This window comes from Nomascus leucogenys, chromosome X (genome assembly GCF_006542625.1).
Source record: "Nomascus leucogenys isolate Asia chromosome X, Asia_NLE_v1, whole genome shotgun sequence".
NCBI lineage: Eukaryota > Metazoa > Chordata > Mammalia > Primates > Hylobatidae > Nomascus > Nomascus leucogenys.
In genome coordinates this window covers 46,154,592-46,731,307 of record NC_044406.1, presented here as the reverse complement: position 1 = coordinate 46,731,307, position 576,716 = coordinate 46,154,592, and the positions used below count along the sequence as shown (strand labels likewise).

General features: G+C 40.1%; 3 protein-coding genes across 15 annotated transcripts; 2 read left to right on the top strand and 1 right to left on the bottom strand.

The window, feature by feature from the left end:
* The first annotated feature begins 94,303 nt into the window (after positions 1 to 94,303).
* Positions 94,304 to 95,177, top strand: DUSP21 (dual specificity phosphatase 21). Its single transcript, XM_003271024.3, has one exon. The coding sequence runs from the start codon at positions 94,428 to 94,430 to the stop codon at positions 94,998 to 95,000; it is 573 nt and encodes a 190-aa protein (XP_003271072.1). The 5' UTR covers positions 94,304 to 94,427; the 3' UTR covers positions 95,001 to 95,177.
* A 27,051-nt stretch (positions 95,178 to 122,228) lies between these two features.
* On the top strand, positions 122,229 to 360,457 carry KDM6A (lysine demethylase 6A). Of its 12 annotated transcripts, XM_004092431.3 has the most exons (30): positions 122,229 to 122,760; positions 122,972 to 123,035; positions 212,390 to 212,498; positions 225,472 to 225,521; positions 261,675 to 261,733; positions 271,306 to 271,426; positions 285,728 to 285,782; positions 288,433 to 288,467; positions 299,565 to 299,658; positions 301,704 to 301,830; positions 306,795 to 306,893; positions 307,035 to 307,254; positions 307,818 to 307,952; positions 308,406 to 308,561; positions 309,116 to 309,211; positions 310,438 to 310,539; positions 311,206 to 311,601; positions 317,403 to 318,181; positions 325,244 to 325,373; positions 326,947 to 327,052; positions 327,685 to 327,890; positions 331,086 to 331,150; positions 331,225 to 331,299; positions 331,977 to 332,125; positions 334,402 to 334,516; positions 338,246 to 338,433; positions 339,218 to 339,359; positions 356,253 to 356,379; positions 358,250 to 358,420; positions 359,551 to 360,457. In XM_004092431.3, the coding sequence occupies exons 1-30, from the start codon at positions 122,600 to 122,602 to the stop codon at positions 359,578 to 359,580; spliced, it is 4,362 nt and encodes a 1,453-aa protein (XP_004092479.1). In that variant the 5' UTR covers positions 122,229 to 122,599; the 3' UTR covers positions 359,581 to 360,457. The 12 variants fall into 12 exon arrangements, 11 of the variants coding, with proteins under 11 accessions (XP_004092479.1, XP_004092480.1, XP_003271073.1 ...); XM_004092432.3 differs by lacking the exon at positions 307,818 to 307,952; XM_003271025.3 differs by lacking the exon at positions 308,406 to 308,561.
* Positions 360,458 to 396,860: 36,403 nt separating this feature from the next.
* Positions 396,861 to 453,484, bottom strand: DIPK2B (divergent protein kinase domain 2B). Of its 2 annotated transcripts, XM_003271026.3 has the most exons (5): positions 453,183 to 453,459; positions 444,343 to 444,607; positions 406,147 to 406,320; positions 402,388 to 402,676; positions 396,861 to 400,470 (listed from the first exon to the last, which is right to left on the bottom strand). In XM_003271026.3, the coding sequence occupies exons 1-5, from the start codon at positions 453,413 to 453,415 to the stop codon at positions 400,130 to 400,132; spliced, it is 1,302 nt and encodes a 433-aa protein (XP_003271074.1). In that variant the 5' UTR covers positions 453,416 to 453,459; the 3' UTR covers positions 396,861 to 400,129. The 2 variants fall into 2 exon arrangements, with proteins under 2 accessions (XP_003271074.1, XP_012354164.1); XM_012498710.2 differs by lacking the exons at positions 396,861 to 400,470; positions 402,388 to 402,676; positions 406,147 to 406,320 and adding an exon at positions 410,695 to 412,639 and having other exon boundaries at positions 453,183 to 453,484.
* Positions 453,485 to 576,716: the final 123,232 nt, after the last annotated feature.

Below are 576,716 nucleotides of genomic sequence, written 5' to 3'. Positions count from 1 at the left end.
ATTTTTTTCTTTTAGAAAATGTTAATTTTATCTATCATCAGAAAAAAAATAGCTTTTAAAAGTACTATTAGTTGAATAATATATCCCTTGGTTATAAAATGTATTTATTTATTAAACCTGATAAGCTCTGCTATCAAAGCCCTATAGCTAGGTCAAGGTCATCCATTGTATCTGTCAAGTACCGTATGGGACGAACAGAATATTTTCCTATACATAAATAATAAACAATACCTGAGCCAAGGTATTATATTTTCCTTTTTCCTCTACTTTGTTGTGTTTACCTTTTCCCTATGATCCTGTCATTTTTCTCCACCACTCTCTCCCCAGGCTGCTACTAGCTCTAAATAGTAGTAATAAATATGATTGGGTTCCTGCTACACTTTTGGCAAGCAGGAAAGTCTTCTTGGATACAGTGGATGTAGGCCTTATCTGTCTAGGTTGTTGATTAGAAAAGCATGCTGGAGGACATGTAACCCTTAATGAAGTCTAAATAGATTACACCTATTGCTTCTCCAGGATCAGCATGACATGGCACTCATAATAGAAAACAGAATAAGACTGGCACACTGGCTCACCATGGGATCATAATGCTAGCCACACACTAATTTTTGCTTTATTAAGTGCTGGAAAGTTTATTGGTTCATAATTTGTTCTGATGTTTTCCCAAGTATCTAGATGTCTATAATTACTTGAATTATTCTTTTTTTCTTTTTTAATATGCACACACAGACACACATGGGCACGTACAAGCAATTTGCCATTTCCCAGGCTGTAGGGTTCCTCCTGGGCTCTCAAAAATAAGCTCCGAAGTCTCTAATGAAATTCACCAAAGCCGCCGGGCACAGTGGCTCACACCTGTAATCTCAACACTTTGGGAGGCCGAGGCAGGCGGATCATGAGGTCAGGAGTTCAAGACCAGCCTGGCCAATATGGTGAAACCCTGTCTCTACTAAAAATACAAAAAAAATTAGCCAGGCAAGGTGGTGCGCACCTGTAGTCCCAGCTACTTGGGAGGCTGAGGCAGAAGAATCGCTTGAACCCAGGAGGCAGAGGTTGCAGTGAGCCGAGATTGCACCACTGCACTCCAGCCTGGGCAAAAGAGCTCAAAAAAAAAAAAAAAAGAAAAAGAAAAAGAAAAAAAGAAATTCACCAAAACCTGAAGTTCCCTGAGATGTATATAATGAAATCTTGCTAATTTTGTTTTGAGTTGAATCCTCACCATAAGTCAGATTATTTCTGTAAAGAATTTGTAAAAGTGAATTTATCTAAGAATCTGTCCAAGTACCTTTAGTCCAGAAGATACTCATTCTTTCATTCGTGTATACATGTCTGCATTCATTGATTTCACACGTATTTGTTGAGTGCCTAGTGTGTGTAAGGCCCTGTTTTAGTTGCTGGGGACATAGTGGTAATCTTTTTAGATGTGGTCTCTGCACTCATGGAGTAAATGATCTAATGTAGCAGTTAAATAAGGAAATAAATGAACCATTTCAGATGGTTATAAATTTCATGAAGTATTTAAAAGAGGTGATAAATACAAAGTGATTGGGTTAGGGATGGGGTGCTACCTTAGATAGAGTTTTTCAGGAAAGTTGGCTAAGAAAGATTTCAGAATCTGGGCCATCACTCTTTTTTGATTCTCTTTATATGCCACTGACTGCTTCTTCTCAATCTTCTATGATGATTTTTCTTTATCTTTTCAACATCCAAATATTGGAGTGCCCCAGGGCTCATCTCTGGACTTCTTTTTGATCTTCACTCACTCCCTAGATGATCTCATTAAGTCCCTTGATTTGAAATAGCTTCTGTACTTTATCCTTAAATGGACAAAGTATGTATAGAACAGTAACATTTGTCTAAGAAATGGATATGGTAGAATACAAATATATATAGTCAGGAACAGTGAAGGGTCTGAGATTTTACCCTACTTGCAATCTAACAAGTTAGCCTGCCATGGTTTTATGGGATTCTGGCAGAAGACACAAGATTCTTGGGTCAGAGACAAAGGCATTTATTATTCACAGCAACAGCAGTAGTCAGAGTATCAATATTTCAGCCTGCTCTCCAAGCCTCAATTCCTAAAGGCTGACATGAAAAGGATGAGGTGGAGGCTGGGTGCGGTGGCTCACGCTTGTAATCCCAGCACTTTGGGAGGCCGAGGCGGGCAGATCACGAGGTCAGGAGATCGAGACCATGGTGAAACCCCGTCTCTACTAAAAATACAAAAAATTAGCTGGGCGTGGTGGCGGGCGCCTGTAGTCCCAGCTACTCGGAGAGGCTGAGGCAGGAGAATGGGGTGAACCCGGGAGGCGGAGCTTGCAGTGAGCCGAGATCGCGCCACTGCACTCCAGCCTGGGTGACAGGGCGAGACTCCGTCTCAAAAAAAAAAAAAAAAAAAAAGAAAAGGATCAGGTGAGGCCTGCATATGCAGTGGGATGCATTGCAGGAAAGAAACCCTGAGCTTAGAAAGTCTGAATATATCTGTACCCCAATAACCTATGAAAAAAAAAGAAAAAGAAAATCTGAATCTTGTATAATTAACAGTAAGTATGTCTGCCTTACATTGCAAAGGAAGCCACTATCTCTATGTACCGGGGCTGTTAGCTTACACAGACATCCCTAAAATGATAGTCCAAGACAAAAGCAGTCAGTGACTCTGTTCAAAAGATATGAAGAAATGTGAGAGGACCACAGAAAATTGTCTCTCAACCTGTATTTGCTTATATTTTCTAAATGGAAGGATAAGCAAAAACATTTTTAAGTTATTTATTTTTTTATTTTTTTATTTTTTTGAGATGGAGTCTTACTCTGTCGCCCAGGCTGGAGTGCAGTGGCATGATTTCAGTTTACTGCAAGCTCCGCCTCTCCGGTTCACGCCATTCTCCTGCCTCAGCCTCCCGAGTAGCTGGGACTACAGGCGCCCGCCACTGCGCCCGGCTGATTTTTTGTATTTTTAGTAGAGACGGGGTTTCACCATGGTCTCGATTTCCTGACCTCTTGATCTGCCCGCCTCGGCCTCCCAAAGTGCTGGGATTACAGGCATGAGCCACCGCGCCCGGCCTAAATTACCCATTTATAGAGAGAGGGAACAGGGTGGGAGGGACAAGGCTGGAAGCTAGACTTCTCCGAATATACTTTGAATATTTGATTTTGAAACCATCTATTTTACCTAATTAGAAAACAAAATTAAATTTTTCAAGCAATCCCTAAAAACTGAAAACTGCATGAAACAAATGAAACCAATTATCCATCAAATTAGTAGAATAACTGCACAGAGAATAATTATTTCCATTTATTTTTAAATACGGTGATTTGGCCAGGCGCAGTGGCTCATGCCTGTAATCTCAGCACTTTGGGTGGCTGAGGCAGGAGGATTGCTTGAGCCTAGGAGTTTGAGACCACCCTAGGCAAGACGGTGAAACCTCGTTTCTACCAAAACAAAACAAAACAAAACAAAAATTAGCCAGGTGTCAGTCCCAGCTACTCAGGAAGCTGAGGTGGGAGGATCGCTTGAGCCTGGGAGGTCGAGGCTGCAGTGAGCCCCGATAGTGCCACTGCACTCCAGCCTGGGTGACAGAGTGAGACCTGTATCAAAAAAAAAAAAAAAAATACAATGATCTGTCTATACATTCTTAGTAGGATATACTCTAAATGCAAAAGGAAATCCAAAAAGTCTTAAACTCTTTTCAGCAATCATGTTAGTGGTAGTGTTGGTGTTGATATTCTCAGACTGTTTCATGTAACATGTTGATGAAATTGGAAACCGAAATTTTTGGTATGAGAGAATAAATAAAGATACAGATTTAATATCAAAGAGGTTAAGCAAAACTCGCTAGTCTCAAATTTTAGGAAGTATTATATATGAACTCATTATGTTTTTTATCTTTATAGAAAAAAAAAAATCTATTTCCAAGCTCTGACACCGAAAAAGCATAAAAGCAATGACTGATCCAGTAGCAAAGAATGCCCAGATTGTGGTATCCAAATACTATTTCGCACTAGAAAAGACCAGAGCTCCTTGAAGAAATAGCTGATTCTGGGTCTAGGGTAGGAAATATACAAGACAGGCTTGAAATAACTCGTCATACTAGAAAGTAAGGAAGCTATCAAAGACTGCTGGGAAAATGTCAAAAGAATTAATATGCCAATTTACAGGAACTCCCACTGGCCAAAGATTTGAGCATCAATAGGAATTACAGTTGCATAGAATGGAATCATGTTGGTATATTTAAATTCATGAGTTCATGGTAAGATATATTTTTAAGAAACTACTCATTGGTCACCTGAAGATAATGCTAGGGAACTCATTATTTTGCAAATTGGTCAATAAACAGAGAGAATCAAGATTGACCACCTTCCCAATGCCATCTATATGCTGAAGATTGCTAAATTTTTCATCTCTAAACTTAACCTCTTTCATGAATTCCACACTTACATATCCACCTACCTATTCAAGATCTCCAACTGAATATCTAATGGCAATGTCTAACTCAATATGTCCCAAACTAAAATCTTGATTCTCTTCCTGTCCCAAATCGGCTCCTCTCAGTATTTTCCTTCTCAATAGAATGAGCAACTTACTTGTTCACACCAAAAACGTTGAAGTCTTCCTTGACTCCTCCCTTCCTCTCATACCCCACATCTAATTTATAGCAAAAATTATTGACTCTTCCTTTTAAGTATATCCAGATTCAGTCTTCTTCTCATTATTTCCTCTGTTCCCACACTGGTCCATGTTCCTGTGATTGGCTTAATGCATGTAAGGTCATGTCCCTGTAAGATTACAGCACTTATTTGCTCAAAACTCTCCAGTTAGGCTAGGCATAGTGGCTCATGCCTGTAATCCCAGCACTTTGGGAGGCCAAAACGGGAGGATCACTTGAGGCTCAGAGGTTATGCCACTGCACCCCAGCCTGCGTGAGAAGAGCCCAGGCCACAAGAGCAAAACCCTGGCTCAAAACAAAAACAAAAACAGACCAAAAAAACTCTCCAGTTACATCTCATGTCACTTAATATAATTGAGTAATATGCAAAGTCCTCCACATATGTAAATAAAGAGGTAACCAGAAAACTTAAAGGAAAAACAAAGGCCCAAGTTGATTTGGCCACATCCCATGACTGATTATTGGAGGCATACAGAGACCTGATCATCCCTTCCCAATTCAGGACAACTCCAAAGGGCCACTCTAGCAATAGAGAACCCCAGAGGGTGGCATGAGGTATTTATTGTGCCTGCATGGCAGCTCAGCTTCTCTCCCTCTGGCCATGCCTAGCTGTTCCCCAACCTCCCACAGCTATTGATACCAAGGGCCCTCCCTAACTAACACCCCGCATGTTAACCTCTATCTGAGAAACTGCCTGGCATGGTAGCCACACTCCCTTCCCCAACCACTCCAGGGCAATTTTTTTTTTTTTTTTTTTTTGAGACAGAGTTTCACTCTGTCACCCAGGCTAGAGTGCAGTGGCGTGATCTCGGCTCACTGCAACCTCCACCTCCCGGGTTCAAGCGATTCTTCTGCCTCAGCCTCCCAAGTAGCTGGGATTACAGGCATGCGCCACCAAGCCCAGCTAATTTTTGTATTTTTAGTAGAGACGGGGATTCGCCACATTGGCCAGGCTGGTATCAAACTCCTGAGCTCATGTGATCCACCCACCTCAGCCTCCCAAGGTGCTGGGATTACAGGCCTGAGCCACTGCACCCGGCCCCATTATGACAATTCAACTGCAAAAACCAGACCATCGCTATCCACTTGTTCCAGGAAAACTTCCACTCCAGAAAACCCCCTGCCCTTAAGATTGAACAGTCCTTCCTCTTTTGAAACGTCCCCAAACTGTTCCAACCAAGGACTGCCAAATATACCTGAAGATTAATTAGGAAGTCTCCCCACTTCCAAAATTCCCAACCACAAGAGAACACTTGTCAATCAGAGACTATCTCGGTATTTCCTCTTCTTACTCTATAAAACATAGTCTTTAAGACCCTTGAATCCCAGCTGAAGCACAAGTGATGGCAGATGGGTTCCCTTGAGGCAAGTTTATGAATAAAGAGCTTTTGTTAATTTTGTCTCAGACTTAGTTTTGTCTTTGACACATCTCAGAGTTGGCTTCCCAGCAAACCCAACAGGCAATAATTTATCTACTTATATGCTTATGGTCTGTGTCCCTCTCACTGTTTCCTGTGAGTAGAGGGTTTGTAGAGTCCCCTTCCGACTCTCCAGGTGCTAGACCAGTGCCTCACACCGGAAGCTGCTCAATAACTATTGGCTGGATGAATGAATGGAATGACACTTAAGCCGAGACCTGAATGACAAGGAGCTAGCCAGCCAGACAAAGATCTTATGGAAGAACGTTTTCAGTGTTGGGAACAGCAAATGGAATTCCGCAAAGAGCTCTTTCCTTTCTGTTTCTGTTCCACTTCTTCGCCACTGTAATTTAGCCTTTGGGACAGTTAAAAGTTTTGAAGTGTTGTGTTTGTTTTCGTTTGTTGTTTGTTTGTTTGTTTCCTATTTCTTCCCACTCCCATTCTAGGATCACTTAATTTTTACAAATTTAGCCAGGATCACACCCCTCCCTCCAAACCAATGTATAACTCATCAATTTTGTGTTTTTACTGATGCGGACTTATCAGACCTAAGATGATGCCCTTCCAGTATTTACTACTCGTCTTCCTCAACATAATTATTTGCAGGAGGACGTGGTAGTTGATATAAACTTGACTTTAAGGAGGTTAGTATCGATCAGGAATTTGTTTCATAATTATCTCAGAGAAAGTCCAACGTCTCTCTTGGTCTATAGTGTTGTGGGTGGAGGGAGACTCATCAGAATCACCTGGGGAGCCTCACCGCCCCTGCCGCCACCTCCTCTCCCCTCCACCCTGCCACTCAGTCTCTCTCCTCTCCTCTCTACTCCTCATACACATTCTAAGTAGAGCCTGGCTATGTGGATTCTGTTTTCTGGTTTTATTTTTAAAAATAATCTGTGTGTCAGCCAGGCGTGTTGGCTCATGTCTATAATCCCAGCACTTTGGGAGGCTGAAGTGGGCAGATCACCTGAGGTCAGGAGTTCGAGACCAGCCTGACCAATATGCTGAAACCTCGTCTCCACTAAAAATACAAAAAAATTAGCCGGAGTGGTGGCGGGGGCCTGTAGTCCCAGTTACTCGGGAGGCTGAGGCAGGAGAATGGCATGAACCCAGGAGGTGGAGCCTGCAGTGAGCCGAGATCGCGCCACTGCACTCCAGCCTGGGCAACAGAGCCAGACTCTGTCTCAAAAAACAAAACAAAACAAAACAAACAAACAAACAAAAATTAGCTGGGTGTGGTGGCGGGTGCCTGTAATCCCAGCCACCCGGGAGGCTGAGACAGGAGAATCGCTTGAACTCAGGAGACGGAGGTTGCGGTGAGCTGAGATCACACCATTGCACTCCAGCCTGGGCAACAAGAGCGAAACTCCATCTCAAAACATAATAATAATAATAATATATAAAATAAAATAATCTGTGTGTCTTTTATTAAAGTAGAATTTGCACATGGTTAAAATATCAAATACTATAGAATAGCTTCTATCCCCTTTCCCCTGGTGCTCTACCATTATCTGTTCCTCCTTGAATTTTTTGATTTTTCTGAGCTTTATCTCTGTATCTCTAAATAATCTGTTTATCCCGCTATTTATTTGTTTGTTTATTTATTTATTTATTTTGAGACGGAGTTTCACTCTTGTTGCCCAGGCTGGAGTGCAATGGCGCGATCTTGGCTCACCGCAACCTCTGCCTCCGGGGTTCAAGTGATTCTCCTGCCTCAGCCTCCCGAGTAGCTAGGATTACAGGCATGCACCACCATGCCTAGCTAATTTTGTATTTTTAGCTGAGACAAGGTTTTTCCATGTTGGTCAGGCTGGTCTCAAACTCCTGACCTCAGGTGATTAGCCCGTCTCAGCCTCCCAAAGTGCTGGGATTACAGGTGGAAGCCACTGCGTCCGGCCTATCCCACTATTTATTTATCTTTTGTTGTTGTTGTTGTTGTTGTGACGGAATTTCACTCTTGTCACCCAGGCTGGAGTGCAATGGCAAGATCTCAGCTCCCTGCAACCTCCGCCTGCCGGGATCAAGCGATTCTCCTGTCTCAGCCTCCCAAGTAGCTGGGATTACAGGTGTCTGCCATCATGCCCAGCTAATTTTTGTATTTTTATTAGAGACGGGGTTTCACCATGTTGGCCAGGCTGGTCTCGAACTCCTGACCTCAGGCAATCCACCGGTGCCAGCCTCCCAGAGTGCTGGGATTACAGGTGTGAGCAACAGCGCCTGGCCCATTTTTATATATTATCTGTCCACTTACTGGCATGACAGATGATAATTTAGCTCTGTTACACAACCCCTCCCCCATCACTTCTTCCTCTCCAAATATGGTTAGAGCATATTTTTAGTTCTTCCATTGATTTTCTTTGTATTTCTGTATTTTGAAAGTTGTAAGCTTTCTGGCCAGGCATGGTGGCTCACGCCTGTAATCCCAGCACTTCGGGAGGCTGAGGCGGGCAGATCACCTGAGGTCAGGAGTTCAAAACCAACCTGTCCAACTTAGTGAAACCCCGTCTCTAGTAAAAATACAAAAATGAGCCAGGCATGGTGGCGGGTGCCTGTAATCCCAGCTACTTGGGAGACTGAGGCAGGAGAATCGCTTGAACCCAGGAGGTTGAGGTTGCAGTGAGCTGAGACAGTGCCACTGCACTCCAGCCTGGGCAACAAGAGGCAAACTCCGTCTCAAAAAAAAAAAAAAAAAGAAAGAAAGGAAGTTGTAATCTTTCCCCAAACGGCTGGTGATCCTTTATTATCATATTTAAGAATGAGGCACTAGAAAAACAAATAACGGACTATGTGTACTTGGGTAGGTCTTGTTGACTAACCAAATCTCATCTACTTTAGGGTGAATAGGCTATAGTCCTGGGGACCCCTAAATGCTAGAAGTCATCATCTTTGCATCCAGGAGCTAATGTTGTTCTTGCCGTCTACTGTCCTGCTTCTCCCTAGACCATTTGCTAAATTTATTTAGAGAGCAATCTGCCAATTTTTAATTTTTCATTGTATTATTATTGCTATTGTTGTTCATTTTTCTTTGATGCTAGATGCCTGGCTGCTAGATATCCTGCATGAAGTGGCCGGGTGCGGTGGCTCATGCCTGTAATCCCAGCACTTTGGGAGGCCACAGCAGGTGGATCACCTGAGCTCAGGAATTCGAAACCACCCTGGGAAAACATGGCGAAACCCTGTCTCTACTAAAATACAAAAAATTAGCCAGGCGTGGTGGTGCACGCCTGTAGTCCCAGCTACACGGGAGGCTGAAGCACGAAAATCTCTTGAGTCCCAGAGGCGGAGGTTGCAGTGAGCCTAGATCATGCCACTGTACTTCAGCTCGGGCTACAGAATGAGACTCTGTCTCAAAAATATATATATTTTTTGAATAAAAAAAAAAATTTAATCTTGCATCAAAGTATGAAAGAGGGATGAGGAAGCAACACTTCCTCCCCACAGCAACCTGGTAATGCCCCTATTTTCACCTCTTCTGACCCTGGTGTCTCCCAGCTGTGTCCCTGGCTATAGCCCACACTGCACATATTCTAGGCCACCAGGCCCTCTTCCCCACCATATTAGTCATCAGCCTTCTATTGGCTTTCCTCTCCCCAGAATTTTTGAAATCCTTCATGCATAGATATTCCCACCACCACCACCACAGGCTCCCGACTGCCTGTGACTGCCTATGCTCTCTTCTTAGTTATTGGCTTATACTTGTTTTCCCTGCTCCTTTCTTATTTTAAAGGGGCCTCAGGAAGGATAGGAAATAAACAGAGGTGCTCAGTCCACTCTTCTGAGTCAGAAGTTTGCAACATATTTTAACATCAGCATGCTCAGTTTGAAATGCACATTTTGAAAGCTCTCAGGAGGTGGTTCCGATAATCCCCATCCCTCGCACTCCCTTGCAGACTTCCTGTTGACTTGAACACAGTCTGGTCCACCCACTTTCCATCTCCGCTGGCTCACTAAAAGGTACCAACATCTCCCTAGCTGGCCATAAAGCTGAGCTGATTCCTTCTTTATCCTGAATCCCAACATCTAATCCACCAGCAAGCTCTGTCATTTCTATCAATCATTAAAAGCATCTCGTGGGCAAAAAAGGAAAAATTACAAGCCAAACTGACTAAAGCCAAAGATTTTTTTAAAATCCTAATTAAAATTTTAAAAGTGTTAAAAAACAGCACACTGTGACCAAAATGGGTTGATTCCAGAAATGCCAGAATGATTCAATATTAGGAAATGTACCAAAGCAATTCATTGTATTAATAGATCAAACAAGTAAAGCCATATAATTTTATTAATAAATGCTAAGAAGGCATTTAATAAAATTAAACATCCATTCTTGGCTTTAAAATCTCTTTATAAAACAGAAAGTAAATGTAAAACATAGCATAATAACAACATGTTATAGGCCAGCTCAGTGGCTCATGCCTCTAATCCCAGCATTTTGAGAGGCTGAGGCGGGAGGATTGTTTCAACGCAGGAGTTCAAGACCAGCCTGGGCAACATAGCAAGACCCCCATCTCTACAAAAAAAAGAAAAGAAAAGAAAAGAAAATTAGCCAAGCATGGTGGCTCACACCTGTAATTCCAGCTACTCAGGAGGCTGAGGTGGGAGGATCAATTGAGCACCGGAGTTGGAGGCTGCAGCAAGCTATAATCATGCCACTGCACTCCAGCCTGGATGATGGAGTAAGACTCTGTCTTAAAAAAAAAAAAAGACCTTGGACTAGAACTTAGCATTCACTACAATCTCCTTCACTGGAGCCATGAGCACTCTGTAGATTAAAAAAAAAAAATTCTAAAATTCATATGGAACCAAAAAAGAGCCCAAATAACCAAAGAAATCCTAAGCAAAAAGAACAAAGCCAGAGGCATCACACTACCAAACTTCAAATTATACTATAAAGCCCCAGTAACCAAAACAGCATGGTACTGGTACAAAAGCAGACACATAGACCAATGGAACAGAATAGAAAAGTGAGAAATAAAGCCACACACCTACAACCATCTAATCTTCAACAAAGCTGACAAAACAAGCAATAGAGAAAGGACTCCCTGTTCAATAAATGGTGCTGGGATAACTGGCTAGCCACATGCAGAAGACTGAAGCTGAACCCCTGCCTTTCACCATATACAAAAATCAACTCAAAATGGATTAAAGATTTAAATTTAAGACTTCAAACTATAAAAATCCTGGAAGATGGCCAGGCATGGTGGCTCACACCTGTAATCCCAGCACTTTGAGAGGCCGAGGTGGGCAGATCACCTGAGGTTGGGGGTTCAAGACCAGCCTGATCAACATGGAGAAACTCTGTCTCTACTAAAACTACAAAATTAGCTGGGTCTTGTGGCACATGCCTGTAATCTCATCTATTCGGGAGGCTGAGGCATGAGAATCGCTTGAACCCAGGAGACGAAGGTTGCAGTGAGCTGAGATCACGCCATTATACTCTAGCCTGGGCAACAAGACCAAAACTCCATCTCTGAAAAAAAAAAAAAAAATCCTGGAAGACAACCTAGGAAATACTCTTCTCGACACTGGCCTTGGCAAAGAATTTTTGGCTAAGTCCCCAAAAGCAATTGTAACGAAAACAAAAATAGACAAGTGGGAACTAATTAAACTAAAGAGCTTCTGCACTGCAAAAGAAACCATCAACAGAGCAAACAGACAACCTACAGAGTAGGAGAGGATATTTGCAAACTATGCATCTGACAAAATCCTAATATCCATAATTTATAGGGTCTTAAGCAAGCAAAAAGCAAACAACCCCATTAAAAAATGGACAAAGGACATGAACAGACACTTCTCAAAAGAAGACATACGTGCAGACAACAAGCATATGAAAAAATGCTCCACATCACTAATCATCAGAGAAATGCAAATCAAAACCACAATGATATATCATCTTACAACCAGAATAGTTATTATCAAAAAGTCAAAACACAGTAGACATTGGCAAGGCTGTGGAGAAAAGGAAACGTTTATACACTGTTGGTGGGAATGCAAACTAGTTCAGTCACTGTGGAAAGTAGTTTGGAGATTTCTCAAAGAACTTATAATAGAACTACCATTCTACCCAGAAATCCCACTACTGGGTATATACTCATAGGAAAATAATTTATTCTATCAAAAAGATAAATGCACACGTATGTTCACTGCAGCACTATTCACAATCGCAAAGACATGGAATCAACCTAAATGCCCATCAAAGGTAGACTGAATTTTTTAAAAAGTGGTACATATACACTATGGAATACTATGTAGCCATAAAAAAGAATAAGATCATGTCCTTTGCAGCAACATGGATGGAGCTGGAGGCCATTATCCTAGGCAACCTAACGCAAGAACAGAAAATCAAATAGTGCATATTCTCACCTACAAGTGGGAGTTAAACATTGAGCACACATAGACATAAATATGCAGACAATAGACACTGTGGACTACTAGAGGGTGGAGGGAAGGGGGTATGGGTTTAAAAAATGACCTATGGGCCGGATTCAATGGCTCATGCCTGTAATCTCAGCACTTGGAGGGCCTGAGGCGGATGGATCACCTGAGGTCAGGAGTTCAAGACCAGCCTGACCAGCGTGGCGAAACCCCAACTCTACTAAAAATACAAAAATTAGCCAGGCATGGTGGTGTGTGCCTGTAGTCCCAGCTATTCGGGGGGCTGAGGCAGGAGAATTGCTTGAGCCCGGGAGGTGGAGGTTGCAGTGAGCCGAGATCATGCCATCATGCCACTGCACTCCAGCCTGGCCAACAAGAGCAAAACTCTATCTAAAAAAAAAAAAAAAAAAAAAAAAAAAACCACCTTTCAAGTACTATGCCCACTACCTGGGTAACAGGATCCATGCTCCAAACCTCAACATCATGCAATTGTTTCATGTAACATACCTGCATGTATACCCCCTGTATTTAAAATAAAAGTTGAAATTTTTTAATGCCTTATTCCTCATTAGTATAGTGATGAGAAAAGAATAAAAGAAGGCTGAGGCGGGCAGATCATTTGAGGTCAGGAGTTCGAGACCAGCCTGGCCAACACGGTGAAACCCTGTCTCTAATAAAAATACAAAAATTAGCCGGGCGTGATGTCAGGAGCCTGTAATCCCAGCTACTCAGGAGGCTGAGACAGGAGAATCGCTTGAACCCGGGAGGCAGAGGTTGCAGGGAGCCAAGACCATGCCATTGCACTCCAGCCTGGGTGACAAGAGCGAGACTCCACCTCAAAAAAAAAAAAGTATAAAAGAATACATTATGCCCAAGGATGAAAAATTTCTGAAGATCTTTCTCTGCAGAATTCACAGAGAAAAAAAAAGTTCTGGGGATGGATGGTGGTGCTACCTGCACAACAATGTGAGTGTACTTTGTGCCACTGAACTATGCACTCAGAAATGATTAAAATGGTAAATTTTATGTCATGTATATTTGACTATTATGTGTGTGTGTGTGTGTGTGTGTGTGTGTGTGTGTGTGTGTGTGAGTGTATGATGCCCAAAGTCCCATAATGCTTATTGGGAAAACACTGGAAGCATTCTCACTGGAGACTGGAATTAAGACAAGGATTTTCACTATCATTGCTATTATTTAACCTTAACCTGGAGATACTGGCTAATGTAATTAGACAAAGTAAATAAGTTAAAGGTATAAAATTGGATATCAGAAGGTTAAAATTTCACTACTGACATTTGATACAATTGTATACCTAGAAAAATCAAAAGAATCAACTGTAAAGCTATTCTACAAAATAAGATAGTTAAAATGTGTAGATACAAAATTAATTAAAATGAATATATATATGCGTAATTTATATGTGGCCTTAAGATACACAAAAAGAAGACATATTGGAAGAAAAGACCTCATTTACACAAGCCATGAAAAACATAAAATACCTAGAAATACACTTAAAAAAACTTTTTTTGAGACCAAGTCTCACTCTGTTGCCCAGGCTAGAGTTCAATGGTGCAATTTCAGCTCACTGCAACCTCTGCTCCCAGGTTCAAGCGATTCTCATGCCTCAGCCTCCTGAATAGTTGGGACTACAGGCGTGAGCCACCAAGCCTGGCTAATTTTTGTTTGTATTTTTAGTAGAGACAGGGTTTCACCATGTTAGCCAGGCTGGTCTTGAACCCCTGACCTCAGGTTATCCACCCGCCTCGGCCTCCTAAAGTGCTGGGATTACTGGCATGAGCCACCACGCCTGGCCAAAATATGCTTGAAATATTTGCATGTTCCATATGAAGAAAACTTACACATATGCCAAGGACACAACAGACATTTAAAACAGAAAGGAATAGCATATTTTTGGATAAGAAAAAAAATCAACATCATAGAAATTGTTCGTTTTTCCTGCATTAATCTGTAACTTGAATGTGAGCCCAATTTAAAAATGCCAACAGGATTTCCTCTGAATCTAGACAAACTATTTTCTAGAGTTCATGTGAGCAAAAAAGAACAATCAAGAATAGACAATAGTCCAGGAGCAGTGACTCATGCCTGTAATCCCAGCACTCCATCTCAAAAAAAAAGAAGAGGAGACAATAATTTTTTTTCAAAAGAAGATAAAAGGCAAGTAGATTTGCAAAATATTAACAATTTGTATTTTAATATAAATATAAATTTAAATTGTTATTTAATAAAAAAGATATTGCAAAGTAACACCATGTGATAATGATGCCTGAATAGGCAGATCACTTCAACAGAATAGAAGGTCCAAAGACTGAGACAACTGCCCACAGAAATTTAGCATATGAGAAAAGTGACATGTTGAAGTAGTATGGAAATGTTGGATTATCCAATAAGTTATATTGGAACTACTGCTGAGGATGTGGTGTTTTCATACCCCTTGCCTATTACAAATAGATCCAAGGTTTTTTTTTTTTTTCGAGACAGAGTCTCGCTCTGTCACCCAGGCTGGAGTGCAGTGGTGTGATCTTGGCTCACTGCAACCTGAGCCTCCCAGGTTCAAGCAATTCTCCTGCCTCAGCCTCCCATGCAGCTGGTACTACATGGCACCCGCCACCACGCCTGGCTAATTTTTGTATTTTTAGTAGAGATGGAGTTTCACCATGTTGGCCAGGCTGGTCTCGAACTCCTGACCTCAAGTGATCCACCTGCCTCGGGATCCATGATTTAAATGTCAAAAATGGAACAAAAATGTAGTATTTTTTCCATAATACTACAAGGAAACATACCAGCACTCTTATACTTGCAGAATGGCCTAAGTTGATGCAAAACCCAGAGCCAGAAAAGAAATGATTGGTATTAATGACTAAAAATTAAATATTTCTATATGGCAAATTCCACTAAAAGCAAAGTCAAAAGACAAACAAATTGGAAAAAAATGATTGCAACTGAAATGACGTATATAAAGGGCTTCTGCAAATCAAGAATAAATACCATCAGCCTAAAAGAAAAATTGGTGGAGGCTATAAGCAGTCAGTTCACAAAAACGGAAATACAAATGACTTTTTTATTATTTTTTGTGTGTGTGTGACAGAGTCTCACTCTGTTGCTCAGGCTGTGGTGCAGTGATGCGTGTGATCTCAGCTCACCGCAACCTCCCTCCACCTCCTGGGTATAAGCGATTCTCCTACCTTACCTGGGATTACAGGTGCCCGCCACCATGCCCAGCTAATTTTTGTATTTTTAGTAGAGAGGGGGTTTCACCATATTGGCCAGGCTAGTCTCGAACTCCTGACCTCAGGTGATCCACCTGCCTCGGCCTTCCAAAGGGCTGGGATTACAAGCGTGAGCCACCGCGCCCGGCCCACAAATGCCTTTTAAATGCATGAAAAGATGTTCAACTGTCTCAAAATAAGAGAAATAAATAGTATGACACTGAGAAGCTCTTCACTTATCAAATTTATTAGCTCCAAAAATTTGATAATCCAATAATTGGCAAAGATGTGTGGAAACAGGCTCGCAAGCATTGCTGATTGGGACTATAAATTGGTATAACATCTGGGAGGGACAAGTGACAATGCCTGTCAAAATTATAAATGCACCCAGCAATTCCACTTCTGGAAATGTATTCTACAAATATTCTCACACATCTACAAAATGGCATATGCAGCATTGTTTGTAACAGCAAAAGCTAACAAGCTAAATGTCCCTCTGTAGGGAACAGGTTAAAAAAATTCGTGGGACACACTTATCATGGAACACTATGCAACAACCCAAATGAAGGAGGGAGCTGTTTAGATATCAATATGGAGTGATCTCCAAGATCTATTGTTAAGAAAAAAGCAGTGTACAGAATACTATATTTAATGTGCTACCATTTGTGGAAATGCATTTGTTTGCATATGAAAAAAAATCTCTACATAAGAAACTTATACAATTTGCTGCCTTTTTTTGTTTGTTTTTTGACAGTCTCACTCCATCACCTAGGCTGGAGTGCAGTGGCACAATCTCGACTCACTGCAAACTCTGCCTCCCGGGTTCAAGTGATTCATGTGCCTCAGCCTCCTGAATAGCTGGAATTACAGGTGCCTGCCAACTGCGCCTGGCAAATTTTTCTAAGTTTTGTATTTTTAGTAGAGACGGAGTTTCACCATGTTGGCCAATTTTTTGAATTTTTGTATTTTTAGTAGAGACGGGGTTTCTCCATGTTGGCCAGGCTGGTCTCGAACTCCTGACCTCAGGTGATCTGCCTGCCTTGGCCTCCCAAACTGCTGGGATTATAGGCATGAGCCACCTCGCTCGGCCAATTTGTTGCTTCTTGAAAAGAGAACTAGATGGCTGGGTAGAAGGGAGACTTTCAATCTATTTCTTTGGTACCTTTTGAATTTTGAATCCTGTCGTGCATTATCTATCCAAACAAGTAGACAGAATTTAATAAAATAAATCCCTAATTTGCCTTTTTCTCTCCATCACCACTACCACTTCTTCTTCCTCTTCCTCTTCTTCTTCTTTTTTTTAAGAGACAGTTTCTCTCTATGTTGACCAGGATGGAGGGCAGTGGCTATTCACGGGGACAATCTCACTACTGATTAGCATGGGAGTTTTTGACCTGCTCCATTTCAACGTGGGCCAGTTCACCCAACCTTCTTAGGCAACCTGGTGGTCCCTACTCCCAAGAGGTCACCATTATCAATGTCGAACTTAGTTCGGGCCAGCATAGTGCACTACAGCCCAGAACTCCTGGGCTCAAGCCATCCTCCTGCCTCAGCTTCTGCAGAGGTGGGACTTCAGGCTCACTCCACCATGCCTTGTGACTGCCACATCTGTTTTCCTAATGACTGAGTGACTTAAAGGGCTCTTTTTACAAGGAACTTCCCCTAACTCTACTTTCCCCTAACTGTTCTTTCCCGTTGCTATACTCGATGCTCTATCCAATAAGTGCTAGGAAAGTAATGAACTATTTGTAATTATAGACATCATTTTGTTTCCTTCATTCATTCCTGGTCACCTGTTTCCCTTTCCCAAGAGGGTAGGAAATTCTTTTTTGTTTTGCTTTGTTTTGTTTTTGAGACGGAGTCTTGCTCTCTCACCCAAGCTGCAGTGTAGTGGCGCAATCTCGGCTCACTGCAATGTCCGCCTCCTGGGTTCAAGCGATTCTCCTGTCTCAGCCTCTTGAGTAGCTGGGATTACAGGCACGCACGCCCAGCTAATTTTTGTACTTTTAGTAGAGACAGGGTTTCACCATGTTGGCCAGGCTGGTCTTGAACTCCTGACCTCAGGTGATCCACCCACCTCAGCCTCCCAAAGTGCTGGAATTACAGGCGTGAGCCACTGCACCTAGCCAGGAAATTCTTTCTTTCTTTCTTTTTTTTTTTTTGAGATGGAGTCTCGTTCTTGTTGCCCAGGCTGGAGTACAATGGCACGATCTCGGCTCACTGCAACCTCTGCCTCCCCGGTTCAAGCGATTCTCCTGGCTCAGCCTCCCGAGTAGCTGGGATTACAGGCACCCGCCACCACACTCGGCTAATTTTTTTTGTATTTTTAGTATAAATGGGGTTTCACCATGTTGGCCAGGCCGGTCTTGAACTCCTGACCTCAGGTGATCTGCCCACCTCAGACTCCCAAAGTGCTGGGATTACAGGCGTCAGCCACCGCGCCCGGCTGGAAATTCTTAATGATTGATTCATCACTATAAACCCAGCATTTAGGCCAAGATTTGAAAGTTTACAAAGAATAAGATTGTGTCACATTGATATTCTTCAGAGTAAGGTGGATCAGGGCAGACATTTTTGCCCTCTTTTTTTTTCCTTTCTCAGACAGAGTCTCACTCTGTCGCCCAGGCTGGAGTACAGTGGCTTGATCTCGGCTCACTGCAACCTCCGCCTCCCGGGTGTTAGGGACAAACTGCCCCAATAAGCTTCTTGGTACAGCCAACACTCCCCCCAAACCTCTCTGTGCTGCCCACCCTTTCCCCAAGTCTTTTTACATTTCTAAGCCCTTATCTAGGCGCCGCGGGGGAGCCAGCAGACTTTACGTATCAGGCCTTGCTACAATAAACAAGCCGGAATTACAAACCATCCGGACCACACAGGGGGAGGTAGTGGGAAGCATAAACAAACTTTACCTACACCCTCCTGTAAGTTTCTTCATCTAGCTGCTACCATAAACGTCACAAGGTAATATATGGCAAAGTTAACCAACAAACTACCCCAGGGTCTCTCTCCCCCATATAAACCCCTCACTTTGTAAGCTCAGGGCTGCCTCCTCTGTCTGTGGTGGAGCAGCCGGCAGGTTAATAAAGGCTTGCCTAAACTTGGGTCTCTCTCTCATCCTTTCTCTCGGCTAACCTTACACCAGGTTCAAGCAATTCTCCTGCCTCAGCCTCCTGAGTAGCTGGGATAACACGTGTGTGCCACCACGCCCGATTAACTTTTGTATTTTTAGTAAAGATGGGGTTTCACCATATTGGCCAAGCTGGTCTCGAACTCCTGACCTCAAGTGATCTGCCCTCCTCAGCCTCCCAAAGTGCTGGGAATACAGGCATGAGCCACTGCGCCCGGCGCCCTCACTTTCTAGATGAGGAAATTAGTGGGCTTTAGTACATCTATCAACTTACTTACATTGTATTGAGAATTTTACATGTAGGGTCATTTCTGTGGGGGAAGCCTCCCAAGTTTTCATCAGATTCTCAAAGGGATCTGTTATAGACCTCCACTGAATTAGTTTCTATCTCAAAAATTCAACCCTTATGGCTTCAGAAGGTATTTATCTTGGGAGACAGTAGAATGGTCAAGAAATCTAAAGCATTGGTTTTGGAATCACAAGTTTAAGCCATCATGGTGTCAAAAGACAAAATCACAACAAATTTAGTTTAAAGATCTCAATTGGCTTTATTGAGATTCTAGAATCAGGCAACATTTTATTCCATAAAATAGAATAAGTGTTCCAATGACTCGAGCAGAGGAAATTGGTTTTATAGATAGAAAAGGGACTGAAGAAAGCAGAAATGAACAAAAAGCAGGGGACAGGAGAGAGATAACAACCTATTTCCCAAACATGTCAGCTTCAACTTGGTGACATGGAACTTAGCATGGGTGACTCCATTTTGACTTTTAGTCTGGTCTGCTAGGGCCTAATGCAGAAGCTTAGTCCAAAATAATGGCCTCCTTAATGTTTATTTAACAACAGAAATAATTTGGTGATGGCAAAAAAAAAAAAAAAACACGTAATCTGAACATTTTGCCTTTCCCACCACATCAACGTACCTCTCTTATTCCCAGATGTCCCCAAGCTAGGCTAGACAATATGTATCTTTTTTTTTTTTTTTTGAGACGGAGTTTCGCTCTTGTTGCCCAGGCTGGAGTGCAACGGCGCAATCTCGGCTCACCGCAATCTCTGCCCCCCAGGTTCAAGCGATTCTCCTGACTCAGCTTCCCGAGTAGCTGAGATTACAGTCATGCACCACCACGCCCAGCTAATTTTGTATTTTTAGTAGAGACGGGGTTTCTCCATGTTGGTCAGGCTGGTCTCGAACCCTCAACCTCAAGTGATCCACCCGCCTCGGCCTCCCAAAGTGCTGGCATTACAGGGATGAGCTACCTCGCCCCAGCCTGGCAACATGTATCTTTATTACCCTCTGAAGTCACAAAATAAACATAGTCTGTAAAACATTTTGCATCTTTGTCCCACAAAATAATTCAGTCTACCAGGAAATTCACCTCGGGCTCTACAGACCTGCGTTCAAAATCCTGTTACAAAACTTGAGTCTTGGAATTTACTTCTCCAGGGCAATTTCCTTGTCTACTTCAGGTCTTTTGTGAGGAACAAATTAGCAGTTGCTCAATAGATTGTGGCTACAAGAGGGGTGGAGAAGTTTCCACCCTTGCAAAAATCTCTACAAGACAATAGTTTAACTTTAGCATTCTCTCTTTCCTTCCCTCTCCCCATTTCCCTTCCTCCTTCTCTCTCTTTCCCTCTCTCTCCTACCTCCCTGCATTGCCAGCACCTACTTCTTGACAAAAGCACCCTCAGGGTGAAACATCATGTGCTGTTCTGGAAAGAAGATAGTCTTAAGACAGAAATAGACCCAGCTAGACCACTAATTTCTACGTAGCTTTGAGCAAGTCATATGCTCTGTCTGAGGCCCAGTTTTCTCATCCATAAAATAGGAGTAGGCCAGGCGCGGTGGCTCACGCCTGTAAACCCAGCACTTTAGGAGGCCAAGGCGGGAAGATTACGAGGCCAGGAGATCGAGACCATCTTGGCTAACACAGTGAAACCCCGTCTCTACTAAAAATACAAAAAGAAATTAGCAGGGCGTGGTGGCAGGCGCCTGTAGTCCCAGTTACTTGGGAGGCTGAGGCAGGAGAATGGCGTGAACCCGGGAGGCGGAGCTTGCAGTGAGCCGAGATCACGCCACTGCACTCCAGCCTGAGCGACAGAGTGAGACTCCGCCTGAAAAATAAAAATAAAAAAAAAATAAAATAGAAGTAATACCCAACTTTCAGGATAGTGCCAGGGTCCTTAAGCATTCAGTAATGGTGTTATTACCATAACTAGGTGCCGTTTCCAGCCCAGGCCCTGGGCCAGCTTCTCTTCTATGGAGCAGCCTGGAACTACGTCTGCAAAAAGAGCAAGAAACAGACCTAGGACCATGTAAATAAAAGTATATTGTATGCACTCTTTTGTGTAAGGCTTCTTTCATCCAGCATAATATTTTGCCATCATACACTTTTTCCCTTTGGTGCTTTAGGCACGGTGATGTCCCGGTGGCCACTGAGAATCTCCATACTCCAGACCCATACAGTCTTACCAACCTCAGTGGCAGCAGCTCACACAAGTACCCTTCTCCAACTCCAGCATAATTCATCTGTGTCTTAGGTGTGTCTGCAGTGGGCATATTCCAGCTTATGAATGTACCACAGTTCATTCAGCCATTCTGCTAATGGACATCTAGGCTGTTTCCAGTTTTTGACTATTATGAATACAGCCACTAAGAATATTCCAGTACAGGGGCCGGGTGCAGTGGCTCACGCCTGTAATCTCTGCACTTTGGGAGGCTGAGGTGAGCGGATCACGAGGTCAGGAGATCGAGACCATCCTGGCTAACACGGTGAAACCCCGTCTCAACTAAAAATACAAAAAATTAGCCGGGCATGGTGGCACGCGCCTGTAGTCCCAGCTACTCGAGAGGCTGAGGCAGGAGAATCGCTTGAACCTGGGAGGCAGAGGTTGCAGTGAGCCGAGATGCGCCACTGCACTCCAGCCTGGGCAACAGAGCGAGACTCTGTCTCGAAAAAAAAAAAAAAGAATATTCCAGTACAAGTCTTTGTATGAATGCTTTCATTTCTCTCAGATAAATATATCTAGGAGTGGAATTGCTAGATCACAGGAAAGGTGCATATTTAACTTTTAACTCTTGTCACCCAGGCTGCAAGCTGCAGTGCAATGGCACGATCTCAGCTCACTGCAACCTCCTCCTCCCGGGTTCAAGCAATTCTCCTGCCTCAGCCTCCCGAGTAGCTGGGATTACAGGTGCCTGCCACCATGCCCGGCTAATTTTTGTATTTTTAGTAGAGACGGGGTTTCACCATGTTGGCCAGGCTGGTCTGGAACTCCTGACCTCAGGTAATTTCCCACCTCGGCCTCCCAAAGTGCTGAGATTACAGGCATGAGCCACCGCACCCAGCCTCATATTTAACTTTTTAAGGAACTGCCAAATATTTTTCTAAAGTGGGTGCACCATTTTATACTCCTACCAACAGTACATGAGAGTTCCAGTCACTCCACGGCCTCACCAATCAGGGGCAGGGGTTGTTCTAATTCAACCATCACCAGAAAACTCTTTTCCTTCTTTTTTTTTTGAGACAGAGTCTCACTCCATCACCCAGGCTAGAGTGGCATTATCTCAGCTCACTGCAACTTCCTCCTCCCAGGATCAAGTGATTCTTGTGCCTCAGTCTCTTGCTAGCTGGGACTGAGAGGTGAAGCCAGCTGGACTTCCTGGGTCCAGTGGGGACTTGGAGAACTTTTCTGTCTTACAAGAGGATTGTAAAATGCACCAATCAGCACTCTGTAAAAACACACCAATCAGCGCTCTGTAAAAACGCACCAATCAGCGCTCTGTAAAAACGCACCAATCGGCGCTCTGTAAAAATGCACCAATCGGCGCTCTGTAAAATGCAACAATCAGCAGGATCCTAAAAGTGGCCAATCACAGGGAGGATTGAAAAAAGGGCACTCTGATAGGACAAAAACAGAACATGGAAGGGGACAAATAAGGGAGTAAAAGCTGGCCACCGCAGCCAGCAGTGGCAACCCACTCGGGTCCCCTTCCATGGTGTGGAAGCTTTGTCCTTTTGCTCTTCACAATAAACCTTGCCACTGCTCACTCTTTGGGTCTGTCACATCTTTAAGAGCTGTAATACTCACCATGAAGGTCTGCTGCTCCGTTCTTGAAGTCAGTGAGACCACGAACCCACAGGCAGGAACCAACTCCAGACACAGGACTACAGGGATGTGCACAACCACACCTGGCTAATTTTTGTATTTTTAGTAGGTAGTAGAGACAGGGTCTTGCCATGTTGGCCAGGCTGGTCTCGAACTCCTGACCTCAAGTGAGCTGCCCACCTCGGCCTCCCAAAGTGCTGGGATTACAAGCGTGAGCCAGCGGGTGGTACCCAGTCCTCTTTTCCTTCTTCATGTCAACTTCCTTGAAAGATTTTTAAGACCTCAGCTGGGCACAGTGGCTCACGCCTGTAATCCCAACACTTTGACAGGCCGAGGTGAGTGGATCACCTGAGGTCAGGAGTTCGAGAGCAGCCTAACATGGTGAAACCCTGCCTCTACTAAAAATACAAAATTGGCCAGGTGTAGTGGCGCATGCCTGTAATCCCAGCTACTCGGGAGGCTGAGGCAGGAGGATCGCTCAAACCTGGGAGGTGGAAGTTGCAGTGAGCTGAGATCGTGCCATTGCACTCCAGCCTGGGCAGCAAAAGTGAAACTTTGTCAAAGAAAACAACAACAACAACAACAGCAAACCTCAGGCTGCTCTCTGTGAACTCTTTTTAAATTTCTGGTAGGTTTTAAAGACAACCTCCACCCAGAGAGGAATGAACCTGAATTAATTTGGATTTTTTACTAGGTTTAAAATAGACGGATTTTTTTTTTTTTTTTTTTGAGACAGGGTCTTGCTTTGTTGCCCAGACTGGTGTGTAGTGGCCTGATCACGTCTCACTGCAGCCTCGACCCCCCAGGCTCAAGCGATCCTCCCACCTCAGCCTCCTGAGTAGCTGGGACCACAGATGGGTGCCACCAAGCCCAGCTAATTTTTTTACGTTTTGGGGTTTTTCGTTGTTGTTTGTTTTGTTGGTTGGTTTTTTTTTTTTTTTTTTTTTTGACAGAATCTCACTCCATTGCCCAAGCTGGAGTGCACAGTGGCATGATCTCAGCTCACTGCAACCTCCGCCTCCCAGGTTCAAGCAATTCTCATGCCTTAGCCTCCCAAGTAGCTGAGATTACAGGTGCCCACCACCATTCTTGGGGAATTTTTGTATTTTTAGTAGTGACAGAGTTTCACCATATTGACCAGGCTGGTCTTGAACTCTGACCTTAAGTGATCCATGCGCCTCAGCCTCCCAAAGTGTTGGGATTACAGGCGTGAGCTACCCACCAGGCCTAATTTTTTGTAGAGACAGGGTACCACTATGTTACCCAGGCTAGTCTCAAACTCCTGGACTCAAGCAATCCTCTGGCCTTGGCCTTGGCCTTCCAAAGTGTTGGGATTACAGGCGTGAGCCACTGTGCCAAGCCCAACTGATCAATTTCATATCTAATGCCCTGAACAAATATTTAAGTGCTATCTGTTCACATAGTCCATGATTGGCTAGGTCTCTATATACTGCACCTCATCTGTTAACTAAGTCCCATTTCAAGAAGCCCTTTTCAGGTTTATTAAATCTTTTGCAAGGGAGGAGTAGAAATTTCTGCTACCAACATGCTTAACTTTGCAAAGACCCTCTATGCCTTGCAGAATTTTGTAGGACAAAGAGGCCCTCAAATTCACCTAGCTCAGTGGATCTCAAACTCTCATGTGGTGAGAAGCAGCTGCAATTGGCAGATCAGTCAGACTCGGAGACTCTGTAGGTCTGGGCCCAGGAATTTTCTTTCCTTTTTTTTTTTTTTTTTTTTTTGAGACGGAGTCTCCCTCTGTCGCCCAGGCTGGAGTGCAGTGGCGAGATCTCGGCTCACTGCAACCTCCACCTCCCTGGTTCAAGCAATTCCCCTGCCTCAACCTCGCAAGTAGGTGGGTTTACAGGTGCATGCCACCACGCTCGGCTAATTTTTTTGTATTTTTAGTAGAGACAGGGTTTCACCATGTTGGCCAGGCTGGTCTCAAACTCCTGGCCTCAGGCAGTCTGCCCACCTTGGCCTCCCAAAATGCTGGGATTGCAGGCGTGAGCCACCATGCTGGACGAATTTTCATCAATAAGCCTCCACCCGATTCTCATGTCAGTTGTCTGGAGATCTTAGACCACAATTTGGAAAAAAACTGATTTATTCTAATCACTGGTCTCCAGTGAAAAACCAGTTTATGACAGGACAGTTACAAATCACCACAACAAGCTGGGCATGGCAGCTCACGCCTGTAATCCCAGCACTCTGGGAGGCTGAGGCAAGGGAGGATTGCTTGATCCCAGGAGTTCCAGATCAACCTGGGCAACATGGCAAAACCCTGTGTCAACAAAAGTCATTAAAAATTTAGCCAAGCATTGTGCATACCTTTAGTTCTAGCTACTTGGGAGGCTGAGGCAGGAGGCTCACTTGACTTCAAGGCTGCATTGAGCTATAATTGTACCACTGAACTCCAGTCTGGGTGAGAGAGCAAGACCCCATATCTAAAAATAATAAATAAAAATGAAAAACTACAACAACAACAACAAATGAATTTCTTTATTTTACTATTCTTGGAATCTGCTGGGCCCAGCTGCCTTGGAGGAAGGAAAAAAAAAAAACTTGTGGCACATTTAAAAATTTATTTGCAAGGCTTCTCCCATTGTACAGGCTCTTATTCTCAAGTTGCTTAAATTCACTGTTTTCTAAATATTATACAAGGATTAATTTCCAAAAGGTAGCTGTGTAGGTGCCAGAAATACGGCCTGGTGCTGAGGGCACAGTGGAAGAGAAGAGACTGGGGTCGTATAGAAACCTTCTGGAATCTGGTCCTGCCTCGAGACTGATGCCCATGCATCTACCCCAAGACACTGCTCTGTCAAGCTTTCCATCTCAACAATGAATTTATATATATATATATAAATTTATTTAATAAATTATAAATATATATATAATTTTTCTTTTTGAGATGGAGTTTCGCTCTTGCTGCCCAGGCTGGAGTGCAATGATGTGATCTCAGCTCATTGCAACCTCTGCCTCCTGGGCTCACACGGTCCTCCTACTTCAGCCTCCCAAATAGCTGGGATTGCAGGGGCCTGCCACCACACCCGGCTAATTTTTGTTGTTTTAGTAGAGACAGGGTTTCACCATGTTGGCCAGGCTGGTCTCAAACTCCTGACTTCAGGTGATCCACCTGCCTCGGCCTCCCAAATTGCTGGGATTATAGGCGTAAGCCACTGGGCCCAGCATGAATTATATTTTTAACTCTCCTCTAGAATTTCTTCTCCAGGAAATACAATGATTTTAAATGTGATATAAGGCAAAGGTAAATCAGATATCTATGGTAAATTTTTCCTAACACATACTTCAATCCACTGAAAGCTCCCCGCTGTAATCAAATGGCAATATGCAGGAAAGCTCTGTATGTGCCATCCTCATTTGCCTAAGGCATGTTCATGCCTCAGAGTTTTAAAAATTATCATTGTCACCAGGCGTGGTGGCTCACACCTGTAATCTCAGCACTTTAGGGGGCCGAGGCGGGCAGATCACGAGATCAGGAGATCGAGACCATCCTGGCCAACATGGTGAAACCCTGTCTCTACTAAAAATACAAAAATTAGCTGGGCATGGTGGCGCGTGCTTTTAATCCCAGCTACTCAGGAGGCTGAGGCAGGAGAATCGCTTGAACCAGGGAGTCGGAGGTTGCAGTGAATGGAGATCACGCCATTCCACTCCAGCCTGGCGACAGAGCGAGACTCTGTCTCAAAAATAAAAAATTATAATTGTTTATAAATTCGTGAAATCATTTCTAAATATAAATAGATAAAAATTCCTTTGGTCTTTGAATGGAGTTTCTGTAGAAAGAGTCGAAGCATAATTGCTTTTTAACAGTGTTCAGTCATCATATTTGACTTAAAACATTTACCAGAAAGCAGAAAGAGGAGTGTAAATAACAGCATGTATATGTGATGTGCTATTGTTTCCTTGTGGAAATTTGGAAGATTCATTTTTTATTTTTTATTTTTTGAGATGGAGTCTCACTCTGTCGCCCAGGCTGGAGTGCAGTGGTGTGATCTCAGCTCACTGCAACCTCTGCCTGTTGGGTTCAAGCGATTCTCCTGCCTCAGCCTCCCGAGTAGCTGAGACCACAGGCGTGCGCCACTACACCCGGCTAATTCTTGTGTTTTTAGTAAAGACGGGGTTTCACCATGTTGACCAGGCTGGTCTCGAACTCCTGACCTCGTGATCCTCCCACCTCGGCCTCCCAAAGTGCTGAGATTACAGGCATGAGACACCACACCCAGCCGGAAGATTCATTTTTGATTGTACCAATGGCTAAGAGTCCCCAGATGTATCCAGTGATATCTGCAGTCACGATGCAGCTGCTCTATTGTTGTTAACAATGGAGTTGGCTCCATTTGCTTGTATTATTCTGCAGCACAGCATAAAATATATTACATAATTATGCAGGTATCCCTCAAATAAAAGAATGCATGCATTCTAATCAAGTGTGCTGTAAATTTAGATTAAATGAATCTGACTTTCCCACTGACTTCTATTATAAAATCAGAAATTCATACTGCAGGGGTGGAAAAAATTGGTCCTTGGATGTATTACATTTGTACTTAATAATGCAGCAGCGCCTGTAATGAGACATATTCAAAGGGAAAACAATAACTCTCTGATAAAATATTAACAATAATGCATTTGGACTGAATATAAGTCATATTATTTTAAAACCACTGCAACTAGAACTATAAAACAGTGCCAAATTCTTGAAGCCTGATTGATTGTCTGCTTCACATGTGGTTTCCAAGAGGCAATCAACTATTAAACTTCCACAGTTTACCAGTCTTAAACAGCAAAATACTTCTGACTTTATGTCCAAAGGAATTGTTTTTTAACTTTTTTGCTCCATTCTGGGATGGGGAAAGGATATTAGTGTTCTGCCTTTGAAAATTTTATCTCATGGCCAGGCACGGTGGCTCACGCCTGTAATCCCAGCACTTTGGGAGGCTGAGGCGGGCTGACCGCCTGAGGTCGGGAGTTTGAGACCAACCTGACCAACATGGAGAAACCCCATCTCTACTAAACATACAAAAAATTAGCCAGGCGTGGTGACACATGCCTATAGTCCCAGCTACTCGGGAGGCTGAGGCAGGAGAATCGCTTGAACCCGGGAGTTGGAGACTGCAGTGAGCTGAGATCACACCATTGCACTCCAGCCTGGGCAACAAGAGTGAAACTCCATCTCAAAAAAAAAAAAAAGAAAATTTTATCTTGTGGCTGGAAAACAGGGGTGACCGAGATGCATTCACTTACTCATTCATTCATTCGTGTGAACGTCTACCATGTCTCAGGCACTCTGCTAGTTGCTGAGGTTAAGAAAATGACATGCAAAGTTTCTGCTTTCAGGGAGAACAACAGGAAAGCAATTATGCTATGGTGCTCAGAGTTAAGCACAAAATACTACTGCAGCCCATACATAGGAAGTGCACTTAATACAGACCTCTGAAAAGTGATGTCAGATTTGAACATTCAATAGAAGACCTCAATCTGGTGGCCCTATAGCTGAATCCAGCCACTCATTTTCACTGAGTGTTTTTTTGTTTTCTTTTGTTTTTGTTTTTTGAAATGGAGTCTCTACTCTGTCACCCAGGCTGGAGTGCAGTGGCACAATCTCAGCTCACTGCAACCTCCAGCTCCCGGGTTCAAGCAATTCTCCTGTCTCAGCCTCCCAAGTAGCTGGGATTACAGGCGCCCACCAAGATGCCCAGCTAATTTTTGTATTTTTAGTAGGGACAGAGTTTAGCCACTTTGGCCAGGCTGCTCTCAAACTTCTGACCTCAGGTGATCCGCCTGCCTTGGCCTCCCAAGGTGCTGGGATTACAGGAATGAGCCACCATGCCTGGCCACTTTCAGTGAGTTTTATTTGACCTCCTTAGAGAAAAAAAAAAAACCTAACATTTGTAAATTGAAAGATTTCACACACACACACACACACACGTTTTCTGGCTTTTCTTGAAAAACCAAATGATCTGACAATATTAGGCATGCATTCCCACATGGCAACATTTGGTAGAATTGAGTAGTGGCTGTCCCTTTTTAGAAGGGCTTAATGTTCACTAGCTCACAACAATCCCCACCACTACCTTTGTTGCCCCAACATTGGGAAGGATAATCAGTTGCCATTTATTATCACACTTGAATTGTTGTTTTTCTTGTAGTAGAGAACTCTTTCTCTGAACCTATGTCTCTATATGAAGTAGGAAAATGAAAAATAGATCCAGATAGTCACCTATTTCAAGAAAATGGGAGTGAGCACATTCCTTCTATTTGGCCTTTGCTCATTACATTAGAGTCTGAAACCTGAAACTCTTGTTTTTTTTCTTTCTTTTTTTTTTTTGAGATGGAGTCTCGCTCTGTCGCCCAGGCTGGAGTGCAGTGGCACGATCTCAGCTCACTGCAACCTCCACCTCCCAGGTTCAAGCGATTCTCTGCCTCAGCCTCCCAAGTAGCTGGGATTACAGGCATGTACCACCACACCCAGTTAATTTTTGTATTTTTAGTAGAGGCGGGGTTTTGCCACATTGGCCAGGCTGGTCTTAAACTCCTGGCCTCAAGTGATCCTCCTGCCTCGGCCTCCCAAAGTGCTGGGATTACAGGCATCAGCCACTGTGCCTGGCCTGAAACTCTTGTTGTAAGAATCAGTAGGAATTAGTCAAATGGAGAATGAGGGAAGGAGGTAGTAGGAGCATAGGGAATAGCATGTGCCAAATGATGACTGTGTGGCCAATGCATAAGACTGCAGATGATTCAGCATGACTAGGGGGTGAGGGTGTCTCTGACAGAAAAGCAAGAGATGAGCCAGAAAAAATGTCTAAGCCAGTCCTCTTCCAGCACAAAACTCTGTGACTAACAGCTTGGAGGGAGTGATTCCACACCAGCCCATGCCTACTTCTTTCCAGACAGGGAACACCAAGGCAAGCCGATATTGTCTACTTGATCTGGGTTCTAAACAAGATTGCCAGATAAAATACAGAATGCTTAGTATTCTGAACCCGTCTCCCAGGTTCAAGCACTTCTCCTGCCTCAGCCTCCCAAGCAGCTGGGATTACAGGTACGCAATATCTTGCCCGGCTAATTTTTGTATTTTTGGTAGAGTCGGGGTTTCACCATGTTGGCCAGGCTTCAAAACCCTTTTAAATGAGGATGAGCTTGGTATTCTACAATAGAGTGATCCATTCTGCAGTGGAGTGAAAAAGCAAAGAGGGATGGGAAGAGAAGAATATTCATATGTAGCAATTGCTTCTATTTTTAAAAAGAAACAATGAGGCATCATCAAAAACTAATTTTAACATAACTCATAGGGGAGGAAAGGGTAACGATGGAAGTAGATCTTTCTGAATAGATCTTGTTTCATAGATTTGACTTTGGAAACATGCAAATGATTTGCATAATTTTTAAAAATTAAATCAAGAAGAAAGAAACGTACTCCCTAAATATAAAAAATGGAACAAATGAATCTGATGAACCTGATTACCTCTGCCAGAATCACAAATAATTATTTTAAGTGTCTTTTTTTTTTTTTTTTTTTTTTCCTAGACGGAGTCTTTCTCTGTCGCCCGGGCTGGAGTGCAGTGGCGCGATCTCGGCTCACTGCAAGCTCCGCCTCCCGGGTTCACGCCATTCTCCTGCCTCAGCCTCCCGAGTAGCTGGGACTACAGGCGCCTGCCAACGTGCCCGGCTAATTTTTTGTATTTTTAGTAGAGACGGGGTTTCACCGTGTTAGCCAGGATGGTCTCGATCTCCTGACCTCGTGATCCACCCGCCTTGGCCTCCCAAAGTGCTGGGATTACAGGCTTGAGCCACCGCGCCTGGCCTTAAGTGTCTTTAAAACAGTGTTTTGTAAGCGGTACTTCTGGAATGGCAGAGTGAGGACCTCCACAAATCTGCACTTCCATAAAGGCAATGAAAACAAAAGCAAAACTTGTCAAAATCAACTCTTTTCAGAACTTTGGAAATTCATCAAAGACTTACCACAATTTGAAGAGCATGCATTCAGAAAAACTACTAAACTCAGTAAGAATAATGAGCTTGTGAACATTTAAATTGTCATATTCCCATCTATCTCTCCTCAGCAGCTGCAGAACACCTCATCCAGCAACAGCAGAATACACGTTCTTCTCAAGTGCACGTGGAACTTTCTATAAGGTAGACTATATGTTATGTAAGGTATATCATAATACAAATCTCAATACATTCAGGTGAAGTGAAATCATACAAAGCATGTTCTCTAACCATAAGGAAATGAAAAATAGAAATCAATACCAGAAGAAACTTGAGAAATTCGCAAATATATGGAAATTAAACAACACATTCCTAAACAATCAATGAGCCAAAGAAGAAATCAGAAGGGAGGTTATAAAATACTTTTAGATTAATGAAGACTGGCCAGGCATGGTGGCTCACGCCTGTAATCCCAGCACTTTGGGAGGCTGAGGCAGGCAGATCACCTGAGGTCAGGAGTTCGAGACCAGCCTGACCAACATGGCGAAACCTCATCTCTACTAAAAATACAAAAGTTAGCCAGGCGTGCTGGCGCGTGCCTGTAGTTCCAGCTACTCGGGAGGCTGAGGCAGGAGAATCACTTGAACCTGGGAGGTGAAGACTGCAGTAAGTACTCCAGCCTGGGCAACAAGAGCAAAACTCCGTCTCAAAAAAAAAAAAAGAGAGAAAAGAAAAGGAGATAGATACCAGTATAAAATTAAGGACAATGTAATCTTTTTTTTTTTTTTTTGAGACAGAATTTCCCTCTATCACTCAGTCACTCAGGCTGGAGTGCAGTGACACCATCTAGGCTCACTGAAACCTCTGACTGCCAGGTTCACGCGATTCACATGCCTCAGCCTCTGAGTAGCTGGGACTACAGGCATACACCACCATGCCCAGCTAATTTTTTGTAATTTTAGTAGAGACAGGGTTTCATCCTGTTGGCCTCAGACTTCTGACCTCAAGTGATCCGCCCACCTCGGCCTCCCAAAGTGCTGGGATTACAGGTGTGAGCCAGTATGCCTGGCTGTAATCTTAAACTTTTATTGGAAATATCAATGTGAATTTTTTTTTTTGAGACAGTCTCACTGTCACCCAGGCTGAAGTGCAGTGGCACGATTTCCGCTCACTGTAACCTTCACTTCCTGGGCTCAAATGATCCTCTTGACTCAGCCTCCTGAGTAGCTGGGACTACAGGCCCAAGTGACCACATTTGGCTAATTTTGTTTATTTGTTGTACAGACAAGATCTCACTATGCTGCCCAGCCTGATCTCTCGAAGTCCTGGCCTCAAGAGATCTTCCCACCTTAACCTCCCAAAGTGTTGGGATTACAGGCTTGAGCCACCATGCCTGGCCTAAATGTTTAATTTCTTTTTCTCTTTCTGAAAAATACACATTTCGCAGTTCTGTCCACTAAGAAAGGAGTAGAAATCTTGAAAACCCAGTGCCCAGGCCGGGCGCAGTGGTTCAAGACCAGCCTGGCCAACATAGTGAAACCCCGTTCTACTAAAAATACAAAAATTAGCTGGGTGTGGTGGTAGGTGCGTGTAATCCCAGCTACTCAGGAGGCTGAGGCGGAGAATTGCTCGAACCCAGGGGGCGGAGGTTGCGGTGAGCCAAGATCGTGCCACTGCACTCCAGCCTGGGCAATGGAGCGAGACTCTGTCTCAAAAACAAAAACAAAAACCCAGTGCCCTGATTGTGAACTCTAAATCTACTTTTCATTGAAAGGAGCCAGGGGCCGGGCGCGGTGGCTCACGCCTGTAATCTCAGCACTTTGAGAGGCCGACGCAGGCGGATCACCAGGTGAAGAGATCGAGACCATCCTGGCCAACATGGTGAAACCCTGTCTCTACTAAAAATACAAAAAATTAGCCAGGTGTGGTGGCACACGCCTGTAGTCCCAGCTACTCGGGAGGGTGAGGCAGGAGAATCGCTTGAACCTGGGAGGCAGAGGTGGCAGTGAGCCGAGATCACGCCACTGCACCCCAGCCTGGCAACAGAGTGAGACTCCGTCTCAAAAGAAAAAAAAAAGAAAAAATGGAGCCAGGGCTCCTTGAAGAAAGAGCTGATTTCAGTACTGGGGTAGGAAATTTTCAAGGTTAACCTGAACACTTTGTGTTATAGCAAAGGAAGCTATCAAAGACTACTGAGATCTTGTCCAAAGGACACAGGAACCAACTTGAAGGCATTTCTCTTGACCAAACATGGAACAGTTTGAGCATCAAAAGAATAGTGAATATAAAGGGTTAAAACATCAAATACATAAAAATCCATGTGTCATATTTTATACCTCTAACTCTTTATTTCTGGCAAATTGTTATGGGATAATAACATCAATAAAATGTTAAACAGATCAGGCGCAGTGGCTCATGCCTGTAATCCCAGCACTTTGGGAAGCGTAGGCGGGTGGATCACCTGAGGTCAGGAGTTTGAGACCAGCCTGGCCAATATGGTGAAAACCCATCTCTACTAAAAATACAAAAATTAGCCGGGCGTGGTGGTGGGTGCCTGTAATCCCAGCTACTCCGGAGGCTGAGGCAGGAGAATTGCTTGAACCCGGGAAGTGGAGGTTACAGTGAGCCGAGATCGTGCCACTGCACTCCAACCTGGGTGACAGAGTGAGACTCTGTCTCAGAGAAAAATAAATAAATAAACAATAGAGGTATTAGTTGGCATAATTTCCTGTTCCTGACTTTTGTGAAAACGCCTGTAATGTTTCCTCACTAAGGATGTGGTTGGCTGCATGTTTTCACCTATAAATGAGAGCTAAACATTGAATATGCATGGACATAAAGATTGCAACAATAGACACTGGGGACTACTGGAACAAGGAGGCAGGGAGGGGAGCAAATGTTGAAAAACTAACTATTGGGTACTGTCCTCACTATCTGGGTGACGGGATCAATCATATCCCAAAACACAGCATCACGCAATACACCTGTGTAACAAACCTGCGCAAGTGCCCCCTGAATCTAAAATAAAAGGTGAAATTATATATAAAAAAAGAAGCATGTGGTTGGCTTTAGGGCCATGTTAAGATGGTATTCATATTTTTCTATTTTACCGTTATTGTTTCAAGAATGGTTGTTGAATTTTTCTCGTTTACATTTTCATAATAAATCTCACTTGATTGTGTTGTAAAAAATATTTAAAAAACAGGCTGGGCGCGGTGGCTTACGCCTGTAATCCCAGCACTTTGGGAGGCCAAGGCGGGCGGATTACAAGGTCAGGAGACTGAGACCATCCTGGCTAACACGGTGAAACCCCGTCTCTACCAAAAATACAAAAAAAAATTAGCCAGGTGTGGTGGTGGGCGCCTGTAGTTCCAGATACTTGGGAGGCTGAGGCAGGAGAATGGCGAGAACCCAAGAGGCGGAGCTTGCAGTGAGCCGAGATCTCACCACTGCACTGCAGCCTGGGTGACAGAGCCAGACTCCATCTCAAAAAAAAAAGAAAAAATTTTAAAATAAAACCCAGGCCAGGTGCGGTGGCTCACGCCTGTAATCCCAGCACTTTAGGAGGCCGAGGTGGGCGAATCACCTGAGATCGGGGGTTCAAGACCAGCCTGACCAACATGGAGAAACCCCATCTCTATTAAAAATACAAAAAATTAGCTGGGCATGGTGGCGCATGCCTGTAATCCCAGCTACTCAGGAGGTTGAGGCAGGAGAATCGATTGAACCTGGGAGGCAGAGGTTGTGGTGAGCCAAGAAATCATGCCATTCCACTCCAGCCTGGACAACAAGAGTGAAACTCCGTCTCAAAAAAAAAAAAAAAAAATCCATGTTTCATAAAGATGCTAATGGAAAACAAACTTCATGAGTCATCTTTGCTAGATTATCAAATTAATATTTTAAAAACTGAGATATAGTCCGGATACATTGACTCACACCTGTAATCCCAGCACTTTGGGAGGCTGAGGCAGGTGGATCACTTTAGGCCAGGAGCTCGAGACCAGCCTGGCCAACATGGTGAAACCCCATCTCTACTAAAAATGGAAAAAATTAGCTGGGCGTGGTGGCGGGCACCTGTAGTCCCAGCTACTCAGTAGGCTGAGGCAGGAGAATTGCTTGAACCCGGGAGGCAGAGGCTGCAGTGAGCTGAGATTGCACCACTGCACTCCAGCCTGGGTGACAGAGCAAGACTCTGTCTCAAAAACAAACAAACAAATAACAACAACAACAACAAAAACCCACTGACATATAGAGCTGTGATAGGCAGAATTCTGTGATGCCCCTCAGCCCCCTACTACCACCAAGTTTCTATCTCTGGATTATTCAAACACTAATCTTGGTACTGCTGTGAAAGGACTTTGCAGAAGAAATCAAAATTTCAAGTTAGGTAATCTTAAAATACAGAGATTTATTGGAGTGGGCTTGACCCAATTCAGGTGAGCCTTTTAAAAGCAGAGCATTTTTTTCAGCCGGTGGCAGAAGAGAAAGTGAGCGCTTCGAAGTCTGAGAAGGGGCTGGGCACAGTGGCTCACGCCTGTAATCCCAGCCCTTGGGGAGGCCAAGGTGGGCAGATCACTTGAGGTCAGGAGTTTGAGACCAGCCTGGCCAACAAGGTGAAACCCCATCTCTACTAAAAATACCAAAATTAGCTGGGTGTGGTGGCGTGCTCCTGTAATCCCAGCTACTTGGGAGGCTGAGGCAGGAGAATCTCTTGAACCCGGGAGGCAGAGGTTGCAGTGAACTGAGATCAAGCCACTGCACTCCAGCCTGGGCGACAGAGTGAGACTCCATCTAAAAAAAAGCGTGAGAAAGAGTTGATGCCATTGCTGGGTGAAGATCGAGGGCGCCACATACATGAGAAGGAATGTGCCCGTGGTCTCTAGGAGCCGCCCCAGCTGCCAACCAGCAAAGGGACCTCAGACCTATAACAGAAAGGAGCTGGATTCTGCCGAAACCCCAATGAGCTTGCAAGCTGATTCTTCTCCAGTACCTCCAGATAAGATTCAAGCCCAGCCAACACCTTGATCTTAGCTTTGGGAGACCCTAAGCAGAGCCTGATCACCAGAACAAGGAGATAATAAGTGAGTGTTATTTTAAATTGCTACATTTGTGGTGGTTTGTTATGTAGCAATAGAAAACTAATATAAGCAGGAACAAATCAAGAATGTATCCTGGTTTTCCTGTACAAGCTGTATTTCAAGGTAACCAAATAATTTGTGGGAAAAGATTCTTTTTTTTTTTTTTTATACACTCAGGGAAGTGAAAGCATACTCAAGGGAGTGAATTGCTGAGAACATTCTTCTTTATAAAATAATTCTAGGCTGAGTGTGAGATTTGTGCCAAAATTAAAAAATAAAATAAAATAAAAATAATAATTCTAGGTAATAAATGCTAAAAGAATGCTAGAATTAGGATGTTATCATTCTGCAACCCCCATTGAAGTCATGGATCTAGACAATGATCATCAATAACTGCTAAAGCCATTAGGTGAAAGGTTGTACCAAACTGACAGTACCTAAACTCTCTGGTCAATCTTAACATGACATAAAGTGAAGTCTCCTTATATGACACAATGGGAGGTACACAGGGCCACCTATGTAGTATTTGTGCCAAAATAATCAAGCCTGGATCTAACCAAGCTTCCATAGGAATACGTGAAAATATGGGGATAGGGCTAGAGAAACATGTTAAATGACACCACAGGATGGAATGAGCCAAATGTAGAACATAAGAAATATATTAATGACCCAGAAAGAGACTTAACAGGTTTATCAACCAAATAAAATTGTGTAGACTGAGGTTGAATTCTGATTCAAACTGACCATATTTTTTGAGGCATTTGGGGAAAGTTGAACACAGATGGGATATTAAGACATTATAATTGCTTTTTTTTTTTTTTTTTGAGACAGGGTCTTGCTCTGTCGCCCAGTCTGGAGTGCACTGGCTCGATCTCGGCTCACTGCAACCTCTGCCTCCTGGGTTCAACGGATTGTCCTGCCTCAGCCTCCTGAGTAGCTGGGATTACAGGCACCTGCCACCAAGCCTGGCTAACTTTTGTATTTTTTAGTAGAAACGGGGTTTCCTCTGGTCTTGAACTCCTGGCATCAAGTGATCCGCCCACCTCGGCCTCCCAAAGTGCTGGGATTACAGGCGTCAACCACCTCGCCTGGCCTATAATTACTTTTATTAGATGTGATAATGGTATGGCAGTGTTGATACTGGTAGGCTGGGGGAGGTCCCCAAACACTGGTGGGACCTCAACCCCAGCAGGTGTCCAGGCTCCTGACACTGTCACAAGAATGAATTCAAGGACAAGTCACAAAATAGTGAAAGTAAGGAAATTTATTGCAAAGGGAAAAGTACACACTGAAGAAAAGGGGCTGCATGTATACTTAAGAAAGCGTCACACCTAAGGGGGTTTTGGGCTGCTACCTTTATGGGTTTCTTTAACCAACGGGAGCTATATTCATGAAAATTCCTGGAAAAGGGTGGACATTTCTCAGAACTGTGGTGCCACTCGTTTTTTGTTTGCTTGTTTTTTGTTTGTTTGTTTGTTTTTTGAGAGGGAGTTTTGCTCTTGTTGCCCAGGATGGAGTGCAGTGGCACGATCTTGGCTAACTGCAACCTCCGCCTCCCAGGTTCAAGTGATTCTCCAGCCTCAGCTTCTTGAGTAGCTGGGACTACAGCCATGCAACACCTCATCTGGCTAATTTTTGTTTTTTGTTTTGTTGTTGTTGTTGTTGTTGTTTGTTTTTTGTTTTTGAGATGGAATCTTGCTCTGTCGCCCAGGCTGGAGTGCAGTGGTGCCATCTCGGGTCACTGCAAGATCCGCCTCCCAGGTTCACGCCATTCTCCTGCCTCAGCCTCCCGAGTAGCTAGGACTACAGGCTCCCGCCACCACGCCCAGCTAATTTTTTGTATTTTTAGTAGAGATGGGGTTTTGCCATGTTAGCCAGGATGGTCTCGATCTCCTGACATTGTGATCTGCCTGCCTCAGCCTCCCAAAGTGCTGGGATTACAGGTGTGAGCCACTGCACCCGGCCTAATTTTTGTATTTTTAGTAGACACAGGGTTTTACCATGTTGGCCAGGCTGGTCTTGAACTCCTGACCTCAGGTGATCCACCTGCCTCAGCCTCCCAAAGTGCTGGGATTACAGGCGTGAGCCACTGCACCCGGCTGGTGCCACTTGTTTTTACACCAAATATGGGTGTTCTCAGAACTGTGAAGGCCCTGCTGGGTGTGTGATTTAGTATATTAATGAGTGTATAATAAGGTCCTAGGAGGCCAGGCGCAGTGGCTCAAGCCTGTAATCCCAGCACTTTGGGAGGCCAAGGTGGGTGGTTCACCTGAGGTTGGGAGTTCGAGACCAGCCTGACCAACATAGAGAAACCCCATCTCCACTAAAAATACAAAATTAGCCAGGCATGCTGGCACATGCCTGTAATCCCAGCTACTTGGGAGGCTGAGGTAGGAGAATCACTTGAACCCAGGAGGCGGAGGTTGTGGTGAGCTGAGGTTGGGCCATTGCACTTGTGAGGAATGGAGAAGTTCTTCTTCAAAGTTTCTTAAAACCATAAAGAGCTTATAATTTCTTTGCTCTATGCATATCTATATATGTTCCAATGCAGCTGCTCTGACTTGACCTGGCATGCCTGGACAGGGTTAAGCGAGTCCCAGGCCATAGTGCATGCCATTCCTTATTTGGAAACCCTTCTGACCCTCTCATGACTAGCTTCCTCTTTTCTTTGCCCTCTTTCCCCTTTGCCTATTTAGAAAAGTTTCAAGCTATTAGCCAATCAGGTCAAACTTAGAATGTGCGATCCCATTCCGGCCAATGGAAATTTGACACAGCTATAGGACGATTATGTCAGGTTACAAAGATTGTAAATGTCCCTGTCTCCTTTGGGTGTGCTCTCGTGGCAAGACTGCTAGCGAGTGGCACCCTTTCTGCAGAAAGTAAACTAGCCTTGCTGAGAGATCCTTTGTCTCAGTGTTGATTTTGTGACACTGAGCACCCATTTCCAACAGCATTCCAGCCTGGGCAACAAGAGAGAAACTCTGTCTCAAAAAATAATAATAATTATGAGGTCCTAGGAGAAACCTAGGTCTAATCCAGTGCCATGTTGGTTCCAGTCAGTCTTAGCCAGCTTGGTCCACACCCTGGTTTTTCAGGGTCTTATCAGTCCCTAACTTCTGCAGCTATTTCAGCAGTTTCCTTTTGGTAGTCGTGTGAAACTGCTGCCTAGAATTTCCTATTCTCCTATAACCATCCTGTACTATTCCTATCTCAGTACAGGGGACAAGATTGGCCCCCTAAAGGTTCACTGAAAATCACTGACATGTGGCAGTTTGATTAATAGGAAAAAGACATACAAATTTATTTAATGTGTATACCCAGGAGCCTTCAGAATGAAGACCCAATTTGGTACAGAAGCTTATATACCATCTCAAGGTTACAGAACACTTGGATCCTAGTAAAACAGGTTATGGAGAAGGGAGAAGAGGAATTCTATTGAGGGATAAGAAATGATTACTGGGAAGAATGATTGTTTCAGGAACAAAAACTAACTTGTAAATAGTTCTTTTTGGAATTTAAATGATCCTTGGAGACAGTCATCTTGAAAAAGGCTCTGTTCAGATGTGGTTACATTGTTGGTCTTCTTTTCTGCAATAGATAATGAGATAACAGAGAGAGGAATGGGAGCAGTTGTCCTCCTTGGTGGGTCAGTTCTATGTTTATATAGATAGGAGTAAGTCTCTTCCAACACTTGTTGATCTCTAAGGGTTTTTATTTTAACTCATTATTATTATTATTATTATTATTATTATTGTGACAGAGTTTCACTTTTGTTGCCCAGGCTGGAATGCAATGGTGCAATCTCCGCTCACCACAACCTCTGCCTCATAGGTTCAAGTGATTCTCCTGCCTCAGCCTCCCGAGTAGCTGGGATTACAGGCATGCGCCAGGATACCCAGCTAATTTTGTATTTTTAGTAGAGACGGGATTTCTCCATGTTGGTCAGGCTGGTCTCGAACTCCTGACCGCAGGTGATCCGCCTGCCTCGGCCTCCCACAGTGCTGGGCATGGTGGCTCCCACCTGTAATCCCAGCACTTTGGGAGGCCGAGGCAGGTGGATCATTTGAGGTCAGGAGTTTGAGACCAGCCTGGCCAACATGGTGAAAGCCCACCTCTACAAAAATACAAAAAAAATTAGCCAGATGTGGTGGCACAAGCCTGTAATCCCAGCTACTCAGGCGGCAGAGACAGGAGAATCGCTTGAACCCAGGAGGCAGAGGTTGTAGTGAGCTGAGATTGTGCCATTGCACTCCAGCCTGGGTGACAGAGCGAGACTTCATCTCAAAAAAAAAAAAAAAAGAAAAGGAAAAAGTCCCTATCTGTTACAAATACTTACTGAAGCTTTTATGGGTAAAATGATACTGTATCTGGGATACATTTTAAAATGTCCAGAGGAAAAAAAGAAATGGGAGTGGGATAAACCAAAATGGTAAAATGTTGATGATTGTTGAAACTGAATGATGAGTAGTATTTTTGTGTATGGCTGAAAATTTTCATAATATAAAGTTTCTAAAACAAAAAACATAAAAAGCCTTTCACTCGTGTATATTAGTGTAAACCAAAAAGTGTCCAAGACAGATCTTAATCAGTTTAGAAGTTTTCCCAGGAAAAACAAACACAAGTTGCAGTAGGATCTGTGGCCTGTATTTTTTTCCAAAGAGGGTTTTTTGTTTTGGTTTGTTTTTGTTTGTTTGTTTGTTTGTTTGTTTGTTTTGAGATGGAGTCTTGCTCTGTCGCCCAGGCTGGAGTGTAGTGATGTGATCTCGGCTGATTTATATTTATTTATTTATTTATTTATTGAGACGGAGTTTTTGCTCTTGTTGCCCAGGCTGGAGTGCAATAGTACGATCTTGGCTCACTGCAACCTCCACCTCCCACGTTCAAGAGATTCTCTGCCTCAGCCTCCCAAGTAGCTGGGATTACAGGCATGTGCAGGCTAATTACAGGCATTAGCCTGGCTAATTTTTTGTATTTTTAGTAGACACAAGGTTTCACCATGTTGGCCAGGCTGGCCTGGAACTCCTGACCTCAGGTGATTCACCCACCTCGGCTTCCCAAAGTGCTAGGATTACAGGCGTGAGCCACCGCACCCAGCCTACATTACACCGTTTCTTGACAAAACCTAACTAAGCAGGATGGGATTGGCATGGCTGTATTTGTTTTTTGTTTGTTTGTTTTGTTTTTTGTTTTTGTTTTTGTTTTTGGCCTGACTCAGGATTTGAAAACTGGAACAGTTTTCCAGCTCCAACAGTTGGTTGGAGCAAGCATTCCCCAAAGTTCTACAATGTGGCCAAGGACTTTGATTGTATATTGTTCTTTTTTTTAATAGTCATGCCAAATATCATGAGATGCATTACTACAGGAAGTCCCTTGCCCTCCTAAAAGCCATCCTACTTCTCTCTTTTTTTTTTTTTTTTTTTTTGAGATGAAGTCTCACTTTTGTCCCCCAGGCTGGAGTGCAATGGCACAATCTCAGCTCACTGCAACCTCCGCCTCCCGGGTTCAAGCAATTCTCCTGCCTCAGCCTCCTGAGTAGCTGGGATTACAGGCGCCTGCCACCACGCCTGGCTAATTTTTGTATTTTTAGTAGAGACAAGGTTTCACCATGTTGGCCAGGCTAGTCTCGAACTCCTGAACTCAGGTTATCCACCTGCCTCGGCCTCCCAAAGTGCTCAGATTACAGGCGTGAGCCACCGTGCCTGGCCCCACCCCACTTCTCTCTAAGGAGAATGGCCCACTCCTCTCCCAAGTCCACCCAGGGGAGGTGATAGCATTGCTTTCGTGTAAATTATGTAATGTAAACTTTTTTAATCTTTGCCTTAATACTTTTAAATTTTATTTTATTTTATTTTGAATGATCTGCCTTCACGGCCCCCGCTTTATTGTCCCCCAACTTGAGATGTATGAAGGCTTTTGGTCTCCCTGGGAGTGGGTGGAGGCAGCCAGGGCTTACCTGTACACTGACTTGAGACCAGTTGAATAAAAGTGCACACCTTAAAAAAAAAAAATAGGCGACTCACGCCTGTAATCCCAACACTTTGGGAGGCCAAGGCGGGCAGATCACAAGGTCAAGAGATCAAGACCATCCTGGCCAACATGGTGAAACCCTGTCTCTACTAAAAGTACAAAAATTAGCTGGGCGTGGTGGTGTGTGCCTGTAGTCCCAGCTACTTGAGAGGCTGAGGCAGGAGAATGGCTTGAACCTGGGAGGCAGAGGTTGCAGTGAGCCGTGAACGCCCCACTGCACTGCAGCCTGGCAACAGAGCGAGACTCCATCTCAAAATAAATAAATAAATAATAAAATAAATAAAAAACAAACAAAAAAAGTAGAACAGTGGTTGCCGGCAGTAGGGGAGAATGGAGGGTTGTCGTTTAATGGGTATAGAGTTTCAGCATTACAAGATGAAAAATTCTGGAGATACATTGCACAACCATGTAAATATGCTTAACACTACTGTATGCTTAATAGTTAAGATGGTAAGTTTTGTGTTATGTGTTTTTCTTTACCACAATCATACATTTTAAAAGTAAATCTAAACATAATTTCAGGTAATAGAAATGTTTATAAAGGGAGAAAACGAATAAGAGAAAACTTTAAAATGAGCATTTCCCAAAAGAAGGTAATTCAAGCAACCAGTAAACATTTGAAAAGATGCTAAATCTTATTTGTAATTAAAAAAAAAATCAAGTTAAAATGAAAATACCTTGACATTATCAAGTAAAGTTGAGATGTATATGCCCTATAAGTCCGCATTTCCACTCCTACATACATGAAACTCAACACATGTACACCAGTAGACGCAAGCAAGGACATCAGAGGGCTGTGGTTTGTATTAGCAAAAACCTGAAAGTAATCTAAAAGCTCTTCAACTATGGAATATGATATACATAAAGTGGAAGGCTACTTATTAGTAAGAATGAATCAACTACAGCTAGACATGTCGCATGAATGAATCTAACAAATATAATGCTGGATGTAAAAAAGTACGTATGATACGAATTAATTTACATAAAGTTAAAAAAGCAAAGCCAAAAAAAAGGAGGAAACGAAGTATCCATTGACAAATGAATGGATAAACAAAATATGCTATATACATACAATGGAATGTTATTCAGCCTTAAAAAGGAAGGCAATCTGACACAGGCCCAAACATGGACAAACCTTGAAGACATTATGCTAAGTGAAATAAGCCAGTCACATAAATACTGTGTGACTCCCCTTATACGAGATATCTATAGTAGTCAAATTCTTAGAAACGGAAAATAGAATGATACTTACCAGGGGCTGGGAGAGGAGGAAATGGGGAATTGTTTAATGGGTACACAGTTTCAGTTTTGCAAGATGAAAATGTTCCGGAGCTCTGTTGTGCAACAATGTCAACATACTTAATACCACTCAACTATACACTTAAAGGATATGAAATTACAACTAGAGAGGAGGAATAAATTATTTGTTCTAGGGTAACTATAGCTAACAGTAATTTATTATGTAGTTTCAGATGGCTAGAAGGAGGATATTGAATGTTCCCAGCACACAAAGAAATGGTGTTTGAGATGATGGACATGCTAACTGCCCTGATCTGATTACTGTACTTCAGATGTATGGAAACATCACTGTATACCCCACAAATACATACAGTGATTATGTGTCAATTTAAAAAACAATAACTAAATGATTCTGATGCAGACAATCCATGAAACAAAAAAAGTACAAAATAAAAATTTAAAAATGAGATGAAATGAAATCAGAGTTATAAACGTTTGGAAAAGATAAAGCAAAATTATCATTATGTATCTACCTGGAAAATCCAAGCAAATCAACTAAAAGCAACTATTGACATTTAAAAAAAAAAAAAAAAACTATGGCAGAATGTTTTGTAGGTTTTGTTTTTATTTTATTTTATTTTATTTCATTTATTTATTTTGAGAAGGAATCTTGCTCTGTCACCCAGGCTGGAGTCAAGTGGTGTGATCTTGGCTCACTGCAGCCTCTGCCTCCCAGGCTCAAGCAGTTCTCCCACCTCGGCCTCCCGAGTAGCTAGTATTACAAGTGTGCACCACCATGCCCAGCTAATTTTTGTATTTTTAGTAGAGATGGGGTTTCACCCTGTTGGCCAGGCTGGTCTCGAACTCCTGACCTCAAGCGATTTGCCAGCCTCAGCCTCCCAAAGTGCTGGGATTACAGACATGAGCCACCTCACCTAGCTTCTTCTCTTTTCTTTTCCTTTCTTTTCTTTTCTTTTCTTTTTTCCTTTCTTTTCATTTCCTTTTCTTTTCTTTGAGGCAGAGTCCCTTTCTGTCACCCAGGTTGAAGTGCAGTGGCACCATAACGATTCACTGCAGCCTCAACCTCTCAGGCTCAAACGATCCTCCCACCTCAGCTCTACCCTACTCCCCACCACCTCATCCAGTAGCTGGGACTATAGGTGTGCACCACCACCGCGGCTCATTTTTGTATTTTTTTGTAGAGATGGAGTTTCGCCATGTTGCCTAGGCTGGTTTTGAACTCCTGGGCTCAAGAGATCTGCCGGCCTCAGCCTCCCAAAGTGCTGGGACTACAGGCATAAGCCACTGCACCTAGCCAGGTATATTTTAAAATATTCAAATATCAATGAATTTTCTATGTAGTATTAAAAATAATGAAAAAAAATCAAGGCCAGGCACAGTGGCTCAAGCCTATAACCCCAGCACTTTCGGAGGCTGAGGCAGGCGGGTCACCTGAGGTCGGGAGTTTGAAACCAGCCTGGACAACACAGTGAAACCCTGTCTCTAGTAAAAATACAAAAATTAGCCAGGAGGCTGGGCACGGTGCCTCACGTCTGTAATCCCAGCACTTTGGGAGGCCGTGGCTGGCAGATCCTCTGAGGTCAGGAGTTCAAGACCAGCCTGGCCAACATGGTGAAACCCCATCTCTGCTAAAAATATAAAAAATAGCTGGGAGTGGTGGCAGGCGCCTGTAATCCCAGCTACTCGGGAGGCTGAGCAGGAGAATAGTTTGAATCCAGGAAGCAGAGGTTGCAGTGAGCTGAGATTGTACCATTGCACTCCAGCCTGGGCGACAGGGCAAGACTCCGTCTCAAAAAAAAAAAAAAAAAAAAATTAGCCAGGTGTGGTGGTACGTGCCTGTAATCCTAGCTACTCAGGAGGTTGAGGCAGGAGATTCGATTGAACCTGGGAGTTGGAGGTTGCAGTGAGCCGAGATCACACCACTGCACTCCAGCCTGGGCAACAGAGTAAGACTTTGTCTCAAAAAAAAAAAAAAAAAAAAAAAAAAAAGATGCTTATTCAGAAATAAAACTAGTTTTAAAAAAGCGAGGAAGAAGAGGGAGATATGATTAGAGAGGCAAAAGAGGGGAATTTTTAAGATAGTTTCTTAACTTGGGTTTTAGTTACAGAGGTTCCCTTAGTAATTATTCTTTCTTTCTTTCTTTCTTTTTTCTGAGATGGAATTTCGCTCTTGTTGCCCAGGCTGGAGTGCAATGGCACGATCTCGGCTCACCACAACCTCCGCCTCCCAGGTTCAAGTGATTCTCCTGCCTCTGCCTCCCAAGTAGCTGGGATTACAGGCTCCTGACACCATGCCCAGCTAATTTTTGTATTTTTAGTAGAGACGGGGTTTCTCCATGTTGGTCAGGCTGGTCTCAAACTCCCAACCCCAGGTGATCCGCCCGCCTTGGCCTCCCAAAGTGTTTGGATTACAGGCGTGAGCCACAGTGCCCGGCCTTTTTATTCTTTTTCTTTTTCTTTTTTTGAGATGGAGTTTCGCTCTGTCACCCAGGCTGGAGTGCAGTGGCATGATATCGGCTCACTGCAACCTCTGCCTCCCAGGTTCAAGCAATTCTCCTGCCTCAGCCTCCCAAGTAGCTGGGATTACAGGTGCCCACCACCATGCCTGGCTAATTTTTTTTTGTATTTTTAGTAGAGACTGGGTTTCATCATGTTTGTCAGGCTGGTCTCAGACTCCCGATCTCAGGTGATCTGCCTGCCTTGGCCTCTCGAAGTGCTGGGATTCCAGGCGTGAGCCACCATGCTCAGCCGTAATTATTCCTTAAAGTAAATATTTGTTGTTGTTGTTTTGAGACACAGTCTCACTCTGTCATCTAGGGTGGAATGCAGTGGTACAAACACAGCTGACTGCAGCCTTGACTTCCTCGGCTCAAGCAATCCTCCCACCTCAGCCTCCCAAGTAGCTGGGACCACAGGCCTGTGCCACCATGCCCTGCTAATTTTTAAATTTTTCGTAGACACGGGGCTCTCACTGTGTTGCCCAGGCTGGTCTTGAACTCCTGGGCTAAAGGGATCCTCCCATCTCAGCTTCCCAAAGTGCTGGGATTAGAGGCACGAACCACTGTCCCTGGCCAAAAATATAAAAGAATTTATATAAAAATTTATGGCCAGGCGCAGTGGCTCATGCCTGTAATCCCAGCACTTTGGGAGGCCGAGGCAGGTGAATCACAAGGTCAGGAGATCGAGACCATACTAGCTAACATGCTGAAACCCCGTCTCTACTAAAAATACAAAAAAAAAAAAAAAAAAAAAAAATTAGCCAGCGTGGTGGCGGCCACCTGTAGTCCCAGCTACTCGGGAGGCTGAGACAGGAGAATAGAATGGCGTGAACCCGGGAGGCGGAGCTTGCAGTGAGCCAAGATTGCACCACTGCACTCCAGCCTAGGCGACAGAGCGAGACTCCGTCTCAAAAAATAAAAATAAAAATAAAAACTTACCTAAAGTGCTAGATATAAAAACAAGATGCAAAAATCAATTGCATTTCTATATGTTAGCAATAGACATTTAGAAAATGAAATGTTTAAGACATATCATTTACAGTATCATCACAATACATGAAGTACTAAGGAATAAATCTAATAAAATACATGCAAAAGAGGCCAGTGTCAACTCATAGAAGACCTTGAATGCCATGAATTGGATTTACAGAGATATTCCCTGTATAATTACACTTTAAATGGTATGTTTGTGTGGTCTATACATACACCAAGGTGATGAGGGCCTAAATTAGGTCAACAGCAGCAGAGATGGAATTTTCATCAACTGAGAGAGAGAAGAAATCAGAAAGGGTCATTAGAGATTTGAGTAGGCAGAAAGCTGGTATGAATCAAATCAGCGAGCAGAAAAGCAAACTGATTACATAGATGCAGTGGCACTGCGAGTCACTGCTGCTGAGGGACCCACCACCTGAACTTAGTGGTGACGTATTTAAAGTGAGACCACTTGTCACAATCGTGTATTTTTCCCCAACCATGCTCAGTTTTGAAGGCAGGTGTAGGGTAGGCAGGTTTACCAAGAGTTAGGTTTTTGTCCCTCAAGTACCATAGAGGACCATAAGTCAGGGCTTCATGTTTTTAGGCATGAGAAAGAGTGACTGTGGTGCAGTAGAGTTTAATCGCTCAGGTTGCAAAGATCTAGGGTTTTGAAGGCACAGGAGAAGTCAAATGCTCTGTAAGCAGCAAGAAAGGGTGAGGAAACCATATAACCCATCATCAAACCTAGTGGTGAGAGGGGTGGGGAAGAGAAAGCGCTTGCACCCCTTTCTCTAAAGGGCTGCAGGTGGCTCATGCCTGTAATCACAGCACTTTGGGAGCCTGAGGCAGGAGGATCTCTTGAGCCCAGGAGTTTGAGACCAGCCTGGGCAACATGGCAAAACCTCATCTCTACTAAATTTTTTTTTTTTTTTTTTTTTTTGAGACGGAGTCTCCCTCTGTCGCCCAGACTGGAGAGCTGGAGTGCACTGGCGCATTCTTGGCTCACTGCAACCTCCGCCTCCCGGGTTCAAGCAATTCTCCTGCCTCAGCCTCCTGAGTAGCTGGGATTACAGGCGCGTGCCGCCTAGCCCGGCTAATTTTTGTATTTTTAGTAGAGACAGGGTTTCACCATGTTGGTCAGGCTGGTCTCAAACTCCTGACCTCATGATCCGCTCACCTCGGCCTCCCAATGTGCTGGGATTACAGGCGTGAGCTACTGTACCCGGCCTCTACTGAAAATTTTAAAATCATCCAGGCGTGGTGGCTCATGCCTGTAGTCCCAGCTACTCAGAAGGCTGAGGTGGAAGTTTCACTTGAGCTCAGGAGTTTCAGGCTGCTGTGAGCTATAGCGTCTACAGCAGAATCTCTGCTAGTCGCTGAGGTTCACAGAAATGAGATTCATCCTGATGATCTCTTAAGGAGAAGGTAGGTCATCAAAAGGAGTTACAACCTCCTTCTTGGGACTGGTCTGGTCTAAGGTGATGAGGCCTCGAATGAGGTCCATGGCAGTGGAGCAGGGATGCAGACATGGATGACAGAGTCATTGAAATGGTACAACCAGCATGATGATAAAACAGAGAAAAGTGAAATGTGGGCCTGGTGCGGTGGCTCAGGCCTGTAATCCCAACACTTTGGGAGGCGGAGGCGGGCAGATCACGAGGTCAGGAGACAGAGACCATCGTGACCAACATGGTGAAACCCCGTCTCTACTAAAAATACAAAAATTAGCTGGGCGTGGTGGCGCGTGCCTGTAATCCCAGCTACTCCGGAGGCTGAGGCAGGAGAATCACTTGAACCAGGGAGTCGGAGGTTGCAGTGAGCGGAGATCACGCCAGTCAGTGCACTCCAGCCTGGCGACAAAGCGAGAATCCGTCTGAAAAAAATAAAATAAAATAAAAAATAAACATGCCCATAACACGGACTCCACTCCTAGGTATAATACGTCACCATAGCAGTACTTTCTTTTTTTGAGACATGGTCTTGCTCTGTCACCCAGGCTCAAGTGCAGTGGCACAGTCACGGCTCACTGCAGTCTCCAACTCCTGGGCTCACTGCAGCCTCCAACTCCTGGGCTAAGAGATCCTCTTGTGTTGGCCTCCCAAAGTGCTGGGATTACAGGCAGGAACCATCGCATCCGACCCATAACAGCACTTTTCCTAAAAGCCTTAAGCTAAAAATAACCCAAATGCTCATTGACAATGGAATGGATAAATATATAAATATATTTTGTTTTCTTTGTGAGATGGAGTCTCACTCTGTCGCCCAGGCTGGAGTGCAGTGGCGCGATCTCTGCCACTGCAAGCTCCGCCTCCCAGGTTTACGCCATTCTCCTGCCTCAGCCTCCCGAGTCACTGGGACTATAGGCGCCTGCCACCACGCCTGGCTAATTTTTTGTATTTTTAGTAGAGACGAGGTTTCACTGTGTTAGCCAGGATAGTCTCGGTCTCCTGACCTCATGATCCGCCCGTCTCAGCCTCCCAAAGTGCTGTGATTACAGGCGTGAGCCACCGCACCCGGCCAAATAAATCTATTTAATTAATTCATATTAAGTAATAAGAATGATGAACTACAACTATGCATAATAACATGACTGAATTTCACAAACATAATATTGAGCAAAAGAAGCCAGACTATAAAAAATAATACATATGGCCTGGCGCAGTGGCTCACACCTGTAATCCCAGCACTTTGGGAGGCCGAGGCAGGCAGATTACGAGATCAGGAGTTGGAGACCAGAAACCCTGTCTCTACTAAAAATACAAAAATTTGCTGGGCGTGGTGGCACGTGTCTGTAATCCTAGCTACTCAGGAGGCTGAGGCAGGAGAATTGCTTGAACCGGGAGGTGGAGGTTGCAATGAGCTGAGATCGCACCACTGCACTCCAGCCTGGGCAACAGAGCAAGACTCCATCTAAAAAAAAAAAAAATACACACTACATGATTCCATTTATATAAAGTAGAAGTTGTGAAAGTATAGCCCATGAGTTGGCCACCTGTTTTTATAATTAAAGTTTTATTGGAACACAGCCATGCTCCTTCATGTGTGTATTGTCTTTGACTGCTTTAGTGCTACAACTGCAGAGTTGAGTAGTTGTGACAGAGGCCATCTGGTCTGCAAGCCTGAAATGTTTGCTATCTGACTCTTAGAAAAAGTTGGCCGACTCTTAGAAAAAGTTGGCCAACTCTTTTTTTAAAAAATTTTTAAATCAACCTCATTGAGACATACTGAATTCAATATATTACACTCATATTAAGTGTAGAGTTTGATGAATTTTGAAAAATGTGTACATCCGTGTAACTACTACCTCAGTCAGCCAACTCTTGATATAAAGCTCAAAAACAGGCAAAATTCATCTATGGCGTTAGAAGTTAGGATAATGTCTAGGACCACAGAACATTTTTTTCTTTTTTCATGTTTCCATTGTACTTACAGCTATTTATTTCTCTTTTTTTCTTTTTTTTATTTTATTTTATTATTATACTTTAAGTTTTAGGGTACATGTGCACAATGTGCAGGTTTGTTACATATATATCCATGTGCTGTGTTGGTTTGCTGCACCCATTAACTCGTCATTTAGCATTAGGTATATCTCCTAATGCTGTCCCTCCCCCCTCCCCCCAACCCACAACAGTCCCCGGAGTGTGATGTTCCCCTTCCTGTGTCCATGAGTTCTCATTGTTCAATTCCCACCTATGAGTAAGAACATGCGGTGTTTGGTTTTTTGTCCTTGCGATAGTTTACTGAGAATGATGGTTTCCAGTTTCATCCATGTCCCTACAAAGGACATGAACTCATCATTTTTTATGGCTGCATAGTATTCCATGGTGTATATGTGCCACATTTTCTTAATCCAGTCTATTGTTGTTGGACATTTGGGTTGGTTCCAAGTCTTTGCTATTGTGAATAGTGCCGCAATAAACATACGTGTGGATGTGTCTTTATAGCAGCATGATTTATAGTCCTTTGGGTATATACCCAGTAATGGGATGGCTGGGTCAAACGGTATTTCTAGTTCTAGATCCCTGAGGAATCGCCACACTGACTTCCACAATGGTTGAACTAGTTTACAGTCCCACCAACAGTGTAAAAGTATTCCTATTTCTCCACATCCTCTCCAGCACCTGTTGTTTCCTGACTTTTTAATGATGGCCATTCTAACTGGTGTGAGATGGTATCTCATTGTGGTTTTGATTTGCATTTCTCTGATGGCCAGTGATGATGAGCATTTTTTCATGTGTTTTTTGGTTGCATAAATGTCTTCTTTTGAGAAGTGTCTGTTCATGTCCTTCACCCACTTTTTGATGGGGTTGTTTGTTTTTTTCTTGTAAATTTGTTTGAGTTCATTGTAGATTCTGGATATTAGCCCTTTGTCAGATGAGTATGTTGCAAAAATTTTCTCCCATTCTGTAGGTTGCCTGTTCACCCTGGTAGTTTCTTTTGCTGTGCAGAAGCACTTTAGTTTAATTAGATCCCATTTGTCAATTTTGGCTGTTGTTGCCATTGCTTTTGGTGTTTTAGACATGAAGTCCTTGCCCATGCCTATGTCCTGAATGGTATTGCCTAGGTTTTCTTCTAGGGTTTTTGTGGTTTTAGGTCTAACATGTAAGTCTTTAATCCATCTTGAATTAATTTTTGTATAAGGTGTAAGGAAGGGATCCAGTTTCAGCTTTCTACATATGGCTAGCCAGTTTTCCCAGCACCATTTATTAAATAGGGAATCCTTTCCCCATTGCTTGTTTTTGTCAGGTTTGTCAAAGATCAGATAGTTGTAGATATGCAGCATTATTTCTGAGGTCTCTGTTCTGTAAACATTATTATGAGTTTGTCCTTTCCTCAAAGTCACTAAAGAAATTTCACCTAGAGCAGAAAACTGACAACTATTACAAATAAGAATTTTTTTTTTTGAGAGGAGTCTCGCTCTGTCGCCCAGGCTGGAGTGCAGTGGCGCCATCTCGGCTCACTGCAAGCTCCGCCTCCCGGGTTCACACCATTCTCTTGCCTCAGCCTCCCGAGTAGCTGGGACTACAGGCGCCTGCCACCATGCCTGGCTAATTTTTTTTTTTTGTATTTTTAGTAGAAACTGTATTTTTTGTATTTTTAGTAGAGACTGGGTTTCATCATGTTAGCTAAGATGGTGTCAGTCTCCTGACCTCGTGATCCGCCTGCCTCGGCCTCCCAAAGTGCTGGGATAATAATAAGAATAAATTCTTATTATTACAAATAAGAATTTCTAATATTTGGTCAGGCACGGTGGCTCACGCCTGTAATCCCAGCACTTTGGGAGGCCGAGGCAGGCGGATTGCTTGAGCTCAGGAGTTCGAGACCAGCCTGGCAACATGGTGAAACCCCATCTCTACAGAAAATACAAAAAAATTAGCTGGGAGTGGTGGCACGCACCTGTAGTCCCAGCTACCTGCGGGGCTGAGGTGGGAGGATCACTTGAACCTGGGAGGTTGAAGCTGCAGTGAGCTGAGTTCATGCCACTGCACTCCAGACTAGGGGCCAAAGTGAGAGAAATCCTGTCTCAAAAAAAAGAATGTCTAATTTTTATTCACTAATGCTGTGTACATCACCGGGACCTCCTTGAGATAGATTTCTGTGGACATGCTTGTAAGAATTGAAGTAGAGGTAAAATATTAATTCAGAAAATAAAGTGTCCGCAGGGCACGGTGGCTCACACCTGTGATCACAGCACTTTGAGAGGCCGAGGCGGGTGGATCACAAGTTCAGGAGATCAAGACCATCCTGATTAACACAGTGAAACCCCGTCTCTACTAAAAAAATACAAAAAAATAGCCGGGCATGGCAGCGGGCTCCTGCAGTCCCAGCTACTCGGGAGGCTGAGGCAAGAGAATGGCGTGAAACCGGGAGGCGGAGCTTGCAGTGAGCCGATATTGCACCACTGCACTCCAGGCTGGGTGACAAAAGGAGACTCTGTCTCAAAAAAAAAAAAAAGAAAGAAAATAAAAAGTTTCTCTGTAAATTTTAGACTAAATTGAACTATAAATTTCATCTATGACAGTGAGTTATTTTGATTGGTGGTTCTCAACTAAGAAAGATTTTGCTCCCCACCCCCACCCCCAGGGACATTTAGCAATGTCTGGAGACATTGGCTGTCACAAGGTGGGGTGGAGGGATGCTCCTGGTATCTAGTGCGTAGAAGCCAGGGAAGCTGCTCAACATCCTACAGTATACAGGACAGTCTTTTGCAATAAATAATTATCCAACCCAAAATATCAACAGTACTAAGGTTGGGAAACTATTTTGATGAATGTAAGAAAAAAAAATTTAGGGCGTCTAGAAGAAAAAAGTCTGATATAAAGAAATGATTGTAGGCCAGGCTCGGTGGCTCACACCTGTACTAAAAATACAAAAAATTAGTACTAAAAATACAAAAAATTAGCTGGGCATGGTGGCACGCACCTGTAATCCCAGCTACTCAGGAGACTGAGGCGGAGAATTGCTTGAACCTGGGAAGTGGAGGCTGCAGTGAGCTGAGATCACACCACTGCACTCCAGCCTGGGTGACAGAGCAAGACTCTGTCTCAAAAAAAAAAAAAGAAAATAAATAAATAAATAATTGCAATAATAAAACCAAAGCAGTACTGTCCAATAGCCATTAGCTATATGTGGGTATCAAGTACTTGAAATCTGGCTACTGAAGTTTAGATACTGAACACTTCATATTATTTAATTTTAAGAAATTTAAATTTTTTTAAATTAATTAATTTGAGACAAGGTCTCACTCTGTCACTCAGGCTGCAGTGCAGTGGCATGATCACAGCTCACTACAGCCTCAACTTCCTGGGGTCAAGCGATCCTCCAACCTCAGCCTCCCAAGTAGCTGAGACTACAGGTGTGCACCACCACACCCAGCTAATTTTGTTTATTTATTCACTTAGGGACAGGGTCTCACTTCGTTGTCCAGGCTGGAGTGCAGTGGCACAATCATAGCTCACTGCAGCCTCAACCTCCTGGGCTCAAGCATTCCTCCCACCTCAGCCTCCCCAAGTAGCTGAGACTACAGGCTCATGCCACCACACCCAGCTAATATTTTTATTTTTTGTAGAGACAGCAGTCTCGCTATGTTGCCCAGACTGGTCTTGAACTCCTGGGCTCAAGTGATCCTCCTGCCTCAGCCTCCCAAAGTGTTGGGATTATAGGCGTGAGACACCACACCCAACAATAAATTTAAATAAGGCTAGTGACTACCGTATTGGATAGCGCAAGAGTAGAGCATGGACTTAGAGACAAACTCCTTGTCTGCATCACTGTTTGAAGGTTGTTACCAGTTGTATGATTTTGGAAATTTATTTAATCTCTCTATGCCTTCATTTTCTCACCTGTAAAATGAGGCTTAGTGTAGAAGTAGGTCAAAAGGTTGTTGTGAGGCTGGGCAGGGTGGCTCACGCCTGTAATCTCAGCACTTTGGGAGGCCAAGGCCGGTGGATCACCTGAAATTAGGAGTTCAAGACCAGCCTGGCCAACATAGTGAAACCCCATCTCTACTAAACATACAAAAATACATGGTGGTGCTCACCGATAATCCCAGCTTCTCAGGAGGCTGAGACAGAAGAATCACCTGAACCCGGGAGGCAGAGGTTGCAATAAGCCGAGATTGCGTCACTGCACTCCAGCCTGGGCAACAGAACAAGACTCTGTCTCAAAAAAAAAAAAAAAAAAAAAAAAGGTTGTTTTGAGTATTGAGTCAGTATGTGTAAAGCACCTAAAACAAATGCCTGCTACATACCGGTGCTACATAATTATGAAATATATATTGCTGTTATTGTTTATTATTATTTTTACAATATACTCTGTGTAGCTTCTTTTTCTCAATCCTTTGGTCACTCTCAATTTCCCACGGCCGGAAATCTAATTTTATTATCATGATACACAAAACCGTTAAAGATCTTCTCCCTTCCTACCTCTCCAGTACTGTTTACCCTTGTTTGTTGTTGTTGTTTGTTTGTTTTGTTTGTTTTTGAGACGGTGTTTTGCTCTTGTTGCCCAAGCTGGAGTGCAATGGTATAATCTCGACTCACCACCACAACCTCCACCTCCCAGGTTCAAGCGATTCTCCTGCCTCAGCCTCCCGAGTAGCTGGGATTACAGGCATGCACCACCACACCTGGCTAATTTTGTATTTTCAGTAGAGACGAGGTTTGTCCATGTTGGTCAGGCTGGTCTTGAACTCCCAACCTCAGGTGATCCACCCACCTCGGCCTCCCAACGTGCTGGGATTACAGGTGTGAGCCACCTCACCCAGCCTATTTACCCCTGTTATCTGACCCCAGACCAAATAATTTATAGACCCAAAGAAATCTTGTTTTGGGCTGGGCGCAATGGCTCGCACCTATAATCCTAGTATTTTGGGAGGCTGAGGTGGGCAGATCACTTGAGGTCAGGAATTGGAGACCAGACTGGCCAGCATGGTGAAACCCCATCTCTACCAAAAAATACAAAAATTAGCTGGGCATGGTAGAGCATGCCTGTAATCCCAGCTACTCAGGAGGCTGAGGCAGGAGAATCGTTTGAACCCAGGAGGCAGAGGTCGCAGTGAGCTGTGATCCTGCCACTGCACTCCAGCCTGGGCAGACAGAGTGAGTCCCTGTCTCAAAAAAAGAAAATAGAAATCTTGTTTTCGAAGATTCTGTGACTTTTCTTTTGTGTTAATTGTTTTTAAATTGTGAAATATTTCAAACATCAAAAGTATAAAGAATAATATCTCAAACATCCATATACCCACCTACCATTTTGCTTTAATTGCTTTAGATTATTTTTTAGCTTCTGAGTATCTTTCTAACTTTTTTATTATGGACAATTTTGAACATACACAAAAGTAGATAGAATACTGTAGTGAATCTCCACCACCCAACTTCAATAATTATCAACATTTTACCAGTGTTGCCGTTCCAGGTCGTTTAAGGAAATTAAACATGACAGATGCAGTTGAAACTAAATGAATTAATTTTGAAATTTTATTTTCTGCATCTACTGGACTGATACGTTTTTGAGAGTTTTTTGTTTTGCTTTGTTTTGCTTTCTGTTTGTTTGTTTTGGGGATTTTTTCTTTTTTTCAACAGGGTCTCACTCTGTCACCCAGGCTGGAGTGCAGTGGTACAGTCATAGCTCACTGCAGCTTCAAACTCCTGGTCTCAAGCCATCCTCCCACCTCATCCTCCTGAATAGCTGGGACTACAGGTGCACACCACCATGCCTGGCTAAATTTTTGTATGTTTTTTTGTTGTAGAGATGGGGTCTCACTATGTTGCCCAGGCTGATTTTTTTTTAATCTGTTATTTTGGCGCATTATATTAATAGATTTTCTGATGTGTTCTTTGCATTCTTTCGGTAAACTTACTTGGTCACTAATTATTATTATTATTTCTATACATTGTTAGATTTTAGTTTACTTAGGATTTTTATTTCACTGTTCATAAATAAAATTGGTTTATAATTTTCTTTTTCCATATCATCCTTGTCCTGCTTTAGTATGTTATACTAGTCTCACACAATGAACTGGATATTAAAAATAATATATATTCTCCATTTCTTAGGCACGAAGTTTTACATTAAATGTTTGCTCAAGTTTGTTGATTGTGTTTTACAAAACTTCTAAATTCTATATTCAACCTGTATATCCTATTTAATTATTTATTTATGTATGTATTGAGGCGGCGTTTTGCTCTCTTTGCCGAGACTGGAGTAAGTGGCACAATCTTGGCTCACCACAACCTCCGCCTCCCGGGTTCAAGCCATTCTCCTGCCTCAGCCTCCCGAGTAGCTGGGATTACAGGCATGCGCCACCACGCCCTGCTAATTTTGGATTTTTAGTAGAGATGGGGTTTGTCCATGTTGGTCAGGCTGGTCTCAAACTCCCGACCACAGGTGATCTGCCCGCCTTGGCCTTCCAAAGTATTGGGATTATAGACATGAGCCACCGCACCCGGCCTCTATATATTTATTTTTGTATTCTTACTATTTTCCAGTTTGTGTAATCTATCAATAAAAATCATGAGTTTTGTTAACTTCTCACAATATAATTATTGTGATTATAAGTTTCTTCTTGTAATTCTGTCAGTTCGAACCTGTGATGTTAGTTGAATAAGAGTTCTTGAAGCAATGTCATCTCCTTAATTTTAAATTTTCTATGTTGCTTTGTTTAGCTTTGACTTTCATAAGCTGTGTTTTATTTACTTGATCTGATAGTCTTCGTCATTTGTTGGGTTCATCTGTAAATATTTCTGATTATTACCAATTTTATCTTCTTAGTATTGTTTTCTGTTCACGATCCTTTTTCTCGTTTCCTCTTCCTCTGCTACTTTATATAGATTACATTTCTATAATTTTTGTGATTATCCTTAATGTTTACATCTTTTTTTTTTTTTTTGGAGACAGAGTCTTGCTCTGTCTCTCAGGCTGGAGTGCAGTGGCACTATCTTGGCTCACTGCAACCTCCGTCTTCCTCGTTCAAGCGATTCCCCTACCTCAGCCTCCTGAGTAGCTGGGACTACAGGCACACGCCACCATGCCCGGCTACTTGTATTTTTAGTAGAGACGGGGTTTCACCATATTGGCCAGGCTGGTCTCAAACTCCTGACCTTGTGATCCACCCACCTGGGCGTCCTAAAGTGCAGGGATTACAGGCATGAGCCACCATGGTCATCCTATCCATATTTAACTACATGTTTTTGTAACAACATTTAAACTTATTCAGTATTTTTATTCTCTCCTGAACATAACACAGATCTTAGCTCTCCTTAACAATCTATTGAATAACTTCTTTCTCCCCAATATTTATTTATTTATTTATTTATTTATTTATTTATTTTTTAGATAGTCTCCCTCTGTTGCCCAGGCTGGAGTGCAGTGGTGGAATTTCAGCTCACTGAAATGACCACCTCCTGGGTTCAAGCGATTCTCCTGCCACAGCCTCCCGAGTAGCTGGGGCTACAGGAGTGAGCCACCACGCCAGGCTAATTTTTTATGTTTTTACTTTTTAATTGTTTAAATTATTTATTGACATATTTATTTTTTTGAGACAGTCTTGCTCTGTCATGCAGTCTGGAGTGCAGTGGCACCATCTCGGCTCACTGCAACCTCCACCTCCCAGGTTCAAGCAATCATCCTGCCTCAGCCTCCCAAGTAGCTGGGATTACAGGCATGCACCACCATGCCCAGCTAATTTTTGTATTTTTAGTAGGGATGGGGTTTCACCGTGTTTGCCAGGCTGATCTCGAACTCCTTACCTCAGGTGATCTGCCTACCTCAGCCTCCCAAAGTGCTGGGATTACAGGTGTGAGCCACCACACCTGGTCTAATTTTTTGTATTTTTAGTAGAGACAGAATCTCACCATGTTGGCCAGGCTGGTCTTGAACTCCTGACCTCCAGTGAGCCACCTGCCTTCACCCCACAAAGTGCTGGTATTACAGGCGTGAGCCACTGCGCAGCCCCAATATTTACTTTTTTAAGTAAATATTTTAAGTAAATATTACTCATACTATTATTATTTATTTTGCTTTTTAAAAAATATATTCTTTTTATATATATACATATACTTTAAGTTCTAGGGTACATGTGCAAACCAACATAGCACATGTATACTCATACTATTATTTTTTAGTACAAGTTATTTTCTTTACAGGCATGAGCCACTGCGCCTGGCCCCAATATTTACTTTCTTAAGTAAATATTATTTACTTAAATAAATATTTACTTTCTTAAGTAAATATTTATTTATTTTTGAGATGGAGTCTCACTCTTGTTTCGCAGGCTGGAGTGCAGTGGTGAGATCTTGGCTCACTGCAACCTCCACCTCCCAGGTTCAAGCGATTCTCCTGCCTCAGCCTCCCAAGTAGCTGGGATTACAGGCATGTGCTACCATACCCGGCTACTTTTGTATTTTTAGTAGAGACAGTGTTTCTCCACGTTGGTCAGGCTGGTTTCAAACTCCCGACATCAGGTGATCAGCCCACCTCGGCCTCCCAAAGTGCTGGGATTACAGGTGTGAGCCACTGCACCTGGCCTTAGTAAATATTTTAAGTAAATATTACTCATAATATTTTTTAATACAAGTTCTTGGTTTTTTCTTTTCTTTTTCTTTTTCTTTTTTTTTTTTGAGATGAAGTCTCACTCTCTTACCCAAGCTGGAGTGCGGTGGCACCATCTCAGCTCACTGCAACCTCCACCTCCCAGGTTATAGTTCATTTTATGGATGTGCTACAGTTTGTTTTACATCCACCTATTGAAGAATATTAGGGTTCATATTAGCTTCCTAGGAAATGCTGTAAGAAATGCCAAAAACTGAGTGGTTTAAAACAATAGAAATGTATTTTCTCATGGTTATGGAGGCCAGAAGCCCTAAATAGAGATGTCAGCAGGGTCATGATCCCTCTGAAACTTGTAGAGGAGAATCCTCCTTGAGTCTTTTTTTTGTTTGTTTTTTATGATAGAGTCTTGCTCTGTCACCAGGCTGGAGTGCAGTGGCGTGATCTCGGCTCACTGCAACCTCCGCCTTCCAGGTTCAAGCGATTCTCCTGCCTCAGCCTCCCGAGTAGCTGGGACTACAGGCATGCGCCACCATGCCCAGCTAATTTTTGAATTTTTAGTAGAGACAGAGTTTCACTATGTTGGCCAGACTGGTCTTGAACTCCTGACCTCATGATCCGCCCACCTTGGCCTCCCAAAGTGCTGGGATTATAGGTGTGAGCCACTACGCCTGGCCCAATTTGTTTTCTTTTTAAGATATTAGTCAACAGATAATTAAATTTGCTGACATATTTTGTCAATTTCTGTTCTCACTGCTGTTAGATACCACACCTCATCTATAGGCTCACTTTCTTTTTTTATTGTTTTTTCTTTTTGAGCTCACTTTTGTTCTTGCTGAAGTACATCCTTTAATAATTGTTTGTTTGTTTATTTGTTTGTTTTGAGAAGGAGTCGTGCTGTGTTTCCCAGGCTGGAGTGCAGTGGCACAATTTCTGCTCACTGCAACCTCCGCCTCCCAGGTTCAAGCGATTCTCCTGCCTCAGCCTCCAGAGTAGCTGGGATTACAGGCGTCAGCCACCACACCTAGCTAATTTTTGTATTTTTAGTGGAGACGGGGTTTCACCATCTTGGCCGGGCTAGTCTTGAACTCCTGACCTCGTGATCCAGCCGCCTTGGCCTCCCAAAGTGCTGGGATTATAAGCATGAGCCACCATACACAGCCCCTTTAATAATTCTTTTAGGTCAGATACAGTGGCTCATGCCTATAATCTTAGCACTTTGGAAGGCCGAGGCAGGAGGATTACTTGAGCTCAGGAGTTCGAGACCAGCCTGGGCAACATAGTGAAACCCTATCTTTACAAATAATAAAAAAAAGTTAGCTGGGCATGGAGGGGCACACCCATGCCACTTGGGAGGCTGAGGTGGGAGGATCACTTGAGCTCAAGAGGTGGAGGTTGCAGTAAGTCAAGACTGTTCCACTGTGCTCCAGCCTGGACAACAGAGCAAGATTCTATCTCATAAAAAAAAAAAATCTCTCCATGAAAGTCTCTGGGTGACAAAGTCTCCAAGCATGTACATATGAAAAGGTCCTTATTTTGCCACCATTTAAAAAATGATATTTTAGCAGGGCATAAATGTCTAGGTTGCATTTCCCTCCGATATTACTCCATTGTCTGTTGAGGTCATGAGGAATCTGCTATTAGACCAATTGTTGTACCTTTGAAAGCAATTTTTTGGCCACTATGATAACCTTTTAGATTATTTCTTCTTGGCAATTTCACTTTACTGTATCTAGCTGTAGATTTTTTTTTTTTTTTTTTTGAGATGAAGTCTCACTCTGTGGCCCAGGCTGGAGTGCAATGGCACAATCTCGGCTCACTTCAACCTCCATCTCCCAAGTTCAAGCAATTCTCCTGCCTCAGCCGCCTGAGTAGCTGGGATTACAGGCATGTGCCACCACACCCAGCTAATTTTTCATATTTTTAGTTGAGACAGGGTTTCACCATGTTGGCCAGGCTGGTCTCAAACTCCTGACCTCAGGTGATCCTCCCACCTCAGCCTCCCAACATGCTGGGATTACAGGTGTGAGTCACCACACCTGGCCTGTAGATTATTTTATGCTGTTTGATATTCATCTAAGGACTCATGCCTTTAATTTTGAAAAATTATTAGTTATTACATCTTGAAATAGTGCTTCTCTTCTATTTATTTTATCTTTCTTTTTTTTTTTTTTTTTTTGAGACAGCATCTCGCTCTGTCACCCAGGCTGGAGTGCAGTGGTGCAATCTCGGTTCACCGCAACTTCCGCCTCCTGGGTTCAAGCAATTCTTCTGCCTCAGCCTCCCAAGTGCTGGGACTACAGGTGCACACCACCACACCCAGCTAATTTTTTGTATTTTTAGAAAAGACGGGGTTTCACCATGTTAGCCAGGCTTGTCTCGAACTCCTGACCTCGTGATCTGCCTGCCTTGGCCTCCCAAAGTGCTGGGATTACAGGCGTGAGCCACCATACCCGGCCTATTTATCTTATCTTTCATCTCTCTTAACTACCCCTTTCATATTTGTTTGTTTTTTTATACATTTTTTATTTATTTATTTTTTTGAGTCGGAGTCTCACTCTGTCCCCCAGGCTGGAGTGCAATCTCGGCTCACTGCAACCACTGCCTCCCAGGTTCAAGCGATTCTCCTGCCTCAGCCTCCCAAATAGCTGGGATTACAGGTGCCTACCACCACGTCCAACACATTTTTGTATTTTTAGTAGAGATGGGATTTCACCATGTTGGTCAGGCTGGTCTTGAACTCCGGACCTCAGGTGATCTGCTTGCCTCGGCCTCCCAAAGTGCTGGGATTACAGGCATGAGCCACCGTGCCTGGCCGGTTTTTAAAAATATATATATATTTTTTATAGAAACGGGGTTTCACCATGTTGCCCAGTCTGGTCTCGAACTCCTGAGCTCAGGCAATCCACCCTCCTTGGCCCCCCAAAGTGCTGAGATTACAGGCATGAGACACCGTGCCTATTTGTTTCTAATCTTTTTTTGCTTTGTGTTCCATTTTAGGGGGATTCACTGGGACTATCTTTTTTTTTTTTTTCCATCAGAGTGGTTGGCATTTATGGAGCTACCTTTTAATTCACAAAATTGTCCTTTTTTTTTAGACGGAATCTCACTCTGTCTCCCAGGCTGGAGTGCAGCGGCGCAATCCCGGCTCACCACAACCTCCACTCCTGATTTCAGGCAATTCTCCTGCCTCAGCCTCCTGAGTAGCTGGGTTTACAGGCGCCGGCCACCATGCCCGGCTAATTTTTGTATTTTTAGTAGAGATGTTTCACCATGTTGGTTAGGCTGGTCTCGAACTCCTGACCTCGTAATCCGGCCACCTAGGCTTCCCAAAGTGCTGGAATTACAGGCGTGAGCCACCACGCCCGGCCACAAAATTGTCCCTTTAACTCTGTCTGGTCTAGAGTTTATCTCATCTATTATTCTTTAAAATTTTCAATTATATTTTTTATTTATAAATGCATAATTTATTATTTTTTGTTTCCAATTTAATATTTACAAGTATAACTTTTACTGTTAATAGCAAAGCATATTTAGAATGCAGAGCTTTTTCCTACACTATCTTCTCTTGCTTCTTTACCTGTTTTGGTAGCCTTATAGTTTCCATACAATTTTCTTTGAAATAGAATTGGCATCTACTTTTTCTTTTCTTTCTTTTTTTTTTCCGAGACAGGGTCTCAGTTTGTCACCCAAACTGGAGTGCAGTGGTGCAATCTTGGCTCACTGCAGCCTTAACCTCCTGGGCTCAGGCGGTTCTCCCACCTCAACCCCCAAAGTAGCTGGGACTACAGCCGCGTGCCACCACGACCTGCTAATTTTTTTGTATTTGTAGTATAGATGGGTTTTCGCCATGTTGCCTGGGCTGGTCTTGAACCCCTGGACACAAGCAATCTGCCCACCTCAGCATCCCAAAGTGTTAGGATTACAGGCATGAGCCACCGCATCTGGCTGGCATCTACTTTTTTAAAAAAACATTTTATTTTATATTTTATCCATTCATTTTATTATCATAGCCATACATAATCAAATAATTAGAAATTATTGTCCGAAAGAAAATTTCCCACAGTCTCATTAGTCAGAGATAACGTCCTTTAAAATTTTGCTGTATATCCTTCCATACAAGTTTTTCAATGATTATTATTCTTATTTTCTACAAAATGGAGTCCAGCTATCCAAATAACTTAACCACTTTTTCCTGATAACACTGCTGCAGATATTTTCTTTTTAACTTTAAAATATATTTTTAAATTGACGCATAATAATTGTACATATTTACGAAATACATAGTGATGTTTTGATACATATAGTGAGCAGATCATGGTAATTAGCATATCCATCATCTCAAACATTTATCGCTTCTTTTATTGAGAACAATCAATATCCTCCTTCTAGCTATTTGAAACTATATGTTATTGCTAACTAGAGTCACAGTACAGTGCTACGGAACACTAGAACTAATTCCTCCTATCTAGCTGTAATTTTGTATCCTTTCACAAATCTCTCCCTATCTCCTCTCCTTCTGCTCTTCCCAACCTCTACTATCCTCTGTTCTACTTTTTACTTCTATGAGATTAACTTTTTTTTTTTTAGCTTCCACATGTGAGTGAGACCATGCAGTGTTTTAACTTTCTGTTCCTGGTTTATTTCAGCTAACATAATGTCCTCTAATTCCATTCATGTTGCTGCAAATGACAGGATTTCATTCTTGTTTATGGCTGAGTAGTACTCCATTGTGTTTATATATAATATTTTAAGAAATTGATGTTTTTTCATATCCACCTATGCTTATTTCTTTTCTGTTAATTTTTTATTTATAATTCCACTCTCTTTGAAATAAAAATTATTCTATAATTCTTCTCTTTGAACATCCTAATATATGTATTTTTAAATCTTTGACAGACTATTCCATAAGTTATTGCCTGCAGTGAATTTATTATTAGGTTATTGATTTGTAGTTTATCTTTCTTGGTCTTAGATTTTTTTTTAATGTGTTTTTGGCATTTTGACTTGTAGGCTCTTTTGAATGATGAGTGGATGGGTCTCCATCTTCCTCTATCTTTTTCACATCCTCTCTAGCATTTTGACATTGCCTTCACCCCACCCCCAGGGACTCCAGTTCAAAATCAGGCTTTATGACAGCATTTCTAGGGTCTTTCAGATGGTATCCAGCGGATGATTTGATCCGCTTCTAAGTGCCAAGGCTGTATCCATGTCCCCCCACCTTCCTACATGCATAGTTTACTAAAAGCCATAGATTGACAATAGCTTTTCTCCTCCTAGCCTCTTTACTGGGTGAGGTGGTGCCGTTCCAACCACTGACCTTAATCAGAGACCCAGATCATTGTCCTTGCATGGATTCTGTTTAACTCCCTTTATCCTGCATAATCACCAGCAGCTTCCAGATCCATTGCCTCCTGAACTTGAGGCTTTAGGTCCCCATCCTTTCCTATCTCTGTTCCATTTCTATCTAAGCAGTTGCTTATCCCACTTTTTTTTTAATTTTAACTTTAATTTTAATTTTTTTTTTGAGATAGAGTTTAACTCTTGTTGCCCAGGCTGGAGTGCAATGGTGTGATCTCGGCTCACTGCAACCTCTGCCTCCCGGGTTCAAGTGATTCTCCTGCCTCAGCCCCCCGAGTACCTGGGACTACAGGCATGTGCCACCATGCCTGGCTAATTTTTGTATTTTTAGTAGAGACGGGGTTTCATCATATTGGTCAGGCTGGTCTCAAACTCCTGACCTCATGATCGGCCCGCCTCAGCCTCCCAAAGTGCTGGAATTACAGGCATGAGTCACCACGCCCGGATAATTTTTGTATTTTTTAGTAGAAATAGGGTTTCGCCATGTTGACCAGGCTGGTCTCAAACTCCTGACCTCAGGTGATCTGCCTGCCTCGGCCTCCCAAAGTGCTGGGATTGGCCGGGCGCGGTGGCTCACGCTTGTAATCCCAGCACTTTGGGAGGCCGAGGCGGGTGGATCACGAGGTCAGGAGATCGAGACCACGGTGAAACCCCGTCTCTACTAAAAATACAAAAAATTAGCTGGGCGTGGTGGCGGGCGCCTGTAGTCCCAGCTACTCGGAGAGGCTGAGGCAGGAGAATGGCGTGAACCCGGGAGGCGGAGCTTGCAGTGAGCCGAGATTGCGCCACTGCACTCCAGCCTGGGCGACAGAGCGAGACTCCGTCTCAAAAAAAAAAAAAAAAAAAAGTGCTGGGATTACAGGCATGAGCCACCACGCCCAGCCTGCTTATCCTACTTTTAAGTTTGTCTATAAGTTTTTCCTGTTTTGCTTTTATATTATATTTATAGATATTCTGAATTTAGACGGGAGAGGGTCTATCATGCGCTATCTTACTGGGACATCAATTCCATAACTTTTTGCAAGTTGTTCTTTTGTCTGCAACAAACTTCCAGCACTGGTCTGCTTCCAAATCTTCAAAACTACTCTGAGGCTACCTCCTTGAAAACTCTTTCCAGATAAATTACATTTTCATCATGGACACTGTTCTACCCTGCCTTTCACTGTATTGTAATTATTCGTCTCAGTACCTGTCCCTTTAAGGGCCTGAACCTTGTTTCATAGTTATCTTGGTACCCTCCAGAACGTAGCAGATTATCTAGCACATAGTAGGTGCTCAGTAAGTTTTGTTTTATTAAACCCAATGAAATGGAGCAAAGACCACACACAAATTCAAGAGGGCTGTGTTTTAAGCACTTATATCCAACTTCTTACAGCCATCATATTGCTTTTCTGCTGCCTGAATATGAACTTAAATTAGAATGGAGATGGTGAGGACAGATTCAGGAGCCATCTCACAGAGTCAGTGGGACTAGGTGACATATTAGATATATGGTGGAGAATGAGGGTGCAAGGAAGAAGGACATACTAAAATGAATTACAAAGTTTCTTTTTCTTTCTTTCTTTCTTTTTTTTGAGATGGAGTCTCACTCCATTGCCCAGGCTGGAGTGCAATGGCACGATCTCAGCTCACTGCAAACTCCGCCTCCTGGGCTCAAGCAATTCTCCTGCTTCAGCCTCCCAACTAGCTGGGATTACAGGCACCCACCACCAGGCCCAGCTAATTTTTGTATTTTTAGTAGAGACAAGGTTTCACCATGTTGGTCAGGCAGTCTCGAACTCCTGACCTCGTGATCCACCCGCCTTGGCCTCCCAAAGTGCTGGGATTACAAGCGTGAGCCACTGCGCCCGGCGAATTACACAGTTTCTAATTCAGGTGAGTGGGCACCTGATGATAGTGTTGTTCAACATGATGATCACTGAGGGGGAAGCAGATTTGTAGGAAATATAATGAGTACAGTTTAAGAGACATTGAATTTGACAAACTTTTCGTATTTCACATCTATGCCGAAGATTGGCATAGGGGTTTCATATTTATAACACATTTGAGAAAAATTTCTGATCTCAAAATTTCATCTGGAATGTAAATGGTGTAATATTTTGATAAAGTTATTGGAAATTATCCACAACAATTTAGGAAATGTAATAAATAAAAACATCTTGTGTAAAATTGTCATTCTCCCAGAGTTTGCATAATTTCTCTTGATGAGGCATATAACTGTTGAAGCATTTGCTTAATTGATAATTTGTGCATAATTTTCTAAACTTTGGAACATAATTATCATCACTTGTGTCTGAGTTAACACTGAAATGAAACACTTTGGTGGAATGTTTTAGACACTAACAAAGTTTTAAAGACAGCAAATAAGGAATAAGAAAGAGAGAATTTTTGATTAACATAAGAACAGCAGGCTTCTGTCAAGCACCATACAACTTAGCATGTCTCAGGGTGAATAAATTTGGACATAATTAGGGCATTAATCTAAAGCAAAATTGAATGAGATTCTAACGAGTTAAGCCAAGATCAGAAGACTGTAGTTTGTTTTTGTTTTTTTGTAGAGATGAGGTCTCACTGGGTTGTCCAGGCTGGTCTTGAACTCCTGGGCTCAAGCAATCCTCCTGCCTCAACCTCCCAAAGTGCTGGGATTACAGGTGTGAGCCACCATGCCTATCCAAAAGACTTTAGTTTTCATTTCAATTTTTGATTACCTATTTGAATGTGGTCAAGACGTTTAAAATCTCCATTTCTCAGTTTCCTTATCTTTCAAAAGGAATTACCATTGAGGAGCCTTCCAATTCCCCTAGTCTGTAATTCAAGAATCTGGTCTACATGTAATCTTATTTTTCAATTTCTCATTCATTAATACCTACCCTGCTTACTTCATAGGTCTGTTGGGAGGATTAGATGAAATAATGAATATAAAGGAGTTTTGAAAAGTTAAAAATGCTTTGCAAATGTAAAGTATAATAATGATATAGGATTTTAAAATCATGCTGATAAAATTGTTTTGAAACTGAACAAGACTCAGTTGGATGCTAGCAGAATCTTATCACACAAGTGTTAAACTGGGGCATAAAGAGGATGTAATAAAAGAATGTTTGCTCTGCAAGGGACCTTAGACATCATTCAAATCAAGAAACTGAGTTCCAGGCTGGGCGCAGTGACTCACACATGTAATCGCAGCACTTTGAGAGGCCAAGGTGGGAGGATCATTTGAGCCCACGAGTTCAAGGCCAGCCTGGACAACATAGTGAGCCCCTGTCTCTACTAAAAATAAAAAAGTTAGCTGGGCATGGTGGTGCACGCATGTAGTCCCAGCTATTCAGGAGGCTCAGGCAAGAGGATTGCTTGAGCCTAGGAGTTCAAGGTTGCAGTGGGCTGTGATCATACCACTGCACTACAGCCTGGGCGACAGAGCAGAAACTGAGTTCCAGAAAAGGGGTACCAAATGTCACAGAGAAACAAATAACACCTTGTACTGTGGTTACTATTGTTGTATAACATATCACCCCAAACTTAGAGACTTAGAACAACAACAACCATTTTATTATCTCGCATAGTTTCTGTGGGTCAGTAATCTGGGAAGGGCTCATCTGGGAGTCCAGTTCGAGGCCTTTTATTGGGTTGCAGTCAGATGGTGGCAGGTGCTGGAATGGCAGGGAGCAGAGCACTGGAGCAGCTGTGCTGATCAGAGTCAGTCTCTTCCCATAGGCTCAGCATCTTGCCCTATAGCCTCTCCAAGTGGACTGCTTTGGCTTCCTCACAGCATGGCAGCCTCAGGGCAGTCAGACTGTTTACTAGCTGCGAACAGCTTCAAGAGAGACTATTGCAGCAAAACAGCTGGGAGCTGCATTGCCTTTCATGACTCGGCCTTGGAAGTCTCACAGTGTCACTATTGCTCTAACTGGTCAAAACTGTCATAAAAGCCCACTTTTATGGTGGAATTGTTAACCACTGGAGGATGTTCAGGTTTTTGGCGTCTTGAACAAAGAATTGGACAAAATGCACAAACAAAGCAAGGAAAGAATGAAGCAACAATAGCAGAAATTTTTTGAAAACGAAAGCGCACTTCACAGGGCAGGAGCGGGCCTGAGCAAGGGGCTCAAGGGCCCGGTTACAGAATTTTCTGAAGTTTGAATACCCTCTAGAGATTTCCATTGGTTACTTGGTGTACGCCCTCTGTAGATGAAGAGGCTAAGTGAAGTCACAAAGTTATTTACTTGGTGTGCACCCTATGCAAATGAAGAGGATGTTTCCTGTGGTAGCTGAAGTAGAGTTGCAAAGTTATTTACTTGGGATTAGAAGGTTGGGGTTTTTCCATTTAATTTAGTTCTTAGGATCCCTGTCTCCAGGCCCTATTCTCCTGCCTCAGAATGTTTTAGACACTAACAAAGTTTTAAAGACAGCAAATAAGGAACTCCAACTCCTACAATTTCTAGGGGTTGGGACATAGATCACACCTCTTGATGGGAAGAGTGTCAAGATCATGTTCTGAGAAGAGTAGGTGGGATGGTAGATATTGTGTGGCCTTCTTTGGAAAATGCAATCTGCCATGCTCTGTTCCAAGCTCTTTTACTTGTGCATACTTACATAGCATTTTGCATAAATTTGGTTATCAAATTAAGCTGAATATTAAAATATTTTCCGATGCTATTTTTGTTTGTTTGTTTGTTTCCTGAGATGGAGTTTCGCTCCTGTTGCCCAGGCTGGAGTGCAATGGCGCAATCTCAGCTCACTGCAACCTCCACCTGCCAGGTTCAAGCGATTCTCCTGCCTCAGCCTCCTGAGTAGCTGGAATTACAGGCATGTGCCAACATGCCCAACTAATTTTTGTATTTTTAGTAGAGACAGGGTTTCGCCATGTTGGCCAGGCTGGTCTCAAACTTCTGATCTCAGGTGATCTGCCTGCCTCGGCCTCCCAAAGTGCTTGGATTACAGGTGTGAGCCACCGCACCCGGCCCCTACTTTCTTATAGAAAGAAAAATATTATTATCAAGTTATTTAAACATAATAATCTGATTATAGCACCAAGAGGGGGATCTAATCCCATGCATTTGATTTCCTTCTCCCAACTTCCTCATCTTTTTTTTTTTTTTTTTTTGAGACAGAGTCTAGCTTTGTAGCCCAGGCTGGAGTGCAGTGGTTTGATCTCGGCTCACTGCAACCTCCGCCTCCCGGGTCCTGGTTCAAGCAATTCTCCTGCCTCAGCCTCCAAGTACCTGGGATTACAGGCACGTGCCACCATGCCCAGCTAATTTTCTTATTTTCAGTAGAGATGGGGTTTCACTATGTTGGCCAGGCTGGTCTTGAACTCCTAACCTCGTGATCCGCACACCTCAGCCTCCCAAAGTGTTGAGATTACAGGCGTGAGCCACCACGCCTGGTCCAGCTTCTTCATCTTACGTGGTAGAAAGATAATTGTTAGGCCGAGCACAGTGGTTCATGCATGTAATCTCAGCACTTTGGGAGGCTGAGGTGGGGGGATCACCTGAGGCCAGGAGTTCAAGACCAGCCTGGCCAACATGGTGAAACCTCGTCTCTACTAAAAATACAAAAATTAGCTGGGCGTGGTGGTGGGCACCTGTAATCCCAGCTACTCAGGAGGCTGAGGCAGAAGAATTGCTTGAACCTGAGAGGCGGAGGTCGCAGTGGGCTGAGATGGCACCAGTGCACTCCAGCCTGGGCAACAGAGCAAGACTCTTTCTCAAAAAAAAAAAAAAAAAAGAGATAATTGTCTATACGTCAATAAAAAACAAAGAAATAGCGATGCAAACATGTTATCTAGAGCTGCTCTGTCCAACACAGTAGCCACTAGCCATGTATGGTTATTGAGCACTCGAAATATGGGATGAAGAACTGAATTTTTTATTTAAATGTAATTTAACTGAATTTAACTTAGCCTAATTTAAATTTAAAAATTGATATTCAATCCAGTTATTGGAAAAATTTAAGAATATTTAGAACAACTTGGGTATGTGAATCTACTTTTTCAATTGTAAATTTCATGAAATCTAAATACAGATCAAGTATTGCCAATGAAAATTTAGCATCTAACTTGAAATGTGCTCTAAGTGTAAAATACACAGCAGATTTTAAAGACTTGGTACCAAAAAATGTAAAATATCTAAATGATTTCTTATATTGATTACATGCTAAAATGATAATGTTTTGGTAAATTGAGTTTTATAAAATGTATTGCTAAAATTGAGTTCATATTTTATTTACTTTTTAATGTGGCTGTTAGAAAGTTTTTAATTATGTATGTGGCTTGCATTCTATTTGTATTAGACAGCTCTGATCTAGAGACAGAGAGGTAAGTGCCAAAATAACCATGTAAAAGGTGAAGGTGGTTTTTCATAACAAAACTTCTAGTTTTGTTGTTTTATTATGAAGTAATTGACAGTTTAAACTACATGCACATATAACTTTGATAGAAAAATACGGAGAAATGGAAGGAAGGAAGGAAGGCCCTCTGGTCCTAGATCTCACCACTTTGCTTAGGAAGTTACTTTGGTGGCTAGCTTCCATCTGAACATGAAAATAGCATGTGCATATTTATTGATGTGTAAACTGTAAACAACTTTTCAACTCTGGAGACCTCATCTTCTCTGTCAACATTTGATATCCGATTTTGCCATAAAACATTCCTTTGGCTTTACTTACAGCTGGATGAGACCATAGAAATACTCCCATTTTACAGATGAGGAAGCCAAGGCTAAGATACTTTAAGAGTCTGCTCAGCCAGGTGTGGTGACACATGCCTGTAATCCCAGCACTTTGGGAGGCCAAGGCGGGTGGATCACAAGGTCAGGAGTTCGAGACCAGCCTGGCCAACATGGTGAAACCCTGTCTTTACTAAAAATACAAAAATTAGCTGGGCATGGTGGCACATGCCTGTAATCCCAGCTACTCGGGAGGCTGAGGCAGGAGAATGGCTTGAACCTGGGAGGCAGAGGTTGCAGCGAGCCAAGATCATGCCACTGCACTCCAGCCTGGGTGACAGAGCGAGACTCCATCTCAGGGAAGAAAAAAAAAAAGAGTCTGCTCAAGGTCACATAGCTACCTAGTGACAGAGCGGTGTCTTTCTCATGGTTTAGGAGAGCTGGGAAAATATGCCTATATATAAAAAATAGTGTGTGCATTATATTATTCTAAATCATTATAAATTTAATGATTATATGTTTTGGACAAAGAAGTAAAATGTTCTCCTTCAATGTTGTGGATCTCCAACTTCTATAATCAAGAAAATACACATTTCCAAAAATTGTTTTTATTTCTAAAATTCTTTTTTTCCTTTTTTTTTTTTTCTTTTTTTGAGACTTAGTCTCACTCTGTGACCCAGGCTGGGGAGCAGTGGTGCAGTCTTGGCTCATTGCAACTTCCACCTCCCGGATTCAAGCAATTCTCCTGCCTCAGCCTTCCGAGTAGCTGGGATTACAGGCACCTGCCACCACGCCTGGCTAATTTTTGTATTTTTAGTAGAGACGGGGTTTCACCATGTTGGCCAGGCTGGTCTTGAACTCCTGACCTCAGGTGATCCACCCACCTCAGCCTCCCAAAGTGCTGGGATTACTGGGATTGCAGGAGTGAGCTACCATGCCCGGCCCCTTTTTCTTTTTTTTAAACCTAAGTCACTTAAGTGGTAAGAAAGAGGATATTAATGACATGTTTATTTCACTCATATTCCTATGAAAACTAGTTGGGGAAATAAGATCTCAACCAAACTCTAGGTCAAAAAACCCTACAGAAAGCAGTCTACTTTAAAAAGCCATTTTCTTTGTGAAAATTGCCTTTCTTTCATAAGCTAAGCATATATTTAAGAATACCTACCAAGTGCAAGGCACTGCGTTGGATGTTACAGGAGATAAAGAGAGACTTGGTTCTCAGATCCCATTCGCTCAATGAGTTTGTAATGTAAGTGCCACTAGAAGCAGAGCTATATCTTGCTATGCAGCAATTTCTGATTACATTATAAATAGCTTCACATAAAAACTTTATCTTAGTCCGTTGGGGCTGCTGTAACAAAATACCATAGACTGGGTAGCTTATAAATAACAGAAATTTATTTCTTACAGTTCCAGATGCTGGGAAGTCCAAGATCAAGGTACCAGCAGATTTGGTGTCTAGTGGGACCATGCATTCCTATTTACAGATGACTGTCTTCCTGCTGTGTCTTCACATGGTGGAATGGGTGAGGGGTATCTCCCAGGCCTCTCTTATAAGTACACTACCTCCTAATAACATCACCTTGGGGGTTAGGATTTCAACATATGAATTTTGGGGGGACACAAACATTCAGCTCATAACAAACATTCCTATTAAATTGTGTAAATAAATCATTTTGAGGATATAAAATTTAGATAGAAAATATATCAACATACTGATATGGTTTGGCTGTGTCCCCACCTAAATCTCAGCTTGAATTGCCCTTCCCATAATCCCCACCTATCATGGGAGGGACCCCATGGGAGGTAATTAACTCATGGGGGCAGTTACCCCCATGCTGCTATTCTCATGATAGTGAGTGAGTTCTCACAAGATTTGATGGTTTTATAAAGGGCTTTTCCGCCTGTTGCTCATTCTTCTCTCTCCTGCTGCTATGCGAAGAAGGACATGTTAGCTTTCCCTTCCACCATGATTGTACGTTTCCTAAGGCCTCAGCAGCCATGCAGTACTGTGAGTCAATTTAACCTCTTTTCTTTATAAATTACCCAATCTCAGGTATGTCTTTATTAGCAGTGTGACAGCGGACTAATGCAGTAAATTGTTACTGGTAGACTGGGGTGCTGCTCTAAGGATACCCGAAAATGTGGAAGTGACTTTGGAACTGGGTAATGGGCAGAGGTTGGAACAGCTTGGAGGGCTCAGAAGAAGACAGGAAAATGTGGGAAATTTTGGAACTTCCTAGGGACTTGGAGGGCTCAGAAGACAGGAAGATGTGGGAAAGTTTGAAACTTCCTACAGACTTGATGAATGGCTTTGACCAAAACGCTGATAGTGATAGGGACAATGAAGTCCAGGTTGAGGTGGTCTCAAATGGAGATGAGGAACTTGTTGGGAACTGGAACAAAGGTGACTTTCGTTATGCTTTAGCAAAGAGGCTGGCAGTATTTTGCCCCTGCCCTAGAGATCTGTGGAACTTTGAACTTGAGAGAAATGGTTTGGAATTGGAACTTAGGTTTGAAAGGGAAGCAGAGCATAAAAGTTTGGAAAATTTGCAGCCTGATGATGTGATAGAAAAGAAAAACACATTTTCTGAGGAGAAATTCAAGCAGGCTGCAGAAATTTGCATAAGTAACGAGGAGCCAAATGTTAATTGCCAAGCCAAGGGGAAAATGTCTCCAAGGCCTGTTAGAACTCTTCAAGGCAGCCACTCCCATCACAGGCCCAAAGCCTAGGAGGGAAAAATGATTTCCTAGTCTGGGCCCAGGTTCCCCTGCTCTATGTAGCCTCAGGACATGGGGCCTTGTGTCCCAGCTGCTTCAGCTCCAGCCAGGGCTAAAAGGGGCCAAGGTACAGCTCTGGCCATTGCTTCAGAGAGTGCAAGACCCAAGCCTTGTTAGCTTCCACATGCTGTTGGTCCTGCAGGTGCGCAGAAGACAGGAACTGAGGTTTGGGAACCTCTGCCTAGATTTCAGAGGATATATGGAAATGTCTGAATGTCCAGGCAGAATTCTGCTGCAGGAGTGAAGTCCTCATGGAGAACCTATGTTAGGGCAGTACAGAAGGGAAAGGTGGGGTCAGAGCCCCTACACAGAGTCCCCACTGGGACACTGCCTGGTGGAGCTGTGAGATGAGGGCTACCATCCTCCAGACCCCAGAATGGTAGATCCACTGACAGCTTGCACCAAGCACCTGGAAAAGCTGCAGACACTCAATAGCAGCCCGTAAAAGCCAGGAGGAGAGCTGTACCCTGCAAAGCCACAGGGGCAGAGCTGCCCAAGGCTGTGGGAGCCTGCCTCTTGCATCAGCATGACCTGGATGTGAGACATGGAGTCAAAGGAAATCATTTCAGAGCTTTAAAATTTGACCACCCTGCTGGATTTTGGACTTGCATGGAGTCTGTCACCCCTTTGTTTTGGCCAATTCGTCCCATCTGGAATGGGTGTATTTACCCAATGCCTGTACCCCCATTGTATCAAGGAAGTAACTAACTTGCTTTTGATTTTACAGGCTCATAGGTGAAAGGGACTTGCCTTGTCTCAGATGAGACTTTGGACTTGGACTTTTGAGTTAATGCTGGAATGAGTTAAGACTTTGGGGGACTGTTGGAAGGGCTGATTGTGTTTTGGAATGTGAGGACCTGAGATTTGGGAGGGGCCAGGGAGGAATGATATGGTTTGGCTGTGTCCTGACCCAACTCTCATCTTGAATTATAGTTCCCATAATCCCACGTTGTGGGAGGGACCTGGTAGGAGGTAATTGAATCATGGGGGTGGTGGTTACCCGCATGCTGCTGTTCTCATGATAGTGAGTGAGGTCTCACAAGATCTGATGGTTTTATAAGGGGCTTTTCTCCTTTTTGCTCATTCCTTTCTCTCATGCTGCCATGTGAAAAAAGATGTATTTGCTTCCCCTTCTGCCATGACTGTAAATTTCCTGAGGCCTCCTGAGCCCTCCAGAACTGTAAGTCAATTAAATCTCTTTTCTTTTCTTTTTTCTTTCTTTTCTTTCCTTTTCTTTTTTTTTTTTTCTTAGACAGAGTCTTGCTCTGTCACCCAGGCTGGAGTGCAGTGGTGCAATCTCAGCTCACTGCAACCTCCATCTCCTGGGTTCCAGCAATTCTTCTGCCTCAGCCTCCCAAGTAACTGAGACTACAGGTGCACACCACCACGCCTGGCTAATTTTTGTATTTTTAGTAGAAACGGGGTTTCACCATATTGGCCAGGCTGTTCTCAAACTCCTGACCTCGTGATCCACCCACCTCGGCCTCCCAAAGTGCTAGGATTACAGGCATGAGCCACCATGCCTGGCTGGGAGTCATTGTTTAATGGGGACAGAGTTTCAGTTTGGTATGGTGAAAAAGTTCTGGTAATAGATGGTGATAGTTGCACAACAACGTGAAGTACTTAATACCACTGAATTGTACACATGAAAATGATAACTGTAAATTTTGTTATGTACATTTCATCATACTAATAAATAAATAAATGAATTAGTAAAATTTAAAAAAAAATAGGCTGGGCGCGGTGACTCATGCCTGTAATTTCAGCACTTTGGGAGGCCAAGGTGGGCGGATCACTTGAAGTCAGAAGTTCAAAACTAGCCTGGACAACATGGTGAAACCCCGTCTCTACTAAAAATACAAAAAATTCGCGGGGTGTGGTGGTGGGCGCCTGTAATTCCAGCTACTTGGGAAGCTGAGACAGGAAAATCACTTGAACCTGGGAGGCAGAGGCTGCAGTGAGCCGAGCTCACCTCTGCACTCCGGCCTGGGTGACAGAGTGAGACTCTGTCTCAAAAAATACAATAAATAAATAAATAGCCAAAGAATACATTGCTTATGTGTGTGTGTAAACTACCTACTTTAAGATGGTGGCTTATGGTCTCTGTTTTACCAAAAACCATCTTAAACATTCCCTCCAATTTTGGCAAAAATATGTGTGTGCGTAAATGTCCCGTATAAGATCTGAAAGGAAACTTACATTATCAGTACTAATTTACCTCTGAGAAAAGCAATGGATTGGTTAGGGGAGCCCTTGTAAACTCATATGGAGGGAGAGAAGGAGCAGAGATGGAGTACTGTAGCTCCAACATTTTCTTTCCTTTTTAATTTTTGAGAAAAGAAACAAAATAGCAAGGAAACAAAATATAAAGTTAAAAAGTAGAGTGATACAGATGTGTGGATTTTGTGTATGACAAAAAGTCATTTTAGGCATTTTTAGGTGCAATAATGGTATATGGTTATTTATTTAAAGCATCTTTATCTTTTAGAGAAACATACTAAAACATTTACAAATGAAATAAAATGCCTGGGATTTGCTTCAAATTAATACAGAAGTCGGGCAGGGAGGTACAGACGAAACGAGATTGGGAATGAGTTGATAGTTGTTGGTTAGGTAATGGATATATATGGCGATTAATTATACTGTTTTCTCTACTTTTGTATGTTTGAAATTTTCCACAAAAAAGTTTCTTTTTGAGGGAAAAAATTGTAAACATAAAAAACAAAACTATAAAATACTGGAAGTAGGCTGGACGCGGTGGCTCACACCTGTAATCTCAGCACTTTGAGAGCCCAAGGGAGGTGGATCACTTGAGGTCAGGAGTTCAAGACCAACCTGGGCAATATAGTGAAACCCCCTCTCTACTAAAAATACAAAAATTAGCCAGCCTTGGTGGCAGGCGCCTGTAATCCTAGCTACTCCAGAGGCTGAAGCAGGAGAATCGCTTAAACCTGGGAGGCAGAGGTTGCAGTGAGCCGAGATCGCGCCACTGCACTCCAGCCTAGGTGACAGAGTGAAACTGTGTCTCGAAAAAAATAGTAATAATACTGGAAGTAAATAAAAAGAATGCATTTATTTAAATCTTGGTGTTGGAAATCAAAAATCCAGAAGCTGCAAAGAAAAAAGATTTACAGATTAAGCAACATAATTTTACATTTATATACGGCAGAAGAGACTAAAAATAAAATTGAAAAACAAGAACAACAGATTAGGAAAAAATATGTTTAAAACATACAATAGACAAAAGATTAAAATCTCACTGTTATAACAGTTCCTGTAGGTTATTAATTTAAAAAAACTAGAAAAAAATGAACAAGAGATATTAACCAGCAACTCAGAAGAGAGGATATATAAATGAATGCATATACAGTACAGCTGGCCCTCCATATCCATATCCATATCCATATCCATATCCATATCCATATCCATGGATTTCACATCTGAGATTTCATCCATACGTGGATTCAACCAACCGAGGATTTAAAATATTCAGAAAAAAAACTAACATGGTGAAACCCCATCTCTACTAAAAATACAAAAAAAAAACTAGCCAGGCGTGGTGGCGGGCGCCTGTAGTCCCAGCTACTCGGGAGGCTGAGGCAGGAGAATGGCATGAACCCAGGAGGCAGAGCTTGCAGTGAGCTGAGATCGCGCCACTGCACTCCAGCCTGGGCGACAGAGCAAGACTCTATCTCGAAAAAATAAATAAATAAAAATAAAAAATAAAAAATCACAATACAATAAGAAATACGATTTTTTAAAACTACTGTATAAAATCCATTTACATAATATTTACATTGTATTATAAGTAATCTAAAGATGATTTGGAGTACACAGGAGGATGTATGTAGGTTATATGCAACAAATGCAGCATTTTATATGAGGACTTAAGCATCCATAGATTTTGGTATCTGTGTGGGTCCTGGAACCACTTCCTCTTGGATACTGAGGAATGAATTTATAAAAATGAACTCTAGGCCAGGCGCAGTGGCTCACGCCTCTAATCCCAGCACTTTGGGAGGCCAAGGCAGGCAGATCACTTGAAGTCAGGAGTTTGAGACCAGCCTGGCCAACATGATGAAACCCTGTCTCTACTAAAACTACAAAAAACTAGCCAGGTGTGGTGGCACACTTCTGTAATTCCAGCTACTCAGGAGGCTGAGACTGAGGTAGGAGAATGGCTTGAACCCAGGAGGCAGAGGTTGCAGTGAGTCAAAATCATGCTACTGCACTCCAGCCTGGGCGACAGAACAAGACTCCATCTCAAATAATAATAATAATAATAATAATAATAATAAAAATAAAAATAAAGATAAGCTCTAATTTAGTAATACATAATGAGCAAAATGAAAATTAAAAGAATGAGGTATCATTTTTCCCCACTAAATTGGTGAAAATGGGCTGGGCGCGGTGGCTCACGCCTGTAATCCCAGCCCTTGGGGGAGGCCAAGGCAGGTGGATTGCCTGAGCTCAGGAGTGCAAGACCAGCCTGGGCAACACGGTGAAACCCAGCCTAGGCAACATGGTGAAACCCCGTCTCTACTAAAATACAAAAAATGAGCCTGGCGTGGCGTCGTGCGGCTGTAATCCCGCTACTCGGGAGGCTGAGACAGGAGAATCTCTTGAACTTGGGAAGCGGAGGTTGCAGTGAGCCGAAATTGTGCCACTGCACCCCAGCCTGGGTGACAAAGCGAGACTCCATCTCAAAAAATAGGAAGAAGAATAAAGTAAATTGGTGAAAATGAAAAGGATTGATAGTGTACAAGGTCAAGGAAGGTATGAAGATCTATGCTTTTACATACTTTTGGTAGAAATACCAATTGATACAGGCTTTTTGGTGGGCAATTCTAAATGATAATTAAAATATAAAGCATACATACCCTTTGACCCAGCAATTTTACATCTAGCAATCTACCACACTGGAACAGTCACACATTTGTACAAAAGTACATGTGCAAGGATGTTTACTACATCATTGTTGGTAATAATAAATAACTGAAAATATCTCAAATATCAGTCGAAGTGGTAATGGTAATGTACCATACATTCATACTATGAAATACCACACAGCCTGTGAAAAAAAATGAGCTCCACATGAAAAGATCTCCAAGATGTATTGTTAAATTAAAATAATTTTAGACTAACCTATGTAGTATGATTTTATAAATATGATACTCCTTAATTTCCTCAGCATTACCCATCCTTACACAAATAAATTATTACTCATCCTTACACAAATGAATCCCTGCTACTGGTACACATCGTGGAGAATCTTGGCGCATGATCCAAAATGACTCATCCTAGAGCATTCTGCATTGAATTGCCCACATGAGAAGCTCTGTCATTAATCAATGCCTGAAAATTGAAGGGTCTATCTCTGAGACTTCCGACTTTAATATCTTTGTTTTCTCTGAACACACTCTGTTAATACATATGTATGTCTTTCTTGTCTAGGCCATTTCTCACAGGCCCACTGACGTATTATTTCGGCTCTTCTGAAAGATGACTGCTTTATGTTTTTGAGGTACCAGTGGTCTCTACCATGAATTTCAGGTATGCTCCATGGCCTATGTTTTACCTTAGACCATCTTTTTTTTTCTTTTTCCTTCCACAGGACTGCCAAGTCCAAAACTTTAGACCATCTTGAATATTCCTTCCAATTTTAGTAAAAATGTGTATGTACGTATGTGTGTGTGTGTGTGTGTGTGTGTGTGTAAAATGCTCAGTAAAATATCTGAAGGAAAACTTACCATATTATTATCAGAAGTTAATTGCTCCTGAGTAAAAAAAATGGGGGTTAGTGGGAGAATGAAAGTGAGAATTTCATTTTTTACCCCATAAACATATATATGGCGCGATCTCGGCTCGCTGCAACCTCCACCTCCTGGGTTCAAGTGATTCTCCTGACTCAGCCTCCCAAGTAGCTGGGATTATAGGCACGCACCACCATGCCCAGCTAATTTTTGTATTTTCAGTAGAGACGGGGTTTCACCATGTTGGCCAGGCTGGTCTCGAACTCCTGGCCTCATGTGATCTGCCTGCCTCAGCCTCCTAGACTGCTGGGATTACAGGCGTGAGCCACTTTGACTGGCCTAAACGTCAGTATTATTAGATTAAAAATAAGCATACACTCATAAAAATAAAATATATTTATAATAAAATAAGCAGCCAGGTGCGGTGGCTCACGCCTGTAATCTCAGCACTTTGGGAGGCCAAGGCGGGTAGATCACCTGAGGTCAGGAGTTTGAGACCAGCCTGGCCAACATGGCGAAACCCTGTCTCTTCCAAAAATACAAAAATAACTGGGCATGATGACATGCACCTGTAATCCCAGCTACTTGGGAGGCTGAGTCAGGAGAATCACTTGAACCCAGGAGGTGGAGGTTGCAATGAGCCGAGATTGTGCCATTGTACTGCAGCCTGGGCAACAAGATTGAAACTCTGTCTCAAAAAATAAAATAAAATAAAATAAAATAAGCACACACTTATGTAAATAAAATATAACACATAATATTATAGAATTGTACTAAATTTCCAATTTTAAGACAATTTAAAAACACCAAACAGGCAGGGGCAGTGGCTCATGCCTGTTATCCCAGCACTTTGGGAGGCTGAGGCTGGAAGATCACTTGAGCCCAGGAGTTCAAGACCAGTCTGGGCAATATGGCAAAACCCCATCTCTACAAATATATAAAAATTATCCAGATGTGGTGGCACATGCCTGTAGTCCCAGCTATGGGAGAGAGTGAGGTGGGAGGATCACTTGAGCCTGGGAGGTCGAGGCTGCAATGAGCTGTGATTGCACCACTACACTCCAGCCTGGGTGATCCTGTCTCAAAATAAAATAAAATAAAATCCACCAAACAACTTATCCGAGATTGTAAATAGGATGAAGACTCTGCTACTTTTGACTTCAGGCAAGTCTTCCTCTCAAAAGCCTTTGTTCTACCTCTGGACATCTCCACAGAATTGCCTATATTACTTCAGATAAATGTTGCAGGCAACAGAACATCCTGACTCAAAACGCATAAGCAATAAGGGTTTATTATCCCCCATAACAAGGAGCCTGGAGATAAGCAAGTTCTGGGGTTAGTTAATAAATAATTCTGTCAACACTGTCAAGGACGCATATTCTTCCCACCTCTCCCTTCTGCTGGCTTTGCCCTCAGGTTACCTCGCCACAGGGCTGTAGGATAGTTACCAAGATCTGGGTATCACACCCAGAAATGACATGTTCAGAGGAAGAAAGAGGGGCATCTAGTACTATTGTCTTTTTCTTAGGAGCCAGGAAACCTTTTCCAGGAACTTCCGGTAGACTTCCTCTAGCATATCATTTGCCAGCTGTTGGTTAGTTGCCCATTCCTAAACCAGTCATTGGCAAGGGGCTCCTGTTAAAAGGTAGACAGGAGGGAGTGAATACAGGATAGGAGCTCCACACTGTTTGCCACAATGGCCTGGGGCCTCTCAATCTCATCCTGTTCCAAATTGTACTCCTCGTTCATCTTTCATGCTGGATCTGATCTCCCTTGTACATTTCTTATTTCAGGGAATGGTATCATTAGCTGCCCAGGTACCCAAGTCAGAAACCAGCAAGTGATCATGATATTTCTCCTTTCTCCTCCCTTCTTAATCTGTTAGAAATTCTTGTCGATTATACCTTTTTCATCACTCTTGATTTTGTCTCTTTTTTATTCATCCTGCGGTTGCTGCTTTTTTGTCTAATTCCATATTATCTCCCACCAAAACCATCTTATTGGTATCTTTTTAAAACATATAGTTTTCTAATTATAAACTGTTACATATCTGTTATATATATGTGGGAGAAATCCAGAAAATACAAAGCTTCTACAATAACACTGCTCAGAGACAATGATTGTGGACATTTTTGTGTATTTCCTTCTTTGCTTTGTTCTATTCGTCAATCTACATATATAGATAGATATTACTTTATTTTATAAATTGAGATTAAACTCTTTTGTAGTATTTTTATTAACAAAATATTGTGAATTTTTCTTTGTACCCATAAATATTCTTCTAGTTTATCACTTTAAGATCTGCATTATATTTTACCATATGGAGGTGTTGTAATATAGTTAAACAAGCCCTTATTGCTAGATTAGGTTTTTTCCAATTTTTTATATCATAAATAATACTTACAATAAAGGTGTTGGTAGGTAAATCTCTTGTACACATTTGTAAGGGTTTCCCTAGAATAAATAAATTACCAGCAGAGAAACTGCTAGCTCAAAGCATATGTACATTTTTCCCCATTCATTTTTATTAAGAAATGTTTCAAGCAATCCTAACAGTCTACTGGATATGATAATAAATACCTATATACCCAGCATGCAGTTTGTCAGACCTTAACATTTTGCCATATTTGCTTTAGATCTATTTTATTAATGAAATAAAGTATTAAGACATATTGAAACATCCTATCTAGGCCTCCCAGAGCCCATCTTTCCCTAGAGGAATCATATCCGCAATTTGGTGTTTCTCAGACCCATGCAGGGTTTTTAACTTTTGCTATATATTATACATGTGTATGCATATGCATGCATAAACAATATATAGTACTGTTCTTCTTGTCTTTAAACTTCTTACTGCACATATTCTCCTGTGATTTGCTCTTTTTCTACAGCATTACACTTTTGAGGCTTACAGGTTTACACATGTAGCTCTAGTTCATTTATTTTCATAGCGGTTTGTGTGATGTTCATTATATGACTATGCCATCAAATTTTAATTTTCTTCTTCGTGAACGTTTATATTGTTTCCATTTTTTCTTTTTTGTTGTTGTTTTTTTTTTTAGATGGAGTCTTGCTCTGTTGCCCAGGCTGGAGTGCAGTGCATGATCTCGGCTCACTGCAACCTCCGCCTCCTGGGTTCAAGTGATTCTCCTGCCTCACCCTCCCGAGTAGCTGAAATTACAGGCGCGTGCCACCATGCCCGGCTATTTTTTTTTTTTTTGTATTTTTAGTAGAGACAAGGTTTACCGTGTTAGCCAGGATGGTCTCGATCTCCTGACCTTGTGATCCGCCCCCCCTTGACCTCTCAAAGTGTTGGGATTACAGGCGTGAGCCTCTGTGCCCGGCCCACTTTTTCATTATTATAGGCAACATTGCTATAAACATTCTTGTAAATGTCTTCTTGTGTATATGAGCAAGAGTTTCTAACTGGGGTGGAGCTGCTGGGGGATAGAGTATGTGCACTGTCAGTTTACTGGATATTGCCAAATTGGTAGTACCCTCCTTATTCTCCCACCAAGGCCATAAGAGTTTTTGTTGATTTATATGATCATCACATGGTTTGGCCGGTGTTGCTGTACCCCACCTTCAAATCTGACAGTGCATTAGAGTACCCATTTCTCTGAATTCTTGTCACCACCACGTATTATCAGTTTTTCAACTTTGCTAATTTTATTTTATTTTATGTGAGACAGAGTCTCACTCTGTTGCCCAGGCTGGAGTGCAGTGCCATGATCTCAGCTCACTGCAACTGCTACCTCCCGGGTTCAAGCATTTCTGCTGCCTCAGCCTCCCGAGTAGCCGGGATTATAGTGCGGTGGAAGGAGGGGTGCCCATGCCTGACTAATTTTTGCATTTTTAGTAGAGATGGGTTTTGCCATGTTGCCCAGGCTGGTCTCGAACTCCTGAACTTAGGTGATCAGCCTGCCTTGGCCTCCCAAAGTGCTGGGATTACAGTTGTGAGCCGCTGCGCCCAGCCCAACTTTGTTAATTTTATTGGCAAAAAAGAAAAGGGTATTTGTTGATAACATTTAAGAACACTTGGATTCTTTCTTTTTTCTCATTACAAAATAGCACGCATTATTTTAGAAAATTTGAAAATATAAGGGCTGGGTGCGGTGGCTCACGCCTGTAATCCCAGCACTTTGGGAGGCCAAGGCAGGTGGATCACTTGAGGTCAGGAGTTTGAGACTAGCCTGACCAACATGGAGAAACCCTGTCTCTACTAAAATACAAAACTAGCGGGGCGTGGTGGCGCATGCCTGTAATCCCAGCTACCCAGGAGGCAACCTCTGCCTCCCAGGTTCAAGCGATTCTTCTGCCTCAGCCTCCCAAATAGCTGGGATTATAGGCGCCCACCACCACGCCCAGCTAATTTTTGTATTTTTAGTAGAGACGGGGTTTCAGCATGTTGGCCAGGCTGGTCTGGAACTCCTGACCTCAAGTGATCCGCCCGTCTCTGCCTCCCAAATTGCTGGGTGTGGGGGTTTTTTTGAGACAATCTCCCTCTTTCATCCAGGCTGGAGTGTGGTGGCACGATCATGGCTCACGGGAGCCTTGACCTCCCGGGCTCAAGCAATCCTCTCACCTGAGCCTCCCAAAGTAGCTGGGACCACAGGTGCATGCCACCACACTCAGCTAATTTTTTTATTATTTATTTATTTATTTATTTATTCATTTATTCATTTATTAAGACGGAGTTTCACTCTCGTTGCCCAGGCTGGAGTTCGATGGTGAGATTTCAGCTCACCGCAACCTCTGTCTTTGGGGTTCAAGCGATTCTTCTGCCTGAGCCACCCAACTAGCTGGGATTACAGGCATGCACCACCATGCCTGGCTAATTTTTGTGTTTTTAGTAGAGACGGGGTTTCTCCACGTTGGTCAGGCTGGTCTCCAACTCCTGACCTCAGATGATCTGCCTGCCTCGGCCTCCCAAAGTGCTGGAATTACAGGCGTGAGCCACCGCACCCGGCATTTTTAAAATTTTTTAAAAAGTTTTTCGTAGAGACAGGGTCTCCCTGTGTTACCTACCATACCCAGCTCAATTTGTCATTTGTCAGTTTAAATAAAATTCTGTCTTAATTTGAATTAATCATACAGATTACAGTTAAAACCAACAATGAAAAAAACTGTAACACATTGAATTTTTACTCCATAACTAGAGCTGCTTCGGATACCTAATATTTCCATAAATAGGATTCATAACTAGGTGTTTAATATATATGATATGTACATGTAATGACAAATACCCACACATATATATTTTGCCTTTACAAAAATGTATCTAGTCTGTCATAAACTGTTTTTTTTTTCACCTAATAAATAAGCAACAATCATTTTCTCATGTTATTTGTATTCAGGACTAGAGGGTGTTATTTAAAGACTTCCATATTCATATCCACCTGTCTCCCCACTCACCGTCCATAAACCAAGGACCAGGCTGAGTCCAGCAACAAGTCCTAGAGGAGCTGGCTTCCTGCCGGCTCTATATGGTGTTGCAACTGACCCAGCCCCTCATCTGAAATTCACACATAACTCTCCCTTGCTCATTACTCAGGGAGGCCAACTGCCACCTCTGCCTTAGGGCCTTCTGCTGGGGAACTCCCATCTTACCTGTCTGTTGGACAGCATAACATGCAACTCCCTTTAGTTACATGGCTCTCCTGTGCCCTCACCCTATACGCCTTCAGGTTTTCTTCTTACCGCCACCCTCCAATTTAAATATATTACCGGCAACCTTAACCTCTTGCCTTAACTCTCCTCCTTTCAGGACGTCAAACTCTCCAGAGCCTGATCCATAGGAAGTTTGGTATTCCATCCTCTTATGTGGCCTAGCCCATGTATACATTTGATTAGGTGAAATATGTTTGGATTTGATCCAGCTTCCATGTCAGGAAAGACTCTGTAATAGATGTATCTCATTGCTCACCTAGACTACTGCAATAGTTCTCACTCCTTCTAGTATTGCCATTCTTCTCACTTTGCCCTTTCTCTCTACGAATTCATCCACATAGCTGTCAGTGAGCTTCCTAAAATTCTATTCTAATGATGCCATTTCCCTGCATAAAATACTTGCGTGGGGCCAGCTGCGTTGGCTCATGCGTGTAATCTCAGTGCTTTGGGAGGCCAAGGCGGGTGGATCACGAGGTCCGGAGTTCAAGACCAGCCTGGCCAAGATGGTGAAACCCCATCTCTACTAAAAATACAAAAATCAGGGCTGGGCACGGTGGCTCACGCCTGTAATCCCAGCACTTTGGGAGGCTGAGGCAGGCAGATCACAAGGTCAGGAGATTGAGACCATCCTGGTTAACACGGTGAAACCCCGTCTCTACTAAAAATACAAGAAATTAGCTGGGCGTGGTGATGCGTGCCTGTAATCCCAGCTACTCAGGAGGCTGAAGCAGAGAATTGTTTGAACCTGGGAGGCGGAGGTTGCAGTGAGCCAAGATCACGCCACTGCACTCCAGGCTGGGTGACAGAGCGAGATTCCGTCTCAAAACAAAACAAAACAAAAAAACAAAAACTCATGTGTCACCTGACCTACAGGATCAAGCCCAAGTCCCTGCTTAAAGGCCCTCTGGGATCTCTAGCCATCCTTCCTATGACTTCTACAGCTTCACTCTGTATACACTAGCAATTCTGAGTTGTTCTTTGTCCTTCTGACACTATTTCATACCTATGTACCTTTGCATATGCTTCCCTTTCTGTCTAGGATATTCTTTCCTCTTTGACTGGAAAACTCCTTTTCATTCTTCAAAGTTCTATTCCAAAGATAGTCCTACAAACTCAAAGCACCACCTCACATTCTCCTTATTAATTATTAATACAAAGAGGGCCAGGTGCGGTGGCTCACGCCTGTAATCCTAGCACTTTGGGAGGCCGAGGTGGGTGCATCACTTGAGGTCAGGAGTTCAAAACCAGCCTAGTCAACATGGCAAAATCCCGTCTCTACTAAAAATAAAAAAAATTAGCCGGGTGTGGTGGCAGGCACCTGTAATCCCAGCTACTCGGGAGGCTGAGGTGGGAGAACTGCTTGAACCTGGGAGACGGAGGCTGCAGTGAGCTGAGATCACGCCACTGCACTCCAGCCTGGGGGACAGAGTGAGACTCCGTCTCAGTAAAAAGTAATAATAATAATAATAAAATTATTAATACAAAGGGGAAAAATTGCATTCACACTGGAGAAGCTTAGCTAATGCCATCATAGCCAAGTGGTCAAAATTATCATCATTCACCCAGATAGTTCAACATATGCAAGTCAATAAATGTGATTCATCACGTAAACAGAATTAAAAACAAAATCCATATGATCGTCTCAATAGATGCAAAAAAGCATTTGATAAAATCCAGCATCCCTTTATAATAAAAACCCTCAACAAACTAGACATAGAAAGAACATACCTCAAAATAATAAAAGCCATATATGACAAACTGACAGCCAACATCATACTGAATGAGGAAAAGTTGAAAGCATTCCCTCTGAGAATAGGAACAAGACAAGGATGTCCATGTCCACCACTGTTATTTGGCATAGTACTGGAAGTCCCAGCCAGAGCAATCAGGCAAGAGAGAGAAATAAAGGGCATCCAAATTGGAAAAGAGAGCTGGGCATGGTAGCTCACGCCTGTAATCCCAACATTTTGGGAGGCCGAGGCGGGTGGATCACCTGAGGTCAGGAGTTTGAGACCAGCCTGGCCAATATGGTGAAACCCTGTTTCTACTAAAAATACAAAAGGTGTGGTGGCACATGCCTGTAATCCCAGCTACTCAGGAGGCAAGGCTAGAGAATTGCTTGAGCCCAGGGGGTGGAAGTTGCAGTGAGTTGAGATCATGCCACTGCACTCCAGCCTGGGCAACAGAGTGCGATTCTGTCTAAAAAAAAAAAAAGAAAAGAAAAGAAATTGGAAAAGAGGAAGTCAAACTCTCTGTTTGCCAATGATGTGATAGGTAGTATATCTAGAAAATCCTAAAGACTCTTCCAAAAGACTCGTAGATTTGATAAATGAATTCAGTAAAGTCTCAGGTTGCAAAATCAATGTATACAAATTGGTAACCACTGCTATACACCAACAATGACCAAGCTGAGAATCAAATCAATAACTCAATTGCAGCTGGGCGCAGTGGCTCACGCCTGTTATCCCAGCATTTAGAGAGGCCAAGGCAGGTAGAACACGAGGTTGGGAGTTTGAGAGCAGCCTGGCTAACATAGTGAAACTCCGTCTCTACTAAAAATACAAAAAATTAGCAGGGCGTGGTGGCAGGCACCTGTAATCTCAGCTACTCAGGAGGCTGAGGCAGGAGAATCACTTGAACCCGGGAGGCAGAGGTTGCATTGAGCTGAGATCACGCCATTGCACTCCAGCCCGGGTGACAGAGCGAGACTCCGTCTCAAAAAAAAAAAAAAAAAAAAAAACCTCAATTGCTGTTACACTAGCTGCAAAAAAACGAACAACTTAGGAATATACTTAACCAAGGAGGTGAAATATCTCTACAAAGAGAACTGCAAAATACTGCTGAAAGAAATTGTAGATAACACAAACAAATGCAAATATATCCCATGCTCATGAATTAGAATCAATATCATGAAAATGACCATACTGCCCAAAGCAATCTATAAATTCAATACAATTCCTACGAAAATACCAACATCATTTTTTCACAGAATTAGAAAAATGATCCTAAAATTCATATAGAACCAAAAAAGAGCAAATAGCCAAAGCAATCTGAAGCAAAAAGAAAAAATCTGGAGGCATCACATTACCACACTTTAAATTATACTGCAAGGCTATCGTGGTACTGGTATGAAAGCAGATACATAGACCAATGGAATAGAATGGCGAACCAAGAAATAAGGCAAAATACTTACAACCAACTAATCTTTGACAAAGCATATAAAAACATAAACTGAGGAAAGGACACCCTATTCAATAAATGGTGTTGGGAAAACTGGATCCCACATGTAGAAGAATGAAACTGGATTCATTTCTCTCACCATGTACAAAAATCAATTCAAGATCGATTAAAGACTTAAATGTAAGACCTGAAGCCATAAAAATTCTAGAAGAAAACCTAGGAAAGCTCTTCTGGACATTGGTCTAGGCAAAGAATTCATGACTAAGACCCCAAAAGTAAATGCAACAAAACAAAAATAAACAAATGGGACATAATTAAATTTAAAAGCTTCTGCACAGCAAAAGAAACAATCACCAGAGTAAACAGACAACTCACAGAATGGGAGAAGATATTTGCAAACTATGCATTCAACAAAGGACTAATATCCAGAATCTACAAGGAACTCAAACAAATCAGCAGGAAAAAAACTAATAATCTCATTAAAAAGTGGGCAAATGACCTGAATAGATATTTCTCAAAAGAAGATATACAAATGCTCAACAAACATGAAAAAATGCTCAACATCACTAATCATCAGGGAAATGCAAATCAAAACCACAATAAAGTGCCATCTTACCCCAGGCAGAATGGCCATTATTAAAAAGTAAAGGCTGGGCACGGTGGTTCATGCTTGTAAGCCCAGCACTTTGGGAGGCCGAGATGGGCAGATCACCTGAGGTTGGGAGTTGGAAACCAGCCTGGCCAACATGGTGAAACCCCATCTCTACAAGAAATACGAAAATTAGCAGGCTTACTTGGGAGGCTGAGACAGGAGAATGGCGTGAACCCGGGAGGCGGAGCTCGCAGTGAGCCAAGATTGCGCCACTGCACTCCAGCCTGGGCAACAGAGTGAGACTCAGTCTCAAAAAACAAAAAAAAAAATTAGCCAGGCTTGGTGGTGTGCACCTGTAATCCCAGCTACATGGGAGGCTGAGGCATGAGAATCGCTTGAACCAAGGAGGTGGAGGTTGCAGTGAGCTGAGATGGCACCACTGCACTCCAGCCTGGGCAGCAAGAGCAAAACTCCGTCTCAAAAATAAATAAACGAATAAAATAAAATAAATAAAATTTAAAAAACAATAGATGTTGGTATGGATGTGGTAAAAAGGTAACACTGCTAGGGGAATGTAAATTAGTACAATCTTTACGGAAAGCAGTATGGAGATTCCTTAAAGAACTAAAGGTAGATCTACCATTTGATCCAGCAATCCCACTACTGGGAATCTACCCAAAGGAAAAGAAGTCATTATATCAAAAAGACACCTACACACATATATTTATTACAGCACAATTCACAAATGCAAAGATATGCAACAAAACTAAGTGCTCATCAACTGATAAGTGGATAAAGAAAATGTGATATATATACACCATGGAATACTATTCAGCTATAAAAAAGAACAAAATAATGTCTTTTGCAGCAACTTGGATGGAACTGGAGAACATTATTCTAAGTGAAGTAACTCAGGAATGGAAAACCAAATATCACAGTTCTCACTTTTTTTTTTTTTTTTTCTGAGACAGAGTCTCACTCTAGCCCAGGCTGGAGGGCAGTGGCGTGATCTCGGCTCACTGCAACCTCCACCTCTTGGGTTCAAGCGATCCTCCCACATTCAGGCAATCCTCCACCTCAGTCTCCCAAGTAGCTGGGAGTACAGGCGTGCACCACCATGCCCAGATAAGTTTTGTATTTTTAGTAGAGACGGAGTTTCGCCATGTTGGCCAAGCTGGTCTCGAACTCCTGACCTCAGGTGATCCACCTGCCTCGGCCTCCCAAAATGCTGGGATTACAGGCGTGAGCCACCATGCCTGGTCGCATGTTCTCATAAGTTGGAGCTAAGCTATGGGTACACAAAGGCATATAGACTAGTATAATGGACATTGGAGACTCATAATGGGCAAGGATGAGAGTGGGGAGAGATTTAAAAACTACATGTAGGGAAGAATGTACACTACTCAGGTGATGGGTGCACTAAAATTTCAGACTTTGCCATTATACAATTCATCCATGTAACCCAAAACCACTAGTACCCCTAAAGCTATTGAAAAAGAAAAGAAAAAAATTCTCATCACCATTAATGGAACAAACAAATAACATATGCCCCTGGTACGATGTACTGAGAATCACACACTGGTGGTATTCTTGCAAAAAATATTTCACCTGAATCTAATCCCAAGGGAACAGTCAAAAAAATACATCTTGAAAGATGTTCTACAAAACTGGCCTGAACTCTTCTTTTTTTTTTGGAGACGGAGTCTTGCTCAGTCGCACAGGCTGGAGTGCAGTAGCGCAATCTCAGCTCACTGCAAGCTCCGCCTCCTGGGTTCACACCATTCTCCTGCCTCAGCCTCCCGAGTAGCTGGGACTATAGGCGCCCACCACCACGCCCGGCTAAATTTTTTGTATTTTTAATAGAGACGGGGTTTCACCATGTTAGCCAGGATGGTCTCGATCTCCTGACCTTGTGATCCGCCCACTTCGGTCTCCCAAAGTGCTGGGATTATAGGCATGAGCCACCACGCCGGGCCAAAACTAGCCTGAACTCTTAAAAATGCCAATGTCCAGCAAGACCAAAACAAAATAAAAGACTCAGCAACAGCTCCAAATTTAAAGATGCTAAAGAAGCATGACGGCTAAATGCAATGTGTGATCCTTGATTCAATCCTGGATCAAAAGAAAAAAACAGCTATAAATAATATTATTAAGAGACTTGGTGAAATTTGAATATGGATTACATGTTAGATAATAATATGGGGCCAATGTTAAATTTCCTGAGTATGGTCATTGTACTGTGGTTATGGAAGAGCATGTACTTGTTCTTTGGAGATATGTGCTGAAGGGCTAAATTGTTGCTATATCTACAAGAAACTCTCAACGTTTCAGCAAAAAGAAACAAGCAAATAAATAAATATGTGAGTCTGTGTATCAAAATAGAGAGATAAAGCAAATGCGGTGAAGTGTTAACAATAGAACTATAGGTGAAGGATAAACAGATGCTCATTGTTCTATTCTTGCAGCTTTTATGTAGGTTTGATATTTTTCAAAACACAAACTTGGACACTATAAATAATAAGTAATAAAAACAAAAAAACTTTTCCCAGTCACGTTTTCTATTAAGCCTTCCATGACATACACCTACTGCCCCTGGCCCCCAAACACTCACCTAAAACAATGAATCATACCCTCTCTTCTGGACTCTTCCAAGGTTATCTATCTCTCTGACCAAAGTATAAGCTCTTGGAAATCAGGCCCTGTATTATGATGGATCTACACTGCTAGCACCATACCTGACACAGATTGGATGCTCAGTTGATCCCCTTTTTAAATTAATCAAGCTGAGTATTGAAGCTTGGATAGAATTCAGGAAGCAGAGAGGAGTCAGGCTTCCCAAGAGAGAGGAATGGCATGAGCGAAGGTAAGGAAACAGAAAAGTACATTTTGTATTTACCAAAAGTTTGGTCAGAACTGAGGGTTTATATAGGTGAAAATGCCTAACACACTATAGATTCTTAATAAAAATCTGATGATGAATAAATGAATGAATGAGATTTGAAAGGCAGGCTTAGATCAGATTAGAAAGGCCTTTGACTACTGAATTGAGAAATTTGAACATTAACTAGTTCTTAACATCCAGGGTGTTTTCCCAGCGGTGGAAAGAGTGTGTTCTTGGGCAAGTCCATTGCACATTTTCTTCACTAAATAACAAGGAAAATTGCCTCCATCAGTGTGTTTAAAAAAAAAAAAAAAAAAAAAAGGAAAAGTAGAGATAAGTGGGATCTGAAAGTGACCTGCTTCCAAACTCAAGGGGAGAAAACGTTATCTATCCAGGAAAAGCTCCATAGTGGAATTTTAAAACATCCAACATCCCTCAGACTAATAGGTGTCACAGAATATGAAGAATAAATAAATAGGTGTCACAGAATATGAAGAATAAATAAATATTTAATACGGGTCATGCTTGTCTTTGAAAATAGTGTCTGAGGCCGGGCGCGGTGGCTCATGCCTATTATCCCTGCACTTTGGGAGGCCGAGGCGGGTGGATCACCTGAGGTCGAGAGTTTGAGACCAGCCTCCCCAACATGGTGAAACCCCGTCTCTACTAAAAATACAAAAAATTAGCTGGACGTAGAGGCACGAGCCTGTAATCCCAGCTACTCATGAGACTGAGGCAGGAGAATGGCTTGAACCTGGGAGGTGGAGGTTGCGGTGAACCGAGATCGCGCCACTGCACTCCAGCCTGGGCAACAAGAGCAAAACTCTGTCTCAAAAAAAAAAAAAAAGAAAAGAAAAGAAAAGAAAATAGTGTCTGAAATTATTTTGTTAATTGTACTATAGTTTTAAAGTTTAAGAAGTGTATACTTGGGGGGGGTGGTACGTGTCCAGACTGGGGCCGAGGGGGGGAGGGGGAGGACATTGGTAAGGTGACCGTCCTACAATAGGGGGGGGGGGGGGGGGGGGGGGGGGGGGGGGGGGGGGGGGGGGATGACTGACCAGTGGTGAAGAGGAGACTCGTTAAAAAAAAAAAAAAAAAAAAAAAGTGTATACTTATGAAATAAGTAGACTCCAATACTAGTTTAGGGCCTCCACATTACTACATATATTACAAAGCTGCTCCGTTAGCCCAGCTGAGCTGTCCCCAACAGACAGTTTTCATATTTATTTAGTATTTCTGTTCTATTTTCTTCCAGATAGATTTGTGGGGACTGACAATTTAAGTAATGCAAAATAATTTGATTATGACAACTGAGAAAAAGAAACGTGTGTTGTGTTTTGAGGTTATCATTTCCTTGACCATCTTAAGCAGCCTGATATCTATTTCATCTTTGTTCATAATCACAGCACACCTTTGAACACATACCAAAATGATGATGGAATGAGAGCAAAGTATGTGAGTCAACTGGCTACTCTGTGAAACAATTTGTTAGTTTTAGGCTATAGTTCTTTTCAATTTTCAGCCAAATTCTATAAAAATCTTAGCTGGAAGGAAATGCAAATGTCAGGTTACATTTTAGAAATTAATTTTTGGGCTGAGTGTGGTGGCTCATGCATGTAATCCCAGCACTTTGGGAGGCCGAGGAGGGAGGATTACCTGAGGTCAGGAGTTTGAGACCAGCCTGGCCAACATGGTGAAATCCTGTCTCTACTAAAAATACAAAAATTAGCCGGGTGTGGTGGTGCGCTCCTGTAATCCCAGCTACTTGGTAGGCTAAAGCACAAGAATCACTTGAACCTAGGAAGCAGAAGCCTGGGCCTCTCCAGCCTGGGTGACAGAGCAAGACTGTCTCAATTTTTGGCCCAATTACCATGTAGCATTAACTTGTTTCAGAATGTTTAATATTACTGGGAAGACAGTATCGGTAGTGGTCAAAGTGATTTGTAGTTCACAAAGCACGTGGGCATTTTTTTTGAAGAAAGTAAACAAAATAATTTGAACTGTTGTTTCAGGTAATAGACTCATGTGGTAAGTCATTTGAGCTGTATGTGCAAATGGACTATGACACAGCTAAATTAGTCACAACTGTCTACCACAGGCCAACTTCAAGATAAAGGGCTGTATATCAGTTAGCAATGCTCTCTTACAACCAGTCCTGATGTGTTTGTAAGCAGGAAAATAATTTTATGGTTACAATCAAAAAAGAAGTATCAGGCCAGTCCACCAAACCCAGACAAATCCCATATCTCGCTCCAGTTTTACAGAGATTAGCATATCACATGAGCCAAATGCTGTTCCCCAACTTAGAATGTGATATTGCTATTTTGCAGGGAAAGTGTAAGCCCTGTTCTGCAACACTGATGAAATAGAAGTATTCATAGATATTGTGTTTAATGTGGCCCAATAATTGAAACATAAAATAGATATCTTGTAACAGAACATTTTTAAAAGTCAAAAAAGATAAGAATTAGGCCTTGGAAAATAAACGACTATGAAGAAAGATAAAAAGAAAAGAGACTGGGGTGTCTCTGAAGACCCTGCTTAGAGGCCCTGTCCTCCTTGCGGCAAGCGGCCATTGCCATGGAAACCGGAGCCGCAGGGCTATCTGTCCGGGATTGTGACGCCTAGATGGGAGTGGTGGGAGGAGACAGGAAGAGGGTGGTGGCCGATAGCTGGTCCTCTTTCTCCAACACCTAGCCTGAGACTTCGCGGCGCGGCTGCTATCCTGAACTAGCTTGGTAAGGGTTGTGCCCCGAACCAGCGTAGAGAGACCTCGGATCAGCCGCCTTGATGACAGCATCCGCGTCCTCCTTTTCATCATCTCAGGGTGTCCAGCAGCCCTCCACCTACAGCTTCTCCCAAATAACCAGCAGCTTGTTTCTCAGCAATGGTGTGGCCGCCAACGACAAACTCCTTCTGTCCAGCAATCGCATCACCGCCATTGTCAATACCTCGGTGGAAGTGGTCAACGTATACTTCGAGGGCATTCAGTACATAAAGGTGCCTGTTACCGATGCTCGTGACTCGCGTCTCTACGACTTTTTTGACCCCATTGCTGATCTTATCCACACCGTTGATATGAGGCAGGGCCGCACGCTGCTGCACTGCGTGGCTGGAGTGAGCCGTTCCGCCTCACTGTGCCTTGCCTACCTCATGAAATACCACTCCATGTCGCTGCTGGACGCCCATACATGGACCAAGCGGCGCCGCCCCATCATCCGGCCCAACAACGGCTTTTGGGAACAGCTCATTAATTACGAATTCAAGCTGTTTAATAACAATACCGTGCGCATGATCAATTCGCCGGTAGGTAACATCCCTGACATCTATGAGAAGGACCTACGTACGATATTATCAATGTAAGCCATCCCGGCCAGCCCCTGACATCTGCCATCGATCTTGCACCAAGACTGAACTTGAACGCTGACATTTTGTTAGTAAAGAAAACCGGATGATGCCTTGTTAAAGGGCAAGAAAAAAGGGAGGGGGTTGGAGTTTTGAACGTAGTAAGCCTTACCTTAATAGAATTAAATTCATGAAGCATAAGATGGCGAAAATGTTTTTTATATTGTGAGGTCAAGCTATTGAGGCCTGGCTGGAACCAGGGTAGGGCAAGTAATGCTCAGCTCACATAGACCTGCCAGCAGCACCCAATACATGAGGCAGGCCTGAAATCCTGAGCCCTGCCAGAGGCTGACTAACCCAGGAGTGAATCCTCTAGAATCTCACCTGGTTCTTTCCAACCCGAAGTCAAAGCCTTAGACATCTTGGCATCCCTTGCACTTCTCCCAGTAAGTGCCAGCCTAGTGGATAAGTGGCTTTCATTCAAGGTGTGCTCCAGGAGCTCTGGAGGAGTCTCAGGCTACCCTTGCCCACCTTCAATCACAGTGGCCCATCTCTGGTTTTCTAGATTGGATTTATACATTAGTTTAAAAAACAAAACTAGTTTTTTAAAAGACCATTCCACTCCATAAAGTTTAAAAATATTGTATTTTTTTGAGTGCTGTACTTGATGGCAAGGTCTCAAGGTGTCTTTGGTGATCTCCCACTGGCCTTTGTGAAAAGGGACATAGTCCTTTTCCCAGGGCATATACTGAGAGAGAACAGGCCTGACACCAGGCCTCAGGGGTTCCTCTCATGAGCCTTGGCTTAAGAGGCTGGAGCTGCTGGCCATGACCCAGCCGTGTCACCTCTAACATCTCCTTTCATTGTGACCTGGGTCCTCTCAGACCTTCACTTTCCTCACCTGTCAAAGCAACTGTCTCCCATAGAGTTGTTGTGAGGACTGGGTTCCTTAGCACAGTACCTGGCACATGAATGGTTTCATGCTTGGAGTAAAAGGAATGATACTCTTTGACCCTGGTTTGAGGTCAGCACACTCATCCTCATAATGGCATTTCCCCCATCTGTGCACAGTCCTTTGTTGTTTACAAAATGTTCTTCCAAAAAATCATCAAGTGTCTAAAAACAAATGGCTTAAGGTCCTTTTGGACCTTACCTTAGAATGGGCTTAGATTCGGGCATGGTGGCTGGCACCTGTAGTCCCAGCTACTCGGGAGGCTGAAGCAAGAGAAGCACTTGAACCCAGGGGTGGAGGTTGCAGTGAGCCAAGAGCGTGCCATTGCGCTTCAGCCTTGGGTGACAGAGCGAGACTCAGTCTCAAAAAAGAAAAAACAAAGGGGAGGGGGCCTAGATTTAGAGCCTTTACAGAGGTCCCATTGTGTTTAATCCATGTGCATCCAAGGGGTCGTGTAGAAGCACAATTTCAGCTTCCCTGAAACACTTGTTTAGAGTCACTAACCATGAGAGCCAGCACCCTGGTTTTGCTCATTACCAGGATGCATGGGGGCATTCACCGAAGGGATGAACAACTGACCCCCACATGTAGGCCCTGGACTCCAGGATCATTCTAACTCCCTGGATACCTGGGCTCTGGCTTGTGTTCAGTTATTCTAATCCAGAGGTTTTTAGACCAAAAAAAAAAAAAAAAAAGAGAGAGAGACAAAAGTACAACTGCTCCATTTGAAGAAGACCTGTGTGTCCACAGCCCAGTAACGTCCAAATGTTTTTTCTCTCCAAACCCATCGAGGCACCACCACTGCCACAAAGGGAGTGCCTAGGGTGCGGTATGGGGGCAAGGGGGATAAAATCACTGCTCCAGGCAGATCCACTACTTTTACAGATGGAAAAACAGGCCCACAGAATGCAAGAGTTGGTGTGGCAGAGCCCCCACAAAGCAGCCTTTCTGGCAGAGACCCAGACGGAAAATTTCTTTTAAAGTATTTTTTAGAAGAAAATTATTTGGGGATGTGTGTGTGTGTGTGTGCACGCGTGTGTGTTCATTTTTAAAAATATCTAAATTAACATACCACGAAATTACTCTTTGTAGATAAACAGTTCCACGAGTTTTAACACATGCATAGATTTAGGTAACCATCACCACAATCCCAAAATTTCCCTCATGCTTCCCCTTTCTAATTAAACCATCAACCCACCCCAACCTCTGGCAAACACTGATGTGTTTTCCTTCCCTATAGGTTTGCCTTTTTTTTTTTTTTTTTGAGACAGAGTCTCGCACTGTCGCCTGGGCTGGAGTGCAGTGGTGCAGTCTCAGCTCACTGCAGTCACTGCCTCCCGGGTTCAAGCGATTCTCCTGCCTCAGCCTCCGGAGTAGTTGGGATTACAGGCACCCGCCACCAAGCCCAGCTAACTTTTTGTATTTTTGGTAGAGATGTGGTTTCACCATGTTGGCCAGGCTGGTCTCAAACTCCTGACCTGGTGATTTGCCTGCCTCGGCCTCCTAAAGTGCTGTGATTAAAGGGGTGAGCCACCATACCTGGCCAGATATTCCTTTAACTGAATGTCACATAAATGGAGTCATACAGGATGTAACCTCTGGAGACTGGCTTCTTTTACTTAGCATAATGTCTCTAAGATGCACCCATGTTATACAGTTCATTGTATGGATGTACCACCGTTTGTTTTCCATCCACCTATTGAAGAATACTAGGGTTCGTATTAGCTTCCTAGGAAATGCTGTAAAAAATACCAAAAACTGAGTAGTTTAAAACAATAGAAACGTATTTTCTCATAGTTATGGAGGCCAGAAGTCCTAAATCAAGATGTCAGCAGGGTCGTGATCCCTCTGAAACCTGTAGAGGAGAATCTTCCTTGAGTCTTTTTTTTTTTTTTTTTTTTGATACAGAGCTTTGCTCTGTTGCTCAGGCTGGAGTGCAGTGGCGTGATCTTGGCTCACTGCAACCTCCACCTCCCGGGTTCAAGTGATTCTCCTGCCTCAGCCTCCCCAGTAGCTGGGATTATAGGCATGTGCCACCATGCCCGGCTAATTTTTGTATTTTTAGTAGAGACGGGGTTTCACCATGTTGGCCAGGCTGGTCTCAAATTCCTGACCTCAGGTGATTCACCTGCCTCAGCCTTCCAAAGTGCTGGGATTACAGGCGTGAGCCACCGTGCCCGGCCCACCTTGACTCTTTCTAGCATCTAGTGTTTGCTGACACTCCTTGGCATTCCTTAGTTTGTAGATGCATCACTCTAATCTCTGCCTCTGGAGTCACAGGGCTATCTCCCTTAGTGTGTCTTCACATCTGTCTTCCCTCTGTGCGAGTCTACGTCCAAATCTTCCTCTTCTTATAAGGACACCAATCATATTAGATTAGGGACCCCCTCTACTCCAGTATGAGTAATTAATTATTAATACATCGAATGACCTCATGTTCAAATAAAGTTATATATTCTGAGGTTGTGGGGGTTAGGACTTCCACATATTTTGAGGGGATACAACTCAACCCATAACAAGGTTATTTCCAGTTTTGAGCAATTATGCATAAAGTACAATAACACACAGAAGAAGAAAAGGATCATGTCACCTGAAAAAACAACGGTAGCAGTTTAAAAGTGCAAAATGAGTTAGATTGAAAAATAATAATAACCACTATTTATTAAGAAGCTATTAAATGCCTAACACAGTACTAGGCACTTTACAGTGTCTCTACTCCTTCCAACAGCCCTTCAAGGTAGATATTGTTCCCATAGTACTAATGTGTTTAAGGAATTTGCCTGAGGCAACACATAGGCCAGTGACATACAGACTAGATTCCATTTTCCTGCATTTCTTTTGAAAGAAAGGTAAGTAGATTATAAGGAGATTTTTTTTTTTTCTTTGAGACGGAGTTTCGCTCTTGTTGCCCAGGCTGGAGTGCAATGGCGTGATCTCTGCTCACGGCAACCTCCGCCTCCCGAGTTCAAGGGATTCTCCTGCCTCAGCCTCCTGAGTAGCTGGGATTGCAGGCATGCGCCACCACAGCCGGCTAATTTTTGTATGTTTAGTAGAGACAGGGTTTCTGCATGTTGTTCAGGCTGCTCTCAAACTCCTGACCTCAGGTGATTCACCTGCTTCGGCCTCTCAAAATGCTGGGATTACAGGCGTCAGCCACCGTGCCCTGCCAGAAGGAGAGTTTTTAGTCATACCCTTGCTTTCCAAATAGTGTGATTACAAGTCATTAGCGGAGTTTTATTTTATTTTATTTTATTTTTGAGACAGAGTCTCGCTCTGTCACCCAGGCTGGAGTGCAGTGGCGCGATCTTGGCTCACTGCAAGCTCCGCCTCCCGGGTTCACGCCATTCTCCTGCCTCAGCCTCCCGAGTGGCTGGGACTACAGGCGCCCGCCACCACGCCCGGCTAATTTTTTGTATTTTTAGTAGAGACGGGGTTTCATCGTGTTAGCCAGGATGGTCTCCATGTCCTGATCTCGTGATCCGCCCGCCTCGGCCTCCCAAAGCGCTGGGATTATAGGCGTGAGCCACTGCGCCCGGCCAGGGGAGTTTTATTTCTTTATTTCTTTTTCTTTCTTTTCCTTTCCATTTTTTTCTTTTCTTTTCTTTCTTTCTTTTTCTTTTTTTTTTTGAGACGGAGTCTCGCTCTGTCGCCCAGGCTGGAGTGCAGTGGCGCGATCTCAGCTCACTGCAACCTCCACCTTCTGGATTCAAGCTATTCTTCTGCCTCAGCCTCCGAGTAGCTGGGATTACAGGCGCCCGCCACCACGCCCAGTTAATTTTTGTTTTGTTTTGTTTTGTTTTGTTTTAAGACGGAGTCTCGCTCTGTCACCCAGGCTGGAGTGCAGTGGCGCAATTTCGACCCACTACAACCTCTGCCTCCCGGGTTCAAGCGATTCTCCTGCCTCAGCCCCCCGAGTAGCTGGGACTACAGGCGTGTGTCACCACGCCCGGCTAATTTTTTGTAAGTTTTTGTATTTTTAGTAGAGACAGGGTTTCTCCATGTTGGTCAGGCTGGTCTCGAACTCCCGACCTCAGGTGTTCTGACTGCCTTGGCCTCCCAAAGTGCTGGGATTACAGGCATAAGCCACCGCACCTGGCTGAAGCTGCATTTTCCACAAGCATCTCAGACGATTCTGATGAAGGCTGAGAAACTTCAACCAAGCAGTTGTTAATACTAAAAGTATTTCATAACTTCTCACCTTTGCCCTTCTTTTTTGAATTATTTATTCATATCTTTAGACATTTTTTTTCACTGAGCTCATTCTTCTGCAGAACCTAGACATTTTTCTTTTGGAGTATAAATCTTTTATTTCTTTTCAATTGTAAAAACTGAAAAATAGAATAAGGATATTTAGTTTTTCTGATCAAATATATTTCATTTATTTTTCCCAGTTTATTGTGTGTCATTTGTCCATGGTGCTTGTTTGTAATTCAAAAGTTTAAATTTGTATGTAGTTAAATCTATGAGTCTTAAACAGTATTTATTTTAATCTAGAATAGTGCCTCTACTCTTACTTCTCCCGACATTGTCTTTTTGATGAGTCCAGAATAATTTTGAGGTATAACATCCAGTACGCTGGATTTGTCCAATTATTTCTTCATGCTATTGTTTATCTTGTTCCTGTATTCCCTGTATTTTCTTTAAACTGGAGGCTAGGTCTAGAGGTTTGATTAGATTTGGGTTAAAAAAGAATTTTTTTTTTTTTTGAGACAGTCTCACTCCATCACCCAGCTGGAGTGCAGGGACATGATATCAGCTCACTGCAACCTCCGCTTCCCGGGTTTGAGCAACTGTCGTGTCTCAGCCTCCTGAGTAGCTGGAATTACAGGCGTGTGCCACTACGCCTGGCTAATTTTTGTAGTTTTAGTAGAGATGGGGGTTTCACCATGTTGCTCAGGCTGGTCTTGAACTCCTGACCTCAGGTAACCCGCCTGATTCGGGCTCCCAAAGTGCTAGGATTACAGGCGTGAGTCACTGTGCCCAGCCAGATATGGGTTAAGAATTTTTTGCTCGAATATTTCAGAAGCATTGCCACATTGCATGTGTCACGAGGCACAGATGTCTCTTTGTCCCATTAGCAGTGACGCTAAGTTTGATCATTTTATTAAGGTGGTGACCACCAGATACCTGCCTTTAATATTAATAAGTACAGAATTCTGTGGGGTGATACTTTAGCACAGTGTGAATATCCTGTTTCTTTCAGCCAGTGTTATTAGCATCCATTAATGATCCTTGCCTCAATCAATTATTACATTAGGGGACATCTAACTCTTAAATCTATCTCAACTTAATTTGGGTATATTGTGTAAGTTGGAAGTTATTTAATTTTTTGAAATAATTTTGAGATGTCCAACACCATCAGAAATATTTGTGTCTGCTTTTGTTCCTTCCAGTTTGCTACATTGTCAATCTTTTCCTGTGCCAGTATCACATTCCTTAAGATTGGTGCAGCTTCATAATAGACTATTATATTTGGTAGAGCAATGACATTCCCACTGTTATGTTTCTTTTTCAGAGGCTGGGGTGTTTCTTTTGTTTGTTTTTTCTTAGATTCTTTTATTTCTCTTCTAAATGGATCTTCTTAACAGTTGTAGGCTTACAAACAATTCCCAATAGGATTTTGATTGAAATTACTTTTTTTGGTGTAGTAGTCAAGGTCAAATAAGGAAAACAGAAACCACGCTAGTCATTTAATCAGAAAATATTTACTATTAAGAACTGTTTACCAGGTATTGGCGAAGTGAAGAGGCAAAAATAGGACACACATTGTATATATTTATACATATATAAACACTTAAATAAAAGATCATCTACCCTGAATGCCTGCAACTTGATCAGTTAAGCATTAACTGTATTTCTGGAGTGTGCATATCTTAATTCCAAAGGCTCATAATGTTAGAAAATTGTAAGTTAGTATACTAAAGCACAGACATGCTTATACACACATACACATACTCATTCACTTCCTTGCACTTCAATTCTTTTTTTTTTTTTTTTTTTTCCGAGACGGAGTCTTGCTCTGTCACCCAGGCTGGAGTGCAGTGACATGATCTCGGCTCACTGCAACCTCTACAGCCTGGGTTCAAGAGATTCTCCTGCCTCAGCCTCCCGAATAGCTGGGATTACAGGTGCCCACCACCATGCCCAGCTAAATTTTTTTTTTTTTTTTGTAATTTTAGTAGAGACAGGGCTTCACCATGTTGGCCAGGCTGGTCTCAAACTCATGACCTCAGGTGATCTGCCCGCCTCAGCCTCCCAAAGTGCTGGGATTACAGGCATGAGCCATTGCGCCCAGCCTCACTTCAATTCTTAAGAACATTTTGTCTGCTAAAACATTTACAACATATCTGTTATGTTACCAATGAGACACCCGTGACATCCATGACTACTCATTCTTATCTAAGCTGTTAAGGTAAAGAGGTAAAGATATCCAATATATCCAGTAAGAGCGTTGCATTTACCTGTGGATACTTGAGAGCCCATTTCCAGCTACCTTGGTGTCTCTTTCCCACACACTCACCATTCCCCTAATAATGAGATATAGGGAGGTGGGGAAGTGACCTGTTGATCACCTTTTGGGAACTGCCTGATAAGCAGGGAGAAGGCAATGAAAATGAATCTTGGGGCAATCTTTTAGTACTTGGACTCCTTGCTGAGTTCTCTCCATCTGGAAAGATGGATCAAGGCCTCAGTCACATACTTGTGTTTGAAAAGTGTATTGTAGTAAGATTTTCTGAAACTGGGCTCTTAAGAGTATTGGAATCTGAGCTTGGAATTAGCCTCTCGCCTCAACAGACTTTGAAGTGAGGGAATAAAAAGAGCATGGGACCTGACCAAGTTAAGAAGGCCTCTGTGATCAATTTGGTTGAATTCTGGAGGCTCCAAGTTGAGGCAGGACTGGGGCCTGTGCTAGAGACAGGGAGAGGTTGCATTCATTTGCAGCTTTATTGCACAGTGGTCCAAGAACATGGCCTTCATAAATTTTGCTTCACAGAATTGAGATTTTCTTGTTAACTGTCTCTTGAGCAGTAAAACAGCAGATGTATTATCTATTGGTAGGGTTCTAAGTTTATATAAAAGTCTTACAATTTTTTTTTTTTTTTGAAACAGAGTTTTGCTCTTGTTGCCCAGATTGGAGTGCAATGGCGTGATCTTGGCTCACTGCAACCTCTGCCTTCCAGGTTCAAGCGATTCTCCTGCCTCGGTCTCCTGAGTAGCTGGGATTACAGGCATGCACCAGCACGCCTGGCTAACTTTTTGTATTTTTGGTAGAGACGGGATTTCTCCATGTTGGTCAGGCTGGTCTCAAACTCCCGACTCCAGGTGATCTGCCCGCCTTGGCCTCCCAAAGTGCTGGGATTACAGGCTTGGGCCACCGCGCCCGGCCAAGTTTTACAATATTTTATTATTTAAAAAATGTAAATGTTGAATAAGTAGCACAATCATGATTCAACAGTCAAAGGGCACATAAGGATATATAGAGTGAAAGACTCCTCACATCTGTTCTCTACCCAGCCAGTTCCGCTCCCCAAAGGCAGCCAATATTATCAGTTCCTCCTGTATGTTTCCATGATATTATTTTATGCATATATAAGAAATTACATCTGTATACATATATTTTACATTTTTCTTTTTTTCTTTTTTATCTTTTTTTTTTGAGATGGAGTCTCGTTCTGTCACCCAGGCTGCAGTGCAGTCCAGCCCTTTTTCATTTTTCAACAAATGGTAGCATACTTCATGCTGTTCTCTACCTCGTTTCTCCTTGTTTACTAATACATGTCACAGATCATGCTAAGCCAGTACAAGAGAATATCTTCATTTTTTTACGACTGCATAGTATTCCATTGTATGGAAGTATCATAATTCATTTAATCTGTTCCTATTGGTGGACTTTTAAGTTTGTTGCCAAAATTTTGCTACTACAAGTAATACTCCGGTAAATAAACTTGTAGTTAAGTTTAGGTATATAAATTATTTTAGGCTGGACTCGGTGGATCATGCCTGTAATCACAGCACTTTGGGAGGCCGAGGCAGGCGGATCACAAGGTCAGGAGTTTGAGACCAGCTTGGCCAACATAGTGAAATCCCGACTCTACTAAAAATACAAAAAATTAGCTGGGCGAGGTGGCGGGCACCTGTAATCCCAGCTACTTGGAGGCTAAGGCAGGAGAATCGCTTAAACCAGGGAGGCAGAGGTTGCAGTGAGCCGAGATCGTGTCACTGCACTCTAGCCCGGGTGATAGTGTGAGACCCTGTCTCAAAAAAAAAAAAATTATTTTATACATATGCAAACATATCTATAGGATATTATTAGAAATAAAATTAGTGGGTCTAATTTCGTAATTTCAAATTTTCATAAACATTGGCAGATTAATTCCTATGGATGTCATCAAAACCTGTCAGCAATATGTTAAAGTGCCTGTCTCCCCACAGAATCAGCAACACTGAATAATATTGCACTTTTATATCTTTGCCATTCTGACCAGTGAAAAACGGTGTCTCAGTTTACTTTTAGTTTGTGTGTCTTTTATTATGAGTAAGTTCAAGCTTCTTTTCATTCCTCTAAGAATAATTTATATTTTTCTCTCTATGAATTGGCTGCTTATACCAATATTTTATTAGGTTGTTAGTCTTTTTTAAAAAATTGATTCGTAAGAAGTCTATTAGGGAAATGAGGCATTCATTTATGATAAAAATTTCAAATATTTTCCACAAATTTTCATTTATTTTTTGACTTTGCTTAGAGTGGCTTTGCCAGGCAGATTATTTTTATTTAGTCAAATTTATTGTTTATTTTTACAGCTTTAGGATTTTGTGTCATTCTCAGAAAGGCTTTATGCACTCTAAAATTATACTTTAAAAGTATCCCACAGCTGTTCAAGTACTTTTCTTCATTTTATTATTATTATTATTTTTGTAGCGACTGGGGTTTCACCATGTTGCTCAGGCTGATCTTGAACTCCTGGGCTCAAGGGATCTGCCTGCCTCGGCCTCCCAAGCTGCTATAATTACAGGCCTGAGCCACTGCACCCTGCCTCTTCAAGTACTTTTTTTTTTTTTTTTTTTTTTTTTTTGAGACAGAGTCTCCCTCTGTTGCCCAGGCTGGAGTGCAATGGTGCAATGTCGGCTCACTGCAATCTCTGCCTTCTCGTTTCAATCAATTCTCCTGCCTCAGCCTCCAGAGTAGCTGGGATTACAGGCACCCGCCACCATGCCCAGCTAATTTTTGTATTTTCAGTAGAGATGGGGTTTCACTATGTTGGCCAGGCTAGTCTCAAACTCCTGACCTCGTGATTTGCCTGCCTCGGCCTCCCAAATTGCTGAGATTACAGGCGTGAGCCACTGCGCCTGGCCTCATGTACTTTTATATTTCAATTTTAACATTTAAATGTTTGATCCAGGGCCAGGTGCAGTGGCTCACACCTGTAATCACAGCACTTTGGAAGGCCAATGCGGGTGGATCCTGAGGTCAAGAGTTTGAGACCAGCCTGGCCAACATGGTGAAACCCCGTCTCTACTAAAACTACAAAAATTAGCTGGGGGTGTTGGCGTGTGCCTGTAGTCCCAGCTACTCGGGAGGCTGAGGCAGGAGAGTTGCTTGAACCGGGGAGGCAGAGGTTGCAGTGAGCTGAGGTCGCGCCACTGCATTCCAGCCTGGGCGGCAGAGCGATACTCCATCTCAAAAGAACTAAATAACAAAATAAATAAATGTTTGATCCATTTGGCATATATCCTGGAATTTCTCTTTCAGATTGCTACCACCATTCTCATCTATTTATGTAACTTATAATTTAAGTTAAAATATGTTATATTAATATGTAGTTTATGTATAATCCATAATATATTGTATATAGTCTTAATAGTATTGAAATTCTCTGTATTCATATTTATTTTTTGGTTGGCTTGGTATGTCCAAGACTAAAAGTTATGTTACTCTTTTTTTTTTTTTATGAGACAGAGTTTTGCTCACTCCAAGTTTGTCTCTGCTCATTGCAACCTCCACTTCCGGGGTTCAAGCGGTTCTCCTGCCTCAGCTTCCCAAGTAGCTGGAATTACAGGTGCCCGCCACCACACCCAGCTATTTTTTTGTATTTTTAGTAGAAACAGGGTTTCACCATGTTGACCAGGCTGGTCTTGAACTCCTGACCTCAGGTGATCTGCCTGCCTCGGCCTCCCAAAGTGCTGGGATTACAGGCGTGAGCCACTGTGCCCGGCTGAGTTATGTTAGTCTTATATTGCTTTGTTTCTCTGTCAATTCCTCCTTATATTTCTGTGATGGTTAATTTTATGTGTCAATTTAGCTAAGCTATGGTGCCCCCAGTTGCTTGGTCAAACACTAGTCTAGAAGTTGCTGTGAAGGTATTTTGTAGAGGTGATTAACATTTACCATAAATTGATTTCAAATAAAGTGGACTGCCCTCCCTAATCGGAGTGGGGCCCATCCAACAAGTTGAAGACTGTCTTCCCAAAGAAGATACAATTCTGCCTTAAGACTGAAACATAGAAACCTTACCTGAGTTTCTGCTGCCCTGCCCTGCAGATTTTGGACCCAAGACTGCAACATCTACTCTCACCTGAGTTCCCAGCATGTTGGCCCACCCTATAAATTTCAAACTTGCCAGTCCCCACAATGGCATAAGCCAATTAAATAAAATCTCCATTTATTTTCTCTCTCTTTTTTTTTTTTTTGAGATGGAGTTTTGCTCTTCTTGCCCAGGCTGGAGTGCAATGGCGCGATCTCAGCTCACTGCAACCTGTGCCTCCCGGGTTCAAGAGATTCTCCTGCCTCAGCCTCCTGAGTAGCTGGGATTACAGGCATGTGCCACCACAGCTGGCTAATTTTGTATTTTTAGTAGAGATGGGGTTTCTCCATGTTGGTCAGGCTGGTCTCGAACTCCCCACCTTCAAGTGATCTGCCCACCTCGGCCTCCCAAAGTGCTGAGATTACAGGCGTGAGCCACCCCGCCCCGCCAAGAACCCTATTACAATTTCTAATAGTTTTTCTGTATGTATTTTGATGGCGTAAGAGTCTGGCACTGAACTCTAAGACAAAGAGAATTTTAGTTGTACCCTTTTTACTAATATAAAATTAACTCTCTTTGTCTGATTAATACTTTTTGTCTTGACGTTCTAATATTGTTTTTTCTTGCTCTGTGTTTGTCTGTCTTTGTTTTTTAGTTTGTGACTTATTATGTCATTTTTTTAATGGTATGCCTCTTGTAACTAGATACTTAAATTTCTTTTACTCAACCAAGTCTTTTAATAGGGGATTTACATTTCTGTAGTTCTAAAATTTTTGGTTTATGACCAGGCGCGGCGGCTCATGCCTGTAATCCCAGCACTTTGGGAGGCCGACATGGGTGAGTGGATCACCCGTGGTCAGGAGTTTGAGACCAGTCTGGCCAACATGGTGAAACCCCGTCTCTACTAAAAATACAAAAAATTAGCCGGGCATAGTGGTGCATGCCTGTAATCCCAGCTACTCCGGAGGCTGAGGCAGGAGAATTGCTTGAACCTGGGAGGTGGAGGTTGCAGTGGGTCAAGATTGTGCCACTGCACTCCAGCCTGGGCGACAGAGTGAGACTCTGTCCTCTCAAAAAATAAAATAAAATAAAATAAAATTTAAAAATAAAAAGAAAGCTTTTGAAAAACCTAAATGTACTTAGTAGGTAATATATTTACTATATCAATGCGGGAAATAGATACATGAAGAAAAAAGCACTAGTTTCCTCTTCCTCCAGGTAGTCACTTTCAATTAATAGAAAGAAATACTTTCTAAAACAATAGAGAAGATAAAAACAGGAACCTGGGGCTGGGCGCAATGGCTCACGCCTGTAATCCCAACACTTTGGGAGGCTGAGGCCAGTGGATTACTGGAGGTCAGGAGTTCAAGACCAGCCTGGCCAACATGATGAAACCCCATCTCTACTAAAAATACAAAATTAGCCAGGCATGATGGCTTGTGCCTGTAATCCCAGCCACTCAGGAGGCTGAGGCAGGAGAATCCCTTGAACTCGGGAGGCGGAGATTGCAGTGAGCTGAGATCGTGCCATTGCACTCCAGCCTGGGCAAAAAGAGTGAAACTCCGTCTCAAAAATGAACAAACAAGGCCAGGCGAGGTGGCTCACGCCTGTAATCCCAGCACTTTGGGAGGCCGAGGTGGCGGATCACGAGGTCAGGAGATCGAGACCATCCTGGCTAACACGGTGAAATCCTGTCTCTACTAAAAATACAAAAAATTAGCCAGGCGTGGTGGCGGGTGCCTGTAGTCCCAGCTGCTCGGGAGGCTGAGGCAGGAGAACGGCGTGAACCCGGGAGGCGGAGCTTGCAGTGAGCAGAGATTGCGCCACTGCACTCCAGCCTGGGCAACAGAACAAGACTCTGTCTTAAAAAAAAAGAAAAAAGAAAAAACAAAAGAACCTGGAAATAAAGGAAATGGCAGAGAAAGTCACAGAACAAAATGACAACAAAACCAAAAACCAAAACCCATGCCTGGCTAATTTTGTATTTTTAGTAGAGATGGGGTTTCATCATGTTGGCCAGGCTGGTCTTGAACTCCTGACCTCCAGTAATCCACTGGCCTCAGCCTCCCAAAGTGTTGGGATTACAGGCGTGAGCCATTGCGCCCAGCCCCAGGTTCCTGTTTTTATCTTCTCTATTGTTTTAGAAAGTATTTCTTTCTATTAATTGAAAGTGACTACCTGGAGGAAGAGGAAACTAGTGCTTTTTTCTTCATGTATCTTTCTATTTCCTGCATTGATACAGTAAATATATTACCTAGTAAGTACCTTTAGGTTTTTCAAAAGCTTTATTTTATTTTATTTTAAAAATTTATTTATTTTGAGACAGAGTCTCGCTCTGTTGCCAGGCTGGAGTGCAGTGGCCAGATCTTGGCTCACTGCAACCTCCGCCTTCTGAGTTCAAGCGATTCTCCTGCCTCAGTCTCCCGAGTAGCTGGGATTACAGGCGCGGGCCACCAAGCCCCGCTAATTTTTGTATTTTTAGTAGAGACGGGGTTTCACCATGTTGGCCAGGATGATCTCGATCTCTTGACCTCGTGATCCACCCGCCTTGGCCTCCCAAAGTGCTGCGATTATAGGCGTGAGCCACCGAACCCAGTCAGAAGTTTACTTTAACTTAATCTTTATGTAATTGATAAGTCCAGAGTGAAATGACCTTTTTTTCTTTTTTTTGAGACATAGTCTCACTGTCACTCAGGCTGGAGGGCAGTGGTGTGAACATGGCTCACTGCAGCCTTGACTTCCCAGGCTCAAAAGATCCTCCCACCTCAGCCTCTGGAGTAGCTGGTACCAATGGAACACACACCACATCTGGCTAATGTTTTCATGTTCAGTAGAGATGAGGTTTCACTCTTGGGCTCAAGTAATCCTCCTGCGTTGGCCTCTCAAAGTGCTGGGATTACAGGTGTGAGCCATCATGCCCGGCCAATGGCATTTTTATTTATTTGTTTATTTATTGAGACAGAGTTTTGCTATTGTTGCCCAGTCTGGAGTGCAATGGCGCCATCTCGGCTCACCGCAACCTCCGCCTCCCGGGTTCAAGCGATTCTCCTGCCTCAGAATCCCAAGTAGCTGGGATTACAGGCATGCGCCACCACGTCCGGCTTATTTTGTATTTTTAGTAGAGACGGGGTTTCTCCATGTTGTTCAGGCTGGTCTCGAACTCCCGACCTCAGGTGATCCGCCCGCCTCAGCCTCCCAAAGTGCTGGGATTACAGGCGTGAGCCACCGCACCCAGCCAACTTCTCCATCCTTGAGCTTTTATTTTTACTTTCTCTCATAGTTGGAATAGATTGTAAACCATTATTTTTCTTCAATAAGGTGGTATCTTTTATGATCCTTTAAATAGCAGTGTTTTCTGACATTTTTACACTTGAAAAAACAACTCAGATATATATTTTGGGGTCATACATTTTTCTCTCTAAAGCTCTACACATGAGAAATTGGAAACACTGACTTTTGTTTCTATCTGGGTAATCAGATTTAATTTTTTTCCCTGAACAATCATAGAAACTTTAATATTGTAGCTTAAAACTTTTGCCATGATGTGTCCAGCTGTGTGTCCCTTTGTATTGACTTTGCCTAAAACATGGTGGGCCCTTTCAATCAATATATGATGTTCTTCAATAAAGGAAAACTTTTAGGCTGGGTGCGGTGGCTCACAGCTGTAATCCCAACACTTTGGGAGGCCGAGGCAGGCAGATAATGAGGTCAGGAGTTCGAGACCAGCCTGGCCAACACAGTGAAACCCCATCTCTACTAAAAATACAAAAAAAAATTAGCCTAGCATGGTGGTGGGTGCCTGCAGTCCCAGCTACTTGGGAGGCTGAGGCAGGAGAATCGCTTGAACCCAGGAGGCAGAGGTTGCAGTGAGCCAAGATTGCGACACTGCACTCCAGCCTGCAAAACAGAGCGAGACTCCATCTCATAAAAAAAAAAAAAAGGGAAAACTTTTCTGTTTCAGTTACTTTCATTACTTCTCTTCCATTTGCCTTTGTTCCTCTTTTAGGAACACAAATTATCCATATGTTGGTTCTCCAGATTCTCCATTATTCTTTTTCCACAGCTATCATCTTCTCTCTCTTTGTTTCTCTTTGTCCTTCACATTCCATTCAATTTCTTAGCATCAGCTTTGCTCTTGACATCAAATTCAATTTTTTTTTTTTTTTTTGCTGTATGAATATTGCTCTTTACTATCTCCAATGTGTACTTTAATTTTGTTCCTACTGTTGGGGAGTACTTGCTAATTTTCCTTACCCTGTCTGTTTCTCATTTCATTCTGTTGAATTTTCATCTCAGTTCCCACCTCTTCCTTCCATTTACAGAAGGAAACCTTAGGACTGCTAACGGGTTTCCCAAATTTTTTTCTGGGCTCTGGTGAAGAATTTCCTCTAATGTTTCTGAATGCTATGTTCTTCCCCTGGCTCTGTATTTTTTATTCTCTTTACCCTCAAATAAAACAAGGTTTCTCTTTTCTCTGTCCGCAGGTAAGTGAGCTGGTTACCCTTGGATCCACCATCTGCCCAGGGAAATCGAGGCAGAATCACCATCTTAAGTCTGTAGCTGGAGGACACATTAGTGTACACATAGTTTGATTTCACTTTTTGTACCTCTTATTTACTAATGTGATACACAACAAAATATAGTTCCCAGCACAGACTTCTTTAAGACCTTCAAGTAGTTGACCTCTTCCTAAAGTTTTGGGCAGAACCCACTACATAATTTGCAAGAAAATTACATGTAAAATGAGAATGTGGGGCCTCTTGTTAAAAAATTAAGAATATCCAGACAGTGACAGCAAAGCATTAAACCAAGAATGGGGCCTTCTTTCACAGGGTCCTGGGTGACTGTGCAGTGCAAACCGTCGTGAAACCAGCCATGTATGGGGACTGTACCTCCCTAAATGTATCTCCTTTTTTCTCCCAATTTCTCCCTTATTTCTTGCCCACTTATTTGATCTATCTTCCTAGATAAGCAACAGGAAATAGAGGGATTCAGGGGATGTGGAGTGGAGGCAGAGGTGGGGATCAGTACTCTGGTGAGCAGCTTTGAAGGGTAGAGAAACTGATGTTTCTTGTTGGTTTAGGCACCAAGTGTTTGAGATGGGAGACAGATTGTAGGTTATTATGGAATGGCGGTATGAGCTTTAAATAAGAGGCTTCCTACCTTTTTCAGTCAGTGTCTGTTTGAGGAAATAAAGCCAAACTAAAGCATGACTGGGGTTTTCTCAATCCATCCCTTTAGGACCATCCGCCTCTTAATTAACACTATTTCACCCAGATCCAGCCCTTGCGTTATCTGTTAGTTTTAGTCCTTAATGTTGTGAAATCTTGTCTTTTTTTTTTTTTCTGTATTTAGGGGAATTTTTGTGGAAAGTTAGGCCAGGATGCATTTGGGGGCAAATAGCAATACATTATTTTGAACTGGAAGCCCCCAGGGAACCAATTAGTCGGGTGAGGGGTTGGCAAACTTTTTCTGTATAGGGACAGATGGTAAATATTTCAAGTTTTGCTGGCAGGCCAAGAGGCAAAATCGAAGATATGATGTAAGTACTTATATAACAATAGAGAAAACAAAAGTCCACAAATACTTTATTGATGAAATTCAAAATCTAATAGTAGTTAATTTGGTACAATTTTTGGTAATACAAGTCTACCAGTGAGAAGAATAAAATTCTATGCTTTTGGAATACATTTTACTTAATTGAGGTTCAAAGTTAATGTTCCCTATCATCAGATTACATTGCAAATGTTCATTTGTTAATGCTAATCTGTAATAAGATTTTATGTATTTCACTTTTGAAAATGTCTTCTCACACGGCCGGGCACGGTGGCTCACACCTGTAATCCCAGCACTTTGGGAGGCTGAGGTGGGTGGATCACCTGAGGTCAGGGGTTTGAGACCAGCCTGGCCAACATGGTGAAACCCCATCTCTACTAAAAATACAAAAATTAGCCGGGCACGGTGGTGGATGCCTGTAATCCTAGCTACTCGGGAGGCTGAGGCAGGAGAATCGCTTGAACCCAGGAGGCAGAGATTGCAGTAAACTGAGATTGTGCCACTGCACTCCAGCCTGGGAGACAGAGCAGAAAAAAAAAACCCCAAAAAACAGAAAATGTCTTTTCACACAGAAAGACACTGCCAAACATTGAATCGATCTATGTTCATGTGATTTTAACTGAGCATATTCATCACATGAAAGGAATTTATAGAATTCTAGTAGATTCTTCTCTTGATATTTGCCTTTTAGTATGTCATTACACTGCAGATTCATCATTTCCAATTGATGATTAGGCAGAAACTCCTCAACTGCACAGTTAAATGAATTTTGAAATATGGAAATTTCCTTTAGATTTACATTGAGGTCTGAAAAATGCTGCTTGGAACCATAGCTTGAGCTTGGAAAACATATCTGCTGCAAATTTATATAAGAATGAATAATTCACTTGAAAATTTTTTTTGACAATTCACTTCTTGTTTTAAATTCTGACAGCATGAAAGTGTATAAAGTGGCTTGACATTACTTGTAATTCAAGCAATGTTAGTTGTCATCAAAATGACTTTACTATGGTATAAATTTCACACGTAAGTGCTATTTTGCCTTACAATTGGTAAAATTCATGAAGACACATTATCAAGTCTGCAGCAAAAAGTAATTTCCTTTTGATAATAGTTGTACAGGGCAGCTCTTATAATTAAAACATTTTCAATCTTGGTCTTAAGCTCAAAAGAATCACAATAGAAATTTGCCACTGCTAAGACATCAAACTGCTATGTGATAGGGCAAATCTGGATATTCATTTCTACTTCTTACAAAAATTCACCAAACTGATGATGGTTAAATCCATGAGACTCAATGAAGTTATCACTGACACTACTGGTTCAATAACATGATAGATTCAAATATTACTGCAAAGTGACTACTGATGAATAATACTACGAATAGCTACAGGGTTTAAACACATTACATTCTCACAACCTTTGTGAATTTGTTCAACTAAGCGTTTTTCTTCTCCATATATATTTTTACTACCATCAGTTGTAACACATCTTAGAAGATTCCACTTCATGTTGTACTGAACCAGTGCATTCTCAGCGTTTTTGAAAATATTTCCCCCCTTAGTTGTTCCATGCAGAATATTCACAGAGGTTAATTCTTTTTTTTTTTTTTTAAGCTTGTGTCTTGTTCTGTCACCCCAGCTGGAGTGCAGTCGCACGATCTTGGCTCACTGCAACCTCCACCTCCCAGGTTCAAGCAATTCTCTGCCTCAGCCTCCCAAGTAGCTGGGATTACAGGCACCCAGCACTACACCTGGCTAATTTTTGTATTTTTAATGGAGATGGGGTTTCACCATCTTGGCCAGGCTGGTCTTGAACTCTTGACCTCGTGATCTATCTGCCTCAGCCTCCCAAACTGCTGGGATTATAGGTGTGAGCCACTGTGCAGGGCCAACAGAGGCTAATTCTTCAGTTACTTCAAACAGCATTGATTCCTCTAATAAACAACAACCGAATTATATCAGTAATATCTGTTAACTCATAAAGAGCCAAGGAAAGCCATTCAAAGTTAATTGCCTTGTTTTTGACTATTGATGTTGCTCCCACTGTCCTCACTCTTCAAGCAATTGTTCTCCCTGAAAAACTAATAGCCTTCAGCTATTAGCTAAAAGCCTTCAGTTTATTTTCTCTGGACATATTTCTTTGGCCATTGTAATCAAACACAATTCGATTGAACAGCTTTTCCTGTTTTTTTTTTTTTTCTGGAGGCAGAGTCTCCTCTGTGGCCCAGGCTAGAGTGCAATGGTGTGATCTCGGCTCACTGCAACCTCCGCCTCCTAGGTTAAAGCGATTCTCCTGCCTCAGCCTCCTGAGTAGCTGGGACTACAGGCACGTGCCGCCATGCCCAGCTAACTTTTTTATTTTTAGTAGAGACGAGGTTTCATCATGTTGGCCAGGATGGTCTCAATCTCTTGACCTCGTGATCCACCCACCTTGGCCTCCCAAAGTGCTGGGATTACAGGCATGAGCCACCATGCCCAGCCCTCATTTTCATTTTTTATTTTTGTGAAGAAATTCTGCTGTGATGAAATATTCTGTTTTAAATTCTCTAATTGTTCTCACTGTTGCTTTTCTGTCAGTTGGGAGTATTATGATGAGTGCTTAGTTTAATAATGTTGACATATATTGTATTCTTTTAGCAAAGCTATAGTGTTATGCATAATAAATGCTTTGCCATGAAATTTAATAACAAAATAATCGTTAAAGCCATGACATCTGAAGTCCATATTTCTCTCTTTTCTTGTTTTAACATGATAGGTATGCACCAGTTATTGATTGATTGATTGATTGATTGAGATGGAGTTTCGCTCTTGTTGCCCAGGCTGGAGTGCAGTGGCACCATCTCGGCTGACCGCAACCTCTGCCTCCCGGGTTCAAGTGATTCTCCTGCCTCAGCCTCCAGAGTAGCTGGCACTACAGGAGCGTGCCACTACATCTGGCTAATTTTTGTATTTTTAGTAGAGACAGGGTTTCACCATGTTGGCCAAGATGTTGTCCATCTCCTGACCTTGTGATCCGCCTGCCTCGGCCTCCCAAAGCGCTGGGGTTACAGGCGTGAGCCACTGTGCCCGGCCTGCACTGATAATTTTTAGAAGTCTCAGTGTTGTATGTAAGGCACTGGAAACACTGCCAAGTTGTTAACAGTATCGCTATGATTTGTAGGGAACTGAGCGGCAGGGAAGAATGATGTGAGTGCCATGTACATTTTCTGTTGCAACTATTCCATTCTATACTGTTGCATGAAAGCAGCCATAGATAATAGTTAAATAAGCATGACTGTGTTTCAGCGAAACCTTTTATATGGAGACTAAAAATTGAATTTCATATAGTTTTCATCTGAGATAAAATGGCTATATGAAAACAGGTAGTGGGCTGGATTTGACCTATAGGGTATAGTTTTCTGATGCTTGGTCTAGCAAAAGGGTCAGGCTGCCAGCCAGTTAGCCAGTATTCACTAAACTTGGTGCCAAGTGCAGAGCACAGGTGAAAGCAAATCTGTTTACAGCAGCAGCACTAACACCAGTAGCAACCCTACAATTATTATTTCTCTCTCTAAAATCTTTTAATAGTCCACCGTAAACTTTTGCATGGTTCTTTAGCATTCCATTCTGGACTCTTCATGGTGCTGCCTAATTTTTCAGCCTCAACTCCTGATTTTTCCCTTATCCTCTTGGCTGCAACCACACTCAACTTCTTGAATTTATCAGAACTCCCATATTCTTAGCCTGTGTGCTTGCAGGTATGTTGCTGCCTCTGCCTGGAATGTAACCTCCCGATACCCACTTTCCAGCTCCTACCAATCTATCTTTTTTTTATTTTTTATTTTTTTGAGACGGAGTCTCGCTCTTGTCAACCAGGCTGGAGTGCAATGACGTGATCTCGGCTCACTGCAACCTCTGCCTCCCGGGTTCAAGAGATTCTCCTGCCACAGTCTCCTGAGTAGCTGGGATTACAGGTATGTGCCACCACGCCCAGCTAATTTTTGTATTTTTAGTAGAGATGGGGTTTCACTATGTTGGCCAGGCTAGTCTTGAACTCCTGACCTCAGGTGATCTACCCGCCTCGGCCTTCCTAAGCGCTGGGTATAATTATAGGTGTGAGCCACCCTGCCCACCCAGGTATTTCCTATTGTTCTGTCTTGAGGTTCATGGATTCTTTCGTCTATTCCCACCATTCTGCTATTGAGCCCATATGTGAAGTTTATTTTGATCATTCTGTTTTTTCGTTCTAAAATTTTCATTTGATTCCATAGGTGCAGTCTTTTGCTCCCCTGTCAGCCACATGAGAATAGGCCTTGAGCCTGGAACACTTCCTTACCAAGGGATGGAGAGTTCTCACAGCCTGTGCTAGACTTGTTACCTTGTATGGGAATATCTGTCTTTGTTTCAGACTCAATGTGTGCTCCTTTGTTCCGCTTAAATGTGTGTGTCACATGGCATCTGGGCCACACCACTAGTATATCTGTCCCCTGCAGGGAGCGGATGAGATCTTTCTGCTGCAGCACAAGAGGAGTCTGTTGGCTGTTGGAGGGACCTGTTGCCCAGGGAGGACTAATGTTCACTACTGAAGCCGATCTTGCTGTGTGTCTTCTCTATGTGAGCAAAGTTATTCTACCTGGGGCTTGACTGAATTGTATTTTCCTTGGAGATTCTGGTACCAAGATGCAGTGGGCAGAAGTGCTTGGACATCTCCTCCTGACAATAGGGCCACAGATGCCACTTGCTCAACAATACTTTGTCTTTTTTTTTTTCTGAAACTTCTTCTTGCTCTTCTGAGGCCTTCTAGTTTTTTATTTCTTTGTTTGCTATTATTTTTATTTTATTTTTTTTGAGACAGAGTCTCAATCTGTAGTCTAGGCTGGAGTGCAATGGCGCGATCTTGGCTCACTACAACCTCCGCCTCCCAGATTTAAGCAATTCTCCTGCCTCGGCCTCCCAAGTAGTAGCTGGGATTACAGGAGTGCGCTATCATGTGCAGCTAATTTTTGTATTTTTAGTAGAGACAGGGATTTACCATGTTGGCCAGGCTGGTCTCGATCTCCTGACCTCGGGTGATCCTTCCGCCTGGCCTCCCAAATTGCTGGGATTACAGGCGTGAGCCTCCATGCCTAGCCCTTGTTAGATAATTTAAACATGTGATTCACTTTAGTGTTTGCATCTGTTGACCTTTTCTCATTTGAAATTATCCTGGGTCTTGCTATGATGAGTAATTTTTTTATTGAAACCTGGATATTTTGGGCAGTGTTCTGAGACTCTAGATTTTTTTTTTTTTTTTTTGAGACAGAGTTTCACTCTGTTGCCCAGGCTGGAGTGCAATGGCACAATCTTGGATCACTGCAACCTCCACCTCCAGGGTTCAAGCAATTCTCCTGCCTCAGCCTCCCAAGTAGCTGGGATTATAGGCATGTGCCACCACGCCCAGCTAGTTTTTTTTTGTATTCAGTAGAGACGAGGTTTGGTCATGTTGGTCAGGCTGGACTCCACCTCCTGACCTCAGTTGATTCACCCACCTTCGCCTCCCAAAGTGCTGGGATTACAGGCATGAGCCACCGCGCCCGGCCAAGACTCTAGATCTTATTTAAATCTTGTATTTTAGCAGGCCTCCTCTGACATTGCTCTAGTGGGGGAAAAGGGGGCACTCTCTTGTTACTGCCAGGTGTGGGTGGAAGTCCAGCTTTCCCCCTCAATCTTGGTTGACAATGAGTGCAATGTCTCGTTACTGCTTTGTGGGGATGGGAGTTCTCGCTCTCTACCAGGCCTAGATTGAGGCCTCCATTCACCCTAGCTGGGCAGTACAGGAGTCCCTCATTATTGTTCCCTACATTGCTCCCCCTCCACTGATACAATGGGGGGTGGTAGTATACCACTGGGCAGTGATGAAAGTTTTGACGACCCTGACATTAATTCAGCAGGGATGGGTACTGACCCCTCACAACTGCTGGGTGGAAGCCCAGGCTGCCTAGTGCAGTTGTGTGTGTGTTGGCGGGGGTGGAATGTGAGGTGCCTCATTACAGCCTGGTGAAGGTAGGAGTCCAGGCATCTTCTAGCAGTCTTAACTCTATTCTGACAACTGAAGTTTTCGTAATAACTGAAAGTCCATTTATACTTGGCTCCCTGTCTCTGCTCAAACCTAACCCTATATCTATTTCTGTCATTTTTGTGTTCTGGCATCAGCTGGATAGTCTCTATGACAATGGTAAGTAAGTATGAGAAGAACTGGTAAATTTTTTTGAACCTATTTTTGATCGTGACATTTACGTATAGTTCTATCGATAAGACTAGATAAAATATGACTGTTATGTGACTTTTTATTATCTGTAAAGGTTATATGGCACTAACATTATAAACACACTAGGTATTCCTAAGTGCTTCAGGTTAAATATTTCATTGTTTAAAAGAAGGTCACATTATTTTCCTATAACTTAAATGGGTTCCTTCTCTAATTAGTTGATGGTACTTACATAAATATTAACATAATATTGCTACAAATTATGTACTTAGTCTGTAATCTGACTTAGCTAGATTTTATATAATTTTATAATATTGATTTATCTATACATACATTAGTCGTATTAATTTGCTAAATTCAGATTAAACTTTCCCCAGCTCCTGGTGTATTTAGAATTATGAAAAAGAATCAGTACTAAGTGATATAAGGATGAATGTTCTATTTTTTTTTTTTTTTTCTGAGATGGAGTCTTGCTCTGTTGCTAAGGCTGGAGTACAATGGCATGATCTTGGCTCACTGCAGTCTCTGCTTCCCAGGTTCAAGTGATTCTCCTGTGTGAGCCTCCCAAGTAGCTGGGATTACAGGCATGTGCCACCACGCTTGGCTAAGTTTTGCATTTTTAGTAGAGATGGGGTTTCACCATGTTGGCCAGGCTGGTCTGAAGCTACTGACCTCAGGTGAACTGCCCACCTCGGCCTCCCAAAGTGCTGATATTACAGGCGTGAGCCACCGCGCCCCGCTTATAAGGCCGAAGTATAGAATGAGAGATGTAGCAATACTGGGGTTATATGCCTCAAGTATAAAGTACTTAGGACTGCTTATGTGTTGGGCTTATAGTGAGGTTGTGGTGGGAGAAGGAGGAAGTGATGGGTAGAGTAATAATAAATTTAGAACCCAGATTGTGAAAGCAAGAAAAAATTTTGGAAATTCCAGCCTTCCTATTTTATTGAGATTTTTGAATCTATGTGTCTGGCACTTTACCTACCTTATGGCATCTAAAATAATGTTATAAAGTGGCTGTATTTTCTCTTTTTCACAGATGAGAGAACTGAAGCTCAAATTAGACTAACTTGTTCAAGTCTGCCTAGCTATCAAGTGGTAGAGGTAGGATCTGAACCCAGATCTGTATGATTCCACAATTCATGCTCCTTTGGCTGCACTACTTTGCCTTCCAGTGGGGTTTTCAGATTCACTTTTCATGGAAATTTATTATAAAATCATTTATTGTATGTCCCTATTTCTCTCTCCAGTGAAATATCTAAACCTTATAGGCTCCATATCTATTTTACATACGTTTGACAGATAACACACTATGTAACATGTGTATGATGTAAGGACTTATGTTACCATATGAAATTTGTCCCATGCTTGATGATGGATAGATCCTTGCAGTTGAAATAGACATAGAGCACTGGCTTAGAGGATAGGTAACGTTCTCAAGGTCGCACAGCCTGTGTAGAGCAAGGATTTGAATCCAGGTCTGCCTCACTCCAACTCCCACCCATTGCATCCACTCCTTGCTATTCTGCTATTACATAGCAATAGCGGGAAGAAAGGTGTTGAGGAGTGGAGTGGGTAGCCTTTTTTTTTTTTTTTGAGACGGAGTCTCGCTCTGTCACCCAGGCTGGAGTGCAGTGGCGCGATCTCGGCTCACTGCAAGCTCGGCGCCATTCTCCTGCCTCAGCCTCCTGAGTAGCTGGGACTACAGGCACCCACCACCACGCGCTGTTAATTTTTTGTATTTTTAGTAGAGACGGGGTTTCACCGTGGTCTCCATCTCCCGACCTCGTGATCCACCTGCCTCGGCCTCCCAAAGTGCTGGGATTACAGGCGTGAGCCAACGCGCCCGGCTGCTTTTTTTTTTTTTTTCTAGACAGAGTCACTCTGTCGCCCAGGCTGGAGTGCAGTGGCACAATCACGGTTCACTGCAACCTCCACCTCAAGGGTTCAAGCGATTCTTCTGCCTCAGCCTCCCGAATAGCTGGGACTACAGGCGTGCGCCACATGCTCGGCTAATTTTGTTTTTTGTATTTTTAGTAGAGGTGGGGTTTCACCATATTGGCCGGGCTGCTCTCGAACTCCTGACCTCGTGATCCGCCCGCCTCGGCCTCCCTTTACAGGCGTGAGCCACCGAGCCCGGGCAGAATTGAGTAGCCTTATAATCCTTGAAAAGGACCTGAATCAGGAACTGCTAACTTCATGGAGATAGTCAAATACCAGCAAAATGTCTATCTGTGCTTGTGCAAGTGTGTGTGTGTGTATGAGACAGTGTGCGAGCGAGTTAGTGGGGTCAAAATTTCCTTGGCTTTGAATGTCATCATTTGCGACAAAGTTAACAATGTATTAATTTAGCCGTAGAAAAGATTTGGCCCTTTGTACACACTCATTCAAGCAAAATGGAGTATCGTAAAGGGAAAGGTGTTTCAGAGGAAGTAATTAAACATGAACTATAATCTATACAAAACGACAGTTTGTTCGTCTAGTTACTAGTCTCAGGGGAACAATTTAAAACTGTGTGCAAAATCAGTTGGGATTCCCATAGCTTCCCGCTGAATACTGGTAGGAATTACTGGGTCAGCACTGAATTGTCTTCGTCATATTTTGAAATCCAAGTTTAAATATATAATTTTTATTGGTTACAGGTGGAAAACCTATTGAAAATATAAAAACTCCGTTTATAAAGAGAATCTTGTCTTTATATGTCTATCAATTTTTTCCTATCCCTGTTCTAAGACATACAGCTTAGTAAATAAATTTGCCTTTTGAGAAGAGTAGACGAAAGAAGGCCTATTTTTTTTTTCACTTATAGTAAAGATTAAAAGCCAGACTAAAGCCTTTCCCCTGCACCTGAGAGACAGAACAACAAAGTGTTACTGTTGTCTAGGGGTTACAAACCTGCAGGTTTTGGGGGGATAGAAAGGCTTTCTTGGGCCACCAGCTGTGATGAGGATTTAATTATGTCTTTTCTCAGGTCTGTCCACAAGCGGCCCCTACTTTTTTAAGAAGGCTCCACTTAAATCATGGCAATAGAACCCAATATTCTGCAGATCCCGCTTCACAATTTCTCATTGCTTTTTCTTGTAAGACTGTAATGAACTACTGATAAGACACAGGGTAAACACAGCACGAAAATCTGGCCCCAAAGTGCCGCCAACAGACAGACCTTTGGCGGTGGGGAGCCATGGTCGGCAAGCCAGGCCCCGCGGGCGACTCTTCATTCCCTCCGGCCTGGGGCGTATGGGCGGGGGTCAGGGGAGCCCTTCCCCCTTCACTTTCGGCTCGGGCGAGGTGATCGGGGCTGCCAGCGCAGGTCTGGCCTAGGGCGGCACCCGGACCGCGGGGCACGGGACCAGCAGCCGTTCCCCGAGCGCCCTCCTCGCGGAGGCCATTAATATTTCCAGCAGTGCCAAGTCTGAGCCTTCTTCGGAGGGCAGAGGTCGAGGGCCGTGCGCCGCCTCCCGGCTACGCGACCTGTACCAGGCCCTGTGGGGTCCCGGGACCCCTGGAGCGCGCGCGGGACGGCCGGAGCCGCGGTCTGGGCACATCCCAGAGCTCGCGGGCAGGCAAAGGCTGTCCTTGGCGTCTTCGCCCGCCGCTCGCGCCCGCCGCGGGCGGTGCCGGACCTCGCCCTTCCCCACCACTCCCCTCCCCCTACAGAGCCCGCCGCGGTTCCCGAGGTGACACGACCCGGACCCTCCATTCTCTGCCCCAGTGCATTTAACCAGCACAACCTAACAGGAAGCTCCCTCTCGGTGACAACCCTTCCCCCGACAGACGCGCCCAGCAGCCAACCACCGGCCAGAATTGGCCTGCGTCCCGCTCCCCTCTCGGTGGCGGCCTCGGTGGGCGGGGCTCGGGCAGCTAGCAAGTTAAGTGGAGCCACGGCTGACGTGAGTCAACAAAGGTCACGTGAGGCGTGCGGGCCGCGCCGATTGGTGGCGCCAGCCGGGCGGAGGGGGGGGTCACGGCGGCGGCGTGGGGTTCGCTGTGTGACACAATTACAACAACTTTGTGCTGGTGCCGGGGAAGTTTGTGTCTCCAACGAATCCCCCCAGTGCTCCCCAGCCCCGCGCGCTCCGGCCGTTCCCGCCGTCCCCGCCTGTGGCTGCCCCCTGCCCAACCCCGCGATGTGACCCTACAGCCGAAAGCCGCCGCTGCCGACCCGGGGGCTCCGCAGCCCCTGCCGCCGCCGCCTTCACCGCCGCCGCGTTGGGATTTTTCGTCGCCGCCGCCCGCGGCGGAGGAGGAGGCGGCGATAAAGTTGGTGTGCTGGTCCCGCGCGCAGATTGGGGGCGTCATTGCGGGCCCCGGTCCGAGGGGGGGTGTCGGCGTTGGAGTTGTGAATTCGCTGCGTTTCCATGAAATCCTGCGGAGTGTCGCTCGCTACCGCCGCCGCTGCCGCCGCCGCTTTCGGTGATGAGGAAAAGAAAATGGCGGCGGGAAAAGCGAGCGGCGAGAGCGAAGAGGCGTCCCCCAGCCTGACAGCCGAGGAGAGGGAGGCGCTCGGCGGACTGGACAGGTACGGGCCGCCGTCACTCGCCCGGTCGGCTCCGGACGGGCAGTAGCCGCTCTCCTGGGAGGACCGAGCGCGGCTTGTCTCTGGCGGCGGCGGGGCGGGCACCTCGGTTTGGCGCTCTTCGCGCCGCCTCCGCCGGGGCCTCGGGCTCGGGCAGGGACGGGTCGGTGGCGTTCCCGGAGCGTTAACGAATAAACTGTGTCTGTCTCTACAGCCGCCTCTTCGGGTTCGTGAGGTTTCATGAAGATGGCGCCAGGACGAAGGCCCTACTGGGCAAGGTAAGGCAGCTGCGAGTCGGAGCGCGGACACCGTCTCCCTGGCCGGCGCCGCGCTCGCCCCGGGCCCCGCGGCCGGGTCTGCGCTCATTGTGGCCGCGGACGATGGTCGAGGGGCTTCCGGAAAACTATTTCCTGCCTCTGCTCTCCCCCCACCCCCGGGTACCCTGCTTGCTCCCTTGCGAAATCGCTCTTTTCCTCTTGTGGCTGGAGGAACAGAGGCGGGATCGCTTTGGGGCCGGGCTCAACTGGGTCGACAAAACTGCCTGCTATTTTACAGCTTTTTGGGGGTAGGCCGATGATCTTCGAGGTGCCTGTTTAGGGTCAAGGGATCGTGAATGTGTTCAGATTTCCCCGAATTTCGGACTTAACTTGCCTCTCACGGGTTTAAAAAAATTCTTTTCCTTCAAGCAGGCTGTTCGTGATGCCTACTGCTAACCAAATGTTTTAGGCTTTCTTGTGTCCCTGCTCCCAGAAGGGGGAAGTTTCACGGAGTTTAGGTCGGTGAAGAGTTTGCATTGGGCTGTTGACATGTATCTCGATTGCAGTGTGTGTTACCTGAAGTTAGGTGACTTGTTTACTTTTTGGGTCTTTTTGGCATAGAAATACCGTAGTTATTTGTAAACGTGTTCTCTTCCTGGAGCCTCATTTCCTGTGTGTCTGACAGGGGAGGCTGGGGAGGATTCGGGGTGTAGTCTCTTTTTATTTGTGTGGAAAGTTGTTGGCACTGTCATTTAGTTAAGTAATGGCTGCTCCTATCGGCCCAAGATGGCGGGACAGGGTGGGAGGAGAAAGTGAAGGGGGGGGTTAGGGGGAGGGTGTAGAGGTAAACATGGAAATAAATAGTAGCCGTGAATAAGCCTTTCCTTCGGAGTGTGTAGCTCAGTAGTGTTTAAAACAAAATCACCCAAGATTATTTGCATATAGAATTCTTATACCTTTCATAAGCTTGGAAGCAGCATGCATAAGCCTGGTAAATGCTTATCAACCTGTAGCACATTTAGTTATCCATCCGTAAGCTATTGAACAAAGGCTGGAGTCTCAATCTGTATGCATCAGTTTATATTTCCTCACCAAAATCTGATTGCAGTGGTATTTGAATACTTTCTTCGTAATTGGGACCGTGAAAGTTGGAGTGTGTGCTATGGGTGTTGTATCCGTTAGACATTTTCTTTTCTAGCTGAAATCATAGCTTTGCATTTGACACCTAGCTTTATTGTTGCAGTTGAGACGGAAGTTTGAAATAAGTCTAACATTTTACTCTTAAGTTGATTTTTTTGCTGTTCTGAATTTTTGTCTGTAGCTTGGTTTAGCAGAGTCATCAATTCCTTTTTATCTGTAATTACACATTCGTTTTTATTTCAAAGTAATTATAAGGAGTTATATTGCATATAATGATCAGAAAACTAAATGGAAATAATGCTTTTCAGTAAGCCCGGCCCCTTTGACCGATACAGAAAACTTGAATTAAACTTTGACTACGTAGGTATTAATTGGCTTCATTACAATTATTGCTGTAAAAATAAACAGTGACTAGCTCTGGAAAGATTTAAGCGTCAGTAATTGTTGGTCTCCTGCCTTAAAGTTTTTTTTTTTTTTTCAATTTGAGTATTTAAAGTATTTTATTTAAAAATATTTGACTGCTGTCAAAGTTGTCATTACAAAAGATTAAACATGATTTAAATTAAAAGAGCATTATTTTGTTTTGGAGGGATTATTGTTGGTCTAACATGGGTTGATAAAATTGCTTGCAAAGATAATTCACGTGGAAAAGTTTGGCCAAATCGATTGTTTTTGGTTATGGTGATGAAAAAATAAATGGAATCTGATGTTTTATGTTGAGAATGTGTAAAATGCTGGTTGATTTTATGTCTTAGAATGCTCATGTTCAGATAGATTCACGGTGAATAGTGCTTAACATTGGATTTCAGATTGTAATATTAAACCCTGCAGTTATGCACTGAGTTTAAATTTTAAAAAATTAACCATTTTCAAATATTCTTGGCAAGTTGTGCATTACTTGATGTTTGAATACATCTTAAAAATGAAAAGCTAGTGAAGCTTCACTATGTTTGGGGCCTTCATGATATATGGGGTAATTGATGAACGATTAAGCAGTTTGTTAAACTAAAGAAAAAAAAAATCTTCATTGCTTCAGACTCAGTGCTTGTGAGGTGTCCTACCTGCTTAGGACAAGATTCATCAGCCTTAACATTAAAATAAAACATTCTGTAATGTGTGCTTGCTACCGCATATAGTTCTTGGTTGCATCTTTGTGAGCCTGGACATACCAGTGGGGTGTGTAATGTAAAGCTTGACATTATATAACTTCGCACCCTCTGTTTGAATTGGGTTCTGAATGAAGTGAATGAGCTGGAGTCCTGCTGTAGGAAGTATTGAATTATTTAGTTTCATCCTTCTTTTAACAGTCCTCGAAGCAGTATTTTTTGTTTTTTATTTTTATTTTTTGTGGAATGTTGAGCTATGTTGGTTTAAGAATTCTTATTCTCTGAAAGTCTTAAGAGTTGGCTTTTCTTTACTGGGCAGGTTTAGGCTACTTACCTGAGGGCAGATAATGGAATTGAGTAACTCCCAGAATTCCCTTCTTAGCCTTGATTTTTGTCCTGCCATGCCCCCCCCCCCACCCCCCCGCCCCAATTTAGTCTGCACTTTGTATAACTTTTTTCCTTCCTGGCAGAAATTTAGCTATTACTACTTGTTTTCAAAAATTCTTATTCTTAAACGTATATTATTGGATTTTCTTTCAAGTTTTTAAAATTCACATTTGTATGTTAAAAAAAACTCTTGACCTAAAAGCTTTAGAAAGTTGAAAGCATTAAACATGTGTCTCTTACTTGCCCGTTAACATATATACATATACGTATACACACACACGTGTACGTATACACACATGCATATATATACACACACGCATACATATACACACGTATACGTATACACATGCGTATGCACACATACGTATACATATGTATACATGCATATGTACGCGTATACATGTATACATGCATATGTATACATATAAGTGCGTATGCGTATATACATATATGTATACATATGTGTATGCGTATGTATACGTATGTACATGTCTATATGTGTATTCCTTTTCCAGGTGTGCAGATAGTTTATCCAAACCACTGATTTCTCATCGTCTCCCGAATGTTTTTGTCAGATTCAGTTATATTAGAGTCATTGAAAGAATTTTTTGTTTGTAGGATGGCCATTTGATATACAGTGCCTGGGGTTTTGGATTAAAAAAAAAGTAGTTAATACAATTATTATTTTTTGGTAATGTCTTTAAGGTTGTAAACAGCTAGAGCCTGTGTAATTAGAGTTCTTGTAATATAGCTTGATCTTGAACAGTTTGCTCTTGAATGCTGACCCTTAATCTTCTGGTAATGTAATAATTCAAGATTCTTATTTTTAAAATTTCAGTGGAGTTATTGAAAACTAAGCAAAATATTTTAACAGAAATTAACTTGTGACTTTTTTAGTACATTTTTGAAAACCTTTTGGGTTAATTTTTTTTTTTTAAGTAGGGTAAGGATTTGAGTTAAAGTAGAATATATAGGAATATATACTATAAATGTAGTAAGTTTAAATATAGTAGTACTACCAAGTATAGTTATAGTAATAATGCTAGGGGACTGGGGTATCTTATCTGTGTCAGGGAACTATTGCTAAAATACTTACACAGTTTTGAACAAAGTATCTTATTTTTAAGTTTTTCTTAAATACTCTTATTGGAATTTTTTTTGGTAATTCTGTTAGTAGAAAGATTATACAAAATAGTCAGAAGTTATAGATTGTATATCACTTAAAAATGTATGTGCTTTTTTCCCTAGGACATATTAGCATTAAAACAGTTGGTGTTTTAAATTTTTTTTAATAATGGAAGTAGTTTAAGATCCATTGAAACATATTTTCTTAAATTTGGTTTGCTGGCATGTTTGGTAGGGGAAATTGTTAGGTCAGTTCTAGAGGTGGCTTTTCTGTAATATTTGGATGTTGATTAAAAACATTCTCATTTATGTGTGTTTTTTGTTTGCTGGCACTTAAAGAGATACAGGTTGAGTATCCTTTATCCAAATTGCTTGGAACCAGATGTGTTTTGGATTTGGGATTTTTTTGGGTTTCAGAATATTTGCAGAATACATACCAGTTGAGCATCCCTAATCCGAAAATCTGAATTCCAAAATGCTCCAATGAGCATTTCCTTTGAGTGTCATGTTGGTACCCAAAAACTTTTAGATTTTGGATTTTCAGATTAGGGATGCTCAACCTGTAAATTCATTTCCAGTGCTAAAGATGGCTAGTGTTTGGTTAGAAAAGTCATGAGACCCTGTCTCAAAAAACAAAAACAAAAACAAACAAAAAAAGAAAGTAACCATGGAAATAATGTCATGCTTTGTGTTTTAAAGAGTTTTCTAGTTTGGAAGATTGTCTTCTGAACACTTGTAGTCTTACTTTTTTACGTGGAGAAAGTCTTATATACTTGGTATTTCCTAAAGTTTTGATATGTCCCTGGTAATAAAGATATACTAAGATTATAGAACATGTTTGCATATTTGGCACAAATTAGAACTGCAGCAATACATAAACAGGCACTTTTAAAGTTCTGGTTTTCTTTTTCAGTGAATAATTATTTCTGTTTAATCAATTACAAATTGAAATAACTAGAGAGCATTTGACTGCCACCTCTAGATACTTTTTGTTTTTTTTTTAATTTGAGACACAGTCTCACACTATCCCCCAGGCTGGAGTGCAGGTAGAGTGATCTCTGCTCACTGTAACCTCGGTCTCCCAGGTTCAAGTGATTCTTATGCCTCAGCCTCTTGAGTAGCTGGGATTACAGGTGCCTGCCACCACACCCGGCTAATTTTTGTGTTTTTAGTAGAGGCGGGGTTTCAACTGTTGGCCAGGCTGGTCTCAAACTCCTGACCTCACGTGATCCGCCCACCATGGCCTCCTGAAGTGCTGGCATTGCAGGTGTGAGCCACCACACCTGGTCAATATCTTAAGTTGTTAAGAAAAACTGCCCGAGAGATGAATTTTTGTGACTTTGGTGAAGTGATAGGTCATGCACTTTAAACCAAAATGAAAGTTCATTGCTTGGCTAGCTGCAGAGTAAGTCTTTTTCTGACTTAAATTATGTAACATTTAGTTTTTGTTTACATAGTACCGATATTCTGCATCTTTGAAAGGATTTCTGTTAAGTTTATTTTTACTTTGAAATTCATTGTGATGCTTTGAACTCTTTGAAATTGATGTTAATGACTGATAACACTGCATTATGAATAATATTTTTGAAATGTGTTATCTGGAGAGCTAATTTATGTTAAGAAAACACTACCAGTTTGTCTAAGAATTGAAATGGTGGTTAGGCTGTTTAGGACTCACATGTATTATTTGTAGATTAGTTAATTAGTAAAGTTTATTTAATGAATGCATAATTGACAGTCTTAAGTACTCATATTGAAACTTCACATATAATTTTATCAGTTTTCCACATTGGTTTGTAAATTATCGTGACAGTAAATTAAAACAGTATATTAATGTACACTAAGTGCAAGCCTTCTGTGCAGATAGTATGAAGATAGCATAGATATTTCTTGCCCGTGTTGAACTTAAGTTCTTTAAGAGGGGTGAGATAAGTTTAAGGATGACCAACACCTGACCATCTTTGGGAGAAGGAAAATGTGAAATACTCTGAAAGTTTATGAGAAAGGTAAATTTAACAATTCACAAGTTAGAATGGCTCTTAAAGATGGGGATTGTTTGTTGATTGTGTTTCTTGGAGATGGTATTTCTTGATTTAGATGTTAGCAAGGCATCTTATAATTTCATGTTTAGGAAAACATGATTTAAAAATCACATTTTAAGGCGGGGTGTGGTGGCTGACACCTGTAATCCCAGCACTTTGGGAGGCTGAGGTGGGTGGATCACTTGAGGTCAGGAGTTCGAGACCAGCCTGACCAATATGGTGAAACCACGTCTCTACTAAAAATATAAAAATTAGCCGGGCGTGGTGGCGGGCACCTGTAGTCCCAGCTACTTGGGAGGCTGAGACAGGAGAATTGCTTGAACCTGGGAGGCAGAGGTTGCAGTGAGCTGAGATGGTGCCACTGCACTCCAGCCTGGGCGACAGAGTGAGACTTCATCTCAAAAAAAAAAAAAAAAAAAAAAAAAATCACATTTTAGCTTTTAGCAGATGTTCAAAGGATGATCTGCTGTGTGTTCTGTCCTTCTTTGATTTCATTTTGTGGTAATATTTACCTTGTTATGAGTTCTTAACTTGAGATTCTTAAATGAGTGTTCATGGGTCAATTTAAATTCTCTGACAGAGTTTGGAAGGACACTCAAGAAGTACTTAATGGTCATCTTGGAGTTCAAGACACTTTTGGGGTGAGAAGGAGGGGAGATTTTAAACTGTTTTATAGATTTCTGTACTGCTTTTTTTTTTTTTTAAACACCGTAGACATATATTACCTTAAAAATAATACAATAAGGCCAGGCGTGGTGGCTCGTGCCTGTAATCCCAGCACTTTGGGAGGCCGGGGCAGATGGATCAGCTGAGGTCAGGAGTTCGAGACCAGCCTGGCCAACGTGGCAAAACCCCATCTCCACTAAAAACACAAAAAATTAGCCAGGCGTGGTAGTGGGCGCCTGTAATCCCAGCTACTCGGGAGGCTGAGGCAGGAGAATTGTTTGAACCCAGGAGGCGGAGGTTGCAGTGAGCCGAGATCGTGCCACTGCACTCCAGCCTGGGCAACAGAGCATGACTCCGTCTCAAAAAAAAAAAAAAAAAGCACTCTGATAGTGAGTACACCAGAATGTTATATTTTGGTTGACTAAAAATGGGTTTAAACTACCATGTCTATAGTTAGAAGAGATACTTGTAAAGGCCTTCTTGCATTTTAATTACAGTCTGAAGTTGGGATACTTTTGAACTTGACGTTCCTTCAGTGAGGGTAGGAGTGAATGGAGTAGAGATGTACCCAATTAGGTCCTATTTCTTTGTGTTTTAGTTGGCTTTGTGATAGTCACTGCGCTCATTCTTCATTTTGATCTTTAGCATTTCATTGCTGACTTTACTTTTGGGCCTGATTTGGCACAGGCTGATACTTGGGACCTGATTAAGAACTGTAACCTGGGCTGGGCGCGGTGGCGCATGCCTGTAATCCCAGCACTTTGGGAGGCCGAGGTGGGCATCGCGAGGTCAGGAGCTCGAGACCAGCCTGGCCAACACGGTGAAACCCCGTCTCTACTAAAAATACAAAAATTAGCTGGGTGTGATGGCACGTGCCTGTAATCCCAGCTACTTGAGAGGCTGAGGCAGGAGAATATTGCTTGAACCCAGGAGATGGAGATTGCTGTGAGCCAGGATCGTGCCACTGAACTCCAACCTGGCGACAGAGCAAGACACCATCTCAAAAACAAACAACAACAACAACAAAAAAAACTGTCACGTGGAAGGGTGGGAGTAATCCCTTGTTAGACAGTTTTAGGTTTCTGAGCTAATTTGTAGACTGCTTGCAACTTTTTTCTATAAGCTTTTATTATTTTTTCTCTTACCTATTTCTTCCTTATATTCTATCATTTGTTTACTTCTATATATTATTAAAACTGTCGGTGATATTCCATTGTGAATGTATTCTTGTATGCTTTTTGTAATTTTCTCTGTGGTACTATTCTGTCTTTTTTATGTGGTACTATTTTGTCTTTTTTTTTTTTTTTTTTGAGATGGCGTTTCACTTTTGTTGCCCAGGCTGCAGTGCGATGTCACGATCTCGACTCACTGCAACCTCCGTCTCCAGGGTTTGAGCGATTCTCCTGCCTCAGCCTCCTGAGTAGCTGAGATTACAGGTGTGCACCACCACGCCTAGCTAATTTTTGTATTATTAGTAGAGATGGGGTTTCACCGTGTTGGCCAGGCTGGTCTCCAACTCCTGACCTCAGTTGATCCCCCCGCCTCGGCCTCCTGAAGTGCTGAGATTACAAGCGTGAGCCACCATGCCTGGCTGAGTATTTTGTTTTTGTTAGAATAAATAGAAGATGCTGCTGCTAAGTTTATTCCCAGGAAGAAAGTTGGGGTTATAGTTAAGGGTATTATATAAGGTCATCTAATTCATTTTAGTTTAGAACAATGGAAGAAATTGTTTTATACAAAGGGTTGTTTTCAAACTATAAATTTATTACATGTTCATTAGATTTTTCTCTCTTTTTGAAAAAAAAAAGTTTATTAGGAAAAATTTTCAGTGTTTTCGAAAAGTATTGAAAATCAACCATCACCCAGCTTCAGTAGTTTGCAACTCATGACCAGTCCTGTTTCATCTATATATATCTTGCCCCTCACTCATGTTATTTTGAAGCACATCTCAGCAATCAGTCACATCATTTAATCCATAGGTATTTGTTTGTTTCTGAAACATAACCATGATGCCCTTATTACATGTAAAATAATTTCTTAATCTCAAATATTTATGGACCTTGTTTTTTGGTATATGGAAGTTAAGAAATAATTGTTTGGAAAATGAGTAGAAAACATGTTTAGCTGAGTATGTGATGTGAATTTTTATTGTGTTTTGATACTGCTATAGTGTTCTGTGATAGAATATTACATAATATGTGACACAAGAGGTAATTTTTCCTGAGAACTTCATGAATCATAGTTGCTTGAGTCTGGATAGTTTTTATTTTTAGGGAAAATTTGTTTTCAAGATACAGTAGTTAAATAAATATTTTAGGTTTCTGAATTTCAAATATCAGAATGAGAACTACAAAAGCTTTTGCTTTGCTTGATTGATTGGTGAAACATTTGTTGAGCTGCTGTGGGTGAGGGATTGTGTCAGGTTCTGGGGCAACTGATAAGACCTGGCCTCTGCCCTGCAGTCAGTCTGTTGGGAGAGGCTGACAGACTGAGTGATCATGTGATGTAGTAAGTATAATAATAAAGATACATGCAAAGTGCTATGAGCTCTGAAATGATGGAGTAATTAAAACATTTAAAACTTTTTATTATGCATCATTTAAAGTATGCATAGGTATTGAAGATAGTTTAATGAACTCCTGTTTTCAACAGTTCTCCACATTTTGGAGCAGTTTAGTTTTTTTTTTTTTCTTTTTCTTTTGAGACAGGGTCTCACTGTGTCAGCTGTCACCCAGGCTGAGTGCAGCAGTGCTATCTGGGCTCACTGCAACCTCTGCCTCCCAGGCTCAAGTGATTCTCCTGTCTCAGCCTCTTGAGTAGCTGGGACTATAAGCGTGAACCACCAAGCCTGGCTACTTTTCTGTATTTTTTTGTACAGACAGGGTTTCACTATGTTGCCCAGACTGGTCTCTAACTCCTGGGCTCAAGGTATCTGCCCGCCTCAGCCTCTGTAAGTCCTGGGATTACAGGTGTGAGCCACTGTGCTGGCTGGAGTGGTTAGTTTGTTTTTTGAGACAGAGTCTCGCTCTGTCGTCCAGGCTGGAGTGCAGTGGTGCGATCTTGGCTCACTGCAACCTCCACCTCCCAGGTTCAAGTGATCCTCCTGCCTCAGCCTCCCGAATAGCTAGGATTACAAGCGTGCGCCACCATGCCCAGCTAATTTTTTTGATTTTTAGTAGAGATGGGGTTTCACCATGTTGGCCAGGCTGGTGTTGAACTCTTGGCCTCAAGTGGTCCTCCCGTCTTTGCCTTCCAAAGTTCTGGGATTACAAGCGTGAGCCACCGCGCCTGACCTGGAGCAGTTAGTTTTGACTGGATAAGTGACTGAGGGAAACTGCACAAAAATTCAGCATTTAGCCTTGGTTATGAAACGTGTAGAAATTTACCAGGCATGTAGATGTAGCAAGAGGAAAAAGAGGGTAAAGAGTTAGAAGTATAAGCCGAGCATGGAGGCTCACGCCTGTTGTAATCCCCTCACTTTGGGAGGCCGAGGCTGGTGGATCACCTGAGATTGGGAGTTCGAGACCAGCCTCACCAACATGGAGAAATCCCATCTCTACTAAAAATACAAAATTAACCGGGTGTGGTGGCGCATGCCTGTAATTCCAGCTACTTGGGAGGCTGAGGCAGGAGAATCGCTTGAACCCGGGAGGTGGAGGTTGTGGTGAGCCGAGATTGCACCACTGCACTCCAGCTTGGGCAACAAGAGTGAAACTCTATCTCAAAAAAAAAAAAAAGAGTTAGAGGTATAAAGTTTTTTTTTTTTTTTTTTTTTTTTTTTTTGAGGCGGAGTCTCGCTCAGGCTGGAGTGCAGTGGCGCAATCTCCGCTCACTGCAAGCTCCGCCTCCCGGGTTCACGCCATTCTCCTGTCTCAGCCTCTCCGAGTAGCTGGGACTACAGGCGCCCGCCACCACGCCTGGCTAATTTTTTGTGTTTTTAGTAGAAACGGGGTTTCACCGTGGTCTCGATCTCCTGACCTCGTGATCCGCCCGCCTCGGCCTCCCAAAGTGCTGGGATTACAAGCGTGAGCCACCGCGCCCGGCCCAGAGGTATAAAGTTAAATGGTGTTTGAGGAATTGTGAATAGTCAGGTGTGGGTAGAGGGTAGCGTGTTTCAGTGGGATTGGGAAAAGATAACTGAGCATGTGAGAAGCCCCATCACTATAGGCCGTAGGATGTTTTGGGGCATTGTTAAACTGAACTCTCTAATCAGGTGAAGTGACATGACCAGAAGTAGGTTTTATGGGAATATTACTGGCCACTGTGAGAAGGATATGGTGTAAGGGAAAGGAACTTCAGTACCGATGGGTAGATAGCAATGCATGAATTTTAGGATAGAATTCTGTTCCTACCATTTACTCAATGTGTGATCCTTGGGCAAGCAAGCATCTTTCAGAGCCTCAGTTTTCTCATCTGTAAAGTAGAAGTAGTAATACATTTCCTGCAGACTATTGCATTTTGTGTTAGGGGAAAAATGCAAAGTGTGTGGCATTGGGCTTGGTGCATGGAAGGTGCTCAGTATAAGATAATATCTTGGATAATGGTAACGTCTTGGAAAAGACGAGTTTAAACTAAGGCTGTGGTTTAGGAATGGGATGAGATGGAGGCAGACTTAAGAGCTCTTGGAAAAAGGCCTTTTCTTGGCTTTCGTAACATCCTTGCTACTTTGACTTTGTATCTGACAACATCTCAGTCTTTCCAAGGATGCTGTGTTTTAGGTCCTCTTTACTCACCCTGTTCCCAATTTACATACATGTTTGACTGCCGACTTGACTACCTTGGTATCTTGAAGGTGTCTCAAACTGAACATACGCAAACTGAATTTATAATTGTCTTTAATATTCATTGTCTTAGTAAATGTCACTTACCACTACCCATGCCAGAAACCTTGGAATAGTTGTTGACATCTCTTTTTCTCAATTGCTAATCACCAGACCTCATCATTTTTTTTTTTTTTTTTTTTTTTTTTGAGACAAAGTCTCGCTTTGTTACCCAGGCTGATCACTGCTCACTACAGCCTGACCTGCCAGGCTCAAGTGGATCCTCCCACCCTAGCTACGTGGGACTATAGGCATGTGCCAGCACGTGCAGCTAATTTTTTTTTTTTTTGTAGAGATGAGGTCCTGCTCTGTTGCCCAGGCTGGTCTTGAACTCTGGAACACAAGGGATCTTTTGGCCTTGGCCTCCAAAATGCTGGGATTACAGGCATGAGCCATCGTGCCTGGCCTACATTTCAAATCTCAAATCCGTTTCCCTCCATCCCCACTGCCCCCATCCTAATTGCAGCCATGATATTGTCTTTGACTTTTGAAATACCTTCATGCAATTTTTTGAATATAGGTATACTTGCACATAGTACAAAATTGAAAAGTTACAGAAAGGATGGTACAGTGAAAATCACCCTCTGTGCTTGCTTTGGCAGTACATATACTAAAATTGGAACAATAAAAGAGTAGTATGGCTAAATATTAAAAAAAAAAAAATTCCGGCTGGGTGTGGTGGCTCACGCCTGTGATCCCAGCACTTTGGGAGGCCAAGGCGGGCAGATCATGTGGTCAGGAGTTTGAGACCAGCCTGGTCAACATAGTGAAACCCTGTCTCTACTAAAAATACAAAAAAATTAGCCGGGCATGGTGGCGGGCGCCTGTAGTCCTGGTTACTTGGGAGGCTGAGGCAGGAGAATTGCTTGAACCCAGAGGCAGTGTTGCAGTGAGCTGAGATCACGCCATTGCATTCCAGCCTGGGTGACAGAGTCAGACTCCATCTCAAAAAAAAATTCCTACGTCATCTCTCACTTACTTAGTTCTTTATTTCAGAGGCAGCCACTGATAAAAGTTTATTGGGTAGCTTTTCACTTTCAAGCATATTCTGTTAGGTATTTTTATCACACAAATGAGATCATACTGTATATTGTTAAAATGCTTTGTTAATTTTACCTCTTGCTATGTGAAAATACTGGTAGTTTTTTTTTTTAAGATGGAGTCTCGCTCTGTTTCCCAGGCTGGAGTGCGGTGGTGCGATCTCAGCTCACTGCAGCCTTCATCTCCCGGGTTCAAGCGATTCTTCTGCCTCAGCCTCCAGAATAGCTGAGATTACAGGAATGCGCCACCCTGCCTGGCTAATTTTTTTAGTAAAGACGGTTTCACTGTATTGGTCAGGCTGGTCTCAAATCCCTGACCTCGTGATCCGCCCTCCTTGGTCCCCCAAAGTGCTGGGATTATAGGCGTGAGCCACCGCACCTGGCCTACTGTGAACTCTCGATTGGAAGAATTGGCAAATTTTGCCTTCATATTTTGGTTTTATTGCTCTGACTGATTACCAGGCCCCATGAATATTAACTTAATTCATTCCGTGGATGTGTGTAGAAGTAGCCATAGTTATACTAGTTACTATGTTTTTTTTTTTTTTTTTTTTGAGACAGAGTTGCTCTGTTGCCCAGACTGGAGTGCAGTGGCAGGATCTCGGCTCACTGCAAATTCCACCTTCCGGGTTCAAGCGATTCTGTTGCCTCAGCCTCCCGAGTAGCTGGGATTACAGGCACCTACCACCACACCCTGCTAATTTTGTTTATTTTTAGTAGAGACAGGGTTTCACCATGTTGGCCAGGCTGGTCTTGAACTCCTGACCTCAGTTGATCCACCTGCCTCTGCCTCCCAAAGTGCTGAGATTACAGGCATGAGACACCGCGCTCGGCCTACTTACTATCTTGTATTTGTAAGATTCATTTATTTTCATTATTTCTTCTTGGTTTTTATCATAGGAAAGAGAAAATAGGTAAATTTGCATTCTTGATTAGTTCAAAAAAGTACAGCCTTTTTAGTTTGTTAACTTATTTTATAGATGAATATCTTTTTTTTTTTTTTTTTCGTAGACAGGGTCTCACTGTCCCCCAGACTGCAGTGCAGTAGTGCAACCTTGGCTCACTGCAACCTCCGCCTCTCTCAGGAGATTCTTCCACCTCAGCCTCCCGAGTAGCTGGGACTACAGGTGCATGCCACCACTCCCGGTTAGTTTTTGTATTTTTTGGTAGAGATGGGGTTTTATCATGTTGGCCAGGCTGGTCTCAAACTCCTAACCTCAAGTGATCCACCTGCCTCTCCCTCCGAAAGTTCTGGGATTGCAGACAAGAGTCACCATGGCCAGCCCAGAATATGTTTATTTTTGTTATAAAGATGAAAAATTTGGTGATAGAGCTAGGACAGTAGTGCTTTTTTGGAGTCATTTACCCCTTGAGTGTCGGTAACCCTTTAGCTACGTACATTTTATATATGATTTCAGAGAGTATAGGGAATCTTCCTTGAAGCTCAACTATGGATATTAGTTCAATATTTTCAGTTAGTTTAGTTTACTAATTCTTGGGTAGAGGTGTAAATGATGTGAGTATGTCAGGGAGAAAGAAAAGCTTTAGAACTACTGGCTTGGTTAGACTAAAATGGCATGGATTTTGCCACATAGTTTTGTGGTGTTCCGTGGCCACATCACATATTCTCTCAAAATCTCTATTAATAATAAGGATGCTAGGGGAAGACAATGTGGATTGATCCTGGAGAACCTATGGCTTTAACTGGAAAAATATCCTAAGCACAGTCTCTATTAACGTAGTTAATAGGCTTTAGTATTGTTTCTTCAGCCTGAGTGCTCAAAATGCTGGTTTGCTTGGGAGGGTAAGTGTTATACCTAGGAAGAACAATAGATTGGAAAACTGAAGACCTGAGGCCAAGAGTTCAGGACCAGACTGAGCAGTATAGAGAGACCCCTGGTCTCTAAAATTTTTTAATGTAGATTAGCTGGGCATGGTAGCATTCGTTTGTAGTTCCAGCTACATGGGAAAATCACTCAAGCCCAGGAATTTAAGGCTGTGGTGAGCTATGATTGTGCCAGTGCACTCCAGCCTGGGCAACACAGTGAGACTCTGTCTCTTTAAAAAACAAACAAAAAACTGGCCGAGCGCAGTGGCTCACCCCTGTAATCCCAGCACTTTGGGAGGCTGAGGCGGGTGGATCATGAGGTCAGGAGTTCAAGACCAGCCTGGCCAAGATGGTGAAACCTCGTCTCTACTAAAAATACAAAAATTAGCCGGGCGTGGTGGTGGGCACCTGTAATCCCAGCTACTCGGGAGGCTGAGGCAGAGAATTGCTTGAACCCAGGAGGTGGAGGTTGCAGTGAGCCGAGATACTGCAACTGCAATCCAGCCTGGGCGACAGAGCGAGACTCCCTCTCAAAAAAGAAAAGAGAACTGGAGACCTGAGTTTTAGGACCTGCTGTGTATTTCAGTCACTTAATTTTTATGTTTCACCAGTTTTGCCATTTCTTAAAATGAAGGGCTAGGAATTAGGAATTTCCAAAATGACTGTATAGCGCCAAAATTGTAGCTAGTTGTTCATTTGTATTTTTAGGGTTGACTCAGTTCTTGATTTTGACCTAGAAGGAGGGCACAATTAAACTTTCTTTTAGATTATAATTTTCTTTGATTTTAGTCTCAAGCTTTTTAAGACCAGAAGCTGAATGAATGCACATAATGACGTTGAGATTTGTATGCTTTTGTTAATCTAGGTTGCATGTTTTTGTTAATACAAGATTAACCATTTAGTTTTAGACTGGTTTGAAAGTATTTCTTTGTTGTTTTGACTTCCTCAAACCACTTCTTTCTTACAGTTGGGATTGTTATTTCTTAGGTCAGATCTGATGTTTAAAATTCTAGGCATAATCACTGTATATTCCTGCTCGCTAGGAACTCATGTGATGGCAAAGTTAAGTGAATTCTCAGGTATGAATTGATAAGAAATATCACAATGAATAAATATATGTTAGGTACTGGGCATGTGGATATTACAAAGATGAGTAAGGATCCTTAGTTTGCCTAAGAGTAGCAAGAGTCGCTTGACATCAGCTGAAACACTTTCTGATCTATTGAAAGTAAGCATTTATTTATTTATTTATTTATTTATTTATTTATTTATTTATTTATGAGGGAGTCTTGCTCTGTTGCCCAGGCTGGAGTGCAGTGGTGCAATCTTGGCTCACTACAACCTCTGCCTCCCGGATTCAAGCGATTCTCTCACCTCAGCCTCCCAAGTAGCTGGAATTCCAGGTACCGGCCACCATGCCTGGCTAATTTTTGTAATTTTAGTAGAGACAGGGTTTCGCCATGTTGGCCAGGCTGGTCTTGAACTCCTGACCTCAGGTGATCCACTTACCTTGGGCTCCCAAAGTACTGGAATTGCAGGTGTGAGCTACCGCACCCAGCCGAAAGTAAGCTTTTATTGTTGGATTTTGCTGTGTGTGTCTGTGTGTATATGATTATACTTTTATTATAAATCTATCAGTTAAAAAGATAGATTTGGAGTTTGTAAGTTAGATTCAGAGTATAACTCATAACTCTTAAGGAAACACTCAAAAAAAATTTTTTTAAATCAGCTTTTCAAAGATGACAAATGGATAGATAAAATTAAGCAAGTCTTCTGTCCTTGAGGTTGCCCAGGTTTGTGCATTGACACTATTGGCCAGGATGTTGTAAACAGCATTCAGACATTCAGAGGATAACTTTTAATAGACTATATAGGTTATCTAATCCTTAAATAGTCATGATTCTATGAAAAAAGGTGAGTCCTAACTATCTGAAGGAAAGTTGGAGTCCTTAACAATCTAACGTAAGTTTTTTGGCTCTTTGTCTTGTTGGACTTGGTTGTCCTTACTTACAGAAATGGACATCACATGACAGATTGGATATCATGCATATATTTCTGTAAATGGCAACACTTACCTATTGACTTACTTTAAAAATCTGACTTTATTTTGAGAGAATTGTAGATTTATATGCATTTTAAAGAAATAATAAAGCTAGAGTGTGCTTTACCCAGTTTCCCCCAACTGTAGCATCTTGCAAAACTGTGGTACAATATTACAACCAGGATGCTGATATTGAAATATAGTCAAGGGACAGAGAAGTTCCACACCAAAATATATGTCTTGTTCCCCTTTTATAGCCGTATCTACTTCCTTCCTTCATCTCTTCCTACCCGCTGGCAACCACTAACCCATTTATCCACAAATTCATTTGTAAATTCTGTCATTTCAGGAATGTTATATAAGTGGGATCATACACTATGTATCCTTTTGGAATTCCCTTTGATCATTGAGCAGATATCCTTGGAGAGTTATGTAAGTTTTATTGTGTATCAACAGTTTGTTCCTTTTTGATGCATCACAGTTTCTTTAATCATTTACCCTTTGAAAGACATCTGAGTTATTTCCGGTTTTTGGCTGCTGTGAATAAAACTGCTATGAACATTTGTGTACAGGTTTTTGTGTGAACATAAGTTTTCTCTGGGCTACATGCCCAAGAGTACAATTGCTGGTAGTCGCATATTTAGTTTTATAAAAACCATCAAACTGTTTTCCAGAGCTGCTCTACCTACATTTCTACCAGCAATGTATCAGTGTTCCAGTTTCACTGCATCCTTGCCAGCGTTTGGTGTTCATGCTGTTTTTATTTTTGACATTCTTGATAGGGTGTAGTGATAGGTCATTATGGTTTTAATGTGTATTTCCCTAATGGCTAGTGGTGCTGAACTTTTTTTTTTTTTTTTTCGAGATGGAGTTTCGCTCTTGTTGCCCAGGCTGGATTGCAGTGGCGTGATCTCGGCTCACTGCAACCTCCGACTCCTGGGGTTAAGTGATTTTCCTGCCTCTGCCTCCTGAGTAGCTGGGATTACAGGCGCCCGCCACTACGCCTGCCTAATATTTGTATTTTTAGTAGAGACGAGGTTTCTCCATGTTGGCCAGGCTGGCACGAACTCCTGACCTCGGGTGATCCGCCTTCCAAAGTGCTGGGATTACAGGCGTGAGCCACTGCACCTGGCCTGAACATCTTTCATGTTCTTATTTTTCATCTGTGTATCATTGGTAAAATGTCTGTTCGTGTCTTTTGCACATTTTCTAGTTGGATTTTTTTTTAACTGTTCAGTTTTGAGATTTCTTTATATTTTCTAGAGTTTAGTCCTTGTTAGGTATGTGGTTGGATTTTCTCCCGCTCTATAACTTTGAATGATTTTAACAGTCTTTTGCAGTGCAAAGGTTTTTAATTTATTGTCCAATGTATTAATTTTTATTTTATGGATCTTGATGTGAAGTATAAAAACATGTTGCCTGGCCCTAGATCCCTAAGGTTTATTTGTTTATTTTTCTAAAAGTTTTGTAGTTTTTTATTCATGTTTTATATCAGGTGTGAGGTTGAAGTTGAGCTTTGATGTAGATGTTTGCTGTAGATGTTCAACTGCTCCACCATTATTTGTTGAAAAGGTCATTTTTTCTCCACTGAATTGCTTTTGAATCTTTTTAAAAAAATAGTTGCATGTATATTTGTAGGGGTTTATTTCTGGGTTCTCTATTATGTTTGATTTGTCTACGTGCTTATTCCTCCACCAGTATCACACTATGTTAATTACTGTCATTGTATAGTAGGTCTTGTTTGAAATGCTTGTTTTCGGTGCCGTAAAGAAATAGCACTTGAATATAAATTTAATTTCCTTAGCAAGGCCATTTTTATACTTTCTGCAGAAAGGGTACACTCACCAGCAGTTTTGCCACGAGAGTACACCCACTGAACAAAGGAGACAGGGTCATTTACATCCTGACGCGTCTGCCCTACTGCTGTGTCCAGTTTCCATTGGCTGGAACGGGACTTCACATTTTGTATTTGTCCCGATTGGCTAGCAACTTAGAACTTTTTTAAGGAGGCAAAGGCAGAGGAGAACAAAGGAAGGAGGAAGTAACTTGTGGAATGTTGAGAAAGGTAAAAACACCTTTAAATAAGGAAGAGGAACAGGCTGTGCCCTAATGCTTGCTTGGACCAGTGTAAGCATGCCAGGGCAAATAGGCTTAATTGTGGGAGCTAAGAACATAAAGTACATTGATTTGTTTATTACGGCTAGCAGATATTTAAGAATGTTAGCACAGGTCTTTGAATAAATTTTGCTTCTAAGAGAAGTTACTATTTATTCCTAATTAGATGGAGAGGAAAGTCTTTGAAGAGGAACCTCTACGTTTTACAGCCTTAATACCAGGTGTAGTGGTTCTCACCACTTTATTCTTCTTTGTCAAGGTCGATTTAGCTATTCTGAGGTCTTTGCCTTTTCATATAGATTTTAGAGTAAGTTTGTCTATGTCTACATAAAAGCTTGCTGGGATTTTGAGGCCGGGTACGGTGGCTCACGCCTTTAATCACAACACTTTGGGAGGCTGAGGCAGGTGGATTACTTAGGGTCAGGAGTTTGAGACCGGCCTGGCTAACAGTGAAACCCTGTCTCTACTAAAAAAATACAAAGCTGGGCGCGGTGGCTCACGCCTGTAATCCCAGCACTTTGGGAGGCCGAGGTGGGTGGATCACGAGGTCAGGAGATCGAGACCATCCTGGCAAAACATGGTGAAACCCCGTCTCCACTAAAAAATACAAAAATTAGCCGGGCGTGGTTGCCGGCGCTTGTAGTCCTAGCTACTCGGGAGGCTGAGGCAGGAGAATGGCGTGAACCCGGGAGGCGGAGCTTACAGTGAGCCGAGATCCCGCCACTGCACTCCAGCCTGGGCGACAGAGCGAGACTCGGTTTCAAAGAAAAAAAAAAAAATACAAAAACTGTCTGGGCATGATGGCTCACGCCTGTAATCCCAGCACTTTGGGAGGCCGAGCAGGTGGATCAACTGAGGTCAGGAGTTTGAGAGCAGCCCGGACAATATGGTGAAACCCCGTCTCTACTAAAAATACAAAAATTAGCTGGGCGTGGTGGCATGCACCTGTAGTCTCAGCTACTTGGGAGGCTGAGGCAGGAGAATCGCTTGGATCTGTGAGGCAGAGGTTGCAGTGAGCTGAGATCGTGCCACTGCACTCCAGCCTGGGTGACAGAGCGAGACTCCATCTCAAAAAAAAAAAAAAAAAAAATAGCCAGATGTGGTGGTATACGCCTGTAAGTCCCAGCTACTTGGTAGGCTGAGGCAGGAGAATTGGTTGAACCTGGGAAGCGGAGGGTGCAGTGAGCTGAGATCACGCCACTGCACTCCTTCAGCCTGGGCGACAGAGCAAGACTCTGTCTCAAAAATCAAAAACAAAAACAAAAAAAAACCTTGCTGGGATTTTGATAGGCATTGCATCAAATCAACCTGGGCATAATTGATATATATATATATATAATTTGCTATACTGAGCTTTCCAATTCATGAACATGAGTTGTCTCTTTGTTTACTTAGGTCTTCTTTGATTTGTTCCATGAGCATTTGTTAAGTTTATACCTATGAATTTCATTTTCTTTTGAGCAATTGCAAATGATGATGCATTTTAAATGTAAATTTCCAGGTCTTTATTGTTAGTATGTAAATTTTTGTGTGTTGATTTTGTATCCTGCAACCTTAGTGAATTCATTTGTTGTGGGAGTTTTTTTTTTTTTTTTTTTTTTTTGATACAGAGTTTTGCTCTGTTACCCAGGCTGGAGTGCAGTGGTGCAATCTGGGCTCACCGCAACCTCTGCCTCCTGGGTTTACGCCATTCTGCCTCAGCCTCCCGAGTAACTGGGACTACAGGTGCCCGCCACCATGCCTGGCTAATTTTTTGTATTTTTAGTAGAGACGGGGTTTCACCGCATTAGCCAGTATAGTCTCCTGGGAAAGCATTCAATATTTTGTCCTAAAAGTTGTAGATTCTTTTGTAGGTGCTATTTATTCAGTTGAGAAAGTCCATCTCCACCCCACTCCTTCCTAAGATGCTGAGATTTTTAATCTTGAATAGAGGTTGGGTTTTGTTAAATGCTTTTTTCTGGGTCAACTGATGTGAATATGGTTTTTTTGCTTCAGCCTGTTGATGTAACATTGATTTCTGAATGCTAAACTAGCTTTGCATAACTAGAGTAAAACCCAATTGGTCATGGCATATACTTCTTTGTGTACATTGTTGGATTACATTTGCTAACATTTTGTTGAGAATTTTTGTGTATAAGATCATGACAAGAATATGGATGAGTATATCTCATATATAATAATAGAGTATGAGTATGCTAATATTTCGTTGAGGATTTCTGCCTCTAAGTATCATGAGAGATACTGGTTTGTAGGTAACATTTTTTGTACAGTATCTGCTTTTGGTATCAGGATAATACCAGCATCCATAAAATGAGTTCCCTTCTATTTCTGGATGAGAATGTGTGAAGTTGGTTTAAATTCATCTTTAAATGTTTGTTAGAATTGTTCGGTAAAACCATTTGAGCTTTATCTTTTTGGAGCTTCTGATTAGAAAATCAATTTTGATAGTAGTTATAGGACTCTTCAGATTGTCGTTTTGACTGAGTTTTGGTAGTTTGTAGTTTTGAGGAGTTGATCTGTTTCTTCTAAGTTGAATTTATGAACGCAGAATTGTTCATGGTATTATTCCCATGTTATTCTTTTAATGTTAGCAAAATCTGTAGTGTTCTCTTTGTTTTCATTCCTGACACGATGATTTGTGTTTTCATGTCTGTGAGTCTTAGGTTTGTCAACTTTATTAATTTCTTTTTTTTTTGTTTGAGACAGAGTCTCGTTTTGTCGCCCAGGCTGGAGTGCAGTGGCACGATCTCGGCTCACTGCAAACTCTGGCTCCCGGGTTCAAGTGAGTCTCTCGCCTCAGCCCCCGAGTGCCTGGGATTACAGGCACCCGCCATCATGCCCAGCTAGTTTTTGTATTTTTAGTTGAGACGGGGTTTCACCATGTTGACCAGGCTGGTCCTGAACTCGTGACCTCTGGTGATCCGCCCACCTTGGCTTCCCAAAATGCTGGGATTACAGGTGTGAGCCACCACGCCCAGCAACTTTTATTTTATTTTATTTACTTATTTATTTATTTATTTTTTTAGAGACGAAGTCTTACTCTGTCGGCCAGGCTGGAGTGCAGTGGCGCGATCTCAGCTTACTGCAAGCTCTGCCTCCCGGGTTCGTGCCATTCTCCTGCCTCAACCTCCCGAGTAGCTGGCACTACAGGTGCCTGCCACCACGCCCGGCTAATTTTTTTTATTTTTGTATTTTTAGTAGAGATGGGGTTTCACTGCGTTAGCCAGGATGGTCTCCTCCTCCACCGCGTTAGCCAGGATAATCTCGATCTCCTGACCTCGTGATCCGCCCGCCTCGGCCTCCCAAAGTGCTGAGATTACAGGCGTGAGCCACCGCACCCGGCCAACTTTTATTTTTTTAAGAACCAACTTTTGTTTTATTGATTTCTTTTTTTTTTTTTTAGTTCTACTATTCTCCTGGCTTCAATTTTATTCATTTCTTCTCTCCGTCTTTCTGCTTGCTTTGAGTTTATTTGCTCTTTATGTTTTCTAGTTTCTTGAGCTTGAAACTTGGATTATTAATTTGAATCATTTCCTTTTCTCTGATGTAACAATTTGGTGCTATAAATTTACATTTCAGCACTACTTTAGCTGTGTCTCACATACTTTTGTATTTGTATTTTCATTTTGATTCAGTTCTGTGCATTTTAAAATTTCTTCTTCTTTTTTTTTTTTTTTTTGAGACGGGGTCTTGCTGTTTCGCCCAGGCTGGAGTGCAGTGGCGCAATCTCGGCTCACTGCAAGCTCTGCCTCCCGGGTTCACGCCATTCTCCTGCCTCAGCCTCTCCGAGTAGCTGGTACTACAGGCGCCCGCCACCACGCCCGGCTAATTTTTTTGTATTTTTAGTAGAGACGAGGTTTCACTGTGGTCTTGATCTCCTGACCTCGTGATCCGCCCGCCTTGGCCTCCCAAAGTGCTGGGATTACAAGCGTGAGCCACCGTGCCCGGCTAAAATTTCTTCTTTGATCCATGGAGTATTTAGTAGTGTGTTGTTAAGTTTCTAAGTATTTGGAGGGTTTTCTGTTTTCTTTCTATTATTACTTGCATTTTTTTTGTGTGTTTCTCATTCATCTGCTTTTTCTTACCTTCTTATGGGTTATCTTAATATATTTTAGGATTCCATCTTGATTTTTAAGGTTTTTGAATATATTTCTTTGTATAGATTTCTTAGTGGTTTCTCTGGATATTGCAGTATTCATATGTAACTTACCACTGTCTACTGGTATTGGTGTTTTACCACTTTCAGTGAAGCGCAGAAACTTTCCTTCCATTTAGGTCCTTTTGCTGCCCTCTTTACTTTAAAAATAAATTTTCTTTTTCTTTTTTTTTTTTTTGAGACAGAGTCTCACTCAGTCGCCCAGGCTGGAGTTCAGTGGCTGGATCTCCGCTCACTGCAAGCTCCGCCTCCTGGGTTCACGCCATTCTCCTGCTTCAGCCTCCTGATTAGCTGGGACTACAGGCACCTGCCACCACGCCCAGCTAATTTTTTGTATTTTTTTAGTAGAGACGGGGTTTCACCGTGTTAGCCAGGATGATCACGATCTCCTGACCTCGTGATCCGCCCGCCTCGGCCTCCCAAAGTGCTGGGATTACAGGCATGAGTCACCGTGCCTGGCCAAAAATAAATTTTCTTAAGTGTACTTACATTCTCTACATACATTGAACAACACATCAGATGGTGTGATAAATTTTGCTTCAACCAGCAAATATGATTTAAGAACTCTTCCTTAGTAAGCAGAACTAAAAAAAGATAAAAAGAAACTCATGCGTAGTATGATAGTCTGTTATATTTACCCCTATTTTACCTATTCCAAAGTTCTTTTTTTTTTCCCCGAAGTTTCAGCATTCTTCCATTATCATTTCCTTTTTTTTTTTCCAGAGAGCTTCTTTAGCCGTTCTTTCAGGGTAGGTTTGCTAGCAAGAAATTCTTAGTTTTTCTGAGAGTGTCTTATTTTCCTTCATTCCTGAAGTATATTTTTGCTGCATATAGAATTCACAGTGGACAGTTATTTTCTTTCAATACTTGACAAGCGTTGTGCTGTTTTTTGTTTTTTGTTTTTTTTTTCCTGTCTGGTTTCAGATGAGAAATTTGCTGTCATTTGAATTGGTGTTCCCCTATAAAGTAATGTATCATTTCTCTTTGGCTGCTTTCAAGATTTTTTTGTCTTTAGTTTTCAGAAGTTTAATTATGATGTATTGGTGTGGATGTCTTTTTTATTTGGGGTTTACTCACCTTTTTGTATCTTTAGCGTATTTCACCAAATTTGGGAAGTTTTCAGCCATTATATCTTTGAATACTTTTTCAGTCCTATTCTCTCTCATCTTCTGGGACTCTGAGAAGAGTCTTAGCTTTTTCGATTTTTGTCCATAGGTCCCTGAGGCTTTGTTCTTTTTTTTTTTTTCAATCTGTTTTCTCTCTTGTTTAGATTGACTTAATTCTACTGATCTGTTCACTGACTGTCATCTCTCATTTCCACTCTTTTATTGAACTCATTCAAAGAGTTTTTATTTTAGGTTTTTTTTTTTTTTGGTTTTATAATTTCCATTTGGTTCTTTTAAAATAACATTTGCTGAGATTTCTGTTTGTTTTAAGAGCAGTTGCAATTGCTTGTTGAAGCATTTTGTTAACTGCTTTAAAATCTTTATTTTTGTCAGGTAATTAAAAAATCTGATTTACCTCAGTATTGTGTCTGTTGATTGTTTCTCCTCATTCATAATATACTTTCCTGGTTTCTGGTATGGCATGAGATTTTCAGTTGTACCCTGGACATTTTGGATATCATACATATTTTGAGAACTGTGCATCTTGTTCTTTTTTTTTTTTTTTTTTTTTTTTTAAGAGACAGGGTCTTGCTCAGTCATCCAGACTGGAGTGCAGTGATGTGATCATAGCTTGCTGTAACCTCAAACTCCTGGGCTCAAGTGATTCTCCTACCTTGGCCTCCTGAGTAACTAGGAGAACAGGTGTGTGCCACCATGCCTGGCTAATTCTGTTTTCTTTTTTTTTGAGATAGGGTCTTGCTCTGTTGCCCAGGTTGGTCTTGAACTCTAGGACTTAGGTAATCCCCTGCTTCAGCCTCTTGAGTAGCAGGAGTCACAGGTGTGCAACACAGCACCTGGCCTGTTCTTTTTTGTAGTAGGCAGTCCCCCTGTTGAAGTGTAGTGCAAGGGCTAGGTGGGTGTGTTCATTCAGCTTCTTGCTGGGTCCTGCTGACAATTACTGTGGAAAAAGTGGGGCACTAAGTCATATTGCCTTAATGCAGACTGGTGGGATGGAAGTTCAATTCCTCCCTTACCCTCACATCTTCCTAACAAAAGTTGGGCACCATTTTATGCCACCTTGTTGCCTCTGAGTAGGGGGTATAAGATGAACTTTCTGATGAGCCATGCTGCCTCAGCAAGAGAGAAGTAGGGAGGCTAACTCACACTGCACTGATGCTGCAGGGTGAAGAAAAAGCTCCTTACCTCATACCACTTCCCCTGAGTTGATGCCAGGTGGGGAATGGAAGCTCAGCCCCCTCTGGGTACCACTGGCATTTGAGAATGGCTGAAATGGTTGTCAGCTACTCTGTCCTACACTGCTTCGTTTAGCCTTGATACTGGGTGAATGTGGAGGTTCTGCTCTTCACTGGTTACCACTGATACCAGGGGTTGGGGCAGGGAGTAGAAAGCTGACTGACTGTAACTCACATCTCCTTGTTCAGTCTTGTTGATGGCTGGGTAGGGGTGCAGGTTCAGGTTCTTGCTGGGTCCTGTTGACACCAGGCCTGTGTGTGCAGGAGGGAGGTGGGAGTGCAGTGATGGTGAAAGGTAGTGGTGACTAACTGCCTCACACAGCTTTATTAAGCCTCCTTGCTAATGGGTGGTGGTGGAAGCCTAGCTTGCCCCTAGACCCCACTGACACTATCTTAAATGGGTGAGTCTGAACACCACTTGCTTTACTGGGTGGAGTATGGAAGATTAGCTCCTCTTTTAGCCTTGCCACTAACCCAGTAGGGGAACTGGAGCACCCCTGTGTGGGGGATGGAAGATCAACTCCCTGTTTTGTCTTGCCAACACAACCCTGGTAGGGGTTCCAGTCCCACAGCCTGCTTTTTCTGGGTGGAGGGTGTAGGAGCACTTACCCACTCTGCCCTTCCAGTACCACCTGGTGCAAAGCACCACCTGCTTCTTCTGCTTGGTGGTGGGGGGTGTGTGTTAGGTTAGCTGTATGCTTGGCTCCGCTGAAACTGCGGAGGGAGGGAGAGGGAGGGTGTGTGTGTGTGTGTGTGTGTGTGTGTGTGTGTGTGTGTGTTTGTTTTCCGTTGGTATTTAGCTTGAGTAAGATGGGTTTTGCCAGAAAGGTTTCTTTGGTAAGCTTACTCTTTTATCTGCTTCTGCTTTGTGGTGGGGTGTGTGTATGTTTAGATAGTTGTATGCTTGGCTCCACTGAAACTGTGGAGGGAGGGGGAGGAAGGGAGGATGTGTGTGTGTGTGTGTGTGTGTGTGTGTGTGTGTGTGTTTTCCATTGGTATTTAGCTCTAGTAAGATGGGTTTTGAGGGAGGGGGAGGAAGGGAGGGCGTGTGCGTGTGCGTGTGCATGTGTGTGTGTGTGTGTTTTCCATTGGTATTTAGCTCCAGTAAGATGGGTTTTGCCAGAAAGGTTTCTTTTGGTAAGCTTATTCTTTTACCTGCTTCTGTTTTGTGGTGGGGGGTGTATGTGTTAGATTAGCTATATGCCCAGCTCCACTGAAACTGTGGAGGGGGGTGTGTGTGTATATGTTTTCTTTTGGTACTTAGCTGGAGCAGGATGGGTTTTGCCAGAAGGGTTTCCTTTGTTAAGCTTACCCTTTTCCCAGCCTTTTGACTAGGAGGAACAGGCTTTTCTTGTAATTTTTTTTTTTCTCTGTGACAGTTGGTGATACTGTATTGTGGTCTTCTGAAGCAGCATCCTGTCTTGGAAATATGGGTGGCAGTACGAAAACCCAGGGATCTCATTGCCTTATTGCTCCTCAAATTATGAAGTCTTTAGGAAATCTGCTTTCTTTCCACTTTTCAGATACTTTCTATGTTTGTTTGTTGTATTATGTTCAGAGTTTTTTAGTTGTAAGAGGGAGGACCTGGGAAGAATGAAGCAACGGTACTCCATTTTGGTGGAACTGGAAGGCTTATAGTAATTCAAATTTGAATTATGAAAGTTTTGTCTAAAGATATTATGTCATGTGAACAAAATAAGTCTTAAAAGTCAAATTTAGGAGAATCTGGTGACAAAATCACAACATATCCTCATTTTAAAGCTGTTTCTATTAGGGCTTGACCCATAACTGTTATTTCGGGGATATGGTTTAAATAACTAGAAGGCTTACTTTTGAATATCAAATGCTTCCTGTCATATTCTTTAAAGGAAGTATATATTTACATGCAAAGAAAGAAACTGAAAGATAAACTGGATTATAGCAGAATGTCACTGTTATGGTTTGCCATCAAACAGCAGTTACTCTTTAGTTTCCTATGCCAAATATACCAGTATAACATAACATTCTGCTCCTTTCAACATATTAAGGCCAGCCAAACAAAATTTTTTTCCCCAAAATTCTTAAAATGCTTAAAATAGGCAAAGTGATTCAGAAGTTTTTAGGAGTAGGAAGGAGAGGTGGTACATACAGATATGTTTCTGTATGAATTTCAAATGAATAAACAAGGGAAAACTTAATAGGTGGGAGGCATTAGTCTTCCTTAGGCAGGGAATAATTATTATTTCAGCAATGTACATGTAGTAAAGTTCTGCAATTTTAATTCATTCTAGCTCTAAAAATTCTATGATTTTATCCTTTTTTCTGTTCTTTTAAACTTATTCCTGTACAATTTATAGAGACTTTTTTTCTGAGAAAAATCTTCCTGGAAGAAAGATTGTTAGGCCCTTTAATAATAGGCAGTTTCTCTTAAAATAAGTTTAGCCATTCTGTTATTTAAGAAATGAGTTGGCCGGGCGTGGTGGCTCACGCTTGTAATGGCAGCACTTTGGGAATCCGAGGCGGGCAGATCACGAGGTCAGGAGTTTAAGACCAGCCTGGCCAACACAGTGAAACCCCATCTCTACTAAAAATACAAAAATTAGCTGGGCGTGGTGGCAGGCGCCTGTAATCCCAGCTACTCGGGAGGCTGAGGCAGGAGAATCACCTGAACCTGGGAAGTGGAGATCGCGTCACTGCACTCCAGCCTGGGCGACAGAGCTAGACTCTGTCTCAAAAAAAAAAAAAAAAGTTTATTTTCTGTGTAATATGTTGAATCATAATATTCTGCATTTTTCTTTGATCCATTAGTTATTTTGGAGTGTTTAAAATTTTTCATATATTTGTGAATTTCCTCAATTTGTTCCTGTTACTGATTTCTAATTTCACTACATTTTGGTCAGAGAGCATAGCTTTTAAAATTTTAATTCTTTTAAAATTATGAGGACGGCCGGGTACAGTGGCTCACGCCTGTTATCCCAGCACTTTGGGAGGCCACGGCGGGCAGATCACTTGAGGGTCAGGAGTTTGAGACCAGCTTGGCCAACATGGTGAAACCCCATTTCTACTAAAATACAAAAATTAGCCAGGCGTAGTGGCAGGCACCTGTAATCTGGGCTGCTCGGGAGGCTGAGGCAGGAGAATTGCTTGAACCTGGGAGGCAGAGGTTGCAGTGAGCTGAGGTGACAGAGTGAGACTCCATCTCAAAAAAAAAAAAAAAAAAAAAAAAAAAAAATATGGGGACTTGTTTTAGTGGCCTAATGTGGTTTGTCCCGGATGGTGTTCCATGTACACTTGAGTAGAATGTGTATTCTGCTGTTGTTGCAGGGAGTATTCTATAGGTGGCTATTAAGTCTTGTTTTATAGAGCTCTTGGAGTCTTCTGTTTTCTTGTGATCTGCTGTCTGATTATTGAAAGTTAAGTATTGAAGTCTCCAACTAATGTTGAATTGTCTGTTTTTCCTCAATTCAGATTTTGCTTATATCTTGAGTTATGTTTATGTTTTTACCTGTTATATATTCTTGATAAATTGATCCTTTCATCATTATAAAATATTCTGTGTCCCTAGTAACAATTTTTGTTTCAAAGTGTATTTTAAAAATTAATAATTTCTGTGACTACATAGTATGTGTATGTTCAAAGTTCATTTTGTATGATATTAGTATAGCCACCCAGCTCTATTTTGGTTATTGTTTGCATGGTACATATGTTTTACATCCTTTTAGTTTCAACCTATTTTTGTCCTTGAATCTGAAGTATGTCCTTTTTAGAAAGCATATAGTTGTGTTATGCCTTTAAAAAAATTCAGACCGGGTGTGGTGGCTCATGCCTGTAATCCCAGCACTTTGGGAGGCCGAGGCAGGTGGATTACCTGAGGTCAGGAGTTCGAGACCAGCCTGGCCAACATGGTGAAACCCCTTCTCTGCTAAAAATACAAAAATTAGTTGGGTGTGGTGGTGCACACCTGTAGTCCCAGCTACTACTTGGGAGGCTAAGGCAGGAGAATCACTTGAACCTGGAAGGCGGAGGTTGCAGTGGCCAAAATTGCGCCACTGCACTCCAGCCTGGGCAACGGAGTGAGACTCCATCTCAAAAGAACAAACAAAAAAAATTTCATTCTGTCGATCTTTGTCTTTAATTGTAAGTGTTTAATTCATTTGCATTTTATGTGATGACTGATAAAGTAGGATTTACATCTGCCATTTTACTGTTTGTTTTCATCATATCATCATCTGTTGTTTTTGTTCTGTATTCTTCCATTTCTACCTTTTTTTTTTTGAGATGAAGTCTTGCCCTGTCGCCCAGGCTGGAGTGCAGTGGCATGATCTCAGCTCACTGCAACCTCCACCTCCCGGGTTCAAGCGATTCTCCTGCCTAGGCCTCCCGAGTAGCTGGGATTACAGGTGCCCGCCACCATGCCTGGCTAATTTTTGTATTTTTAGTAGAGATGGGGTTTCACCATGTTGGTCAGGCTGGTCTCAAACTCCTGACCTCAGGTGATCCACCTGCCTCGGCCTCCCAAAGTGCTGGGTTTACAGGTGTGAACCACCAGGCCCAGCCTCCATTTCTACCTTTTTTGTGTTGTTTTTCAGTGTACCATTTTAATTCTCCTTTTGCTTAGTTCATTATATGTTTTTTTTATTTTTTGAGTGTTTGCCCTGGAAATTACAGTTAGCAACCTAAAACAATCCTGTTGTGATTAATGGCAACTTTATTTCATTAGTATACAAAAACTGCCCGTGTACAGCTCTCTTCACTTTCCCCTCCTTTGCATTGGTATTGTCATGTAAGTTACATCTTTATGCATTATGTTCCCATCAACACAGGCACATAATGACTGCCTTATAGAGTTTTATAGAGTTTCTTTTTAATCACATAGGAGATAAGTTCAGCAAACAAAAAATGCATTTACACTGTTTTTTTTTTTTTTGAGAGGGAGTCTCGCTGTGTCTCCCAGGCTGGAGTGCAGTGACGCAATCTTGGCTCACTGCAACCTTCACCTCCCCGGTTCAAGCAATTCTCCTGCCTCAGTCTCCCAAGTAGCTGGGATTACAGGCGTATGCCACCTCGCCTGGTTAATTTTTGTATTTTTAGTGCAGATGGGATTTCACCATGTTGGCCAGGCTGGTCTTGAACTCCTGACCTCAGGTGATCCGCCTGTCAGCCTCCCAAAGTGCTGGGATTATAGGTGTGAGCCACAGTGCCTGGCCTATTTACATTATCTTTTATATTTACCTGGTGTTTCAGTCAATTTGTTCTGCTATGACAGAATACTACAGACTGGATAATTTGTAAATAATAGAACTTCATTTCTCACAGTTCTGAGGATTGGGAAGTCCAAGATCAAGGCACTCCCAGATTTAGTGTCTAGTGAAGGCTAGCTTTCTGTCTCCAAGATTGCTGCATCTTTATGTGACAAAAAGCAGAAGGGCAAAGGGAGGAATAGCTTTCTCAGACCTCTTTTAGGTTATTAATCCCATTCATGAGGGCTTTGCTTTCATAACTTAATCACCTCATAAAGGCCTTACCTCTTAATGCTATCACATTGGCGATTAAGTTTCAATATATTAATTTTGTAGGGACACATTAAGATCATTGTACCTGAGAATTACTTTTATTGGTACTCTTTGTTTTTTCTTGTGAATTTTAGTTATTGTCTAGTGCCCTTTCAACCTGAATGACTGCCTTTTGTATTTTCCTAGTGACAAATTCAGTTTTTGTTTATATAGTAATGTCTTAATTTCCCCTTGATAATTAAGGATAGTTTTGCTGAATCTAGAATTCTTGGTTCTGTTTTTTCCTTTCAACACTTTTACCACATCATCCCATTGCCTTCTAGCCTCCACGGTGTTTGATGAGGATCCCTTGTATGTGATGAGTCACTTCTTTCTTGTTTTCAAGATTGTCTTTGTCTTTTGACAGTTTGACTATAATGTGTCTCAGTGTAGAACTCTGAGTTTAATCTATTTGGAATTCATTGAGCTTTTTGGACTTGAGATTAATTTTTTTTATCACATTTGGAAAACTTTCAGCCATTATTTCTTTAAATGTTTTTCCCCTCTCCTTCTGTGACTTCAATTTTGCATGTTTTGGTGAACTTCATGGTGTTGCACAGGTTTCTGAGACTCTGTTAATTTTTCTTTCTTATTTTCTTTCTGTTGCTCAACTGAATAATCCCAGTTATCTCTCTTCAAGTTCCCGGATACTTCCTGCCTGTTCAAATATTCACTAGAATATTTGAGGCTGTTGAGCCTCTTTAGTGAATTCTTTATTTCAGTTGTATTTTCTATTTTGTCCTATTAAAATATAATTTCTCTTTGTTGATATTCTTTATTCTTTGATACATTGACCTTATACTTTAGTTCTTGAGACGTATTTTACTTTATGTAAAAGATGTTTTTCATGTTTTTGTTTACTTGAGGTCATGTTTATAATAGCTGACTTTAAAAGTTTTGTCTAGTAAGCTCATCTGGGCTTTCCCTGGGATGGTTTCTGTTGATTGCTTTTTGTTCTATGGCTGGATTGTTTTATGTCTCACAATTTTTGGTTGAAAACTGGACGTTTTATTGTAATGTAGAAACTGAAAGCAGAAGGTTCCCCCTTTGCAGCATTGGCTTTTGTTTGTTGTAGTTGTTTCTTTGTTTAGTGACTTCTCTGAATTAATTTTTTAAAGTCTGTGTTCTTTGTTATGTATTACCACTGAATTCTCTCCTTGTTTATTTTAGTGAGTGACTTCCTCAACTGTCTGGGACCACTAAGTCTCCCAGTCTTTGCTGAAGGATGTTCTGTGCAGTCAGTTGACAACATTGCCATAGCCATTATTTTGATTGTGCAGAGCCTCATGGTAAAGCAGAGGTGAGCACCTGGGGACTTCGCAGATCTTTCTGGGCATGCACACAGCCCCTTTTCTGTGCTTGGCTTTCTTGATTCTTAGTTTTTTCATATTTTTGTTGGAGCTTTTAAAACTCTTACAGACAATCTCAGTCTCCTGCTTTTCCTTCTGAAGTTTTTGGTTAGTCTGTTGTTTGCCTCTGTTGTTAGCCACTGCTTTAGCCAGCCTCTAAGCTAAACAATTCCCTGGAATTCTTTTCAACAAATGGCCTTCAAGTAAAGGGATTTCACACTGGTGAACTCTATTTACATGAAATACCTAGCTTTGCAAGAGGGATCTTCCAGGGAACATTTATAGAGGTGAATTTTCTGGGAATGAGGCTTTGAAGGAGCCTCAGCCTCATTGTACTCCCTCTGCTGGCTTTTCAGGCTGCTGGATTTTACCAGAAATCTATCATGCTGTTTGTTTTCAAGTCTACTGCAGAGCTGTATGGAGAAAATGGGACTAGGGCAAATTAAAAAGCCACAAAGCTTTCTGTTTTTACTAAGATTTGGCCATTTTTCTTCACTAAATGCTTCTAAGATTGCTGCAAGCCTTTGATTCGTTTCCAGAGTTATTATAAAGTTAATTCTGAGACTATTTGCTCGTTTTCTCATGGGAGACGAATTGTTAGAGGTTCTTAAGCCACCATTTTTGCTGATGTCGCGCTTCATTTCTTTCTGAAGGTTTTAAAATTATGATTTCACACAGATCTTTCAGTTCAAATTCAGGACTACAATGTTTTATCAATTTTAAGTATGTCTTCTAAGTTGAAAATTTTGGTTCTCGAAGACAACATAATGACTCAGTTGCTTTATCACATACTACATACATTAACAGTGTTGGAATAACAGTACCAATACTACCATGAACCACAGTCATCTGCCATGTAACAGTATTTTGGTCAATGATGGTAAGGTTGGTTCCGTAAGATTATAATAACATATTTTTACTGTACCTTTTCTATGTTTACATATGTTTAGACACAAATATTTACCACTGTGTTACATTGGTCTGTTGTATTCAGTACAGTAACATGCTGTGCCAGATTTGTAGCCTAGGTGTATAGTAGGATATACAATCTAGGTTTGTCTAAATATACTCTATTGTGTTTGCAGAGGGATGAAATTGCCTAATGTTGCATTTATCAGGATATATCCTGGTCTTAAGGGATGCATGACTGTACGTGGTTTCGAATTGTAGCTTGAGGATTTTTTTGTAGTTCTTTTATTTTTGTCCCTAAGATATTTTCCACTGGGAATATTTGGTTAAATTGCTGTTTTAAAGTTCTTTGAAATAATTGTTCTATGTCTGGTTACGTTATCAGCTGGCTACATAGTAAGGTTTGTTTGTTTCATTTTGTTTTTGGCTTTATAAAGATTGCTTTTTTAACTGTAATTTTATTTATAGTGTAATATTTAAAATACATATATGATTGTAAAATATTTACATTGTTCCAGAACCAAATCTACCATCATATTCCCTTCTCAACCATTTAAAAATAAGTTTATAACTTTTTGTTTTAAAAATTAAAGGCAAATATATATATGCACACTTGTGCCTCTGTATGTGGCTATAATTTTTTTTCCGTTCTCTTTTGCTTTGCTCAGGTAGTACAGTAGCTAATGCTTCTTGGGTTTGGTCTCTACAGAGAATCATTCTTTGTACTCCCCTCAGTGATAGATTTTTACTCAAAAATCTTCTCAAAGAAAAGTAAAATTTGAAGTCCCTCAACATTTGGGCCTCCATATAACTTTTAAACCCCATCCTCAATACTTCTCCTCCATCTTTTCTTTTTTTTTTTTTGGACACAGTCTCTCTGTAGCTCAGGCTGGAGTGCAGTGGTGCGGTCATGGCTGACTGCAGCCACACTCTCCCCGGATTAAGCTATCTTCCTGCCTCAGCCTCCTGAGTAGCTGAGACTACAGGCATGTACCATGCCTGGCTAATTTTTTTTAAATGTTTAGTAAAAATGAGGTCTCAGTGTGTTGCCCAAGGTGGTCTTGAACTCCTGAGCTCAAGTGATGCTCCCACCTCAGCCTCCCAAATTGCTGAGATTACAGGTGTGAGATACTGTGTATGGCCCTCCATCTTTTCTTATTTTTATTTCAAGACCTTTAAATGGCTTCCTTTCTCTTTTTATGAAGCTTTCCCTTAATCGTGTAGAGGTAGAACCAATTACTCTTTGTGCTTCCAGAATAAAAAAAAAAATTGATTCATCTTTTCTTTCTTAATTTTATTTTTAAATACTGTGTGTGTGTATATATGTAGAGAGAGAGACTGTGTGTGTGTGTGTGTGTGTGTGTATAGAGAGAGAGAGAGCGAGTGAGAGCGAGAGAGAGAGAGAGAGAGATGGGGTTTTGCCATGTTGCTCAGGCTGGTCTTCAACTCCTGCCCTCAAGTGAGCCCACCTCGGCCTCCCAGTGTTGGGATTACCGGTGTGAGCCACTGTGGTGCTGGGCCCATCTTTTCTTGTTAGGAGCAACATTATTGATACATAATTTGCATAAAATGCACAGTTCTAGTTTTACTTTTTAACTTCTCTTTCCACTTCCCATTCTTCAGCGCTTTCTTCTCTTATTTATCATCGCATTTCACATTGCCAATGCTGACATTTCTTCATTTTTCTATTTTAGACATTTTTCTACTATGGAAGGTAACCTTTTGCCCACCCATTCTCTTCTCCATATGCCCCTGCATTTCCCTCCTTGTCCATAGTGTTATATCTTTGTGTTAAATCAACGTTTAGATTATTAAAACTACATAAATAAGTGCTGTTCACTATGGTTACTTTTCCTTTCTGTGTACTTTTCTTTTGAGGCATTAATTGGCATTTTGTTACTGTTTTAATTTTCTGTGTTTTCTCTCATATGTATGTAAGCCCCAATATGGTCAGACACATCAGGTAATTTATCAGTTCCTTTTTTTTTTTTTTTTTTTGGAGATGGAGCTTCGCTCTTATCGCCCAGGCTGGAGTGCAGTGGTGCCGTCTCGGCTGACTGCAACCTCTGCGTCCCGGGTTCAAGCAATTCTCCTGCCTCAGCCTCCCAAGTAGCTGGGATTACAGGCGTGTGCCACCACGCCTGCCTAATTGTGTGTGTGTGGTTTTTTTTTTCTTTCTTTTTTTTTTTTTTTTCTGAGACAGAGTCTTGCTCACTGCAACCTTCACTTCCCGCATTCTCAAGTGATTCTCCTGCCTCAGCTTCTAGAGTAGCATGTATTTTTTTTTAGTAGAGAAGGGTTTCACCATGTTGATCAGGCTGGTCTCGAACTCCTGACCTCAAGTGATCCACCCACCTTGGCCTCCCAAAGTGCTGGGATTACAGGTGTGAGCCACTGCTTCCGGCCTCCATTTTTTTTTTTTTTTTTTTTAAATTACCTGTATCCTTCAAAGGTTACTGTTGTTGTATAGGTCACTGGGCCTGTTGGACTGCTGGCATTCTGGAACTTTCACTCTCATCCTGGGGCTGCAAGAAGCATAAGCCTGGCAGCTAGTGTTTTGATAGCCAAACTGCGGAAGTGGACTTGGGCCATTCTGCACCCTGACCTGTGCTCAGTGTTTCTGTTTTAATTTAACATCTCTCTTGAGTTAAATGTTTTATTTTTTATTGGGGTAGGGGAAAAAGTAATAGAGGAGGGACAGTTCCCTGGTAGTGTTTTCTGGAGGAGCAGGTCTAGAGGACTAATTAGTTCTTATTCAGTTTTTTTCATTAGTCTTCAATTCCTGCCATCATTTCTTTCCAGGATTCTGCTGCTTGAAAGGGCTTTTGTCTTGGTGGCTGAAATCTAAGACACTTAGCATTTTATGTACTTTTTGTCTTTCATAATTTATGGACCTGCTTTGTCTGTTGTTGCCTTCTCTCCCTTTCTGGTCTGGTTATCTTGTTGCATAACAAACCACCACCAATGCCACCATTTTATTATGTTCACAGGATTTGTGGGTCAGGGATTTGGAAAGGGTACAGCAGGAATATCTTCTTTTTGCTGTACATGTTTGGGGCCTCAGTTGTGATGACTCAATGGCAGAGAGAGACTGAAGGATGGCTTCATCACGTGTGTGGCACCTTGGCAAGGATGTCTAGAAGGGTGGGCTCAGCTGTGTTATCAACCTAAGGGCCTTCATATGGCCTTCCCGGCGTGGCTCGTTTAAGGTAGTTATATAGAAGCTCAGGGATCCAAGAGTGAGTGTGTAAGAGGACCAAGTAGAAAGCTGCATGTCCTTTTAAGTGACCTGTCCTCAGAAGTCACACAGTGTCATTTTTGCCTTAACCTGTTGGTCAAAGCCTACCCAGATTCTAGGAGAGGGGACAGAAACCCCATCTCTTGATGTGGAAGAGGCAAGGCCACACTACAGAAAAGGATGTGACATGGGGGATGTTGTGGCCATTTTTAGAAAGTATTGGCTATACTTTTAGGGTTGCTGTCTTTTAATTCCTTCACTTTCATTTCAGAGATGTTGGAAGGGAACAGAGATAAACTCCATTGTTCAAATTGTCGTGTTTAACCAGAAGTCCTTTGTGTGATGATTTTTGTTTTTAAGGAAACTTGTTGAAGTGTAACATGAACTCAGTTGAGTTCACATATCACAAGTGTGCCGTTCAGTGAATTGTCACATAGTAAACGCATTTTGTAAATGCTACCTCAAATCAGGAAGTGGAACAGTAGTAGCAATTTGAAGCATCTCTTGCCCCTTCATAGTTATTACCTTTATCTTCCTCCTCAAGGGTAACCATTACACCAACTTCTATCATCATAGATTAATTTTGCTTATTTTTTGAATTTTATGTAATGGAACCGTATAATAGGTACTCTTGTGTTTGGCTGCATTTGCTCTTGCTCAACAACACATTTGAGATTCATCCTTCTTATTCATCCTTGTGTTTGCAAAAACAGAAACATCATCTGTTTTTATTGCTGAATAGTATTCCAACGTGCAAATACATGAATTTATCCCTTTTGCTGTTGATGTCTCCTATAGTGGTTAAAGGTCTCTGTAGCTCTTCACTCTTATTTGTATTGTTTACTTGCATGGTGGGCACTTCAATAACTTTCATTTTATAGCTTATCTTTGACTTTGCTGCCACCCTTCCCCCCCGCACCCAAATGATTATATTTTGATCATGTCTTCTATACTGTATGGAGGACCTTTATTTACCATTCTTTGTTTTGAAATGTGTAGTCACCTATAGATAACGATACATTTCAAAATACTAATACCGTGTAGTATTAGTCATCTATACATTTCTGTAATGTACTATGAAATAAGAAGTGAGCCAGAAAAAGGTCTTTAAGTCAAAATCTATCTCACAGTCCAATTACTGAGTTTACTTTTATTTCAGATGCTAGTCTAATAAATAGGGCTGCTTATTTGATTTCCTTTCCCGTAGAAGATTAGAACATGTGGATTAGGAGAGAAGTTATTGCATGCTAGTATACTGATGTCAGGTAGTGTAGTAGTGAAAAAAATTAGGTGACTGTGTGAAAAGAATAAAGGAGATAAAAGCATAGCACTTTGTGGCTATTTAGGATCAATTCTTAATGGTCTTGTTTTTATTAAAATAACAGTATAATAACCTTTTTTCTTAATGATTATTTCGTTAAATTACACTTAATTTAACTGAAGAAGTGGTTTAGTTGTGTTTTCTATACTCTGTTTAAGAAGACGAGGAAATCTTCAGGAGGTCATATTCGTGATGGCTTAAAGTAGCTATAATGGAAGCTTTCAGTCATCTTTAAGTCTACCTAATTAGAATGTCTCATTCTCTAATATAGGAATGAAGATTACTCTTATTTTTTTTTATAAACTCTTTTTTTTTTTTTTGAGACGAAGTCTCGCTCCTGTTGCCCAGGCTAGAGTGCAGTGGCGTGATCTTGGTTCACTGCAACCTCCGCCTCCCGGGTTCAAGCAATTCTCCTGCCTCAGCCTTTCGAGTAGCTGAGACTACAGGCGTGTGCCACCATGCCTGGCTAATTTTTTTGTATTTTTAGTAGAGGCGGAGTTTTGTCATGTTGGCCAGGCTGGTCTGGAACTCCTGACCTCAAATGATCTGCCCGATTTGGCCTCATTTTTTTTTATAAACTTTTTTTTGTGTGTTTGTTTTTTTGAGACGGAGCCTTGCTCTTGTTGCCCAGGCTGGAGTGCAATGGCGAGATCTCGGCTCACTGCAACCTTTGCCTCCCAGGTTGAAGTGATTCTGCTGCCTCAACCTCCCGAGTAGCTGGGACTACAGGCCATGCCACCACGCCCAGTGTTTTTTTGTATTTTTAGTAGAGACGGGTTTCTCCATGTTGGTCAGGCTGGTCTCGAACTCCCGACCTCAGGTGATCTGCCCACCTCGGCCTCCCAAAGTGCTGGGACTACAGGCATGAGCCACTGCTCCCGGCCTTTTCATAAACTTTTAAACAGTGTTTATTAGAATATTCTTTTCCAATCATGACAGTGGGAAGAAATGCATTTTACATCATGATCCACTACACAACATACGTATGTTTTGTAGTTGGAAATCCTTTTTCCATAAAACACTACTTGGGAAAAACAGTGCTTCAGAGTGCCAAGGTAATCTCTGTTCACTTGGATTATCATGAATTGCATATCATTGGAATCTAAATTAATGACCTACTGAACAGAGAGGGTTGAGCAAGACATTTGTGGAAAGGACTGTTGAGAAGAATATTTATATTAGGTCCAAAGGCCCTCAGCGAACCTGAGAGAGAATCAGCTTATTTTCCTTTTAAAATAGGTACTAAAATTTCAAGAGCAGTTGTCTTTCCTAATAGCTTCGTCTACTTCTGATTGTCACATACTCTCTCTGCACTCCTGCATATTGATTATTATATTGTAACATTTTTACCAGCTGCCTGGAGGTGAATTAATACATGATTGTGGTAAGAATAAATATACCATGTGTTATACTCAAAGTTTGCAATGTTATCTGCCCTCATTGCTTTTAAGTAAGCCTTTTAACGCTCTACCCCTTACTTTCCTCATCTGTAAAATAAAGATAATAGTACAGTTGATCTTTGGATAACAAGGGTTTGAACTGCGTGGGCTCGCTTACATACGGATTTTCTTCCACACATGCCACCCCTGTAAACAGGAAGAGTAACTTCTCTTTCTGCTCCTCCTCCTCTTCAAAATGGAGATGACAATGATGAAGACTTTTATGGTGATCCACTTCCACTTAAGAATAGAAAATGTATTTTATGTTGCTTATGATTTTCTTAATAATATTTTCTTTTCTCTAGCTTATTATAAGAATACAGTATTAATACATATACCAAATATGTGTTAACTGGTGTTTTTTTTTTTGAGACGGAGTTTTGCTGTCTGTTGCCCAGGCTGGAGTGCAGTGGTGTGATCTTGGCTCACTGCGACCTCTGCCTCCCGGGTTTGAGTGGTTCTCCTGTCTCAGCCTCCCTAGTAAATGAGATTGCAGGCAGCCGCCACCACATCCGGCTAATTTTTTGTATTTGTTTTGTAGAAACTGGGTTTCACCATGTTGGCCAGGCTGGTCTCGAACTCCTGACCTCAGGTGATCCGCCCGCCTTGGCCTCCCTAAGTGCTGGGATTACAGGCGTGAGCCACCATGCCCAGCTGTGTTAACTGTTTATATTATTGGTAAGACTTCTAGTCAACAGTAGGCTATTAATAGTGTGAGAAATGGGAAAGTTCTTCAAAGATTATAAAAAGTCACAATTTCTTACTATAAGATTGCTATCCACTGTGTGTGTGTATGTGTGTGTGTATATACACACACACACATACATACATTCCATATCAGCTGTCGTTCAGGCATGCCAGAGCAGAACTAGACAAGTCCCAGCCCATAGTGCATGCCATTCCTTATTTGAAGATGCGTCCTTAACTATCCCTGGACAACTTCCTTTTCTTTCTTTCTTTCTTCTGTTCCCCTTACCCGATTAAAAAAGTTTTAAACTAGTAGCCAATCGGGTAAAGTGTAAAATGTGAGGTCCTATTTCAGCCAGTGGAAACTGGACACAGCAGTAGGGTCGATGCGTCAGGTTATAAATAACCCTGTCTCCTTTGTTTGGTGTGCTCTCCTGGCTGGACAGCTATTTAGTAGCACCCTTTCTGCAGAAAGTAAAGCTCGCCTTTCTAAGAGATCATTTGTTCCCGTGTTAATTCTTTTTTTGTGACACCAAAAACTTTATTCCCAACACTAGTTATGTTTTGAGGGAGTCAAAAGTTACATGTGAATTTTCAGCTGTGCTGGGGGCGTCAGCACCCCTATCCACCTCGTTATTTAAGGGTCATTTGTACTTACCTCATAGGTTTCTGTGAATTAAATGAGCTAAGGCATGTAAAGTGCACCGTACTTAGCAGTGAGTAAATGTTGTTAATAATTAACAATTCTGATAATCTACTTGGTGAACAAGAATAGGATATGTTAGAATGATGTCTCATATATGTTAATACAGAAGTTTTTTATATCTCAGATAAGTTTTTTAGGTAGATAAAGGAAATGAAGGAAATGATTCCAGGAAGAGCACTGTGTCAGGAGTGAATCGTAAGAAAGATGTTACTATTAGGTTGTGGATTCTAGATATTCTTTGGAATTTTCGTTTTCATATGTTCCCTGACCCTATCCCTAGACTTTGCCACTTACCAGCTGTGAGACTGTGGATAGGCTAAACTACTCATCAAAGTACCAGTTTTTGTAAGTTATTTACTTTTAGAAAAGAACCAGATGTAATTCAAAGTTTTCTCTGTAATACCACCTTTCTTATTTACATCTAGTATACTTTCTTGAGTGGTTAGACAAAGTGGGTGGCATTAGCAAAGCTAGCTTGGAACTGAACATAATACTGGATACTCTTGTGAGAGTATGTCTGAAGTGAGAGCATTCTGTGGCCAAAATGTCATACAGCCACTGTCTTACACTATTTTCTTGGGTTAATTTTTGACCCATAGTGGTAAACCTAGCTATGATAGTCTGTCCTGCTACGTTTACATTCTGTGTTGATAGAAACATTTGGAGTTGGCTAGGCTTTTCTAGAATCTAGACAACCGCTTTAGTCAGTTGTACATTGTGGATGTTTCCTAAGCATTGACCCTAGCTCTAAGGTTTTTTTCCTGCCATTAGTCATCTGCTTAGTATGAAAATTTTGTGAGTGGTGATAATACGGTGGATATGTAGAAAAATGGCTATGTATTTTACCTTTTTTAATGTTGCTGGTCATAAGTTTATGTTGCTACTTCTTTTTAAATGAACAAGAACAGAAAAGGCACAAACTTTAGTTTTGGAAAATGTAGGTATTGTAGCTAAAAATGACATCCCTCTGTTCCAATGCTGGAAAAAGTGACATTTCTCCAATTCTGAGACCTAGCCCAATTTATTGCTTGTGTTCATCACCCTCTGGTATTGTACACCAGTGGCTGGCCTTGGATCTGTATTCTCCCTGTTGGAGATAAGAAATATCTGCTGTCATGAAAAAACCTTTTATCGCAGAAGAGCGGTATAGCTAATCTGCTTTGTAATAGAGTAGTGTACGCTCTTATCCACGGTTTCACTTTTTGTGGTTTCAGTTGACCTGTGGTTAACTGCAGTCAGAAAATATTAAATGGAAAGTTCCAGAAACTCCTAAGTTTTAGATTGCACCCTTTTCCGAGTAGCATTATGAAATCTCGCAGCGTCCTGCCTAGGAGGTGAATTATCCCTTTGTCCAGCTTATCTACACTGTTTACACTGCCCACTGTTAGTCCACTTAGTAGCCGTCTGAGTTATCAGATTGACCGTGGTGGTATCAAAGTGCTTGTGTTCACGTAACCCTTATTTGACTTAATAATGACCCCAAAACACAAGAGAAGTGATGCTGTCAATTTGGATATGACAAAGAGAAGCCATGAAGTGCTTCCTTTAAATGAACAGGAGAAAGTTCTTAATAAGGAAAGAAAAAAATCATATACTGAAGTTCATCACAAGAAGAAGGGTGAGTACACTGCAATACAATATTTAGAGAGAAAGACCACATTGACAGAACTTTTATCATAATTTATTGTTATAATCATTCTATTTTATTAGTTATTGTTAATCTATTGTGCCTAGTTTATAAGTTAAATGTTACAGGCATGTATGTATAGGAAAAAACAATATATATATATAGGGTTCTGTACTATCTAAGGCTTTAGGCATTCACTGGGGTCTTGGAACATTTCCTCTGTGAATAAGGGGGACTACTGCATTTTTTGATGCCCTTTTTCCCATAAAGGACTGGGGCATCTTTCATAAACATATACTTAATGTTCATTGTTGACCAAGCAGGCTAGAAATAGTAAGTATTCTTCTGTAGGGAGGAATACTTGTGCCCTTATGACTATATTCTGTCAAAAGGATAGATTTCATAGTAATGTTTGAGGGAAGAAAGGAAAGAAGGATTTGTAGCAATTTGCTTATCAACACTGAACTAACTTTCTGAATTAAATTTCCCCCATGCTTTGGCTGCCTTTACTGTTTAAAAGAGGAAAGAATGAGAAAGTTAAAGAAAAATGCAACTTTTTTCTTGCTAATGTGTGTTTCCTTAGACTGCCCATCCCTCACTGCTATATACTTTAGTAGTATACCGTATCTTCTCTGTAGTGTCATGCATTTTTCTGCATGCTGGAGTGCAGTGGCGTGATCATGGCTCACTGCAGGCTCGACCTCCTAGCCTCAAGCGATCCTCCCACCTCAGCCTTCCTAGTAGCTGAGACTACAGGTGGACACCACCACACCTGACTAATTTTAAAATTTTTTGTAGGGACAGGGTCCCACTGTGTTGCCCAGGCTGATCTTGAACTCTTGGGCACAAGCGATCCTCCTGCCTCAGCCTCCCCAAAGTGTTGGGATTACAGGCTCATGAGCTACAGTGCCCAGCCCATCTTACCATTTTAAAATTTTGTCTTTCCTGCATGATTGCTATTTCTGTGAGGACATGGTCTGTCTATATACTCACTTTTTTTTTTAATAGACGGAGTCATGCTCTGTTGCCAGGCTAGAGTGCAGTGGCCCGATCTTGGCTCACTGCAACCTCCGCCTCCTAGGTTCAAGCGATCCTCCTGCCTCAGCCTCGCGAGTAGCTGGGACAACAGGCGTGCGCCACCACGCCCAGCTAATTTTTGTATTTTTAGTAGAGATGGGGTTTCACCATGTTGGCCAGGATGGTCTCCATCTCTTGACCTCGTGATCTGCGCACCTTGGCCTCCCAGAGTGCTGGGATTACAGGCGTGAGCACCGCACCTGGCCTATACTCACTTTTGAATCTGGTATACCTACCTAGCACAATGTCTGCCACATAATAGGTACCCAGCAAGGAACTATTGTATTACTTGTAACTTATATTTGAAATCGCACTTTACATCTTTAAAGGAGTTTGACTCCCTATTTGGTTAGGTATTTATGGTTTTTATGTTACTATACATTTTCTTGATCCTATTTTTTTTGGGAGACAGAGTCTTGCTTTGTTGCGCCCAGGCTGGAGTGCAGTGGCACGATTTCAGCTCACTGCAACCACCGCCTTCCAGGTTCAAGCAATTCTCCTGCCTCAGCCTCCCTAGTAGCTGGAATTACAGGCACGTGCCACCATGCCCGGCTAATATTTGTATTTTTAGTAGAGATAGGGTTCCACCATGTTTGCCAGGCTGGTCTCGAACTCCTGACCTCAAGTGATCTGCCTGCCTTGGCCTCCCAAAGTGCTGTGATTACAGGTGTGAGCCACTGAGCCCAGCCATATTTTCTTGATCATATTTGTGATAGCACAGTAGAATTGTCTCTTTAAGCGTCCCCACCTCTCAACACACACATACCTTGAGAGAGCATGAATTTTTTATCCCTTTATTTCCTCAGTTTGTTGTAATAACAGATGTGTTATATCTGTGTAGTAAATGTTCAAACGTAGGTTAAATTCTTTTTCATTTAAAAATGATGACAAGATTGTTACATTTTGGTATTTTTCTGATGTGAGCTGTTTATATGAGTTGACCTTTTCTGTCCAGAAGGAATAGAAAACATACTGGCAATGTGGGTAGGTTTTATTCCTCCTGCGCTTCCTTTATATGAGATAGGCAGAAGAAATAGTATAGTATTCTTATTTTACATATGAGTATAGTATTCTTATTTTACATATAGTATACTTATTTTACAATAGTATAGTATTCTTATTTTACATACTAAGGTTCAGAGTGTTTTAAGTGGCTTTACTAAGATCTCACAGTTACCAGATGGTGGAGCTGGAACTTAAACCGAGGTTTGTTAAGTTTTATTTTTAATCTGAGTTTTAAAGCTGTTATTGGGGTTTTATTTTTAATCTGAGTTTTAAAGCTTTTAGTTTAGTTAATAATGTCTACTTAAGCAAAAGTATCGCATTCTTGCAATTCTTAAAATTAAGTTTGTCTTTAAAATTACATGTAAAGTTACATTTAAAGTTAAAGATATTAAAGTGTGAAACCTAAAGCACAACTGGACATATTCTTGAGTGAATGTAATGGCTTTTCTTTGTGACTTTACAGTGTCTTATACCAAGGGAAATGTAATGGTAAAAAGATTTCGTCCAGAAACTATGTTGGCTTGTTCAAACATCTCTGAATAAATTCCTTATGTGTATTTTTTCTACTACTAGAAAACAGATTTATGAATGTAATTTATAAATTAAATATAAACTGAACTAAGGCTAGTACAAAAATTGAAAGTAACATTAATATGATGGATATTTTGTCATAATAAATCACTTGATTAATGTTAGAATTATGACAGCTCAAGTTTCTTTTGGCATGCCTTTACGACTGTGTGCTACTTTGACTTCATTCACCTATAGATTTTTTTCCATTGTAACTTGTATGAAACTCTTCTATTTTGCATATTATCTCTTTTGGGGAATGAACAATTTGCTACCAAAAGTGGCTTTGCTTGGCATCAGTATGGCTGTGAAGGTAAATATGGGTGTTAGCATTGCTTGTCAGTATTTGGATATAGGGTTATCAAAATATGAGAAGAATGAGAGTGCTTTATCAGGCATTTCTAAATGATAGAAATTTAAAAATTAAAAATTTTTCCGTAGCGAAAATTCTAGAATACATGTGGACTCCAGTTTGAAAGACACTGCTTTATATAAGTCAAATCTCATTTTGATTATATTAGTATAACAGTACAGTTTTTGCGTAGTTGAAGAATTATCAGTTTGAACTAATAAACTAAAATAATTTGTAAGGAAATCAGTTGAAAGGTATCTCAGATTCCTGATTTAGCCATTAAATGTTATTTGCATACTAGGAAACAGGCTGTATATTTAGGTGAAAGTGGGAGAGGAAATGGCAGTTTACATGTTTACATTTTTCATGTTTACAAGTTTTACATATTTACAAGTTTACAGTTTGCATGTGTGATTCATGATCTTTGCCATGATGTAACTTAAAAATGTTAAAGAGGTATGTCATGAACAGTACAAATAAATATTCTGACAGATCATAGAAAGGGAGGGAGGATTGAAGTTTTCCTAGGTGTAGTATAATTTTTAAAATAGACTTTACTTTTGCAACAGTTTCAGATTTATAGAAAAATCAAAGACAGAGCATTCCTGCACTCAGTTTACCTTGTTATCAATATCTTAGTATGATCTATTTGTTACTATTAATGAACCAATATTGATACTTTATTATTAGCTTAAAGTCCATAGTTTATTTAGGTTTCCTTAGTTTTTACTGTTCCAGGATCTCATCCAGGATACTACATTACATTGAGTTGTCATGTCTCTAGGCTCTTCTTGGCTGACATTTTCTCAGACTTTCCTTGTTTTTGATGACCTTAGTTTTGAGGCATACTGGTCAGGTGTATTTAGATGCTCCTCTACTGGTATAGGTCTGATGTTCTGATGATGGTTAGACTGGGGTTGCGAGTTTTTAGGAGGAAGATCACAGAAGTCAGGTAACAGTTTCATGTCATCAAAAATTATACGCTCCCTCCAGGGCTAGAATAATATATACATTATTTGGGAGTTTCCTGAACAGGAGATTTGTCTTTTTTCCATTTATTAAAGCACTCCTTTAGCTTCATTCACAGATTTTGCTATGTTGTGTTTTCATTTACATTCATTTCAATATATATCTTTTTTCTTTTTTTTTTGAGATGGAGTCCCACTCTGTTGCCCAGGCTGGAGTGCAGTGGCATGATCTTGGCTCATTGCAGCCTCCACCTCCCAGGTTCAGGCAATTCTCCTGTGTACACCACCATGCCCAGCTAATTTATGTATTTTCAGTAGAGATGGGGTTTTACCATGTTGACCAGGCTGGTCTCGGAACTCCTGACCTCAAGCGATCCACCCGCCTGGGCCTCCCAAAGTGCTGGGATTACAGGCGTGAGCCACCATGCCTGGCCCAATTTGCCTTCTGATTTCTGCGTTGACCGGTGGGTTTTTTAGCAGTACGTTAGGGAATTAGTATCCACATATTTGGGATAAATATAAAATACTATTGTTCAGGGAACATACTTTGTATGATTTGAATCTTTTCAAAAACTTTAAAAGTTGCTTTATGGTCTATCATATGGTCTATGTTGTTGAGTATTTTCTGTGCACCTGAAAAGAATGTATATTCTCCTGCAAAAATAGCAGTTAGTTCAACTTTGGTTGATTGTATTTCTCAAGTCTTCTCTATCCTACTGATTGTATATCTACTTCTAGTCTTTCTGTGCTGTCAGTTTTTGCTTAATGTGTTTTCAAACTCATTTATTAGGTAGATGAGTGTTTAGGATTATTATATCCTCTTGATGGATTGATTCGTTTATAGTTATAAAATGACCCTCTTTATCTCTGGTTTATTTTTTGCTCTGAAATTCACTGTGATATTAATACAGCTTCTCTAGTTTTCATTAATGTTAGCATAATATGTCTTTTTACTTTTAACTGTTTTTTTTTTTTTGAGACGGAGTCTTGCTCTGTCACCCAGGCTGGAGTGCAGTGGCGCCGTCTCGGCTCACTGCAAGCTCTGCCTCCTGGGTTCACGCCATTCTCCTGCCTCAGCCTCCCGAGTAGCTGGGACTACAGGCGCCCGCCACCACGCCTGGCTAATTTTTTGTATTTTTGGTAGAGACAGGGTTTCACCACGTTAGAGGATGGTCTTGATCTCCTGACCTTGTGATCTGCCTGCCTCGGCCTCCTGAAGTGCTGGGATTAGAGGCGTGAGCCACCGTGCCCGGCCTACTTTTAACATTTTTGTGTCTTTATATTTAAAGATAATTTCTTGTAGGGAGCAAGCATATAGTTAGGTCTTGCTTTCATGTCGAAACTGATGAACTCTGCCTTTTGCTTTTTAATGTTTCCTTTTTTTTCTTTTCTTCTTCTTTCTTTCTTTTTTTGAGACAGAGTCTCGCTCTGTTGCCAGGCTGGAGTGCAGTGGTGTGATTTCGGCTCACTGCAACCTCCGCCTCTCGGGTTCGAGCAATTCTCTCGCCTCAGCCTCCCCAGTAGCTGAGACTACAGGCGTGCACCACCACGCTCAGCTAATTTTTGTATTTTTAGTAGAGACAGGGTTTCACCATGTTGGCTAGGCTGTTCTCGAACTCCTGACCTTGTGATCCGCCTGCCTCGGCCTCCCAAAATGCTAGGATTACTTACAGGCGTGAGCCACTGTGCCCAGCTGCTTTTTAATTTTTTCAAAAACTCTTTTATTTTGAAATAGTTGTAGCTTCATAGGAAGTTGTGAAGAAATGGACGGGGAGCTCTTGTAGCACTCTTTACCCAACTTTCCCTAATGTTAGCATCTTGCTTAACTACCGTACAATATCAAGATAAGGAGATTGACATTGGTAAAGCTTATTTAGATTTCACCAGGCATGTATGTACTTATTTGTGCGTGTTTGTATGGCTCTGTGCAATTTTATCAGGTGTAGTTTCGTGTAACCACAACTACAGTCAAGATATTTAGCTGTACCATCACAAGATTCCTTTGTACTGTCCCTTATAGCCACACCAACCCCCACAATCATCTCCCCACCCCATACCTAACCTCTGGGGAATCACCAATCTGATGGAATCATGTAGCATGTATTTTCTGATAGTGGCATAGTCTCCTTGTTGTTCATCCAAATTACCGTGTATATTAGTAGTCTGCTCTTATTGCTGAGTTATATTCTATGGTTATGGATATACCACATTTTGTTTAACTACTCATCCATTGAAGGACATTGGATAGCTTCCAATATTTGGCTCTTATAAATAAACTGCTCTGAATATTCACATGGAAGTTTCTGCTTGAAAATTTTTATTTCTCTGGAATGAAGGTTAACCCAGAATCTAATGCTGAGTTGTATGGTGAGTCCATTTTCAGTTTTGGAAGGAACTACGAAATGATCTTCCCCATTTTATATTCCTACTAGCAATGTATGAGTGACCCAGTTTCCTTGTATACTTACTAGCATTTGTTATTATCACTGTTTTTTTAATTTTAGTCATTCTGATAAGTGTATGGTGATAATTCATTGTGTGGTTTTTTGTTTTTTTTTTTTTTTAAGAGACAGAGCCTGTTGCCCAGGCTGGAGTGCAGTGGCACAGTCTTGGCTCACTGCAGCCTCTGCCTCCTGGGTTTAAGCAATTCTCCTGCCTCAGCCTCCCCTAGTAGCTGGGATTACAAGTGTGCACCACCATGCCCGGCCAATTTTTGTGTTTTTAATAGAGATGGGGTTTCGCCGTGTTGGCCAGGCTGGTCTTGAACTCCTGACCTCAGGTGATCTACCTGCCTCGGCCTCTGAAAGTACTGGGATTACAGGTGTGAGCCACTGCGCCTGGCTTCACTGTAATTTTAATTTGTGCTTCTCTAATAGTGGCTGAAGTTGGACACTTTTTCTTGTGCTTATTTGCCATCTGTATATTTTATTCAGTAAAATGTCTGTTGATGTCTTTTGTCCATTTTCTAATTTGAATTTTTTTTGGTTTGTTTGAAACAGAGTCTTGCTCTGTCATCCAGGCTGGAGTGCAGTGGCGTGATCTCGGCTCACTGCAACCTCCGCCTCCCGTGTTCAAGTGATTCTTACGCTTCAGCCTTCCGAGTAACTGGGATTACAGGTTCCTGCCACCACGCCCAGCTAAGTTTTGTGTTTTTAGTAGAGACAGGGTTTTGCCATGTTGGCCAGGCTGGTCTTGAACTCCTGACCTCAGGTGGTCCTCCTGCCTCAGCCTCCCAAAGTGCTGGGATTACAGGCGTGAGCCACCGCGCCCGGACTAATTTGAATATTCTTAAAATGTTGAGTTTTGAATGTTTTAAAATGTATTTTATATACTATTTTATATTTGCTCACATATTTACTATTTCTATTGCTTTTCATGCCTTTATGTAGATCTCAATTTGACTAAACGACTTTAAGTTCTTACAGTGAAGATTAGCTAGTAATTAATTTTTGTCTGCAAAAGTTTTTCTTCTTTATTTAAAAAAATATTTTGGCTTGATATATAGAATTCTAGATTGACTTTTTTCTCTCCTGTCTTCATAAAGATAGCACTCCACTGTTTTCTCCTTTGCATGGTTTTTGAGGTAAAGTTTTCTGTCATCCTTATTTTTGTTCCTCTGTAAGACGTCTCCTGCCTGGCTGGGCGCGGTGGCTCACGCTTGTAATCCCAGCACTTTGGGAGACCGAGGCGGGCGGATCACGAGGTCAGGAGATGGAGACCATGGTGAAACCCCGTCTCTACTAAAAATACAAAAAATTAGCCGGGCGTGGTGGCGGACGCCTGTAGTCCCAGCTACTCGGAGAGGCTGAGGCAGGAGAATGGCGAGAACCCGGGAGGCGGAGCTTGCAGTGAGCCGAGATTGCGCCACTGCACTCCAGCCTGGGCGACAGAGCGAGACTCCACTTCAAAAAAAAAAAAAAAAAAAAAAAAGACGTCTCCTGCCTTTGACTGCTTTTGAGATTTTCTCTTTATTGCTGGTGTTAAGTGATTTGGTTAGGTTATGTGTTATGTGTTGTGGTTTTTCTTTTTGATGTTTATTGTGCTCGAGATCCGTTGAGCTCCTTGAGCATGTGGGTTTTACAATTTTCACCAAATTCGGAAAATTTTTTGCTCTTGTATCTTTAGATGTTTTTCTGTGTCCTCTATACTTTCCACTCCTACCCCCATTCTATGTATATCAGGATATCTGAAATTCTCCTATCACTTACTGTGCTCTGTTCATTTTTTTTCAGTCTTTTTCTTTGCTGTATCTCATTGTGGATTATTCGTATTGCCATGTCTTCAAGTTCACTAATAATTTTTTTATTTTGCAGTGTCTAATCTTCTCTGCTTTTTTTTTTTTTTTTTTTTTTTTTTAAAGACAGAGTCTTGCTCTGTCGTCCAGGCTACAATGCAGTGGTGCGATCTTGGCTTACTGCAGCCTACACTTCCCGGGTTTGAGAGATTGTCCTGCCTCAGCCTCCTGAGTAGCTGGGATTACAGGCATGTGCCATCATGCCTGGCTGATTGATTGATTGAAGACAGTCAGTCTTGCTCTGTGGCCCATGCTGGAGTGCAGTGATGCAATCTCGGCTCACTGCAACCTGTGCCTCCTGGATTCAAGCGATTCTAATGCCTCAGCCTCCCAAGTAGCTGGGATTACAGGCACCTGCCACCTCGCCGGGCTAATTTTTGTATTTTTAGTGGAGACAGGGATTCGCCATGTTGGACAGGCTGGTCTCAAATTCCTGGCCTCAGGTGATCCATCTCCCTCGGCCTCCCAAAGTGCTGGGATTACACGCATGAGCCACCATGCCCGGCCTAATCTGCTCTTTATTTCATCAGTATGTTTTTTACCTCAAGACATTGTAATTTTTGTTTAGGCTGTTTCGTATTTTCCCTGTCTTTAACATGTTTATGTTTTTCTTTATTTTCTTGAGCATATGAAATACAGTTTGACTGATGCTGCTATTTATATCATTTGTGATTAATTTTCTATTGGTTGATTTTTCTCATTGTGGGGTTATAGTTTCTTGATTGTTCTCATGCCTGGTAACTTTTCTCTTTGATTCCTGGTACATACTCCTATTGTTCGCACCTACGTTCAATATTCCGGCCACATGCTAGACAGTGAATTTTACCTCATTGCTTTCTGTATACTATTATTTTGTTTTAAGTATTTTTGAACTCTGTTCTGGGATGCAGTTAAATCACTTGGAAATAGTTTGATGCTTTTGAGGCTTGCTTTTAATTATACAAGCCTCTGGGAATAGAGCAGCCTTTAGTCTTGGGCTAATGTTGCCCAGTATGGAGGCAATATCCTTGTTAGGATTCTTTGGGATGCTACTTGTATTATAAGTTTTTCCACTTTGACTTGTGGGAGCACAACTATCTTTGGTACTGTTTGAGCCATGTGGATATTTCCAGTGTTTGTTTTAGGTGGTCCTGGGTGTGTGTGTGTGTGTGTGTGTGTGTGTTTCTATGTATTTATTTATTTATTGAAACAGGGTCTTGCCCTGTTGTTTGGGCTGGAGTGCAGTGGCACAATCATGTCTCATTATAGCCTTTACCTTCCAAGCTCAAGCTATCCTCCCACTTTGGCCTCCCAAATAGCTGGGACCACAGGTGTGTACCACCATGCCTGGCTAATTTTTAATTTTTTTGTAGCTATGGGGTCTCCCTATGTTGTCCAGGCTGATCTTGAACTCTTGGCTTCAAGCGATCCTCCTGCCTTGGCTTCCCAAAGTGTTAGGATTACAGGCGTGAGCCACTGTGTCCAGCCAATAATTTAAGAACATTTTTAAATTTTTATGGGTACATAGTGGGTGTATATACGAGATACATGAGATATTTTGATACAGGCCTACAATGTGTAATCATATCAGGGTTCTAGGGTAATTTCTTTACCTCCACGTACTCATTGTTATTTATTTGATGATTCAAGAGGGAGCCTGTGTAGAATGTCCAGAGTCCTCTCTCTGCAGCCCCCTTCTCTCTCACTTTCTGCCTTGTGAACTCTAACTGCCTTCGCCTACCCAAATTCCCAGTTCATTTTTGCCTCTGGGAAACAGCACTTCCGCCTGCATTCCCCTCCCTACCTTTGCCTTTGTGTCGGAACTGTCTCCAGGGAGTAAGCTGGACTAGTAGTAGGGGTCACCGCATTTGTCTCTCCTCTCTCAGAGATCAATGCCTTGTATTACTTGTGTCTACTGTCTGAAAATGTTGTTTCACATACTCTGCTTGGTTTATTGGTTAATGTGGCTGGGTAAATCTGGTTCCCTTTTGGCCAGAAGCAGAAAGCCTTGATAAATTTTTAGTTTTGATTTTGTGTTTATTTAAAATCTGCTTATGCAGAGTACTTCTTACAAAAGAACAATTCGTAATTTATCTTTACTGTAAGAATGTCCTATTTGCTTAAATTTGGATAGTATGTGACATAAAGTGTAATATGTCATGAAAGGGAGTGAGGAATGGTATAGGAGTGAAAGGATCAAGTGCCACATAGAATAAGTGTCCTAATGCAAACACACATATTTCTAGTTTTGAGGCCATAGATTTAATTGTGGTTAATGCATGCTTTCATTCTGGCTTTCCACCTACATTCCATGGAACACTGTTGTCCCGCTAGATTTTAATTGGTTTTTACAACAAACAGGGTTTCGTGGACCACATGTATTTAAGACATTTCAGAGTAAATAAAATTAAATTTCGATTGCAGTGCTTTTCAAAATTAGTAATACACTAATGAATTCTGTGAATCACCAGTGAAACAGTGTAGACTTATCCAATCACTGGACTTCAGTGATCCTTTTCTGAAAATTCCTTTTTTTAAAATATGCAAACATTATTATTATAGAACTAGTATACTGGAACCAATTAAAATATACATATATAACCCTAGTTTATATTTTTTTGACATCCTGATTCACAAAACCTGAGTCCATGAATAGTTGGGCAGTCAAAGGAGAACCTTACTAATACCAATATCTAACGTATCCTTTTTTATTTCCATCATTAATCATATTGTACTGTACTTTAATTACTCTTTTCTTTCTTTTTTATATTTTTTTATTTTTTTAATTAATTTTTTTTTGCACACAAAACTAAACATTTTCTAAAAATACATACAAACAAAAAGATGCATATCAAACATATTAGGAAGGTTGGACATGGGAAGACGGAGAATAGAAATGGGGGGTGGGAATTAAAGAAAATAAATGAGAGAGGGACTTTGTATGGATCAATGATAATAACTCACTCCTCTATGTCTTTGACAAAGAAGAAGCCTCTATGTCTTTGACAAAGAAGAAGGAGAAGGAAGAGGAAGAAAAAGAAAGTGGGATAAAGGATCAGAAAGGGAGGAAAATAGAAAAAAATTAGTATGACTCCAGGGTAGACCTGTTTTGTTGTTGCTGGGTTGGTTGGTTGGTTTGTTGTCTTTTTCATATGTTTCGCCATGTTGGCCAGGCTGGTCTCGAACTCCTAGCCTCAAGTGATCAACCCGCCTCGGCCTCCCAGAGTGCTGGGACTGCAGGCGTGAGCCACCACGTCCAGCCCCCACATTGCGTCTGGCCTCTGTGGTAGACCTCCCAGACTGGGCGGCCGGGCACAGGCGCTCCCCACATCCCAGACGGGGCGGCCAGGCAGAGGCGCTCCTCACTTCCCAGACGGGGCAGCCGGGCAGAGGCGCTCCTCACTTCCCAGACGATGGGCGGCCGGGCAGAGGCGCTCCTCACATCCCAGACGATGGGCGGCCGGGCAGAGGCGCTCCTCACTTCCCAGATGGGGCGGCCGGGCAGAGGCGCTCCTCACCTCCCAGACGATGGGCGGCCAGGCAGAGACGCTCCCCACCTCCCAGACGGGGCGGCGGCCGGGCAGAGGCTGCAATCCTAGCACCTTGGGAGGCCAAGGCAGGCGGCTGGGAGGCGGAGGCTGCAGCGAGCCAAGACCACGCCACCGCACTCCAGCCCGGGCAACACCGAGCACCGAGTGAGCGAGACTCCGTCTGCAGTCCTAGCACCTCGAGAGGCCGAGGCGGGCAGACCACTGGAGGTCAGGAGCTGGAGACCAACCTGGCCAACATGGCGAAACCCTGCCTCCAGCCAAAGGACAAAAACCAGGCAGGGGTGGTGGCACGCGCCCGCAATCCCAAGCAGCCCGCAGGCCGAGGCAGGAGAATCACGGGAGCCAGAGGCAGGGAGTCTGCAGCGAGCCAACTACACTCCAGCCTGGGCAAGAGAGGGAAGAAAAGAGAAAGAAAGAGAAAGAAAGAAAGAAAGGGAAGGAAGGAAGGAAAGAAGGAAGGAAGGAAGCCTGAAAATTCTTTAGAGGTAGGTTGTTATTAAGTGTTTAAGGATCTTTCCCTCCCTGCCTCCCTCCCTTCCTTTTTTTTGCAACAGAGTCTCACTGTGTTGCCCAGGCTGGAGTGCAGTGGCATGATCCCAGCTCACTGCAGCCTCCACCTCCTGGGTTCAAGCGATTCTCGTGCCTCAGTCTCCCAAGTAGCTGGGACTACAGGCTCGTGTGCTACCATGCCTGGCTAATTTTTGTATTTTTAGTAGAGACAGGGTTTGGTCATGTTCGCCAAGCTGGTCTTGAACTCCTGGCCTCAAGTGATATGTTCGCCTCGGCCTCCCGAAGTGCTGGGGTTGATTGCAGGTGTGAGCCACCACTCCCGGCCAAGGATGTTTTAATACTGTTTAAATAAGATGTATTTAATTATCATGGGTTACTTACCTAAGCAGATTCAAGAGTTCATATATTTAGTAAGCCTACTGATTCCTCTTGATGGCTATTTAGGCTCCTTTCAGTCTTCTGTTAGTATAATCTTACATGTTATTTTATAATATGCATACATTTATATGTAGGATGAATTCTTAGAATTGCTTGATTAAAGGAGGGTATGTGTAATAGGACCATACATATATATGCATGCAGTTGTATTTTTGATAGATATTAACATTTTTTCTCCATTGAAATTATGTCAGTTTGTTGTTACACCCCTTTGAAAGCCTCTGTTTAGAGACATTTGATAGATATTCTCTAGTTGCCCTCTAGTATTATTCATTTGTTCTCCTACCACCTGTGTTTTGAGTGTCTGCTTACCGTTCCTACCAAACTGTTTATTTCCATTTCTACCTAATAAGTTTTGAGGCAGTTTAGAATAGTAATGAAACATGTAGACTCTGGAGTTGTCTTTTTCCAATCCTTACTTGGCCAGTAATTGTGTCTCAGTTTCCCAATCTGTAAAATGAGAGAATAAATAGTTACTTTGGGCAAGGGCTGTTGTAATTAAATGAATTAATACATATGTAGCACTTAGTGTCTAGCTTATAATAGATGCCATGTAAGTATTGTCTATTATCATTGCATTTTAAAATTTCACTTACAGGGCTGCCTCCCGCCCCCATCATATTTACTGGCCAGTAATGTTTCTTTTTCTGTGAGTTGCAGTTAGTCTTTTCTTTAAACGTTAGCAAAGTAGTACATGCATATAGTTTAGAGTCAAAAAAATCCTATAAAGCTTATAAAAAGGGAGCCCTTATCTCCCTTCAGTAGAGACACAACCTTCCTTTTTTATTTCCTGAATATTTTCAATATGCAGTTGGTTGAGTCCATGGATGCAAAACCCATTGATATGGAGCGACAACTATATATAAAACAATAGCAATCTGAACATCAAATGACTGAAGGACAACATTATAGCTGCCTGAAGCTGCAGTGTTGGCAGGGGCAATCATAAAACTAGCTGGAGATTTTACTGGGTAATCTGGGGAATGGAACAGCCATAGTAGACCTTGATAAGCTCCCACATATTCATGGGTGTCTGGAGAGCTGCACACGCTCAGGAGAGAGCAGAGAGGCCTCCAGCTGTCTACTCACCTGGCTCAATGTACAGCTTTGCTCAAGCAGAAAGTAGAAGTCAGAACTGGTTCATAAACCACCTGAACTTTGAATGGGGTCTGAACCAACACAGAGGGAGATGCTTTGGTAAAGGACAGAAGCCTTACTGGCACAATGTGTTTAAATATAACCTCTTATTTATCATTAACCGGTCACCAAACTATACTGACCTAGGAGTGACTTCTAGAAAGCCAAGCTTGAAAATAAAAATTGAGGAAAAAGTAAAAAACAGAAAACAACTAACCAGAGACATCAGTGGTTATACACTATTGAGAAGACTATAGAAATAGTCCAGGCAAGTCTGTAAACAAACAGCAACCACAATAATCTGGGAGGTGTCAGGAGTCAGAATCTCGAGTTATTATATTATGGAAAATGTACAATTTCAACAAAAGTTTTTGAGCCATGCAAAGAAACAGACTGAAAAAAAGGCTAGGGGACTATAAAGGAGACTAAAGTGACAAGACAATACAATGCAAAACCTAAGTCCTAAAATGATTCTGTATTTAAAATACAACAGCTATAAAGAACACTATAGGAGAGTGAAGAAATTTTAATATAGGCTACATATTAGATAACAGTATAGTCAATGTTAAATTTCTGAAAAGTGATAACTACATTGTGGTTATTTTGGACAATGCCCTTGTTCTTAGGAAATGCATGCTGGAGTACGTAGGTAACTTTCAAGTGAATTAGTAAAATAGAGAGGGAGTGTGTGCGCACATGTGGCAAAATGTTAACAATTGGTGAATCTAGTGTATTACAGTTCCTTGTACTATCTTTTCAACTTTTCTGATGGCTTGATATTTTTCAAAATACAAAATTAAAAAAAATCAGAAACAAACATCCAACGATGGGGGTTTAATGAGATTCCAGTATGTAAAATATTCTAGAATGGCTGAAAATAATAAAATAGTAATATTTTTGATACCGGAGAGACCTTCAAGCAATGTATTAAAAAGGCAAGCTATTGAACATTGTTTACATTTTGTAAAAGCAGATACAACCACAAGCACATGCAGAAGCACTGGGACAAACTTTAACAGAAATTGATAATAATAAGGAGATGGGGAAAAGCTTTTGTTTTTTTGTTTCACATTATAGCTTTCTTCACTATTTGAATTTTCTACACATATGCTACCTATCTTTTTATGTCAGCAGCAGTTATCTGGGTGGTAGTTGGGGGGCATTTTTTGTTTACTTCTTTATACTTACGGGAATAAAAGAGAAAAGAAAAAGGAAGAGTGGATAAAGGAAATTCAGCAAACCTCAAATGCACTTCTTAGTGAATACTTTCAAATACTTGTTCTATGCTTTCAGTACTATAACCTTTGAAGTCATTTTACTATATATTTTTTTGAGACGGAGTGTTGCTCTGTCACCAGGCTGGAGTGCAGTGGCGCGAACTCGGCTCACTACAGTGTCTGCCTCCTGGGTTCGAGTGATTCTCCTACCTCAGCCTCCCGAGTAGCTGGGACTACAGGCGCGCGCCACCACACCCAACTAATTTTTTGTCTTTTTAGTAGAGACGGGGTTTCACCATGTTGGACAGGATGGTCTCAATCTCTTGACCTTGCGGTCCACCGGCTTCGGCCTCCCAAAGTGCTGGGATAAGTCATTTTATTATGTTTTAAAAAGAAATGTCTAAGGGACATTTTTTTTTCTTTGAAAGGGGGTTGGGGAGATATTGTCATTGTTTTAAGTTCCTCTGTTTTGGAATTTGCTTCTCTCCGCCATTCTCAAGCAACCACTGATTGGCTTTCTACCACGTTAGATTAGTTTGCATTTTCTAAAGTTTTATTTAAATGGAATCAAACAGTATGTATTCTTTTTGTCTGGCTTCTTTCAGCATAATGTATGAGATTCAGGCATGTTGTATGCATCAATAATTTATTCCCCTTTATTGCTAAGTAGTAATTGAGCGTATGGATATACCACAGATTATTCAGTTATTGATAGGTTGTTTCCAGTTTTTGGCTATTAAAGTTGCTGTGAACATTCTTGTGTAAGTCTTTGTATGGACACGTATTTGCTTTTCTTTGGGTAAATACCTAGGAGTGGAGTGGTTGGGTTGTATGGTGGGTGTATGTTTAACTGAATAAACTCCCAAACTACTTTCTAAAGTGGTTGTACCATTTTAAATGCATTTCTACCCGCAGTGTATGAGAGTTCCAGTTCTTCTACATTCTTGCCAACATTTGGTATGATTACTCTTTTTTAGACACTTTTTTTTTTTTTAACCTTTTCAGCTCAGGGGTACATGTACAGGATGTGTAGGTTTGTTACATAGGTAAACATGTGTCATTGGGGCTGGTTGTACAGATTATTTCATTACCCAGGTATTACACCTAGTATCCATTAGTTATTTTTTCTGCTTCCCTCCTTCCAATTTTAGACATTCTAATGTGTGGTGTAGTAGTATCTCATCCTCATTTTGGTTTTAATTTGCATTTCCCCATGATGATGAGTGGTTTTTCATGTGCTTATCTGTCATTTGTGTATCTTCTTTGGTGAGTGCCTATTCAAATATTCTGCTTACTTTATAAAAATTATTTTTTTTTCTTTTTTCCCCCTATTTTGAGAGTTCTTTATATATTCTAGATACAAGTGCTTGATCAGATAGATGCTTTGCAAGTATTTTCTTCAGTTTGTGGCTTCGCTTTCATTCTCTTAACAGTATAATTTTTAAATTTTGATAAAGTCTAATTTATCTTTTTTTCTCTGATGTATTGTGCTTTTGTGTTGAAACAGAATATTAGTGTTTGTTTAGAATTCTATTTTTATAAATTTGATATTTTATTCTAAAATATCTCCTGTAGATGAAAAGTACCATTTCACAAATGAGACAGGTAATAGGCTTCTTTAAGTAGCTATATTCAGGATTTCACTATAGGAACTCTACCTTTTTACATGTTCTGTAAATTTTGGTTCATTGTCTGAAAAGGGTTATTCTATTCAAGATATATTCAAGATATACTCTTATTAAAATGTATTGGTTCTGTATTTGCCACAGTGCAGTTTACTACATGGTGTCTTATAATTTACTCTTATTTGGAATTATATAAAATGATTTGCAGGGGTGTGAAATAGTGTTAATTAAAGCTATTTTTAAAGCATTTTGGTTAAGTTGAAAGATACACACTTTTAAAAATACATATGGCTGTAGGTGTTCATCTTTTGAAGCAATCTGAAAAATTATGGATAATTATCTCTTATATACCTGGAATTAAAACAAATGCCGCAGACAAGCATGTTTAACAAATGTAATACTAAACAGAAAAGTTTCTATCCCCATACCCCCAATCTGAATAATATATGCCACCTTATATTTGAATTTTTAATGCTTTATTTTCTTATCTGAGGACCGCCCCTCCCCCCTTCCTGTTTTGACCCTCTGCCTTATAAGCAGAAGACATTTAAAAAATTCATCTTATCCAACAACCCCACTTCTGTGTATATGTTCAAAAGAGTTCAAAGCAGGATCTCTATTCTATCTTTTTTTTTCTTTTTTTGGAGACAGAGTCTCACTCACTCCATCACCCAGGCTGGAGTGCAAGGCTCACTGCAACCTCTGCCTCCTGGGTTGAAGAGATTCTCCTGCCTCAGCCTCCTGAGTAGCTGGGACTACAGGCACGCACCACCATGCCTGGCCAATTTGTTGTATCTTTTTTTAGTAGAGATGGAGTTTCACCATGTTGGCTAGGCTGTCTCGAACTCCTGACCTCAGGTGATCTTTCTGCCTCGGCCTCCCAAACTGAAGTGCTGGGAATACCAGCGTGAACTACACACCCGCCTCCAAAGCAGGATCTCAAAGAGGTATTAATGTACCTATGTTCATTGTGACATTATTCAAAACAGCCAAGAGATGGAAACATCCCAAATGAGCATCAGCAGATGTGAATGGATAAAGAAAACGTGGCATATACATACAATGAAATATTATGCAGCCCTTATAAGGAAATCTTGTCACATGCTACAGCATGGATGAACCTTGAGGACATTATCCTAGATGAAATATGCCAGTCGTAAAAGGACAAATACTGTATGGTTCTACTCATATGAAGCATCTAAAGTAGTCAAAATCATAGAGACAGGAAGTAGAAAGGTAGTTGTCAAGGGCTGGGGGGAGTTGTAAGAGAGGATTAGTGTTTAATGTGTATAGAATTTTACTTTTTCGAGTTGAAGTTCTAGAGATAATGTTGCATAACAATGAATATACTTACGCTGCTGAATTGCACACTTAAAAATGGTTAAGATTGTAAATTTAATGTTACAGGTTTTTAAAAACCACAATTAAATGATACAGTGTGTCTGAGAATCCTATTTTAAAAATATCATCTTATTTGATGTTCTTTTAGTTGGGGAACCTTGGAATCGAGAAATGGATGCCTGCTTGAACCTGTTGATTTGTCTTGAACTGAAGAGCTTGCTTGAATATTCTTGTGATATCTTTTAGATCATTGCTGTTTTAGCTAGATTGCTGGTCCTGATTGCTCTAGGTAGCCTTTTTTTTTTTTTTTTTTTTTTTTTTTAAGATGGAGTCTCTCTCTGTCTTCCAGGCTAGAGTGCAGGGGTGTGATCTCAGCTCACTGCAACCTCCACCTCCTGGGTTTAAGCAATCCTCCTGCCTCAGCCTCCCAAGTAGCTAAGACTACAGGAGTGTCCCACCACACCCGGATAATTTTTGTATTTTTAGTAGAGATGGTGGTGGGGTGGGGGGTGGTCTCACCATGTTGGCCAGGCCAGTCTTCAACTCCTGACCTCAGGTGGTCCGCCTGCCTGGGCCTCCAGAGTGCTGGGATTACAGGTTTGAGCCACCACGCCTGGCCATCTATGTAGCCTTTTGCTATTATTATTTGTGTTCCAATGATATTTAGGCATGTGGCAGGTTGCTTATATTTTTCTTATATCTTAGTTGACTTTTAAGCAACATAATTCATGATAGACTATGCTTGCATTCTTTAAAAACTTTTTTCTCCTTTCAGTTTCTTTGACATACTAAGGTCTCTTGATTTTTCACTCATTTAACTGCCCTTTCTTTTTCTACCTACTTATTTCACTTAGTCCCACAGCTTTCCCCCCATTTAGTTGTAAATATTTATTAAGCCCCTTATTCACATGTCTTATCTATGTATTGTTTTTCCTAATTTTTTTAAATTAAGAAAATGCTGGTACAGAATTTAAAAAACAAACCTGGAGTGGTTCTATGAGACTTATCGTGAAAAACAGCAGTTTTTCATAGTCTCAGAGGTGCTATGTTGAATGCATAGCTGTTACTTTTGGTATTTGCTTCCATATTTCTTTTTTCTTTTTCTTTTTTTGAGATGGAATTTCGCTCTTGTTGCCCAGGCTGGAGTGTAATGGTGCGATCTCGGCTCACTGCAACCTCTGCCTCCCAGGTTCAAGTGATTCTCCTGTCTCAGCCTCCCGAATAGCTGGGATTACAGACATGCACCACCACGTCCGGCTAATTTTTTTATTTTTAGTAGAGACGGGGCTTCACCATGTTGGCCAGGCTGGTCTCGAAATCCTGACCTCGTGATCTGCCCACCTCTGCCTCCCAAAGTGCTGGGATTACAGGCGTGAGCCACTGCGCCCTGCCTTGCCTCCATATTTCTAGATAATGTGCTTATAATGCTGTTTCTGTGTCCTTCTCTTCCTTCACAGCTTATGTTGATTTTTTTTTTTTTTTTGAGACGGAGTCTCACTCTGTCGCCCAGGCTGGAGTGCAGTGGCGTGATCTTGGCTCATTGCAACCTCTGCCTCCCGAGTTCAAGCGATTCTCCTGCCTCAGCCTCGCAAGTAGCTAGGACTGACTACAGGCGCCCGCCACCACGCCCGGCTAATTTTTTTTGTATTTTTAGTGAAGACAGGGTTACGCTATGTTGGCCAGGCTGGTCTTGAACTCTTGACCTCATGATCCACTAGCCTCAGCCTCCCAAAGTGCTGGATTTACAGGCGTGAGCTACTGCACCTGGCCGATGTTTTTGTTTGTTTGTTTTTGAGACGAAGTATTGCTCTGTCGCCCAGGCTGGAGTCTAGTGATACAGTCTCGGCTCGCTGCAACCTCTGCCTTCTGGATTCAAGTGATTCTCGTGCCTCAGCCTCCCAAGTAGTTGGGACTATACGTGCATACCACCATGCCTGGCTAATTCTGGTAGTTTTAGTAGAGACGGGGTTTCACCATGTTTGTCAGGCTGGTCTTGAGCTCCTGGCTTCAAGTGATCCGCCTACCTCTGCCTTCCAAAGTGCTGGGATTACAGGCGTGAGCCACCATGCCTGGCCTTTACTTTCTATTATAATGTTGATATTTTAAAATCATATTTTCCCATTTCTGTATCTTTTCAGTATAACAGCTTTAGTTAAATAAACAATGTTTACTATGTTATTGATGTTTCTAGTTAATAAGCCAAGAAATATTAAGATGTCTGTTTACTTTAAATAATTTCCCTAATGCCAATCGCCTTTTATCATTTTATTAAGTTTTCTATAGGTTCCTATCACAAATTCTTGCCCAACAACTATAAGAGTGCTTCTGGATATTTTTCTTTACTTTTGAAATATGTAATCTATCAGTTCTGGTGAACTTCCTCATAATCCTTCCAGGTTCCCTCTTTGCTTTATATTTGGCATGCCATCATCTTTAGGGGACTGGGGCTTCACTACTGACTAGTGTCGAGCTCTGTTTCTTGCATGCTTTGTTTTTCTGTGTTCTTCTACCCTCTTGATTGAGAGTTTGTCTGGTATTAAGTTAGAAATAATTTTCCTTCAAAATTTTGAAATTACTGTTCTTTGTCTTCTGTGTTTGGGGTGGGCCATTTTGTATGTAATATGATTTTTATTTTTTTTTAACTTTCTTCCTCCTTCAGCTTTTAGGATTGTATCTATACCTGGTATTCTGAAAAATCATGGTAATGTGCCTTGGTCTGTCTGGAAACTTTCGTTCCTCCGGTCTGGGAAATGCATGTTGGATTAAGCTTTTCATTATTTGGTGTTAACTTCATGGGAAAAAATTAGGTTCTACTCTTTATTACCTATATCTGTTTAGTGAAATTACCAGTAGATAGCCTACGCCCATTAGAGGAATTTCTGATGATTTAGAATGGCAACCCTCCATGTGACTTGGGGATAGATATATGAATGAGAATTAGAGAGAGGGGGAGGTGATGGAGGCATACATGTTAGGGGTGGTGGTGTGATACGAAGAAGTGATTATGTATATGTTAGAATTCTAGACAAGAGTAGATCCTGTATAGATGTGTCAGGAAAAAAGAATCATTTTGGCATACTAGGCTTTATAAACCAATGCATGGAGCTAAGAAAAAATGATATGTCTAGGGAACTGTTAAAGGGAAAGCAAGGATTTTGTAAGGGTGTTCGGTAGTGTTATATCATGGAGGTCCTTGGCATTTTCTCTTATTGTGGTGCAGGCCAGTAGTTCTCCATTGTTTCCCACCCTCCCCCCCTCCCCCCCCCCATTAGGATACATGCAGTGTACTTGGCCTTTTCTGGGATTATGCACAGTCCTAGAAAGCCAGGTCTTTCATTTAATGAAACATTCAAGAGGGTGATGTTATAGTGAATGCATACATATGTACACCTTAGTCGAAGTGATTTGTGGTACAGCATTTAAAATGTGTTCTTAAATCCGAAAATTGGTTTTGGAAAGAGCTAAATACACATACTTCTAGTAAGGCTTAGGGAGAGGGCAAAAGGGGAGCATAACTATAAAATATCAAGAATGAGAAAGGGATATATACACAGTTATAAATAGAATATGATGTACAGCCAAACTGTAATTAACTTCAGAGTCTTGATGAAATAGGTGGGTTGTGACAACAATACAAATTGTGAATTGTGATTCATAAAGTTCACGGTGGCGATGGGTACAAGTTTTCAAAAATTCTGATTTTTCCTTAAGAATCTTAAATTGTGGTATTTATTCCTTTAATCCCTACAATAATCCTTTGGGGTAGTTGCTATAAAATCTTCCTGTTTTATAAAGCGCAAAGAGATTAAGTGACTTGCCCAAGACCAAACAATACGAAGCTAAAATTCAAAACCTAGCCAGTCAGGTTTCAGAGTCTATCCACTACATTTAGCTCTCATGGCATTAAAAAAGGCAAAGCATTTGGATACTTTGGCACTATAAATATCATTAGTAACTGCAGTTGTCCGCTGGGGAACTCTAGGCTCAATAGTCATTCAGACAAGTAAGACCTGATCAGGTCGCGCTTGGCATCATATTGACATAGAAGGATATTGCACAGGAAACAGCATGCCAGCAGAGCAATGCCTTGCTCTTGCAGGATTCCTGGGGCTTGTGTTTGGTCCATGAGTGACAGCTCAGGTATGTGAGAACGAGAATCACAAAGGTGGTTGCAGAGCTACTCTGGTGTATTAGTTTCCTCCTGTGGCTTCTGTAACAGATAACTATAAACTGGGTGATTGAAAACACAGAAATTTATTCTTTCACAGTTGTAAAGGCTAGAAGTTTGAAATAAATGTGTTAGCAGGGCCATATTCCTGGAGGCTCCAGTGGAGAATCAGTTCCTTGCCTTTTTCCACCTTCTAGTGGCTGGTCTTAACATCACTGCCTACTTTGTGTGCCTGAAAACTCCTGCTATCTTATAAAAGGACACATACGATTGTATTTGGGGCCCACCCAGATAATGTAGGACAAGAGCCTCCTTTCAGGATCCTTATCTTAATCCCATCTTTTTACCAGATAAGTTAATTTTTTTTTTTTCAGCCTACCATACTTGGTTTAGAAACACCCTCCCTTGCCCCATCACCCCCAAATAGGAACCAATATCTTTTTTAACAGTTTTGTGGTCATACTTTCCATGTTTTCTCTATAGAGATATGCTCAGTTAAATAGTATTCCGAGGAAATCCCAAAGCTGTGGCATCCTAGCAGATATTTATAGTTCATTTGCAGTTCTCTGACTCTAGATTTATTTCATTAATCAGGGATAATTTTCACCATAATCAGTGTTACTACTACAGGTTGAGTATCCCTTATCTGAAATGCTTGGGACCAGAAGTGCTTCGGATTTTGGAGTATTTGCATATGCACAAAGAGAGATCTTGGGGATGGAACATTAAGTCTAAACATGAAATTCATTTATGTTTTACACGCACTTTATATACATAGCCTACAGGTAATTTTATATAAAATTTTAAATAATTTTGTTAAATGAAATTTTGGCAGTGACCCATCATGAGGCCAGGTGTGGAATTTTCCACTTGTGGCATCATGTCATTGCTCAAAACATTTTGGACTTAGCAGCATTTTGGATTTAGGATTAGGGATGCTCAGCCTGTAACACAACTGACATACAACCTTTATCAGGCTTTAGAAGTAAAGGATGCCAAGGTCAAATTTTTCCGTAGAAGAGAAGGGTTTTGTTGACCCTTCGCAAATTATTTAGGATACACCATGATTACTATAGATTGTGTTAGAGCTTTTCATGATTTACTGATACTGTCCTAGGCCCTGGGAGTAGCAGTGAGTTTGATGATACATTGACCTTTTTTTTTTTTTTTTAAAGTGAGGGTGTGGTATTATAAGATTTATGTTTTAGATTTTGTAGATACTGAAATGATACTATAACCCTGAATAATAGGGAGGAGATATTTTCAATGGATTAGAGAAACATAAATTGTAATATTTTTGGTTTGGGGCAAGTGGATTAACATGAAAGAAGGAACAGGAGAATTATAGGCACACCTTGCTTTATTGTGCTTTGCATATACGTATATATGTAAACAAATGGAAGGTTTGTGGCAGTCCTATGTATCACAAATCTGTTGGAACCATTTTTCCAACAGCATGTGCTCACTTCAGTGACTGAGTCACATTTTGGTAATTCTCACACTATTTCAAGCTTTTTCATTATTATTATATCTATTATGATTATCGTTGATCAGTGACCTTTGATGTTACTGTTGTAATTGTTTTGGGGCACCATGAACCGTGCCCATGTGCAATAGTAAACTTAATTAATAAGCATGTATGTGTTCTGACTGCTCTACCGACTGGCCATTCCCTGGTCTCTCTCCCTCTCCTCTCCTATTCCCTGAGACACAGTATTGAAATTAGGCCAATGAATAACCCTGTGGTAGCCTCTGAGTATTCAAGTGAAAGACAGAGCTGGACATTTCTCAGTTTAAGATCAAAGCTAGAAATGATTAAGCTTAGTGAGGAAGGCCAAGATAGAAGCCAAGATAGACTGAAAGCTAGGCCTCTTAGACCAAAGAGCCAAGTTGTGAATGCAGAGGAAACTTTGTTTTTAAAGAGACAGAGTCTCACTTTGTTGCCCAGGCTGGAGTGCAGCGGCATGATATGGTGTAAGCTAGGCCTCTTACACCAAACAGCCAAGTTGTGAATGCAGAGGAAACTTTGTTTTTAAAGAGACAGGGTCTCACTTTGTTGCCCAGGCTGGAGTGCAGGGGCATGATCTTAGCTTACTGCAGCCTCAAGCTCCTGGGCTCAGGCCGTCTTCCTACCTCAGCCTCTCAAGTAGCTGGGAGGACAGGTACCCAGCTATTTTCATTTTTGTAGAGATGGGGTCTTGCTATGTTGTCTAGGCTGGTTTCGAACTCCTGACCTCAAGCCATCCCCTTGCTTTGGCCTCACAAAGTGTTGGCATTACAGGCATGAGCCATTGCACCTGACCGAAAACATTCTTGAAAGGAATTAAAAGTGCTACTCCAGTGAACACATGAAAGATAAGGAAGCAGAACAGCCTCACTGCTGACATAGCAAACTTTGAGTGGTCTAGGTGGAAAATCGAACCAGCCACAGCATTGCCTTAAGCCAAAGCCAAACCCAGAGCAAGCCTTTGATTCTCTTTAATTCTGTGAAGTCTGAGAGAGGTGAGGAAGCTGCAGAAGAAAAGATTGAAGCTAGCAGAGGTTGGTTCATGAGGTTTAATGAAAGAAGCGATCTCCGTAACATAAAAGTGCAAGGTGAGGTAGCAAGCGCTAATGGAGAAGTGTAGCAAGTTATCCAGAAGATCTAGCTAAGATCATTCATCAGTGATCTGCACTGCACTTAAGAGATTTTCCATCTATATGAAACAATAGCCTTCTGTTGGAAGAAGATGCCATGTAGGACTTTGATAGTTAGAGGAAAAATCAAGGCTTAGCTTCAAAACTTCAAGGGACAGCCTGACTCTTTTGTTAGGGGCTAATGCAGCTGGTGATTTTAGGTTGAAGCAATTGCTCATTTACCATTCAGAAAATCCTGGGGACCTTTTTGAATTATGCTGAATCTACTCTACCTATACTTTATAAGTGAAACAGCAAAGCCTGGATTACAGCACATCTGTTTGCAGCATAGTCTACTGAATATTGTAAGTCCACTGTTGATACCTACTGCTCAGAAAATTTCTTTTCAAAATATTACTGCTTATTGACGATGCACTTGTTTACCCAAGAGCTCTGATGGAGGTAACATAAGGAGACGAATGTTGTGTTCATGCCTGCTAACACGACATCCATTGTGCAGCCCATAGATCAAGGACTAATTTTGACTTTCAAGTCTTATTATTTAAGTGATACATTTTGTAAGGCTGTATGGCTGCCGAAGATAGTGATTCCTCTCATGGATCTGGGCAAAGTAAATAAAAAACCTTCTGGGAAGGATTCACCATTCTTGATGCTATTGAGAACACTTGTGATGCATGGGATGAGGTTAAAATATCCACATTAGCAGGAGTTTGGGAGAAGTTGATTTCAACCCTCATGGATGACTTTGAAGAGTTCTAGACTTGAATAGAAGTAGTAAATGCAGATGTGGTAGAAATAGCAAAAGAATCAAAATTAGAAGTGAAGCCTGAGGATGTGATTGGATTGCTGCCATCTTGTGATAAAACTTGAATGGAAGAGTTGCTTCTTATGGATGAGCAAAGAAGGTGGTTTCTTGAGATGGAACTCACTCCTGGTGAAGATGCTGTGAACATTGTGGAAATGACAACAAAGGATTTAGGATATTTTGTAAACTTAGTTAACAGTAGTGGCAGGGTTTGAGAGAACTGACTCTAGTTTTGAAAGAAGTTCTACCATGAGTAAAATGCTTTCAAACAGCATCACATGCTACTGAGAAACCTTTCATGAAAGGAAGAGTCAATCCATGTGGCAAACTTCATTGTTGTCCTAAGAAACTGCCACAGCCACCCTAACCTTCAGCAACCACCACCCTGATCAGTCAGCAGCCACGAACATTGAGTCAGGACCCTCCACTAGCAAAAAGATTACAACTTGCTGAAGGCTCAGATGATTTTTAAATTAGGTATGTGCATTTTCTTTGACTAAATGCTATTGCATGTGTAATAGACTATTGAATGTTGTTAACATAACTTTTATATGCACTGGGAAACCAAAAAATTCATGTGACTCACTTTGTTGTGATAATTCTATTGTGGTGGTCTCCAATTATCCCCAAAGTATGCCTATACTATCAGTTATTACTGATGTCGACAAACTTTTTTTTTTTTTGAGGTGGAGTCTCACTCTGTTGCCCAGGCTGGAGGGCAGTGGCGTGATCTCAGCTTACTGCAAGCTCTGCTTCCTGGGTTCAAGCAATTCTAGTGCCTCAGTCTCTCAAGTAGCTGGGATTACAGGTGTGCGCTACCATGCCTGGCCAATTTTTGTATCTTTAGTAGAGACGAGGTTTTCACCATGTTGGTCAGGTCTTGAACTCCTGACCTCAAGTGATCCATCTGCCTCAGCCTCCCAAAGTGCTGGGATTACAGGCATGAGCCACCATGCCTGGCTGATGTCAACACACTTAATTATACATTATCAAAAAATTACATTCATTGATATCACCACCAGTCTCATCAGAAAAAACTTTTAAGTTTTGCAAAGCTGTCAGGCTCACAGTAGTGGTGGGTTGAAGTTTTCCAAAATTCTGATTTTTGCTTCAAATCTCAAATTTGATCATTGGCAGTGCTTTTCTTTAAGTGATGGGCTCATCACTCCCATTTTTGAGAAGATGTCTTCTAACTACCCAAATCTGGATAGACGTATTTTGTCATTCATTCTTTCGAGTCAAAGTGATGCTCCATGAATAAAGAGGCCAGTTCGCTTAATTAACTAATCATTGTACAAAAATGCTTTAAAGTTCCCATTCTGTTACACAGCTTATTAATACAACATGTACTCGGCAAGGTGCGGTGGCTCACGCCTGTAATTCCAGCACTTTGGGAGGCCGAGGTGGGCGGATCACCTGAGGTCGGGAGTTGGAGACCAGCCTGACCAACATGGAGAAACCCCCTCTCTACTAAAAATAGGAAATTAGCCAGGCATGGTGGCATATGCCTGTAATCCCAGCTATTTGGGAGGCCGAGGGAGGAGAATCGCTTGAATCCAGGAGGCGGAGGTTGCGGTGAGCCGAGATCATGCCACTGCACTCCAGCCTGGGCAATAAGAGCGAAACTCTGTCTCAAATAAAAAAAAATAAAACAACATATATTCAAGGGTTGACATTTAATAAAATAACTTTTTAACTGTTTTCTTGAGGATATTATTAAATGAAACTGGCATTTTCTTTAAAAAACAAAAACAGTTAAGTGGTGGTGAAGAATATCATGATTACTGTAGTGTTTAGCTCTGTTTGATTTTTGCTAAGATGCCAGCAGTTTTGCTCACCGTTGCTTTTGTATCAGTTCAAATAACATCTTAATAAAGAAAATAATTTTGACCTAGCACACCTCTTGAAAGGGTTTTAGAGACCCCAGTTGTCTGTGAATCATACTTTGAGAACAGCTGCCTTAGGGATTACAGCATGTATTTTTGACTTATCAAAGTCTATTTGGTACTTCTGCCCTTTTCTTAGGCAATGCAAGATTCTTAGCGCCTTTACCCCTCCCCTCTTCCGTCATTGTTGTATATATGAATTCTGTACCGGTTTTTTTTTTTTTTTTTTTAATATACGGAGTCTCGCTCTGTTGCCCAGGCTGGAGTGCAGTGGCACGATCTCGGCTCACTGCAAGCTCCGCCTCCCGGGTTCACACCATTCCCCTGCCCCAGCCTCCTGAGTAGCTGGGACTACAGGTGCCCGCTGCCACACCCGGCTAATTTTTCTTGTATTTTTAGTAGAGACGGGGTTTCACCGTGTTAGCCAGGATGATCTCCATCTCCTGACCTTGTGATCCGCCCGCCTCAGCCTCAAGTGCTGGGATTACAGGCGTGAGCCACCGCGACTGGCAATTCTGTACCAGTTTTAAACACAAGTTATCTTTAATGTTGTTACCCATGTATTTAACACCCCCCCTTTTTTGCTTGCCATTTCTTACTGCATCACTGACCTTCCTTTTGAGATATTTCTTTTCTGCATGAGTCTGCTATGTTTATATATCTGAAAGTATTATTATCACACCTTCATGAGGTATGTGTTGAGAGGTTCTTTTTTTGAGGGGGTGGAATTCGAGCATATGAACTTCCAGTTCTACCACCATTTGTTGAAAGACTTTTTTTTTTTTTTTTTTTTTGAGACAGAGTCTCTCTCTGTTGCCCAGGTTGGAGTGCAGTGCCTGCAATCTCGGCTCACTGCAACCTCTGCCTCCTGGGTTCAAGCGATTCTCCTGCCTCAGCCTCCTGAGTAGCTGGGATTACAGGCGCGCACCACCACGCCCGGCTAATTTTTGTATTTTTAGTAGAGACGGGGTTTCACCATGTTGGCTAGGATGGTCTTGATCTCTTGACCTCGTGATGCACCCGTGTTGGCCTCCCAAAGTGCTGGGATTACAGGTATGAGCTACTGCGCCTGGCTTTTCTGTTTTTTTTTTTTTAAGAAATTGTCTTTGCACATTGTCAAAAACCAGTTGGCTATATTTCTGAGGGTCAGTTTCTGGGTTCTCTGTCTTCTGTTGATCTGTATCTTCTGTTGATCTGTATGTTTGTCTTTTCACGAATGCCATACTGCCTTGATTGTTGTAGCTTAGTGTATTAAGTCTTGAAATTAGGTAATATATATCCTCTGACTTTGTTCTTTTTCATAATTGTTTCAGCTATTCTAGTTCCTTTGCCTTTCTGCTTGCTGATATATACAAAAAGGCTCACTGAGATTTTGATTATGATGGCCTTTATATCTGTATATAAATATATATAAATAAAAATCAGGGGGGATTGATATTAACAATGAGTTTTCCACATGTAGATCCTGCACATATTTTGCTAGATTTATACCTAAGTACTCCTTTCTTCTGGGGTTTGGGGCAGGTGTTACTATAAATGTTTTTTTAAAATTTCAAATTCCAATTGTTCATTACTAGTATATTGGAATATAATTGACTATTGTATATTCACCTTGAATATTACACTTGTCGGTTCTAGTGTTTAATTTCAGCTTTTAACTTGCCACAGTTTACCTTCAAATAATATTTACACTGTGTCGTGTAGAATGGACTTTACAGGAGTATATACTTCATTTCTCTCATTGTGGTCTTTTGTATTGTCATACATTTTACATCCGTATATGTTGTAAACCTCACAGCACATTGTTAGTATTTTTCACTTTAAACAATCTCCTTTTAAAAAACTCTTTTTGATGTGTAATTTACATATACTGGCATATCTTGGAGATATTGGGAGTTTGGTTTGGTTCCATACCACCGTAAGAAAGCAAATATTGCAGTAAAGTGAGTCACACAATTTTTTTGGTCTCCTGGTCCATATAAAAGTTATGTTTACACTATACTGTTGTCTCTTAAGTGTGTAATAACATTATGTCTAAAAGAAGTGTATACCTTAATTGAAAAGCAATATTTTATTGCTAAGAAATGTCATAATTTTTTAGCAATAAAATATTGCTAAGCACATGCTGTTGGAAAACTGGTGCTGATAGACTTGCCACAAACCTTCAATTTGCAAAAATTTGCAATAAAGTGAAGTGCAATAAAATGAGGGATGCCTGTTTGTAATTTCACTCATTTTATGTATTTGGTGTGTTTAGACACATGCTATACTATGTGATCTTTTGAGACTGGCTTCATTCATTCAGCATGTGTTCGAGATTGACCCATGTGTTACGTCAGGAGTTCATTCCTTTTTATTGCTAAATAGTATTCCATTTTGTAGATGTATCACAGTTTGTTTATCTGTTTATTCATTGAAGGATTATTTGGGTTATTTCCAATTTTCACTGAATAAAGCTGCTATAAACATTCATGTATAGGTTTTGGTATGAGCATAACTTTTAACTTCTCTGGGTTATATATTTAGGAATGGGATTGCTGAGTCATGTGGTAAATGTATGTTTAACTTTATATTTAACTGCCAATCTGTGTTCTGGAGTGACTGTAATATTTTGCATTCTCACCAACAATTTATGAGAGTTCCACTTGTTCTGCATCCTCATTAACACTTGGTATTGTCACTTTTTGAAAAATTTAACTATTCATATAGATAATATAGTGGTACCTCATTAAGGTTTTAATTGATTTCTGTAGCTTTATAATAGGTCTTAAAGTTAGGACATGTGGGCTGGGCACGGTGGCTCACACCTGTAATCCCAGCACTTTGAGAGGCAGAGAACGGTGGATCACTTGAGGTCAGGAGTTCGATACCAGCCTGGCCAACATGGTGAAACCCCATTTCTACTAAAAATACAAAAATTAGCCGGGCGTGGTGGTGGGCGCCTGTAATTCCAGCTATTCAGGAGGCCGAGGCAGGAGAATTGGTTGAACCCCAGAGGCGGAGGTTGCAGTGAGCCGAAGTTGCACCATTGCACTCCAGCCTGGGCAACAGAGTGAAACACTGTTAGGACATGTGAATTCTCTAGCCTTATTATTTTTCAAAATTGTTTTGCTTATTCTAGTTTATTTGCCTTTCCATATACATTTTACAGTCATCTGTAGCTACAAAAAAATCCTGCTGTAATTTTGATTGAAATTTCATTAAATCTGTACATCACTTGGGAGACTTCTCATCTTAATGCTATTGAGTCTCCCAATTTCATGAACACACTATCTCTCTGCACTTATTTATTACTATTTAGGACTTCTTTGACTCTTTTCACCAGGGTTTTGTAATTCTTCTAGCATATACAGATTCTGTTGCACATATTTTGTTATATATTTCATATTTTTGGAGCTATTCTAAGTGATAAAAAATTTTTCTTCCAATTGTTCATTGTTTATAGAAATGTAATTTATTTTTGTATGCTGACTTTGTAGCATATGTCCTTGCTAAACTCAATTACTAGTTACAGGAGGGTATTTGGGGATAGATTTCTTGGGTCAGTTGTGTTTTAAGGAGACTTTCAAAATTGAGAAAAATGTCTTATAATTACCCATGAGCTACCATTTCAGGTACTCTTTATTTTGTTGTGTAGATCAGTATTTCCATTTGGTATAATTTTCCTTCTGCCTGAGAATTTCTTTTAACATTTCTTAGACTGTAGGTCTTCTGGTGATGAATTCTTTCAGCCTTTGTATATCTGAAAAAGTGTACTTTCATCTTCATTTATGGAAGATATTTTTGCTGGGTATAGAATTGTAGGTTATATGGTGTCAGTTGGCATTTAGAAAGAAAAAATAGGATTGTAGGTTGACAGAGCCGCCTTCCCCTCCCATTTATTAACTGTAAGGGTATTCTTCCATTGTATTTCAGCTTGTATTGATTCCTCCGAGAAGTTTTCCCATACATGTGCTGTAGCCTGAAAAGTTTCTTTAGGCAGTAAGGTTGGGGTAATTTTAGAGTTCACATTCATTATTTTCCGTTTATTGTCATGTGTTCTGATATTCAGTGTCTAAAATTCTTTGTTTCATGTTTCTTTAGTTATTTAATTGTTATATTCAGGAGTAAATTTGGTCCCTTTTACTGCACCTTGAAGCAGAATATGAGCTTAGAAATTCAAGCTAAGTTGAAATGGTATTTTGGATGGTCAAATTTCATATTTTATATGAAAGTATTTGAGTATTCAGTGTTATAAATTATGAGTAGTTACAACAGTTTTCCTTTAAATTCAGATTTTTGGCAAAATACGATTTTAGGACTGGTTTTTTAGATGAGCTTTTTCAAATTAGTGGAGCACATTGTTAAAACAGCCACTAATAATGAGAGATACTTAAATTTGCCCAATATCTTATTACCTTTACCCTTTCACTTCCTAAATGAAAAACCTTCCTGGTCATATTGGAAAAATTTATAGCTGTGATAGACTGGAGCAGGGCTACCACCTAGTGGTTTAAACGGACATGGGCCCTTATGGAGTATCTGAATGCGTAATGCAACTATTTTTCCTTTGATATTTTGTTATGAAGAATTTGTGTTTTGCTTTGTTATTCATTCTTGCCATTTGTGGATCACAGTGGCAGATCAGATTTTCTTTTCTTTTCTTTCGAGATGAAGTCTTGCTTTGTCGCCTAGACTAGAGTGCAGTGGCACGATCTTGGCTCACTGCAACCTCTGCCTCCGAAGTGATTATCCTGCCTCACTCTCCTGAGTAGCTGGGATTACAGGTGCACACCACCATTCCTGGCTCATTTTTGTATTTTTAGTAGAGATAGGGTTTCACCATGTTGGCCAGGCTGGTCTCGAACTCCTGACCTCAAGTGATCTGCCCGCCTCAGCCTCCTAGAGTGTTGGGATTACAGGTGTGAGCCACTGCACCTGGCCCAGATTTTCCTCGTTAGTATTTTTAAAAACAAATTTGATTTTTAGGAGTTCCTTATATATTCTAAATATGAATCCTTTGTCACTACATGTGTTGAAAGTATATTTTCTCAGTTGTGGCTTGCCTTTATACTTATTTTTTTTTTATAAACATAAGTTCTGAGCATTGACGTAGTTGAATTAATCTATCAGCCTTTTTTAATGACTTGTACTTTTTGTCTAATTTTAAAGAAATCCCACGCTATCCTGATGTCAAAGCCATTTTTCCGTGTTTTCTTCTTAAGGATTTATATAGTTTCACATTAGGGCCTTTAATAGGTTTTTTTACATGTAGATACAGGACTCCACTTTATTTTTTTTTCTCCCATTAGAAATAACTTGCAGGCTTGCCACTACTTTTTTGTTAGGTTATTGTTTGCCAGTTGCGTTACAGGTTTCCGCACGTACAAGTTCTGTTTCTGAGCTCTTTATTGCTAAATATATGTATTCATGCACCAGCTTTCTTGATTTCTGTATCTTTATTGTGACTCATGGTATCTGGCACAATGCCAACTTTCTTTTGATTATGTTTGTAGTATTTTTCTGTCTTTTTTCTTTAAATCTTTCTATGTTATATTTTAGGTGTGTCTAAATTGCATAAATCTGGATTTAAGAATTTTGTTGAAAGTCTTTTTCGTAGCATTTATTCCATTTACATTTGTTGTGATTAAAATATTGCATTAAATAATAAGTATTCATTTAAATATATCTACATATTGATTACCTTCTTTGCTGTGCCCTACCCCCATCTCCCCACCAGGTATACTGAGTTTTTGAATATAAAGACTTTTGGGGGGGGGGTGCGGGGGAGAACTGTAGGATTTCTTTTAGGCCAGGAATGTGATAGTACTGTGTTTGATTTTGGCCTATACTTTGGATTGTTATTAGTTGAAGACCATCTATAGTTAAATTCTCATCTGAAGTTTGTGTTCTACCCAGGTCAGATGAATTCAGGCTTATGGTTGTGTAAATACTCAGATTTTTTTTTCTTTTCTTTTTTTTTTTTTTTTTTTTTTAGTGTCTCCCAGGCCGCAGTGCAGTGGCGTGATCTTGGCTCACTGCAAGCTCCGCCTTCCGGGTCCATGCCATTTTCCTGCCTCAGCCTCCAGAGTAGCTGGGACTACAGGCACCCGCCACCACGCCTGGCTAATTTTTTTTGTATTTTTAGTAGAGACAGGGTTTCACCGTGTTAGCCAGGATGGTCTCGATCTCCTGTCCTCATGATCTGCCCGCCTCGGCCTCCCAAAGTGCTGGGATTACAGGTGTGAGCTACCGCGCCCGGCCAATACTCAGATTTTCTTTTCCACTCATTGCCATCATGGATTGGCAGTTTTCTTTGTCCTTCAAGAACAGTTTTAAAATAACAGTTAAAAATTGGTTTATTATTACATTTTAGTTTTTACTTAGATTGAAGGTGTTCGCTCATTGAAGCTCAGTGTTCTGAGCGGTTATCTTATTTGACTCTTCTTCTTAGGTGGCTTTCAGGCCTTGTGTTCTGTCCCCCAAATAAGACCCTAGAACCCAACAGTAAGGTTCAACAGGCTTTCAGAATGTCATACAAAAAGTTACTTTGATATTCTGTCTGTCTCCACTTCTCTTAGTTCTGGTTCCCCTGACCGCCCCTGAAGTCCATTCTTTGTAGGACTTAAGACCTTTGTGTTGGTCGCCTGCCATTGTGTTTAATCTGACATCTTTAGTTTTCAGCACAAGGTTTCAGTGGTTGTCCTGAAGTGGAAGCCCTTCCCAACTCTTCATTTTATGGCTTACATGGAAGTTTGATAGTACCAATTACTGAGAGAATTTCTTGAGGGCTCTTAAGATTGGTACATATACAAGGGCTCTGTTTGAAAGACTTTGGCTGCCCTGGTGTCCTGGCTGTTTTATGCCTGGTAGCTCTAGTGGTTAAAAGCTCTCCCTGTCTTGCCACTCCTATTATCCATTACCAGTATATTTGTTGGAGAACTTTGGTTGTAGAATATAAATCCCAGAAACAGAGTTGTGTGTGCATGGTTAAGTTTTTTAGTTCATGAGAGAAGGGGTAAATTAAAGATCTTGACTCATACCTGGCCAGTACAACATTGCACAGGGAAGAAAAATGCAATTAGGTGCTTACTTTACAGTAGAAGAAAATATTGGTAAGTGTTTTACCTCGGGTCAGATTCTGGGGATTTTCTAATTCTGAACCGAACTTATGTACTGTAAAGGAAATGGTGGGTGGTTTTGAGAAAATAGGGAAACTTTTACATCAAAAACTCTGTAAAGAAGTCAAAGATAAATGTAATCTGGGAAAAAATACTCCGTAACATTATATATAGAAGTCCTTTATATATAAATAGCACCTGACAGATCATTTAGGAAAAGAACTATTTATGATGTAGTATACAGAGAACTGAGAACTGTGCACAATGTATGGACAGGTTGATAATTCTTGAAAGAAGTAATAAACTTAGCTAGTAAATATTAGGGAAAAAGTAATGAAAAAACTTGAAACGAGCACTGCTGGTGGAAGGTTATATTGGTTCAGCTTTGCTGGTTGGCTTATCAGAAGCTTAAATTGTGCTTTTAATTTGACTGTGAGGAACTTACCCTAATAATAGCAAAAACTTGGTTAACAATCAGATACTCTTCAATAGAAACAAATTATAGTTTAACTGTTCAATAAAATGCTATGCAGATGTTAATTTTGAGATCTCTATGTTTTGACATGATAAACAATATATTGAATCAAATAAAAATTTTATAAAACTTTATAAAATTGCATATAAAGATTTGTACTAGGCTGAGTGCGGTGGCTCAGTTCTGTAATCCTAGCACTTTGGGATGCCGAGGCAGGTAGATCACTTGAGTTTGGGAGTTAGAGAGACCAGCCTGGTCTACGTGACGAAACCTTGTCTCTACAAAAAAAAATACAAAAATTAGCCGGGCGTGTTAGTGCGTGCCTGTAGTTCCAGCTACTTGGGTGGCTGAGGCAGTGGATCGCTTGAGCCTGGGAGGTCCAGGCTGCAGTGAACATGATGGCGTGCCTCTGCACCCTAGCCTTGGTGACAAAGTGAGACCTTTCAAAAGAAAAAAACGAAAAGATTTTTACTCTTTGCATATATGCATAGAGAAAAGTCTGAAAGGGTATATTCGGGCCTATTAAAAAGCTTTTTTTTTTTTTAAGGCACTTATTTTGGGGGAGGGTCCTTTATCATGTTGCAATTTCTCTAGATTTAAGGTTTTTCATATGTTCAGGAAATAAATCTAGAAGTTATAGAATTCAAGGCATATTTTCAGTGGAGCTCGTGCTCATAAACCCTATCTCTTCCACCTTTTCATGCAATCTGAAGTGCTTGCTTCTTCCTTTTTATGTGCATTTATTTAAAAATGTGTGTAAGGCAAAGGAATGCATACTTTGCTACCAAAGATATTAATTTGAACTACATATTTGACCAGGGTACAGCAAGCAGAATAATGTAGTCTTTTACCTTCATAAAGATATGGTCTACATAATTTTGCTGCAGGCAGGCTCTCTTTATACATGTATCTTTTTGTAATTCTGAGTTAAATGTGTATAGCTTAAATAACAGGCATAATGATTGCTGTAAGACTGTTTCTGTCAACCTCTAGGTAAATAATAGACCCTGTGGAGTAGCACAAGCAAATTAAATTTAAAAATAAAGGGTTATAATGCCAACTTTTTTTTTTTCTTTGAGATGGAGTCTCGCTCTGTCACCTAGGCTGGAATGCAGTGGCGCGATCTCTGCTTACTGCAAGCTCCGCCTCCCGGGTTCAAGCGATTCTTCTGCCTCTGCCTTCGGGTAGCTGGGACTACAGGCGCACGCCACCACGCCTGGCTAATTTTTGTATTTTTAGTAGAGATGCGGTTTCACCATATTGGCCAGCCTGGTCTCGAACTCCTGACATCGTGATCCACCCGCCTCAACCTCCCAAAGTGCTGGGATTACAGGCGTGAGCCACCATGCCCGGCCTTGCCAACTTTTTTATATGGAAAATCACAGGATCATTCTGAACTGAAATTATCTCTTATACTGTCCTTGGCCCCAAAATACAGTTTTTAAAAGATCGTTTAAGGCTTAATTCGTTGCTTAATTTGAGTAAGGAGACTTTATAATGTACTTGAATATATTCCATCTTTAAAATGTTACATTTCGGATGCTACAAAAAAATTTGGAAAATAACTTAGCTGTTGTGTCAATACAGCTTCTTTTTATTTAATGTATACCCTGGGTGTGAGTGTGTGTTTGTGTGTGTGTGTGTCTGTGTGTGTGAATATAGAATCCATTAATTCATGTGGTTGCATGCATCTAAGATAAGTTTTGGAGTTAGTAGTAAACTAGCAACTTGTTGACTGTTGAGACGGTACAGCTTAGTTTGCTTTGTTGCAGCTGTATTTGTCATTTCTTTGCTGTGGGATATGATGAGGTTTCTCTTCAAATAATCTGATCAATCTTTTATTCTTTAATTCGTAGTACCCTCCTTTCCCCCTTTTTCCTTTTTCTCCTTTTTTTTCCTTTTTGCCTTTGTTATAGATGCCCAGGCACACCACAGTACCAGGCGTTATCAGTACCAGCTCACGTTCCTTTCCTTATTTGGAAAGAGGACTAACTTTCTAGGTCGTTACAGACACCTCTTCCCCTTTCCTCTCCACTTTCTTTTACGTGCCCACCTTATCTAAAAAAATTCAAATGTTCAGCCAACCAGGATTTGTTTAGATTGTACGACCCGACCCCGGCCAATGAGGAGAGGGTACAGGGGCAGGACTTGCGTCAGGAATAAAGGCTCTCGTGCCCCTTTGTTCAGGTGTGCTCTCATGGTGACTGGCCAAGGAGGCACTCCTCTGTGCAGAAGTAAAATTGCTTTGCTAAGAATCCTTTGTTCGAGTGTTCAATTTCCTTAGGATTTTGAGTGTTATTCCTAACATTTGCCAAAAATACTAAAGAGAGAAAAATCAACAACACAAGGTAAACTAAGGAGTTGTCATTCCGAAGCTGCAAGAAAGTGGGATAAAGCTGTTTAACTTTTTCAGATACATACCACACTTAGTCTGAACTGGTATATTATTTTATACATACACATATGTATATATGTAGTAGTGTTTTATTTTTCTGTCACAGGTGTCTTTTGAATATGGGAACTTAGTTTTTTTTGGTTGGGTTACTTTTGTTTTGGATATGTTTATGTCTGTTTATTTTTTATTTTTTGTTATAGTGATGATTGCTTTTTATAATGATTTAAAATAAAGGGGTGAGAAAATATGGTAGAGAACTGAGGCTAAGTCTGGGAATGGTTTGTGAGAGCTGGGAGATGAAATTTTATGTGTTGCTTTTCTGCTTGGTGTGGAGTTGGGGAGGAGGAGCTAGTGTGTAGGAGAAAAAGCTGATTATGGAGAGGGTCGTTCTTGCACATGACTTTAGGTCCCTGGGCATGACCTGAGCCAACTACCTTACTGCTCAGAGGCTGTGAAGCCATACTGTTTGAATCCACCCTTTGCTAGTTTGTAGCTTTGTGACCATGAGCACAGGATTTACTTAGGCCTCAGTTTTCCTGTCAGTGAAGTAGGGATAATTACTGTAATAGACCCCATTTCATAGTAATTGTGAGGATTAAAGAATAAGTATATGTGAGTTGCTTAGAATAGTGCTTGGTACATATCAAGAGCTCAAATATTAGCTATCAACACTTTACTAAGTTGTCTAGTTTGATTTCAATAGTGTAATTCTTTGAGGGTATTTTGCAATAGCAAAGTGTTTTAAATAGTTTATTTGAAAAGAATGGTTCTTAAAGTGCCAGTGATGGTTTCTTGAATGATGCTTGTTTACTCATTAGCATTCAACACATCCCATGAATGCAGAGTAGTAGGCCCAAAGAGACTGAAAAATCTAGGATTCAGACTGGCATCTTTAACTTTTATTCTACTGACGTTTTTTTTTTTTTTTTTTTTTTTTTTTTTTTTTTTTTGAGACGAGGTTTCGCTGTCATTGCCCAGGCTGGAGTACAGTGGCGCGATATCGGCTCACTGCATCCTCCGCTTCCCAGGTTCAAGCGATTCTCCTGCCTCGGCCTCCTGAGTAGCTGGAATTACAGGTGCCCACCACCACGCCCAGCTAATTTTTTGTATTTTTAGTAGAGGCGGGTTTTCATCATGTTGGCCTGGTTGGTCTCAAACTCCTGACCTCAGGTGGTCAGCCCGCCTCGGCCTCCCAGAGTGCTGGGATTATAGGTGCGAGCCACCACGTTCAGCCCTTCTACTGACTCTTTTGACAAAAGATGTGTATTAATTGAAAGTAGGAAATAGGGTAGAGTGACAAATGTTTAAGTTCCTTTATCATCTCTAAAATGTTAGATATGGGTGACGATTAACTGGGTTTCTTTTTTTCTTCCCTTCATCCTTTTTGTGTGTGTTAATGATTATTTCATTAGGCAGTTGTTTTGTTGTTGGTGGTGGTGGTTTTGTTTTGAGACAGTGTCTCACTGCGTTGCCCAGGCTGCAGTGGCGTAATCACAGCTCACTGCAGCCACCACCTCCTGGGCTCAAGTGATCCTACCACCTCTCAGCCTCCTGAGTAGCTGGGACCACAGGTGTGTGCCATCATGCCAGCATAATTTTTAAAAATGTTTTTGTAGAGATGGGCGTCTCCCTATGTTGCCCAGGCTGGTCTCCAGTAATCCCCCCACCTCAGCCTCCCAAAGTGCTGGGATTACAGGTGTGAGCCGTTGCACCCAGCTTTGTTTTTTTTTTTTTGTTTTTGTTCTTAAGCGAGGAAAGAGTGTTACACACATATCTGTGTCTTAAAGAATTCTCAAAAACAGTTCTGGGCTGCACTGGAACTCTACTGTTCCAGGAACATGGGCTTCCATTTCCTACTCTGCCGTTCTTAGCTATGGCATCTACCTCTTAGTCCATGAGAGTTACTGAAGTTCTTGCCATCTGGATGATTCCACCCAAGTAGGCAGAGGAGGGGTTGAAGTGGAGCCTGTCTTTCCCTTATATTCCATTGGGCAGAATTTAATCACCAAACCACACCTACAAGGATGGCTGGGAATCTCAGCCTTCAGTCTGTGTAAAAATGTGCCTAATTAAATTTAGGGGTTCTATTAACAAAGAGGAGGAGAAAGGATATCTGAGACACCTAGAATCTGAAGCAAGTTACAAAACAGTGTTTATTAATAAGGTAGGAAAAGTATATGTGCTTACATCTGCACGATATAATCTCTTTTTTCTTTTTCTTTACAATATAATCTTGAATATGTTAGAAATTTTAGGTATTTGTTGCTTCTGGGAAAGGGAACTGGGCGGCTGGGGTCAGGACTAGGAGAGAGACTTTTTACTATATATGCCTTTTCGAAGTGGTGATAAATAAATTTTCAGAAATAGTAAATGAAATTAAAAAGTCTGCAACTTTGATATATAAGTTCAGGAGTAGATATGTCATTAAGAATCAGTAATACTTTATGCCTGTAATCCCAGCACTTTGGGAGGCCAAGGCGGGTGGATCGTTTGAGACCAGCCTGGCCAGCATAGTGAAACCCCGTCTCTACAAAAAGTACAAAAATTAGCCAGGCGTGGTGGCGTGTGCCTGTAGTTCCAGCCACTTGAGGGGTTTGAAGTGGGAGGATCACCTAAGCCTGGGAGGGATGTCAAGGCTGCAGTGAGCTGTGATTGTGCCACTACACTCCAGCCTGGGTGACAGAGTGAGACCTTGCCTTAAAAAAAAAAATCAGTAATACTTAAGATTATTTTAATTGTAACTCTTCCTTCATAAAAAAAAGGTATAATGTGTTGACGTTTCAAAAATGGTTTAGATTCAGGTAGTTTCAATCCTTTTAAATTCCTAAGTATATTTATGGTGTTTTAAAAGCAGCCAGACAAAGGCATTGCCGAATACCCACAAACAGGAAGAATTTCCTTCTGATTTACGACACATCTTTCTGGAAAGGTTATCAAGTTTAATGATGCATATGCTTTTAGGGATTTGTTGGGAACAGGTCAGAAGAATAGTAATATTATACATCAGATATTATGTCTCTTTATACATAATGTAGAGTAAGAAAACAGTCTAATAACTAAGTCGGTGGTGGTGATGGTAGTGGTGCAGGAGAGAAACACCTTTTCTTGATATTGTCTGGATTACTGCAACAAATTCTTTACTGATCTGTGTCAGAAGTAGCAGGGGTGATCTCCTATAGTTACATAGTTTGCCACCTCTTTAGGATGTCTGAATAACAAGCTGTTAAAAATGTAGGAAGTTAGTGGGATGAGAGTTTGATGTGGGGTTGGAGTAGAGTGGGCTTTGTGTTGGTGAACAGGGAAAGAAAAAATATGGATGTGTAGGCTGGGACTGGAGCCAAGTACTCACTGTTATAGGCAGTAGGAAATAATTGGAAGTTTAAGAGCTGGGAAGCATGACAATAAATAGCATTGCTGGAAGAGTGGGTTTTGTTTGTTTAGGGTATGAGTTGGGCTGTAGAAACAGACCAGTCAAGGAGCAACAAGTGGCAGTAACGGTGTAGTACGGGCATTCGTTGGAATTTGGGGAAATAATAGGTAAAAAGAAAAAGGGGAATGGTTATGGGAGGTGTTAGGGAAGACTTAGTAGTAATCAGTTAGATGTGTAGGCATAAAGAAATGATTTGACTAGGTGCTATTTATGAAAAGGAAACTTAAAAAGAGAATTTTTGAACAGTGCAAGAAACTTAATTTTTACTTGGTGAAATTTAAGATGATATTGGGATGTCCAAGTGGAAAAAGTCTGATGAGTTGTTTAGAGTTAAAAGATTTCTTCTTCCTTCTTTGTCTTTCTTCTTATTCCCTCCCTGCCCCTGCTTCTCTTGTGTAAACAGAAGTTTATAGTACACAAAAGTGACTCTTGGGAAAGTATCTTTAGTTAAGGATCAAGATAGTAAGGCAGAACCAAGGAAGAAAGAGGAGTGAGGAAGGCAGATGGGTTAGAAAAGAGGATCCCGGAGAAAAAAAAGATACACAGGAAAATAAAGGAGACAGGAACCAGTTTGCCTTCACTTAGGATACCTAGCAGCCAATAAAAGTGACCAGGATGGAGTAGGTGCACATTGATGAGTGACTGGTATAATACTAAATATTTTTAGTTATCCACAGGTATTATCTAGTTTAGTACCTTAAAAATAAAACTAGTGCAAAATATACATAATATGCAATCTACCAATGTAACCTTTTCAGATGTACTAACAGTAGTGTTAGTCTCCAGAACTCTTTTCATCTTGTAAAACTGAAACTTTATATCCATTAAACAACTGGTAATATTTCAGTGATTTTTTAATAAAAATGGGTGCAATATGGCTGGGCGCGGTGGCTCACGCTTGTAATCCCAGCACTTTGGGAGGCCGAGGCGGGCGGATCACAAGGTCAGGAGATCGAGACCACGGTGAAACCCCGTCTCTACTAAAAATACAAAAAAAATTAGCTGGGCGTGGTGGCGGGCGCCTGTAGTCTCAGCTACTCGGAGAGGCTGAGGCAGGAGAATGGCGAGAACCCGGGAGGCGGAGCTTGCAGTGAGCCGAGATTGCGCCACTGCACTCCAGCCTGGGCGACAGAGCGAGACTCCACTTCAAAAAAAAAAAAAAAAAAAAAAGTGTGCAATATTTATCCCCATTATGTTAATATAGGGGTTTTTCTTTTTCCCTAAAATAGTCTTATTTTAAAACTGCATTGTCTTGAGTGGTCTTTTATTGAGAAAGTTGTAAGCTTCTAAAAACCATAATTCTTTTTTAATTTTTAATTTTACCTTATTTTTTATTGTATAAATTTTACAGGGCTGTACTTAGAATCATAGAGTCCAAGGATATTTTTTAAAAAATGCAGTTAGAATTGTATCCAAAATAAGGTATCTGCTTTCTGACTCCCACTAAAGTAGCTTAGTAATATATGCTTTAATTCTTTGCATTTATATGAGCCAGTGATGGCCCATTTAATTTTTGGTGTGTCTAATTTTTCCTACCTTCTGAATGAGCTGAATTTATACTCATTCATTGGCACTACCCAAAGTGCAATTAATCTTCTCATCTAAGTGACTGCTTTTTAAATATTTAAGTAAAGCTTCAATCCCGTTTGATTCTCCTCAGTTAAACTTAGTTAAGATAGTTTTCATATGACAGTTTCCACATCCTTTACCAAACTTGTAGCCCTCTTTGTATTATCACCTGTTGAAATGTGGTATTCAGAACTGATAATGCTAGAGATCTGATCAGAGTAGACCTTGGTGAGCTGAGTATAGCTGTTGATGAGTATAATATAATTTATTAATTTGGGCCATGAATATTTTTAAAATTTCCTTCCGTTTCCTTTTCCTTTTCCTCTTCCTCCTCCTTTTCCTTTTCCTTTGACAGGGTCTTGCTCTGTCGCCCAGGCTGGAGTGCAGTGGTGCAATCATGGCTCACTGTAGCCTCAACTTCCCAGACCCAAGCCATCCTCCCGCCTCAAGCTTCCCACGTAGCTGGGATCACAGGCAGGCACCACACCATGCCTGGCTAATTTTTTTTAGTTTTTGTAGAGACGAGGCCTTGCTATGTTGCCCGGGCTGGTCTTGAACTCCTGGGCTCAAGGAATCCTCCTGCCTTGTGCTGGGATTATAGGCATGCTGGGATTATAGGCATGAGCCATCGTGCCTGGCCAAATAGCCATATTTCATGGATGATACATTGACCTGTTGTCTGCTTAAATCCCTTAATCTATTTTAAAGAGTCTGCTGGTTGCTGGATGCTCAACCATTGTGTATGCGTATGGTTGGCTTTTAAAAATTATGGGCAGGGCCGGGTGTGGTGGCTCACACCTGTAATCCCACTACCTAGGAGGCTGAGGCGGGCGGATCACTTGAGGTCAGGAGTTCGAGACCAGCCTGGCCAACATGGTGAAACCCCGTCTCTACTAAAAATACAAAAATTAGCTGGGCATGGTGGTGGGTGCCTGTAATTCCAGCTAACTGGGAGGCTGAGGCAGGAGAATCGCTTGAACGTGGGAGGCCGAGGTTGCAATAGCTGAGACCACACTATTGCACTCCAGCCTGGGCAACAAGAGCAAAACCCCATTTCAAAAATAAAAATAAAAATAAATAAAAATTATGGGCAGGACTGCATATTTGTTTTTATTATATTCAGCCTAAAAGTTTCACTTCATTTAAAACCATTGGGGTATTAAAATCTGTATTTTCTCTACCATTTGTAGTCACCCAGCTACTGCAGTTAATCTTTTAAGTTGAAAAGAAAAAAGTTTAAATGTTACATATATTTAACAATTCTAAAATATTGACAGTGTCCTATTTTAGCAAGGCACTGACCAAGTTCATCATAAAAGATTAATACTGCACATTAAAAAAATTAAATTAGTTACATGTCTGTGTTCACAAGCTCAAAACTTCATCTGTCAGAGTTTAGAAATACAGGGTAATGGTAACGTTACTTTTCTGGAATAGCTGATTTTTAAAATAATAACAGTGCAGCAGATAACCAAGCACAAGTTATATTGAATGTTGTGGAATATGGCACTATGATGGAAATAAAAAACACACCCAAGCTTTCTACGTAGCTGGGAGGATCTTAGTTCATTTATTTCCCTTTTCAGTGTTTTTTTTCCTAGTAGGTAGTAAGGATTATGGATGTGCAGTCCACCAGCTATAAACAATTAGAGGATGTAACAATGATTTTTGTGGAGGGTATTGCTTTTATCTTCCTTGCTGCAAGATATTATTTTTATAGGCTTTTCATTTATAAACATAATAAATTTTGCTTTCCTAATATTTAGTATATGGATTGAATATTAAGTTGTTTTTAGGCTTTAAGAATTATCTAGGTCTGTACTGTCCAGTATGGTAGCCATTAGCCACGTGTTTATTTAAATTTAAATATTAAAATGAAATAATTTAAAAATTCACTTGTCCACTTGCACTAAACATGTTTCAAAGTGCTCAATAACAACATGTGTCTAATGGCTACTGTATTGGACAGCACAGATCATAGGGTATTTGTATCATTGCAGAAATTGCTCTGTTGATTGCTGATGCAACCACAAATGATTTTCTTTCAAATTTCTGACTATCCTTATACTAAAGGTGTAGGATGAGTCCTCGGGGGAAAGCATAATAATTCTTTAATGAATTTTTTTTTTTTTTTTTTGAGACTGAGTCTAGCTCTGTCGCCCATAGTCAGAGTGCAGTGGCGCAATCTCAGCTCACTGCAACCTCCGCCTCCTGGGTTCAAGGAATTCTGTTGCCCCAGCTTCCCGAGTAGCTGGGACTACAGGCGCCCACCACTACGCCCGGCTCATTTTTTGTGTTTTTAGTAGAGACAGGGTTTCACTGTGATAGCCAGGATGGTCTCCATCTCCTGACCTTGTGATCTGCCCGCCTCAGCCTCCCAAAGTGCTGGGATTACAGGCGTGAACCACCGCGCCCGGCCCTTTTAATGATTTTTATAAGAATAGAAATGATAGAGGTTAATTATGAAAAAAATCTAAAAAATATAGAAAAGCAAAATGAACAAAATACAAGGAAGATTCTGTGTGGGACAACTATATAGACTTTTTTTTTTTTTTTTTTTTTTTTTTTGCTGTGACACAGCCCTCAGGAGATCCTGAGAACATGTGCCCCTAGACTTTCTTTTTTTGTACCTGTTTTATATTCTAGTCCTTCTCTGCAGTTGTGTACAAAGCTACTGTACAGGGATAATTTTACTTGTGTACATTTAAAATTTTAAAAGCAAGAAATGAAAATAATCCTATTGACTGGAGATATATTTGCTTTATGGAAGTTTATCTGAACGTTGTTCTGAATCTAAACAGTATATATCTTCTGTTATCATTAGCCTCTTGAGTAAAAATATAAAAATTCTGTGTTTTATTATTGTATGAGTTAGGAGTATTGGAAATTATCTCAAGTTATTTATTTTCCTTTAAGTGTTCTTTAAAAAATGTGTTAGATATTTGGGCTGTATCTGATATTAGAATTACCTCAGATACTTCAAATAGATTCATGAAGTTTCACTATGAAGTAGTAATACAGAGTGCTTGGCAACTTTCTTCTGCGCTTTTGCTCATTTTCATCTCATTTGATGTTTGGCTCTGTCAGCATCATTGACCACCAACGTTAGTTTGGTAGGTGCATGGAAGCTTTATGGGGAAATTATTAAGAATTTGTTAATCAAGCCTGAGTGTATGGGTACCTGAATTTAAAATCAACCATTCTTGTTTTTACCTGATTTTATATTTCATGATGATCAGCATTATGTATAATATTAATTTTGGTGTGTTCCTTAGTTTTATGACAAGTAGAAGATAGGCAATTGATGATCAAGGCAGTGGCATGAAGGGTGATAAGAGGAAGTAGAGAATGTTGGCATCTTTTTTGTTTATATCATTAAAGAAAATTTGTGTTTATGTCTTGAATCCTTTTTACCATGAAAACATAGTTGCTTATAAATTTAATGTTAATCAGCCATATGAAGCTCTCAGAGGAGTAGGAAAGGTTTATAAATAACCTGAGTTAAAAAAAAAATACGCTCACTATTATAATGAGAACTTTATTTACAATATTCTTATTCATTAATGTGAAATTAAGAATTGTAATGTATCCCAATAATGTTATGAATTTCTCTCATATTATAAAGCACTGTAATAAACTGTATTTTTATACTCTAACCATCTGCCAGATAAGAATTATATATGACTTAAAAGGATTTTGAAATTTCGTACCTTCGGATTATAGTAATTTCTGAGACTTCAGTGTAGCATTCAGACTTTTTTAATTATAGGGAAGCAGAAAGATTAACTTTCAGTGATTGTGATTTGGTACCTATAGCTAAGAGTAGAACAGGAATTGAAGACAAGTTCTTTTATAAACCCTTAGGCTTTAAGGATAATAGACTCAGCCTAGAATTCGCCTTGTTTAGAATGGATTATCCAAACTTGTTGAATATTTATTTATGTGCTTAGGATAGGTAAATGTTAGGATATAAATTTTTAAACTCTATATTAAAGGCTCTATTTCACAGGAGAGGAAAAATGAAGGCATTCGAAGTGAGTACTCTGTCCCACATCACATTTTCTTATCTCAACAAAGTTTTTGAAATGGTAGTGAACGTTTTTTATTGTGATAGAAACTAACCAAGTTTCTTTCTTTGTGAGTACCAAACTTGCAAGTGTTCCTGAGAGTATATCAGAGATTTGAGAATTCACACATATTTCTTACTTTAATGACTGGGACACATTATTAACAGAGCAATGTTACGGAACACCTAATTGTTAATGGGAGAAATTTTGACAAAATTATTGGGAACCTTGAGAGAATTAGAGCTTTGTTATTACCTGTGAAGATAAAGAAACAATTAAGTACCTATTGTGTCCTGAACACTGAGATAAAGCCTTAGAGAAGTTTTCTAGTTTTATTCCTTTTATATCAGCTCTTTGAGTGTTACTAAAATAGAAAGGATAAATTCCCCAGGATCTCTTGTAGCAAATGACAACTGGAATTTGTAATCAGACTCTAGAACTGGGTTCTTCCTGTTGTTCATTTTCTCTTGCAGTTGTCCTGTGTTATAAAAACGAATTGATATTGTTAAAATAATGTTATTTTTTTCTTTAGGGGAGGAAATGTGAGAGTGAGAGCATATGCATGAATTGGAGTTAGGAAGTAAGATCAGAAACAGAGTTGGTGTGTGAAATATATCATGTGGAGAAGACAATTGAAAGGCAGTATATGGTAGTTTTAAAACTGGTAGAGGTCTGGCAAAAAGTCAGTAAAAGCAGTTCAGTGTAAATTGTAGGTATTTTTATTACTCTAGAGATTCTGTGAGATCTCACATAATTCAATAAAGTTCTTCCCACCTGTGGGAAAGATGCATATTATTTATATTTGAGAGCAGTTTTGTTTATATCAACAGGAACCACAGTAATAATTTAGACTTTCAACTTATGAATAAAATTATCAAAGTGCTCCTATATTATCTTATTTGGCAAGTATTGTTTCCATGTATAAATGAGAAAAGCACTTATGCCATAACTAGTGGCTCTTTTAATAAATACATAGGGAAGCTGTTCCTTCTATAGAATGTTGTATTGAATATGTCTAAGATAGAAGTGAAATTTTCAATATTGACTTCTTAGGTGATCGAATGGAGGCTATATGCATTATCTTGGGGAGGAAATATTTTAGGACTTTAGTTTTTGCTTACATATTTGTATTTTTTTTTATTTCTAGGCTGTTCGCTGCTATGAATCTCTAATCTTAAAAGCTGAAGGAAAAGTGGAGTCTGATTTCTTTTGTCAATTAGGTCACTTCAACCTCTTATTGGAAGATTATCCAAAAGGTAATTTTTTTCTTGTTCATTATTGTTTGATTTATACATGTGTTGGATTGTAATTATTTGTGCTTTATCAAGAGGATTTTCCTAGAAATTGTAAGTGCATGAGCAAACTAAACAATGAGAAAGAAAAGTAGAGTAGATGGAAATGGAAATCATCAATAAGTTGGCTATTCAGTAAAAGTGAAAACCACCTGCATGTACAGTGCAGTTTTGTTCTGCCTTGTGAAAATCCTTGCTCTTGAAAGGCCTTCCCATAGTAGAAAGTGACCCAGTTTGATATAGATATTTGTACATTGATGGATACTTTGGAAAGGTAACAAAAACTCAGCATTTTTCTTTATCCTATTTAAAACGTTTCCATTTTAGCTCAAAAATATTTGAATGAAAATCTGATCATTATGTAGCCGTGTTATTGTAAACGTAAGTAATACAGAGAGATGATCACAGATGAGCCTTGGATAAAACCAGTTTTTAAAATCTACTTGAAATGTTTTTCCTTTAAGAAATAAGTGAGTTAAATAACTGAAAGTAGTCAGCCCCCCTAAGATTTGCTCTTTTTATGGTACCAAGCTGCCAACTCAGACCATTACTCAGGAAGTTAAAAGCACCCCCAAACCCCGCCCTTCCAATACCAAAGAAAAAAATCCACATTAAAAGAAAATTATTATTATGACCAAGAACATTTTAACCTTTTGATGATAGTAAACATTTTGGTGTGGAGTGGATGGATGTGCTATGCTTGTTTTCAACAAGTGTGTTTAGAGGGCAAAACATCTGGCAGATAGGTCTATCTTTAGTCAGGGCTAAAGTGAAGGATTGTTAGTATTTCATATTGATGTTTTATTATGCGACTTTTATGTTAGGTCAAGTGAATGTTTTCCTAATGAAAATGCAATTTTAGTCAGAGACAGGCATATTCTGTAAGGTTTGAAATTAGGCTTATTTCTCAGGTCAGCTCTGTTATATACAGCTGCACTACCTTCAACAGATTATATATAAACATCGCTGAGTATCTGTTGTCTGATCTGTAAAAGGGGAGGAGGTGAGGGATGACGCCTCATAGATTTTCAGATTGTGTGACACTGGTTAGTACTTAGCAAAATGGTTTCAGTCCAACGGGGTAATGGGTGTTAATAATTACTTAATACTCCGTTAGATATTTTATCTTTAATTAAAACTGGAAACTTATTTAAAGGAAACTATTGTACCAAAAAATAGATAGAAGCATACCTGGGAGATATTGCAGGTTTGATTTCAGACCACTGCAATTTATTGCGAATATTGTAATAAAACCAATCAAACACACATTTTTTTGTTTCCTATTACATATAAAAGTTATGTTTGCACTGTAAGTGTGCAGTAGCATTATGTCTAAAAAATGTACATACTTTAGTTAAAAAAACTTTCTTGCTAAAAAGTGCTGACAATCAACTGAGCTTTCATCAAGTTGTAATCTTTTTGCTGATGGAGGGTCTTGCATCGTTGTTGATATGTGCTCAATGATCAGGGTGGTGGTTGCTGCAGGTTGGGGTGGCTGTGGCAGTTTGTTAAAGTAAGAAAACATTGAACTTTGTCGCATCAGTGGACTCTTCCTTTCATGAAAGGTTTCTCTGTAGCATGTGATGCTGTTTGAAAGCATTTTACTCACAGTAAGTAGAGCTTCTTTCAGAACTGGAGTCAGTCCTCTCAACCCTGCCACTACTCTGTTAACTAAGTTTACGGTAATATTCTAAATTGGTTGTTATCATTTCCACAGTGTTCACAGCACCTTTATCAGGAGTAGATTCCATTTCAAGAAACTCCTTTTGACCAGGCACGGTGGCTCATGCCTGTGATTGCAGCATTTTGGGAGGCCAAGGCAGGAGGATTACTTGAGCCCAGGAGTTCAAGACCAGCCTGGACAACATAGCGAGACCCCCTATTAAAAAAAAAATTTAGCTGAGTGTGGTGGCATGCACCTACCCTGGAGGCTGAAGTGGAGGAACACTTGAACCTGGGAGGTTGAGGCTGTGGTGAGCTGGGATCGTATCACTGCACTCCAGCCAGGGTGACAGGGGTGTGTGTGTGTGTGTGTGTGTGTGTGTGTGTGTGTGTGTGTGTCTGTCTCTGTCTCTGTCTCTCTGTCTGTCTCTCTCTCTCTCTCTCTCTCTCTCTCTTCTCTTTTTTAAAGAAACTACTTTCTTTGCTCATCTATAAGAAGCAGTTCCTTATCCATTCAGGCTCCACTTCTAATTCTGTTTCTTTTGCTGTTTCCAGCACTTCTGCAGTTACTTCCTCCATTGAAATCTTGAACCCCTCAAAGTCATCTGTGGGGAGGGATGGGAATCAGCTTCTTCCAAACTCCTGCTAATGTCGGTATTTTGACCTCAGATATTCTTTTTTTTTTTTTGAGATGGAGTTTCACTCTTGTTGCCTAGGCTGGAGTGCAGTGGCGTGATTTCAGCTCACTGGAACCTCTGCCTCCTTGGTTCAAGTGATTCTCCTGCCTCAGCCTCCTGAGTAGCTGGGATTACAGGCGTGTGACACCATGCCTGGCTAATTTTATATTTTTAGTAGAGACAGGGTTTCACCAAGTTGGTCAGGCTGGTCGCGAACTCCTGACCTCAGGTGATCCGCCCACTTCAGCCTCCCAAAGTGCTGAGGTTACAGGCATGAGCCACTGCTCCCGGCCTTTTGACCTCAAGTGTTCTTAATGGCATCAAGAATGATGAATCTTTTCCAGAAGGCTTTCAATTTACTTTCCCGAGATCCATGAGAGGAATCACTTATTTATGGCAGCTATATAGCCTTACAAAATGTATTACTTTAATAAGATTTGAGGCCGGGTGCGGTGGCTCACGCCTGTAATCCCAGCTCTTTGGGAGGCCTCGGTAGGTGGATTACCTGAGGTCAAGAGTCGAGACCCACCTGGCTAACATGGCGAAACCCCGTCTCTACTAAAAGTACAAAAATTGGCCAGGTGTGGTGGTACACGCCTGTAGTCCCAGCTACTCAGGAGGTTGAGGAACGAGAATCACTTGAACGCAGAAGGGGGAGGTTGCAGTGAGCTGAGATTGCACCATTGCACTCCAGCCTGGGTGACAGAGTGAGACTCCGTCTCAAAAACAAACAAACAAACAAACAAAAAAACTTGGAAGTCAAAATTACTCCTTGATGCATAGGCTGCAGAATGGATGTTGTGTTAGCAGGCATGAAAATAACATTAATCTGCTTGTACATCTCCATCAGAGCTCTTGGGTAACCAGGTGCATTGTCAGTGAGCAATAATATTTTGAAAGGAGTCTTTTTTTCTGAACAATAGTTCTCAACAATGGGCTGAAAATATTCAGTCGACTGTGCTGTGAACAGATGTGCTGTCATTCAGACTTTGTTGTTCTATTTATAGAGCATAGACAGTAGATTTAGCATAATTCCTGAGGTTCCTAGGATTTTCTGAATGGTAAATGAGCAATTGCTTCCACTTAAAGGCACCACCAGCATTAGTTCCTAACAAGAGTGTCAGTCTGTCCTTTGAAACTTTGAAGCCAGATGTTGATATCTCTCTCCTGTCTATGAAAGTCCTACATGGCATCTTCCTCAATAGAAGGCTGTTTCATGGAGATTGAAAATCTATTGTTTAGTGTAGCTAGCTTTATCAATGATCTTAGCTAGATCTTCTGGATAATTTGCTACACTTCTCCGTCAGCACTTGCTGCCTCATCTTGTGCTTTTATGTTATGGAGATGGCTTCTTTCCTTAAACCTCACGAACCAACCTCTGCTAGCTTTACACTTTTCTTCTGCAGCTTCCTCACTTCTCTTGGCCTTCATAGAACTAAGGAGAGAGTTAGGGCCTTTCACTGGAGTAGGCTTTGGCTTAAGGGAATGTTGTAGCTGGCTTGATGTTTTATCCAGACCACTCAGACCATGTCCATATCAGCAGTAAGGCTGTTTTTGCTTTTTTGTCTTTTGTGCATTCACTGGAATAGCACTTCAAATTTCCTCCAAGAATGTTTCCTTTGCATTCGTAACTTGGCTGTTTGGCACAAGAGACCTAGCTTTTGGTCTGTCTCAGCTTTCAAAGTGCCTTCCTCACTAAGCTTAATGGTTTCTAGCTTTGGATTTAAAGTGAGAGATGTGTAACTCTTTCTTTCACTTGTACACTAAGAGGTCATCGTAGGGTTATTAATATGCATAATTTCAATGTTGTTGTGTATTAGGGAATACGGAAGCCCAAGGAGAGGGAGAGAGACTAGGGAATGGCCTGTTGGTGGAGTAGTCAGAACACACGCAACAGTTATCGATTGTTTACTGTCTTATGTGGGCACAGTTAGTGATTCCCCAAAACAATTACAGTAGTAACAGCAAAGATTGGTGATCACAGGTCATCATAACAGATAACAATAATAATGAAAATGTATGGAATATTGGTTTACTAAAATGTGACACAGAGCCATTAAGTGAGCACATGGCTTTTGGAAAAATGACACTGATAGACTTGCTCTACGCAGGGTTGCTGTGAGCCTTCAATTTGTAAAGAACGCAAATATCTGTGAAGCACAAAGCAAAGTGCAATAAAATGAGGTATGCCTGTAGAATTCTGTGCAATCTGCTACTTTTTTATTGCTGCACCTTTATGTAGTTGGAGGACATGCTAATTTGAGAGCATGTAAAGAGAGACCTAGACTTGAAAATTAGGTTTACATATGAGGCTACATGTACTTGCTACTTAGAGGTTGTTAAACAATAAATCTTTTAACACTATGTTATACTATGACTATAGCTTTATTTTTCATATATATATATTTTTAATTTAATTTTATTTTTTGAGACAGGGTCTTGCTTTGTCACCCAGGCTGGAGTGCAGTGGCAAAAACATGGTTTACTGCAGCCCCAAACTCCTGGGCTCAAGTGATTCTCCTACCTCAGCCTCCTGAGTAGCTGGAACTAGAGGTGCGCGCCACCATGCCTAGCTATTTTTTGTACTTTTTTTAGAGAGGTCTTGCTTTGTTGCCCAGCTAGTCTTGAACCCCTGGGCTCCAGCGATCCTCCCGCCTCAGCCTCCCAAAGTATTGAGATTACAGATGTGAGCCACCGTGCCTGGCCATTTAAAAATTTTGGTTATGAAGGTAATGAATCCAGGGAGATTCATCTTGGATATGTGTTTTCTTTTTTGGAAGGGAGGGCATGTGGCAAATAGACTGTGTTAGCAAACTAGCTGGTGAGAGTAATCTAGTAAGATGAGAGAAGAGAAGGATAATCTAAGGATTTAAGTCCTTGAAAACATGTGCTTCATTTAGTGTTGTGTAGATGACCTGGGCATTGATAGGTAGTCAGCAGCTTGATTAATGTGTAATAGAGGGAAGAGGAAGGAGAAAATGGATGCAGGGGTATGCAAATGTATTCAGTATATTTTAATATTTCAAGCTGGTGGTTTCTATTTCCTAGATGTGTTTTGTTATTTATTTTTTGAAATCCTCTTTGAGGCTTTTTAAGGCACGTTTCCACTTAAATTCTGTCTCTCTCTCTTTTTTTTTTTTTTTTTTTTTGAGACAGAGTCTCGCTCTGTTGCCCAGGCTGGAGTGCAATGGTGTGATCTCGGCTCACTGCAAGCCCCGCCTCCCGGGTTCACACCATTCTCCTGCCTCAGCCTCCCGAGTAGCTGGGACTACAGGCGTCCGCCACCACGCCCGGCTAATTTTTTGTACTTTTTAGTAGAGACAGGGTTTCACCGTGTTAGGCAGGATGGTCTCGATCTCCTGACCTTGTGATCCACCTGCCTCGGCCTCCCAAAGTGCTGGGATTACAGGCGTGAGCCACCGCACCCAGCTAAAATAAAATTCTGTATCTGTTCTCTTCATTGTCTTTCTCCAAGTCCAAAACTAGAGTCTGTCTCTAATAGCCCTCTCCCTTCCTCTCCAACACATACTCATACCCTCAAGATTACCAGTTTATAGAGACATTTGTTACCTTTGGCTGCCTCCTCCTCCTCTCTTTGGAACTAGTACAGGATAAGAGAACTACTAACCCTGGGCAAATAGACATTTATTTTTAGAGAACATATTATAAACCATAACTTCTGGGAGTAAACCATATAGTAAACATGTAATTCTGTGAGTGAGCTGCTCAGGTATATGTACATAGGCGACTTACTGGCCTTGTTTTTCTGAAGACAGCCCTGTAATTATTTGCCCTGATTCATAGTCATCTTTTCTGTGTAAAGTTTTCTGAGCTTGACATTTCTCTTGAGTTTAGTTCCTTTAAAAAACAAACAAAAAGGCTTCTATTTCTATAGTAGAAAATGGTAGAACTTGTTTTGTGTGTGTTTTGGGCTGTGGTTTTTCTTACCCTTAATTGTCATTTTGCTCTCATCTACTTTCTGTCTTACAAGAATTCCAAGAAACAATTTTGGTCTGAAGATGGTATAATTTGGTAATCATTTATCTTTTCTGTGATTCCAGATGAATTTGATGCAGAAGGAAAAAAGGCTTTGTAAAATATTTTCTTAGCCTTTGGCTGGTGATATGAATGAAGAGTTTAAAAAAATGTCATGTCACTTTATTTGACCATTTTACTTGTAGGAATTTATTTGAAGTCTTAAAATAGTAATCGGATAGGGGATTGTGGGAAAATGGAGGCTCAGTGCAGTCAGTCTATTGTTGTAGGTTATGTTCTTCAGTAAGGAGTTTCCTTTTATGTTCAACAGCTTGGGAAGGTGGAGGATAGAACCAGTATTGGACAGAAGGAGAAATTAAGCTGTGACAGCCTTTACTAAGTTCATGGGATGCTCTGGAGCCAGAATGGCCCTTGAGAGCTATACCAAGTTGGGCCAAGATAGCCAGGCCTTTATACTCCCATTATTCCATATTGAACATGGGCCAGCCTGAGAAGAATTGTGACCAGGGACAAGTTGGCTCTCTGCAACTGAGGCAACTTCTGTAGAATCTCACAGATAGAGGCTTTCGGCAAGCAGGATTCCCAGCAGTTCTTTCTTGAAGTGGGATATGAGTGCTTCTTTACAGTGTCTACTATACCTCCTTTTTACTCCTAACTCTAAAGCTAACCCATGAACCTCCTAAGCCAAATGGCTGATGGGGCTCTCAGACAGCTTATAAGCCTTAAACCATGGAGATGATGCAGTGATTTCACTTCTTCGGGTTGGAGGACAACCTGAGAGATACATAACCCTGGGCTGAAGCACAAGCATATATATTTAGATGAATATATGTGATGGATCTTAGGAGCAGTTAATAGAAAATATGTGTAAATATCTATAAATATGTGGTAAAATATAGGTGAAGAGAGTCACTGAGTTAAATTAGTTGATTAGAAAATCAGGTAGCAGCTGGGCACAGTGGCTCACTCCTGTAATCCCAGCACTTTGGGAGGCCGAGGCGGGCGGATCACCTGAGGTCAGGAACTCTAGACCAGCCTGACCAACATGGAGAAACACCGTCTGTACTAAAAATACAAAATTAGCAGGGCGTGCTGGCGCATGCCTGTAATCTCAGCTACTCGAGCGGCTAAGGCAGGAGAATTGCTTGAACCCAGGAGGCGGAGGTTGCGGTGAGCTGAGATCGCGCCATTGCACTCCAGCCTGGACAGTAAGAGCGAAACTCCATCTCAAAAAAAAAAAAAAAAAAAAAAAAAAAAAAAAAAAAAATTAGGTAGCAAATTATTTCAAAGTACATAGCAAAATTATAAACAGATAGAAATTATGAGGCAGGAGACTTAAAGGATAGACAGAACTTCAGAAGTAAAAAATTAGAGGAGTGTAATAATCATTCCTGATATTAATATGAAAACCTTGAAACTCTTAAAAATTGTTTCTTCATATTTTTGAGCTGGAAGTTTTCCCATTTATAAGTTCCCTGAAATTCTAGCCAGTGATAGATTTTTCTTCCATTCTTCTTTCCCTCAAGTAATTGGTCATTTGTTGCATTTCTGTCACTTTTGGGCAAAATATGCTTTGGTTGTTTCAATTCTTAAGCAGTTACAAATGGCCAGGGCAAGTTACATGCCAAGAGCTGCCAATGTGGAGAAGCCTTAAGTTAGAGCTTGAAGGGTTTTCTTTCTCTTTTTGTCTTTTGTGGGTCGAATGACAGTACTGTATCCTGGAATATTTATAGTATAAGAACATGAAACATGTGTTTTCCAATCATAGATTTTGTTTGGCTTCTCCAAAATTGTCAATTTTTTAATCCATTTTCTGTAATCATTCTAAAATAGGTTTTAAGCATTATATGAGGATGTCCAAATAAATGATTTCCCTCATTCTGTATTAAGGACTTTAGAAAATTCTAGTTACAGTAGACTAGGAATTTTTTTATGGATAACTACCTTAAAGATTAGAAATAAGGACTGTGCTTTGGTCAAAAGGATTTTACTAGAGAGACTTTGGTGAGGTGATGGGTACTTGCATACTGCACCTTTAGAGTTTTAATGATTTTTTTTCTGATTAAGAAACAGCATGTTAAGATCTTTCTTAAAATAAGATGCTAAGCATAATGAGGGTAGAGTATAATTGTTGATACAGTGTGTAAACGAGTAGAAAGATCCCTATGGAAGAAATAGACCAATTGCTCATGGAAGAAACGGCTCAATTACAAATCTGTTCCTGCCATTTAGAGTATTTGTGACTTTGAATTTGAGCATTCATATTTATTTCTCAGTTCACCATATTTTTGTATGGATGCCATGTTTCTCCCAACTGATAATTACATGGACTTCTTTTTTAAAATTTTTTATTTTTTCTCTTTAATTTTTTATTTCTTTGGGGTTTTTGTTGTAACATCTTTTCACATCACATGGACTTCTTATACTTCAGTTTTATTTACTTCGAAAGACATCATACTGTCTTTTTAAAGGTTCCCCAATCCTAAAAGAGAATTTTATGAAGCCAAATGATACATGTAATTAATCAAATTATTGAAAGTATGCCCTCCAAATTTGTGGAAATTCTATAATATCATTACAAGGGCAATCTCCAGGTTTGATATGGTCACTGCACAAAATTGTCAGGGACCAAGTCTTCTGTTTTCAGAATGTTTTTAGGTACAAGTATTAAATACCTGATTCTAGCTTAAACAATAAGGACATTTATTACCTCACATAATAGGAAGTTCATAGGTGGATTTTTCTCCAGGCATAGTTTGAAGTCTAGAAGGATCCAGTTACTTTTCAGTCTGTTTCTTCTGTGCTGTGGGCTTCATCCCAAGATAGTTCCCTTGTGGCGGCAGTTGGTAATATATGCTTCCTTGTTCACATCCATTAGTAGAGAACCTTTTTCATGTCTGTCATCTACAAATCAGTGGTGATTGGGCCACCTGAGCTCATGTGCCCATTTCTGGACTAAAAAAATCACTGAGATTTCCAGGAAACCGATAACCTTTTCAAATTAATAATGGGGATTGAGAGTGTGGTTAGAAATGAATGTGAGAATATCAGCCACACCATTCACTACACAAACTCTTGCTTGACTATTTTTTTTTCTACAGCTAGTTTGATAATTTGGTTTGCTTTTCTTTTTAGAAGACCATTAATTAATGACCTTTATAAACTAGCTACCCTCATGCATGAAGAACTAGGAAATGGGGGATGGCTTGAAACCATTTCTTCACCACAACTGGAAAAATTTCTCATAGTCTAACATCCTTCCAATAATAGGTTGGTTGGCATCATCTTTATGCAAAAAAGATGAGCATTATTCATATGTAAAAGTTACTTTTTCAGATATGTGATGATGTTTTTGGGTAATGTTTCTGTAATTTGAACATATTCAGAATGTTCTTTATATGATATTTATATATATTATGGCAATTTACGATAAACTGAAAACATTTCATATAGAGTTTCAGAAAACATTAACTTCCATTTTTGGTAAATTTTCTTTTATTCAGCATCTCACATATTGTAAGGTCAGCCGAGAGAAAGGAAGAATAGACCCAAAGTCAGGCGAGTAAGTTTATTGAACCTGCCGGCTGCTCCACCACAGACAGAGGAGGCAGCCCTGAGCTTACAAAGTGAGGGGTTTATATGGGGGAGAGAGACCCTGGGGTTGTTTGTTGGTTAACTTTGCCATATATTACCTTGTGACTTTTATGGTAGCAGCTAGATGAAGGAACTTACAGGAGGGTTTAGGTAAAGTTTGTGTATGCTTCCCACTACCTCCCCTGTGCGGTCCGGATGGTTTGTAATTGGGGTTTGCTTATCGCAGCAAGGTCTGATAAGTGAAGTCTGCTGGCTCCACTGGGGCACTTGGATAAGGGCTTAGAAACGTAAAGAGGCTTGGGGGAAGGGTGAACAGCACAGAGAAGGGTTGCAGGGCATTAAGACGAGGGGTGGGCAGTACGGAGGGGTTTTGGGGGGTGTCGGCAATACCAAGAAGCTTTTTTGGGGCGGTTTGTCCCTAACATATATAATCAGAAGATAATGTTTTATTTACTGCTTTGTTGAAGAAACAACTTGGTCACTAGTGAAGGGTAACATGTTGTGTGTTGCAAAATGTTTTTTTGCTAGTTTCCGATCCTTAAATTGAGCAGTGTATTATACTTAAGTAGTATGTCTAAAAACCTATATATGGTTTAAAGACTATTAAAATTGACACCTGTCTACCTACTCTACAACTTAAGAAATAGAATGGTACTGCTACCACAAGCCTGTGTTCTCTCCAATTGCATCCTCCTCCCTTCCTCTGTAGGTGTAACCCATGCCTGGCTGTGATGTTCAGTGTTCTCTTGCTTTTCTTTCTTTTTTTTTTAATCCACTGATAAAAGTATCCCTGAACAAGATATTGTTTATCTTTGGAAAGCTGAATAGCAGGCACAAACATAGCTATGTAAGGAAGGGGCCATATTGTCACTATTAGAGGAGGCTCTTGGGAGAAGTAAAACTAAACGAGATTTTAGCGTTATAGTGTGGCTTCTGGTTTACAAGAGCCACTTTTGGGGAAGGCAGTGTGCTGGGACACGTGTGACTCTTGGCAGACATAATGCCCATAATTAGGACATATGACATGACCAATATGAATCAGGAAAATCTGGTCAGGAATATGATCAGAGAGAGTGGGTTATTCAGAAGTAAATCAGGTCGGGCATGGTGGCTCACACCTGTAATCCCACACTTTGGGATGCCAAGGCAGGTGGATCACTTGAGGTCAGGAGTTCGAGACCAGCCTGGCCAACATGGTGAAACCCCGCCTCTACTAAAAATACAAAAATTAGCTGGGCGTGGTGGCACGCGCCAGTAGTCCCAGCTACTCAGGAGGCTGAGGCAGGAGAATCACTTGAACCTGGAAGGCGGAGATTGCAGTGAGCCAAGATCACCCCACTGCACTCCAGCCTGGGCAACAGAGTGAGACCCCATCTCAAAAAAAAAGTATATCAAAGCAGAACACTTAACACTTCTGGGAGCCTTCACATCATCTATTTTGTAGAATATAGAGGGGAGAATAGAAACTTTATCAGAACATGGTCAAAAAAAAAAGCCAAGCCCAGTTAAGAATCTGGGCCAGGTTTTTCTGGATATTTGGTCCTCAGGTTGAGAAGAGGTTACAAGAGCAGCAGAATTTTAATGATAAGCCTCAGTGACTTGGATCTGGGGCATAGCTGCTGTCCCAGGATCATCCTTTTTCTTCATCTTGGGTATTCCCATGGCCTCTTGTCTCTGTTGTGTCTCCTGCTTTCAATAAACCGTATCTTCTTCTTTCTTGTATATACTCTCCTTTAAGGGGAGCATATTTGTCAGATTTTTCTTCAGGAAAGTTATTATGGGAGATAATTTTCTTTGGAGACTTTGCATATCTAAAAATACCTTTATTCTACCCTCCTAATAGATCATTTGACTGGATATATAATTTTAGGTTGGAAATAATTTTCCTTCAGAATTTTGAAAACATTGTTCTGTTGCCTTATTTCTAGAATTACATATCTGTTTTAGGACCCTTCAAACTACCAAGTCATAGCCTTCTTTTCTGGGAATTTTTTTGGAATTATTTTCTGAATTTTCTTTTTTCCTTTTATTCTTTCTTTTTGGGTCTCTATCATTGATATGTTAGACCTCCGGGGCACAGTTTTTCTAATTTTCTGTTTTTGTCCTTTTTGTTTATTTTTTGAGAGATTTCTTCAAATTTAATTTTAATCTTTTTATTGAATTATGCATTTCTCCTATTGTACTTTAATCTACCGAATTTAGTTTTTTTCTAGAGCATCCTGTTTGTTCTCCTGCACACACCCCCTTTCTACCCCCCTCAATGAAAACAGTATTTTCCCTTACCTAAGACTAGTAAGAATTTTTTGAAGTATATTTTCCCCTGCATAGTAGTCATTATTTTTTCTTTTAGGTTGTCTTTTTTTCTTTTGTGTTAGTTTCTTCTTGGTTAGAGGCTTTCTTTAGATGTCTGATAATTCTTAGCTGTCCATATTTCATAATTGGAATAATTGAGAACTGGAGGCTCTGAACATGGGATTGCGGATCTCTGAATATGATCTCCATGGCCTTTTGTTGGAGAATCTCTGTATTTTTTGGTCAGATTGCCTAAACAACATCAAGTGTTGAGTGAGAGAGTTGAGGGAGCCAATTCCTTCTCAAATAGTTTTTGTCCTGGTCTTCCATATCTTAGCTTGTGAATTGTAAACCACAAGTTTAAAAAATCCTTTTCTAGCTGATCAGAAAAATATTATCCCCCCATGTTTTCATCTAGTAGTTTTATGGGCTTCTTTTTATATCTAACTCTCTTAATCCTCCACCAGTTTTGGTCTTTGAGGAAGGTCAAGTTGATCTAAGGGGTTAGCCTAGATGCTGTTGAAGTGCAGATCTGAGATTTGACCATGGTTTTACGTTCTTGAACTGAGGGGGCCCAGAATTTTAAATTGTTTGGTCTGAAATATCACTATCTACTGGGAGGTGGGTGTGGTGGGAATCTTGTTACAGTGTTTGTTAAGTGTATTATTGACTTTAAAGTGAGACATAATTATGACTCATAATTATTTTCCTTTCAGCATTATCTGCATACCAGAGGTACTACAGTTTACAGTCTGACTACTGGAAGGTTAGTGCACATTTGCATGCTGATTTCATGTTTGTGTTTTGGGCAGATTATTGCCCGTTATACTCAAAATGAATTGAGCTCTTGCTTTTTTTTTTTTTTTTTTTTTTTGTTAATTACTTAAAATATTGCTTCTAGGGGAAAGGTATTGGAAAAGGGTTGAGAGTATTTATGTTTGTGCTGTCTTGTATGACTCTCCTTGTATTTTATTAAGAATTAGATTCCTCTGACACATTTTACTGGTCAAATGTAATAGAAGTGTGATAAGTAAAAATCAAGCAAAACTAAACAAGTAACAATAACAAAATGATTCCTTGGTTTTCTTTTCTAAAGTTGGTACCTGGGAGTAAAAGCAGGCTGAAGACGTGTATATCAGGCTAAAATGGGAAGGTGTAATGGGAAAGTTATGATAAACTCTTTCTTGGTGTACTCTGTTTATAATTGGAGCTTTGAGGAGAGCTGAACCTAGTTTTTAGAAGACCTACCTAAATGAAAGACTGCATAGCAGTGAAACAATTAATCATCTACTTTCTTATCTTAATTTAAGCAGTGATTAAGCATGATCTTTTACATCATGTTTACTTTTAAGTTTATTGAGCAGTGAGGTTTTTTTTTTTTAAATCTGAATTGCTGTTTCAGATTTTTTGTGGATTTTATTTTTCTATTGGTTAATTTATCTTTCTTTTTGAAGTAGGTACTTATTCCAGTCTTATATAGACTGGCTTTGTCTGGGAAAGCCCTTCAACAGTCAGCCTATGCAGAGATTTTGAGAACACTGTGTAGAAGTTTTAGACATATATGTATATATTTTTTTCTTTTTTAAGTCTTTTGAAAATATCTTCTCTAATCTCTGGCTTATTTTTTTTTTTTAAAGCTTTATCAAAGTATAATTCACATGCTATAAAACTCAGCTGTTTTAACTATACAAATCAGTGATTTTTAGTAAATTTTCAGAGCTGTGCAGCTGATAGAGGCAGGAGGCAGACAAAGGTCTAGACAGATAGGGAAGGGTCCCTAGAGAATCACTGATCCACCCAGCCCACAGGTGTTTACACCAGATGTTTTGTGCAGATAAGGGAACCTGCACAGGGGGCTTGCCTGGGCATGCCTGCAGTGGACTGGAGGTCCACATGCATTGGGGGAATGGGGTGGAGCCACCAATAATTTACGCCTTATACAGGGGAGGATCCTGGCCTCTTCAACTCGTGTGCTGGGGGCCTGGTATTCAGTTTGTGAGGTGGAAACCTACTGGCAGGACCCCCTTTCTTTGCTGATAGCTTTCCTTTTGCTTAATAAATTTTGTCTTCCTCACCCTTCAATGTGTCTGCGTGCCTAATTCTTCCTGGTTGTGAGACAAAAATCCAGATTAGCTGAGCTAAGGGGCAAAAAATCCTGCATCACAGCCATCATCACAGTCTTATTTGTCTCCCTGGAATGAAACCTCACATATATCCCCAGCCCTGGCAACCACCAGTCTACTTTCTGTCTTTATATATTTGTCTTTTCTGGATATTTCGTATAAATGGAATCATATAATATATGGTCTTTTGTGGCTGGCTTCTTTAACAGCATATGTTTTCAAGGTTCATATATGTTGTAGCATGAATATTTTATTCTTTATTTCCTGATAATATAGTCACCCCTCAGTATCTGTGGGGGATTAGTTTCAGGACCCCTCATGGATACCAAAATCCATGGATACTCAAATTCCTTATATTAAATGATGAAGTATTTGTATTATCACCTCTACACATCCTCCCATATACTTTAAATCATTTCTAGATTACTTATAATACCTAATAAAATGTGAGTGCTATGTAATTGATTGCTGTACTGTATTGCTTTTTAGTTTGTATTTTTTTTTTTTATTGTTATTTTTTTCCTGAATATTTTTGATCCGCAGATGCGGAACCCACGGATACAAAGGTCTCACTGTATTCCATTGGATCAATATACCACAGTTTGTTTATCCTTTCATCAGTTGATGGGCATTTGGGTTGTTTCATTTTTTTTGGCTATTGTGAATAATACTGCTGTGAACATTTGTGTACAGGTTTTTGTGTGACATAATATTTTCAGTTTTCTTGGGTAGGTACTCAGAAATGGAATTGTTGGATTATAGGGTAAATCTGTGTTTAGCATTTTGGGAAACTGCCAAAAGTTTTTTTCCCTATGTCTGTACCATTTTACATCCCTGCCAGTAATGTGTGAGGGTTCCAGTTTCTCTGTATCCTACTCAACACTTGTAATTATCTACTTTTTGAGTGTACTGGTTTTTTAGTGTGCCTAGTGGGGTAGAAAATAAAGTTTTAAACTTTGATGAAGCCCAATTTATCAACTTTATAACACAACTTTTTATTGCTTGTGTTTTTGTTGTTGTACCTAAGAAATCTTTGCCTAACTCAAGGTCATGAAAACTTACTCCATAGTTTATTTAATCAGGTGCTTCAGTGCTTTGCTTTTACAGAGTGCTGCAGTAAATAGTCTAGTAAAAGTGTCTCTCTCTCTCTACATACATAGTTTTTTAGAGACAAGGTCTTGCTCTCTTGCACAGGGTGGAGTGCAGTGGTGCAATCAGAGCTCACTGCAGCCTTGAATTCCTGGGCTCAAGTGAATCCTCCTGCCTCAGCCTCTCGAGGAGCTGGGACTGCAGGTGCACACCACCATGCTCGGCTAATTTTTAAATGTTTTTTTTGCAGAGATAGAATCTCACTATATTACCCAGGCTGGTCTCAAACTCAATCACTGGCCTCAAGTAATTCTCCCACCTCGGCCTCCCAAAGTGCGATTACAGGTGTGAGCCACTGCACTTGGCCTGTTTTTTAATACTTTTGTTAGTGATTCTTTAGTATAGATTCCTTTAAAAGTGGGATCATTGTGTTGAAGGGTATTTAATCCTTTGGGATTGAACCATTTGCATTTATTTCAACAATGTATGCAAGTGCTTGTTTCTTTTTGGTCTTAATCAAGAACCTTTTTGTCAGCAGACTTGCCAGTTTGATAGGTGAGAAATGGTATTTTATTATAATTTAAATTTACATTTTCTTAGTTGTTAGTGAGATTGAAGTTTTTAAAAATTGAGGCATAAAGACTATTTGAATTTCTTTTTCTTTAAAATATTTGTTCATGTCTCTTGCCCTTTTTTTTATTAGGTCATTGTTTTACTGTTTTATGTAGCTATATAACATGTATTAGGCATATTTATCCTTTATCTGTGACATTAGTTGAAGCTACTGTTGCCCAATTTGAATTTGTTGTTTTGCTTTGTTTTTGTGTGTTTGTGTTTGCCTGTGCAGAAGTTTTCTATTTCTGTGTAGTCAGATTGATCAATCTTCTACATTGCCCTTACATTTTGAATCATAGGATGGGTTTTCTCCTCATTCCCAGGTGTTAGAGAAATTCGCTCACATTTTCTCTCAGTACTTGAATGGTTTAATATTTTACATTTAAATTTCTGATCCATTTGAGTTTTATCCTTGACTTAGTGTGAACAATATTTAAGATTATCTTTTTTCTTATGGCTAGTTATCCCAAAGATATATTTTTTAAAAATTCATTTTTTCCTCTATTGATTTGAGATGTTGCCTTAATTGTATACTAAATATTCATGTGCAGTTTTGTCTGTGCATTTTGTGGCATGTTTTGTTCATGAACTAATACAAAAGTATTTTACTAACAGATTTTGTAATATGTTTTAATGTATGATAGTGCTAGGGCACCCTTTCCCCACTGTTCTTGCTTCTAGGATTTTCCTGGCTGTCCTTGGTGGCTTGTTTTTCCAAATAAACTTTCTAATTAACTTGTCTAGCTTCACAAAAAATACCTCATAATTTATTTTCTGTAGTTTTTTGAGATATATTTAACATTATTTTAAGCATTTTTTGATATGATTTACATTATTTGAGATTTGACAACTTAAATAGTTGTAATAACCATTACCATAATGAAGATATAGAACATTTTCCATCACCCAAAGTGTTCCCTTGTGCCATTTTCCTGCTCTTGATCTCTGGTCCCAGGCAACCACTATATCTCCTAATGCTTTCATCCCTCTAGTTTTGTCTGTTCTGGAATATAATGTAATGGGGTTTAAACAGCATATATTCTTTTGTTTTTGATAGCTTTCATTTGGCATGCTTTTACTGAGATTCATCCATGTTGTGTGTATCAATAGTATGTTCTTTTTCATTGTTAAGTAGGATTTCATAGAATGGATATGCCACAGTTTTTCTGTTTATCAGTTGATAAGTATTTGGATTGTTTTCAGCTTTTGGTTATTATGAAAAAAGTGCTGTGAATGTTATTTGTCTTTGTGTGGACATAGATTTTCATTTGTCTTGGTATATATACCTGTGATTTCGGAGCGCTGAATTGCTTTGCAGTTTTAGGTTTAACTGTCAGACTTTTTCAAAGTGGTTATACCATTTTATATTCCAGCCAGCAATGAATGAGATTTCAGATGTTCCATATCTTCGTTAGCACTTGGTATTATCAGTCTTTTTAACTTTAGCCCATCTGCCCATTCTTGTTTTTTCTTCTCCTTTCTTGTTTTCTTTCTTTCCTCCTCAGTCTTTTTAACTTTAGCCCGTCTACCTATTCTCCTTCCCTTCCTCCCCTCCCTCCCTCCTCCCTTCTTCTTTCTTTTCTTTCCTTCTCTTCTTCCTTTCCTTCTTGTTGTTCTTCCTTATCTTCTTCTTCTTCATTGAGTGTTATGGGTTCTTTATATACTCTGGATAAATGCCCTTTGTCAGATATTTGTTTTGGAATTATTAGTCTCTGGTTCATCTTTTCATTTTCTTACTAGTGTCTTTTGAAGAGCAAATGTTTATTGTTTCAACGAGGTCCATTTAATTACTTTTTTTTTCTTTTACAGCTTGTGCTTTTTGTGCTAGGAAATCTTTGTGTATCCTAAGATCATAAAAGATTTCCTCACCTTTTAAATTCTGTTTTGGCCTGTGATACATTTCAAGTTGTTTATGATGTGAGATAGCATCAGTGGTCCCCCCCACCCCCCACCCCAATAGCTACCTAGTTTTTCCAGTGTTATTTGTTGAAAAGACTACACTTTCAAAATCTAGCATTTCCTCTTTGAAAAATATCAACATACAATTTAGTTTTCTGTCTGTTTCTAGATTCTCTATTCTGTTCCAGCCAAAATCATAGTTTTGTTTACTGTGTTCTTGAAATCAAGCAATGTAAGTTCCCTGTATTCTTTTTTTTCTTTCTTTCCTTTTCTTTTTGTTTTTTTGTTTTGTTTTGTTTTGTTTTTTTTGAGATGGAGTCTCTCTCTCGCCTAGGCTGGAGTGCAGTGGCACGATCTTGGCTCACTGCAACCTTCATCTCCCGGGTTCAAGTGATTCTCCTGCCTCAGCCTCCCCAGTAGCTGGAACTATAGGCCCGCGCCACCACGCCCGGCTAATGTTTTGCATTTTAGTAGAGACAGGGTTTCACCATGTTGGTCAGGATGGTCTCGATCTCCTGACCTCGTGATCCGCCTGCCTCGGCCTCCCAAAGTGCTGGGATTATAGGCATGAGCCACTGCCCGCGCCTGGCCCCAAGTTCCCTGTATTCTTTTTCAAAATTGCTTTGGTTTTTCTAGGTCTTTTGCCTTTGCATATAAAGTGCAGAAACGGTATAATCCAGTATAATTCTGCTAGGATTATATTGGAACTACATGTGTTAAGTTAGGAAGAATTTGTCATCAGTAATATTGCATTTGTTTGTTCGTGAACGTGGTGTATTTCACCCTCTATTTAGCCTTCTTTAAGACTCTACAGCAATACTTCATAGTTCTTATCACATATGTTTTATGTTTTTTTTTGATGCTATTGTGATTGGAGTGGTTGTAAAATTTCCAATTGTTTTATTGCTATTATATAGGAACATTATTGCATACTGATCTAGTATCCTACTGTCTTACTAAATTATATTGTTCTAGTCATGTTATTCTAGATAGGATTTTCTACATACATTATGCAGTCTGCAAGTAAAGAAAATTTTATTTTTTGTTTTCTTATTTATGGATGCCCGTTAGTTTTTTTTCTTGCTTTGTTGTACTGGCTAGGACCTCCCATACAATGTTGAATGGAAGGGGACATCCTTGTTTTGTTTCTCTGGGGGAAAGCATTACATTTTTACTGTTGAATGTGATACTAGCTGTAGGGTTTTTGTAGACTAATATTGAAGATGTTCCCTTCTGTTGCTAGTTTACTTGGAGGGCTCTTCCCTCTTCCCCCTACTTCATGTTTTTATAATGAATGGTGTGAGGATATAGGAGAAAACTCAGTTCCTCCTATACTCTCACAACACAGAACATTTCTGTAACAAAATGTGTGTGGGTTTTTGCCTGCATACCTGGCAAGCAATCAGTTCTGCAGTGGCTGCTGGTATCCTCTAATTCAGTTCAATTCTAACATTATCTACCTGGAGATGGTTTCAGATCCCACAGATTGAGAGCTAAGTCCCACAAGACTACCCCCACTTCAGATGCCATTGCAGGCCTCCAGAACTTTTGACTGACTGGCTATATAAATCGGGGTTCCCATGACCCACTCCTTGGTTCCATTAATTTGCCAGAGTGGCACAGACCTCAGCAAACAGTTAGGTTTACTGTTTTATTATAACGGGTACAGATGAAGAGATGCATAGGATGAGGTCATGTGAGAAGTGGCATGGAGCCTCCATGCCCTCTCTGGGCATGTCACCCTCTAGGGACTTCCGCTTGTGCAGCTATCCAGAAGCTCTCCAAACCCTGTCCTTTTGGGTTTTTTATGGAGGCATTATTACGTAGGCATGACTGATTGAATCATTGGCTACTGGTGATCAGCTTAACCTTCAGTCCCTTTCCTCTACCCAGAGATTGGAGAATGGGGCTGAAAAGTCCCAACGCTCTAATCATGCTTTGCTCTTTGCTGTGACCAGCCCCCATCCTGAAGCTACATAGGGGACTGCCTGCCCTGAGTTATCTTGTTAGCATAAAAGAGACACTCAGGGCTGGGCGCGGTAGCTCACCCAGTAAGTAATCCCAGCACTTTGGGAGGCCGAGGTGGGCAGGTCACCTGAGGTCAGGAGTTTGAGACCAGCCTGGCCAACATGGTGAAACCTCATCTCCGCTAAAAATACAAAAATTAGCCGGGCGTGGTAGTGCTTCCTTGTAATCCCAGCTACTGGGGAGGCTGAGGCAGAGAATCGCTTGAACCCAGGAGGCAGAGGTTGCAGTGAGCCAAGATCATGCCACTGCACTCCAGCCTGGGCAAGAGAGTCTAAAGTAAATAAACAAAACTGACCTTTTTCTTATTTTTTTTTTTTCCACTTTAAGAAAAGAAAGAAAAGGTTTTGAATTCTGGAAGCAATGCCTATCTGAATAGAACCATTGATTAAACGTTATGGTAACATGGGAGGATGGAGAACAGTGTTTCAGTTTGAAAAACTAGTTGGTCTGTTATAAGATATGCAGGATGTGTATTTTTTTTGTACATTGATTGATTAAAGTATTTGTGGGTACAGTTTTTTAAAATAGTGATCAATTCATTATTTTTTTATAACCCTAATTTTATAAAGGGTTTGATAGAGTTGTGCTAAAATTTAGTTTGGGACACCGAAAAAAATTGATTATTAAATTTAACATACATACTATCTATATGAATGTAAATATCAGAGGGCTTTATAATATTACTGCTGAAGAATATCACATAGTATTAGGTTGGCGCAAAAGTGATTATGGTTTTTGCCATTACTGCAGTTACTTTTGCACCTAATATTTCAGTTTGTTGAAGAGATTAATTCACATTTTTTTGGTATGCTAATTATAGATAATTCTTATCCTTAAAACAGTTTCACTAAAAAGTTATAAATAATACTGTTTTACTGCCTGATTCAGCATATGCTTGAAAATTGTATTGTATTTCTTACCGGCCCTGAATTTGTGCTGGCTGTATTTTCCTAATTGGGCCTGATTGGTAAGGCTTTCTTCTGTACGGTTTTATTTTTTCATCAGTATTGTACTGGTGTGGGATTATGGGTTAATGTCAGGTAGGAGAGAACTGTTGAAGAGAGAATTTTTGTAATAGGAGAACTCAAGGTTCTTCTAATTCAGATTTGTTTTTTGAATTCAGAAATATATTCAGTATTTAAATATATCAGTCTGGAAGTGCTTCATAATATGAAAATATTTAGAACCTATAAGGAAGACAGAACTATAATTAATATTTCAACAAGTTTATTGTTTAACCTGAATGTTTTTAAAAAGCCTAACTTTTTTGCTTAGAAGAGACCCAAGAGAGTGAGCTCTTTTAAAGTTAAAAAGCAGTATATTTTGGAATACGGATTAGATTCTTTGGAAATTTTACGAGTTTAGAAGCAGAACACATCTTAGAAATTATTATCTAATTCCTTTACTTTATGGACTAGACATCGTGCATCCCGGTGATGAAGGAAGCCCCCCAAGTCAGCACAAATAGGTAGTGGATAAACTAGTGGAATCTGTGCTCGTTTTCTTACTTTCCGGTGGCTTTTTCTGTTATACAGTTCAGGCTAGTCTGGCTTTTACATTTGTTGACAGGGTCTCTTTTGACAATACAGAGATGAATAAGATAGTTCCTGCTCTCCCTTATTTATTTATTTATTTATTTATTTATTTATTTATTTATTATACTTTAAGTTTTAGGGTACATGTGCACAACGTGCAGGTTAGTTACATATGTATACATGTGCCATGTTGGTGTGCTGCACCCATTAACTCGTCATTTAACATTAGGTATATCTCCTAATGCTATCCCTCCCCTCTCCCCCCACCCCACAACAGGCCCCAGTGTGTGATGTTCCCCTTCCTGTGTCCATGTGTTCTCATTGTTCAATTCCCACCTATGAGTGAGAACATGCGGTGTTTGGTTTTTTGTCCTTGGGATAGTTTGCTGAGAATGATGGTTTCCAGCTTCATCCATATCCCTACAAAGGACATGAACTCATTTTTCATGGCTTCTTAGCATTCCATGGTGTATATGTGCCAAATTTTCTTAATCCAGTCTATCATTGTTGGACATTTGGGTTGGTTCCAAGTCTTTGCTATTGTGAATAGTGCCACAATAAACATATGTGTGCATGTGTCTTTATAGCAGCATGATTTATAATCCTTTGGGTATATACTCAGTAATGGGATTGCTGGGTCAACTGGTATTTCTAGTTCTAGATCCCTGAGGAATCGCCACACTGACTTCCACAATGGTTGAACTAGTTTGCAGTCCCACCAACAGTGTAAGTGTTCCTGTTTCTCCACATCTTCTCCAGCACCTGTTGTTTCCTGACTTTTCAATGATCGCCATTCTAACTGGTGTGAGAATGGTATCTCATTGTGGTTTTGATTTGCATTTCTCTGATGGCCAGTGATGATGAGCATTTTTTCATGTGTCTTTTGGCTGCATAAATGTCTTCTTTTGAGAAGTGTCTGTTCATATCCTTTGCTCACTTGTTGATGGGGTTGTTTTTTTCTTGTAAATTTGTTTGAGTTCATTGTAGATTCTGGATATTAGCCCTTTGTCACATGAGTAGGTTGCGAAAATTTTCTCCCATTCTATAGGTTGTCTGTTCACTCTGATGGTAGTTTCTTTTGCTGTGCAGAAGCTCTTTAGTTTAATTAGATCCCATTTGTCAATTTTGGCTGTTGCCATTGCTTTTGGTGTTTTAGACATGAAGTCCTTGCCCATGCCTATGTCCTGAATGGTATTGCCTAGGTTTTCTTCTACGGTTTTTATGGTTTTAGGTCTAACATTTAGATCTTTAATCCATCTTGAATTAATTTTTGTATAAGGTGTAAGGAAGGGATCCAGTTTCAGCTTTCTACATATGGCTAGCCAGTTTTCCCAGCACCATTTATTAAATAGGGAATCATTTCCCCATTTCTTGTTTTTGTCAGGTTTGTCAAAGATCAGATGGTTGTAGATAAGTGGCATTATTTCTGAGGCCTCTGTTCTGTTCCATTGGTCTGTATCTCTGTTTTGGTACCAGTACCATGCTGTTTTGGTTACTGTAGCCTTGTAGTATAGTTTGAAGTCAGATAGTGTGATGCCTCCAGCTTTGTTCTTTCGGCTTAGGATTGACTTGGCAACGCGGGTCTTTTTCGGTTCCATATGAACTTTAAAGTAGTTTTTTCCAATTCTGTGAAGAAAGTCATTGGTAGCTTAATGGGGATGGCATTGAATCTATAAATTACCTTGGGCAGTATGGCCATTTTCACGATATTGATTCTTCCTACCCATGAGCATGGAATGTTCTTCCATTTGTTTGTGTCTTCTTTTATTTCATTGAGCAGTGGTTTGTAGTTCTCCTTGAAGAGGTCCTTCACATCCCTTGTAAGTTGGATTCCTGGGTATTTTATTCTCTTTGAAGCAATTGTGAATGGGAGTTCACTCATGATTTGACTGTTTGTCTGTTATTGGTGTATAAGAATGCTTGTGATTTTTGCACATTGATTTTGTATCCTGAGACTTTGCTGAAGTTGCCCATCAGCTTAAGGAGATTTTGGGCTGAGACGATGGGGTTTTCTAGATATACAATCATGTCATCTGCAAACAGGGACACTTTGACTTCCTCTTGTCCTAATTGAATACCCTTTATTTCCTTCTCCTGCCTGATTGCCATGGCCAGAACTTCCAACACTATGTTGAATAGGAGTGGTGAGAGAGGGCATCCCTGTTTTTTGTCAGTTTTTAAAGGGAATGTTTCCAGTTTTTTCCGTTCAGTATGATATTGGCTGTGGGTTTGTCATAGATCGCTCTTACTATTTTGAGATATGTCCTATCAGTACCGAATTTATTGAGAGTTTTTAGCATGAAGGGTTGTTGAATTTTGTCAAAGGCCTTTTCTGCATCTATTGAGATAATCATGTGGTTTTTGTCATTGGTTCTGTTTATATGCTGGATTACGTTTACTCATTTACGTATGTTGAACCAGCCTTGCATCCCAGGGATGAAGCCCACTTGGTCATGGTGGGTAAGCTTTTTGATGTGCTGCTGGATTCGGTTTGCCAGTATTTTATTGAGGATTTTTGCATCGATGTTCATCAGGGATATTGGTCTAAAATTCTCTTTTTTTGTTGTGTCTCTGCCAGGCTTTGGTATCAGGATGATGCTGGCCTCATAAAATGAGTTAGGGAGGATTCCCTCTTTTTCTGTTGATTGGAATAGTTTCAGAAGGAATGGTACCAGCTCCTCCTTGTACCTCTGGTAGAATTCGGCTGTGAATCCATCTGGTCCTGGACTTTTTTTGGTTGGTAAGCTATGAATTATTGCCTCAATTTCAGAGCCTTTTATTGGTCTATTCAGAGATTCAACTTCTTCCTGGTTTAGTCTTGGGAGGGTGTATGTGTCCAGGAATTTATCCATTTCTTGTAGATTTTCTAGTTCATTTGCGTAGAGGTGTTCATAGTATTCTCTGATGGTAGTTTGTATTTCTGTGGGATTGGTGGTGATATTCCCTTTATCATTTTTTATTGCATCTATTTTATTTTTCTCTTCTTCTTTATTAGTCTTGCTAGCGGTCTATCAGTTTTGTTGATCTTTTCAAAAAACCAGCTCCTGGATTCATTGATTTTTTTTGAAGGGTTTTTTGTGTGTCTATTTCCTTCAGTTCTGCTCTGGTCTTAATTATTTCTTGCCTTCTGCTAGCTTTTGAATGTGTTTGCTCTTGCTTCTCTAGTTCTTTTAATTGTGATGTTAGGATGTCAATTTTAGATCTTTCCTGCTGTCTCTTGTGGGCATTTAGTGCTATTAATTTCCCTCTACACACTGCTTTGAATGTGTCCCGGAGATTCTGGTATGTTGTGTCTTTGTTCTCATTGGTTTCAAAGAACATCTTTATTTCTGCCTTCATTTCATTATGTACCCAGTAGTCATTCAGGAGCAGGTTGTTCAGTTTCCATGTAGTTGAGTGGTTTTGAGTGAGTTTCTTAATCCTGAGTTCTAGTTTGATTGCACTGTGGTCTGAGAGACAGTTTGTTATAATTTCTGTTCTTTTACATTTGCTGAGGATTGCTTTACTTCCAACTATGTGGTCAGTTTTGGAAGAAGTGTGGTGAGGTGCTGAGAAGAATGTATATTCTGTTGATTTGGGGTGGAGAGTTCTGTAGATGTCTGTTAGGTCCGCTTGGTGCAGAGCTGAGTTCAATTCCTGGATATCCTTGTTAACTTTCTGTCTCGTTGATCTGGCTAATATTGACAGTGGGGTGTTAAAGTCTCCCATTATTATTGTGAGGGAGTCTAAGTCTCTTTGTAGGTTTCTAAGGACTTGCTTTATGAATCTGGGTCCTCCTGTATTGGGTGCATATATATTTAGGATAGTTAGCTCTTCTTGTTGAATTGATCCCTTTACCATTATGTAATGGCCTTCTTTGTCTCTTTTTATCTTTGTTGGTTTAAAGTCTGTTTTATCAGAGACTAGGATTGCAACCCCTGCCTTTTTTGGTTTTCCATTTGCTTGGTAGATCTTCCTCTATCCCTTTATTTTGAGGCTGTGTGTGTCTCTGCACGTGAGATGGGTTTCCTGAATACAGCACACTTAGGTGTCTTGACCCTTTATCCAGTTTGCCAGTCTGTGTCTTTTAATTGGAGCATTTAGCCCATTTACATTTAAGGTTAATATTATTATGTGTGAATTTGATCCTGTCATTATGATGTTAGCTGGTTATTTTGCTCATTAGTTGATGCAGTTTCTTCCTAGCCTTGATGGTCTTTACAATTTGGCATGTTTTTGCAGTGGCTGGTACCGGTTGTTCCTTTCCATGTTTAGTGCTTCCTTCAGGAGCTCTTTTAGGGCAGGCCTGGTTGTGACAAAATCTCTCAGCATTTGCTTGTCTGTAAAGTATTTTATTTCTCCTTCACTTATGAAGCTTAGTTTGGCTGGATATGAAATTCTGGATTGAAAATTCTTTTCTTTAAGAATGTTGAACATTGGCCCCCACTCTCTTCTAGCTTGTAGAGTTTCTGCTGAGAGATCAGCTGTTAGTCTGATGGGCTTCCCTTTGTGGGTAACCTGACCTTTCTCTCTGGCTGCCCTTAACATTTTTTCCTTCATTTCAACTTTGGTGAATCTGACAATTATGTTTCTTGGAGTTGATCTTCTCGAGGAGTATCTTTGTGGCATTCTCTGTATTTCCTGAATTTGAATGTTGGCCTGCCTTGCTAGATTGGGGAAGTTCTCCTGGATAATACACTGCAGAGTGTTTTCTAACTTGGTTCCATTCTCCCCGTCACTTTCAGGTACACTAATCAGACGTAGATTTGGTCTTTTCACATAGTCCCATATTTCTTGGAGGCATTGTTCATTTCTTTTTATTCTTTTTTCTCTAAACTTCTCTTCTCGCTTCATTTCATTCATTTGATCTTCCATCACTGATACCCTTTCTTCCAGTTGATTGAATCGGCTACTGAGGCTTGTGCATTTGTCACATAGTTCTCGTGCCTTGGTTTTCAGCTCCATCAGGTCCTTTAAGGACTTCTCTGCATTGGTTATTCTAGTTAGCCATTCATCTAATTTTTTTTTCAAGGCTTTTAACTTCTTTGCCATGGGTTCGAACTTCCTCCTTTAGCTCAGAGTAGTTTGATCATCTGAAGCCTTCTTCTCTCAACTTGTCAAAGTCATTCTCCGTCCAGCTTTGTTCCGTTGCTGGTGAGGAGCTGCGTTCCTTTGGGGGAGGAGGGGTGCTCTGATTTTTAGAGTTTCCGGTTTTTCTGCTCTGTTTTTTTCCCCATCTTTGTGGTTTTATCTACCTTTAGTCTTTGATGATGGTGACATACAGATGGGGTTTTGGTGTGGATGTCCTTTCTGTTTGTTAGTTTTTCTTCTAACAGTCAGGGCCCTCAGTTGCAGGTCTGTTGGAGTTTGCTGGATGTCCACTCCAGACCCTGTTTGCCTGGGTATCAGCAGCGGAGGCTGCAGAACAGCAGATACTGGTGAACAGCAAATGTTGCTGCCTGATCGTTCCTCTGGAAGTTTTGTCTCAGAGTACCCGTCCGTGTGAGGTGTCAGTCTGCCCCTGCTGGGTGGTGCCTCCCAGTTAGGCTACTCCGGGGTCAGGGACCCACTTGAGGAGGCAGTCTGTCCGTTTTCAGATCTGCAGCTGCGTGCTGGGAGAACCACTGCTCTCTTCAAAGCTGTCAGACAGGGACATTTAAGTCTGCAGAGGATTCTGCTGCCTTTTGTTTGCCTGTGCCCTGCCCCCAGAGGTGGAGTCTACAGAGGCAGGCAGGCCTCCTTGAGCTGTGGTGGGTTCTACCCATTTTGAGCTTCCAGGTGGCTTTGTTTACCTGGGCAATGGTGGGCACCCCTCCCCCAGCCTAGCTGCTGCCTTGCAGATTGATCTCAGACTGCTGTGCTAGCAACGAGTGAGGCTCCATGGGCTTAGGACCCTCCGAGCCAGGCGCAGGATATAATCTGGTGTGCCGTTTGCTAAGACCGTTGGAAAAGCGCAGTATTAGGGTGGGAGTGACCTGATTTTCCAGGTGCCATCTGTCACCCCTTTCTTTGTCTAGGAAAGGGAATTCCCTGACTCCTTGCACTTCCCGGGTGAGGCGATGCCTCGCCCTGCTTCGGCTCAGGCTCGGTGGGCTGCACCCACTGTCCTGCACCCACTTTCCGACACTCCCCAGTGAGATGAACCCAGTACCTCAGTTGGAAATGTAGAAATCACCCGTCTTCTGTGTCTCTCACAGTGGGAGCTGCAGACTGGAGCTGTTCCTATTCAGCCATCTTGGCTCCACCCGCTCTCCCAGATTTCTGTGAGGAGGATACACGTAAACATAGTAAGTTTTTGTTAAGTAATATATTGGAGGTGTTGAGGGCTGTGCCAGAGGCAGAAGTGCACATGCTTTGTTTAAGGGGTTTGGGAACGTCTGAGTGGGGGTTAGGAAAGACTTTACAGAAAAGATGAAACTTCAGGGAAGGATTAATGGGAGTTTTCAAGATAAAAGACCTGGTCAAGTTTTCAAAGAAGAGAAATGAGAGAGCAGTGCATAGCAGTACAATAGGTGTTTCGGAAACTCCCACGTTCTTGGTCTAAAGCAGAGGTCCACAGACTTTTTCTTACAGGGCAAAATAGTACATATTTTAGGTTTTGTGGACCAAGAGGCAAAATCAGATAATATATAGGTGCTTAGATAATCTTTTATATAAAAATCATTTTTAGCTCCCAGGCCTTAAAAAAAGGATTTGGCTGGGAATAGTTTATAGACCACTGTCTTAGAGACTGTCATGATTGTTGGGCGTTACAGGACTCAAACTGGGGAAAAGGAAGGCAAAGGCCGGATCATAAATGCGTTTGCAACAGTTAGCACTGTTTTGAAATCTTAGATTTGTCCATATCTTGTGAAATATGGTAGTGCTGGATATCAGATAAAGTTAAATAAAACACAATTATTTTTTAGGGGTCGGATTGGGATTGCATTGACTTTGTATTTTAAAAACAAACTGTTGCTGGCCACAGTGTCTCATGCCTGTAATCCCAGCGCTTTGGGATGCCAAAGTGGGCGGATCACCTGAAGTCAGGAGTTCAAGACCAGCCTGGTTAACATGGTGAAACCCCGTTTCTACTAAAAATACAAAAAAATTAGCCCAGCGTGGTGGCGCGCGCTTGTAATCCCAGCTACTCGGGAGGCTGAGGGAGGCTGAGGCAGGAGAATCGCTGGAACCCTGGAGGTGGAGGTAGCAGTGGGCCGAGATTGTGCCATTGCACTCCAGCTTGGGCAACAAGAGCGAAACTCTGTCTCAAAACATAAATAAATAAATAAATAAATAAATAAATAAATAAATAAATAAATAAATGCTATCATCTTTTGTCAGTAAAGTTTTATAACTTCCTCACAAAGTTCTCGTGCTTCTTTAAATAATGTATTTTACATCCTACACTTCTATTGCTGTTATACATGCCATTTTAATTTTATTTTTTATCTCTGCTGGTATATAGAACTGCAGTTGACTTATGTGTTAAACTTAACAAGCAACTTCACTAACTTTTACTAATTTGGGTAATTTGACTATGTAACTTTGGATTTTCTCTGTAGACTATCCTACCTTTGTGATTAGTGACAATTTTGTTTCTTCTGTTATCAGTATTGTAAACATTTCATTTAAAGTGTTTGGAATGTTCTCATCTTGTATTTTCTGAAATAGTAAATATTTTAGGTTTTGTGGATCAAGATATAATCTTGTAAAAGTGGTTTCCTACATGTTTGATAAAACCAACCTGTTAAACTCTGGGATTGGTAATATGTCTTTGTGGGAAGATTTTATACTGCTGGTTTTATTAGTTACCAGTTACTTTTTTAGGTTGTAAATCTCTGCTACATTTGTTTATGGTCACATATACCTATAGTTAGGTCCTTAATTAATTTCTGATTCTTAGTTGTGCCTTCTGTTTTCTTCCTTGCTTCAAAGTTTTGTAAATTTTAATAGTAATTTCAAATAATACAATTTTGACATTGTTAATCATCTCTAGTTTATTTCCTTCTTTCTTTGGGCTTATTCTCTTTTTTCTTTTCTCTCTTTCTCTTTCTTTCTCTCTCTCTTTCTCTCTTTTTCTCACCTAATTTACTCCATAATGCCTCCTACAGTCTTATTGTCGAGACCACTATCTAGTTCAGGACTATGGGTTAGAACTGAGTATGTCCCTTAGGTGTCTTTTTAAGCATTGTCTTCCCTCCACTCTCATCCCTTTTGTGTTTTTGTTTTTGTCTCTGCCTTAAAGAGACCAGGTCAGTTGTCTTATAGTGTCCCATTTTCTGGCTTTGTTTTATTGCTTTCTTTTGGTATTATTTAGCTCATTTCACTATCTTCTGTATTTCTTTTAATTAAGTTGATCGTTAACCATCAACTATTTGCTTAGTGGGTGTTTTTGTTGTTGTTGTTGTTATTATTGTTGTCGTTGTTTTGAGACAGAGTTTCACTCTTGTTGCCCAGGCTGGAGTGCAGTGGCACAATCTCAGTTTACTGCAATCTCTGCCTCCTGGATTCAAGTGATACTCCTGCCTCAGCCTCCCGAGTAGCTGGGATTACAGGTGTACACCACTACACCCAACTAATTTTTTTTGTATTTTTAGTAGAGACCGGGTTTCACCATGGCCAGGCTGGTCTTGAACTCCTGACCTCAGATGATGCGCCCACCTTGGCCTCTCAGAGTATTGGGATTACAGGCGTGAGCCATCATGCCTGGCCTGGTTAGTGATTTTTAATGCCCCATCAGGGCTTATAAAAGAATACTTTCCCCCCATATATACGTATATTCCTTCCTGGGTATACTTTAGAGTAAATTACAGACATTTCAATAACATGACATTTCAATCCTTAATATTCTAAATACCTTTCTACAAAATAAGAATGTTTCCTTAAATAACTGTCAGATCTTTACCACCTAACAAAATTTAGCAATACTGTCTTTTTTTTTTTTTTTTTGAGACAGAGTTTTGCTTTTGTTGCCCAGGCTGGAGTGCAATGGTGCGATCTCGGCTCACTGCAACCTCCGCCTCCCGGGTTCAAGCAATTCTCCTGCCTTAGCCTCCTGAGTAGCTGGGATTACAGGCATGTGCCACCACGCCTGGCTAATTTTGTATTTTTAGTAGAGATGGGGTTTCTCCATGTTGGTCAGGCTGGTCCCGAACTCCCAGCCTCACGTGATCTGCCCACCTTGGCCCCCAAAGTGCTGAGGTTACAGGTGTGAGCCAAAGCACCTGGCCAGCAATACTACTTTTTATTCCTTCAAAGATGCACTTTTTTTTTTTTTTTTGAGATGGAATCTCTCTCTGTTTCCCAGGCTGGAGTGCAGTGGCTTGATCTTGGCTCACTGTAACCTCCGCCTCCCGGGTTCAAGCGATTCTGCTGCTTCAGCCTCCTGAGTAGCTGGGACTACAGGCGCATGCCACCATGCCCGGCTCTTTTTTTTTTTTTTTTTTTTTTTTTTTTTGTAGAGATGGCGTTTCACCATGTTGGCCAGAATGGTCTCAATCTCCTGACCTTGTGATCCATCCACCTCGGCCTTCCAAAGTGTTGGGATTACAGGCATGAGCCACCATGCCCGGCCTACCCTTTTTGTTTAAATCTTTGGAGCAAGGTATCTAATAATATTTTAAGTCTTCATTGGCTGGGTGGTAGTCATGATATATAGTTGTCAATGCCTATGCATACTCATCTTTGTTGTTTTTCCTCCTGGCATGATTAGATAGCTGTAGCCTATTGTTTCAGTAGACAAGTCACTTATGGAGCATCTGAGGAAAGAATATGAATTTTGATTGCTGACTAAAAACTTTTTATTGACAACTTCTGGTAAGGTCAAAAAAGTGATGTCAAAACTTGCAGAAATGGGATTTGTAGACAACAGTGGAAGAATCTTCTAAGAAATGCTGTATCACCACCATTTTTGATGTGCCAGTAGTTGATATTGTGTGGAAAAACATGGATGAGAGTATGGTTAACAGGATTAAAAAATGATTCAGAATTGGACACTAAGGATATCAATGAAATTTTTTCACTTAAATTTTCCTTTATGTGTGAAAAAAAGAATGTGATAAAAATTTATCTTTACTATTAAAAATAACTGAAAATAATTTTAATTGCTTTTTTTTTTTTTTTTTTTTTTTTTTTTTTTGAGACAAAATCTTACTATATTGCCCAGGCTGGTCTCAAACTCCTGGGCTCAAGTGCTCTGCCCACTTCTGCCTGCCAAAGTGCTGGGATTACAGGTGTGAGCCACTGCACCCAGCTTCTTACTGAGTTTTCACTGACTCCTAGTTTTCCTGAATAGTTTTAAAAAGTTGTTAGTGTTGTGTTAGCTGTTTTGATGCTGTTTTGAAGCTGTTTTATAGCTCTTTTAATGTCTTTTAAAAGCTGTCCTCGCGGATCACGAGGTCAAGAGATCGAGACCATCCCGGCCAACATGGTGAAACCCCATCTGTACTAAAAATACAAAAATTAGCTGGGCATGGTGGCACGTGCCTGTAGTCCCAGCTACTTAGGAGGCTGAGGCAGGAGAATCACTCGAACCCAGGAGGCAGAGGTTTCAGTGAGCTGAGATCACGCCACTACACTCCAGCCTGGAGACAGAGCGAGACTCCATCTCAAAAAAAAAAAAAAAAAGCTCTCCTCTTTTTCTTCTGCACCTTCCCTTTGTGCATAGGATTTTTCTTCCGTTATTCATCTTTCTGCATCTGGGGAGTATTGCCTTAAGCACTAGAAAATTTTCAGCCACTACATCTTCAAATATTGCCTGTGTCCCATTTTATTTTTTGACTCCATCTACATCTGGTTTTAGAGATATGATAGATTTTCCCACATACCCATAACCTCACTTACTTGTTTTTCTTGGTGAATATTTGAAATATACTCTCATCAATTTGAAATATACATGATTATTAACTATAGTTACCATGCTCTGCAATTGATCACTAGAATTTATTCTTGTCTAAGTGAAACTTTGTACCCTTTGAATAGCATCTCCGCAATTCCCTTTCCCCACCTTCCCCGAGCCTCTGGTAACCGCTGTTCTCTTTACTCCTGTGAGATAGATATTCTGTTCTCTTTACTCCTGTGAGATAGATATTCTTTGAGTTTGACTTTTTTAGATTCCACATGTGAGATTATGCCATTTTGTCTTTCTGGGTCTGGCTTATTTTGCTTAAGACAAGGTCCTCCAGGTTCATCCATGTTGTCACAAATGACAGAATTTCCTTCTTTTAAAGGCTGAATAGTATTTCAAGGTGCATATATACCACGTTTTCTTAATCCACTTATCCTTCGATGGATACTTAGGTTGATTCTGTATCTTGTCTATTGTGAATAAGGCTGAAATGAATATGGGAGTATAGATGTTATAAATAAAGTTTCAGTGCCGCAAAAGAAATAGCACTCGAATATAAAGTTTTCTTTTTAATTCTCAACAAGGGAAGGTACTTCTATAGAAGGGTGCGCCCTTACAGATGGAGCAATGGTGAGCGCACACTTGGGCAAGGGAGGGGAAAGGGTTCTTTCCCTGATGCACCTGGCCCCTGCTGCTGTGTCGTTCCCCTATTGGCTAGGGTTAGACTGCACAGGCTAAACTAATTCTGATTGGCTAATTTAAAGTGAGTGATGGGGTGAGTGGTTTGGCAGGAAAAATGGTTATGACAGGGCAGGTAATTGGAATGAGTCAGGGTGGAGCAGGTAATTGAAAAACGTTGCTTTACGAGGAAGTGAAGTTTGAAAGTAGAAGGCAAAGAATTGAACATACTGATTCTTTGGAACGAAATTTAGAACTCATATATAACATAGATATCTCTTGGAAATTTTGATTTCAGTTTCTATGATTTATAGCTGGTAGTGGGACTGCTGGATCAAATGGTGGTTCTATTGTTAGTTTTTCGAGGAAATTCCAACATTTTACTAAGAAAGAATCCCCAGGGGTTCAGATTTATGGGGGAAATCTTGGGTACAACTCTTGTGTGGTACCTAAGTTGTTTCCTAAGTCTCAGGGTATTTTATTGGCTTTCAGTGTTTGCTTACCTTTCTGTATTCTCCTTTTTTTTCAGCCTTTTTCCTTTTGCTGTCAGCTCAGCCATTCATTTATAAAGATCCTTTTAAAATATGTCATCTAATATTTTAAATAATTTTGTATTAGGGTTTTTCAATATGTATACTGCTTGACATTGGCCTTATTTTTGGAAATTGTACTATAATTTAAGGAAATGTAAATGAAATTGTTGGGATACTATTTATTTATTTTTATTTATTTGAGACGGAGTCTTGCTCTGTCCCGCCCAGGCTGGAGTGCAGTGGTGCGATCTTGGCTCACTGCAGCCTCTGCCTCCCATGTTCAAGCAAGTCTCCTGTCTCAGCCTCCCAAGTAGCTGGGACTAAGGCCACCACACCAGTCTAATTTTGTATTTATTTTTTAATAGCGACTGAGTTTCACCATGTTGCCAGGGTGGTCTTGAACTCCTGACCTCAGGTGATCCACCTGCCTCAGCCTCCCAAAGTGTTGGGATTACAGGCGTGAGCCACCAGGCCTGGCCTGTTGGAATACTTTTAAAAAATCCTTTGTGCTTTAATTATAATCTCTTCTGTTTTTGAACCAGTTTGTGGTTCAGCAACACGGGGAAGGAAGTTGTTGGTGTTGTTAGATGCATTGACCCCTTGTCACAAAAATTCTAAATGCCAGGTAGTATTTTAAGTATTTTACATGTATCATCTCATTTAATTCCTCAAACAACCCTTTGAAATAGGTACTGCTTTCTCCATTTTACAAAGATGAAGACATTGATCAGCTTTTTTCATGATTTTTTTTTTTTTTTTTTTTTTTTTTTTTTTTTTTTAGATGGTCTTGCTCTGTACCCAGGAATATGGTACAATTGTAGTCATGCAGCTTGATCTGACTCAGCATCTTTTAGCTCCAAGTATCTAGACACAGGCCCCCATCATGCTCAATAAGCTTATTTTGTAGAGAATGAGAGTTACTATTGCCAGCGGTCTCAAAATCCTCTCACATTGGCCTCTCAAAGCAGTGGGATTACAGATGTGAGCCACTGTGCTCGGCCTTTCATGAGTCTCATAACTAGTAAGTAACAAGGCTGTGATTCTGACTCAGGTCTCTACAGTCTTGGGTCAGAATCACAGCCTTGTCACTTACTAGTTATGAGATGACTTCTACAATCTGGATTGCATTATTGCTGTACAATACTACATATACACTTTGGAAGCAGAACTTCTGCTTCAGTGTTGTGATTTTGGGCATGATGCATATAATAAAGTTTTGCCAACCTCTTCTGCTATATTATCTTAACTGTAAACGTTCTTTTAATTGTCCAGAAGGTAATTCAGACTATAATAAGGAAATGATTCTGTATAAATTGAGTCAGCAAAGTATCATTCTCCTATGAAAAATATGTAACAGGTTATTAAAGACTGTAAGATACTGATTTACTCAGCGGCAAGACTTTCCTAAATAACTTACATATGCTGGTTACTTTGCTATAGGGATCAAAGCACGACTTGGGTTCGTTCTCTACCATTTATAGGCTCATATTCTAGTGAAGGAGATAAATGACATACTTACAATAGATGTGAGTATTCATTTGGAAGTGAAATGGGAGAGGTTCCCTTGCCCCCCTCGCAGGGCATGTGATGGGGGTGTGGCTCGCTTCTTCAGTGCCCCACTGCTCAAACCTCTAGGGGAGCATACAGACTGGCAGGCTGTGGGGCTCCCACCCCACGGCAATGTCTGTCTAGGGGTGAATGTTACAGCTGAATCCCCAGTGGGCATGTGTTACAGGGTGCTCTTTTAGTTTGCTGTCTGTAGGCGGCTTGTGTTAACCAGCTCAATTAGACCCTATACCTTGTCGCAAGGACAGAGGGCTTCCTGTATCCCGGGTTCTTGCCTTGGTGTACTGGAAGAATCGGATCACATGTGGGCTTGGAGAATGAGTATAAAGTCATCTCTAGTCCCGCTGGTCAATGGCCTGCCGGTGTACCAGCGTTTGTCGGTGTGCTCTTCCGCCTGCATGTTCAACATTCGATGTAGCATTGTTTTTACGATGTGTTTCTCGCCATTAGCATTTCTGTTCTGCTTGCTAGAGTCTTGGTTTTTATAGGCCAGATGGGGGGGGGGAAGGCAGAAGTGCTGTCCTAGGGGGGGTAGAGCCAAGGAAATCCTAACACCCATTGTATAAAAAAAAAAAAAAAAAAAAAAAAAAAAAAAAAAAAAAAAAAAAAAAAAGGATTAACGATTGAGGAAAGATGGCAATGGCTTTTTTTAGGCAGAGGAAGCAAACATGGTTAAAATCATAGAAATGTATAAGGTTGTATTTTATTTACAGATCTGCATGTTATTTGTCCTGACTGAAGTGGTGGTTATGAGATTGGGAACATTTCAGCAAGAGTCATAAAATAAAGGCCCTTATAAATCAAGCTAGATTGTGGGGACTTTTCAGAGGAGTTTAAAATAGAAAGTGCATGTTTTGCACTTCCATGTTTGAGTTTTCAAAAGCTCACTGGCAGTGGTTTGGAGGGTAAATTGAAAGAGGAAATGGAGAGAGAGCCTACAGTTTGGGAGACAAGTTAGAAAACTGTTGAAATAGGCCAAGTATGTAAAGTTGAGGTCCTAACTAACCTGGAGAAAGATAGTAGGAATGGAGAAGGGGTGGATTCAAAGGCTTTTATATTGTAAAATGAACTCTGTGAATAGAAGGAACATGGTTTATTGGTGGGGAAGAGGTGAGAGAGGAAAAGTAGGACTACTGTTCGGCCTGGTCAACTGGTAAGATTGTTACCACTATCTAAAATCTGCAGTACCATTAGACTTTCTTGTTCAATGTTAAGATTCATGTAATTTCAGATATTCATGGTATATGTAACAGATGGGGGTAATTATAAAGAAAATATTTGGAAATTCATGGCTTCATTTCTATACCCACCTTCCCCCTTTTTTTATTCCCCAGTAGGTTTTGTTTTGTTTTATCATATTGTGTTTTTCTTTCCCAGATCTAGTAGACAAAGGTACTCAGAGGGTTAATAGTAGATTTTTTCCCCCCAACTCTGTATCACTAGGTTTGTGAATTAGAGTCATAATACAGTAAAGTTAAGACATTTGATGTTCTTGTAATATTTTGGCATGGTTTTGTTAATATCCTAGCATAAAAATATAATAGTCTTCAAAGATGATTACTGGGGTATGGGGTGCTTGGTGGTGGCTACAATCAAATTCTTATTCCAACCCCAAATTGGCAACGTTATAACAGCATAGAATCTTACTATTTAGAACCTAATTACTGTTGTTCCCCTTACCCATGAGGGATATGTTCCAAGACCCGCAGTGGATGCCTGAAACTGCACGTAGAACTGAACCTTATTATATAAGTTTTTGTCAACAAAAAGAGTCAAACTCTGTAAAACATTTCAGCTGGGAGTTGTGGCTCATGCCTGTAATTCCAGTACTTTGGGAGGCCGAGGCGGGTGGATCACATGAAGCCAGGAGTTCGAGGCCACTCTGGCCAACATGGTGAAACCCCATCTCTACTAAAAATAGAAAAATTAGCCGGGCATTGTTATATGTAAAGTTTCAGTGCCGCAAAAGAAATGGCACTTGAATATAAAATTTTCTTTTTAATTCTCAGCAAGGGAAAGCACTTCTATAGAAGGGTGCGCCCTTACAGATAGAGCAATGGTGAGCGCACACTTGGACAAGGGAGGGGAAGGGGTTCTTATCCCTGACACATGTGGCCGCCACTGCTGCTGTGTCGTTCCCCTATTGGCGAGGGTTAGACTGCACAGGCTAAATTAATTCCGATTGGCTAAAGAGAGTGATGGGGTGAGTGGTTTGGCGAGAAAAATGGTTATGACAGAGCAGGCAGTGAGTCAGGGTGGAGTAGGTAATCAAAATGAGTCAGGGTAGAGTAGGTGATGGAATAAGTCAGGGCGGAGCAGGTAATCGAAAAAGGTTGCTTTATGAGGAAGTTAAGTTTAAAAGTAGAAGGTAAAGAATTGAACATACTGACATATTGATTCTTTGAAAAGGAATTTAGAACTCATATCTAACAACCCCTCCCCTTGTATTTCCTCACAGCTTTCTTTTCAAACTTTTTTAAAATATGTCTTGGCTTAGTTGTTTGGCTTGATTTTCCAAAAGAAGATGCTTCTCTGGATAAGGTGGAGGATAGTTAAGGGAGGTTTGAGTAAGTGCCATTTTTATGAGCCTCTGCATCAACCTATGGAGGCATGGTATGACACAGCACCTGATAAGAATAAGTACACCCATTACGGCTGCGAGGGAAGTAAGAATTGAGGCTATTATTCCTTTCCATTTACTGAACTACTTTTCTAGCCTTCCTGTAAAGGGGTCATTTATCTCTGAGTTGTTGGGTAACTCATTGGACAGAGCAGTCAGACCTTGCAATGCCTTTGTTATACTTCCATCAGGGGTGGTGGTGTTTGGGATGAAGGTACAACATTGAGTTTTCATCATGACGCAAACTCCTCTTTCTGCTAATATCATGTCTAAGGCTATCCTATTTTCCCAAGCCATCTGGCTAGTTGCCCCTAGTTGTTCAGCTATTCCTTTAACAGCATCTCTAGTGTAGTTAATAAATTACTGTTGGTTGTAGTAGATGTAGTTTATCCAATCTACATTTTTATTAATTGTCACCTACCAAAATACTGACTTAAATCCTGCAGCTATTTGATTTCAGGTTTTAAATTGATCTGGTATTCCCCGTGGGACTCCAGTTGCATCTAAATAGACATGAGAGTCGAAAGACCCATAAGGGGCTTCTCTCACTTTACGATGTCTTATTTTTCCTTCCTGTGGTTGATGAAGTGCCAGGGTGAAAGGGATAGCCAGTTGGACTAAAGCGTAAGTGCCACTCCAGTTATTTGGCAGAGTGTCCAGTAAAGGTCCACCACAATACCTCCACACATCTGCTCGGGGAAGAACAAGGGCTGACTGAACTCTTGAAAATTCTTAAGCTCACTGCATCCTTTCAGGTCTCCAAGGAACGCTGTTTCTTCCCTGTCGTGAGAGACACGAAGTGAACTTAGTGTTGGGACACGGAAGCTGGATGGCCCTCGGGGGCTGACCTGCAGGGTGCCGGACTTCGGGATATAGCAGAGAGAGCTTGGCACGACTTATTACTCCAGGCTGTAGAATCCTGGAAAAGAGCTACCATGCAGCCCACACTAGGTCAACTGGAGGACCACCTTAGTGGAAAGGGGACAATCTGGGTCTCTGGCCTGCTGTGCGCACAAGTATAACAATTGCTTTTGTTTAACGTGTGGACGGAATATTTGATACATTCCAACCAGGCATTTGTATCTTGATATCCTGTCTTAATTGTCAAAGTTTGTTTTAAGTCTTTAATAACTTTTACGATAGCTATCTTGGTCTTGTCATTAGATGGAGGAGGAGCAATTGTTCCGTTGTGAGAGGTTTTGGAAGGACGCTTAGAGGAAGGTGCAGGCAGTGGGGGATCAAAGAAACACATTTTAAAGAATCTAATAGGGTTTGTCCCTGAAACCTCAGCCCCCATACCATAAAACCGGCTTAAAGAAGGGAACTGGCTTAGAAAAGGGGAAGAACTTTGAGCGTTTGAGATAATAACCTGTATAGAATTACACTGGTTTAGCTGACTGGGGAGGGCTGTCCTTCTAGTAAAATGTATGGTTTTAGGAAATTACAAAAACCGGTTGGGGCAGTCCATTCTTGTTCTTTAGTGCTCCACAGAATGTTGGACTAACTACGGCATAAAAGCTCTACATCGGGGAGCAAGACTCCTGGTTGACACAGTGGTCTTTATCGAAATCTCTCTGGATTAAATTGTCCCAATTTACTAAGGCCCAGTCTGAGGAGAGTCAGGAGGGACAGAGGTACTTTTCTGAAGTAGAGAGCTGTCTTTGACTTGGCAAGCCTCCACGGGTATAACAAGGCAAGCATCAAATGCAATAGTTTGAGGCAAAATTGACTTGGTTATGTTATAACTAGATGGTCAGCAATAGAACAAGGAAAGAAGAAAGAGTAATAGAATAGATGAAAGAGAGTTAAATTTTTCTTAACTTTAGTTTGGTAGTGTTTTTCCCTGAGATTATGGCCTACAACTCTGGAGGGGGGCGGTGCTTTCTTGCCTCGGGTGTGATGAGTCCATCCCCCTTCCGCTGTACGAACAGCAGTCTCCGTAGTTAGCAGCACAAGGTAGGGTCCTTCCCAGGCTTCTTGAGTTTTCCTTCTTTTCCACCCTTTGATGAGAACGTGATCCTCAGGCTAGTGCTGGTTTACCGGAAATTCTAGGGGTGGTACTTGTGCTAAAAGACTTTTAGTTTTGAGGGAAAGGAAAGTGGAAGATAAACTAAGTATATAAATTCTAAGAAATTGATCTTTTGTTTTAAATGTGGGGACATCAGCAGTGGGCTTTATAGTCCTTGGTGCCTTCTTACTGAGAAGTTTCCCTTAGCACCTATTTTTATTAGTTTTTAGACCAAAGAAAGCCAAACACCGTTTTATATTTGACAGTGCTTCCTATATGATTTTTATACTAGATAAGCTAAATTTCACCTTTATATTAGTGTGTTATTAATGTTAAACTCAATTTTAATAAAACCTTGTAGACATATTTATCCAATTTTAACGTCTGACCATAAGGTAAAATTTTATACTCTTTTTAACCTTTTATAATTTTTGTTAAAGAGCAGGTTAGTGCTTTAAGAAAAACCTGTTGTGCATTTAATGTCCAGTTCACAGAAAAACTGGATGATACCTCTTTAACTTTAGCCAATATGTTTACACACAGAATTTCCTTTACAATTAACATTTTAAAAATTGCTCAAACCTTTAAAACAAAATACATTTCTTTAACCTTTTAATGTAGGTAAAAATGCACATTCTTATGCCTCCTTTTAATCCTTTTACCAAAGGTATATTTTACTTTCCTTACAAACCTTGCACATAAACTGTTTCTTCAATAGTTTTACCCTCAGGAGGCCTAATTACTTTTATTTATTTATTTTTTTACTTATTTATTTTTTTTTTTTTTTTGAGACGGAGTCTCGCTCTGTCACTCAGGCTGGAGTGCAGTGGTGCGATCTTGGCTCACTGCTAGCTCCGCCTCCCGGGTTCATGCCATTCTCCTGCCTCAGCCTCTCCAAGTAGCTGGGACTACAGGTGCCCGCCACCATGCCCGGCTAATTTTTTGTATTTTTAGTAGAGACGGGGTTTCACCATGGTATCGATCTCCTGACCTCGTGATCCGCCCGCCTCGGCCTCCCAAAGTGCTGGGATTACAAGCGTGAGCCACTACGCCCGGCCTACTTTTAAATTATATAACATTTGTTGCATAAATTCCCTTTTACAACATTTTTTTTCACGACTTTCACAGATAATTCTTTGATATACCTCAACTTTCTGACTTGTTGCAAACATCCCTTTCTTTAAACAACCAGTTAATTTATTTTAGGACAAGAATTTACCATATAACATTCTTTTTATATAAATTCTTCCCCTTCCCACCCGCCCCCCCGCCCCCCCTTTTTCATTCTTCTCCAAAGTGAACTTCCTTTGTGTCTGTGGACTAGACTGCCTAAGACCACAAGATTAGAAGTTAGGATAATACATGTTACACTGTTAATTTTTAGCAAACTTTACTTTTGTTGAAAACCTTGTAAGTTTGGGATTTCAATTATCCTTTGCTATTAATAAGACCTCGTTTAGTCCAAATTAACTTAGAATTGGTATAGATGGTTCCTTCCTGGTTCTGTAAGTACTTTAAGGCTTGGCTGAGTGCAAACAGCTCCCACGTTTGAGCAGACTAATTATTAGGCAATTTTCCTAGTTCTGCTTCTACAAGAGTTGCCCTATCAATTACTGAATACCCATTGTGTCTTTTTCCCTCAATCACCCAGGAGGAGGGAGGAACTGTCTATCGTCCTGTCCTGAAGGGAGTTCCTCCTAGGTTGGACCTTTGTACAGTAATTAAGATTTAGATCCCGTTAGGAAACCTGCTGGGTTAAGTGAATTTTTAGTGGTTAATGTTGAATTATCCTTTTTTTTTTTTTTTTTTTTTTAACAGAATAGCCTCATACTTTCTTGTGTTAGCAAAGCAGTTGTCACTACAGATTGAATGTATTAGGGCCATCCGCGGGTTACTGGGTTAAGGATTTTTGATAGGAAGGCCACGAGTTGTCAGTGGCCTCAGTGCTTTTGGGCTATGCCCTTGTTTACACTGACAACAAGGTGGTATTGGAGTGTTACGGTGTCACGGAGAAGACCTTCAATTATCAATTATAGGTTTTAAATTTACCCTGGCTTTTAAAGGAATAGGGTACACTGTTTTTTCCTTTACTACTTATATATCTCTCTCTCTTTCTCTCTTTGACTTTGTCTCTCTCCTTGACTCCCTCTTTGTCTCTGTCTCTTCCTCTCTCTGTCTCTCTGACTCCCTCTTTGTCTCTCTGTCTTCCTCTCTCTCTCTGCCTTTTTTTCTCTCTCTCTCCACCCCCCCTTTCTCCTCTCTCTCCCCCCTCTCTCTCTCTCTGTTTCCTCTCTGCTGGTCTTTCCCTGCTTCTGCCAGCTGCTTATGCTGCTGTTCTCCCCTCTCTTTCCCCTTTTTGCCCCGGAGAGGGACTCAAGATAAAAGAGACAGAGTCCCTGACCTCCCTGTTCTTCCTCGAAAGTCATGAGCGGAAGGGCTTCCTTCTCCTTTCTTAGTTCAGGACATCCTCTCTTGAAGTGGCCTGTTCTTCCACATCAGTAGCACCTATCTTGTCTTTCCTCCTTCTTAGTTCTGGGATTCTTTAACCCTGCTCCACCATACTCTTTAGGGGGCCTGGTAGATGAGGACCTTGGTCCTCCAGATGGAGGCTGGGGTCCTTTAAAAGAGGGTTCGGACCTTTTATAGTTTCTAGCTCCCTGGAAACTCTGTCTAGAAGTACCTGGGTTTGGAGCCATCTGTTGGAAGGTGGAAAATGTAAGTTCTGTCTTTTGTTTGTGTTTTTCTTCGTCCCTTTTCACATATACTTTCTGAGCTTCCCTGAGAAGCTCACTTAGGGGACGGTCTTCTCAATTGTCTATGTTTTGTAACTTTTTTGAAACGTCTGGCCAACTTTTAGTGACAAATTGGAGTTTCAACATTCCTTGCCCAAGGGGATCATCCAAACTGAGGCCTGCATATTGCCTCATTTGCTCCCTCAGTCTGTCTAGGAATCTCATAGGCTCTTCATCCTTTTCCTGTTGTATATGAAATGCTTTAGAAAGATTTAGGGTTTGGGGTACTGACTCCCGAATTCCTTTTATTATTATCTCCCTTAGGTCCTGCATATTTTCCCGTTGATCTGCGTTGTTATTGTCCCACCAGGGGTCTCAGGCGGGGAATTTCTGGTCCGCAGTAGGAACGTTTTCACCGGGAGGATGCTCACGTTCCCAAACTACCATAGCAGCCCTACGAATCATACTCCTTTCTTCTCCTGAAAAGAGGATGCCCAAGATGTACATTAACTTGACCCAAGTATATAACTGAGGTCCTAAGAATTGGTCAATTTGGTCTGCCACTCCATAAGGGTTATCTAGTAGTGGTTTAAGCTCCTTTTTAAAATTCTAGACTTCTGAATTCTAGACTTCTGTTTAAGGGAGCATTTACAAAGCCAATGGCCCCCCCTCCTTATGGTACCTCTTTCAAAGGGAAGAGGGTCGGGGCTGACCTCTTAGGTATGGAGGGAAATGGGAAATTCTGAATATCTTTTTTACATTGTTCTACCTCACACTGGAGTCCTTTTAGAGAGGGGTCTTTAGGTTGGGAGGGAATGGGCTGGTGGGTCGGTAATTCCCAAGAGCCAGGGTTATAAGGAGGAGGGATAACGTGAGTAGAGGTGGAATTTGGAACGGGATCTGAGGAGGCAGTGGCTGTCTGAGGGGAAAGACTGGGGACACTGAGCGGGGGAAGATAGTCTAGGGGATCCCATGCGCTGGAGTCTTTAGGCATGAGAGCTGGCTCCTCTGACTTTTCATTTTGAGGTGCCAGATTGGGTTCTTCCCTATTTGTGTTTTTTTTTTTTTTTTTTTTTTTTTTTTGAGACGGAGTCTCGCTCTGTTGCCCAGGCTGGAGTGCAGTGGCGCAGTCTTGGCTCACTGCAAGCTCCGCCTCCCTGGTTCACGCCATTCTCCTGCCTCAGCCTCCTGAGTAGCTGGGACTACAAGCGCCCGCCACCACGCCCGGCTAATTTTTTGTATTTTTAGTAGAGACGGGGTTTCACTTTGTTAGCCAGGATGATCCCAATCTCCTGACCTCGTGATCCGCCCGCCTCTGCCTCCCAAAGTGCTGGGATTACAGGCGTGAGCCACCGCGCCCGGCCTGTTTTTAAGGGAAAAAGGAGGGCAGGTCCATGCCTCCAGCAGAGGGCATAGCCTAGTTCTTCTGAGACACTGGACTTTTATCATTAACATAACGGATTAGAAACTGACACATTACATCCTCATTCGACCTAAACTTTGGCCAGAAGATTGAGGGTTTGAGGATGGGTCTTTGAGTGTAAATAAAGCAGCAATATTTTATCATTTGTTGCTTTTTCCTATGTTTAGTCCTTTCATTATCCTTCCAGTGTTTTAGCATGAGACCTAGGGGGCTATCTGGGGGGATATCTTTGTTACCATCTTTATCCCCCTTGCTCCCTGTCTTGTGGGGTATTTCCCATCTTGATGGTTTTGGGGTAAGGTTCAAGGTTCAATTTCCCTTACTGAAAATTTGTCACCTTTTGTGGGGAGGCTCAAGTTCCCCCACTGGAAATTTCTCGCCTTTTCTACTACTTAAGATTCGTGTGAAGTTCAGTCCCCTCCAGTGGGGATGTCTCACCTCTTTTTAACCTGTAAGCCACCCCAACCAAGGAGTACTTCACCACCTCCCCCTCCCCCCAACCCCACCACCTGGCTTTCTTACCTTGGTCCCTTCCACCAAGGAGAAATACTTTACTGGCTCCTGTGGCTTCTCCTTCCTTGGTCTGTGTACAGTTATCACTGTGGTATGTGAGGATCCTTTAAGCTAGGTTACTGGCCAGTCCACCCGGCCCCACGCTGCCCTGCCGTGTTGCCAAGAGCTGGGGTTATTCCTCACACTGGGTGAGTTCTGATTTCTCACCCCTGAGGTGACTACAAGGGGCAGGGCATGCCTGCTCATGAGCGAGAACCAGAGACTGTCGGGAGGGGAATGTAATCATGGGCGAGCCCCCAAATTGTTATACATAAAGTTTTGGTGCTGCAAAAGAAATAGCACTCGAATATAAAATTTTCTTTTTAATTCTCAGCAAGGCAAGATACTTCTATAGAAGGGTGCGCCCTTACAGAAGGAGCAATGGTGAGCACACACTTGGACGACGGAGGGGAGGGCGTTCTTATCCCTGACACACGTAGCCCCTACTGCTGTGTCATTCCCCTATTGGCTAGGGTTAGACTGCCCAGGCTAAACTAATTCCAGTTGGCTGATTTAAAGAGAGTGACGGGGTGAGTGGTTTGGCGGGAAAAAATGGTTATGACTGAGCAGATAATGAGTCAGGGTGCAATCAGTAATCGGAATGAGTCAGGGTGGAGCAGGTGATTGAAATGAGTCAGGGTGGAGCAGGTAACGGAAAAAGGTTGCTTTATGAGGAAGTTCAAAAGTAGAAGGTAGAGAATTGAACATACTGTGACATATTGATTCTTTGAAAAGAAATTTAGAACTCACATCTAACAGCATGGTGGCACGCACCTGTAGTCCCGGCTACTTGGGAGACTGAGTCAGGAGAATTGCTTGAACCCCGGAGGTGGAGGTTACAGTGAGCCAAGATCGCACCACTGCACTCCAGCCTGGGGACAAAGCAAGACTCTATCTCAAAAAAAAAAAAGATCCTGAGCATTTCTTCAAAGGATTGTAACAGGAGGTGAAACTTGGCTTTACCAGTATGATCTTAATGACAAAGCACAATCAAAGCAATGGCTACCAAGAGGTAGAAATTGATCCAGTCATAGTGAAAATGGACCGGTCAAGAGCACAGATCATGACAACAGTTTTTTGGGATTCTCAAGGCATTTTGCTTGTTGACTTTCCGGGGAGCCAAAGAATGATAATAACCTCTGCTTATTATGAGTATGTTTTAAGAATGCCAAAGCTTTAGCAGAAAAATGCCCAGGAAAGCCTCACCAGGGCAGTGCCTCTACTCAGTCCTCTCATCAAACAAGGGCAATATTTTGAGAATTTTCATGGGAAATGATACAGTCCTGATTTGGCTCCTTCCGGCTTATTTTTGTTTCCTAATTTTAAAAAATCTTTAAAGGGCACCCACTTTTTTCTTCAGTAAATAATGTAAAAAAGACTGCATTGACATGGCTACATCCCCAGGACCCCTCAGTTGTTTAGGGCTGGACTAAATGGCCGGTATCATTGCTTACAAATGTGTCTTGAACTTGATGGAGCTTATGTTGAGAAATAATGTTTATATTTTTATCTTTTAATTCTGTTTTTTTTTCCACGAACTTTTTGAAGTCCCCTTGTACTGGGTGATTCGATTAGTAAATCTTTGGGCATCTACTCTATGGAAGTGCACCCTGTGCTAGGTGATAACAAGGAATACAGGCAGTGATCACTCCTGCCTTTATGGCATTTTTATTTGATCGGATGGAGTTTAGTCAACACACAAATAACAAATACATGGTATAATAGTTAAGAGTGAGCTCTGGAGACTGACCTAGCTTCAGTTCCTATATCTGCTGCTTAGTACCTGTTTCCTTGAGTAAATTGCTTATTCTCTGATTCAGTTTCTTCATTCTATAAGTGAAGGCCTCTACCACCTCATAAGGTGTTTTAGAACCTTTTGAAAGAGTTGATGTTAGATATTGCATAAAACTAAGTTTTTACTGTTACATAATAATGTCAGATGATAGAGACGTTGCAGTAAGACCAAATTTAGAGGTTGGAAAAATCACCTCTAGTTTGAGGTGGGGCAGGAAGCAAAGCTTTCATAGGGAAGGTGGCACTTAAATGGATCTTGAATGATTGATAGCATTTATAGGGTGGTGGGGATTGAATAAGATTTCCTAGAGGGAGAAGAATGAAGTTGGGAGAATGTACAGTGTGTCCCGAAATCAGAAATGCTCCTTAATAACTCATATTTCTATTGTACCCTCACCCCACCCTGTCCAGGCAGTTGCCTAAATAGATGTTAAGATGTTGCTCCCTTTCCTTTCACAACCACCCTCACCCCTACACCCCCATTGTCTTTCAAATCTTGACTTTTTAGGTAGAACACTAAATGACTCTGGATTAACTATTACCACTTTTACCACATTCTGAATATCCATGCCTCCTCTACCCCACCCTCTAGATTGCATACTTCTTGAGAGCAGGGGAAGTATATTTTATTCAGATTGGTTTGTTTAACCCTTGAGTATTGTCCCTGGCACCTAGTAAATGCTCAGATTATTTCAGGGGGTGGGATAGTAGATGAATGATCCTGATTAAAAACAGTTTCAACTAAATTTAAAATTAAAAAAAAATTTAAACAGGAACTTTAAAAATGGATGCTGTCTGAGACCTTTGTGACTCCTGGAATTTGTGAATACTTCTGTAATATAATTTCCTCATTCAGAAAATTGGGGGTAATGAGGACTTAATAAAATGAAATTACCATCTTTTTACATTTGACAATGTATTTAAGAAACTTAGTGTTTCTAGAAAGATACTTAGAATTCAAAGGAAATGCACAATATAATTTTAGGACAAATTTTAGCATTTTTAAAAAGCACGAAAAGTCACTCAGCTTGTTACTGGAAAGGGGTCCTGATCCAAACCCCAGGTTGGATCTCATGCAAGAAAGAATTCGAGGATAATCTAGAGTAAAGTGAAAGCAAGTTTATTAAGAAAGTAAAGGAATACCTGCTCAACTGACAATACTTACACTTATTTCTTGATTATGTGCTAAACAAGGGGTGAATTATTCATTAGTTTTCCAGGAAAGCAGTGGGCAATTCCCGGAACTGAGGGTTCCTCACCTTTTTAGACCTTACAGAGTTCTGACATTGTCATAATGCTGCTAGGAGTGTCTTTTGGCATACTAATGCATTATAATTAGTGTATAATGAGCAGTGAGGACGACCAGAGGTCACTTTTGTTGCCATCTTGGTTTCGGTGGCTTTTGGCTGGCTTCTTTACTGCAACCTGTTGTTATCAGCAAGGTCTTTGTGACCTGTATCTTGTGCCAACCTCCAGTCTCATCCTGTGACTAAGAATGCCTAACCTCCTGGGAATGCAGCTCAGTAGGTCACAGTCTTATGTTACCCAGCCCTTATTCAAGATGGAGTTCTTCTGGTTCAAATGCCTCTGACAAGCTGTTTACATTTTGGGCTTTAAACATCATTGATTCTTTTTCTCAAATAATGAATTATAGAAGTTGTAGTGTAATTACCCTAGTTCCTTCATACTTAGGGCAAGATGACTCCGAGAAATGTTCCATACTGTCTTCCAGAGATCTCCAGCAGGCTTGAGTCCCAGTTGCCTAGAGTCATAATCAGCTCCATAATGCATCCTTTATTGGCATACTTTCCTTTCCTGACTCACTTCTTTACTTCGTTAAAGGTATTTCCTCGGATACTTCTCAAATAAACTACTTGTACAAAAACCTTTATCTCACAGTCTTTCTTGGGAGATGCAACGCAGGCAGCATGACAAGCATTGTAATAATAGTTAAAATTTTGAAGTTTTAGAAATCAGAGACATTTGTAATTTGATACTTATAATTTCGAAGAAGAAATTTGTTCACAAAGATCAGTATGAAAGCTTTACCTTTTTTAGTAGGGAAGATTTACTAAAATAGATTTGCTTGGTTATTGATAAAACATATACTGGGTACTCAAACATTTGCTGTTTTTGAAAATAAGAAGTAGGAGCTGGGCATGGTGTCACATGCCTTTAGTCCCAGCTACTTAGGAGACTAAGGTGGGAGGATTGCTTGAGCCCAGGAGTTTGAGGCTGCAGTGAGCTGTGATTGCATTGGGGTGACAGAGCGAGACTTTGTCTCTTAAAAAAAAAAGAGAGAAAGAAAAAAACATGGAGTTATATGAATTATATAAATAGCTGGTTCCTATTTGGAGTCCAGAGGTCAAAGTTAGTCAGGATAAGTGTTGACACATGTCTTGTTTCATACTGCAGAAGGAGTCAATGATATTTAAAGCACAAGATGTTAATGCCTAGGTGATGATTGGCATGATACTATTTTTCTTAATACTAAAATTTGTTTTAGGTTTGTATCGTGCATTTCCTTTGAATTCTACCTTCCTGGCAGTACTAAATATAAAATTAAATCCAATTCAAGAAGCAGAAAGAACCAGAGAAAGAATGTAGATACAAGCAAGAGAGAATAGGATAACATAGGCTGAGCATTTTCTTATTCCTGAAGAATAGATTTTTAATTTTAGATTTGACCATAGAATTTCTGCTAGTAAATATTTTTATTTCAGGGCTGGAATGCCTCTCTAAGTTGATTGGAATCTGTGCCATCTGATCACTGTTATTTTGGTGTTTTAAAAATATATTGTATGCATGATAGAATTTTAGGACTTAAAACATCTTGGATACCGTATTTTGCAATAATAACATCATATATGTTAGATACAAGTATTTTTCCTAAAAATCTTTTTCCCTTCCTTTACAGAATGCTGCCTTTTTATATGGTCTTGGTTTGGTCTACTTCCATTATAATGCATTTCAGTGGTAAGTTGACATGAAACCAGTAATTCAGTCGTTTTCAGTAAATGGCTTGTTTGCTTGTTTTGTTTGTGCTTGATTTTTGTGTGTGTGTGTAATAAATACAAAATTTAGTGTCATTAAACCTACACTTTTCAGTAATTTCTTGAAATGATTAGATTGTTCCTTGAAGGGTGTTGGCTCACCTTAGATTTTTAGAGTTGTATGTTTTCCTGAAAGAATCTAGTAGAAGATTCTGTTGAAGAAGGCTGAGATTAGAAAGCTTTTTGGAATTTCTCAGTCATTCATTATGGACTGGTGTTCCCTAAGTTATTTGAACTGGTAAATCACTGTGATCTCAGAAGTCAAGATATGTGGGTAAATGGTCTATGATGGCTAGTTTTCAGACTTCTAGACAAGATTGACCACTTCTTCCTTCCACATACCAGATAGCACTTTCCAATATCCAGTAACTAGGCACCAACTCATAAACTCTCAGTTCTCTGTAGAATAGTACCACTTCAGAGTTGGAGATTAAATATAATAATAATAATAATATATAAGATTTTCTAAACTGTAAAGTGTAGTACCCTGTAATATTATGGCCTTTGCCCCATTGTTGTTTTTCTGTTTACCAAACAATAGTATGCACTAATGGGGGAAAAAAGGCATATAGTTTTAGTTGAAAGATCGGTATTGTTGTCACAGCATTGCCACTTAGTTTGACCTTGAGTTAAATAACTTCTCTAGGTCTGTTTCCTCATTAGTTTATTTGTATTTTATTTTATTTTATTTATTTATTTTTTGAGACAGGGTCTCACTCTGTTGCCCAGGCTGGAGTGCAGTGGTGCGATTGCAGCTCACTGCAGTCTCAATCTACTGTGTTCAAGCAATCCTTCCACCTTAGCCTCCCAAGTAGCTGGGACCACAGGCACATGCCACCATGCCCAGCGAATTTGTTTTTATTTGTAGAGATGGGACCTCCCTCTATGTTGCCCAGTCTGGTTTTGAACTCCTGGCCTCAGGGCATGCTCCCACCTCTGCCTCCCAAAGTGCTGAGATTTACAGGCATGAGCCCCCACGCCGGCCTCATCATTTGTTTAAAAAACAAAACTACATAGCAGTCACATGCCTTTCCTATAGAGTTTTGATGATCAAGTGAGATACAGTACATTTTATAAAATGTAAACCCAATGTAGATTTTTTTTTAAATTTTTTTGGTCAGAGTCTCGCTCTGTCACCCAGGCTGGAGTGCAGTGGCATGATCTTGGCTCACTGCAACCTCCGCCTCCCGGGTTCAAGTGATTCTCCTGCCTCAGCCTCCCAAGTAGCTGGGATTACAGGCGCCCGCCACCATGCCTGGCTAATGTTTTTGTATTTTTAGTAGAGACGGAGTTTTACCATGTTGGCCAGGCTGGTGTCGAACTCCTGACCTCAAGTGATTCGCCCACCTCCGCCTCCCAAAATGCTAGGATTACAGGTGTGAGCCACTACACCTGGTGACATTTTTTATTTTTAGCGTATCTGACCTTTTCAGAGTCCCTTCTGTGCTCCAGAATTTTAAGCTCACGGGTGAATTCCGTGGGAGTCCAAAGGAAGGTGGTTGAGTGGCAAAATGTTACAACTCTGTCATATACCTACTGGGCACCCTGAATACTTATTACAGAACGTTTACATATGCGTTGACAATGATTTTGTATGGTTTCCCTAAAGAGGAGGCTTTATACATGGATGGTTTTTCCTAGTATCCTTTTTCTTCCCTCTTAGCTTTTGGTCTTGCTGGCTTTTGATCATGTGTGGAAGCACTGCTTTGTTAGAGAATACCTGTATGTATATAGTGTATTATAATGATTCAGATCACCGGTTTTCTTTGTAAATCTTAGAAAGGTATAATTGATTTTTATGAATAAGCTTTGTAATTTTGTTCTCTATTAAATTATCCTAAATAAAGCCTCCTAATTTCATGTTCAGTGTATTGTATTTAAAACCAAAGATAGATTAGGACTGTTTTAAAATATTTCAGTTTCTTTAATAGCCTACTTACAGAATTCAAAATTCTAAACTTTTAGAATTGGAAGTAGTCTTAGAGATAATTTAGTTTTTCCCCCTTAATTTTGTAGATGGAGAAAGCAAGGGTGTGTGTGTGTGTGTGTGTGTGTGTGTGTGTGTGTGTGTGTCAGTCAGTATTACATAACTGTTGAGTAGCAGAAGCAAGCTTATGCTCATAGTCTCCAATCAAATATTTTTATTGTACTCTGTCCCCAGGTTTTAAGATTGATAGGTGGTTATTATTTAATCAGTATTTGTCATTGTTCACTTGAGCACATTGATATAATCTTTATGGCCAACTAGAAATAATTTAGGTGAAACCTGAGGGGAGGAACTCTTCTGTTCTACCTCATACCAGCCAGTTTTCGCATACCTATGGCAATTTGTAAGCCTCTCTATGTACTGGGATTAAGAACATAAAATTAGTAATGAGGTGAACCTGTCAGTAGTTCCAATGTTGTTTGCTTTAATAAGCATGTGGCCATGTTAAGTTAGCAGGCTTGTAGCTGTGATTCCTTATCTACATATGATTTCTATATTTTTCAGTTGACCTAAGAAATGAAACTGAATGGTATAAGGACAATGCAATGTCTGCATTAATAAGTGCCCCCTGCTCTGTTGATCCTGTTCTGATTACCATCATTTTCTCATGTCTTGAGTTTCAATTCTTACAGCTGCTTCCTAAAATGATACACCTCACACCCTATCTTATGAATTCACTCTGGCTGTGTTTTTCTCTTGCTAATCAAATGTTCTTTCACAAATTTGCCTCACATTTTTGCTTTAACTTGCTATTTCTTTAACAGCTATAAAATTAGAAAGTATGGGGTAGGTGCTTGGTGATAGTTTTAGAGTACAGCCTTAATTGATTGGAACTTATTTAGGTTAAAACTACTTTTGTGTTTTATTTGTAGATACTTGCTGATTACTGGGATCAGGAATTTTTTAGTCACATGTCAGGTTCTTTGGGATCTATTGAGAAATGTTTCTAGGGATGAGTATGGGTTTTTGTTTTATATTGTCAGCATGAAGAATCTGCCTGTGATGTTTCAGAGTGTTGTATCTCTGGTACATTTATAATTTAAGTAAAATTTGGTATTTGCTAATTGTGTCTGTTGGCATTTGATGAGGTTAAGCATTTTATGATAATGTGTGTGACCAACGTGTGTCTGAGTTGGTGACTTAAAATATTGAGAGCAATTTTATTAACTATAGCGTTACTGTTAACCTATTGTCATGTTATGCTACCTATTTTTTATTTCAGAGTTGATTTTGTTGGTCAGCCTCTAGATAGTTCAGTTATTTGGTCAGTTTTTCCAGTATCAGTTGCAGCCTCTTCTTAGACAGAGGAGCCCAATCAACTGTTCCATCCTCATTGGACTTACGGTAACAGCTACGCTGTTATTTTACTCAGTAATCTGGGACCAAACTTAAAAGATGTCCAGAAGGATAAAGGAAGACATAGAAGCAGAGTGTAAAATATATGCAGCAGAGTGCTAGAAATCAGTCTCTAAAAAGCCATTCCTTTACATGTGCATGCATGCATGCAAGCCCCTGCATTCACTTGTTCTTATTCATTAAGGTGGCTCATTGCTAAGGGGGTACCTTGAACTGAGCTCCTTGCCTTTGGAAGGAAGCCTATATCCTAGGGTTAGAGTAAGTGAAATACAAAGCAAGGAAAAGTTAGACTAAAAAAAGATAGTTGGGGGAAAAAGTAAAGTCAGTACAATAGAAATCATTCTTCCTTGTATAGCTTATAGCCATCTCTCTAAATATATCTTCCTAAGAATCCTTATTAACTATCTCTGTCCTGTAACCTTTTTCCTTCTTTCCATTGATCAATATCAGAATGGTCTTATGGCAGCAAATGTAAGAGATACTGTGCTAGAAGCATAGGATTTTGGAAATTAAGCCTCCAAATATAATTGACAGGCCTAATAAGGAAATGTGATAATTATTACTTTGACATAAAAAAGGATTAGGAGAGTGAGGTAGAAATGAATTCAGAAAGACAGAAATATTAACAAATTACTAGTATTCTTTTTTCTTTTCTCTTCTTTTCTCTTTTCTTTTCTTTTTTTTCTGAGACAGGATCTCAGTCTGTCACCCAGGCTGGAGTGTAGTGGCACAATCACGGCCCACTGAAGTCTCAACCTCCCGGGGCTCTAGTGATCCTTCTACCTCAGCCTCCCGAGTAGCTTGGACTACAGGCTTGAAGGCTTGAACCACTATGCCTGGCTAATTTTTTGTATTTTTTTTTTGTAGAGATGAGGTCTCACTGTGTTGCCCAGGCTGGTCTCGAACCCCTAGGCTCAAGCAATCCTCCTGCCTTGGCCTCCCAGAGTGCTGGGGTTATAGGTGTGAGCCACGGAGCCTGGTGTAAAGTTTCTGTAGGATTCATTTTCATAGCACTGTACTAGTCACAAGTGTTCTTAGGGGTGTAGGAATTTCTACTCTCCTGTATAGTCACTGCTTTGGGTTCAGTAAAGAAAAATAATAGTGGTTTTAATGATGTTCTTACAGCTTTTTGATGGAACGAAAGAATAATGCAACATAGACCTAATGCATGGTGATACCATTAATTCTGAGGCTTGTCTAGCGTGGAGCCTGGCAAACATTGTATTTTTGAGCTATCATGATACAAACATACTCTTATATTTCCATTGAAATTAAGCAGTTGATGTTAACATGTTTTGAGTTTATTATATATACTTTTATTTTGGAAAATAACTAGCGGATTTAAGGCAGTTCTGATAAAGTTACACTTAAACAGTGATACATAGATTGCCAGATAAATTTTGGAAGGGCTTTGATTAATTAGGCTTCAGGGAAATTGTGAATAAAAACATAAATCTTGCAATAGGGTAGGGGAAGGAAAATAATCCCACTCCTGAAGTGATGAAATGAAGAGTGGCTAGAGAGGAGAAAAGAACCAGGACAGGTGATATATTAGCAACTGTCAGTGTGAATAATCCAGGGTATGACATTTCTAATTTAGCCTCACATTTAAGGTCATTTCTGATTCAACCTCAAATGATCCTTCTAGCCTACTGCTCCCCTAAATATTAATATATTCTTTGTGCCAGTCACAGTGTATTAATGTTTCCCTGAAAACATCTTAAGCATTTTTTTTTTTTTTTTTACCTATGTGACTTTTGCCTTCTTCCATCTCCACCTTTTAAAATCTTACCTACCTGTCTCTTACTTCATCAAATGTTTTTAACTATTTAGAAACAACTTCTAAATTTCCTAATATATGTATATCTGTGTTGTGTATGTATGTGTTATAACTAAATTAGAGCTAAAATATTCTTTTATTAGTATGAAAATTTGTGGAATTAGTTGATTTATCCCTTCATATATCTCTGTGAGAAATCTCTGGTTCAGCTTATTAGCCTCAGAGAACTTAAAGTTTTATTTATTTTATTTTATTTATGTATTTATTTATTTATTTGAGATGGAGTCTCACTCTGTTGCCAGGCTGGAGTGCAGTGGCACAATCATGGCTCACTGCAACCTCTGCCTCCTGGATTCAAGCTATTCTTCTGCCTCAGCCTCCCGAGTAGCTGGGACTACAGGCACGTGCCACCACGCCCAGCTAATTTTTGTATTTTTAGTAGAGATGAGGTTTTACCATGTTGGCCAGGATGGTCTCTATTTCTTGACCTCATGATCCACCCACCTTGGCCTCCCAAAGTGCTGGGATTACAGGTATGAGCCACCATGCCCAGCCAACTTAAAGTTTTATTATGTGTCTTTCCAAATGTACTGGAACTGTGCTAAGAATATTAATACTATTATTTTTACTATGGTTTTAGAGGAGGCTTTAAAAATGACTTTGTAGAAGTCTTACTAAAAATGACCATTGTGAAATATATTCAGCACATGTATATGTTTTTTGTAGGTAGTGTTATTGAGGTTTTAGCTTTATATCATTTTCTCTTTAAAATGGTTAACAGTGGCAAACATTAAATGAAAAATACCTTTAAACTGAAAATCTATAGAAACTATTCTGATGATATAAAAACTATATTTTTCAGATTTTAAGAAAAATGCCAGTGGTACTATGCAGAGCAATGTGCATTTCTTTTGTTTCATTAGAGGATATGCTTTAAGTATTTGAAAACTGTAAACCTTTCCAGGGAATTGTATCATAAAAGTATTTATGGCTTCTGGTAGCTATTTCTCATGTTCTAAAATTCCGTCAGTCAGAATTCTGAGGTTACGGAAATTGAATGTGTTAATGATTTAGTCTAGTTTGTGCCATAGAGATCATGTTCTGGCCACCTGCATTTTGGTGAAATATGAATGCAGTAAGCTGATGACCAAAATTAGAATGTAGTCTGAGTGTTACCTATTTTCTCTACCCTCCCACTCCCTCAACTCCAACTCTAAACTCTTAACTCCAAATCCACCTTCCCTTCTACTTCCTTCTCCCCCTCCCCCAGTGTTTTTATTTATTATTTATTTATTTATTTGTTTTTCTTGGGATGGAGAAACCTGAAGACGCACACAGGAGAGGAACATGGAAAAGTTTAGAAAAGGAAATGAACTTACATGTTTGAATAATGTGTTTTGTGTTAGAAGAACTGATCAGTAAAGAAGTCCCATCAATTAACTGTAAATGTGATGGCACCAGTAAACATCTGTTAAATTTAAACCCTTTGCTGTATTATTTTAGGATATTAAACGTAGAAGAGAAATATAGGCCTCAAGGAATACACTTGGAAAAACTGGAGACAGCACACTCATAGGTAGTGAATGAAATGATTTGATTGTAAAGTAGACCTAACTGCTGGTTTACACTAAGCAGAAATTGTGGTTGACCAGTTTGGGTGGTGTGTCTTGACGATAATAGTGGGTTTAGAGAGGAGCAGATGAATCAAAATATTATAGATCAGGAGAATTAGTAAGGAAAAGCAGTGAAGTCAAGAGAACCAGTATTTAAGAATTCCTGAGATAAGCCAGTTTATAGCTGAGGAGGAGCAATAGTAGGGGCATAAGAAGAAATGGAGTTGAATAGGTACTGCTCACCCATCTTAAGTGCAACATGGAGATTTTATTTATAGTATCATAATTGTTAGGCAATCACAGGAGCCACACGTTTGAGGGAATATGTACAAGCCAGAGCAGAGCAAGGAAAGTCCTTAGGGAGACTATTTCAGTAATCTAGTAATGAGATACAGAAGCAGAAGATTGGGTCTATAAGGTTTTCAATTAGAGATAAACTTAGAAAGAACAACGAGGAGAACTTTGATTTTATATATATAGGTTGCACCTTGTCCTGGGCACTTAATAGTCCCTAAGGAGTAAACGTAGACGACTACTGTTATTTGGAACATGTGTTTTTGCTTATAGATTAATAGTGTTTTTTTTACCCCAGTTTGTTAACAGACATAGAGAACATGTTAAACCCATGTTTCTTTGTGCCCGTGTGACATTGTGAACTAAGTGGAAAAGATGTCTGTGCTAAAGACACCCATGGAGTAAAACATATCCACAAATACTATGTTTAGGGAAAAGGCTAGAAATAGAAACAGAGTAGGAAATATTGCACCTGAGGGGCTGTTACTGTACTGTGTTCCTTCTGCTTCTCTTCCTGACATAACCCTTTGTTACGCCTTTTTCCTTTCCTGAATTATTTATTATTTCTTTATTTCTTCTTTTCCACTTTCATTCTTTTTCTTTCATATCTTTGACTCAGGCCTGCCTGGGTTTTTTATTGGCATGTGTGGACATTGCTTAGTTCTGACCCATTCCATTAGAGAGTTTTCTGGTCCTATAAGGTTAAGAAGCATTATCCATAATTTTATTATTATAAAATATAACATACTTACAGAAAAATGCATAAATCATCATTGTATATCTTAACATGTTGTTATAAAATAAACATTCATGTAATCACCACCTCCATCAAGAAATAAAACACTGCTATCTCCCCAGAAGCTTCTAAAAGCCTTTGTATACCCTTTCCCAGTCACACCATATGTTTTAATTGGCACCATTTATTGTTGCAGTTGTCCTCGTCCTAACCCTTTCGATGCCTTTTCCAAACATGTGACTTGCCCCAACCCCTAAGTGTACATTGATTAAGTAGGAAGCTGCCTTTAAATGAGAATGGTAATTTACCACAGTTTTTGCCTGTCAGTCCTTTAACTCTCCTCTCCTGCCTCAAAGCCTATATACATCAGATAATAACACACATACCCCACCTACTTAAAAAGCCACCTAACAGATGCATACCCAGCTCCCCTTCAGAAGAAAGTTAAGTACTGTTATAATCAGGGTAAAGGTGTCTGATGCCAGACCTGTGTTCCACCCCTGACTGCCATCTGCAATAAACACTACCTTTTAGGACTCTTAATTTTATAGTAAAAGTGTACATAACCATTCACATCTTTTTTGGGAAGTAAATAATGTATGAATTGATGAAAGTAAAGTTACTAAATACATGAAGTATTATTTTGCTCTATTTTGTGGCTATGATGTTTTGAACTATTTTATACAAAAGATTGTTTTTGTTTTGAAAGCATCTAAGATTCTAAACAGCCACTTTAAGGTCTGTAGGGGTAGAGATAATTGATTAAAAGTTTTGCAAAGAATATATTAGCTTGTGCTTGGAAGAAGCTTTAAATCATGTAGAGGAACCTAAAATGATACTGAATATACTGTTATATCTGATATAACCTTCAAAATTCAAAGTAGACATTTTTCCTTGTCATTATTTTAATATTTATTTTCGAGTAGGTAATACAGTCATATGATCAAATTAAACAATATAATAATGTATTCAATGAAAAGTGTTTCTTTCCCCAACCCCTGAACTTGTTCTGTTGGTGATCAAAACCTTTTATAAAAGATACAACGTGAATTTGGGGCAAAGATGAACCGATAGACGAAGAAAAGTGGAATGGAATAGAGAAGTAGACCTACACAAATATGGATATTTGATTTAGGACAAAGTAGCAACATAGAGTTTTGGAGTAAGGATGGTCATTTCTACAAATGGTGCAGGTACTATTGGATATCAGTTTGGAAAATATGAAGACTGTCTCTTAACCGCACATAGTATAAAAGATAAGGTACAGATGGTTTGTAAGCCTAAATATGAAAGACAAAAATGTAAACTTTTAGAAAGAAGACATATTTTTATAGAGTAGACCAGAAACAAGATTAATCCCATATCCTTAAAAACTTTCCTGTCTGCCCCACCCTGTTTTCCCCTAGGAAATTTCAGAAACAATGAAATCAGTTATTTCTACTGATAATTTGATTAAACCATGAAATACTGTCTGTTTGAATAATTTAGAATAAATTCAACATATCTTCCTTCCCCTTTATATCAAATTAGATTATATACATTTAATTATATAAAAGGTCCATATGCCCCTTTTCAATTTTACTTTTTTAGTATTTATTAACATCATTTTTACAAAACCAACATTTCCTTTAAAACAATATTGCATAAAACAGAAGTTTCAATGTACTACCAAGCAAGAATTCATGCACGTGTTAAAAAGTTAAGATATCTTATGTCTATATTCTTTCAGGGCAATTAAAGCATTTCAGGAGGTGCTTTATGTTGATCCCAGCTTTTGTCGAGCCAAGGAAATTCATTTACGACTTGGGCTTATGTTCAAAGTGAACACAGACTATGAGTCTAGTTTAAAGGTAGGTTGTTGGGTTTTTTCAAGATACAATGTTTAATTTTGTGGTTTTTTTGTTTTTGTTTTTCTTAAATATTAGAGCATTGAGAAATGTTGGAATTTATATTGGCACTTTAAAAGAAAATTTGAAAATTCAGGTGACAGAACTGTTTATCAACTGTGAAGTAGAGTTTCAAGGTACAAAGTAGTTACGCTAAGACTTCCATGGTAACATTATACAATTACACTTTTAAAAAAAGTAGTTTTAACTAAGATCTGTCATCGGAAAGGGTGAAGGTTTCAATCTGTTTGGATATGTAAATAACTCCTCTAGAAATGATTTGCCACTGTAGAGCTGAATGCTTCTGAATGGATGTTTATCTGTGACCCAATCATTGACCATCTGTTTCTATGGGTCTCAGTACTTCTACCAGCAGAAGCACATCTTACATTTAAATTAGAAAAAAGAGTGTTCTCTGCAAGGCATTTGGACTGTTGGTTTGTGAGCATAAACATTGTGGGAAAAGATGATATGTTGTTGATTAACTTCGTATCCATGGAAATGTGATATTTCTCCAGTTTTTAATTTTTCATTGAGTTTTTTTATGCTATCTGAACCATCAATTTAGGTCTTGCTGGGCTTTTTCTGAAAACAGTGCTTTCCTGCCTGACAGAGGAATTATGTTTTGAAAGGAGTAGCAGTTCTAGGAAAAAGTTTAAGTTTTTGTGAATTTATGATTATTGTTTATAATGGTGGTTGTATTCTGAATCTCCGTTGCAGACTATCTTGATTCTAAAGGAGGGGTGGTTGGGGAGATAAAGAATGACGTTCAAGTAGATTGTAGTTTGAGCTCACTAATAAGGAACTACTGAAGGTTGAAAATAAAAAAAACTACTCAAGAGTGTCTAATTGTTCTAGATTTTTAAAGTAGAAAACTATGCAAGTACTGTTTCTACCTTACATGAGTTAAAAGAACAATGCTGATGATGTTAAAGAGAGAGGGAGATAAAACCAAAAACACTAAAAACAGTAGATCACGAAGAATTTAGATCACACAGTGGTTGAAGGTAAGTGCAGTCGAGGAATAGGTTCCAGGGTAAGTGCAAGTAGTGTGGAGAATGAGGGATGCCTGGAAGTTACCACTTTTCCTCAATCTTAGAGTAGTAGCATTTCTGACACCATACTGTGGGACGTCAGTGGATATGAACTGGAAAATAAGTTTGTAAAGCTGCCTCACATTTTTTTGCAGTTTCTATTAGCTATCAAAGACTCTTAAAATGTCTTATAATACAGAATAAACATTTAAGCATTTCACATGCTTATTATGTTGCAGAAGTGTTTTTGGTAGCAGTTTGGTAAATGTTGCTTAGGAAATACATTTGAAGGGAAAAGCAATCAGATGTGTCCCAAATTATGGAATGCGACTATCTGCGTATCAGTACAGTGATACCTTAAGTAATTCTAAAGATGCAAAATTCCATTTAAATGAAGGTGGCGATGTTTAAAATCTCCTTTAATCAAGGGAAACAGTGTTTCATGGCCGATTGAAAGTGTTCTACTTAAGCTCAGTGGGAACATTCCTGCATACCACTTTTATTTGTTCGGGTAGAAAGTCTAAAAAGTCAAGTCATGGTGATCTTAGCAAAATTGCCTTAAGTGAGGTCAGCCTTCTTTTGGGAGACTTTTACCTTTAACGAGTCCATGATATTTCTTGTCCCTAGAGTGTGAAGGTTTCATTTGATTTTTATCTCATCCTGATGTTGGCTTTTTCAGCCCTCTCTCTAGTATTATCTATTTTAAGAAGAATTTGGGCACGAACATTTTTAGTCAAAGAGGAGGAGGTATTTTAGTTTATTACTAAAGTGCTTAGCATTCAGAATGAGTGAAGGTAGGAATAGAAGGAATGATATTCCCCTTTAGGTAGTTTTCCATTTTTCTAATACTTCACCTTCATCTGGATAAATGTGGAACCTCTGATGGCTTTTCCACAACATTAAGCTGTTTTCTAGCACAGTGTGTTGGTATAGATGCTTTTTAGGCTGTAACCTCAGGAACTCCCACTCAAATTGGTTAAAATAATAAAAAATATGCTCCTATGTGAAGTCTAGCCTTCAGGATTGGTTGATTCAGCTGATCTAAGGTTTCATCAAGGATTCATTTTCTTCTCTGTTCTGTATTGGCTTTTTCTAAAGGCTGGTTGCTCTGTTTGCTTAGTGTAATTTAGCTGGCATATAAGTGCATAGTAAATGATGATGATCATTTCATGTAGGAGAAAGATCCTCATTGCCTGTTGATCTCTTCAAAAATAATTCACCTTGCATCTTATTGGCCAGAAATAGGCCACATGGCCATTCCTAACTGGTTTCTTATCAAAGGAGATGTGGTTGCTCTTAGACCAGTTATGCCCAGTCTTTGAGCAGTGTTCAAATCTGTAAGTAGTTGTTATCCAGTGGAGGGATAGGGTGGGTAAAAAGGATATTTTGGTATGGGGAGTGGTGTGAACAGTCTGTGCGTTACAGATCAGATCTTCTCTATCCCATTTCCTTTCCCCCTGCCCAAGTATGTATAATACTTTTTGGTTGGTAAACTATTTAAATAAAATACAGCGTATTTTCATAATAGATTCCCTTTTTTTCACCCACACATGAAATGAATTGTAGGGCCTCCTGTTGTGTTTCTGTCACTGGTGATAACTTTCTCACAAAATGTGTCTCTGAAATTCTGTGTTGGTGCTGTGTAAACAGCTCTCAGAGCAAACCAACTTGGTTTTCAAAACTTTGACCCTGCCACGTATCTTCGTGACCTTGAGTAAGATTTCTGACTCTTGATTTTCTCTGTGTCTGAAGAACTAGAATAATTATAGCCACCCACATGGTAGATATAAAGATGAATATATGTGTGTGTTTGTTTTTATATGTGTGTAGTTTTATATCACTAGTTTTGGGGGAACAGGTGGTGTTTGGTTGCATGGAAAAGTTCTTTAGTGGTGATTTCTGTGATTTTGGTGCACCCATCACCTGAGCAGTATATACTGTACCCAATGTGTAGTCTTTTATCCCTCACTCCCTTGCCCCTCTTCCCCCTGAGTCTCCAAAGTCCATTATCTCATTCTTACGCCTTTGCATCCTCATAGTTTAGCTCCCACTTCTAAGTGAGAACATGTGATGTTTGGTTTTCCATTCCTGAGTTACTTCACTTAGAATAATGGTCTCCAACTCCATTCAGGTTGCTGCGAATGCCATTATTTCCTTCCTTTTTTTGCTAAGTAGTATTCCATGATGTATATACCACATTTTCTTTATCTACTCATTGGTTGATGGGCATTTAGGCTGGTTCCATATTTTTGCAATTGCAAATTGTGCTGCTGTAAACGTGTGTGCAAGTGTCTTTTTTATATAATGACTTCTTTTCCTCTGGATAGATAACCAGTAGTGGGATTGCTGAGTCAAATGGTGGTTCTGCTTTTAGTTCTTTAAGGAACCGCCACACTGTTTTCCATATGGTTGTACTAGTTTACATTCCCACCAGCAGTGTAAAAGTGTTCCCTTTTCACCACATCCATGCCAACATCTGTTATTTCTTGATTTTTAAATCATGGCCATCCTTGCAGGAGTAAGGTGGTATCGCATTGTGGTTTTGATGTGCATTTCTCTGATCATTAGGGCTGTTGAGCATGTTTTCCTATGTATGTTGGCCATTTGTATATCTTCTTTTGAGAATTTTCAATTCATGTCCTTTGCCCACTTTTTGATGGGATTATTTGTTTTTTTTTCTTGCTGATTTGTTTAAGTTCCTTGTAGATTCTGGATATTAGTCCTTTGTTGGATGCCTAGTTTGCGAACATTTTTTCCCACTCTGTTGGTTGTCTGATTACTCTGCTGATTATTTCTTTTCCTGTGCAGAAGCTCTTTAGTTTAATTAGGTCCCATCTACTTATCTTTGTTTTTGTTGCATTTGCTTTTCGATTCTTGGTGATGAACTCTTTGCCTAATGTCTAGAAGAGTTTTTCTGATGTTATCTTCTAGAATTTATATCTTACAAATAAATAGTTTCAGCCCTTTTTTAGCCTCAGTTATCTATCATGTAAAACAACCATAATTGGGGGCCAGCATAGATACTGTTGGAGAAATAAATGTTCTTGTCTTAGAACTTAATCCTTGTATTTTTGTCCCTCTGCCCATCCTCAGAAATGTGAAGCTAATGCTCAGCAAACTTTATAATCATATGGCGTTATTTTTACATTAAATTGACCAATAAAGATTTTATGTGTTTAGTGAGCAGTGGAGATACCAATTCTTAATTTGTGAACTAGTTTAATATTATCTGAACCAGAGTCCATTTCAGGGTGACAGGTATTCTGTTGTTTTTCTTCTCTGCTTCAGCTAATATCCCCCAAGGTGGGTTTGGTTGCCTAGTTAATGCCATACAGTTAATTCAGGATTTTTTTTTTTTTTTTTTTTGGAGACGGAGTCTCACTCTGTTGCCCAGGCTGGAGTACTGTGGTGTGATCTCGGCTCACTGCAACCTCCGCCTCCCAGTTTCAAGCAATTCTTCTGTCTCAGCCTCCTGAGTAGCTGGGACTACCGGCATGCACCACCACGCCTGGCTAATTTTTGTATTTTTAGTAGAGACAGGGTTTCACCATATTGGTCAGGCTGGTCTCAAACTTCTGACCTCAGGTGATCCATCTGCCTCAGCCTCCCAAAGTGCTGGGATTACAGGTGCAAGCCACCATGCCCAGCCTAATTTAGGACTTTTATTTCATTATCCTTTAATGATATTAATGACAGTTACTTATTTTCAGTATATATTTGAAGCAGTGTGCTACCATTACTTCAACAAAAGGATATTACTATTGACAAATAGTTTTATATAATGCCCCTAATTTTCACATCCTGGCAGACTATTAAAATTATTTCCTTCATGTGAAGAATAAGATACAATGACACCCTTATTCTTCAGTCAGTTGATGCCTGTACATCTATTTAGTGAAGCTTATATAGGAATTTTCCCTAATGTTTACATATTTAAATATTCCTAAAATATGTCAACTTAGAACTCTTTTGGGATTTTAAAGGTAGGTAACTAAAAAGGGTGCCTTTTTTATGGAAACCTGTAGATCATTGGCTGAGATGCCAGTATAAGTCTCCTTTTATAATTTGGTATTTGAATATGATAGGTGCTGATTGAAGGGGTTAATGTGAAAGGGATAGGAAGATGAGAATTATGGAAACAGTAAATGTTTCAAAGGAAATGGGTTGAACTCAAATGAGACTTGTGTGTTAGCTTGCCATTTTACTGGGTGTTGGTGTTTCTTGAATGGGTAGATAAATAAAATGGAAGAGGCTATAAAATGAGAAAATGCCTACTTATAGAACAGGCTGGAAAATTTGAAGAAAAGAAAAAAAGGTGGTTTTATTCATCATCACTTAACAGAATTTTTTTCTATACAAACTGACACTGCAGTTGTTTTTTTCCAGATGGCTCAGTTCACCAATTCATTCAGTATGCTTGCCATCTTATTATACTCGACATGAAACTTTTGAGTGAAGTAGCAGTTCCACTGTCTTTGTACCATACTCTTCTTTAGGAACTGCTTCATTTCCAGGTGTCTCATTTGATCTTCTACCCTGTATAAACTCAGGAATTTTATTGTAATATTTTTGATGCCAAGATATTTAGGCAGAAGGAATACATGAAGACATGATCATGTATATGTACCTCCTTTTATAAACCGCTTTTGAAATCTGAAATGCCTCCTGTCTTTTATTATTTTATTCATGTAGAGTGCACAGATCATTTGTTTCATATAATTAAAATATTGTGGGCCGGGCGCAGTGGCTCACGCCTGTAATCCCAGCACTTTGGGAGGCCAAGCAGGTGGGTCCCCTGAGGTCAGGAGTTCGTGAACAGCCTGGCCAATACGGAGAAATCCCATCTCTACTAAAAAAAAAAAAAAAAAAAAAAAAAAAAAAAATTAGCTGGGCTTGGTGGCGTGCCTGTAGTCCCAGCTACTCAGGAGGCTGAGACAGGAGAACTGCTTGAACCTGGGAGGTGGAGATTGCAGTGAGCCGAGATCGCACCATTGCACTCCAGCCTGGGCAACAATAGCGAAACTCCGTCTCAAAAAAAAAAAAAAAAAAAAAAAGATACTGTGAACTTTCTGTATTTTAGAAATACTTACTGAGTTTGAATGCTAGCTATTAAATTAATTTTATCCATGCCTTATGTTTCTAGAATATTTGTAATGTTTCTTTATTGACATTTTAATAGTATAATTTTGTTAGTTCAGTAGTCTGAAGATAATGAAAGTTTAGGGCTGGGCACCACGGCTCATGCCTGTAAACCCAGCACCCGGCACTTTGGGAGGCTGAGGCGGGTGGATCACCTGAGGTCAGAAGTTCGAGAGCATCTTGGGCAACACAGTGAGACACACACACACACACACACACACACACACACACACACACGTTTGTTAGTTCAGTAGACTGAAGATAATGAAAGTTTAGGGCTGGGCTCAGTAGCTTATGCCTGTAATCCTAGCACTTTGGGAAGCTGAGGTGGGTGGATCACCTGACGTTAGAAGTTCGAGAGCAACCTGGGCAACATAGACACACATACACACACACACACACACACAACATAGTGTGAGACACAAACACACACACCCGCCCGTCTCTTAAAGAAAAAAGTTGTTATTATTTCTCCATACTTGCTCTGCCCTATTTCCTTTATGATGCTCAATAGCTCTCACCTCTTTCAGCTGGCATCTTGAAAATTTTAATCTTGAGTGGTTTGATTTGAGAGAAAGAATGGAGGAAGGCATCTCACTCATATGACTCAGTTTTCTTAGGGGATTAGAAAAGTCCTATCTCCTCCCCACCCCTAACAGCTTGGAATAATTGGTGGTAGTTATAAAACTATAAGATTTGGTGTTTATCCTGAGATTTGGCTTAGAACATGGGACCGGGAAGGGAAAGAAATTCTTCGAGAAAGGATCTACAGAGTATTGGCATATCATGGAAGCTGCATTTGTAGAATCTTCATAGGAATTGGTTGGGACGTAAAAATGGTGAGGCCTAATTGTTATTTTTTGGTACTTTTTTTTTTTTTTTTGAGACAAAGTTTCACTCTCGTTGCCCAGGCTGGAGTGCAGTGGCACGATCTAGGCTCACTGCAACCTCTGCCTCCCAGGTTCAGGTGATTCTCCTGTCTCAGCCTCCTGAGTAGCTGGGATTACAGGTGCATGCCACCACGCCCGGCTAATTTTTGTATTTTTTAGTAGAGACGGGGTTTCATCGTATTGGTCAGGCTGCTCTCGAACTCCTGATCTCAGGCGATCCGCCTGCCTTGGCCTCCCAAAGTGCTGGTTGGCCCCCCAAAGTGCTGGGATACAGGCATGAGCCACCACGCCCGGCCTGTACTTTTATTTAATGGATTTCCTCCTGGAGTAACAGCAACACCACACAGCAACAGCAAACTAAGTTTAGGGCCAGATCCACAAATTAACGTCATTTTTCATTGCTACCATATTTAACATTTAAAATGCTGCACTGAGGCAATTCTTAATACATATTGTTTTTGGATAAACCACCAGGCAGATACCAAAAAATATTAGCACACTATTCTGGTCATCTTAAGCAAAGAAGAACATTCTTTTTTAGTATTAGTTACACTGTGTATTTCTTCCTTCGGTATAACTGTTGGTTCTTTATACATAAAATTCATATAGTCAGATTTTGCTTGGCTTTTTATGGATAGCAGTAGATTGGATTATGATTGAGGAAACTGCAAGCCAGTTTATTTTCTTTGATTTAAATCTTCCTTTTCCTTTCAGTCATTGACAGTAGAACTCAGTTTCACCTGAGTGTAACATCACTGTTCCTTTTGGCAGAGGATGGTCATTGCTGTTTATTTTGTTTTCTATTTTTTCTCACTTGTAGAAAAAAATCATCCTTTCCCTGTTCTTTTTTCTCTTTCTACTTCTCATCAGCTTGTACTTTACTAATTTCCTATATAATTGTTTCTGATATGAGGCAACCTCCTAATTTATTTATCTGGCCACTTAATAATGCTTTCTCTATTTCACTCTGCCTGCCCAACTTTGGTTTTCTGTTTGATATTATTTCTGCCCTGAGTTCTATAACGTGCCTTAAAGTGTGAATTAGTAAAAGTGGCCGAAATACTTCAATACCTGCAAAATGCATGTTTGAAAAGTACATGGCTGCTCATATATGTGCAGTAACACCATTCTTTCTCTTTGAAACTGAGGAGTTAGGGTGATTCCAGGTTCCCTGTGTTACAGTTTCCTCTCTTCTAGTATATTTTAACTACAGAAGTCATTTCTAAAGTGATTTCTGGTGCTAACTTATAACAACTTAAGGGCGTTATAGATATTTGGTCTTCAAAGGCAGCTTTATGAAGCAGTCACTGTATTGTCACATTTAAAAAAAGGTTGTTTGGCCGGGCGCAGTGACTCATGCCTGTAATCCCAGCACTTTGGGAGGCCGAGGCGGGCGGATCACCTGAGGTCAGGAGTTTGAGACTTCCTTGGCCAACATGATGAAACCCCGTCTCTACTAAAAATACGAAAAATAAGCCGGCATGGTGGCGGGTGTCTGTAATCCCAGCTACTCGGGAGGCTGAGGCAGGAGAATTGCATGACCTGGGAGGCGGAGGTTGAAGTGAGCAGAGATCGAGCCATTGCCCTCAGCCTGGGCAACAAGAGCAAAACCCCATCTAATAAATACATACATACATACATACATACATACATACATACAAAATTTAGTCGAGGGTGCTGGCGTGTGCCAGTAATTCCAGCTACTCTGGAGGCGGAGGCACAAGAATCGCTTGAATTCAGGGGAGGTGGAGGTTGCAGTGAGCCGAGATTGCACCACTGCACTCCAGCCTGGGTGACAGAGTGAGATTGTCTCCAAAAAAAAAAAAAGTTATGTTTTAAAAGGATATTCTACAGCACAAATTTTTGCAGTATCCCCCTTTATAAAATATCATGTTCACCTTGTATTAGTTATTTGTGTACATATCAGTCTCAAATATGAATACAAATTGCTCACTAGATAGAAATACCTTGGAAATTAAGTTGGCTCATATTCTGATCATTTTGTGTACCTAGGTTAGATGCAAACTAGGACCAGTTTTTAAAAATTTCTAGTCAGTTGCATACCTATACTTTTGTAAAGTATGATAGAAATGAAGAGTTGGAAGACTAGGTAGGATACAGCTACAGGAAGAAAGATGAGCAAGAGCTGTAAGATAAATGGTTGCTCATAGGATGGATGGGGGCAAGGTAATGAATGTATCCTTGAGATCTTAAAGAAATTTATTAACTGACTTGATGTGGGAATAGATTCCCCATTTATGGGCTCAGACCACTTTATTACGTTAAATAAAGTAGGGGATAAAGAAAGTAGCAGCCGGTTTTGGGTTTAGGAGGTGAAAAGGCTCTGAATGGCGCTAAATCATTTGGGAGTAAATTGATTTGGAGGTACCTGAGGGATATCAGATATTCATGCACACAGATAGAAATCTGGAGCCAAAAAGAAGAGCTAGAACTAAGATTTTGAACATCTTCAGTATACAGTGCATTATGTTCTCCCCCCCCCTTTTTTTTGGTTGTTAAAGAAATTTTTAGAAAAGACCGGCTGGTAAACTTCAAAAAAGAAGCCTCTTTTTTGAGCGAAGATTGTCAGGATTTGTTAGCTATTAGCAAGTCATTGGTATGCAGTAGATTCCCTCCTGGAAACAGTTGTAATAACCTTGTATTACAAAGAGTATCAGAACTGAGTTTTGAGGGCTTTGGGAGAACCTCAGTCAGATCATCTTGACCAGGAACATGGCTCACAAGCCCTACCAAAACTTAGCCATTTTCAGTTCTGTATCTTATTTTAGAGACCACATTTTTAAAGTAAGTACCATGACATCCTAGGGCATTTCCCTATTCTTACCCATAGACTATTCGTTTTAGTAATCAAGTTTGCTGGTTTTAAATTATACTTTTATCTTATTTTTTAATATTAATTTTATTTTTTTGAGACAAAATCTCACTCTGTCGCCCATGCTGGAGTGCAGTGTTGTGATCTTGGGTCACTGCAACCTTCGCTTCTGGGTTCAAGTGATTCTCATGCCTCAGCCACCTGAGGTGTGTGCCACCACACCCTGCTAATTTTTGTATTTTTAGAGGAGATTGGGTTTTGCCATGTTGGCCTGGCTTGTCTCAAACTTTTGACCTCAGGTGATCTGCCCGCCTTGGCCTCCCGAAGTACTGAGATTATAGGTGTGAGCCACCATGCCCCGCCCTAAATTCATAATTTCAGAAATGTGGCAGTCTGTAACAATGGATAAGAAAAAAATGATTTATCTTTGACATGCAACAGTGCCTGGCACACCTTTCCTTTTCTCACTTAAATGGCCATTATAACCCTGTTTTATAAGGCTCTGTAAAAATAACTTCAGTGGTTTCCTCAGCCTGAAGTAACTCTTTTCTTACTTTCCTCATCTATATCTTTTTGGATTCTGTTATGGAGTTGTCTTTCCTGTGTATTCTCAAAGCAGGTTAAAATTTTAAAAATCCTATTAAGGCATTAATTTCAGTGAACATTGTATTCTGTAGATGTATAGCCATAGAAGCGTGCCTGGCATAGATAAAAGCTGGTAAAAGCTGGTTGCCAGCGTGTCAGTCCTGAAATGCCATGTGTCTACCTTAATTGGATATAGACAGCAGTATCAACTATACATACCTTGTTTATATAGTCTGAAATAAAGGTTTCTGGGGCAAGCACATAATTTAAAAACTTCAAAATAGTATAGTGTGGTTTAACTCTGTATATTAGAATAGCTTGCATAAGTTTTTTTCTGGTTTGCAGGTTGTTGCCTACAACCCATTGAATCAGAACATTCTAGATTGGTACTGGAATCCAAACATTGCTCCAAATTAATAACTTATAACTAAATACATAATTTGTCAATTGCAAAAAGTTATCCCATTGCTTGTTTTCGGGATTGGGAATATAGTTGAAGAGTTCTACAAGTGAAAAGATTCATGAGATGATCAGACTATATATAGCTAGAAATAAAACAATTTAAAGGGAAATAAAGTCTTGAAACTCAAGTTTTATGTGTTAGTTACATGAATATAGGTTTCTCCCCCCCCATAGAAATCAAGTTCCATTGGCTGTATTAGGCAAAATACTATAACATTATTTTGAAATGTTGAACACGTTGAAGGCTTTTAAAACAAAAGGTGACTTTGGTGATAAAGATGTCAACAGAAATGGTAATGAATCAAACCTTACGTTAAATTGGGCCAGAAGTGCTCCATAAAAAGAAAATCTCTATAACATTAAAAAAAAAGTCATAAGTAAATTTTCTTGCTTGGAAACTAATTTTCTGTAGACTGCTTTCCGCCTTCAGGTTTGTATATAGTCTTTGAACTGCAGAGGCCTCTTCTGCATAATAATTATTTCACACAGCAGTAGCCAGTTTCGGCACTGCAGTATTTCAGTGTGAGGCACAGATGTTTCCTAGCTGCCTCTGTTGGTTGCAGGGAAGGGTGCTGGATATTTTACCATGGTATTTTCAGGTTTGTGGGCTGGTTATCATGATTGATAGTCCTTTCTACTGGTGTATATGTTAATAGGTACCTCTATTTTGCATCTGGTTTAGGTCCTGGAAATGAGGCTTTGTGGTCATGTTATCCCCACCCCGGTTCTTCATCTCTCTTGAGAGTACTGAACGGCATATCAGTGTTTTTCTTTATGTGGAACGGTGTTGTTAGTTTCTTATAAACACTTAGTAATTATTCTGTAAGTTCTTTCATTGTCATAGTGGATGTTTTTGAATGTGTATTCATTTGTGGTCTTTTTGTTTTTGTTTTTTGAAACGGATTCTCGTTTTTTCCCCCACAGGCGCCCGCTACCATGCCGGCTAATTTTTGTATTTTTAGTAGAGATGGGGTTTCACGATGTTGGCCAGGCTGGTCTCAAACTCCTAACTTTAGGTGATCGGCCCGCCTCGGCCTCCCAAAGTACTAGGATTATAGGCGTCAGCTACTGTACCCGACCAATGTGTATTCTTTTGTTGAGTAATTTTCCTATGTCTTCACTGTTTGGAAATGTTTGGTATTTCATAGTGTTGTGGGTTTGAAATGGTGCATCAGTAACTTGATTGCTGCTTTTAAGATTGTTTAATAATTACACAAAATATGGTCAAGAAATACTCCTGCCAGGTTTCATTGCAGAATCTTAAATTACTGATAGATGAAATGTAGGCTAGGCTATTTTAATTCTACGTCTCTATTATTCCTTGTGGGGTTTCAGTGAAACAGTAAAACTAAAATATTGCCATATTGAAGGCCGTTTCTTCTCATTTCAGTTTGTACCCTTTGATGGCTCAGTTAGGAATGGTGGTCTGTGTTCTTCTATCTAAATATTTATGCTTACAGGACAAATTAGACTTAGAAATGTAGTATAGTCTGAATGTGTGACTACTCTTCTGCTCTTTTTGTCTAGAGGAAAGCAATTGATTATAAAGCATGCTTTGCTTTCATAGTACTCAAATGTTTTAAAATAGTCTGTTTTCTATTGCTATGGTAGCACACTAAAGGGATGTTTGAAGACATAGTCTGCATAGTAGGCCAAGGGAAAATAAAAGCAGTTTTCAAAGTGTTCAAACGTTAGATTTTTTTCATTCAGTCAACTATGGCAAATGATTTTTCAGTTTTGTTTTGTTGACCATTGCATCCCTAGTGTCTGCATTGTCCTTAGGGCATTATAGGCTCTTGATAAATACTTGTTGGATAAATTAAACATTTAATATTTAAGGGTCACAGTCATTCTGTTAGTAATTTACCCATTCAGAAGATGTAATCAGCTTTAAGTTTTAAGAATATTACAAGTGTTGGTCAGCCTAATTATGCATGCACATCAGAGACTTTTTTTTTTTTGAGATGGAGTCTCTGTCACCTAGGTTGGAGTGGAGTGGCATGCTCTTGGCTCACTGCAATCTCCACCTCCCGGGTTCAAGGAATTCTCCTGTCTCAGCCTCTGGAGTAGCTGGGACTACAGGCGCTCACCACCACGAATGGCTAATTTTTTATTTTTAGTAGAGATGGGGTTTCAGTATATTAGTCAGGCTGGTCTTGAACTCCTGACCTCAGGTGATCCACCCACCTCGACCTCCCAAAGTGCTGAGATTACAGGCGTGAGCCACTGCACCTGGCCAAGAGACATTCTTGAGTGAATACATTAATAATAGCCAGTGTTCATACCAAATGATGTTTTCTAATTTTTCCTTCCTTGTGACTTTTGGGTAGCCAACATAGTAACTCTTTAGATTTTTGGATTGTGGATAGGAATGAATTTATTATGGTCATTTTTTTAAATGCTTTCCACTTTGTTAATTACTTTTAATGCTAAAAATTTGTGGAGGCTCAGAAAATTTGAATATATTATTTGTAGGAATATTATTTAGAAGAGTTTAAAGAGATTTACTCATCTTTTTAAACTTAGATTTTATACCAAATCTATTACTTGTTTATCTTAATTTATATACTTTGTTTAATGTTGATAAACTAGATATTAAATGTCACCCAGTGTTCTTGATGATAATATGCATTCCTAAAAATTAGTGTTATGCATTGATGTTAACGTGCTTATATGATATTATTACAAGTGGGTTCTATATTAGTGGTTTATTGTTGACTGGGAAATTATACAAATTCTATGCATATAATGTCACATTGTAAAAGGACAGTTATATTTGGTAGATGAACTTGGACACAGGCTATTTTAAAAGGCACTTAAGTACAGTGATTATTGAAAGATCAGTAAAGACAGAAAGTTTTACCCTCTATGACAATACTCATAGTGATTTTTTTTGTTTCAGAAGTCCATGTCTCGTTTTGAGATAAGCAGTGGTGTTCTGACAATACCATCAGACTTCTACTTGGATTTTTAAAAATAATGATATGTTCTCTAAATATTTAAACTGTTGTATAACACTTCTGTTTACTTGACTTAAAAATCTTCACCTTTTTCATATAAATAAAAATATACATAGGATAACTTGATAAAATTAATTCTTTTTCAAATTCTCCATTCTCAGCTGTCTCAAGAAAATAACCCCACAGCATGTCAGTTGTCAGCAGTAAATGTTCAAAGTATTTCTAGTTGGTAGGCTAGTGTATTTTACTTGCATAGCATGTATTTATTATTATTTTAGACCTTACATACCTGAAAAGTATCTTAAGATGCTTTTATGTGACTCTAAATTGAGTGCATTAATTTTCTCACTCTCATCTTGCAGCATTTTCAGTTAGCTTTGGTTGACTGTAATCCCTGCACTTTGTCCAATGCTGAAAGTAAGTATTATTAAGTACCGTAGTTTTCTACATGTATTCAGATCACTTCATGGCAAATAATAATGTTAGTGATAAATTCTGTGCAATTTTTTCTTTTAGAATTGTTTAATGTAGCTGTATTGGTTGCCATGGCTACTTACACAAATGGAACCTGCAAGACCAGATATTGTGAACAGCCTGTGTCTAAAATAGATAGGCCAGTGAAATGAGTTGTTGAATTAAAAGTATCTTCACTAATAAACAAGATTGATTTTTTTCTGTTGTAGATGACTTAGTAGGATTAAAAACAGGTTTTGCTGGTCTTTTAGGAAACATGAGTATATAAAGATTCTTATCTGATAGCTTACTGATTCCTACTGCATGGGATAAAAATTATTGGTAATTATGAAGACATATTTGTGACTTTTGTGATAGTTTTATATATCATTTAGAAAGTTTGAGTTGACATTTTTCAATTAATTAGAAAAGAATGCATTTACGAAGCATGTTCTAACAAAGTATTTTTTTCCAAACAATTATTTTCTGCTTCTATGTAGGTGTCTTTTCAAAAGCAGATTGGGTTGATTATATGTTTATCGATATGTATTTAGGTATATTTATTTAATATACACTAAAATATCCAGTAAAAAGGTTTAAGAATATTCGTTGACACTGAATTTCTTAAAAACCTTCTTACTTGAAAAATAAATTATTATTATTATTATTTTCTTTTTTTTGAGACAGAGTCTCACTCTGTTGCCCAGGCTGGAGTGCAGTGGCGTGATTTTGGCTCGCTGCAAGCTCCACCTCCTGGGTTCATGCTGTTCTCCTGCCTCAGCCTCCTGAGTAGCTGGGACTACAGGTGCCTGCCACCACGCCCAGCTAATTTTTTGTATTTTTAGTAGACATGGGGTTTCACCATGTTAGCCAGGATGGTCTTGATCTCCTGACCTCGTGATCCGCCCACCTTGGCCTCCCAAAGTTCTGGGATTACAGGCGTGAGCCACCGCGCCCGGCCAAAAAAATGAAATTTTTAATTGGTATAAGAAAAATCAAGCAATTAATGACAGTTTCAGTCATACAAAGGATTCCAGGTTTTAGAAAGTCAGTGTTTTGCTGTAAGTTACTTTTTTGTTTTTGATTTTTGTTTCATTTTGAGATGGGGTCTTTCTCTGCCACTTAGGCTGGAGTGCAGTGGTTTCAGAGTAGCTCAGCTGCAGCCTCGAACTTCTGCACTCAAGCGATCTTCCTGCCTTAGGCTCCTGTAAATCACTTGAAAGAGTATAGAGAGATATTAGTGAAAAGTAGTCTTAGTCTTTAGATAGAAATGCCCTAGGAAATTGTTGAATCAGCAAAAACTCTAGAATTTTCAATATAACATGGATTAAGAAATAGTATGGATTAAATCATCATTTAAGCCAGATGAATTATGTCATACTTTTACTAAAGGTAATTTCCTGTGAAAATCTAAAGGATTTTTACTTTCTTAAATGAAATTCAGGATCCAGTACTGATTAGGGTGTTTGTAGAATAAACAGTAGAAAAATAACAAATGCAGCAGTATTTTATAGTTTCTAACATAAGGTTAGATTTGAAAAAATTGACTCATTGGTTTAGTAATTTATAAAGTTTTAATTTATACCTTTTTCTTAATTATATATCCAGGTTATATAAACCATCTAGAATACATAGATGCTTAAAATTCTTTTCAAATTAGTTTATGAGAATAAGAAAACAACTGATTATCTTTTAATTCATTATGGTCTAGTACCTAAAAGTTAACTTTGGTAAGTCAGTTGAATGATAACTTTTATGGATGTCTCATAAATATCAAACTAAATATTTTGGTAAATCCTCATTTTATTCTACTCTGTTTAAATCTCAGTTGTAGATCATTACTCTTGAGAGAAAAATGTCTGCATAGGTAGGATGAGTGCCACATGGCATAAAACTGTTGAATTTGAAACAGTTTGAATCATCATGAGTGCTACAAGGTGGTTGGTCACTCAAACGGGAGAGCATATTTTCTATTTAGGGACTTTAGGCTATTACAGTTTAGTTGATTTGGATAGTTTAGACAGTCTACTTGATTACTTGATAGCCATAATAATGCCTGATGTCACAACAAATGTAGAGTACCTACTTTCAGCCAGTATTACTCTTTTCAACACCAGGCTCCTTAATGTCTTTGTAAAACTTATTTTTCTTTGAATTTTTACGTCATCACTGATTTGTACTTTGGTTTTAATATTTTTTAATTAAATACTGATTTTATTCTTTTTTGACTTGGGATCCAATTTTTAAATACTGTGTTTTGAAATGTATAGATTATAAAGGTTTTCTCTCTTTGCTTACTGTTGCCATTTTGAACTTTGTAAAACATATATTCACTTGCTATAGATTTAATGCTAATTTTAATAATTACATTGACAGAAATTTCATTTGATAATGACCAACAATGAATACATATGGTTTCTTATCATGATTGTGTTCTTAAGTGTGTGTTTGTACATTCTATTTTAGTAAAGGCAAATAAAAGTTATGTTTTTCTATTACTTAAATCTATATAGTGTAGACTGTGATAATGTTTGATGTTTTGTTGTTCTTACTTAATTTGCCCCAAACTCTGCTGTATTGTTACTGATTTTTTATTTTTCCTCATCCTTTGCAGTTCAATTTCACATTGCCCACTTATATGAAACCCAGGTAAGTATTTTAACTTACTCTATTTAAAACAAAAGCAAACAAAAATCATCACTCCTATCATGCTTTACTGAAATCAGAAGTGTACAGATAATTTAATGGAGTCCTGGGCGTTACTTCTTAGGTAAATTTTGTATTTTATACTCATTAAATGTGATCAAGATGCTGCTTAGTGAAACAATTACTCCAAGGAGTGCTTGCTGTGTACAAATAAATTCCATTTAATATTTTCCTTTAAACTTGATCCATTTGTGGCTGGGTGCGGTAGCTCACACCTGTAATCCCACTGCTTTGGGAGGCCAAGGTGGGTAGATCACTTGAGGCCAGGAGTTCAAGACCAGCCTGGCCAACATGACGAAACCCCATCTTTACTAAAAATACAAAAAATTAGCCGGGCGTGGTGGCAAGCACCTGTAATCCCAGCTACTCGGGAGGCTGAGGCACAAGAATTGCTTGAACCTGGGTGGTGGAGGTTGCAGTGAGCTGAGATCTCGCCACTGCACTCCAGCCTGGGCAACAGAGTGAGACTCTGTCTCAAGAAAAAAAGAAACAACTGAACTTGATGTAGATCATTTGCAAGCTCAAATGGCTATATTTAAGATTTATTTTATTCTTGATGCCAGATGCCTTTCTTTCTTTTCAGAATGTTTATAGATGGTTGTTGTAATGCGTTTTTAAAAAAATTCTTTTGCTTTTTCTTAAGACTGAAATAACTCTTACTATGTGTCATTATTGGAAAGGCATCAAGAATCACCTCTTGATGTTCCTGCCATTAATTTCATGGCTCCTTCACTTTAAAAAACTTTTAAATTTTAGAACATCTTGGTTTTGTGTCTGTTGATTAATACACGGTCAAGATTGATACATCTTGATTTTGCTTAGTTGTATGATAAAAGTATAACACATTCGCGGGGGCGGTTGGAGGCAAGGGGAGGGAGAGCATTAGGACAAACACCTAATGCACATGGGGCTTAAAACCTAGACGATGGGGTTGATAGGTGCAGCAAACCACCACGGCACATGTATACCTATGTAACAAACCTACACATTCTGCACATGTATCCCAGAACTTAAAGTAAAATGAAAAAAGAGTGTAACACATTCATTTTAGGCAGTGGTATGGAAAATCAGGAATAAATTTGTATGAGACTCAAAATTAGGTCATCATAGTTTACATAAATTTTTAACAGCTTTTTAGGAAACAAATACTGTTGGGTTTTTTTATGCCTACATAATTTATAAGGTCTGTTTTGATGTTTTGGCCCAGGTGTTACAATAAGGCATATATGTGCCATGCAGAGTTCATACCCACCAGATACAAGATCCTGCTACATTCCGTTATTTATATTGTTATAGAATGTAATCAGATAGTTTGAGATCATTTATGCTGGTGGTTCCCAAACCCAGCTCTGTGGCAGAATTATTTGGGAAGCTTTATAAATCAGCTGTCATGGGGAGCTTTAAAAAAATAACATCACATTTCTGGGTACCTCAATCCTCCCCATCCCCACTTTGCCTCCCCATCCCCCCTCTACCTCCCCATCCCACCTCCACCCCATACTCTAGTTTTTCTAGTTCTCTGTGAGATCACTGGTCTGTCGTTAGCTAAAGAAGCAGAAGTTTTTTTAACCTTTATTTTTAATGAGTATTTTTGCTGGAGATGGAATTCTGTTTATCTGACTGCTTTGAAATTCACAATACATTGTCTTTTGGCTTTCATTGTTTCTGATGTGAAGTTGTCTGTTGGTCTTATTGTTTAATACTGTGAAGGTAATGTGGGCACAGGGCCCTCCTCCCATTGATTCATTTGATAAATTTTAATACTGATTCAGATTAAACAAAAGAATAAACTCATGGCAAACAGTATATAATTATTAGGTGACAGGAAGATGACACTGTAAGTATATGAAAGGATTAAAAAGAACTCTACTCCAGTGATTATAATATGGATTTTCATTTTCAAGTGAAAAGAGAAGCAAGATGGCCTGCTTACCTACCTATTAAAAGTTCGTTTTTGTAGTTCCACCAGTTTTTACCAATGGACCCTATTTATGAATATGGATTTAGGAAATTTAAGTGAGATGTATTTAATGGCTACTGCTAGGTAAACAATAGTTCAAGGGAAGTTTCTCTACTTCTCTACATAGGAAGAAGTCTTCCCCACTAATAAATGAAGAAGGATCATTTCATAATCCCCGAGGGCCCTGTCCCCACATTACCTTCACAGGATTAAATACTAAGATAATAATTAAAACTAAAGTTATGAAATACCACTTTACCTAGAATGGTGTTAAAGAAATGTTAGCAAGTAAAATGGCTTTGTGGTATTGAGCTTATAATGTTTGAAAGACAAAAAGGTCTTGGCCAAGCACGGTGGTTCATGCCTGTAATCCCAGCACTTTGGGAGGCCAAGGTGGGTGGATCACTTGAGCTCAAGAGTTTCAGACCAGCCTGGGCAACATGGTGAAACCCCATCTCTACCAAAAATACAAAAATTAGCAGGATATGGTGGTGCACGCCTGTAGTCCCAGCTGCTTGGGAGGCTGAGGTGGAAGGATCTCTTGAGCCTGGGAGGTGGAATTTGCAGTGATCTGAGATCTCGCCACTGTGCTCCAGCCTGGGTGACAAAGCGAGACCCCGTCTCAAACAAAAAGGAAACAAAAGAGGTCTTCTGTAGAGATATGAGTAAAGGATTAAAAAAATTTTTGTGTTGAATTTAATAATAGGCATTTGGGTTTGTTTAATTTTAATGGGATCTCATCCCCTAACCCTGTATTTTTATCTTTTATGATCTTATAGACAAAGCTGTTAATATTTTAGTAGATTAAAAAAATAGATTTGCCGGGTGTGGTGGCTCACACCTGTAATCCCAGCGCTTTGGGAGGCCGAGGCAGGTGGATCACTTGAAGCCCAGAGTTCAAGACTAGCCTGGGGAACATGATGAAACCCTGTTTCTTCTAAAAATTAAAAAATTAGCTGAGTGTGGTAGCACGTGTGTGTAATCCCAGCTACTTGGGTGGCTGAGGCAGGAGAATCGCTTGAACCTGGGGAGGTGGAGGTTGCAGTGAGCCGAGATGGCGCCACTGCACGCCAGCCTGGATGACAGAGCGAGACTGTTTAAAGAAAAAAAAAAGATTCTCATAGGTTTCTATGTATATTGTCATACCATCTATAAATAAAGATAACTTTGCTTCTCTGTACATGTGCCGCACAATGATGTTTTGATTAACAAAGGATCACATATATGACGGTGGTCCCATAGGATTATAATAGCATATTTTTACTGTACTTTTTCTGTGTTTTTTTTAACTGAACCTTTTCTATGTTTAGATATTTACCAATGTATAGTAATTGTCTGTAGTATTCTGTACAGTAACATGCTGTACAGGTTTGTAGCCAGAAACAAGAGGCTATACCATATAGCTTAGATGTGTAGTAGGCAATACCATCTAGGTTTGTGTAAGTATACTCTGATGTTTGCACAACGATGAAAGTGTTAAGTGACACATGACTGTATAATGTCATATCTCTAAATATATTGTCAATTATTCTTGAACATTTATATTGATGAATTAATTTACCTTCCCTGTTTTATTAGCTGGGACCTCCAGATCATTTTTTCTACAGTAATAATAGTATTAACTGGGCTTCTTTTCTTTTTCTTGAGTTTAGTGAAATAATTTGAGCAGTTCACCATCTTAATTCTTATAGCCTTTAAGGTTTCAAGATAGAGGATTTCTTCCTTTTCATTCTGTTACTGAAATGTTAGTTATTTTTGAATAGATAATCCAAAATGAAAAGTTTTGAAAGAATACACAGTGAAGTGTCCTCTTCCTTCCACTTCCCCAGGCATTTACTCCCCTCCCTAAAGCCATCAATGTTACCAGTGGTTTTTAAATCCTTCCAGAGAAACTCAGTGTATATATAAGCAAGTCCACCTATGTTTGCATGTATATTTCTTGTATTTAATTGTATTCAAATGATAGCCAATAATGTATGTTCTCTTCTGACCTTGCTTTAAATTTTAACTTAATATTGTATCTTGGAAATCATTCCGTATCAGTACGTGTAGAGCTGCATCATATCCCTTTACATATAGATGTACAGTTAACTAATTTAACTACTCCCCTTTGAGGAATAATTACAAATAATATTATTTTGAATAACACTGTTTATAAGAATTGTTTCATTTTTAACACTTTTCTGTCAAGCATTAATATATTACCAAAACACTATAGACTTATGTATGTTATTATACTATAGCAAAGTAATGTAGATAAGTGCTATAATATTTATCTATATTAGACATCTATAACTTATCTATATTAGACATCTATAATATAGATAAGTATTTTACACGAATCCAAGAACTCTAAATAAAGAAATTCCAGCTGATACATAAGTATGTGATAAATATGTAGGGTTTGTTTCATGAATACATAGGATTTTACCATTTTAACCAGTTTTAAGTGTACAACTCACTGACATTAAGTAAATTTGTATTGTTGTGCATCTGTCACCACCATTCATCACTAAAACTATTTCATCATCTCAAAGTATCCATTAGGTAATAATTCCCCATTACCACCTTCACTGGGCTCCTAGCAACCATTATTCTACTTTCTGTCTCTGTGAGTTGACCACTGTAGGTATCTCATAAAAGTGGAATCTGCCAGGCGCGGTGGCTCATGCCTGTAATCCCAACACTTTGTGAGGCCGAGGGATGGATCATTTGAGACCACGAGTTCGAGACCAGCCTGGCCAACATGGTGAAACCCCACTTGTACTAAAAATACAAAAATTAGCCGGTCATGGTGGCAAGTGCCTGTAGTCCCAGCTACTCAGGAGACTGAGGCAAGAGAATCACTTGAATCCAGGAGGTGGAGGTTGTAGTGAGCCAAGATCCCACCACTGTACTCCAGCCTGGGTGACAGAGCAAGACTCTGTCTCGAGGGGAAAAAAAAAAAAAAAGTGGAATCATACAATATTTGTGCTTTTGCATCTGACTTATTTCACTTAGCATAATGTCTATATGGTTTGTATATGTTTTAGCATGTGTCAGAATTCCATTCCTTTTTAAGACTGAATAATATTCCATTGTATGGATACACCACATTTTGTTTTTCCATTTCATCTGTTGATGGACACTTGGTTTGCTTCCAGTTTTTGTCTGTTGTGAATAGTGCTGCTTGACCATGGATGTGTATATAAGTTGTTAGAGTTCCTGCTTTCAGTTCTTTTTTTGCAATATACCCAGAAGTGGAATCGCTGGGTCATATGGTAATTCTATGTTTAATTTTTTGAGAAACAGTCATACTGTTTTTCCTTTTTGTTTTGAAGCAAGTATTACATCCGAACCTAATAAAAGACAGTATAATAAGAGAGTCAATATACAGACTGATATCATGATGAATATTGGTGTAAAAATGCTAATAAAATATTAGCAAACAGAATATCTTATCTCATTAAACACAACAATATACTATGACCAAGTGTTATTCATTTCAGGAATGCAAGGTTGACTGAATCTTCAGAAATCTATTAATATTGTAATAATAGACCTAAAGGTAAAGTCAAATAATTATCACCATAGATTCTGAAAAAATCTTTGATAAATTCAATACCCATTTCTAATAAAAACACTCATATACATGGGAATTGCGGGTTACTTTCTTATCGTGATAAAATGCATATGCTTTAGTTTCAAAGTCAGAATTTTATGTAAGGCAAAATTCTAGAGACCTTTTCACTAGAATCAGGAGCAAGGTGAAGATGCCTACTATTTCCATTAGTCCTCGGTATTATACTATAGGTATTAGCTAGTGTAGTTAGACAAGAGAGAGAAGTCAGTTACAGGCACAAATTAACATACAGAATTAATAAGCTTCAACAACAATAGTCAGAACATAACAGGAAAAAATTCTATTTAGAGTGTTCAGCAAAGTATATTAAATACTTAGGAATAAACTTTAGAGAGATACTGTGACTCAGCAGTATAAAGATGTTGATTCTTCTTAGTGTAACAGAAACATAATACAAAAATACCAACAAACTTTTGTTAGAAGTTAGCTAAGTTGATATGGTAAAACATGCTAAAATTGCTAGGATAAAACAGGGATGGGAGGATTGTATGGGATATACTAACCCAATAAAACTTGTATAATTAAAAATGTGGTACTGGCATGTGAATAGACAAATCAGTGAAATACCTTAGAAAGCCCAGGAATAGACCCAAGTACATGTAGAAACTGAGTATATGATAAAGGTATTGTTCTTAAATTCTTGGAGCCTGTAATGTCCATCCCATAAATACAATGTTCTTGGCTCTTCCTTTTGTAAATCTATTCTGGCAGTCTCTTTTATTGGTGGTGATGGTGGTGGTGGTGGTGGTGGTGGTGGTGGTGATTTGGAGTGTCTAGTTTATTTATACTTAATTTGATTATTGATATGGTTGTATAAAGTTAGCTGTCATTCCTATTGTATCGTTTGTATTGTATTGTTTTTCTCTGGTTGCTTTTAAAAGGTTTTTCTCTTTATATTTGGTTTTCAAAAATTTGACTTCAATGTGCTCAGATATTGTTTTTTTCTTTATAATTATACTAATAGTATTTTAAGTCTGGGGTTCGATGTTTTTTATCAGTTTTGGAAAATTCTCAGCCATTGATTTGTCAAATATTTTTTTCTGCTCCACCGTTTTTCTCTTCTTCTCGGACTCCAATTACATGTATGGTAGACTATATGCTATTGCCTCAAACATCTTAGATGCTTTTTTTTTTTTTTAACTTTTAACTTTTGTGTGTGTGTGTGTGTGTGTGTGTGTGTGTGTGTGTGTTTCTGCTTCAATCTGTATGCTTTCTAGTGACTTGTTTTCAAATGCATTGATTTCTTTTTTTTTTTAAATATACTTTCCAATCTGCTATTCAATCCATATAGTGATTTTCTTTTTTAAATTTCAGATTAACTTTTTTTCAGTTCTGGAATTTCCTTTTGTTTCTCTTTCTGGAGTATGATTTTTTATACATTAATTCATTAGGATTATGTTTTTCTTTTGTCAACATTGTTCAAATATCTGCTTGCTTTTTTTTTTTTTCCTTTTTTTTTTTTTTTTTTTTGACAGTATCTGGCTCTATTGCCCAGGCTGGAGTGCAGTGGCATAATTTCGGCTCACCACAACCCCTGCCTCCCAGGTTCAAGTAATTCTCATGCCTCAGCCTTCCGAGTAGCTGAGACTATAGGTGCGTGCCACCGCACCCAGCCTAAATATCTGCTTTAAAATTATCTACAGGGCTAGGCGCAGTGGCTCATGCCTGTAATCCCAGCACTTTGAGAGGCGAAGGCGGGCGGATCACCTAAGGTCAGGAATTTGAGGCCAGCCTGGCCAACATCGCGAGACCCCCATCTCTACTAAAAATACAAAAAATTAGCCGGGTGTGGTGGCGCGCCTGTAATCCTAGCTGTTCGGGAGACTGAGGCAGGAGAATCACTTGAACCCAGGAGGCAGAGGTTGCAGTGAGCCAAGATTGCGCCACTGCACTCCAGCCTGGGCGACACAGTGAAAGTGCGTCTCAAAAAAAAAAAAGATACAAATTTCAACATTTGAGTAATTTCACAGTTGGTTTTCATTAATTTTCTTTTGAATATGGGTGAAATTTTCCTGATCTTCATAAGTTTGATAATTTTTATCCTGCATATCATGAATAATACATTGTAGAGATTGACTATATTTTTCTGAAGATTGATATATTTTTGCTTTATTAGCCAGTTAACTCACACTCTAAACTTTGTCACCCTTGTAATGGCAGCAACTGAAATCTCTCTCTAGTTCTTTTAGGCTGCTCATTATCTGTTCTGTTCTTGCATAATTCAGCAGTCAGAGCTTTGGGCAGAGTTTCTGTGTGGAATTTGGTGTTTCCACTCTGTCTCCTGACTGGGATTTCTCCCCTCACTTCCAACTCTTTATGGTAGCCTCAAAAGCTGTCCTATGATTCTTCAGGCTAGTAAGACTGCCATTTCTATTTGAGTTCTAGCTAGCCAAAGTACCAGTTGAAGCCTGCCTTCAGGTGAAAATCCAAGAAAAAGGGAGTTACTCATCTAGTGCCGTTTCCTTCCTTTAAGTGTGAACTTTTCCTTTGGTTTTGCCTGATTTTGGTCTCTCTCCAGTGCCATCTAGTAGTTGACTTTTATATTTTATCCAGAATGTGAAGCTGTGTGTGGAATGCCACTCCAAATATTGTCAGAGGCAAAACTTCTACTCAACACTATTAAAGATAAACTCAAGTTACTTTTTTACACATCATTTATAATTGCTACTTAATGTTCTACTATAAGCATCCATTGTATTTTGTTTCTACTTGTCTAGTGACAGAAACTTAGGTTGCCCCCCAGCTTCTCCATACTACAAGCAGTACTGTTCAGAACATTACCTGTGGAAAGGTTTCCTTGGCATACATATTCCAAGAGTAAGATTGCTGAATTGTAGCATATTTGTATTCCTGATTTTTTGAGTACATCCCCTTCCACCAGGACGTGAGTGTTCTCCTTTACTCACATCCCTACAATACTTGGAATTACTCAAATTTATGTTTGCCAGTCTTAAAGGTAGAAGGTGTTATGTCATTTAAACTTGTATGTTCTGATTTCTAGAGGAGTATAGTTATTCACATTGTTTTTCACCTTTTATGTGTTGGGTTACTTATGTCCATTGCCTGTTTCTCTGCCTATGCTTTTTGAGTCAGATCTTTACTCTTCTTTATGATTTGTGTTTTTTTGGTCATGTTCAATAAATTCTCTCCCATCTCAAGGAAACGTTCTTCTACACTTTCTTCTCTTAACTTTATACTTTTATCTTTCATATTCAGGTCTTTAATGCAGTTGCTGGTTTTGTTGTATATGGTATGAGGTAGAAATCCAACTTCATGTTTCCAAATAATGATGCTACCATTTTTTCAAGTATATCATTGTTTTTATCACAGTGTTGGGAGGTATATTTTAACATTTGTTAAGATAATTCATGAAGGTGGTTTTCCTAAAATTTAAATCTGATTACATTACTTGAAATCATTCAGTGGTTCTCCATTGTTTTAGGATACAGTCAGTAGTCTTTAAATGGATTAGGGAGGTCTTTGTGAAGTAGTCGTTGCATTTTCTGTCCAGCCTGCTAGTACTGTAAACTTAAAATGCGCTCGTTCTTCCTCTGAGAAGTATTATAATGTTATCATACACAGCACAATATGCTTAATTTGTTTTTCCTGTATATATTTTTCGCTACTCTGTTGTCTTAACAGTTCCTGTTATGTATTAGGTGTTTAACAAATATTTATCAATTGAAGGAATTGAATAACTTGGTCCTTATCCTTGGCCTATCTAATTAACTTTTTTTAGACCAGATGAGTGTTTTGGGGGAACTGGTTTAGCTGATAAGTAAAAGTTGATTTCATAACTCTGAATCGCTGGGCGCGGTGGCTCACGCCTGTAATCCCAACACTTTGGGAAGCCAAGGCGGGTGGATCACCTGAGGTTGGGAATTCGAGCCCAGCCTGACCAACATGGAGAAACCCCGTCTCTACTAAAAATACAAAAGTAGCCGGGCGTAGTGGCACATGCCTGTAATCCCAGCTACTCGGGAGGCTGAGGCAGGAGAATTCACTTGAACCCGGGAGACGGAGGTTACAGTGAGCTGAGATCGTGCCATTGCACTCCAGCCTGGGCAACAAGGGCGACACACCGTCTCAAAAAAACAAACAAACGAAAAAACTCTGATCATCTCAATAGACAGTTCTCTGAAATCTTCCTTATGTTAGCGGTGTGTGTGTATGTAGCTCCTTAATTGTTTCCATCATTAGGACAACCCTGTAGGTAGCAAGATTGGATATTAACTCTTGTTTTATTGCATCAGTTGTTTATTGATGTTGAGTCATAGTTTAAGTGACTTGCCTGAGGTTCATACAGCTAGTTGTATTTCTACCTACTTTTTTTTTTTGAAAATATTTGTTTGCTCAGGCAGTTATGTACTGGTAATAATATGAATAAAAGCCACTTCAATCCATTGTTCTGCCAAGTATGTTTTACAGGTAATATTTATGAGCCTTTCTTTTGTTAGTTTTTTCCTTTTGTTTTGGGGGAGTTGTCTTAAGGTTTATAACCATAGCAATAAAGAGTTTCAGTTATGTTAGTACTCTTGAGAACTGTGGCTAAATGGTTTCATTTAGACATTTGCCTGTGAAATCCTTAGTCTTACAAACATTGTTATGCTGTAACAGAGTTTTGATGTCTTTAAAATCATATGTATTATAAATATTTTTATCAGATATTTTATATATACTAGAAACTGTATCTTTAAAATTTAGATTTTTAACTACTTTTGTACTTATTTAGATTTTGTCTACGGCATTTTTGACATGTGCTTTATTTATTTATTTAGAGACGGAGTCTCGCTCTGTTGCCCAGGCTGGAGTGCAGTGGTACAGTCTCGGCTCACTGCAACCTCCGCCTCCCGGGTTCAAGCGATTCTCCTGCCTCAGCCTCCTGAGTAGCTGGGACTACATGTGTGCGCCACCATGCCTGGCTAATTTTTGTATTTTTAGTAGAGATGTGGTTTCACTATGTTGGCCAGGCTGTTCTTGAACTCTTGACCTCGTGATTTGCCTGCCTCGGCCTCCCAAAGTGTTGGAATTACAGATGTGAGCCACCACACCTGGCCTGACATGTGCTCTATTTATTGAGTTGCTTGGGAGCTCAGTGTTTCTAGGCAGACAGATATGCACTTGGAGGTAGAATACGTCTAATGTTATTAAATGAAATTGAGACCACTTATGTTATTAAATTTCAGATGATAGTGGCATTTGGAAAATTCTTAAAAGTCATATTTTAATGATACTTTGTTATAGTGAATGTCAGTTTTACTGGTGTTAGGTACTCTGGAACAAGGCTTATTACTCAACTGTCTAGTGTTAAAGAAACATTCAATAATGGAATCAGCACTTTTTTCTTTTAGTTTTAAAAAATATGCTAAAACATCAGTATTGTATAATTCTTAATATATGAAGTAGTTCTTTAAAGATTATGTTAATTTTTCTCCAAATCTCTTTTTCTGCTCTTTAGAGGAAATATCATTCTGCAAAAGAAGCTTATGAACAACTTTTGCAGACAGAGAATCTTTCTGCACAAGTAAAAGCAACTGTCTTACAACAGTTAGGTATGTAATAGTATACATTTAGTGTATTATAAGTGCTTCTCTTTATGTTTTTTCCATGTTGAGTGTGGCAACTATGTGGCTCATATATTCTATTCCTTTGCTCAGAGTTGATAAAATTATTCTGAACCCAGCATATTTCTATCCTCTGCCCAGCGTTGTCCTTCCCACAGTCTGTCTCAGTATAATTCTTTTGTACAGCTGGTCCTTTTAAATTATCAAAATTACTCCCTAGTATTTAACCCAAGGAGGATTGAATACTTCCTTTGTGCCAGATATATGCTTAAGCACTTAATGAAGTTGTGATTTACCTAATGTCACTTAATGGTTGGGGAGCTTGCTTTCATAGCTTTATCAGTTATAATGACTACAAAACAATTTATCTAAAAACTGTAGAACGTCTAACACTGTGAGCATGCAGTTCTATTCTAATGTGGAACATGAGGGAATCTGTTCATTTGGATGTCATGTGTAACTATCACCAAAAAGATAGTGAAAGAACTCCCCAGCCTTTAATTTTGTTGCTTAATTATTGAGTCATGTTTCTTGTTTGTATTTGATATTTGGGTTGTTTTTTCAGTTTTGTTTTTGGTCTGGGCAAATCATTTATTCTTAATTTTTAGCCAGCATTGTAGCAATATGAATGTTTTCATAACGTAACTATTTTTATATAGTTTTAAAGTCACTTAAGCTTAGATTTTATCATTATCTTTAGATAATATACATAAAAATTTAATAATTATAAATCACTGAATAAAAACAAATATTTTGACACTTTTATAATTCAAGTATAGACAACTCGAGTAAAATCCTAATGGAAAAAATTACAAACAAAACTAAGGCTTTATTATGAAGGTAATGTTTGTTTTTTCAGTCATCAAATACTTTATAGTTTGTTTGCTTATTTATTTTAGACAGAGTCTTGCTCTGTCCTCCAGGCTGGAATACAGTGTTGTGATCATAACTCACTGCAGCCTCAAACTCCTCGGGTCAGGTGATCCTCCCACCTCAGCCTCCCGAGTAGTTAGAGCTGCAGGTGCATGCCACCACGCCTGGCTGATTTAAAAAATTTCTTTTGTAGAGACAAGGTCTCTCTCTATGTTGCCCAGGGTGGTCTCAAACTCCTGGCATCAAGCGATCCTTCTGCCTCAGCCTCCCCAAATTATAGGATTACAGGTGTCAGCCACTGTGCCTGGCCTATAGTTTTATCTTATATAGGGTGCGAATATATGTAGCCAGGGCCAGTGAGGTAGGATTGTGTGTATATTTTTTAATCTGAACTATCGTTGATTCTATAGCCTTATATTTATTCCTTGGAAATAAACATTTTGTTAATGGGATATCTTGGAGATTCTTAATTGGCCTGGTGCAGTGGCGCACGCCTGTAATCCCAGCACTTTGGGAGGTCGTGGTGGGTGAATCACGTGGTCAGGAGATCAAGACCATCTGGGTCAACATGGTGAAACCCTGTCTCTACTAAAAATACAAAAATTGGCTGGGTGTGGTGGCATGCACCTGTAGTCCCAGCTATTCGGGAGGCTGAGGCAAGAGAATTGCTTGAATCCGGGAGGCAGAGGTTGCAGTGAGCTGAGATCATGCCACTGTACTCCAGCCTGGCAAAAGAGCGAGACTCCATCTCAGGAAAAAAAAACAAAAACAAAAACAAAAACAAACAAAAAAAACACATTAATTTATTTTTACATGGAATAGTAAATAAGACGTAACATCTTTATATTCTTTGTTTCATAACTTGGAATTTTTTCAAATATCAAAATTAGAAACATCTGATTTATAATGTTATATCAGTACTAAAAATTGTTTTAATTTCTCTTGAATGAAAGCTCTTCGTAGCTTTTACAGTACCTTACTGTGAGAAACTGACTTTCTTAATGGCCAGAACTGTACATATTTTGGAAATATGTACCCCAAACTAAATTAATAAATTGACAGAAAAGAGTACTTTTTTGGTTTGTTTTCTGCTTCGTATTCTTAAACATACAAGAACAATTAAGTCATTTACGTAAATATTTTTAAATCATTTACTGTAGGTTGGATGCATCACACTGTAGATCTCCTGGGAGATAAAGCTACCAAGGAAAGCTATGCTATTCAGTATCTCCAAAAGTCCTTGGAAGCAGATCCTAATTCTGGCCAGTCCTGGTATTTCCTCGGAAGGTGAGACTTACCAGACATTTATGTTTGCTTTTGTCTATTCCAGCTAAGATATTTGAATTACAATTTAAAATGTTAATTTACATATCTAACCTGATCAGTGTATTTTCTCTTCTAAATACATTATTAACCAAGATTCCTGGAAGTTAAACAACAAAATAAAGTTTCCAAATGTGGTGGTTTTTTCATAGCATAATCTGGTCTAGCAGGACATTTCTTATTTTGGTTATTGGATTTTTATTTGATTTGAGTTACTGCTAGTTTTAAAAAAGTCTTATCTAATAGTAACTTTTAATGAAGTATTTAAATGCTTTTCCTTCAGCCTTCCAGTATTTTTCCTATATGTGTTTTATAAAACAGGATTAATTTCTCATCTGCCTGATGACTACTGATAGTCAATGGAACCTTTATAATTTATAATTTGGATTCATGTTATTTACCTTAGAATTGACATAATAGTAAATCTCAAATCACAGTTATACTTGAAATCTTACAGTGAGAAAGTGAATTACATTATTAGATTTGTTGGAATGGAGAAGTGTCGTGTAACAAAAATCATTTTCTGCAAGTCTGTAACCATTTCTCCATACTATTTATCCATTGAATGTCTGAATTATGCTTAGTGATGATCTGAACTATACCTCATGCCTAAGTATCTGATAGATTATAGTTTTAGACTATCATCAGGTTGTATTTTGATTCCTAATCACTTTTCGCTTTCATGATATGGTGAAAAGATAAATGTACTAGGAGCCAGGACACTTGGATTCAAGTCCTGATTCAGCTACTGTTTGTGGAATTGTGGATGGTTTAGTTAAACCTCTTAAAGCCTCAATTTTTGTTTAACGTATTAGAGAATTGTATTAGATCAGTGGTCCTCAGGGGCAGGCTATTTTGCCACCCTTACCCCAGCCAAGGACATTTCACAATGTTTAGAGACATTTATTTCTTTCATCACAGCTGTGAAGTGTGCTACTGTCGTGTAGTGGGTAGAGAAGAGACTAGGGATGCTGCTAAACATCCTACAATGCGCAGGACAGTCCTCTATAGCAAAGAACTGGCTGGCTCCAAATGTCAATAATGCTGTAGTTGAGAAACCCTGAGTTAGATGATCTGTTAGGTACCTTCCTGCTCTAAAGGTTCCAATTTTATGACTTCTTTAGAAATTATCCTATTTTAAAGTTTTATTCTATTATTGTTTACATAGAATACTTGATTGTAAGTAAATTTGCCATATAATCACATTAAATTTTAATTATATGGCTTCATTTTTCCTTTAAGGAAAGTATGCTTGTATGAGACAAAGTAATATTAATATGGTTCCTTCTCTAAAATATTTGATTATTCATATTATGCTTAGAAGGTTAAGAAAAAAAATTTTAAAAACATTTGATTAACTCATTATTAACATACAATAAGAGTTGAATGAAAAGGTACCTAATTTTTGGTGAGGATTTCCTAATCCCTCCCCAGGCTTGTAAAAGAGCCTAATTTGGGTTGCTTCTAAATAAAGCTGGAGGGTCCAAACTTTTGTGTTTCTCTTCTACAGTAGCAGAAACTGGATTTTATTATTTTTGTATCTTTTTGCCTGACAAAATGGCTACTCGATAAATGGATGAAATGAACTAACTAAACTCCATTTGCTTTTGGAGCTAGCACTATTACTATTAGTGTTGTGGAGTGTGAGGCTTCATATAGTGACTGTAAAGGAGGTCTGGAACTGGGAAACAGTAGGTGCCTGTCTCTTGTTTTCAGGTTTATGTATGAAAATTTGTTTTAGCATAGATTAAAACGAATGTATACTAGAAAGTATGTTCCTTCTGACCTAAGATAGTTTAATACAGTAGTGTAGATGTCTTTTTAGTATAGGTTTTTAAATTTAAATTCTAGTTACATAAAATTATAATGAACCATGTGTAGAATTAACTATCATAGTCATGCTGTAATTTTCAGCTTCGATGAGCAGTATTTCATCATCAGTATTTCAGTGAGCAGTATTTTATCATTTTTTTTCCAGTTAACTAATTTTACATTGTAAAACATTATGATGTTTTTAATTTAATCTTTTTGGGTAAATTTTTCCAAATATACAATATACTTTTCCTGACTAAGTAAAGGATACTTATCACAATTTAACTTGGTTTCAGGTTCAAGGTTATCATTTTAGACATATTATTTTCCATCTGTAATAATAAAATTCTAAATCTTTTAGACTTTTCATATTCTCTTTCACTGCCTTCTAATGTGTTGCTTCTATTCTGTTTCTTGTAAGAAACATTTTATGAATGAATTATGTTTTAGAAGTTTTTAAAGCTCCAAATGAAGACCTCAATTGTAAGAAATTTTGGGGTTTGATGACTGTAATATTTTTTAGGCTTTCTATTAACCTCTGCCTTCAGGTCTGTGTTGAAGATGGACTTTGCTTGTCATTTGGCACTTATATATCAAAGTAAAATTGTAATGTGATATTCTGTTATGCTAGCACCAATCGTTGACTGTGTTATCACAGAACTATAGAATATTACAACTGGGAGGGACCAGGGAGGTCACCTAGTTAACCTTGTAAATCCTGTCACTTCAAAGATTTAGAAAGTGGGTTCATAATCACAGATAATTAGTATGAGAGCAGGGATTAGACCCTAGATTCATCCAGGGCTTTTTTAGTTACACGAGACTGTCTCAGAGGAACCTACTTTTATTAGAGGAAAAGTGGTTGATGGTTGGAGTGGGACATCTGTATCTGGACACATTGGTTTCCTACTTTGACTTTGTAGGAATGGAATGTTAAAACATTGGTTTTGGGAAGAACTGCTTATTTCTCCCAGCAATTAGGCAGATTTGTCTATAAATCTGAGATGGCTTTGATTTCACAACAACTACAGAAGAGCATGTTTTCTACTATCTGTTAAGCATTCCCTTTCATGCTGGTGTCTGTTCCTGTTTGGCATTGTTGCTGATCTCTTCTTATGAATTTTTCCTTCATAAAATAGTTTGTAGATCCTCTCTGAAACTGCCTTCTCTGTCTCAATCACGGACATTTCTTACATCTTTCAAACCACAGGATTAGTGATTCCTTAGGCTTTTACATCTCCCTTGTAGGTGTCCTGTGTTTTTACAGCCTCTCTTCCATATGGATGAATTCCAAATCTAGATTTCAACACTTAAAGGTATCTTAAACTCCAGGACAACATCTCCTATTCTTTAGTTAACATTTCCCATTTTAATGTCCTCACATCATGTCAAAGTCAGCATATTTCAAACCATATTCACCATATTCTTCCCCAGACAAGCTCCTTCTCCTTTTACTTTTACCAAAAGATCACCATTTTCTTTTTACCAAGGTTAAACACTAAGTTACAGCCCCCACCCTGTGAACATCTAATGAATTAATCACAAAGCCTTTATCAATCTTTTGGTTTCTTGTTTCTCTCATCTTTTTTTTCTTGCCACTGCCGGTACTTTCACTCCAATTTTGACCTGTTCCAAACCAGTGAATGTAGCCACCCTCTTTTTTCACTGTCTATAACTATTTTCCTTTCAGTCTGCCCTACATATTGTTAGAAAATTAATATTCCTATAAAGTGCTTTCAATGTGCTATTCTCCTTGTTAGAAAAGCAAACTTTAGGGTAATCTTTGGCTGGATTTAAAATTCTCTACTGTTTTGTGTCTGTGCTTTCTTGTATATACATTAGGTTTTGCTCATGCTGTTCAAACCCATTTAAAACGCCTTTTCTCATCTTCTCTGCCTGAATCAGTGGTTCCTAGAATTTTAGGTTACATAAATCAGTAAAATTTCAAAGAATAATTATGAGGATAGAAATATGGTGTTTGGGCAAGTAAAAACACTAACCTTTTTTTGCAATTTACTGTCAGCCAATAATATCCAAAATAAGAGAATTACAGCATAAATATTAATTCGTTTATTGGAAAAACTTTATGTATGTGTGTGTGTGTGTGTTGTCTTTCCAATTTGTTTGCTTGGCAAACGTGCCATATACTGGCTGGCAATTAGGAATCACTAAATAATATGCATGTTTACATATTCAAATCCCTTATTCTTACTCTCCCTCCCCCCCCCCCCTTTTTTTTTTTTTGCCTTTCTTAGATCTTGCAGTATATGATGGTCTCTTCTTATCCTAAATTCTCAGGCCAATTATTGTCTATACTGGCCATTTGATATGACATCATGACATTTTTAATGTATCTTCAGTTCTCAACTAAATTGTAAGCTTCATGAAAATAGGGACTGGGTTTTTGTTTTTTTCTTTTTCCTTTAGTGCCAAGAATAAGAAGATAATTTCACTATTTATAATTTCAACTGTTATTTCTGTATCCATCATGTATATTCACATTAAGAAAATTACAGTCTTTGAATCATTCATCTTACCTTGCTAACTTTACTAGTCATAAAATATTATACTTTATATTATTTTTACTTTATGCTATTTTTGATACTTAGTTTGAGATTAACTGTGTCTTACATGTGCGTTTTTTTTATGAACTAAAGAATTATTGCCCTCAGCGTTGTTACTTGGGAAAGGAAAATTGAAATCTGATATAGCAAATCTTACCAACGTATAGTGTTTTTGTTTTTAACTCTGTATTTTGACCATATAGGAAACTAGAGGTCAAGCTATGTAAGAAGAGTGGAAGAGTGGCGTGTGTGTATGCGTGCACATGTGCATGCAGCTCTCAGTATTATGATATTGAAGTGATATGTCCCCTAATCATTTTAATAGAGTTCATTAATGCAGCATGCTTTTTAGCACCTATAAGACAGACTATAATATGGTTTGTTGGAGGGCTAATTATAGTTAACAAGTATATACACACACACATAAATATATTAGCTTATTAGGGTTTCAAAAAAATTTGCTGTGATATATAGTCCATCCTTTCAGCCGATTAATTTGTTTCAGTATTAATGGAATTCTCTTGATTTTTTTTTTTTCCCTTCCCTTCTCAGGTGCTATTCAAGTATTGGGAAAGTTCAGGATGCCTTTATATCTTACAGGCAGTCTATTGATAAATCAGAAGCAAGTGCAGATACATGGTGTTCAATAGGGTAAGCCTTTGTATAAAAATAGTAATTTAATTGATACACAAAGATGGTTGCATCACATATATGGTACTTCATAGTTTAAATCATTATAAAACCAAGCAGTTCTTCTGAGTTGACTTATTTTTTCTTAATTTCTCTTTCCAGTGTGCTATATCAGCAGCAAAATCAGCCCATGGACGCTTTACAGGCCTATATTTGTGCTGTACAATTGGACCATGGCCATGCTGCAGCCTGGATGGACCTAGGCACTCTCTATGAATCCTGCAACCAGCCTCAGGATGCCATTAAATGCTACTTAAATGCAACTAGAAGCAAAAGTTGTAGTAATACCTCTGCACTTGCAGCACGAATTAAGTATTTACAGGTAAAATTTTTAAATAGCGGTTTTTTAAAGCCACATATTTCCCCAGAACACTCAGGCAGAAGGAGGGTGGCTGGAAAGTTTGTCTAGTTGTGTTTTGATGTCTATGATCTGTTTCCATATTTTGTAAACATGTAAACATACCATAGCTTGTAATATTATTTTACTTTTCATTTTAAGTAAGATATGCAGTATTTTTAAAGATGCTCTTTTGCACATTTACTCTGTTGATGCATATTAATTTACATAATTTTTTTCTATGTACTGTCTACATTTTTAAGTTGTCATAGCATTTTAGAGAAAACACAAACAGTCTTTCACTCTTGCTTGGAGTTTCATGAGAAGACAGCTATGAGAACTCTGAAAACAGAGCTCAGCTTTGTTTTGATTCTCACAAAGGTTTATATTCCGGTTACCCTGTTTATACTTAGTGTCTTCTAAAACCCCAAATTTAGAATCTATTTTCTTTTAAAAACAATTAGCTATAGCATTTAGGAAGATTTAGTGGACTTGCTCTTACTCAAGTAGGCTTGTGTTAAATTTGCTTTTTACATAATTTTTCCTAGGCTCAGTTGTGTAACCTTCCACAAGGTAGTCTACAGAATAAAACTAAATTACTTCCTAGTATTGAGGAGGCGTGGAGCCTACCAATTCCCGCAGAGCTTACCTCCAGGCAGGGTGCCATGAACACAGCACAGCAGGTGAGAAGTTGGGTTATGTTCTGCAGGTGCCCAGCTTTAAGGGTTCTTTTCAATTCTCTAGTGGTCAAGCTTAATTTACTAAGCACAGGAGGCTTTTAGTAATGAAAAGCCTTTTGATTTAATTGCAAAGGGAATCTAGATCAAAATAAAATTCCCTCTAATATGGGAAGAGATTTTGGGGTACCAACTTAGAACCTTTGTGCATTTTCGTGATTTTGAAGGAGATTTCTTAAAAATAATGCTACAGTGGTTTATTTAATTTTTAAGGCAAGTTTTTCAAAGGAAGGTACACATTATTCCATTGATGAATCATTTAATTTTGATTTTCAATCATTGCAATCAGCGATGTCCACATAGCTTTGAAAAGTATGCAGCTTGTAAAGTTTTATAATTTGAAGGAATGAATTAAGAATATATAGAACCCTATTTTTGTCTTCCTTCTGTGATTCTTAGGCATGTAAACCTCATCATCCAAATACTGAACCTGTATTAGGCCTCAGTCAAACACCAATTTCACAGCAATCCTTGCCACTACACATGATTCCTTCTAGCCAAGTAGATGACCTGTCCAGTCCTGCCAAGAGGAAAAGAACATCTAGTCCAACAAAGGTATATGTTTTAGAGAAATAGAAAATCCCAGTCAAAAAAGAAGCTTCAGCTGCCCTGAAATTGTGCAGTTTGAACATTTCCTGTCCTTTATTTTAAATTTGTGGACATCAAAGAGTGAAAGGTTTGAGTTTTTCCATCCCAAACCCTTAGTATCATATTAAATATAGAAAGTAGGGATAAATTTGCATTCATCAAATCATTTTATTCATCTCCCTGCCGTTAAGATCTCAGCACACTTTTCATCATCACTTTTTACTGACATTGAAATAAATTTAATGTTGGATCTAGTGGACAGTGTGGTATTTAGGCTAGCCGTTTGGGCCATAGTTTGAGGGTGGGCCTTTTTGGGTGGCTTATTAAATAGTAATTTTTAAATGTATGATTTCTAAGTTTAATATGCATGTAAAATTATTTTTTAAAGAATTTAATGTTATAACAGCTTTTTAACATGTAAATATTCCAATTCATAGTCATTTGGCCTCCTCTAACCATTATTATTAACTGTGGATTTAACCAAATATTCTTTAATTTTTTTTTAAATCGATTTTCCTCAGAATACTTCTGACAATTGGAGTGGTGGACATGCTGTGTCACATCCTCCAGTACAGCAACAAGCTCATTCATGGTGTTTGACACCACAGAAATTACAGGTATGTAAGATGTTTTTGACAAATTGTTTTTTCTATTAAAAAGGAGTAGAGGTAGCAAACAAGTATTAATTTTTTTTTTCTTTTTTCTTTTTCTTTTTTTTTGAGATAGAGTCTTGCTCTGTCACCCAGGCTGGAGTACAGTGGCACGATCTCAGCTCACTGCAACCTCCGCATCCTGTGTTAAAGTCATTTTTGTGCCTCAGCCTCCAGAGTAGCTGGGATTACAGGCACGCGCCATCACACCAAGCTAATTTTTGTATTTTTGGTAGAGACTGGGTTTTGCCATGTTGGCCAGACTGGTCTTGCACTCCTGACCTCAAGTGATCCACCTACCTCAGCCTCCCAGAGTGCTGGGATTACAAATGTGAGCCACTGCACCCAACCCTAAGTATTAATTCTTATAAGTTAAATGACAGTACATTCAATTAATATGCACCAAAGTAAAATGAGCCTGCATTTACCAGATCATTCATTCTTGTTTTTAATTTCTTTTTTTTTTTTAAACAGGACATGGTTTACACTGCATAAAGTATAAATATAGGGTATATAGGGTAAAGTTTTCTTCTAATTCTGGCCCCTACCCACTCAAAATGCGGCTGGTATTACTAATTTCTTATCTATCATTCTAGAGGTATGTTATGTATGTACACGCAAATATACATCCCCCCCTTTCTCACATGTATTATTATTTTTCTTCTTTTTTACACAAATGATAGGATTCTTATTTGCTGTTAACAATGTATTTTACAGACTTTTCCATGTCAGTATGTGAAGGGCTTTCTTGTTCTTTTATGGTTACATCATATTTCTTTATATAGATGTAACACCTTTATTTAGGCAGATCAGTAATTTTGGACATTCAGGTTGTCTTCAGACTTTGCTTTCCAGACAGTGCTGCTTTTAGCATACTTGTCAATATATTTTTAAGCTTCAAGAGCTTTCTCTGTGAATACCTAAGAATACTGTATGGATGAGTAAAATTTCATGCCCATCTATTACAAAGAACTCATAGTAAATCTTGTTCAGATGAATGCTTAGTTCATTCTTATATTTCTCAAGCTTATTAAAGGACTTCATCTTGGAGTGTATGACTGTTGGTCAGAAGACAGTATGTTTGACCAGAGAGTAGTTCTGAGTTTAGTCATTTCAGGGAAAGGTTGCTTAGAATAGCGATCTTATTTCCTAAATATATCTTTGACTATATTCTCTTTTTGTTCTTCTTCTAGCATTTGGAACAGCTCCGCGCAAATAGAAATAATTTAAATCCAGCACAGAAACTGATGCTGGAACAGCTGGAAAGTCAGTTTGTCTTAATGCAACAACACCAAGTGTGTATAGCATATTTTTCCCTGAAATTTGTTAGCATTTTGAGTATTTTTATTGACTCTAATGTCATTTTAGAGCATGTTTATGTTCACTTTTACTTTCTACTGGTATTTGACAGAATTTAGTAATCTCTATCTTAAAATACTGGTAATTGACGGAGATTTTTAGACAAAAGCAGCTATAATTTTGAACAAGATACTTTGTATTTTATTTATTTACATGATATTTCACATGTATTCTAAGGGTTTGTTTATTTAGTACTGAGGCAAGGTTTTTAGGGCTTATTTAGTTTACAGGATCTGGCATAGATGTAACAGAATGAAATTTTGAGATGTCCCCTCTTTTGTGATTGAGAGAAGGACCTGTAAGTTCTGGGTCGTTTTCTATAATTTTCAGCTGCTTCCTTTTGTCATTACTAATGGGATTTTTTTTTTTTTAAACAGACTTCTGCTTTTTCAAGGAAGTTTATTTTAAAATGAACAAATACAATTTCTTGTTTTTAAAGTATGTATTTCTCAACTTAGAGAAATTAAGCATTTGGGTAAAATCACACATTCCCTAATTATACATCTTCATATTCATCTGGGGATTCATAGAGAATCCCCTATAGATTCTCTCCCCTATAGATTACACAACCAGCATTTACTTTTCCTTTGTTTTTTTGACAGATGAGACCAACAGGAGTTGCACAGGTACGATCTACTGGAATTCCTAATGGGCCAACAGCTGACTCATCACTGCCTACAAACTCAGTCTCTGGCCAGCAGCCACAGCTTGCTCTGACCAGAGTGCCTAGCGTCTCTCAGCCTGGAGTCCGTCCTGCCTGCCCTGGGCAGCCTTTGGCCAATGGACCCTTTTCTGCAGGCCATGTTCCCTGTAGCACATCAAGAACGCTGGGAAGTACAGACACTATTTTGATAGGCAATAATCATATAACAGGAAGTGGAAGTAATGGAAACGTGCCTTACCTGCAGCGAAACGCACTCACTCTACCTCATAACCGCACAAACCTGACCAGCAGCGCAGAGGAGCCGTGGAAAAACCAACTATCTAACTCCACTCAGGTAATAGGAGGACTAGCTTCCTTGTTGGCTTTTCACATAATTGTTTTTACTGGGTTTTATATACTTTGAGAGAAGAAGAAAGAAGTGTTTGGGGAACTGGTTTTGTAAGAATTTTGTGGCACTACAATGTTGTTACTACATTGTGATTCATTATGTACATACATGAGTATATCTTCGTTCCCTTTGTACAGTCTCTATCGACATAGATAACTTAGCAAATTTACAAAGGAAGAAAACAGATCATATAAATCACCCAAAATGTACCATTAATTTACAGTGGCATCATAAGCACATTTATGTAATATTACTTAGTTCATTTCTGCATAAACTGCCTACTTAAGATCAGGCACTAAACTAGGTGTTAGGTATTTGCTTTAGTGGGAGAAAAAGACCGGTGAATAAGTATTTACCATAATAACTGTGAAGTGTGACTTTGGTGGGAAAGTTCTATCAGAGTACCTAGGAGAGCACATAACCAAGATGTTAGAGTCTTCCAGAAACTAGAGTTTAGGGGAGGAGAGGGCTGGTGAAGTGTGCCTGGAAGATAGGTTATGAAGAGGGGAGGGTGAAATAAGAGGCTGAAGGAGAGGCCAAATTTATCTTGAAGGCAAAGTTGATCCACTAAAGTTTTTGAAACAGAGTAATGAATTGCATGAACATTATTTTTGTCAAGGAAATGGGTCATAATTTATTCAATGTTAGCACATTTGTTAGACATTTAATTGCTAAGTTTTTACTTCTGAATGTTTATGTGCATAGTATTTCCCATATTTTGGATTGTTTCCATGATATGGGTACTCGCTGAGGTGAAACTGAAGGGCCAAAGAGTAAGCTTTAAGAAAATGCTGTCAATACTTATAGCCAAATTGCTTGTACTTTTATTAATCTACTATGAGAAATATTTGACTTAAAAAGAGAAATATTTGGCTGATTGTCGGTTAGTCTTATATTATTGATAAAACTGAAATAAGTTCTTTTTCTAAGATTTTTAAGTTTATTCTTGAAGTAATATCCTTGATGGGACCCTGATCTAAAGTGATTAGTACTTTATTCATTCTTAGAGAAATACTGAGTACCTGCTAGGTTCATTTCCTACTCAAGGCTCTGGGAATACATCAGTAAAGAAAATATACTGAGATGTCTCTACTTGGTGTAGGTAAATAGACAGTAAACAAATAAGCAATACATATATAACGTTAGATGATGGTTGTGATTAGTGCTATGGAAAAAAGCACTAATAGAAAGGGAACAGCAGAATACTAGAGATTGGTGGTAGGAGAGTTGCAGTTATAAATCAGAAGGGCAGGGAAGGCTTCTCTGAAAGATAGCATTTGGATGAGAGTTACAGGGGTGAGCCTTGAAGCTATTTGTGATAAGATTGTTCCAGGTCTAGGGAGCAGCACGGAGCAGTGGACCCTAAGGTAGGATTGTGCTGTGCACATTTGAAGAGAATCAAGGTGGCAAGCATGGCAGAACAGGACAGGCAAGGGGTGAGAAGAGAGAGAAATGTGCTCCAGCTGGAAACAGGATGGCTAAATCATGATCAGCCTTATAAGGATACTGGATTTTATTCTGAGCATCCAGGAAACTGTAGGGGGATTTTGAACAGAGGAGTGATGTGATCTAACTTTGTTTTTGACTAGGTCCTCTTCGGTACTCTGTGGATAGACTGAAAGAGGCAAAAGTAGAAATGGTATGACCAATTTAGAGATTATAGCTATAATCCAGGTTAAAAGTTGATGATGGCTCCCAGAGTGGTAGTAGTAGATTATGGTCAGCTTCTGGGTATATTTGGAAGGTACAGCCAGCAGGATTAGTTGATATAGAGTGATGTGTGAGAAAGGAGTCCCAGCTGGCCTGACCAACTAGAAGGATGGATGAAACTGGATGGTATCACCAATCAGTGAGAACAGATTGAGAAAAGAACTCAAGATTGAGCCTTAGGGCATTCCTGTGTATTAGGCTAGGAAATTGAAGAATTAGCAAAGAAGAATAGAAGAGATTGACCTGTGACGTAGTAGGAGATCAAAGACAATGTGAGTGATGCCGTGGAAGCCAAATGAAGAAAGTCTTTCAAGGAGGAGGACATGATCAAATAATGCTCATAGGTCATATAAAGTGAGGACTGAAAACTGACCATCTGAGATATTTGCTGACATTATTGGAATAAGGAAACTACAGGTTACAGGCAAAATTTACCCCACAGCCTGTGTTTTTTATAACCCGTGAGCTAAGAATGATTTTTATATTTTTGAAGGGTTTTAAAAAAAGAATAATATATGATACTGGGTGACCCACAAAGCCTAAAATATTTGCTGTCTGATCCTTTACAGAAAAGATACGCTGACCTTTGGATAAGGGCAATTTCAGTGGATTATTGGGGTACAAAAGCCTAATTGTAGTTCGCTTCAAGATAATATAAAATCGGCAGAGAAAAACTGAAGTAGCAAGTATAGACAGTTCCAGCACACATGCTTCCAGTTGTTTGGGCTACACACTGCGCAGTGCCAAGGCTTCCATTTCCATATACCGTGACATAAAAGAGAACAACAACAACGGGCTGTAGCTGACAGGGAAAATGGGATTAGGAGTTGTTGTCTTGTTGTTGTTTTAAATTTAAAATGAGAGAAATAACAGTAAAAGTCAATGGGAAAGATTCAGTAGAGAGGGAGAAAATGGCAAAGGAGAAAGGGGAATTGTTAGAATGCGTGAGAGGATGGGATTTTGGGGGTTCATTGTCTTTAAACATTAAACAGTTGTTAAAAGGACAACACGAGATTTTTGTTAAAATGCCTATCATAGTTCTAAGGTATAACTGGAAGTTAATAAATGAAAGCCTTTGTTATGATTGTAAAGTATAGTTCTATTTTCTTTTCTCTCACATCTACTTCTTTGGCTCACTTAGTTGCTGAAGTTTTCAATACTCTCTTAACCCTATTTTGGAAATGTGATATTCTTTAAAAACGTAATTCGTAATTCTAATAAAAAGGAACTCCTCAGTTGGCAGGCCACGAGGCTTCTGTAAGTTACCATACCAAGTAGCAGGGAGCCCCAGCCTTTGCTTCACACACCCTTCAAAGCCATTATCTGTAGGAACTTTACAATTTAAGTAATGAGGTTGAGAAAGTTGTTTAGAAAATGGTGTTGAACTGATTCCAGGTCAAAAGTTTCCCAAATGAAGTTTCTGCATATCACTACAGCTGGGAAGCCTCTGTCTCTGCTATTGATATATGGTATTAATATCATAGACTCTAAAGAGGCCTTTTTGTTAACTTGTCTTATACAAACCTATTTGAATAATTTTTGAAATTGTAATGAAAACTAGACAATTGATAGACCTATATGGTATATCTACCTTTTAGCTTTTGATCAAGGGAGGAATTTACATTACAGTGTTGAATGGGTTTATTCAGATGGGTAGCAAGGGTATAATTTAAGATAAGAAAGTAAAATTATATTAATTGTAGGTGATTATTCAGCAAGTACTCTAAAGAATTTATAGCTTAAAATACCTTGATTTGCAGATAGAGAAGATGTAATAAAATAGTTACTTTGTCACATGTCTGCATATTGTTATCAGTGTATTTGTTAAATAATTAGCCTCTGAATTAAATATTTTACATTTGATGAAATTTTAACTCACCTACCCAGACTTTCTTGGATAATATTTTAAATATTGATATGATTATAATATGCAGTGTTTTTGCTTTATGAGAAATTTTCATGTAACTTACAAATTTTAGCCTTTATTATGATTGAACTTTGTTACTTACTAAATCATTTACAACTAATTGCACTCCTTTACACACTCATTGATGTGTATCAACTTTTTTTTTTTTTTTTTTTTGAGATGGAGCCTGGCTCTGTCGCCAAGCCTGGAGTGCAGTGGTGTGATCTTGGCTCACTGCAACCTCCGCCTCCTAGGTTCAAGTGATTCTCCTGCCTCAGCCTCCCGAGTAGCTGGGATTACAGACGCCCACCACCATGCCCGGCTAATTTTTGTATTTTAGTAGAGACAGGGCTTCACCATGTTGACCAGGCTGGTCTTGAACTCCTGACCTCAGGTGATCTGCCCGCCTTGGCCTCCCAGTGTGCTGGGATTACAGGTGTGAGCCACTGTGCCTGGCTAATGTGTATCAACTTTTAATATATCTAGTTTTTTTAGGTAGATAAGCCTATTGAGTAAAAGCATTAGTTTAAAATTTTCAGCTTCAGAAACTGATTTTAGGGGCATGTGAGCTGATTTTAACTAGATGATTAAATGCACCTTTTAGTATATAAATATCTTGTCATCAGCTATAGTTTTATTCTTTTATAGCTTATTACTGACAAAATTCTCTAACCTTGTTGCTGAAGTAATCTCAACTCCAAATGTAAACTCTTGTTTTATGATTCCAATGTTACTTTAATCAGTGTTGCTGAAAAATTGGCTGTCCTATTTAATTATTTTGTAAGTAAAATGAAATGAAAATATTCTTCTTAAAGAAGTTTCTCTGTGACACCAGAGGCAAATTTCAGGTAAAAATTAGTTCCAATTATCGTATTTTCATTCTATTAAATGCCCTAAGTGATCTTCCTCTAGTCTTAAAACTTCTATTAACTGTTAGTATACTGCCCCCTCAGATTGCTTTAACAGTAGCAGTGTATTTTTCTAAGTTTTCAAATTAAGGTGATGAAAATGAAGTTTATCTCAAAGTCATTAGTGGAGACTTAAAATGTCTTTTTCTCCCCCTTTTTTTTTTTAAAAAAAAAAGAGAGACAAGGTTCTGCTCTGTCACCCAGGCTGGAGTACAGTGGCACCATCTTAGCTCACTGCTGGCTCAAACTCCTGGGCTCAAGAGATCCTCCCACCTTGGCCTCCTGTGTAGCTGGACTACAAGCACACTTGTCAACACACCTAGCTTGTCTGCCTGCTTTCCTTCCCTCTCTCCCCTTTCTCCCCTCTCTCCCTCTCTCCCCTCTCTCCCCTCTCTCTGTCCTCTCTCCTCTCTCCTCTCTCTCCTCTCTCTCCCTCCTCTCTCCTCTCTCTCCCTCCTCCTCTCTCTCCCTCCTCTCTCTCCCTCCTCTCTCCTCTCTCCTCTCTCCTCTTTCTCTTTCTCTTTTTCGGAGACGGAGTTTCATTGTGTTGCCCAGCCTGGTCTCGAACTCCTGGCCTCAAGCAATCCTCCTGCCTCGGCCTTCCAGAGTGCTGGGATTATAGACATAAGCCACTGCACCAAGCCTATCTAGTCTTCTAAATATGTGTGGATGAATAGATGGGGAAACTTTAGGTATTTTTTGAAATATTTTCATAGATTTAATAGTTCTGCCCTTAATTTTGAGGATAGCTACTTTAACAATAGGATTTGAATTAGAGAAGATTATATTTTAATGATAATTTTAAAGGCTTAATGAACTCACTTTCTATATTAATCTTTTAACAGATCACAGACCAGTGAGAGTTGGTTTATGTTGATCCATGGTCATAGCTTTTAATTATTAATAATAATATATGTCTATCCGTGTCTGATTTTAGAGATGAAAATATGTATATTGGAACTTAAAACTTGTAATGCTTCATCTGAAGTAGTTTATTCTATACTAATAATGGAGTCATTTTAGATAGCAAGGAAGGAAAATTTCTCTAAAGATGTTAAATGCTGATTAAGTTACAGGTGCTTTTTGATAACTTTAGGACTTGGGTCAAATTATCTTATACAGTTAGATATTTACTTTTAGTGGCTTTTCTCTTTAATGTTTTAAATTCTGTATATTCTGAGTTTGCTTAATATTAGATTTAAACTATTTTTCTTTCTTTTTAGGGGCTTCACAAAGGTCAGAGTTCACATTCGGCAGGTCCTAATGGTGAACGACCTATCTCTTCCACTGGGCCTTCCCAGCATCTCCAGGCAGCTGGCTCTGGTATTCAGAATCAGAATGGACATCCCACCCTGCCTAGCAATTCAGTAACACAGGGGGCTGCTCTCAATCACCTCTCCTCTCACACTGCTACCTCAGGTGGACAACAAGGCATTACCTTAACCAAAGAGAGCAAGCCTTCAGGAAACATATTGACGGTGCCTGAAACAAGCAGGCACACTGGAGAGACACCTAACAGCACTGCCAGTGTCGAGGGACTTCCTAATCATGTCCATCAGATGACGGCAGATGCTGTTTGCAGTCCTAGCCATGGAGATTCTAAGTCACCAGGTTTACTAAGTTCAGACAATCCTCAGCTCTCTGCCTTGTTGATGGGAAAAGCCAATAACAATGTGGGTACTGGAACCTGTGACAAAGTCAATAACATCCACCCAGCTGTTCATACAAAGACTGATAACTCTGTTGCCTCTTCACCATCTTCAGCCATTTCCACAGCAACACCTTCTCCAAAATCCACTGAGCAGACAACCACAAACAGTGTTACCAGCCTTAACAGCCCTCACAGTGGGCTACACACAATTAATGGAGAAGGGATGGAAGAATCTCAGAGCCCCATGAAAACAGATCTGCTTCTGGTTAACCACAAACCTAGTCCACAGATCATACCATCAATGTCTGTGTCCATATACCCCAGCTCAGCAGAAGTTCTGAAGGCATGCAGGTTAGTGTGGGAAAGTTCATCAAAGTGAAAATGTTTGACTACCGGCATGATCAGAATGCTGAAATTTGGACCTTTTAAGATATGGGAAGTAAGCAAAAGATGGTGTAGTCATTCATCTAAGAGTTTGACAGAAGCTCTGTTATGCTTAGATGTTGTAGTCAAATCAGATGTGAGAAGTATTCCTGTAAATTGCTTATTTTCAGTGGGTGTGTCTGATTGTGCTGTTACTGCCCTCTACCGGTTACTAGGTTGTCAGCTTCAGTGTGATTGACTTTGCTCTGGGGATTTAAACAAGAGAATGGGTTAAATCATATTTGGCCAAATACAGCAAGGCTGGAAAACCCCGTTGGTTTTTTTTTTATTATTTTGATCAGAGCCTAATAAATGTTAGACTAGGAATGGACCCCATCAATTATCAAGGCTAGTCTTTGCTTACAATTGAAAAAACTGGACCGTTTTATTTGAATCTAGAAGAGGTTATAAAGCAGGCAGCAGAGGAAGGAAGAGGTCAGGGGCAATGGGCAGTGGAGAGACATGACAGACTGTCAGCCATTCTGGAAGGAGCCAGACATATTCTGCTAGTCTAGGAAGGGCAGGGCCTCAGAAATTTACAAAGAAATGAACCTCCTCTGTCCCACAAAAGAAGAATCAAAGGATCAGGATCAGGCAGCATCATCTTTCTCTGATATTTGGAGGACATATAGATTCTTACTGCCCTTTTCATTGTATATGACACATATATAATTTTTCTCATTTACTTGTAATTGTCCTCTATAAGTGACTAAATCTTGAATGAAATTTAGTTAACATAACTTGAACAAACAAGAAATAATTCTGTAATATTTTCTGATACATTAAATTTTAAGTTTGAGCAGACATATAGTAGATTTTGAAAAGATTTTTGGTTGTAGATCGTCATGATATATAGAAAATAACCATTCTATAAATAGAAAATATAAACATTAGTTGTAGTTTGGCTACATTGACCATTTAATATAGCTTTTACATTTTAAAGTTCAAAACAATTCTTATTTATAGCCATATAAACCTCTTCCTGCAGTTGCTAGTGCTTACATGTCTTATTTATTGTTATGTAAAAGTGTGATTATCTTTTCTGTTGTTCAAATTATATTATTAGAAGGTATCCTGGGTCTACTGTTAAATATTTGTCACTGACAAATGATTGAGGTGAAATCAAATTTTATTTATATATAAGTTTGCTGCTTGGGAGGGATGTGGGCTAGGAGCAATGGAGTATGGGGAAGAAATTTCAATTAATTAATTTAAATTTATCACTTTAATTGTGACACTAGAACTTTACTGTAAATTACACTATAGTTATTTTTCTTTAAAGAGTGAGTGTTTAAAATACCTTTTGGTCTGTGTTTTCTTTTTTCTTTTTTTTTTTAAGACAGAGCTTCGCTCTTGTTGCCCAGGCTGGAGTACAATGGTGTGATTTCAACTTACCGCACGCTCTGCCTCCCGGGTTCAAGCGATTCTCCTGCCTCAAGCTTCCCAAGTAGCTGGGTGGGATTACAGGCATGCAGCACCACGCCTGGCTAATTTTGTATTTTTTAGTAGAGACAGGGTTTCTCCATGTTGGACAGGCTGGTCTCGAACTCCCGACCTCAAGTGTTCCACCCGCCTCTGCCTCCCAAAGTGCTGGGATTACGGGCGTGAGCCACTGTGCCCGGCTGGTCTTTATTTTCTATTAGTTTCTATTTCATTATTTCCTGTCAAATTTTAACTATTTAGCTGTTATTCTGACGTAGACTAGGGCAGAAATTACATCCTTTTTTTATATTTTATTTTTTTCTTTATTGGGTCCACATTGTTGGCAGCATTTTCCTTAGTGACCTACAATATGGTGATTACTGTAATTAATCTTAACTGTCATACAAGATTTTTTAAGGTCAGTAACTTAAAAGGACATTGGGTGATCTCTAAATGAAATTATTCTAAAGCATATAGTGAGGTTCTTGAGTTCCTAAAATTTGTTTCTTTAGAAATTTTTATATTATAGGTTTTTATATTAGTTTTTTTTTTTTTTTGAAGTTACGCTATCATTCACTTCAACTCTGGGCCTACAGAAAATAGGGAGTGTTCAGATTTAATGCTACACTTGGCTGTCCTTAGACAGTGCCTTGATTCACTGCCAGTTTGACTGTCTTCTACCTGCTCCTCACTCATCTGCTAGGGCCTCTGTCCTATTTCCTAGGTACTGCTGCTCTAACTGCTAGATCAGGGGCTTTCTCTCTCATCCACTCTCTGTAGACTCAGGACAGTTGCTAGAAAATGGGGAAGATTTAGAGGTCCAAAACTAACATCATGAACTGCATGGGACCTAAGGAGGAATATTGTCAGAAAGAGTTCCATAGAGCTATGTTCTGTTCCCCAAGTTACAAACTGTGTATAGTAGCAGTTTTCATAAGTTTGTATTAATAAAGCTTTATGCTATAGGTGTTGATTGTGTTTCTTAATGTATTAAAGATTATAATCTTCCATTTCATTTTCCAGGCATATATGAACATTTATTTCAGGGTATTTAAGTACATTTTTATAGTTTTATTTTCAGCTTTTAACTTGAATAGGCAATTTTGCCTTATTATGGAGACTTAATTTTTTATATATATATATATATATATATATATGTATATATATATATATAAAATCTTGTAAACAGCTAGATTCATCAAAACACTGTAGATCCCTGGGGTTACTTAGGTTATTCCAGTAAATCCAGGACTCAATTACTGAAGAGACAAAAAAGTGCTCTGATAAGTTGGAGATAAAAATCTTTTGAGGCATAGAGAAAAAGGTAAGAATGCAAATGATAGGTGTCATGTTGTTTGCCGTTTCTGTGTTCTCTTGATGGTGGCCTGTGCTGGGCAAGAGTCCAGAACTCAAGGGGAAAGTAACACAGGTACAAGAGACTTGACATATCTGGTCTAGGAGCTACCTAACAAAGGATAACTAAAGTGTAGATGGGTTTATCACAGACCACATTTTCACCATTTCTCTGCCTACCAAACGATGTGGGTAAACTTGAAAGTAAGTTTAAGCCAATATTTTAAATAATTGGGTAACAATTAATATCCCCCTACTCTGACTTTTCTCAGAGAGATTTCAAAAATGAGAGAAAAGGATTTAAGATGGGATAATCTCTAAATCCATTCCAAAACTTGCTTTATATATATATATGTGTGTTGTATATATATATACTTTAAGTTCTAGGGTACATGTGCACAATGTGCAGGCTCGTTACATAGGTATACATGTGCCATGCTGGCCAGCTGCACCCATCAACCTGTCATTTACATTAGATATTTCTCCCAATGCTATCCCTCCCCCCGCTCTCCACCCCACAACAGGCCCCGGTGTGTGATGTTCCCCACCCTGTGTCCACGTGTTCTCATTGTTCAGTTCCTAGCTATGAGTGAGAACATGCAGTATTTGGCTTTCCGTCCTTGTGATAATTTGCTCAGAATGATGGTTTCCAGCTTCATCCATGTCCCTGCAAAGGACATGAACTCATCCTTTTTTATGGCTGCATAGTATTCCATGGTGTATATGTGCCACATTTTCTTAATCCAGTCTATCATTGATGGACATTGGGTTGGTTCCAAGTCTTTGCTATTGTGAATAGTGCTGCAATAAACATTCGTGTGCATGTGTCTTTATAGTAGCGTGATTTATAATCCTTTGGGTATATACCCAGTAATGGGATCACTGGGTCAAATGGTATTTCTAGCTCTTGATCCTTGAGGAATCTCCGTACCGTCTTCCACAATGGTTGAGCTAGTTTACAGTCCCACCAACAGTGTAAAAGTGTTCCTATTTCTCCACATCCTCTCCAGCATCTGTTGTTTCCTACTTTTTAATGATCACCATTCTAACTGGCGTGAGATGGTATCTCATTGTAGTTTTGATTTGCATTTCTCTGATGACCTGTGATGATGAGCATTTTTTCGTGTGTCTTTTAGCTGCATAAATGTCTTCTTTTGAAAAGTGTCTGTTTATATCCTTTGCCCAGTTTTGGATGGGGTTGTTTTTTTCTTGTAAATTTGTTTGAGTTCTTTGTAGATTCTGGATATTAGCCCTTTGTCAGATGGGTAGATTGCAAAAATTTTCTCCCATTCTGTAGGTTGTCTGTTCACTCTGATGGTAGTTTCTTTTGCTGTGCAGAAGCTCTTTAGTTTAATTAGATCCCATTTGTCAATTTTGGCTTTTGTTGCCATTGCTTTTGGTGTTTTAGTCATGAAGTCTTTGCCCACGCCTATGTCCTGAATGGTATCGCCTAGGTTTTCTTCTAGGTTTTTATGGTTTTAGGTCTAACGTTTAAGTCTTTAATCCATCTTGAATTAATTTTTGTATAAGGTGTAAGGAAGGGATCCAGTTTCAGCTTTCTACATATGACTAGCCAGTTTTCCCAGCACCATTTATTAAATAGGGAATCGTTTCCCCATTTCTTGTTTTTGTCAGGTTTGTCAAAGATCAGATGGTTGTAGATGTGTGGTGTTATTTCTGAGGCCTCTGTTCTGTTCCATTGGTCTAGATCTCTCTTTTGGTACCAGTACCATGCTGTTTTGGTCCAAAATCTGCTTCTTTCTTCAACTCCTTTCTCCACTTTGGATTTTTATATGAAAGTGTTATTATTTGGCTTGAGATGTTCTAAACAGTGTTGGATATTTACATAGAAGATAAAGTCTATTCCTGTTATCCACAGCCCTGTCCTTTGCATTGGTGAATCTATTTTAAGTGGAAATAGCTTATATTTGCTATGCAGAGCACTATAGATACCATCAGTTCCTTCAGGGAAATTCCTATGTGTTTGAAAATTGACCTTTAATAGGCAGGTAGTCAGCATTTCAAACACAATAAGAAACTGCTAGGTATGACTTGTATGCACTATTGTATATCCTTTTATTTCCATATATGTAGTTAAAGTACTGGTTATTTTTTAATCTGATTCTTGTTTAGTTTATCCTAATGTTGCAGTGGTCAGTGGTATACCTTAAAAGGCCATTATAATACTTCTGCTTCTTTCATGTCTAAAATTGTAATTGCAACATTCAAGTGATTGAATTGTTATCAGCTCCCTTAGTCATGCCCTACCTTTTTGTTTTCTATTTTAAAATATTGGCAACAATATTTTCCATTGTTTTACTTTCTCGTTTGTCTCTTTTTTAATTGTTACAGAACTGTATAAATGACAGGGACAGAATTCTACTAATCTGTCAAACCTTGTTTTCTAGTCTCATCTCTCAATGTCCAGTATGTTGTAGAAGCTTAAATTTTGGTGCCACATTTAATTAGTTTGAGATGCTCTTTTATAGCACAGTTTTAATACATGGTTCATATATTTCAGTTTCTTCAAAATAGTAACCATTTACTCTACAGTAGTATATCCATCTCCTTTCCTAAAAGACAGAGTTTCTGTATTGTGTGTCATATTTTGCTTATATTCGATAGAGTGGCAGATACACAATTCAGCATGAAAACTGTTATTTATGTAGATACTGTAACTGTTTTATCTTGCATTGGTTTAATGATAATACTTGAATTGTTTCTTTCCCAGTCTCACCAAAAATTTTCTACATGTTAAAAGCAAAAATTTGATGGAGTTTATAAATTGCTACCAATTTTATACCCAAATCTAAAAGCTTAAGTGTATATCTGTCTTTAAATGTACAAGGCACATGTGCTTTGTGGAAAGAGATTGAAAACTAGTTTTGGACAGAAAATTTATTCAACCTTTAACCTTACTTGTTAGCTGAATGTAAAATTTCAGTTTAATGATATTTTCATATATTTTTATTTAAAAGTCAATTATTTTAAACGTAAATCATTCCTTTGAGACCTGCCATGAACTTTTTTGTTTTTACTTGGAGTTGTAGTTGAAAAAATTAAGAACGTAACACCCATGATGCTATTTAGTATAACATCTTAAAAGTCTATGGCAGTGAAAGTTTAAGCCCTAGTTTTCATTAGTATCAACCAAAACAGGCTAATTTGTAACATTTTGTTCAGTGTAGCAAGATAAGGAAAATTTTGTTTCAACTTGTTTTATTCTTTGTGATGAAAATAGCTAATTCCTTCTTAAGTAAAGTTAGAGTTTTTGACTTCCCAGAATAATTGAAAATTTCAAATTATTACTTGAAATTTAATATATTAAGAGTACTTAATATTTTAAGGCATTGATTGCTTTTGAACTTGTAATAATTCGGTGTGGTAAGTTAGTTAAACTGGAGTGGTTTGAAAGCTCTAAATTATTTCTTGTTGGTTTCCTAAGTTTGGTAGAAATGTTGGAAATATCTTTCTTGCTTGTACTAAAAGAATTATTGTTAGGGAGTAATTCTACCCTATCTTAAGAATTTATAATTTTAACAGAGTGATACCTTCATCAACCTAAATACCAGTAAGTAATAATTATATACAGTGTCAGAGGGTGGATAGCAGTTATATGCATTGTTTAAAAAGAAGTAGCATAATTTACTGTACAAGTTAGTAGATTGGCATCTTGCTGAATTTTATTAGTCAAGGAGTTGCACAGGAAATTTTTTTCTGATTTGAGAAAAAGGAAAAAATCTCAGGTTTGAGAGTTGTTACAAAGATATTCTGATTATAATTGCTAAGATGAGACATAGGAAAAGAGACATTCTGTTTTTTACTATTACCTAGAACTTTTTTGGTCAAGTTAATATTTTAACATTGATGGAAAAGAATGTGATGGTAGAGAGGAAATTGTAACCTCATGTTTGTTTGTTGTTTAGGTGAAAATAAATTGGAAAATTACAAGCAAAATAAGGAATATCATCAATAATTTATATGTTGTGATATCTTTTATTTTCCTTCAGTGGAGGATATATAGGAATCAAGTCTTTGCTGAAATTAATAATCGTTCTTAGTGTTTTTCCTGATGGATCCACATCCCACATCTCATGGACTTGTGCAAATGCCTAGTAATTTAATTAGGACTTAATTCAGGAATCTTTTTTTTTCTGTTTTCCAAATAAATGTACAACTGATTATCCCTTCTTTTTTTTTTTTTTTTTTTTATAGGAATCTAGGTAAAAATGGCTTATCTAACAGTAGCATTTTGTTGGATAAATGTCCACCTCCAAGACCACCATCTTCACCATACCCTCCCTTGCCAAAGGACAAGTTGAATCCACCTACACCTAGTATTTACGTGAGTCTGAATTGACTGACTAGAAATAAAACAGTGTTTGCAACTACCTGTCTTTCATAAAATCTTTAAATTTACATGGATGCCCTTTAGGAAACATTACAATTATTGGCAGCAGATTAAATATTTTGGGGGCGAGGGGGAAGATATATTCAAAAAGATTTTGTAATAGCATTTCTAAAAGCCTTCTCAGCTATTAACTGTGATGATATTAGAATCATGAGAAATATTTTTTTATTGCCCTAATTTTGAGCAGTGTTAGGAAAAAGCTACCAAAAATGTAACTTTTTTTAGTAAACTGAGTTTTAAATCTGCATTCTACTTAGTTATGTGGACCGTAACATTCATTCTGTTTTATACATCTACCCCCCAAAAAAGATGCTATCTTCAAAATAAGTGTTTGAGAACATAAGTGTGATAGTAGATATATGTCACTAAAAACTTAATAGGTAATTTAAAACATTTAAAACTAGATACTAGTTTTACTTTATAGAAATATAGGAATCTGATATAGGAAGTCATTAAGAGTTCAATCAAAGCAATTCCTATTTCTGTTTCTTCCAAATAGATCTTCCTACCCTATTTCCTTTCATTTTCCTGCTTCTATCCCAAATTAAAATTTTGTAAGTATAAAGTTAGGGTAGTATATGTATAATGATCTTGCATGTATAAAATGGTACTAGAGTTTGTTTTACAGATTTAACCCCCTTGCCCTCTAGAGGCCAAATATTATCATATTAATTCTTCCTCCAACCAGTTGTTGTTTATCCCTTACTATGTAAGGGAAGCACTGGGATAGACATGTAAAAAAAACTTGTAAAGTGAGCTCTGAGGAGAAAAAATAAAATGCAAAATTAAGTTTTTTATCTTTTATGGGTCCTCTTCAGTCTGCTTTCTTTGATAATATTTGTTTAGGCATGATTTTTTTTCTTTCCCTCTCTTTTATTGTGATTTTTTAAAAACACATAGCATAAAATTTACCATCTTATGCATTTCTGAGTGTGCAGTTCAGTACTGTTAAGCATATTCACATTGGTGTCCAGCCAATCTCCAGAACTTTCTCATCTTGACAAACTGAAACTACACACTGAACAACTACCCATTTCTCCCTCCTCCCAGCCCCTGGCAACTACGATTCTACCTTCTGTTTCTATAAATTTGACTATTCTAGATACCTCATGTAAGTGGAATCATACAATATTTGTCTTTTTGTGACTGGCTTATTTCACTTAACGTAATGTCCTCAAGATTCATCCATGTTGCAGCATGTGTCAAGATTGTCTTTTCATTTTAAGACTGAATAATATTTAAAACACTTTGATTTTGAAGTTTAATTTCAGTTTCATTTCTCCTACATATTTTTGTCATGATAAAATGGACAGGAGAAATGTATGTGGTTACTATCTGATTAAAACTAGAATCAAAAGTCACAGTGATAAGATACTGTCAAAGAGAAATATCACCCCATAAAATGCTTTATTTAAATTGTGAAAAATAATGAATATTAATTTGGAGCATAATATTTAAATAAAAGCTCTGTTTTCTTGAGATCTAACCACATATTTTAATTTTACAGTTGGAAAATAAACGTGATGCTTTCTTTCCTCCATTACATCAATTTTGTACAAATCCGAACAACCCTGTTACAGTAATACGTGGCCTTGCTGGAGCTCTTAAGTTAGGTAAGCCTTAAATAAAAAAAGGAAAAAGTTTGTCTGTTTCTTTTGCTATCTTTTAACTTTTCAAGCACTGGCAGAAACTTTGCTTTTTTTTCTTTTTTCTTTTCTTTTTTGTATTTTTATTTTAATTTTTTTTTAGTACTAAGAATGAGAGAGTGTGTGTGTATCACTTCTTTAATCCATGATGTGAATATATTGTTGGTGATACTGGTTACTGGCAATTTGGTGGAGGTTTTTAAATTTAGCTACTATTTTGGTCCGTTTACATAATTGTGATTTAGGTTAATAGAAAAAATTTGATTATAAAATGTATGTGAAATTTGATGCTACTAATAAATACTATAGCCCCATAAGTATTTCCTGGCATCTGCAGAAATTAAATAAGTGAAATTTCAGTCCTTTCACACTTAATTCTTTCTCAGATGGGATGACATAGCAGTTAGATTCAGGGCTTCAGCGTATGGTTCTGCAAACTTGGCACATAGCTCAGGTTGTGCAGAGGCCCTAGTTTTTTATGGGAACTGGATACAGTGCCATAAAATGCTTTACCTTCTTCCTTTAAAAAAAAAAAAGCACTTAAAATATTATTCCAAATATAATTTTCGTTTTTTAACTACATTTATGTATTCATGAAGACCTGGGACTTTTCTCTACTAAAACTTTGGTGGAAGCTAACAATGAACATATGGTAGAAGTGAGGACACAGTTGCAGCAGCCAGCAGATGAAAACTGGGATCCCACTGGAACAAAGAAAATCTGGCATTGTGAAAGTAATAGATCTCATACTACAATTGCTAAATATGCACAGTACCAGGCCTCCTCATTCCAGGAATCATTGAGAGTAAGTATTTGTATCCTAAAGATTATTTTAGGATTTTAAAGATGATTTTACTTTGGAGTTTTGAAAGGACACATTACTTTTATATGCATCTCATCATTTTATGTTACATAAAATACTTTGTAAGTGCTCTCCAGTTTTCTTGTATGTATGTATGTATGTACGTACGTACGTATGTGTGTATTTTGAGACGGAGTCTCCCTCTGTCGCCTAGGCTAGAGTGCAGTGGCATGATCTTGGCTCACTGCACCCTCTGCCTCCCAGGTTCAAGCGATTCTCCTGCCTCAGACTCCTGAGTAGCTGGGATTACAGGCACGTGCCACCACACCCAGCTAACTTTTTTGCATTTTTAGTAGAAACTGGGTTTCACCATGTTGGCCAGGCTGGTCTCAAACTCCTGACCTCAAGTGATCCGCCTACCTCGGCCTCCCAAAGTGCTGGGATTACAGGCGTGAGCCACCGCACCCACCCTCAGTTTGCTTTTAGTAAAATCTAAACAAACTGATGGATTCATGAAGTAAATAACATCATGGGGAAATAGAATTACTTCTAGTGAAATGTCTCCTTCATTTCTGGGATACTTTTTTTTAGAGCAGGGTTTCTTAACTTCAGTACTATTGACATTTTGAACTGGATAATTCTTTGTTGTGGGGGGACTGTCCTGCACCTTGCAGGGTATTTATTAGCATCTCTGGCTTCTAAAAAATATCTCCAGACATGTCAAATACCCCCTGAAGGGCACATTTACTCCTGGTTGAGAACCACTGATTTAGAGGATAAACTAAGTCTCAAGTTTATTTTATGCTTGTAAAATCCTGTTTGGTCTTCTCATTTTTTTCTTTAGTGCTATCTCATAGACAACTCCTGCAGGAAACATTAGTGTTCTTCTTACCAATCTTAGGCTGTAAGAGAAATCTGAAGGAGGAAATTAAAAAACAAAAATGTAAAAATAATCAGAGGATTATTATTATTATTAAAAGACCCATATAGCCCTTTCAGCACTGAAGCATTACAAAATCCTCTAGCACTATAATGAGAACTTTGTGAATTCTCCTACAAAGTGAACATAATACATCCAAACAAATGAGTTTATTAAACGTATTACTCAAATACTTGTCTGCACTAAGTTGTTTGTTCTTCAGATGTCCTACCACTGACAGTATGTGGCTGAAAGTCTTTAATTTGTGATTCATTAGATTTGCTTGTTGTCTTTGTTTAAAATTCTGCCAACTCATATTTTCAATCAAGATAGCATTTCTACCTGTAAATTGTATATTTGTCTTCCTTTCCCCCTGCCGCTCCCTATATACTACAAAGAAATTCATCTAATAAAAACTATCCTTTGACTTTACTGAGTTGCAGTGAATTCGTTGTCCATGTAAATCTGTAGTTCAGACTTTCAAGATACTTCAAGTACCTGGCAATATTATAGTCAGAATAGAATAGTAAGAAGGAGTCAAAGATCATCAAAGGAAAATTTGGAGGAGGAGTTGAAAAGCAAAGATAGTAAGAGGCAGTCTATTTAAATGGAGAGGGTTCCATAACCAAAGAAAGCATGGGGTTTTGTTGTTGTTTTTTTGAGACGGAGTTTCGCTCTTGTTGCCCAGGCTGGAGTGCAACGGCGTGATCTCGGCTCACTGCAACCTCTGCCTCCCAGGTTCAAGCAATTTTGCCTCAGCCTCCTGAGTAGCTGGGATTACAGGCATGTGCCACCACACCCAGCTAATTTTGTATTTGTAGTAGAGACGGGGTTTCTCCATGTTGGTCAGGGTGGTCTGGAACTCCCAACCTCAGGTGATCTGCCCATCTCAGCTTCCCAAAGTGCTGGGATTATAGGCATGAGCCACCGTGCCCGGCCAGCATGGGTTTTTTAGTATGCTTTAAGACATGGACCATTACATGTGAAAAGTTTGACAGATGTTCAGACACTACACATTTAAAGGAATGGAAGCCAAAGGTCAGAAGTATTGCTAACTCAGAAATCATAAAACAGTGTTAACCGATATGTCTGTGACTCAAGAGTTGTAAATAAAAGTAATATTTGCATTGAAAAATACCTATATGTATCCAGCAATGTTGTAAACATTTTGTCATTTGTGTATAATTCATTGTGGAATAAATATCCCCTGGAAGAACTTTTCCTTTGTTCATAATCAAGAATAAGAAGTATCTTACCTTCCACTATTACACATATATAGCTATGTACACATACATACACCTCTGCTAGCTTACATCATTTATAATCAAGATTGGGATGCCCTGGGCCTTTCAGCTTTCCTCAAGTTTTCTCTCCTCTTGAAAATGGGGCAGGTATGAGAATCTGTAGTATAACTCTGTGGCTAGTGGAGGAAGTTGGATACCATGCTGGTGAGATTCGACTTTTCTTGGGTATTTATTTATTTTTTATTTTTTATTTTTTTCAGACAGAGTCTCACTCTGTCGCCCAGGCTGGAGTGCAGTGGCGTGATCTCAGCTCACTGCAACCTCCACCTCCCGGGTTCACGCCATTCTCCTGCCTCAGCCTCCCGAGAAGCTGGGACCACAGGCGCCTGCCACCACGCCTGGCTAATTTTTTTGTATTTTTAGTAGAGACAGGGTTTCACTGTGTCAGCCAGGATGGTCTCGATCTGCTGACCTCGTGATCCCCCCGCCTCGGCCTCCCAAAGTGCTGGGATTACAGGCGTGAGCCACTGTGCCTGGCTTTCTTGGGTATTTATTTATTTAATGTGGTGTTTGAAGAGATTTTCATATGTAAGAGGCCTATAGAAACTTAGTTTCAAGGCCAGGCATGGTGGTTCACGCCTGTAATCCCAGCACTTTGGGAGGCTGAGGCCGGTAGACAGCTTGAGCACAGGAGACTAGCCTGGGCAACATGGCAAAACCCCGTCTCTACCAAAAATACAAAAATCAGCTGGGCGTGGTCATGCGCACCTATAGTCCCAGCTACTGAGGAGGCAGAAGCAGGAGAATCGTTTGAGCCCAGGAGGCGGAGGTTGTAGTGTGCCGGGATTGCACCACTGCACTCCAGCCTGGTCAACAGGAGTCAAACCTTGTCTCAAAAAATTAAAAACATGAAACTTAGTTTCAAAACACAAATAATACTATTCAATCTAGATATGAACTTGTTTTCAGTTGTATGGTGGAAAGGATTGCCAGTTATAGAACACTAAGCTAGACTGCTTTTTGCTTAATCTATAGGAAGAAAATGAAAAAAGAAGTCATCATAAAGACCACTCAGATAGTGAATCTACATCATCAGATAAGTAAGTCATTTTTAATGTCCACTTAGTATTAATTTTTAAAAGGCATGTTTCTAATACTGTGTCTCTTTTTTAAGTTCTGGGAGGAGGAGAAAAGGACCCTTTAAAACCATAAAGTTTGGGACCAATATTGACCTATCTGATGACAAAAAGTAAGTCCTTGTAGTAATATTTCTGTGAACTGATGGAAAGAGTTATCCTGTGCTAGATTGGGAATTCTCTACAATTTCCTCTTCTGTTTCATTTATTGTCATTTTTTTTAAGTTGACATGAATTTGAGCTAAACTTTTTTTGCTACATTTTACAATTAAAATTTAAAAATTTTTTTTCAAAAATACAGATGGGGTCTCACTGTGTTGCCCAGGCTTGTCTTGAACTCCTGGGCTCAAGGGATCCTCCCACCTCAGCCTTCCAAAGTGTTGGGGTTACAGTCGTGAGCCACTGCACCCTGCCAAATTTTTTTTTTTACTTAAAACTTTTCTACAGTTTTTCATCAAGACTCTGACTATATGCTAATTACATAATCACAAATTATATTTTTAATTATATGAAATAGTTACATGAAAATGTATTTATAAAATATAATTGTACAACTATTAAAATAGTCAGTTTTTTTTTCTTTTATTGGTGAATAATTTTTATGCCTATTTTTCTTGGGAAGTTTTCTTTGGAAAAACTTTAAGAATTTAAGCATTTTCTTATGGAAAAGTAAAATATTTATAGACTTAATTGTTTTTTTCTGATTGGAACACAAGGGTTTTGAAGAAATGGTAAGCTTCCACAGATATTTGTAGCAGAGTTTCACTTTTGATGTGTTATTTTATTGCAGGTGGAAGTTGCAGCTACATGAGCTGACTAAACTTCCTGCTTTTGTGCGTGTCGTATCAGCAGGAAATCTTCTAAGCCATGTTGGTCATACCATATTGGGCATGAACACAGTTCAACTATACATGAAAGTTCCAGGGAGCAGAACACCAGGTAATTTGTATGAACTAACATTATCTTGTTAAAATGGAAAACAAAATCAAAATATGAAACATGGAAAGACAGCCAGAATCTTGTCATTTATAATGAATAAAACTGAAAGAGTTGTTCCTGTTATAATATTAGACTTTTTAACTGAGCTCAGATTAAGATTTTTCCCCTTTTCATTATCTTTTTTTAGTGTAATAGCCCAGAAACATTATAACAATTTAATCTGGAAAGGGGTCATTGGAGCACCACTGGGAAATAAGTTCTTTTGGCCTGAAGACTCTGTTTGTCAATCCCATCTGTTGCAGAGAGTGATGGGGTGCAATGTTTTTGAATTTTTCTTTTAACCCAAGTAACAATAAAAAGTATGTTTTATATGTAACCGAATGCACATGTATGTATACAGCAGCAGTTTTATCGAACAATACGTTTTCCAATCTATTCTATTCTGTTTCATTTCAAAAATAAAGTGTAGGTTGCAGTTTTCTAAGTGGATCACAACTCGCAGTTTTCTAAGTGGATCATAACTCACAGTTTTAAAAAAACTTCATGATGTGGAGACATTACTAGACTCATTCTAACAACTAGTCTAGATTTTGCCACTAATTAGGCTTGTCACTTTTGGCAAGTTACATTTCTTCTTTAGGTCTTTTCATTTGTAAAGTGAATTACATTGTTTTTAGACTTAAATTTTCCATCCAGTACTGAAGTACCATCTTCTTTGTGCTCTTTTGCATTGACATGAAATTTCACAGGGTGATATTCAAAATATTTAACAATTGCCACAATCCCAGCACTGATCAATTAGAAGAGATACTGTTGATAACCAGTTCAGCTGTACCAATGTACTGTGGGCTGCAGCTCTCCCTCAGGTGCTTCTCTTTGCTGCTTGATGCAGCCATGGTTTGAAAACCAGACTGCTTCCTTCTTTGTTCACATTCTTACTGAGTCATGCTTAAGAATTTTTTCAAAAAATGGCTATGCTTGCTTCTGGGTAAAATGGGTCAGTGGTTCCCCATCCTGGCTGCTGATTTGATTCTCTTGTCCTTTTTTCTTTTTTTTTTTTTAAGAGATGGGGTCTTGCTATGTCACTCAGGCTGGAGTGCAGTGATGTGATCATAGCTCACTGTAACCTCTCCTGGACTCAAGCAATTCTCCTGCCTCAACCTCCCAAGTAGCTAGGACTACAAGTACATGCCACCATGCCTGGCTAATTGTTTTGAGGTTCACATAATGACTTCAAGTTATTCTTCCCTCTGGACCTCCCAAAGTGCTGGGATTATAGGCTTGAGCCAGCACAACTGGTAGCTTTTTAAAAGTATGTAATTAATCTCTAGGATTCAGATCCAGGCATGAGGGTAGGTGGGTGGGTTGGTTGGTTTTTAACTGAGGTCCCCAGAGGATTCTAATATACAGCCAGGATTAGAACTATTGGTTATAATTGTTATCCTCAGACCATTAGAAGCCCAATTCTGTGATATTTTATCCATAGTCAGGTAAAGTGCAAAGAGTTCTAGAATAAATGATAGAAGAACTATGTTCTGCTCTATACTCTGTCATTGGACACTGATATAAATGTTGGGCAAAAAACGTTATTTTGAGTACCTTGTTATGGGGTAAACACTGTTCCTGGAGATTAGTTCATAAGGAAAAAAATGGTAATGATATCTATAATAGCTAATATTTATTGCTTACTGTGTACAGATGGTCCCTGAGTTGAAATGGTTCAACTTACCACTTTTGGACTTTATGGTGGGTTTATCAGAGTATTAAATGCATTTTCAACTTAAGATATTTTTCAACTTACTATGGGTTTATCAGGATGTAGTCTCATCTGTAAGTTAAAGAGCATCTGTATTAAGCACTGTTACATGCATTCATTAGTTTATCTATCTTCAAAACAGCCCAACAATTTATAGAGATTATTATTATCTGTTCTTACATATAGGGAAACTGACTCAGAATGGTTTACCAACTTGCCCAGGTTCAATTAATGACTAAGCCAAGGAGCCTGGCTCCAGAGCCTAATCTCTTAACCATGATTATACTGCCTATCATAGAAGCTCTTACTGAGTATGTTAGGAGTTGACACAAAAATGCTACAGTGATGAAGAGCTAAATACTACTAGAGTGTTCTCTGTTGAGCATTTGTAAGGTTTTGTTTCCAAAGACCCATTTTTCTATAAAATTATAGTGTGATGATTAATTTTTTTCTGTATAAGTACCGTGTGCTAACCGATTGCGCCACTGGAACTCCAATTTTTTTTCTTTTCACATTTCAGGTCATCAGGAAAATAACAACTTCTGTTCAGTTAACATAAATATTGGCCCAGGTGACTGTGAATGGTTTGTTGTTCCTGAAGGTTACTGGGGTGTTCTGAATGACTTCTGTGAAAAGTAGGTTTCCAAAGTAAATTTTCTTAAAACATATATTAGAAAGCAGTAATTGTAAAGGACAACTTACCAAGCTGGATATCCTAATGGATACATTGCCAGTATTCACTTACCATTCAGCGAAGAATTCATTTTAAATTATTTGATTCCAAACCTCATATTTTGTGTTATTGGAAATACTTTAAGAAAGATGCCATAAAACAACTTCATGCAATAGTAGTACCCATGAATTAAGATAGAAAAGTTGAGTTATTTAATTTTTAAAATGATGCATACTTGTTCATTTGAAATGTGTGTATTCCAAGAAAAATTGTTTTGTTATAAATGGTTTTAGGAAGTAGAAGGAATTCTTTATTGAGCACCTGTATAGGCTGTGAATAACTCAAGCTTGACCATAATACCTTTTGCCATATAATGATATAAATTCTTTTTAAACTGACAACTTTTTCTGTGAAGAAATTGTATAGAATGTATTATTTATTTTTAAATAGAGATGGGGTTTCACCATGTTGCCTAGGCTGCTCTTGAACTCCTGAGCTCAGGCGATCCACCTGCCTGGGCCTCCTACAGTGCTGGATTACAGGCGTGATTCACCACATCCAGCCCAGATTTTGTTTTCTCTAGTTGAAAGAACTTGGATAGTTCCTTTCCTTAAGATCCCAGAAATAGCTTTTATTTATTTCTGTGTCGTGTGTTAAAAAGTACTTTGGAATTTTTTTTTTTAGTTGGTTTCAGTTTGATCATTTGTCTAGATAGAACCTTATTCTCTTCTTTTCTAGAAAGTACTTTATTATATAAGGACCTGATATTTTCATTTAGTAATAACATTAGAAAATTAGTATAGGATGAAAATATACATTATATACACATTTGGTGTTATGCCCCCACCCCAATTAAAGGGGGAAGAAACCCACAGAAAACATTTACATGAGATTACTTTGAAAACTAATTATACACATATTCCACATACTACTTTATTTTTATTTTTTCCTTTTTTGAGACAGAGTCTTGCTCTGTTGCCCAGGCTGTAGTGCAATGGCACAATCTCAGCTTACTGCAGCCTCTGCCTCCCAGGTTCAAGCAATTCTCCTGCCTCAGCCTCCTGAGTAGCTGGGATTACAGGGGTGTGCCACCATGCCCTGCTAATTTGTGTATTTTTAGTAGAAACAGGGTTTCACCATGTTGGCCACACTGGTCTGGAACTCCTGACCTCGTGATCCACCCACCTTGGCTTCCCAAAGTGCTGGGATTACAGGCGTGAGCCACCACGCCCAGCCCCATACTAACTTCTAATTTCTTACTTTGGTTTAAGAATGTTTGCTGTAAGTATTTGGATTTAGTAAGAAGTGCATCGTAGTTGAAAAACAAAAAAAATATTAATCCACAGTTTCCTTATATAAAAGCAAGAGATAATTACCTTATGTTGTCTTCTCTATTCATATATTGGTTTCCTTCAGTGTAAGAAAGCCAAAGATATGGAGTTTTAAAGCTTCTAATGTGCTGATGAAATAACCCGATCTACTTTAATCTGTACTTTTTTTATGGACCAGTAGCAGCAGAGAAAGAACATTGTTATATGGGAAATCTCCATTGTGCTATAGAAAGATTTTTATTTCTTAAACTTTGAGTTAATACTATATTGTTGCAGCTATAGTACAGGAATCCTTGTTCATTGTTTCTGAGTAGGGACTGGCTGTTTTTAGGGTGTAGTTTTGTTTCCTATCTAAATGGAGAGGTGTCTTGGGAAAAAAGATAATTAGAATAAGGAGATGATGTCCAAAAAGCTTGAGCTTAGGGATAATAAAAATATCAAGTTAGAAGGAAGGGTTAGGTAAATTTAATAACTCAGTTGTGAAAGTAGTACTTGCTTCTTCAGCATTTCACTGTAATTTTGTTTCACATAAAGATTGCTGCTTTTGATAGTGACTTTATACTGTATCTGTAGTTTATTTCATGGCTTTAAATAATACCTGTCTTGAAATAACCATTATTTTGAATATATGATTAAAACGATGCATGCTTTTTGGTAAGTTTGATTTTTTTTGGGGGGGGGTGTCTGTTTGGGATTACTTGCTTGCTTTTGGATAAAAAGTTTTCTCTAATTTTGTAATGGCAATACATGGGTGAAATAAGGCTAGGATTTGTGTTTATAGCCATTTTTTGCTTTATAGGCAACTTTTTCTGGACTGTATCTACTTGGCCTTGTCACACACAATAAGCCAATCCTTATCCCTTTGCAGTTAGGCTACCATTTGTACTCTAGTCTAAACTTTCAAGAGTAGCCTTGCATTTTTCAAGAGAGAAAAAGAGAGACTAAGGTTCTTTCTAGATCATAGTTTGGCAATTTCTTTTCCATAAAGGGCCGGATAATAAATATTTTCACCTTTCCTGGTCATACGCTGTCTGTCACAACTGTGTCATTGTAGCACAGACACAGAGATAGTACGTAAGTGAATGGACATAGCTGTATTCTAATAAGTTTTTTTTACAGAAACAGGCAGTGGGCTGAATTTGGCCCATGGGCCATAGTTTGCCAACCCTTGATCTAGATAAAAATTAAATTTAAACCAGTAAAAACAATTGTAAAGTATACTTTATCATGTGCTATAGCACAAGACAAATAAAGTAAGATTATTTCTTAGATCTTAAGGAAAGGAACATTTTTACTGTGTAAGTTCTTCATTCCCCAAAATATGAAATTTGAAGTAGTTAATTCAATTTTATAAAGTTCTTTTATGGGAAAGGTTGCTATGTTGTTTAAAAAGTACTTCATATCATGATGGAGAGTAAGAAGCCAGATATTAAAATAAAAGCTTAATAATATCTAAGGAATGTTTCCAAAGTATATCGGTAGTAGTGGTCATGATTATTTGTGCATGTGCATGATTGTTTGTTTTTGCTGAAGTTGTTTTGAACTGCATAGTTTTAATCAGCTAATCATCAAACTATATGGAGTCTGACATCCAGTCTCCTTTTCCTCAGAAATTAAGGGAAGTTCCTGGTACTTGTATTGCCACCATGTTCCTGTTTATGGATTTAAATGACTTGATGTCAACTCCACCTTCCATTTACCTTTTAGGGATTTCTAGGTGCTCCAGGGAGAAAAGGCTTCAGTCAAAAATAGTCTTTGTTGAAATGAAATTAAAAGTTAATTTATGTGTTACTTGAAAGTAGCTTTGGATTTCATTTGGATCTTTGAAAAATCAATTTAAGATGGTAATACTGGACCAGTCCACTTACTACAGGTATTATAATTCCTGTAATCCCAGCACTTTGGGAGGCCAAAGCAGGCGGATCTCCTGAGGTCAGGAGTTCGAGACCAGCTTGGCCAACCTGGTGAAACCTCATCTCTACTGAAAATACAAAATTAGCCAGGCGTGGTGGCAGGCGCCTGTAATCCCAGTTACTCCGGAGGCTGAGGCAGGAGGATTGCTTGAGCCTGGGAGGCGGAGGTTGCAGTGAGCCTAGATGGAGCCACTGCACTGCCGCCCAGGCAACAGAGCAAGACTTTGTCTCAAAAAAAAAAAAAGATAGCACTGATCTTTAGTAACTTAATACTCAACCATAATTACACACTCTTTATATACATACAGCAGATCTTTTTGCACAAGCAATTACTTTTCAATAAAATGAACAAGTGTTTATTAAAAAAAATTGTGACATTTTCTTCCAGTCTTATTAGGGGCTTCTTAATGTAGTTGATCCATTTGCATTATTTTTTTCTTATTTCAGAAATAATTTGAATTTCCTAATGGGTTCTTGGTGGCCCAACCTTGAAGATCTTTATGAAGCAAATGTTCCAGTGTATAGGTTTATTCAGCGACCTGGAGATTTGGTCTGGATAAATGCAGGCACTGTTCATTGGGTTCAGGCTATTGGCTGGTGCAACAACATTGCTTGGAATGTTGGTCCACTTACAGGTATTATAAAGAATATGCTTAAAAAAAGTTAAATTAAGGATTATATCCAATAGGTGTGTTCCTTTTTTCTTGAAATATAACTCACTAAAAGTTGTAAGAAGAATGTCTCCTTGCATAGAATTGTAATTCGTAGTACAACAAATTAAATTCAAGTTAACATAGAAATCTAAGAGCATAGATATTAGCAAATAACAAGTTTATGGCTTTAATGTACATGAAGGATATAATAATAATTTTTATAGTGCTTGGTTTTATTTTAAAAACCCTTATGAGAGAAAACAAAATAGAAAAATTATTCTTTCACATTTTAAAAAATCTAATATTTCATATGAATAGCTCTGTAATGTCAAAATCTGTTTGAATTATGCCTGCCTTCAGGCAATAGTCACTTAAGGTTAAGAATGTGGAGTTTAGAGCCAAAAAGACCTGGATTAGGACCAGGATCTGGCTCTTATAACTTTGGGCAAGTTATTTAACCTCTCTGGTCCTCGATTTCTTCATCTGTATAATGGAAGTAATGAAATTAATAAGGTGATGGTGAAGAGTAAATGAGATAATGGATAAAAATAAAAACACAATGCTTGGCACATAGTCATAGGAAGTGCTCTTTATATGATTGCTAATATTATTACTACTGTAATTATCATAAAGCATAAAAATTATTTTTATAGTGTTTTGAGGTTTTCAGAATTGATGTTGAAGATATCACCTGAGCAGGTGATAATGGTTATCTTCATATCTTTTGGTACTTTGGGTTGCTTTATAACTGTTTTTTTTTTCCTAGCCTGCCAGTATAAATTGGCAGTGGAACGGTACGAATGGAACAAATTGCAAAGTGTGAAGTCAATAGTACCCATGGTTCATCTTTCCTGGAATATGGCACGAAATATCAAGGTCTCAGATCCAAAGCTTTTTGAAATGATTAAGTAAGTCTTTTCTAAAACTGCTGTAGTCCCTCTCTTTTTGGGGAGTGTTAACTATTAAGTTTTTTTCTCCCTTAGAATTACGTTGACATCAAAGCAAAATGGTCCAGAAGTCTAGCAGAATGTATTATGAGAATCCACATGTTAAAAATATTTTTCCCTTTCAAATAGCCCACTATGGTACAGAAAGGAAAAAAAGACATATAAACCAGTAGAGTCACAAACCTGTGCTTCTTTCCCATTTCCCTCTGAACCACCTGATATCCCAGGATAACTTTAGTTTTAATATGAAAATCTACCATTAGTAACTTGAGGGGAAAATAGCATCACAGAATATTTGTTGTCACAGACAAATTAGCAGTTAATATAGGGATTTGACTAAAATGCTGATTTTTTAATTTTTAATTAAATCATCTATAAGTGTCTCTTTTCTGAGCTACTTAAAAAAATTTAGTATAAGTTATATAAATTCTTATCTAGGGACCTACTTTGAATACATATATACCAGTAAGCTTCACATTTGTTTTCACAGTTTCTATCTTAGCCATTTTGTAAATCTATTTAGAGGTACTATTTTCAAATAGTGCTATATAGCAGTGTTTCCCTAAATTGTGTTTTCCACTACTAGCTCTGTCCCCAAAAGATGGGGAATTCTGGCTAAGGAAATATGGGAAATGATAGATTAAAGTTCAGCAAGTGAACAAGTCCTTTATTTTAATTTTTTAAATTTATTTTTTGTAAAATATTTTAGATACTGTATGTGTTAATGTAATTTGTGAATGAGGGAGAAGAGTTACAGTGTACAGTATTTCCCAAACTTATTTGACCAGTATCTTTTGAAGAATTAGTTTTCTCAAAAGCTCATTTTGGGATACACTGCTTTATATTCATTGATAAAAATAAGTTTGTCTTAGTCTTTGTTAAAATAGTGTTTACATTAAGTATTTCTCCTGCAGATACATTAATTTGGTCAGCATGTGTTGTTTTCAAAATACTGTATTTTGAAAGTAATCCTGGTTTGTTAAAATGATTTCAAATCTAGATCCAAACTTTTATTTAAACAAAAGCTGTGTGGCCAAGGTAACATGCCTATGAATTATTTTATGACAGTCTTTTCTCAGTTGCACCATTTTATCTAGTTATAGGTAGAAGGGTAGGGGAGACAAAAAGGACCAAAAGCCAAATTATAGCGAGTAATGTACAAATTCTTTAGAACATTGGATCTTAGGTACCATACTCTCGATAAATATAATTTATAGTGGGATGGGGAATTGTCTCTCCATTTATCCTTTTATACGTCAGAATGGTGCTTTACCCTGAATAGCAAGTTCAGTGTTATTTTTTGAAACAAAAATGACCTAAAGTCACTGAAGGTGTTTAGTAAGTTGGAGGTAGTCATAAACTACATGCTAAGTCAGATCACTTAAAGATAGTTCATTGTAGAAGCCATTTATCTAACAGCTGTATAGACTGAAAGTAACTCATTACGAGTAGATTAGGATTTTATAATTGGAAAGGATTTTAAGGTCACTTAATCAGCTCCTACTTAATATAGTAATCTCATCTGTATTCATAATTTGTGGTCATCCAGTGACTTCTTAAACATTCTTTTCACCTCACTATAATTCTTGCAAGTTCTTTACAAAATGTCCTAAAGTCTACCTCTCATTTGGTCCCAATTTCCTAAATATATTTAGGATTTATGCAGAATAAGTCCCATTCAACAAATGTTTGAAAACTCACTCTATGCCACTCACTGTTCTAGGCACTGATGATAGACATACCAATGTTTAGGATGAAATTCCTGTCCTCTGGAGACTTAAATTCTAGTAGAACAAGACAGAAACCCCCAGTATAATTTATTTATATGAATAAGATAAAATACAATAATATTTGGGAGGAGGGAAGGTCAGAGTGCTCCTTTTGCTTAACTGGTCTGAGAGTGTGAGTTTTCTGCTTAGCCCTGAATAATGAGATGAAATCAACTACACAAAGATCTATGGGTAGTACCTTTCATATACAGAGAACAGATGAAGGCTAAATTAGGAAGAACTTTGGCATGTTTATGGGACAAAAAGGCTAGGGTGACTATAGCTGAATGAGAGAAAGGAAGAGTGATGGTGATAAACTTAACTAAGCAAGCAGGAATGAGATCATACATGGGCTTTCTGGACATGGTAAGAAGTTTATATATTAATTCTAGGTGTTACAGCTTGCCATAGAGGATTTTAAGCAGGAAAGGAAGAGGTTTCACTTTAAATTTAGAAAATGGATCTAGTGGCTGGGCGCAGTGGCTCATCCCTATAATCCTAGCACTTTGGGAGGCCGAGGTGAGCCGGATCACTTGAGGTCAGGAGTTTGAGACCAGGCTGGCCAACATGGCGAAACCCCGTCTCTACTAAAAATACAAAAATTAGCCGGGCATGGTGATGGGCACCTGTAATCCCAACTACTCTGGAGGCTGAGACGGTGGGGGTGGTGGGGCGGGGGTTGCAGTGAGCCAAGATGGTGCCACTTCACTCCAGCCGGGGTGAAAGACTGAGACACTGTCTTTAAAAAAAAAAAAAAAAAAAAAAAGAAAATGGATCTAGTTGCTTTGTGTGGAATGGGTTCCAAGGGGTAAGCTTAGAAGTAGGGAGGACAAATTAGGAGGCAATTGTAACAGTACAGACCAACCTGGACAGAGATTTCCCTGTAAAAATAGAGAGAGGGATCAAACTAGGGAGTCCTGTGGAACTAAAGCTCATAGAACTTGCTCATAGATTAGGTGGTTGAGTGAGAGGGAAAAAGGAACCAAGGAAAACTTACAGTCTTTTCTTCTTGTTGCCTGATTGTCATTAATTTAAACATTAATCACCTCTATCATCTTTTCCATTCCCTACCCCACCCTCAATATTCTTGATATCCTTTGAGACTCCTTCCAGTTTGTCATTGTTCCTCTCAATATTTAAAATGTTGAGGTATCGACATTTATGTTGTTATAAAGTCGTCTTGTGTTGAGGTTGGACACACAAAATTTAGGTGTTTTTCCACTTACAATTTATAGTGATACTGTTGTTTCTTATACATTTCTTTCTTTTTTTTTTTTTAACCTAGATGCACTTATATTCTTATCTGTACTCCATTTTGCCCTACCCTACAAAATGTCTAATCATTTAAATCTTGATTGCATTCTTGTGATACTAACAATTCTCCTCCCAGCTTGAGTACCTATTGACACACCAATTGAAAATGTTAACCACAAGTCTAGACCCCTACGCCTTGTTTTATAAGCCTCCCTTTTTGAAATAATTGTCATTGAGCCATTGCTAAAAATGTACTTTTCAGCAGCCAACATGGCTCCCTTTCTTTGATTTAATGAGTCTTTGCTTATGGTATACAAGGCTCTAGGCTAGGCCCTGAGGGTTTATAAATACATGGTATAGGTCCTTTCTTCAAGGAACAGTTAGTGCATATAAATAAAATAGATTGAAAGAAATTCGGTGATAGATCCACTGATGTTTCCAGCCCAAGGAGTCAGAGAGGTTTTTTAAAAAAGTGTGCATTCTGGGGAAGAATGTATTTTGTGTGATGAGTGAAAATGAGGAGGCAGGGAGAAGAGAAAGGAATAGCACTTAAGCCAGCTTAAAACCAAACTCTTGCACCATCAGAGAGATGCCCCAGTTCGTCCATAAAATAGCATACATACCATATCTCCTTAAGTCCAGCACAGTTACGTTTTCATCCAGTGAAAGTAAATCCCTTTTCTTCACTTGAGCACCAGGCAAAATAGTTGGCTTGTGTAGAGAGGCCATGTTGTATGAATAACTTCAGTCTTCAACCACTAAAGTCATACTCAACATGGTAATTCTGAAAGGCTCAGAGGAACTCTGTAGAGGAATAGCAAATGTATACTCCAAGTCATGTTCTCTTCCTCCTGCTGTCATTCTCTCCCCTATACCTCTCTTTTTTGCCCTCCCTCCTGATTACCTTCTCTGCTGTTCATTTGCGTGAGCTTAAATGTATATACGATACAACTGCTATATGTTTATTGGCAATAATTGGTGGTATGTTTTGGCTTGAGCACAATGTGTGATGAGTAGTAAAATAAGATATAGTTGTGAAAGTTGGTTAGAAGCCAATTATGCTTTGTGTACCAAACTTAAGACTTTCTTCTGTTGGAGAGCTCTTGGTGGGTTTTTAATTAATATGATCTAATTTAGGTTTCATAAAGGTGTTTCTAGCTATTAAGTAGAGCAAACTTTTGGATAGTAAGAGGAAGGAGTGAATCAAAGGTTCTTTGCCTTTAAGTCTGGATACTTAGATGGTTTAATAATAATGCTAGTTAATAAATTGGGCTTAGTACTTAGCCAAGCACTGAGCACAGTGCTTCCCAGACTGTATCTCACTTATTTCTCACAGCATCCCAAGGTCATTCAATTGACTAGAGGTAGAGCTAAGATTTAAACCCCTATCTGTCTGTGAAAGTGCTTGAGTGAATCTGTGGCACATGACTTCATTTGGGGGCAAGTTTGGGGAGCCAGTAAAAGAGTTGGATAGAGCTATTTAGAAGAAGCTGACTAGGGAGTCTTTTACCTAGGAGTTTGACTGTCTTGAGAGGAAAAGGGAATAAAAAGTTGGGGATAGCACTTCGTGGGGGATATGCCTGTTTAAGAAAAAGAAATATGTGAGCTAGGTAACAGGAGAGCATGGAGACTGTATTCTTGCAGAAATAGAGAAGGAGGTCTTTTTCCACAAGCGCAGTTTTGCCGTATCATTGTTATATCCACATCATTGCTCTGGTCTTCAAATCTAGTAGTTCCTGCCAACAAATGAAGTGGTGTTGGTTTTTTCTGGTTTGTGAGCTGTGCCAGTTCTTAATAAATGGTTTTCCCTTGCCATTCCTTCCCTCTGCTTTGAGTTATTTTCTTCATCTCCTGTTCACTCTGCCACCCCCAGCAGTTTGGCTTTCTACCCTTGGTAAGCCCAACACTTCTCTTGTTGAGGTCACCAGTGACCAACTGTTGTACATCTGCAAAGGCACTAATGTACACTTTCTTCAGAAATCTACCTTTTTAAGCCTTGCATGTGAATATCTCAAATCTGATTCCCACTTGCCTTGTCAGCCATTTCTCCCACTGCTGCCTTTAAATGTGTGCTTGAATTTTTATTTGTTAATATTTTTACCACTCCATTTGCTATTTTAAACCATCTTTAATATGAACTGCAATTTTTACATCTCCCCCTTTTTTTCCTTTGAATCGTCTTTTAATAAAGCATTAATTCTGTATATGTTGAGCATATGAATTATAGGCTATATTAAAAGAAAAAATAACAGCTAAAGGTAAGAAATGAAATAGAGAAGATATACAAACATAGTCTTCTTCCTTAATTTTCCCCCGAATTGTTATTTTTAATTCTTAAATACTGTGAATCTACGGTGTGTAATTTTTAGGCTTTCATAGTTAAGTGGTAAGCCCGCTCAACCAAAAAGAATGTAAGCAAAATTTACCTTGTGCCTTCTCATCCACTCGCTCCCTCAGCTCTACCCAGTTCTTTTTATTCAGTGAATGTTTATTGTGTAGTGCATTGGTACCCAGGTTTGTGCTAGGTGGAAAGGGTTTGATCACTTCTCAGACTGCTCAAAGTGAATTGAGAAACCGTCAAATCATTAAAACGTGATCTTTAATGATAGAGATATTGGCAAGAAACCATGGTGGGGCAGCATAGAGGAAGGCTCTTCCGAAAGAGTGGAAGGTTCAGTAAAGCCTTCACCAGAAGTACTACAGCTTTGCAGTCTCTTATTGTAAACCCTTTAGGCCAAATGTGTTTTGGAGCTAAGAATTTTTAGATTTAGCAAAAACCACAATGAGATACCATCTCACACCAGTCAGAATTACTATTATTAAAAAGTTAAAAAATAACAGGTGCTGGCAAGGATGTGGAGAAAAAGGAACACTTACACACTGTTGGCGGGATTGTAAATTAGTTCAACCATTGTGGAAAGCAGTGTGGTGATTCCTCAAAGAGCCAAAAGCAGAACTACCATTCAACTCAGCAATCCCATTACTGAGTATATAACCAAAGGAATATAAATTATTCTATCATAAAGACACATGCACACATATATTAATTGCAGCACTATTCACAATAGCAAAGACATGGAATCAACCTAAATGCTCATCAGTGGTAGACTGCATAAAGAAAATGTGGTATATGTACACCATGGATTACTATACAGCCATAAAATAAGAATGAGATCATCTTTTTTCCAGGAACATAGATGGAGCTGGAGGCCATATCCTCAGCAAATGAATGCAGAAACAGAAAACCAAGTGCCACATGTTCTCACTTATAAGTGGGAGCTAAATTATGAGACCACATGGACGCATAGAGGGGAACAACAGACACTGGGACCAATTGGAGTATGGAGGGTGGGAGGAGAGAGAGGAAAAATAACTAATGGATACTAGACTTAATACCTGGGTGACAAAATAATCTGTACAACAAACCCCCATGACACAAGCTTACCTATAACAGACCACGTGTACCCCTGAACTTAAAAGTTAAAAAAAAGATAATGTTTTTTAGATTTAGAAAGGTAATTGAGTACATTTATAATATATTATACCTTCCCAGCAGGGTCTGTTGCAGTATCCTGGGAACAAACATATTAATATTTCAGCACTAAAACATAGAAATAGTCACTCTAATGAGCTAAGTGAATACCATAAGTAGCCCCAGGTCAAATTTCAGCACCACATGAGTTTATGCAAGATTTATGAAAAATTTGTGGGATTATAATAAGGGATTATGAACCTGTATTTGCACTGGGTTATTTAATAATGGGAAATGGTGTTTTTTTCTGTTGTCACCTCCTGATTCCTCATTAATCATTTTGAGAATGAATCGCCTGTACTTCTTTAAGCAAGTCAGTATCACTCTTGCTTTTTCTCTGCACTTTCAAGTTCAAGTCTGGTCTTTAAGGACCCTGTGATTCCATAAAGTTCTATTTATCTGAGTGAGTCATTTAGTAAATCTCTTCAAATTTCTACAACCTAGCCATTTTGCTAAAATGCATTAATCATATTCTGCTTCACATTCTTCCAGATATTTCCTATGTTGGCATAAGTCAACAGAATATATATTATCTTGATTACTTCTTTCATTTGATAATGCAGTGAACTTGACTTAAAAGTTCACAACCTAACTACTTAGGAAAATTTAAGTGGCAGCTCAGTGCATAACTTTCTCTTTTGACTTCATTTAACTGTTTAAATGAAATAACTTTTCTCTGCAAATGAACTTAATTTCTCCTTTAGACCAAACTTTAAGTGTCTTTCCCTGGTTTATGCCATACTTGTGTGTTCATATTAGCTGAAGATAGATTTCAACTTTTGTTGCTAAAAATTTCAGGTAGACTTCTCATTGGCAATGACTGCCAATGAGAAGTCTTTATCATTTTTAATATTTTAAATAATGGTCAAATTTGCATGTTGGATCACTTGGTAGCAAGATGAAGCATTAAATGGAAGGCAGAAGATTTAGAGGCATAAATTAGAAGGTAATTGCTCCAGTTCAGACAAAAGGAGAGACAAAGATTACAGGGTAAAATAGACTACACTTGGTAATTGATTGGTGGTAGAGTTGAGCGAGAAATCTGTATTGCTGGACTTTGGCTTGGGCCAGACAGTGGAACATTTGTGCTTGTTGTTGAAACTGGAGATAAAGAAGAAATGAGTTGGGTGTAGAGAATGATGGTTATCAACTTGACATGCAGAACTTGAATTGCTCCTACAAGATTTAAGTTGAAATTTCTATTAAATAACAGCTAGATGGATGTATGGTTCTATTGCTTAGAAAAGGAGTCTGAGATAATACATTTATAGCCCTCAGCTGGCTGATAGGCAATCACTGCTAAGGTATTAGCTGTTGAGTTTTCCAAACCATTAGTTATTTTTAAGGTAGAGCAGTGCCCATACAAAGAAATGAATAAAGGAAAACTTCAAGATCAAGGGTACTGATCTCCTTTAATTCATTCAACTATGACGGTTTTTCTAGGTTAATATATCTAGTCTCCTTTAAAATATATAAAATTTACATGTATAACACATCACTGCACTCCTCCCCAACTTGTTTATACTTTTTCCTCCAACTTTTACTTTGAAATTTCTTAAACCTACAAAAAAAGTTGAAAGAATAGTACAGCGAATACCTGTGTAACCTCATCTGGATTCATCAGTTAAGTTTTTGCCACATTTATTTAGCAGTCTCTGTATACACATACATGCTTGCACACGCTTTTTCATATGAGCTATATGAAAAAGTAATTTGCAGACATCATGACATATCACTTCAGATACTTCATCCTGCATCTTAAGAATAGGGTTATTCTCCTACATACCTGTAATACGATTTACCATATCTAGGAAATATGAAATTCCATAGTATGAGTTAATACACAGTCCACATTTAGATTTCCCCAACTATCCAAAAATGTCTTTTTTTTTTTTAAGCGCTTGCCTCTCCATATTGAATTAAGGTTCACATTTAATTGAATATGTAGTCATTGTGTCTTCTTTAGTCTCCTAAACCTATGAAAGTCTTTTTTTAATGACATTTTCTTCTTGAAGACAGCAGACCTTTGTGTTGTGCAGAGTTCTACATTCTGGATTTGTTTTCTCATAATTGTATTTAGGGTAAATTTTTGACAAAAACTACTAATGATGTTTACTTTTGTCAAACTCCTGCCTCACTCCAGTATAAACTATGTCAGAGATATTTTCCTTAGTGGGTCCTGAGTAAATTAAGTTTTACTTTAAAAGGCAATTTTAAAACTTAAAATTAGGGGTGAGGAGATTATTGTTACTTTTTAGTCCATCTTTTTCATAGTATATGGTTTTTATCCTGTGGTTTTAATTTTACGACTGGTAGATTAAGATGTAAAAGAAACCCTCGCCGGGCACGGTGGCTCATGCCTATAATCCCAACACTTTGAGAGGCCAAGTCGGACAGATCACAAGGTCAGGAGATCAAGACCATCCTGGCTAACATGGTGAAACCCCCGTCTCTACTAAAACTACAAAAAATTAGCTTGGTGTGGTGGCACACGCCTGTAGTCCCAGCTACTTGGGAGGCTGAGGCAGGAGAATCACTTGAACTCGGGAAGTGGAGGTTGCAGTGAGCTGAGATTGTGCCACTGCACTCTAGTCTGGGTGACGGAGCAAGACTCTGTCTCAAAAAAAAAAAAACAAAAAAAAACAAACCTCCGCAAATTCATGATTCCCATTTTAAGATATTTGAGATACAGTACTTTGGCCTATATTTTATTTTCCTCTTTGTACAATACTAAGACGCTTTACGTCATTTTCATAAGACTCATAAATTCCTTGTTTTGCCTCCGAAGTATTTTTTTTAACAGGACATTTGAAAGGAATCAAGTGTTAGTGCAGGAGATGAGCTCTACAGACTGTTGGTACTGATGAGAGTTCCCTGTAGATAACAGGCTTTCAGAATAAATAGACTTATAGGTGCAGTTGATAAAGCCGACCCCCAACAAATATGCTATAAGTTGTTACAGTCACGTTGGACTGTTGTCAAGTTAGTGCAATGGTATTATGTTTTCAGTACATTGGAAACTTTGGTTTATTCACCAGCAACTTTGTGAGTTCACTTAAATCACCACGATAAGTAATTTAGTAAATTTTAAAATATGTCAAAAACAGAATGCCAAGGAGTGCATTTTCCTCTGAAAAGTTTATTGTTAGGAAGTCTTAGATTTAATGGAGGAGCATATCAAATAGTATGCTGAGGAGTCGAAAGTTAATTTTGAGGATACACATTCATTTGTCTTACCCCCCTGTAATCTGCCAGACAATAACACATTCTAAAAATACTAATAACATATAAGCCAATGGTTGAAAATAAATTCTCTTAAATTTCAACAGTGCCAAGCTCATTGAAAACCACTCTCCACAAACTTAATTTCTTATCATATTGTCATTCTTTTGACCATCTTATAAAGCACTGTTTTATATTTTTTCTTTTTCTTTTTTTTTTTTAATTAAAAAAATAAAGACAGGGTCTCCCTATGTTGCCCAGGCTGGTCTCAAACTCCTGGGCTCAAGGGATCCTCCTGCCTTGGCCTCCCAAAGTGCTAGGATTAACAGTCATGAGCCACCATGCCTGGCCAATATTTCAGTTTTTAAATGTGCTATCTTATATGCACAGTGTTAATATTCTATGTGCTTTCTCTGTGCCTTTTGTGTATATGTGATCACTATGTGTTCAATAATTTGCCCATCTGTATTTGTTTTCCTAAGTCTTAGAGTCTACACTATTTAATATCCCAGTAAAATATTACAGGAAGGGCAGCATTATGTAGTTTCTGGAATCCAATCTGCCTTCATATCTTAGCTTCTTCATTTACTGGCTGGGGGACTGTGGACAAATTACTAAACCTATTAGTCTTTATTTCCTCTTCTGAAAAATGGGGATAATACTGTCTTTCTAAAATAACTTTTATGACTGTTATGTGAGTCTTAGCATAGGGTAAGCATTCAGTAAATTGTAGTTGTTGTAATTATTATTTTATAGAAACCTCAATTACCTTCTATTTTTTAAATTAATATTCTTGGACCTAGTGTAGTGCTTCTCAAATGTGGACAATTTTTCCTCCCCCCCACCGCTTTCCTTTCCCAGGGGATATATGCCAATATCATGACTTGAGTGGGAGAGATGCTACTAGCTTTTTTGAGTAGAGATTAGGAATGCTGCTATTAAATATCCTGCAGGGCACAGGACAGCTCCCCACAACAAAGAATTACCCAGCTATAAATACCAATAGTGCTGAGATTGAAAAACCCTTATCTAATGGAATCCAGACTAAACACCTTTTGAATAACCTTATTTCATTTTCTTTTTGGTGTGTTAACTATTATACTTTGAGTTGGCATTCATCATACAATTTTTTCAAATTAAATAACTTTAATTTAGTAATTATATGATTATTTTTATACAGTTTAGGAATTTGACATGTCAAGTTCAAATAATTAACATTTATTGAGCATGAACTGCCAGGCACAAGTCTAAGCATTTTATATAACATATGTAATCCTCACAGCAGCACTGTAAGTTAAATATCCCCTTTTTTCAGCTGAGGAAACTGAGGCACAGAAAGAGGTGTGCAGCTGGAATTTGAACCCAGACAGTCTAGGTATAGAATCTGCTCTTGCCCACTCTACAGCTCTTTCTATGGTCTCTTAAAGGCTCTAATCCTAAAAACGCAGTGATTTGTGAAGTTGATATTTTACCAGTCTATTGAAAAATATTACCTTCTATTTTTTTAGTTAACTACAAATCTGAGACATTGGTTTTAATTTTGACACTTATGAAGTGAGAGGTTTGTGCTGGTTCTCTTACTTGCTGATCACAAGAATCACCTGGAACTCTTATTAAACTAGGTTTTCAGAGCTCTATGCAAAGAACTCTGGGAACCTTTTTCATGGTGGCCTAGTGAATCTTATCAGACAAATTAGGTCTTTTTTAGAACTAAGAATTTTTTTTGCTACCTTTTCTTTCACATACATTATAGGTTATTACCTTACCTACCTACATAAAATATACTTTATCACAAACACAGAATTTCAAAATGTAAATTAAAGCAAAGTCATAAGTATTAAGTCCCTTTTCTCTTTGATTCCCTTATTTAAATGGATAAATACGGTGTTATACAACTCTTTAGTCCACACCCATTTGACCTAATAATGGACCAAGATTTTTCCAGTACTACGTGAAGATAATGGTATAGCCATAAAGACCAGTCCATAGTTAGCATTGATCCTAGTGCTGTAGTCCTGGCGGTCTTCTAATACTCTGTTGGGTTTGATATATAATGCTTTTTGATAACACTGACCAAACAAAATCTAAACATTCTAAAACTGCATTCTCATGGTTAATATATATTTGCTTTCATGCTTTTTTTTTCCCCCCATCTAGGAGCTTAAAGTTCTTAAGATATGCATTTTTTCATTGACTGAGACCTTGATTTTCAGCCATGTGGTTGGTGTAAATAAAACTGTTAGATGCCTTATTGACATTCATATACCCACTGTTGTCCTAGGAGAACACAACCCTGGAGTGACAGGTGGCAAGAGAGTTTTCAGAGCTCATATGTTAGCTTACTTTTCCTGCATGGCTCTTTCAGTAGGGGAGACTAGGCAGAGCAAGGCACCTCTTGGTGTTCGTTAATTTGTTATCTACTTCTCAGTGGCTGAGACTGTTACCATAAAGAATTTAAAAGTGCAGTACCAAGTTAACCCATATTTCATCTATCTCCACCTTGATATTTGGTAACTTACTTTGGAAACTGAGTCACATTGCCATTAGAATGTCAGAGTAACCCCCAGTGTTATCTTAACTTTGATGTAATATAATATTATTATGACTTCATTCCTGTTACTTCCTGCCCCAGAAACCTCATGCGAAGATTAAAATCTTGTAAGAACAGTTGTTTGTTCCCCAAAGAAGCCCCCATACTACCTTCTTGTGGCATTCTTTCTGTACAGAGTGTGCCTTCCCCCACCTCTTTTTCCTGTTCATAATCAATTAAGTAAATTGATTCAGAAATTTCAACTTCTGTTTGAAAACTTATGATTCTCTACCTCCCCTCACCTGAAGATGATCTCTCTCTCTCTCCTTTTAGTATCCATAGCATACTGTTTATTTTTTGCCTAATGTCCTCATGTATTGATTTTTGAATATATTGTGCATTAATTGCCCATAAATAAGGCTTTTGATAATTTGTCTATTTTATTCAGTTCTCTTGTTCTAATATTGGAAGTGTATTTTCATTCTATTCCCTGTGTGAAGTTGTTCTCTAAAATTCTATAGCTCTTTAAGCTTCATCTTTGCAGATCACTTTTTGGTTGGATTAGATTCTAGTATATAACCTCAAATATGCCAAGCTCTCAATCAGCCTCTTCCTCATGGTTTTCTTCCATTCTGGAACTTCCTTTGTCCCCTGCCTTTTTGTGTAGTCTTTCATCCAAACAGCTAAAAACAGGGAGTGGGTCCTGAAACCTATACTGATCCTTAAATGTCAAAGAATTTCCTGCTTTTCTAGCTACTGAAATCATTTTTGACCTTGTTTCTAAAGTACACATATGCAAAATAGCATTTTCTGTCTTCTATGTGTTTACACCTTTTGCAAATGATTTATTCTTTTTTTTTTTTTTTTTTTGAGACGGAGTCTCGCTGTGTCGCCCAGGCTGGAGTGCAGTGGCACGATCTCGGCTCACTGCAAGCTCTGCCTCCCGGGATCACGCCATTCTCCTGCCTCAGCCTCTCCGAGTAGCTGGGACTACAGGCGTCCGCCACCATGCCCGGCTAATTTTTTGTATTTTTTAGTAGAGACGGGGTTTCACCGTGGTCTCGATCTCCTGACCTTGTGATCCGCCCGCCTCAGCCTCCCAAAGTGCTGGGATTACAAGTGTGAGCCACCGCGCCCGGCCATGATTTATTCTTTTGTTTTTAGCAAATTGAATTCTCTTTTTTTTGAGACGGAGTTTCGCTCTTGTTGCCCAGGCTGGAGTGCAATGGTGCGATCTCGTCTCACCACAACCTCCACCTCCCGGGTTCAAGCAATTCTCCTGCCTCAGCCTCCCCAGTAGCTGGGATTACAGGCATATGCCACCACACCCGGCTAATTTTGTATGTTTAGTAGAGACGGGGTTTCTCCATGTTGGTCAGGCTGGTCTCAAACTCCCAACCTCAGGTGATCCACCCGCCTCGGCCTGCCAAAGTGCTGGGATTAGAGGCAGGAGCCACCGCGCCCAGCCTGCAAATTGAATTCTTAATTACCATAAGGTAAACTTACAGAAATTCAGCAAAACTAAAATTAAGAGGAAATGAGAATCCTGATTTTGTTTAGCTTTTATTTTTTAGCTCTTTAATGTACTTAAATGTTGTCTTTGTATAAAATCAGTCTGGGGCTAATCAAAGCAGAACAGGTTATTGTTTAGTCTTAAATATTATATCTGTTTCTTTACTACGACCCTTTCCCTAAATCACTTTACTTTCTATTTTTCCCTATCCTTCACTTGAATCACATTCTTTCTTTTTTAGGACTTCCTCATTACTGTGGACTCCATAAGAGCCTCTCTCTCTCTAAATTCTTCTGTTCCAAGTGCTGCCTTTTGAAAAGGGGAAGGAACAAAAATTTTCAATATTAAAAAAGTAAAGGCAAGGAGAAATCACAGTTTTGTTATTCATCATCAGATAAGATTAATAGAACTGTCAGTTTTCTAAGATTTCGGTATCACACAACATATAAAATATAAATTCTGGAGCAGAATTTATTCCAGAAGCAGACTGACTACTTATGGCTTAGTATTTACTCTTAGCAACCTTATCTCAGACCCCTTGTTATTTGCAGAAAATCAGTATACTGCCTTTTTTAAGATGAAACTACCAAACTAACAATACATTGTAAATTTACAGTCTAAGTGCCAGTGTAGTCAGTGGCATTGAAGATGAAAATTTATCTGCGGAGTAACAAGTAGCCTGATACTCCATAGAACCAAGGCTCTGTGTTTGGAAAAACTGTGCTTCCTGAGCCCAAGAATCTCATCTTTGACGGGGAGTGGGTGATAATAAGATGTGAAAAGAGACCAAAAAGAAGGGTACAGTGTGAGATAGTAAGGGGGAAGCTTGAGATTTTCTTTTAAAAACTCGTAGCTCAACCACTTAAATAGCTTTATGACATTAGACAAACTTAACTTCTCTGCACTCCTTTTTCTCCATTTGCAAGATAGAGATAACCTTTCTCCCAGGGTTGTTAGGAGGCTTACTTGGCATAATGTATGTGAAATAGCAAATACATGGCTCCTGTCTGGTTCTTATTTTTTATTTGCTTTTATTATATTATTTTTGTTTGGCCATGTGGAAGGACAGTTGAGTTTGAAGTCTTCCAATGGTATCTACAGAGTTTTAGGCATTATTTTCCTGTAAGAGACCTTATTTTGAAGCCCTACTTGGAAAACTTGTTCAGTAAGATCTGTACCTTTAGAAGTGAATTGTATGGGACATGGGGAGGGAAAAAGAGAGGAGCAGGTGCTGTTCAAGAGCTAGAGACAGAGTCTGAAGTATATTCTCTCTTTGCTATGATCTAAATTTTTACTTGCTACCTTCCCTGGCGCCCTATACAGGCACGCATGCACACATCGATAGCTGTCCTAACCTTGACACAACCACAGGCTAAAGCAGGGGTCCCCAACCCCTGGGCTGCAGACCAGTATCAGTCCTTCGCCTGTTAGGAACCGAGCTGCACAGCAGGAGGTGAGCAGCAGGCAAGCTGGCATTACTGCTTGAGCTCCACCTCCTTTCAGATCAGTAGTGTTATTAGATTCTCATAGGAGCAGGGACGCTATTGTGAACTGCACGTGCAAGGGATCTGGGTTCCTTGCTCCTTATGAGAAGCTAATGCCTGATGATCTGAGGTGGAACAGTTTCATCCCAAAACCATTCCCCCTGCCCCTCCCCCTAGATCTGTGGAAAAACCCGTCTTCCACGAAACCGATCTCTGGTGCCAAAAAGGTTGGGGACCGCTGGTCTAAAGCAATGTTTTTGTTTCTAAATAAGTTAAATATGCAAGAATTGTTGAAGCCAAGCTGAGAGTGCAGTCTTTGAATATGATACTTAAGGAATTGGCCTACAACTATAAAGTTGATATTGTTTTATATTTGTTAAATAAGCTAACAGGTTTTACAAATGTTTTTAGTCATTCCCCACCTCCCCACCCACCGCCAGGTTAATATACATGGGTTCTGATACATAACAATACTTTAATGTAGTAACGTATAAAATAGCAAAGAAATATAAAATAAGATAAATTAAATATTTTAGTACTTACAATTTGAATTTTAGTTGTCTATTGATTAAGCTACTATATGCTAGGCAGTGCCCTAGGTGGTGAGTAGATAAATAGATAGCAGGAATAAAATAGATAAGACCTTTGCTTTCAAGACAACATTCAGTTGCTAAACCCATTTCCTTTTCTTTAGGATATTTTCATTGTCTCCGAATTTTAGAGCTGAAAAGTGCCTTAGAGATCATCTAGTTCAACCTCTCCGTTCAAATGGAGAACCTGAGCCACTAAGATTCACAGGAGAGTAAGATAATTGAGCAAACAACTCCAAGTAATGACAGAAAATTATAGGAGAATCAGTACAAATTGTGAGAATTTACTATGTTGTTAGCATCCTAAGTATGAGTTTAGAAAAGGTATAAGTTATAAGAAAAGTTAAGTTGTTTTAATTTGAATGGATTCCACTGTTACCTTCAAGATAAAATGAAGACATACTTTTTTCTTTAGTATTATAGTTAAACAAATATCCTGTAGTGACTAAATTCATAAATATTTTTTCTGCTTATAGACTTGAGTTTCTAAAGCAGCTGTACAGATGATGCTGTTAACGAGTGTTTAGGTAGTATTGATTTAAAAAAAATAATATGCCTTCCTGCCTTATTAGAATCATAGAAGTTCATATCTGGAATTCATACCCCTTATTTCAAGGTTGAGGAAATTGACTCCCAGAGAGGTTAACTGACTTGCCCAAATAAGAGCCAAAATTAGCAACTCACATTTAAGCAGGGAGTCAGTTTTTATGTACTAAGACCATTATATTTTGATATCCAGATATTAATTTTCTCAACTTTAAATGTTTTAATATTTTCATCAGGCCTGCTGAGCATTGTCATTTTAAAATCAGAATATTTGATAAATTGATGAAAGAAAAATTATGAAGTCATAGACATTAGAATCAAGTCTCTTGGCATTATTTCTAGTTGGTATATCTTTTATGCTAAAAATATTCAATATTCAGTTGCTGGTCACAAATAATTTCTCCCCCACAATAGGTATTGTCTTCTAAGAACTCTGAAGCAATGTCAGACATTGAGGGAAGCTCTCATTGCTGCAGGAAAAGAGATTATATGGCATGGGCGGACAAAAGAAGAACCAGCTCATTACTGTAGCATTTGTGAAGTAAGTAATTGTTCTTATCCACAGTTGTTTTATAAAGCCTCTTCCCTCTCCATTTTTGGTTTCTCTTTATTTTTAAAAAACTTTTTTATACTTTTATGTAATCCAGTTTATAGTAATTAACATTGGATTCGATTTTGTTACTTAGCCATTATATTAAAATTCAGTGTGATAATAACGATATTTCACTGTGAATTAACCTTAAAAGTATCTACTGCAGAGTCATTTTTGTGATAGATCTTCAACAGATGATAATCAGCAAATTTAGTCTGAGATTTTAAACTGAGAACAATCTAGATGTACACAGATGCCAATAAACTGGATGTTTCGTATAACTCTAGGCAGATCGATTATCAGTCCTCTCTGGTGCAATTCACAATACATTTGTCAATCTTGTGTGGCCAAGGCTTGCAAGAGGTGCAGGAACAAAGATGTGGTGCCTCCTATGAAGGAGTTTAAGTTCTACTTGGAGCAGACAGATTATAAACAACTAATTGTAATGTGCATGAGACTATGATGAATGTGAAGTTGGACTTCCTGTTAATGATAACACTGAGGGGGAAAATGACCTAATTTTTTCTTCTAGTATTGGCATAAGAATTCACAAAGGTATTAGTATTTGAGTCCATCCTTGAAAAAAGAGTATGATATCAGTAGGCTAAAAAAGTGATGAGAATCGGAGGTAGACTGTCATGGGCTATAGGCACAAGAAGAGAACAGGGAAATGAAATGGCTTTAGAAAAGATTGAATGTGTTCCAATTCGGCTGGAACACAGACTGCAAATTCCGCTCATAAGTATAGGTGGCATGTAATTTGTAGCACATCTTGAATGGTTTTAAGGAATTTGATATTCCAAGGTTATTGAAGCCATTAAAAGGTTTTGAGCAGGCAACTAAGGGTAAGATATGTGTTTCAGGGAGAAAAGTGGTTGGAAAGGACAGCGATATATAAGCTATTGCAGTGGTCTTAAGAGTTGTTATTTTAAGGCCTAGACTAGAACCTGGCAATGGGAATATTAAAGAAGGGAAAGAATTCAAAAATATTTAGAGGGTAAAATCAGCGAGACACCTCATTAAATGGCAGAAGTAGAAGGACAAGTTGAAGAATGCTCACCAATTTTCTAGCTCAGGTCACTAGGTTTGTATTGCTGCCTATTGACAGTAATGGATAACATGTTGAGCTAGCTCTAGGATTGTAGTTAACTGTTAAAAGAAGACATGGGATCATAAGAGTTTTCTGTCATTGAAGAAATTTAAGGATAAGCCAAAGACAGGATGTTGATGGTCCATTTCAAACCTTGAAATTCTGTAATTCTAACATCAACCTTTATTTGAAATGATTGAATCCATTGATTTTTTTTTTTTTTTTTTTAATGTTGTATGGCCTGACCAAAGTGAGTCATTAGGAGATCAGATAGATTCCAGTTAGGTGTGTTGTTCCTTATCCTACCTGAACCCTAGCAACTCATTAATCTTTCTGTATAAGATAGAGGTATTATTTCTAAAATAATGCTGTACTCATGAATACATAAAATGATCACTTATATCTGATTGTATACTAATGTTTTGGATTTAAAAATAGGTTGACCTTTATCAAACTTTTGAACTGGGCCTTGTCATTGGTTGTCATGAGTATGTCATTCCCTTTGATTATTCCCCTAAATATGCATTACTACCCATGTCTTTGGATTTGGTGCAAAATAAACCTGGTCTATTAAAGATTCTCAAACACAGCCATGTTTTTCTTACCACCTACTCTTAACCAGAGATCACTGTCCACAATTTCATTCAAGTAGAATTCCATGATTATACTAAAGCAGTACAGTAAATACCACCATCTCTATTGAATACGTTTTTCTCTTGTATAAAACAGGTGGAGGTTTTTGATCTGCTTTTTGTCACTAATGAGAGTAATTCACGAAAGACCTACGTAGTACATTGCCAAGATTGTGCACGAAAAACAAGCGGAAACCTGGAAAACTTTGTGGTGCTAGAACAGTACAAAATGGAGGACCTGATGCAAGTCTATGACCAATTTACATTAGTAAGTCAAATCAACATGTGAGTACATAGTTAGCTGGGTTATGAAGCAGCAGTGTTTGCTCTCCCACCTGATAAGTAGGAGGTAATGAAATATTTTAAATTTTCCTTTGGCTCATTAGATATTGCATGAGGGTATATTCATATCATTCCCCCCTCCATTTCCAGGTATTTATTCCTATAAAATTGGCATATATCATTTTCAGTTTTCTTCCTGGGTGAGACTAGCCTAAATAATTTTACAAGAATTACATTTAAAAGTCTTTGCATGCTTTAGATAGAACACTATCATATCTTTTATGTCGTTTTATCTCAGTTGATAAAATGTTTGTGTATGTAGGTTATTAGAGCCCACAAAATGAATCAGTAAGTGTGCTTTTAAATATACATCTGCTTTTAGAGCTAATTTGTTTAAAATTTTGTCCTTGCCAGAAGTATTAACCTCATGGGAGTATTTAATGGAGCTTAACTTCCTGGTATGTTATGTAACCTTATGAAATTCAAGTATACTTATAAATTGCACACAGTTTTTAATTTCAGACAGCAGATGCTTGGGGGAAGCATTTTACTTTAGCAGATCAATAGCTTTATGAATAGAAACACAGAGATAATTTATGAATTGTTGATTTTCTCCAGTACTTGTCTCCCACACATAGGTGATCAGAAACTAACTTTTTGAAATTTAGTTTCTGATATTTTCACTTGAATGGTCTTCAAGATTGCTTGAAGAAGAAAATTATCTGGAATAAGTTGAAGAAGATATGTTACCTAGCTGAGATAGATTCTGAAGGCAGTCACTAGTGAAATTATAATTTGTTAAATTATTTTTCAAGAAGCCCCCTTTTTTTAAGCAATCTTAAAAAATGGTAAACTTAATAACATTCCAAGAGTTTTTGACTAATTGGTGAAGAAGTATAGAAAATTGCAAGTACACTGAGTGGGATAATGGTCTTAGATTCTTAAGAAAATTGACTGAATGGGAGATAGTAAGGTAGGTTGTACTTTTATGTTGCATAGCAGGCTGTTGAACTTTTTGAGTTATTTCCCCTAACTTCACAAGCAGACTATATGTTTGTAGCCATGAGCTATTAACAATTTGTATATCAGAATAACCTACCTTACTTTTATTTTCAGGCTCCTCCATTACCATCCGCCTCATCTTGATATTGTTCCATGGACATTAAATGAGACCTTTTCTGCTATTCAGGAAATAACCCAGTTCTGCACCACTGGTTTTTGTAGCTATCTCGTAAGGCTGCTGGCTGAAAACTGTGTCTATGCAACCTTCCAAGTGCGGAGTGTCAACCAACTGGACGGGAGAGAGTACTGCTCCTACTCCAGGACTCTAACAAAGCTGATCAGCTGTACTTCAAAAAAAAAAATAATAATTTCCATGTTTTGTATATATCTGACAAAACTGGCAACATCTTACAGACTACTGACTTGAAGACAACCTCTTTTATATTTCTCTATTTCTGGGCTGATGAATTTGTTTTCATCTGTCTTTTCCCCCTTCAGAATTTTCCTTGGAAAAAAAATACTAGCCTAGCTGGTCATTTCTTTGTAAGGTAGTTAGCAATTTTAAGTCTTTCTTTGGTCAACTTTTTTTTAATGTGAAAAGTTAGGTAAGACACTTTTTTACTGCTTTTATGTTTTTCTGTCTTGTTTTGAGACCATGATGGTTACACTTTTGGTTCCTAAATAAAATTTAAAAATTAACAGCCAAGTCACAAAGGTAATGGATTGCACATAGACTAAGGAATAAACTTCAGATTTGTGATTTTTGTTTCTAATCTTGATGTAAATTTACACTATTTATAAATACATATTTATTGCTTGAAAATATTTGTGAATGGAATGCTGTTATTTTTTCCAGATTTACCTGCCATTGAAATTTTAAGGAGTTCTGTAATTTCAAACACTACTCCTATTACATTTTCTATGTGTAAATAAAACTGCTTAGCATTGTACAGAAACTTTTATTAAAATTGTTTAATGTTTAAAGAGTTTTCTATTGTTTGAGTTTTAAAAAGACTTTATGTACAGTGCCCAGTTTTTGTTCATTTTTGAAATCTGATTATATATATTTTATATATACTTATGTATGTATATATAATATATATAGAAATCTGGATATATATGTATAAATATTTAGAACTTAAATTTTTCTCGTTTTAAGTTTCACATCTATGGTAGATTTTTGAGGTGTCTACTGTAAAGTATTGCTTACAAAAAGTATGATTATTTTTAAAGAAATATATATGGTATGTATCCTCAAGACCTAAAATGTCAGACTGGTTTATTGTTAAGTTGCAATTACTGCAATGACAGACCAATAAACAATTGCTGCCAAAATGTAGTATAATAGTAGAAAACAAATAGTGATTGAACTTAAGATTTTAAAGGGAATGTTATATGGGCTTGACAAATCCTGTACATGACTTAGTACCATTTTATATGGAAAAGGGGATTCAGGATGAAGGGCTCTATTTTAGAATGCAAATAAATTAAGAGACTTATTTTTTAATGTTAGGCAATTTTGAAATCTCATGCTTTTTTGCTTGCATGACATGATTTGGGGGAGGAGTGCTGCAAATTCCCTATCACTAGTAAAATATAGCAATCTATATTAGCATTCACAAGTCACTGCTAATTAATGATAGTATTTCATTTTGTAATAACAGCACCTTGCATTTATACCTCCATTTTCTGAAGCATTTGACACATACTCTCATTTAATCATATTGTTCTTTGTATGAATTTTCCAGGAAGCATTAGTGAAGAAGCATAGAGAATGCTGTAAATCAAGATTATATATATATGGCTAAAGAGAGCTTATTCTATCTAGTGAAATGCCGTGCTGATTGCATTAATCACATACTCTTTCAGATTTAGAGTATGTTATCCTCTTAGACAGTTTGAAGGTTGAAAGCATGGAGATACTTTTTTCGATTAGTTAATAATTTGGTAAATATTGGCTATCTACTAGAAGTAATCATCTCTTATTTAAAATTTCAGAAGGAAAAAATGCCAAATCTATTTTAATTATGGAGCAAGAATGCTTGTCTAAATACTATTCAGGACATTTAATCACTAATATTTTTAAGTGGTTTTCTTATAAAATCTCCTATCCAAAGGTTATTGAGAATAACTCAAGACAAACATTTTTGCAAACAAAAATTGCAAGCCAACCATCAAGAAGCAAAGATTATAAGAATGCACTACCTAAATGTTTCTTAACCTGTTCTAGTTTATCTTACTGACACAATGTCTTATTTTCTATGATTTTAAGATAGTTTATTGCCAAGATTAATTTATCTGACATTTAAGAGAATAAGTTATCTGGCATTTAGATAAATTATCTGACATTTAAGAGAAATTTAGTATAATTCATATTTGGATTCTATGTCAAGAATAATAATTCAAGAATCAGTCTTTGGGTAGAGGATAGGGAGTAAAAATCAAACACATCAACATTACTCTGAAATATAATTAGATAATTGAAATCCTATGTAAACTTTTTTTATCTTCAATTGAACATCCTTTATAATTGCATTTTTAAGGTTTTAGAAGACAGAATAATTTTTTTTCTTTTTACTATTTGTATAGGCAAGTCCCATTAAGGCACACTCTATCTAGGTGCCTTAATAATGAAACAAGTTTACATCCTAACACACATTTTTAGAGAAAAATGCTAATCACACAGTGCATAGAAAAACTAGATGTGATCCAGAAAGTGGGAGCTAAATCATACTCTTTTCCCATTGCCCCCAGTTAAATAGGAACCCAAGAACTTACCATCAGTATAGCAGTTGAACTTAATAATCAGTATAGCAATTGAACTTAATATGTTAAACCAGTTTAAAACATTTGGCTTTTGTATTTTGTCTTTTTTGTGGGGGGAGGGGAGAGGGAGGAGGGTTGGGCAGGGTCTCCCCCAGGCTGGAGTGCACTGGCACAAACACAACTCACTGCAGCCTCGACCTCCTTGGCCCAAGCCATTCTCCTACCTCAGCTTCCCGAGTAGCTGGGACCACAGATACACGCCGCCACACCTGGCTAATTTTTGTGTTTTTTGTAGTGATGGGATTTCGTTATGTTGCCCAATCTGGTCTTGAACTCCTGAGCTCAAGTGTTCCTCTTGGCCTCCCAAAATGCTGGGATTACAGAGGCTTTTGTATTTTGAAATAAGGTCTAAGTAACTCTCCCAAAGTAGTAAATTGACAGGTTCTTCAAAATACTAGTAATTGGTCAAGTGAAATTTAAGGTCACATATAGTATTACGAGTTTAGTTCAAATGAGGTGTCTGCTTCTCAAAGAGAACATGGTTATGAATTTTAAGTTGTTGTATGGATTTATGTATAGAGAGAGTCTCTGTCGCCAGGCTGGAGTGCAGTGGCACAATCTCGGCTCACTGCAACCTCCGCCTCCTAGGTTTAAGTAATTATCCTGCCCCAGCCTCCTGAGTAGCTGGGGCTACAGGCACATGCCACCATGCCCAGCTAATTTTTGTATTTTTAGTAGAGATGGGGTTTCACCATGTTGCCCAGGATGGTCTCGATCTCTTGACCTCCTGATACGCCCGCCTCGGCCTCCCAAAGTTCTAAGATTACAGGCGTGAACCACTGCCTGGCCATATGGATTTTTATTTAGCCAATATTCATTTAGCATCCCCTGGAAACCAAATATGAATAAGATATTATCCCTGCCTTCTGTCCGTACACACATCTTAAGATGGAAGATTTATGTAAGTATGTTATGCAGAACCTGGAAGAGGTAAAAGATGGGTATTATTGGGGTTTGCATTGCAGCAGGGGTTACATCATCACACCTTACAGAGCAAGGTCTGGGAACTTCTAGTAGTTTGGCCTAAGGGGTGGTGTGTTAAAAGACAACTGGAAAGGTAGGAAGGACCCAAAGTTGGAAAGTTTCCTTGGCTGAGAGATGTTTAGACTTTACCCTGTAATTAATATGGAACCAGCCACTGGGTTTAAGCAAAAGAAGACCATTGAATTTGCAGCAGTCTTCCTATCTGTTTTAACAGATTCCATCTATCCTCTACATTGCTGCCAGGATAGTTCTAAAGCATAGAAATTCAGGGGAACAGATGATTTCGGCTTCAACTTCGGATATGGTGAAGATTAAGGGCACAAATTTGAAAGAAGTAAAGTCCACAAACTCATTAGATGTCTTCCACATGTGTGAGGGTGCTTCTAACTGGAATAGGAAATAGAGAAATGGAGTTCTGGAGGCAGAAGATAATGAACTGCCTGTAGGACATCTAATTTGCGTAGAGATTAGCAGTTGGATATGCTAGTCTGGAACTGGGATTGGCCTAGACCAGAAGTATGTATCTGGCTGTTCGTTGAGGTAGTGCTTAAAGCCAGTAAGATCATACAGGATCAAGTGAGGAGAAAAGTGAACCAAATACCTGCTAAGAAACAGCACATAGAGGGCAGACAGACTGCAAAGAAGGAAGCTTAAACGAGCCATGGTGGTGGTAGACAAGCTAGATCTTTTGCAAAATGACCACAGCATGCTGCAATGAGGATTAAAGGGATTCCATTGAGTTTCCAACAGTTGGTGACATTTGCCAGAGTTCCTTCAGTGGAGCGACAACCTGATTGTCATGGATGGGAAAAGGTATTGAATTTGAGAGTGATGGGTCAATTTGGTCTTCCCACGAGCCCCAGATATGAAATTATGTTGGTCTCTGGTGATCTCACCCATTTTAAACATTGTGTAGCATTATCCTAAAATGCTTTACGGAGTAATAGCTTTGTAAATATACCTTGAAGCAACCCATGTGATGTTTTACTTACAGTTGAACAGGAAAATGAAAATGAGAATGGCATCTTTTAGTGTGGCCTAAAGATACCTACCATTTACTGAGAATTTGTGCAAAGCACAGTGCTAAGTATTTTATTACATTCTATTTAATCCTTACAATGTCTTAAGTACTGTTTTATTCCCATCATTACAGATTAAGTAAATTGAGGCAAAGAGAGGTTGTGTAAATTGCTCAAGGTTTCATGGTTATTAAGTGGTGAAGCCAGGATTCTAACTCCAGCAATCCAACTCCAGAGCAAGTACTATTCTACCTCTGTAGAGAAATAGGAATTTCTGAGTGCTTACTCCACAGTCATGTTTGGAAGAATCTTTTCATTTTGAGTCTTACTTTAGCAAAATTAGGATAATCTTTAAACTTGTATAATTAAGCTGACCATATCTTTTAGAGTCCAAACCAGGACCCCTTTGAGATTGAAAGGAGGCATTAATAATTGGCCTGGGCGACAGCTATAAAATGGAGCTGTCCTGGGCACATCATATGTGTAGCATAGTGTTTAAGTTATCTTCAGAAGCAGTATTTTGGGAGTCACGTTTATCTCCCGACATCATTATCCTAGACTTTTGCACTCTTTGAATGGAAAGGACACATGAGTTGACGTGCATTAGGACCCACAATAGTGGTTGAATCAGGTGGTGAATTATCAAGGTAAAGCTGTATACAATGAATTAGAAAATGGAAATGATAGAGAAGGGGAAATTTCTGTTTTTAAATCTTAGTGATGTTTGTTGAGTTTTTCTCATCCTAAAATAAGTAATGGCAGGTGAAAAAAAAGTAACAAAAAAGTGAGCAAGAATAGGATATTCTCAGTGTAAAGATTTTATTAATATGCATTTTTCTAAACTCTTGGTCCAACGGCAATTTACCAATCTAAGATGGGAATCTGATTTAACATATGCAAAATAAGATTTTTAAATGTGTCAATTTGAAAAAAATGTAGTCACTGTTTTCTCAGGATTTTAAAACCTTTCAGTGCCATGTAGTTTACTTCCAAGTGATTAAACATGTTTTAATATGAACCAACAAAGATTTCTAATGAACATAAGGACTATACTAATGGATTTAAATTATAACTGTGTGTGAGAGAAAGATGACTTCAAATAGATTCAAGGTATGATTAACACAAAGCAATACTCTGAACCACACCCTCTTTCAAAAATGCACAGATACAACATCAACTAAAGAGAATGGAGAAAAAAGGAATAAGTGAGTACACTGATTTTTGGAGGCTTATATAGTTTATTGTAGTTAAGCATTAACTTCAGCTCACTACTTTGTGGTAGAATAATACATTTGGCAGAGTGAAACTAGATAAGAATGTTATCTTTAGAAAACGATACAAGTGATTTAAATGCCATTATCCTATGAAATGTGGTCGTTGGATGCAACTTTTGAGATGACTGCACGTAGAGAGGAATCTGTTTAATAAATGGGAATCAGTACCCAGATCTATGATCAGCAAGATTTTCTAGGCTAAGGTACTTAAAACCTTTGGGTGGGGGAAGGCAAGTTCAAAACTACATGAGACACTGATGCATCAAATGTTTCAGGAAAAAGAAAAACTACCAAAGATTTGAAAATACAACTGCTGTGTACAAAACCTGTATAGTTTAAAAATATTGGTCAACCTGCAAGTTATATAGCATTCTAGATCAGATGGAGTTTGTAGTCCATGCATTAGAATTTCTCTAAAACTGTCTTCATCTCCTTCAGAAAAGATCAGTCTGCTGAAAGTCTCATGAATAAGAGCCCATCGAAGAGCTGTGTAATCTAGCTAACCTGGAAAGGCCACAAGATGCTAGCATTCTGAAACTTGCCTTTTAGGCTTGCTTCCACTTCTGCCTGGCTCCCTCCTTCTCACTACTTTCATCTTACCTTTTTATCCCCTCTTCCCTCCCAATTCAACTCTCCAGTTATTCCTATTAAATAATCATGACAGAATATTTAAATTATTTGAGCTTTTTATCTTGATTTTTATAAACTGTATTGAAATATGACATGCATAAAGTGCACAAATCATAAGAGTACAGTTTGAGTTATTGCAAAGCCAACACCCATGTAACCAGCCATATAAAGAAATAGAACATTCCCAGTGCCTCACGGGCCCCCTTATTCATCCTTCCTATTACTATGCCTTCTACAAAGGTAATGCCAGTCTGGCTTCTAACACCATAAATTATTTTCACTGTTTTTGAACTTTATATATGATACATATTCATTTGTTTCTGGCTTCTTTTATATTTGCTTTCTCTTCACATTTTACAGATAAACACATTATTATTATTATTATTATTGCTTAACAATTTAAAAATTGGTTGCAGACTTCATGTTGCTTGCCCCTAAATATTCAACATGCATTTTGTAAAAACGCAGAAGCTAAAAATGTAATTACATATATAAGAGTAATTCCAATGTCAAATATTCAGTTCAAATGAAAAAAATCTCAATTGTCCCCAAAAATGTCTTTCTGTTTGGCTTTTTTATTTAGAGCTAAGATCCAATCAAGTTAGATGCATTGTATTTTGTTTTTATTTCTGTTTAGTCTCTTTTAATCCACCGACCCTTTTTTTTTTTTTAAGACATTGACTTAAAAGTCCAGGATGTTGTCTTTTAGAGACTGTCCTGCATTCTGTATTTGTCTTGTTGTTTCCTCATGGTATCATTTAACTTAGGTGAGGTTTCATATAGATGATGTTGTATACCTGATATTTGTGTCCCATCAGGAGGCACATTATGTCAGATTGTCTTACTCTTTGTGATGCTGTTTGATCATTTGGTTAAGGTACTGACTGCCAGATATTTCCACTATACAGGTACATTTTTCATTTTCTGAATAGGTAATTATGAGGGTGATACTTTGGCACCATGCAAATATCCTGCCCTCAACAAGATTTTACTTAGTGTTTTAACCCATTGATCATTTTTGGCTGAATTGGGGGTTGAAAATGCTTATTTTCTAATTACATTGTTCTAGCTATGTTAGCTAGTACTCTTCTCTAAAGAAGAGTATTATTTTTCTTCTCTGACTTATTCTCTATTACCATAAACTCATGGATTTTTCAAAGTTTTACCATCAATTACAGTCATTACACTTTTTTTGATGCTCAAATTTTCTCAAGCTGGTTTCTGTGTCAACAATTCTGACATACCCCTCATAAGTCTATCAGCTAGTTTTGCTGGAAAGCAAAACAAGGTGTCCCAGGCTTTCTCACCTTTTATTTTCCCTGCCTCAGCCCTGGGATCATTTTTCAAAGAATCTTGATTTGGTTTCTTTTTTCTTTCTTTTTTTTTTTCTTTTTTTTTTTCAGTGTAAAAAGGTATTTAGAAACCAAGATCTGGGTGCATCATTGTTTCTAATCCTTTTTTTTTTTTTTTCTAGACAGCTTTTATTTTTAAAAATTGAGGCTGGGCACAGTGGCTCACGCCTGTAATCCCAGCACTTTGGGAAGCCTAGGCAGACGGATCGCTTGAGCCCAGGAGTTCAAGACCAGCCTGAGAAACATGGTGAAACCTCATCTTTACAAAAAATTTAAAAAATAGAAAATTAGCTGGGCGTGGTGGTATGTGCCTGTAGTCCCAGCTACTCAGGAGGCTGAGGCAGGGGGATTGCTTGAGCCCAGGAGGCAGAGGTTGCAGTGAGCCGAGATGGTGTCACTGCACTCCAGCCTGGGTGACAGAGTGAGACCCTATCTCAAAAAAATAAAAACTAAAATTAATCGAGTTTATATTGGTATTTTAAATTCACATTTAATATTACAGGATTTTTCTTTTGTATTTTTCCCTCTTATGTGCAAACTTATTCTATAATAAATATAAATTTTGAAATTACAATGCCTAATATTATTAGCAACCATAAACCTACTGATATTTGAGATTTCTCTGCAATTGTTTGGTTGTTATATATATACCACTAAGGATGAAACACTGTGTTCAAAAGTTACTTATAATTTTCTTTTGTCTATGTGGTTATGTTACCAATTTGATATACAATTAGGTTTTAAATTTTTTTCTACCTTATGTTTTGCTTTTTTCTTTTAACTTCATTTTCAGAATATATAACATTTGCATGGTTCAAAATGCAAAACAATATTTAAAAGTACTTTTAGAGAAGACTTGCCCTTTCACCTTCAAATTGCCTCCACCTCCCATCTATAGGTAACCATTTCCAACTCATTAGGAAAATTCCTTTCCATTTTCTTTTCCAAAAGTGAATTGGTACATATAATCTTATTTCTCCTTTTTTTACATAAGACGTAGCATGCTATATATGTTGACACCTTGATTTTTTTCATTGACTGTATCCTAAAAAGCCACATGATGATTCATTGGTGCTTCTTTGTTGTGTGCATGTACCATTTCCTAATGATGGACATTTGAGGTGTTTGCAATCTTTTGCTATTTCAAATAATGTTGCAGTGACTGTATACCTACATTGTTTTGTATTTGTGGAGCTATATCTTCCAGGTAGAATCCTAGAAATTTGACTGGTAGGCCAAAAGGTAAGTGCAGATACAGTTTAGCTCAATATTGCCCTTCGTAGATGTATGATGTTGCACTCACTCCAGCAATGTGTGAACATGACTATTTTTCCCACAGCCTTGACAACAGACTGTATTATGAAACATTTCGATTTTTGCAAATGTGATAGGTGAAAATGGAATCTTAGGATAGTTTTAATTTGCATTTCTCTTATTACTAAGGTTGAACATCTTTCCATATATTTAAAGATCTGTTTTTTAAACCTCATCTTTTTTTAATGAGGTGTGGTTACATACAGTAAACTGAACAGATCTTTTTTCTTTTTTTTGAGACGGATTCTTGCTCTGTCGCCCTGGCTGGAGTGCAGCGGCATGATCTCGGCTCATTGCAAGCTCCGCCTCCTGGGTTCATGCCATTCTCCTGCCTCAGCTTCCCGAGTAGCTGTGACTACAGGCGCCCGTCACCACGCCTGGCTAGTTTTTGTGGTATTTTTTAGTAGAGACGGGGTTTCACCATGTTGGTCTGGCTGGTCTCAATCTCCTGACCTCGTGATCTGCCCACCTCGGCCTCCCAAAGTTCTGGGATTACAGGCGTGACCCACTGTGCCCGGCAACTGAACAGATCTTAAGTGTACAGTTTGATGAGTTTTGACAAATGAATACATTTGTGTAATCTATATCCCAATCAAAAACAATGCATTGCCATCCCCCTAGAAAGTTCCCTTGTGTCTTTTTTATTCCATCTCCTTCCTCCCCTGCCCATGGAGGAAATCGCTTTTTGATTTCTATACCTATGGATTAATTTTGCTATTCTTAAGGCATTAAAATGGCAGCATGGAAAATAAACTTTTTTGTGTTTGAAATCTTTCACCAAGCATAATGTTTTTGAAAATCATCATCTATGATGATGTGTGCCTATTGAGTTAACCTTTTCTTGCACACGCCGCCTGCCACAAATTTGGATATGATATCTTTTCATCTTCATTTATTTCATAATACTTTGTAATTTCTTCTTTGATTTCTTTTTTTACACATAAATTATTTAAAAGTGTGTTTTTTAGCTTACAAATGTTTAAGGACTTTCAAGATATTTTTCTTACTGGTTTCTAATTTAATTCTATTGTAGTCAGAGAATATATTTTGTGTCTTGAATCCTGTCTTTGATTTCACTAAACTCTGCTTCTACAGTGTCTAATTTGCTCTTATCCTATTTTTTATATCTCAAGTGCCATAATTTTTATCTCTGTATGTTTGATTTGAATCATTTTAATACCTTCCATGTCTCCTCCTTTCCTCTCCTTTCTTGAACGTATGCAATATAAGTTAATAACGCTTTCAAAGTCCTTGTATACTCATTCTATCATCAGAATCATTTCTAGGCTTTTTTGAATGATTTTTCATCTCATTATAGGTTGGATTTTCCTGTTTCTTTGCATGCCTGATAACTTAATGACAAACAGTGCAAATTTTATCTTGTTGGGTTCTGGAAATTGTTTTATTTCCATAAATATCCTTGGGCTTTTTTGTAGGATGCAGTTAAGTTTCTTGGAAACAGTTTGAACCTTTCAGGTCTTGCTTTTAAGCTTTGTGAGGTGAGACCAGAGCAGTATTTAATCAAGTTCTAATTTTGTCCCACTGCTGGAGTAGAATCATTCAGAGTACTCCACCAGATACCATGTGATTTATGAGGTTTTGCCAATTCAGTTGGGGGGAAGAGCAAATATTATTGGCTAAGTTAGCTCCAGGTATTCATCCTTCTAATTTTGTTGAGTGGCTCCCCTCTCCCTTACCCATCCTGGCCCCAAGTAGTTTCTTCAAACCCATACTAATCCTTTTAGTTGAAGACTTGAAAGGAATCCTAGGCAAATCTCAAGAGCTACTGTTCTGTGTACCTCTATTTAGTACCCTGCCCTGTGAATTTGTAGCTGTCTTGTCCCCCTTGAGTTCTCAGCTCTGTCTCTTAAACTCAAGGGAACCACAGGGCTCTATTTAGCTTCTCTCTCCCTGGCTGCAGCCTAGAAACTCTATACGAACAATAACCTGGGGCTTACTTCATTCTTTTCCCATTTCTCAGTGATCACGGTCTTGTGATACCTGATTTCCAATGTCTGAAAACCATTGCTTTATATATTTTGTCCAGTTTTTTACTTGTTTAAGGCAAGAAAGTAAGTCCTGCTACTCTATGTTTGCTGGAAGCAAAAGTCTGTTTTTAAATATAGAACTATCTGCCTCGATCTTTTTAAGTTTGTTGGATATTATTTTGTTTGTATTATTTAGTACCTCCATACAATGCTAAATATTCACACTCTTGTATTTCAAACATACTGTTAACAACTAACCTCAACTTGCATCAGCTAGGCTTATTTTTAAGACTTCCGACTGATGTTTCTTTAGAGGACAGTCATGGGGAGATGTTGCACAAAGGGTACAAAGTTTCAGTTAGGTAGGATGAATAAGTTCTGCAGGTCTAGTGTACAGCATGGTAACTGTATTGTATATTTGAAATTTGCTAATAGTAGATCTTAAATGTTCTCATCTCCCTTTCACTCACACACACACAATGTGAGGTTATAGATATGTTAATTAGCTTGATAGTGATAATCATTTCACGATGTACACATATATCAAAACATCTTCACAATAGCCAAGATTTGGAATCAGCCTTCTATTCTCTGTCTCCAAGAGTTCAATTGTTTTGATTTTTAGATCCCACAAATGAGTGAGAACATGTAATGTTTGTCTTTCTGTGCCTGGCTTATTTCACTTAACATAATAACCTCCAGTTCCATCCATGTTGTTGCAAATGACAGGATCTGATTCTTTTTGTGGCCGAATAGTACTTCAGGGTGTATATGTTCCAAATTTTCTTTATCCATTCATCTGTTGACAGATACTTAGGTTGCTTCCAAATCTTAGCTATTGTAAACAATGCTGCCATAAACATGGGAATGCAGATATCTCTTTGATATACTGATTTCCTTTCTTTTGAGTATATACCAAGCAGTGGAATTGCTGGATCGTGTGGTAGCTCTATTTTTAGCTTTTTGAGGAAACTCCAAACTGTTCTCCATAGTGGTTGTACAAGTTTACATTCCCACCTACAGTGTACAAGGGTTCATCTTTCTCCACATCCTCACCAGCATTTGTTATTGCTTGTCTTTTGGATATAAGCCATTTTAACTGAGGTGAGATGATACCTCCTTCTAGTTTTGATTTCCTTTTCTCTGATGATCAATGATGTTGTGCACCTTTTTCCATACCTGTTTTCCATTTGTATGTCTTCTTTTGAGAAATGTCTGTTGAGATCTTTTGCCCGCTTTTTAATCTGATTATTATACTTTTTTGTATAGAGTTGTTTGAGCTCTTTATGTATTCTGGTTATTAATCCGTTGTCAGATGGATAGTTTGCAAACATTTTCCCCCATTCTGTGGGTTGTCTCTTCACCTCGTTGATTATATCCTTTGCTATGCAGAAGCTTTTTTTATACAGATAGGGTCTTGCTATGTTGCCCAGGCTTGTCTTGAAATCCTGGCCTCGAGCAATCCTTCCATCTCAGCCACCCAAAATGCTGGAATTACAGGCGTGAGCCACCACGCCTAGTCCCAGTATGCAGAAGCTTTTTAATTTCATGTGATCCCGTTTGTCCATTTTTGCTTTGATTGTCTGTGCTTGTGGGGTATTATGCAAGAAATCTTTGCTCAGTCTAATGTCCTGGAGAGTTTCTCCAATGTGTTTTCTTGTAATAGTTCCAGAGTTTGAGGTCTTAGATTTCAGACTTTAATCCATTTTGATTTGATTTTTGCATATAGCAAGAGGCAGGGATCTAGTTTCATTCTTCTGCGTATGGATATCCTGTTTTCCCACCACCATTTATTAAATCCTTTTCCCAATATATGTTCTTGGAATCTTTGTCAAAAAATGAGTTCACTGTAGATGTATGATTGATTTCTGCGTTCTCTATTCTGTTTCATTAGTCTGTGTGACTGTTTTTATGCCAATATCATGCTGTTTTGGTTGCTATAGCTCTGTAGTATAATTTGAAGTCAGATAATGTGATTCCTTCAGTTTTGTTCTTTTTCCTTAGAATAGCTTTGGCTATTCTGGGTCTTCTGTGGTTCCACATAAATTTAAGGATTGTTTTTTTCTACTTCTGTGAAGAATGCTACTGGTATTTTCAAAGGGATTACACTGAATCTGTAGATTGCTTTAGGTAGTATGAACATTTTAACAATATTGATTCTTCTAATCCATGAATATGGAATATCTTTTCATTTTTTGGTGTCCTCTTCAATTTCTTTCATCAGTGTTTTATAGTTTTCATTTTAGAGATCTTTTACTTCTTTGATTAATTTCTGGGTATTTTGTTTTATTTGTAGCTACTGTAAATCAGGTTACTTTTTCAGATTGTCCACTGTTAGCATATAAAAATGCTACAGATTTTTCATTCTACCATAAAGACACGTGCACATGTAGGTTTATTGCAGCACTGCTCACAATAGCGAAGTCTTGGAACCAACCCAAATGTCCATTAATGATAGACTGGATAAAGAAAATGTGGCACATATACACCATGGAATACTATGCAGCCATAAAACAGGATGAGTTCATGTCCTTTGCAGAGACATGGATGAAACTGGAAACCATCATTATCAGCAAAGTAACACAAGAAGAGAAAACCAAACACCACATGTTCTCACTCAAAAGTGGGAGTTGAACAATGAGAACACATGGACACAAGGAGGGGAACATCACACACTGGGGCCTGTCGGGGGTGGGGGCTGGGGGAGGGATAGCATTAGGAGAAATACCTAATGCAAATGATGAGTTGATGGATGCAGTAAACCAACATGGCACATGTATACCTATGTAACAAACCTGTATGTTGTGCACATGTACCCCAGAACTTAAAGTGTAATAAAAAAATGCTACTGATTTTTGTATGTTGATTTTTGTATTCTGCAACTTTACTGAATTTATCAGTTCTAATAGTTTTTTGGTGGAGTCTTTAGATTTTCATAAATATAATATCATATCATCTGTAAACAAGGATAATTCGACTGTTTCCTTTCCAATTTGGATGCCTTTTACTTCTTTTTCTTGTCTGATTGTTCTAGTTAGGACTTCCAGTAATGTGTTGAATTACAGTGGTGAAAGTGGGCAACCTTGTTGTGTTTCAGATCTTAGAGGAAAAGCTTTCAGTTTTTCTCCATTCAATATGATACTGACTGTGGGTCTGTCATATGTGGCTTTTATTATGTTGAGGTATGTTCTTTCTATACCCAGTTTTTGAGAGTTTTTCTCATGAACAGATGTTGAATTTTATCAAATGGTTTTTCAGCCTCAATTGAAATGATCATGTGGTTTTTGACTTTCATTCTGTTGATATGATGTATCACATTGACGGATTTGCTTATCTTGAACCATCTTTGCATCACTGGGCTAAATCCCACTTGGCCATGATGAATGATCTTTCTAATGTGTTGTTGAATTTGGTTTGCTAGTATTTTCTTGAGGATTTTTGTATCAATATTCATCAGTGATATTGGCCTATAGTTTTCTTTTGTTTGATGTGTCTTTGTCTGGTTTTGGTATCAGGGTGACACTGGCCTTGTACAATGAATTTGGAAGTATTCCCTCCTCCTCTATTTGTCAGAACAGTTTGAGTAGGATTGGTATTAGTTCTTTTTCAGATACTTGGTAGAATTCAGCAGTTAGGCCATTGGGTCCGAGCTTTTCCTTGCTGGAAGGCTTTTTATTATGGCTTCAATCTTATTACTTGCTATTGGTCTCTTCAAGTTTTGGATTTCTTCATGGTTCAATTTTGGTAGGTTGTATGGTCTATGAAATTTATCCAATTATTCTAGATTTTTCAATTTATTGTCATATAGTTGCTCATAGTGTCCACTAATGATCCTTTAAATTTCTATGGTATCAGTTGTAATGTCTCCTTTCCCATCTTTAATTTTATTTATTTGGGTCTTCTCTTTTTGTTGTCTTAGTTAGCCTGGCTAAATTTTGTCACTTTTATTTTTTCAAAAAAACAACTTTTTGTTTCATTGATCTTTTGTATTGTCTTCTTCATTTTAATTTATTTCTGCTCTGATCTTTATTATTTCTTACCTTCTACTCATTTTGGGTTTGCTTTGCTCTTGCCTTTCTAGTTTTTTAAGATTCATTATTACGTTGCTTATTTGAAGTTTTTTTTCTTTTTGATGTAGGCACTTATAGCTCTACCTAGTATTGCTTTTGCTGTTTCTCTTAGGCTTTAGTACGTTGTGTTTGTATTATCATTTGTCTCAAAAAATTTTGCAATTTTCTTTTTAATTTCTTCATTGACTCACTGGTCATTCAGTAGCATATTGTTTAATTTCTATGTGTTTGTATAATTTCCAAATTTCTACTCATGATTGTTTTCTAGTTTTACTTCATTGTGATCAGAGAAGATGCTTGATATTACTTCAAGTTTTTTGAAAGAACACCTGGGAAATTCATCGCAAAAAGATCATCACCTAGGCACATTGTCATCAGGTTATCCAAAGTTAAGATGAAGGAAAGAATCTTAAGAGCTGTGTGACAGAAGCACCAGGTAACCTATAAAGGAAAACCTATCATATTAACAGCAGATTTCTCAGCAGAAACCCTACAAGCCAGAAGGGATTGGAGCCCTATCTTCAGCCTCCATAAACAAAACAATTATCAGCCAAGAATTTTGTATCCAGCAAAACTAAACATCATATATGGTGCTTAGCTATTTATTTTGTTATCTATTGTTGTTGCTCAAACTGGTCAAGCTTTGGCCATTGGGAACTCTTTCACATTGGCTCTTGTGTACTTTTGGCATGCCCTCATCCACTTTGTTTGGAGCACTTCCTCTTTCTGGCACCACAGGGTGCTCCAGGCTTATCTTGTGTTTTCTTCTCTGCATTGGCCCTAGACTTAGTTATTTCTCCTAGGAGCCCTGTTTCTTTTTTTATTTTTATTTTTATTTTATTTTGTTTTTTTTTGATGAATGGCCTTAGAAACCAAGATCTTGGTGATGGGTGTGCCCATTGCTACTGTGATGACACTGCTTCTACACATTCTAAATGAACAGAACTAGGAAATATATGTATGTGTACTATCACATGTATATACATAACCATAATTATGTTCCTAAATGCATATATATTAAACTACACATCAGTTCACTGACATTAAAAATGTATGAGGATATTGATGTAAAAAATTAAAATCATGCCTTATCTTCCCAATCTTCCATAATTGTTTTACTTATAACAAAAACAAATGTAATGTCATTATTAAAAAACGAATAAAATAAATATAAGTTCATACTAACATTTCTAACTTGAATCCAGAACTGTAGAATTTAGAATTTATTCTGGCCTTCTGCCTCACCACTTTGTTTATTTGTAACTACTTACTCTGGTACCATGACTCTTATTATCTACAATTTATTTACTTATTTGTTCAATCCTAGAATACATGTAAAATAATTTCAGAATTGCTATCCTGTAGCTCCGTGAGAAAGAAAAACTTTACAAATTATAGTATTAATTCATTATTCTTTTTGTCTTTCATCTTGGAATAGCTAATTAAAGCACTGTTTTTCCAAATTACTTTGGTCAGCTCCTTTTTTCCTCACCCTCTTGAATGAAGTTATGTCATACATTTGTAATACAGTTAGATTTATTTGTCACAGTCTGCATTTCATTCTGGGATCTCCTGACACCTTTATTGATTTTTAAAAATGTACACAAAGTGTACTCTGTATGGGCAGAGTCATGTATCCACCATCTTAGTACCATATAGGACAGTTCAATCACCCTAAAAATTTCCCTTTGTCCCACCCCAAGGGCCATTTTTTTTTTTCAAGATGGAGTTTCACTCTTGTCACCAGGCTGGAGTGCAGTGGTGCGACCTTGGCTTACTGCAACCTCCGCCTCCTGGGTTCAAGCGATTCTGCTGCCTCAGCCTCCCAAGTAGCTGGGATTACAAGCATGTGCCACAACGCCTGGCTAATTTTTTTTGTATTTTTAGTTGAGATAGGGTTTCACCACATTGGCCAGGCTGAACTTGAACTCCTGACTCAGCTGATCTGCCTGCCTTGGCCTCCCAAAGTACTGGGATTACAGGCAGGAGCCACCATGCTTGGCCCCAAGGGCCATTTTGAAAGACTGGTTTACAAGTATGTAGAAACCATAACCCTGACCTACTGAAACTGCTGAGATCAGAGACAGCTGGGAAACAACACAATAGAAGAATGTAATTTCTTTCTGGCTGCTTTCTAGAGGCTGAATGAGAAACGTGCAATGATTCCCTGAAGAAGCAGAAGAGACAGTGAATCTAGGAGACCTGGGTAGTCTCTCAAATCTTCAGCTGGACGCTTATCTTTGTCATATACTGTATTTCACTTGTTTAAGTGGCAAATGGTTGGGATTGTACGTCTTCCTTCTGGGAAACCATAAAGATGAAAAGGCTATTCATATTGTCTGGTGGGGAAGAAATCTCTCAATATTAAGAACATGACCTCATGACCTAATCTTGAAGCAGCCCTGCAGGAGACCAGTGAGGAGACCTATGCCTATGAATAGAGACCTTGCAATTGGCAATTAATGAAGTAGGTGAAGCATTTTTTCTTATATGACACTAAATTCAACTGAAAACATTTCATTTGGTATTTTTGCATCTCTAAGCTATTAGTGAGATTGGTTTATAGGTTTCTTTCTTTTTTTGCTATTATTGGCAGCCTTTGGTATAAGGATGTTGCTCCTTTTGAAAAATGCATTAACCAGGCATGGTGGCTCACGTCTGAAATTTCAGCACTTTGGGAGGCCGAGGCTGGTGGATCACCCGAGGTCAGGAGTTTGAGACCTGCCTGGCCAACATGGCAAAGCCCCATCTCTACTAAAAATACAAAAATTAGCTGGGCATGGTGGCATGTGCCTGAAATCCCAGCTACTCGGGAGGCTGAGGTAGGAGAATTGCTTGAACCTGGGAGGCAGAGGTTGCAGTGAGCCGAGATTGTGCCATTGCACTCCAGCCTGGGCAACAAGAATGAAACTCCATATCAGAAGAAGAAGAAGAAAAAAAATGCATTAGTTAGAATTCTGTAAAGATGACAAACTGGATATGAGTAGCAATTAAAATCTGATCCACTTCTGGGACTGATAGTTGGGGGCAAATGAGGCTTTGACTTTCATGGGAATCCTAGCAGGGAGAACTTGGGTGGAGCTTTCTCATAGATAGACTGGACAAACCTTGGAAACCAGAGTTAGAGAACCCCAGGGAGAGAATTAGAATGAGATACATACTGAAAAAAGCTCAGGCTACCAAGACACGAATCTTAAGTGAGAGAGAAGTGAATGACATTAGATCCCTTCAGGTGGGTTTGATTGTCTGGGCTTCCAAGAGGCAAAAGGGAGCTGAAAGGGTGGACTGTGTCCTCTCTGTATATACCTTATACCTCTGGGTATAAGGAAGTGTGAGGAGAGCTGGTGGCAGGACATTTTCTCCTGAGGCCTTAGTGGGGTACTGGTATCCTGCCTGCTGCTATGGGGAGCTCATGACGAGTGAGGCCACCATGTCTTCCACCACTTTGGGGCCCACTTCCCCCATTTTTAATAACTAGACCTCAGTAGTCCCAAGTAGAACTGACTTATCTAATGGGTCCCAGAAGCTACAGAAAGAAGGTCAATCAAAACAAGTATAACACGTGTCCAATAAAGCTTGTTCAAGATAAGCACTTGAGTAAAAAGATATGAACACTTAGAAATATGTACTAGGGTACAAAATATTTTCTGAGTCAGCATAACCTTCCAACTATCCAATGCAGTAGCTGGTTAGAAGAAAAATGTGGTCATTACTAGGACACACCTTGGTGGCCTGCAAACTCATATGAAAGAAATACTTTAAAGCATAAGCTTTAAAGTATTTAAAAGAGCAAAAAGACAAAGATGAAAACCATGAGGAGCGTGTACATAGTATTGGGGTAAATGTATGTATGAGTTTCTGTAGTGTATACCCAAGAGTAGAACTACTGGGTCTTAGGGTGTGTGTGTTTTCAACTTTGCCTAATATCCTAAACCATTCTCCAGAGAGATGGTGCCAGTTTGCACATCCATCAGCAGTGTGCAAGAGTTACCTTTGCTACACAACATCTCCAACATTGGGCATTATCAGTCTTTTAAGTATTTGCCAATATAATACGTGTCTAGTGGTATACCATGGTATTAATTTGTATTCCTTCTTTAACAATGAGGTTGAACAGTTTTTCATATGTTTATCATCTACTTAGATTTCCTTGTTTTTTGAAATGCATATTTTAGTGTTTTGCCTGTTTTTCTATTGAGTTATCTTTACCTACATATCAATGTGAGGGTAATTCTTTATATATTCTGGATATGAGTACTTGGTCAATAAGTGTGTGGCAAATATATTCCCTCTGTGACATGTCTCTCTTTTTCTTAATTTTTATTTTGTTTTTAAACTTTTAAATTAAAAAATTTTTTTGAGATGGGGTCTCACTCTGCTGCTCAGGCTGGAGTGCAGTAGTGTGACCATGGCTCACTACAGTGTGGTGTGTCGCTTGATGAATGAGTCTTTTGATGAATAAAATTTCTTAATTTTAATGTAGTCAAATGTATCAATCTTTTGCTTTATAGTTACTACTTTTTGTGTCATAAGAAAACTCTTCCTGGTCCCAGATCATGAAGATACTTTTCTCTATTGTATTCTAAAAAGCTTTAAAGTGTTGCCCACATTTAGTTTTATAACCCACCAGAGTGTTTATGTAAGGTGTGAGGTAGGGATCAGGTTGTTAGCCTCTTTCAAGCAGACAAATCTCACATAAGCAGTGATCTTTTATTATTCCCCTTACATCTAATCAAGGACCTCAACTGAGCACTCTCTTGCACTTCTCCCCACTTCTATATTCTCATTAAATCAACATAGTTCAGATCTTATCTTTTTCTCACTTGGGATGGAGATTTCTCTGCCTCACTCAAACACCCATCATACATAATACCTACACATAATATAATATTCATCACTTTCTAAAATTCAGAATTCATTGTATTATCCCTCTTGCCAACCTTACCTATGTTTCCCATGGCCTTAAGGATAGAATTTTAGGATACTAGTTTGTCATCAAGTTCTAGGAAGGCTGTGGTCTTTCCACATTTCTTGCCTTATATTCTCCTCTGTCCCTTTATAAACACAGTGCTCTGGCCTTTCTATTTTATCCAATGGCTTTGATCTTTCTTCTCTCATATTTATTTTTGAATTATTGGTGCTTAGCATTAAGTAGGCATTCAATATATTTCCGTTAAAATAACAATTGAGTCCAACCTACACAAAGCATATGTTCTGGTTAGTGGCACATCATAAATGCTTAATAAATGTTTGCTTCTTGAATGAATGAATCACCATCTCTGCACTTAGTATCTATATCAGTTATTTTGCTTACTAACATACCAAAATAAAGTGTCCTTTACTATAATTTACATATGTATTTGTGAGATCAACTCCTTGGGGCAATGAAACAATAAGTTACCGACAGTCATAGATAACACAGCAAAATGTTTTGTAGAGACAGCAAGCAAGATAGCAAACATGGGGCTGATTGTATAATATGAATAGTAAATATAAGAAGTGCTTAAAAAGAGAGAGTGCTTCGAGGCAGTGTCTATTGAAAAGGCCTCCAAAAGGAGGTAGGTTTCAGCTGAATTTTGAAGGATGATGAGGCCTAAGGAATCCTGAACAGGGAAAAGAGCAAATGTAGGAGTGGGCTTTGGCATGGGATCTGGTGGGACATTCAGGTTAGTGGCCATGGCCCCTGCAATCTGATCTTGTGGCTTGGCACATGAAGATTTTCTGGGCTGTTCTGGGATGGAGCCCATCCTGGGAGTTGATGGTGTGACATGAGCATGAACAAAGGTCCTGATATCATTAAAGCAGTATAGCATGGTGGTTAGGCACATGGACTCTAGAGTCAGACCTAGGCTCAAATTCCAGGTCTACTGCTGCCTAGCTATGTGTCCACAGGCAAGTTACTGCTGTGGACTAAATTGTATCACCCCAAAATTCATATGTTGAGGCCCTATCCCCTAATGTGATGATATTTGGAGATGGGGCCTTTGGGAGGCAATTAAGTTTGGATGAAGTCACAAGTGTGGGGCCCTCATAATTGAGATTAGTGCCCATATATGAAGAGACACCAGAGATCTTGCTTCCTTTCTCTCTGTCTTTTCCATGTAAGGACACAGTGAGAAGGCAGCCCTCTGCAACCTAGGGAGATGGCCCTCACCAGAACCCAACCATGTTGGTATCCTGATCTTGGACTTCCAGCCTCCAGGTCAATGAGAAAATAAATTTCTGTTGTGTAAGTCAGCCAGTCTATGATATTTTGTTATGGCAGCCTGAGCAGACTAAGATATATACCTTCTCTAAGCCTCAGTTTCCTCACCCGTGAAAAGAATATAATATTTACCTTCGAGGGCTTATGTGAGGAGTAAATACAGGGAAAAAACAAACAAGCAAATAAACAGAAGTCAGAATGGTTCCTGGCACACAGTAAACACTCAACAAATCTGCTATGAGAGGTGAGGTGGAATTACTGTTAGGGACTAGAAATAGGGGGCAGGGTGAATATCCAGGAATTATAGTGAATGCAGGGTACCCTCTTTAGCATCATAAATTCTGCAAAGGAGACTAAATCAGTCTTCTTGGTCTCCATGGCATGGGGAGTAATTGGTAGTTTTTATTCCATACTCATCATTAATGATCCCTTTTTGAGTGCCATAGGACAGCTAAGAGACAAATGGATAAGACAGGGTCATCCATGAAGACGTTCTGTCTTAGTCCCTTTGTGTTGTTATAAAGGAATGCCTGAGGCTGGGTAATTTATAAAGGAAAGGAAACTATTTGGCTCACAGTTCCGTAGGCTGTACAAGAAGCATGGCACCAGCATCTGTATCTGGTGAGGGCCTCAGGAAGCTTCCACTCATGGTGGAAGGTGAAAGGGAATGAGAATCACATGGCAAAAGAGAGGGAGGAAGAAGTGAGACAAGAAGGGAGGAGGTGCCAGGCTCTTTTTAACAACCAGCTCTTGTGAGAACTAATAGAGCGAGAATTCATTCATTACCACAAAGATGGTACCAAGGCTTTCCTGAGGGATCCACCCCTGTGGCCCAAACACCTCCCACCAGGCCCCACCCCTAACACTAGCCATCAAATTTTGAGATTTGGAGGGGACAAATATCCAAACTATATTAGGTTGTTTGAAACTCCACCCATGGTGTCCAAGTCATTGACACTAGACTTGTCAGGCTACAGGCTGAAGAAACTCAGCCAAGCACAAAATTTTAATTAAAAATAAAAAATTTGAGCCCAATCACAGCTCCCATTGCCATCGCATTTTACTGCCACCAGACCCAGATGCCTTTCGACTGTTAGAAGAACTGGACAGCTTACTTGATTGGGACAAATCAGGACAGCTTCTTTGACACTCTAAATTTATCTATGAGCTGGACCTCTGGACATGAGGCCATGCCCCCAGTGTCCTGTTGCTCTTGATGTAGACCTTGGACTCAGACTTAACTGCCATGGTTTTTCCCCTGGAGAAATGGATTCTTCAGTAAAACAGCAGTGTGCATAAGTCACACAAAGACCTTTGCAAGAACATTTGTAACAGCTTATTTTTTAAATTCTTTAAACAATTTTTTATTTTTAGTTTTCGTGGGTAGATGTGTGTATATTTATGGAGTTCATGAGACATTTTGATACAGGCATACAATGCATAATAATCACATCAGGGTAAATGGGGTACCAATCACCTCAAGCATTTATCCTTTCTTTGTGTTACAAACAATCCAATTATACCCTTTTAGTTATTTTAAAATGTACAATAAATTATCGTCGACTATAGCTACCCTGTTGTGTTATCAAATAGTAGGTCTTAGTCATTCTAACCATATTTTGTACCCATTAAACATCCTCACTTCCCCTCCCCAAACCACTACCCTTCTCCACCTCTGGTAACCATCCTTCTACTCTCTGTCTCCACGAGTTCAATTGTTTTAATTTTTAGATCCCACAACTAAGTGAGAACATGCGATGTTTGTCTTTCTGTGCCTGGCTTATTTGACCTAGCATAATGACCTCCAGTTCCACCCATGTTGTTGCAGATGACAGGATCTCATTCTTTTTGATGGCTGAAGAGTACTCTGTTGTGTATATATGTACCACATTTTCTTTATCCATTTGTCTGTTGATTTATCAATAATAGGTCTAAACTGGGAACAACCCAAATGTTCTGGAATGGCTGAATAGATAAGCAATATCTGATATCTCTATACGACAAAATTCTACTCAGCAAGAAAAAGGAACAAAGTACAGATGCTTTGTTTTGAGGATAAACCTCAAAAACATGCTAAGTGAAAGAAGCTAGATCCAAACGAGTACATACTGTATGATTCCATTTATGTGAAGTTCAAGAACAGGCAAAACTAATCTATAGCACGAGAATCCAGAATTAGTTACCTTTGTTGGAGATGGGAGGGGACACAGTATTGATTGGGAAGTTGCATGGAAGACATTTCTTGAGGAATGGAAATGTTCTATATCTTAATTATGTGTGTGTGCATGTGTGTATATATATGTGTGTGTGTGTATATAGATATGTATATGTACGTGTGTGTGTATGAAAAATTCATCAGACTATATACTGAAGAAGTACACCTGTTATGGTGTCTAATTTATACCTCAATTAAAAGAAGGAGAAGAAAAGAAAGAACAGAAGTAGGAAGTGGGAAATTAAGCCATCAATAAACCCAACAAAGCACAAAACAAGGCTAGCAGGATCTGCCATGCAGGCTTATCCTCTGCAGTGGGGAGACAGGCAGCTGTAGCGTGGCGCTCCTGTGAATGGAGCCAGTGTTCTGGGCTCAGAGGCCTTGCTTGGCCGCTTCCTGCTGGGGCCTGTTGCAGAGTTCGCCCAAGGTTGGTGGGAGGTCGGCTTGACTTGATCTTGTGGCAGGATTGGCTCTAACAGGCCACAGGCTCCTCAGCCACCAGAAACGGTTATCAGACAGTCTTTCTGGGAAGACAGATAATTTTGTAAAAATTACAGGAGCTTTTGCCAACCGCATTTCGGCCTCTTAACTTTCTGGCAGCTGCTTCAGGAGCATCACAGAGCTGGCTGAAACAGTTTCCAGAGCACAACAGAGTGGGCATTAATCCCACAGATTTGCTGCCAAACAGGGAGGAAAAATGGCAACTTAAAAAAAGACAAAGAAATAGTAGTTGGAGGCTGAGATTGCTTTAATGAAGGGCCAGAATATCTCCCAAAACCACAGCTGAGTTCTGTATTGGGTGCAGTGTCCTATTCTCAGAGGACTTGGCTCTTCTGATTTTCTAAACCATAGATGAGGAAGAAATTATTGTGAACACAGCTCTCGATTTTTCTCCCCTCCCCTTTCCTCTATCCTGCCACATTCCTAGCTCCCACTAACACTGTTGTGTTGCTTGGTTGCTCCGTCTACAGTGAGCTACATGTTCAATGAGCAGACATCATGTGTTCCCTTTCATTCAGCCTAGAGTTGTCCCTGCTTCTGTTTGATTCCTCCTGTTGGTCCTGATGGTGTGATGGCAAGTCGGATTTCTCTCTCCCTCTGTTTTTTCCTCCTTCTCTCCCCTTTCATGCATTCAACATGTATTTTTCATGCATCTATCCATGAAAAGCTCTATTGTGGACATCTGTGTGGACAATTACTCTTAACAGAACAGTAAGCAAAAATTGTCCATATGCAACCTAAACAAAAATTACTTATACATATCAGTCTTGCCCCCTCCTCCTTTTCTATGAATATGCAAAGGTGATATAAACTCTAGTTCCCCATACAAGTTGATATGGTTAGGCTGTGTCTCCACTCAGATTTCGTCTTGAATTGTAGCTCCCATAATTTCCACATGTTGTGGGAAGGACCTGGTGGGAGATAATTGAATCATGGGGGCGGTTTCCCCCATACTGTTCTCGTGGTAGTGAATAAATCTCACGAGATCTGATGATTTTATAAGGGGTTTCCCCTTTCATTTGGCTCTCATTCTCTTGTCTGCCACCATGTAAGACATGCCTTTTGCCTTCAGCCATGATTGTGAGGCCTCTCCAGCCACGTGGAACTGTGAGTCCATTAAACCTCTTTTTCTTTATAAATTACCCAGTCTCAGGTATGTCTTTATCAGCAGACTGAAAATGGACTAATAATATGTAAGTCATGACTCTAAGAAGCAGCACACCGTCAAATGGAAATCCAGGAAAAGCAAGCTGCAGATTTAAGACTGAAGCAAGTAAAACAAAACGAATGAACAATGTGAAAATCATTTTTTCCAGCTTTCATTGTTAGTTACCCAGTTTCTGAAATTTTTCTGAAACTTTGTGTTGTTGGGTTTTTTTTTTTAGTTCCTGGGACTTGAAAATAAATGTCAAAACTGGTTCAGATTTTTTTTTCGTATTTAGCCATTATGAAGGCATGCACAACAATTCTATCAGGTTTTATCTCAGTTTGACAAAATAGTAATACTGCTGCCTTAGATGAAGTCTGTCTCAACGTCAAGGCTAAGGCCTTGGTCAAGTCTTCATTGGCCAAACTGTCGCGGGTATGGCTGCTTTTTTCTCACAGTGGAGAAATTCCCACGCTTCAAAAACGTCTTTATTTTTTTTCATAATAAAAGCAATACACCTGGATGATTTTCATTGTTTTCTTAGACCATGTTGATATTTTTATATAACGAAAACATTAATATTATTAATATATAATAAACAAAAAATATTTTTTGGCTGGGTGCAGTGGCTCATGTCTGTAATCCCAGAACTTTGGGAGGTTGAGGTGGGAGGATCATGTGAGTCCAGAAGTACGAGACCAGCCCAGTCAACAAAGCAATACCTTGTCTCTTCTCTCTCTCTCTCTCTGTCTCTCTCTCTCTCTATATATATATATATATTTATATATATATATATACATGCACACACACACACACACACACACATATAATATGCTCCAAAAGAATACTTGTTAAAGACAGAAGAGTAAAAATAATTTTTAAAGAATCAAAAGCCACATGATCTAAATCCAACCACTGTTAATATTTTGGTGTCTTTACTTCCAGTCTTATTTCTGTGCAAAACTATTTATTGAAAAAAAAGAAGCCAAACACAAGAAACAAAAACAAAAAGAGCTTGACGTCTGTAGAACATTTTGTGACCTGTTGGTTTCATTTAGCATTTGGTCATAAGCATTTTCTTATTGCATTATAACTTCTCTATAAGAAGTATTTTAATTTAGTTGTATATATAATTGTGTGGATACCACTATAATTACTTAGCCATTTCTCCACTCTTGGGTATGTAAATTATATACAACTCTTTGTTATCTAAAATAATGATGTAATTATAATTTCAATGCATAAATCTCCTGTTTATTTTATTTGAAAAATTTTTAGTGTTGCATTTACAAATGTTTTTTAGCAAAGTTATAGATAATATATAGTCTGGAGAGACATACGGATCTGCAGTGTTTGTTACAAAACCCAGCAATCTCTCAACTCTCCTTCACCATTTGCCTTGCCACACTACATCTTTTAGCTAATTACGTTGCATACTTACTGCCACTTTTCTAAATAACGGGTTTGAATGGAAACTTCTCAATTTTTTTCCATTGTAGGCATTGTCTATTGAATCTCCCCACGGAAGATGATTTGCTTTGCTTTATTTTTCTTCTTCCTGGCCCCCTCTTCCCAGGCACATCCTTCCCATACTCCCAATATCAATATATCATTATTTGGTTAAATCGGTATTTTATGTTTAAATAACTATGGTTATGTCAACACCATTCAAAGCTGGGCCATGAGGTCTACAAGGCCCACTTTTTCTTTCCTGCGTATATTTTTGTTTCTCAGAAGTTCTTTATTGGGTTGTTAGTGCCTTACTTGGTTTTCTATGTATTTATCATGAGTTCAAATCCAAATTCTTCACTAGTTGTCTAAATCTTCTCTCAAAAAAGTCAGACATAGGTCAGGCATAGTTCACGCCTATAATCACAGCACTTTGGGAGGCTGATGCGGGAGGATTGCTTGAGGCCAGCCTGGGCAACAGAGCAAGACTGCGTCTCTACGAAAAATTAAAAAATTAGTTGGGCCTGATGGTGTGCGCCTGTGGTCCCAGCTACTCAGGAGGCTGAGGCGGGAGGATCCTTTGAGCCTAAGAGTTTGAGGTTATAGTGAGCTATGATCACACCACTGTACTCTAGCATGGGAGATAGAGCTAGACTAGATCCTGTCTCTATAACTAACAAACAAACAAACATTCAGATATATTGGGTTTTTAACGGTTTCATCTTTCTGAAGGAATGGCTCTTGAAGCCTTCTGACCTGCTCCCCTGTGGACGGGGTGGGCCCATGCCTGGTACACAGCTGTCTCCTAGGATCCCATTCCCCTCTCTCCTGTGTTGGAGCCCTTGTTTCCTACAACTCAGGTCTCCTTTATCTTGGTCTACTGCACACTTTTTTTTAAAATTTTTTTTATTTTGAGACAGAGTTTCACTCTTGTTGCCTATGCTGGAGTGTAATGGTGTGATCTCGGCTCACTGCAACCTCCCCCTCCCGAGTTCAAGTGATTGCCTTGCCTCAGCCTCCTGAGTAGGTGGGATTACAGGCATGCACCACCACGCCCACCCAGCTAATTTTGTATTTTTCGTAGAGATGGGGTTTCTCCATGTTGGTCAGGTTGGTCTCGAACTGCCGACCTCAGGTGATCCGCCTGCCTTGGCCTCCCAAAGTGCTGGGATTACAGGCATGAGCCACTGCACCTGGCCTACTGCACTCTTTTGATAGAGCATATCTTCCAATATCCTTAGCAATCCTTAGCAATCCTCCCTAAGACAGGATGCTTGAAAACAAAAATATTTGAGAACTTAGATGTCTGAAATTGATAGTTAGCATAGATATAAAATTGATTGATGGTTTGCTTGGAAAAGTAAATTCAAGGTTGAAAATAATTTTCCTTCAGAATTTTGAAGTCATTGTCTTCTGGCTTCTAGTGTTTTTGACACCCCTTCAGTCCCTGCCATATCTATTGTGACGGGCATTCCAAAAGTCCTTCCAATGGAAACACCAATGGCCTTTAATTATGGGAAATCAGATTTTCTTGTTTATTTCCTTCTGTGTGTGTGTCTGTATGTTTGTATCTCTGTGTCTGTGTGTCTGTGTGTGTCTTTGATGTTTACGTGTCTTTGTGTGTGTGCCTCTGTCACTTTATGATGTCTGTGTTCATGTACACGTCTGTGTCTGTGTGTGTTTGTCACTGTGTGTGTGTGTTTGGAGCTCCTGTTATTTGGACTAATTCTGTAATTATTTTTTTTCCTCTTGCTTTTAGACTGACTTTTTGCTCTACTTTCTGGGAGTTTTCCCACCGGTCAAACATGGGAAAATTTGGAGCATTGAAATAAATGGTAAGAATATATTATAATCCATCACGTAAAATAAGAATCTGCTACTCCATGCTTACATAAATGTATTAATAAATAACTAAGTAGGGGAAAGGAAAAGTTCCTTTTTTTAACCAAAGAATGTCGACTAATAAATGTAGAAGGAGTAATAGAATTAGAAAAGCACCATTTTGCAACATCATAGTAATAATTGATTCAGGCAAGAATCATCAATGATGTTAAAATGAATGGGTGGAAGTTTGATGAATACAGGATATTTACAGAGTCTCAAAGCATTTTCTCTTCAGTTATGTATTAACTTTAAGTGGAGAAACCTAGCAGACCTCAGCACCAAAAATGGGACAAACTGACCTCAAATATCTTCTGTTAGGACTGAGAAACTTTTCCAGATTAAAGAGAGAGAGAGACTAGAGAGACACAAGAATTAAATGCAATATGTGATCCTGGATTGGATCCTGGGCCAGGAAAAAAGAATCTCTATGAAGGACATTATTGGTGAAATTGCCAAAATTTACATAAGGGCTTGTTAAATTAAGTTTAGTCTAAAGCTGCCTCCTTACATAGTTTATGTTCGCTCTGTCACCCAGGCTGGAGTGCAGTGGCACAATCTCAGCTCACTGCAACTTCAACCTCCAGGGATGAAGCCACCCTCCTGCCTCAGCCCTCCAAGTAGCTGGGACTACAAGCATGTGCCACCACACCCGGCTAATTTTTGTATTTTTAGTAGAGATGGGGTTTTGCCCTGCTGGCCAAGCTGGTCTCGAACTCCTGGCCTCAAGTGATCTGCCTGCCTCAGCCTCCAAAACTACTGGGATTACAGGCATGAGCCACCACACCCAGCAATTTAGTTTTGCCTAAAGGTTTCTCTGTACACAGTGAACTGTAACCTAACTGGATGTGTAAACAGACTGTAAAGTACTCTTGTAACAAGTAGCCTGAGTCTCAACCAATCACAGGTGGCCAACTGTTTAAGCCTATGCAAATAAGGCAAACAGTGAGCTGTAACCAATCCAGTTGTTTCTGTATCTCGCTTCCGTTTTCTCTACCACACTTTCCTTTTTCTGTCCATAAATGTTATCCAACCATATGGCAACCTATTCTGGTTCTGGTGCTGCCTGATTCTCAAATTGTTGTTTGCTCAGTTAACTCTATGAAATTTAATTTGTCTAAAATTTTTCTTTCAACAGGCTGTAGTTAGATAATAGCATTGTATCAATATTCATCTCCTGATTCTGATAATCATACTGGTTAGGTAGGACTATATTTGGTTTTTAGGATATATACTCTGAAGTATTTAGGCGCACGTCTGTCACTTCTCTAAAATGGCTCAGAAAAAAATGGGTGGGAGTTGGGCAGGGTGGTTGGGGGAGAGCATGAGGAGGAATATACATGGAGGGAGAGAGAGATGGAGGAGGGGAGGGAATGATAAAGCAAACACAAGAAAGAAGCAAACAATTGGGAATATGGGTTTGTATTTTTCCTTCAACTTTTCTAAAGGCCTGAAATTATTTCGAAATAATGTTAGAGGGGGGAAAAAAACCCAGAAAATAAGAGGAGTGGGAAATTAAAAAGATGACTGGGTGCTCTGGAAAGCCAGTGGGGTTTGCTAGCTGTGACCTTCCCCGTGAAGACCTGGCTGGGTAGGAGGGGTGGTTGAGGGGCTTCTGATGACAGGTCTTTTGCTCTTTACCCTGGGGGCTCTCTCTTCCATTCTCCTGCCTGGAGGTGAGGGCCCGACTGCCAGTGCAGGTGAAGATGGGGAGCCCACAGCCAATGTGCACACAAGTCCTTGATCCACTAGTTTTCAGTGTGACTTGCTGCCCCGATATCTCCTTATTATACCTGAAGACCTTTGATTGACTCTGTCTAGGAAAGGAGCCTCCAATCTTTTGTTGGTCTTGGAGGACCATTACCTGGCTAGGAGGAGTAGGGAGATCGAACCGGATCCAACTGCTTAAAACAGCCTTTTAAACTTCATCCATATTTCAGCTACCTCTTCCCCCTCATTTCCTGAGGGATCTAGTGCCATTAATTCCTTAACCTTTTGAGGGATTCTGTGGTATAAATCAGGTTGGTTCTCAGCATTCTTTGCTGCCAGTTTAGGATTTAGTTTTTTTGGTCCTGCTAAGTTATTTGCTTTCCAGCTTTCAAAATTGTGTTTCTATTTTTCTCCTCTCTCATTTTCTCCTGTCTTGTAGTTTATGCCTATTAAAAATTCCACTTACTTTCATTTTAGTAGGGGTTACAAGTGTTCAATCCATGATTTTTAACAGCCAGTCTGTGCATAAATCTCTCTGCATTCTTGATGACTTCCTTTGGATAGCATCCCAGAAGTGGAATTACTGGGTAGAGTGTGCCATCCTTTTTGAGGCTCTTGATGAACTTTGCCAAATTGCTTTTCAATAGGATTATATTCTCACCAAGTTTCCATGACTTGCCTCTTTTCCTGAATTTTTGCCTGCCTTGCATAGGATCCCTTACACAAATGAAATATTAAAATATTTGTTATTTTGACAAGAGGAATATGAACTCAGCTTGGCACAAGTCTCTTTAAAGGATGATTTTTTTTAGAGAGAAGCTCCAGGTATGGGCAGGAGGCAGAAAGTCGGATTCAGCTAAATGGGCCGAGGTGGGGTGTGGGGTGAGTTTCAACTCATTTTCGGTGTCCTCTCTACAAGAGGCACTGTGGTCTGTGTGTAGAAGGGAAGGAATTGGAAGTGAGCGTGCGGAAGGCCCAGGTCTCTGTTGCTTTCCAGGGTGGTAGGGGCAGTCCTGGTTCTAGCATGGGCATATTCACTTGGGCAAATTAAATAAAAGAAAGGGAGAGAAAGAGCAATAACAGTGAAAACGAGGCAGTGATGAATCTACTCAAGGAACATTACCCTAGAATAAGACCTAAATGGGAGCCCGGAATCTTCCTTTTAATCCTACTCAATTTCTGTGTGTTGTCGGGACCATCTTGTCACACAGGTAATGCTTTAGTGTTTTGAGATATATGTATTTGGTTTTATACAGCATGGCCTGGATATGCAAGTCAACCTCTTCCACTTCATACACTGAGTTTTTTTTTTTTAATTTTTATTTTGGAATAATTTTAGACTTACAAAAAAGTTCCAGAATAGTATACAGAGTTCCTTTATACCCTTCACCCAACTTCTCCTCTTTTTTTTTTTTTTGATACAAATAGAGATGGGGTTTTGTTATGCTGTCCAGGCTGGTCTTGAATTTCTGGGCTCAAGGGATCCTCCTGCCTTGGCCTCTCAAAATGTTGGGATTACAGGCATGAGCCACTGCTCCCGGCCAACTTCCCTTCATCTTAACACCTTACATAATCATAGTGCAATGATTGAAACTAAGAAATTAACACTGATAAAATGCTATTTACTAATCTATAGACTTTATTGCAATTTCACCAGTTGTCCCACTGAGAAAGAGAAAAGCAGCTCATGCCAGCTGGGAACTGGCTTGGCATTATCAGTTATGCCTTACCCTCGGTGTCACTCAGAGCTGGCTTGGCCCTTGTAGCTTGGCCTTTGTGGTCTCTTTGAACATAAACAGTTTCTCAGAACGCCATCAAACAAAGCTGCTCTGTGACCAAGATAGATCAAGACAAAACAAGGCCACTCTGTACTCGTGCCTGAACACAAACAACAATGTGAACATTGTTCAAACAGAAATGACCGAAACATCCCCTTATCCTGGTTAGTATGAGAATAGGAGTGACTGCTGTGACTTTACTAATTAGAGCTTTAGCCATGCTTCATTTCTCCTGTCCTATAGATAAGATTTATTGATACATTCAAGCATAGAATTACCCCCACTCCCTGACAGCATCCAATCCAGAGCTTTACAAATGAGCAGATATATAAATGATTTATTTATTTATTTTTTTGAGACAGGGTCTCACTCTCACCCAGGCTGGAGTGCAGTGGCACGATCTTGGCCCACTGCAACCTCTGCCTCCTGGGTTCAAGCGATTCCCCTGCCTCAGCCTCCCGAGTAGCTGGGATTACAGGCTCGCACCACCATGCCTGGGTACTTTTTGTATTTTTAGTGGAGATGGGGTTTCATCTTATTGGGCAGCCTGGTCTCGAACTCCTGACCTCAAGTGATCCACCTGCCTCGGCCTCCCAAAGTGCTGGGATTACAGGTGTGAGACACTGTGCCTGGCCTAAATGATTTCTTATATCCCCTTCTTTTTTATATGAAAGGTAACATCCTGTAAATATGCTTTCGTGTTTTGCTTTTCTCCCCCTCACTTAGCACTGTATCCTGCAATTCATTCCCTATCAGGTCAGAGAGCTTTTCCTCATTCATTTGTACAGCTGCACAGCCCTCCACTGTGTAGATGAACTGTAGTTTTTTCAACCACTCTCCTATGTACAGGCATATAGGTTGGTCCCGATATTTTACAGTTACAATGAATAACTTTGCTTATTCATTGCAAATATTTACTTATTCATTACTCAATTGCAATGAACACCACGGCAATAAACAACTTTGAAGCACTGACTTTTGAAGAGGGACTGGTGCAGGATCTGAAGGCACACGTGTCTGCTTCCAGAGCCAGTGCTCCCCCTGCAATGGCACACTCCCTCTAGAGTCATTGTACAGGACTGACACTATTCCCTGATCACTTGACTGGGACAGGAGTGTTCCTGTCTCCTTATTTGATTCTAAAACAGCTGTAATGGATGGGCCACTTGCACAGGCTGCCTAGCCTACCTTTGCTGGTCGATTACTTTGTTACCTTTTTTCATTTGTTATTTTTAGAGACAAGGTCTTGTTCTGTCACCCAGGCTCCAGGCTGGAGTGCAGTGGTGCAATCACAGCTCATCACAGCGTCAACCTCCCAGGCTCAAGGGATCCTCCAGCTTCAGCCTCCCGAGGAGCTGGGATTTCAGGCACATGCACCACCGGGCCTTGCTAATTTTTTTTTTTTTTTTTGGTAGAGATAGGGTCTCACTATAGTACCCAGGCTGGTCTCGAACTCTGGGCTCAAGTGATTCTCCCGCCGTGGCCTCCCAAAGTGCTAGGATTATGGGTGTGAGCCACCATGCCTGGCCTAAGTTGCCTTTTTTTTTTTTTTTTTTAAATTGTACTTTATGTTCGGGGATACATGTGCAGAATGTGCAGGTTTGTTACATAGGTATACATGTGCCATGGTGGTTTGCTGCACCTAAGTTGCCTTTTTGAAGGGTCATTATATCTGCAAATGCCATGGCCCCTTCCTGTGTGTTGACCCTCCCACACAGCCCACGACCGTCTTTCAACAATGTCATAAAGAGAGGCAGACATGGCCGGGTGCTATGGCTCACGTCTGTAATTCCAATACTTAGGGAGGCCAAGGCAAGAAGATTGTTTCAGCCAAAGAATTTGAGACCAGCCTGGGCAATAGAGTGAGACCCTGTTGCCTCTACAAAAAAATTTTTTTTTTTTTTTTTTTTTTTTGAGACGGAGTCTCGCTCTGTCGCCCAGGCTGGAGTGCAGTGGTGCAATCTCGGCTCACTGCAAGCTCCGCCTCCCGGGTTCTCGCCATTCTCCTGCCTCAGCCTCTCCGAGTAGCTGGGACTACAGGCGCCCGCCACCATGCCCGGCTAATTTTTTGTATTTTTAGTAGAGACGGGGTTTCACCGTGGTCTCGATCTCCTGACCTCGTGATCCGCCCGCCTCGGCCTCCCAAAGTGCTGGGATTACAAGCATGAGCCACTGCGCCCTGCCCAAAAAATTTTTTAAAAATTAGCCAGGCATGGTGTCACCACTGCACTCCAGCCTGGACAAAGCTCTGTCTCAAAAAAAAAAAAAAAAAAAAAGGGGGGGAAAAAAAAAGAGTGTGGACAGAGCAGAGAGTATACTTGTGTGCATGTGAGCACGTGAGCTCATCTGTGCCAATATATGTGAGCAACAGGCCCCAAGGTGGGCAGAAAAGTCACATCATCATGAACTGGCAATGAGGCTGTGGTTTTCAACGGGCCAAACTGCATTCCTCGTTTCTCTTCACTTACTGAGCATGGATGGACTTCTTCAGGCCCCCAACATTATCTGCTTCTCAGCCTGGCTGAGGGCTGGGCTGGGGAGCCAAGGTTAGTGGCTGCTCTGCTGCCATTCATGATCCACCCAGAATTTGGCTGAGGGAGGGAAGAAAAATGGCCCCAGTCAGACTGTCTAGCAGCCTGAGGCTTCCTGGTGGCTCCTCTGAGTGGAAGTAGAGGCTTGGGGTGGGGACCAGAGTCCCTCCCAAGATGCTGCTGCGTTTGCCTTGGCTGTGCCAGGGACCGTTTCTGCCCGGGCAGACCCTCTGCTCTTTCCCTACATTTGCCTTCAAATATCGACCTCCCGTGTGTGCCGGGCTCTTGAGGGACGTTATGTTATTTACACAGGATAATGACTCAGAAAGGATAAATCTTTTTCTCCACGTTTTATGGATGGGTAAAAGGAGGCTCAGAAAGACTAAGTAACCTGCCCAAAATTACACAGTAACCAGCAAAGTCATGATTTGATACTAGGTCTGTCTGATTCCAGAGCTCTAGATCTTTCCAAAAAAGAACACACATCCAACAAAGTATTTATTTTAACTCCAGAAGAAATGTTCAGGCTCATGGAATCACTTATAGGCAGAAGTCAGATGCTACAGGGGAGGACTGGGAAAGCAGGAGACCTAAAAATTGTCATTTCGTGCAAATCACTGAAATCACTTTCCTTGTTTGAAAAGGAGATCTTGCCTGCAGGGCTGTGGTTTGGCTCTCCTGATGGCTGCAGCTGGTGGAGTCTGTTTTCATAGGTCATTTCCTTTGCCCCATGGTGGTTGTTATTTTTATTTTATTTTAATTTTTTTTTTTTTTTGAGTTGAAGTCTCACTCTGTCGCCCAGGCTGGAGTGCAGTGGCGTGATCTCACTGTAGACTCTGCCTCCCGGGTTCAAGCAATTCTCATGTCTCAGCCTCCTGAGTAGCTGGGATTACAGGCAGGTGCCACTACGCCTGGCTAATTTTTGTATTTTTAGTAGAGACAGGGCTTCACCATGTTGGCCAGCCTGGTCATGAGCTCCGGACCTCAGGTGATCCTCCTGCCTCAGCCTCCCAAAACGCTGGGATTACAGGCGTGAGCCACCGTGCCCGGCCTAAATATTTTATATATTGCTGCTAGTCCCACACCTATTCCCCTGGGATGTGGAGGTCAACTGAGACCCCAGCAAATGCTGAGAACACTCTATGTCAAGAGTAGGGAAAATTAGTATTTACAGGCACCCGGGGTCAGCTTTGTGGACCTGCAACCAATGCAATCACAGGCGGCTTGAGCTTGGTTTAATGTTCTGCTGTTTTGTCTTGCGATTTTTAATAATTGTTGGACAAGGGACCTCACGCTTTCATTTTGCACCAGGTGCCACAAATTACATAGCCTGTCCTGCAGGCTTAAAGACAATGGCTGACATAATTCAGAAAAATACCCTAACGACTCGAATCAAATTCCAGGGGACTGAGAATACACAACACATAATTTCTTTCTGCCTGAAGTCACTGGAGTGTTGATTCTCCTGTCTCCTGGCTATTGAGGGGAAGGCACAGTTCCTGAGGAAGTGGCTCTATCCCATGTAAGGCCAGTATGGTGTATGAAGTACTCCAAGTGAAAAGAGCTAAAGAACGCAGTCATTACCCTCAGCAAGAAGTTTCCCAGCATCTGCTCTGGTTGCTATGGGGAACACTTGAGGCCAGGAGTTTGAGACCAGCCTGGCCAACATGTTGAAACCCCATCTCTACTTAAAAACACACACACACACACACACACAAACAAAACTTAGCCGGGAGTGGTGGCACATACCTGTAACCCCAGCTACTCAGGAGGCTGAGGCATGAGAATCGCTTGAACCCAGGAGGCAGAGGCTACTGTGAGCCGAGATCGTGCCACTCCAGCCTTAGCAACAGAGTGAGACCCTGTCTCACAAAAAAAAAAAAAAAAGAAAAAGAAAAAAAGAAAGAAAGGAAAAAAGAATGCAGAGGAAGCAGGATGGGCAGAGGGACGTTAAACTTATGAGGCAGGCTCATGAGTCTTGATCAGCTTGGTGGGGAGTTCTGGAAGGAGAATTGCCTGTTAGAGTTGTCCCTCAATGGGCCAAAATTGCTGGGCCTTCACACCTCTCCATGCCTAGTCACTGGGTCTAGATATGCCCTAGGAAGGGTATGACCTTGAGTGAAGCCACTCTGTGTAGCTGAGGCAGAGCCAGAAGGGCCTGATGGCTTAATGCTGCGTGCCAACCACGCTGCCACGCTGGGAAGAGCATTGTTTCTTGAAGGGAGAGCTGGGTGGCTCAGCTCTGTGTCCACCACAGGGTGAGTGGGGGTTAGCAGGTGGCTGAGGGGAGGGGGGAAATGTTCCCTGAAGGCAGCTGAGTGGGGCCTGTGGTCTTCAGGCATGTTGACGAGAACATCTGCTCTGTCGTGAAGGTGTATGAGAAAAGGACTCTGTGATCTCCTGAACCTAGGAAAAGCCACTAGCTGGGGAACTATTTCTAGGCCACTCCTAAGCATACGCAGGGCCTGCCTGACATCTGCCCTGCTCTCCTTAGCACTCAGCTTGTATTAGGCCATTTTGTATTATTATAAAGAAATACTTGAGGCTGGGTAATTGATAAAGAAAAGAGCCTTATTTTGGCTTATGGTTCTGCAGGCAGTACAGGAAGTGTGGGGCTGGCATCTGCTCTGGTAAGGGCCTCAGGAAGCTTCCAATCACGGTGGAAGGTGAAGGGGGAGCAGGTGTGTCACATGGTGAGAGCGGGAGTGAGAGGGAGAGTTGGGGGAGGGAGGTGCCACACTCTTTTAAACAACCAGATCTTGAGTGAGCTCAGCGAGAACTCATCACTTCTGGGAGGGCACCAAGTCATTCATGAGGCAACTTCCCCCATCACCCAATCACCTCCCACCAGGCCCCACCTCCAATGCTGGGGATCACATTTCAACATGAGATTTGGAGGGGACAAACATCCAAACCATATCACAGCTTACACTGTGGATGTGAACACAGCTGTACACATACACAAAATTTTATTGTAATTTATACTAAAAACCAATCTCCCTACAGCTCCTCGGGGGACAGCTCACCAGTTTTCTCATTGGCTCTGTCCTGGGACTCGGACAAATGGGGCACAAGGTCTCTTTCTGCTGATACAGGTGGGTCCCAAGTCTGCATTTCCTGTCTGGACTCAGCATCACCAAGGGTTACATGATGGTTTTGAAGGAATGTTGCTCAGAGTTTCAGGCGACTGGTCTGGAGGAGAGAAGAGGGCAAGTGCTCACTTTGAACCCGTGCAGGTGGACAGATGTGTGGTGGAAGGATTGGAGGGTTACCTCAGACCACATGCTGGCCCACGCAGGGCCAAAGTCACTCATTGTGTGGAGGCATTTTGCGGTGGAAACACACCTGGACGCAGGGAGAAGGGCTGGGGCCTGGCTCAAGCATCAGAGGGTCTCTCTGGTAAGCCTTCTTCCTCCGTGGGACTCTGGAGGGTCTGGAGGCTGTGGCCTCTCTCCTGGTTTCTGGTCAGGTGGCCAGCTGGGAGGACAGCTGCAGTCAGGCCAGCAGGAGAGGGACTGTGACTGTGCATGTGGGAAGGGTGGTCAGTCTTCACCCTCCAGACCAAGCCAGAAGGCAGCCATTTCGAAGCGTCTCAGGCAGCCCAAGCTTGCTGGCCAGTCCACAAGCTTGGCCAGTCATCTTCACTGTCATGGTTGCCCTGTGGCAGTGCCTGTAGCAGTCAAGAGACAAACCCAAAAGGGAACCAGGTACTCCACAAAATAAGGCTTTTCTGGGTTCCATTTTTGAATGGGAGTGAAGGCCCCAGAATTGGGTAGCACAGGTGAAAGTCAGAGGCTGAAGGGGAGGGCAATAGGAGCCTCCTATTAGCAACGGGCTCCTCTGATGGCTGCCTTTGCTTTGAGGACACCCTGACAGCCTTGCTGAACTTTTCTTCAATTTTGAGCTTAGCAAGCTGCTGCCGGACTTTCTCTCCTTCACTGGGGCTCAGCTTGCAGGGGTTCTGGAAATATCTCCGCAGATCACTCTTCCTCCCTGGGCCTCAGTTTCCTCATCTGCACAGTGAAGCCTGTTAAGCCAGGTGTTCTGACTTTATTTTTATTTATTTATTTTGAGACGGAGTCTCGCTCTGTCATCCAGGCTGGAGTACAGTGGCGTGATCTTGGCTGACTGCAACCTCTGCCTCCTGGGTTCAAGCAATTCTCCTGCCTCAGCCTCTCGAGTAGCTGGGACTACAGGCGCCCGCCACCACACCTGGCTAATTTTTGTATTTTTAGTAGAGATGCGTTTTCACCATGTTGGCCAGGCTGGTCTTGAACTATTGATGTCAAGTGATCCACCCACTTCAGCCTCCCAAAGTGCTGGGATTACAGGTGCGAGCCACTGTGCCTGGCCTGTTCTGACTTTAAAGGTGGGGATTCAGAGGTAGAAAAGAGGAGGTAGACTGAGAGGTTCCTGGGCTTAAAGGCTGGCAGGGAAGCTGGGCAAATGAACAGAAGACCCCCTGCTTATGTTTCAGGCACCAGGGCAAGAGTGTACATGGAAGCCTACATACCATGTGGCTAAATATTTAAAAAGCAAACTAACAAACTGTTGAATAAAATATGTTCTATTGGTTGACCTTGAAAAAAATATTTTTCTGATGAGTGACCTGTAAGGCCAAGTTTGAATGAAAATTCCTAGACTCCTTAGAGTCCCAACTCGGAGCACGTGGTGTGGAGAGAGCTGGTCCAGGGCCTCAGCTGTGGCTACAACGAAATGTTCTCCCACTCAAGATCTCCTGCTCTAGGGAGCGGGGCTGACCAGGGACCCCTGCTGCTGTGCTCTGAAATCTATCTTTGCTGTTTCCGCCAACCACTGAGTGCAGCAGGGATGCTAACGGGGTCTATTTGTGGGAGACACGGGGCTCTTCTGATGGCTGCCTTTGCTTTGAGGACACCCTGACAGCCTTGCTGAACCTTTCTTTGATTTTGAGCTTAGCAAGCTCCTGCCAGACATTCTCTGCTTCACCGGGGCTCAGCTTGCAGCTCCACTTACTGGTCCTCCCAATCTTTTCCGGTCCCTCCTTCTTTCCTCACACACAAGCATTTCCCCTAACACATCTTTGTTCCGTTCACTCTATCTTGACACATATTCTTGGTGGACTTGGGCTAACACATGGGTCCCCCGCCAGCCCCCCTTTTCTTCTTACCCCTGGCTTCTTCCCACACCAGGAGAAGCCCCATGTGCAGGTGTATGGAGCCTCAGGTACCAGGCTCTAGGTGGTGGCAGGCATGTCCCCTTGGCCTGCAGTCTCCTCATCCCGCGATGGTGTGGGGAGTGACACAGGGCCATAGGGAGCAGGAAGGGGGCCCCTCTTGTCCGAGTCTAAAGTGGTAGTGGCAGGGAGCCTGTCCTTCCCCTGCCTTCCCTCCACTCCAGCCTCCTGGCCTGATCGGCTCTTTCTCATGCTCCCCGCCTCTGTGCTTTTCCAGAACACACTTTGTCACCACCTGGGATGGAGATGGTGAGCATGTGTCCCAAGACTCATGCTTGGGATATACGCTCGATGGTGGCTCCATCTCTGTCTTCTTTCACCCTCAGGAGAGTCTGGTGGAGAATAGAGGAATCTGAGGCTCACAGACATTGAGTGAGCGTCCATACCCAGGTCTTCTGATGCCCACCCCGGGCTTTGCCAGGACGTCCCAGCCAGCAGAGACAGCCACATGGTATCTCACAACTCCCCTCTCAGTCCCTAAGAAATGAATGTGCCTTTCTTCTCATCTTTAAAAAAGTGCTGCTTCTTTTAACCTTGCAGCAACCCGACTGGGAGAATGGAGAGCCAAGCACATTGTCCCCAAGGCCAGCTAGACACCAGCCCTTCAGAACTTATCGTTATATTTGCAATCTGGGTAACGATAGGCAAATCTGGAGTCACACGTTCTCAGGGGCCTCAAGATGTCTTTCAGCCGGCTGGCGGCCCCAAGGACTTCCGGGTCTGGGCGGGTGCTGTCCCCACACTGAGCAAGAACGGAGTCTATGTCGTCTTGCACCGGGGAGGGGAACCTCCCCTGGAGAAGTCGAGGCAGCAACTTCTGACACACCAGCACCAGGCTCTGCTTCTCAGAGATGCTTTCGCAGGAGGGCAGCTGGGCCTGGCAGCCGGAAACCAGGCAGCTAAAAATGTCTTTATTCTCTCCTGCCCCGGTGGCTTCTTGGCTGCCTAGAAAAGAAATGGGAAATATTACACACCCTGCCACCTGTGCTCCTTGAGGGAGGGCACCACTAATTAAAATTGCTGGGTGGCGCCGGGCACGGTGGCTCACGCCTGTAATCCCAGCACTTTGGGAGGCTGAGGCGGGCAGAGCACTTGAGGTCAGGAGTTCCAGACCAGCCTGGCCAATATGGTGAAACCTCATCTCTACTAAAAATACAAAAATTAGCCGGGTGTGGTGGCCTGCATCTGTAATCCCAGCTACTCAGGAGGCTGAGGCTGGAGAATCGCTTGAACCTGGGAGGCAGAGGTTGCAGGGAGCCAAGATTGCACCACTGCACTCCAGCCTGGGCAACAGAGTGAAACGCCATCTAAAAAAAAAAAAAAAAAAAAAAATTACTGGGTGAACTAGTATAGTCTCCTAGCATTTCCCAGGAGATTTAGGACTCAGGGACACAGTGGCTCCTTTTGAGAACCACGTGGAAAGAATCCACTCTGCTACAATAGAGTGAGGCCTGGGCATGGAAATCCACTTACTCCTACCAGAAGTTAGGCTGATAATTGCGGAGATCACATCCATATTGTTAGACTCTCATTATTACTAAATTAGGGAACTCAGGAAATTATTGGGACTGGTTTCATTTGCGCCTTTAAAATGCAAAGTGAGGACCAGACGCGGCGGCTCACACCCGTAATCCCAGCACTTTGGGAGGCTGAGATGGTCAGATCACCTGAGGTCAGGAGTTCGAGACCAGCCTGGCCAACATGGCAAAACCCCGTCTCTACTAAAAATACAAAAATTAGCCGGGTGTGGTGACAGGCGCCTGTAATTCCAGCTACTCAGGGGGCTGAGGCAGCAGAATCGCTTGAACCCAGGAGGCGGAGGTTGCAGTGAGCCAAGATTGCACCACTGCACTCCAGCCTGGGCGACAGAGTGAGACTCTGTCTCAAAAACAAAAACAAAAATGAAAAACAAAATAAAATGCAAAGTTAGGAGAAAAAACAAGTAATCCCAAATATGTATTCAATGAGTTGTAGTGTGACTGACGTTTCATGGTTTACATATCCGGAATATTCTGGAATCAGCCTCATTTCTTCTAATTTGATTCTTCTTAATAAAGGCAAATCAGGAAATAAATAAGTGTGGTTTAATTTGTCTATTTTTGTAGGCTTTTGCATACAAATAAAATCAGAAATTAGAAAATAAAATCCTTTGTCCTCTTATTGGGCTCAGAAAATTTGGTCAGCATTAGAGATTAGGGTGTTCGAAGGGTTCTAGAACCCTGAATGAAACTTTACACATAGTGAGAAACACAATTCAGTCATCCACCTCATTTGGTTCCATGCTTTTTTACTTTGAAAACTTTATAAAGAGCAATTGTGCCAAAATGGATTGCAAAATATACCAGTGAATCAGCCTGATATTTAAGTTTTAGATAAAGGGTAAAAGCATCTGATGAGAAAGACTCTGAGTGGGAGATGGACCCAAAAGTTGTGTGTGTGTGTGTGTGTGTGTTTGTGTGTGTGTGAGAGAGAGAGAGGAGAGAGAGAGAGAGAAAGAGAGAGAGAGTGAGAAAGAGAGAGAGAGAGAAAGGAGGGGCAAGGCAGGTCCCTGGGCCACATAGACCCAATTGCACAACAGCACTGCCCTGGGAGGGTGCGGCTGGGGCTGTGCCACTATGCACAATGCTTCTCATGGACAAGGTCAAATCCACTTCCCCTTTGGAGATGGAGTTAGAGTAGAAATTCAAATAGGAGTGAGGGACATTTTACATGAAATCTAACATTCTCCGAACTTGAGTGTCTCTCACTATGACATGCAGAGATGGGAAAGGCCCAATAGCATGACCCCTGGCCACGCCTCCCTAGCTCCTGTCACCCTGACTTTCCCTCTGACAGCTGCTCAGCCAGGCCCATGCTGAGTACCTTCCTGCTTGTCGATGACGCCCACTGCACTGGCATCCCGGATGAACAGACGCCCGTTGTTAAAGACACCGAACATGCCTGCATCAATATGGGTGAAGTAGAATAAATAGTTCAAATCGTTGCTCCTCAAAGACTCCAGGACACCCAGGAGCTGGTAGGCAAGGTCGGCTGCCTGATCTGGGGGTGCATCATAGAATTCCTGCAGCGGTCTGGTGCTGGTGCTGACGAGGAATCTGCCACAGGAGCCCAGGTACTTGGGCAGCGGCCATCCCTCAGCCCCAGGGAAGATCTGCCAAGCCAGAAGGAGGAGGATTAGAGAGAAAAATCTGGTGACAGCTCTCTATCTGTCTATTATATCTATCTATCTATCTATCTATCTATCTATCTATCTATCTATCATCTATCTATCATCATCTATCATCTATCTATCTATCATCTATCATCTATCTATCTATCTATCATCTATTTATCATCTATCTATATCTATCATCTATTTATCTCTATCTTTATCTCTATCTATCATCTATCTATCTATCATCTATCATCTATCTATCTATCTGTATCTATCTATCTATCATCTATCATCTGTCTATCTCTGTCCCTCACTGCAAGTACAGAAAGATCAGGATCTCAAAACATGTCAGCGAAGTGTCTCTCAACCTTTTTTATACCTCTTGGAACATGGCAATGCCCCATCCCTCCCCTTCCCCATTTTTTAATTATATTACTGATGGGAAGATTCAGAAAAGGAGGCTGCTTTCATTTCTTTGTAGTAGAGTGCATTTCAACAGAGTTCCTCCAAGCAGGGTATGAGAATGTTAATGGACTTGCCACAATTTTAGATAGTATCGAGGATTCAGGGAAATATGTTTAAGAGTTGTATAGTTGAAAAAAATAGGATTATTTGAGATTTCACAGATATCACTGTTTAGGAAGAGGCTATGGGAAAAATAATAGAGGATCAACTTAAGTCTGATTTAAAGCAAAACTTTTTTTTTTTTTTAAGAGACAAGGTTTTGCTCTGCCACGCAAGCTAGAGTGCAGTGGCATGATCATAGTTCACTGCAGCCTCAAACTCCTAGGCTCAAGCAATTCTCTCACCTCAGTCTCCTGAGTAGCTAGGACTTCCGGCACATGCCACCATGCCTGGCTACTAAAGAAAAATATTTTAAAAAATAACAGTGGCTGGGTACAGTGGCTCACGCCTGTAATCCCAGCACTTTGGGAGGCCGACGCAGGTGGATCACTTGAGGACAGGAGTTTGAAACCAGCCTGGCCAACATGGCATAACCTTGTCTCTACTAAAAGTACAAAAATCAGCCAGGAGTGATGGCACATGCCTGTAATCCCAGCTACTCTGGAGGCTGAGGCAGGAGAATCGCTTGAACCCAGGAGGCAGAGGCTGCAGTGAGCCGAGATCGTGCCACTGCATTCCAGCCTGGGCGACAGAGCGAGACTCTGTCTCAAAAAAAAATAAATATGTATATATGTATTTATATAAAAATAAAACAGTACAGGTACCTTGTTGTGGGACAGGGCAAAAATCATAAGGGTGGTCTGTGGGTGACTGAAGTTTTGAGAACTACTGTACTGTCCTTAAGCCTCTCTCTTGCCAGCCGTGGGTGAATCTGTCTGGCTGGGGTAGCTACATACATCATACAGATGTTCCCCAACTAACTGGAACCTTCCAGACAGCCTAAAACTGGCCTAGGGAAGCATGAAGCCCCAACCTGTCTCCTCTGCCTCCTTGTAAGAGGTCCAAACCTGTGGATTTGTGAGATGAAAAGTGGGGAGGAATCCTGGCTAACCTTTTCTTGACTATTTCTTAAAGCAGCTATATCTAGAATGGCTATATCAGCACTTTATTCCTTGTTTTCCTTCTTTAAAAAATAAAGTAATCCCCATCTCTGATGGTTTTCTGCAGTCCTCTGCCCATTTTAACCCACACACTGCATTGTGAAGAACCCATGCCCATTTGAGTTTCCCCTGCCTAGAGGGGACCTCTTTTTTTTTTTTTTTAGACAGAGTCTTGCTGTCTTGCCCAGGCTGGAGTGCAGTGGTGTGATCTTGGCTCACTGCAACCTCCACCTCCCGGGTTCAAGCTATTCTCCTGCCTCAGCCTCCCGAGTAGCTGAGTTTACAGGCGCGTCCCACCGTGCCTGGCTAATTTTTTTTGTATTTTTTAGTAGAGACTGTGCTTCATCATGTTGGCCGGGCTGGTCTCGAACTCCTGACCTCAAGTGACCCGCCCACCTCAGCCTCCCAAAGTGTTGGGATTACAGGTGTGAGCCACAGCACCCGGCCCAGAGGGGACCTTTCTTACTGTGTACCGCGGAGGGAAGTCCTGGGCCTACTGTCGTTGTCTACAGGTGTGGCCACACGGCCACTCCCGGGTTCCATGCCTTGCCCTTCCTGGGCAGAGCCCAGGGCTGAGTCCCAGCCCCATGCTCTCATCCCACGCCTCTCAGGAGCCAGGCCTAGAAGTAGCCAAGATCTTTTCTGGGAGAAAAGATCTGTGAGAGTGCAGGACAACTTGCAATTCCTTTTCCTCCTCTAGTATTTCAAAGGCCAATGTCGCCAGGCAGGTTTTAGTGGGAAGAGTGTGGCCTCTGAGGGCAGGCAGATGACTTTGCATTTGGGTTCTATTGCTGACGTTGGCTAAAAGTGACTTGGGCCAAGTCACTTCACATCTCAGAACTCCATTGAATCTCATCTGGAAAAGGGGACAATAATAATATTCTCAGGGGGTGGCTGTGAGCATTAAATGAGATAATATCAAACCTTCAGTGAAATGCCTGGCACACAGCAGGTGCTCAGTGAAAGAGAGCTGTTATTATGTATTCAATCATCATGCCTTTGGCCACTGTTCATTAACTGTCTTTGCTGTGGCTTCTTCCTCCTCTACCTGCACCTTTCCCCCCTCCTATTCCTTCTCTTCTCCTCCTTCCTTTCCCTCTTCTCCTCTCCTGCCTTCCTCTTCTTTTTCTTAGTCCTCTTCCTCCTTCTCCTCCTCGCCTTCCTCTTCTTCCCTCTTTCTCACTCTACTCCCCCTCCTTTTCACTCTACTCCCCCTCCTTTTCCAGATCCTCTCTCCCACTTTCTAGTTTCCTTTGTGTCCTTTATGTGACCCCTGTGTCCTTACCCTTGAGGTCAGGGTCAGTGGGAGTGATTGGGCTCCACGTATTTTATGGGTGTTCGTTTCCATATTGTGTCTGTCTCTACCACTGGACTGGAAGCTGCATGAAGGCAGGAGACACCATACTTGTCTTGTTGACCAGTATATCTCCAGGCCCTTAATGCATCTTCATTTATTTGACCATTCCCCTGTGTATGGACATTTAGGAGTTACTTCCTTTGTTTTCCCCTCCTTTCCAAGCATAGCTGCAAGGTACATCTCTGGGTGGGTCAATCTTTGGCTATTTCTCCACTTCCTGACCTCGGTCCCATCTGACTAATCTTTGAGGCACAGGTCAAAGTTGGCCTCCTTCACAAAGCCCTTCAGGGCTGCTCAGGCAGTGAAGGTGGCTACTGTTCCCTCCTATCCCCATCCCCCTCCCAGCTCTGGGCTCCCACACCTGTTTCCTCCACAGCAGCCACAGCACTTTCACACTGCAGAAGCCAACACATGCCAGAAAGGTCCTAACACGGGCTAGTGGCCCAAGACATGCAGTGAGAGGAGGGAGAGAGCTCAATCCAGGGCGGCTTCTGGGAGTCCAAGATTGACCCCCAACCTAGAGGGCTTGCCAGGTCGCTGCGTACCTGTAGGAGGATGGGGTGCGAGTTGACAGCCAGCGTGTAGAGCAGGCGCAGCTTGTCACGGTCGGTGAAGTGGTCCATGAAGATGCTGCCGGCGTCGGCCACCTCTGCATAGCGCCTGACCACGCGATCCAGGAGTCGCTGCGAAGGGCAGCGCAGGAGCGGGCTGGCCAGGCCCTACGCGCAGGTGGGAGAGAGGCGGGAGAAGACGGGGGCGGGGCGCTAAGCTCTTGTAGGGGGTTAGCAGGAGGGGGAATGGGCAGATCCTGCTGTTGGGGGTGAGAGAGACCTTGAGGTTGGGGGGCCAGGTGGGGCGTGGGGGTTGGGGGGTGGGAGATGTTGGGTAGCTCTGCCCAGGCGGAGGAGGGGGCAGACCCCTGTGGCTGGGGAGAGGGGCCAGAGCACTTTTGGGGGGCGGGGTGGGAGGCCCCCTTCCCCACCACAGGCTACACTGGGGGCGGGGCCGCAGAGACCCAGGGAACAGAGAAGGGAATGAGCTCTCTTGGGCAGCACGGCAGGAGGGCACTGGGCAGGCTGAGGGCAGGGCAGGCGAGAGAAGGTGGACTCCACCTTTCCCCACCCTTCAGCTGGCCATCTGAGTTTTGAATTGTCTGTGTCTCTACCCACCATTGCACCCCCACCCTGCCCTTGGAAAGAAGGCTGATCCCAGGCTGAATTCATTCCCTGCCATGGGCTTTTTCGATTCCTTCTGCCATCTGACTTCAATATCGCAACTATGAGGCTACACTTGAGCGTCTTTGTATGCACCACTGTGTTCTTGGGATAAGACTTGGAGATACGAACCTAGGCTTTTTTTTTTCTCACGACTTTCTAGCTAGCCCCTACACCTTTTTCCCCATGCTGAACAAAGAAGAGAATCAACCTCCTGATAAAAAGAAATAGAGTTAAGAACAAGGCCCTGGGGCCAGCCTGCCAGAATTTTATCTGCTTCCACAACTACCAACTGTGTGACCTTGGACAAGTTACTTAGTCTCTCTGTACCTCTGGTTCCAGTTTAAAGTGAGGAGGACACTAAGAGGTCATGAGGATCAAGTAAATTAATAGATGTTAATTCACATTTGGTACCTCACTGAATCCTCTCAGACCCTCCATGAAGTAGGTGCTGTTATGAACCTCACTGTGCAGCTAAGGAATTGGAATGCAGAGTGTAGGTAATGGTTGGAAAAGTTGGATTCAGGATTTGAACCCAATGGGTTAGACTCTAATATCTGTGCCTTTTCCCCGTAATAGGCCCTGCCCTGCCCCCTCTCCATAAACTACCCAGGTGGAGGCCATAGAAAATGATTTGAGGCTATGAGAAGGTCTCTTTGCTTCTGATCATCTTCTCCTACACAGCCTGAAATTCCATTAGAGGTGATCATTGGGGAGCAGGGGGTGGGGGTGGGGATAAGTAATTTTTTCTCTTCTCCAAGAGCCAGTTCTTAAATGAAGGTATCTCTGGGAGAGATAGGACACTAATTGACCAGAGCAACAACAACAATAATACGTAATAATTATTGAGTGCTTACTACACGACAGGAGCTGCTCTAAGCCTTCCATAGGTGGTGTATTCTTTCATTTACTTCACAAGAACTTATTATTGCTCCACTTTTCAGATGGTAATACTGAGATTTAGAGAGATTAAGTCAGTTGCTCCAAGTCACATATACCTAGCATTGGAACCAAGACAGTACACCGGGTGAGAGGTAGATAAGGATAGACAAAGGTGAATAAAGATAAGGGAGCCAGGCAGGACCTGCACCCTTATCTTTACTGGGAATGAGAGGATCACATCATATAACCCTGCAGTTAGCACCAGGCTGTATTCAGACTGTATTTGTGGACACAAAGGGAACAGGCCCTGCCCTCCGGGGTGCCTCTCAGCTGGGAGAGACCATCAGGTGCCCAGCAGTTAAGATGTGGTGCAGGAAGGGCTATGACTGCAATGAGCTATTGGAGCCAACAGGAGGAGGGCCACATTACAACTTTCATGGGCCCTTAGTACACTTGCTTTCACAGGCCCCTTCCTCCATGAAAAATATTACAAATTATATTTTACAACTGCATTGATATAAAGACAAATATATTAAAATTATACATTCAAACATTTTCTTGGAATTAAAAATTTGCTTTTTTTCTTCTGATTTTGAAAGAAATCAAAACATTTTTGTGGGACCCTGATATGGTTTGGATCTGTGTCCCTGCCCAAATCTCATGTGGAATTATAATCCCCAGTGTTGGAGGCGGGGCCTGGTGGGAGGTGATTGGATCATGGGAGCAGATTTCCCCCTTATTGTTCTTGTGATAAGGAGTGAGTTTTCATCCTTCCTGTTCGCCTTCTGCCATGATTGTAAGTTTCCTGAGGCCTCCTCAGCCAAGCTTCCTGTACAGCCTGAAGAACTGTGAGCCAAGTAAACCTCTTTTCTTTATAAATTACCCAGTCTCAGGTAGTACTTTTTTTTTTTTGAGACGAAGCTTCACTCTTGTCCCCCAGGCTGGAATGTAATGGTGCAATCTCAGCTCACTGCAACCTCCGGCTCCCAGGTTCAAGCCATTCTCTTGCCTCAGCCTCCCAAGTAGCTGGGATTACAGGCATGTGCCACCACACCCGGCTAATTTTTTTGTAGTTTTAGAAGAGACTGGATTTCACCATGTTGGCCAGACTGGTTTTGAACTCCTGACCTCAGGTGAACCACCCACCTCAGCCTCCCAAAGTGCTGGGATTACAGGCATGAGCCTCAGGTAGTTCGTTACAGCAGTGTGAGAATAGACTAATACAGACCCTAAAAGATTTCTTGAAAGATAGTGAGGTTTAAGCTGAAGCCTGAACCTGCAAAGAGGGTGGAAGAGTATTTTATGCAGAGGGAACAGTATATGCAAAAATCTTGAGAGGAGAGAGAATGTGCTAGAAACTACAGGGAGTTAGGGCTTTTTGAAGCTAGAAGTGAGAGTGAACAGAGAGGAAGCCCAGAATGGAAGACAGATGATGTCATTTTAAGGAATTTTGATTTTATCTAGAAGGGATAGGGGACAACTGAAGGCTTTAAGCAGATACACATTTTATGCTCAGCTATACATTTTAGGAAAGTGATTCTGGGTTATTATGTGGACAATAGATTCAGAGGAGTGTGGCCAATACTGCTAGTTATCAGCCCCTGCATTTCAGGTAGGCATATGGCCACCCCAAATAAAGATTTCGTTCCCAGCTTCCTTTGCAGCTAGGTGTGATAATGTGACTAGGTACCAGTCAATGAGATATAAGTAAAAATTTCTGGGAAGAGTCCTTAAAGGGAGAGGATGTAGCTTTCTTCACTCTTTTCTTCCTGGCTGGAAGATGGATGTGATGGAGGGCGCTCAGGCAGCCATCTTGGACCAGGGCACACTAAGGGCTGCGAAGCAGCAGAATAAAAGTAGCCTGGATCCCTGACAATCATGGAGCCACTATATTGGCCTTCGACAGCTATGTATCAGTTTCTTTTATGTTTTTAAAAAGTGTATTTTGGCCAGGCACAGTTGCCCATGCCTATTATCCCAGCACTTTAGAAGGTTGAGCTAGGCAGATCCCTTGAGTACAGGAGCTCGAGACCAGTCTGGGTGACATGGCAAAAGCCCGCCTCTACAGAAAATGCAAAAGCTAGCCAGACGTGGTGGTGCATGCCTGTAGTCCCAGCTACTTAGGAGGCTGAGGTAGGAGGATCACTTGAGAAAAGAAGGTGGAGGTTGCAGTGAGCCATGATTGTGTCACTGTACTGCAGCCTGGGCAACAGAGTGAGACCCTGTTGCAAAGAATAAAAGTGTATTTTGATCTTGTTTAAGCCACTGTTACTTGGATTTGTTGTCACATGCAACTGAACTTAATCCTAAATATCACAGGAAGAAAGAGTGGAGGCAGGAAGGCCAGTTAGGAAGACGCAGTGATTGAGTGTGAGAGGAGAGAATGCAAAGATTTGAAGATATTTGTTGGTAGCAGAATATACAAGTCTTGGTGATAAGCTGAATGGTTGGGGGCTGCTGGTGAGAAGAAAGGAGGTGTCAGAGATAGCACTCAACGTGAGAGTGGACAACAGGAATATTGTTTGCTGAGGTGATTTTAAAACATGTTTGCAAACTCTATGTCACTTCTCCCATCAAGGGATAGAGTCTCATTTCCCTCCCCTGGAATATGGACTGGCTTTGGTGACTCAGTTTTGGTGGATAGGATGGTGCAGGAGTGAAGATGCAAAAACATTAAGCCTAGGTCTTAAAAGGTCAAACAGCTTCTACTTAATTCTGTCTTTGGATGCTTGCTTTTGTACCTAGCCACCATGCTGTAAGGAAGCCCAGGCCACATGGAGAGCCATACGTGGAGAGAAAAACCAAGATCCCCCACTCACTGCAGCTGGGTTCCTGACAGCCAGCCCCAATTTGCCAGCCATGTGATTGAGCCATCTCGGAAGTGGAACCTCTATGCCCTATAGAACCACCCCAGCTGATGCCACGTGGAGCTTGGTGAGCCTTTCCCACCAAGCCCTGCTCAAGTTGCATATTCATGAGCAAAATAAATGATTGTTGTTTTAAGCCACTATGTGTTGAAATGGTTTAATACACAACAATAGATAACTGCTATATTTGCTGAGAAGGTTCTGAGCCACCTCTATAACTATAGCAGGAACAGGCTTAAGAGACCGTTTGTACTAACCCCTCCCTTTATGATGGAGGCAGCTCCTCCCCAAGGTCCCACTTACAGAGTGAGACCTTTGTCTACTTCTGTTTGGCATGTGCTGGCCATGTGCAAACCCACAATTATATTGGCCAATGGCAAACAGAATTGGGAAACCAACAATTTCCGATAAAATAAGGTCTCATTTCAAACCAGGTACACCCATTTTGGGGATCACCAATTGCTTTGGAGTTTCTAAATCACTTCTCCCATCTGCATACGTGGGCAACAGGGCTAACTTACCACCTCCCAGTGAAAAATAAAAAGATAACCAAACCCTGGACCTCTGTTGCCCCTCTCCCTCCAGTGCCTGATTTCCTCATCCTTGCATTTCCCGTCAGGTGCTATCCCTTGGGAAGCCAGCCAACCAGTCAATGTCTCCATTGACTGGAATTTTGCTTGGCTATATTGTTACTTGATAGGGGCCTTTGGTTCAGGGTGATACTGAGAGTGGCTGTCACAGTTCTCTACCACAATCCTTAACAGTCTGAAGACGGTCGATAAAATTTGGCAGACATGTTGCTGTGATGGTTAATTTTATGTGTCAACTTGGCTAGGCTGTATTCCCCAGTTATTCAATTGAATGCTAATCTAGGTGTTGCTGTGAAGGCATTTCATAGATGTGATTAGCACCTACAATCAGTTTACTTTAAGTAAAAGAGATTATCTAGGTAATCTGGGTGGGCATGATCCAATCATTCAAAGCCCTTAAGAACAAAACAGATTTTTTTAAGGAACAAGGAATTCTATCTGCAAACTACAGCATCAGCTCCTGCCCAAAGGTTTACAGATTGCAGGCCTACCATATGGATTTTGGACTTGCCAATCCCTACAAACACGTAAATCAATTCTTTGAAATAAATCTGGACATGTATATGTATCTCCTACTGGTTCTGTTTCTCTGGTAGAACCCTGCCTGATACACTAGCTAAAGGAAAAACACTCGTTCATTACAAAAATGGACAGCAACGAAGACCGAAATCTAGGTTTGCTTTCATCTTGGAAGCTTTTTGTGAAATCTGAATAGAGGAGAAGTAACTTTCCCAAGGATTCATTTGACCTGCGATTGGCTTTCATCCATACCCCCAGGTGTTTGCTCAAAAAACATCACCAGCAATCAGCAGTGTCCTCATTTAAAGGGTTCTTATCAGAATGGAAACATAAGAGATAAATAGTCTTGACAGGTGATTTCGTGACTCTGATGGAGGTACTTAAAAAGTAAAAGAGGTATGCTTTTTTTTTTTTTCCCCTCTAGAAACTAGAGATAAGAGAGTTCATCCATCACTAGGGCAAGAACAGGTTTTCCTTCAGACCAGAGCAAAATTTAGAAGTTATGTGGACCTTTGGTAATGTTGTCAGAATTGCCCTAGCTCCTTATCAGGGTCTGTCTCATGGGGAAGACCTGCTCAGACTGAGAATCTTGCCAGAAGTAGATCACAGGGGGATCACATCTGGATTGGGGTGGGCTCAGCGATGGCCCCATCTAGGGGACCACAGTGTGGTGGAAAGAGCCAGGGCTTTGGAGTTGTCATCAGAGAATATTGTGCAAAGGTAGCCTGTTGCTGGTGGGCCTGTGTGTTGGTGAATTCTGGAGGGTGGCATGGGAGCTGCGTGTGAAGGTTTGATGCAGAAGCCTCTTTAGTGATTACTATTTGAAAATGTGGTTGGTATAACACAATTGGGAGAAGGCTAACACTTTCTGGAAGTTCTCAGTGCTGGGCCCTATGCCAGGCTTTTTCACTGGTGTTATCTCAGCATACACAGGAACTTTAGTTCTCTCTGGCCCTGGTGACAGTCCTGAAAATTTAAAATGATTGATTAAAAAAGGGCTTCAAAGATTTGTGGAAAATGTGACATTAATTTTCGCAGCTCTGGCTGGTAAATGCAAATGAAAGATAGCATTATCCAGTGATCTAGTAAAATACTCCCATGTTCCAGATGGGAATAAGGACCAGGAAGGAAGTGGCTTGTTAAAGATCATGCTCCTGGCCAGGTGTGCTGGCTCACATGGATGAAGCTGGAAACCGTCATTCTCAGCAAACTAACACAAGAACAAAAAACCAAACACCGCATGTTCTCACTCATAAGTGGGAGTTGAACAACGAGAATACATGGACACAGGGAGGGGAACATCACGCACAGGGGCCAGGGGCCTGTCGGGGGTTGGGGGGCTAGGGGAGGGATAGCATTAGGAGAAATACCTAATGTAGGTGACGGGTTGATGGGTGCAGCAAACCAACATGGCACGTGTATACCTATGTAACAAAACTGCCCTTTCTGCATAGGTACCCCAGCACTTAAAGTATAATAATAACAGAAAAAAAAAATTAAAAGTTAGCTGGGTGTAGTGGCACATGCCTGTAGTCCCAGCTACTCAGGAGACTGGGGCAGAAGGGTCACTTGAGCCCAGGAGTTCAAGACTGCAGTGAGCCATGGTCATTCCAATGCTCCTTATTGGTGTCCAAGCTTGCTTTCATACCCAGATTCCAGTAGGGTATTACATTGATTTAATGGGGAGAAAGATGGGGGGAAAAGCCCGTGATTTCAGAATAGCACAGTGTGTCCCAAACTTGGCTGATAATCCTGGCCTTCAGAATGCTATAAACATACAGATTCCTAGGTCCCCACCGAGAAATTCTGGAAAGGTAGTTCTGACGGAGGCTTAGAACTCTGGATTTAGACAGATATCATGGGCTGTTCTTGTTATCAGCCAAGCCTAGGGAACAGAAGGGGAGCAAGGGACATAAGAAACTGAGATGCAATTCAGCATTTCCATCTCAGGAGCTTTGGAAGAAGTCCCTGGGCAGACTTCTTTCTTTAGTTTAGACACAAATAAAAATGACTGTGCATTATTGATGGTAAAGACAGTTGGTAATGGCTTCCCCATCACTCCTCAGATGGCTATCATCTTTCCCCAGAAGGGTTTGGCTGGTAAAAGCCCAAAGTTAACCTTTAAAAAGGGATGTGCACACTGTAATAGGGGTGCTCCAGAAAACCAGACAATCTTCAAAACCACTCGAATGAATCTCTCAGGAGGAAACCATAGCTGCTTGAAGGAGAGATGGGGTTGCTGACTCCTCACATCACATCACATCTCGGAGCCCACTCCAGGGAGGGATTGAGCAGAAAGAAGAATCAGGAGTGCCAGGTGGCAGTTGGAAAGTAATTGACCATCTAAGGGCCATGTACTGACTCCAACTGGCCACTAGCCCCATGCTGCAACTTGGGGTGACAAGAACCAAAGGAGAGCTGGCATCCTAGACACCTCCATTTTTAGACATCCTATACTGGGTCAGTGAAGATACTGTCAAGCTATCCATTGTGTGACAATACATAGCTATTTACCATGCTAAAATAGTCCGTTTTAGCATGGTAAAAAGAACCAAAGACACTGTTGGAGTTCTCTACTGCTGCTTCTCCAGCTCTCTCTTTGGAATTTCGGCACAAACTCGGTTTACAAGCCTCACAGAACACGCATGCAAAAGCCTTGGCCTGGTGAGAGGCACATCCTCTGCATTCAGTACATTAGTAGGTATCGTTGTCACTGCCATGTACTAGACGTGCCTTCCATAAAGAGCCATGGTACTCTCCACGCCCTACGTCCCCTTATAGCTGAAGCTTCCCCTTCCATGGCCACTTGCTTAGGGCAGCGGGGCAAGGCCATCTTTGATGGATAGGGGATACCTGGTGTGAAAGGCCCTACCTAATGAGCTGTTGGTAAAGAGTTAAGCCAATTATTCTGATTCCCTTTTGGGATTTTGATTTGGGACCTATCTGAGAAAGAGAGGATGGGGCAATGCTATGGAAAGAAGCAGAGATGTCATGAGTGAGGGTGATTGGGGGCCCATGAAACAGTGACCGAAGCACCAGATGCATGGTCGCTGGATGCCAGGGCTGCTTCTGGTCTCAAGAGCTTCCGTGCCAAGTTCTGGGCCAGGGATGGCCTTACCGCACACACCTTTTCCAGAGGGTGGGCTCATGGAGTCTTTGCTTTTTGTCTCCAGGAGAGCCAGGCAGCCCACCAACCCGGAGAAATGGGGTTTTACTGAGGCATGAGGGAAGGGCGGCGGGTTAGGTTTGGAAGTCCTGGGCCTACTGAGACTCAATTTCCGCCTCTGTAAGAGGGGGGATGACAGTGTCTTTTCCCAAACCTCATGGGAATGGCATGGAAGCTAATGTGCGTGAACCTTGTTATAGCATTCACCATCCTGTGCCCCTGTATAACCATATTATCCTCAAGCCCATCTTCCATCTTAGTTGTCCAACTTGCTTCTGCCTGACTTCTGGCAGTTTCCAAAAGCAAATGTTTCTCAAAAGACAAAGATTTGCCACTACTGAACATATTCGAATATTTGCTCAGATAGAAACAAGTGTGTGAAAAGAAAGAACATGAACTCCTCTTAGAAAGAAAATCTAAGACCAGAAGTGTGGCTTTTCCAAGATTAAAAGTCAGCCTGTCTCAGTAAGAAGGTTTTCCTTGCCAGCTACATTTGGAAGGCTGAGGGAAATCCTGAACAAATGAATTGTTACTTTGAGTGGACTTATTGTTCTCAAGCTCACCCAGGGAGAAGAAGAGAACGTGCTTATGCTAATAAACCTATGAGTTTCCTTTCTGGTTACACACCTGAACACCTTTCACATGATTTAGTTGTTAAATATGCATGTGAAATGGGACTTAGGTTAATCATGCATCCCAAGTTAATCAATGATTTATAATTAAAACAATGTTGATTCAATAACTGTCTCAGCTGTGGATAATTAAACCAAAAGTTACTGAACATTTCTCCAAGCTGTATTGTATTCAAAATAATGAAAACTCTTTTTTGGTTTGTGTCGTTAAGAGAAACATCTTGGCTGGGTGCAGTGGCTCATGCCTATATTCCCAGCACTTTGGCAGGCCGAATTGGGAGGATCGCATGAGTCCAGGGGTTCCAGACCAGTCTGGGCAACATAGGGAGACCATGTCTCTACAAAGAAATGAAAAATTAGCTGGGCATTGTGGTGCCACACCTGTAGTCCCAGCTACTTGGGAGGCTGAGGTGAGAGGATCGCTTGAGCCTGGGAGGTTGAGGCTGTGCTAAGCTGTGATTATGCCATGCATGGCATTCCATCCTGGGCAACAAAACAAGACTGTCTCAAAAAAAAAAAAAAAAAAAGGGGGAACATCTCACAGTTTTTCCTACTACAGTAGATGAATTTTTTTTTCTTTTACTAAAGGTCTTTCTGATTATTTTTTCCACTGAAACCCAGACACAGCACAAAGCTTTTTGGTGTGTTAACTTTGGATTCTACAAGTGTCTGGCCACCAGAGTGATTCTTTTTTTTTCTTTTTTTTGAGATGGAGTCTCACTCAGTCACCCAGGCTGGAGTGCAGTGGTGTGATCTCGGTTCATTGCAATCTCCGCCTCCTGGGTTCAAGCAATTCCCCTGCCTCAGCTTCCCGAGTAGCTAGGATTACAGGCGTGTGCCACCACACCTGGGTAATTTTTGTATTTTTAGTAGAGTCAGGGTTTTGCCACTTTGGCCAAGCTGGTCTTGAACTCCTGACCTCAGGTGATCCGCCTGCCTTGGCCTCCCAAACTGCTGGGATTGCAGGCGTGAGCCACTGCGCCTGGCCCAGAGTGATTATTTTTGAGAAACCACTTGGATGATTTAAAAAGTTGACACCTCATAACTCTCAGTCGTGTTTATAGGCAAAGCTTACCCTCTTATCTCACTGTCCCAGGTACTGAAGGAGGGATGAAAATCTGTTAAGGAGATAGCTCCTAAATCGTTTCAATGTTGCTTTGAAATCCCTAAGGTATGGCAGGTTTATGATAGGTCGCTTCCTCCTTTTAGGAAGTTTCTCTCTGTTACCGTTGGCCTAGGCTGATCAGTTCAGGGTCCCTGAAACTCAGTCACTAAAGGAAGAAAGTCAGGTGCAAAGGGTAGAAGCAGAGACAGGAATGAGCCAAGAGTGGGTATAGAATTTGGAGTTTTCCTTGGATCATCGAAGAGTGAATAACATATCCAGGAGGGTTGAATAGATGTTAAAACCACATAAAACAGAGTTGGTGGGGTGGGGTCAGGGATATGAAATGTTTCCCTTGCAGCAGAAAGCCTGTCTCATAGGCCTACAGTTTCTATGGAAGACAGGTCTCCTAACTCCAGGTGACATCCTTTCCTTGGGCGGAGCTTCTTTTTGCTTAGATTCTTGGTATTCTGCAGAGGTTCCGGGTTGAGCCCTGATGGAATGTTCTCTCAGGAGCAGAAGGCTTGAGAGAAGTTCTGGTTCATTCCCTGGGGAGGGTTTCCAGGAGAGGAGTCTCATATGTGGCTTTATCCACTCTCCTGTCTCCCAGCACCTCCCGGCATGTCTTCTCTGTGTCTCCCCTCTTCAGGCCAACTGCCTGCATCCCTTCATTCTATCTTGTATTCCCATTGGCCTGCGGAGGGGTCTCTGCTGGATGGATGGACAGCCTTCACCCCAAACTTCAAAGGTGAAAAATTAGATTCAACATCCCCTTTGGGAGGCAGTACGATCAAGTAGTTACGACCATGTCATTGAAAGTCAAGCTGCCTAGGTTCAAATCCAGGCAAGTTCTTTAATTTAGCTGTGCCTCAGTTTCATCATCTATAACTGACAGATAGTAATTAAGGGGACCCACAGGACTCTTGTTCTGAGCCAGGATATTTTTGAGAGCGAATGGGGCTGGTTTTAAGAATTAAATCAGGACAGCAGGCATCCTGTGGGACTGTCTCAGGCAAACCTAAAAAGATGGTTATCCTCATAATTATGGTACCCACCTCATGAGGGCGTTGAGAGGGTCAAGGTTGTGAGAACAGTGTCTGGTACATGAGAAGGGCTCTAGAAGCATTTTCTATTATCATTTGCCCCAAACGCAACACCCTTTTCTAATTTCTCCATTTCTGTAAGTGACCCCACCATTCTCCCAGTCTTCCGGGTTAGAATATCTGAAGCTGTTTTGGATTTCCTTATCTTATTGGCTGATCTCTTGGATCTTTGGCTCCCCATATCAGTTTGCAGTGTCATCATTGTGACCTGTAACGTATGCATTGTTTCATGTTCACTTGTGACCTTAGTCACCTCTCCACCAGCTGGCCCAGCCTGGTTCCTTCCCTTCCTGAGCCCCTGTTCCCTCATCTCTCAGGTGGGGACGATGGTATTTGCCTCCAAGGGCACCCCCATTGCCAGGCTCTGGCATGGTCTCTGGACATCATAGACACTGTTACCTCCTTCCTGAATGCATGATAAACATGTCACTGTGCTTTATAGAGTGTGGAGTGCTTTGTAAACACAAAAGGTACTGTGGAGGGCCAAACAAACAACATCCACACCATGACTATAACTGACACAGGACAGTCTTGAAATGTGGGAAAAATATCTGGGAAACCCTAGTCAGGAAATCATTTCAGGCGGAAGGGTTGGGGAGTGAGTGTTATCAACTTCTCAGCCATTTGAAGAGGCCAAATGGACACAAAGCGTTAATCAGACCGGACATTCAGACAGGAAAACCCAAGGGTCAGAAGTTGGCCTTGGGAGGCCAGGCACGGTGGCTCACGTCTGTAATCCCAGAACTGTGGGAGGCTGAGGCAGGCAGATCACTTGAGGTCAGGAGTTTGAAACCAGCCTGGTCAACATGGCGAAACCCTGTCTCTACTCAAAATATAAAAATCAGCCGGGCGTGATGGCAAGCGCCTGTAATCCTAGCTACTTGGGAGGCTGAGGTAGGAGAATCACTTGAACCTGGGAGGCAGAGGTCGCAGTGAGCCAAGATTGTGCCACTGCGCTCCAGCCTGGGCAACAGAGCAAGACTCAAAAAAAAAAAAAAAAGAAGTTGGCCTTGGGATCCGGAAAGAGGATGCCCCAGCCCATCGCCTCCAGCACTGTGGCCCAGGGACTGGTGGCCAGGCCACTGGCACTCACCCACCGACTCCCGTCTTAGATCAGCACCCACCCACCAGCCTTCTGACTACTCAGAAGCTTGCCTTCGTGCAGAGAGAGGTGCATTCCACTCTATGGGAGGGTGATGCTTTGTAAATACCATTTCAATTGCTGGTTCTGTGACTCGGCCAGTGCGAATTGGCTTCTTTTAGGGTGTGCTGGTAAGACCACCAAATGTGAGCTCCAAAAGAGCGGGGACTTTGTCTTGCTCACCTCTGTGTCCCTAGCACCTTGTAGAAAATTCATACTCAATACAGTGTGGTTAAATCAGAGGAGGAATTATTGAAACCCCAACTCTGGACTGTGGTGAATTTACCAGGGTAAATGCCAGCCTGAGACACCCTTTGGGAGCCAACAGAAAGGGTGGCTTTTCTGGTGACACGCCCATGTGTTACTGCATAGTACAACCTTTGAAATGATGACAGTTGAAAACCAGTTGCTAACATTATTGCATGCTTGCCTGCTCTGTTTCAGGCCCAGTGCTCTGTGCCTTGCATGTGGTGTCTTGCTTAGTTCTCACACTTCCATGAGTGCAGGCGCTGTGCTCGCCTGCAGTGAGAATTCTGTGTGCCTGGAAGTTGAGCAACACATCCAAGTCTTTGTTCATAGGGGTGAAGCCAGGATTTGAACGCAGGTCTGCCTGAGTCCCGGCCCAGGCCATACTGTCTTCTGGGGCGTTGAACCTGCAGCCTCCTTGTTGGGTCTTCTCTCTCTGGCACTGCCAGGTGGTCTGTGCCTCAAGCGCAGGAAGTGGATCTCATGTGCTCTCATCTTTCCAGGAACCCTGGACGTCATCTGGCTTATGGCAGGTGTCATGAGTCTTGGATGTGCCCTCCCTTTCCCTGTTTCTCTGGTAGCCTGTGTGAGCATGACCCTGCCCTACTTTTGCCATGAAGATTCAACACCATTTCCCTGACCCCACTCTGAACCCTTGCCGGTCCCTGTATACCATGTTTAGACCCATTTCTGAAAAGATCCACCGTCTTCAAGTCATTTTTCTTTAGAAATGCAAATCCTCAGACCTTGCCCCAGACCTGCTGAATTAGAACCTCTAGGGCTAGTGTGCCAATAAGCCTTACTGGGGATTCTGGTGCCTGCTCAAGTTTGAGAACCACTGTCCTATAGAATGAAGTTTAGCTCCCCACCCCCAGCCCTCGCCCTACCCACTGCTCTCTGACACTCTAATGGAGGGCCATGACACTTGCTCTACTTCCCACAGTCACGCCTTATTCTCACTTCCACGTCTTTGCCCTGCCTGTGGAAGATCCGTCATTGACATTTCCCTGTCCCATCCTTCCTCTCCCAGTTTAGGCCACACCCACTCCAGGCAGCTTTCCTGGCCCTTCCAGCTCTCATTTTCTTCCTTCTTTTGCATTCTGTGCTACACAGGCCTTGTGCTATGCACACCGGGTCTCTCCTTAGCTGTTCAGTGCACAGGAACTTTGAATAATCATGCCTTGGTAATCATACCTCCGCCTCAGCAAATAGTGGTGGGTGGGTACCTAAGAGATCCTTAATAAGCAAATCTTGTCCATACACTGATTGGTGTGCTGCAGCAGACTTACTTGGGGTGTGTATGTACCCCAACCCACAATTCCTGAGAGGCCGACTTAGGCAGTTGGTGGTCAGTCCAGGAACAGTACATGAGGTAATGTTGGAGGAGCAGGGAGCATGATTAACAGAGAGATCCAGTCTGCTGAGAGATAATAGAGCAGACACCCAGAAGGGAGCAGAGATGAGAAGCAAGGCAGGACTGGAGCCAAATAGGAACTTACAATTTCTTTCTTACCAGGAGGGCTGGATGGACGTACTTCTGGCACAATAAACCCCTTTTTCACTTTAATTTCTGAGGAGGTTTCTGATCCTTGCAACTACTGCTCCCTGATTAAGATACAAGCAAATGGTTGCTTTGGAGGACTTGTGTTGTCTTCGTTAAGTGAGTGACCATCTTACTTCCCTTGCCTACCTGTGCCCCTTGCTGTCAAACCTTGGGCAGCCAGAGGCTCACTTAGTAGTAATTATGGCCTCCTCTTCCATTGGGTAGCCCACACCTTGGATGACCCCTCTGGTGGAGGTGGTAGCTAACTTTCCCTTCCTATTAAAGACTCTTTCTTTCCTCTCACCTCCCACTTTGTCCACCATCTTCCTCCATTCCAGGGCCCCTGGAACCTTGTCACTGAAGCATTTGTGGGTTGCTCAAAGATTTTCACTGTGGCAGATGAAATAATCATTCTGGCAGGCAATTCAGCTAATAGTCGGGGCGAGCAGGGCAGCTGATGCAGAGTAAAACACATTATTTCATGGTCTGTCATTTCGATTCAGGTGTGCTAAAGCTCGTCATAATTCTCCACCGGGCCATTTCTTTTTATATGGGCTGTTGGTTTCCTTTTTTCTTCTTCTTTATTAAATCAAAAGACAGGAAACCAAGTGCTTTTGACAACTCATTCGTGCATCCAAGCTTGCAGAAATATCCGAAGGAGCTCAGTGGCTTCTGCTGTGCAAAGCTCCTGTTGGCCCAGGAGGCTCAGACAGAATTCTTATTGTCAGGAAAACCCTCACACTTGCCTGAGAGCAGACGCTGCCAGGCTTCTAGTTCCCCCTAGCCCTTCTGTTGAGATTGCATCACCTGTATGAGTCAGGGTTCAATCAGAGGCAGAAGCACCAGGAGATTGTTTCCGTTTTATAGGGTTTTGACTTTATACAGTCGTGGGAGCTGGCTAAGCAGTCTCTGTAGGGCTGCTGTCCTCCCACCTGATGTTGGGGCTTGAAGTCCACCGGGCAGACAGCTGGGAAGGGAAGATAGATGCAAAGTGGGGGAAAGACCAAGGGCAAGATTGAACCCATAAGCGCAAGCTGGAGCCCACGAGGACTGACTGAAACCACGTCAGTTCTTGTTGCCTTGACCTTGGTGGTGTGGTGGCCTGCAGAGGCTGGAGTCCTGTAGTATGGAGCTAAACCTGGCTCAGGAGACGTTGAAACTAAAGAAGTGGATGGGAAAAGGTAGAGCAGCTGCAGGCCTGGCCATGCTTTACACCAGCAAGGTGAGCCAGCAGGTAATGGACAATGTGTGTGAATTACCAAAGAACCGCCTTTTCACTTCCACCCTCCAAGACTCTCCACAGAATCTATCTGTGGCCCACCCTAATTCGAAGCATATAGGGAAGGGAATTCTGGGAAGCGTAGTTCAACCTGGCCAAGTTGACACATTACAAAGCCGTCACATCACCTTTGGCTTTCTTTGCATATCCCATGGTGACTTTTTCTTCAACTAGACTAAGCTAGCTCACTGGAGCCTAACTGCCCTGAGTCTATATTTGGGGCATGGAGGTTTACTGTCCTGAGAAAAGGCTGGATAGAGGAGCAGGCTTGGGTAGGCAGCTTCTGGGCCAGGTTTTGGGTGAGGAGCTCTCCAGCAGATGGACACAGTGCAGACAGAGCTCATGGAGGAGCCGGTGATGCATTCTTTGGGTACCCGAGAGAAGCTCCTGGTACACTGAACATCCTCTTTCTTTTTCTTTCTTTCTTTCTTTTTTCTTTCTTTCTTCTTTCTTTCTTCTTTCTTTCTTTCTTTCTCTTTCTTTCTTTTTCTTTTTCTTTCTTTTTCCTTCCTTCCTTCCTTCTTCTTTCTTCTTTCTTTCTTTCTTTCTTTTTCTCTTTCTTTCTTTTTTTTTCACTGGAGGGGAGACAGGGTCTCATCATCTTGTCACATGGGCAGGAGTGCAGTGGTGTGGGCTCAAATAATCCTCTCCCTCAGCCTTCTCTAAGTAGCTGGGACTACAGGCATACACTACCACACCCAGCTAAATTTTTGAATTTTTGTGGAGACAGGGTCTTGCTATGTTGCCCAGGCTGGTCTCGAACTCCTGAGCTCAAGCGATCCTCCCGCCTTGGCCTCCCAAAGTGCTGGGATAACAGGTGTGAGCCACTGTGCCGGGCCCGAACCTCCTTTCTATCTCCCATCCCAACCCCTATTTCCCCCTCTTCATTCTTCTGCACCCTGGGTGCCTTCACGAGGTACTGTCTACCAGGTCCTTTCTGTGGTAGAAGGAAGGGTCTGGGGAGAAAGAAAAGCAGGCAACTTCCTAGAAGCTGGGTGTGAGAAAGTAGCCACAGAGGCCTTAGAGGGAGAGGCCGCAAAGCCCGAAAGGGCCTGAGCTGAGAAGGAGGTGCCGGCAGTTCCAACCTGTGTCTGTCACTAGGCTCAATGGTCCTTCGGGACTGCATTGCAGGGAGACACAAAAAGCATTTGGGGACTCTTCCCTCAAACCAAATATACTGCTGTAACCATGCATGTGTGTTAGGAAACTTGTAACAGCTCCTGTCTGAGGTTGTTGTAAGTGATTTATTCAACAAAAGTTTATCAGTGCTCTACTTTGTATAAGGTGTTGGGCCTTATATAAAGTAGGACCTACTGAGGTCACAAAGATAAATAAGAGAAGGCCCCTACACCAAAGAAACTGGTACCCTCGTGGGGCAGAGTGACATATATACCACAAAGTTCAATACGGGGCAGAATATGACAAATGCTATAAGAGATGTAAACAAGGTGCTATGGGAATACAGAAGAGAAAGCAGTAGGGAAATCCAGGTAGGCTTCACAGAAGAGGTGGTATGAGCATGGCCCTGAAGAATGAGTAGGATTTTGGCAGGTGGAGATCTAATATCAATGCACTTTAACCGAAGGATCAGAATTGAGCAAAGGCAAGGAGCAGAGTTAAAGGCCATGTCTGGTCTATGGGATACAGACATGGGTTCATCAGGGGAGAAGATTGGAAAAGTAGGTTGGAAGAAAACTGTGGGGCTCTTGAGCACCACATGTAGGAATTTAGATTTTATTCTATAGATAATGCGCATAATGTAGGCAAAGATGATTGTTCATGAAGATGCCATGGGTATCCCCCCAAAAAACTCTTTGGAGGAAGTTAAATTCAGTATGGCAATATGTATTCAAAGGTGTAAAAACATTTATACCCCTTAACCCAGTGGTTCCACTACAGGGAAGTAGGGAAGCCACAGAGTATAGTATTTAAGGGTGTGACTTCTGCAGTCAGGAGATAGGCCTGTTGTTCAAATCTCAATTCCAAAATTTACTAGCTGGGTAACCTTGGGCAACGTATATAAATCTCTCTAAGCCTCAGATTCCCCATCTGTAAAATGGGAACAAGAATATCTTAGAGAGTTTGAAGATTAACTGTGACAAATGTATGTGAAGCACGCCTGGTCCATAGAAAGTAGCAGGTATGTGGTAGTTTTTAAAAGGAAATTTGTCTCAAAGACTTAACATGAAATTCAGACAAAGACTCTGCAAAAAGATGTTCATCAAAGCATTATTTATGATAATAAAAATAAAAAATGTAAACAGTCAACAATAGTGAATAAAACTATGGTCCATACACATGAGGAAATGATGTATGTGAAGAGTTTTAATGATATGGAGGCTATTATGAGATATAATATTAAGCCATAGAAGAATATGCAATATTACATATACAATTTACTTGTAACCATGTTAAATATGACTAGAAAAAAGACTAGAAGAAAAAACACCAATGTGTTAACAGTGGTTGCCTCTGTGGCAACCCAGTGGTGAGTTATACGTGATTTTCCCCCCCTATTTTTTGTGTTTAAATATATATATATGTATATATGTGTTTAAATATATACATATACATTTAAATATATATACACACACATACGTGTATATGTGTACATATATGTGTATATATATACACATATATACACACTTATATGTATGTATACTTTATACATTTTTACAATGAGTCTATATCACTTTAATAATAACAAATAAAAGTAAAAAATTGAAGACAAGAAAGTTTTTGAACTGGAAAGGGAAACGATCATTTTTTTGGGAGGGTAGCAGGTGGCCAGGTTAAGCATGCATTTGAGAAAGGAAAGGTGAGAATCAAGGAGCTGGGTCACATTGCTCTTTGAAGCAGGCCTGAAGTGGTGCTTTTCCACCTCACAATGAATGGGGTGATTCTGAGGGTGCTGTAGGGGAGGAGCACTTTGTTGGAAGAATTCTCTTTACATAGCCAGGAGGTCTATGCAGAAGGAAGGGGGTCTGTAATGGGGACCTCTTGCAGGAAAACATGCTTAGACAACCTGATGGCCCCCTGAGCTGTGAGAGATTGAAGTATTAAGGTAAAACAGACAACCAAAAGGTAGGGGCATAAATTTTTCACCACTGGGCTATGGACAGGACCTCAGGGAGGCCAGAGAGATCAGATGGATCCAAGAACGATGAACGTCAAGAATGAAGTGAGCCTCATGAGTTTCCACACATTACTGCAGCCCTCGTGGCCATATAGAGAATTCTTTAGATCCAGAACACTGAGGAAAGGACTATAGTTTTAGGATGAAAAGAAAGCATCAATCTCAATATGCTATAAGGTAGTTATATTTGTTGGTTAATTAAAGAGTCATTTATATTCTAGAGTCCCTTCCCCAACCCTGGCATACATAGTGTCCACTGTCTTGTCCCTAGAATTGGCAAGTGCCACAGGTAAATGACTACCTGCTGAATCTAAAAACATGATGGTATGAAGAAAGTCTCCACCATAGTTAGCACATGTTGGGGCTCTAGATGCAAGGTAAGCCTTCCGAGAAGGTTCTTGGTGGGGAGACAGTTTTGATCCTAGAGAAACAATTTTGGAAGGGAAATCGGTATTTGCCCCTTGCCTTTCCTTTTGGTGTCTTACCTTGCCTTTGAAGCACAATCCTCAGAAGCACTTGGGTCAGCTTACTAGACAACCCTCTGGAGAAATCACCCTTTGTCCTCCTGAGCAAGAGGCTCCCCATCAACTTCATCTCCTGCCCTTGGTCAAAATACCTCAGTTGTCTCTTCTCCAAGATAACTATGGAGAGATCAATCTCTGAAGAATGCTAATGGATCATTGTGCCACCATCCCTTCTTGCCCAAATTGGGTAGACATTTCTGGTATCAAGAGTCATATTCCACGGAGTATGAACTGTGGGACTGATATGGTTTGGATATCTGTCCCTCCAAATCTCATGTTGAAATGTGATCCCTGCCAGGTGCAGTAATCCCAGCATTTTGGGAGGCCAAGGTGGGAGGATTGCTTGATCTCAGGAGTTCGAGATGAGCCTGGGCAACATGGCGAGACCCTGTCTCTACAAAAATTACAAAAGTTAGCCAGGCACGGTGGTGCACACCTGTAGTCCAAGCTGCTTGGGAGGCTGAGGCACTGAGATGGGAGTATCTCTTGAGTCTAGGAGGTCGAGGCTGCAGTGAGCTGTGATTGTGCCACTGCACTTCATCCTGGGTGACAGAGCAAGACTCGGGCTCAAAAAAAAAAAAATAGGAAAAAAGAAAAGAAATGTGGTTTCCTCTGTTGGAGGTGGGGCCTCGTGGGAGGTGTTTGGGTCATGGAGGTGGATCCCTCGTGAATAGATTAATGCTCTCCCTCAGCGGTGAGTGAATGCTCACTCTATTAGTTCCCACGAGAGCTGGTTATTAAAATGAGCCTGCTGCCTCCTCCCTCCCTCTCTCTTGCTCCCTCTCTCACCATGTGATCCCTGCTACTGCTTCCCCTTCCACCATGAGTGGAAGCTTCCTGAGGCCCCACCAGAAGCAGATGCTGGCACCAAGCTTCTTGTACAGCTTGCAGAACTGTAAACCAAAATAAACCTCTTTTCTTTATAAAGTACCCAGCCTCAGGTATTCCTTTGTAGCAATGCAAGATGGACTAATACAGGGGTTTTCTGCTTGTTAATGCCTAAGATAAGCCAGTAAAAATTCTCACTTGGGGAAAGAACAAAAATTTCAGGGACTCTAAAATCAGAAGGTTTCCAGTGAAACTGTATAGAGTTGGCTCTATCAGGAGTTAGAACAGGTATAGATCAAGGGTCACCTTTAAGTTATGAATAGTGAATAGTGAATGATGTCATATCCATTCATTTATTCTTTTCTTTATTTCCCAAACATTTATGAAGTGTTTACTTTATGTCAGACATGTGTGAGAAAAGACACTGATAAAAGATCCAATCCCTGCCCTCAAGGAGCTGCCTATATGATTGGAGAGGAAAAACAGAAAGAAATCCACCATGTACTCTATATAAAGTGCTTTTCTCATCTGCTGTGTGTGATTTAAGTCAGATTCTCCTCTGGATCCCATGCCCAGCTGGGTCCTGGCCAAAGCAAGGAAGGCCTCAGTTCCCTTGGTATGTGCTGGGCTGAAAAACCACAGGAGTTCCTCACACTTTCTTCAGCCTTGAAATAGTATCCAAAATGCCAAAGTGTTTTAGAATAAAGCCGGATTCTGAAAATTAAGAAAGATGGCTTTAATAGCTATATTTAGGATTTTGATATATGCATGCAGTAGCATTTTTTTCTTCTTTCTTTCCTAGAGAGTAGATAATTCTGGGATTTTTGGTTCTGGCCATGACAGAATATACCTGGTATCAGACTTACCCTTCTGCTGTAAATAGCTCTAAAATCTGGGCAAAATATAAAACAACTCTTTGCAGGTATTGAACCATAACCAATATAGCACAATGATCCTTGTGAGAAAAGATACACACGAGGTAAGCCCCATATTCACACTATCTTTTTCCCTGAGAGCATTTTCCAAGCTGCAGTGCAGGTTTGTGCTAGGTAAAGGAACAGAGATCAGCATTTGGGGCTGCCAAAATGGCTGGGATTTGGGAGACATAGTCCTGTAAAGGGGAAATTCACAGAGAAGGAGCCCCCATAACTTTGTAAAAATTTCCCTCAGGTCCTTGACCAGCTCCTAAGCAGCATGTGAGTAGGGTAGGCCTCTAGAGACCTATCAGAGAACCACATTAAAAGAATGTATTGCTAAGCAGAGATTTCAGAGGCTGCATGGTGCTGGAGAGATGAAGGTTGAAGTTTGGCTAGACATCTTAGTGAATATCCTGGGCTTTCAATTGGACCTCAGAAAGTCCACATTCTAGTAGTAAGGATCATGCTTTATCAGCAGGGACCATGTCTTAGGAGTAAGGGCGAGACCAAGAAAACTACACAAACAAAGTCTAAAAGCCATTCTCAACAGAATTAAGGCAGTGGCTCTCAACTGGAAGAAATTTTTCTCCCCAGGGGATATTTTTGACAACACCTGGAAACATTTTTGGTTGTCACAACTGGGGGGTTGTGGGTAGAGGCCAGGGATGCTGCTAAACATTCTACAAGGTATAAGCCAGCCTCCTTCCCCCAACAAAGAATGATCCAGCTCAAAATGTCAATAGTCTTGAGATTGCAAAATCCAGGCTTTAAGTGATTTGAGAGCAATTTAGTTGGCTACTAGAACAAAACTCAACAATTTTTACAGGAAGATGACATAATTCAGAAACTTTATAAAGCATTACAGTTAAAATTTGGCATACAGTAAAAAATTACCCCATTAAAAATTACCCCCAAAGTGTGAAGAAGCAAAAAAAAAGAAAACTATCAACACAAACAGAAGCGGAACCAGAGATAATCCAGATATTATAGTAGAAACAAGGAATTAAAAGTAAGTCTCGTTAAGATTTTAAGAAAATAGAGGAAAAGAGACAAAACAAATGAAAAAGGGAGAATTTCAAGAGAGTTGGAATCTATAAAAAATTAAATAGACATTCTAGAAATGCAAAATGCAATATCTGAAATTAAGAACTTCTTTACTGGGTTTAACAGAAAACTGGGCACAGCAGAACATATTAGTGAGCTAAAACAAGGCAAAACAAAATAAATCCAACAACAGAGAATGTCCAAACTAAGAATATAGAGAAAAAAATAATTGAAAAAATACTAGAATTCAAGGTTGGTTTAATATTTGGAAATAAATCAATGTAATTTACCACATTAATAGAATAAAAGAGAGAAAATACATGATCATCTTAATAGATGCAGAAAAAGCATTTTATAAAATTTATGAAAAAAATTCTCAATAAACTAGAGTAGAAGGAAACATCTTTAATCATACTGAGGGTATATTAAAAAACTTGTAGCTAACATTCCTGTGATACCTGGGAATTTAATCACAGTGCTTGTTCATTGCCCAGAAAGAGTGTGTGAGCAAGTCCCCACACAGCTCATCTTTTTCCTTTAAATGATGGAATAACTCAGTGTTGGAACCACTGAAACATCACCTCATCAGCATTTGCGTTAAGGGGGTTGTTTTGAATGGGACAAAGAATAACCTATCAATTTCCAGGTCTTCATCATATTATAGGATTATTTAAAAAGGGGGGAACAATAAAACATTTGGTTTGTCTGCTAAAATAAATACCTAATTATAATTCATAGATCTCATTAATGAAAAGGATTCTGGAAAAGGCTCACCCAGCCTTGAAGCAGATAAGTTGAGAATAAAAGATGAAGGCAAAAGAGGACTAGGGGAATACTAGACATGAGATGGGTCACCAGTGGATTCTTTCTTGATGAGTCTCAAATACAGAATTCTTTTTCTCTAAAGTTTGGAACAAAATGATTATGCTACTATCACCACTGTTATTTATCAATGTATTGGAAGCCCTAGCCAGTACAATAAGGCAAGAAATAGAACATATCTTAACATGAGAAAAAAAGAAAACTACAATTATTTGAAGATGGAATGATTTAGTGGTATACAAGGAAAAACTCAAAAAAATCTATAGCAAGCTATTAGAAATAATAGGTAAATTTAACAAGATTGTTGGACATAGGATAAATACACAAAAATCATTTGTACAGTAGTTCCCTCTTATCCATGGGGCATACATTGCAAGACCTCCAGTGGATGCCTGAAGCCACAGATAAGTACCAGGCCCTATATATACTATGTTTTTTTTTCCTATTCATACATACCTATGATAAAGTTTAATTTAAAAATTAAGCACAGTAGGAGATTAACAATAGTAACTAATAATAAAACAAAGCAATTATAACAATATACTGTAATAAAAGTTATGTGAATGTGGTCTCTTTCTCTCAAAATGTCTTGTTGTAGTATACTCACCTATTTTCAGACTACAGTTGACCATGGGTGACTGAAACTGTGTAAAGCAAAACCAGGGATAAAGGAGGGACTACTATATTTCTATATATTAGCAACAGAGACTAGGAGAACAAAATTTGAAGCCATGCAAATTATAGTAACAGCAAAAATATCAAATATCCAGTGTACCTAACAATATCATTTACAGGAACATCAAAAAACATCAAATGTCCAAGATAGCTAGCAAAACGTGTGCAAAATAGCTATGCTGAAAACCATGAAACAGTGAGATAAATTACAGAAGACCTAAGGAAATAAAGACCTAGTCCATGTTCATGGATGGGGAGTCTCAATGTTAAGGTGTCACTTTTCTTCAAATTGCTCTATATATTTAATGAATCAAAATTACAGCAGGTTTTGTGGAAACTGACAAAATGGTACTAAAATTTATTTGGAATGCTAGAATTCTAATGCAATATTGAAGAAGGATAAATCTGAGAGGTGTACACTACAGGATGTCAAGGCTTACTATACATCTACAGTAATTAATACAGTTTCATATTGGCACAAAGCTAGATAATACACCAATGGAATACAACAGAGATTCCAGAAACAGATTCACTCATATAGAGTCATCTGATTTCTCACAAACACTCTACTGAAATTCATTGAGGAAAGAATGGTTTTTCTAAAATATGATGCTTGGTCAATTGGATATTCATATGGGGAAAATACCCTTAACCTCCACTGTATATCACTCATATAAAATAATTTGGGACGTATTATAGACCTCTATATGAGAGATAAAATATTAAAGCTTCTAGAAGCAAACGAGAGAATATCTTCATGACCATAGGATAAACAGAACATTAAAAGCGCTAACCATAAAATAAAATATTTAAAAACTGGGCTTCATTAAAATTAAGAATTCCAATTCATCAAAAGAAACAATTATGGCAGCCTGGACAATACAGTGAGACCCTGTCTCTACAAAAAAATAAAAGTAGCTGAGCACGGTGTACACCTGTAGTCCCAGCTACTTGGGAGGCTGAAGGCAGGAGGAATGCTTGACCCCAGGAGTCTGAGGTTATAGTGAGCTATGATCATGCCACTGCACTCCAGCCTGGTGACAGAGACACCCTGTCTCAAAAAATAAAAAATAAAAAATACCATTAAGAGGGTGAAAAGGCAAGCCTTAGCCTGGATGAAGATATTTGTAATACACAGCTCACAAAGAGCTTGTATCCAGAATATAAATATAACTTGTATAACTTGTACTAATTAATAAGAAAGATAATCCAGTAAAAATGGACAAACTAAACCCAGTACTTTACCAAAGATGAGATAAAAAAAGCCAGTAAATATATGAAAAAGGATTCTATATCATTAGTTATTAGAAAAATGCAAATTCAAACCATACAGTGATATACTGCCAAACTCCCACCAAAATAACTAAAATTAAAAACTAACAATAGTAAGTGTTGATGAAGATATGAAACAATGGAACTCTTTCTCCCATTGCTAATAGGGGGAAATCAGCACAAATACTTTGGAAAACTACTTAGCAGAATCAACTAAATCTTTCCGTATGTACATGCTATGACTCAACAATTCCACTTTTGTGTGCTTATGTTCACCAATAGATATGTAAAATAATGTCTGTAGCAACTTTAATTCACAATAGTGCAAACTAAATACAGCCCAAATGTTCATCAACAGCAGAATGCATACAGTGTGAAACCATCACAGAGTGGTGTTGTTTCACACATTGCAGTGAAAAAGAACACCAACCACGGATTCACGCAACAACATGGATAAATAGCATGATGTGTTGTGTACATATTGTACGATTCCATTTAAATGAAGTTCAAAAACAGGTAAAGCTAATCCATGGTGAGTTAGTTCAGAATAGCGGCTACCTTTGGGAAGGGGCAGGGTAACCAACTGTTCAGGTTGTCCTGCAACTGAGAGGTTTCAGTGTGAAAGCCGGGATAGTCCCAAGCAAATTGGGATGGTTGGTCACCCTAGAATGTGGTCTTTTTTGGGAAGGCACATGAAGGAGCCTTTTGAGGGGCCGGAAATGTTCAGTATCTTGATATGGATGGTGGCCACGAGTAAATACGCGAGTGAAAATTTATCCAGCTATGCACTTAAGATATATGTGTTTATGTATGCAGTTTATACTTTAATTGAAAATCTTTTAAAATAGCTATATGTTACAAAGCACAGAGTACGAAGAAAGCAAAGACAATAGGGTCATTAAGAGAATTTTGGTGGATAACAAAATGAAGGCCCGATTTTCATTTCTAATGTTTGCTTGTTTTCTCTTTCAGGTGTTGGGACTTTGATGGGAAAAAGGTGAAGCAAAATGTGGTAAACAGGAATGAAAAGCCAGAATGAATAAAGGAAGCCTTCATTGTTCTGAGTGAGTTTCCCAGCCTGAGAGATTCACAGAGACCTGGCAAATGATATTGCTGAACCATGGGCAGTGAATGCAGAGAACAGAAAAGGCATGAAAATCCATTTCTGATATTCAAAAGGAGCAAGAGGGTAGATTTCACAAATTGGTGATTAGTGGGCTGATCCTGGATCACAGGAAATATTCTAAAACAGGTTATTCATAGGATAATTTGTGAGCCTCCAGATGGGGAAATGATGATCTTAAGGTGTCACTGAGGATTCTTTTAATCAAATCATTCCAGACTAACAACTTTTTTTTTCTTTGACCTGGTAATGTGATTTTTAATGAGAGAAATGCAGTAGACAGAATATATGAACTTTAGTGAAGCATTCAACAGTGATTCTCATGAGACCCCTATAAAAGGGGAAACAAGATTTGGGCTGCATAGAAAAATTAAGATGATTAGTAATTGGTTAACTGAGTTTACCTAACAACTAACGGATTAACCCTTATAGGGAAAGAAAGCTTTTTATTTGGTCCTGTTCTGTTTAACATTTTTATAGAGGACTAAGACATAGATAAAAATTGTGTTCATCAAAACTGAGAATAATATGTACTTGGGGTGATATTGGGTATGATAAGTATCAGAATCAAGTTGACAGGCTAGAATAATGGATTTAATATAAGAAGATCATATATAACAGGATAAACAAAAGGTTCTGTCCTTGTAAACTAAAATCTAGCTACAGAAGGGGTTTCAGTTGACATAACATTTAAGAAGCTTCAATATGAGAGGAATGCTGAGATGAAAAAGAGAACTGGGGACGTTTACAATGGGGAAGCCAGGATTTAGGAGCTGCGTGTATGGCAGGGCCTATGTCACGTATAATCTGTATGACTCCAAGGCGTAGAAATAACTTACACAAGTGAGAGCTACAAGAAGACAGATTTGAGATCAACTTTCCAAGTATCTGTTCTGTCCAAAGAAGGCATAAGCTTAAGGTAGTGAGTTTCCTGTCACTGTATGATACGATAGATGACCCTTTGCCTTACAGAAAGGATGCAGATATGTTAGAGTTCAAATTGCTGAGCTTTCAAATTTATTTCAACCCCAAGAATCTATGACATATGTGTAATTCAGTGAGTAGAAATAGACTTTGATCTTTAACAAATTGATATATTGCTCTGTAGTTTGCTCTCATATATAAACCAGGAATAAATATATTTATTCCCTGCCTAACCCACACAAAAGGTTTACAAATTGTGCCTTCCATAGGCCTCTTGATAATCCTAAGACAGAAGCGCTAACACAATTGTAAAAATTATTACTGCCATAAGTGGCCTTGAGTTAGGAACAAATTAATACGCATTTTTAATATCTTTTTGTATTATTTCTCCACATTAATGACCGAACTTGTGTTGACAGCAGCCTAACAGAACCCTGGGTTGATTTTCAATTTTCCTCTGAGCAGTGATTTGGCAAAGACTAAATCATAGATTGGGGAAATACAGCGTTTTCATCATTGTTATTATCCTGATATTATTACAATTTCAATTATTTGCTCTGTGGCTCAAAAGATAATGTTTTTACATTTCTGGTTTGGTAGGTTTTTTTTCCTATTATAGTTAATGTCTGATGTGATTCCATTTTGATTAGATAAAGTGATCTTTAATATTTCTACTTTAAAAAATGTATTGAGGGGTTTGTGGCTTAATAAACAGAACACAATCACGATATCACAATCAATAGATACAGTGATTATGTTCTGTTTATTAGGCCACAAATATTATGTTAGAACACAATCATTATATTAATTGATGTCTTCCAAGTGACTTTCTTTACAGGTATATACTATATATTATATAGTTTAACCTTTGCTTACTTTATAGCATGTGGACATGCATAGAGGGACAGCCAATCCAGAGGTCTCTGGGCCAAGTCACACTTAACGGTAAAAGCATTTTTTTCTGAGTACATCAGAATAGGGGTAATGAGATATCAAAGGAAGAATTGTATAGAACAAAGGATGCCTTGATTTTTTAAAAAAGGGGCTTGATTGGTAACATCTAAGTTTAGGGAAAGCTTAAAGCCCTGTAAAAGCAAAGCTTGCTTTGTATCATCTGTTCTGATGATTATTCAGGCTTCGGTTACGTTTTGGCTGGGGGCTGCCTGTATTCTGTATTTGAGCATCATCTGGAAGGAGCCACTGCTGACTTGTCTCATGTCTATCTTTCCCCTAGTCTTCTCTTGACTCCTTTTTCTTTCTCAACTTGTCTGTGTCAGGACTGGGGAAGCCTTTCACTGTCTCATTTTCTTTCTTTTCTTTTCTTTTCTTTTTTTTTTGAGATGGAGTCTCGCTCTGTTGCCCAGGCTGGAGTGCAGTGGTGCAGTCTCAGCTCACTGCAACCTCCCCCTCCTGGGTTCACGCCATTCTCCTGCCTCAGCCTCCCGAGTAGCTGAGACTACAGGTGCCTGCCGCCACGCCTGGCTAATTTTTTGTATTTTTAGTAGAGACGGGGTTTCACCATGTTAGCCAAGATGGTCTCGATCTCCTGACCTAGTGATCCGCCCGCCTTGGCCTCCTAAGTGCTGGGATTACAAGCGTGAGCCACTGCGCCTGGCCGACTGTCTCATTTTCATTCGTGAGCTCCATCAAGAATAATTTAGGGGTAATTTGAGTGGGCACACTGGGTGCCCACACTATGAGACTGTGACACAGTGGAATTTGGAAATGAGCAGGTTAGTTTCTGACCCATTCCAAATAACCTCTTTGCCACAAATGTTGAGATAGCAAAGTCTTCATGGTTGTAATCTTAAATAAATTAGATGATTCAAAATCTTAGTTGTTTCAACTCTGAACATTTCCAATTCTATGACTGGAAGGAGAAAATGGGCGGAGAGGGGACTTATCTATTCGATAATATCTCTCCAATTGGTTCCCCAAACTCCCATGGGCAACAAACACAGCACTCTGAATACCTCCCAAGGGTCACAGGAACGGGGTCTCATGATTTCATAGTGTTGATGTACCTCTAAAGGGGCTCTGTTCCTCCAAGACAATTCAGCCAGAGGATGTGCGCTGATATCCAGGGAATATTACCCTGTGTGATACTGCGGAGACATTCTTAGTTGCTTAAATTTCCTTTTCCACTAATAGTCATTTCATCTTTGACTCCAATTTTAGATGTGTGTGAAAATAATGCAGCCACCAGTCAGCCTATTTTTCCTTTTTCAGCACCAATATAGTCATGTTCTTTTTTAAAACAAACAAACAAACAAACAAATGGAACTTTTTTGAAGCATCCTTGACCTAGTAGCCTGTGAGGCATTAAAATATTTACAGTCTGAAAACCAGCTGTGAATCCAATATAAAATTTTCATCTTCATAAAAACACTTTATCACAGGGTGTCTTGTATCAGAACAAATCGAATACGGTCTGTCTCCCTCACTGGGGTGTCATGTCCCAGAGTGCAAGGACCTTGTCTTGATACCCTTATGCCCTCCTAGCGCCTAGCACAGGTCCTGTAACCATCCCTTACATATTTTTGAGTTACATTTAAACAAAAGTGAATTTCACTTGTTTATTAGTTCATTGCAACCCACATTTAGATTATATAATGAACATGCATTTTGGTTAATTTGCTGATTTCCCTTATTCTATGCATTAAAAAAATAATGGAGACATAGGAAGTAAAATAGCCAACCATCCTCGTTCAAACAAAGCTGACTGAACACTCTGTACTGCCATCTAGTGGGGGAAAAGGCTCTGCGGCCATCTAGTGTATTCCCGTTTGGAGGAATACACTGTTTAGAACAATGTCAGATCGGATCGTAGTTGAGGGGATGGGAGCGGGACACAGTGGAGGATATGTGTTTTCCCCTGATTAGCCTCGAGCTGCCTAGGGTGGTTGCCTCTTTGCCCTTGGCATAAAAGCAGAGGAAGCCTTCTTTGTGGTTTTGTGAACAAGCACCCTATGATAAACTCTGAGCGGTGTTCTTGGCTCTGGTTCTGTTTGTGGGCTAGTAATTTAGGCTGTGGGATATTCCCATCAGAACAATGCAGCTTTTAGAGAAGAAAAGTCACGATGTTATTAGCATAAGTGCTACACATGCGCGATCGCGCGAGCGCGCGCGCGCGCGCGCACACACACACACACACACACACACTGCATCGTTTCACTTTCTTCCTAATTCTTGGTCCTGTCGTCTTCCTTAGCAGCCCTGCCGTAGCTGTACTGCACTGTGGCTCAAGATGCAGTGTCCTTAAATACAAAGCTGCATTTGGCCCTGCAGGAGGGGAGCCCGGGACTCCCTGGCTCAGCCTCTGATGATGACTGCTGGGGCTTTTCATCCAACTTGACTTTATTTATTCATAAGCAGGGCTGACAGTCAAAGTTCTGAGGCCCCTGAACCGGCCAGATCCCTCCTCCCTTTCGTTTACTTTTATTTCTTTGATTTTTTTTCTCCTCTCATCTCTGCCTTGTCAGTTCTCTGAGCAGAGCCTGTGAGCTCCTTGTGGCATCTTTTTCTTCGCCTAAACACACAGCAACACACACACAAGCAGATATGCACAATTGAAGGCTCTGGCTTAGATCCCAGTTGGAAAATGGGTCTTGAGGAAATCAGAGAAAAGCCACTTAAGTCACACACAGAGAGAATCCCAGGAGGCTGGCCTGACAGGTAGGCTGAGTCGACACTGGGCCATTTGGTGTGAGTTGAAGGATGAGGCAAATCTCCCAACCACGCATCCTATAATAGCTCCCCAGTTGGCTCTTGAAATTCCCATATAAATACAGAAAGATCATGATTTCCAAACTAGAAATTAGGACTCATTTCTGATGGGTTATCAGAAAAACAGGGTGGAGCTGTTTGGCCAAATCCGGGGTGAATGATCACTCAGAGGTTTCATCTCTTATTCCAGCTGAGATCAAAGACAGAGGCTGCTAACTTAGAACACTATTGAGAAGAATTCTGGGGCCACATCTGGGTTTAGTAGGGGAAGAATGCAAGAATATATTAGGAAGACCTGAGATAGTCATGCATGAACTAGTGAAAGCATCGCAATACTGGCTTTACATGCAAATGGCTTCTTAGAGGGCTAACAGTGAAATGCCATTAGCTGTTAACTTCCCGGCACAAATTAAATTACGACATTTGCTGCCCATCAAAAGGTTCTAAGTGAATGGGTCACAGAATAGGGGAAGTTGTTTCTATAGCTTATTCTTCCTTTTTAAAATTGAAGTAAAATTCATATAACATAAAATTAACCATTTAAACCATTTTAAATTATACAATTCAGTGGCTTTTCATACATTCAGAAGACTGTGCAACCATCACCACTATCTAATTCCAGAATCATTTCATCACTCCAGAAAGAAATCCTATACCCATTAGTCACTCCCAATTCTCCCCTCCCCTCAGCCCTTGGCAACCACTGATTTCCTCTCTGTCTCTGTGGATTTGCCTATTCTGGACATTGCCTATAAATTGAATCATATAATATGTGGCTTTTTGTGTTTGGCTTTTTTTTCACTAAGCACCATGTTTTCAAGGTTTACCCATGTAGTAGCATGTATCAGCACTTAATTCCTTTTTATGGCTGAATAATATTCCACTGTATGGATAGAATATATTTTGGTTATCCATTCATTGGTTGATGAACAACATTTGGGTTGTTTCTACCTTTTGACTATTATGAACAGTACTGCTAGGAGCATTCATATACAAGTTTTTTTTTTAAATAGATTTTGTCTCACCATGGTCCCCAGGCTGGTCTTGAACCCCTGGCCTCAAGCAATCCTCCTGCCTCAGCCTCCCGAAGTGCTTGGATTATGGGCGTGAGCCACTATGTCCAGCCCACATAGAAGTTTTTGTTTGATGTAGAGTGGGCCCCATATCCAGTATGACTAGTGTCTTTATTAAAAAAAAGAAAACTTGAAGGCAAACAGGCATACAGAGAAGACAGTGGGACAAGACACAGAGAGAAGACGGCTATCTGCAAGCCCAGGAAAAGGTCCCGGAGCAGACCCTTCCCTCACAGACCTTAGAAGAAACTAGCCCTGCTAACACCTTGATTTTGGATTTCTAACCTCCAGAATTGTGAGACAATAAATTTCTGGTTTTGTTTTGTTAATTTAGTAGTAGACAAAGTCTCCCTATGTTGCCCAGGCTGGTCTCGAACACCTGAGCTCACACAGTCCTCCTGCTTCAACCTCTCAAAGTGCTGGTATTACAGGCATGAGGCACAGTGTCTGGCCTAGATTTCTGTTTTTAAACCGCCCAGTTTGTGGCACTTTGTCACTGCAGCCCTGGAAAACTAGTACAACCCATATTACTTTATTAGAGTGGTACCTACATATAATTTATTCATACTTACATACACTTACAGGTGTTAAGGAACATTCCTTTTCCCTGTGAGTGAAGCAAGTCCCCTACAGTATGTGAGCCAGGGAAGGAGAACAGGTCTTGCTGACCAGCAGACCTAGACCTGGCTCCTCACTCGCTCTTTTTCTTTTTCTTTTTCTTTTTTTTTTATTTTATTTTTTATTACTATACTTTAGGTTTTAGGGTACATGTGCACAATGTGCAGGTTTGTTACATATGTAAATCTCATTTTAACTAATTATATCTGCAATGACCCTATTTCTAAATAAGATCATATTCTGAGGTAGTGGGAGTAAGGACTTCAACATATAAATTTTGGGGAAGGCATAATTCAACCCATAACACAGATATTTTATATACAAAATTATATATATGTGTATATATATAAAATTGTAAAATGGTAAGATAGAAATATTCTAGTATTTTTTTCCTGGTGAATTAAAAAGTTAGCTTTATTTTTTTTTTTTTTTTTTTTTTTTTTTTTTTAGACGGAGTCTCGCTCTGTCGCCCAGGCTGGAGTGCAGTGGCACAATCTCGGCTCACTGCAAGCTCCGCCTCCCGGGTTCACGCCATTCTCCTGCCTCAGCCTCTCCGAGTAGCTGGGACTACAGGCGCCCGCCACCACGCCCGGCTAATTTTTTTTTGTATTTTTAGTAGAGACGGGGTTTCACCGTGGTCTCAATCCCCTGACCTCGTGATCCGCCCGCCTCGGCCTCCCAAAGTGCTAGGATTACAAGCGTGAGCCACCGCGCCCGGCCAAGTTAGCTTTATTGAGACATCATTCCCATACTATACAATTCACCTATTTAAAGTGTACATTTCAATGATTTTTAGTATATTTACACAGTTGTGCTACCATTACAAGAATCAATTTTAGAACATTCTTATCACCCCATAAAGAAACCCCATGCTGTTAACAGTCACTCCCCAACTTCCCTCATCCCCTGGCAACCACTAATCTACTGTCTCTATAGATTTGCCTGTTCTGAATATTTTGTATAAATGGGATCTTATAATGTGCAGTCTTTTGTCTGTTTTCTTTCACTTAGCGTAATATTTTCAAGGTCCATCCATATTGTAGCATGTATCGGTTCTTCATTCCTTTTGATGGCTGAATAATATTCCATTGCATGGACATACCACATTTTATTTACCTGTTAATCAGTTAATAAGTATTTGGATTGTTCCCACTTTTTGATATTATGAATGGTGCTGTTATGATTATTTGTGCACAGGTTTTTATGTGGACATATGTTTTTATTTCACTTGGTAAAATAACTATAAGTGTAGTTGTTAAATGATACAGTCACTGCACATTTAACCTTTGGAAGCAAAGTACCTTCCGGACTAGCTGCCCCATTTTACATTTCTACCAACAATGTATAAGGGTTTTAATGTATCCATGTCCTCCCCAACACTTATTATTATCTGCCTTTTAAATTAAAGCCACTCTTGTGTGTGTAAAAAAAAAAAAAAAGAAGTTTTTGTTTGAACACTTGTTTTCAATTCTCTTGGGTGAATAGGTTAGGGTATTTTTTGGCCACCTTTGGTGAAGACAGATCCATTTGAAACTGATAGGTGAGTTTTGCTACAAAGAAAAGAGCAGGTGTGGCCGGGCCCAGTGGCTCACGCATGTAATCCCAGCACTTTGGGAGGCTGAGGTGGGCGGATCACCTGAGGTCAGGAGTTTGAGACCAGCCTGGCCAACATGGTGAAACCCTGTCTCTACTAAAAATACAAAAATTACCCAGGCGTGGTGGTGGCACCTGTAATCCCAGCTACTCAGGAGGCTGAGACAGAAGAGTCACTTGAACCTGGGAGGCAGAGGTTGCACTGAGCCGAGATGGTGCCACTGCACTCCAGCCTGGGTGACGAGAGTGAAACTCTGTCTCAAAAAACAAACAAACAAACAAACAAACAAAGCAGGTGTTTGGGTGCAGCCTGGATGAGGCACGAAAGTGGGAAAGAGTGTGGTGGCAGAACACCCTGGGCCCACTGTGGAATCCTAAGGGCAAAGGGTCTCTGGAAAGGAGGTGAGGTAGAGATAGAGAAGATGGTGCCAAAATAAGATAGTAATGACCTTGAGCTTAATGGATAGGAGAAGAATGGGTTGGTGCAGAATTTATAAAATGGCTACTAATATTTCCTTTTTTATAAGGAAGGGAAAAATCTATGGTGGAGATGAAAGTGTGGGTTAGGGGAGGGCCAAAGTAAAGTAAAAATTTTTCTGGTTTTGGCTGTGTCTTACCAACATGTTGTTAATAGATGCTGTTTTGGCAGAAAGAAGAAAAGCTTGTTTAGCTGCATGTAATGCAAGATGACAAAATCGGTAGAGAAAATTTTAGCATAACAAATTGAAGAAAGGGATTCACTTATTACGAGAATACTGCTGTGCATTTCTATAGTGATGGACTTCTAAGGCATATTCTTGTCTATAAGCCCATTAGGATAAATGAATCAGACAGAGCAGGTACTATTTTCTGTCATTTGAGAAATAAGAAAATCAAGGCACCCAGCACAGCTCCCGATGAGTAGTAGGTATTCAGTCAGTATTTGCTAAATAAATGAAGCAGAGTCATATCAAGTTAAAGAATATCAGAGCTTGGAGGGTCTTTGAGATCATCCAGAAGCCCTCTTCCCATCTCAGTTTTGGAGAAGGAATGTCAGAGCAGATCGGGGAAATTTTGGGCTTAAATCCAAGGTCAATTGGTCAGGGAGTGAAGGACCCAAGTCAGTAGTGTGTCCTTTGTCTCAGTACAGAGTGTCAACATATCAACTATAATGCCGGGTGGTGATTTGTGCTCTTGCCTGTCTCTACCACTGAGCCATACGCTTCTGGGGGGCGGAGCTTGCGTCTGATTCATCTTTGAATACCCAGGATGTTGTAGCACAGTTGATGAAACTTGTTGGATGGATGAACAGGAATGGAAGCTCTGTGTTATTACTGTGTCTCTGCTCCTTCTTCTCACTTTTCCATAGCTTTTAGTGGCAGATACGAAACTCAACCATAATTTTCAGGCTCCAGGAATCTTTTCCCTATACCCTAGTGTCTACATTCACCAAGGTAGGTGACACAAGATGTACTCATAGAGTGCAGACTGCAAAAGATGTACCTGGCAGGTTGCTTTGGACTTGTTAGGCCCCCTGGGATAATCTCTACTGTACTGTTATTATGGAAGTATCTAGAAGGTGAGAGAAACAGGACATTTTCCTTAGTTCAAAGCCCAATGCCAGTCTAGCTACCTTAGGTAGAATCCCAAGTGTATCTTGCACACCAGAAAATTCCTTCCTGGCTGGGCGCGGTGGCTCACACCTGTAATCCCAGCACATTGGGAGGCCGAGGCTGGTGGATCACTTGAGGTTAACAGCTCGAGACCAGCCTGGCCAACATGGTGAAACCCCACCTTTACAAAAAATACAAAAATTAGTCAGGGTGTGGTGGCATGCACCTGTAATCCCAGCTTCTCGGGAGGCTGAGGCAGGAGAATCGCTTGAACCCGGGAGGCAGAGGTTGTAATGAGCAGAGATCACACCACTGCACTCCAGCCTGGGTGATGGAGCAAGATTCTGTTTAAAAAAAAAAAAAAGAAGAAAAGGAAAGTTCCTTCCTTTGGTATGTTGTCCAGGTCCCAGGTGGAGGAGGTAGACTTGCCTTGGAGAAATTATGCTTTTCAGAATGGGGCTGGACAATGATGGGGGCAGTTAAGAGGTGATAGGATCTTCAAGGGGTTCTGAAACAATTCTTTGTCTACCTTGTTTTGCTCTTCTTGGGGACTTCTGTTTGTTCCTGAGCACATATTTGAGGCAAAATGGAGGAGGTCTCATAGTGGTCTTTCCCATGCCTCCGTACTAGTTATGGCCAGCCTGTGAATGGCATATGGTGGGTACAAAAGCTAGTGCATGAAGGGTCTGTCTGCAGGGCAGAAAGAGAGGCACAGAGGGTTGCACGTTAACCACAGTGTGAGATTTGTTATCTGACCTCTGTTCTGTTTCTGCCCTGTGTTAAGCATCCACCATGGGGTTCTTCTACTTAAGCCTCCACTTCCTGTTTCCTGCACCAACTCCAAGACTCTCATATTAGATCTTGCCAACACCTCCCCAGCCTGGGGACAGCGTGACTTCTTCTGGTTTGCTCTCTTCTCACTCAGTGCCAATAAATTCATAGAGTGCAGACTGCAAATCACCACCTTGGAAAGCTCAGTTTTATTCAATGTTCGATTATGGCCATATTACCAGCAACCTGACTCCTCCTGATTTCAAAATAGTTTCCACATGTATTAGTCAGGGTTCTCCAGATAAACAGAACTAATAGGATGTATAGATAGATAGATGGAGAGAGATTTATTATAAGAAATTGGCTCATGTGACCATAGAGACTGACAGTTCCTAAGATCTGCAGTTGGCAAGCTGGAGACTCAGGAGGGCCAATGGTATAGTTCTACTCCAAGGGCTGGCAGGCTTGAGACCCAAGAAGAGCTGATGTTTCAATGTGAGTCTGAAGGCAGGAAAAAAGCCAATGTCCCAGCTCAAATGCAGCCAGTCAGGCAGGAGGAGTTCCCTCTTATTAGGAAGCGGGTCAGCTTTTATTATATTGAGGCCTTCGGCCGACTGGATGAGTCCCACACACATAATCTGCTTGACTCAGTCTACTGATCTCAATGTTAATCTCATCCAAAGTCATTTTCACAGAAACACTCAGAATAATGTCTGACTAAATAGCTGGGCATCCCACGGCCCAATCAAGTTGACACATAAAATTAACCATCACACCACACAACCTAAGCACAAAACCAGATGGTCTTGTTACATGGATGAGATAGCCAAGAACCAGTGATTTTTCTTTGCTCTATGTCTCTTATCTTACAGAAGCCAACAGAGCGTTTGTTAGCACTTAGAATTCACCCAGGCAGCCTGAGGTACCCATGTAAAGGACCTAGTGGCCCAGGGAGCGTGAGAAGCAGCCTCAGCATCCCCAAGAGAAGGTCGGTTCAAGTCCTCCCTCCTTGTCATGACAGGGAGGTCGGGGTGAGCCTCTCCTTTCTCATCTTTGCTGAAGGTGAGCCACTCAGTCCTCTGAGGTGGCATCTTCTGCACAAAGGGGCTCAGCTAGATGTGTGTGGAGGGCCATGGCTGTGCTGGTTCGGATGAAGAAGGGTTATACTTGAGATGATAGTACAGGAGGGAACCAATGCAGAATATGATGATGGCACCAGCAAGGTGCTGAAGTTCCCAGCACAGCATGCCCATGGGAGTGGGTGGGAGGCTCTCAGGTGGGAAGAGGTTGTAGTGTTATCAAAGTTGGCTTCTGTAGTGGCTGAGGTTTGGTTCTTCCTTACAGTGGGAGATAGAAGAGGAACTTGGCTTTCAAAGTTGTCTCTCGGTGTTGTGAAACAGGATATATATGGGAGCTTCTAAGAGAGAATACTCAGCTAGCCTGGGGGCTGGCAAAGAGCTGTCAGAGAATGATGCAGGTGAGTTGAGCCCTGGCAGGGAGGTGGACTGGCAAGGGTCATCCTGTCAGATCTTCAGGCCAGAGGTCGCAGCTAGGAACTTTCTCGAATCGTCACTGAGGGTCACATCAGAGAGAATGGGAAATGACAATGGGATGAAACCTTATAAGTAAACCTTGTTTAGTTCCTGTCTTACCATAAGCCACTCTGTTTTATGACAGTGTTTTGTCACACTTCAGACAGACCACAGCTTCTCCTTTTTCTCAAACTGAGATGTGAGATGGGAATGAATCTCTCTCTTTCTCTCTCTCTCTTTTTCTCATCATCCCCTTCACACCCCCTTCCCATGGCCTTCACACTCACCTGCACCAGGTCTGGTGTGAGGCGCTTGGCCTGCAGCCATTTCTGGAACCTCTCTGTTTTCCGCAGGACACGCTCAATGCTGCAGGTCTTTGGGGCTGATGCAGAGGCACAGATTCTCCTGTCTGAGATCTCGTTTTGATATTTGCTGACCAGTCTAAAGATCTCCACAGGGCGCCAGATTTTGGAATCATCTGAGTAATTTGCAGGATAAGAAAGCAAGAAGTCGGGAGGCAGTCCAAGGTGGGAAGCCAGCCAGTTGTCAGACCTGTTGGAAGAATAACCCTTTGAGGATTGGCCTGTGAGGTGGAGGCTCACAGAGCCCAGGGACAGGGAGACAGGGGAAAATAGCCCAACTGACCCATTTCTCCTACTTAGACTGAGGTGTTCGAAATTCTTTTTGTGAGAGGACTATTTTTGCTTCTTCAAACTTACGGTAGTGTATATGTCATATCAGAAAACGTGAGGCACAAACATTATCCTCTTCATACAACTGGCACAGAAAGACTAGCCATAGCTCTCTGAACTTTTACTCCCTGTAAAGATAGCAGCTTTACATACACTGACATTTTTGATTCCCCTAATCCCCAATTTCCACTTTACAAGGGTGGAAACTGAGGCTATAGAGCTTAAGTACCTTGGCCAAGGTCAGACAATATGTTGCCAATCAGAGGTGTGGACCCCGGGCTGTCAGTCAGCACACCCCAGTATCTCTCCCTTTCCCTACACTGATTCCCCAAACTGCTTACCCTCTGACCAATGGCTGGGTCTTGGAACCACAGAGGTTCTTGAAGAGGCTCTTGGGGCTGCACTAGGGAGACCACTCTACCTCCATACCCAACCCCAAGCAGCCCCATTAGTCTACAAATTTAAGTCTTCAGCACCAACAAAGTCTCAGGCAAGAATGACCACTAAATGGTCATCAACTTGGAAGCTACCTGGGCTCCAGGAGGTGTGTGATTCTACATGATGGCCTGGCCAGTCCTTAATCCTCCTGGAGGAGAGGCATTGGCTTATTTATTTATTTATTTATTTTTGAGATGGAGACTCACTCTGTTGCCCAGGCTGGAGTGCTATGGCTCGATCTCAGCTCACTGCAACCTCTGTCTCATGGATTCAAGCGATTCTCCTGCCTCAGCCCCCCCAGTAGCTGGGATTAGAGGAGTGCACCACCACGCCCAGCTAATTTTTGTATTTTTAGTAGAGACGTCATTTTACCATGTTGGCCAGGCTGGTCTTGAACTCCTGGCCTCAGGTGATCCGCCCGCCCCTGCCTCCCAAAGTGTTGGGATTACAGGCGTGAGCCACTGTGCCTGGCAGGCATTGGCCTATTATCACCTGCCAATTTCCTAGGCCCCACAGTTGTGTTTTCTCCATAGTCATTTATCCAGCTGCGTGCTGATATTTCCGTTAGGGAAGAATGTTAAATCTCTTTTTGATTTATGTATGAAAAATTACTCAGAAAAAGTTTACCTTCATTATTATTAACAATTGAAGGTCATACTGCAAATGAAAATCAGGCAGCATACAACATGTTATATATTTAATTTAAATAAGAATATTTCAATTCTTATTATTGGGCATTATTGGGCCACCCCATGATAATGAGTTTTGGATAATGCGTTTTGGAAGAATTAGCATTTTGATTAGACCCAAACCCTAGATTGTGTTGTTTTTTTCTCTTACCTGACACAACTTTACCCTAACAGACTGCAAGCTTTTCCTACTGTTTTGATGGCAAAGAAAGTCACACACAAAAAATCACAAGGGCAAAGAGGTCAAGGGACTTGTCCAGGAAGCTGGACAGCCCAGGCCTCTGAACCCCTGAGTTATGCACTAGAGCTCCAGCCTCTCACATCTGGGAAGGTGCTCCAGTGGAAACTGTCAGTGAGCAACTTCCGCAATGCAGGACAATGAAAATTGCAATGGAAGTAGGCACAAAGGAGTCTGTACAAGAACACTGGCATCAATGTATTTAAAAAGGTGAAACAGTGTAACCTTGTAATGAGTCCATTTTACTGGAAGTTTCAGGACAACTATGGGAAAAGATCCTCCCCTCTAGGTGGATAAGGAAAGGCCCAGGACCCAGAGACAGGCCTGTCTGCCTGTATCCTGCAGCTGCTCCTGCTCGTGGAGTTTCAAACCCACCCCTACTCCCCTCCCCCACCCCCCGGCCACCAAAGGGACTGGAGCTGGAAAGTTATCACTAGGTGGCTCTTTTAGATAATGATAAGAGTAACACGCATTTGTGAAACACTTAAGTGTGCCAGTCACTTTACTAAACACTTTATATGTACAGATTCATATAAATCTGAGGCTGATACTATTGTTAACATACAGATGAGGAAACTGAGGCACAGAGTGATTATGTCATTTGCCCAAGGTCACATGACCAAGAATTGGAGGAAGTGGCATTCAAGTCTCCTGGGCTTGCAGTGGGGACACCACTGGACCTCCATACCCAACCCCAAGGAACCCCATTAATTTTTTTTTTTGAGACAGAGTCTTGCTCTGTCACCCAGACTAGAGTGCAGTAGCACGATCTTGGTTCACTGCAACCTCCACCTCCTGGGTTTAAGCGATTCTTCTGCCTCAGCCTCCCAAGTAGCTGGGATTACAGGTACATGCCACCACAGATGGCTAATTTTTGTATTTTTAGTAGAGACAGGGTTTCACCATGTTGGCCAGGCTGGACTCAAACTCCTGTCTTCAAGTGATCCACCTGCCTCAGCCTCCCAAAATGCTGGGATTACAGGTGTGAGCCACCATGCTTGGCCCCATTAATTTTAATTTTGTTTCTTTCACCACTTTGTGGTTGCTTATTCCTTTATCACCCATTTTATGAATTAGCTCATAGAAACAGATTGATAACATTATTAGGGGTTATAGGTGGCAGGATCCTTGAAGATTATTTTGTCCCTTCCCCATCTTGTCCCTTCCCCATCTTGTTTTGAGGATGAGAAAATTGAAAAGAGAATTGAAAAGGATGAGAAAATTGAAAAGAGAAAATTAAAAGCAAAATATATATGTGACTTTTCTGAAGACTCACAGACAATTAGTGGTAGAGGAGGGCAGGTCTCAGGGCTCCTGTTCTCCCAATTGGTGGGGGTGGTGTGGGAAGAGATTTCTTGCCCTGTGAGACAAATTCATTGTCCTTTTTTTCTGTCCCCACCTCCTAAGGAGGCTCCGCTGAGACGACAGCACTGCCTTGGCAGATGACTTGTAATGAGTGCCTGGGCAGGTTCAGTGATGGCTTGAGGCATTCCATAAGGACTAACTGAGACAAACAAGATTGCAGGCTGCACTTCTCCCCTTATTCAAAATGGTAATAAATTTATTGCATTGAATGGGAAAAATGTATATTCTTACAGCGTTGACTACCTACTTTATTGAATAGAAGAATGTCAGTGAGAAAATGTCAGTGCTTTTTATTCACTAAAATGTTACTATCCTGGAATTTGGACAACCACAAAGCAGAGACATCATTCTCATCTTCCTTCTAAATTGAGATCATGGGCCTGACTGAAGTGAGGCTGGCCAAGTTCCTGATTGTGTTGAAAGATGGACAAGCAGAATTACAGTTTCTCAGAGCTGGAAAAAACATCAAGGCCATGTGGTCCAATCCCCCCAAGTCCCTCAACATGGGGTGGGAGTGTAGGGGAGAGCGACAGCTTTGGAATTAGAATAAAATGCCCTCTTCCCGTGCATTCTTCTCATGCTTGCATCTGGTCAAACATGAAGTCTGTAGATATGCCTTTCTAAATAGTTTTTCCTCCCTTCCCTCTTCTTCGTCCCATAGCTCTGCACTGAACGCTTAACCCATTTAGCACCTTTCCAAAGCTCTCAGGCTACAGTTCATGCTCCTTAGTGCTTAGAGCTTAGTTCACAATGCTCTGCCTGCTGCATTGCCTGCTGCTCTTCTTACAAGTTTGCTTTGGTCTCACCAAACCACTGACTATCCTTGGATAAGCCACATTCTTTCAGGCCTCTGAGGTTCCAATCACCTGTCATATGCTGACACGTTTGTCTGAGACAGTTTCTTCCTCTTTCTTGTCTGGAAAATTCCAATGTAGCCCTTTAAAATCCAGATGGATATCACCTCTTTGGAACACACTCCCTCATCCCCCAGTTGGGACCTTCCCGCACACTCCCATGATACCCTGTGTGAGACATTTAAAAATATTTCCTATACTCTGTTTTAACCACTGATTTACTTCTTTGTCTTCCTAATAGAAAGTAAACTCCTTCAGAGCAAATATTTGACCTCTTTTAACTTTGTAACTCAGTGTTCAGCAGAGTACCAAGTTAGTGCTCAATACTTTACAGGTGGATGGATGGTTGGGTATTTAGATGTATAGATAGATAAGTGAGTAGATAGACGCATGGAGGGCCGGATGGTGGGATGCACAGTGTGATGGTTGGGTGGAAGAATGCATGGAGGGCCACCTGGATGAATGGGTGGATGGATGGTGGATGAATGGGTGCATGGATTCACATAAGGCTGACTGAACATGTAGATGGATGCTTTTGCCGTCAGCTCTTGAGTCCTGTATTTCCCAAGGCCCCTGAGTTGATGTGAAGAAGTGAGTTAAGACAATAATTATTATCAACTTCTGAGGGCAAGGAGACAGACAAGAGACAAGGGAGAAGGGAAGGCAAAATCAGGCCTGATGATTTAGTTATTTTACTGTGAGCCCTCCACTGCTCAGTTGGAAGTGTTTAAACATTTTTTTTAGACTTCGATAGTAGAGGTGGTACATAAGACCAAGTGTATGTATAGTAAGGAAGGTGAGATTAAAGCATTAGCCCTGGTAAGAGCCTAGGAACTCCTAGGAATTATTGTGATTAGAGGTACTGCCACTATTTACTCCCCACCCCCACACCCTGCACGCACAATACTGACCAACCAGATCATGGGAAAATCTTACCAATTGGTGTGACTTCTCAGGGCTTTGTATATAGGTATATTGTCAGTAGGAAGAATATGGCAATCAGACTTACTCATTTTCCTAGCTTCCCTTAACTTTTTCATTCAGGATTTAAAAGTCAACATGGAATGCATGGGAAAATTAGTACTGAAAACATTCATAATTTTAAAGGTCAGTGGTTGAGTATGGGAAGTATGTGATTCATCCTTAGCATTCTTGCCAAAGGAAAGATAAAGGAAAAGAGGAGAGGTGATGTCCATCTGCTAATCATGTGTGTTCAGCATATCCAGCCAGCCTGGGAAACCCATCTATGATTTGTTGCTGAACAGATGCAAGCATTGTCCAATCCTTAGTGAGGAATAGGACCTGGCTATAGCATTTCAACCAAACAGCTGAGAGTTTTGGATGGGCTTTCCCCTAAGATGTCATGGTAATCACTTTTTTTTTTTTTTTGAGACACAGTCTTTCTCCTAAGGTGTCATGGTAATCACTTTTTTTTTTTTTTTGAGACAGAATCTTGCTCTTTCACCCAGGCTGGAGTACAGTGGCATGATCTCGACTCACTGCAGCCTCCGCCTCCCGGGTTCAAGCAATTCTCCTGCCTCAGCTTCCCGAGTAGCTGGGACTATAGGCGTGCGCCGCCACGCCCGGCTAATTTTTGTATTTTTAGTAGAGACGGGGTTTCACATTGTTGGCCAGGATGGTCTTGATCTCCTGACCTCGTGATTTGCCCGCCTTGGCCTCCCAAAGTGCTGGGATTACAGGTGTGAGCCACCGCGCCCGGCCGGTAATCACTTTTTTTAAGTGGGAAAATGTTTGGAGATCAAAAAGAAGAGAATGAACAAATACACCATTAGAAAGAGAGGCAAAGGATGTGAACCTGTAGACAATTTAGCAAAGAAATACAAATGGTCAATAAATCTGAAAAAGGGCTGAACTCAGAAGAAATTCAAACTAAAAAAAAAGTATTGAATATTTGTAAGTGTGCAGGAAGTGAGCTTTATAAGTAGAAGCTTCCATTTAGATATATATATCTCCTTCAATTTTGTCTTTTTGACCCAGAAATTTCACTTTTAGGAGTTTGTCAGAAGGAATTCATCACTCATGTGCACAAAATATAGCTACAGGGATGTTTAACATAGAACTGTTTATAATACCAAAAAATAAAATAAAAACCTCTAGTTTCACAATGGTGGTTTTAGTAAATTATAGTTAAATAACTAAATAAGTTATGCTTAAATAGTTAAATAAATTATGGTTGATTGATGCAATTGAATACCATGAAGCTGTTAAAAATCAAAGTGTGTGGAAGATCATTTAATAATGTGGAAAGATGTTCCTGATATATTGTTAAATAATAGTTTCCAAAAAGTATACATAGCATGTTCACATTTTTGTCAAAAAAGTTTCTTAATTCACACTTAGAAAAAGGGTGGCAAGGAAATGCAACAAAATGTTGACTAAGGGGCAATCTCTTGGTGGAAGAATTATATGTGATTTTATTTTGGGCTTTCTTTAATCAACCTTTCCTGAAAATACTAAAATAAACAGGCACGACTTTGATAATAAGAAAAAAGGTATTTATATTGTAGAGAAAAGGACTCTAAACAGGACCACCTCCCCAGACCCACTGACTGCCTCTCTCTGCCTCTTTGTGCTGAGGATGACCATTCTCAATGTGCAGAGCTATAAACCCCAATCTGCCCTGCCTGGTGTTTTCCTGCTTGTATCTACACACTTCCCTTTCACGGGCACATGGAAAATGAATTCTAAGGGAGATGAAGTAATATCCTGGACTCTAATGGAATGCAAACCTATTTAGGGAAATGCTTTCTGATTCGGGCTAGCATCTGCCAAACGCTAGTAAGAAAAACTTCATTTATTGCCCTTTGGTGAATATGCAGTCATCCTAGAGCTCTTCCTCAATTGAATCCTTAAATTTCTCTCCCTCCTTTTAAAAAATATGTCTGTCTTCTTATTGCCTCTCTCCAAGGAATCAGCACCCCTTCGCCTGTGTTCTCGATCCTCTTTATCTCATTTCCTAGGCGGAAAACCTTGAGTTCACATCCAACATCTGCATATTTATTTACCCTCGCATGGTGTTGGTTGACTGAATGACTCTATAGCTGAACCAACCTGTATCCTTCCTGTTCTACTTTGTTCCCAGTGACTTGTGTCCTGGACTATGGGAACTGGTCTCACAGCCCCTGCCAACACCACCAGTCCGTCCTGTCCACTTTGCACGAGCTCTTCCCAAATCACAGGTCTGACGTTGCCCCTCCCCAGCCTCACACTCTCACCATGGCCTGCAATAGAGATTCCTCAGTAGGTGGTCTTTCAAAAATGCCTTTAAAAATGCTTAATATGCCTTTAAAAAGGCTTAATAGGAAAAGTCTACACCAACTCCATAAAATACCTCACAAAAGAAGTTTAACATTTTTGATTGGTATTTTCTATTTATTATTTCTATTTAGTAATTTGGTTGAGTAAGCAAAGATGTCTTTGATTAATACAGATTGCAAATAAAATCATTGTTAATTAATGCCTCTTGTTTGGTCACCAAATCGTAAAAGCATAAGTTAGGTCATTTGAGGAAGATGGAGGAGAAAGGGCATATATATGACAAAGGGTCTTTGGCACTAAAAAGACTGGAAACCACTGGTCCACAGGATTAAGGCCCCAATTCCTTGGCATGGCAATTAAAGACCCCCTGCCCCATATATCCCTTCAACCTCCTCCTCTGTCATGCCTCCACACACACCCCATAGCTCTAGCTAAGCACCTCTCACTTCTTCCCACACCTTTGCTTAAGATGTTACTTCCACTTTAAGCCCTTCACTTCCTGTTACTTTTCAGCTCATCCTTTAAAAGGCTTTGCTCAGTATACCTTCTCCTGGGGAAGCCCTTCACTTCCTGTTACTTTTCAGCTCATCCTTTAAAAGGCTTTGCTCAGTATACCTTCTCCTGGGGAAGCCCTTCCTCAGTTCCCATTTGGAATTAATGGAGCTCCTGGAGGTCCTTTACACTGCCTTGCATCAGACCAAGCTTTATTATTATTATTTATAACATGACTCCCTTGTCCTGAGCCCCAGGAAGGCAATGGCCAGAGTTATAGTTGCTGTCACCCCAGTACCTGCTAGAGTTTGGCTGTGGTAAAGGCTCATGGACTGTGTGTTGATAGGCTTAAATTCCAAGTGTGACACCATTCTTTGCTGAGAGCCATGTGCATTGCAATTTACTAAACTCCAGTTTTCCTCTGATCAAGGCCATTTCTCACAACAGAAAGCTGGCTCAGAAACTTTGGAGCAAACTGTCCTGGTTTGAATTCCACATCTGCCACTTATTAGGTGGTGACCTTGTGCAAGTTACTTAATCCTTTTTAAAAAATAAATTTTATTGTGTATATTTAAAGTATACAACACGATGTTATAAGATGCATATATATAGTGAAATGGGTCCCATCATCTCACAGAGTTACCCATTTCCCCCTACTGAAGTCACTTTATCTGGCTATGTCTCAGCTTACCACCTCAATAATGGGGGAACACCATTAACTCTCACAATGGTTTAAAATAGATGTCACATTGTAGGCTTTCTATAAATTTTATTTCCCACCCACTTTGAGAAATGAACTTGATAAACTCAACAGTCCCAGGCTACTCCATTCATAGGAAAGAAAACTTCAAGCTTTCACTTCAAAAGGAAATGTTGGATTTAGCATTTAGGGCTGGAATTTGGCTTCACCTCTTGCCCTCCTACCCACCCCAACTTCAGACCATTACCACTCTGATTAAATGGATTTGTTTCAGCTCCCACCCATATTACATCCTGATTCCTTTTCAACAAATTCCTGGACATCTTCATAAGAAGGGAACAGAATTTTGTGATTCAGAGTTATTTGATTGAGATTCTGACCTTATTTCTTCTTTAAAGAACTTCTTGCAGATAGATGTCCCGATGCAGGCATTGCATTTATCAAGACTGAGGAAAGTCCTTCCAAAATTGTAGCTGGTTCTGACTTGGGGCACCAGAGAAGAAAGGGAAGAAGCTGGCAAGGAGAAAGAACAGCTCAGGGCTGAGACCCACAGCAGCAGGGCCAGCCAGCCAGGGCGGAGGGCGGCAGCCTCAGGCCCCAGCTGGGGCTCCATCTTGGGCTCTGGGCTCCAGCTGCAGCCTCTGGCTGCCCACTCGAGGCTGTACAGAGGCAGGGCTTGGCCAAAGAGGAAGCTGTCAGAGGGGGCTGGCTTCTGGGTGCTGACCCCATCCCAGCCTCCCAGGTTTCTCTTTGAGGATGCTGAGGAGCTTGGGGCTAATGAGGCTGGGGAGGAGGTGAGGAAGTCAGTGGAGGATGCTGATAACGCTGTTTCCAGAGTTACTCTTCCTTTGCCGGGGGCGGCTGCTTCAGGCTGGGGAGGGGCTCACTGGCAGATTTCGGGAAGGACAATTGTCAGGGCTTCCCTGTGTGGTCCTTTTGACAAACACAGGATATCCCGGCAGGGCAGGAAAGGTCCATGCAGGATGTGTGTCCAACCTGCGTTCCACCTGGGAGTTTCAAAGGATCCTGAAAGCCTCCACCCTCCACTGTTTTAATTCCAGGTTTATCTGTCCCTATGGATTACATGTGCACCCCAATTTTTGACCCCTCTGTGCTAGGTCATTTGTCCTGCCCCTTAATCAGCCCTACTTCCCCCACTTTTACCATATTTGCCTGTGAAATAACTAGAGGTTAGCTTGCTTGCCATTAACTGGCATATTTAGCACTGATTTGAAAGCTTTTTGCTGCTTTGGGAAGAGAAAACCTCAGGTTAGTCCATCTTCTCTTGCTGGTCTGAGAACAAGAGACCGGAAAGAACCCGGTGGCCTCTGTGGCATGATGAGGGGAGCACCAGAAAGAGCCCTCTGACTGCACACAGCTGTGTCTATCCCTCTCCCACAGATCTGAAAGCTTCTCTTCCTTTACCAACTTGCTTCACTTCTCGGTGGCTTGGCCGGATTTGGTAGGATTTAACTGCCCCAGGATTGCCTTCCTCTGGATACCAAGATAATGTCCACAGCATGGAGTAGATGGGAGTGCTAATTTGGGAACAGAGAGAACCTCTGAGAACCAAATCAGGGAAGTCAGGTTGCCTCATATTCTGTGAGAGGATGGAGGTGGAGAGCGGGGCACAGTTTGAAAATATGAGAAAGTGCATAGGAAGATGGGGCTGGGGGTGAGGAAAAGGGAGGTAAGAGGGAGTGGGGATTGCCTCTGGACAATTGACAAGTTTTGCTAAACATTGGTGGGAAGAGCAGGTAAAGGCAATTTTCTGATGATTAAGCACGTGCTTATCAGCATCTGTATAGCCTTCTCAGTAAAATGTCTGGTCATGTTTGCATTTTATTGGTAAGTTTTGACACTTGTTTATATATTCTAGATCCGAGTCTTCTGTTGGATATGTGGCTTGCAAATATTTTCTCCCCGGGGCTAACTTGTCTTTTATTCTTTTAACAGAGTCTTTTGCAGAGTGAAAGCTTTGATTTTGAAGTCCAATTTGTTAATTTTTTCTTTTTGAATCATGCTTTTGGTGTCAGGTGTGATAAAAGAAAAACTTGAGCACATTTACATTTTAAAGAGTTTATTTGAATATTCAGCGATTCATGAATCAGGGCAGTATCAGACTGCAAACATTCTGCTGGGAGGGGCAAGAAAGGAAACTTTTATAGTGTTTGCAGAAGCAGGACAAAGAAAACAATTTTTATTGGTTAGAGTGGAAAGTCCCTAGTTAGAGATTAATTGGTGATTTTTTTGATTGGTACATTTTCTAGTTTAAATTTACTATTTACATTGGGCTTTGGTTTGTTCACACAGGAATTTAAAGTGCCAGAGCCACCTCAGTCTAATGGCCTTCCAATTAGAATTTTAAAACATAATTCATCCTTTTTGATCAGCCTCTCATTTAAGAGATATTGACTAAAACTTGGGCATAAGCTCCACTCTCTGTGACCATCATGGCTAAGTTGTCCTTGTCTCAGTGTGAAACTCATAAGTCACAACATCAAGCTCATTGAAGAAAGATTCCTTTTGTTGTTCATCTCATTTTTGTTGCTCTAATTACAGTGAGACCATCTGGCATACCGTTGATGACTGTGAACACACATTTAAGACCCTCAAGTGAATATAGTTCACCAGGGAGATTATGATGGCTACCAGGAGGATAATACTGAAAGACTGCAGTATGTTCCTTAGCCAAGGTCCTCACAAACCAACCCAACTAACATTTCTAGAGAAACAAAAGAAAACCAAAGGTCAATGACTAGAGCAAACTATAAATTCAGTCTGAGTCCAGAGGAAATTTAGTTAACAAGATTGCTAGATTTGAGCTTGAAACATATTTTTCTGGTTTGCAGTTTGAATGTCCCTGGTTATGGTACTGAGGGTTTCAATGACCTCCCTGAGTGGTCCACATATCAGGCATAAGGGTTGTCCTCAGAAGGCACATCAAGTTGTCTATAACTGTCTGGCAGGATTTCGGGAACAGAGCACGTCTTGTTCTGAGTGATTTCAAGTCTGAAAAATGGGAAAAAATTGGATTGGAGGAATAAAGATGAATTCAAAATTCAGTCCAGTCTACAAATAGACAATAAAACTCAAAAACAACAAATATGGCTACAATCTACTATCAAAAATTATGCACAGATCTTTTCAGACATTACAGGGGTCCTCTGGGATGTCCCAAAGTTAGTTCTAGGTCAAAAAGACTTAATTTAGAAGCTTATTTTGGGAAGTTCATAAAAAATATCAAAAGGTCTAAAACACTTGATTAAATAGGATCACTGGTCATTATGAAACAATGAGAGGCAAATACAGAAAGGTTATATAGCTGTAAAAAAAACTTAGCTCTTTTAATATTCAGAAGACTCATTTTATATATATATATATAAACAAAGACCTAGTAAAAGACAACACGAAGCACAAGAAATTATCCTGATAAAACACAAATCTTTGTAAGGTAGATCACTTAAAAGATAAGAAAAACCTTTCACCAAGAAAACTTTGTTCTTTCAGCAGAAAAAAAGCCAGTGTCTAGCTTTGTATCAATGTACTTTTGATATTAAAGCTAATTTTTAAAAACACTTCTAATAAATTCATTCAATTTTAGTGAGCTTGACAGCACATGAAATTCCTTTTTCAAATTTTAAACTGTCTATACCTTTCTTATATCAATTTAGTTTGTCCTATACTCTTCCTCTCTCCCATTGTGGAACAATTAATCACTCTAGGACAAAAATTATTCTTTCTTTTCTCTTAACAAAAATACACCCTTATACTTAAACTTCCTTGATAAAACATGCCTTACTTCCTTCACATATACAGTTGTTGCCCTTATTATTTCTAGAAGTTTTAATTACACATATTAACTAGAATTTTAAATTCTTAGTAACCTTAATTTCTAGTGAAAACTAGTAAGCATTATGAACAGTTTCATATCAGCATTTTGTAAATAAACATCACGTCATATATAGTATTTCATGTTTATTAGTAGACCCAAATACATTTAGCTTCTCTATACTGTATAAAAACAAGATGCCAAAGTATATATACTTTAATCTTATGTTCAGCAATTAATGTTTTAATGTTTTAACTTACTCAGAAATGGCGTCAATATTTATTGAATATTTATTACTTAATTGAACATAACATAACTTTAAGATTTCAAGTTACCGGCCGGGCATGGTGGCTCATGCCTGTAATCTCAGCACTTTGGGAAGCCAAGGCAGGTGGATCACCTGAGGTCAGGAGTTTGAGACCAGCCCATTCTGGTGAAACCCCATCTCTACTAAAAACACAAAAATTAGCCAGGCATGGTGGCATGCGCCTGCAGTCCCATCTACTTAGGAGGCTGAGACAGGAGAATTGCTTGAACCCTGGAGGCGGTGGAGGTTTCAGTGAGCTGAGGTCACGCCACTGCACTCCAGCCTGGGAGACAGAGCAAGACTCCATCTCAAAATAAAAAAAAAAAATTAAAAAAAAAGATTTCAAGTTACAAAAAAAGATTTTTGAAACAATATTTAGTAGACATATTTTATAAAACATAATTATTTTTGAAGTTTATAGACTTTTATTTCATTTACATTTACCCAATTCATTGTTCTTTTTTTAATTTTTAATTTTTGTGGGCACATAGTAGGTATATATATTTATGAGGTATATGGGATATTTCGATACAGGCATATAATGTGTAGTAATCACATAAGGGTAAATGGGGTATCCATCCCTTCAAGCATGTATTCTTTGTGTTACAATCTAATTATACTTTTTCAGTTATTTAAAAATATGCAATTACATTATTATTGACTGTAGTCACCCTGTTGTGCTATCAAATACTAGATCTTATTCATTCTTTCTATTTTTTGTACCCATTAACCATCCCCACTTCCCCTCCCCTGACACCCTCACTACCCTTTCCATCCTCTGGTAACCATCCTTCTGCTCTCTATCTCCATGAATTCAACTGATTTTATTTTTAGATTCCCACAAATAAGTGAGAACAAGTGAATTTTGTCTTTCTATGCCTGGCTGATGTCACTTAACATAATGATCTCCAGTTCCATCTGTGCTGATGCAAATGACAGGATCTCATTATTTTTAATGGCTGAATAGTACTCCACTGTGTGCATGTACCACATTTTCTTTGTCCATTTGCCTGTTGATGGACACTTAGGTTCCTTCCAAATCTTGGCTATTGTGAATAGTGCTACAGTAAACCTGAGAGTACATATACCTCTCTGATATACTGATTTCCTTCCTTTTGAGTATATACCCTGTTAGGGTATATAGTGCAATTGCTGAACTACATGGTAACTCAAGTTTTAGTTGTTTGAGGAACCTCCAAACTGTTCTCCATAGTGGTTGTACTAATTTACCTTCCCACCAACAGTGTATGTGGGCTCACTTTTCTCCACATTTTCTCTAGCATTTGTTATTGCCTGACTTTTGGATAAAAGCCATTTTAACTGGGGTCAGATAATATCTCACTGTAGTTGAGCACCTTTTCATAAACCTGTTTTCCATCTCTACATTTTTTTTTTGAGAAATGTCTGCTCAAATCTTTTGCCCGTTTAAACAATCAGATTATTAGAATTTTTTCCTATAGAGTTGTTTGAACTCCTTATATATTCTGACTATTAATTCTTTGTCAGATAGATAGTTTGCAAATATTTCCTCCCATTCTGTGGGTTGTCTCTTCACTTTGTTAATAGTTTCCTTTGCTGTGCAAAAGCTTTTTAACTTGATGTGATCCCATTTGCCCATTTTTTGCTTTGGTTGCCTGTGCTTACGGGGTATTATACAAGAAATCTTTGCCCAGTCCAATGTCCTGGAGATTTTCTCCAATGTTTTCTTGTAGTAGCTTCATGGTTTGAGGTCTTAGATTTAAGTCTTTAATCCATTTTGATTTGATTTTGACATACAGCGAGAGATAGGGGTCTAGTTTCATTCTTCTGAATATGGATATCCAATTTTCACAGCACCATTTATTGAAGAGACTGTCCTTTCTCCAATGTATGTTTTTGCACGTTTGTCTAAAGTGAGTTTACTGTAGATGTATGGATTTGTTTCTGCATTCTTTATTGTGTTCCATTGTTCTGTGTGTCTGTTTTTATGCCAGTACCATGCTGTTTTGGTTACTATAGCTCTGTAGTATAATTTGAAGTCAGGTAATATGATTCCTCAGGTTTTATCCTTTTTGCCCAGGACAGCTTTGGCTATTATTTGCTTTCTATATCTGGGTGCTCTAGTGTTGGGTGCACATATATTTAAAATTGCTAATTTGACCCCTTTATCATTATATAATGACCTTCTTTGTCTTTTCTCATTGTTTTTGTCCTGAAATCTATTTTGCCTGATATAAGTATAGGTACTCTTGCTCTTGTTTGTTTTCCATTTGCATGGAATATCTGTTTCCATCCCTTTATTTTCAGTCTATATGTGTCTTTATAGGTGAAGTGTGTTTCTTGTGGGCAATAGATCATTGGGTCTTGTTTTTCTATTCATTCACCTGCTCTATAACTTTTGATTGGAGAGTTTACACTATTTACATTCAGTGTTATTATTGATAAGTAAGGACTTACTCCTGTCATTTTATTGATTTTTTTCTGATTGTTTTGTGGTCTTCTCTTCCTTCTTTCTTTCCTCCCTGTCTTCCTTTTAGTGAAGGTAGTTTTCTCTGGTGGTATGTTTTAATTTCTTGCTTTTTATTTTTTGTGTATTTGTTGTATGTTTTTTGGTTTGGGGTTACCATGAGAGTTGCAAAGAGTATCTCATAACCCATTGTTTTAAACCAATGACAACTTAACACTGATAGCATAAACAAACAAACAAAAACAAAACTAATAAAAACTCTACATAACTCTGTCTCCCTGCTTTTTAACTTTTTGTTGTTTCAATTTATATCTTATTGTACTACATCTTGAAAAATTGTTGTAGTCATTATTTTTGATCAGTTTATGTTTTTGCCTTTCTACTTAAAATATGAGTAGTTTACACACCACAATTACAGTGTTATAATATTCTGTGTTTTTCTATGTACTTATTATTACCAGTGAGTTTCATACCTTCAGATGATTTCTTATTGCTCATTAATGTTCTTTTCTTTTGCTTGAAGAACTCCCTTTAGCATTTCTTGTAGGACAGGCTTGGTGTTGATGAAATCTTTTAGCTTTTGTTTGTCTGGGAAAATCTTTATTTCTCCTTTATGTTTGAAGGACATTTTCACTGGATATTACTATTCTAGGATAAAAGTTTTTTCCTTCAGCACTTTAAATATGTCATGCCACTCCCTTCTGGCCTGCAAGGTTTCCACTGAAAAGTCTGCTTCCAGATGTATTGGAGTTCCATTGTATGTCATTTGTTGCTTTTCCCTTGCTGCTTTTAGGATCCTTTCTTTATCTTTGACCTTTGAGAGTTTAATTATTGAATGCCTTGAGGTAGTCTTCTTTGTATTAAAATTTCTTGGTGTTCTATAAGCTTCTTGTATTTGAATATTGATGCATTTCTCTGGGTTTGGGAAGTTCTCTGTTATTATCTGTTTGAATAAACTTTCTACTTCGCCTTTAAGGGCAATATCTCTTAGATGTGCTGTTTTGAGGCTAATTTCTATATTTGTAGTCATGCTTTTTTTAAATTCTTTTTTTCTGTTGTCTCCTCTAACTATGTATCTTCAAATAGCCTGACTTCAGGCTCACTAATTCTTTGTTCTGCTTGATCAAGTCTGCTGTTGAGAGACTCTGATGCATTCTTCAGCATGTCAATTTCACTTTTCAACTCTAGAATATCTGTGTGATTCTTTTTTAATTATTTCAGTTTGTTTGTTGAGTTTATCTGATAGGATTCTGATTTCCTTCCCTAAAAAGAAATGTTCCCTCCCCCAAGGACACAGATTCTCTCTCCACATGATGTGGCTGCTGCCACGGGGATGGGGTGGTGGTGTAAGCAATTCAAGGCTGGTTTTCCTACCCCTTTCAGTGCCTCTTTCAGCAATATGAAGTTAAAACCAGGTACTTTGAAAAGAAATGTTCAAGAATGTTATCTTGAATTTCTTTGAGTTTCCTCAACACAGCTATTTTGAATTCTTTGTCTAAAAGGTCACATATCTCTGTCTTTCCCAAATTGGCCCCTGGCGCCTGATTTAGTTCACTTGATGAGGTAATGTTTTCCTGAATGGTACTGGTGCTTATAGATGTTCTTTGGTATCTGAGAATTGAAGAGTTAGGTGTTTATTGTAGTCTTCACAGTCTGGGCTTATTTTTACCTGAAGTTCTTGGGAAGGTTTTCCAGGTTTTTGAAGGGACTTGGGTGTTGTGATCTAAGTTTTTGGTCACTGCAGCCATATCTGCATTAGGGGGCACCCCAAGCCCAGCAATGCTGTAGTTCTTGTGGACTCATAGAGTTACTGCCTTGGTGGTCTTGGATAAGATCTGGATGAATTCTCTAGATTACCAGAGACTCTTGTCCTTTTTCCTTGCTTTCTCCCAAACAGAGTTTCTCTCTCCATGCTGAGCTGCCTGGAGCTGAGGGATGTGTAACACAAGCACTCCTGTGACTATACGACTGGGACTGTGCCGGGTCAGACCTGAACCCAGCTCAGCACTGGGTCTTGCCCAAGGCCTGCTGTAACCACTACCTGGTTACCATCTATATTTGCTCAAGGTCCTAAGTCTCTACAATCGGCAGTTCGTGAAGCCATTCAGTCTTGTGTCCTTTCCTTCACGGTGGCAAGTTTCCCAGGGCCCTAGGAAGATCCAGAGATGCTGGAGTCAGAGTCAGAAACGTTAAAAATCTACCTGGCGCTCTACTATACTGCAGCTAAACTGGCACCAAAAACCACAAGATGAAGTCCTTCCCACTCTTTCTTCCCCTTTCCTAAGGCAGAGGAGTCTATCCCTATGTCCACCACTATCACAGGCCCACAGAAAGTACTGCCAGGGTACCACTGATGTTCAGTTAAGGCCAAGGGTTCTTCAGTCAGCTTGTGCTGAATGCTGCCTGGCCTGGGACTCACCCTTCAGGGCAGTGGGCTTCTCTCTTGTCCAGGGTCAGTCCAGACATACCATCTAAGAGCCAAGACCTGGATTAGGGACCCTAAGAAGCCTGCTTGGTGCTCTACTTCTCTGTGGCTGAGCTGGTTCCTAAGATGCAAGACAAAGTCTCCTTACTCTTCTCTCCACTTTTCTCAAACAGAAGGAGTTTTGCCCCTTAACCACCTCAGCTGGGAATGTGCTAAGTCTCGCCTGAAGCCAGCACGTCTCAGAGTCTCACCCAAGGGCCACGGTGTATACTACCTGGTTACCACTACTGATTATTCCGAGCCCAAGGGCTCTTTAGCCATATGGTGATGAATCTTGCCTGGACTGGGTTCTTCCTTTCAAGGCAGTGGGTTCCTTTCTGGCCCAAGGTGTGTACAGAAATACCTGCGAGCTAGGGTCTGGAATGAGTCTGGGAAAATCTTTATTTCTCCTTTATGTTTGAAGGACATTTTCACCGGATATTACTATTCTAGGATAAAAGTTTTTTTCCTTCAGCACTTGGTGCTCTATTCTACTGAGGTGGTATCCAAGTTGCAAAGCAAAGTCTCATTTACTCTTCCCTATCCTCTCCTCAAGTGGAAGGAAGGGGTCTCTTTTGGAACTACAAGCTGCATTGCCTTGAGGTGGAGGAGGGGTGATGAAAGCACTCCCTTAGCCACCTCAACCTGTGTCTGATCAGGTTGCATGCCCCCCACATTCACTGTCTTCGAGCCCAGTACAGCACTAGAATTTGCCTAGGAGTCGCAGTTCTTGTGGCCTAGATAGCATTTCAAGTTTGTTTAGGATCCCATAGCCCTTTAGCCCACGGTGGTGAGGCTTGCCAAAATTCATATTTTGAACACTAGGATGGGTGGTTCCACTCTGCATACAGCTGATCTAAATGTTTCCTCTGTGGGCATTGGCTGAGTTCTGCCTGATGTTGGCAGGACTGAGTTCCAATGCAAAGTCCCACAGTCACTGATTTTCCCTCCCCGAAGCACACAGATTCTCTCTCCACACCATGTGGCTGCTGCCACGGGGATGGGGGTGGTGGTGTCAGCAATTCAAGACAGGTTTTCCTACCCCCTTCAGTGTCTCTTTCAGCAATATGAAGTTAAAACCAGGTACTTTGATCATACACCCGATTTTTTGCTCTTATGAAGGTACTTTTTTGTGTACATAGTTGTCAGGTTTGGTGTTACTGTGGGGAGGATGATTGATGGAGGCTTCTATTTGGTCACCTTGCTCTCCCTCCTCCTTATCACTTGTTCTTAACAATTATGCTTGAATTGCTCATGAAAAATTTCATGAGACATTAAACAAAGCTAACCACTGAAGGACTTCAAGGAAGGCCACCGCGAAATATGCCACTGTGGTATATAATCACTTCAGGCTGAAGGTACTTAAAAAATAGCAAATGCAGGGAGAGCCTTTCTCTGGATTCCCCTGATCTGCCTAAATAGAGATCCACCAACCAGAGAAGACCAACTCCTATCAAAGGAGAGAAAACTAGAAGTTGACACTATATCCAGACAAACTATTGCAAACCATCATCTATTCCTCTTGGGGCATATTTATCTTTCCCAAATCATTTAATCTCCCCTAAGTTGTCTACATTCTCCCTCCTCTCCTCCCTATGAAGAGGACGTACAAGCTCCTAAATCTCAGTGCTTTTTGGTGCGGGGTGGGTGGATTTGTTTTCTTTCCTGTGATAACTGCCACCCCCATCCCAATAAATCTGTATACCTTTTCTTCTGTTAATTTGCCTGCTGTCAGTTATCAAAGCCTCAGAGGAAAAAGTCTTCTCTCCTCTACACTATCATCTTATTTATTATTTTTTTGTTGACAAATCAGGCAAGTATGAAAAATATCACAGAAGCGAAGAAACTTAAAAAGTTAAACATCACTGTTCCCTCTTTTTAAAATTTTTTATGTCTGTGATTGATGTGCATTCATTTTTACTGCATGTTTTGCTCTTAGTTTGGATTTATGGTTTTGTGGTCTTAAACATTTAGCAGACACAAACCTGTCTGACCAGCAACCCAGGAAAAACAAACAATTTTGAAAACATTCCTATTTTTATTTTATGAACAATTTTAAAACAAGCTTTATTTACCAATGATCTACCTAAATCATGTGAACTTAGAAAAAAATACGTTTGGGTTAGTTTTATATTTCTGAGATTTTTGAAATAGTTAACTTACATGAGCCCTCATTTATGCCCCAGCCAATTTGAATGGAACTCCCTTAAAAGATTTTATAAAATGGTTTAGTAATACCATAAAATAGCACATATATGTAATGTTCAGACATACATACATTCATACAAAGACATATATAAACATATGAACAGAAGCAGATAAGCAGCCAATTTAAAAGTTGCTTATTAGGAGAAGTCCAAAGGTCATTCTAGGCTGCTGGTTGACCTGGAGTTGTTATTGTTATTGCAAGGCAATTAATTTGAAAGCCTTTTGTTTCATATCTTTTCCTTTGAAATGTTCAGCTAATTTAGCTAAACCTGTAGCTTCCTTCTCCATTATTTGTCATTGTTGTTTTTTTAGGCAAAGCATTTTCTATGTTGAACCGGGATATGTTTCATTATTGTTCTGAGCTTAAGATTCTGTCCAAGGCATAAGAGTGGTTACAAAGCGTATCTGGTTGTTCTAACTTTTGTAAGTCCTTATCTAGGTTTTTTTTTTTTTTTTTTTTTTGTGAAGGGTGTGTAGGTAACCAAGTAAAAAAGCCAGAGGATTCAGAGTACACAGAGGAGAATAGAGAGAAAGACACCTTAGAAGCCTCTATGTGCCAATTCAAAATACATCCAGTTGTTTCTGAGGTATTCAGGATCTCTCCCCCTTTTTTTGTGCCCAGTAGATAAGCAATTTTGTTTAAGTTAGAACTTCCACACTGCAGCCATCAAAATTCTAAATTATTTTTGATAATATTCACCCATTTCTCTAGAAAGGCACAGATTCTGAGATGAAGTCTCAGACTCTCTGTATTTAAATAAATTCATTATTTTCTGTCTTCTTGGAACCTTTCCTACCAAAGTCCTTTACTAAACCCAATTCAATTTCTGTTTGACCCAATCAGACACCTGAAGCCTCTCTATGGGACACAGTCTAGTTTCTATCATGACTTCTGAAACCAATCTGGATAAAAAAATGCTCAAGTAAACTCTGTGAACTTGACACAAGTTGTAGAGTTAGTGCATCTGAGAGGTCTTACTGGTGATGACCTCCAACTACAAAACAAGAGGCAATGAGCACCAGGAGTTCAGTGGGGTACCTATATCTGTTTGCTTGTTCCTCCTAGAGATCATCATCAGGCAGTCTCCCTGGGATCCAACTTCTGACACCAGATCTAATAAAAGAAAAACTTTGGTACATTTCCATTTTAAAGAGTTTATTTGAGCATTCAGTGATTCATGAATTGGAGAAGCATCAGACTGCAAACAGCTAGCACTCTGCCAGGAGGGGCAAGAGCGGAAACTTCTATAAAGTTTGAGAATAGAGAGGAAGATAGATACTTTAGAAGCCTCTATTGGCACATAGGTTATACAGTTTGAGAACAGAAAGATAGATCTTTCTCTCTATTCCCCTCTGTATACTCTGAATCTCTGACTTTTTCACCTGCTTGTTTGCAGAAGCAAGACAAATAAACAATTTTGATTGGTTAGAGTGAAAATCCCTAGTTAGAGGTTAGTTGGTGATTTCTGATTGGTACCATTTCTAGTTTTAATTTACTGTGTACTTTGGGCCTTGGTTTGTTCATGTAAAAATTTAAAGTGCCAAAGTTGTAGTCTAATGGTCTCCTAATTAGACCCAGTCTAATGGTCTCCCAATTAGAAATATTTAACAAGTGTAAGAACTCTTCACCTAACCCTAGGTCCCAAAGATTTTCTCCTATGATTTCTTATGAAATTTTTATAGTTTAAAGTTTTACATTTAAATCTATGATCCATTTTGAGTCAATTTTTGTATCAGGTATAAGGTTAAGTCAAGGTTTATATATTTGCTGATAGATGTCTAATTGTTCCAGCACCATTTTTTGAAAAGGGTATTCATCCATTGAAATGATTTTGCATCTTTGTCAAAAATTACTTATCTGTACTTGCATGTTGCTGTGTCTGGGTTCTCTAGGTTCACTATTCATTGATCTATATGTCTACTCCTCTGTCAATATCACACAATCTTGATTACAGTAGCTATATGAAATCTTAAAATTGGGTAGAGTGATTTCTTTCACTTTATTCTTCTTTTTCAAGATTATATTAGCTCTTCTAGTTTATTTGACTTTCCATATATACATTTTAGAATAATCTTGTATATATCTGTAGAAAATCTTCTGGAATTTTTACAGGAATTTAGATAAATCTGTGTATCAGTTTGGGAAGAAATTGACATCTTTATTATGTTGAGTCTTCAAATCCATGAACACATTTTGTCTCTCATCTTATATCTTCTTTTATTTTTTTCCATCAGTATTTGTAGCTTTCAGCATCCAAATCCTATAAATAATTGTACTGAAAAAAATTATTTGGTGGGAATGGCCAAGATGGCTGACTAGAAATAGCTAGGGTGCCTGGCTGTCATGGAGAGGAGTGAAAGGGATGAGTAAATACAACACCTTTGACTGAAACATCCAGGTACTCACACTGGGACTAATAAAGGAAAAGCTTGACCCATGGAGAATGGAGAAAAGTAAGGCAACACAACAACCACTCAGGAGCAACATGGAGCCAAGGGAACCTCTCCCACCCAGGGAAGCAGTGAGTGAATGTGCAACCTTGGGAAACCACACTTTTCCCATAGATCTTTGTAATCCTTAGGTCAAGAGATCCCCTTGCAAACCCACTCCACCAGGGCCGTCAGTCTAATACACAGAGCTACATAGAGTCTTGGCAGAGCAGCCACTCAGGCACACACAGAGACCCAGGAGCTTTTCATATTCCAGCTCTGGGCGCCCCAGCAAAAGCTCCATGGAGCAGAAGGTTAGACCTCCACACATACCCCTAGGAAATAAGGTGAATCCAAAGGGCTGAGAAGCAATGGTCTATGGGCCTCACTTTCATGGCACCTCACAGGATAAGACCCACTGGCTTGCAATTCCAGCCAGCCACCAGCAATAGTGTTGTGCCTACCTGGGATGGAGTTTCCAGAGGGGAGGGGCAGGCCACCATCTTTGCTGCTTGGATGACTCAGCCATTCTAGCCTGTGGGCTTTAGAGAGTCAAAACAGACTGAAGGCAGAAGGGGTCTCCCAGCATAGCACAGTTGCTCTGCCAAAATATGGCCAGACTGCTTTGGTAAGTGGGTGCCCAATCTGTTCCTCCCATCTGGGCCAGTCACCCCCACTGGTGTTTTTTGACTGACAGAGATTTGAAAACTTCCTAGGACAGAGCTACCAGAGGGAGGGGCAGCCCACCATCTTTGCTATTTGAGTGACTTAGCTGTTTCAACCTCCAGGCTTTGGAAAGCCCAAGACAACTTGGAGTGGAAGTGGTGTCCCAGCACAGCACAGCTGCTCAACAAAAGTGTGGCCAGATTACTTATTTATTTATTTATTTTGGAGGCAGAGTTTCACTCTTGTCACCCAGGCTGGAGTGCAATGGTGTGATCTTGGCTTACTGCAAACTCCACCTCCCGGATTCAAGTGATTCTCCTGCCTCAGCCTCCAGAGTAGCTGGGATTAGAGGCATGTCCCACCATGCCTGGCTAATTTTTGTGTTAGTAGAGATGAGGCTTCACCATGTTGGCCAGGCTGGTCTTGAACTCCTGACCTCAGGTGATCCACCCACCTTGGCTTCCCAAAATGTGGGCATGAGCCACCGCACCCAGCCCAGATTGATTCTTTAAGCAGATGCCTGATCCTGTTCCTCCTGTTGGGTGAGAACTCTCAATTGGGGTCTCCAGCCACCTCCTACAGGTGCATTCAGGCCAGCAACAGGTCCTTACCTTCCTGGGACAGAGCTCCCAGAGGAAGGGGCAGGCTACATCTTTGCTGTTTTGAAGTCTTTACTGGTGGTGCCTCCAGGTACTGGAAAATCTGAGGTGACTAGGGACTGGAGTGGACCCCCAACAAACTACAGCAGCCCTGTGGAAAAGTGATGAGACTTAAAAAAAAAAAAACAACCATCCAAAGCAACCTCAAAGATTGAAGGTAGACAAGCCCACAAAGATGAGAAAGAATCAGCATAAGAACACTGAAAACTCAAAAAGCTAGAGTGCACTCTTTCCTCCAAATGACCACATCACCTCTCCAGCAAGGATTTGGAACTGGGCTGAAGCTGAGATGGCTGAAATGACAGAAGTAGAATTCAGCATATAGGTAAAAACAAACTTCACTGAGCTAAAGGAGTACATTATAACCCAATGCAAGGAAGCTAAAAATCTTGATAAAACATTGCAAGAGCTGACAGACAAAATAGCCAGTATAGAGAATAATGTAACCAACCTGATAGAGCTGAAAAACACACTACAAGTATTGCATAATGCAATCACAAGTATTAATAGCAGAATAGAACAAGTGGAGGAAAGAATCTGAGATCTTGAAGACAAGCAGACAAGAATAGAGAAGAAATATTGAAAAGGCATGAACAAAACCTCTGAGAAATGTAGAATTATGTAAAGAGACTGTCTATGACTGATTGGTGTACCTGAAAGAGATGGGGAGAATGGAACCAATTTTAAAAACATATTTCAGGATATCATCCATGAGAACTTCCCCAACATAGCTAGACAGGCCAACATTCAAATTCAGGAAATGCAGAGAACCCCAGTAAGATACTCCATGAGAATATCATTCCCAAGACACATAATCATCAGTTTCACCAAGGTTGAAATGAAAGAAAAAATTTTAAGGGTAGCTAGAGAGAAAGGCCAGGTCACCTACAAAGGCAAACCCATCAAACTAACAGTAGACCTCTCAGTGGAAACCCTAAAAGCCAGAAGAGATTGAGGGCCAATATTCAATATTCTTAAAGAGAAGAAATTCCAACCCAGAATTTCATATCTGGCCAAACTAAGCTTCATAAGTGAAGGAGAAATAAGATCCTTTTGAGACAAGCAAATGCTGAGGGAATTCATTACCATCAGACCTGCCTTGCAAGAGACCTGAAAAAAGCACTAAATATGGAAAGGAAAGACTGTTACCAGCCACTACAAAAACACACTGAAGTACACAGATAAGTGACACTATAAAGCAACCACATATAGAAGTCTGCAAAATAGCCAGCTAACATCATGATGACAGGATCAAATCCACACATATCAATACTAACCTTAAATGTAAATGGGCTAAATGTCCCAATTAAAAGACACAGAGTGGAAAGCTGGATAAAGAACCAAGACCTATTGGTATGCTGTCTCAAGAGACCCATCTCACATGCAATGACACATATAAGCTAAAAATAAAGGGGTGGAGGAAAATCTACCAAGCACTAGCAAACAGAAAAAAAAAAACAGGGGTTAGAATTATAGACTCTGAAAAAATAGACTTTAAACCAACAAAGGTCAAAAAAGACAAGGACATTTTTACATAATGGTAAAGGGGTTCAATTCAACAAGAAGATCTAACTATCCTAAATATATATGCACCCAACACAGGAGCACCCAGATTCATAAAGCAAGTTCTTAGAGACCTTCAAAAAGACTTAGACCCCACACAGTAGTAGCTGGAGACTTTAAAACCCCACTGACAATATTAGACAGATCATCGAGACAGAAAATTAACAAAGATATTCAGGATCTGAACTCAGCACTGTATCAAATGGACCTGATTGATAGCTACAAAACTCTCCACTCCAAAACAACAGAATATACATTCTTCTCATCACCACATGGCACTTATTCTGAAATTGATCACATAATTGGAAGTAAAACACTCCTCAGAAAATGCAAAAGAACTGAAATCATAACAAACAGTCTCTTGGACCACAGCATGATCAAATTAGAAATCAAGACTAAGAAATTCACTCAAAACCATACAATTAAATGAAAATTGAATAACCTGCTCCTGAATGACTTTTGGGTAAATAATGAAATTAAGGCAGAAATCAAGAAGTTCTTTGAAACTAATGAGAACAAACATACAATATACCAGAATCTCTGGAACACAGCTAAGGTATTGTTAAGAGGGAAATTTATAGCACTAAATGCCCACATCAAAAAGTTAGAAAGACCTCAAGTTAACAACTTAACATCACAACTAAAAGAACTAGAGAACCAAGAACAAACAAATCCCAAAGCTAGTAGAAGACAAAAAATAACCAAAATCAGAGCTGAAATGAAGGAGATAGAGACACAAAAAAACATTCAAAAGATCAACAAATCCAGAAGCAGTTTTATTTTTGAAAAATAAAACCAATAAAATAGACCACGAGCTAGACTAATAAGGAAGAAAAAAGAGAAGATTCAAGTAAACACAATCAGAAACAATATGGGACAGTTTACCACTGACCCCACAGAAATACAAACAACCATCAGAGAATACTATAAACGTCTCTATGCACATAAACTAGAAAATCTAGAAGAAATGGAAAGATTCCTGGACACATATGCCCTCCCAAGACTGAACCAGGAAGAAATTAAATCCCTAAACAGACCAATAATGAGTCCTGAAATTGAGGCAGTAACAAATAGCCTACACTGCAAAAAAAGCTCAGGACCAGACAGATTCACAGCTGAATTCTACCAGATGGACAAAGAAGAGCTGGTACCATTCCTACCGAAACTACTCCAAAAAATTGAAAGGGAGAGACCCCTCCCTAACTCATTCTATGAGGCCAGCATCATCCTGATACCAAAACCTGGCAGAGACACAACAAATAAAGAAAACTTCAAACCAATATCGTTGATGAACATCGATAAAAAAATCCTCAAGGAAATACTGGCAAACTGAATCCAGTAGCACATCCAAAAGCTTATCCACTACAATCAAGGAGGCTTCATCCTCAGATTGCAAGTTTGGTTCAACATATGCAAATCAATAAATGTGATTCATCACATAAACAGAACTAAAGACAAAAACCACATGATTATCTCAATAGATGCAGAAAAGGCTTTCAATAAAATTCAACACCCTTTTACATCAAAAACTTTCAATAAACTAGGTATTAAAGGAACATACCCCAAAATAGTAGAAGCCATATATGACAAACCCACAGCCAACATCATACTGAATGGGCAAAAGCTGGAAGCATTTTCCTTGAAATACTGGCACAAGAGAAGTGTGTTCTGTCTCACCACTGCTATTCAACATAGTATTGGAAGTTCTGGCCAGGACAATCAGGCAAGAGAAAGAAGCAAAGTGCATTCAGATAGGAAAAGAGGAAGTCAAACTATGCACATGACATAATCCTGTATCTAGGAAAACCCATAGTCTCAGCCCAAAAACTTTTTAAGCTGATAAGCAACTTCAGCAAAGTCTCAGGATACAAAATCAATGTGCAAAAATCACTAGCATTCCTATACATCAACAACAGTCAAGCCAAGAGCCAAATCGTGAATGAACTCCCATTCACAATTGTCACAAAAAGAATAAAATACCTAGAAATACAACTAACTAGGGAGGTGAAAGATCTCTATAAGGAGAACTGCAAAACATTGCTTAAAGAAATCAGAGAGGACACAAGTAAATGGAAAAACATTCCATGCTCATGGACACGAAGAATCAACATCATTAAAATGGCCATACTGCCCAAAGCAATTTTTGATTCAATGCTATTCTCACTAAACTACCATTGGCATTCTTCACAGAATTAGAAAAAATTATTTAAAAATTCATATGGAAGCAAAAAGAGCCTGAATAGCCAAGGCAATCCTAAGCAAAAAGAACAAAGCTGGAGGCATCACCCTATTCGACTTCAAGCTGTACTACAAGGCTGCAGTAACCAAAGCATGGTACTGGTACAAGAACAGACATATAGACTAATGGAATAGAATAGAGAACCCAGAAATAAGACTGCACACCTACAACAATCTGATCTTCAACAAACCCGATAAAAACAAATAATGGGGGAAGGATCCCCTATTCAATAAATGGTGCTGGGATAACTGGCTAGCCATATGATTGAAACTGGACTCCTTCCTTATACGATATACAAAAATTAACTTAAGATGGATTAAAGACTTAAATGTGAAACCCAAAAGTATAAAAACCCTGGAAGACAACCTAGGCAATACCATTCAGGATTCTGGCACAGGCAAAGATTTCACGATGAAGATGCTGAAAGCAATTGCAACAAAAGCAAAAATTGACAAATGGGATTTAATTAAACTTAAGAGCTTCTACACAGCAAAAGAAACTATCAACAGAATAAACAGACAACCTATAGAATGTGAGAACATGTTTACAAACTATGCATACAACAAAAGTCTAATATTCAGCATCTATAAGGAACTTAAACAAATTTACAAGAAAAAACATCCCCATTGAAAAGTGGGCAAAAGACATGAACACTTTTCAAAAGCAGACACATGTGGCCAACAAGCATTTGAAAAAAAAGCTTAACATCATTGATTATTAGAGAAATGCAAATCAAAACCACAATGAGATACCATCTAACACCAGTCAGGAATGGCTACTATTAAGAAGTAAAAAAAAACCTGATGCTGGCAAGATTGTGGAAAAAAAGAAATGTTTATACACTGTTGGTGGGAGTGTAAATTAGTTCAGCCATTGTGGGAGGACAGTGTGGTGATTCCTCAAAGATCTGAAGACAGAAATATGATTTGACCCAGCAATTCCATTACTGGGAGGAATAGAAATCATTCTGTTAAAAAGACACATGCATGTGTATGTTCATTGCAGCACTATTCACAATAGCAAAGACATAGAATTAACCTAAATGTCCATCAATGATAGATCAGATAAAGAAAATGTGATATATATGTACACCACAGAATACTATGCAGCCATAAGAAAGAATGAGATCATGTCCTTTGCAGGAACATGGATGGAGCTAGAGGCCATTTTCCTTAGCAAACTAACAGAAGAACAGAAAACCAAATATCACATGTTCTCACTTATAAGTGGGAGCTAAATGATGAGAACACATGGACGCAAAGAGGGGAACAAGACACACTGGTGACTTTCAGAGGGTGGAGTGTGGGAGGAGGGAGAGGATCAGGAAAAACATCTAATGGGTACTAGGCTTAATACCTGAGTGATGAAATGATCTGTACAACAAAGCTCCATGACACAAGCTTACCTGTGTAACAAACCTGCACTTGTACCCCTAAGCTTAAAATAAAAGTTAAAAAAATTATTTACCTATTTAAATTGACAAATAAAATTATACATATTTATCACATAAAACATGATGTTTTGAAATATGTATACATTGTGAAATGGCTAAATAAAGCTAATTGTTATATGCATTATCTCATATACTTATCATTTTTGTGGTGAGAACACTTAAAATCTCTTTTAGCAATTTTCAAGAATATGTTTTTATTAACAATAGTTACTGTGTTGTGCAATAGATTCCTTGAACTTATGCCTTTTATTCAACTGAAATTTTTTATTCTTTATCTCTCCAATACCCTCACCACCACCCACAACCCCTGGTAACTACCATTTTACTCTGCTTTTATGAGTTCAACTTTTTTAGATTCCACATATAAGTGAAATAATGTAGTATTTGTCTTTCTGTGCCTGGTTTATTTAAGTTAGCAGTGACATCAAGGTTCATCCATGTTGATGCAAATGACAGAATTTCCTTCTTTTTAAAGGCTATATAGTATTTCCTTGTGTATATATACTAACTTTTCTTTATCCATTCATCCATTGATGGACAATTAGATTGCCACATGGGAGGGCAGATATCTTTTTGACATATTGATTTCATTTCCTTTGCACATATATCCAGAAGTGGGATTACTGTCTCAAACAGTAATTCTCCTTTTAGATTTTTGAAGAACCACTGTATGGTTTTTGAAATGGCCATTCCAATCTACAGTCCCACCAGCAGTGTACCAGGGTTCCATTTTCTCCACATTCTCACCAATACTTGTTATCTTTAGTTTTTTTGGTAATAGCCATTCTAACAGGTGTAAGCTATTATCTCATCATAGGTTTTTTGATTTTAATTTTTACTTTTTCTGGGTACATAGTAGGTGTATATATTTATGGTTTACATAAGATGTATTGGAGTTGCACTAAATGTTATTGTTTTTTTTTCTTACTGCTTTTAGGATCCTTTCTTTATTCATGACTTTTGGGAGATTGATTATTGAATGCATTTACTTTTTAGTGTTAAATCTGCTTGGTATTCTGTAATTTTTTTTGGTATTTTAATATTGATATATTTCTCTAGGCTTGAGAAGTTCTCTGTTATTATCTCTTTGAATAATTTTTCTATCCCCATCTCTCTCTGTACTTTCTCTTTAAGGACACTATCTCTTAGATTTGCCCTTTGGAGGCTATTTTCTGGATTTGTAGGCTTAAAAAATTTTTTTTCTGTTGTCTCCTCTGACTGTGTATTTTCTTTTTTTTTTTTGCTTTTTTTATTAATTTTTTTTTGCACACAAAACAATAAACATTTTCTAAAAGTACATACAAACAAAAAGATACATATCAAACATATTAGAAAGGTTGCACATGGGAAGACGGGGAATAGAAATGGGGGGTGGGAATTAAAGAAAATAAATGAGAGAGGGACTTTGTGTGGATCAATGATAATAACTCAATCCTCTATTTGACAAAGAAGAAGGAGAAGGAAGAGCAATAAAAAGCAAGTGGGATAAAGGATCAGAAAGGGAAGAAAATAGAAAAAATTAGAGTATGACTCCAGGGTAGACCTGTTTTGTTGTCTCTGGGTTGGTTGGTTGGTTTGTCTGTTGTATTTTTCATATGTTTCGCCATGTTGGCCAGGCTGGTCTCGAACTCCTAGCCTCAAGTGATCAACCCGCCTCGGCCTCCCAGAGTGCTGGGACTACAGGTGTGAGCCACCACGTCCAGCCCCCACATTGCATCTGGCCTCCGTGGTAGACCTCCCAGACGGGGAGGCTGGGCAGAGACACTCCTCACTTCCTAGACGGGGTGGCGGCTGGGCAGAGGCGCTCCGCACTTGCCAGACGGGGCGGCCGGGCAGAGGTGCTCCTCACTTCCTAGATGGGGTGGCGGCAGGGCAGAGGCACTCCTCACTTCCTAGACGGGGTGACGGCTGGGCAGAGGCGCTCCTCACTTCCCAGATGGGGCGGCCGGGCAGAGGCGCTCCTCAGTTCCCAGACGGGGCGGCCGAGCAGAGATGCTCCTCACTTCTTCCCAGACGGGGTGGCCGGCAGAGGCACTCCTCACATCCCAGACGGGACGGCTGGGCAGAGGCACTCCTCACTTCCCAGACGGGGCTGCAGGGCAGAGGCACTCCTCCCTTCCCAGACGATGGGCGGCCAGGCAGAGGCACTCCTCACTTCTTCCCAGACGGGGCTGCCAGGCAGAGGCACTCCTCACTTCTTCCCAGACGAGGTGGCCGGGCAGAGGCGCTCCTCACATCCCAGACGATGGGCGGCCAGGCAGAGATGCTCCTCACTTCCTAGACGGGGTGGCGGCTGGGCAGAGGCGCTCCTCAACTCCCAGATGGGGCGGCCGGGCAGAGGCGCTCCTCACACCCCAGACGATGGGCGGCCAGGCAGAGATGCTCCCCACCTCCCAGACGGGGCAGTGGCCGGGCAGAGGCTGCAATCCCAGCACCCTGGGAGGTCAAGGCAGGCGGCTGGGAGGCGGAGGCTGCAGCCAGCCAAGACCACGCCACCGCACTCCAGCCCGGGCAACACCGAGCACCAAGTGAGTGAGACTCTGTCTGCTGTCCCAGCACTTCGGGAGGCCGAGGCGGGCAGACCACTCGAGGTCTGGAGCTGGAGAGCAGCCTGGCCAACATGGCGAAACCGGGCCTCTAGCCAAAGGACAAAAAGCAGGCAGGGGTGGTGGTGCGTGCCCGCAATCCCAGGCAGCCCGCAGGCCGAGGCAGGAGAATCACGGGAGCCGGAGGCAGGGAGTCTGCAGCCCGCCGACTATACTCCAGCCCGGGCAACAGAGGGAAGAAGGGAAGGGAAGGAAAGGAAAGGACAGGAAAGGACAGGGAAGGGAAGGGAAGGGGAAGGGGAAGGGGAAGGGAAGGGGAAGGGAAGGGGAAGGGAAGGGGAAGGGAAGGGGAAGGGAAGGGGAAGGGAAGGGGAAGGGAAGGGGAAGGGAAGGGGAAGGGAAGGGGAAGGGCTGACTGTGTATTTTCAAATAGCCTGTCTTCAAAATCACTAGTTCTTCGTTCTGCTAGATCACTTATGCTGTTGAGAGACTCTGATGCATTCTTCAATATGCCAATGGCATTTTTCAGCTCCAGAATTTCTGCTTGATTTTAAAAAAGTATTTCAATCTTTTTGTTGAATTTATCTGATAGAACTCTGACTTCCTTTTCTGTGTTCTCTTGAACTTCTTTGAGTTTCCTCAACACAGCTATTTTGAAATCTCTGTCTGAAAGGTCACATATCTCTCTTTCTCCAGGATGGGTCTCTGGTGCTTTATTTATTTAGTTTGTTGAAGTCATGTTTTCCTGGATGGCATTGGTGCTTGTAGATGTTCTTCGGTGTCTGGGCAATGAAAATTTAAGTATTTATCGTAGTCTTCTCAGTCTGGGCTTGTCTGTACCTGTTCTTCTTGTGAAGGCTTTCCAGATATCCAAAAGGACTTGGATGCTGTGATCTAAGGTGTGTTTGCTTGAAGTTACTACCATGTACTGTGAGTGTTCATCTGATTTCTGGTTCTTATAAAGGTGCTTTTTTGTGTAGATAGTTGTTAAATTGGCCTCCTTTTGAGGGGGATGATCAGAGGAGTCTTCTATTGCTCCATCTAGCTCTGCCCCAAATCTTCATCATAGTTTTAATTTACATTTCCCCCAATGATTAGAGATGTTGAACATTTTAACATATACCTGTTGGCTACTCATATGCCTTCTTTTAAGAAATGTTTTTTCAGGTCCTTTGCCCACTTGTTAATTGAGTTATTTGATTTCTTGCTCTTGTTGTTTGAGTTCCTTATATATTTTGGATATTACCCCTTATCAGATGTATAGTTGCAAATATGTTCTCTCATACCACAGATTGTCTGTTTATTTTGCTGTGCAGAAGCTTTTTAGTTTTATGCAATCCCATTTGTCTATTTTTGCGCTTGTTGCCTGTACTTTTGGGGTCATATTAAAAAAATATTGACCAAACCAATGTCATAGAGTTTTTCCCCATGTTTTCCTCTAGTAGTTTTATAGTTTCAGGTCTTACATTTAAGTCTCATTCTTCTGCATGTGGATATCAACACCATTGTTGCCTCAACACCATTTATTGAAGACACTGTCCTTTCTTAATTGTGTGCTCTTAGCACCTTAGTCAAAAATCAATTGACCATAGATGTGTTAATTTATTTCAGGACTTGGATATATGAGACAAAAAGAAAACAAGGAACTCACAATCATGTCATTCCTTGGATCCCAAGGTCCCTAGCCCATCTGTCCTATTTTCACTTTTCAGTGTCTTCCTTTTTAAAAAAAAAAAATTATTGAAACATAATATTTGTACATATTTATGGGGAACATGTGATATTTTATTACAACGATCAAATCAGGGTATTCAGGGTGTCCATTGTCTTGAGTATCATTTTTATGTGTTGGGACCACTTTAAGTCACCCCTTTTTAAAATTTGAGACAGAGTGTCACTCTATTGCCCAGGCTAAAGTGCAATCGCGTGATTATAGCTCACTGCAGCCTCAAATTCCTGGGCTCATGTGATCCTCTCACCTCAGCCTCCTGAGTAACTAGGACTATAGGCATGCTTCACCACTTCTGGCTAATATTTTAATTTTTGTAGAGATGGGGTCTCACCATGTTGCCCAGGCTGGTCTTGAACTCCTGGACTCAGGCAATCTGCCTGCCTCAGCCTCCTAAAGGGATGGGATTATAGGCATGAGCCACCATGCCTAGCCTTCAAGTCCTTTCTTCTAACTATTTTGACATATGCAATATATTGTTAACTGTAGTCGCCCCACTCTACTATTGAACATCAGAACTCATTCTTTCTATTTAACTGTATATTTGTACCCACTAATCAACCTCCAGTATCTTCTTATGTTTGGTTTACATATACAGTCATCCCTCCATACCCATGAGTTCTGTATCCTTGGATTCAACCAACCTCAGATAAAAAATATTTGGAAAAAAAATTAGGAATGAGTAAGAGGAATAAAAAAATTAAAAAATTAAACAAAGGAAAAAAACTAAAAACAGTACAAAATAAAAAATAATACAAATAAAAAATACAGTATAATAACCATTTACATAGTGTTTACATTATATTAGGTGTTATAAATAGTCTAGAGATAATTTAAGACATACTGCAGGATGTCTGTAGGTTTCATGCAAATACTATGACATTTTGGTACCTGCAGGGGTCCTAGAACCACCCTCCTGTAGATACTGAGGGTTGACTATAATGTCCAGGATTTTTAGTTGTACTTAGCAGAAATAATAGGAAAAAGTACTGCTACTTCATCTTTAAAGTATTTCGACTTCATCTTTCTGCAAGCAGAAGTCCCTCACAGTCTTTTACAGCCCAATCTTAGTAGCAACATCCCATCACTTTTGTTGCATTTTATTTGCTAGAAGCAAGTCAATAGGTCCAACTCACACACAAGAGAACAGGGTTATATAAAAGCATGAATACCGGGAGGTAAGAATCACTGGGAGCCATTTTAGAAATATGCCTACCACACCGGAGCTACTCAAACTGTGACCCCTGGTTCAGCAGCATCAGCATCACTTGAAACTTGTTAGAAATGCAAATCCTTGGGTCTCGCTTCAGACCCACTGAATCAGAAACTCTGGGGCTAGGACCAGCACTATGTATTTTTAACAAGCCCTCCAGGGAATTCAAATGCACACTAAAGTTTGAGAATCACATCTCTAAGCAATTAACTAAGCCTTTGTTTCTAGCTTGTGTTTGATTGCTTCAGGTGACAGGCAAAACCCACCTATCTTACAAGGCAGCCCGTTTCATTTTTTTGCTCTCAGTATTTTATTGTATAAATAATCTATATTTATTTTAGTAAAATCAGATAGTACAGAAAAAATCTGCCTTACCGTTACCACCAAAAGATAACCACCACTGAACTTATGGTATATATTATGATTCTAGATTTTTAAAAAGTTGAGTCTCTCTCTGTCACTCAGGCTGGAGTGTGGTGGTGTGATCATGGCTCACTGCAGCCTCAAACTCCCAGGCTCAAGTGATCCTTCTGCTTCAACCTCCTGAGTATCTAGGACTACAGGCACACACCATCACACCCGGTTAATTAAAATAATTTTTTTTGTAGGGATGGGATCTCATTATGTTGCTCAGGCTGGTTTCAGACTCCTGGCTTCAAGCAATCCTCCTGCCTCAGCCTCCCAAAGTGCTGAGATTACAGGCGTGAACCACCATACCCGGCCAATATATCCTTTTTAAAAAGGGATTACACCATAAATACAAGTTTATAATTGATTTTTTTACATAACCTATTCTGTTTTTGAGTGGTTTTAACAGAAAGTGTGTCCTTATGCGGAGTTCAATTTTGCCTCTTTGTAATTTCCAATCATTGGCTTTAATTTTGCCTCTAGCACTACAAAACCCATTTGTTTTGCCACAGACGTCTTCAAATAGGAGCGTGAAGTTACCATGTAACTCTTATTCAAGATAAATATATACAGATCTTTTAAAATTTCCTCCAGTCATGGCTTCTAGAACATTCACCATTGTATGGTGTTTTTTCTGACAACATTCTTAGTGGTTCTCAAAGTGTGGTCCCCGGGCCATTTTCATCTGAGAACTTGTTAGAAATACACACTCCTGGGCCTCACCCCGATCTACCGAATCAGAAACTGGTGGGACCCATTAATCTGTGATTTAACAAGTCTTCTGGATGATTATGATGCATAATGAGAACCAAAGACATAACTCATTGATTCCTATCTTAGGGAGTAAATGTGGTCTGGATTTTACTCTTAATTCAGGCATTATATTTCTATTGATATATTGAAAGATTGTATTTCCTTTTCTTGGCAGCTGCATATCATCTTGTTTCATATGAGCTTTCAGCAATTAAAATCCCAGGTTATTTTCCATATGAACGGCTTCCTCAGGTGTCCTTAGCCTGTACATGTATCATTGATTTTTTTAAGAAAGCCTTAACTTGTGATCTTGATATTTTCCCCTGTTTAATTATAACTTGTGTTTGGCTTTAGTTTCAACTGTTGGAGATATTTTGGACTTTTGAGTCTGTTAACTCTAATTTCTGTCATCTGTGACTCTCACAGGCATGTCTTTTTTTTGAGGCATTGATAAAAAGTACAAAAGAACTGAAAAGGTACAGGGCCAAGTTCAGAGCCCCAGGCAAAGTGCTGGAAATGGTGCCCCAGGTTCAATGTGGTGTAATAAAATATGTACTGGTACTTACTATCACTTTAAGGCTTTGTTTTAGATCCTGACGGTCGACTCCGCAGCAGAAGAGCCAAGGAATCAGGGAAAGCAGCAAGGACTGACTCAGCATCTGAGACATTGGACAGGGCACCGGCTAGGATGAATAACTGTCCCAGTTTGCCCAGGACTATTCATGTTTTAGCCTTGAAGATCTTGCATGCCAGGAAAACCTGAATGGTTGATCACTCTAGCATTGGTGGACCTTCTGTATGAATTGTATGAGATGGGACCTAAGGTGTGCCATTTGGCGATTAGATGAAAGAACAATCTTTGAGGTTAGAAGGCTTGGGAGACACATTGGAGGCAGATCTGTAGATTACACACATGCACATTTACACATACACACACACACAACACACACACATTCTCTTTTAAATTTAACTTTAGCATTTTCTTATGTCATTCAACATTCTTCTATAGGACCATTTATAAGTACTGTACTCCATTATATAGATGTAGCATAATTTATTTAATAAATCCCTTAGTGTTGAACATTTTGGTTGCTGACGGGTAAGATTTTGACAGCTGAAAATCCTGAAAATGATGAAAACCGGCATTTTTACTCAGTTCTAAAATGCTACCAATTGTAAGATGCACCATTAATTTAAATAAAAGCTTTTAAGGAGAAAGTATAAGAAACTCTGTATCAAATATACATTTAAAAGTGACAGCATAAATTTATTCATATGGTTTTAAATAGACTGCTTTCCCTTTTCGAATCATGACCAAATTTTGAATTTTTTTCGTAGACTCTTAATATTTTCCTGAATTGCTTTTCTCTTCAAACTTTCCAAGTGACTTGCTGCTTTCCATAATGTTCTCATTGTTACAGGATCTTTGGGGTGTCACTTTTCCGGCTGGAACCCTGTGGCAGTGGCACTTTTGCCCAAGTTTTGCTTGGGCCTGGCAGCTTGCACTCAGCTTATGCTACTGGCATAGATCCCATGCCTCCACAAGAGACTGTGATTCCGGCGTGGAGTGGCAAGGGGTGTGTGAGTGAGCATGGGGTCTGGCCACTGTGCAGTCAGACACACCAGCTGTTGCAGTAGGATGGGCAGCTCCAGATACCAGCATGGGTGCCAGCTCTCTGCAAGGCTGTGGGTGGACCAGGCACACTGCAAGCAGCTTCCCTGGCTGGCACCAGGGAATGCAGTGGTGCCTGGAAGCTTGGAGACACCGGAAACTGCCGGACCCCAAAGAGGAAGTCACAGCCCTGGCTCGGGGAGCTCCCAGGTCTGGGCTCCCCGAGGGGCCACAGCTCTTCTCTCTTTCTCTTCACCTGCAACATGTCAGGCAAGTGGCATGTTTCAGCCCTGTTTGTGTTACAGCTCTTTTAGCCTCATCATTTGGCAGGCCCTGAGTTCTTGTCCTGTGACCGTGAAGTATGAGGTATGCAGACAAGTGAAGGGTGAGCGAGATGAAGTGGAGCTTTATTGAGTGGTAGAACAGCTCAGTCTCCCACAGGGAGCAGCTCATTTCTGCAGCCAGTGTGTCCCATCAACTGTTCAGCTCCTAGCAGAGAGGGTAGCTCCTCTCTGCAACTTGTCATCCCATTATCTGTTCCAGCTCTCAGCCAGAGGGTAGCTCCTCTCTGCAGCTGGTTGCCCCATCATCTGTTCAGCTCCGGCTGAGCTCGGGGCTTTTATGGGGCCTTAGAGGAGAGGAAGCGTGTGTGCCAATTGGCTCATGGGCAGCCATTGGGGGGCCTGAAAAAGGCTCCACAATTTCCCACTTTGTCCATGGGACTAGCAGCTCCAGCTCCCAGCCTTCAGGCCCTCTCTGGCTTGAGGGTGGGGCCTCACTGGGGACCCACCCACTTCCACCCAGAAGCCTGTCTGCCTTCCACTGCTGTTCATGGCACCCAGGATGTTTGTGCCAAGGGGTGCCTTCAGGTCAGCACCAAGCTGCCCTCAACACGCTCTTGGCTTCCCTCCCATGGTCATCAGTGCCCAAAGTCCAGAAGGGGCCAAGGTGGCAGGGACCTGGCATGTCAGCACTGCCTTGAGCCTGCACACACCTGGCCAGGCTGTGGCAGCACCTGGGATCACTCCAACCAAGATTAGAGTGGGTGCCAGGAGCGGGAAGGGGCCAGGCAGTGGGAGTGGACACGTCTGAGCTTGTGGGGTCAGAGAGAGCCCTCCCGGGTCCCCGAGAGAGCAGAGATGCCTGGCTGTGCAGCTGTGGCTTGGATGGCTGTAGCTACACCCAGGAGGGCTAGGCTCCTGCCTGCTCCCAGTACCCCAAAAGCGCAGGGAGGCCTGGGTCCCAGCCAGGACCTTGGGCAGCTGTAACTGCATCTGGCAGGGCTCTGTGGAGTGGGAGGCACGGATCTGCAGCCACTACTTGGGTGGCTGCAACTCTGTGCAGGGGGGCAAGGCTCCTTAGTGGAGCAGGGGCCCAGGTCTTCAGCTGTGACTTGGGTGTCTGCAGCTGTGCCTGGGAGGGCCAGGCTCCCACCCACTCCAGATGGCCTGCTGCTGCCATAATCGTGATTCTCGACCTCTTTGATGCCTTTAATTTCATGACATGGCAAATATAGCAGATTTTCAGTGTACAAGTTCAGATGTGTAAGACATAAAACTTTACAGTTTATAACTTAATTTCCATTTTAAGCCTTCTATTTTGGATTGGTCTGCAATACTAGCATCGCTTTTTCTTGAGTTCCTTCTCTGAAGGAATTTTATTGAGGTTCTGGGGGATTTACTCAACGTGCAGCCACTGGGTAAGGCTGTTTGGTATCTGAGTCCTTGCTGCATAAAAGTGCTCAGGGAGGAAACCCTACTGTGCCCCTTCCAAGTGCCCTGTCGTGTCCAGTTTCAAGTTACTCCTAAATCCCTTTGAGCTCCACGTGGGACATGGGCTTTGCCTTTCCATGTCTTCAGATGTACCTAAGTACCTTTTCCTTTCTGGGGGGTCCTGCCACTTCCTTTCCCCTGTGTTCCTCTTATGGCCAAGACACATGGCCTAGATCCCCTCTCTCTAAAGTTATAGCTATTTTCTGACTTGCCACATTCTTCCCTGGAGGAAGTGAGAAAGGGAACAACTCTTTGCTTGAATTGGTGGTGGGGTATGGGGTGGCAGAAAGAAGAAATACAGAAGTAACTAATGCACAGGTTATTGTCTCCAAATGTTTTTCTGCCACACAAAGTATAACAGGTTTTATCTGCATGTCTATATGGTTGGAACCACAGTTTCATTTTTTTTCCCCTTATTGAATTACTTGTCACTAGAAGTTGAAGAGTTTCTCTTAACAGTCAACCAGATCCTGTGACAGACAGATTTTTCAGAACCTGGCAACAGTTCTTCATGATATATACTCCACCAGGGCAGGGATTTATGTCTGCGTTGCTTCAAGCATCCAGAGCAGTTTCTAGCATATGCTGCCTCATTTTAAGTAAAAATTAAGTTAATATACAGCTTTAACAACAATTAGATGAACTGATTCCTTCCAAACATTACAAAATTTTTATAGTCACAGATAGCAAGGACCCTTTTATAACTTCTTCTTCAGTCCTGAGACTAACAGTTTTCTTCTGACCTTGATTATAAAGTACTTCCTAATTTCAGAAACATTGGAAGATTCTAAAAATATGTGTCTCAGCATGGAGGAAATCTGCAGTGCAGCCAACAGCCAGGAAGAGGCACAGTGAGGGCAGCATTTTGATTTGTCTGATCCCAGGGGTGAAGCATCTGGGCAAGTGGTGGTCGGGGTGCATAAATGGAGGGCTCCATTGTGGGGCCCTTGGCTAGCATGCTGATTATTTGGAGAGGCAGAGAAGACCAATGTGAATAGAGTGTGGGATAGACTAATGTATTAAGAGCATTTGACAGACCATGGCATGGGGTCAGTTTGGAAGAATGGTGCCTAGGCCCAGAGACATGGCAGTGGGAATAAAAGTGAAGGAATGAACATGAGAGGTTAATAAGAAGCCTACTATTCCTGACTCGAGTCAACAAAGGGAATAAAGGAGAAACAAGAATCCATGAACCTCAGAGCTTTCAAATCTAGATGTCTAGGAAAATATAGTGCCATTGCCTGAAGCTAAGAATGAGGAAGAGGAGCTTGTAGTGGGAGTAGACTTTAGCTACTAATATAGATCTTATTAATTAGTCTTCATAAACATGATTGCCCAAGAATATAAAAATTTTCCCAATTAACTGTTACCCAGCTCCAATGTTTTCATCTTGATGATAACGATTTTGATAAATATCTTACTGAAATCCAATTATACTGTATCATCTGCCTTTTCTTGGTGTGCCAATTGGTAATGCTAAAAACAGGAAGTGAGATGAGCCATCATGGCATTTTCTTGGTGAACCCTTCCTGGTCCCTGGTGATCTTCAGTGCCTGTTGTAAGAGCTCACAAGCAGTCCATTCAATAATCCAGTCTAGACTTTCTAGAGGCCACTTGAAAAAATCCACAGTATGTCTGAACATCTTCAGACTCCTGGCACCTCCCTTATTCCACATTGTGGCGGTCATGGAGGTGCACTCTATGCAGGTCAAGAAAGAACCGCAGGTCAACCATGAGAAGTACAGTTAGCTGATGGTCTCCAACTGTTAGCACTTCAGAATCCATCTCAGCTTTTGAGCTAAGAACACACTCTTCCTGGGCATTCCCCAGCCAATGACTGAGCATGATGGAGGTGTTAAGGTTTGGCCATCTCTCCCCAACATGGGATTCCTTTAATGGGTAATCTTTGCTTCAGGGCTGCCTGGGTTGGCTGAGGCTTTGTCAGATCTGCATGTGGTTTGACGCTGTCCCTGCCCCAGACTGCTTCCTTCCCCTTTATCTTTCACAAGCATCTCCTACCAATAAACCTCTTGCACTTTTAACTGCATCACAGTGTCTGCCTCCTGGAAGACCCAACAAACACAAGCATTATTCTTTTATGCTCTCCTGACATTGGTCTCGGGATCAAATATCTAAGTTTTTTCAGGGACTCAAAAATAATTTGTTAAGCATGGAATCCCAAGGCAGAGGTCTCATATACCTCTCTCAGATTGCTTGGGCTTTAATTCTTTCCCAACAATATTGGTCCTACTCTTTAATATTTGAAAATTATTCTCCTTGAAGTAAAAGGTGGCAATCTAATAGGATTCAACTTTCTCCCTGCCAGCACCATCTACTCCAAGGGGTTCTGGTGGAATTTGAATTCCCAGATGTGCAGAAGTGACATTGGGCTCTCAGAAGGCTTTCCACATATTCTGGCAACACATCCAAGAAGACGGCATACTTCTGAATTGGCCACATAAGGCTGACCTGTGCCCTCTCTACTCTACCTAGCAGAGATCACTGTATGAGCTACTGGTGCCTACAAAGACTTTTATATTGCCGTGTGTCAGAAACTTCAAATGTCCAGTCTCACCCTTCAGAGGCAGCCAGAGATCTGGCTTCTTGGTACTATTTCTCCTCCTTCTTTTTAACTGTGGATTATTTTTTTCCATTCAACCCTCACGACCTTGGTTTTAATTGCTCTCTACTCCCTGATTCTGGCTTTACTTTTGGATATTTTTCATCCATCCTGCAAAAAAATCTCTACTTTCTTTCCAGTAAGTTAGCTCACGTAAGATTCCTCAACCCCTGCCACCTCTCCTGATGCCAGGAGACCAGCTTGTATCTACAGCATTCCCAATGGTGAGTGTCTTGGGCAGGAAGACAGATATAGATATGTACGTTAGGTTGTTGGAAGCCTTCTCACATTGTCCATAACTCTTGAGTAGCAAGATAAATGGTTATCTTAACAATTTTGCCCTGAATATTTGTCCCACTCAAATCTCATGTTGAATTGTAATCCCCAGTGTTAGAGGTGGGACCTGCTAGGAGGTGATTGGATCGTGGGAGTGGATCCATCATCACTTGGTGCTGTCCTCCTGATAGTGAGTGAGTTCTCACGAGATCTGGTCATTTAAAAGTGGTGTGATACCCCTACCCGCTGACCACCTCTTGTTCCTGCTTCTACCATGTGGGACACTTGCTCCTCCTTTGCCTTCCACCATGATTGTAAGCTTCCTGAGTCCTCCCCAGAAGCAGATGCAGGTGTTATGCTTCCTGTACAGCCCGCAGAACCATGAGCCATTTAAACCACCTTTCTTATAAACTACCCACTCTCAGTTATTTCTTTATGGCAACGCAAGAATGGCCTAACACAATGAGTCACTTTTTCCTCTAAGATGGCTTCCCTAGGCACAAGTTAGTAGCTGCAGTTCTGGGCACTATATTGAGACATGTCAACTTCCAGTGGAAGAATAGGGGGTGTCTCTGTCTCTGTCTTTGTGTTTCTTATTTTGGAGCAAGGAACTATTTCCCAGAATTCTCCCTTCAGGTTTCATTGGCTAGAATTGGATCAAATCCTACCCCATCACTGGGAAGAGGACTAAGATTACTGTGGTTGGCTTGGCTCTGTCCTTAGAGTTAGGGATATAATTATATTTTTTTTGCATGGTGGGTAGCTAAACCAGAACAAGGTGTGGATGCAGAGGAAGAAAGTGAGGAGGGTCAGATGGAGGAATGAATACTGGCTAGTGTGTTGGTTTGAGCTCCCTAGAAACAAAATCTGAAACAAGAATTTGAGTGCAAGTAGATTATTTGGGCGATGATCCCAGAAATACTGGTAGGGAAGAGGACAGCTGAGATAGGGTAGTAAAAGAAACCAATATAGATGCATTATCAAGCCAACTACCACTGCAGACAACTAGGATTCTATCCTTCTGGGGAATTTTTGGAGACAGTGTGGAGCACACGCCTCAGAGTTATCCTGACTGAGGGGTAGAGACCTGGGGTATTTAAAGACCAACTCTCACCAGTCATTGGTTGAGGGCAGTACTAAAGAATATGAACTCTGGGGCAGTTCCAGGCTGCTCCACCTAGGCTGAGTGAGCTCTGACGGTCAGAAGAAGACTTCAGACAAAGTGTTGCAGTGTCTGAAGTTGGAAGCCATTAGTTAGGTGGAAAGTATGGGAATGAAGGAAGTGCCAAGGGTATGTAGGTGGGCATCCACAGTGCCTACTTAGGTGAGAAGCCGACAGTGTGTACTACAGTCGGCACCTGGGAAGTCCTCCAATGTCATGTTGAATACCAAGGACTGGTTAATGCAACAGGAGGAATCACAGAACTTTAGAGCTGGAAATCATATCAATAATTATCTAGCCTAATCTATGCCATTTTAACTGAGGCCAAAAAAAGTGAATTGATAAGCTTGGGGTCAATGAATAGCAGATGCTGGGATAGAAATAATGGCAATATTAGTAACCTAACACAGACTAAACATGTGCTTAGGGCACCAGCAAAGCAGGTGTATTAATTTTTTGGAAATAATTTGATATTTAAATGTTGAAGCTGTCATTATGGAACCATTCAGAATTCTGTTAAGTGCACTTATATTTATTTTACAAATTAGAGTTGAATTTATTTGGAATTATTTTATATATATGTATATGTATATATATATGTATATGTATATATATGTGTGTGTGTGTGTGTGTGTGTATATATATATATGTATATGTGTATAATGTTTTTAGGGCTTTGGGCTTCTTGTGAAATTCCTGATCTGGACCTAGTGAGCACTGCATGACATCAGGCTGACTCCTCCCGGGGAAGAACTTTCATTACTCTCCTCAGGGCTGGTGTCAACACCAGGCTTATATGAGTGGGCCTGGAGCCACCTTGCTCTTTTGGGAGTATTGCCTTCCAGATTGACTCAGCATCTAGATCTACGCTATTTAGTGGGAAGATACATGTAGAGGAGTTGCAGTATTTCTTAAAGTGTGTTCTATGGAAAAACAAATCTGCAAGAATGTGCATAGGTCTTACACTAAAGCCTTTCATGGTTGCATAAGTATGGTTTTTGTTATTGTGTGTAACTGATGAGCTTTTTAGAATCCTTGGAATGTCAAAATGCTCTACAAAATTCCAAGAAGGGGAATAGTATGCAGTGTTTTCCACAATTTTTTGAACAAGGAACACTTTCTAGCAGAAACTCCCGCTGGCTAGTATTCCTCATACCACCTCACCCCTTACAAATGTTAATGTGGTCTTTACTTGACCAGTTCTCATGGTCTGAATATGTCCTCCAAAATTCATATGCCAAAACTTAATGCCCAGTATGACAGTATTAAGAGGCAGGGACTTTAGGAGGTGATTATGTTATCAGGAGGGCTTTGCCCTCATGGATGGGATTAGGACCCTTATAAAAGGGCTCAAGGGATTGGATTTTCTCTCTTCTGTACTTTGGTCATGTGAAGACACAGCATTCATCCCCTCCATAGGATGCAGCAATAGGGCACCATCTTGAAGCAGAGAGCAGCCCTCACCAGACACTGTACCTGCCAGCCCCTTCATAGTGGACTTCTCAGCCTCAAGAATGATAAGAAATACATTTCTGTTGTTTATAAATTACCCAGTCTTGAGTATTTTGTTATAGCAGCACAACGAACTAAGACAACAGTCTTCCTGTGAACATTTTAGGTTGCCTGATTTCATCTTGTAATAGAAAAAGCCCTGAATAAGGAATTGAGGCTTGGATTATGTCATCTTTCCCATAGGGGTATAATATAATTGATGCTATCATAGAGAATGTTTTCGCTTAGTTTTCCAGGAATGGTTGAGGGTATGTGTCAATCAAGTTATGGTCACTTATTCTTCTTACCTTGTGATCAAAACCAGTTGACTTGAACCAGGCAAAATGTGCAATCAGATGAGCTACAGAGGTTGTGTTTGAACCAGTAAAATAAATGTCAATAGCCCCTGAGATCTGAATACTGGGGATGACTCTTCTGGCTTCTTTTTAGTTATGTTTCCTAAGTGTCTTCCCTTAGAAAAGGCTTCTGTGGTCTATGTGAGATCAATCAATTAATCCCTTCTATTTGCAAGGCTCTTTGCTGGCCATAGATGAGAGCCAACAGGCACACTCCCTGCAGAGTTGCCAAGGATGGTTGAAATGTGGTCCTTAGTGGCAGGTTGTCAGACTCAGATGAACACCTTCAGTGCTTTCTTTAGAAGTCTTCTCATTCCCAAAGCACTTTTTAAACTTCAGTTTCCTTTCCTTGCTTGTGAAGTAGTCAAGGGAGGCACCTTTTTGTTGTGGAGGAGCAAAGCTGGCTTCTGTGCCTTGACCCTTTGTTGGAAGAGAAAGAGTTGAGTGAATTAGGCCATCTCAGCCAGCTCCTCATAGGCCCAAACTATGAGATACATGAACAACGTGAGGGTCTCCTGGCAAATGGTCACAAGTACACATTCCCAACATGGCCTATTATCACCTGTAAATTTGACCAATATTGTAATTGGAAAAACTTTTACACCTTATGGCATTTCCATTAGTCATGGTCCATGAACTTGGCAAAGATTCTACTATGTGAGAGAAGGAAATGCAGCATTTCACAAGGCAGCCATTAGTTCTTGATGTAAAACATCAGATCCCATTGGTAACAAGCCCAAGTTCAGACGTCCTTGTCTCACATTAAATCAATGTAGGATGAAGAAGGAGAACCAAATGGTTTTTTGAAAAGGAAGTACTTTGGGGGCCAGGAATGAACAGGCTCTTAAAGTTTTCCCCAAAGCAACTGCCGTCAATGAGAGGGGAATATGTGTCTTTAGGAAGAAATAAGATACACTTCATACACCTGCAGGATTAAAATGCAGGTAGGTTTCATCAAGGAGTAGTAATTCTTCAGATTTAGAATTATCTAGAGACTCACCGACTTGACCGATGAGGCTTTGGAGGATAAACAGCAGTGATTTCAATGGCACCTGGAGATGGTCTGTGTTTTTTGTCTCTTTGACTCCTCTACCTACCTTTTAAAGGTGTTTATAAAACAGGATGAGTCCCAGACAACCTCCAATAGTCCTTTGAAAGTGTGTTTTTTTCTAATGGATTAAATGCAAATGTTTTATGCTGGTGAGAACCTAATGAAAAGCATACCAACTAAAGCAGAGTGTTGGATTGGCAGCAAATGAGAAAAGCAAGTAAAAATCCCTTCTGTCTGGTCCCTCTCGAAATTACTGGAACTTTTAACCAAAATTCTCCAAACTCAGCTGGTGAGTTTTAAGCAGACTCCTTCTGGGTGCAGTGGGGTGGGGGAATAGGGGTCTTCAGAGGCCTTATGAGGACATTTAATAAGCGGGCAATACATTTTCCTAAATTCCTATGTTCTCCTCCACTCCCAATCCAGTCAGCTCAGATTCTCCCTGAGGAGGTTTTATTCCCTCTCTTGGGGATCCTCTTGGGCAGGATTTAAATGATTCCAGGTCAGCTGTATCTCCAACACCATCCTCTGTTCCCACAAACTCTGGGAGTGTGGACTACCTCAACACCGCAAGCTCTTCCAGCTAGCAAATTTCTCTCCTATGAAAATTCTTTGGAATGAATTGGACACTGGACCATTGTTTTCTCCCCCAGGTTCCAGGGAACATACTCCAAGTGGACATATTAAAAGCCTTTCATAGGCTTGAGGTGAGAAACAGAAACCCTTACCATCTCTTTTGGGGGCAAGGTTCGGTGAGGGGCTATGCAGAACACAGTTATCTCTAGAATAATTCTGTATAAATTCCTTCTTCTCTTAGTCTCCAACAACCCAACTGTTTTATGCACTCACTCAATGAAGGTGAGTCATCTAATTGGTTTTCAGAATCTATCTTGAAATCTCACAATTCACTTTGAGTGTGTTATCTATCACCTTATGGTCTTGGAAGACATTTCCATTTAACATCCTGCTCTGGTAGATTATTTTGAACTTGGGGGAAATATTTTCTTCTCTAAAACTATTGCAGTTTGCTTTCTCCAGGAAGCAGATGCTGAGACAGAGGTAGGATTGAAGAGGTTCCATTGAGGAGTAGCAGCTGTGCCAGGAAAAGAGAGGAAACAGAACAGGGCAGGGAGAGCCATCAGACTGTGACAAGACCTCTACCAGTTCAGGGGAGAACTCTGGGGCAGAGATTGCACACTCAAGGAGTCCTGCGTTATGTGGAGATGGCCAAGCCCTTTTAGCACTGCTTTGCTCAGTCAGTTTCTGGAAGCTGCCCCAAGAAGAGTGTGTCCTCAGCTATCACCTCCTTACTCAGTCATTGGCCAGGTACAATGACTGTCATACCTTGAGAAAGATATGACCTCAGCTTGCAAGTTGAGTGAACCCTGACAAAGCTAATAGGTGGAAGCTGCCACTTAACCATACTCCTCATAGTAGGATAGCAAGCTCTTTCTAGAGGGAGGGTCTGAGAGTCACATTCCTGTATCTGACACATAACCCAATATATTTACTCTAAGAATGAATAGAGATTTTTGGCTTTCTCTCTCTCTCTCTCTCTCTCTCTCCATGTGCTAGGATGCTTTCCTATGATCCTTACATGGCTCCCTCCCTCACTTCATTCAGATTTCTCTCAAAGTCACCTCCTCAGAGAAGCTTCCTCTCACCATTCTGTTTTAAATATTACCCCTTCTTTACTCTATTTCCCCTTTATTGGTTTTTTCTTCTACATTGGTATTTGATGACCTACAATTATACTATATATTAATTTCATCATTGTCTCTCCCTTCTACTGCAATGTAGGGCAGGGACCTTGTCTGTTTTGTTTCTTAAATATCCCCATAACCGAGTACACTGTCTTACACATGACAGGTGTTCAATAAATATTTTTGACAAAACAAATACATGAATCTGGATCACTTGAATCCCTTGCTTTCTCATTTCCTTGCTGTGGCACATAGTGGGGAGGAGGCTTGGGTTATGTGGCTGAGTATGCTGCTCTGGCAGTCCTGCCTTTGCCTACTATGGCTGTCAGCTCTTCCAAGGGAGGATCTTTGTCCAACTGCGCTGGTCCAGCACTGGCTCTTCAACATGATCTCCTTTATAATCTGCTACTTTTCCGCTACTCAGAGTCGGCAAAAGGGTGAATGCGGTAAAAATCACACTTCTTTTTCTTTTCTTTTCTTCTTTTTTTTTTTTTTTGAGACAGAATCTCACTATGTCACTGAGGCTGAAGTGCAGTGACACGATCTTGGCTCACTGCAACCTCTGCCTCCTGAGTTCAAGCGATTCTCCTGCCTCAGCCTCCTGCATAGCTGGGATTACAGGCGTGCGCCACTATGCCTGGCTAATTAATTGCATTTTTAGTAGAGATGAGGTTTCACCATGTTGGCCAGGCTGGTCTCGAACTCCTGACCTCAGGTGATCCACCCACTTCGGCCTCCCAAGATGCTGGGATTACAGGCATGAACCACCGCGCCCAGCCCACAGTTCTTTTTCAACGATACTAATGTTAATTAGACTTTTCTGAAGGCTCAGGGGTAAAGAAGAAAAATAAGAACAGAAATATTTCAAGTATCTGTCCCTGTGCTTCAAAGAAAAATACATTAACTCTTTCATTACGGGCTGAATTTTGGCCCTTCAAAATTCATATGTTGAAGCTGTAACCCTCAGTATCTGAGAATGTGACTGTATTTGGAGACAGGGCCTTTACAGAGGCTATTAAGGTAAAATGAGGTCATTATTGAGGGGTTCTAATTCAGTATGACTAGTGTCCATATAAGAAGAAGAGGTGAGGACGCAGACAGGCACAGAGGGAAGACCACATGAGCGCACAGGGAGAATATGACCATCTACAAACCAAGGAGAGAGGCCTCAGACAAAACCTTGTTGACACCTGGATCTCAAATTTCTGGCCTTCAGAACTGCGAGAAAATATATTTCTGTTATTGAAGCCACTCAGTCTGTGGTGTTTTGTTATGGCAGCTTTAGCAGATTAATATACCTTTCAAGTAGGGAGATACCCTGATTCCTGGCCTTGTACCCTCAGGGGCATATTCCACTTCCTGACCACGCTTCCCTATTCTTAGATCTGCCCTTCTGAAAGGAAAGCTTTTTTTCAGAAATACACTGTATGAATCTTCATCTCCTTCACAGAGGCCCTGCCAGAGGTTGATCTTGTCTTTAGATTCATCCTCTGGCCCCATCATGTGCTCTCTAGGACATGGTAGTATGCAATGGTATGTTTCTTTAAGTCAAGAAGTATTCTCGATACAACAATTTGGAACACTGCGGGGTGCTCCAAATCCTATTTCCATTGGAAACTTCCAGTTTGTATGAGACACACAGTGAGGATTCTTCCAGGTCATCCGGAAGGATACTATGGAGTCAGTCACATTTACCCATACCCATGGCAAAAGGAATATCAAATGCAAAGACCCTGAGGGAGTAATAATCTTGATGCATTCAAGAAACAGCAAGAAAGCCAGTGTGGTTGGAGCATAGTGACCCTGGGTAGGGAGTTATATAGAAGATGAACTCAGAGAGTTATCAGTAGTCAGAGGAGTTTGGGTTTTGTAAGAAATGTAGGAAGTCATAGATCTACTCTGGCCTCAGAGTACGTACATGTTTCTGAGATCACTCTGTTTGCTGGAGGAGGGCAGACTGTAGGAGGGCTAGAGTTGAAATTGGGAGATAGAAAGGAGACAATCATAGCAGTCCAGAGAAGAAGTGATCATGGCCTGGATCAGGATGCAATGGAGAATTCGAAGGAAAGAAATATAGCAAGAATGTGTGCAAAAGAGAGGACTCAGGTTATCCTGAGCAGCTGGGTGAATGGCGATGCCATGTATTAAGGTGGGAAAGCCTTGGGGAGGACTAGGCTTTGGAGAGAAATTAAGACTTTGGCTCTGGACATGTTAACACATTGCACTATCAATTTGATATCCAACTGGTTATGTCAAATAAGCAGTTGGATATCCTAGTCAAGGTCAGGAAGGGAGTCCAGGCTGGTGACTGGTGATGGTATTTAAAGCCAAGATTATTTATGAGATCAACTAGGGAACAGATGTAGAATGAATGCTGGGACACTCCAAAATGTAAAGACCAGGAAGAGGAGGAGAATCCAGCAATTAAGAGGAGCAGCTAGTGAGGTAAGAGGACGGACAGGAGGTGGGCTATCTAGAGTCAAATGGGGAAAATGTTTCCAGAAAGAGGGAGTGATTGGTTGGGTCAAATGCTGCAACAGATGGTTTTCATTTTTCACTATTTCAAACATTGGTGCAATGAACATTCTCATTTCTCTGTTTTCATGTACATGTGTGACAGTTTCTCTAGTGTAGATATCTGGAAGAGAAATTATTGGTGATGGGGTAGGAGCATCTTCAGTTTTAATAGGCAATGCCAGACTGTTTTCCAAAGTGATTGGTCCAATTTCCCCTACCACCAGTGCTGTGTTCTCCCTTCCCCGAAATCCTCACAATCCTTGGTGTTATCAGCCACTGATTTTTCCAATCTGGTGAGTGCAAAACGCTGTCTCCTTATTCTTTTTAACTTTCGTTGTCTTCAAGACTATTGTCTTGGGAATCTTTTAAAATGTGTTTTGGCCATTTGACCTTCTTCTTAGAATTCTCTATTTATAGCCTGTGCCCATTTTTCTATTTGACAGGTTGGTTGGTTTAGGAGTTCTTTATATATATTCTGGGTACCAATCCTTTGTTAGATATGTGAGCTGCAAATATCTTCTACCAAACTGGGGCTTATATTTTCACTGTATTTATGGTGACTTTTATAATTTTTTCTTTCTGGTTTCTCCTTTTTACATTATAATTAAGAATGCCTTCCTTGCTCCAAAGTTATAAATATATTCTCTTCTAAAAGTTAAAAGATTCATTTTTCATATGTAGGTATTTAATCTATTAGGAATTAATGTTTGTATTGGCATCTACTTCTGTCTTTTATAAGAATAACAGATTATCCCAGTATCATTTATTGAATCCTTGCTCCATACACCTATATAACCCTAACCCCTATCAAAATACAGAATATTATAACTCCGGAAAGCTTTCCCATATCTCTTCCCAGTTAATCCCCACAATATTCTGATTGTTTTCTTTATGAATTAATTTTTTCTATTTTAGACTTCATTTACATGGAATCAAGCAGTATATATTCTTTCGTGCAAAATTAATTTTATTTAGTATGATGTTTTTAATACAATTACTTTAACTGTTTATCATCTTTTGTAAATTAAAAAAGCATAAGAAAATAGCAAGAGGAGAGATATAAAATTATTAACAAAAATTTCTGGGCCAAGATTAATGAAATTAAGATATACACTTCGGGTTTTGCCTATTGTCATTTATTTAGTTTAAATGTTAATACATATTCTTTATTAAACTTAACTTTTATTTTAAGTTCAGGGGTACTTGTACAGGTTTGTTTTATAGGTAAACTCGTGTCATGGGGGTTTGTTGTACAGCTTATTTCATCACCCTTATATTAAGCCTAGTACCCATTAGTTATTTTTTCTGATCCTCTCCTTCCTCCCATCCTCCATCCTCCAGTAGGCCCCAGTGTGTGTTGTTTCCCTCTATGTGTCCGTGAGTTCTCATTATTTAGCTGCCACGTGTGTGAAGAGGCGGTATTTGGTTTTCTGTTCCTATATTATCTTGCTAAGGATAATAGCCTCCAGTTCCATCCATGTTTCTGTAAAGGGCATGATCTATTTTTTATGGCTAGCATGATGTTCCTGAGATTCATCCATATAATTGTGTGCATCAGTTCATTCTGTTTTATTACTGAGTAGTATTTCATTATATGGATATACCATAGTTTTTTTTAATGATTTCCAAGTGTTTTTTAGAACCTTTTAATTTATTATTATTATTATTATTATTATACTTTAAGTTTTAGGGTACATGTGCACAATGTGCAGGTTTGTTACATATGTATCCATGTGCCATGTTGGTGTGCTGCACCCATTATCTCGTCATTTAGCATTAGGTATATCTCCTAATGCTGTCCCTCCCCCCTCCCCCCACCCCACAACAGTCCCTGGAGTGTGATGTTCCCCTTCCTGTGTCCATGAGTTCTCATTGTTCAGTTCCCACCTATGAGTGAGAACATGCGGTGTTTGGTTTTTTGTCCTTGTGATAGTTTACTGAGAATGATGGTTTCCAGTTTCATCCATGTCCCTACAAAGGACATGAACTCATCATTTTTTATGGCTGCATAGTACTCCATGGTGTATATGTGCCACATTTTCTTAATCCAGTCTATTGTTGTTGGACATTGGGTTGGTTCCAAGTCTTTGCTATTGTGAATAGTGCTGCAATAAACATACGTGTGCATGTGTCTTTATAGCAGCATGATTTATAGTCCTTTGGGTATATACCCAGTCATGGGATGGCTGGGTCAAATGGTATTTCTAGTTCTAGATCCCTGAGGAATCGCCACACTGACTTCCACAATGGTTGAACTAGTTTACAGTCCCACCAGCAGTGTAAAAGTGTTCCTATTTCTCCACATCCTCTCCAGCACCTGTTGTTTCCTGACTTTTTAATGATGGCGATTCTAACTGGTGTGAGATGGTATCTCATTGTGGTTTTGATTTGCATTTCTCTGATGGCCAGTGATGATGAGCATTTTTTCATGTGTTTTTTGGTTGCATAAATGTCTTCTTTTGAGAAGTGTCTGTTCATGTCCTTCAACCACTTTTTGATGGGGTTGTTTGTTTTTTTCTTGTAAATTCGAGTTCATTGTAGATTCTGGATATTAATTTTTTAATTTAATTTAATTTTACTTTAAGTTCTGGGATACATGTACAGAATGTGCAGGTTTGTTACATAGGTATATATGTGCCATGGTGGTTTGCTGCACCTATCAACCCATCATGTAGATTTTAAGCCCCGCATGCATTAGGTATTTGTCCTAATGCTCTTCCACCCCTTGCCCCACACCACCCCCAACAGTCCCTGGTGTGTGTTGTTCTCCTCCCTGTGCCCATGTTAGAACCGTTTTTTAAAAAAAATTTTGTGGGTACATAGTAAGTGTATATATTTATGGGGTACATGTAATGTTTTAATACAGGCATGCAATGAATAATAATCACATCGTGAAGAATGGAGTATCCCTTCCGTCAAGCATTTATCCTTTGAGTTGTGAACAATCCAATTACCTTCGTTAAGTTATTTTAAAATGTACAGTTAAATTACTATTGACTATAGTCTCCCTATTGTGATATCAAATAGGTCTTATTTATTCTTTCTATTATTGTTGTGCCCATTAACCTTCCCTACTTCCTCCCAGCCCCCCACCACCCTTCCCAGCCTCTGGTAAACATCATTCTACTTTCTATCTCCATGAGTTCAATTGTTTTAATTTTTAGATCCCACAAATAAGTGAGAAAATGCAATGTTTGTCTTTCTGTGCCTGGCTTATTTCACTTATCATAATGATCTCCATTTCCATTCATGTTGCTGCAAATGACTGGATCGCTTTCTTTTTAATGGCTGAATAGTACTCCATTGTGTTCATGTACCACATTTTCTTTATCCATTCATGTGTTGTTAGACACGTAGTTTGCTTCCAAATCTTAGCTATTGTACACAGTGCTGCAACAAACATAGGAGTGCAGATATCTATTTGATATACTGATTTCCTTTCTATTGGGTATACACCCTGCAATGGGATTGCTGGATAATATGGTAGCTCTATTTTTAATTTTTGAGGAACCTTCAAACTGTTCTCCATAGTGGTTGTACTAATTTACTTTCCTACCAACAGTGTACAAGTGTTCCCTTTTCTCCACATCCTCTCCAGCATTTATTGTCTGTCTTTTGGATATGAGCCATTTTAACTGGGGTCAGATGATATCTCATTGTAGTTTTTGCATTTCTGCATTTCTCTGATGATCAATGATGTTGAGCACCTTTTCATATGCTTGTTTGCCATTTGTGTGTCTTCTTTTGAGAAATGTCTATTCAAATCTTTTGCCCATCTTTTTATTGGATTATTAGATTTTTTCCTATAGAGTTATTTGAACTCCTTATATATTCTGGTTATTAATCCCTTGTCAGATAAGTAGCTTGCAAATATTTATCCCATTCTGTGGGTTGTCATTTTACTTTGTTGATTGTATCCTTTGCTGTGCAGAAGCTTTTTAACCTGATGTGATCCCCTTTATTTATTTCTGCTTTGCCTGTGCTTTAGGGTATTACTCAAGACATTTTTGGTCAGACCAATGTCCTGGAGATTTTCTCCAACGTTTTCTTGTCGTAGTTTCATGGTTTGAGGTCTTAGATTTAAGTATTTAATCCATTTTGATTTGGTTTTTGTATATGATGAGAGATAGAGGTCTAGTTCCATTCTCTGCATATGGATATCCAGTTTTCCTGGCATCTACTGGAGAGACTGTCTTTTCCCCAGTGTATGTTCTTGGCACCTTTGTCTAAAATGAGTTCACTGTAGATGTGCGGATTTGTTTCTGGATTGTCTATTTTGTTCCATTGGTCTATGTGTCTGTTTTTATGCCAGTACCATGCTGTTTTGGTTACGATAGCTGTGTGGCATTATTTTCAGTAAGGAAATGTGATTCCTCTAGTTTTGTTCCTTTTGCTTGGGATAGCTTTGGCTATTCTGGGTCTTTTCTGGTTCCATATAAATTTTATGATTTTTTTATTTCCGTGAAGAATGTCATTGGTATTTTGGTAGGGATTATAATAAATCTGTAGATTGTTTTGGGCAGTATGGACATTTTCACAATATTGATTCTTCCAATGCACGAACATAGAATATTCTTCCATTTTCTGATGTCCTCTTCAATTTTGTTCATCAGTGTTTTATAGTTTTCACTACAGAGCTCTTTCACTTCTTTGGTTAATTCCTAGGTATTTAATTTTATGTGTGGCTGTTGTAAATGGGCTTACTTTTTTATTACTTTTTCACATTGTTCACTGTTGGCATATAGAAATGCTACTGATTTTGTATGTTGATTTTGTCCTATGACATTACTGAATTTGTTTGTCAGTTCTGATAGTTTTCTTGTGGAGTCTTTAAGTTTTTCCAAATATAAGATCATATAATCTACAAACAAGGATAACTTGACTTATTTCTTTTCATTTGGATGCCCTTTATACCTTTCTCTTATCTGATTGCTTTAGCTAGAACTTCCAGTACTATGTGGAATAACAGTAGTGACAGTGGGCATCCTTGTCATCTTCCAGATCTTAGAGAAAAGTCTTTCAGTTTTTCCCCATTCAGTATGATACTAGCTGTGGGTCTGTCATATATGGCTTTTATTATGTTGAGGTATGTTCCTTCAATACCCAGTTTTTTGAGGGTTTTTATCATGAAGGGATGTTGAATTTTACCAAATGCTTTTTCAGCACCAATTGAAATGACCATATGGTTTCTGGCCTGTTGATATGATGAGTCACACTGATTGATTTGAATATCTTGAACCATCCTTGCATCCCAGGGATAGATCTGACTTGGCCACGATGAATGGTCTTTCTAATGTATTATTGAATTGGTTTGCTAGTATTTTGTTAAGGGTTTTTGCATCAGTATTCATTAGAGACGTTGGTCTGTAGTTTTCTTTTTTTGATGTGCCTTTTTCTGGTTTTGTATCAGGGTAATACTGGCCTTGTAGAAAGAATTTGAAAGTATTTCCTTTTCCTCTATTTTTTGGAATAGTTTGAGTAAAATTGGTGTTCTTTTTAACCATTCGGTAGAATTCAGCAGTGAAGCTGTCAAGTCCTGGGCTTTTCTTTACTGGGAGATTTTTTATTACAGCTTTGATCTTGTTACTTATTATTGGTCTGTTCAGGTTTTGGATCTCTTCTTGGTTCAATCTTGGTAGGTTGGATGTATCTAGGAATTTGTCCATTTCTTCTAGATTTTCCAATTTATTGGCATATTGTTGCTCATAGTAGCCACTACTGATCCTTTTAATTTCTGCAGTATCAGTTGTAATGTCTCCTTTATTTCTGATTTTTTAAATTTGGATCTTCTTTCCTTTTGTCTTAGTCTGGCTAAAGGTTTATTTGTTTCATTTAACTTTTCAAAAAACCAACTTTTTTTCATTGATCTTTTGTATTTTTTGCATTTGAATTTCATTTATTTCTGCTCTGATCTTTATTATTTATTTTATTTTACTAATATTGGATTTGGTTTGCTCTTGCTTTCCTAGTTCTTTAAGATGCATCATTAGATTATTCATTTGAAATTGTTCTTCTTTTTTGATGTAGGCACTTATAGCTATAAACTTCCCTCTTAGTACTACCTTTGCTGCCTTATTTAGATCATTTGCTGAAGTCATGTTTTCCCGGATGGTGCTGATATTAGCAGATGTTCTTCAGTGTCTGGGCATTGAAGAGTCAGGTATTTATTGTAGTCTTCACTGTCTGGGCTTATTTGTAGCCATCCTTCTTGGGAAGACTTTTCAGATATTTTAAAGGATTCAGGTGTTGTATTCTAAGCTATTTCTGCTTTAGAGAGCACTCCAAGCCCAGTAATGCTGTGGCTCTTGTAGACTCTTAGAGGTACCTCCTTGATGGTCTTGGAGAAGATACAGGAGAATTCTTTGGATTACCAGGCAGAGACTGTTGTTCTCTTCCCTTACTTTCTTTCAAACATACAGAGACTCTCTCTCTATTCTGAGCCACCTAAAGCTGGCGGTGGAGGGACAAAAGCACTCCTGTGGCCACCACCATTATGACTGCACTGTGTCCGACCTGGAGCCAGCACAGTAGTGAGTCTCGCCTAAGGCTTGATGTAACCACTCCCTGGCTACTGCTGTGTTCACTCAACGTTCTGGAGCTCTGCAATCAGAAGGTGGCAAAGTTAGCCAGGCCTATGTCCTTCCTATCAGGGCAGTGAGGTTCTCTAGGCCCTGAGTGGTTCCAGAAGTGCTATCTGGGAATCAGGGACTAGAGTCAAAAACCTCAGAAAGTCTACCTTGTATTCTATTGTATTGTGACTGAGCTGGCACTCAAACCACAAGATGCATTCCTTCCCACTCTTCCTTCCCCTTTCCAAAGACAGAGAAGCCTCATCTCATAGCCACCACCACCCCTGGCCATGAGTAGTACTGCCAGAGTACCACTGATGTTCCCTTAAGGAACAAGGTCTCTTAAGTCAACTTATGGTGAATGCTCTCTGGCCTGGGACTAACCCTTCAGGGCAGTGGGCTCCTTTTTGGCCTAGGGCAGGTCCAGAAATGCCATTCAAGAGTCAAGTCCTGGGATCAGGACCCTAAGAGCCCACTGGGTGCTCTACCCTTTTGTGACAGTGTTGGTACCTAAGGTGAAAGACAATGTCCCCTTTACTTTTCCCTCTGCTTTTCTCAATTATTATAGAAGGAGTGTTGCCCCATAGCCACCTCAGCTGGTAATGTGCTAAGTCTCACCTGAAGCCAGCAAGTCTCAGAGGCTCACCAAGGCCCTTGACATAGTACCTGGGAATTGCTGCTGGTAGGACTCTTCAGTTAACAGGTGATGAATGCTGGCAGGCCTGGGTCCTTTCCTTCAAGGCAGCAGGTTCCCTCCTGGCCCAGGTTGTGTCTAGAAATGTCATCTAGGAGCTAAGGCCTGGAATGGCAGCCTCACTATTCTCACTGGTGCCCTATCCTGCTGTGGCTGAGCTGGTATCCAAGAGCCAAGGCAATGTCCTCCCCACTCTTCCCTCTCCTTTCCTCAAGCAGAAAAAAGAGGTTTCTTTTGGAGCCATGAGCTGTGCAGCGTGGGGTTAGAGGAGGAGTGATGCCAGCAATCCCCTGGTTTCCCCAGCTGGTGTCTCAGTATGTCATGTGGCGCCCCCCCAACCCAGTCCACTATCTCTGGGCCTAGTTCAGCCCTAAGACTCTCCTAAGAGTTGCAGTCCTTGTGGCCTAGACTGCCTTTCAAGCTTACTTAAAGACCTAGGGCACTTTGGCCCTCAGTGATGAATTTTTTAGACACTCGAGTTTGGACTACCGGGATTGGAGATTCCCCTCTGGCTAGGGCTGCTTTAAATTCTCCCTCTGTGGACAGGCATCAGCTGAATTTGGTCTGCTTTTCCTTTCTGCTCTAACAGAACAGCACTGAGTTCAGTGCCTCACAATTGCTGTGTTCTGCCTCCCCTAGCACCCAGAGATACCACGCCACCACTGCCAGGGATGGGAAAGGGATGGCATCAGCGATTCATGACTGTTTCTTCTGTCTCTTCAGTGCCTCTTTCAGCAATATGAAGTTAAAACAGGTACTATGAGGGCTCACCCGATTTTTGGTTCTTACAGAAGTATTTTTGTGTGTGTGTTTATAGAAAGTTGTTAACTTGGTGTCTTTATTGGGGCGAGGGGATAATTGATGGAGTTTTTTTTTTCCCCACGATCTTGCTCTACCTCCTCTACTTAGAACATTTTTACATATTTTAAATGAATTATAGGTTCACAAGAAGTTACAAAGGGGGTATAGAGAGGTCCTGTGTACCCTTCACCCAGTTTCCCACAATAATTACATTTTATATAACTATAGTACGATATCAAAACCAGGAAATTGACATGGCACAAGCTATGTGTAGAAATCTATGTGATTTCATTGTATGTGTAGATTTTGTTACTACCATCATAATCAAGATACAGAACTGTCCCATCACCGAAAAGATCTCCCTCTTCCTACCCTTTTATAGTTACACCACCATCCTTAAACCCTGGTAACTACTTATTTGTTTCTCTAGAAGTCTTTCATTTTGAGAATGTAATATAAATGAAATCATACAGTATGGGACTTTTTGAGACTGATTTTTTTTCACACTCAGCACAAAGCTCTGATGTCTAGCCAAGTTGTTGTGTGTATCAATAGTTTGTTCCTTTTTATTGCTGAGTAGTGTTCCATGGTGTAGATGTACTACAGTTTGTTTAACTACTCCCTGTTGAAGGATATTTGGGTTATTTACAGTTTTTGGCTTTGTGAATAAAATGGCTGTAAACCTTTGTGTATAGGTTTTTGTGTGAATACAATTTTCATTTCATTCATCTCTAGGATAAATGCCCTCGAGTGCAATTCCTGGGTTATACTGTAATTGCATATCAGGATTTTTGTTTGTTTTAAGAAATTGCCAAACTGTTTTCCGGAGAGGCTGTACCATTTTGCATTCCCATTAGCAATGTGTGAGAGATTCAGTTTCTCTACATTCTTGCCATCATTTGGTATTTTCATTATTTTTTATTTTAGATGTTCTAATTGGTATGTAGTAACATCTCATTTTGGTGTAAATTTGCATTTAAAAAATGGATAGTAATGTTGAACATCTTTTCATGTGCCTATTTGCCATCTATATATGCTCTTCAGTGAATTTTCCCTTCATGCCTTCTGCCCATTTTAAATAAGATTTGTTTTTCTTTTTGAGAACTTTGAGAATTTCTTATACATTCTAGATGTGAATTCTTTGTCAGATATGTGGTTTGCAACTATTTCCTTAGAGGCTGTATCTTGTCTTTTAATCTTCTTAACAAGGTCTTTCAAAGAGCAAACATTTTTAATTTTAATGAAATCAACTTATCAATTTTTTTCTTCTATGAATCATACTCTTGGTGTTATGTCTAAAAATTCTTCATCAAGTTTCAGGTTCTGAAGATTTTCTCTTATGTTGTCTTTTAAAAATTTTATAGTTTATGGTTTACATTTAATGAGTTTACTTTTGTATAAAATGTGAGGTTTAGGAAACGTATGTGTTTTTGCTTGTGAATATCCAATTGCTCCAGCATTATTTGTTGACAGGACTATCCTTCCTTCATTGAACTGCTTTTGCATCTCTGTCAAAAATCAGTTGTCTGTACTTGTATTTGGCTGAGTTCTCTCTTTTGTTCTATTGATCTATATGTTTATCCCTCTGCCAATACCACAGAAGCCTTTATTGTAGCTCTATAATATGTATGGCAATTAGGTAGAGTAATTCCTTCCATTTTATTCTTCTTTTTCAAAGTTGTCTTAAGCTATTCTATATCCTTTGTATTTCCATATACATTTTAGACTATTATCTATATCTGTAAAAACTTGTTGGGATTTTGACAGAAATTACATTAAATCTGCATATTAATTTGGGGGAGAATTGACCTTTTTATTAGGTAATGTCTTCCAATCCATAAACACAGTATGTCTTTCCATTTATTTTATCTTTGATTTATTTCAAAAGCATTTTGTAGTTTTCAGCAACCAAGTCCTGTACATGTTTTGTTAGATTTATACTGTCTTAGTGTGTTTAATGCTGCTATAAAGGAATACCTGAAGCTGAATAGTTTACAAAAAAAAAAAAGAGATTTATTTGGCTCATGGTTCTGCAGGCTATACAAGAAGCATGCTGCCAGCATCTGCTTCTGATGAGTGCTCCAGGCTGCTTCCACTCATGGTGGAAGGTGAAAGGGAGCTTGTCTGCAGAGATAACATGGTGATAGAGGAAGCGAGAGAGAGAGAGAGAGGAAGCAAAAGAAAGATGGAGAGAGAAAGAGAGAAATCCAGAGAGAGGGGAGAGGTGCCAGGCTGTTTTTAACAACCAGGTTTCATGGACACTGATAAAGTGAGAATTCACTCACTCCCTCCCCACCCAAGCATTAATCTATTTATGAGGGATCTGCCCCCGATGTCCCAAACACCTCCCATTAGTCTCCACCTCCAACATTGGGGATAAAATTACAACATGAAATTTGGAGTGGACAAGCATCCAAGCTATAACGTTCTGTCTATGGCCCCTGAATCTTGTGTTTTTCCCACATTGCAAAATACAATCATCCCTTCTCAATAGTCCCCAAAAGTCTTAACTTGTTCTAGCATCAATTCAAATGTCCAAAGTCCAAAGTCTCATCTGAGACTCAAAGCAAGTTCCTTGCAGGAATGAGCCTGTAAAATAAAAAACAAGTTATTTACTTTCAAGACACAATGGTTGCACAGGCATTTGGTAAACATTTCCATTCCAAAAGGGAGAAATTGGCCCAAAGAAAGGGGTAAGGGGCCCCATGCAAGCCTAAAACACAGCAGGAATGACATTAAATCTTAAAGCTCCAAAGTAATCTCCCTTGACTCCATGTCCAACATGCTGGGCACAGTGGTGCAAGGGATGGGCTCCTGAAGTCTCAGGCAACCCTGCCCTCAGGTGTGGCTGGGTGAAGCCCATGTGACTGCTCTCACGAGTTGGAATCTGATGCCTGCAGCTTTTCCAGGCTGAGTTGCATGCTGCCAGTGGCTCTATGATTCTGGGATCTGGAGGGAAGTGGTCCTGCTCCCACAGCTCCACTGGATACTTCCCTAGTAGAGGTTGTCTGTGGTGACTCAAATCTTGTAGCAAGCTTTTGCCTGGGCATGCAAACTTTCCCATATTCTCTGAAATTTAAATGGACACTGCCAAACCTCCACTATTTTTGAGTTCTGAATGCCTACAGACTTAACACCACATGGAAGTCACCAAGGCTTATTTCTTGAGGTCTCTGGAGTGGGGGCCTGAGCAGCACCTGAGGCTGTTTGAGCCATGAATGGAGCCTGAACAACCAGAATGTGAGGAGCAGCATCTCTAGGAGTCTCAAGACAGTGGTGCCCTGGGCGAGTCCCTCAAGTCATTCTGTACTCCTAGGCCTCTGAGCCTGTGATGGGAGGGGTGCCCTCAAAGATATCTAAAATGGCTTTGGGGACATTTTCTCATTGGCTTGGTTATTAGCACCTGGCTTCCTTTTAGTCTTACTAATCTCTTTAGCAAGTGGTTTCTCTATAGCACCCCTAGATTCCTCTCCTGAAAATGCCCTTTCCTCCTCTGCCACATGGTCAGGCAGCAAATTTTCTGAATTTTTATGCTATGCTTCTCTTTTGATTATAAATTCCAGCTTTATGCCATTCCTTTGCCACTGTATCTGATTGTAAGCTGTTAAAAACAGACAAGATGATCAAACGTCTCTTATCGAATGCTTTGTTGTCTAGAAATTTCTTCTGCCAGATACCCTAGATTTATCACTCTTAAGTTTGGCCTTCCACAAAACCCTAGGGCATGGACACTTTGCAGCCAAGTTCTTTGCCATGGGATAACAAGGGGGAGGGCAGTGCCAGTGGGTGGAGAGTGCATGCACTACTTACACCTCAGCCCCAGAGGTGGTATCCTGTGCATTTCTCAGGCCTTGGCCCCATAAGCAGCAGCCAGTGCTTCTCTTGTGCTTCAGCCTCAGTGCTGCTGGGCCCCAGGACAGTGCATTTTCTATTGGGAGTGGGTGTCTAAAATGGTACCTTTCTGAACCTGTTTAGTTCTCAGGGAGCATGTGGGACCAAGCATGAGCTCCCTCCTTGTGTGACAGAGTAGTGCTGATACACAGTCTCTTGTGGCACCTCTCTATGTTAGTCTCTGGCCCTGCAAGGGTTGAGAAGCTCTCCTGTTGTTAGGATTACAAGAGGCCACAGTGGAAATGTGGACCACTGGGGGTCTCTCACTTCCATTTTCTCCACAATGGGAAGTCTCCCTTGGATCTCAGCCAATCCTGGCTGAGCAGGCTGCTTCACTTCCCTCTCCTTTGCTTTAGGTGTTTCCTGTCACTTTTCTGTTGCATTCTCGTGTTCTTTCTTGGGTGATCTATTCAAAGTGTGATGATCTATTCACTACTTTGGTTCCTCTTAGTGGAGGAGGTGAGTATGAAATGCATCTATTCAGCCATCTTGAACTTCTTTTTAAAATGTATGTCATGTCCAGGGGTTTTCAGTTTACATAGCAGGAAAATAGGGAAAAGGGTGTCCACTTCATTGTTCTGAACATGGAAGTGCCTCTGGTTTTAAAAGTAATAATAAAAGTCTTCAATGCATATAAAATTTATTTGGACTTGCATTGGAGTTAGACCAACATGGATTTGAAACTTCACTTGACCATTGACTAGAGGTGTAAGTTAGTCTAATATCTTAACCTCTATGTGCCTCAATTTCATAAACAATAAAATGAGAATAACTATCTACTTGATAAGAATTTTGTAAAGGTTAAGTCATAAATATATGTAAAATACTTATCACAGGGCCTAGCATAGTGTAAGCATTCCATAAGTGGTAACAAAATTGTGATTATTTCAAAATGACTAGATAATTTGTTGTGTTCTTCAATAAATAGTCCCTTCCTCACTGATGTGTGATACTACCCTCGTCATGGATCTTTTTTTTTTTTCTTGAGACAGAATCTGGCCCTGTCATTTAGGCTGGAGTGCAGTGGTGCAATCTCAGCTCATGCAACCTATGCCTCCAGGGTTCAAGCGATTCTCCTGCCTCAGCCTCCTGAGTAGCTGGGATGACAGGAACTCACTACCATGCCTGGCTAATTTTTGTATTTTTAGTAGAGATGGGGTTTCACCATGTTGCCCACACTGGTCTCGAACTCCTGATCTCAAGTGATCCACCTGCCTTGCCCCATGCAAAGTGCTAGGATTACAGGCATGAACCACCATGCCCAGCTGCATCATGGATTTTATACTAGGAAGTTTTTTGGATCAGCTATATATTTTTGGTGATAAGTGTGTCTATACTTGCATCATTATAACACTGTTCTAATTATTAGAGTTTTATAATATGTTTTAATATCTGGAAGTGTAAGTAACCCATCATTACTTTTCTCTATGTTTTTTATTAGCTTTTTAAAGTCTTTTTTACATTTTCCCCAATGGTTTTTATATAGTTTTCTTGGTGTTTATTCTCTTAGATGTTCTTTAATAATCTTTTGGAAAAATTTGAAAGTAAATCCCATTGGGACTTTAATTGGAATTTTTTTGACCTTTGAAATAATTGGGATAAAATTGTTATCTATATTCTATATAAGTATTGTTGTATAAGAAAATAGTATGTTTTCAAACACCGCATGTTCTCACTCATAAGCAGGAGTTGAACAATGAGAACACATGGACACAGGGAGGGGAACATCAAACACCGGGGCCTGTTAGAGGGGTGGGAGGCAAGGGGACGGGGAGCATTAGGACAAATACCTAATGCATGCGGGGCTTAAAACCTAGATGATGGGTTAATAGGTGCAGCAAACCACCATGGCACATGTATACCCGTGTAATGAATCTGCACATTCTGCACATGTATCCCAGAACTTAAAGTAAAATAAAAAAAAAAAAGAATTTTGGAGATAGGAACATACTGAAGGAGTGAAATGGAGTAATAACTTTGTATTATGTTTCAAAATATCCAATCAAATTTTTTTCTTAAAAAAAAGAAAATGGTATGTTTTTCTGGCCATAAAAATACTATTTCAGCAATGTTTTGAAATTTTTCATAGAATTTTATGGATTTATGTTGTTTATTCCTAATTATTTTAAGTTTTAATGATTATTTTTGGATTTTCCCATTGTAGTATGAAATTTATAACTGTATATATATTTTTTGTAATGGGCTATGCTGCATAATTTGTTGATTAGTTTGAACAGTATATTTTATTGATTCCTTAGGGTTTCCAGCTATATCACATTGTGATAAATTGATCTACTGCTTTCTAGTAGTTATAGCTCTTTTTTTTTTTTTTTTTAAATTGAGACAGGGTCTCACTCTGTTGCCCAGGCTGGACTGCAGTGGTGCAATCATAGCTCACCATAACCTTGAACCCCTGGGTTCAAGTGATGCTTCTGCCTTAGCCTCTCAAGTAGCTGGGACTACAAAAGTTTTTTTCTTTTTAAAAATTATTTATTTATTTATTTTTGTAGAGACAAGGTCTTGCTATGTTGCCCAGGCTGGTCTTGAACTCCTGGCCTCAAGCAATCCTCCTGCCTCAGCCTTCAAGTTGCTGGGATTATAGGCATGAGCCACCACACCTGGCTATAGCTCTTATTTCTGTCTTACATATTATTGCCTTGGTCAGAACTTCTAGAGTCATGTTAAAGTTAACAATAGACAGGGACTATCATTGTCTTATTTCTCCTATTTATAGGAATGCTTCCTGTTTTTTCAGTTGAGTATAAAGTTAATTAGGTTAAGGTAAAAAGCATTTATCCTATAGAGTAAAGGCTATTAGATTTTTTGGATGATAGACTCCTTTGAGAATCTGATGATAGTTTTATTCATTTTATTTCTAGAAAACACTTGCTGACACACATACTCAATTTTTCATACACTTTCATGGGATCACAGCCCCCCTAACTATTATCCATGGACTCCTAATATGGATATTAAAAGTTAATAACTTCTAATATCAAGGAAATATCCTTTTATTCTTAATTTAAAAGAGTTTTGATATTTTAAATCATGAGTTAGGTTTGAATTTAATTAAAATGCTCTTAAAGCATTCTTAGTGGTGATGAGTTTTTTATTTAATCTATTGATGTGACATATGCTATTTATAGATTTCCTACTATAAATTAAATCTTGCAAGACTTGGAATCAACTCCGATCAGATGTGGATGTGGTAGGTTATTATTCTACTATTCTGTTGCCTTTGATTTTATGTGTTTTTAATGCATTCTAGCTATTTTATTTTATAAGCACTAATGGTCTATGTCTACAGAATTTTAGCTGTACTTTTCAGATTTAGTGTCAAACTTATTTTAGTTAAACATGACAAACTTAGTAGGTTTCTGTTTTTTTTTTTTCTGGAGCAAGTTATGGAACATTAGAAATTAGCTTACTGAAAGTTTGAGAAGACTCACTGGTAAGATTATTTGGTCCTCCAGCCTTCCTTTGAAGGTACTTCCTTGCAAATGCTTTTCTTTTTTTATTGTTATTGATCTGCTTGAGTTTTCTCCTTCTTCATTATATTTTCCAGAAAATTCTTTATGTTATCAAGATGGTCAAACCCACACATCTGTTTGCTCTCTTTTGCCCATTATGTCTATTTGTTTGTATTTTTTTCTCTCTTTAAAATTGTATTTGACAAAATTCAATTTTTAAAGAAAAATTCTATTTTCCTTTTTTAAATTTATTTATGATTTTCCATTATTTCTATCATCCTGATTTTCCTTGAGTTGTTTTATTATCTTCTGATACATGTCTTGAATAGACTCTTTAATTAATATTTTAAAATTTATGTTTTAAAACAATAAAATCTATTAAAGCTATGGCTTTTTATCTGAGAATAATTTTGACCCCATTTTGTAAAATCAAAGACACAGTTTTGTTGTTTTTACTCTTTTAAAATATCCACATATCAGGGGTGTATCTTCTTTTGACCCAATAAATACCTAGGAAGGGTTATATGCTAATGGTTGATAAAGATTGGATAATCTATTTCTTTCCACTATAGGGTTTCTCAGAGACAGTAATATGGTAATGTGCATTGTGAATATCTACGAAGGTAATGCATATGCAGCATTTTCTACATTTATTCCCTGGGGAACCCTTTCTCTGTGGAACACTTAATCACATTTTGCATGATATTAGGGGCAGAGGTAGGGGAGCATTACTCCAGAAGATTGTATTTCAAATAATAGAAAGTGACCCATTAATTGAGTATTTTGAAATCAGTTTAGGCTGTGATAAGCTTAAAAGAAAAAACTAGTCTAAAAACAGGCTCAACGGTGTTCCAGCTATACATGTATCCTTGCTCCTTTATGATCTAGGCTGTTGAGCTTCATCAAAAGCATTTTCTTCCAAGTTTTGTTTTTTATACTATTTATTGGGGAGTTTTTAATATTGTATTTAAGTTTTCATAAAATCACACGTGCTATTAACTTTATGTTTTTACTTTAGCATATGTTACAGTGGTATTATTTAGTGAAACAGTTGTTTAATTTATATCTAGGAGCCATGATGTAAAATAGATTTGTTACTCAAAGTCATGGTTGAAAAAGTTGAAAAATGCAATTCAAGGATATCAGTCCAAAAGCATGGGAAATAGTTGTGAGGATGAAATGAGATGATGCAGGGAACATGCCAAGAGCTCAACATATTCAGCTGTTGTCAGGGTTGGCTACAGAATTTTCCAGGCTCAGTTCAAACAGAAAATGTGGGAGCCCCTTGTTCAAAAAGCAGGAAAAAAGTGCCATTAAAGGTACCAAAATATAAAGCTTGTTCTTTTCTTTCATAGATAGTCTGTCTCTCCACCTGCCTGTCATGTTATTTCTACCTGCTGTTTAATGCTGTGCTTCGTTGGGCATATACCCTGTGTGTTAAATGCAGACCCTCACAGGCACCTGGGGGCTCTGTCGTAACACTGGGATCCCACCAGCTGCCAGACTGATATGCAATGTGACAGGGACAGGGAAGCCTTCAGGCATCTCTCCTTCCAGTGGGCCCACTGCCTCAAACCACAGCAGATGAAAAAGGGCCCCCACCCGCAAAAGGCACTGCAACCTCTGTACCTGGACCTGCTGAGTACATAGATGGAGGTGGACAAGAGCCTTGGCCTCTGCCAAGTCACCCCAGTGTCTAATCTTTCTAATCTACACAATATGCTATTGGCTCACTGGACCCCATTATAAGAAACAAAAATCAATAGCAACTGGTATAACTTCTGGTATAACTTTTAAATTGGATTCTAATCCATTGTAGGGTTGGGTGTTCATTTATTCTTTTATGAAAACTTAGTCATTTTTTGTTTTTGAGACGGAGTCTCGCTCTGTCGCCCAGGCTGGAGTGCAGTGGCATGATCTTGGCTCACTGGAACCTCCGCCTCCCAGGTTCAAGCAATTCTCCTGCCTCAGCCTCCTGAGTAGCTGGGACTACAGGCACATGCCGCCACGGCAAGCTAATTTTTTGTATTTTAGTAGAGACGGGGTTTCACCATGTGGCCCAGGCTGGTCGCGAACTCCTGAGCTCAGGCAGTCGGCCCGCCATGGCCTCCCAAAGTGCTGGGATTACAGGCGTGAGCCACCGCGGCCAACCCAACTTCGTCATTTTAAGGAAGACTGAATTGAATGTAAGAACGCACAATGAACGAGTTGCTAGCCTTGGCAAGGGCCGTGGCCACCATGCCCCACCCAGAGACCCTCAGGGCAAACGTGCTCAACCCCATTTTTTTGCCTAGAGACATGCTGGTGGCAGAGTGCAGCAGCAATCCTGGGGGGTGAGGTGGTATGGGGGCGGGAATCATTCCTGGGAGATGGGGAGAGGTGAGGGTGAAAGATTTAAAGTCTCTGGAGCAAGCTCTGTTGTTCATAATATTAATGTCCCACTGGCCAAAGGAAGTTACATGGCCAACCCAGATTCAACAGATGACTTCACTTAGGAAGCACAAATTTAAAGATAAAAATGAAGAATGTCAAAATGGTGACTGCAGAGCATTAAGCTCCAAATGTGGGTCTGGGTCTGGGTCTGGGATCCCCAAGACCATCTGTGGGTTTGAGGATTCACTACGAGGGCTCACAGGACTCAGCATATAGTCACACTCATGTCTATTACAACGAAAGGATACAAAGCAAAGTCAGCAGAGGCAAAAGGCTCATGGGACAAAGTCCAGGGGAGGCCAGGTGCAGTTTTCTAAGAGTCCTCTCCCAGTGAAGTCACAATCAAGTTGTGACAACACATGTGAAATGTTGCCAACTGTGGAATACTCATTACAGATTCAGTGCTTGGGGTTTTGATTGGCGGCTGGTCACATAGGCACCCCTTGCTTGGCATGTACCCAAATTCCAGATTCCCAGGAGAAAAGCTACTGTTCAGCATAAACCTCATTATTTGTATAAACAATATAGGGGCAGTGAACCATCTTATCAGTTAGGGAAGGGTGGGAACCCTCCTAAAATCCAACTTCCCAGACATCAGCCAATGGCCAACCTTGTAAGCAGATCTTTTCAAGGCTAAGCAGTCAGGCCTGCTGTGTTAACTCTTTCCACCACAGGGGCCTTCCTGTCTAAATGTGAGGCCCTGTACAACTGCACTGATTGCATGGCAACTGGCTGTTGTACTTCTGTTCCTGTAATAAACCCTTATGGAAAGAGGCCCATGGGGGCAGGGAGTGCAAATTGCACCCTGAGGACTGAGGACACAGAAAGGAGCCTTGAAGTCTTCAGGGTCAATGGCTGAGGGCAGGGAGCTTTGGCCACTTGGTTGCTGTGCCCTCCAGTGTTGGGTCAAAAACAGAGGCTGAAAGTACCCAGCTTCACGTTCTGCCCTTCAACTACCGGCCACACACTTAATTTAACCTAAACCCTACCAACTCACACTGTTGCCATGGGGAGATGCAAGAGGAAATATGTTTTAAAAATCAAAAATTCTCTTTCCAGAGGGAGGAAAATAAAGAAAAAAAATCAAAAATGATAACAATTCCAAGTATCATGAGATCAAATGGACACTGATATTATTTGATACATGTGCCCTTTGTTACCCCTTTTATTAAGAAATTCATCAGGGAAATAAACACCTGTGAGTCCATGTGTGTTAGTTAAACACTGCTGCATAACAAACCACTCCAAAATATAATGGCTTAACATATCGACCATTTACTTAGTTCACCAGCCTGTGGGTTGGGAACTTTGGCTGGGCTCAGTTGAATAGTTCTTCTGTTGGTCTCAGCTTGGGTCACTCATTCATCTGCAGTTGGCTTCCCATCAGTTAGTGGCTCTGCTTCTAAGGATTGGCTGGTGCTGTTGGTGGCTGTGGTGACAGGCGTGATTGAGTCGCATGTCTCTTAGGCCTGGGATTGTTCAACACAATTGCAAGTAAGTTTTCAAGAGAAGCTCCAGTGTGCAAATATTTTGGAAATCTCACCTTGTGTTGTAATACTAATGTCTCATTGGCCAAAAGAAGTTTCATGGCTAACTCAGATTCAACAGATGAAAAAATAAACCCCACTTCTGGATACAAAATCTGCAATGCACCTTTCAGTGGCATGGATACTGAGAGGGGAAAAATTTGTGGTCCTCTTTCTAATCTACACAATATGTTATTGACTCACTGGACCCCATTACAGGAAACAAAAATCAATAGCAACTGGTGTAAACTTTAAATTGGATTCTAATCCATTGTAGGGTTGGGTGTTCATTTATTTCTTTATGAAAGCTTAGTCATTTTAAGGAAGTCTGAATCAAATATAAGAAGAGCAAACAGCTCATTATTAGGAGGCCTAAACAGATAGCCTGATGATGACAACAACAATAACAAAATGCATGCACACCACCATTGATTTAGTTTTGAATATAGGAAAAAACATGAAAATAAAAATTTTGCTTGAAAATTGACTGGCAGATGTACCCGCAAACCACCCTGGAACTCTTTCAACTTTTTCTGACTTGCCTACTTTGTGGAAACCATTAATAAGGCCTATTTGTCAGTTTCATATCTTTCTCTTTTAGTTGCTATTCTTATACTGTATTGTGGGTTGTTCTCTCCGTTCACTACTCAGGCTTGAAATACAGAGCAAAAAGGTGGCTTTCTTCTTTTTTTTTTCCACAGCTTTAACAAAAGAATCAAAGTCACACAGGTGTGTGCTGTCCCCTGAGTATTTAAGTTTTAAAAGAGACAGAGCTTCACATCTGTAAATTTCCCTCGGGGATCTTAATTTGGCCTTGAAAACCCCCACACAAAGGGATTTTGATGCTTTTACTGTCACTGAACTTTAAAAATATATCTTCCAATTTTGTATTTAAAGCCTCTGATTGCTTTTCTTCTTGCAAATTATGTTTGTACAATGGCATGTGGGCTAGCTCTCACACACATTTGGAAGTTAGGTGCATTTAGGGCCTTGACAGAGAAAGAGCTCTTGTCCTCTGCCCCTTCCAAGACAAAAGCACCCTAGGAGGGAATGCTTCACCGGGGATCTGGGCAAACAAGCCTGAAGTTTCTGTGGCCAGTAACTGGACGCTCTGGAGTCCTTCCCAGGGATTGGTGGCCACCTTAGATAGTGATCAGAGGGAAGGCACCTCCTCCCAGTGCACGCACTACTGTGGGCACTAGGTGAGGGGATTCACAAATACTTTTATTTCTTTCCTTTGGGCATGATCTCTATGGGAGAAGTTGTCTTAGTCTGTTCAGGCTGCCATAACAAAATACTACACAGACTGGATGGCTTTAAATAACAGACACTTATTTTCTCATACTTCTGGAGGCTGGAAGTTCAAGATCAAAGTGCCAGTGTAGTTGGATTCTGGTGAGGGCCCTCTTCCTGGCTTGTAGGTGGCCACCTTCTCACTGTGGCTTCACATGGTGAGAGAAGGGCAAACCTCTTCCTTTTCTTAAAAGGACGCTATTCCCATCATGAGGGCCCCACCCTCATGACCTCATCTAAATCTAGTCACCTCCCAAAGGCCCTGCCTCTAAATACCATCCCACTGGGGTTAGGGCTTCAATATGTAAATTTTGGGGCGACATAAACATTCAGTCTATAACAGAAGTGTTGATCAGGGGAAGGAGGTAGGGAGGAATCAGAGCTCCTGGGGGATGAAAATTCTCACTCCATAGAACAACAGCTTGTTTCTGGTCCCCATTGTCCAGTCGTTGTTCAGGTGCCCAAGATCATCCCAAGGGCCCTCAGGACTTTGGGTCCCTCTTCTTGCCCAGAATTTCTATCCCCGTGCCTCTTCACAGCATCACAGGGCAAGCACCTAGGAATCTTGAGGGGGCTGGAGATCATGCTGAGGCGTGGGAGATTCTCCAAATTTCTTCTCACCTCCTCTGGAGACATCCTGTTGCTTGTGTGACTGTGGCAGACCACATTTTCCAAAGATGCCTGAAACAAGATCTTCATTCCACATGCTCTTCTACACCTGTGTCAGTCACCCTTAAGAGGTGGAGTCTCAGTCCCTTTGCCTTGAACCTGGTGGGCCTTTCTGACTGCCTTAACCAACAGAATATGGACAAAGTGATGGCGTATGCTTGTATTAGTCTGTTTGCATTGCTATAATGGAATACCTGAGGCTGGACAATTTTTAAAGAAAAGAGATTTATTTGGCTCACAGTTCTGCAGGCTGTACAAGCATAGCACCAGCATCTGCTCGGCTTTTGTTGAGGCCTCAGGAAGCTTACAATCATAGTGGAAGGCAAAGTGGGAGCCAGCAGGTCACATGGCAAGAGGGAGCAAGAGAGAGAAGAGAGCAAGAGAGAGGGGAGGAGGTACCAAGATCTTTTCAACAATCAGCTCTCATGTGAACTCACAGAGTGAGAGCTTATTCATTACCCTGAGGACAGCATCAAGCTATTCATGAGGGATCTGTCCCTGTGACCCAAACACCTCCCACTAGACTCCATCTCAACACTGGAGGTCACATTTCAACATGAGATTTGAAGGGGACAAAGCATCCAAACCATATCAGTGACTTCTGAGGCTAGATCACAGATGCTCTACACTTCCATCTTAGTCTCTTGAGATGCTCGCTTTTGGAACCAGCTGTCGTGCTCTCAGGAAACCCTAACTAGCTCATGCAGACAGATTACATGGAAAGACCATGGAGAGGTATTCTGGCTGACAGCCCAGCTGAGATTCCAACCAACAGCCAAGTCAGCCTAGCCTTTGAGTCTTCCCAGCTGAGATTCCAGATATCTTCTGCATAAATTCCTGACCCATCAATTCCAAGGACATATTAAATGGTGGTTGTTTTACGTCACCATCTTGGAGAGGTTTGCTATGCAGCCATAGTGACTGGAGTAGGGATACTGCCCTGTGGTCCAGAATCCAAAGAAATGGCACAGTCCTCTTCTAGAGGAGCAGCATTACAAGTAGGTTGACTAACTATCCTGGTTGGCTGGAACTGAGAGGTTTCCGGGGATGTGTGGCTTTCAGTGCTAAAATCAGGAAAGTCTGAGGCAAGCAGAGATGATTTGGTCACTTTAATTGAAAGCATGATCAGTGTAGCAGGTGGGTCTTCCTGGGAGCTGGAAGATTTTAAGATGTACAAAAATGTATTTATTTGGTTAATGGAAAACGACTTTTAAAAAACATCTTGGCTGGGCATGGTGGCTCATGCCTGTAATCCCAGCACTTTGGGAGGCTGAGGCGGGTGGATAACCTGAGGTCAGTGGTTCAAGACCAGCCTGGCCAACATGGTGAAACCCCATCACTACTAAAAAATACAAAAATTAGCCAGGCATGGTGGCGTGCGCCTGTAATCCCAGCTACTCAGGAGGCTGAGGCAGGAGAATTGCTGGAACCTGGGAAGCGGAGGTTGTAGTGAGCCAGGATCTTGCCACTGCACTCCAGCCTGGGCGACAGAGCAAGACTCCGTCTCAAAAAAAAAAAAAATTCTTAATTTCTAATGATTGACAATTGGGGTTGGAGATTGGGAAAGGAGAGGGATTTAAGGATGTATTTGTGTGTATGTTGAGGGGGTAGTTGTCACAGGAAAGAAATCCTTGCATGCTGCCCACTTCTCAGGAAGTTGTTACTCCCCTGAGCAGGGCTGGGACTAAGGTGAAGTGAGTGAGGAACTTGCCTCTAGTGAAAAATTTATGGGAGCACCAAAATTCTTAGCAATTAAAACACATAATATTTTAAAGCACTATTAAAAAAATCAAAGTGGCAAACTACAGCCCACAGGCCAGCTTCCTGTTTTTGTCACTAAAGGACCAGGCTGGGCCAGGATTAGGGTGAGCTGAATGGAGCAGAGGAGGGCCCTTTCTTTATTTAAAATATTGATATTTTTTCATCAGGAATTTTTTTCTGTAATTTTATTTTAAAAAGTAATTAATTAAAATATTATTTGTCTTAATTCCTGAGATTTTTGGTGCTCCCTTAAATTTTGTGCAAGAGGTGAGCATCTTCCTTGCCTCACTTTGGTCCTGGCCCTGCTACCTGAGAAAGACCTTAAGGAAATTGATGTCTTTGAGAGGGTGGATGGTCAAATGGTAGTTTTCATGTTGTTTAGCAAGTAGCTTGGCCATATTTAAAAAGGACACTGTGATGCCCCCTTGAATTCCCTTGGATCTCCTTTATTAGTGCGTTATGTCTCTTCCCACCTCCTGTGGGCTTTGTTGCTAATGGCCTGCACCTGTAGTTCCTCTGCAGGGGTTTCCCCTGGGGCTACTGGTGCCGGAAGTGGCTGAAGGTTTACATTCCTGGGGTGACCCTTAGCCAACAGGTACAGAATTATAAAATTCGAGTTCACTTTTCTTCAGACCTACCAAACTCTGAAGAGCAAATTTTTTCCTTAGAGCTCCCTGCAGGATCAGCTGATGCTGGGATATCACCGAAACTCACACCCCTGCTTGGTTTTTTCCCCACTCCCTTACCACTTTCTCTGGGAGCACTTCCTTCATAAATCACTTGTACCCAAATCTTCATTCCAGAGGCTGCTCCTGGAAAAAACCCACTACTCAGTAGAACTTAAGGCCTCAAACTTAAGAGCCCCGCAGAACTTTTTTTTTTTTAGTCTCTGTCTATAAAATCAGATTTCCTATGCAACCGTACTCATCACTATGGCAACTATGAGTTATGGTTACCAAGGCAAACTCGACTTTCTGAAAAGAGAGATTGGCACTGGTCGCTTCTTTTGGTGTCTTTTTTTCCCCTCAATTCTACTTTTTCCCTCTATGGCAGTTGTGTGTGGGCTATAGGGTTCTTTGCTTCTCTTAAAATGGTTGCTTTCCATGAAGCTTGCACAAAGCAAATCAGGCATGTTATCAGAGACACTGTTTCTCGGCTTCCCCTTGGCTTGGTCAAGAGGCTGAGCTCCATGTTCCCAGGCTAGATGCCAAGGGGCAGAGCGACCACAGACGCTTTTGATTTCTGGAGTGCGGCCAAGATGTAAAACAGAACCCAGTGCCCCAAGGGTCAGTTTGCTCTGACCATCTCTCCCAAAGTGCCCAGGATGGGGGGTGATGGAGGGCTAGTACATTTGCAGCACTTCAACCTGTGAAGCTTTACCATAATTTCAAAATGTTGCTTCACTAAAGGATGTAGTTTTTTCTCTAAGGCACATATATACTTTTTTTTTTTTTTTAAGTCAAAAAGACATGTAAAAAGCAGCTAGCTCTTTGCATAAGGCTTTGTTCTCCTTGGAAGTAACTGTTCTTGTTTTCTTCCGAAGTCTCCCCCTCTTCAGGGCGGCTGCCATTGTGTGGTGCCCCGCCAGGTCAGGCTGCCTTGGCTGGTGGGGAAGCTTAGTGGGTGGGCAGGTACCCTCTTGCCATTCTGTTCTACTGCCTACTGGCTGCTCTGGAGAGCAATATAGGGGTCAGGGCTGAGAAAACGGAGGCGCCTTGCTGGGTTTATTTTATAAAAAGCAACTCAAAACACAAAAAATAATTCTGAAAGGCCTTTCTTTTTCCTGTTCTGCTTTCTGTTTCCATGGAAATGGAGCTAGTCACCAGCCAGTAGGTCAATGGCTGTAATGGTTGGATATTGTTCTTTGTTCTCTTCTCCATGGAAGAAACACCTTGATTCCTATTTGTCCTCTTTGTTAATAACAAGGTGCTGTCATTGTGAAGACTCCCTGGTCAGACACTGAGTTATGAATGGGGCCAAGCAGGGAAGAATGCACTGGCTTTCAGAAGAAGGACCTTCTTCTTCCTCATTGCCACCCAGCCTGTGAGTAAATGCATCTGCGGGCACAGATCTGAGTGGCAGGTATAGTTTATCCAGTTCTCCTATCTTCCAAGTAAGTGATGGAGGTACTCCCCAGGTTCACATCAAGTCTTGCATGTTCAGCTGTTTTCCTCAAAGATGAAAGAACTCATCTTTGAGTTCTTTATGGTGGGTCCATATTTAAGCAGAGTAGATTTGTGCTGGTGTAGTAGACACTACTGGCACCCCACCCAGACCCCCTCTATTCCTTTTACTAGTGCTGTGTGTCCATCCTCCAGCTTCTGCAGGCTTTGCAGCTAATGGCTGACACCTGTGACCTTCAAAGGATTGTCCCTAGGCACAAAAATTGCCTCAGCTGTACAGAGTTGGAAGCAGTGGTGTGCTGGTAAATGTTTAACAATTATTTCTCTCTCTCTAAAAAAACCCCTGACGTCCTGGTTTGTAGTATTGATCATTTTTCATGGCATAAATATGTGTACTATGACTGATTTCAACCTACCAATGAGACTTTATTGAATTCACAGTTGGGAATAATTACCTCTGGAAAGCCGGTACAAACTGGCTCTAGCACACTATTGCCTGGAAATGCCTGGAATTTACATCCCCACTCCTGCCGCTTGCTGAGTAGCCGATGACAGACTGGGGTGGGAATACAAGACCCAGATTCCTTGTCTCCAGGCAAAACAAATTCTGACATGTAATTTACCCACCAGACCTCAGGCTGAGTCTGGAATATCACATGAAATTATACCCTTGACTGATTTCCTCCCTTTTCTCACCCTGTTTCCTCTATTCCCTTAATGGCTTCTTCTGGGAGCACTTCCTTGGTAAGTCACTTGCACACAAATTCTCATCTCAGTGTCTGCTTTTAGGATAATCTGGTCTAAGACAGCTGGCTACAGAGAGAGACCTTTCTTTTAAAAGTTTTGCTTAAAAGATGGTCAGTGATGGAGAGGAATATTATGGTTACTTTTGGGGTTTATATTTGTTAAATTTGGGGTTCTGTGGATTAGGAATTGGAGGATATAAAGTACAAGAAAATAATTATAATCCTTCCTTGATAATTCTCTGAATGAATCCTGCCATCTTTTACAAAATTTTGATTATTTTCCAGCTATATTGAGATATAATTGATGGATAAAAAATATATATATTTAAGGTGTCCAATGTAATGCCCTTTTTTAAAAAAAAGTTTTAATTCTATTTTTGTGGGTACATAGTAGGTGTATATATTTATGGAGTATATGAGATATTTTGATACAGACATACAATGTATAATCATCGCATGAGAGTAATTGGAGTATCCATTACGTCATGCATTTATCCTTTGTGTTACAAATAATCCAATTATACTTTTAGTTTTTTTTAATCTACAATTAAATTATTATTGATGATAGTCACCCTGCTATGCTATCAAATACTAGGTCTTATTTCATTCTTTCTATATTTCACACCCATTAACCATAATCACCTCTCACTACCACCCCACTACTTTTTCTAGCCTCTGGTAACCATCATTCTACTCTCTGTCTCCATGAGTTCAATTGCTTTGATTTATAGCTCCCACAAATAAGTGAGAACATGTGATGTTTGTCTTTCTGTGCCTGGCTCATTTCACTTAGCATAGTGACCTCCAGTCCCATCTATGTTGTTGCAAATGACAGGATCTCATTCTTTTTTGTGGCTGAATAGTACTCCGTTGTGTATAAGCACCACATTTTCTTTATTCATACATCTGTTGATGGACACTTCTGTTGCTTCTAAATCTTGGCTGTTGTGAGCAGTGCTGCAACAAACATGTGAGTGCAGATATCTCTTTGATATACTGATTTCCTTTCTTTTGGGTGTATACTGAGCAGTGGGATTGCTGGACCATACGTTACTTCTACTTTTAGTTTTTTTCAGGAACCTCCAGATTGTTTTCTATAGTGGTTGTACTAATTTATATTTCCACTGACAGTGAACAAAGGATCCCTTTTCGCCACATCCTCACCAGTATTTGCAATTGCCTGTCTTTTGGATACAAGCCAATAAGGCATTCTAACTGAGGTGAGATGACATCTTATTGTAGCTTTGACCTGCATTTCTCTGATGATCAATGATGTTGAGCACCTTTTCATATGCCTGTTTGCCATTTGTATATCTCCTTTTGAAAAATGTCTATTCATATCTTTTGCCCAGTTTTTGATTGGATTATTAGACTTTTTTTCTATAGAGTTGTTTGAGCTCCTTATAACTCTGGTTATTAACCTTTTGTCAGAGGGGTAGTTTGCAAACATTTTCTCTCCCATTCTGTAGGTTGGCTCTTCACTTTGTTGATTGTCTCCCTTGCTGTGCAGAAGCTTTTTAACTTGATGTGATCCCATGTGTCCAGTTGTGCTTTGGTTGCCTGTGCTGTGCTGGAGAGTTTCCCAAAAGTTTTCTTGTAGTAGCTTTATAATGTGGGGTCTTAGATTTAAGTCTTTAATCCATTTTGATTTGATTTTTGTATACGGTGAGAGATGGGGGTCTAGTTTCATTCCTCTGCATATGGATATCCAGGTTTCCCAGCATTTATCAGAGACTGTCTTTTCCCCATTGTATGTTCTTGGCAACTTTGTAGAAAATGGATTTTCTGTAGGTGTGTGGATTTGCTTCTGGATTGTCTTTTCTGTTTTATTGGTCTGTGTGTGTATTTTTATGTAAGTACCATGCTGTTTTGGTTACAATAGCTGTGTAGTATAATTTGAAGTTAGGTAATGTGATTCCTTCAGTGTTGTTCTTTTTTCTTCAGATAGCTTTGGGTATACTGGGTCTCTTCTTGGTCCATATAAATTTTAGGATTGTTTTTTAATGTAATGTTTTGACATACGTGGACATTGTGAAATGAGTACCACTCTTAAGCTAATTAACATATCCATCACCTCACGTAGTTACCACTTTCTGTGTGTGGTGAGAACATTTAAGATCTACTGTCTAAGCAAATTTCAGGTATACAATACAGTGTTATGAACTATAGTCCCCAGGCTACATTAGATCTCCAGAACTTATTCATCCTGCAGAACTAAAAATTATACCCTTTGACCAACATCCCTTTTCCCTGACTCTCCAGCCCTTGGCAACCACCATTTTACTCTCTGCTTTCACGAGTTTGACATTTTTAGATTCTACATATAAATGAGATCTTGCAGTAATTTGACATCCCATGCCTGGTTTATTTCACTTAGCATAATGTCTTCTAAGTTCATTCATGTTGTTGTTAATGGCAGAATTTTCTTCTTGTTGAAAAGTTGAATAATTTTTCATTGTCTAGGTGTGTGTATACTCTCTTAGCAATTTGTAAGAATGAAATACATTGTCAATTATATTCCCCATGTTGTACAAAAGATCTCTTGAACTTATTCTTCCTGTGTAACCTAGAATTTTGTAGCTTTTGACCATCATCTTCCCAAGCACCTAACTCTCACCCTGGTAACCATCATTTTACTCTCTGCTTCTATGAGTTTAACCTTTTTGCAGTCCACATATAAGTGAGATCATACAGTAATTTGTTTCTGTGCCTGGCTTATTTAACTTAGCATAATGTGCTCTGGTTTCATTCATGTTGATGCAAATTAGAGAATCGCCTTCTTTTTAAAAGCTGTATAGTATTCCATTGTGTATGCCACATTTTCTCTATTCATTGATCCATTGATCAACACCTAGGTTGATTCCATATCATGGCTATTGTGAATAATTTTGCAATAAACGTGAGAGTGCAGATATCTCTTTGACATACTAACTTTTTCTCCTTTTGATATATACCTAGAAGTGGGATTGCCGGATCATATGGTAATTGTCTTTTTTGACTTTTAAGAAACCTCTATAGTGTTTTCCAATTGGCTGTACTAATCTATATTGCAACCCACGGTGTACCAGGGTTTCATTTTCTTCACATCCTCACAAACATTTATGTTTCATCTTTTTGATAATAGCCATTCACACAGGTGTGAAGTGATATGTCATTGTGATTTTAATTTGTATTTCCCTGATGACTAGTGATGTTGAGGTTTTTTTTTTTGTACATTTGTTGGCCATTCTTATGTCTTCTTTTGGGAAATATCTGTTCAGGTCTTTTGCCCATTTGTTAATGGGTTATTTGTTTCTTGCTATTGAGCTTTTTGAGTTCCTTATAATTTTGGATATTACCCCTTATCAGATGTATGGTTTGCAAATATATTCTCCCATACCATATGTTACCTCTTTACCCTGTTGATGGTTTCATTGGCTGTGTACAAGTTTTTTAGTTTGAGGCAATCCTATTTGTCTATTTTTGCTTTTGTTGCCCGTGCTTTCTGGGTCATATCCAAAAAATTATTGTCCATCAGGCTAGCAGCAGACCTGTTAGGAGAAACCCTACAAACCAGAAGACACTGGGGTCCTATATTCAGCATTTTCAAAGAAAAGAAATTCCAAGATGTTCTCAGCAGTCAGATTTGATTAGCTTGCTGCCACCTATGAGGGAGTGAGGTCTGCATAAGACTGTGCAACGGGATAGTGTGGTAGTTAGAAAATATGTCTACAAGTAGCTTCATTTATGAAGCTAATGAATCTTAAGCTCCAGGGACCCTCATATGCATGGACACTTTCTAAGGTCCTAGTAATGTACTCATATGGCTTTATATTTTTGTAAAATTTGAAAAAGTAAGATATTTTTACTGCAATGGATTAAGACCTTATATTAGTCAGGGTTCTCCAGAGAAACAGAACCAATAGGATATATAAAGAAAGTGAGAGATGGAGAGGGAAAGGGAAAAGGAGACAGGGAGAAAGATATAAATATATATATATATATATATAAAATAAGGAATTGGTTCATGTGATTATTGAGGACCCCAAAGAGGTTGTTTGCTGTTGTTTTCCTGAGTGTCATAACTATTGATACTTATCATGTTGGAAATTGAAAGTTTGAAATTGTTTAAATGTGTAAATACTTACAGATTCATTTGAAGACGTTGATGAACATGTTGCATGTTAACGACATCTTAGTATTTTTTTTTTTTTTTGAGACGGAGTCTTGCTCTGTCACTCAGGCTGGAGTGCAGTGGCGTGATCTCTGCTCACTGCAGCCTCTGCCTCCCAGGTTCAAGCGATTCTCCTGCCTCAGCCTCCGAGTAGCTGGGACTACAGGCACGCACCACCATACCCAGCAAATTTTTTGTGTTTTTAGTAGAGATGGGGTTTCACCGTGTTAGCCAGGATGGTCTCGATCTCCTGACTTCGTGATCCGCCCGCCTCAGCCTCCCAAAGTGCTGGGATTATAGGCATGAGCCACTGTGCCTGGCCAGTATTGTTTTTAAATTAGTTCTAATCTTGCAAGAGATCTGTCCTAAAGTGTCAGCTTATTCCAGAATATAAGCAATCCTAACAAAGGACAAAACTTGGAAAGTGAATTTTAATTACCTTGGTTTAATTTATAGTACTTGAGTCTGAAAAGCTATGATATTTGTTAAAATCTTAGCAAAGTTTGTTCAGTTATGACGGGCTTATGGCTTTAGTTTACTGTTTGCCTATAGTGTGAACTGTTCCTTTTCTCTGTAATTTGCCTAAATGACAATTTTCTATGTTGGATGTTGACATTTTGTGCTTTTAAGCACTTAAGAAAATGAACAAAATCTTCCTCACATATTAAAGAGCCAAAATTTTTTACAGCCTTGCTAAAATCTATATATTTAGAAAATGTTTTGTTCTCACTTTGGTTAAATGGGTAATGAGGTATGGTTTCTCAGTTACCCATTATCCCATCCGAATCGTGTCCAAATCTCTAAAAAAACTTTTTTGATTTTTGCCTTCTCTAAACCAAATCTAATAAAATAAAGCTTTCAGAATATCTTTTTACACATAAAATGATCTTTGAGATTTCCTAGAGAGCTCTAGGAAAATTACAAAGATTTGCTCTTTCACCCTACAAAAAAGATATGTTCAAAATAATTAGGTTTATTTGATAAGTTACCACTGATGAGTTGGATTGGAAGAGCTGTCAAATCAGAAAAGATGCTTGGCTTTCCCTAGATTAAATTTTCATAGAGAAAATGTGTTCAATAAAAATATTTCAGAAATTGGTTGCTGCTTGGGAAAAAAATATTTAGGAAATTGGTTCCTAGAAATTTGTCAATGCCCTTGCTCTTTAGAATATGATTCTATTTACCAGAGCCCTGATGTTGCTTTGCGTGATGATATTAGGCAACGATAACAACAAAAACAGCATAGTGTTATCAGATACAATTTAGGTTGTACTTTAAAAATGCTTACTTTGCCACAGCCCTTTTTAAAACATTTGCATCTAGTCCAGTGATTTTCAATTGATTTACTTATGGAATTTAATAAAAATACAGATGTCTAGGACCTACTCCATGAAGTCTCTTTACTTGTTATTCTTGGTATATTCTTAATATATGCTTGGTATATTAATGATACATTGTGTTTTATTATATTACATTATATTATCATTGTATTATATTAATACTGTACTATATTATTCTATGGATAGAAAGGTGTGGTGCCTTTCCTTACCCAGCATTAGAGTCATGGCCAACACCCCTATAACAAGTGAAAGGTTAGCAAGAGAAAAGCATAACAAATTTATTTAATCAAAGTTTTATGTGACACGGGAGCCTTCAGAAATGAAGACCCAAAGGCCCAGGTCAAATGATTATTTTTGTGTTTAGGTTTGATGAAGAACGGGCAGGTATATAGAAATGGGATTGGACAAAAGGGTGTGATCTGATGGTAATAAACTGAGGGAGAAACCCAACAAGTCCTGTCTGTTCAGATTCTCCTTGGCATCTCTGTGTAGCATTCCTTCCTCCTAGGTATGGGGCAGGATCTTTCTGGAATGAGGGTCTTCGAGGGAGAAGGGAGAAGACTAGAGAGTGATCTTTCCAAGTTTTATAGCTTGCTTTGCAGAAGAGGAGTCGTAGTTTCTATGACTTGCCATAAGGAAGAGGAATTCTGGTTTCTATGACTTGCTTTGGGAGAGAAAGAAGGATGAGACAGGAGGGCAGGAGGAGGTCAGAGAGAGACTTTACTTCTGAGGACTTCTAATCTGTCAGTTCGAAGTACTCAGCATACTAAGGTGCCATATTTTGGGGTATTGTGTTCTAAGCCCCAATGTTATATTATGGCTGAAGATTTTTTTCTCTGCAAAAATATGTTTATCTATTTTTATAAATCAGATGTGATGTTTCTTCTTTTCTTTGAAAGTAGTTTTAATTATTATGCTTACAGACATCTTATCTAAAACTTTTTGGATTGGCTTTATTATCTTGTTTTTCATGCCACAGAAATAAACAAATTTATTTGTCGTTTGTGTCATTCTTCTTATGAGTTCTTGTCAGATCTTTCACTTTTAAAAGTTATTAGCAGCCAATTAAACACAGCTATTTTAAGTCTCTGTCACCTACAGATAGTTTTGTTGTTGTTGTTATTTTATTCTCATGCTCCACTGAAGGCTCTCCAATTAGCACAGGGCCAAAGCTCTTATCCTTAACAAAGAGGGAATGTCTCACAGCCCCATGGACAAGGGCTGTGCCAGGTATTTCAAAGGATAGGATTGGGTTGACACAGAATTTCTCTTTGACTAAATTTTAGTCAGGTTCTTCTGAACTCTCCTCCCAACCAGGTCTTGACCCTTGGACTTCCTTTTTCATCTTTGTGTAGCACAGTTTTAGCAGGGATCCATTAAGTCAGTTTAGTGAGAATCTTCTACCTTCAATATCAGATCCCCCTTGATTTCTGATCAAATTCTTCACTCCTCACTATCTTCCAGGTGATATTTGATCACCATGGCCTGGCTTCAGCAAGAATTCTGTCAAGTGGTTTAGCCGGAATACCCCTTACCTCTGATGTTTCCTCTCAGTAATTTTTCATTCATTGACTCACTACACTGCTCTATGGCTATAAATTCTCACTTGCTCATGCTGTATTTGGAATACAGCCCACTTCTACACTGATGTCTCTTTTCCTCTATTGCAATATTTGTCTGCTGTTAGTCTGATGGGTTTCCCTTTGTAGGTGACCTGGCTTTTCTCTGGCTGCCCTTAACATTTTTTTTCTTTCATTTCAACCTTGGAGAATCTGATGATTACGTGTTTTGCGGTTGATCTTCTAATGGAGTATCTTACTGGGGTTCCCTGCAAATCCTGAATTTGAATGTTGGCCTGTCTTGCTAGGTTGGGGAAGTCCTCCTGGATAATATCCTGATGTGTGTTTTCCAACTTGGTTCCATTCTCCGTGTCTCTTTCAGGTACCCCAATCAGTCATGGGTTTGGTCTTTTTACATAGTCCCATATTTCTCAGGGCTTTTATTCATTCCTTTTGTTCTTTTTTCCTCTATTCTTGTCTGCCTTTCTTATTTCAGGAAGACAGTCTTCAAGCTCTGAGTTTCTTTGCTCTGCTTGGTTTATTCTGCTATTGATACTCGTGATTGCATTGTGAATTTCTTGAGTTGTGTTTTTCAGCTCCATCAGGTCAGTTATGCTCCTCTCTAACCTGGCTATTCTGGTTATCAGCTCCTGTATTGTTTTATCATGATTCTTAGCTTCTTTGAATTGGGTTACAACAGGCTCCTTTAGCTCAGTGAAGTTTATTATTACCCACCTTCTGAAGCCTACTTCTCTCAATTCAGCCATGTCAGTCTCAGCCCAATTCTGTGCCCTTGCTGGAGAGGTATTGTGGTCATTTGGAGGAGAAGAGACACTCTGGCTTTTTGAGTTTTTAGCGTTTCTGTGTTGATTCGTTCTCATCTTTGTGGGCTTATCTACCTTTGATCTTTGAGGTTGCTGACCTTTGAATGGGGTTTTTGTGGGGCCTTTTTTGTTGATGCTGTTGTTGTTATTTTCTGGTTTTGTTTTTGTTTTTGTTTTTAACAGTCAGGCCACTCTACCATAGGGCTGCTGCGGTTTGCTGGGGTCCCACTCCAGACATCAGTTGCCTCAGTTTTTCCTGTACCTGGAGGTATCACCAGTGAAGGGCATGAAACAGCAAAGTTGGCAGCCAGCTCCTTCCTCTGTAAGCTCCATCCCAGGAGAGTGCTGACCTGTTGCTGGCCCGCATGCACCTTTTGGGATATCTCACCTAGTCAGGAGGAATGGGATCAGGGACCCACCCAAATAAGCAGTCTGGCTGCTTTTTGGTAGGCCAGGTGTGCCTTAATTTCATTGTTTACCCAAAAGTCATTTAGGAAAAGATTGTTTAACTTCCATGCAATTGTATGGTTTTGAGCAATTTTCTTGGTATTGATATCTATTTTTATTGCGCTGTGGTCTGATATTGTGGTTGTTATGATTTCTGTTGTTTTAAAATTTGTTGAGAATTGCTTTATGGCCAAGTATTTGGTCACTTTTAGAATATGTGCCATGTGCAGATGAGAAGAATGTATATTCTGTTGTTATTGGGTGGAATGTTCTGTAGATGTCTTTTAGGTCAATTTGATCAAGTGTTGAGCGTAGGTCCCAAATATCTTTGTTAGTTTTCTGCATTGATGCCAGTGTGGTGTTGAAGTCTCCCACTATTATTTTGTGGTTATCTTAGTCTCTTCATAGGTCTCTAAGAACTTGTTTTATAAATCTTGGTCCTCCAGTGTTGGGTGCAAATACGTTTAGGATATTTAAGTCTTTTTATTGAATTTAACTCTTTATCATTATGTAATGTCCTTCTTTGTCCTTTCGATCATTGTTGGTTTAAAGTCTGCTTTGTCTGAAATAAGAATAACAACCCATGCTCTTTTTTGTTTGTTTGTTTTCTGCTTACTGGGTACATCTTTCTCCATCCCTTTTCTTTGAACCAATATGTGTCATTCCATGTGAGATGGGTCTCTTGAAGAAAACAGCATACCATTGGGTCTTGTTTCTTTATCTAACTTGCCACTCTGTCTTTTAATTGGGGCATTGAGCCCATTTACATTCAAGGTTGATATTAATATGTGTGGATTTCGTCTTGTCATTGTGTTGTTAGCTGGTTGTTAGGTAGACTTCATTGTGTAGTTTGCTTTATGGTGTCAGTGGTCTATGTACTTAAGTGTGTTTTTGTGGTGGCCAGTAATGGCTTTTCATTTCCTTATTTAGCACTCCCTTAAATACTTCCTGTAAGGCTGATCTGGTGGTAATAATTTCTCTTAGCATTTTCTTGTTTGAAAAGGATCTCATTTTTTTTCTTTGCTTATGAAGCTTATTTTGGCCGGATATGAAAATCTCTGTTGGAATTTCTTTTCTTTGAGAATGCTGAATATAGGCCCCTAGTCTCTTCTGGTTTGTAGGGTTTCTCCTAACAGGTCTGCTGTTAGCCTGATGGGGTTCCCTTTGTAGGTAACCTGCCTCTTCTCTCTAGCTGCCTTTAATATTTTTTCTTTCACTTTGACATTGAAGAATCTGATGGCTGTGTGTCTTGAGGATGGTTGTCTTGTATAGTACCCTGCAGGAATCCCGTGTATTTTCTGAATTTGAATGTTGGCCCCTCTAGTGAAATTGGGAAAATTTACCCTACAAACCAGAAGAGATGATATCCTGAAATATGTTTTTCAAGTTGATTGCTTCCCCTTCTTCTTTTTCAGGGATGCCAATGAGATGTAGATTTGGTCTCCTTACATAATCACACATTTCTTGGAAGTTTTATTCATTCTTTTAAAAAAATTTTATTTTAGGTTCAAGGTTACATGTGCAGGTTTGTTATGCAGGTAAATTGCATGTCATGGGGGTTTGCTGTACAGATTATTTCATCACCCAGGTAATAATCATAGTACTTGATAGTTTTTTCATTCTCTTCTTCCTCCCACCCTCCACCCTCAAGGACTCATGTGTCCATGTGTACTTAATGTTTAGCTCCCTCTTATAAGTGAGAACATATGGTATTTGGTTTTCTGTTCTTGCATTGGTTTGCTTAGGATAATGGCCTCCGGCTGCATCCACGTTGTGTAAAGGACATGATGTCATTCTTTTTATGGCTGGGTAGTATTCTGTGGTGTATATGTATCACATTTTCTTTATCCAACCTACTGTTGATGGGCATTTAAGTTGATTCCATGTCTTTGCTATTGTGAATAGTGTTGTGATGAACATATAAATGCATATGTCTTCATGGTAGTAGAATGATTTATATTCCTTTGGGTATATACCTAATAATGGGATTGCTGAGTCTAACGGTAATTATGTTTTGCATTCTTTGAAAAATTGCCACACTGCTTTTCACAGTGGTCGAACTAATTTGCATTTCCACCAGCAGTGTATAAACATTCCTTTTTCTCTGCAACCTTGTAAACATCTGTTATTACTATTTTTTTTGACTTTTTAATAGTAGCCATTCTGACTGGTGTGAGATGGTATTTCATTGTGGTTTTGATTTGCACTTCTCCAGTGATTGGTGATATTCAGCATTTTTTTCATATGCTTCTTGGCCTATATATGTTTTCTCTTGAAAATTGACTGTTGATGTTTCTCTTGAAAATTGACTGTTGATGTCTTTTGCCCACTTAAAAAAATTTTTTACTTTAAGTTTCGGGATACATGTGCAGAACATGCAGGTTTGTTATATAGGTATACATGTGCCACGGTGCTGCACCTATTGACCCTTCCTCTAAGTTCCCTCCCCTCACCCCTCACCCCCAACAGGCCCTGGTGTGTGTTGTTCCCCTCCCTGTGTCCATGTGTTCTCATTGTTCAACTCCCACTTATAAGTGAGAACATGTGGTGTTTGGTTTTCTGTTCCTGTGTTAGTTTGCTGAGGATAATGGCTTCCAGCTTCATCCATGTCTCCGCAAATGACATGAACTCATCCTTTTTTATGGCTGCATAGTATTCCATTGTGTACCACATTTTCTTTATCCAGTCTATCATTGATGAGCATTTGGGTTGATTCCATGACTTTGCTATTGTAAATAGTGCTGCAATAAGCATACATGTGCATGTGTCTTTATAGTAGAATGGTTTATATTCCTTTGGGTATACACCCTGTAATGGGATTGCTGGGTCAAATGGTATTTTTGGTTCCAGATCCTTGAGGAATTGCCATACTGTGTTTCACAATGGTTGAACTAATTTACATTCCCACCAACAGTGTAAAGGCATTTCTATTTCTCCACAGCCTTACCAGCATCTATTGTTTCTTGACTTTTTAATAATTGCCATTCTGACTGGCCTGAGATGGTATATCACTGTGGTTTTGATTTGCATTTCTCTAATGATCAGTGATGTTGAGCTTTTTTTCATGTTTCTTGGCCATGTAAGTGTCTTATTTTGAGAAGTGTCTGTTCATATGCTTTGCCCACTTTTTGATGGTTTTTTTTCTTGTAAATTTAAGTTCCTTGTAAATTCTGGATATTAGACCATAACCTCCCTCTTTATCTTCTAACCCACTTTTCCCCTTTAAGTATTGAAGCCTTCAAAATCATCTTTGGAGAAAGGCACAGACCTCCTTCTCTGGCATGTTCTCAACCTTGGCAAAACAAACTTCTAAATTCATTGAGGCCTGTCTCAGATACTTTTTAGTTTATATTTATTTCCTGGCAATAAATCTATGAATTGCTATTTGGTTTTTAAAAACTCATGAAGTGAAAACTAGAATAGTGGTTACCAGAGGCCGGGAATGGTATGTGGGAGCAGAGAATAGGGAAAGGTTAGTTAATGGGTACGAAACTATAGTTAGATAGGAAAAATAAGTTCGTTGTTCTGTTTCACAGTAAGGAGACTATAGTTAACAATAATGTATTATTTGTGAACCCAAAAGCATCTGAGACAAGTCTCAATCAGTTTAGAAAATTTGCTTTGCCAAGGTTAAGGATGTCCCCATGGCACAGCCTCAGGAGGTTTTGATAATATGTGCCCAAGGTGGTCGGGGCACAGCTTGGTTTTATACATTTTAGGGATACATGAGACATCAATCAATATGTGTAAAATGTACATTGGTTCAGTCCAGGAAGGCAGGACAACTCAAAGTGGGGTCTTCCAGGTTCATCAGTAGTAAGAGACCAAAGGTTGAATTATTTTGGGTCTCTGATCAGCCTTTCACTGGATACACAATTTACATGTGAGGCAGGGTAGGGGGTAGAGGAATAATTACTTATGCCTTAGTCTGACTCAGTGAATCTGTATTTTTACATTAACAATAGGGCAGAGGAAGTAATCAGCATTTTCTCAGGTGAGCACAGAAGGACAACTTTGAGTTTTGTCTGCCCTTTGTCCCACACCTGGAGTAAGCTATCAATTTACATTGCCAGGTTGAAATTCAACAGAACTGTTTTAGGGTAAAGGTCTTGAAACCCACAGGGAATTTCCTTGTGTGCAAATCGTGAGGGAGGTATGTAGCTTCAAAAGAAAAATCTTTGTAGCTATCTTATTTAGGAATAAAATGGAGGCAGATTTGCCTGATGCCGTTCCCAACTTGACTTTTCCCTTTGACTTAGTGATTTTGGAGTTCTGAGATTTATTTTCCTTTCACAGTATATTTCAAAATAGCTAGAAGAGAGGATTTTTAACGTTCTAACTATAAAGAAATAATAAATGTTTGAGGTGATGGATATGCTAATTATCCTGATTGATCATTACACAATGTATTCATGTATTAAAATATTACAGTGTAGCCCATAGATATGTATAATTATGTGTCAATTAAAAGCAAAATAAAACTTTAAAAACTGTATGAAGAGAGAAGGAGAGAGAGAAACATAGACACAGAAAGAAAGAGACAGATAATTCTAAAAATATAGTTGTTAGAATTCACGTACTGAAAAATCTAAGTTGTGTTTTGGTCACAGCCTCAGCTTCCTAAATTTTTACCATTTTTGTTTATTTTCAGATATTTATAGTAGGTCTTAAGTCTTCATCTGGGGTCAATGAAGTATAAAAGCCTTGGACTAATTGTGCATGCAAATATTAGAGAAAGAAAACTTTGATCCATTAATAATTGTGAATCTCTTTTTTTGGCCTTAAATTCTTTTTGGAACAAGTTAGATTTTTTAAAAATCATAATTTCATTGAGTTATACTTTACATATCTTAAATGTTACCCTTTTAAGTGTCCAATTTCTCTGTAGCATATTTAGAGTTGTGCAACCATCACCGGTATCTAATTCCAGAACATTTTCAACACCCCAAAAAGAAACCTATATCTATTGTCATTTCCTATTGCCTCTTCCCCCCATCCCCTGGAAACCTCTAGTTTACTTTCTGTCTGTATGAATTTGTCTATTCTGATATGTATATATTTCATATAACTGGAATCATACAATATGTGTTTTTTTATGACTGACATATTTCATTTAGCATAATGTTTTCAAAGTTCATTCATTTTGTACCATGTATCAGTACCTCATTTCTTTTAGTGGTTGAATGAAAGGAATATCAAAATATACATGTTTGCAAGAATAGACCACATTTTGTTTATCCAGTCATCAGTCAATAAACATTTGAGTTCTTTCTACTTGTTAGCTATTATGAATAATGCTGCTATGAACATTTGTGTACAAGTTTTGGTGGGAATGTATGTTTTCATTTCTCTTGGATATATACCCAAGTGGAATTGCTGGGTCATATGGTAACTCTATGTCTAATAATTTGAGGAAGTACCACATTGTTTTCCAAAGTGGTTGCACTGCTTCACAATCCTACTAACAATAAATGAGGATTCCAATTTCTGTGTATCTTGGCCGACACTTGCTATAGTCGGTCTTTTTTATTTTAGCCATCCTAGCTGTTGTGAAGTGGTATGTCATTGGAGTTTTGATTTCCCTAATGTGAGCATCTTTTCATGTGATCTTTAGTGATTTGTGTATCTTCTTTGGTGAAATGTCTATTCACCTCAAATCCTTTGCCTATTTTATTAATTGGGTTGTTTCTGAACTGTTTCATTGTAAGAGCTCTTTACATATTCTGAATACCAGTCTCTTAACAGATATATGATTTATAAACATTCTCCAATTCTGTGGATTTTCTTTTCATCTTTTTGATGGTGTTCTTTGGAGTGCAAAAGTTTTTAATTTTGATGAAGTCCAATTTATCTATTTTTCTTTTTTCACATATGCTTTAGTTGTCATATCTAAGAAAACATTACCTAACCCAAGGTAATGAAGATTTACCCCTGTTTTCTTATAAAAGTTTTATAGTTTTAACTATTACATTTAGATCTATGATTTGAGTTAATTTTTGTATGTGGTGTGAGGTAGGAATTCAACTTCATTGTTTTGCATGTGGGTATTCATTTGTCCCAGTGCCATTTGTAGAAAAGATATTTTTTGCCCAATTGAATGGTCTTGGCACCCTTGTTGACAAATTAGGTTTCAAATAAACACACCAAATAGGAGAAAGTATAGTATTAAAATATAATAGAAAAACATTTATAGAAATTACTGCTCAGATCAATGGCCAGATATCATTTTAAAGGGTCCATTCATATGCTTTTGATTTTGTCTATGCAGTTTTCCACATGTATGCACCACATTCTTGGAACTGCACAAAACAGCAAGATGTTTCTAGTTCTTTCCTAATATTTGAGCCTGAGCCTGTTCTGTTCTGGCAGGATCTCAATTCTCTTCTCTTTAGGATGGGATACAATGATACCTTATACTGTTTTGTAGATATGGAATTAAGTGATTAGGTGGCATGCTTAGGAGACTGTTTGGCATTTCTTAGATGCTCCATAAATATTAGTTCCATTCTCATACCCTGAGCCCTTATCCCAGTGGCTTTACTCACACAGAATGTTACCATACCTTTCCCTGTAATCTCCTTACCCCCAGCATCTGGGAAGCTCTTTCAGGGACATTTGTGTGGGTTTGTCATGTGGTGGTTCTATGACCCAAGAGACAAAAATGTAGTCAAAGGTAACATCATGTACACAACTGTGTGACCCCCCTCAGAAATGCTGGACTTGTAGGGTAATAATGGTGGACTTGCTCTGCAGCCCTGCAAGTAAGTCCAAACCAAACCCTGTTTTCAGGGTTTCAGTTAGTTTCCGTAACTCCATGGTCCTATCCTAACCTCCCTTGCTATTTCCCCATCTCTCTTCATTTAATTCCTTTATTCTGAAGCAGGTAGGGGGTTCAACAAGTCTCCCTAACATTCCTGACATGTGTCATTCTTCAATTTACCACTGTGTTCCTGCTCTCTGCATCTCCCAGTTCTTTGCCCCAGGTGCCGAACAAATTGTGCAGTCAGCTGGATAATGCTCTGAATCTGTCAAGGGACTTGCTTCAGCAGCTCAGGGTCCTGGTGGATTATTAGCATGAGAAAGGGCTGCTGAGATCTAAGATGAGGCCTGAGGAGGAATTAATGGCCAGCATGGGTAGCAATATTACAAAGAACATCCTGAACATCCAGGATTTGGAAAATTCAATAGATATCAGTTGAGACTTCCGTTTTAATATATGTATCTTTCAAAAAAGCCATTTTTTTGCAGTCAACCACACCATCTCTTTTTGTTAAGGTAATTCAAAGGGGCTGATATGCCTCTCTCTCTCTCTCTCTCTCTCTCTGTGTGTGTGTGTGTGTGTGTGTGTGTTTGTGCATGTTAGCAAATGCTTTCTTCATCAATCTGTGATTGTCTATGACTGTGTGTTTGGGAAGGAGGGAAGGTCTGATGAACATTTTTAATTTAGCTTCAATTAATGAATCAACCAGCAGTTTGCTCTAAAGCAGGATTTTTAGGTTATGTATCTGAAAAAGGCTTCTCTCTCCATAAGTGCACCAGCTGGGATGCTCCAGCATGATTCTGCACAGCCCGTTCTAGAAGAAAGGAAATTGGGAGCTTTGATGAAACTAGACATTTTTGTCTTTTTAATTTTTTCTCTTAGCAAATAATTTGTATGTTTTTACTCACCAATCAAGTTACATGTGCTGGCAACCACTGTCATGTGAAATAATCAATCGAATAAATAGGAATTTTAGGGAAACGATATTCAATCATATTTAGGCTGGTTTGAATGAACACTTGAGTAGCGATGGAAATCTCAAAAAGACAGCCATAAAAACTTTATAAATATATGAAAAAATGAAGCAGTCAGAAAAACCCTAACATTTTTCTAGCCCTTCTAAGAGAACCTGCAAATATGTATTTGTGGTCTTTGTTACTTGCTCAACCTAAATTGTGAGTCTTCATGGGCATGTGAGTAAGAAATCCTTTGCAAGGCTGGATGGCACATGCTGCAGATCGAATGTTCTGAGAAGTAGAACTTCTGAGTATGTGTCTTTCAATGATTCTTGATGCCTGTGGATTAAGGTATTAGTGTTTTCTAAGCCTCTGGATGATGACACAGTCGTGGTGGACTTTCTAGTTAAGGACTTTGCTAGAAGAAAGTACTAATCCATTGGAGTCATACATGAAGTCCCCTAACATATGGCAGGCACTGTTAATGGCATTAGACATTCAGGATTGAATAAAGTTGACAATGCCCCTGCTCTCAATAGTGATAGGCAACATTTGCATAGTGTTTATAATGTGCCAGTTTTATAAATGCTTTACACATATTAAGTCACTTAATCCTTATCAAAACCCTATGGGAGAGGTGCTATTATAATCCGCACTTTATAGGTGAGAAAACTGAGGCACAGAGAGATTACATAACCTTATTCCAAGGTCACAGAGCTAGTGTTGGGCTGGTACTAAACCCAGTGTGGCTCCCAAGGTTGGGCTTCCAATTGCCAGACTGCACCACTTCTCAGGGAGCTTATCCTTGAGATGTGGGGGAAGACAGATCCAAACACATAAACAGGTAAATAGTAAGATGACTAAGGATCCATGGAAGTACTCTGAAGAAAATAGAAAAAAGGAAGTGTTCTTCAAAAGAATAACCAGTATGTTTTGACTAGTGGTAATTATTTAAGCAAATGTCTTGGGGGTATATTTTAGAATAAAAGGAACTAGACCAGTTTGTTAGTGCTGCCATAGCAAAGTATCTCAAACATGTTTATTGCCTCAGAGTTCTGGAGATGAGAAGTCTGAGATCAAGGTATTGCTAGGGTTGGTTCCTTTTGAGATACTGTTCCATGCCTCTCCCCTAGTTTCTGGTGGTTTGCTGGCAATCTTTGGCATTCCTTGGCTTGTAGAAGCATCACTCCCATCTATGCCTTCATCTTCACATGTTCTCCCTGTGTGTGTCTGTCGCTAAATTCCCCCATTTTACAAGGACACCAGTCATACTGTATTAAGGGCCATCCTTCTCCAGTATGACCTCAGCTAATTACATCTGCAACAAATTTATTTCCAAATAAAGTCACATTCTAGGGGGTTAGGACTTCGAGATATGAATTTTTGAGGTACATAATTCAGTCCATAGTAGGAACCCACAGAAAGTGGTACTCTGATGGTGCCTTAGAGATAGTTATTTTAAAAGTCTTGCTGTTGGTAGGATCTCCTAAGGGAAATAAGCTGAAAGGCAGAGTTATCTTTGAACAGAAAGGCCACCGCTGAATGAAGGAATAAGCAAGTTACCTTTGTGTTAGAAGTTGACATGATGGACTTACCAGGGGCCTGCACTTGGGATGTTGTTTCAGTTGCCCTTTAAATGTGAAGCTTCAGTCACATTTCCTTCCTTAGTTCTTTTTGTAAGGAACAGTCAGCACTCATGAGAGTAGTGACCAGGGCTTAAGGGGTAGGCTGAGGGGTGACTGATCCCCAGGGATCAAACACTTAGCTTGGTGCTCATGAGCCTCTGGCTCCATCAGCTTAGGCAGATGGAATGGAAGAAAGCAGTCCAAACCTAGAAGTTTGTGGGTAAGGCCGTGGTTGGAACACTGAAATTTTCCACAAAAAACAGTGTCTCACATGATTGTGAGACCACTGTCAGCCCTTTGTCTTAGTCCATTGATGCTGTTATAACAAAATAACCAAGACTAGGTAATTTGTAAACAATAGAAATTTATTCCTCACTGTTCTGGAGGCTGGGAAGTCCAAGATCAAGGTGCCAGCAGGACTGGTGTCTGGTGAGAGCTGCTCTCTGCTTTCAAGATGGTGCTTTGTTGCAGCATCCTCTGGAGGAAATGAATGTTGTGTCCTCACAGGACAGAAGGGACAGAAGGGGCAACGTGGAACTGTAAGTCCAATTGCAGCCTGTTTATGAGAGCACTAATCCCATCCATGAGGGTTGATCCATCATGGCCTAATCACCTCCTAAAGACTCCACCTCTTAATACTGCTGCATTGCGGATTAAGTTTCAACATAAGTTTTGAAGTGGACATAAATATTCAAATCATAACATCCCACTTGCCCTGTTAGTTCACCTGTTAACCAAATAATGGCACCAAAGTAAATACAGTAAATCTGAGCCTGAGCAGTAAGCTATGAGGAATAGGAGCTAAAGGCAGAGTACAAGGTTTCTGTTATTTGGCTGGGTATGGAGATGGCCCAGACATTAAAAATAGTGGCCTTTTAATTAAAAATAACATTAAAAATAATATCTTTAACACCTTCTCTGCATCCCCTACCATCTCCTAGTCCCCCTCCCTTTTTCTTCAGCTTAGCATGTGTTCCCACTGGTCTTGCCCTTCTTCTAAGATTGTTCCTTAAATGGAAATTGCCATCCTCCCCAATTAAATTTTCCAAACCCTCAGTAAAAAGCAACACTTCAGATGGGGATTTGGATCAATAAAGTTGGGCAAATCCACTTGAATGTAGTATTCTCAACCTTGGCTACACATTTAAAAAATACTGATGCTTCGGTTTCACTTAAAGAGATTTTAATTTAATTGGTGTGAAGTGTGGCTTGGGCTTCACGATTTGTAAAGCTCCTCAAGTGATTATAAGGAGCGACCAGATTTGCAATCATTGCTCTAATGTGAAAGCCTCAAATGAAAGTTATTGTATTAGTCCATTTTCACACTGTTGATAAAGACAAACCCGAGACTGGACAATTTACAAAAGAAAGAGGTGTAATTGGACTTATACAGTTCCACATTGCTGGGGAAGCCTCACAATCACGGCGGAAGGCAAGGAGGAGCAAGTCCCGTCTTACATGAATGGCAGCAGGCAAAGAGAGAATGAGGAAGACGTAAAAGCGGAAACCCCTGATAAAACCATCAGGAGTGAGACTTATTCACTACCACGAAAACAGTATGGGGAAAGCCGCCCCTATGATTCAATGATCTCCCACTGGGTCCATCCTGCAACACATGGGAATTACGGGAGTAAAATTTAAGATGAAATTTGAGTGGGGACACAGAGATACAACCATATCAGTTATCATTAAGCCTGAGGGATCTGAACAGGCTGAAAAGTTAAACTGTGTGACAAAGTCAACATGATATTGGTAGTCTTGAGATGGAAAGTGGCTTGGGGAGGGAGTAGACAGGGTACTTTTTGTCAATGAGAATTCCACATGGGTGAGTTAATGGGCCTTTGGGGCCACTTATCCTTGGAGCAGTGCTCTTAATATATCCCTACATTGCATGACTTTCCCTCCACCTCTATTTCTGAAACCACGAATTCCCTAGATCAGCTTTTAGGAGATTCTGTGGCTCTGGAGTTTTGATGGATAGCGTGAGTATGTGTGGGTGTATGGAGGTGGGAGGCACGTTGCAGTGGCAGGCAAAGCCACAGATGTTTCTGTGGCTGGCTTGTTTGATAGTCAGATGTTTACATCAGGGGCTTCTTGTGTAGCCTAAGCAAATAGTGGAGAATAATCAGCTTGTATACCTTGGGAGTAAACCAGGGTGGAACCTCCCATTTCAAATCAGAGTCTCTCGAATCACGGATGTCCAGCTGATGTAAAGAATGAAAAATTGTATCCTCTACAAATGAAATTCAATTTCGATTGGAGCTGAGAGTCCAACTAAGAACTGCTAGGATCCTAATAGCAGGTAGGAGCAGGAGGGATAGGGAGATTAGGTTTGCCTCTGCCTTTAATTAGCATCTTCTTTAGTGCTGTGAAGAAGGGTTGTGGGACATTCATTAGGTTTGCAGCTGATTTTAAATTGGAATACATTTCAAGGGCTAATGAGACCTTGGAGTAACACACAAGAGCTGAGGGAGGAAGAAAACAAGATTCCTTTGAAGAAAGCATCCTTTCCCAGCTGGAAGCATTGTACCCAGTGAATATAGGTCCTCACTAAGAGGACAGTGCCAGAAAGGAACCAGGAACCATGGTATTCGACAAAGTCTGGAATAAAAGCCTGCTTCTAGGGATCTTTAATCTTGAATATCTCTGTTATTTTTTGTAAAAAAAAATTTCTTTATTTTTCCTTAAAAATTATCTTTTAGTGGGCTACAAGATAATAAGGTAGTGGTTCTCCAAGAATGATCCCTGGACCAGCAGCATCAGCATCACCTGGGGAATTGTTTGAACTGTCTATTCTCGAGTCCACCCCAGACCTAGCAAATTAGAAACTGCATTTTAACTGTTTTAACAAGCCCAACAGGTGATGTCAAGTTGCAGAATCTCTGTAATAAGAACTCATGCCAGGCACTAAAGAAGTAGGTCTTTTCTGGGGGCAGCTGTTTCCCCCCGACTGAACATTTATATTAGAACAGTTTCAAAGAATTTCAGGCCCCTTGAAATAGTGCTTTAGTTATTCCAGCCCTGTCCATGGGGTCGTGGCCCAGAAAGCTGAAAACAGGAATAGATGCTGATGTGATCTGTATTCGTTTAAACTCGTGTCTGGATCAGCCCTGAATGTGAGAGCTGGAAGGGGCCTGGAGATGACCTTGTTCCAGCCTCCCCACCTTCAGATGAGAATTCAGAGAAGCAAAGTGTTTTTGCCTGTGGTCACCTATGAGTGTAAGAGGATGTATCCTGGTACCAGTGCAGGAAAGTCTTTTTAGGGCTGAGTTGCAATGGAAATCCTTGCCTCTTGACTCCTGGTCGAAGGCCTCCCTTCCCCATTAGAGGGAACCCATCTTCCAGTTGATAAATGTAGGTGTTTTAGAAATTTCAAGTGTCTTCATTCCAGGTTGTTTGTGGCACATCCATGGGCTGATGGAGTGGGGGGGATGGGAAAAGGGTGGTTTTGTCATGCTTATGTTCTGAGCTTTCCCTTACTTTTATAACAAACTCCCCCTCTTCAGCAAAGAGAAATCATGCACACTAAAGTACTTATTTCTACAACTTGTCATTTCACATTTATTGATCACCTGCTAAATGTGCCTGGCACTGTGCTAGGTGCTTTTGGAGTTACATGGATGAATGAGGCTCAGATTGTACCATAAGAATGTTTATTATTAGGGTGACCATTTCATTTATCATCCAAACCAGGACACCTTTTGAAAGCCAAAGGAAGCGTTGATAATATATACCCTGGGACAATAGATGTAAACTAGGATTGTACTCAGCAAACCAGGATGCATTGTTACCTGCTTACAGATGAATAGGAAATGCTAAAAAATACATCATTCCTAGTTGAATGAAGAGAGTGTCTGTACAAAGCATTTGTATATAACAAACATACACAATGTTATGAAAACATGAAAGAGGCAAGGGTCAGGACAGGCTTTTCAGAAGAGGGGGCATTTGAGTTGGGCTTTTAAGTTTGGATAAAATTTCAATTGGCATAGTGTTTGAGTAAGCACATGTGCATGTATGTGTTTTCTGTGCACAATGGCAATGAAGTTAAAAATTCAGAGTGTGGGAGGAGAGTGATGATTGCCCGATGTAGCTGGAGGGTATGCAGGTCATCAATGTGTGGGATGGGACAACAGAGGAAGGTGAAGAGTGGGAGAGTGGTGGGTGAGGCCATTGGAATCTAAAATGCTGGATGATCATCAGTTGGATATAGCAATTTCCTCCAATACATGTAGCTCAATGACTGAGAATAAGTAGCAGAAAATGCTAATTATAGGTTTTATTTATTTCATGGGTTACTTGAGGCTGATTCCATGGTTGGTCTGTGTTTATGGCTGTAGATTGGAAGGAACTGGGTCTACTTTACAGAGCTTAGTTCTTTACAGCATACATTTAAGTACTTCATTGATGTCTCCCCACTCTGCCAGCACTGAAAGATATCCTTGGAATGGAAGTGTCTGAAAAATGAGCTGAATGGAACGCTAATTTATCATCAGCTCCTCAAGGATAAGGAAGTAAATGCTATTATTTCTATAGTGATTTTTTTTTTATTTTTTTTTTTTTTTTTTTGCTTAAGTTGTGTTATCTTCTTGGTTTGAAAAAGTTTTCCGTGGGAGTAAGTTTTCGAGAAAGGATCCTTATTTTGATAGACGTATATATATTTTTTCTTTTTTTTTGTCTGATAGATGTATTTTTGATGAAGAGATAGGAAGCAAAACATGAAATTTTAATATTTCTTCTCTTTTATTTCAATGATTTTCATTCTCCTCTCCAACTGCTCCTGTCAATGCCACCCAAGCTCTCTACATGGCTGTTTCCATTGCTGGTCTCAGTCTTAATCTTCCTTGACCTACCAGCAGCATAGTTGATTACACGTTTTTCACTTGGTTTCCAATACATGGCACTCTCTTCACTTTCATCCATCCTTAATGGTTGCTCCTTCTCAGTGTTCTTTGATAGTTTTTCCCCTTCTGTGAGAAGTCTCAACATTGGAATGGGCTGGCCCTTGGGCATCTTCTCTTTTGTGTCTTTACTCACTCCATTGGTGATTTCATTCAGTCTGAAAGGTTTAAATAACATGTTGTCTCCTGATTTCTTTCCTAAATGCTAGGCTCTATTATCAACCATATATTAGATATCTCCACTTAAATAAATAGAGACATCCCAATTTTAACATGCTCAAATACGAATCTGCTCTTTTCCACAGATTCTTCATCTAATCCCCCAGGAAATCCTAGAAAGCTTGCTTTCCCCTTGGAATGTCTCTAAAATCTGATTGTTTCTCTCTAACTCCATTGCTACCTCCCTGGACCAAGCCACCATCATCACTCGCCCAGGGATTACTTTAATAGTCTCTTACCTAGACTCTTGCTTCCATATTGCCCTCCGCACTGTATTCTTCACTCAGCTGTGGTGATTTTTCAGAAGTGTGACAGATCATGTCATACTTCTGGTCAAAACCCTCCTGTGATTTTTCATCTCATGTTGAGTAAAAGCCAAAGACCTTATTTCGTACTAATTCTTTTGAACTCACTCCACCCCAGGCTCACTGGCCTTCTTCCTATTCTTTCACCACTTCAGGCATACTTGGCATTTGCATTGGCTGTGCCTGTCTGGGATACTTTTCCTTCAGATAGATGTGTGGCTCACTCCATTCCCTCATTTGTTTCAAGCATTGCTCAAATGTCACGTTATGGGTTGAGTTCTATGGAAATCAGACTCTGAGATGATGTTTGGCATGCAAGATATTATTAGGAAAGCTCTTGGAATCAACATGTGTGGAAGGGAAGAGAAGGAAGCAGGAGTGGGCAGAAGGAGAAGTCAAGCTGTGACCAAGGCTTAATAACAGCCTTGCCCAATCCTACACTGAGCTCTAGAGCTAAAATGGCCTGTCAGAGTTGTCCCCCATCGGGCTGAAAAGTGCCACCCCTTTATGTACCCTTCTATCAGGACTGATCCTAGGTGAGGTGGCTTTCTGCTGCTGTGGCAAGCCCTGAAGGGTAGTCAGCATTTCCAGAACCCGGGCTACAATTCCTTCCTTAAAAGAGAGTCTGGACATAATGTGTCCGTCATTGTCACCTTCTCAATAAGTCTTATCTTGACCACTCTATGTCTCCTTGCAAGCTGCATCCTACTTCCTGCACCTCTAGATCTCTCTTACCTCATTCTATTTTTCAATAGTACTAATCATGATTTAACAAACCATGTCATTTATTTACCCTGTTTTGTGTTTATAGTCCATCTCTCTTGATGATAATGTAGGGTCCATGAGGGCAGATATTTCTATCATTTGTTCATGAGTATATAACGAGTGCCTAGAACTGTGCCTGGCACTAGTGGACAGTTAATTGATACTTGCGAATGAATGATGTTTGGTGAATTCTAGCTAATAATCAATGCAGTATGAAACATGGTCAGAAGTCAGTGCTGAAAATAGGAGATGAACTTTGTCTTTAGTTTCTGATGTTCACTGCTATCCCAAAGAAGAGAGATACCAAGAGGTGTTTATTATTTCTAATAATTATTTCTATTTTCTACAGCTATTCACAAGCCTCTGGTATTTGGTGACCTGTTTCTGACCTATACTTAATTAACTCAGCTTTGGGGCCCCAAGGGAAAGATGAGTAATGACATGTAGAAGTCTGCTGACCCATACCAAGTGTGCGTCTAATGTTTATGAAGACTGGCATTTCATTTACATGAAGTTATTATGTACAATATGTATATTTTTTCATAGTATGCTAATGCTAACAGGAATGGCATGTTAAGATCAATAGATATCTTAACGATTGGCCCATTAACCCCGATGGTCAACATAATTTGGTAGTGTAGACAGCAGTTCAACAATAGCAGGGATTGTGATAGGAAGGAAAGAGAGCATTTAGTAGAGCAAAGATATAAATTCCTTTTGTTACCACTGACTGCACTTGCAGGTCATGTCAGGTCAGGTTTTATTGCTCTTGGCTAAAGGCCAGTGCAAGATTTACAGAGCAAGAAAGAGGCTCCAGGGGAGACCAGTGTGAATTATAGGGTCAGCTGGAGAGAGGCATGAAAGTGGTTAGCATGTCAGAGGTAATTTTTATAAAGGGAATCATCAGACCACTGCATCACTGTCAGTTTTATTATGCAGTTTTTTATTTTATTGTGAAGTTTTTTAAACATTTAGAAATATGTGTTTAAATATTGCTGATGGGTTCATTGAAGAAAATCTAGAGATATAGAAAATCATAAAGAGGAAAATAAAAATCACCCATTGAAAACTCCTGTTAATATTCTACTATATTTCCTTCTAGATTTTTTTCTACATACCCATTCACTTGCACTTTTATACTTATACAAATATGTCTTTTCATTTTTCCCTAAAGCTGCAATCAAATTGCGGATACTACTGCATGTTCTGCTTTATTTACTTTTAACATTGTCTCTTTAGCATATTCCCATGTTATTAAATGTCTGTGAACATGATTTCTAATTCAAATAGCGTGATAAGGGGTAGCATGTGTGCACCTGTGTATTCCTTTTTACCAGTCCTCTATTTATACATTTATGCTGTTCTCAAATATTTGGTATTAAATAATATTGCTATGACCATTCTTGTATATACACCATTTTGTACATCTTTGAATATTTTTTAAGGATGATTCTCTAGAAGTGGAATTACTGGGTTAAAGAATGTAGGTACTTAAAAGGCTGTTTATGCCCATTGTCATACGACCCCCTGAATGGCTGCTTCCATTTGTACTTCCACTAAAAAGTGTATCAAATTGTTTCAATACCATAGATAACACTGGAAACTCTCAGTATTTGTATCTTTGCCTGTCTGGGTTAAAAAATGACATTTTTATTCTAATTTAAATTTCCACTTACAGAGTGGATTTTTTTTTTCACATTTTGATGGGTCGTTTGAATTTATTCTTCTATACAATGTCTGTTTTTGTCCTTTCGCCATTTTCTTTGGGGGAATATATATTTTTCTTATAGATTCTTGTAAGTTTTTCCTAACTTAAGTGTATATGTATTTATTATAAAATATTCAGAAACTACAGGACAAACACAAAGAAAAATACTGTAGGGAATAAGGGAAAACTTCTCCTTCATTCTCTGAAGGCTTACTGAAAATCAACTGACAAAAGGCAATTTAATAGGAGAAAAGGCACACAAATTTATAAACGTGAACACAGGAGAATCACAGAGTGATTACTCCACCACACAATGGGGTACAGATGCTTATATATCCTTCTTAGAGGAAAGGGAGATGGGAAAGTGTGGATGATTTTAGCGGGATAGTAAATGATTTTTAGGGGAATTCAATGGGCTTGAAAAACATACAGTGGCCTAGGACAAAGTTTGTTTGGCCTGCAGAGCAGATAATGATTTGTGACAAAAGTCTGTCCAGGTGCATTGACAGACATCAGTCTTTCTTCCTGTGATATGAGCTTAGTTAATGAAAACTCCAGGAAGGGACCAGAGGTAATTGCTTTTCCTTTGGTGAGTTTGTTCTTTAAGCAGATAAGGAAACTTCAGAGAAAAATTTCATCCTATGTTTTGGGAAAGACAAAGGATTGAAAGACAGGAGGGGAAGGAACATCAGAGAGCCCTTGAGGTTTCTTCAGTTCAGCATATCAAAACACCATATTTTGGGGGATCAGTTTCTGAGCCCCCAAAAGACCATCCCCAATCCCATGACCAGAGATAAAAAAGTCAATATTTTGATTTGTTTTCCTTTTAGAGGTATATGCACTTTTTAATATTATATATATAAATAATTTTACAGCTTTAGAATATAATATACATTTTGTTTTTATCTTTCTTTGTTTACATACTTCCATCAAAATTTAATATTATTTACTCATGGATACATGAATAATATACTTTTAAAATTAAAAACATTATAGATAAGATCGAAATCCCCTTTGACCACCCCTTCTCCGAATCCTGGCCCCTGTCCTCTGCCTTCCCTCCCTAGGGGCCACCAAAGTCACCACTATTGTCAATTTGACTGGCATCCTTTCAAACAGATGGCGTACATTTATGTCACAATTGGAATTTTGTGTGTAAGTCTATATGTGCGTATCCTTTTACAATTTTTATTGTTATATAAGCTCAAAGAAAAGTTGTGGAATGTAAATGTTCAATATGATGAATTATTATGAAGTGAGAACCTACATTACCACACCCGGGTCAAAGAATAGAATATTTCCAGCACTCCAACCTCCTTGGGGTCCCTCACCAATCACACCATTCTTCTAATTCTTCCTGAATGTTATGATACTCACTGTCTGGCCGTTTTTAAAAAGTAATTTTATTATTTAAGTTTACATCCCTAAGCATTATAGGGGTTTTTTTTTCTGTTTTTAAACCTTATGCAGGTAGAATTATGCTGTGCATAATATATTTTTTTTGTGCCATGATTCTTTCACTTTCTTCTTTGTGAGACTAATCTATATTTTTGCCTGTAGGCATTCTTTGCTCATTTTCCTCACAGTGTAGTATTCCATTACATGAATACAGCACCATTTGTTTATCCCTTCTACCGTTGATGCATATTTGGATTGTTTCCAGCTTTGGACAATTACAAATGATGCTGGTATAAACTTTTTCTTTATTTTTATTTTTTTTGCATGTGGCTTGGTACATATGTGAATGAGTTTCTGTAGGTTATAAATATAGGAGTAGAATTCCCGGATCATTGGGTATGCATATCTCCAGCTCTATTAGAAAATGCTGAAGTGTTTTTCAAAAGGTTTGTGCCATTCTACACTCCCATCACTAACGTGTGAGAGGTTCCGTTGTTCCACATCCTATCCAACATCTGGCATTGTCATATTTTTTCAGTTTTGCCAATATGGTGGGTGTGTAGCAGTAGTTTTTGTAATTTTAATTTACATTTTTCTGATTACTAATGAGGCTGAGCATTTTTTAATACATGTATTGGCCATTTGGATTTACTACTTTATAGAGGTACCTGTTTACATCATTCTTTTCTATTAGATTGCCCATCTTTTTCCTATTGATTTGTAGTTCTTTACATATTTTGAATACAGTCCTTTGTCAGTTTATATGAGTTGCAAATATATTCTCTACCTTAAAATTTTCACTCTGTGATGTCTTTTGAGAAACATAACTTCTTAATTTAATATAATCAAATTTATGAATGTTTTTCTTTATGATTAGTGGTTTTTGTTACTTGGGTATGTGCTTCTACTTATACATCATATCATATATTTCTATCATTTTGCAATTTGATTTTTTAACTCACCAATATGTTATCCATTCTCGTTAATACATATACAATTATATATCATTCTGAACTAGTGTATAGTGTTCTAAATTGTGACTATTCCACAGTTAATTTAATCATTTCTTCATTGAAGGTCATTTAGATTGTTTTTAGTTTTATTTACCTTTTGCTGTTCTTAAAAAATGTAATACTTAACATCTTTTTATATAAATTTTTTTTTTGTCACCCTCACTACTTCCTTGGATGAATTCTTGGCTATTGAATTATTTGATTGAATATATGAACTTTAAAACATTTGTTGTTTGCTAAATTAACCTTCAGAAAATTTCTAATAGTTTCTATGACCATTAGCATTATATATGTCCATTAGTCTAGGCAGTTGCCAACACTGAATTGTATTTAAAAAATCTTTGTCAATAATATGACCATAAAACTTTTAGAGAAAAGCATTGGCAAATATGTTTATTATCTTGTATTGTTTAAACAAGGCTAATAAAGGGCTGACCATAAAATAAATATTTAAAAAGTGCTGTATATTAAAGTTAAAGACTTCTGTTCATTAGCAAAAGGGAAAAGGCAATCCAAAGAGTAGGAGATGATACTCATAATACACATATCTGACAATAGACCCATATCCAGAATATATAAAGAACTCTGACTAATCAGTAAGAAAAAGGCATACAACCTAAGAGGAAAATGGACAAAAGACTTGGATGGATGCTGTATAAATAAGTATACCCATGGCCAATAAACATAAGAAAAAGCGTTTATTTTTATTATCTTCAAGGAAATGCAAATAAAATCTAAACTGAAACAGCACTACAAACCCACTAGAATGGCTATAATACAAAATAATGGAAAACACTAAGTGTTGATGATGTAGAACACTTGAAACTCTCATACATTGTTGTTGGTGGTATAAGCTGAAACAAATATTTTGGTCAACTATTTGACAGTATCTACGACCCTGAAAAAGTACACACCTATGACCGAGCAATATTATTTCTAGGTGTACGCTGGAGCACCAAAAGACATTGTGAAAAGAAAAGAAAAAGTCAGGGCCCCAAATCACTATCCCAAAAGGAAAAAGTTGAGCTGAGAACTGAGTCATGCAAGAAACTGCCTTTCCTTTTGTTTCTAAGCAGATAGCTGCAGGTAAAAGGCTATCTATCTCCAGAGGTTGGTTCACTTTATCCTAGGTAAAGTGCGGATTTACTGAGTGCCAGATGAATACATAATTGACTATTCCCCTACTTGCTTCTTTTCTCTTCCAACATGTGAATTCAGTAATGTGACCATACTGTCGCTCTTTCCCCTCCAGTCTGCTCTTCTCCTTTAAATATTGAAGCCCTCAAAATCACCTTTGGAGAAATGGACAGATCTCTCTCCCAAGCATGTTCTTAAACTTGGCAAAATAAAATTCTAAATTGATTGAGACCTGTCTCAGATGTTTTTGGTTTACAAATTGGTGACCAACAGAAGGGATTCTGAGTGGAGGTGGCTGTGATCTCTGATGAATCTTTTATCGGTGCTTGATACCAGTGAAGTGGTGTCATTGTCTGGGGTAAATACCCAAGGTTTGTTGTCTCACGCCAAGAGAATTGAGGACATGGACACACACAGTAAGTGAGTTTGGGAGTGGTAGTTTAATAGACAAAAGAAAGAGAAAGGAGAACAGCTCTCCTGCGAGAGAGAGGGGCACCCAAATGGGACTTCTGGCCCATGGTGGAGTGCACAGGGTTTTATAGACAGGCTTGAGGAAGTGGCGTCTGATTTACATAGGGCCCAAAGATTGGTTGGACCATGTGTGACATTTACATAGCCTGCAGGGAAGCTGGCTGCCCCACCCTAATCTTATTATGCAAAAGGGGTCTTTGCTTGGCTGGCACCATGTTGTTTGCTCCTGACTGCGCATATGATTGAAAAGGAAAAGGGAAGATGGAACCACCATTCTGAACATGCCTAGTCCCAGGTAGTCTTTTCCTATTGGCACAGCTGCTGGCATTCACCAGTACAAGCTTCCAGCTTGCTTGTCTATGTCTGCTGCTTGATTTTACAGGCTGGACTTTGTTAGAAAAGTATGATTTGGGAGCTTCTTTTCATTAAAAGGAAAGCATTACTGAGGACTTCCTTACCCTCACTATCTGCCTAAATAATTTCTTCTTAGCTCCTATATCACCAGCTTGAGCTATCTCTGTTGTTCAAACCAACAAGACAATTTGCTGAGGCCTGGGAGTGCCCCTATCCAGAGGATCCTTGATCTCCCAAAATTTGATTGAGATCTAAGGCTTATTTTGCTGTGTAACTCCCTTTCTGGAGTTTTATTCACTTCCAACAAGGAAGGCGAGTTTTCCTGCTTCCCTGACGATTGAGAGCTGCTACATCTGGAGCTTCAGCTCACTTTCAGCTTGCTTCCAACATGGAAGGCAAGTTTGAGTTTTTCCAGCTTCTGAGGTAATAGAGAGCAGTTTTCTGCCTGGGCCCCATTCCTAGTTAAGTAGCTGAATTGGAGTTTTGTCTGGGAAATTCTGCTTAATGACTAAAAGTTAAGGTAAACAACCAGCTGATCTTAATTCCTCCTTACCATACGTTGTGTGATCATTTGTTTGTTTTGCTTAACTGTTTTTTCTTTAGTTTTATTTTCTTCTGTTTTTGTTGTTTTGTGGTTTCAGTCTTTTTCCCAACTCTACCTGACTTGGTCAAATTCGAAGGAAAGTTCCAAATTATGGGGAACAAGGCCTCTGAATTGGCTAAATTTCCTGCAGCTAAAAAGTAAAAGGGGGAAAAAACCTGGCGATCAAAAGAAAAAAAAGATCCTGATTACCTGAGGGGCTTTATTTACACAACAAGACCCCCATTTGCTAGCCAAGCACAAACTGAAAGAGCAATGGCAGCCTCCCTATGCTGTAGTTCAGTAGCTAAGATTCTGCCATTTTTTTCACCATGACAGCATGGGTTTTGTTCCTAAATCAAGTCCTTTCTGATTTGATATTTGTGTTACTTTTGAAATATCAGCAAGTTGTCCCAGCTAAAATACGGTAATAAGAGATTTAAAAGGATTTTTTGTAAAGAGCTCAATGGTATGTGTATATATATATATATGTATAGAGAGAGAGAGAGAGAGAAAGAAAGAGAGAGAAAGTCTTTATGCTTTTTTTTTCTTTCCTAGGATCTTGTGTTTTGATAAAAAGTTTCTTTTTCTACTCAGTTGACTGAATTCTGTTTTCTCAATGTACTTCTGCCTGTCTTTCCTTCCTCTTACCACCCTCTGCTGCATGAGGGAATCTAAGACAATTTCTAACAGCCTGGGATTGCTTAAAGAAAACAGAGAAGGTGCCAAACTCCTTTTTGGGAGAAACCTCTGTTTTTCATTATGGACCCCCAAGAGTGTAAACAGACAAGGTCCTCTCATATCTCAAATTGCTTGCTTTTTGTATTGTACTACCTGATTTTTTTTTATTAAAATAGTTACTACAGAGGCCATTCTGTGTTTAAGATAAGAATGGGCACAGTTTAAAGGTAGAGAAATGTTTTTGTAACAAAGTGCACTGTGAAAGCATTGCATGGCCTAGTCCCATGATATCTCTTTTTGATTTACTGGTCAAGCAGTTTTATATTTATCTCTGCTGGAGATTATAAGGTGTCAAAATTTGGCATGAGGGTTATAAAGCTATAAATGCAGTCCAAAAGAGAATTATTTTTGTTTGTGTAATTTTTCATAAATAAGGCATTTAATATTGTTGGTTTAATAAAAACAGCTAAATCCTGAATTATCAGCCAACAAAAAGAACCATTTATTTAACCTTATATTCTCACTTAGTTGAACACTTGAAATTCACAGGCTATAAAAATGGTTAAAAGGAAAGTAACTTGAAATGATGACTATCAGTTTTCATAAGTAATCTAGGTAAACTCTTAAAAAATAATTAAGTAAATGTAATGAAATAAATGCTTATATATAAATTCATCATATAATTTATAATCTAAGGCTATATTAAATTAAAAATAGATATTCACTAAATGTCTGGATCACTTCCAATTTTTTTTTTAAATGATATTACAGGAAAACATTTTTCTAAAAAATGTGTTCTTATTAAAAGGAAATAATTTTTGTCTAATTCAAAGGTTATTTATGAATCAAGGTAAAAAGCACCAGTAAATAAGAGAGATGTAAAGGAAGTTGTAGAAATAAAGATGTATTTTTGGTAAGAAAGGTTTAAAAGAAAGTAATTTTATATGCGATAGAATCTTATATGGTAAGTTTTCCATCCTAAGATAAAATGACTGGTTATTTAAGAAACAAGGATGTTTAAGATAAAGCAGGAAATCCAAGCATATCATAAATGGTTTGTGTAAATCATAATAAGCTTTGTAAAAAGAAAACTTATGAAAAAAACTGTGTCATCGAGTTGGCTATAATTAAAAGGAAATTATATAAATGGTTTGTGTAAATCATAATAAGCTTTGTAAAAAGAGAATTTATAAAAAAAAACTTTATGTGATAAAGTTGGCTATAATTAAAAGGAAATTATTTATAATAGTCTTCCCAGACATTGGGCTTTGATATTAAAAATACACTAATACACTAAAGAATTGGTTAGAACAACAGAATGTTCTTATGGTATTGATTTACTTTTAATAAAATTACAAGAGATTTTGATTTTTCTTAACTTTTATTGCATCTTACTGTTTTCAGCTTTCTCTCCCCTTTGAGAAAGCCTGAGATAATAACTCACTCCAACTTTTTCATCAGCTCCTCTAAGGTTTTTTTTCCTCAGATTCTAACTGCTGTGGTGGTCTGATGCTAAAAATGTTTTATCTTAAAGGTCTAAAGGAAATGTTTTTCTTCCAATATGACATTCTGTTCTCTTGGCTTTTCTTAATATGTCTAGATTGTTTTATGAAATGGAAAACTTTCTCTTATGATCCAGGATACACCCTTCCTATGTCTAATTAATTCAAATACCCTTTTCATTAATTTTGACTTGCAGTTTATCTAAATGGACTCCCCACAGGGAACAACAATCACACTGCAGAAGGTCTTTTTTTATTGCCTTTTGGTAACTGGCCTAACAAACAGATTTTGTGTTTTATCAAAATAATTCCTATGTCATTTTTATTGTTTTGATTTACTTAGGAAAACAGATTAAATTTTTTTAAGACTAAGATTATTACATTTATGTAACTTTCTGTATTGCCTTTAAGGTTTTTGCACTGTTAAGTTATAGGGCTTTGACCCCTGGGTCTATAAAGGAAACCAAGTCCTGCTAAATCTTCAACACTAACAGCAGTTAAAACCTCATTTTCAGACACAGGAGAGGATAACAAGCAAAAGAAACTGTGTTCATGAAACAGAGAGCCAGAAATTAAATCATTCAACCCCTCTAGGCCCAGAGACTATTGCAGAACAGATAGGTACATGAGATTGTGAGGGCTGATTTTGAGACAGAAAATTAGTTGAGTTTCTATAAATTAGACGTTAATATCAAAGGCACACTGATGCGAGACCAGCATGTGGGCCCCTGTGTCAGAATAACAAGATTTTCATGGAGCATTAAACCATTCTTTAATAAAAAAAGTTTAAAAAAGTTTTATGAAATTATATCTTATGGTCAAGATGATTAAAATTTAATAGATTCATTTATAAAATTTGAGAGACAAATTTAATTGGCTTTATGCTGTCTTTATTAGGGTTTATTATTTGAGAAATTAAGTCTCCCCCTCTCAAAGAATAAAGGTTTTGCCTTTAAAAAATATTTGAGTTATCACTTTGGCTAAATGAATGACTTATTTTATAATGATCTATGTTTCTATTTTGTGGTATCAAATATTTGAAACTTTTGATATTTGACAAACTTTCCAAAATCAAATTCCCAGTCCTTTTGACCTCATTAATTATGTTTTGGTATTAGGTCCTCTGAAGTCCAAAAGAGACATATTTAACTTATTTGGTATAATAAAATCAGACAGTAAACATTGTCAAATGTGAAATGATATTTAACCTTCTTTGGATTTTATTTATATAAATGTGTTATTAGTATGTATTCCAAAATTATATGAGAGTTCTATGATTCTGATATGTCTTAGTATATGTTATTAGTAGTCATTGTGATTATTATGTAGAATTGTTGTACGCCACAGAAATAACCAAATTTCTTTGTCAACCGTGTCTTTAACCATGGCTCTTTTAAGACCTTTGTCATCCACAATTGTTGCTTTACTCTGGTCTTTTTGTAGGGTGATATATAATCAGCTATAGAACTCTGAGGAGTACTCTTAAATATAGGTTTCTGATAACTTTAGAGATTGTGCCATTGGAAGAGAGATAATAACTTCCAGGACTCTCATGAAGAGGTGATGTATTAATGAGGATTGTTGATATAATATCAAGCAGAACAGGAGTTAGTTGCAAGGACTAAACTAACAGAAGACTGAAATGATCTTTTATGACCTTTTGTTTAAAACATTTGCTGATTCTTTTTGTTTTGCTTTTCAGGGTCAAGAAAACTTTCTGTTCTTTTTCTTTTTTTTTCTTTTTTTTGAGACAGAGTCACTCTGTCACCCAGGGTGGAGTGCAGTGGCATGATCTTGGCTCACTGCAACCTCTACCTCCTGGGTTCAAGCGATTCTCGTACCTCAGCAAGCAGCTGGGACTACAGGCGCCCACTACCATGCCCGGCTAATTTTTTGTATTTTTAGTAGAGATGGGATTTCACCATGTTGGCCAGGCTGGTCTTGAACTCCTGACCTCAGGTGATCTGCCTGCCTTGGCCTCTCAAAGTGCTGAGATTATAGGCATAAGCCACCACGCCTGGTTAACTTTCTGTTCTTTTAAGTTATTTATAGCTTTTAATAATGGAGTAAAGCATACTCTAGTGAGAAAAATTTAAGACATAATTCCTTTCTCTCTACCTAATTTCTCCAAAATTTGGAAACTATTTGTGAGTATTCTTAACGTATGGCAATATGGTTATTTGCATAAGTTCAATAAGAACCTGTTTTCTTTTATAACAGGGCATAATTGGAGACACTAGTTATTTTACTAAGGCTTTGACTGGAATAACATTTTCAGATTTCCTTGAAAAAATGAGTCTGACCTATAGAGCCAATAAAAGCCCCTTGGAAAAACTGGCCTCGTACTTTGTCCTTTATGGGGTCCTGACCTGTGGTAAGTATAGAATGCCACTTTCTGACAGGCCCAGGGACCCCAAGTTTTCTTGGGACCTTGAAAGAGAGGAATTCACCCAATTCATAAAGGTATCTGCAGACACAGATAAATTCTTGGCTAGGTTTGAGGCTTTTAAAAGGTCTAATCTTAGATTCCTTATGGAAAAGGTTCTAGCAAAGCCAATTTTTTTTTAAAGAGAGCCTATAATAGCAAATGATTATTCTCACTTATTATTTGATTGTGCAAATAATCAAGCCAAGAATAATAGGACTAAAACTTATTTTACAAATAAATTGGTCCTACTATTTTGTCTTTAATACAATTGAGGAACTGGAGAGAAAAAAATTATGTTTCAAAATAAACTATAGTACATCTGTTATTAGATTCTAGACTTGCCTAATGTTTTTCAATTTGTATTATTTTCTACAATTTGGGCTGAATTCTAAAATTTTTCTTGGCTGCAAGTCTCCAAAATAATGTTTTCAAATTTTTTCCTTCTTTTCCTTTTTTAATTCATTTTTCCTAATTTGAAATCACTAAAAATTAAGCTGTGCTTTTCTTAAAGCCCTGCAAACTGAAGCTAGACAACTGAAACTTTGGAAGAAATAACAGCAACCTATTTATATACATAAACCAGTTTCATACCTGCCTACCCATGTATGGACTTCAGAGTAATATGGCCTATGTGGTTTTCCAGGAATGTTTTCACATTTTTTTGTGTGTTGTTTTCGTTCTCTCTTCCTCCCCTTATTTTTTCTTTGCGGGACGTGAGACTTCACAACCTGTTAAAAATGATTACTTCTAACAATGTGGGCTATATCTGTCTAGGATAAACCATCCTAGCCAAGTGAGATCAAACAAAACTCAAGACCGGAGACTAATTTCCTTCTAAAATGTTTTCTCCAAAGATTTTTTAAAAGATAAGGGGAGAGAAACATGAAAGGAAAATAAAATCTCCAATTCACTATGCCAAAAGGAAAAAGTTAAGCTGAAAGCTGAGTCGTGCAAGAAACGGCCTTTCCTTTTGTTCCTAAGCCAATAGCTACAAATAAAAGGTTAAATACCTCGACAGGTAGCTACCCTATGTTCACCTTATCTTATGGAAAGTGCCGGTTTACGAGTACGAAATTAATACATAATTTTCTATTCCTCTATTTGCTCCTTTTGTCTTGCAACCTGTGGATTCAGTAATGCGACCATACCCTCCCTCATTCCCCTCCAGCCTGCTCTTCCCCTTTAAATACTGAAGCCCTCAAAATTATCTTTGGAGAAAGACACAGACCTCCCTCCCAGGCATGTCCTTAACCTTGGCAAAATAAACTTCCAAATTGATTGAGACCCGTCTCAGGTATTTTTTGGTTTACAATATGTACTAAATATTCAAAGGTAGACTCTTCATAATAGTCTCGAAGTGGAAACTATCCAATAATCATAAACAGTAAAATGAATAAATTTTATTATATCCACAATGGATTATTTAACACAGCAATGAGAATAAATGATCCCTGACTACACTCTATAACATAGGTGAATCTCACAAAAGTAATCTGGGTGAAAGAAGCTAGGGAAAAGTGTATGTAGTATATGATTCCATTTTTATATAGGATTAAAAGGGGCAAAACATGCTGTTAGAAGTTAAGAGTAGTGGTTACCCTTGGCCAGGAGTGGAAAGCTGTGACTGGCAGGGAAAATGAGGGGGCTTCTGGGATGTAGGTAAATTTTTTTTTTTTTTAACAGAAAACAGTTTATTGAGTAGCAGAAGCCAGATTACAGAGGGTTATAGAATTTAGAGGGTGATAGAGAATTATATATGTGCAAATATTATGTCGTCATCTAAGGCAAATCCGGTATTTATTGGTTAAATTTATAGACTTTTCTTTCTCCCTGAACTACTCAAATGTAGTTATTTACTCCACTTCAGTGCTCAGTTCTATGCTCTTTTCTAGACACTCACTGAGTGAGGTCATACATTCTCATGGTTTTAACTGCTTATATGCTAATGATTTCCAAATTGACATTGTCAGTCTTTTTTCCTCAAACTTCAAATTCTTACAGTCCATTGCATAGCACACAGATGCAGGTAATGTTTTGTTTCTTGATCTGAGTACTATTAAATAGCTATAGGGATAGATTTAGCTTGTGAAAATCCAGCTAGGTATATACTTTTGATATGTACTGTTTTCTGTATGTATAGTATATACTTCAATAAAAGGCTATTTTTAAATGTATGTGATAGACCACAAGTCATATGCTATCATTGCTTCAATTTGCATTTCTTTGATTTTTACAGAGATGGAACATTTTTTTCATATGTTTATTGGCACTTTGCACTGTTTTCTTTTTTACATTATTTATTTATGTTTTTACTAATTTTTATATGAGGATATTTGCCTTTTTATCTTTGACATAAAAGCTAAGAATATTAACTTTTTGTCATTTATGTTGCAAATATTTTTTCATTTGTCATTTTCCTGGCATAGAAAAGTGCTTAATTTAATTTTTATGTAATCAATTCTATCAATCATTTCCTTCATAATTTCTTAGTTTTCGCTTATGCTTAAGTAACTCAAATGTCCTCAGACCTCTTTAGTTTGTGAGTACAAACACAATCACAGTAACACTTCCATTTTTTTGATTTGTAGCTCCCACCTGCTGAATTGTAGGACCTCAGTCTCTACCTTGTTTTTGCACACTCCCGTGTCCCCCAAGTTATTTTTGGGACTCCCTATGCTCCACAGCCTCCTTGTTGAGAAGAGTATTTGTGTCTCTCAAACTTCTGAGGATGCCACATCACCAGGCATGACCTCCTCTGTGTACCTTACTCTGTCTGATACTGCCTCCTGATGTTCTTAGGGACTCACACCCTGGAGTGAAGGTAGATGCTCTTCAGTCCTAATCGTGCTGCAGCCCTGTGTGGTCCAGAAATGGGGAGAACGTCACTTGTTCCCTAAACAACAACAGGTGCTGTATGATCATTAAGTAGATATATATAAATGGAAAATTACCTCTGTCATTGTGGTTTTCAAACTCATTAGCATCAAAATGTGTATCATTTTATAACTTTTTTGTATAAAGTGTTTTACCCAACAAACAGCTGGCTGTGGTTTTTCCATGATGGCTTTAGTGACTCATCCAGCAGGCTTGCTAGTTTATAAACATAACTTTCTAAGTGGCAGGAAGGTAGAAGCTGCTTAGACTCTTCTAAGAAGCCTGTATTCTTGAACATTTATTTACTTCATCTCTGAAATTAAGCTTACAGTGTCTACAATGAGTAACTAATATATCCATTTGTGCAGAGTAGTTTTGATAAGAATAACACGCATTTCTGAGCATTTATTTAATAAAATAACTTTATGCTTTAAAAAAGTCTATATTGCAATCAAAGCTTTAAAAGTATTAAGGAGGCTAAAAATGGCAAATCTGAGTACAAGAATCTTAAGAAACTGTAGATGAAATGCTATATGTAGGTTTAAAATATTAGTAAAAATGCATTAATATTTTTATCAACTACTCTAAGATCTGCCATTTTATGTTACGCCAGTTTTTATATTTTCATCCATATTTAATTGTATGTTTTTGTGTTCTCAAGTCTTTTCCCTGATAAAACCGGTCAGAAGTTTGTCTACCTTATTAGCTTTTTTAAAACTGACTTAGCAGTTCTTTGATTGACTTAGTAATTATGTTTTCTTCATTCAATGCACTGATTTCTGTTTTTGTTTAATCTTAATTCCTTTCCCTTTCATATCTTATTTATTTGTGATTTTCATAACTACTTACTTGTGTTAAATCTTAGCTTAATTCATTTTTATCCTGTTTCTGCTTAGTAAGATATTTAAAGCTATAAATTTGTCTCTGGACATTGGAATCAGCCATTAATTTTTAAAGTAGTTTACTTATTGTAATTATTTTTCCCTTAAGTGAAAACATGTTCACTATAAAAATGCAAACACACACACACATATGGAGGATAAAAGTGATATTCCAATCTCTTTTTGCATTCCTTCTCTGTAATACTTCTTTCCTTATCCAGAGATACTGTTACTGCTTTGTCTATCCTCCCAGGTCCATTTTTATGCATTTATCAATGTATATGTTCATTTATATTTATACACATTACACATGTATATACACATATATAGCTTACATATTATAAGTATTGTTCATATTATACAGATAATTCTATAAATTGATTTCTTTTAACATGTCATACATAGATATTAATTTCCAGTTGCCCTCTAATAATATTTTACCAGTTTACACTAGCTGTAACAAGTTTGCTTTCCAATATGCTATCCAATACTGCAGGGAATTGGTCTTCTCTAATTTTGGCAAAATTGATAGGTAACAAGGTATATTATTATTTTTATATTAATGTACACTTCTTTGATTATTAGTGAGATTAAAGTAATTTAATTTGCCTATTAGCCACTAATATATCTTCTATAAATTGCTTTCCATAGTCTTTGCTCAGTTTTCTTTTCTTTTTTTTTTTGAGACAGAGTTTTGCTCTTATTCCCCAGGCTAGAGTGCAGTGGTGAAATCTCAGCTCACTGCAACCTCCACCTTCCAGTTTGAAACGATTCTCCTGCCTCAGCCTCCCAAGTCCCTGGGATTACAGGCGCCCCCCACCACACCCAGCTAATTTTTTTGTATTTTTAGTAGAGACAGGGTTTCACCATGTTGGTCAGGCTGGGCTCAAACTGTTGACCTCGTGATCCACCTGCCTTGGCCTCCCAAAGTGCTGGGATTATAGGCGTGAGCCACCGCGCCTGGCCTTTGCTCAGTTTTCTGTTAGGTTGTTTATCTTCTTCTGTTTTGTTTGACTAGCTCTCATTATTTTCTGAGTGGTTGATAAATAACATTTGATATCCCACTTGACCCAAGAATTATTGAGGAGAGTGGGTCTATATTTCCAAGCAGTTGGGGATATTTTTTTGTTTGAAATGCTGCTATTTCTTTTCAATTTTATTGCACTGAGGTTAGAAATGTAACCTGCATAATAACTACTTTTTGGAATTTATTGAGGTTTACTTCATGGTCTAATATATAATCAATTAAAAAATATTTCCATGGATATTGATAAAAGATGTATTTTCTTTTGTGAATTATGTAGTACACATCTACCAAATCAATCATATTTCTTATAAATGCAGAAGCTTTACATCATCAGAATTTTTTTTCCTAAATACAAGATAGGTCAGTTAGTCTCCCGGTGTTATTTTGTTTTGTAACTGTATCCTTATATATTCAAACAGTTTTTGCTTACAGTACATTATATTAAATAGTACAACTATTTTAAATGCGTTACATTCAAAAGTATAGCTTTTTAATGTAATGTTATTTAGCACAAATATTTTATAACTACTGTATCTTCATTTAAAGTTGCATATTTATTGTGAAATACCCTGTTTATCTTATATTTTCTACCTTCGTTTGTTTTTGTTTGTTTGTTTGTTCTTTTCTTTTGAGATGGAGTCCTGCTCTGTCGCCTAGGCTGGAGTGCAATGGCACGATGTCTGCTCACTGCAACCTCTGCCTCCTGGGTTCTAGCAATTCTCCTGCCTCAGCCTCCTGAGTAGTTGCGATTATAGACACCCACCACCACGCCCGGCTAATTTTGTATTTTTAGTAGAGACGGGGTTTCGCCATGTTGGTCAGGCTGGTCTCGAACTCCTGACCTCAGGTGATCCACCTGCCTCAGCCTCCCAAAGTACTGGGATTACAGGCGTGAGCCACTGCACTGGACCTGTTCTTTTTTTTAAACTTTGATAGCTTTAATCATTTGTTTTAGGCTTATCTCTTTTAAACAGCGTATGTTTTGTTGTTGTTGTTTTCTGAGACGGAGTTTCACTCTTGTTGCCCAGGCTGGAGTGCAGTGGCACAGTCTCGGCTCACTGCAGCCTCTGTCTCCCAGGTTCAAGCGAGTCTCCTGCCTCAGCCTCCCGGGTAGCTGGGACTACAGGCATGTGCCACCACACCCGGCTAATTTTGTTAGTGGAGATGGGGTTTCATCATGTTGGTCAGGCTGATCTCCCAGCCTGACCTCAGGTGATCCGCCCACCTCGGCCTCCCAAAGTGCTGGGATTACAGGTGTGAGCCACTGCGCCCGGCCAACAGTGTATGATTTTTGGCGTATATTATTTCAATATAAGAATCTTTGTTTTTGTTTAATGACTATGTGAGGTAATACATATGTTAATTAGCTCAATTTGGCCATTTGACAGTGTATGCATATTTCAAAGTATGTTGTACACCATAAATATATACAATATTTATTGGCCAATTTTAAAAAGAATCTTTACTTTTAAAATATAGGTGCTTAACTCATAAATATTTGTTATGTCTGCTGGGTTTGCTCTTACCTTTGCTATTTTTTTCTTATGGTTCCTTTAATTTAATTTTATTTAATTTACTTTTCTTTTGTTACATAGACTTGTTTCTTTGCTTTATCCTCTCCAGGAATTTGGAACACAGAATATTTGATATATTCTACATACTTTTCCATTTCAATATTTCTAGAATTAAAATACATCTTATAATTTAGGATATGCCATAGTTTAATTTGCAACAGTTTTCTTTCTTAATGGTACAGAAAAAAGATGTTTCTTAAAAATGATGTCATTCTTAGGCTAGATGAAATACAGTATGTCCCATTTTTATTTGTTTTTACCTTATTTTTTTCAAAGGATTTGGAAAACATATTTTTCTAATTGAGTCAAAAACAAAATGACATTTTATTTAATTAATTTTTCTAGCTTTCTTAAGGTATAATTGACAAATAAAAATTGTATACATTCAAAGTGTACAATATGTTTTTATATATGTATATATTGTGAAATGATTATGACTATCAAGCTGATTAACATATTCTTCACCTCATATGGTTACCTTTCTTTTTATGTGTGTAGTGAGAACATTTAAGGTCTACTCTATTAGCAAATTTCAGGTATACAATATTATTAACTATGGTTACCACACTGTACATTTATTCTCCACAATTTATTCATTTTAATGGCTTATTTCATTAACGTAATGTCCTCCAGGTTCATCCATGTTGTCAGAAATGACAGAATTTCCTTCTTTATAATAAGCAAATAATATTCCATTGTGTGTGTATATACATACATGCATAGCACATTTTCTTTATTCATTCATATGTTGGCAGACATTTAGGTTGTTTCCATATCTTGGCTATTGTGAATAATGCTGCAGCGAACACGAGAGTGCAGATATTTCTCCGAGATGCTAATTTTATATCCTTTGGACATACACCCAGAAGTGGGATTGCTGAATCATATGGTAGTTCTATTTTAAATTTTTTGAGGAAGTTCTACACTATTTTCCATTATGGCTATAGCAATTATATTCCCAACAATAGTGAGAACAAATTTCCCTTTTTCCACCCCCTGACCATCATTTCTTTTTTTATTTGACATTTTTATTATTGATTTTTATTTTTTATAATTACTTTTTAATTGACAATAATTGTGTATATTTATGGGATACAATGTGATATTTTAATCTATGTATATGTTATGGAAAGATTCAGTCAACCTAATTAATATATCCATCACCTCACTGATTTATCATCTTTTTGTGGTGAGAATGTTAAAAAATCTATGTTAGCAATTTTGAAATATACAATACAATATTAATTGTTGTCACCATGCAGTGCACTAGATCACTAAAACCTATTCCTTAAGCCTAACTGAAATTTTACACCCTTTGATCAACATCTTTCCTATCCCCATCCCTTCTCCTCCCTGCTAAGCCCCTAGTTCACCTTTCTACATTGGACAGATCATCTAGACAGCAAATCAATAAGAAAACATTGGACTTGAACTATACGTTAGACTAGACACTTGTTACCTTTTAACTTTTTGGATAATTGCCACCCTAATGGGTATGAGATGATATCTCATTGTGGTTTTAATTTTCATTTCTCTGATGATTAGTGATATTGAGCATCTTGTCATATAATTGTTGGCCATTTTATGTCTTCTTTGAAAAAATGTTTACTCAGGTCCTTTGCCCATTTTTAATCAGGTTATTTGTTGTTTTCGCTATTGAGTTTTATGAGTTCCTTACATATTTTTAACTAACCCCTTATTGGATATATGGTTTGCAAATATTTTTTCCCATTCTATGTGTTGCCTTTTAATTTTGTCGATTTTTTTCTTTTGTTGTGCAGAAACATTTTAGTTTTGAGTAGTTCAATGTGATCCATATAAAAACTGTAATTACATTTTTCACAAAAATAGAAAAAAAATCTAAAATTTGTATGAAATCACAAAAGACCCCAAGTAGCTAAACCAATTTTAAGCAAAAAGAACAAAGCTGGAGGAATCACACTTCCTAAATTAAAATTATATTACAAAGCTAGAGTAATCAAAACAGCATGGTACTGGCATAAAAACAGACACAGAAACCAGTGGAACATAGAAAGCCCAGAAATAAACCCAGGCACATATAGTCAACTAATGTTTCACAAAGGCAGCAAGAATACACAGTGGAGAAAAGATGATCTCTTCAATAAATGGTTTTGGGCAAACTAGATATCCACATGTTAAAAAAAAGGAAATTGTATCATCAAACCACACACAAAAATCAACTCAAAATGAGTGAAAGCCTTAAATGTAAGGCCTGAAATTGTAAACTCCTAGAAGAAAACAGGGGAAATGTTCCAAGACATTAGTCTTGACAATAATTTTTTTGGACATGACATTGAAAGCACAGGCAGCAAAGGCAAAAACAAACAGGTGGGACTAAGATGACATTTTAAATGTTTACCTCCATTTAAAAATAAGAAACTTTTCAAAAAGGCATTTGCTACCTTCTTCTTTGATCCAATTACTTCCTAGTCTGAAGTCTTTATACCTCAATTGTTGCTATGGAAGTACTATTTTATATTATATATTTTATCTTTTAAGAATGACTTTTGACTATTGCATACAGTTTTGCAACCAAATTCATAAGAATCATTTACATTAGTTTTTGGTTTAATAGGTTTGATGTTTCCTGCTAGTCCTTTTGTTATACAACTTGCCTATTCTTGACAAACTCTTTTTCTTTACTTCTCAATTGGATAGAGTTTATTTTCAACCAAATTTTTCAGAAGTGCATATATAGTGAATATAGCTTTTGAACCTTTGCATATGTGAGCTGACTTTCTGTTGCCTATGTATACATATATAACAACTATGCATCATATAAAATAAAGATCATATTCCTTTTCCTTCAAATATGTCTTCTAGTATTTTATATTGCAGAAAAGGATTCTAAACCAAGCTTCATTTTTGTTCTTTTTTTTTTGTAATTTGTTTTTCATGTCTGGGTGTTTGTAGAATTTCCTTTACCCTTACAATGAAAAACAGAATGACCAAGATTGATATTTCTAGAGATGTAGTGAGCTCTCTATACCTGTAAATGTAGGGAATTAACATTCACTGGGTGCATCTTTAACATCCACTTCATTCTCTCCTCTTCTTAAAATGATCCCACATGTCCTAGCTATTTGATTTGAGTAGATTATTGATATGAAACCTTTCTTCTTTTTAAAGATAAGCATTTGATATTCTAAATTTTCATCTAAGAATTGCTTTAGCTGTACCCTACAAGTTTGATGTGTTAATTCAAAATATTTCCTTATTTCCATTGTGACTTCCTATTTGACTCATAAGATATTTAGAAGCTTACAAAAACATCTTATAGATATAACACGTTATTTTAAAGAGATGAAACCTTATCTTAGATCACAAAGAATAGAACAAAAAAGTGCAAAAACTAGCTCTACTCTTTAACTCCACCCACACACAGTTTGGCTTTATGTTTTCTCAATTTTCATATTTTTAGGTTGCCTATCTCTTAACAGGTTTCTATAGATTTATCATTTGGGGCCCATATTAGAGTTATGTGTGGATTGCACATCACAATTGCAGAGTTAGAGAATTATGCCTATGTCCATGTACCAAATTTTACTAGTGGTTAGTGGTTCTTATACCTTAAATTTTCTTTCCTTTTTTTTTTTTTTTTTTTGCATGTTAGTGTTTTTTTCTTTCAAATTGAAGAACTCCCTTTAGCATTTTTTCTAAGATGGGTCTGGTGGCAATAAATTTTTTCAGCTTTTGTTTGTTTGGGAAATAATTTCTTTCCTTAATATTTGAAGATTAGCTTTGCTGGATGCAGTATTATTGGATGTTCTTTTTTTTTTCTTTCAGGACTTTGAAAATGTCAACCTACTTCCTCCTGACCTGCATGGTTTCCATTGAGAATACCAAGTGAATTGGAGCTCCTTTATGTTATTTGCTAATTTTCTCTTGCTGCTTTTAGGATCCTCTCTTTATCCTTGTCCTTTGAGAGTTTGATTATATACTTTGAGGTAGTCTTATTTGGATCATACCAAAAATCAGTAGCATTTCTATATGCCAATAGTGAACAATCTGAAAAAAAAAGGGTAATCCCATTTATAATAACCACGAATAAAACTAAATACCTTGGAAATTAACTTAACCAAAGAAGTGAAAGATCTCTCTATAATGAAATCTATAAAAAACTGATGAAAGAAATTGAGGAGGACACCAAAAATGGAAAAATATTCCATGTTCATGGATTAGAAGATTCAATATTGTTAAAATGTTCATACTACCCAAAACAATCTACAAATTCAATGTAATCCCTATCAAAATACCAATGCCATTCTTCACAGAAATAGAAAAAACAATCCTAAAATTTATGTAGAACCACAAAAGAACCAGAATAGCTAAAGCTGGCCTAAGCAAAAGGACCAAAACTGGAGGTATCACATTACCTGACTTCAAATTATACTACAGAACTATAGTAACCTAAACAACATGGTACTGGCATAACAAACACATAGACCAATGGAACAGAATAGAGAACCCAGAAACAAACCAAGACATCTAGAGTGAACTCATTTTCAACGAATGTGCCAAGAACCTACACTGGGGAAGAGACAGTCTCGTCAATAAATGGTACTGGGAAACCTGAATATACATATGTGGAAGAATGTAACTAGACCCTTTTCTCTTTCTGTATACAAAAATCAAATAAAAATGGATTAAAGATTTAAATATAAGACCTCACACTATGAAACAACTATAAGAAAACATTGGAGAAACTCTCCAGGACATTTGGGCAACAATTTATCGAGTAATATCACGTAAGAACAGGCAACTAAAGCAAAAATGGACAAATAGAATCACATAAATTTAAAAAGCTTCTGTGCAGCAAAGGAAACAACAAAGTGAAAAGATAACCCACAGAATAGGAGAAAATATTTGCAAACTACTCATCTGACGAGGGATTAATAACCAGAATATTTAAGGAACTCAAACAACTCTATAAGAAAAAAACTAATAATCCAATTAAAAATGGGCAAAAGATTTGAACAGACATTTCTCAAAAGAAGATATACAAATGGCAAACAGGCATATGAAACAGTGCTCAACATCATTGATCATCACAGAAATGCAAATCAAAACTGCAATGAGATATCATCTCACCCCAGTTAAAATGGCTTATACCCAAAAGACAGGCAACTGCAAATGCTGGCAAGGACGTGGAAAAAAGGAAACCCTTATACACCATTGGTAGGAATGTAAATTAGTACAACCACTGTGGAAAACAGTTTGGAGGTTTCTCCAAAAACTGTAAATTGAGCTACCATACAGTTTAGCAATCCCATTCCTAGTATATACCCAAAGAAAGGAAATCAGAATATTGAAGAGGTATCTGCACCTCCATGTTTATTGCAGCCCTATTCACAATAGCCAAGATTTGGAAGCAACCTAAGTGTTCATCAAGAGATGAATAAAGAAAGAAAATATGATACTTACATACAATGGAGTACTATTCAGCCATAAAAAGAATGAGATCCTGTAATTTGCGACAACATGGATGGGACTGGAGGTCACTATGCTAAGTGAATTGAGCCAGGCACAGAAAGACAAACATCACATGTTCTCACTTATTTGTGGGAGCTATAAGTCAAAGCAATTGAACTAATGGAGACAGAGAGTAGAATGATGGTTACCAGAGGCTGGGAAGGATAGTGGGTGAGTTGGGGAGGTGGGGACGGTTAACACGTAACAAAAAAATTAGTTCAAAAGAATGAATAAGATCTAGTATTTGGTATCACAACAGGGTAACTATAGTCAATAATAATTTAATTGTACATTTTAAAATAACTAAAACAGTATAATTGGATTGTTTATAATACAAAGGATAAATATTGAGGGATGGATATCATATTTTCCATGATATGATTATTACGCATTGCATGCCTGTATCAAAACAGCTCATGTACCCCTTAAATAAATATACCTGCTATGTACCCAGAAACATTAAAAATAAAAAGCTTTTTTAAAAATAAAAATAAATAACAGTCACATTACTGGGGCCCAAATTAATGAAATTTTCAAAATAGTATTTTCAAATCAAAATGCAAATAGGCTAATTTCCTAGATCCAAGTGCATGAATTTTTTTCTTCCTCTTTATTATACATCTGTTTTTTCTTAAATTTTAGCTTTTAAAGGTTCATTTGACTGTCAGGCTCTATTTTATTACAGGCTCTTATAAATGGTTTCCTCACTGTTCTAAGAACAGGTTATTTCTCCTGCATTATTCTCTGTGGGAACAGTTTCCTGCAGTTTGCTGAGAATTGCTGTTTAGTTGATGACATTTTCACTTCTGCCTGGGTCTTGCTTCACAGTACCAAGCCGAAAATTACCTCTCAACTTAAAGTCATCGGTTTAAGAATTTGATATTTCCAGAAAAACCATTCCCAATACCCTCTGTCTCCTTCCTCTTTTCACCCAGGTCCCCTTTCTGCATTTCTACTTTGTGGATTAGAGCCTGACAGTTACAACAGACTTTGGAGTTTAAACTTTGTATCACAATGTGGTGTTCTTTTGATTAGATGTTTAAGGTTCTTCCGCCTTTCCATAAAGCTAGGATTTTACACTCCCTCTCAGGAATGCCCTTTTATTTTAGTCTTTGTTAAATGAGATTATACCAAAGTTATGTGCTTAATATAGCTGTTCATCAATATAACATGAATGTCAGGTAAAATTCTAAATGTAAGAAAATATAGCTTCAGTAACTATACCAGTCAAAGTCTAGTCAAGAGAAAGAAATTCCACCAAGTAGTTTAATTGAAGGCATTTAATAGTGGCGATTGAATGACAAAAGTGTTAGAAGAGCCTGAAGAGCAAATTAAAGAAGCACCCCTAGGGCTGAAGGAACTATGAAAAAGATAATGTTAACAGAGCACAGGAGCCAAGGCCACCTTGAGGGGCCAGAATCATGACAGGAGCCTCCCAGCAAAAGCTGGGGCCATGGAGGGACACAATCACCAATTATTCCAAGGGATACCACCTAAAGAAGGATTGGAGGATAGGCGGGAGATTGAGCTGGCAAGCATGAATGAGCATGGGAGAAATACATTGGTTTCCCCCTCTTTTTTCTCTAGTCTTTTACCAGGGCCTCCCACTAATTGAATCTAACCAGAAGCCTGGGAAGTATAATTTGCACCCTTCAAACCACCATAATACAGAGCAAAGCAAGGGGAAAATGGGGAGTGGATTGGAAAAACAAATACACGGTAATGGTAATCACTTTGTTGAGGCTACTCCAGCCATAGAGGTTATTAGCAAAGGTGAAGAAGTGGGTGTTTGACAGATGAGAGAGGTCTTGGGTAGGAAAGCTGCATTCTTTGTGGAATCAAGTACTTATATGCTGTTCACTATGGATGGGACAGGAAACAGAATGAACAACCCTTGCACTTAGAAAGCTAATAGCCTAGCAGGAGAGTCAGGCCATTAAAATCTATAATAAACTGTTTTATATATATATACAAAAAATGTATATTATATATTAGTTATATTAGACTACTATATAAGTATAGTAATATATAATATAAAATATTTATTGTATATTTATAATAGATAAGGCACTATCGGAACATATAGTTGGGAGACCTAATCTCATGGGACAATCAGAAGGTTTCCTGGAGGACATAATATTTAAGAATGAGTGGGAGATGGAAGCAGAAAATGAAAAGTACAAGAAAGGGAGGAGATGAATTCAGATCAAGGAACAGCATGCACATTGTGGCTTGAAGTGGGAAGAGAGGAAATGCTGAGACAGAACAATGGCTGTGGGGAGAAGCAGGGGATGTTGCTGGAGTTGGAACTGGGGAGGAAGGCTAGACGACGTCACAAAGGGCTTTGTGGGCTGTGCTGGAGTTTAGACCTTATCCTAAAGGAGATAGGATGTTGCTGAAGGGTTTTAACTAGGGAAATAATCAGATTTATGGTTTAGAAAGGTTGTTCCAGACTGGTGGTTGGGAGAGCAGATAGGACACTATCTAGGTGAAAGAGGATGCTACCCTGGACCAGTATAGTGAATGAGGGTGAAGAAAAGTTCTAGAGATACTTGGAAGGTTGAAACAGCAATGCTTTAATTGGCGATTGATTGGCTATATGGGTAAAGTTAATAGGAGAGAAGGATTACGTTTGGGTCCTGGATAGATAACAGTGCTGGCTGTTAAAATGAAGAACACAGTCAGTAAGGCAATCTGGATGGTTAAGAATCAAGGGCTGGGCAAACATTTTCTGTAAAGGGTCAGATAGCAAATATTTTGAGCATGGTGGGCCAAACAGCCTCTGTTGCAACTACTCAGCTCTGCCATTTTAGTGTGAAAACAGATGTAGACAATATGTAAACAAATGGGTATGGCTGTGTCCAAATAAAACTTTTCAAAAACGGTTGGTGGGCCAGGAGCCATAGTTTGCCTACCCCTGGTTAAGAAGTGAGTTTCCTATTGTAAGTGAGTTTCCTAGTTAAGAAGTGAGTTTCCTTGCATTTAAGGGGATAGAAGACATCCAGGTAGAGATGTTGAGTAGGCTCTAGGCATGGGAGGGAGTCCTCCTACTCCTCTCTTGGCCTCATCTTCCACCCTGTTAAAAAAAAAGCAGCTACAAAAGCTCAAAACCAAACTTCATTACAAAATGGTTATCTTCCTGTGGGATAGCTATTAGAAGTTTTTTGGGGGTGGGGGGACAGGGGCAGGGAGGAGAAGAAGGTTGACTCTTAAGAAAACCCAGTACCTTATATTTTGACATTTTTTCCTGGCTTTTTGTTTCTCCTTCTGGTCTTATACCAGATGCTTCATCGTGTACATCATTTAGTTATTGTGCTAATACTATTTTCTGTTGTTGATAAGACAACATTGTCTTCTGAAATATATTATGTGTCCATAGTCTGCTGAACACTGACACGGTACCTGGAGATACACAGATGGATGTGGTGGTACCTGAGAGTGCCCACACTCTAGCGTGGGAAAAACTACATTAAAAATTGTCCCATGATGTCATGTGAAGAAGGTAACAATGGAGGTTTGACAATAATTCTATGAAAAGACACAGGGAGAAGCTTGTAGTTATTCCTGCAGTGGCTGAGTGGGTGGGTAGAAGGTTACTTAAACTATATGCCTTGCAAAATTAATCAGATTAATCAACCAATTGTAATGTTGATGGCAGTGGGAGGGGGTAGGGTTGTGGGATTCTCACGGAAGAAACAGCATGGATAAAGGTATGGAAATGTGAAGATGCAGGGTCTGTTCAGAGGGGAGTAAAACCGGGGTCACCTAAAACCCTGGCACAACTGGAAAGACTTGGGATATTTCTTGGGTGAGAAGGTTTCTGGTATTGAATTTCCACTTTCTTTTTCATGAGTCAGGCAGAGCATTTGGCTGGTAGGACAAGGGCTTTTTTAGTGGGGTTGGGGGTCTGGGGTGCAGTTGGGTGCTTAGTTGGTCCAGGGGTTTGATGCCACGAAGCTTGCCCACATCCATCTGGGGATCTGAATCATGGCTTGCATTTCTGGTTGATCCACTGGGAGTAGAATATTACTAAGGGACACTCAGAGGACTTTAAGCAGGGTCTCAGATCTCTGCGCTTTCTGGTGGAACCCAGTAATTCAGATAATGTGGCTTCTGAGAATTGTTCCCAAAATGGGAGAAAATAGCTTATGGTAAACACAAACAAATCAATGACTTCCATGCTGTGGTTATGCTTAAAAGATTTTTAATATTTTTTTGTTAGGAGGAACCATCATACGTAAAAAGGAGTTCATTGTATCTGCTCAAACCCATGTCACTGTCCTATAGTCTGAATTTTTGCTGTGAACACTAAAGAAAACATGTAGCAAATTGAAGTCAACTGTGCTATGCAGCAAAAATTCTAATAATGCTTTGTATCTCTTCCCCAACTCAGAGGCACTGAGAGAAACAGAATGTGCCTCAAGATGGAGCCCTTGAACCACAAAGTTTAGAAGCAAATTCAGTGAATTTGTAAACTTGCCAGGCACAGGCAAAGTTGCAGCTGCTGGTCAAAGCTGGTGGCATTTCTCATGTAGAAATCAGAAGGTGTGGGAAAGCAGTATCCCCTATCCCCTAAAGCTTTCATGGGGGCCAGGCAAACCTGAGGGGCTGGCTGGTATGGCAGTTTTCAGACTCGGGCTCCAACAGCTCACAGGGTTGTAAAGTTAAATCAACAGGATAAATAATTTTACTTGTATTAATAAATATACTTATTTCTCTAACAAAGTACATATTTCCCTCTTCTTAAGCCCATCTCAAATGGTAAAAAACACTGCTTGAAATTTTAATAATCCTCTGTGATCCCTAGTAGGTTCTTACTGGTATATAAGCACTTTCCTTAGACATGAGGGAATGACACACAAAGGAAGCATCAAGTAGGAGGCTACTGCAATACCCAAGTAAATGGGGTGCTCCTCACAGCAGGGCAGTTTCCCTGCTGCCTAGAGAGGAAGGCGGCTCAATGCAGGAAGAAGAGCTAGGGCCTCAGCATCTGCCATGTCTAGGCTAGAGTCTGTCTCTGTCCTTTCCTAGCTATGTACTCTCAAGCTGGCTTCTCAACCTAATAATAACTCTTCCAGATCCTTAAGGATTGAAGATAATGCATTAAAGTGCCTGAGGCTTGTGCTTATGAATAAAGTGCCTACTACTGGTTACTGTTGGAGCAGCCATGTCTACATGTTCAAGCTGTGCACTGAACAAGATATCACATGTATGGAGGTGCCATTCACACTTTAGACATATGATGTATATCAATGCGGGTGAGCCCCAGAGCAACAGGGAACAGCCCTTTACATCGACTCACACTGGTCCATGCAGCCATGTGCTTATGGGGCAAGCATGTGGACAGGCATGAACTATTGCACATGTTTGCAAAGCTGTTACCTGCCCTGACTATACCTATTCTTTCGCCCCTCCCACCTGCAGACCCAAATAGAAATCTGATACAGTCTCCCCTCCCACTTTGGCAGGGAAGGTTCGGTAAGTAGGCTGTTATTACCAGGAGCCTGCATGACTCAAGCAAGCAGGTAAGCAGGGGTTCTTGGATAACAGCTCAGGCTGTGCAGTGTCTTTGCCTGGTTCCTCACAAGCCTTTCATACTCTAGCCAATGGCTTACAAATGATGCATGGAACTGCCTTTAGGGAGTTTTCAGCAGGATGGTAGCAATCTTCCCAGCATTAACCCCATCCCTACCCTTACCACTCTTCTACAAGTGGACCATCGGCCACATAAAGGGCCATATGCCACACTTTCTCTGGCCCAGCTGTGTAAGCTTGTCTACCTTGGCTACTGCTAAGTGACATCAGGATCTATCACATTATCGATAGCACCTACTTTTGTTTGGTGATATCCTATTAATTAATTACACTTAGTAGTGCTTTGTACAACTTTTAGATATTGTTATCCTTGTGTTCTTTCTACTTCTCATCTTCTTTCATTTTTTCCTTTTTTCCCCTAATAACCCTCTTTGCCTATTTTCTTTCTTAGTGAGGTTATGTCTTTCTTATAACTTTGTCCTTCCTCTACCTGCTTTTCATTCCTCATGTCAGTTTTCTCTTCTCAGCCCATAGCTCTTCTCTTTCCCATGTTTCTTCTTCTTTCTTGTTCAATTCCTTCTCCTCTCTCTATGCTTTCCTTCCCACTCAGTTTTTTCTTTCATTCAGCTTTATTTCCTCCTCCACCCTCACAAGCACCTTCTCGATTTTTCCCTCCTTTATTCAATAGCTTAATTTCTCCCAGGGATACTGGCGTTAAAGAGTTCTGGTAGATGGAAAGTCACAAAGGCGGGGGTGCTAGGCACCCATTTGGTCCAAGCCAGGTCCTGCAAATGTCCATTTCACTTCAAATCCTTAAAACAAAGACTAATGTAATCCAGAGAAGTGACCATCATGGATCTAGTCTATGGAAAATGTGTAAATTCTCTGTAGCACTGGAGCTGAGAATTTAGACCTAGCCCAGGTTTAAATCCAAGTCATGGCTCTTTTCCCCTTGAAATTACAGAGAAGTCATGGAGTCCCTTTAGGACTAGCCTGATGGTCTTGACCTTTTTTGAGTGTCAGGGTCTCCTTTGAGAGTCTACTGAAACTTTTGAATCCTCTTCTCAGAAGAATGCACATGAGCTTAAAGTTTTGCTTACAAAGTTAAGGAGTCCACAGACATCCTGAAGCCCATTCATGAGTTCTCCAGAAGCCCTTTGGCTGGAGGTTGGACCATATAAATTCAAACTCCAAAGGACGACTTGTCTGCTTTGGCCGGCAATTGGTGTGATAAGTTGTAGGGTGGAGAACTGAGGCAAAATGTTGCATTTCAATACTAGAGCCAAAGACTCTGGTAAGAGTTTTCTAGATTGAGGAGATAGATACTGGTCAGGTTTTGCCTGCTCTATGAATTTCCTGCTCAAAGTGAAGACAGGAGCCTTCACATTTCATAGTTTGTCCTTTTCTGGCCATTTGGAAACCTGACTGTTTTGACTGTACAAACTTACAGCTGGGGCCTGAGCAGTGAGCAGAATGGAATGTCTATCAGGACAGCTGTAGCTTTCCACAGCTTCCTGCTTTTGTCAGCTTCAGCTTAATATCTATTATTGTGAAGAGTAGGGTAAGGAGGTCGTTTTCTTTGTCCAAACTTTTTGATTCAAGGTGGCTTTTTCCATTTGAAAAATAAACATGGGAGGAAAGAATCCCATTTATCCATTTTGGGGAATAATTTATTTGAGAAGTCCGAACTCTGGACCCATTTTATTGAATCAGTATGGCCCTGTGAAGCATATTATGGTTTAATTTTAGTCGTGGTGCTTATGCTTTGTTTGTACTCTTGGTGCAAATTTAGTGTTTTCTAATTAATTTGTTTTCTTCTTCTCTCTGCTAATTAGGTCTTCCAAGTTTATAAGAAGAATCAGATTTCCAAGAGCAATTTACTCCTTTCTTCATTCTGTTGGGCATTATTTGGAATGGCTTTTCTTCAGTGAATTCAGTTAACAGGTATTATGAGCATTTCTGTGTAACATCCTGCTCCAGGGAAACAGGAGCTGAAGAGAACAACACACGACCCTTGCTGTATCCAAGGGGTGTGTGTGTGTGTGTGTGTGTATGTATGTGTGATGCAAATGATGCATATGTGTCATGTGAGTCGTGCGTGTGTATGGATGGGGATGGGGAATTATTGAGAAGAGAAGAAAGCAAGGAGTAGGAGAGGCAAGGGCAGGTGGAAATTCACCAGGTTGAGAGACTAGTCCCTAGGCTGGCAGTTAAAAATCTGATGTGCCCAGTCCAAAAGGGTTGGGTGAAAACAGAAGGTGCTGAGAAAGCTCAATTTTACAGCTGGAGACATCCAGGATGTTAGGTTGATGGCTGCATCAGTAACTCTCAACTCACCTGTTGGTGGCAGAGATTCCCATTTCTCTCTAGCTGACAATGTGTCAGGACTGGGTGAAGGTATTCTGGGCTCACACTGTACAGTGCTGAGGAAGGCAGAAGACGACTGGCTAATGATGTTAAGAGACTTGGGGAACAGTGGAGTGGGAGGAGCAGGTGTGAGGGAAAATTATAAGTTCCATAGAGCACATTTTCTTAAAATTTACAAGTGATGAATTATTCATGCTTCACCAAGAAGAATGCTGTATCTTAGGACTTTTCACAATTGTCTTCAGTTATTGTTATCAACACAATTACAGTTTTCTCCTTTTAACTGTCTGCTAACATGGCATGTTGTCTAAGTGAATCAGGTATGTTTAATCATGATTGCAAATGCCAGTGTCATGTGAATCCTTCTGAGTATAGATAGCAGTGTGGGCTGGGCACGGTGGCTCATGCCTGTAATCCCAGCACCTTGGGAGGCCGAGGCGGGCGGATCACAAGGTCAGGAGATCGAGACCATCCGGGCCAACATGGTGAAACCCCGTCTCTACTAAAATAGAAAAAAATTAGCTGGGCGTGGTGATGTGCACTATAGTCCCAGCTACTCTGGAGGCTGAGGCAGGAGAATCGCTTGAACCCGGGAGGCGGAGATTGCAGTGAGCTGAGATCACGCCACTGCACTCCAGCCTGGCGACAGAGCGAGACTCCATCTAAAAAAGTAAAAAATAAATTAAAAAAAGAAAAGAAAAAGCAGCGTGGAGAAACCCTTGCTCAGCTAACAGTGGAACTTTAGGGTCTGAGACTTTTGGAGAAAGTTATTTCCAAAAGACTTCACAGTAAACTATTGTTGAGACTCTTATTCACCATCATAAATACCTCCTCCAATAGAACTTTTTCAGGGAAGTACAAGAACCTCTTTTATCCCTTTTAGACTTGCCATTTTTCAGATTTCAGTTTGGAAGAACAGTGGCAGGGTGGGCTGGAATCTCATATCTACACCTGGGTAAGTAACCTGTATGTGTGTTGAAGAATTAATGTGGATATCTTGAATTTTGTTTGCATAAGAAATTCTATGTAGCAGATACTTTCCCAGCCTTCTGCCCACTTGGCAGTCACTCCTGTAAAACAAAGATGCTATTAGGCCTGTGGTAAGGTATATAAGAATAGTACATATGCAAATATCTGTACAATGTTAAATACTCTCAAGAAAAATGGACATGTTTCCCAGACTTTTTTTTTTCTTTGAGCAAATGGTTTTATTGGATCACAAAGATTTTACAATCTTATGTAAGGACAGGTGTGACTTAGTATTACTTGCAGATATTAGTTTGATCATCATGTTGGCTCCATAACTCTCTGGTATGTGGCTGCTGGTATGGACTGACCTTTGAATGATGACTAGCAGGACCTGGAGTGGTTACAGCTCTAGGTTCCAGGATATCTTGCTCAAATCCATGCTCCACATCCATTATCTGTGCTTGAAGTGGATCATTTGCTTATTGTCAGTATCAGGGCAACATTCTTTTGCATCTTTTATCTGCAAGTGTTGGATTTGGCAGCTTTGTTTTTCGCCAGTACCTCTAATTGCAAAAGGACACCAAAAAGGCTTAGAAACTGTTAAATGACAGTGGAAACT

Coding starts and splice junctions, on each gene's coding strand:
- DUSP21 (XM_003271024.3), top strand. CDS start 94,428: ATGACAGCATCCGCGTCCTCCTTTTCATCATCTCAGGGTGTCCAGCAG.
- KDM6A (XM_004092431.3), top strand. CDS start 122,600: ATGAAATCCTGCGGAGTGTCGCTCGCTACCGCCGCCGCTGCCGCCGCC. Junction 122,761..122,971: donor GCGCTCGGCGGACTGGACAG/GTACGGGCCGCC, acceptor CTGTCTCTACAG/CCGCCTCTTCGGGTTCGTGA. Junction 307,255..307,817: donor CACGAATTAAGTATTTACAG/GTAAAATTTTTA, acceptor AATTTTTCCTAG/GCTCAGTTGTGTAACCTTCC.
- DIPK2B (XM_003271026.3), bottom strand. CDS start 453,415: ATGGAGCCCCAGCTGGGGCCTGAGGCTGCCGCCCTCCGCCCTGGCTGG. Junction 444,608..453,182: donor TTCTTTAAAGAAGAAATAAG/GTCAGAATCTCA, acceptor TTCTTCCAACAG/GTCTGACAACTGGCTGGCTT. Junction 406,321..444,342: donor TCACACCAGACCTGGTGCAG/GTGAGTGTGAAG, acceptor ACCTGCGCGTAG/GGCCTGGCCAGCCCGCTCCT.